Consider the following 571,438-nt stretch of genomic DNA (forward strand, 5'->3'; position numbering starts at 1 on the left):
TCATGTGATGAGGTCCAACCATTCAAGGCAAGCTTGGCCTCCAGACGTCGCAGAAATCGACTACTAACTCCAGCGTGCCGCACAGTAAAGGCACCCACTGCAGCAGCATTTCCCGTGCAAGCTCACAGATGCACGGCCACTGAGTCTAGCACAGAGGAAAGGCCGAGACCGAAAGCGCACAGGGCTGACTTCCGAAACAAATACCACTGCGTGCCACCTTCCAAGTGACCCAGCGTGGTCCCTTCTGGGAGGACTAGTTCTGCCCCGGGAAGAAGGGGGCGGGTTCTACTACCAAGTTGCGGGTCTCGCGCCCCGCCCTGCTCTCTGCGCGGGAAAACACCAACGGCCGGCTGCGAAACCCGAGATCCAAAAAGTCTACAAGTTAGAAGGGGCTCGTGACTTCAGTCTAACTAAATGTGGGTCAGGTTCTGCATTCCCAAATCCCGACTGCATGAAAAGACTAACATTTATTGAACTCCTGCTCCACATCAGCCCTGTATACAGTCATATTGTATCATGTTATATCATCTAATCAACCCCTCGAGGCTAGAATCGTTCTCATTTTGAGGACGGAAAGAGGTGTAGAGAGTTATTTCCTGGCATGAAATATCCAAATCAGTTTTCTGATGCGCAAAGTGGAATGAGCCACATCTCAGTAAAACTGTACCTGTTGTTAACTCCAGGAACTAAGATGAAATGAGATAATGGTCTGTAATTATAGCACAGAGTTTATTTTATCATTTACTGGCCTATTTGATCCTCAAAGATACTATCCAGGGACCGAGGGTGTAGCTCAGCCATAGAACGTGTGTACTTAGTGTGGCCAGGCCCAGGGTTCAATCCTGAGCAAAAACAAAAGTGTGTATATTATCCTAGGCTAGTCTACAAGGACTTGGAATTCCAGGAGGCCTATCTCAGAGTTTTCTACCCTGGTAAAATCACTGAGTTGTGAAATTCAGATTATGTAAAGTACCTGAGTACCACATAGGAAACCCTCAACAATTGAATTATTTTCACACAGTTTATGCCCAATAGGTGTTTGCTTGTTTCCTTTTTGTACTGGGGATCAAACCCAAGGACACTTTACCATTGAGCTACATCCCCAGAACTTTAATTTATTAGGTATTTTTTGTTTGTTTTGTTTTGTTTTGTTTTGTTTTGTTTGAGACAATGTTACCCAAATTACTTGGGGTCCTACTAAATTGCTGAGCCTAGCCTTGAACTTGATGATCCTACTACATGGATCTACAGAGGCAGTGGGATTATAGTCCTACATGCAGCATCACAGCTGGCTTCAACAGATTTAAGAAAGAAAGGATTTAAATTGAGTTTTGTTCAGGGCACTATGCTAATTTCTACCTGGCTAGTAATTAATAGACTAGTTCTGTGTTAAATTATTTGATGAAAACAATAGAAACCTTATTGTTTCTATTGTTTTCATCAAATAATTGTCATAATTATTGTCATAATGGGCAAAAGGTGCAATTTATGCTGTTGACAGGGAGAAATAAAAAATGTCCACACGCTTCAATGCTTTATTGTACTGCAATAGATTTAATCAATTCACAGCAAACAATTCTAGATTAATTCTAAGCACTGCAGACACTTTTAATCATGACAGGCTCATGACAGACATTCCCTCTGCATGCTAGGCTCAAGTGGCAGGTCATAAGTCTCAAGACTTAGGCTCTAAGTCCAGCAGATGCACACTCACTCAGACCATGGTGATTAGATCAGGAACCAAGGCAGGCTTCTCCTGGGGTGAAGCTGATGGGTAGCTGAGGAGGGTTATAGGGAGAAGTCCTTTTCTCACCAAAATCAAGAGGCTGCTGTGAGTTCGAAAGCAGTGAGAACAACACAGAAGATCAGATGAGAAGAGTTGGGATATCAGTCCAGGTCCTCATCAGACTCTCAGGCTCATGTGCATCAGTGTCGGCTGGCTGAATGTCTGTTCATTTGCCCCATCATTATACTAAATTTTGAGGCTTCTGACCACCCTTTCGATCTCTATTAGCTACAACTCGATTTCTCAGTGACATCATTCGTCCTCAGGTTAAAGCATCTGGTCTGGTGGTCCCACCCTGATTTTCTTGCCTTTTCCCCTTATTGGGGTGAGGACAACAAGCCAGAGACTTCATTCTCAGATTAGGGAGAAGTGACTTGTTTGTACCTGAGGGCTATACTAGAGGACTCTGTAGGCATGCCTTGGTGAGACTGCAGGTTTCAAACTGGAGTTTAAAATGGAGTTGTTTAGGCTAAGGCCTAAGGCCATCCTTACATCCAGTTCAAGGGAAGCCTTTGTAATTAATCTAAATTGATCAAAGGCTATGCCTTTGGTTGGGTTTGTTATTGTTGTTGTTGTTAGTTTTTTAGTGCTGGGAATTGAACTTAACAGCACCCTCCACTGAGCCACAGCCCCAACCCCTTTTATGTTTACTTTGAAACAGGTGAACTGCTAAATTGCTTGAGGGGCACAGTGATGCAAGCCTGTAATCCTAGTGATCTGCAAGGCTGAGTCTGAAAGATAGCAAATTCGAAATCAGCCTCAGCAATTTAGTCAAGATTTAAACAATTTAGCAAGATCCAGTCTCTAAATAAAAGACAAAATAGGGGGTGGGGGGTGTGCAAGCCTGTAGTCTCAGCAGCTGGGGGCAGGGTTGAGGGGTGGGGAGCTGAGACTGGAAGATCTCAAGTTCAAAGCCAGCCTCAGCAAAAGCAAGGTGCTAAGCAACTCAGTGAGATCCTGTCTCTAATAAAACACAAAAATATTTCCAGCATAGCTGACTGGAAATATTTTGTTTCAAACCATGTGTTCCACAAAAGCAGATACTTGAGAAAAGATTATTTTATTTCCACAAGTTTGTGTATTGGCAGAAGTTTTATAATTTAATAAAAAGGAATACATTACAATCAAAAAAAAAACACAAAAATAGGCTGGGTATATGGCTCAGAGGTTGAGCGTCCCTGAGTTCAATCCCTGGTACAAAAAAGAAAAGGGAAGGGAAGGAGAGGGGAGGGGAGGGGAGGGGAGGGGAAAAGAGTTTAAATAAAATTAAAAAAGGCTAGGTATGTGGCTCAGTGGTTAAGCAACCTGTGTTCAATTCCCAGCAATCCCCTCAAAAAAAATTGCTAAATTGCTGAAAGAATTTATATAAATTTGATTTAAATGGCTATCTGAGTACTGAGAAAGAGGTTTCTGATTGAGGGTGCTAATCAAAAAGGATTATTGCCTACTGTTTTAGTTTTTTGTTTCTTTGTTTACATGGAGTGGGCCGGGGTTGTGGCTCAGTTTTGGAGCGGCTTGCCTAGCACATGTGAGGCCCTGGGTTTGATCCTCAGCACCACATATAAATAAATAAAATAAAGGTATTGTGTCAACTACAACTAAAAAATATTTATATATTAAAAAAAGATCAACTTTGTTTTTTGGATATCAGAGATTGAACTCAAGGTCACTCAACCACTGAGCCACATCTCCAGTCCTATTTTGTATTTTATTTAGTCTCCTGACTCAGACTCCCAAGCTGCTGGGATTGCGAGTATGTGCCGCAAAGCCCTGCTAAATACAAATTTTAGTTTTGTTTCCTACAGAAAATCTGAAGGATGTATTACCATTATCTTCATCACCAATTAAAGTGAGGTAATTCAAAGTCATACTGCTACCAATTGACAGTGGCAGTGTAACAGAATTCCCTTGATGCTTTCACTATATCCCTTTGGCTTTGAAACTTACATTTTTTTTTTCTTTTTCCCAACCTTCTCCTTCCTGATCTTCTCTGCTCTGATCTTCTTTTCCCTAACCTTCTCCTCCTTGATCTTCTCCTTTCTGATCTCTCCTCCCTAATCTCATTTTCTCTGAATCACCTCTTTTAAAACCCCCTGTTCCATGAGGTGGACAGAATCACAACCTTTGAGACCGGAATCCCTTGTGTTACTCCTTTGCTAACAAAGGACTAAACCCTTTTCCTTTTTCTCAAAACTGTGTCCTTGTTATTGGATTGGCATCAAGGACAAGGACCAAGCTTTCAGCAACAGCAGAATTCAAACACAAGTCTGCTCAACTCCAGATACATAGTGATTTATTTTCCTCTAATACCTAGTATAATTTTGCCTGTCTCTCCCCACTGGACTTTAAGCTTTTGGTTTGTTTTGTTTTGTACTGGGTATTTAATCCAGGGGTACTTTACCACCAAATTATATCCCCAGCCTTTTTTATTTCTTATTTTGAAACAGAGTCTCACTAAATTGCTAAGGGCCTTGCTAAATTGCTGAGACTGGCCTCGAACTTGCAACTCTCCTGTCCCAGCCTTCCAAATTGCTGGGATGATAGGTGTGGGCCCCCATGCCTATACACCACCTTTAAGCTTCTTTTCATGTTTATATTTCAGGATCTAGCTTAAAGAAAGTATAATCAGGGGCTGGAGATGTGGCTCAAGCGGTAGCGCGCTCGCCTGGCATGCGTGCGGCCCGGGTTCGATCCTCAGCACCACATACCAACAAAGATGTTGTGTCCGCCGAGAACTAAAAAATAAATATTAAAAATTCTCTCTCTCTCTCTCTCTCTCTCTCTCTCCCCTCTCTCACTCTCTCTTTAAAAAAAAAAAAGAAAGTATAATCAATAAATATTTAAAAATGGACAATGAGTGCTTATAAAGTAGTTCAGTGGTAGAGCACTTGCCTTATTTGTGGAAGGCCCTGGATTTAATCTTCAGCCCTACAAAATAGAAGTGATGTCCTCTGAGAGTTACTTCCAAAATGTCTGTTTCACAATTCTACATATTGCTTACAAGTAAGATGTGAAAATCAATTAATGCCTACCTGCATAACCAATTTAAAAATTCTAGAAGGGGGGTAGGGGTTGTGGCTCAGTGGTAGAGCGCTCGCCTCGCTTGTGCAAGTCCCTGGGTTCGATCCTCAATACCACATAAAAATAAATAAATAAAGTTATTAGGAAAAAAAAATTCTAGAGGTGGAAGGAATCTGAAGCAAATTTGACCTCACTTTTTGTTTGTTTGTTTTTATGTACTAGGGATTGAACCCAGGGTGTTTTACCACCAAGATACATCCCAGCCTTTTTATTTTTTTGAGACAGAGTATCCCTAGACCTCAGATTTATTGTATGACCACTACTTTTTCAGCTATGTTTTCCATGTTGTGAACAACTAAACCGGTGGGGGATGGGAGGGGAGGTGGAGCTGGAGGTATAGGTCAGTGGTAGAGTGCTTGCCTAGCATGCCTGAAGCCCTAGAATCAATTCTCAGTGTAAGATGGAAAATGACAAACCTCAAAATAGTGTGGCTTGGGAAGTGAAAAAGAAGGCAACACATTGATAACATTGTCCTTTTCCTATACATTCTTTCCCAGTGACAAGTTAATCCCTAGAAAGGAAACAATCATCATCCAGTGGCTGGACAAACCTTGGGGAGGAGATATCCAGCAAGCCTAAAATGACAGTCTCTGAAAAAAAGCCAAAGCATTGATCCTTCCCAAAATAAGTCTTTTCCCAGTGATAGTGCAATGGGACCCGGGAGGAAAAGAGATACATACTGAATGCTGACCCCAGACCCTCCATTCTTCTCCAAGTCAAAATATTGCCCAGTAAAAACAAATCTCACAACTCTTTCCTGGGTGCCCAAACTGACACACTGTGTCAATAATTAAGTCACCTTTCTGTATAACCTATATAAGCACAAACTCCCCCTTTGGCCAGTGGCTCATTTCCCTCCAGGAAAGTGGGTCCATAGATGTGTGATTTTATTCCTGAATAAAGGGCGTGCTGATCATGAAGTTGCATCTGAGCACTTTTTTTTTTTTTAATGGGAGAATTAACTCAAAGGGGCCTAACCATTGAACCATATCCCCAGCGCTTTTTAAAAACATTTATTTATTCATTCATTCTTTTACATATTTATTTATTTTTAGGCAGGGTCTCACTAAGTTGCTTAAGGCCTTGTTAAATTGCTGAAGCTGGCCTTGAATTTACAATCCTCCTGTCTCTGAAGTCACTGGATTATAGGCATGCACCATCAAACCCAGCTAGCACCTTGGAGTATTTACTAAATAAATGTCTACTGTGAAATGAAGAGAAACAAACTAAGAGAAAGTAGGTTGGCAGATATTCCAGGCAGAATAGAATTTTAGGCAGGGGCAATAGTATGAACTACAGGCAGAGTAGAAGTAAATCAAGTTTGACTGATGGAAGGATTCTTTGGAAGTCAATGTCAAAGATAAACATATAAAAATCAATAGTATCTAATCATACAGGCTAAGGAATTTATTTCCTCCTGTTTCTAATCCCTGCTAAAATGCTTCTCCCATAAGATTTTAAATACCAATAGGGGTCTCTAAAAGCAGAAAAGCCTTCTTAGAGATACTGGGGAATTAATGGTGGAATGACAGGTGGTGGGATTGATATTTTGGATAAGGAAGCCACCCCCTCAGATCCTCTGCTGCTGATATGGCGCCAGTTCTGCCACTTGAGTATGGGCCAGCTGTAGTCACTAAAGAAAGTATCTTCCTTGAGCACTCACTTGCATATCAACTTTAAATTAAATTAAGCAGGGCTGAGGATGTGGCTCAAGAGGTAGCCCGCTCGCCTGGCATGCGTGCGGCCCGGGTTCGATCCTCAGCACCACATACAAACAAAGATGTTGTGTCCGCCGATAACTAAAAAAAAAAAATAAATATTAACAAATTCTCTCTCTCACTCTCTCTTTAAAAAAAAATTATTAATTAAATTAAGCAAAACTTTCCTGTTGAATTTCCAAGTATATACACATGGCAGTTGCCAAGAGAAATCTGAGTACAATTTTCAATTCAACTGCAGAAAAAAAAATACACCTCTCACAGTGCACTAGGGAGGTCGGGAGTGGGCTTGACAATTTGTTCATTCTGGGCCTTCCCAGACATTCCCCTAGCCAAATGCTAATCTCCCGATAGCTCAGGCCCTCTTCAGGGCCAAAGATAGTTCAGTTTGCCCTTTTGCAGAAACAGAATTGCTACACCTGTTGTCTTTGTAAAGCAAGGCCAAATGTCTTTTTGTTGAAAGATAAACCATAATGCTCCTAACTTTTCTGGCACTGGACTCTGCTCTAGGGAAAAATTGTAAAGCAGGTCATAGGTCTTGGAAATGATTCCTGAGCTCTTTTCTTTCAGTTTCCTGGCAGGCAAGGAAATTTCATCTTTATTTAATGTGCTGGGGCTATGAACCTAGGGCCTCTTTCATGCTAGGTATCACTCTACCAATGAGCTATATCCCTAGCCTTATTATTCTTATTTTGAAGAGGAGGTTCTGAGGTCCAGAGAGATTAACTGTTATTCTTTCCTTTCTTCAGTCTGTCCCTTTGTTATGTAATTATTTTTGTCCACTAAATAAATGCCTGAGACAATGAATCAGATTCTGTCTTAAAGGTGTTCATCATAATCTAGCAGAGGGGCTGGGGATGTGGCTCAAGCGGTAGGGCGCTCGCCTGGCATGCATGCGGCCCGGGTTCGATCCTCAGCACCACATACAAACAAAGATGTTGTATCTGCAGATAAACCAAAAAATAAATATTAAAAAATTATCTCTCTCTTTAAAAAAATAATAATAATCTAGCAGAGAAACATATTCATTTTTTGTTTCTTTTTATAGTATTGGAGATAGAACTCAGGGCCTCACAAATACTGAATAAGCCCTTTAACACCCCCAACCCTGAAATTATTTAAGTTTCCAGAAATAGAGGATTAATTGTGCCAGAATGAGTAGGGCACTAGCTAAGGCTGAGAGAGGAGAAACTATATGTGTGACATAAAAAGATTGAAATTTCTCTGGACTAGGAAGGAAAAGATGGAAATTTCTTTTAAGTCAGGTTGCATCATTTTTGTGGGTGGGAAGGGTACCAGAGATTGAATTTAGGGGCACTCAACTCTGAACCACATCCCGAGCCCTATTTGTATTTTCTTTAGAGGCAGGGTCTCAATGTGTTGCTTAGCGCCTTGTCATTACTGAGACCGCCTTTGAACACAAGATCCTTCTGCCTCAGCTTCCAGAGCCACTGGGATTACAGGTGTGCACCACTGCGCCCAGCTGGTTTGCATCTTTTAAAAAAAAATTTGTAGATGGACAAAATACCTTTATTTTATTTATTTATTTCATGGTGTGAGTATCAAACCCAGTAGCCTCACATGTGCCAGGCAAACACTCTACCACTGAGCCACAACCCTAGCCCCAGGTTGCCTCTTATCAAGCACAAATTCCTAAAGAGATTTTCAAAAGCCCAGATGAATTTTTTGTTTTTGTTTTTGTTTTTGGTACTGGGTTTTGAGTCCAAGGGTGCTTTACCATTGGAGCTACATCCTTGACCCTATTTATTTTATTTTTTAAATTTTGAGACAGGATCTTGCTAAATTGCTTAGGACTTTGCCATCTAACTATTTAACTTGTCATCATCTTGCCTCAGCCTCTGAGTCACTGGGATTATAGGCATGTGGCACCATGCCTGAAATCCTAACTCAGAATTTTAAGCCAGTTAATGTTGTATGTCATTGGACACTATAGGACATGGAGATGTCCATCCCTGATCCAGTCAACTGAGGTTGGGGTTGGTAGTAGGTCATGTGACATGCCCAGGGTTGCTACTTCTATAGGGACCATCCATGGCCATAGCAAGTATTGGGGGAAGCTTTTCTCCATTTTCGAAGAATAACTATGAAAGTACCAGGAGTGAGTAGCTAAATAGTTTATAGACATTCAACTAAGTCACCAGGCTTTAATGGAATGCACTTCTAGCAAGTGTTAGGGCCTTAAAAAGACAGGTTGAAGGACCAGGTATGATACTGTTCATAACATAACATCATTACTGAACATTTTTAGGATTGTTGAGCCTTCAGACTCCATACAGGAGGTCAGTTAATTCTTTTTTTTTTTTTTTTTTTTTTTGGTGCTGGGGATTGAACCCAAGGCCTTCTGCATTCAAGGCAAGCACTTTACCAATTAAGCTATATCCCCAGCCCTAGGAGGTCAGGTAATTCTGTAACTATCCCCATTTCTCTAAGGATCATTTTTGAGAGGTGAGACCTAGAGTAAGGAGTAAGGGATTGGACCAGGTGTCATGGTGCATGCTTGTAATCCTAGCATTTCAAGAGACTGTAGCAGAAGGATCACAAGTTCAAGGCCAGCCTCAGCAACTCAGTAAGACCTTGTCTCAAAGTAAAAAATAATAATAAAAAAACTGAGGATATAGCTCAGTAGTAGAGCATTCCTGAGTTTAATCTCCAGAATCAAAACAAACAAACAAAACAGAAGTAGTAGTTGGCATAGGGAAGCTTGACATGGTGGTGCATGCCTAAATCCCAGCAACTGGGGAGGCTGAGGCAGGAGGATCATGAATTCAAAGACCAGCTTCAGCAACTTAAGGAGGCCCTAGGCAACTTAATGAAAAAAGAAAAAGGGCTGGAGATGTAGCTCAGTGGTAAAGCACCCCTGCATTCAAACCCAGTACCAAAAGAAGAGGAAGAGGAAGGGGAAGATGAAGAGGAAGAAGAAGAGGAGGAGGAGGAGGGGGATGAAGAAGAGGAAGAAGAAGGAGAAGGAGAAGAAGAGAGGGCTAGGAGGATTCCGGATAGGGATCCCCCTTTTGGTTTTCTTAGTTCCTTCTTCTGTCCCCAAGATTTCTACTTCCATCTCCTATCACCACTACACCACATCTTCATCCTCCTTTCTTACATTCATTACAAGTTAGCATTTTATAACACTTCTAGAGGGGCTAGGGATGTGGCTCAAGTTGTGGCGTGCTCGCCTAGCATGCGTGAGGCCCTGGGTTCGATTCTCAGCACCACATAAAAATAAAATAAAAGAGTCCACCTAAAAAAATTAAAAATAAATATAAAAAATAAAACATTTCTAGAAAGGATAAGTAACAGTCATCCTTGGATGGAACAAAGCCTGTGTGTCCCTATACCTAGTGTCTCCCTGCCACTGTTGCCACCATGATTGAGATAAAAAGGTCAAAAGGATGCTACAGCACAGAAAGCCAAGGTGAAGGATAAACCACAGAGAAGAGCATCTAGGTTCCCTTGCTAAACATGCTTCTCCAAAGGCAGAGCTCAAGCTTAAAAAAAACACTGCAAAGAAAGGAGAAAAGGTACCCAAAGGGAAAAAAAAAAAAAAAAACCCAGACCAGGAACAGAAAGCTGAACGTACTGAAGGTGCCAAGTGAAGTGTGTGCTGTGTGTCACCCCCCCCACCACCACCTATTTATTTATTTATTTATTGCAATACTACGAATTGAACCCAGGTCCTTGCACATGCTAGGCAAGCACTCTGCCTCTGAGCCACACCCCTAGCCCAAGTGTGTACACTTTTAATAACTCTGTATTTCCAATAACTGTAGAGTCCAAAATACTATATATTTTTAAATGAGTCTCTTTGTGTTGCCCAGGCTGATCTCAAACTTCAGTTCTCCTGCCTTAATCCTGCAAGTTGCTGAATCTGTGCCCAGCTTTGACATACTATGTTTTTGATCAAGTTTTGTAAACATGTAGAACTTTTTTAAACTATGTTATTAGTACACAGAACATTCCATTGTTGTTTTGGGGGAAAGAGGTATATGTCACTGATAGGATGTCTCTTCAACTGGATCAATGAAGCAAATTAGCAACACCCTCTCACTCCAAGTTTATATTTTTGGGGCTGGGAATTGAATGCAATGTCTTCTGCACACACACTCTACCCCTGAGTCCCTCCTTTCTAGTTTTGAGATACATCCACTTGACTCCCAAGAAGAGAGAGTCCCTGATAGTCACTTTAGCACAAACATGTTGTGCTGTGAAAAAAACTCAAATTCATTTTATGTCTTACTCTCCCTCTCCACCTTTAATCCCAGGAACCTATTGGGACTTAATCTTCCCAAAATTGTTACCAGTATGTCAGGCAAACTGGACTTTCCAGTAACACCATTGACATGGCATCCCCCAAAAGATCTGTGGTTCCTTTTTTGAATTGTGGATCTTCAGAGTTTTAATTCTGCCATTTTAACTTTATTTCCTGAAATTCAGGATCAAATCATGAAAACATGCCAAAAGTGAAAAGTCAGCCTTCACTCTAAATTTCCCCTATTCAGAACATCAAATGAAGACTTCATTGGAGCTTTCAGCATTAGCTCCATCTTTTTTATAAACCTCTGCAGTGGCTGGGTATTGGGGCACACACCTGTAATCCCAGCAATTGTGGAGACTGAGGCAGGAAGATTGAAAGTTCAAGGACAGTCTTGGCAATTTAGCAAGATCTTGTCTCAAAATAAAACAATTTTAAAAGGGCTGGAGATGTAGTTTAGTGGTAGAATGCCCCTGGGCTCAATCCCCAGTTCTGATAAGGAAAGGAAAGGAAAGGAAAGTAACCTCTGCACCATGAAAGTCAAGTTGAGGAAGAAGCAAACAGGCAGACTGAAATGCTAAAGAGTAGAGATGAGCCTAGTGAAGTGGGTGGCAAACGCCTGAAATTCTAGTGGCTCCGGAAATTAAAACAGGAGGATCCCAAGTTCAAAGTTATCCTTAGCGAATTAACAAATCCCTCAGCAACTTAAGGAGATATTATCTCAAAATAAAGAAAAATGGCTTGGGATGTAGCTCAGTGGTAAAGCACCCCTGATTCAGTCCCCAGTACCTAAATAAATAAATAAATAAATAAAGATGAGGCAGAAGTGCAAGTAAACTAACTTGTGCACTCATGTTGGTCAAAGGAGCAGAAATAAGCAATGTTGGAGGCCAGGGACACTGGTACAAATGCATGCTACCGTCTAGAATTTGTTTCTCAATGGATCTAGAACTTCCATCACCATCTGATTGCCAAGACTCTCTCTGAGAGACCCACCTTGTGCACAACCCAAGCAGTCTATGGAAGCTGGGAATGTAGCTCAAGGTAGAGCACTTGCATGAGGCCTCAGGTTCAATCCCCAGCACTACAAAATTTTTTTTTTAATTAAAAAATATAAAAAGAAAGGAAAAGAAAAAAATTTTAAAACCCGACACAGAACAGTCCCTTTTTATCCTTTTGTCCTGGACCTGTGGCATTCTGGGTTAGTTCTGCTCTCAGTTGTGTCCCAATGTAACACATGTACAATATATACAATAAATAATCTCTCTTGTTGTGCTAGCTGACAGATCAAAATGACAACAGCAGCAATAGATCTCATTGGATTTTTGGTTGATAGTGGTTTTGTTGTTGTTGTTTTTTGTTTTGTGTGTGTGTGTGTGTGTGTGTGTGTGATACAAGGATTGAACCCAGGATCTATAGCATGCTAGAGATGGCAGGTGCTCTGTCACTGAGCTGTATCCTTTTTTTATTTTTTATTTTGTGAGCTAGCAAGGGAGCACAGCTACTTAACCAAAGAATGGTCCTCTATTGGGGAAGGTTGTCTTCTTCCATGTTGTGTCCCAACTTCTGGAATAATACACATGAAGTGGTGAGGGAGGAAGGGGACACCTGCCTAGCCACCAGATCAGCCAAATCAACCCTGATAATCAATGGGGTGACAGATGTTGCAGCCAGATTGCCCTTACATCTGCTTATCTTTTATTTTGAGACAGGGTCTTGCTAAATTACCCTAACTGGCCTTGAATTTGTGCTTCTCCTGATTCAGCTGCCGAGTAGCTGAGATTACAGATGTAAACAACCACACCTGGCACTGTTTTTGTTTTGTGGTAGTAGGGATCAAACTAGGTCTCACACCTGCTAGGCAAGTGCTCTATCTATCACTAAGCTTCAACCTTACCCCCATACTGGCTTTCGGATTTTGGTAGTCTGTTGAAGAAAGGAGTTTGAAAGTTGGTGTGTTTGGTGTGTACTGTTATCAATTGTCCAATCACGACCTGTCTGAAATACCAAAATTGTTTGTGAAAAGTACCTTTAGTGAAAAACTGGAAGGGCAAGTATAACTCAGTGGTATAGCCATCAAGCACTTGCCTAGCATGTGCAAAGACATAGCACCTCAAAAATAAATAAATAAATAAAAAACACTCATTGCAGAGGCAGCATTATATATCTTTTATTTTTTGGTAGTGGGAATTGAACCCAGGCACACTTTACAAGTGAGCTACACCACCACCACCCCCTTTTTTTTTTGTGGTGCCAGGGATTGAACCCAAGGCCTTGTTCACGTAAGGCAAGCACTCTACCAACTGAGCTACATCCCCAGTCCCCCTTTTTGTTTTTTATTTTGAGACAGGGCCTCATTAAGTTGCTGCAGCTGGCCTTAAACTTGCTATCCTCCTGTCTCAGCCTCCAGAGTCACTGGGATTAAAGGCGAGTACCACCATACGTGGCCATTATGTACCTTTTAGCTATTATTGGCTCTGCTATTAATTTACTGTGTCACTATTGGTCAGACCCTTCCCTCACTAAATATATATCATTTTGTAAAACACAGTGGTTTTATTAAAAAAAATTAGGGGATGGTGTTTATTGAGGATTGAACCACTAAACTACATCTCCAGCTTTCTTTTTTCTTCCTTTCTTTTTTTTTTTTTTCTTAAATATTTTACTTTTTAGCTGTAGTTGGACACAATATTTTTATTTTTATGTGGTGCTGAGGATCGAACCCAGGGCCTTGCACATGCTAGGTGAGCACTCTACCACTGAGCCACAACCCCAGCCCTTTTTCTTCTTTTTTGACACATGGCCTCACTAAATTAGTGAGGCTGGCTTCAAACTTGTGATCCTCCTCCTGCATCAGCCTCCCAAGTGGTTAGGATTACAGGCATGCACAAACCTCCCCAATTTATAATGAAATCCTTCCAGCTGTAAAAAATCTTAGGGCCAGCTGGGCGCAGTGGTGCATGCCTGTAATCCCAACAGCTCAGGAGGCAGGAGGATTGCAAGTTCAAAGCCAGCCTCAGCAATGGTGAGGCGCTAAGCAACTCAGTGAGGTGCTCTCTCTAAATAAAATACAAAAATAGGCCTGGGGATGTGTATTTTATTTAGAGACAGGGCCTCACTGAGTTGTTTAGCACCTCACTTTTGCTGAGGCTGGCTTTGAACTCGAGATCCTCCTGTATCGGCTTCCTGAGCTGCTGGGATTACTGGTGTGCATTACTATGCCCGGTTTGGGATTTTTTTTTTTAATATTTACCTTTACTTTGTTTATTTTTATGTGGTGCCGTGGATTGAACCCAGAGCCTCACGCATGCTAGGCCAGTGATCTACCCTGAGCACAACCCTAGCCCATGGCTTATGATTTTTTTATTTAGTCGTTTTTGTTTTTTTCTTTTTTAAAATTTGAGACAGGGTCTTGCTGAGTTCTGAGGCTGGCTTTGAACTTGTCATCTTCCTGCCTCTGCCTCCTGAGTCACTGGGATTACAGGCACATGCCACCATGCTATGCTAACTCTGGGATATTTTAAATATGCATCCTTCACACAAATCCAAATACCCAACGGATTAATCTTACATATTTTTCTATTAGGCTTATTCATATTCTCCTGGTTAAAAAAGAATTTCTTTTCCTATGTCAGAAATCAAACCCAGGGCCTTAACTATGCTAGGGAAGCACTTTATCACTAGGCTATATACCAGTCCCTCTCCTGATTATATTCTATAAAAGTTTGCATTATAATCTTTTTTTTTTTTTTTTGGTACTAGGGATTGAACTCAGGGGCACTCAATCACTAAGCCACATCCTCAGCCTTATTTTTTATTTTATTTAGACACAGGGTCTCACTGAGTTGCTTAGTGCCTCAAGGTTGCTGAGGCTGGCTTTGAACACTCCATCCTCCTGCCTCAGCCTCCTGAGCTGCTGGGATTACAGGCGTGCTCCACAGCACCTGGCTGTAGCATTATCATCTTATTATTGCTTTACAACCAAAGATTCTAAAAGCTAAAAGTGATCTTAGAGCCTCCCTCCTTTTCCTACAATATTTTATGTATAAGGAAACCAATGCTCAGAGAGGTTGGATATCTTGCAAAAAGGCCCACAAACAAGTAACAAAGCTAGGTTAGGTGGAGATCTCTAGATCTTGGTGATATAGTATGTGTTCTATCTATCAGGTCCAGTAAGAAACTGATGGATAATTGATGTGAGTTTAATAAAGGAATGGCAGCAAGATATGGTGCAGTGACAGTGAAGAGGAGTGCTGAGGATGAGAGGACAAGAGAGAGCAGAGAGCAAATAGAAAGGGTCACTTGACAGGATCCTCCATAGATCCTGCTTTTAGGAAAGCAGGGTGCACAAAGTAGAATAATTGATCTAGTTTTAGTCAACTTTTTCATTATGATAACCAAAAAGATTTGACAAAAACAATATAGAGAAGAAGTTTATTTGGGGTTCATGGTTTCAGAGGACTCAGTCCATACATGGCCAACTCCATTGCTCCGGGCACAAGATGAGATACAACATAATGGTGGAAGTGCATGAAGGAGAAAAGCAGCTTAGGCCTCACTAAATTGTCTATAAAATGCTCCTGTGTCAGCATCCAGACGTGGGAATCAGGAAGCAGAGAGAGAGAGAGCTCTACTTACCATAGACAAAATATAAACGCCAAAGCCATGCCCCATGACTTATCTCCTCCAGCCACAGCCTACCTGCCTACAGTTACCCTGCAGTTAGTCTATATTAGTGGATTAATGAACTGATTACGTTAAGGCTCTCATAACCCAGTCATTTTACCTCTGAAAATTCTTACATTGTCTAACACATGAGCTTTGGGGGGACACCCCATATCTAAACCATAACAATCCTGATGTCTCTCTCCTCATGTCTTCTGGTCTCCATTGGATGAACTTACAGAAGGCAAGAGATAAGAAAGCCTATTGAAAGAACAAATAGGTACTGAACAGGGCAAAGAGTAGACCTGGAGGGGTAGAAGGATGTACACCTACTATCACTTTATTTTAATATAAATATATAATATAATGAATATAATTTTGTTTTGTTTTTGAGCTACTGGGGATTTAACCCAGGGATATTGTACCACTGAGCCATATCTCAAGCCCTTTTTATTTTTTATTTTGAGACAGGGTCTTACTAAATTGTTCACACTTGCCTGGAACTTGTGATTCTCTTGCTTCAGCCTCCTCAGTTGCTTGGATTACAAGGGTGTGTCACCATAACCTGCTGACTATTGCTGAATTTCAAACAATACTGTTTATGTACGATAATTTGGCCTTGAAGTATGCAGCACAGCAAGGAGAGAATTTTGAGTGAATCCCTGTAAAATGGCTCCTGAGTCCTCCTCTGTGTGTGTGTGTGTGTGTGTGTGTGTGTGTGTACGAGCCCTCCAGGAGGACATCACCATAATGGTGATGGGTGGATGAGGCAGGGAAGACTTCTCTAAGGGGCAATTCTCTGGAGCATCAAAAGTGACATTGGGAGTTAGGCACTATGGCATTATCTGTGATCCCAGCCACTCAGAAGGCTGAGGCAAGAGGATCATAAGTTTGGAGTCAGTGAGTAGCTTAGTGGGACTCTGTCTCAAAATAAAATAAAAAGGGTTGGGGATGTAGCTCAGTGGTAGGTTACCTCCCTAGAATGATTAAGGCCTTGGGTTCAATTTTCAACACTGCAAGAGAAATAAAAACAACACTGATCTGGTATGTTGGTATGTGTTCCAGCTACTACAGAAGCTGAGGCAAGAGGACCACTATGCTGGGCTAGGAATATGAGACTAGTCCAGCATAGTAAACCTCCATCTCATTTGTGTGTTTGTTTTTGTAGTCCTAGAAATTGAACTCAGGGCATCACACAAGCTAGGGCATCCCCAGCCCATGACCCTCCTCAAAAAAAAAAAAGAAAAAAGAAAGAAAGAAAGAAAAAAGAAAAAAAAAATCGGGTTGGAGATGTGGCTCAAGCGGTAGTGCGTTCGCCTGGCATGCATGAGGCCCGGGTTCGATCCTCAGCACCACATACAAACAAAGATGTTAAAAGTAAATATTAAAAAGAAAAGAAAAGAAAAGAAAAAAATCCCCCAAAACATGATGACACTAACTTTAACACAAAACAAGGGAACCCAGGTGCAGTGGTGCACGTCCCAGATGCTCAGGAGGCTGAGGCAGAAGGATTGCAAGTACAAGACCAGCCTGGGCAATTTAGTGAGCCCCTGTCTCAAAACAAAAATTAAAAAAAGGGCTGGTGATATAGCTCAGAATAGAGCACTTACCTAACACATGTGAGGCTTTGGGTTTAATTCCCTAATGCCAAACAAAACAAAACAAACAAGAAACAACAGGGAAGAGCTACAGACAGAGACCTGTCCTGGGATCTGTGAAGAGGTAGTTTAGGGGGAGTTCAGGGAATCCTGAGGGACCTTCTACTTTCTCAGAGTAGTCACCTCTCCAGGAACTTCCTAAACTTGGCAGATCTCTTTGGCTATATCCAGTTTTCTCCATCTCCCTTGCCTAAAGCCAAAGGAGTGGAGTCAGGACTCGGAAGCAAGTTTAACCAGTTCCTGCATGCCTGAACATGCCTGCTAAGGAAAAACCTTGGCCAAAATTTATGTACTTGACTGTAGGCACAGCCAACTACAGAGGTACAGGAGACCCGGGGAGGGAGAGATTTCAGGAAAAACAAATATTAGCACCTACCTGCAAACTTGATGGAGGTAAAAATTGGACCTTTAGATGCTGAGACACTGAATAGCAAAGCTAAAGCTCTAGTCACCCCCCTCCTCTAGTCAGCATAGAGGCTACTTCTGCCTGGGAGGGTAACTTTTAGTAGTCCTAATTTGCCATGGACCACACCCATAATCCCAGCAGTTTGGGAGGCTGAGACAATAGGATCATAAATTCAAAGCCAGCCTCAGCAAAACTGAGGCCCTAAGCAATTGAGACCCTATCTCTAAATAAAATACAAAACAGAGCTAGAGATGTGGCTCAGTGATTGAATGCCCCTGAGTTCAATCCCTAGTACTCCCCCTAAAAAAAAAAAAAAGTAGTCCAAATATAGTGGCATCCACAGAAACTCTTAATTAAACTTCTCCATAAATCTTCACCATAATTGATCTTAGCACCATTAGCAAAAGAGTCTCTACAAAAGAGTTCAATGTAGTTAAAATTCCTATTTCCTGTTGTTCTATCTTACTTGGCCACCAGCCTGGAAGAGATCAGCACTCCAGGTGCTGAATGCCTCTTTTTTTTTTTTTTTAAAGAGAGAGAATTTTTTTAATATTTATTTTTAGTTTTTGGCGGACACAACATCTTTGTTTGTATGTGGTGCTGAGGATCGAACCCGGGCCGCACGCATGCCAGGCAAGTACGCTACTGCTTTAGCCACATCCCCAGCCCCTGAATGGCTCTTTACCGGTTTTTCACAAACCCTATCTCTAAATAAAATTTTAAAAAAGGGCTGGGGATATGGCTCAGTGGTTGAGCACCTCTGGGTTCAATCCTCAGTACTAAAAAAAAAAAAAAAAATGTTCATGTCTTGCCTCCATGGATACTGAACCCACAAGGGGTAAATTTTGAGTGAATTCATATATATATATATATATATATATATACACACACACACACACACACACACAAACACATATATATGAATGTATAAAATAGTTTGTAGAAGTGTGTTTGCAAATGCAAAATGTGATTTAAAAAAAAAGATCCTTTAACAAGGCCTCAGCCTTGAGCTGGAGCTTCCCAGAGATGTTTACATTTCAGAGATTAGAGAAGACATTTCTAATTGGGCTTCATGGTAATAGCTGGCAGTGTGAGGGAAGAAAGAAGAGAAGAAGTTCTCCCCCTTCTCAGACACTGTCCTTGAAGGGTTAACTTGCCCAGAACAGTGAAAGAAAAAGCTGTTTTTGTGTGACCTTCTGCAGACTGTAAACTTCTGAGCCACTTCCCCTACACACTAGGTATAAAGTTCTGATACTGCCTGAACTCGGGGTTCAGGGAGATTAACTGATTACAGTGAAAGCTATACCCCCTGAACCAGGCTGCAGCCAAATAAACCTGCTTCCTCTTTCCTATTTGGTGTCCTGCCTCATCTTTCCCCTACTACACCAATGCCTATTTCTTGGTGCATCACTCCAATTACACCAGCTCAAGTGCTTAGGGAGTTCCCAGTGTTCTCTTAAGAAGCCGCTCCCAGAGGCTGGGGTTGTAGCTCAGTGGTAGAGCCCTTGCCTAGCATGTGTGAGGCAATGGGTTTAATCCTCAGCACCACATATAAATGAAAGAAAGGTATTATATCCATCTCTAAATAGAAAAATAAATAAAATAAAGCTGCTCCCAGTAACTACTCAGGAAGTCTAGCTATCAGCTTCTCCCTACAGGTTGCTCAGATCCAGAATACTGAGGCCAGGTATGACTTTTCTTCCAGTGTGAGCCACCAGGCTAGTCTCTTGCCTCACTGTGGTTAAACAGAGCAGGTTACAAACAGGAGGAGTAAAGCTCCTGGTGCACACCTGTAATCCCAGTGGCTCAGGAGACTGAGGTAGGGGAATTGAAAGTTTGAAGTCAGCCTTAGCAATTTAGTAAGACCCTTGTCAAAATAAAAAATAAAAAAGGGCTGAGATGTGGCTTAGGGTTCAGTCTTGGGCAAAGGCTGGCTGTCATTTCTGTCAAAATTATCTCCAACCAGTCTCTCTGCTCCTGAGCCTCAATTATTTAGGCTGAGTTAAAATTCAGGGAGGGGCTGGGGATATAGTTCAGTTGGTAGAGTGCTTGCCTCACATGTACAAGGTCCTGGTTCAATCCCAAGAACCACCAAAAAAAAAAAAAAAAAAAAAAAAAAATATATATATATATATATATATAGAGAGAGAGAGAGAGAGAGAGAGAGAGCGAGAGCTAGCAGGCCAGGTACAGTGGTGCATACCTGTAATCCCAGAGGCAGGGGAGGCTGAGGCAGGAGGATCATGAGTTCAAAGCTAGCCTCAACAAGAGAGGCACTAAGCAACTCAGTGAGACCCTATCTCTAAATAAAATACAAAATAGGGCTGGGGATGTGGCTCAGTGATTGAATGCCCCTGAGTTCAATCCCCAGTACCCGCCCCCCCCCAAAAAAAAATAAAATTAAGATCTGCCATCTCCCTGGAATGGTGAAATTATCAACAGATGACTCAAGTTACTGAGAGTTATAAGAATGCCTTATACTTGTGCTCTGTTTACAAAGCAGTTTCATATTCCTAATCAAAGAAGATTACAATCAATCCACAGAGATTTAGTGATGGCCTATTGGAGGGACAGAAGAGGCAAGGCACCAAAGACAGCAGGAAACAGTTTTATTTGGCTGCAGCCAAGTTCAGAGGGTACTGCTTTTGCTGTAATCAATTAATCCCTGAACCCTGAGTTCAGGTAGTTTCAGAATTTTATTTTATTTTTTTGAAGTGTATCTCTTTTTAAAAAATATTTATTTTGGGGCTGGGGATGTGGCTCAAGCAGTAGCGCGCTCGCCTGGCATGCATGCGGCCTGGGTTCGATCCTCAGCACCACATACCAACAAAGATGTTGTGTCTGCCGAGAACTAAAAAATAAAAATATTAAAAAAAAAAAAAAAAAGAATTCATTCCCAGCTCTGGCTAAATTTCTCCTGGAACCAACTGGGAAGATGTACAAAAAAAAAAAAAAAAAAATGGGCTGGGGATGTGGCTCAACTGGTAGTGCGCTCGCCTGGCATGCGTGCAACCCGGGTTCCATCCTCAGCACCACATACCAACAAAGATGTTGTGTCCGCCGAAAACTAAAAAATAAATATTAAAAATTCTCTCTCTCTCTCTCTCTCTCCCCCTCTCTCTTTAAAAAAAAAAATATATATATATATATATATTTTTTTGTTGTAGTTGGACACAGTATGTTTATCTATTTATTTTTTTAAGTGGTGCTGAGAATCAATCCCAGGGCTCTGCCCATATTAGGCGAGTGCTCTACCGCTGAGCCACAACCTTAGCCCCAGTTTCAGAATTTTATACCCAGCATGTAAGGGGAGGGGCTCAAAAGTTCACAATCTGCAGAAGTTCACATAAAAGTAACTTTTTTTTTTTTTTTTTTTTTTTTACTGTTCTGGGTAAGTTAACCCTTTAAGGACAACACCTGAGAAGGGGAGGGCTTCTTCTCCCCTTTTTTTCCTTCCCTGCCAGCTTTTACCATGGAGCCCAATTGGTAACTTCTCTTAAAAATGTAGACATCTCTGTGACGCTCTAGCTCAAAGCCAGAGGCCTTCTTAAAGGATTTGTCTTTTTTTTTTTTTAATCACAGTTTGCTTTTGCAAACACACTTCTACAAACTACTATACTGGATACATGTTTGTGAAAAACAAGTAAAGTGGCATTTAGCACCTGAAGTGCTGATTTCTCGGCCAGTGGCCAAGTAAAATAGGGCAACATGAAAATACGAAGTTTATCTACATTGAATTGTTTTGGAGAGAGAATTTTTTTTTAATATTTATTTTTCAGTTTTCAGTGTATACAACATTATGTGGTGCTGAGGATCGAACCCAGCGCCCCGTGCATGCCAGGCGAGCGTGTTACTGCTTAAGCCACAATCCCCTACATTGAAATCTTTTGTAGAGACTCTCTTGCTGGTGAAGATTTCTGGAGAAGACCAGTCAAGATTTTTTGTGGAGGAGGGGCTGCCACTACATGCCTACTGTCAAACAGCTGGCTAGTGATTAGAGACAGGATTTAACTAGGAGAATCAACCTCAGATCCAGTGTTCTTTTTCCAGCCCAACTCTTACTTAATCCTTCAACAAAACTCCATCTATTGAATTTGGAAATCCAATGGAAACATCTCACTTCTTTCAAAGTAAGGTTTTATTTTATTATTAATTTTATTTATTGTTATTTTATTTTATGGTGCTGGAGATTGAACCCAAGGCCTTTTGCATACTAGGCAAGTACTCTACTACAACCTCAGACCCCCAGACTTTTTTTTTTTTTTTTTTTTTTTTTTGCTATTAGGGATTTATCTTAGAGGCTTTTAACCACTGAGTCACATCCCCAATCCCCAGTTCTTTTTATTTTTTGAGACAGGGTTTCATTAAGTTAGGTAGGGTTTCACTAAAGTTGCAGGGACTGTCCTTGAACTTGAAATCCTTCTGCCTTGGCCTCTTGAGTCATTGAGATTACAGCCATTTGCCACTTGCATAGCACCCACACATTTTTGAGAAAGTGTATATGTGTAAATCAAATTCACACATAAATTCTTAGGGAGGCTTTGTTCAAGTACTGCTACTCTGAAAACTTCATTAAAGGAAAAACCAAACTAAACAAACAACAAAAAACTTCTTCAAAGATTGATACCACAGCTCTGCCTGCCACCCTCCACATCAAATAAAAATATGCTGTATGGGATGAGGGTGTAGCTCATTGGGAGAGCACTTGTCTAGCACGTGTAAGTCCCTGGGTTCAATCACCATTGAGAGAGAGAGAGAGAGAGAGAGAGAGAGAGAGAGAGAGAGAGAGAGAGAGAGAGAGAGAGAGAGAAGGGGGGAGAGGGAGAGGGAGGAGTGTTTTGTGCACATTTTTCGGTTTTTTTTTGCATTCCATTTGGAGATTTTGATGCATGTCAGGTGGGGTACCACCAGTTTGGCAACTAAGTGGCTCCCCCTACTGGGTATATAATGGATTAGTCATCTCTATGACAGGCTCTCCCAACAACCCTGCCTGGCCTGTTTGGAAAGCACCTGGAAGGCAGGGCTTCCTGAGGAGACATGTTGCCATCCATGTAAGACTTTCCAGAAGTGTTGGAACCTAAACTACACCTTGAAAGATTTTGACAGTGATACCAGGAAGGAATGACTTCACCACTACTTGTGCTCCACTAAAGTTCAGGGACATATTGGAGATGGAAAAGCAGGATTTACTCAGGGCCACTTTACCACTGAGCTACATCCCCATACTTTCATTTATTGATTGATTTAAGCACTGAGGACTGAGCCCAGGGAAGCTCTACCACTGAACTATATCTCCAGTCCCTTTTGAGACAGGTTCTCTCTAAATTGCTGAGGCTGCACTTCTCCTGCCTCAACTTCCTAAGTTGTTGTTTTTCTTTTGGGTCCTGGGGATTCAACCCAGAGCCCTGGACATGCTAAGCCCAGGCTTTACCACTGACATATGCCCCCAGCTCTGATGGTTGCATTCTAAATTTATGGGGGGATGTGAATTTGGGAGGAAACACATTCAAATTACTACAATTCCCAATGTTTTCTTGGAAGGAAAAATAAGATCCACATAAAATTTTAACAAATCCTATTATAATGTTTATCTGAGGACAGGGATCATTTCCTATTTTAGATTTCCCTGCACCAACTGGACACCACTGTGCCCATTTGTAATCTCAGTGACTCAGGAGGATAGAGGATAGCAAGGCCAGCCTCAGCAACTTAGTGAGACCCTATATGAAGATAAAAAGGACTGGAATTGTGTCTGAATGGTAAAATACCCCTGGGTTCAATTCTGGGGGGTTGATTGGAAAAATAAAACAAAACGATAACAACAAAACATGTTACTTAAAGCTGGTCTCAACCTTGCAATCCTTTGGCCTCAGCTCCTGAGTTGTTGCTTTAGTATTGTTAAAAACCACCCCCAACTGAAAACAACAACAACAAAACCAAAACAAACAAAAACAAGATCTAACAGTGAAATCCTAAGTATGGTGATTGTGGCAATTATTTTGTATTCTTAGCATAACAATCTAAAAGGTCAAAGGGCTTGGTGTAAAGATGAGGAATGTTTCTTCAAGCAAGCAACATGCTAGTGCTCAAACCTCCACACATTATGTCAAGGTACCCAATTTTTTTGGGGGGTGCGTCTTTGTTGTTGACAAATGCCTTGACCCTGATATGCTAGTCAGCTTTCATTTGCCATGACAAAATATCAGAGATAAAATGTAAAGGAGGAAAGGTTTATTTAGCTCACAGTTTCAGAGGATTCAGTCCAAGGTTGGCTTGGCTCATTGCTTTTGGGCTTGTGATAGAACATCATGATGGGGAGTGCATGGCGGCAGCAAAGCTGCTTACCTCATTGCAGCCAGGAATCAAAGACAGAGAAAAGGGTTGGATCCCAATATGTCCTTCAAGTGCATGCCCCTGATGACCCAATTACCTCCTAATAGGCCCCCTCCTAAACAAATCTATCAGCTCCCAATAATACCATCAGTTGTGGACCAAGTCTGTAACCCATGAGTATTTGAAAGATATTTAAGATCCAAACCATACATCTGGAGAACAGAGAGTCCTCACTGCTATTTTCAGTCTTCTATCCATATTGCCACTAGCTTAAAAAAAAAAGAAAGAAAACTGGGTACGGTGGCAGCACACCTGTAATCCCAGAGAAAAGGCAGGCTGAGGCAGGTGGATCCCAAGTACAAGGCCACCCTCAGCAATTTATCAAGTTCCTAAGCAACCTTTTTTTTTTTGGTATCAGGGATTGAACCAAGGGGCACTTAACTGCTGAGCCATATACCCAGCCCTTCTTGTTTTATTTTGAGGTCTCCCTACGTTCTTCAGGGAGTCATTAAATTGCTAAGCCTGGCTTTGAACTCAAAATCCTCCTGCCTCAGCCTCCCAAATCACTGAGATTACAGGCTTGTGCCACCATGCCCAGTGGCCCTAGGCAATTTAACAAGACCCTGTTTCAAAATAAAAAATAAAAGGGCTGGGGATGTGGCTTAGTGGTAAAGTAAGTGCCCCTGGGTTAAATATCCAGTCTCTCCCTCTCTCTCTCTCTCTCTCTCACACACACACACACACACACACACACACACACACACACACACACAAGAAAAAAAAAAGCTAGAAGTGAAGGAAGTTTTTTTAAGATAGTAGTTGATCATTTTCTTCCTGTCTATAACATGCTAATTATAGCGCTCTGAGTACAGTTAACAAGAATAGTAAACAAGTGACTCTGAGCTCAGTTAATGAATATCATTATCCTTTAAAAATTCTGATTTCAGCAATTACACATTAATCAAAGGGAGTGGTTACATGTGTGGCCCTACCCTGGGAGAATTTGAGAGGACAGCTCACACTTGCAAAGCTGAATCATCTTTGAGTTCAACTTATACTTTTATCTCTGTGGTAGTGTTCTTCTCATAATTTTTCCTTGAAACAGGATCTTGATCTTCCACATCCCATTGCACCCAGCTTCTGTATTATTATGTGTGTGTGTATGTATATATATATATATATATATATCTGGGGATTGAACTCAGGGGAGCTCAACCACTAAGCCACATCTCCAGCTTTTTTTATACTTTAGACAGGGTTTCTTTTGGTTGCTTAGGGCCTTGCCAAATTGCTGATGCTAGTTTTGAACCTGTCATCCTCTTGCCACAGCCTCCCAAACTGCTGGGATTATAGGCTTGTACCACCATGCCCGGCTCTGCATTATTCTTCTTTGGAAAAGTAGAGGTAAGGGGAAATCCCTGGTACTGAGGATTGAACCCAGGTGCTTAATGGCTGAGACACATCGCCAGTCCTTTATTATTTGGGGTATCAGGCTTGAACTCAGGGGTACTTGGCCACATCCTCATCCCTATTTGATATTTTTATTTATTTTTTATTGGTTGTTCACAACATTACAAAGCTCTTGACATATCATATTTCATACATTAGATTGAAGTGGGTTATGAACTCCCAATTTTTACCCCAAATGCAGATTGCAGAATCACGTCAGTTACACATCCACAATTTTACATAATGCCCAATTAGTAACTGTTGTTATTCTGCTACCTTTCCTATCCCCTACTATCCCCCCTCCCCTTCCCTCACCTCTTCTCTTTCTACCCCATCTACTGTAATTAATTTCTCTCCTTGTTTATTTTCCCATTCCCCTCACAACCTCTTTGATATTTTTATTTAAAGACAGGGTTCTCACCTAGTTGCTTAGTGCCTTGCTTTTGCTGAGACTGGCTTTGAACTTGTGATCCTTTTGCCTCAGCCTCTGGGGCCCCTGGGGTTACAGATGTGCACCACCACCGCACCCAGCCCTTTTTATTTTTTGAAACAGGGTCTCACTAATTTCTTATGGCCTTGCTGAATTGCTGAGGCTAGCCTCAAACTTGCTATCCTCCTTCTTCAGCCTTCTGAATCATTGGGACTACAAGTGTGTGCTATCATGCATGGAGAGCATGGAGTCTTTTTGACATGGAGCCTCACTGTGTTGCTTGGACTGGGCTTGAACTTGTGATCTTCCAGCTGTCAGTGTCCTGAATAGCTGTGATTATAGGTGTCACTGTGTTCCCCATAAAGTGAACTAGCATGAAACAAATAGCTTTGAGCAATCCTTCTTTGTGTACCCTTTCTTTCATTGTTGTCTTCCAGACATGATCCAACTGAAAGGGATAAAAATACAGCTATCACAGGTTGACTCCTATGAGACTGACCCTCAATACTAATTCAAGGGTCTTGACATCCTGATTTGCTATTTCTGGATACCTGCATTAGGAATTGTCTGATGATAGCTGGGTCCATGAGGCTTGGACTGGGAGTAGTCTTTAGTTTTACTAGGAAGGAGAAACAGATCAATGATAACCTCTTAAGAGTGGCAAGGAGTTATTGCCACCCAATTTATGGATTCTGGGCTATTACTATATAGAAGTGCATGTTCAATTTTTTATTTTCCAAAGAAAACAGAACCAAAGCGTCTGCATTATAATTTTTTATCATTATTCATGTTACTTAATCCAATAATCTGTTCAACTACATGAGCTTTTTTTTGGAAGGGATTGAACTCAGGGGTACTCAACCACTGAGCCACATCCTCAGTCCTATTTTGTATTTTATTTAGAGAAAGGGTCTCACTGAATTGCTTAGAGCTTTGCTTTTGCTGAGGCTGACTTTGAACTGAGATCCTCCTGTCTCAGCCTCCTACATGGCTGGGATTACAGGTGTGTGCCATTGTACCCAGCTTAGACCCAGCTATTCTAGAGGGTAAGGCAGTGGGATCATGTGCCCATGAGTTCAAGATGGGTGTGAGGAACACAGCTAAACCTGCAAACAAAGAATGGTAGGGAACCTAGGCTTGAAGTGTTAGGAATTCACTTCTGTTCCACAGCCCTATGTAAAAAGACTCAAAGAATGATGGGAGGAGTCATTTGAAATGAAGCATGTGGTATGTGACTTGACAATGAACAAGGAAGTTCTTTCATGGCCTCCATAAAGGGACTGCTGGCAGAAGGGAACACCATAAAGTTCACAAAGCTATTCTGTGATACATGTTTTGCTGGAAAATGGGAGCAGAGCCAAGATTCCATAGAGGCCAGAAACCCTACCAGGTCCATCCCACATACTCTATAGCAACTTTTTGAGTATGTCCCATGTAACATGAGTTCCATAACATATCAAAAACCTGAGAGTAAAGGTGATTTTTGTTTTTGCATTTCCCCCAAATCATTAGGATTTGGTATTCTATACTCATTTTAGGAAAGGCTAGTTTCAGTCCCTGTCCAACTGTAACTCTTCTTCTCCTCTAGGATGCTCTCTCAAATTGCTTCGACTCAAAAGTCATTTCCCCTTCCTGTAATCTTTGATCATAGAGGTCCCCACGGGAGTCATGTTTTGAATCAGTCTCTACGGCAGGAGTGAAAAGCAGCTGTAGTCAGCTTGTTCTGGAAAGGAACAAGTGCCATGTGGCAGAGGAATAGGCACTTATTTGCCAGGTTCAGTGACCCAGTCCTGTTGAGCTGTATGGGGAAGGTGGTGTAACTCAGCAGCCTGCTTTTCTCTCAGCTACAGAGTCATATAGGCTCTGAGAAGCTCATCACTCAGTGTGGTTCCCCTATTCTCTCCAAATAAAGAATGGCAAGGATCTGTGGGTCTAACTGCAAAAAAGTGCCATGCTCTTCCTAGGGCATTGTGCAGCCTTTCATGGTCAACATCTGTGAACCAACCAATAAGGCAGACTGGACCATTCACTAACCCTGATTTAAAAGGAGCTAGTCACCTTGCTCAGATCCACAATCACAATAAAAACTAACATCCTCCCCCACCCCATCTTCAGCCAGCAGCTTTTTTATGCACTACACTACTTCCCCTGGACACAGCCACCCTCAAATGGACCTCAGAGCAACCAATCTTGGGTCAGAAACAACCAGATCTTAGTATTTGTATCCCTGCCACTAACTTGAGGCATATCTTCCAACAAATCATAATGCCTTTTCCCTGCATCTCTTGACTACACATATTCACTCAAAACACTCTGCACTGGAATAATATTTATTTTTTCCTTGGCAAAAAGTGCTACATTTTTAAAAACAGAAAATCTCAAACAATCAAACGTATTACCCGTCACAGAAGAGGGTCTGGCAACAGTACAAAACATCCTACTTAAGATTTTTTTTCTTAAATATACAAGTCAGTTTAAAATGATAGAAGTTCTGTGAGAACTAAGAAATCTACAGCCTGTAGTTTAATAGAAAAAAAATTAAGACAAAAGATTTATAGCATCCAGCATTTTGCTTAATTCCCTGTAATATAGCACCTATTTCTCTAGAAGATGAGAATTATGGAACCCGTGGTGTACGCTGCGTACCACCAAGTCAAGGTAGACTTTGTTTCTTTTTGCAGCACCCCCACCATTATGAGAAGGTACTCGTTCCATCTACCCACTTATACCCAGAGAAGAAGGGGATAAGAAATTGGGGTGCAGGAATAAATGTGAATTTTCCTTTCCCCAGGATGGGATTTTTGACAGAGAAGCATTGTATGTGCCAGAGAAAGAATCTGTGGGTGAGAACAGCGGTTACTTTCGACATGATGAGCAAAAAGCAGGAACAACTGGACATCAGTCAGTTGCCTGCAAGTTTAAAAACCTCAGACTAAACAGACAGTTCAAGGGAGGAACAATAAATTACTAATCACATCGATGCTGTTACATGCACAATGATGCTGGCTACAGGCCATCCCATCACCATCCCAGGGCTGAGCCAACTGAGCAAAAAACGTGGCTTTAATCCTAAATTCCACTGCATTGACAAAACAAATATTCCACACATGAAGCACTCATTACACACAGATAAACCTACTGCTGACCCTTACCCTCCTGGACTGAACCTAATTTAGAAAACAGCAGGAAAATCCACTGGGGAGACTAGAAGAACGACAAAGGAGAAGTTTCTTTCAAAGCCAAAGGGACTATGTATGGGAACCTTAGCAGACTTGTGAGCCCCAGCCCTAGGCTCCTAAAATACCAGATGAGGTTTTATTTGAGAATAAGGAAAGGGAGGTTGGGATGTAGTTCCCTTTACCAAGTCCTATGATGTTTTAGGAAAGTTGCCACTAGCTAAATAGGTGGGAGGTTGGGAAGTGGCAGTGACACATGCACCAGTATTCTCACTTGGGGGACATAAAGGTAAGGCTGGATTACTTTAGAGTCCTGGCATAGAAGGCCCCAAGCTATCTGAAATCTCAACTCAAAAGATGTTCCCTGTAGTAATTTTCTTTGTGTTTTTACTTCCTACAATCATGTTGTTAGACTTTAAAAAACAAGATACAGACCAGTTCCAAAGCTGGACTCTGTGAATAAAGTTTTTTTTTTTTATAAATATTTTAATTAAAAGTAATCCTCACTTCAGGTAATTTCAGTGACACACACTACCTACAGGCACACAAGTTCACATGCATTCACACATACATACGGCTCCCAAACTTTCACAGAAAGTCTGACAGCTACCACATAAACATTAAGGAGCCCTACCTCTGAAAAGTGAAGGGTGAGAATGACTACGTCATTTCAGCCTAAAGAAGCCAGAGAGGGAAAGAGTGTGTGCCACTTTAAGAAAAAATACAAATAGGGATTTGCAACAATGTTTGGTTGAGAAGCTAGAGAAAGAGAAAAAAAGAGTAAAATTCTGATTACCAAAAAACAAAGAAAATAAAAAACAAAACAAAAACACCCTTTGATTTCTATACAGAGCTTCTTCCTATTAAGTGCCTAAACCATGGGCAAACTGGTATTCCCATGAAAATAGGAGAGCTTCACACAATTGGGGGAGGAAAAAAATCAAAAGAAGAAACAAGGAAACTGAAAGTGGAAGTTAGTGTAAATCTGCATTTTGGGAGAGAGTTGTCATTAACTCCAGAGCCCAGCATAGTTCCCATGGAGCCCTGAAGGGAGGGGACCTCCTGCCACAAAGAGTTTCGTTCCGGACGAGTCGTAGCAGTGGGTGTAAACAGCATTGGGGAAGAAATCAATGTCCGAAAAGTAATTCCTCCAGGTTTCATCATGATTCTACAGGAAAACAAAGAGACTGTTAGCACATTTAAGTCAGAAGGCAGAAAAGGGAGGAGGACAGGAATGCTTTCTGGTCTCTGTAAGAGGAAGGAGGTCCTATACCTTAGCCTTATGTCAGGAAACATGTTTTCATAGCAATTGGACCCATATTTCCAACTAAACATGAGAGAAGAATTGAGTAGGATGAAGAATTAATATACAAAGCTCAGGTCTTTTCAAGAGGACAGTTGAAACCAAATTACATAATACACTGGTAGTTGCAGCAGAAGGTTCCTTATCCTTTCTGCTCTCTTCTCATTTGTGGGAGAATCCCCAGTCAACCAGTATATTTTACTGGGCCTGTTTTCCCAGAGGCAATATACAGAACAAAAGCAAACCCAGGAGAAAGTACTTCTCTTCATGCCAAGGATTGCCAATTACTAGGTAAAAAAGTTTGAGCAGGTCTTGTGTCAGCAGGGGTTGGGGTGAGGGAAGATAATCTTTCTGTTACTGTCCAACAACCATTTCATGTGGGGGCTTACTTACCAGCCAGCCTTTGCCAGTAGTTAGTTTCAGATTTTCCCCTGCTAGCCTGGGTTTGGATCCATAACAAGCTGAAAGCCTCTCTTCCAGAAATCTCTGAGCTCGGATGTCATAGAACAGCAGGGAGCCCTGCCCTGTGCCCACAGTGATTATGTGTTCATAGAAGCTCACTGACCGGATCCCTGAAAAAGAAAAGTAAATGGCAATGAGAAGAGAGAATACATGCTTAGCAGTTGGCTAGCCCGAATTTCTTCAATATTGAGTTTTCACCGCATCCCCTAATACGAGAAAATACTACTCCCTAAGGCAAACCATAGCTCATATTCACTAACAGGAACCCTCTGATCATCCTCTCATAAAGCCAGATTTCTGATGATGCCTAAGATGATTCTGGCCAAAGAACATGTGTCTGGGAACTTCTTTGCCTCCCTGAGTCACTCTAGAGTCATCTTTCAAAGCTCTTTTCCACTATGATACCAACCTATACTGCAACTTAAGATAATGTGAATATTTACAAATCATTACATCAAAAAGAATTTTCGGGCTGGGGATGTGGCTCAAGTGGTAGCATGTTCACCTAGCATGCATAGGGCGCTGGGTTCTATGCTCAATACCACATAAAAATAAAAAATAAAGATATTGTGTCCATCTAAAAAAAACTATAAAAAATAAATATTTAAAAAAAATAAGAATTTTCTTGTACTTGACCTAAAACCATTAGCATGGCACTGCAAGACAATCTTATCTGGTACTAAGTGTGTTATGAGGGGTGGCACAGAGTTCAGTACCACAAAGAGTACCGTCTTTCACTCACAGTGTGCATTTCAGACATGTTACCTACTCCCTCTGGGTATTAAGGAAAATATGTCTACTGTATCTGTGGATCAAATATCAAATAAGTTCATGGGATATGAAGATATTTCTTGGGCTGGGTGCGGTGGTGACATGTGCCTATAATCCGTGCAGCGTGGGAGGCAATGGCAGGAGGATCTTGAGTTCAAGGCCAGCCTCAGAAATTTATCGAGTAGCTAAGCAACTCAGTGAGACCCTGTTTCTAATATAAAATAGGGATGGGGATATGGCTCAGTGGTCAAGTGCCCTTGAGTTCAATCTCTGGTGTACATACACACGCACAACAAAGATATCTCTTGGCAGGGTAGATTGTAGCTCAGTAGTAGAATACTTGCCTAGCATTTGTGAGGCACTAGGTTCAATTCTCAGCCCCAGATAAAAAAATAAAGATATTGTGTCCATCCACAGCTAAAAATACTAGAAAGAAAAATATCTCTTGGTATATATGAAGAACTCAATATTTGTGAAATCAGTATTCCCTTAATCTCTTAAAAATTTTCACTGCAGTTGGTCATGGTGGCGCATGTCTGTAATCCCAGTGGCTCTGGAGTCGGAGGCAGGAGGATAACGAATTCGAAGCCAGCCTCAGCAATGGTGAGGTACTAAGCAACTCAGTGAGACCCTGTCTCTAAATAAATAAAATACAAAAGGGCTGGGGATGTGGCTCAGTGGTTGAGTGCCCCCCGAGTTCAGTCCCTGGTACCAAAAAAATAAATCACTGCATACATTATTTCAGCTAAGTCTATTTACTCCTTCCCTCCTACTCCCATTATTGTTGTTTTCTGACTTCTACTAGTGAACATCTTACGTATATTAAAAACAAACTGCAAACAAAAGCAACTTTGGAAATATTTAGAGGAATAAATGCTACTTGAAGGAAACAAGTTAAAACTGTAATCCATATTGTGCCTTTTAGGTTTTCAGAATTAAGTAGCCTATGTTTTTTTCTTTAAAAAAAATTTTTTTTTTAGTTGTCAATGGACCTTTATTTTATTTATTTAAATGCAGTGCTGAGAATCTTTGGCCCAATTAACCTTTTTTTTTTGGCAAAAGAAAGGGGACAAAGTGAGATAAAGAAGAAAATACTATATTACTTTGTTTCTGATCCCTGGCTCTTCCCACATCAAGCTGTGTGATGCCGGGCATTACTTTTTTTTTTTTTTTTTTTGCAGTGCTGGGGCTGAACCCAGGGTCTAGCACATGCAAGGCAAATGCTCTGAAACTGAGCGATACCACAGTCCCCTCCCACCTTCTTTGGTGTGTGTCTATGGTACTAGGGATTGAACCCAGAGGTGCCTAAGCACTCTGTACATTCCCACCCCTTTTTTAGACAGGGTCTCACTAAATTGCTAAGACTCACCTCAAACTTGTGATTCTCATGCCTCAGTCTCCCGAGTCTCTGGGATTTCAGAGACCACATCTGTTTTGTTTTTTATTTTTGTACCAAGGATTGAATCCAGGGGTGGTGCTTAACCACTGAGCCACATCCCCAACTCTTTTTTGTATTTTATTTAGAGACAGGGTCTTGCTGAGTTGCTTAAGGCCTTGCTAATTTGCTGAGATGGCTTTGAACTCACAATTCTCCTACCTCAGCACCATGAGCCACTGGGATTATAGGCATGTGCCACCATGTCAGGCACCACACCTGGTTTGGACAAGTTATTTAGCCACTCTGATCTCAGGCTTATCTAAACAATGCTATTATCACTTAAAACTTTTAACACTCTTCTTTTATCTGCTTTCCATGAGGTACTTAGTAGGATGAAATATGCCAGAAAAAGATATTCTGAAACAATGTATAGTATAAACCTAAGTCTTTTCCTCCAGTATAGAACACAGGTGCTCTTAGAATAAGCTAAAAAATATTGGAGGCTATATACTCTACTGTCACGTACATCTAAAAAGAACAAAGATTGGAGGCTGAAGATAAACTCACCTACTAGTTAGAATTCAAAATTTTCTTTAGTTTCATTAAGGTGGAATTGTCACATAACATACAATAATATGTACAAGTGCATATATTTGAAGTATACAATTTGAGAGTCTAATAATATTGTATATCCATAACACTATCATCACATTCAATACAATGGACATATTTATTTATGCCCTTTGAAAACTTCTCCTTACCCCACCATGCCATTCCTTATTTTAAACTGGTGGTGCATGCCCATAGTCCTAGTGGCTCAGGAAGCTAAGGTAGGAGAATCACAAGTTCAAAGCAGAGCTCAGCTACTCAGTGAAGCCTTGTCTCTAAATAAAAAAATAAAATGGGCAGGGGATGTGGCTCAATGGTTAAGCACCCCAGGGTTCAAGACTCAGCACAACAAACCAACAACCAACCTGAAAATGGCCAGGTGTGTGAAGCACACCAGTAATCCCAGCAACTAAAAAGGCTGAGACAGGAGAACTTCAAGTTTTGAGACCAGCCTTAGCAACTTAGCAGAGACCTTAATTAAAAATAAAAAAGGGGTGGAGATGTAGCTTACTGGTTGAGTGCGTCTCGTGGGCTGGTTTAGAATGTGGGGATTGGACCGGCAAAACTGCTAAAATCCTGACTGGTGGCTTCTATCAAAGGGTTTAGTGGCCTCACATTTGTCTGTGGTGTTTGAAACTACTGTGATATGCAGGCATTTAAGTTCCTCCTTTTTTTTTTTTCACCAATATTTCCACGTTTTGAGCCCAAAGGGCACACCAGGTCTTACCACTGCCTCGCTCCCTGGAGCAGACAGACTTGACGTTATATGATGGTTGTCGTGGATCCAAAAAGGAGACATGAGCTTGAGAGCCCACTGCATACACTGACCACTCACTACCATAGGCAAGACACACATTCTCACGGCAATATGGCAGTTTGGTAGAAAGGAGCTGAAAAGAGAGAGGAGAGGTGCCACCATGGCACCATCAGAGAGCATAAGGTGTTGTTCTTCATTCCCACATAAGTGGGCTTCCCTCATACGCTAGCCACATAGATTAAGAGATTAAGGCAAACCCTGATTAAGGAAATAATACTTTGGTTTGGGAAAACAGTTAACCTGGAATTAAAATATCAGAAGTGGCAGGAAAGGCCAGGATGCATAGGTTGTTTCCAGAAATAGTTACCAAGGCACTAAAATAAAGGTACCACCTTGTTCTGTCTTCAGAAAGAGCTTCCACCCTTCCCACTGCTCTTTGAGAAAGGGGCTGACTTCTGGCTCTTCAATTGAATGGGAATTGTACTCTACAGAAAGCACACCCTTAGGACTGGCTTAATCCCAGATAACCCAAATTGGCCTTAACCCTGGATCCTTATACTAGCAATTCTCAATGGATGCCTACTGCATGTTAGACACTGTGCAGAACAGAAGAGATCAAAGGAATCAATAATTCCCAGAGTTCTGCTTCCCCTTGAGAAAGAGCCTATTATAGAAATAATAAGCAGCAAACGTCTCTGGAACTTGACAAGGGCAAATAATATACATGTTGTTTTAAAGTAATGATCAAGTTGCTTGCAAATACTGCAAATTAAGTCCATTTTCGCTTTATCTTACATGATTACTTCAGAGATGATTTATATTTATCTTAATTTAATCTTCAATTGCCAATGGTTCCTAATATTTAGATTTTTCTGCCTTTATTACATGCCAAGTAGTCTATAAATAACTGTTTAACTGCATTGTGAACTGGAGAACTGGTGGTAAAAGAGCCTCTCAGGAAACCCCTGTAATCTCAAAAGAATCACCCCACACCTCCATCTTTTTTTTTTTCCTTCAAGAGGCATGCCAGATGCTGACATGCATGTACTATGCAATAACATGCCCAGCGCATCACAGAAAGAATGCTTTAGACAAGAATGAAAAGGCTCAGGGAGAATTATAATTATTATTTATTATTTTGTGTGCTGGGGGTCAAACCTAGAGCCTTGGGCATATTAGGCAAGTACTCTACCACTGAGCTATATCCTCAGGTCCAAGAACTTGAGTATTTTAATCATAAGGTGAATTATTAGATAAAACTAAGTTATGTTCGTCACACCTTAGACAATGTATTTTCAGCTTTCCAGAGATGAAAGTAGCCATCCAGGGATACTGCTCCCAATTCCTACAACAACAATGAAAAACAGATTACGGTCCAATCTGTAGTAACAAAAGTATGATAGGCATGCAGGAAAAGACCCCCAAAGTCAGGGTCCTCTTGTTCTCTACCCTGATGATGCCAACAAGTGCCAATAATTAATTATCAGCCCATCACTTCACCCTATGAACTGCAACTAGACAACATGATAAACTACAAGAAGCAAGTCCAGGTCCTGGCAATAACATAGGCACCTATGGTTCAGAGTCCTTCCTAATAAACATATGCTTAAAACATGATTGAAGATTTGGGCCAAAACTTTACAAATTTAAGAATGTTTTGCTAAAAGCAATTGGTACTGTTAATTAGCAGTTATTTTTTTGTTTTCCCCTGGATTGGTAGCCTCATTACTTCCAAACCTTTCTGTCTGAATAGAAAAAGGTACTACTGGAAAAAATACATATAAAAAGTAGAGATTTTATTGGCAGCCATTAGGAAGTCCAACAACAACAAGTGCTGGAGAGGATGTGGGGAAAAGGGTACACTTGTTCATTGTTGGTGGGACTACAAATTGGTGCAGCCAATTTGGAAAGCAGTATGGAGATTTCTTGGAAAGTTGGGAATGGAACCACCATTTGACCCAGCTATTCCCCTTCTCGGTCTATTCCCTAAAGGCCTAATAAGAGCATGTTACAGGGACACTGCTACATCGATGTTCATAGCAGCACAATTCACGATAGCAAGATTGTGGAACCAACCTAGATGCCCTTCAATAGATGAATGGATAAAAAAAAATGTGGCATGGGCTGGGGATGTGGCTCAAGCGGTAGCGCGCTCGCCTGGCATGCGTGCGGCCCGGGTTCGATCCTCAGCACCACATACCAACAAAGATGTTGTGTCCGCCGAGAACTAAAAAATAAATATTAAAAATTCTCTCTCTCTCTCTCCTCTCTCCCTCCTCTCTCACTCTCTCTTTAAAAAAAAAAAAAGAAAAAAAGAAAAAAAAATGTGGCATTTATACACAATGGAGTATTACTCTGCATTAAGAAACAACAAAATCATAGGATTTGGAGGGAAATGGATGGCATTAGAGCAGATTATGCTAAGTGAAGCTAGCCAATCCTTAAAAAACAAATGCCAATGACTTCATTGATATAAGGGGAGTAACTAAGGACAGGGTAGGGACGAAGAGCTAGAGAAGAAGATTAACATTAAACAGGGATGAGAGGTGGGAGGGAAAGGGAGAGAGAAGGGAAATTGCATGAAAATGGAAGTTGATCCTCAGGGTTATACAAAATTACATATAAGAGGAAAGGAGGGGTAAGAGAAGAATAATACAAGTGGAAGAAATGATTTACAGTAGAGGGGGTAGAGAGAGAAGAGGGGAGGGGAGGGGAGGGGGGATAGTAGAGAATAGGATAGACAGCAGAATACATCAGACACTAGAATGGCAATATGTAAATCAATGGAAGTGTAACTGATGTGATACAGCAATCTGTATATGGGGTAAAAATGGGAGTTCATAAACCACTTGAATCAAACTGTGAAATATGATATATTAAGAACTGTGTAATGTTTTGAACTACCAACAATAAAAAAAAAAAAAAAAAAAAACCACATCCCCATATTATATCCTATTGCTCCATCAGATTTCTTGTCAACAATTTCCTGTAGCATGTATTAAACTTATTTTATATTATCAATAAAAAAAAGTAGAGATTTTTAAAAACAGTTTTATTTTTGCTTTAAAAATTAATGCATATTTCACCTTTTGGCTTTGGAAAACTTCAAGTTACCTCGAACTTAAAAAAAAAAAAAAAATTGGATTTACTCCAACTTGAACACTAATATTTCTTTTGTCCACAAATCTCAGGAATGTCTTATTCAGAAAACTGATTTTACCCTGTTAATCCAAAAGAGTATGCTTTAGATTTATTAAATAATAATATTCTTTTTTGAGGGGTGTGAACTGGGGACTAAATGCAGGGGCACTTGGCCCCTGAGCCACTTCCCCAGCCCTATTTTGTATTTTATTTAGAGACAGGGTCTCACTCAGTTGCTTAGTGCCTTACCATTGCTGAGGCTGGCTTTGAACTCACAATCCTCCTGTCTCAGCCTCCTAAGCCGTTGGGATTACAGGCATGCCAGGCTATTAAATATTATTATTCTTGAAATCCTAACTTATCTATAGAATGAGTGGCCTCAAAGAGTTTGCTGAAGTGTTACACGTGTTTCAAAAGTAAAATTAAAGGCCAGGTTCAGATTTTGTAGAAGTCTTTCTCCTTTTCTGGTTCTGGGTCTATATTCTTATGTGCATATGTGTTGTTTATTTTTATTAATTTTTTTTAATGGTACTGGGGATTGAACCCATGTGTATTTTACCACTAAATTATATCTCCACCTTTTCTAAAATTTTTTTTTTTTTTTTTTTAAAGAGAGAGTGAGAGAGGGGGGAGAGAGACAGAGAGAGAGAATTTTTAATATTTATTTTTTAGTTCTCGGCGGACACAACATCTTTGTTGGTATGTGGTGCTGAGGATCGAACCCGGGCCGCACGCATGCCAGGCGAGCGCGCTACCACTTGAGCCACATCCCCAGCCCTTTTCTAAAATTTTTGAGACAGGTTCTTGCTAAGTTGCCAGGCTTGTCTCAAACTTGTAATCTTCCTGCCTCAACCCTTCAGTATAGCTGGGATTTCAAGCACATGCCACCACATATGGCTTTTGGGTGTACATTCTTACACTCTCCTTAAAACCTCAGTGCCAGGGGATCTGACACAATGACTAGGTAAGACCTGGTGGCAGCATGAAGGGAAGTAAAAAATAAGAAGGAATTAAGTAATGGAGAAAAAAATGTATTGCTTTTAGAGGCGAGTATGAAAACCACAGCCAAAATAGAGTACCTATAAAAGGATGTGCAAATGAGGGACAGTCAAATCAGAGTGGCCCTAGGGAAAAACTTTGAGGCTCACCCACATGTATGGGCCACCCAGAAAAATAACATAGAGGTCAATCCAAGGGCAGATTTTCACAATCTCAGTTAAAATTTCTCACTAGCATCCCTCAGCATTTAAGAGGTGCTCTGTAGGTTCAGAACCAAGTTACAAAGCAAGCAGTGACATGGGGAGAGGAAAGTGGAATGCACCTTTAAGACGTGAGTCAAAAGTCAAAAGGAAGTGTCTGGTGATTTCATACCTTGTTCTTGTTGTTGAAGGCCAAAGCCCGGACCTTGCAGTTGTCAGGGTTTGTGTCTTCCTTGGGGATGTCCTTTAAGGCTTTGTGAGTGATGTGAGCATACACGGGGACCCTTGACATATTGTGCCTTGCATCACTTTTGGTCAACACATCATCTGTCACCTCCCAGAGTCCCATAGAACCATCACGTGAGCCTGTAAGAAAGAAACCACAGATGTCAGATATATTCAATTCTCCATGTGACAATTCCACAGAAGCCAAGATGGGCTTTTTGAAGTTCACAGCATCATCCTCATATTATAATTGATCTAGAGTGCCAGGTGGCCCATTTCAACAGCAAAACTGTAGACATTTTTTGACTTTTGTTTCTTTTCTTTTTTTCAGTGTTAGGGATTGAATCCAATGGTGTTATACATGCTAGGCAAGTACTCTACCAGTGAGCTACATACACATTTTAATAAGCTATATTAAGAGGACAATCAATTAAGGCCTAGGAAGTAAAATATGACCTTTCAGCTTAACATGATTAGTGGAGTCAGATTGACTGAACCCAGAAGCACTCACCACTGAGCTACATACCCAGTTCTTTTTATTTTTAATTTTGAGACAGCATCTCACTAGGTTGCTTAGGACCTTGCTAAGCTTCTGAGGCTGGCCTCAAACTTATGATCCTCCTGCCTCAGCCTCCTGAGTTGCTGAGTGGGGATTTTTAAAAACAGAATTTTAAACAGTTTGATAAAACCCAGTAATTTTCCAGGCTAAATACTTAGGAAACTGGAACATATCTGCAGCCAACTTCTAGTGGCCACTAGGATTTGGAAACCTCCACTCTAGATCAGCAATGATTAACTTTAAGTCTTGGATTCTTTTGAGAGATTAAGAATGGGGCTGGGGATGTGGCTCAAGTGGTAGCGCGCTCGCATGGCATGCGTGCGGCCCCAGTTCAATCCTCAGCACCACATACAAACAAAGATGTTGTGTCCACAGAAAACTAAAAAATAAATACTAAAATTCTCTCTCTTAAAAAAAAAAACAATAAAAAAAGAGAGATTAGGAATGTTACAGATCTCTTTCTTTAGATCCAATTTAAGGGAGGTCCAAGGTCCTGTCACACAAGGGAGCACTGTCCCCTTACTAAGAATATCTTTTCTATGGCTGGAGATGTAGATTAGTGGTAGAAAACTTGCCTAGCACATGTGAGCTCTAGGTTCAATCCCTAGTACCATGGGGAAAAAAATAGAGTCCGTTTTAGTTGGGTGAGATGATGTACACCTGTAAACCTGTAAGTTTGAGGCAAGAAGATTACAGTTCAAGGCCTTCCTGAGAAACATAGCCAAATCCTGTCTTAAAAATAAAATTTAATAAAAAAAGATTAAGGATTAGCAACGTGCAAGCCCCAGGGTTCAATCCTTAGTACCACATACACAAACAAAAAGAAACTGCCTAGCATGTGCAAGGCCCAGGGTTCAATCCCAGCAACATAAAGAAGGAAAAAACAATAAAAATATTGAAAAACTTTTATAATGACCATTTCTATACCATATTCTAACCTTAACATCCTTTCTATTGGAGATTGAACCCAAGGTCCTCTACCATTGAGTTACATCTTCAGCTCTTTTTACTTGGAGAAAGGGTCTGCCAGTTGCAAAGACTGACCTTGAACTTACTATTTTCCTGCCTCAGTCTCCCAAGTTGCTGGGCTTGCAGGAGTGAGTGTGCCACTGTACCTGGCTGGAGCTAATGTTTTAAACTCCTCTATAATGTTCAGGAAATGTAGATGTGGGAGCTCTCAACTTGAGAACATAAGACAATGAGAGAGTATCTGAAAGAAGAGACAGAAGGTTCCTCAAACAAAACTAAGTCCTCAATAACCAAATTTAGTGCAAGCACCTAGCAAAAACATGGATTCCCATAAAGGAGACACGACTCAGTTTCTGCCTTAAAGGAGCTCTCTCATGCCTTGACAAGGAATCTAAAATCTTCTCAACCCCTTTCTGGGTAACTCTGACCTTTGATTATGTTTATTAGATTTACATTCCCTTCTAGATGCTTTCTATTGCCTTACTAAGAACCCAAAGAAGGAATATTTGTGTTCCCTTTAGCTTTGTAAATAGCCAGTTCTAAGTATAGGCTTTAAAATAAGACAGATCTGGCCAGGTGTGGTGATGCATGCCTCTAATCCCAAAAGCCTGAATGGCTGAGGCAGAAGTTCAAAGCCTGTCTCAGTAACTTAGCAAGGCCATAAGCACTCAGTGAGACCCTATCTCTAAACAAAAAAGGGCCAGAGATGTGGCTCCGTTGTTAAGCATCCCTGGGTTCAATCCCTGGCACCAAAATAAATAAATAAATAAAATCAGACTTAAACCTGGGTGCAGTGGTGCACACTTATAACACCAGCTACTCAGGAGACTTAGGCAGGACAGTTTCAAGGCAAGCCTCAGTAACTTAGCAAAATAAGAAATTAAAACTAAACAAGACCTGGGGATGTAGCTCAGTGGTAGAATGCCCCTGGGTTCAATTCCCAGACTGCAAACAATAACAGCAGCAAACCATAGACTTGAATTCAAATCATGCTCCACCCTTAGTATTTGTGTGGCCAATGATGTATCAGAAAGGATTTGTGATTCTCTAGGTTAATTTCTCTAAGCTCATTTCTCTTTTTTCTTCACAGTACTAGAGATTGAATCCAGGTGCACTCTACCATTGGGCTATATTCCCAGCCCCTTTTTATTTTGAGACAGGGTTTCACTAAGCTGCCCAGGTTGGCTTCCCACTTGGGATCCCCATGCCTCTGCTTCCTGAGTGGCTGGGATCAAAGGGGGTTGCCACCAGACTGTGCATTTGTTTTTTGTTGTTGTTTCGGTAAATCTGGTTTTGTTCCAACCACTGAAAAAGAAATTGCCCAAAACCATAAACCTGTACAGAAAATAAAGGTGTGTGGGGGGTGTTGGGGATGTAGCTCAGTGGTAAAGTACTTGCCTAGCAAATGCAAGGCCCTGGGTTCAATCCCAAAACAGCAATGAAAAAAGTAATAATAATAATAGCCTGTTGTACTCTGGAGACCACATCAACATTTCCAAAACACTTGCATAAACTTTATCTCAATAAGGCCCCATAAAAATATTATGGCTAAGATGTTACCCTACAGAGGCTGGGGTTGTGGTTCAGCGGTAGAGTGCCAGCCTAGCACGTGCAAGGTGCTGGGTTCGATCCTCAGCAACACATAAAAATAAATAAATAAAAAGCCATTATTGGAAACATGATGTCCTAGAGGCTAACCTCAGCAACTTAGTGAGTCCCCATCTCAAAGCATTTGAAAATGGTGTTTGTTTACCAGGTTATTCATATTTCACAACTAACACTTTTCAACCTCTAGCCCTCTCTGGCCACACCAAAAGCTCCTTAAAAAAGGGTAAATTTACCAGACACTGCCATAGTATCACTGATCCATGCAATGGAAAAGATCCAGTCTTTGTGTCCATCCTTGGAAAGGAGAGAGTGATAGGTACAGGGAGAAAAACAAAGAAATTAGTGTATAAAGTATTATAATAAACTCTCCTGAAAAGCATACAGATCTGACTACAAATAGTTCTTGTGGTTCAACGCAGTGGGCATGATCCCACAATCTTTCTTGAATACCAAAGCTGGGATAAAACTGGCACTACTGTGGGTAAATTAAAAAAAAAGTTATCACATCCAAATGATGTACAACTCTAGCCTTCTACCTGGATATATTATCTGGGACTCCTCTTCTGTCTGAATGTACATGGCTTACATTTTATTTTCTTTACGTCTTCCTGCTCAAGTGTCATCTTCTCAATGAGGCTTTCCCTATCCTCTTAAACAGCATTTTCTCCCTCACTCAGTCCCTTTAGCCTGCTATTATTCTTCTCCATGGTACACATCACACTGTGACATATTACTGGTAAACACTTATTGGCTTATATGACTTACATACTAGTTAATATGTCACCCCTCACCAGAATGCAGGCTTTAAGAGGGCAAGGGCTTTATCTGTTTCATCCATTCTACTGTGTCCTCAAGGTCTAAAACAATGCCTGGCCAATAAAAGACTTATTAATAGTTGCTGAATGAATGATTTAATATTCTTCTCTCTGACTCTGGGCAATGGGAAAATATGTGGGCACTGTGGAATGAAAGAGAAATCCACTGCTATTTGGTCCCCGAGTGTATTTCTTATTCATTTATCAAATATACATCCTCTGTCAACATACTGATACACCCTATGGGAGTCTAGTCCCTAATCCACTATCATCACCCCACACTCATCCCCATTTCCCTAGAATAAGCAGAAGTCTAGAGGACAAAGGTCCATGTAATCTACCAGGCCAATTAAAAAAAAGTTATCTCACTACACCTATTATGAAAACTTACATCTCCCACACACACAGGATCTAGTGTAGGCAGTCGATAGATGGCAAGACTGTTGGGGTTGTCTCCTCCAGTGGCTAACAGTGTTCTAGAGGGATTCAGCTCAATCGCATGGATACCACAGCCCTGCTGGGTCACACCTCCAGGCTCTCGGTCTTTCAAAATAGGGATCTTGGTGATTTGGCTTGTCTGGACATCAACTACAAATAGCTATAAAACAAAAGCAATACATAAGCTGAACATATTTAATGTGGTTAATGCTGGGTATAAACATCCATTTGTTCAGTTATGCATTAAACATTTTTTGTTGTTGTTATTACAAGGATTGAACTTAGGGCCTCACACAGGCTAGCTAAGTGTTCTAACACTGAGCTACATCACCGTCCTCCAAACATTTAATTAAAGTTTACTACAAACTACATCCTGGGAATTATTTATTTTTGTAGTACTACTTGGGACTGAGTCACACCCCTAACCCTTGTTTGTTTATTTTTTGGTAAGGGAAGGATATTGAGGATGGAATCCAGGGATGCTTTAGCACTGAGCTACATCTCTAGCCACCCCGCCGCCCGCCTTTTTTAAAACTTGAGACTGAGTCTCTCTAAGTTTCTTAAGGTGGGCACTGCAGATTGAAAGAGCTGAGGCTGGACTTGAACTTGCGTTCTCCTCTGCCTCAGTCTCCTGAGTTGTTGGGAATACAGGCATGAGTCACTATGCCTAGTTGATTCTGGAAATTATTAAAGGTATGGACAGACAAATCAAAAATGAAAACAAGCTGGGCGTGGAAGCACATGCCTGTAATCTCAGCAGCTCAGGAGGCTGAGGCAGCAGGATCATGAGTTCAAAGCCAGCCTCAGCAAAAAGCAGGATGCTAAACAACTCAGTGAGACCTCATCTCTAAATAAAATACAAAATAGGGCTAGGGATGTGGCTCAGTGATCAAGTGCCCGAGTTCAAATCCCTGGTACCAAAAAAAGGAAAAACATAATGTTAGAGATAAGTAAAACACTACTGGAACACAGATATTAGGAATTAGTAAATTTTGTCCAGAATATGTGCAACGTTTCCAACAGACCTTGCATCAGGTTATGGACATAAAAAGTCAGACCAATGTAAAGTTTTCTGGCCAGCTGTGATGGCGCACACCTGTAATCCCAGCAGCTCCAGAAGCTGAGACAGGAGGATCACAAGTTCAAACCAGCCTTAGCAACTGAGCGAGGCCCTAAAGCAACTTACCGAGACCATGACTCAAAATAAAAAATAAAAAGGGCTTGGGATGTGGCTCGGGGGTTAAATACTCCTGGGTTCAATCTCTGGCACCAAAAAAAGTTTTCTATCAGCATAAACATATTTTATATCTAATCCTCACATGTACAGAAACTTGTAAACAAAACATAATTCCCAGAGCATCTCACAGCCACTATGAAACCTATCAATTACTTTTACTCGGCTTCTGGTAACTCCAGATATATCTTACTACACACACTATTCTGTTCTCTACCTTCTTGACTTTGCCCATGGTGTTGTCTCTGCCTAAAAAGCTCTCCTCTACCTTTCTTTCTTTCTTTTTAAGAGAGAAAGAGAGAGAGAGAGAATTTTAATACTTATTTATTTTTATTTTTTTTTAGTTTTCGGCAGACACAACGTCTTTATTTGTATGTGGTGCTGAGGATCGAACCCAGGCCACACACATGCCAGGCAAGCGCGCTACCGCTTGAGCACATCCCCAGCCCCTCTCCTCTACCTTTCTACCAACCTAAATCCTTTTTACATTTCAAGATTCAACTCAGAGAATGTTTTACCAAAAAGAACAGTCTTAGAAGAGTCTATTATTAAACTCTTCATTTGATTCAATCCTTCATTCACTCACTCATTTGCTAGTACTGTTCCAGGTGCTAATGTATTACCTCAGGAAGTTGAGGGCTAGCTCAAGGGTAGAGCAACTGCCTAGCACATGAGACCCTGGATTAGATCCCCAGAACTGGGTGGGGGGAGAGAAAGAATATAACCATGAACGAGAGAAACAATCTATGCTTTCATATACTGCACAGTTTAAGAAGATGAATTAAAATTCTATCAGGTTCATGGGCTGGGGATGTGGCTCAAGCGGTAGCGCGCTCGCCTGGCATGCGTGCGGCCCGGGTTCGATCCTCAGCACCACATACCAACAAAGATGTTGTGTCTGCCGAGAACTAAAAAATAAATATTAAAAATTTCTCTCTCTCTCTCTCTAAAAAAAAAAAAAAAAAAAATTCTATCAGGTTCAGTAGTAAATGCCTACAGTTCCAGTTTCTCAGGAGAATTAGCACCACACTGAAAATATTTCATTTACTTGTCTGTCTTTTATGAAGCAAATGACTTCCTCTTAATTCCAAGAGCATAGGATATATCTTCTTGGTTCTTGCCCTGCAAAGCTAAGCTACTTAAGCATATATAGTATTGTCACCATTTAGGCAATCTGTCCAACTTCTCTGGGAGGCTCCAACATCCCTGTAAGGGTGACACCCTGTAGAGGGATCTTCTTGTTCAGGGAGAATCAATTCGAAGGCTAGATAAAACTGGGCCATCAAATTCTCTCAGGGAAGGTGAGGGTGTAGTTTTAGTGGTAGGGAATTTGCCTAGCATGTGTGAGGCACTAGGTTCAATCATCAGCACCACACAAAAATAATTAAATAAAGGTTTTATGTCTATCTACAATGAAAAAAATTTTTGAGGAACGTGGAACTGGCTGATGGCACTAGACCAAACTGTTAAGAGTGGCCATTTTTAACCAAAGCCAGTCCTCAGAGAAAAGAAAACATAGGAGAGTAAGTGTGGACACCCCTGGTTCTTACTGGCCTCCTAATTCCTGGTTCTGTTTTGTTCTGAGATCCAGTGCTACTTCCTCTCTTGAGGTTAATGAATTAGTTCTTCCAGTAAATATGAATTTCTTACTTACTTACTTTATTTATTTATTTAGATGGAGGTATCTTGCTATATTGCCCAAGATGATCTTGAAGCCCCGGGCTCAACTGATGCGCTAATGTCATCTCCCAAGTAGCTCATACTACAAATCCACACCACCATATCTGGCACTGGTTCTTCCACTTTTAACTGCCTACTCATGTTTGTGTTGTATAGGATGATGCATTCACAACATTTTAGCTTTTAGACCAAACTGATCATCAAAACAACCTGGGGAATATTCTTTAAAACAAACAAAAATCCCTATGAAACAAAATAATTCCTAGACCTTACCCTAGGAACAATTCTTACATTAGAAATCTCTGAGTTTGCAGCCATATTGTTTTGGTGATGCTTGAGATTGAATCCTGGGCCTTCTCACATGGCAGGCAAGTAGTCTACCACACAGTTACATCCCCAGCCCTCCCAAACTAAATTTTTTTAGGGCGCTGAGACTATAGCTCTGTGGTAGAGTGCTTGCATAGCATGCTCAAGACCCTGATTTGATACTCAACACTGCAAAATGAAAACAAATTTGCTTTTTGAAGGATCTCCAGATGAATCTTATGACTTCCCAAGTTTGACAGCTACTGATTTAGACCTTTGGTGCTCAAAAGAACACATGAAGGGCTGGGATTGTAGCTCAGATTAGTAGAGTGCTTGCCTAGCACGTGTGAGGCACTGGGTTCAATTCTCAGCACCACATATAAATAAATAATAAAATAAAGGTCCATCAACAACTAAAAAAAAAAAAAAAAGAACACATGAAGCTGGATGTGGTGGTCCTTGATGACTAGAGTCCCAGCTACTCAGTAAGTTGAGGTAGGAGGATCAGGGGTCAAACTGGGCAAAACAGCCCCCTATCTAAAAAAAGAAAAAGAAAGAAAAAAGAAACATTTGAGAACTTGTTAGAAATTTAGACTCTCAGGCCTGCCCCAGATCTATGTAAATCAGAATCTGTAGCTTAACAGGGTTGCTAGGCACAGTGAAGTTTGAGCACTGACTTAAAAGAGAATCTGCTCTGTAACACAGAAGACAGTGGGTGAGTGTAATAAAACTCAAGTAAAGGGACTGGAGTTGTAACTCAATGGTACAGCACCTGCCTGGCATGTGTGAAGCACTGGGTTCGATCCTCTGCTCCACATACATTAAAAAAAAAGTATTGTGTTCATCTACAACTAAAAAAATATTAACAACAACAACAAAAGACTCAAATGTAAACTGTAACCTACAACCTGGAAAAAATATGAATTTCTCCTGTAGAATCTGAGGAATGGCTAAAACTTTAGAACTATTTTTGTCCATTTCCTTTACTTTAAGGTGGACTCAATTTCTGCTATCCACAATGGGTGAGGAGAAAAGGTTATTTATTCCAAGAAAGTTCTAAGTCAATCAGTTCAATTCTGAAGTTGGGAGAGATCTAGGTTTTTGTTTTGGTATGGGGATTAAACCCAGCTTTTAAAATTTATTTTGACATAGAGTCTGACTAAATTGCTGAGGCTGGCACTCCTACATCCCAAGTAGTTAGAATTATAGGCATACAGATCTCCTGGCTGAGATCTAGGCTAGAATTTTAGACTGGTTACAAATTAGTTATGTCATCTCAGGCAATCCCTTAACCAACCTTTCTGAATCTCATTTTGTATCTGTAAAATTTAGTAACAATATATTATATGAGACTAGGGGTATAGCTCAGTGGTGGTGCTTCCCTAGGATGTATAAGTTCTGGATTCAATGCCCAACACTACAAAATTAAAATTAAAAAAATAAAATTTGCAAGTTGCTAAAGAGGCCCTAAAAAATTATAAAGGATTGGGCTGGGATTGTGGCTCAGAGGTAGAATGCTCGCCTAGCATGGGCAGGACCCAGGTTGGATCCTCAGCACCACATAAAAATAAAGACATTGTATTGTATCCATCTACACCTAAAAAATAAATATTAAAAAAATATATATATTGGGCTGGGGATGTGGCTCAAGTGGTAGCGCACTCACCTGGCATGCATGGGGCACTGGATTTATCCTCAACCCCACATAAAAATAAAATGTGTCCACCTAAGTAAAAAAAAAAACTAAAATATTTTTAAAAAATTATAAAGGCTTGGCTAGACATGATGGCACCCCTATAATACCAGCAACTTAAAAGGATCTCAAATTTGAGCCTCAGCAACTTAGCTAGATCTTATCTCAAAATAAAAAAATAAAAGGGTCAGGAATGCACTCAGTGGTAGAGCAACCCTAGGTTCTATCCCTAGTAACCAGAAAAAAAGAAAAAAAAAACCCAAAAAAAGAAAGAAGAAAAGAAAAACAGAATAGTTGCGTCTTCAGATGGATCAGGAAAATAAGAATTTATCCCCACTCTTGGAATTACAGAGGAATTAGCAAGTATCATGTGAATTAGCAAGTATCATGTGAATAGAGCCTTCCTACTTTTTCAAGGAACAGAAATACAGTTGAAATGCCACAGAATCACTTTTTTTTTTTTTTTTAACTTTTATTTATTTATTTTTATGTGGTGCTGAGGATTGAACCCAGGGCCTCACACGTGCTAGGGAGTGCTCTACCACTGAGCCACAATCCCAGCCCCAGAATCACTCTTTATTCTGTGACAATGAGCCAAGGCTTTATGCAGCTACTTTAACATGTTCCAGAATTGGGCTGCTCTACATTAACCTATTGGGAACCCTGCCAGAAATTTGTAGCATGGCAGGTAAGCCTGAGACTCAGACTCCCTGTATTCACATTCTAGGACACAGGGAAAAACCAACCAAAGACTGTTTGCTCAGGAAGATATAAGGATAGTGAGTACATCTCTGCATGCATGTATAGGTATGGAGACACAAGTAAATGCTATCCTCAAAGCCAAAATAGCTTTAAAAAAAAAAAGGGGGGGGGGAAGCCAGGTAGTCATGGACACCTGTAATCCCAGCAATGTGGGGGGCTGACAAAGGAGGATCCCAAGTTCAAGGCCAACTTTAGCAATTCAGCGAAGTTAGCATCTTATAAGGCCCTGTCTCAAAATAAATAAAATAAAAGGTCTAGTAATAACGGCTCAGTGGAATAGTGTCCCTGGGCTCAATCTACAGTAAAACAAAACAAATGAATGAAAAAAAAATAAGAATGGCAGCCAGGTTTGGTGGTACACACCTATAATCTCAGTTTTCAGGAGACTTAAGCAGGAAAATTCCACATTTGGGGCTAGTCTGAACAACTTATTGAGATGCTGTCTCAAAAAAAATATTTTTAAAAAGGTCTCAGATGTAGCTTGGGAGTTGAGTGCTTGCCTAGGATGCAGGAAGCCCTGGGTTCAACCCCCAGTATAGGGAAAAAAGAGAGCCTCACAAAGTTTCTAAAACTCAAGAGTATTTTAGAATGGAGCCTAATGGAGAAAGGAAAGCAAATCTGTGCAGCTCACTCAGACATTAAAATAAGTTATATTTCAGTCAGACAATAAAAAGGCAGGTGGCCTTAAAGTTAGGGAAAGAAAAGACAATTAACATTAAAGTAGATGAATCCATGCCCTTTACAAATGAAGAAAATGAGAAAGAGCAGAAGGAGAGAGTCAAGACCAAGAAATACAAGAGAAAATGTTCAGATGATATGTATCAAAAATCAAAAATAAGCTGGGTGTATGGGGCACACCTGTAATCCCAGCAACTTTAGAGGCTGAGGCAGGAGGATCCTGAATTCAAGACCAGCCTCAGCAATTCATCCAGGCCCTTAGTAATTTAGCAAGACCCTGTCTCAAAAAATTAAAAAAGGAGCCAGGCTCGGTGACGCACACCTGTAATCCTAGCAGTATGACAGGCTGAGGCAGGAGGATTTCGAGTTCAAAGTCACCTTCAGCAAAAGCAAGGCACTAAGCATCTTACTGAGATCTTGTCTCTAAATAAAACAAAACGGGGCTGGGGATGTGGCTCAGTGATTGAGTGTCAAGTTCAACCCCCAAGCCAGAGTACCAAAAATAAAAATAAAAAATAAATTTAAAAAGGGCTGGGGTTGTGGCTCAGTGGTAGAGCGCTTGCCTAGCACATGCGAGGCCCTGGGTTCGATCCTCAGCACCACGTAAAAATAAATAAAATCAAGGTAATGTGTCCAACTACAACTAAAAAATAAACATTAAAAAAGGGGGGTGGGCTGGGGATATAGCTCAGAGATAAAATACTCTTAGGTTAAATTTCCAGTACAAAAATAAATAAATAAATAAATAACCTTTACTTTGCAGTTCCTAAGGAAATAATGATGCAATATGGGTAAGAATAGTTTTCTTCCTTCCTTTTTTTTCCCTTCCTTAAGAGAAGGTATCACTTTATTGCCCAGGTTGGCCTTAAACCCCTGGGTTCGGGGCTGGGATATGGCTCAAGTGGTAGCTAGCTCGCCTGGCATGCGTGCGGCCCGGGTTCGATCCTCAGCACCACATACAAACAAAGATGTTGTGTCCGCCGAGAACTAAAAAATAAATGTTAAAAAAATTCAATTAAAAAAAAAAATTCTCTCTCTTTAAAAAAAAAAAAAAAAAAAAACAACAACCCTGGGCTCAAGTAATCCTCCTGCCTCAACCTCCAATGAAGTTGGAAGTGTTAAGTATGCAGTTTTAACAGTAGTTAAAACTGTTTACCCAGCTGGGTAAACAGTTTTAACTACTGTGCAACATTGATGAACTAGTGGTATACTACAGGAGTTTGGATATGGCACACAACTATTTTACAAACTTTAAGAATGATGGTGTGAGCTGGCACAATGACACACCTGTAATCGCAGAGACTCTGGAGGCTGAGGTCCTAAGTAACTTAGCGAAACCCTGTCTCAAAAGTCAAAAAGGTCTGGAAGTGGTAAAGCGCCCCTGGATTCGATCGTTGGTAGCCCCCTGACAAAAGGCATAAAAAGAACATTTTTTAGAAAGCTCCTTATGCTATAGTATTAAGAAAAACAAAAACAAAAACAAAAAGAACTCTTTAAAACATAATTCCAGATGGCCATGTTGGGACACGTCTATATTCCTAGCTATTAGGCAGACTGAGGCAGGAAGATTGTAAGTTTGAGGCCAGCCTGGACAACTAATTTTAATTTGAGCCCATCTCAAAATATGGCCTGAGGACACAGCCTAGTGGTAGAGTGCTTCCCTAGTATGTGCAAGGATCTGGGTTCAATCCTCAGTACCACCAAACAACAACAACAAAACTAATAATAATAAAATACAAGAAAGATCACTTAATTCTCTAAAAAATTTTCATATGTCAGGTTCCTGGTTTAGTGCTTAACTACATGCATATAGTAAAGCAAAGACAAAATTTTATATCTCATTTCATTTAATATGAAATGCCTTGCACTTTAGAGTTGTTATAATTATTTTAATGCCTGCATAAAACCATAGGGACTTGATTTACCATAATTACTATATTGTTCAACAACTACCTTATTTAAAAAAAAAAGTAATGGCTCAAGTAGTAGCGTGCGGGGCTGGGGATGTAACTCAAGTGGTAGCGCACTCGCCTGGCATGCATGCAGCCCGGGTTCGATCCTCAGCACCACATACAAACAAAGATGTTGTGTCCGCCGAGAACTAAAAAATAAATATTAAAAATTCTCTCTCTCTCTCCTCTCCTCTCTCACTCTCTCTAAAATAAATAAATAAATAAATAAATAAAATTAATGATAACCCCACAAAACTTAAAAAAAAAAAAAAAGTAGTAGCGCGCTCGCTTGGCATGTGTGAGGCACTGGGTTCGATCCTCAACACCACATAAAAGTAAAATAAAGATACTGTGGGCTGGGGATGTGGCTCAAGCAGTAGCGCGCTCACCTGGCATGCGTGCGGCCCGGGTTTGATCCTCAGCACCACATACAAACTAAGTTGTTGTGTCCACTGAAAACTGAAAAATAAATATTAAAGAATCCTCTCTCTCTCTTTAAAAAAAAAAAAAATAAAGATACTGTGTCCACCTAAAGCTAAAAAATAAATATTAAAAAAAAAAAGTCTTCAAACTGGATGTGGACACACATGCCTATAATTCCAGGGATTTTGGAGGCTGTGACAAGAGGACTGCAAATTTGAGGCCAGCCTAAGCAAGACCCTATTTTTAAAATAAATAAATAAATGAATAAATGAATGAATGAATGAATGAATAAATAAATAAATAAATAAATAAAAACATAAAGGTCTAGGGAATGTAGCTCAGTGGTAGATCACTCTTGGTTTCAATCCCTAGTATCCCTAGTACCTCCCTCCAAAAGACTCCATAGTCAGGCAATATGGCACAAGCCTATAATCCCAAACTACTGGGAAAGCTAAGGTAGAAGGATCACAAATTCATACCAGGCACAGCAGTGCACACCTATAATCCCAGCAGCTTGAGAGGTTGATCCCGGAGGATTGCCAAAGCCAGCCTCAGCAACTTAGCAACACCCTGTCTCAAACAAATAACAAACAAGTTCAAGGCCAGGATGGGCAACTTGTATGAAAAATTAAAAAAAAAAGGGCTAGGATATAGCAAGCTTGAGGCTCTGGGTTTAATCACCAATATGCCCCTCCCTCTAAAAAATCAAAAAGTCAATTCCTAGGTCTCAAAGAAGGAAACCCTGCATCAGTACAGAGGTAGGGACCAGAAACTGCATTATTTCCCAATTTTTCCTGTAGATTTACATACATAAACATTTTTTATGTGTGTAAATATTTTTCAAAGAATTTTTTTTATAGTTGTGGGATCAAATTCTGGGTTTCACACATGCTAGGCAAGCATTGTACTACTGAGATACAACTAGCCCCAGGAATCTGCCTTTTGTTTTGTTTTTGGTGTTGGGGATTGAACCCAGGGGTACTTAACTACTGAGCCCCATTCCAAGCCCTTTTGTCTGTTTTTTTTTATTATTATTTATTTTTTAGTTGTACACAATACCTTTGTTTTGTTTATTTATTATTTTTTTTATGTGGTTTTGAGGATCAAACCCAGGGCCTTGCGCATGCCAGGCGAGAGCTCTACTGCTGAGCCACAACCCCAGCCCCCCCTTTGTCTGTTTTTTAAAACAGGTTCTTATTAAGTTGTGAAGCTGGCTTTAGAACTTGTGATCCTCCTGCCTCAGCCTCCTTTAGCCACTGGGAATATTAGGCATGTACCACTGTGCTTGATGCCCTTTCTTTTTATTGAGACAGTCTATCTAGACTCAAACTTGCCATTCTATGCCTCAACTTTCCAAGTTCCTGCAATTATAGGTGTGCACCACCATGCTCAGCTGGGTACTGAAGATTAAATTCAGAGGTACTGGGCTGTGGATGTGGCTCAAGCGGTATTGCGCTCGCCTGGCATGCTTGCAGCCCGGGTTCGATCCTCAGCACCACATACAAACAAAGATGTTGTGTCCGCCAAAAACTAAAAAATAAATATTAAAAAAAAAATTCTCTCTCTCTCTCTCACTCTATCTTTAAAAAAATAAATAAATAAATCCAGAGGTACTCTACCTTTGAGATACATACCTAACCCTTTTTATTTTTTAAATTTTGAGACAGAGTCTCACTAAGCTGTGCAGGCTTGCCTCGAACTTATGATCCTCAAGCCTCAGCCTCTGGGTGGCTGGGAGTACAGGCACCAGCTACGGTGCTAGGCTAGGAGTCTGCATTTTAAACACACACCTGAAGTGTTTGTGATGCTAGGGATTCATGAGTTATGCTTGAGAAACAGAGGTATATACCCTTGGAAATCAAAGATACATTAATTTAAAATGTAGGTAAAAGGAGCCAGGTTTATTAGCTCCCAGAACTTTTTTCCTTTGATGTTATGGCATTTCAGGTAACTGGGCCTGGGGGGTATAGTGCAGGACACTGGTCCAAAGGAAGCAGGATCCAACTCAAGTAAATATTAACTGTCTCATTAACTTTCCCCAACATAGGCTAGGGGTGAACTCAGTAGTAGAGTGCTTGCTTAGCATGTGAAAGGCTGTTGATATGATCCCCAGTATAACACAAACAAAACAGTAACAAAACTTTCCGCAGGTTCTATTAAAGTACCTCCCAACAAAGCTCTGATCTTATTTTTGCTCATCCCCCAAAGTTTCAGGGCTGTGCAGGAATAGACCCTAAATTCATCAAGCATCATATTGTCAAGCATGTAAAGAACAGAGATTAACAGGATTATTTATTAATAAAGGCTAGAATGAATCAAAGGCAAAAAAGTGTGTGGGGGGGAACCTCAAGAGTGATTCAGACCAGATACAGTGGCACGTGCTTATAGTCCTAGTTACCTGATTGACTGTCCATCTACAACTAAAAAAAAAAAAAAAAGAATATTTTCAAACTCCAACACAGTTTTGTTCTTTTTGTTTGTTTTTAATGCAATGCTGCACATTAAATTCAGGGCTTTGGGCATGCCAGGGAATCTCTCTACCACTGAGCTACATCCCAACCCTTTCTGAGTCTGAGTCTTGCTTGCCAATTTGCTCAGGCTGGCCTTAAACTTGCAATATTCCTGCCTCAGCTTTCTAAGTCACTGGGATCAGAGGAGTGTACTACCACATCTAGCTCACCCCCTGCCCCCAATGCTGGGAATTGAAACACAGAGATTATACATGCTAAGCAACTGTGTTTTATCTGAGCTACACTTCAAGACCCTAAACTCTCATATTGTACCAGATCTAGGTTCTGATCTCATTCCAATAGAAAACAGTTCTGGTAGCTTGAGAAATAAAACCTGTCTTCTCTGACTGTAATGCCTATCAAAGATCCAGCTAGAAAAAAAAGTTACAAGTACAAGGTTCATGTTCCTCCTCTGCTCACTGCCCAGTGTTGCAAGCTTCAAACAGACTTGACCTGACTTTAGATCTGATCACTCAGATCATTTCAAATTCTACACTGGTCATTACCTGGAAGCGTAAATGTTTTAAAATGCATGCATGTGTACTTGTGTGTATGTATGCATGCCTGTCACAATAAAGGGGGATGTACATATTTCTCAACTCTACAGAGCAGAAGTTAGGTATGTGAAACATCCTGCAATATGGGGTTAAGTTCCAGACAAGAACATGTGTCCCAAACACCATCAACATTCTTGTTTAGAAAAGCTGACCTAAATAAAATCTTCAATCAACTCTATGCTAGGGTTGCTCAGGCCCTAACATTCCCCACTTTTCTGCCCCAGTATTAGGGATTGAAACCAGAGGCCCTTTACCACTGAGCCACACTTTCCAGTCCTTTTATTATTTTGAGACAGGGTCTTGCTAAATTGCTGATGCTGACCTCGAATTTACAATCCTTCTGTCTCAGCCTATAGAGTTGCTGGGATTACAGGCATGGGCCACTGCACCTGGCAGGCCCTAACATCCTCAACCATTAATTTCCTCATATATAGAAAGCGGGTAACCCAAATTCTGTCAAGCACTACCCTAAACAGGATTTCTCAGGTCCATACCTGTGCTAATCCACTAATACAAGCAATGCCCTCTCAAAGACAGACAAAAAAGGAGCAGGAAATAACAAGTATAATCACAAATAAGAGGCATAAAATCATTCTTACTCATGCTCTTCCTAAAGCTTAACTACATGAATTAACTTTGCACCGAACCTTAGGGTTTATGAAATACTGCCAGTTATTTCCACCTTAGAAACACTTCTGCATATGTGTCCCAGCAAAAGGAACTTGCCAACATGGGCAATTCAAGTACTTCCACCTCTGAAATTCTTCCTCTCAATATAGTCAAATACTCTGAATATACGATAAAGATTAATTCTGGGATAAACCTGAGCATCTCTTCTAGACAGAAAATAAAAGGGCTGAAGATGTGGTTCAGTGGTAAAGCACCCCAGGGTTCAATCCCAGGTATTTATGTATGTATATATGCAGGAAGGAAGGAAGGAAGGAAGGAAGGAGAAAGGGAGGGAGGGAGGAGGGAAGAGAGGAAGAAAAAAAATCCTTTTGGGAAAATAAAATAGTAAGACAAGGTGAAATGAGTAAAATCTGGCCAGAACACAATTAATCTCCTACATGTAATCATACTTTGCTTCCCTGAGTATCAAGGTGAGTTTTATATTCTGCCTTTAGGATTTCAGGAATCTGAATATGTAAATTCAAGGATATAATATTATAATAGAAAAAAGCAGGGCTGGGGATATAGCTCAGTTGGTAGAGTGCTTGCCTCACATGCACAAGGCCCTGAGTTTACTCCCCAGCACCACACACACACACACACATAAAAAAAGCAGCCCTGTCACCAGAGAGTTAGTCTGATACTTTTAGCTAGGATTTTGTGTCATGGTGAAAATAAAGAATTTCACAAACACCAACACCAGAGAAGATGACCCTATCTCTCTATTTTTTTAGGTAGCAGGGATTAAACCCAAGCGCACTTAACCATTGAGCCACACACCCAACCCTTTTTGAGACAGGGTCTTGATAAATTGCTGAGAGCCTTGCTAAGCTGCTAACGCTTTGTCTGAACCTATGATCTTCCTGCTTCAGCCTCCGGAGTTACTGAAATTACAGGTGTGCACCACCATGCCAGGCTCCCCCCCTCACCTTTTTTTTTTTTTTGCAGTGCTGGGGATCAAACCCAGGGTCTCATGAATGCTAGGTGATCACTCAATCACTGAACAACTACCTCGGCTCCCATATAAGGTCACTTGTACCAAATCTGAACAGAGATTGAAACATGAACATTATCTAAACCACAGAAAGATCAAATCTGGCTAATAAAAATGACTGCTTCAGGGCTGGGGATGTGGCTCAAGCGGTAGCGCGCTCGCCTGGCATGCGTGCGGCCCGGGTTCAATCCTCAGCACCACATACCAACAAAGATGTTGTGTCCACCAAGAACTAAAAAATAAATATTAAAAATTCTCTCTCTTTAAAAAAAAAAAAAAAAAATGACTGCTTCATCATTATCAATTCCAGCTTTAACCACCCTCTAGACAATATTAAGATTCAAACAAAGGAATCTTGTCCCTGCCAAAGCACTTCCTAACAGTATCTGATCTGGAGCCAAGAGTTTTATTTCCTCAAGACTTCCCCCAGAGGGGCTGGAGATATGGCTCAAGCGGTAGCATGCTCGCCTGGCATGCGTGCGGCCCGGGTTCGATCCTCAGCACCACATACAAACAAAGATGTTGTGTCTGCCGAAAACTAAAAAATAAATATTAAAATTCTCTCTCTCTCTCTCTTAAAAAAAAAAAAGACTTCCCCCAGACACCTAGCATAAGCCCCAAGTTTAAGTTCTTTCTAACAACCTCTGAAAGTCCCCTTCCTTTCCTTATGGTTTAGGTTTCTCTCTCTCTGGAGAGAGCAATTATATCTTATTCTACTATAGGAGGCTCCCTGGTATCTTTGGCTAGAGGGCATTAATGATGAAAAATTCATATCTAAAGCTAAATACCATATGGGAAAATAAATAAAAATATGAGCTAAATACCTCACCAGGGTGTGGTGACACACACCTGTAAATTCTGCTACCAAGGAGGCTAAGGCAGGAGGATCCAAAGTTTGAAGCCAACCTCAACAACTTAGTGAGAGCTTCAGCAACTTAGCAAGACCTTTTCTCTAAATAAAAAATAAAAAGGTCTGGGGCTGGGAATGTGGCTCAGTGGTCAAGTGCTTGTGTGTCATATGTATGAAACCTGGGGTTCAATGTTCAGCAACAACACCACTTAAAAAAAAAAAGGATGGGGATCTCTGGGGGATGTAGCTGAATGGCAATATACCCCTGGTTCAACCCCCAGTATAAAAAAATAAATAATTACATTCAATTAAATAATTTAAACTATATATGCCATACCCTTCATAAGCCACGACCCCTGCAAACATCCTCCTTTCTTACTCTTTTCCGTATTCTGTTTTCCTGAGTTCCCTGCTTCTTCTGTAGCAGTTTTGTCCTGTAAATGTAGGTGTTCCCTAAGATTCTGTATCTAGCTTCCTCTTTCAGTATCAAAGGCTCTTAATCATTTCTGACTCAGTCCTCCCTTTGAAAATCTAATAAAAATTAAGACTCACTTCCCAAACCAGCCCCCATAATCCTGCCCAGAAAATATACACATAATAAAAATTTTGCAATTTAAGAAAGTATATGGGACTCAAGTATTAAGAGTGCCTTCTCCCCTATAATAATTTCAATAATCCCTGATATATGATGAATGACTCCCAAACCTGCCTTCTCCCCTATAATAATTTCAATAATCCCTGATATATGATGAATGACTCCCAAACCACTAACTTCCTATCCTTTCTCAAATTCCAACTAATAGACAGAAAGCATAAAACTAAACTCACCTTCTCTCAATCTGCTCCTTAATACTCACCCTGCCATCTTTCCAGTTCCCCAGGTTCAACACTTCAGTATTAATTTTGACTTCTTCCTCCACAACAGATTGTCTTGAGCACATCATCACCTATAGATTTAACCTCTAAGATGTCTTAAATCTCTCCTCCCCATCCTCTCCTTGAAACTTGCCTAATTTGGCCCTTCATTACCTCTCATGGTATACACCATGGCACTAGCCTCCTGTTGTTGCTCTCCTGGATGCATTACTCCAACCACATCACTCCCCACTAGAAATCACTGAGTCACTGCCTCCCCACTCCAAAAGGAGTAAAATCTTAGCTAGATATTCAAGGGCTTCTATAACCTGATTCAGTCCAACTCTCTTCTAGACAACTAAAACTTGTCATACTAGAACCTCAATATCTCTCATAAATAGTGATACCTTTCACTAGATACTCTAGAAAAAGCAGTGTTGCTGGTTCTCTGCTTTGGTTCTGGAAGCTATGCAAAGAAAAATACTAGAGGTAGGTATTAAGTTAAATTATCACTTAACATGCTCACCTTCAAAACAGTGTCAATAAATTCAAGAAACAAGAGATTTTGATGTTAACTCAGATTACAATTCAGCAATACTGCTAAGAAAAACACTATGGTGCATGTGTAAGGAGTAGAAAGAACCCTTCCAAGCAGGAAATTATTTTTCCACTCCAAGTGACAATGATGACAGTTCTCAAGCCATCAGTGGGCAAGCTGAGAAACTAAGAAACGGGAAGCTTTGTGGAGGCTTGCTACTACTATTTAGTTTTGGAGGGCTTCTGTATAAGACAAGCAACTTTCAACAGAAAAGGAAATGAAAACTTGGCCCCAACCACCATGGTATTACTTCCTTCCTCAAAACTGTTTAAATTTAGTTGGATGCAGTGGTGTGCGCCTACAATCCCAGCAGCTCGGGCAGTTGAGGCAGGAGGTTCATTAGTTCAAAGCTAGCCTCAGCAAAATTGAGGTGCTAAGAAACTCAGTGAGACCCTGTCTCTAAATAAGATACAAAACAGGGCTGGAGACATGGCTCAGTGATTGAGTCCCCGAGTTCAATCCCCAGTTAAAAAAAAAAATTAATATTTTGCCTTTTATAAACAAATACTTCACCTAAAACTTAAAGATTTTCTTGATCTACAGGATCCTTCTCTCTTTCGATTGACCCCATATATGTTTAGCTTTAGTGTAAATTTACTCAGCCATTATGACACTACATGCCTATTCACACAGGGTGAGGTGAAAATGGAGGGAGCGGCTGGTCCTAGTCATTACCCACCTCCAGGTCCTCCCTCTTCTCACTTCCTCTGACATTGTGCCATTTGTAGTCTTCGATTCCAATCGTATTCACTTTTTGATTTATTTTATCCTTGCTAAAATTGTGTTGGTTACATAGCTTACTGATAAATTTCCCCTTCATTTGTAACTGACTGTCTCTCTCTCTCTTTTTTTTTTTTTTGGTTACCACAAATTGAACCCAGGGGCACTCAACCACTGAGCCACATCCCCAGACCTCTTTTTTAAATTTTAAGACAGGGTCTCACTAGGTTGTCTACAGAATCTATAAGTTGCTGAGGCTGGCTTCAAACCTGTGATCCTCCTGCTTCAGCCACTGGGATTACAGGAGTGCACCACCATGCCTGTCACTCTCTTTAAAATTACTCCCCTTGGATGTGTGTGATGGCACATACCTATAATCCCAGACACTCAGGAAGTTGATGCAGGAGGATCACAAGTTTGAGGCCAGCCTCAGAAACCTAGTGAGACCCTATCTCAAAACAAAAAAATAAAAAAGATTGGAATATAGCTTGTGTGCCCCTGGTTCAATCCCCACTACCAAAATCAAAACCAAAACCTCAATTCTAGAAGATGCATTATATACAGAGGATTAGGAGGCTTAAAGATATGTTATTTGGGGGCTGGGGCTCAGCAGTAGCAAGGTGCTGGGTTTGATCCTCAGCACCACATAAAAAAATAACTGAATAAGATATCGTGTCCAACTACAACTAAAAAAAAATATTAAAAAAAAAAGGGCTGGCGTTGTGGCTCAATGGTAGAGCACTCACCTACAAGTGTGAGGCTCTGGGTTCGATCCTCAGCACCACATAAAAATAAATAAAATAAAGGTATTGTATCCAACTCCAACTAGAAAAAAAAATATATATATATATATAAAGCCATATTATTTTGAAGACATCAGAAGATGCAGAAGTTCTGAGAAAAAGAGCAGAAAGAGAGGAAGTGGTCAACAGGAGGGCATGGAAAGGAGAGTTAAGGGAGTTCCTTTCCAAAAGAAACTAATGGGGAAAATGAGCAGTGAAAGGTTCTGGAGCATGCAGGGATATATATTCAAGAACTAGGATAAAGTTTTACCCTCCAGACGCTTACCGTATTGCATTTTGTGCCACACACCACTTGCCTATGATTCAACCATTGAGATGCAAACACTTTATTGAGGGTCCCAAGGTGAAACTCTCTCTCCTTCAGGAGACTGGGAAGTTGCTGTGCTGCATATCCATGCAACACTCTAGAGTAGTTGGTTTCATTCTGTAGCCTGACTTCCCGGTTCTTCAGGTAGTACACCAATGATCTCTTCACTGGGGGAAGTCTTTTCCTCTTGTGAATCGAGTGATCCCAGCCAAACTATGAAAAGTAACATTAGAAATCAAGACTTTGTCTACCTTTCTTCTGAACAAGAGATCCTACTGTATTAGCAAAATAACCAAAAACTCACCCTGCAGAATTTACATACAACAGAAATACGAATATAAAAGAACAAGGACCTCAGTTCAGAAAGTTCAGTTTAACTCTTACAGCAGCGAAATGATGTTGCTCATAGTTAAACCTATAATGGAAGTAGAAAAGAACTGAAAAAAAAAAAAGGTTTACTAGATCTTCTGGGAGTGAAGGATTCAAATATTCTTTTCCTATCCTTGAGAGCAAAGGAAAGGACTAGTGGTTCCCATACCCACCTGGACTGCATCTCTACCCAGCCCCCTTCTCCCTCTTAGCCTGTATTCCCCACGGAACATGGAGGGTGTAGCTCAAGTAGCCAGACTGGGTCCCAGGTCTTCCAGGGATGTGCTATCAATGGCGGCTCCTCTATCATTACGCCCGCGCTCCAGGCAGTTGTAGAATTCGAAAAATCAAATTACCAACGGGGTAGGCGGACGGGGAAATCAGAGTCCGAATCCAAGTTCAAGAAGCCCCCCCCCCCCCCCCCCGCAAAGAGTACGGTGTTGGGATGACACCTGGTAACTACTGTTTCTTCTAGGGGTCCAAGTGCCAGAAGCCCAGCTCAGGCGTGGGTATCCTTAGTGACACTATTTCCTCAATGAAGGTAGCAATCGGCCCGCTTCACTGTGCCGCTAGAAGGTGGACTTCCCTCTCCCTCTCATTAATTTCTGGGAGTTTGATTTTGTTTCCGATTCCTCATGACTTATATATATTTTCTCTTCCTCCAGAATCAAGATTCCGCTTTCTCCTCAGGCCCTATTCCTGGCTCATGCCTCCTAAGGAAGGTCCCACTTCTGAGTTCCCCCTTGTCTCTAGACTATTTGCTCTAGAGGTCCTGAGGGACTGGCCATGACCGCAGGTCCAGGCCCAGGTCTTGTCCCGCCTCGGACTACGGACCTTGGACCCAGATTCCTGTCCTTGGATCTGCAGACCCTAATCACGTCTTGGTGCCTCAGTCTCAACGCCCAAATCCCGGTTTCAAAACCCTCACCTGCGGGCCCTGAGCGTCGCTCCCAGCTCCTGGAGAGACAGGTGCTTTCCGCTTCCTGCTAACTGCTTTCCGAGCCATAGTGGGCAGCGCCGCCGCGGCCCCGCAGCCACATGGGGCGGGGGAAGCGAGGGGTAGCAGGAGAGCCGGTCATATACTGGGCCCCGGGGCCGCGCGCTGTAGTGCGCCCGGCCCGGAAAATGGCCCGGACCCGGGGCGGCAGTAGAAAAAAGGGAGGCGGAAGAAGGAAAGGAGGAAGGGAGATTCGGGGTTGGGAAGGGGAATAGGAAGGGGGAAGGAAAGGTAAAAAACAGATTTCAGACGACCGACTCTGGAAAGGACGGCGAGCGGCAAGAACCAAAACACCCCCTCCCCCCTTCGCCCGCGCTCCGTCACCCTTGCGCAGCCGCACTTGGCGGCGCGTCGCCGCAGAGACGCTGCACGCACGAGAGGGGCGGGATTTTGGGCTCCATGGAGAATTCGTAGCTGTTGCCGAGCTTTCGCCCTCCCCTTTCCAACGGTTGTTTGGCGGTCTCGGGCTATGGACCAGCTGGGGCCAAAGGAATCTGGCTTTTGGCCGCGGACCTCGGACCCCAGCCCGCCCATCAGTCCGCACCCGGAAATGAAGACCACCAGCCCTGCTCAGGGACGGAATCCCTCCCAGCACACGTCCTTACCTTTACTCAGGTTACCTCCCACCTAGCACCTAGCACCGCACGTTTCCCCGAAACTGTCACACTGCCGGGACACCTAGGATTGGATATTGAAGGGCAGGTGCACACCCCATCCCACCCCCTTCCTCATGGTGGGACTTGGCTTAGAAGCCAGGACGGCGTGGCTAGACTTTCCCACCGCCTAGAACCTGCACTGCACAACCAGCCTTGGCCGCCCTGCGTAACTCTAGGCAGCCCTCCCCCCACCACTGTGGAGCCTTAAGGCGCCATTTACTCCTGGCCTCACTCACTCCGTTGCCCCTCCCCCTCCTGATTCTTTCCTGTCCCTCAGTCAACTGACCCTTACCATGCCCTCGTTAAGATCCCGTGACCTGCCATCAAAGCCACACTGTCTTTTGCGGTTTAGAAAATAGGCCTCATGGTGTGATTTATCTGTCACTGCTTGCCTCTCTTGGTCCTGTCTTCGCCTTAGGAAGTTTGAATGAAGTTCCTAATCACGGAAGAGTTGCCATTTTTAGCACTTTGGTTAAGTTGGAGCTGAAATTGGTCACTAAAAAGAGGTTTTGTTTTTGTTATTTTGGGATGCTGGGGATAGAACTCAGGCCCTCAAGCAGCCTAGACAAGCAACTTTACCACTGAGCTACACCCCCAGTCCCGTAAGGGGTTTTTTTCAGGATCACCCTTGCCTCCATTTTCTGAAGATCCTGAAGGAATTTGAGTGCCAGCTTCCTCGGGCAAAGAAACCCTTGGAGGAATCAGGATGCTCTTTCTTGAGACTGACTGGCCTCTGGCTGTGGTGCCCAGTTACCTGCTGGTCCCTTCAAACTTCAGGCCTCATACCTCCAGGGAGCTCTGTTGGCCCATCTGAAGTTCTGCCTACAAGGAGATTTGGATTTGTTTTTCAAGCTGAATCAAAGACCAGACTGAGACAGGGTCCTCCGCCATCCCAAGTTGGCACTGCCACTAACCCCTAAAGCCACCTTGGGAAAGGCAGCCCCATCTTTCTTGGTTAGGTCTGTTCCTTCAGAGACATGCACACAGTGAATGGGTCAGGAGTGGCCCAGTTTCCTTTTTGAGTCTGTTCTAGTTCTGTCTTGCCTCACAATGCTTTGGATGACCCAGGAGACCATTGGGCAAGAGTCTGGAATTCTTTGAGAATCTCTAGGCTCAGGCTGGAAAGGGCTTGTCTTCTGGTCTCCTCTGGCTATATCCCAGGGACACACTGGGTTGCTGCAGGCTCATTTTTGAAGTTAGTGTATTTCATCTTATCCCAGGAACCATCTGCAGATGTACTTCACAGCAGAGCTCACCATTTCTGTGGAAATGAAGCAGAAAGAAGACCCATTCAGAAGTTCAAAAGTTTACATTTTTAGTTATTTGTTTGTTTGTTTGTTTGAGAATGCTGGGGAATTGAACTCAGGGCCTTGCACACGCTAGGCAGGTGCTCTACCAATGTGCTACATCCCAGCCCCGTGAATGTTTTTTAAATGGCTGATAACACCAAGAATTGCTGAGGAGGTATAATGTCTGAAACTCTCATACATCGTTAGTGGGCGGGTAATTTAGAAAAACCAAATTGAAAAAAATCTGTGGTTGTTGCCTGCCAAAATGAAGGTTAACTTTTTTTGTTTGTTTTAGTATTAAGGATTGATCCCAAGGCCTTGGGCAAGCACTGAACCCTCAGTCCTAAACATGTGTGCCTTTTGATTCAGAGGTTCTACTTCTGGGTTATACACCCAGCAGAAATGAGTATTTATGGCCTCCAAACATCATTGATAAGAAAGGTCAGCAGTTTTATTCATAATAACTTCAAACTGAAAATAATGTCAATAGCAAAAAAGGTAAATGTGGTTTAATCATACAATGGGATATTACACAGCAGTGCTACACATGGACGTTGTGTGTTTTGAGTGGAAAAAAATCAAACAAGAAGCAGTAATTCCTAACTGTAAAATTAGTAAATGTAGGGAGCTGTAAGTGTAGCTCAGTGGTAGAGCACTTGCCTAGCACATGTGAGGCCCTGGATTCAATTCCTTGCTGCAAGCAATAAATAGTAAGTAAATAAATAAATAAAATCCTTAATCTGGCCTTTATGAGCCTGCATTGTCTGACTTCAAATTTGACTCCAGCCACATCTTGTATTTCCTCTTTCTCAGCTTCAGCTGCAGTAGCTCTCTTCCAATCAAACTGCTTCCTAATCAAAATGCTTCATTCTCTCACAGAACCTGGGCACAGCTTTATCTCTGCTTGGTACACTCTTTCCATCTCTTTCTGCTATTGGGATATCTAGTTATCCCTATGATTTCATTTACTGGGTTGGGGTTGTGGCTCAGCAGTAGAGCGCTCGCCGAGCATGTGCAGGGCCCTGGGTTCGATCCTCAGCACCACATAAAAATAAAGAGATAAAGATATTAAAAAAAAAAAAAAAACTTCAGTTACTACTTCCTTTTTTTAATATCCTTTATTATTATTTTTTTATTTTATGTGGTGTTGAGGATTGAACCAGTGCCTCACACATGCTAGGCAAGCATGCTCTCTACCACTGAGCCACAGCCCCAACCCAGTTACTACTACTACAGGGAACTGTTCCCTGGCTTAATTATAATTCCCCTCCATGTTAGGTTACATAGCACTATAAGTTTCTCCTTCATAGCACTTACCACAATTAGAATTTTATATTAATTAGTTTTTATTTAACACCTGTCTCCCCTACTAGACTATAAGCTTCTTCAGAACAGAGACTATAACTGTTTTTGCTGCCATTGTATCTCTATTGTATGTGCTTGCACTAAATAAACTTTTGTTGAATAAATGGATAAATAAATGAATGGATTTTCTCCCAAAGTTAAGAAATGTCCTTTGTTCATTCATTCCAGCATCTAGTAAAAATATTTTGGGGGATACTGGGGATTGAACCCAGGGATGCTTAACATCCCTAGCTCTTTTTATTTTTTGAGACAAAGAGTCTCAGTTGCTTAGGGCTTGGCTAAATTGCTGAGTATGGCTTTCAACTTCTGATCCTTCTGCCTCAGCCTCCCAAGTTGCTGGGAATACAGGCATGTGCCACCACACCTGGCTTAAAATAAATTTGGGGACCCAAGTATCACCTACTCTATAAGCTGGTCCCCTTACCAATACCCATTTTTTGGTCTTAGATGCTTTTCTTCTGTGCTCCCATGGAACTTTTCATGGTATATTATAGTTGTCTATTTTCATGCTTATCTATCCCACTATCTTGGGAGCTTCCCCCCTTCCTTTTTTTTTTTTTTTTTTTTTAGTTGTAGATGGACACAATATCTTTATTTTTATGTTTTCTGAAGATCAAACCCAGGGTCTCACACCTGTGAGGCTCTACCACTGAGCTACAGCCCCAGCCCTCCTTTTTTTTTTTTTTTTTTTTTAAGGCAGAGATTAAACACAGGGGCACTTTACCACTGCCATACCTGCAGCTCTTTTTGTTTTGAAACAGGGTCTTGCTAAATTGTCAAGGGTGGCCTCAAACTTGCAATCCTCCTGCACCACTCCACCTGGTGTTTAGAAGTTTCTTGAAGATAGAGGGCATCCCTTATTTATCTCTTAAGTCCTTTGCACCTGGGAAGGCATCTAGTTTATTTTACACAGGTGTGAAATGTTGAATGAGTGAAGATTAAGTCAGATGTGTGTCTTACAAAATAGGTATGTTAAGACTGGGTTAATGACCTGGGGCGTGGCCCAGAGGTGGAGAGCTCCCTAGCATGCTTGAGGCAGTGGGTTTGATCATCAGCACCACATAAAAATAAAGGTATTGTGTCCACCTACAAATAAAATAAACGTTTAAAAAAAAAGACTGAGTTAACTAAAATATAGGGAAGAGATTGAGTAATGAGAATAATGCTCCAATAACCTGTTTCCAGAATCATGATTAGGTTGGTTATTTATTTATCTGATACTGGGACTGAACTCAAGTTACTTTGCCACTGAGTTATATCCCTATTCTTTTTTTTTTTTTTTTTTTTTTAGTTGTTGATAGACCTTTATTTTATTTATTTATTTTATGTGGTGCTGAGAATTGAAACCAGTTGTTTCACATATGCCAGGCAAGTGTGCTACTGCTAAGGCACAACCCTAGCCCATCCCTATTCTTTTTTAATTTTTAGATTTTTTTTTCAGAGTAGAAATTAGAAGTTTATTAAAGGACAGCAGAAAAGACTTCTCCCGGAGGAAGAAGGGGACCCAAGAGGTGGAATCCCTAATTTTTAGATTTTATTAATTTATTGGTACTTGGGGATAGAGTCCAGGGGTGATTTACCATTGAGTTATATCCCCAGCCCTTTTTATTTTTTACTTTTGAGACAGTGTCTCACTAAGTTGCTTGGGGTCTTGCTAAATTTCTGAGTCTGGCCTCTAGTTTGGTCTTCCTGTCTCAGCCTCCCACCAGGATTACAGGTATGTGCTGCTCTGCCCAATTTATTTACTCACATATTATTATTGTTGTTGTTATTGTGTTGTTTTTAGCCTTTTTTTTTTCAGTACTGGGTATGAAACCCAGGTGAACTCTACCACTGATCTCCATCCCCAGCCCTTTTCATTTTTTATTTTGAGACAGGGTCTCCTTAAATTGCTGAAGCTGGCCTTGAACTTGTGATCCTCCTGCCTCAACTTCCTGAATTGCTCAGATCACAGGCAAGTGCTGTCATGCCCAGCTTGCTTAATTAAAATAGACTTTTTCCCTAGTTACAAAATAAATATGTGTTCAAAGTAAAAACTTGGAAAGAAAACACATAAAAATTATCACAAATCCACTCTCAGCAATTACCATTGCTTACAATGTCAAGTAGGATTTTCCAGTTTTTTTTAATGTATCTGTGTCAGTATCTAGATAGCCATATCTAAACCTTTTAAAAATAATTTCAAATACTAGTTGTAGTTTTGGGGGTTCCCTCCCACCTTTTTTTGAGACAGAGTCTCACTGTGATGCCCAGGCTGAGTTTGAACTCCTGGACTCAAATGATTGTATTCCTGCTTCTCAGCCTCCTAAACAACTGGAACTACAGGCATATGTCACCACAAGTGGCCTATAACTTTAAATTAAAACCAATAGTTATGTTATGGAAAGCTCAGTCCTTGTCCCCTATGCCAACCCAGTAATGAAGATATAGTTGTTTTGAAAAAAATGAAAAAGAAGGTTTATTGCTTTGCTAGCAAAGAAGAAACACAGGGAACTCCTTCCTGTCCCAGAGGCCATGATTCTGCCCATCAACAGGAACAGCAGGCTTTTGAAGAGGCAATTCAAAGACTACAGTCCAACTCTGTTGGAGTTGTAATTCACTTGTTAATTTGGGAGATAGTCATTTCTAAAATCTTCTGGTACCATCCCCAAAGTCTGGCTTACTTCTTTCCTATGGTGGGTTTGTAATTAAGGACAGATAAATCTGCCTAAAATCAGAAAGAAAGGTAATCCTGTTTCCCCTGAGATTAGGGAAGGGGAGAGATTAGGAAGGAACAGGGAGAGAGGAAGAGAAAGAAACAAGTCTATTTTTAAAATAAATTGCAGTGGTAGAGCAGCAAGGATTATATTCAAAACATAAAATGGACCACTGTTAAAGTTCCAATCCTTTCCACCCTTGCTCCTCAAATTCAGTCCTTGTCAACATTTCATTACAATTCAGTATGTTGCCAGAGGCCCATCAATGGGCTGGAGATTCAAGACCAAAGCCATTATCTTTGGTTTGGTCTTGCCAGGAAAAGTAAACAATAAATTTTATAAAACACATTGGACAAATTGAATTGTTATACTTGCTTAGTACTTTGCTTAATAACAGTAATTCCTCTTGTTTATTTGCATTGGTTCCCTGAAACAAACAAAGCAGATGTTACTACGATTCCCTGTAGGACTGTAGCCTTGATAAGTGAAGATTATTAACTATCTTTACTAGCAAAGAGACAAATAAGAGCTCAGGAGGTAAGTGTCTTTGTTAGGGAAAAAAAATTGGAATTTTAATTCAGACAAACATAATGAAATGTAGAAAGGAAAAAAAGGATATAGAACATGAACATGAACTGTCACAGTTGGTTAAGCATTCAATAACTGCTCTTTGATTATGTTGAGATGTTAGAGGTCTCCAGGCAATGGGAATGGTCATTTCTTCACCCACTGTGGAAATATTTCTGAGATTTGAGGCATGGCATATTAAAGGTGGTAGATATTCTAAAAATATTTATTTATTTTGGTACTGGGAGTTGAACTCAGGAATGCTCTACCCCTGAGCTACATCCCCAGCCCTTTTATTTATTTATTTGGTAGTGGGTATTGAACCCAGGGGCACTTTACCACTGAGATGCATCCCCACCCCCACCCCCACTTTTTTAAAGACAGCTCTCTCTAAATTGTTTAAGGCCTTACTAAGTAACTGAGGCTGGTCTTGAACTTTTGGTCCTCCTGCCTCAGCCTCCTGAGCTGCTGGGATGATAGGTGTGCACCATTTCACCTGGAGAATTCTTATGTTTATATTTAACCCCTAATGATAATTTAAGGGGGAAAAAAAGGCAGAATGATATGATAACATATACTTTTTTTCCAGTTAGCAATTTTTTTCTCATTTGTTTTCAAAACAAATTACTTCAGTTTGCCCATGTACATGCCTTTAATCCCAGCAACTCAGGATGCTGTGGTAGGAGGATCACAAATTTAGAGTCAACCTGGGTAACTTACTGAAACCCTATCTCAAAAAAAAAAAAAAAAAAAAAAAAAAAGAAAGAAAGAAAGAAAGAAAGAAAGAAAAGGGAAAAAACTAAAAAAGAGTATTACCTATCAATTTTGTTGAGGACTCATCTACTGGTTATATTTTTTGAGTCAACTACAAGTCAGTCTTGGTATAAAAACAAATAGGTAGGCTAGGCTTCAACTATTAATAAATAAAATGGCTTACAAAGTGGAACAAAGATTTTCTCATCATTAGATAATAACATTTTTACTCTGATAACATAAATAACAAATGTCAGGAATTTTTTTTTTTTTTTTTTTTTTTGCAGTGTTGGAGGACCAAACCCAGGCCTTCATGCATAATAGGCAAAAGCTTTTACCACTGAGCTATACTCCAGCCCCCAGGAAATGTTTTTTAAAACCATTACTAAGAAATACATGCAATAAATATTGTGATTTTCATTCTGTTTGAGGATAAATTCCTTTTGTCTATGTGTATGTTTATTTTTTGAAATAAAATTAAACATAAATTTTCCTTATTGCTTAAATATAACATATAACATAAGAATTCTACTCCTGCTCCCACACACACACTGTATCATACCATGTTGCCTAGGCTGGTTTTGAATTAAGTCTCAAGCAATCCTCCTATCTCAACTTCCCAGCAGCTGGAACTACAGGCTTGTACCATCACAAAAAGCTCCCTCATGTTATTTGTGTGTCTCCTAAAAACATAGTTTTAACTGCTGCACATGCTGGTACACGCCTGTAATTCCAGTGACTAAGGAAGTTGAGGCAGGTGGATGGCAAGTTCAAGGCCAACCTCAGTAATTTAGCAAGATCATCAGAAATTTAGAGAGACCCAGTCTCAAAATAAAAAGGACTGGGAAATGTAACTCAGTGAGAAAGTGCTGCTGAGTTAAATCCTCAGTACAAAAAAGAAAAAAAGAACAAGAAAAAGAAAAAAAACCATGGTTTTAATACAGAAAAATAATTCAACAAATGAATGTACCATAATTTATTAACTAATTATTGTTGGACCCTCAGGCTATGAATTAAGATTCTCTAGAGAAGTGGAACAGCAAATATAGGTATGTGTATATAGAGATTTATTCCAAAAAATTAGCTTATACAATTGTGGAGGCTGGCAAGTCCAAAAATCTGTAAGACAGACTGGAAAACCTCAGGCAAGAACTAATTTGCTGTCTTTTTTTTTTTTTTTTTTTTTTTTTAATAAAGAGAGAGTGAGAGAGGAGAGAAAGAGAATTTTTAATATTTATTTTCTAGTTCTCAGCAGACACAACATCTTTGTTGGTATGTGGTGCTGAGGATGGAACCCGGGCCGCACACATGCCAGGCAAGCCCTAATTTGCTGTCTTGAGGCAGGATTTCTTTCTCAGGGAAACCTCAGTTTTGCTCTTACAGCTTTTCAATTGCCTTCAGGAACTATCCCATCCACACAATCAAGGGTAATTGCCTTTACATACAATCAACTGATTGTGAAATGTTAACCACATCTACAAAAGACCTTCACAGGACACCTAGATTAGTGTCTGATGCAATAACTAGCATTATAGCCTAGCCAAGATGATATATAGAACTAATCATCCCAGTCTACCCTTTGTCAGTTTGGCACCTACACACATCTCCTTAAACTATATATGATCTGCCAAGTGGGGTGGCACACGCCTGTAATCCCAGCAGTTTGGGAGACTGAGGCAGGAGGATCATAAATTCAAAGCCAGTTTCAGCAATTCAGTGAGGCCCTAAGCAACTTAGTGAGACCCTGTCTCTAAATAAAATATAAAAAAGGGCTGGAGATGTGGTTCAGCGGTTAAGCACCACTGGGTTCAATCCCTGGTACCAAAACAAAATAAAACAAAATGAAAATTACACTTAATCTGCTGGGCACATTAATGCACACCTGTAATCCCAGCAACTCTGGGAGACTGAGACAAGAGAATTTAAAGTTGGTGACCAGTCTCACTAAGTTACTTAGGGCCTCACTCAGTTGTTGAGGCTGCCCTCAAAACTGTGATCCTCCTGAGTTGCTGGGAATACAGACCTATACCACCATATCCTGTCTTTTGAACCAGGAATGCTTAACCATTGAGCTACATCCCCAGTTCTTTTTCTTTTTGTTAGTGCATTATAGTTATACATAATAGTGGGGTTTGTTTTGACATAATCAGTTTCCTTCACTTCAATCCCAGTACTCCACTCCTACCTCCCTCAACCTCCTTCCTCTACTCTATTGGTTTTCCTTCTATTTATTTATTTGTTTTATTTGATACCTTATAGTTATATATAAAATTGGAATGAATTCTGATATATTCATAGATGCACATAGCATAATTTGGTCAATTTTGTTCTCCAATTCTTCCCCTTTATCTCCCCTCCTCCTTGCCCCTTGGTCCCCCACTTCAACTCTACTGATCTCCCTTCTATTTTCATAATCCCCTAGTCCTTTCTGTTAGGTTGGTGGCAGCTACTTGGTGGCAACTTAGAACAAAGCAGCCGGAGCTGCTTTGAACATCAATCAGATGCCGGCGGAAACGCCTGTCAATCAGCCAGATCTCCTGACTAACGCCTGTCAATCAGCAGGACCCCCTGGCCAATCCTGGAGTTCAGCCAACTCCCCTGACCAACTCCAAGGGGGAAAGGGACCCTAGAGACACCTTTTCCTGTCCCAAGCCCTTCCCTTCCTGCTGTAAGCCCCAGTCCAGTCCGGTCCAGCTTCCACGAGGTTTCTCCTCAGATTCTTCCCCTGTCCCCTCTGTGGGTCTGATCAAGTCCGCCCAGGGAAGTGATATCTCAATAAAGCCTGTTCAGCGGCCCTTTTAAATCTGCCTCCTTTGGTTGCTGCCTGCCCAGCCTGATCTGACACTTTCCAGGTCTTTTTTCTTTTTCTTTTTTATACTAGGGATTGAATTTAGGGATGCTTTACTGTTTAGCTACATCTGCAGCCCATTTTGAGACAGGGTCTTGCTAAGTTGCTTAAGGCCTCCCTAAGTTGTTGAGGCTAGCTTTGAACTTGAGATCCTTCTGCCCCAGCCTCCTGAGTTGCCTGGATTACAGGTGTGCACCACCTGTTATGCCAGATTCGTGGGACCCCAATAGACCTCCAGGAGCTAAATCTGATGCAATCACACAAGAGTCTTTATTGCAAGCTCGAGCCTGGAATCACAACCATTTCCAATACAGTGGTCCCAGGAAGTGAGTCCCCGTCCCTTGTTCAGTGAGATTTTATAGGTTTTGGGGGGATACTCTATGCGTCACAACATCACACAGCAAATCATTCCATACCACGGGAAAATCAAACAACAACTCTTAACATTGATTAGCACATTCACTGGTGGGAACAAATTGGGTAGAGGTGATTGGCTAGTACAAGGGGGGGGGTTCGTAATGAAAGACCCTAGCCCAGTTAGCCCAATTACCTAAGGCCAAGATATGAAACCAAGATACCAGGCACCCCCATAAACAGGTTCAGGCGCCAGGCATGCTTTCCAGACAACCCGTTGAAGAACAGAGCACCCACATCCTGGGGCATGCATGAATAAACCGGAACAGATAAGCAACGGAATGTAAACCTGTGGGTATGCTAGGTTTAAAGAAACCAATAAGAAACTGGTTGCCTCCCGCGCGAGCGCGCGCGCACGCACGCTAAACCTGTCCTAAACCCTATAAAAATCTCTGTATCCCCAAGCCTGGTGTGCCAGTTCACCAAAGCTCCGGCTGAGGTTGCTGGGCACCCGCAGGCGCCTGTGTCCCAATAAACCTAAACCTCTTGCTTTTGCAGCCAGTGTTTCGTGTGATTCTCCTTGGACAGGGATACGGGGGTCTTTCATTGGACGGGGGTCTTTAACAGTTTGAACTGATTGGTTTAGGCCACAAGGGGTATGCGTGCTAAGATACATGGTTTCCCAACATGTTACCAACCACCATAAACTACTTGGGGGTCATCTGGCATTCCAGGTATTTTCCCTGTCTTATGCTGATTGGTGGTTGCTAGGGGGGTTGCTATGGGTCCTCACCTAGCCTGAGTCAGGGACACCTGGTGCCACACACCTCTCCTGTTATTTACAGACAAACAACTTAGCAGGGTGGATATGTACTTAGGAGTGCTCTGTGGGTTTTTCCAAGGATAAGGGTATCACCCCCTTCCTTAGGATAGGCCTTGAGGTAGAAGCTGCTGATATTTATTTATTTTTAAAAATGGAGCCACATTAGTTTCTCATTACAGGTGAGCACCACCATGCCAGGCTATAAAAGTCAACCTTGATGACACTATCTGGGAACCTTTTCAATTTGAACAGTCATTTGAAACCAAGAGAATTTTAACTAATCCATAGGGATAACATTTAGGCAGATGCTATGCCTTTCCAGATGTTTCTTTTAAAAAAAAAAAACTTACTTATGCATACTACAAGGACACAGCCACATCAATGTTTATAGCAGCACAATTCACAATAGCTAAACTGTAGAACCAACCTAGATGCCCTTCAATAGATGAATGGATAAAAAAAATGTGGCATATATACACAATGGAATATTACTCAGAAATAAAACAGAATTAAATCATGGCATTTGCAGGTAAATGGATGGAGTTAGAGAAGATAATGCTAAGTAAGTTAGCCAATCCAAAAAATGAAATGCCGACTGTTTTCTTTTATATAAGATTTGTATAATGGGATAGGAAGTGGAAGCATGGGAGGCATAGACAACTCAAGATAGAGCAGAGGGGTTGGAGGGGAAGAGAGCAGGCATGGGGTTATTAATGAGGGTGGAATGTGATGATCGTTACTATCCAAAGTACATGTATGAAGACACAAATTGGTGTGAATATACTATGTATATAACCAGAGATATGAGAAATTGTGCTCTATATATGAATTAGAATTGTAATGCATTCTGCTGTCATATATAAATAAAAAAATACATTAAAAAACTTATATTTTGTATTATTCCAGGCAGTAGTGATGGTTCCTTTTAGAAAGAAGTACCCTTTTTTGTGTTCTCTGAATTTTGCTATACAGTAAGTCACCAACTGGGATTTAGAGTTTTTAATCCTTCCTCCAACTATTTACTAAAAATGAAACCCTGAACAAATCAGGTGAATAAGACTGAGCCTCAACTTCCTTATCTGTCAAAAGTATACAGGAGGGACTGGGGATGTAGCTCAGAGATAGAGCACTTTCTTAGTACGTGTGAGGCACTGGGTTTAATCCTCAGCACCAGAAAAAAATAAAGTTATTGTGTGAATCTACAACTAAACAAATATTTTTAAAAGGTATATAGGATTACAAATAAGTCATTGAATTGTTCTATGGATTAAATAAATTGTAAAACACTTTAAGCATGTAAAGAATTATTATATGTTGAGGTATAGCTCAGTGGTTGAGCACTTGCCTAGCATGTGCAGTCCTGGATTATTCAATCCCCAGAATTACAAAATAAATAAATAAATAAAATAAAGTAAACATCCACATACATACATACATACATACATACATATATAGAATTTCAGGATCTTTGGAGATCCTCTTCCTTTCATAGCCTGATTTTATTGTGAAATTTGGAGTGGAGTATAAAGATAGTGTCATCTTGTCCACCAAGGAAATTCAAATTTACATTTTCCAGTTCCTAGCTAACACTGAGTACTACCAATTTTTAAAATATTATCTGAAATGTAGCAGGCACAGTCGTGCATGCCTGTAATACCAACAGTCTGGGAGGCTGAGGCAGGAGGATTGCAAGTTCAAAGCCAGCCTCAGAAATTCAACAAAGCTCTGTCTCTAAATAAATAAGGCTGGGGATGTGGCTCAGTGATTAAGTGCCCCTGGATTCAATCCCTGGTACCAAAAAAAGAAAGGAAAAAAAAAAAGAATATAAATAATCTTCAAAAAATTAGCAATTATTTTTGCACTTTAACCTTTTGAATGTTGCTTTCAGGGTGGCAGCTGGAGGTATACTTTATTTTTTGGCACTGAGAATTGAACCCAGGGGCACTTAACCACTGAGCCATATTCCCAGTCTTTTTTCATATTTTATTTAGAGACAGGGTCTCTCTGAGTTGCTTAGGGCCTTGATAAATTGATGAGACTGGTTTTGAACTCACAATTCTTCTGCCTCAGTTTCCTGAGCTGCTTGGATTACAGGTATGCACCACCAAGCCTGCATTAGAGGTATATTTTAAGTCTTCCAAACCAACATCCTAAAACCTGCACAAAGAGAGCAGCAACTGTTTTTCTCTTATACTGACACAAGTGATTTTTCAGAATCATGGTTAGATAATACAGTTGGCCAGAGGCCTTTACAAGCTATTGTGGCAACAAAAAAGGACAACTCCCTTCTGACTAATTTGCTATGTGAATGAAGGAAGTCATGCCCGGGATGATCCTGTGAATCATAGTCTAAACTGAGTGTGGTGCATGTTTGTAATCCCAGGGCTCAGGAGGCTGAGACAGGAAGATCAATAAGTTCAAAGCTAGCCTTAGCAAGGGCAAGGTGCTAAGTAACTCAGTGAGACCTTGTCTCTAAATAAAATACAAAATAGGGGTGGGGATGTGGCTCAGTGATTGAGTATCTCTGAGTTCAAGCTCCAGTACCACCACCACCCCAAAAAAAAGAAAACATATTCCAATTATCTATATCTCTTCAAATCCATTTCCATCCACACTGCCTTTAGTGCCTTATAAAAGCATCTCATAATCCTGTTTAATTTCTGTTGATTGGGGGTAAGGGAGCTATCAACACATTTAAAATATAAAAGAATGATTAGGGGATGTTGAATATGGAAAATGACAAACCCCAAAATAGTGTGGCCTGGGGAGAAGGAATGGGGGAGAAGGCAATACATTGATTCTTTCCGTACATTCTTTCTCAGTGACAAGACAGGCCCCAGGAGTAGATATCCATCAAGTCTGAAATGACAGTCTCTGGGAAGAGGCGGAAGCATTGATCCTTCCCCAAACAAATTCTTTCCCAGATACCTACAATGGACTCCAGACCCTCCATCTGGCCCAGTAAAAGATAAATCCCACTGATAAATGACCACTGACCCCAGGCCCCCTTCCATTTTGCCTAGCAAAGCAGATCTCAAAATTCCTGAGTGCCCAAACTGACATGCTCATCAATTAAGTCACCTCTCACCTATATAAGCCCATATTCCCCTCTTTGGCTGATGGCTCATTTTTTACCAGGAAAGTGAGTCCATCAGTGGCATCACTCAGGATTTTGCTGATCCATGAAGTTTGCATTTGGCCCAGTCCTTTTGTGCTAACAGGGGATAATATGGATAAAAACATATTCAATTCTATTTTAGAACCCTTAATGCTTTTCTTTCTTTTTTTCTTTTCTTTTGTACTGGGAATTGAACCCAGGTGTGCTTTACTGCTGAGCTTCAACCCCAAGTCCTTTTCTAACTTTTTTTTTTTTTTTTTTTTTTTTTTTGTGTGTGTGTGTGTGTGTTTGTGGTATTGGAGATTGAACCCAGGGCCTTGTGCGTGTGAGGCAAGCACTCTACCAACTAAGCTATGTCCCCAGCCCCTTTAATTTAGTTTTTTATTTTGAGACAGGGTTTCATTAAGTTGATCATAGCCTTGCTAAATTGCTGGCCTTGAATTTGCAAAGTTCTTGCTCCACCTCCCCAGTTACTGGGATTACAAGTGTATACCACCATGCCCAGCATCCCTTAATGCTTTTCAAAACACTATCACAGCATTATTCTGCTTGAGTTTTTCAAAAAATTTGAGAAATAAACCGTTATCATTTGCTATTCTACAGAGGAGGACTTTAAGTCAAAGAGATAAAGCAACCTGCAAAAGTCACACTGTGAATGTGGCAGAGGCAAGAATAACAGCAAATCATTACCTAATCCAATGGTCTTTCCTCTTTCTTTCCCTAAAACCCCTTTAGGGACATGTTTTACTCTGTCATGGTGGAATTAATGTTCATAAAGTCCCATTACATAGTAGGAGGTTTGTTCTAGGTATAGATAGCTCTATCAAAGTCATATATTCGGGCTGGGGATGTGGCTCAAGTGGTAGCGAGCTCGCCTGGCATGTGTGCGGCCCGGGTTCGACCCTCAGCACCACATATAAACAAAGATGTTGTGTCCGCCGAGAACTAAAAATAAATAAATAAATAAATAAAAACACTAAAAAAAAAAAAAAGTCATATATTCCTCTGGTCCTTTGTAATGTCTTTGTAATGCCCCTCTCAGACAAGGACCAGGAGATATTTCTGACACCTATTAATCTGAATGTTGATGTTTGTGTTAGTAATCAAAAGTTCCCTAACCCTTCATAATTAAAGTTATGATCCAATCCCAGAGATTGGATCAGAATCAAGCAGTAATTACTACCCCAGTCTCCAAGGTCAAGTCTTAACATCATTGAATATGTTGATAATGGAGTTTTTCAATTATTGATGGGAATACAGTTTCAGTCATCAGCCAAGGGTCCATAAAAGAAAAATTTCTGACTCCAGCCAAGACATGTAACTTCAGCCAGTTTTCCTTAATATATGAGCCAGCCTGGGGTTGGGGCAAGAACAGGCAAAAGATGAAACATGATTCAGGAAATTATAAAAGAGGGAGATGGATAGGGCTGGGTTTGTGGCTCAGTGGTAGAATGCTAGCGCGTTTGAGGCACTGTGTTCAATCATCAGCACCACATGAAAATAAACAAACAAACAAATAAATAAATGTATTGTGTCCATCTACAACTAAAAAAAAAAAAAAGAGGGAGATAGGAGACTCTAGTACTTCTAGGAAGTTAGCCAGACCTTGAGATTCAAAGGATCTTTTATTCCTTCCATGTGTCTTCCTTTTTTTGCTCTCTTTCTCCTTTATCTCTCTCTCTCTCTCTCTCTCTCTCTCTCTCTCTCTCTCTCTCTCTCTCTCGCAGTGTGACTGTATGGGGATTAAAATATGATGGAGATTTAATTTCTCTAATTACTTGGAAGAACATCTGTGCCCGGCTTTGACACATGAGCCCCTGCTCTGGCCAGGGAACCATGCACGCACTGATCTGTCAGGCCTTTCTATCTCTAGCCTTCTTTATTCTCCATCCCCAACCATCTGTCTATGGGATCACTTTTGTCAGAGAGTAGAACAGGGAGATGTAGCTCAAGACCAAAACCCTGCCCACCCAGCAATGTCCCTAATACCCTGGGACTGGCAATCATCATAGGACCGTTTGATATCAGCCTTCCTTGGCTACCAACCAATATCCATTTGGGTGGAAACCTACCATGGCAAGAGGAGTGAAGTGTTTTCCTCCCCCATCAAGAATTTTATCTCTACTTAGCAGACCTGACTTAAGTTCAAGGCTGAGTCATGAGGATGAGCATGGGAATATTTTTGTTATGCTTAAATACAAGTTAATGAAGTCATAGCAGAATTCTGGTAAATATAGCATTTTGTTTTCTTTTCTTTTTTTTCTTTTTGTGGTGCTGGGGATCGACCCCAGGGCTTTGTGCATGCAAAGCAACCACTCTACCAACTGAGCTATCAAGATGGCATTTTAATCCAGTTAAAATGTATTCTTTGTAATGAAAAATCATTAGCAAAAAATGGATTTTTCAGATTTCTATTTACTCTCCAGAATGAATAGACTTTTATATAGGGTGTTTGGGAAGAAGAAAAAGTTGACTTAAATTTTGCCTCTTTTTATTTTTTATTTTAGTTTTTGCCATCAAGCAGAAATTTCCCTTCATCTTTACCTACTCCACCCCATTTTCCCAGGAATATGAGATAGAAATAGAATAGAGCTAAAGAAGAAAAAGGAGGAGGAGAAGAAGGTTGCTTCAAAGGGTAGCCCATTGCTGGGCTCAATGGTGCATGCCTATATCCCAGCTGCTTGGGAGACTAAGGCAGATGATGTGTGAGATTCTCTTTTTAATTTTTAATTTTTTATTTTTCGGTGAACACAACATCTTTATTTTATTTTTATGTGGTGCTGAGGATCGAACCCAGCACCCCACGCATGCCAGGGGAGTGCACTACGGCTTGAGCCACATCCCCAGCCCTGAGATTCTCTTTTTTGTATATCACTATTCACTGTATGCAGGCATTTCTGTAGCTGATCTACAAGCTACCTCTCTGCCCCTAGGGTACCCTTTTCCCTCCACTTGCTGGCATTGAACTCAGGGCCTTTCACCTGCTAGGCAAATGCTCTACTGTAGCTCTTTTTTATTTTATCTTGATAAATTGCCCAGACTGGCCTCAAAATTGTGATCCTCCTGCCTCAGTTTCCTTAGTAGCTGGGATAACAAGTGTGTACCACCATACCTGGCAGGGTGTCCATCTTTACTGGAATAAACCATACATCCCAGTTCAGAGCTGCCAGCTGGTTGGGGCACAAAGTCCAATAGATGAGGCTTTGCTTTCCTCTTTGATTAACACAGAGCTCAATTCTTTGCCTTGCCAGTGGAAACAGAAATTAGCAGTAGAGTGGTCTGCAGAGATAAACAGATCTGACTCCTTTATAATGTAGGTTAGAAAAATGAGAATATCTCTTCTCCCAAGGTTCTCCAAGATTATTGCCCTCTGGCTTCAGTGGCAAATGACAGGAGAGTTATAGATGTAGGTAGTGGGGTATCGTTAGTAGAATGCGTGGTTTTGAAGTTAGAACAGCTTTGGTTTGAAAACCAATCATGCTAAGTAATAACTTAATCTCTACACCTTTTTCTTCACTGAAAATCAGGGATAATAGCATTGTCAGTTTTATGTGACTATTAAGAAAATTGAGGGCTGGGGATGTGGCTCAAGCGGTAGCGCGCTCGCCTGGCATGCGTGTGGCCCGGGTTCGATCCTCAACACCACATACGAACAAAGATGTTGTGTCCGCCGAGAACTAAGAAATAAATATTAAAAATTCTCTCTCTCTCTCTCTCTCTCTCTCTCTCTCTCTCTCTCTCTCTCTCTCTCTCTCTCCTCTCCTCTCTCACTCTCTTAAAAAAAAAAAAAAAAAAGAAAATTGAGCTGGATATGGTGGTGCCTGTAATCCCAGTGACGTGGGAGGCTGAGGCAGGAGGATTCCAAGTTCAAGGTCAGCCTCAGTAATTTAGCAATTTAGCAATTCAGTGAGACCTTGTCTCAAAATTAAAAAATTAAAAAGAATGGGGCTGGGGTTGTGGCTCAGAGGTAGAGCGCTCGCCTACCATGCATGAGGCATTGGGTTCGATCCTCAGCACCACATAAAAATAAAATAAAGATATTATGTTCACCTATAACTAAAAAATAAATATTAAGGAAAAAAATAAAAAGAAAAAAGCCTGAGGAGGTAGCTCAGTGGTAAAGCACTGCCAGATTCAATCCCTGATACCAAAAAAAAAAAAAAAAAAAAAAAGAAAAAAAGAAAAAAGAAAAAGAAAAAAAGAAAGAAAAAAAATTGAACCAAAGAAAAGCCTTACTGGCTGCAGTAGTCCATGACTCTCTGACTGTAGTGTCTGTTATTCAGATGGCTTAGGTGCGAGGATCACATGATCCTGATCCCAAGAGTTTGAGATCAGCTTGGGTAACATAATGAGATCTCTTCTCAAAACAAAAAACCCATCTTGGAAGGGTTTTTTTGTTTGTTTGTTTGTTTAAGACACAAATTGGTCTCAAGCTCCTGTGTTTAAGAAAATAAATTTGTTAATATTATTCTTTTCTTCTTCCTTTTTTTCTTTTTTTTTGCTCAGGGTCTTGCCACTCCAGCAAATGAATCAAATCTAGCTGGGTGTGGTGGCACATACTTGTAATCCCAGTGACTCAGGAAGCTGAGACAAGAAAATCACAAGGCCAGTCTCAGCAACTTAGTGAGACCTTGTGTCACTACATAAAAAGGGCTGGGATGATGTACCTCAGTGGTAAAGCACCCCTGGGTTTAGTACCAAAATAATAATCAAACCTGATGGGGTTGTGTGCGACAAGAACCCTCAATTTGTAACCAGTGAGTCAGGAGTTCTGTTTGCTTAGACTTGTGATCAATATTTAAAACAGATATCAGTCTTATGGAATTGAACCCTTAACCCCTGGGATCTGATTCTGACTCCATAGTGTCAGAATTGAATTAAATTATAAAATACCCAGTTGACAGGCATTGGAGCAATCACTAAGTGTGTGACAAAGGATTTCCACACATCTGGTCACAGGAGTGTTCTGTGATGTATTGAGTGTGTAGCAGGAGAAAACAATCTTTTTAATTTGTTTTTCCTAGTATACACATGATGTAACAGAAAGAGTGTGGGGGTCGAAAGCAGGATTTTTAAAAAATCATTTATTTATTCTAATTTGTTATATATGATGGCAGAATGCAATTCATTTCATATTGCACACATACAGCACAATTTTTCAAGTCTCTGGTTGGACACAAAATATTTTCACATCATTTGTGGCTTCATACATGTACTTAGAGTAGAAAGCAGGATTTTAACCTGAATTCAAATGCTGGCTAGACTGCCTAGTTGGTGTGTCATCTTGGGCAAATTATATAACCTCTCTAAACTTTTTCTGAAGATGTTAACGCATACTACATAAGGTTATTGTGAGGAGTAAATGAAATGATGTATGTATTTTGTGCCAAACACATGGTAGGTTGTGGTGAAATCTATTCTATTTTCCTGTTTTAACATCTAATTTTCCCTTTTCTGGTAGCAAACTTTGCCCCTACCCCTCTTTGGCTTTCCCTCTTTGCATACTCTAATGGTGAAGTTGTCAGGATGTCTGGCTAACCTTGAAGAGTGGCATATGACCCAGTTAGCCCAGCTAGGCCCTTGTTTCTGGTAATTTAAATCCTTTTCAGAGGAAAATAGAGCTAGAAAATGGTTATAGCTGATTCATCCCAGGGGTCACCCCAAACAGATTATCCAATATCCTTTATTTTATTTTTTTTTAAAGAGAGAGTGATAGAGGGAGAGAGAGAGAATTTTTTTTTTAATATTTATTTTTTAGTTATCTGCGGACACAACATTGTTGTTTGTATGTGGTGCTGAGGATTGAACCCTGGCCGCACGCACGCCAGACGAGCGCACTACCACTTGAGCCACATCCCCAGCCCTATCCTTTATTTTTGATACCAGGGATTGAATCTGGGGCACTTAACCACTGAGCCACATCTCTAACTCCTTTTTAAATTTTGAGACAGAGTCTCATTAAGTTGCTTAGTGCCTTGCTAATTGCTGAAGCTGACCTTGAATTTATGATCTTCCTGGCTCAGCCTCCAGAGCCACTGGGATTACAGGTATACATGACCATTCCCGATTTATCCAGTAGTTCTTATATTTATTTAATTATTTAAAATATCTTTATTGTTTAGTTGTAGATGTACAATACTTTTATTTATCTTTATGTGGTGCTGAGGCTGGAACCCAGTGCTTCACATATGCTAGGCAAGTACTCTAACACTGAGCCACAGTCCCATTCCCTATTTATTTAATTTATTTTTTTGTGGTGCTGGGGATTGAACCCAGGGCCTTGTGCATGCAAGGCAAGCACTCTACCAACTAGGTTATACCCTCAGCGCTTATCTTTATTTATTTATATTTTTTGTGATGTGGAGGATCAAACCCAGGGCCTTATTCATGCTAGGCAAGTGCCCTACCAGTGAACTATATTCCATTCCAGCCCATTTTTTTTTTATATTAGGAATTGAACCCAGGGGCACTTTATCATTTGGTTTCATCTCCAGTCCTTTTCATATTTTATTTTGAGACAGGTCTCATTATATTCCTGAGGGTCTCACTGAGTTATTCGGGCCAGTCTCAAACTTATGATCCTCTAGCCTTAGGCTGTGGACACTGGAATAATAGATATATGCCTCTGTGCCCACTTAGCCCAGTTCTTAATTATTTTCTAAGGCCTGCTGGTTCATCTGTTATATCAAGACTGAGCATCTCCACATTCTTTCAAAGAATCCCTTTTTTTCTATATCACATTAGCCAAAGTCAGATCCTATGACTTGTGAAGTTGGTGGTACTATACCATCTTCAAATATACCACTTTGGCATATGAATTATTTTGAGCTGGAGGCAAATGAGAATCAACAAATGCAGAAAGAAGCTAACTAAAAGAATACACTTCTGGGGCTAGGGTTGTGGCTTAGTGGTAGAGCACTAGCCTGGCATGTGTGAGGCACTGGGTTTGATTCTCAGCACCACATATAAATAAATAAAATAAAGGTCCATTGACAACTAAAAAATATAAAAAATAAAATAAAAGAAGACACTTCTGAGAAATGAGAACTATCATAAAATTATTCTGGGGGGAGGGGGAGGAGTTTAAGGCTATGAAGAAGACTGAAAGTTGATAGTGAGATGGATCTACAAACATATAACTCTGTCAGAACTAAAATGATTGATAATTTACAATGTTAGCAACAATACAGCTAATAATAAAATAGGTACCTTAATACACTTTGGTTCTAGTGTAAATTGATGAAATTCCTTTGAGGTGCAATTTGAGGAAATGAGAAGCTTTGGTAAGTGGGAACCCATAGTGTTAGATCTATGAAAAGCCTGTGTTTCTGCCAGTATGGCTACTTTGTTTATGTACCTATTGTGCCTGCTCTGGGGTGTTTAATGACAGAGGCTGACTATTCTCAACTGTCTGAGGTATGTTGCTTATTTGGCTGTTTAGTCCCTCTTCTATAGATTCTCCCTGGAATGTCCATGTTTAAAGTAAGTAAACCTACTTACTTTAGGCCTGGTAGGTCTGATAAACCATGATGGATTGTACTGTACCTGTGGTTGATGTTCTATAGTATGTTGTTATGAACTGAATTGTGCACCTCCAAAATTTATATGTTTGAGTCCTGACCTCTTAGTTCTTTATAATATGACTATATTTGGAGGTACAGTCTTCAAAGAAATGATTAAAATGAGGTTATTAGGGTGGACCTTAATACAGTCTGACTTGTTTCCTTATAAGAGGAGAAAATCTGGACACACAGAGACACCAAGGATCCAAGTTCACAGAGGAAAGATCATGTGAAGATACAGTGAGATGGTGGAAGCCAAGGAAAAAGACCCAGAAAGAAACCAAACCTATAGACACCTTGACCTTGGATTTCTGGTCTTCAGAACAATGGAAAATTAATTGCTATTGTTTACTTTGCTATTGTTTTTTCACTCTTTAGTATTTGTTATAGTAGCCCTAGAAACCAATATACATGTGATACAAAGATTTTCATAGTCATGCCCATTTCTCATATTCACCCAAATGCTTAATCACTAGACTTCTTTTTTCTTGATTTTCCAATCTTTTTCATTCAAGCTACCAAATCACTTATCATTATCCACAATTCTGAATGTATCCTAACTTGAGGATCCTTCTCTTTGTATCAGAATTGCATTATGTCCCTGCCAAACCTCCCCTGTTGGGAGGATTTCTCCTAACCACTATCTGTTAGGGTCACTACTATGTGGAATGTTCTGCCTGTATTTTTTCACCTACCAAACTAATTTCATCTATTAATTGGTCATAAGAGCAAATGTGGTACTAGAGATAAGCTGAGAGAGATACCAAGGGGTTTGTGCCATGCCACCTGCTCATGCAGCTTCCTTAGGTCCTCTAGTCTTGTGTCTCATTCTGAATGTATCAATTCCATCTTGTTGGTAGACTGCTTCTGAACCTACTTACTTTATGGCTTGGTAGGTCTGATAAACCATTATGGATTGTACTGTTGTCGTGGTTGATGTTCTATAGTCAGGCACTCCAACTCTACCCTGGCTAGATGCTGTTTTTCAAAAAATTTTTTACTCTTACCAACATGGTGATATATATTTGTAATCCTAGTGATTCCTAAGAGGCTGAAGCAGGAGGATCACAAGTTTGAGACCAGCCTGGGCAACTTAGCCAGAATCTGTCTCAAAATAAAAACTAAAAACGGTTGGGTTTGTGGCTTACTGGTAGAAAACTCCTGAGTTAAAACCTCAATATCACAAACAAAAACAATACAAAAAAAGAAGAAGAAGAGGAGGAGGAGGAGGAGGAGGAGGAGGAGGAGGAGGAGGAAGAGGACAACGACGGACCGACGACTTCTCTCATGGCTGGCTTATTTTGCATAATATTATGTTTTGTGAAATTCCTCCACAAGGTGGCTAGAACTATTACATTCTCATTTCTGAGTGTTAATTACAATACTTATATCTTCTGTTGGATATTTGTGATCCTTCTAATTAAGAACAAAGTTGCTTTAAATTTTTGTGTATATACTGTAATACATATATATGTATTTCTGATAGATACTAAGAGGAAAATTGAATTATAGGATATAAGCTTGATAATTTATAAGAAAGAGATTACATTATACTGATCTTTACCCTGCCCTTTTTTTAAACCTTTTTTGGGTATGATTTGCTGTTCTATTCAAACTTCTTGAGATGGATACTTACTTGGCTTACTGATTTTTAGCCTTTCTTCTTTTCTAATGTATACATTTAGGGTGATATGGCTTTAGCTACAAATGATAACTTTTTTAAATATTTATTTTTTAGTTTTAGGTGGATACAATATCTTTATTTTATTTTTATATGATGCTGAGGATTGAATCCAGTGCCTCATGCATGCTAGGGGAGTGCTCTACCACTGAGCCACTATAATATTTTTGTTGTTCAGCTTCACATGCTATAGCTGATATTATGATTTTTCCTTTGACTCATCAGTTATTTAAAATAGAATTAAAAGTGTTTGTAGTTGTAGATAGACAATATGCCTTTATTTTTATTTGTTTATTTTTATGCAGTGCTAAGGATCAAACCCAGTACCTCATACATGCTAGGTATGCACTCTGCCACTGAGCTACATCCCCAACCCCTAGAAAAGCATTGTTTAAACATAAGGAGATTTTCCTAGTTACTCATTTCTAATTAAACTGTACTCTCATGAAAAAACATACTTTGATTAATCTCAGTCTAGGAAATAGTATGAGATTTGCTGTTTGTGTTGTCTGATATTAATATACCATATCATATTTCATTCCAGTAATATTAGCAATGGTATAACTTGATACCCTTTTACTTTAAAACTTTTTATATTATGACATTTTGGGTGTGTGTCCTGTAAGAAGTTTAAAAAAAAAATCTAACCAGGGCTAGGGATGCAGCTCAGCAGTACAGCTCTTGAACAACATGCACACAACCATGGGTTTGATGACTAACATTGCAAAGTAAATAAAGACATGAAAAGAAAAATCTAACCCATAATTTTCCTATGTTCATATATGAATACACCACAGTGAATCTCCACATTATGATAATAATGGGATCCTAATTATATTAAGATATACTACATGTATGTACAATATGTCAAAATATACCTTACTGTCATGTATATCTAAAAAGAATTAAAAAATACTCAAAAAGAAAGAAAGAAAGAAAGAAGAAAGAAAGAAAACCAACGTAGATTGTTGATTCTCTTATTGAAGTTTGTCAGAAACTCCACATGATGTCTTTTGCTTCTTAGTCCTTTTGTACTGCTATAATAAAATATCTGATGCTGGGCATACTGGTGCACATCTGTAATCCCAGCAACTTGGGAGGCTGAGGTAGAAGCATTGCAAGTTCAAGGCTAGCCTCAGCAACTGGGTGAAGCCTTAAGAAACTTAGTGAGACTCTGTCTCAAAATAAAAATAAAAAGGGTTGGGGAGGTAGGTTAGTGGTAAAGTGCCCCTAGTTTCAATCTTCAGTTCTAAAACAAACAAACAAATATATGTACACACACATTTACGTATATATGTGAAATAGGGTGCTTTATAAAGTATATAAATTTATTTCTGATAATTCTGGAGACTGGAAAGTTTAAGTCAAGGTGCTGGCTTTTTGGAATCTGGTGGGGGCTGATCTCTACTTCCAAGATGGTACCTCTTGCTTGCTTCCTCATGTGGTAGAAGATGGAAGGGCAACAAAGGCTGAAAGCTGTGTGAAGCCTCTTTTATGAGGGCATTAATCCTTCTGGGATTTTGTGTTCCTCAAAGCCCCAGGTAGTAAATGTTTGGTCCTCAGTTTGTCAATATTGGGAGATGGTGGAGCAATATGCCTTTATTTTTAAAAGGTTAGGCCTTTTGGGAAGTCTTCAGATATTGAGGGTAGGTCCTAGAAGGAGATAACGGGAATTTAGACCCTTTCTCAGTTTTTCTTTTTTTTTTTTTTTTTGTTTTTTCTTCACATAAGTTTTATTACTTTTCCATTATATGGTGACATCAAAGCCTCAATCATCTTCTCTGTTCTTTTGAATAAATGTTATTTTTGTTTATTACTAATCTTTACCACATTTTTCTTCTTTTTTTTTTTCTCTCTTTTTTTTTTTATTGGTTGTTCAAAACATTACAGAGCTCAAGACATATCATCTTTCATACATTCGACTCAATTGGGTTTTGAACTCCCCAAATACATAATACAGACTCACTTCTGTTACATACTCACATTTTTACATAATGGCATATTAGTGACTGTTGTATTCTGCTACCTTTCCTATCCCCTACTATCCCCCCTCCCCTCCCCTCCCCTCCCAACATCCCTCTCTACCTCCTCTGCTGTTGTTCAATTCTCTCCCCTTTTTTTCCCCCCACCCCCTTGCCCCTCATAACCTCTTATTATTTTGTGTATCACTGAAGGTCTCCTACCATTTCCATATGTTTTCCCTTCTCTCTTCCTTTCTCTCCCCCCATTCGTCTTAGTTAACTGTTAGTCTTTTCCTCATGCTCTTCCTTCCTGTTCTATTCTTAGTGGCTCTCTTTATATCAAAGAAGACATTTGACATTTGTTTTTTAGGGCTTGGCTAGCTTCACTTAGCATAATCTGCTCTAATGCCATCAATTTCCCTGCAAATTCTATGATTTTGTCGTTTCTTAGTGCTGCATAATACTCCATTGTGTATAGCTGCCACAATTTTTTTATCCACTCATCTATTGAAGGGCATCTAGGTTGGTTCCACAGTCTAGCTATTGTGAATTGTGCTGCTATAATCATTGATGTGGCCGTATCCGTATAGTGTGCTCTTTTAAGGTCCTCAGGGAATAGTCCAAGAAGGGCAATAGCTGGGTCAAATGGTGGATCCATTCCCAGCTTTCCCAGGAATCTCCATACTGCTTTCCAAATTGGCCTCACCATTTTGCAGTCCCACCAGCAGTGAACAAGTGTGCCCTTTTCCCCACATCCTCGCCAACACTTATTGTTGTTTGACTTCATAATGGCTGCCAATCTTACAGGAGTGAAATGGTATCTTAGGGTGGTTTTGATTTGCATTTCTCTGATTGCTAGAGATGTTGAGCATTTTCTCATGTGCTTGTGGATTGATTGTATGTCCTCCTCTGAGAAGTGTCTGTTCAGGTCCTTGGCCCATTTGTTGATTGGATTATTTGTTATCTTATTGTTTAATTTTTTGAGTTCTTTGTACATTCTGGATATTAGGGCTCTGTCTGAGGTGTGAGGGGTAAAAATTTGTTCCCAGGATGTAGGCTCTCTATTTACCTCTTTTACTGTTTCTCTTGCTGAGAAAAAACTTTTTAGTTTCAGTAGGTCCCATTTGTTTATTCTTGTCATTAACTCTTGGGCTACGGGCGTTCTATTAAGGAATTTGGAGCCCGACCCCACAATATGTAAATCGTAGCCAACTTTTCCTTCTATCAGACGCAGTGTCTCTGTTTTTATATCTAGCTCCTTGATCCATTTTGAGTTAACTTTTGTGGTTGGCGAGAGAAAGGGATTCAATTTCATTTTGTTGCATATGGATTTCCAATTTTCCCAGCACCATTTGTTGAAGATGCTATCCTTCCTCCATTGCATGTTTTTAGCCCCTTTATCAAATATAAGATAGTTGTAACTTTGTGGATTAGTCTCTGTGTCCTCTATTCTGTACCATTGGTCCACCTGCCTGTTTTGGTACCAGTACCATGCTGTTTTTGTTACTATTGCTTTGTAGTACAGTTTGAGCTCTGGTATCGCTATACCTCCAGATTCACACTTCCTGCTTAGAATTGCTTTTGCTATTCTGGGTCTTTTGTTTTTCCATATGAATTTCATGATTGCTTTATCTATTTCTACAAGAAATGTCTTTGGGATTCTGATTGGCATCGCATTAAACCTGTAGAGAACTTTGGGTAATATCGCCATTTTGATGATGTTAGTTCTGCCCATCCATGAACAGGGTACATTTTTCCATCTTCTGAGATCTTCTTCTATCTCTCTCTTTAAGGTTCTGTAGTTTTCATTGTATAAATCTTTCACCTCTTTTGTTAGGTTGATTCCCAAGTATCTTATTTTCTTTGAGGATATTGTGAATGGAGTGGTTTTCCTTATTTCCATTTCAGAGGTTTTGTTGCTGATATACAGGAATGCCTTTGATTTGTGCGTGTTGATTTTATATCCTGCCACTTTGCTGAATTCATTTATTAACTCTAGCAGCTTCTTTGTAGATCCTTTTGGGTCTGTTAAGTAAATTATCATGTCATCTGCAAATAGCGATAATTTAATTTCTTCTTTTCCTATTTTTATGCCTTTAATTTCTTTTGTCTGTCTAATTGCTCTGGCTAGTACTTCGAGAACTAAATTGAATAGAAGTGGTGATAGAGGACATCCCTGTCTTGTTCCAGATTTTAGAGGGAATGCCTTCAGTTTTTCTCCGTTTAGGATGATGCTAGCCTGAGGTTTAGCATATATAGCTTTTACAATGTTGAGGTAAGTTCCTGATATCCCTAGTTTTTCTAATGTTTTGAACATAAAGGGATGTTGTATTTTGTCAAATGCTTTTTCTGCATCTATCGAGATGATCATATGGTTCTTGTCTTTAAGCCTATTGATGTGGTGAATAGCATGTATTGATTTCCGTATATTGAACCAGCCTTGCATCCCAGGGATGAATCCTACTTGATCATGGTGCACAAGTTTTCTGATATGTTTTTGTATTCGATTCGCCAGAATTTTATTGAGAATTTTTGCATCCAAGTTCATTAGAGATATTGGTCTGTAGTTTTCTTTCTTTGAAGTGTCTTTGTCTGGTTTTGGGATCAGGGTGATGTTGGCCTCATAGAATGAATTTGGAAGAGCTCCTTCTTTTTCTATTTCTTGAAATAGTTTGAAAAGTATTGGTATTAGTTCTTCTTTGAAGGTTTTGTAGAACTCCGCTGTATACCCATCAGGTCCAGGGCTTTTCTTGGTTGGTAGACTTTGGATGGCTTCTTCTATTTCTTCCTTTGTTATTGGTCTGTTTAAATTGTGTGTGTCTTCCTGTCTCAATCTGGGCAAATCATATGCCTTAAGAAATTTATCGATATCCTCGCTATCTTCTATTTTATTAGAATATAGGGTTTCAAAATACTTTCTAATTATCTTCTGTATTTCTGTAGTGTCTGTTGTGATATTGCCTTTTTCATCCCGTATATTAGTAATTTGAGTTCTCTCTCTTCTTCTTTTTGTTAGCCTAGCTAAGGGCTTGTCTATCTTATTTATTTTTTCAAAGAACCAACTTTTAGTTTTATCAATTTTTTCAATGGTTTTTTTTGTTTCAATTTCGTTTATTTCTGCTCTAATTTTAATTATTTCTTGTCTTCTACTACAATTGCTGTTGTTTTGTTCTTCCTTTTCTAGGTTTTTGAGGTGTAGTGTGAGTTCATTTATTTGTTGGTTTTTTCTTTTTTTGATGAAAGAACTCCAGGATATGAATTTCCCTCTTAAAACTGCTTTCATTGTGTCCCATAGATTCCGGTATGTTGTGTCTGTATTATCATTTGACTCTAAGAATTTTTTTATCTCTTCCTTTATGTCTTCTGTAACCCATTGATCATTCAATAACATATTGTTCATTTTCCATGTGGTGTAGGATTTTTCCTTCCTTTTTTTATCATTGATTTCCAATTTAATTCCATTATGGTCAGATATGGTGCATGGTATTATCTCCACACTTTTATATTTACTAAGATTTGCCTTATGGCATAATATATGGTCTATTTTTGAGTAGGATCCATGTGCTGCTGAGAAGAACGTGTATCCACTTGATGATGGTTGGTATATTCTATATATGTCAGTTAGGTCTAGGTTATTGATTGTGCTGTTGAGTTCTATAGTTTCTTTATTCAGCTTTTGTCTAGAGGATCTGTCTAATGGCGAGAGCGGTGTGTTGAAGTCACCCGTAATTATTGTGTTATGGTCTATTTGACTCTTGAACTTGAGGAGCGTTTGTTTTATGTAGATTGCAGCTCCATTGTTTGGTGCATACAAATTGATAATTGTTATGTCTTGTTGGTGGATGGTCCCTTTTAACAGTATATAGTGTCCTTCTTTATCCTTCTTAATTAACTTAGGTTTGAAGTTGATTTTATTTGATATGAGTATGGCCACTCCTGCTTGCTTCCGAGGGCCATGTGAGTGGTATGATTTTTCCCAACCTTTTACCTTCAGCCTGTGTATGTCTTTTCCTATCATATGAGTCTCCTGAAGGCAGCATATTGTTGGATTTGTTTTTTTGATCCAGGTTGCTAGCCTATGTCTCTTGATTGGTGAGTTTAGGCCATTAACATTTAAAGTTACAATTGAGATATGATTTGTACTTCCAGTCATGCTTCTTTATTTATTTATTTTAGTTTGGCTAGTTTTACTTTTTTGGTTATTTTCCTCCTCCTTTACTGAGATACCTCTTGTTGTTAGTTTTGGGCACTATTTTTCAATTCCTCTTCTTGTAGTATATTGCTCAGAATGCTTTACAGTGCTGGTTTTCTTGCTGCAAATTCTTTTAGCTTTTGTTTATCGTGAAAGATTTTAATTTCGTTGTCAAATCTGAAGCTCAATTTTGCTGGACACAGTATTCTTGGTTGAAATCCATTATTTTTCAGCGTTTGAAATACATTGTTCCAGGATCTTCTCGCTTTCAAAGTCTGTGCTGAGAAATCAGTCATTAACCTAATTGGTTTACCCCTGAATGTAATCTGTCTCTTTTCTCTGGTAGCTTTTAATATTCTCTCCTTGTCCTGTATGTTGGCTATCTTCATAATTATGTGTCTTGGAGTTGGTCTATTATAGTTTTGAATGTTTGGGGTCCTGTAGGCTTCCAGGATTTGGCAATCCATTCCATCTTTCATCTCTGGGAAGTTTTCTACAATTATTTCATTTAATATGCTGTCCATTCCTTTGGTTTGAATCTCTGTGCCTTCTTCTATCCCGATGACTCTCAAATTTGGTTTTTTAATGACATCCCATATCTCTTGAATAGATTGCTCATGGGATTTAAGCATCTTTTCTGTGTTGACTATACTCTTTTCAAGTTGATAAACCTTGTCTTCATTATCTGATGTTCTGACTTCTACTTGATCAAGTCTATTTGTAATATTCTCGTTTGAGTTTTTAATTTGGTTTATAGTCTCCTGCAATTCTAGGATTATAGTTTGATTCTTTTTTAAGATCTCTATCTCCTGGTAGAGCTCGTTCTTTGCCATTTGAATTTGTTTGTTTAATTCATTTTCAAAATATATTTTTATTGCTTGGACTTGCTGTCTCATGTCTTCTCTAATATTCCTTTCCATTTGAGTTAGGTATGCCTTGAGTTCTTTCCCTATCCCTGCTTCTGATGTTTCTATGTCCTCTTGTAGAATTAAGTTGTCTTGCATTGTTTGTACTCCTTTTTTCCCTTGTTTTCTCATGTTGTCCCCGTTGCTTTCCAGCTCTATTTGATTGTCGTGTTTCTACTCTCTTCTATAGATTTGTTTTGGTTCTGTATTACTCTGATGCCTCTCCTTAGTGTTGTTAAACTATGCCTGCTGACGTGGATTCCACTGTGAAGGAAGATCCGACGTCCGAGCTCCAGTGACGACACTACTTTGCTATGACCGGCCCCAGTTCCTTGCCTGGGTATCCTGATGAGGTGGTGTGACTGGACTGTCTCTGTTTGATTTCAGCTCCCAGTCGCGGCAGGCAGGCGGTCTCTAGCCGCCCAGTATCACAGGCCGAGGGCGGGTGATCGGTCACCTGCGGCCGGGTGTTCTCCTACCGCCCAGCTATGCGGGCAGTGGGTGAACTGTCGCCGGCGGGCCTGCAATTTCCAGCTGCCCAGTCTCGAGGGCCTTGCCTCTAGCCTCCTGGTTTCTCCTGCTAGCCTTCTGTAGCCGCAGGGCAGGCCGCACGAATCAGTGGGCCTGGATCTCCGGGGTCCCACAGTTGGCGATTGGGATCCCAGGCACTCTGTCCTTTGGATTTTTCCTCCTTGCCCCTCCCCCAGCTCTAGCTAGACAGGTTTCGTTTTGGCTGCAGATGGGTAGGGGGGGTTGCAGGTCAGGTGCCTCTAGTTCCCCCCTAGTCTTTATGCAGGCTCACTCTGATTCTCCCTCCCCCGGCAAGCCTAGGAGAGAATTTATGCGAGTTCCCGATGTATGGGGGATGGGCTGAATGCCACACACCTGTTTTGTTGTTGAGATCTGTCGGAGAATGGCGGTGGATATATCAGCTGTTCAAGATGCTGACTGCTGATTCCCTCAGTTTTTCTTTTGCTTCCTGGCTAAACAGGAGAAGTTTTGCTCTGCTGCATGCTTCTGCTATGATGTGCTATCCCCACTGGAGGACCAAAAGAATGTGTCTGGAACCTCTAAAACTGTGATCCAAAATAAATATTTTCTCTTTATTTATTTATTTATTTATTTATTTTTTATTGATTGTTCAAAACATTACAGAGCTCTTGATAAATCATCTTTCATACATTTGACTCCATTGGGTTTTGAACTCCCATTTCTACCCCAAATACAGATTGCAGAATCACATCTGTTACATACTCACATTTTTACATAATGGCATATTAGTGACTGTTGTATTCTGCTACCTTTCCTATCCCCTACTATCCCCCCTCCCCTCCCCTCCCATCTTTCCTCTCTGCCTCCTCTACTATTGTTCAATTCTCTCCCTTTTTTCCCCCTCCCCCTTGCCCATCATAACCTCTTATACTTTTGTGTATCATTGAAGGTCTCCTACCATTTCCATATCCTTTCCCTTCTCTCTCCCTATCTCTCCCCCCATTTGTCTTTGTTTACTGTTAGTCTTTTCCTCATGCTCTTCCTTCCTGTTCTGTTCTTAGTTGCTCTCTTTATATCAAAGAAGACATTTGGCATTTGTTTTTTAGGGCTTGGCTAGCTTCACTTAGCATAATCTGCTCTAATGCCATCCATTTCCCTGCAAATTCTATGATTTTGTCATTTCTTAGTGCTGCATAATACTCCATTGTATATAGATGCCACATTTTTTTTAATCCATTCATCTATTGAAGGGCATCTAGGTTGGTTCCACAGTCTAGTTATTGTGAATTGTGCTGCTATAATCATTGATGTGGCCGTATCCCAAATGGGACTTACTTAAACTGAAAAGTTTTTTCTCAGCAAGAGAAACAATAAAAGAGGTAAATAGAGAGCCTACATCCTGGGAACAAATTTTTACCCCTCACACATCAGATAGAGCCCTAATATCCAGAATGTACAAAGAACTCAAAAAATTAAACAATAAGATAACAAATAATCCAATCAACAAATGGGCCAAGGACCTGAACAGACATTTCTCAGAGAAGGACATACAATCAATCAACAAATGAAAAAATGCTCACCATCTTTAGCAATCAGAGAAATACAAATCAAAACCACCCTAAGATACCATCTCACTCCAGTAAGATTGGCAGCCATTATGAAGTCAAACAACAATAAGTGTTGGCGAGGATGTGGGGAAAAGGGTACACTTGTACACTGCTGGTGGGACTGCAAAATGGTGAGGCCAATTTGGAAAGCAGTATGGAGATTCCTGGGAAAGCTGGGAATGGATCCACCATTTGACCCAGCTATCACCCTTCTCGGACTATTCCCTGAGGACCTTAAAAGAGCGCACTATAGGAATATTTTCTCTTTATAAGTTGATTTATTTCAGGAATTTGTTACAGTGATAGAAAACTGACTAATACAAACCCTCATGACCTAATCACATCTTAAAGGCCCTACTTTTTTTTTTTTAAGAGAGAGTGAGAGAGGAGAGAGAGAGAGAGAGAGAGAGAGAGAGAGAGAGAGAGAGAGAGAGAGAATTTTTAATATTTATTTCTTAGTTCTCGGCGGACACAACATCTTTGTTGGTATGTTGTGCTGAGGATCGAACCCGGGCCTCACGCATGCCAGGTGAGCGCGCTACTGCCTGAGCCACATTCCCAGCCCCCTACTTTTTTTTTTTTTTGCCATACTGGCGATTGAATCCAAGGCCATATACATGCTAGGCAGTTGCTCTAACACTGAGCTACATCTCCAGCCCACTAAAGGTGCAGTAGAACATAACCAACATTTACTAAAAGACGATAGGAAAACTTGTGTGTGTGTGTGTGTGTGTGTGTGTGTGTGTATTCTGAGTCTCCATCAAAGTAGGAAGAGGGACTGGATTGCAGTTTTTCTGGGAGGCAGGATTTAATATATTGGCAAGGGCCCTGAGAAATGGTGGTAACATATGGCTAGATTGGTTCTTCAGAACTTAGAGGAAGTGATGGGCCTCAATTAATAAATAGAAATAAATGTCAGAACTGCTCTAGGAAATGGTGAAAGTCAGAATCAAAGGGCTCAAGAAAGGGCAAAATTATAATGGATATACACATAAAACCATAAAACTCTCCAAATGACTCTTTTCTTCAAGGGAAAGACTGAGGAGTGATCTGATGAAAATGGCATTAGTATAACTGAGAAACTCAGTGGTAGCTGCCCTTGCACTTTTAGAACAGGGCTCCTTGATAACAATGGAAATGACTGGATCCTAAAATAGTAGAGGCCAGATGGCAGCATTTAACCATCAGAAGCAACATAGGTGCATTTATCATAATGAACTATAAGGTTAGAAAAGCAGCCAGAAAAGTCTGACCAGCAGAGAGCCATGGAGATGGCTAATAATACACAACGTTCCTAAAGGTAAAAGGGCCAGAAAGGATATTATTTCACCTAGACAATCAAAAGAAATCTAGGCTGGATGACCAAGAGGCTGAGTCATGAATCATTGACAAGTTTCTGGGCCAGAACTAGTTTTTAGACCTGAAACCTAATAACTGAAGAAAAGGCCAAGTCTTCAGAAGGAAGGACCCTGTGGTACCACAGTTGATGTATATATAGCAATGAGTTCCTTAATTATTCCTCAGAAAGGTCTTCTACTATTTGTTTGGGCATCCTAACACAGAGAAAGGGCAATATTATCCAAGCAATTCAAGGACTGTTAGGCACAGGGTCAGAAATGAAATTGATACTAGGGAACCCAAAACATCATCAGGTCCCCCACTTAGCGTGGGGACATATGCAGTCTATTTAATAAATGGAGTTCTGGCCCAGGCTTAGTTCACAATGAATCCACTGGGTGCATGGACAACCCAATAGTAAAGTTCCAGTTCCCAAGTACATAAATTAAATTGACATACTTGGTAGTTAACAAAACTACCACATTGGTCCCATAACTTGTGAAGTAAGGGCTATGAGAAAAGTCAAATAGAAGCCTCTGAAACTTCTTCTGATCCAGCCAAAATAATAATTAAAAGGGGCTGGGGATGTGGCTCAGGCGGTAGCGCGCTCGTCTGGCATGCGTGCGGCCCGGGTTCGATCCCCAGCACCACATACCAACAAAGATGTTGTGTCCGCCGAGAACTAAAAAAAAATAAAATATTAAAATTTCTCTCTCTCTCTCTCTCTCCCCTCTCTCACTCTCTCTTTAAAAAAAAAAATAATAATAATAATTAAAAAATAAAGTCATCCCCAGGAATGAAGACATATGCCTGTTTTCCCAGCTACTCATGAGGCAGAGGCAGGAGGATGTCAAGTTTGAGGCCAGCATGGGAAACTTGTCTCAAAATAATAAAATAAAAAATAAATAAATAAGGACTGGGATGTTGGTCAGTATAAAGCACTTGTCTAGCATGTGCAAGAGCCTGTCTTGAACCCCCAGTGCTGGCAAAAACTCCCCAAAATCAATATCACATCTTGTGGGAAATGGCAGAAATCAGTGAAACTCTTAGAGATTTAAAAGATGCAGAGGGTTCTGAGGGCATAGCTCAATGTTAGAGCACATGAGGCCCCCAGTTCAATCCTTAGCACTAAAAACATAATAAAATTTGTAGAGGAGGTCATTGCTTTCATATTTTCCTTTGACTCAGCAGAATCCTAGATAGATTCTGGAGGATGTCAGTGGATGATGGCAAACAAAAATATAGCCTTAATTGCAGTTGCTGTACCAGATTTTAGTATCTTTGCTAAAGCAGATTAATGTTACCTTAAATATATGATTTGTATGGTATGTGACCACTGACCTGAAAGCTTTCTTTTCCATTCCTATGAAAAAGGAGAACAGAAATAGTTAACTGCCACGTGAAGTGAATGATAGCATACATTTAAAGTCTGGCCCCAGAATTATGTAAACTATTTTCATGTCCACCATTATAATATATTCTGAAAGGACTTAGGCCATCTGGATGTACTACTAAACATCACATCGATTCTTTGTTTTTTGGGGGATGGATACCGGGGATTGAACTTAGGGGCATTTGTCCATTGATCCATATCCCCAGCCCCATTTTATATTTTATTTAGAGACAGGGTCTCACTGAGTTGCATAGCACCTCACTTGCGCTGAGGCTGGCATTGATCTCGCGATGCTCCTGCCTCATCTTCCCAAGATGCTGGGAATACAGGCAACTGCCACCAAGCCTGGCACATTGATTCTTATATTGAAGATAGAATATTAATCAGGATTTAGAAAAAATGGCAAATATATTAAAAGAATTTTAAGATGCCTGCTTTCAAAGGTGGGAGATAAATCCTATGAGAGTCAAGGTTAAGTCTTTGGAAGTCTAGTGGTTTGGGAAATCTTTTCTGAAGTAAAAGACAAATTATTGCATTTCTCACTTCCCTTTTTTCAACTAAGGTATCTTTGTTCTGGAGACAAAATATTAGTCCTCACTTGGGAATGCCACACCAACCCATATACTGAGTGACACAAAGGGCTATCAGTTATGAGTGGTACCCAGTTAGGGAAGTCCTGCAGCAGGTCCAATCTGGCCCTGCTATTTGGGCCATATGACCCACATGGTGGCTGCTGTGGTTAGACTATTTGTGTCCTTCCAAGATTCACATTGAAACAATATCCAATGTAATAGTATTAAGAGGTAGGGTGAAAGCTGAGCAAGGTGGCATCCACCTGTAATCCCAGCAACCAAGGAGACTGAGGCAGGAGGATCACAAACTCAAAGCCAGAGTTGGGTGTGGTGGAGCACACCTGGAATCCCAGAGACTCAGGAGACAGAGACAAGAGAATTGCAAGTTGAAGACCAGCCTCAGCAACTTAGCAAGGCCCTAAACAATTTAATGAGTCCTTGTCTCAAAATAAAAAAATAATCTGGGGATATGACTCAGTGGTTAAATGCTCCTGGTTTCAATCCCAATTACTTCCCCTCCCCGCAAAAAATAAAAGCAAAAACAAATCCCCCCAAACAAGTTTGAGGCCAGTCTCAGCTGTTAGGTGCAGGATAGGCTGAACTAAGTTGTTGGCAGGGCAGACTGAACGAATGTTAGCTACAGGATAACCCACACACGCACTCAAACACCCCTCTGTCTGGTCCTTTATCACCTGTTTGCGTCAAGTCTGAACACTCAACCCCATTCAACCAAGGCTGAACACTCCACCCCCACCCATCTGGTGCAATGGCCCACATCTAGCCCCAGCCCCATCTGCCTGAAGGCAGCAGATGATGCTTCTGTATGATCCAATCACTGTATACCAACAAGGAGCTTGTAGACCAGATATCCTATTAGATTTGGGCTATAAAAAACTCCCTCCTGCTGTTAGACTAGGACGCAAGAAAAGACCACTGACTCCAATTAAAATCAAATTAAAGCAAGCTTATTATTTCGACGGGCCGGGCTGCCTCTCCCTCCCAAAACGGCGGGAACAAGACAGCAACCCCAGCATTCCTGCAGCCCAGCTTTATAGCCCAGAAAGTTACACAAAGGGGAGTAACAGATAACAGAACTCTGACAAGCACCACACTAATGGTAGTTTATATTTTTTTGCTGGCACCAACATCAGAATTTATGAGGACCATTAGAGCCTCAGAGAGTGTTGTTGTCTGGCCAGGGAAGGCCAATATTTATGAGGTGTCACTAAAGTTTCAGAGAGGGCTGCTATCTGGTCAGAGAGCCAGGCATGGGTGAGTTCAAGGCATGGGCAGGCATTCCAAACAGGTTCAGAATTTGCAGTAATTTATAGTAAAGCCAAAATTATCTTTCTATGGCTTTGTGGCGAGATGGCTCCCAATTTTAAGAGAAAAGATCAGGTTGGGTCTATCACTGTCAGGCCCATGTCTCTTGCTCTTGCTCTCTCTGTCTCCCTCTCTTGATTTCGCTCTCTCATTCTTCTCTCCCTTCTCTCTCTCTCTCTCTCTCTCTCTTTCTCTCTTGCTCCCTCTTTTTCTCCTCTTTTGCACTGCTGCAATAAAGATCTCTTGGTCACTTCGAGTGTTGTGGTCATTTTCCTTTCATCAGCAACTTAGTGCGACCCTGTCTCAAAAAATAAGAGTTGGGGTTATAGCTAATGGCAAAATGTCAATCATTCCACTCTTCCTGCTTTGAGACTCAGGATCTTCAGAATCCACTCCTATTTATATATATAATCTTGGCTTCTGTTAGTAAAGGTTGGTTATGTTCTACTCCTCCTTTCACTATGATCCCTTTCCTCCCTTGTCAGGTCCAAGCCATTCATGTTACTTAATCCTGTTTTTTAGCATAATGACCAGGCTGGGACTCTGTGGTATCCATGATGGTAAACACACAGCTTGTAAAACAGAGATTTCTTCATCATCTTAAAACAAGGGGGAGAACTAATGTTTAACAGGAGGAATGGGCAACTTACAAAGGCCCAGAGACACAAGAGAAACTGGTGATTCAAGATTTCAAGTATGCTGATTCAGATATTGCCAATATATGTCTATCATTCCACTGCTACTACTACTACTACTTCTTATTCTTATTTCTTGCAGTGCCGGGGATCAAAATTTGGGCTTCCACTGGGCATGGAAACACATGCCTATAGTCTCAGCTACTCAAGAGGCTGAGGCAGGAGGATCATAAGTTTGAGGCCAGTTTGCGCAACTTAGCAAGACCATGTTTCAAAATAAAAGTTTAAAAAAATAAAAAAATTAATTTTTAAAAAATAAAGACATTCTGTCCATCTACAACTATATTTTTTAAAAAAATGGACTATGGGGCTGAGGTTGTGGCTCAGTGGTACAGTTCTCGCCTAGCATGTGCGTGGCCCTGGGTTTGATCCTCAGCACCACATAAAAAATAAATAAAATAGGGGCTGGGGTTGTGGCTTAGTGGTAGAGCACTCGCCTAGCATGTGCAAGGCCCTGGTTTGATCTTCAGCACCACGTAAAAATAAATAAAATATGGGCTGGGGATGTGGCTCAAGCGGTAGCACACTCGCCTGGCATGCGTGCAGCCCGGATTCGATCCTCAGCACCACATACAAACAAAAGATGTTGTGTCTGCCGAAAACTAAAAAATAAATATTAAAATTCTCTCTCTCTCTCTCTTTAAAAATAAATAAATTAATTAAATAAAGGTATTGTGTCCAACTACAACTAAAAAATAAATATTTAATAAATAAATAAATAAAGATATTGTGTCCAACTACATCTAAAAAATAAAATATTTAAAAAAATGAACTCTGGATTCATATTCAACTTAGTGGTAGAGTAATTGCCTAGAATGTGTGAGATCCTGGGTTGAATTACCCAATACCAACACCAAAAAATAAATAAATAAACAAATAAATAAAAATAAAATCAGAAACTTGTACATGGTAGGCAAGTGCTCTACTACCAAGGTTCGTGCCAGTGCTTCACTCTCCTGCTCATTAAGGATCCTAACCTTGTTGTAACCACCTGCCAGGGTTGAGAGGTCAACTTTTTCTGGAGCTCTGCAAATCTGATTAATTAAGGTCTATTTATGTAATTAGCCTCAGTTTTTTCTGTCCTCTGGTTGCAGGAGACAGTCTCTTTATATATATACACTGCCAAGAAGGCCCTGTGACTGTCACACTTTGTCTTGATTGTCTTTCCCCAAAGGATCTATTATCTCCAACAACAAACATCCTGTTCTCAAATATCTGATATACCGTTCTCCTCAGCCCCATGCATTCCTTTCCTTGGGCAAAACATTCCAAATACAACAGGTGAACATTTTAACAATAGCATTTCTATTACATGTTAGGGGCTAACAGTGGTCCACCTACCACTAGTGATGGTTCATTGCCAACAGGCTGGTGAGTGGTCCCAAATTCCATTTTTGAATTTGTTTTCTTTGGTTCACTCTTGCACCAATTATTATAAATTAGGTTCCTCAGGAAGCAGCAATTTGAGTTTATTGGAGAGTACTTTCAGGATCAATATCTGTGGGACAGGAAAAGAATCAGGACTGGGCTGAGGGAAAAGTTAGGTTGCAATGCATTTACAAAAAAGTTCATTCATTCAGAGCACTGGAGGTAAGGTAACCCTGTAAAACTGTCCCTAATTGGGATTAGGGTAACTGGGTCTTTATGCCCCTTCTCATGTAAGGTTGTGTGGTGTGCTTAGCTGACAATTGACAGCAATTAACACTACCAGTAGCTTGACTAGGGAGTGAAGGCTTCAGTTCTGTAAGGTAGAGATCTGGGAACTTCCTAAAGTACTTCCTAAAGTACAATTCCTATTACTTGAAAAATTAATAATGGGAAAGCAATATGTTCTGTATGATAAAATTTTGGTTTAACTTTTTTTTTTCTTTTCAGGACCTAGGAGTGCTTTACCACTGAGCTACAACCCGTCAAGTTTTTTTTTTTTATTATTATTATTTATTTTTTTTTAGGTAGGGTCTAAGTTGCCCATGATGATCTTAAACGTGAAATCCTGCTGTCTCAGCTTCTGTGTGGCTGGGGTTACATACAGGTGTGCCACCACCCCTGGTGATAAAATAAAAGTTTTCAGGCTGGGTGTGGTGGAACATACCTGTAATCCCAGAGCCTAGGGAGGATGAGGCAGGAGGAGTGCAAGTTCAAAGCCAGTCTCAGTGACTTAGTGAAGCCCTAAGCAACTTAGCAAGACCTTTCAAAATAAAAAGAGCTGGGGATGTGGCTCAGTGATTAAGCATCCTTAAATTCAATCCCCAGTACCAAAAAAATATTTTAAGAAAGCATAAACAAAGCTGGGGGTGTTGCTCAGTGGTAAGTGTATACTTAGCACATGCAAGACCTTGAGTCCAATCCCCAGAACTAAAATATCCCACAAAAAACAAAAACCCAAACAAAACAAACCATAAACAAAATTAGGAAAAAGGCATGGTGGTCCATTCTTGTAATACCAGCTCCTCCAGAGGCTGAGCAGGCCAGCCTGTGCAATCTAGTGAGACCCTGTCTCAAAATAAAATGTTTGCCTAGCATGCTTGAGGATTAGAGACCCAGTAATGGAAAAAAAAAAAGAAAAAGAAAATAGAAATCACCCATGTTTCCATCAATAGTTAACCACTATTAATATTTTGGTGTATGTACTTTAAGAATTTCAAATTTAAAATTATATAGAAATACACATAATTACTTATATACATACAAATAGAATTTTACAAAAGTGAGATTTTTTTTTTTTTCCCTTTGGTTACCGGGGATTGAACTCAGGGACACTCGGCCACTGAGTCTCATCCCCAGCCCTATTTTGTATTATTATTATTATTATTATTAATTTGAGTACTGGGAATTAAACTCGGGCACTTGACTACTGAGTGATATCCCCAGCCCCATTTTGTATTTTATTTAAAGACAGGGTCTCACTGAGCTGCTAAGTACCTCACTGTTGCTGAGGCTGGCTTTGAACTCGTTATCCTCCCATTTCAGCCTCCTAAGCCTCTGGGATTACAGGCATGTGCCACCATGCTTGGCCAAAAATGAGATTATGTTGTACATGGTGTTAGCTCTATTTTTTTTTTCCTGGTACCTGGGATTTACCCAGGTGTGCTCTACATTTAAGTTACATTCCCAACCCTCTTTGTTTTTTTAAAAATTTTACTTACTTATTTATTGAACCCAGGGATTGAACCCAGAGGTATTTAACCATTGATCCACATCCCACCTTTTTTTATGTTTTGGTACTGGGAATTAACTCAGGGACACTCAACCACTGAGCCACATCCCTAGCCCTATTTTGTATTTTATTAGAGACAGGATCTCACTTAGTTACTTAGTGCTTCATTTTTGCTGAGGCTGTCTTTGAACTTATAATCCTCCTGTCTCTACCTTCCAAGCCGCTGGGAATAGAGGCATGCGCCATTGTGCCAGGCTCCCAGCTCTTTTAAAAAAAAAAATTGGGGCTGGGGATGTGGCTCAAGTGGTAGCACGCTCGCCTGGCTTGCATGCGGCCCGGTTTCGATCCTCAGCACCACATACAAACAAAGATGTTGTGTCCGCCAATAACTTAAAAATAAATATTAAAAAATTCTCTCTCTCTCTTTCTCTAAAAAAAAAAATTATTTAGAGGCAGGTCTCATTAAGTTGTTTAGGGCCTTGCTAAGTTGCTGAGACTGGCTTTGAAATTGTGATCCTCCTGCCTCAGCCTCCCTAGCTGCTGGGATTACAGCCCAGCCCTTTTTAATTCTTATATTTTATTTTTCGACAGGGTCTTGCTAAATTCCTGAGATTGGCCTTGAATTAACAGTTTTCCAGTCTCAGCCATCTGAATTGCTGGGATTATAGAAATGCACTACCATGCCTGGCTTTATTTTTTATTTTGAGATAGGATGTCTCTAAATTGCAGAGGTTGACCTTGAACCTGCAATCCTCTTGCCTCAGCCTCCTGATTCACTGGGATACAGGTATGCACCACTATGCCTGAGTGACTACTTTGGTTTTTAGTCTGGGGCTTATGATAGGAGTTCATCCAAACTAATGGCCTCCTGCACTTTTATTTAACATTAGCTTAAATCCATAGTTTAAAGTTCTATCTTTGTGTTATATAGTTCTATGGATTTACACAAATGCATAATATCACACATTTAGTTGCAGTATCAGGTAGAATAATTAAACTGCCCTCAAATACCCTATACTTCATCTATTCAGCCCACTTCTTCAATCCCTGGCAACCACTGATCTTCTCACTCTGTATATAATTTTGTCTTTTTTTGTGTGTGTGTGGTACATGAGATTGACCTCATAACCTACACCCCAGCTCAAATTATATCTTTATATAACATCCTTTTTAATGGCTGCATAATATTGTCATAGTGGATTATTCAGTCAATCTTTTTTATTGAAAACCGGTAGATATTAAGTTACATGACTTAAGACTAGAATGGTAACTCCAAACCTGGCATTCACATAGCATCAAATAAAATTTTGTTCACTTGGTACAGGATTCATTAACCCATGTATTTATACTTAACTGTATAGTGACATTTCACTATCTTTTTTTAAAAAATATTTTTAATTGACAGTGGGCCTTTATTATTTATATGTATGCTGAGAATTGAACCCAGTGCCTCTCACATGCTATGTGAGTGCTCTACCACTGAGTCACAACCTCAGCTCAATATTTCACTATCTTTGGGCAAAGGAGACTTTTAGATCTAATCCTGTATTGGAAACCAGAAGAAAACATCTGTCGTTCGCCCTAATAGGAGAACCAAAGCATATCTGTAAACACTGTCTATTTTTCCTTCCAAAAGAGCCTTTCCAAATTTCTGGGAGTTTTCTTTGCCAACTTCTTGTCACAATTAGAGGCATTAGAAGCAAAAGTAACCTTTGAGGTCTCTCATAATGTTCTGGGATGGGAGGCTGGATTCCCAGAACTTCCTGCTGTCCAGGAGCAGGTAATCATAGGATAACTCCACCCCACTTCCATAGATGCTAGTCTCTTCTCCCTCAAGCAAGGCAGCTAGGGATGTGCACTTTGTCCTCTGCACAAAAATGCCTGACTGAAGGGTCCTGAGAGGACTGAAATCCGGTTGCAGTCAGCTAGTGAAGTCGTATACCCTGGCATTGAATCTACTCAAATGTAGATTTTTCTGTCATGTACAAAGACATAATTTAGTCTAATGGCTGGCCTTGTCTTGGAGCTCACTGAGATTATTTAACTCTAATATAATTGTGTGTTTATGTGCTTCCTCCTGAGATTCTTGATTGCTGAAACCTAGTCTTGTTTGACCTTTGTTCCTTGGCAGCACAGGGCTTGGTGTATAGTAGACCTTGTTATATTAATCTTAATGAAATTCTACAGATGAGTATTTTGTCCTACTATCAGGACAATCTACTTACTCCATTTACAAAAAATTAATAAAATTAATTACTCTTAACCATTTCACAGGAAATGGTTCTTTCTAGGCTTCCTTTTTACCCCCCTTTCTTTTACTAGGTTTTCTCTTATCTTTCATATCTAGTTCTGCATCTCACTAACTATGAACTACCCAATAAATTTTTCTCTTTTTTTTTGTGTGTGTTACTGTGGAATTAAATCCAGGTCTTCTTGCTAGGCAAGTGCTCTATCACTGAATTATATCTTGGCCCTAGTCAGTATCTTTTTAGAGGTTACTGCATCTTGTTTTCATACCCATTCTCTGCTCCTCTTCAACATCCTTCAGCTCCTTTGCCAAATGGACGTGTACTATCTGATTGAGCTATGGAGGCACTGGCAGAAGACTGAAGGTGAGGAAGACAGAAGTCAATGTAGTTCTTCCTCTCTTTTGTCTGGGAAATGTCCAAAATGTTCCAGCAGGAACTACATCTCCTACATGGTTGCCATTTCCCCTCCTTTCTTGGTGCCAGATCCTGCCACCTACCTTACTCTAGTCAAGTTCTATTCTCTCTAAAGCCATGATAGATTGGTGTGTAGCCTTTCAGTCTTTTATCTGTGCACAAACAGATATCTCTATAGGTAATATCCACACACATATGTGTTTCTTCTTTGGTAATCTGCTTCTTTTTTAAAATTTTTTTTAATATTTATTTTTTTAGTTGTAGTTGGACACAATACTTTTATTCCATTCATTTATTTTTTATGTAGTGCTGAGGATCGAACCTAGGGCCCCATGCATGCTAGGCAAGCACTCTACCACTGAGCCACAATCCCAGCCCAGTAATCTGTTTCTTGACAAGCTACATCCATTCTTTCTCTTCTACTGAGTCATTCTACTGTTAATATGTAGGTGCCTTTTGTATATTGGGAAAATTAACCCTTTTTCTGTTACATAGGTTATAAATATTTTTTTTTTCTGGTGTTGAGGAAAAAAACCCAGGGCCTGGAACATGCTAAGCTAGCACTCTACTACTACTGAGCTGCATCCCCAGTCCTGCAAATATTTTCTTCTAGTTTATTTTTTCACTTTGTATATGCCAACTATTTCCTTTAAGGCTTCTGAATTCAGTGTTATGATTAGACAATTTTTTTTTCCTGCTACTGGATATTGAACCCAGTGGTGCTCTACCACAGACCTATATCCTAGCAAACCCTCCCACCACCTTTCTTTTTTTTTTTTTTTTGAGATAGGGTCTCACTACATTGCCAAGGCTGGCCTGGGACTTGCAATCCTCCTGTCTTAGCCTCCTGAATTCATTGGGAATCATAGGTGTGTGTCACCATCCTTGGCTGTGATTTTTTTTTCCCCAAGGGAAAGGGAGGGGGTTGGGGGGGTACTACTGAATGCAGGACTGCATCTCCAGTTCTTTTTTTTTTTATTAGTTGTTCAAAACATTACAAAGCTCTTGATATATCATATTTCATACATTTGATTCAAGTGGGTTATGAACTCCCATTTTTACCCCGTATACAGATTGCAGAATCACATCTGTTACACATCCACGTTTTTACATACTGCCATACTAGTGTCTGTTGTATTCTGCTGCCTTTCCTATCCTCTACTATCCCCGCTCCCCTCCAGTTCTTTTTGAGACAGGGTCTTGCTAAAGTGCTGACGCTGGCCTCAAACATGTGATATCCTCCTGAGTCGCTGAGATTATAGAAGTGCACAACCTTGCCTAGCTGTGATGGTTAATTTTAAATGCCAATTTAACTGGATTATGGAATTCTTAGAAACCTGAAAGGCATTATTTTGGGTGTGTCTTCGAAGGTGTTTTCAGAGGATATTAGCATGTGAGTCTGAGTTGACTAGATGAGGAATATTGCCCTCAGTGTGGATGAGTACCAACCAATTGTTGAGGGCCCGGAGAGATAAATACAGAATCCTGTTATGTCCCCTCTTTGCTGAGAATGGGGACATGCTTAGCTCCTGTTTGGACATCAGAACTCCAGGCTTACTGATCTTGAATTCTAGGACTTAAACCAGTGGTCCTCTCATTTTCAGTATTGGGGATTGAAGCTAGGGAGCTCTACTACTGAGGCACATCCTCAGTTATTTTTATTTTTTTTAAATTTTGAGACAGGGTCTTTATAAATTGTAAAGGCTGACCTTGAATTTATAATCCTCCTGGCTTAGTTTCCTGAGCAGCTGGAATTACAAGCTTGAGCCACTAGGTCTAGCCTAGAATCACTTTGTGTGTGTGTGTGTGTGTGTGTGTGTGTGTGTGTGTGTGTGTGTTTATATCTTCATTCTTCTGGATGTAAAGTCATCTTTATCTATTCATAGTCATCAGAGTAATTTCAACTTCATATGATGGTCATCATGTAGGTCTTAGAATTGGAAAGAACTTCAGAGGTGACCAGAGATCTGAATCCTTCATTGTAACTGTAAGCTTCTGGGGGAAGGGCACAAGGTTTCAACTTGACCTTCAAGGTTCTAAGAATTAATTCTGACTTTTCTCTTAGTTTTCTTCAGATAAAAGATGCCTTTGCCAAGGATTCCAGTGACTGTATTTATAGACTTAGAACTGTTAAACCCAAGCCAACCCTCCTCCCACTTCCCTCCTGGTTTCTCCAACCTTATCTCCCTCTACTATTCTACATATATCCTTTGTTCTACTTACTGATTCTGAATTTTCCTAAAACTTTCCTGTATCCATGTCTTTGCTTAGACTACACTGGACACCCTTCATTCTTCTTGTCCTTTAAGCCTAACTTAAATGCTTCAATTTTTTCATGAAGTCTCCCTTGTTTTCTCAAGTCTGCCTGAACTACTTCTCCTTAGTCCTTGTGCATGAATTATGCTACTTAGGGAGCTCATGAGATTTTTTTGTCAGATACCATCACTATCTATTCATGTGTATAACCCCTCATTGGACCTTTGTAACAGTATCTTTGTAGACTCATGCACAGTGCCTGGCACATGGTAGGACTTAGTGAATGCTGGATGGAAATATGAATTAAAGACTACAGGTACTTGTCTGTCTTTCATATCTCTTTCCTTAGACATCTCAACTGCATAGTATATGAAAGGAGGGGAAATAAAGTGAGAAAAAGGAAGGGATATAAGCTGGTGTCCCTTGGTATGAAGTGCTATTGAAGGTCAGCAGCAGCAGAAGAGGACTTGACATTTTCTTCAGTCTCTTCTGGTTCCAGGTGAGTTACCTGAGATTCACAACTAAAAACTGAAGAAGTATGAATCCCTTGTAGGAAGGCCAAGAGTTTTTTTTTTTTTCCAATACTAGAAATTCAACCCAAGGGCACTCTACCTCAGACTTTTAATTTTTTGAGACAGGGTTGTAATCCTTCTGCCTTAGCCTCTGAGTAGCTGAGATTATAGGTATGTACCACAACATCTGGCTGGTATTTGTTTTCCTAGGGAAATGTCCCCATTTTCTTTTTCTGTTTGGTGCTGGGGATTGAACCCAGGATCTTGTTGCATGCTAAGCATATGCTTTATTACTGAGCTATACCCCCTACTCGCACTTCCTTTCCATTTCTTAAAGATAGGCAATGCCCATAGAGGGTGGTGGGGGTACTTAGCAGCCTGATTCTCACTTAAAGCAAGAAGGCAGAAAAGGAAAAATTATTGGATCAGGAAACATAGGCTGATAGGGAATCTCAGAAAGTCCCTGTCTTGTGGGGGAGTCTCGTCCTTGGTCTCTGAGAGGCACTGGATTGGCTTCTGAGATTTTTTTTTTTTTCTGTCCTATTTCTTCCTGGCACAAAAGTCTTCTGATTTCTTTTCTGATTCTGCAGCCACTACTTCTTTATTTTTTCTCTTCTCTTGCTCTGTAGCCACTACTTCTCCATCTTTTTCTCTTCTCTTGCTCTATTTGTCAATGTTCCAGAGTCCTACCTTCAGAATATATGAATATATATACATATATATTTTCAGTATGGGAAGGTTGTGCACTTCTATAATCTCAGCACTCATCATACTAGGTCTTATGTATGCTAGGCAAGTGCTCTACCACTGAGCTACCTTCGGATTTTCCACTCATTCAGCCAATTTAAGATAAGTTCTGCCATTATCTTAATCTCAGTGTGAACTCATTATTTCCCTTACCTAATTCCCTTTGGATTTTCCACTCATTCAGCATTCTACTCAGTGGTAGAATGCATGCATCTCTTGCCTGGATTACTACAGTAATAAAGATGGCCTTTCTTCCACTTTTCCACCTCTTTATTTTAATCTCAATGTAGTGACTAGACTGGGTTGATCCTGCCACCACATAAAAAAATAAAACAAATAAAATACAGTGATTGTTCTAGTCAGCTTTTTCATCTCTACAACCAAAAAGACTCAACAAGAATAATTAGAGGAAGAAAATTTTATTTGGCTCAAAGTTTTAGGGGTCTCAGTGTGTACAGACAGCCAACTCCATAGCTCTGAGCCAGAGGTGAGGCAGAACATCATGACAGAAGGGTGTGGTAGAGGAAAGCAACTCAGACCACAGTCACCAGGAAGCAGAGAATTTGGCTCCTCAGGAACAAAATGTAAACCCTAAAGGCACGCCCCCAGTGACCTATTTCTTTTAGTCACGCCCTACCTGCCTACAGTTGCCACCCAGTTAATTCATATCAGCGGATTAATGCACTTAGGTTAAGGCTCTCATAACTCAATCATTTCACCTCTAAACTTTGTTGCATTGACTTACACATGAGTTTTTGAGGGATACCTCATCTAAATGATAACCGTGATCCTGTAAAAAATTTGGACCTTGTCCCTTCTCTGCTCAAATCTCCTGTGGCTTTTGTCTTATTTAAAGTAAAAATCAAGCCAGGCACAGGGGCGACCACTTGTAATTCCAGTGACTCCAGAGGCTGAGTCAGGAGGATTGCAAGTTTGAAGTTAGTCTTAGCAATGTAGCAAGAACCTGTCTCAAATTAAAAAATAAAAACAAAAAGGACTGGGGATATGGCTTAGTGTTTAAGGGCCCTTTGGTTCAATACCCAGTACCAAAACAAAATACACAAATAAGTAAAAGTCAAAATCCTTAGGATAGCTGGGCATGGTGACTTAGGTCTGTTTTTTTTTTTTTTTTGGTGGTGGTGCTGGGGATTGAACCCAGGGCCATGTGGTGCATGTGAGGCAAACACTCAACAACTTAACTATATCCCTACACTTCTGATGGCATAGGTCTTAATCCAACTCCTCCCTGAGGCAGGACAATTATTAGTTTGAGGATACCCTAGACAACTGTGTGAGATCTAGTCTCAGGAAAAAAAATTCTTAAAATGATCTACCAGACTTTATTTGCTTTAGCTAGCTGTTATCTCTCTGACTTCATCTCTCATTATACTCTTTGCTCACTCCATTCCAGTTTACTCACTGTTCCTATATCATAAGAGGTGATCTTCTACCTCAGGGCCTTTTATACTTGCTGTTCCCTTGCCCTGGTATTATCTTCTAGATATTTGCATGGTTCATTTCTTTACATCTTCCAGGGTTTTTCCTTTCTTTCTTTCTTTTTTTGTACTGGAGACATTTTTTTTTTTTTTTTAAACCCAGGGACATTTAACCACCGTGCCACATCCCCAGCCATTTCTTATTTCTTATTTTGGGATAGGGTCTCACTAAGTTGCTTAGAGCCTTGCTAAGTTGCTGAGACTGGCTTTAACTTTGCAATCCTTCTATCTTAGCCTCCTGTGCCGTTGGGATTATAGGCATGCGACACAGCATCTGGCATCTTTCAGATCTTTATTTAGATGCTACCTTTCCAGTGAGGCCTTGTCACCATTTCTAAATTTCAACCATGAATATTTTCTCTCATTTCCCTTGTTTTATTCTTCCTAGCATTCATCATTTTTTTTAAAGAGAGAGAGAGAATTTTTTAATATTTATTTTTCAGTTTTCGGTGGACACAAAATCTTTATTTTATTTTATGTGGTGCTGAGGATTGAACCCAGCATCCTGTGCATGCCAGGCGAGCGCGTTATCGCTTGAGCCTCATTTTTATCTATTAGCTATCTTCCTCTAGAAGAAGAGTTCCTATAATAACATGGATTTTTTTTTTGAGAGAGAGAGAGAGAGAGAGAGAGAGAGAGAGATTGAGATTTTAATATTTATATTTTAGTTTTCGGCGGACACAACATCTTTGTTTGTATGTGGTGCTGAGGAGTGAACCTGGGCCGCATGCATGCCAGGTGAGCGCGCTACCGCTTGAGCCACATCCCCAGCCCAGAACATGGATATTTTTAATTTGCTTTATTACGTTGTCATACCCCCAGTGCTGAGAACAGTGACTGGTATAGTAAAGATACTCAATAAGTATTTATTGAATGAATGAGTAAAGTCTATTTGTTCAAGGAGTACCAATATAGTACACATTTATTCCTTACCTTTATCCTGATTTCCAGGCTCATATTCCCTCTTTTACATCCCTCCAGAAAGTTCTGCCATTATCTTAATCTCAGTGTGAACTCATTATTTCCCTTACCTAAGCAAGGCTCTACTTCAGTTCCAGGTGATTCTTGTTTCTGTTAATAAAGGACCCTCAAAACATCACCTTTTCCCCTTATATTGCACATTAAAATTTTTTTTTCATTGTCAATAGATCTTTATTTTATTTTTTACTTATATGTGGTGCTGAGAACCGAACCCAGTGCCTCATACATACTAGGCAAGTGTTCTGCCACTGAGCTACAACACCAGCCCCTATATTGTACATTTCTAAATCTAGTTGAGTCTAGCTCCCAGATTTCCCTCCAGTTTATCAACTAGTCTCCATCACCCACTGCTTCTGATTTAGTTCAGGTGTGAATATTTTACTCAATATAAGTCTACCAATAATCTACTTTATTCCCTGCTATCATTTTAATTCTAATGATGAAAAGTTTACTCAGCTTGAGCTGGGGTTGTGGCTCAATGGTAGAGCACTTGCTTAGCATGTGTGAGGCACTAGGTTTGATTCTCAGTACTGCATATGAATAAAGTAATAAAGGCCCAACAACAAAAAAAATTTTAAAAAGTTTACTCAGCTCACTGTTCTTTTCACAAATTTGTGCCTGACCATTATCTGCTTAACTAAGTAAGCAGATAATTCAGAATTGTTGTCCTGTGCTCACTTTGACCCTCCTTTCTGGAATGCTGCATCCAGAGTTAAAGTTGCGCATTCTTACAAATATTATCTTCTCTGCTATTTAAGTTCTGGAGAAAAAAATACACTGGAGAAGTAGACATGGGAGTGAACATATGCCTTCTGCACCCGGAGTAGTGATGTAAATCTTTCCTAATCCCTTAGGCAGAAGTAAATTTTTCAAGGCAAAAATGGGGGCTGGGATGAAATTCAGTGGTAAAGAGTTTGTCTAGCATGCACAGGGTCCTGGGTTTGATCCCAGCACCTGTGACACTTTTACTGGATTTAACTATTTATGTTTCTATTTCTCCCTTTGATTAGAAAATTTTGAGAACAAAGATTCATTTTATTCAGATATGAATCATCCTTGCACCTAATTCTAGCAGACATGCAAAAAAATATAGAAGGCAGTGAAGGCTTGGGATTGGATTATCTGGTTTAAACTCATTGAAAGTCAAAACTAGAGATAGATTTATTCTTTTGTATTTGTGGTACTGGGGATTGAACCCAGGGCTTTGCGCATGTTAAGCAAGTACTATATCACTGACCTACATTCTCAGCCCTTGGAGAGAGATTTAGTGGTCATTTTCTAGTTTATTCATTTATAGAGAAAAATGAGGCCCAGAGAGAGTATGACTTGCTGACCCAGAAGAGAAGTTAGACGTTTTGATTTTCAAGTAGGACTCACTGCTACGTCTTTGTGCACCTTTAGCGAGTCTATGTTCTTGGGCTCTCCGCTTTAATAAATCTTACCCTCTTAGTGACCCTTCTATTTTTCCTTCTCCTTGGGGTCAGCACAGCTCATCCATTCCAATTTCAAAGCTCTAGGTTGCGGGAGTAGCTCAGCTCTAGAAAAAGAGATTAGTTACGTCACCGTCGGCTCCTCCCATTGGTCCCGGCGGGTGGAGCGCGGCGACATGACGTCGGACGCCCAAAGGGGAGGAGCGGTGAAGGGGAGGAGGAGGGAAGTAGGACTTCAACATGGCGGCCGAGGTACTGGCGGTGGCTAAGGCCTGGCCCGGGGCAGGCAGAGTTGGAAGTGGTGTCTTTCGCTTTCCCTAGGGGCGTCGGAAACTTAGGGGGGACTGAGCCTGGGAGGTCGGCTGGCGCCAGAACCTTTCGGCTTTTGGGACGGCGGCGGCAGCAGCGTTCAGGTGAGGGGGCCTCTCTGGGGGTGGAGGAAAGAGGGGCGGAGTTGGGGGGAGGGGGCCGGTACTGAGCGACCTACCGAGGAGGAAACCTGGGGAAAGACTGGAGGCCCTGCGGGGTGAAAGGAACTGGAGTTAATGGGTGGGAGGGAGAAGGGGTTAGACCGAGATCCGAGACTTAGGAGGATTCTGGGAGAAGGGTCGGAGTGACGGGACGAGAGTTAAAGGGGAGGAGGGCAGAAGAGATGTGGGAAAATGAGTTCGGATTACGAGCACTAATACTCTACTAGAAAGATGGGCGTATTGGACACGTATCGGGTTAAAGGGAGAACTCGGTGGGAACTAGAAAATGTTGGGGAGAGGGATCTAGGTTTTAGTAAAGAAGCTGAGCGCTGGGGAGTTGCGGGTGAGCTGGAAATGTGTAGATTTAGATATCTGTGAGGCAGTGAGATTAGGGAGAAATGGAGACCAGACCAGGGTTGAGTGTTTTTTGGGTATATCTTTGGCATCGTCTGGTCTTCTCCAGGTATTACCTTTTTTGTTTGTTTCGCTGGTGGAGATTTATCTGAACAGCCCCAAATCTTTCTTGTGACACCAAGTTACAGTTCGCTTATTTGATTTATATCTGTGATCTCTGACCTTTGTGTTCTTGCTACATGTAATTGTTTACAGACTAAGGTTTTAAAAGTTATGGCTGGACGTAAAAATAGACTTTCTGTTAAACTGGATTAACATTTTGAGAGTCTTTAGACACCAAGGAGTGCAGCAAAACCAGATTTGGTAATTTACTTACTAAACATCTTCTGTGCTAACCTTACATTGTAATGCTTTATCTCTTTCCTCAGTTCTCATTATTAGTATCTGAGAATTTGAATAGATGTGATGGATATTTCTCTGCTTAATTTTATTAGATTTGATGGTGGGGGGGAAAAAGAAACTTAGTTCTCAGGGACAGATAGCTTTTTATAGTTAACGTCCCAACCTAGTTAAACTGAAAATTTTTATTTTATCCTATAGGAAAGAATGTGAAATGTCCAAAGTCTAAAACAATTACAGTGTTTTCATCAAAGTAGAATTTTATATTAAAACAAGAATTTTATAAATTAAATTTTGCTTCGGACTATTTTATTCAGTTTCTTATTTATTGAATGCCTACTGTGTGCTTCATTAATGAGTCATTGTAATTATGGAAGTGGGAAGTTAGAAAATTAATGTTTCTCTAGTGAGCATCTCTTACAGCACAGCAGATAACTTATTAACCACACTGTGGCTTCTTTGGAGTGGGGGGAGTGTTAGAAATGAAAGCAAAGGAGGAAAATTAAGTATATGTATATACAAATGTCTTGAATGTCTTTTGCTTAGTATTTAAGATTCATTACTACTTTATAACATGTTTTATGTTTGTAACACATTATCATTATTTTTGCAGTACCAAGGGATTGAACACAGGAGCATTCTAACTTGTATCTACATCCTCCACCCTTGTTTTTTAAAAATTTTGAAATAGGGTATTGCTTAATTGACCATACTTTCCTCTTAATTTGTGACCTTCTGCCTCTTGGGTTACTGGGATTACTGGCATGTACCACCATGCCTGGTCTGATATTTCTTTTTACTTTGAAAAAGGTAGTAACAGTACTCTGATAAGATAATATTAGGTCTGTAGACAAGTCTCATCAATGGTTGTTAGTGCACTTTTTTGACTGGCAGCTTCACTTTATCTTGTGTGTCTTTTCTTTTGTCCTCTTTACTTAAGGTGTTTAAAAGGAGAGTCCTGTAAGTTTAATTTAGTGACTAAAATTCTTTTCAAGTAATTTGAATTAGCATAACTCCCCCAGTGTACATACCAGTATTCTTGTTTTTCTTGTTGTAGTGTTGAATGCATTATGACTGTTCAAATGTAGATATTTCAACATAAACTAATATTTTCCCCCATAAACTGATCAGAAAAAAGGATACCATTCATTGATCATTAGTCAGGTGGTTTTCTTTAAGTAGTCTTTCTCCAGAAATGTATTTCTCATTAGAGACCATTATATTAAGTGAAATAAGTCAAACTCAGAAGATCAAGGGTCATATGTTTTCTTTCTTGTGGAAGCTAGAGAGGGCAAAGGAAAAGAAAGGTGTGTGTGTAGGTGTCTCATGAAATTCAAAGGGAGATCAGTAGAGGAAAGGGTTAGGGGACGGGAGATGAGGAGGGAAAGGAGAAAGACTAGGGAGTAATATGGGCCAAATTATATTGTGCATGTATGAATATATAGTAGTAAATCCCATCATGATATATAACTATAATGCACCAATAAAAAAAGAAATGCATTTCTCTAAGAAATGATTGTTTACAACATTAAGTTTTTCTTAGAATCATAGAGTGAAAAGAAAATTAGAAATCACTTTGATTTTGTTTCCCACACAGCATGGAAATTAAAGATCCATCTTTTTTTTTTTTTAAAGATATTTTGTAGAAAATGATAATGGGATGCAGGTGTATTTTACCAGTGAAATACATTGCCAGCCCTTTAAAAAATTTTTTTTTTTGAGAGAGTGGCTTTGAACTTGTGATCCTCCTGCCTCAGCCTTTGGGATTATTGGCCAGTACCACAACTCTAGGCTCTTTTTTTTTTTTTTTTTTTAATGAGTAGCAGAATAAAGAGATTTATTATAAAGGGACAGTACACTAATGGGGAGCAGGCAGTCACACCGAGACAGTGAGTCACTGAGAATTTCTTATGGGAAAAGTACTTTCAGTTAGAAAAAGAATACAATGTTTTGCTTTTCCAACAGTAGTATGTAGTGTACAGTTTCCTGTAATAATGGAAATAACTTGAATATAATAATAATATTTTTGATCTGGACATAGTGGTGTATGCCTGTAATTCTGGTGCCATGGGAAACTGAGGTAGAAGAATCCCAAATTTGAGGCCAGCCTAGGCAATTTAGTGAGACTGCCCCTCAAAATAAAAAGGGCTAAAGATGTAGCTGAGTGGTAGAGTGTCCCTTAGTGAATCCCCAGTACAACCCAAGGTGGGGGAAAGTATTTTTCTGCGGAGAGTAAGGCCTGTGGGATGTAGCTCAATGGAAGAGTGCTTGCTTAGCATGCTTGAGACCTTGGGTTTGATTCCCAGGTGAGGGACAAGAGGGAAGGTGCTAATCCTGGGTATATATTAATTACCAGTAACACTACATAATCTCACTTAATCCTTAACAGTTTGAGGGGGAAGTAGGTTGATTATTTTATATACATATATATATATATATATATATATATACATACATACATATATATATATAATGTTTTGAGGAATCTGAGGATCAGAGAAGTGGAGTAACTAAGTTTTTTTTTTGAGAGAGAGAGAGAGAGAGAGAGAATGAATTTTAATATTTATTTTTTAGTTTTCGGCGGACACAACATCTTTGTCTGTGTGTGGTGCTGAGGATCGAATCCAGGCCGCATGCATGCCGGGCGAGCGCGTTACCTCTTGAACCACATCCCCAGACCAAGTACTAAGTTTATAGCTGTAAAATGATAGAATTTGAATTTAGATCTGTCTGATTTGAGTGCTCATGCTGCACATGAGCTATGGAATGGTCACAGGGCCATAAAGTATAAGTAGTGGTTACAAAGTAATGCCTTTTAAAACTACTTGTTTTCACTGAAATACTGTAACTGGAATGAAAATGGCTCATTGAAATTTTAGTACTTCAAAATGTCATTAATATTCTGGGAGGAAATAAATACCTGAATATTTTATTCTTCACAAAATAAATTGGGTAAGGTTTTTTTTTTTTTAATGAGCTGTGTACAGTGTCATTCTATTACTTTATTTATTTTTCTTTTTGTGGTGCTAAGGATTGAACCCAGAGCTTCATGCATGCTAGATAAGAGCTCTCTATCTACTACTGAGCTACATCTATAAACTCCCCCACCCCCACTTTTTCTCTAAAGGGCTGGGGATGTAGCTTAGTGCTTGAGTGCTTGCCTAGCATGCACATGAACCTGGGTTCATTAATCAAATTGGATTTTACTTTTGTATTGGTGAGTCAGATTGGACTTAGTTCATTAAGGGTCAAAATATGTATTTGGCAGTAATTTGCATGTGTTCTCAAAATGCTAGATTGGTCATTATTAGTTGCTTAATGCTCACCAAACACTTCTAGTGTTTGAGTCACTGAATTGGCTCATGGCAATTGTCCATCTTGTGGTTACTGAGTCAAGCAAGAGCAAGGTGTGTGTGTGGGTTTTTTTTTTTTTTTTTTTTTAAGGTTTCACTTCCTCCCCAACATTTGAAATTATGGACTTTTACATATTTTCTTTTTCTTTTTTTTTTTTTTTTGTTACCAGGGATGGAACTCAAAAGAACTTTACCACTGAGCTACACCCCCAGCCTTTTTCATTTTTTATTTTCAGACAATGTCTTACTAAATTCCTGAGACTTGCTATCTTTCTACCTCAGCCTCCCAAGTTGTTGGAATTATGGGTGTGCTTCACTGTGTCTAATGACTTTTACATATTTCTGTCTGGTGGGTTTAAAATGTTGTGGGGTACATGGGTCCATTCCTGTAATGCCAGTAACTTGGAGACTGAGGCAGGAGGATTGCAAGTTTGAGGTCAGCTTGGGCAACTTAGCAGATCCTGTCTCAAAAAATAAAACAAAAAGGATTGGGGATGTAGTTCACTGTTAAAGCATTTGCCTTGCATGTGTGAGGCTATGGTTTCAATCCCTAGTATTAAAAAAAAAAAAAAATCTGATGTGTTTTTTGTATTTCCTGAAGCTGAACATAGGTTTTCATAGGTTCATTTGTCATTTGTGCTATTGTGAAGTGTGTATTAAAGTCATTGTCTTTTTTTAATATTTATTTTTTGAGTTGTAGTTGGACACAATACCTTTATTTCACTTATTTATTTTTATGTGGTACTGAGGATTTTGATTATGGTGCTATTGAATCTGTAGATTCTTTTGCAGAATGTTAACATATAGTGTTCCAATATATAAACATGATACGTCGATTTATTTAGGTATTTAACTTCTCTTGCATTTTTTATAGTTTTCATTTTATACAAAGGTTTTGTACATTATTTTTATGCAGTAAATCCCTAAGCGTTTAATAATTTTTGGTGCTATTATATTATTAAAGAAATGTTAACATCTGATTGTTTATTGTTTTTGTGTGATAAACACACACACACACACACACACACATATAGACACATAGGTGTGTATGCAAGTCTGAGAGGAAGCACAGAGTCAGTATACTTTGTGGTCAGTATACAGTATTTTTGTGGTGCTGGGGCTTGAACCCCAGGCCTTGCTTGTGCTAGGAAAGTACTTTACCACTGAGCTACATCCTTACCCCTTTCATTGCTAATATGTTAAAAAACATTTTTTAAAATAACTTTTATTTATTTATTTATTTATGCGGTGCTGAGGATCGAACCCAGGGCCTTGCACATGCGAGGCGAGTGCTCTACTGCTGAGCCATAACTCCAACCCCTAAAAACCATTTTTTTAAGAATGTATGTATTATATATCCTGCAGTCTTGTTGAACTCATTTATTAGTTCTAGTATTTTTCTTTTTTTGTAGATTACACTAGGTTTTCTACAGGCCATGTCATCTGTGAATAAATATAATTTGTTTTGTAATCTGAATATGTTTTGTCTTTTTTTTTAATCACTGGCTAGCTCCTCCAGTATAATGTTGAAAATAAATGATGAGAATAAACATCCTTTCCTTATTTATAAACTTAATGGGAAAGTATGATTTTTTTTTTTCCTGGTACCGAGGATTGAATGAACCCAGGGGTGCTTAATCACTGAGCCACATCCCCAGCCCTTTTTATGTTTTATTTAGAGACAGGGTCTCCTCAAATTGCTTAAACCTTCACTAAGTTGCTGAATCTGGCTTTGAACTTGTGATCCTCCTGCCTCAGGCTCCTAAACTGCTGGGATTACAGGTGTGTGCCACTGCGACCTGTGGAAAGTATGATTTCAACTTTAGTGTTTTTTTTTTTTTTTTTTTAAAGAGAGAGTGAGAGAGGAGAGTGATAGAGAGAGAGAATTTTTAATATTTATTTATTTTTTTAGTTCTCAGCGGACACAACATCTTTGTTGGTATGTGGTGCTGAGGATCGAACCCGGGCCGCACGCATGCCAGGCGAGCGCGCGCTACCGCTTGAGCCACATCCCCAGCCCCTCAACTGTAGTTTTTTATGTGTCCCCTTTGTTGAGTTGAGTAGTATACCTTTTATTCTTGGTTTGTTAAAAGGTTTTTGGTTTTTTGGGGTTTTTTTGGTACTTGGGGTTTAACCCAGGGCACATTCATGCTAGGCAAGGGCTCTGCCACTGTAATAAATCCCCAGCTTGTTTTCATATTTTTTTTTATATCTTTATTTCATTTTTACATGGTGCTGAAGGTTGAGCCCAGTGCCTCACATGAGCTAGGCAAGCGCTCTACCACTGAGCCACAACCCCAGCCCTCAAACTTTTCTTTTGAAGCCATGCGTGTACCTGTAAACCCAGCAACCTGAGGAAGGAGGATTGCAAGTTAGAGGCCAACTTTTAGCCATTTAGTGAGACCCTTAGCAACTTACAGTTACGCTGTCTCAAAATTAAAACAAAAGACTCGGTTAGTAGCTGAGTGCTCCTGTGTTCAATATATAGTAGTAGTAGTAGTAGTATTACTTTTTAATTTTTTTTTAAGTATTTATTTTTTAGTTGAACACAATACTTTTATTTTATTTATTTTTATGTGGTTCCGAGGATCGAACCCAGGGCCTCACAAATGCTAAGTGAGCGTTCTACCTCTGAGCCACAACCCCAACCTCTCCCCCCTCCCACTTAAAATTTTTTTTTTTTTATTTTGAGAGAGAGAGAGAGAGAGAGAGAGAGAGAATTTTAATATTTATTTTTTTTAGTTTTCGGTGGACACAACATCTTTGTTTGTATGTGGTGCTGAGGATCAAACCTGGGCCGCACGCATGCCAGGTGAGTGCGCTACTGCTTGAGCCACATCCCCAGCCCTTAAAAAATTTTTTAAAAAATATTTTTTAAATTGTCAGTGGAGGGGCTGGAGTTGTAGCTCTGTGGTAGAGCCTTTGTCTAGCATGTGTGAGGCACTAGGTTCGATTCTCAGCACCACATATATATAAATAAAGGTTCATTGACAACTAAAAGAAATATTTAAAAAAAAGTAAAAAAATAAATCGTCAGTGGACCTTTATTTTATTAATTAACTTATTTATATGTGGTGCTGAGAATCAAACCCAGTGCCTTATACATACAAGACAAATGCTTTACCACTGAACTAGAACCCCAGCTCCACTTTTTAAAATTTTGAAGCAGGCTTTCACTAAGTTGCCCAGGCTGGCCTTGAACTTGGCAGTCCTCCTGACAGCTTCCCAAATAGCTGGAATTACAGGCACGTGCCATTGTATGTCTCTCTTTTTTTTCCCCCCAGTGATACTAGGGATTGAACCCAAGGTCTCCTGAATGCTAGGCAAGTGGTCTACCACTGAGTTATATTGCCAGCCCATTTTTGTTCTTTTGTATTCTTCATTTCTTGCCCCCTTTTTCCATCGTTTCTCTGTAATTATGTCAGATGTTTGTATGAATCAGAATTTGGTACTTATATTAGAATTGTTTTTTGCGTGTATGTTGCTGGAGGTTCTACCACTGTGCTACATCCCAGTTTCTTATAATAAATTTTGAATGATCAAGTAGAAGGTACTTATAGTTTATAATTGAAGTAATTTATGTTTTCACAGTTTGGCCAATCCAGTCAACTTAAGGTAGCTGAGGTGCATTCATTTATCTTAATCAGCTTTTGTTTTAATTTCCTGAATAAGCTGTTATTATGCGGAAAAATTAGGAAAAAATCATCTTTATTTTACCACCCAGAAATGTTCACAATGAACTTTTTTTTGTGTGTGTGGGAGTGGTGATGAACTAGGACTTTCACATGCTAGGCAAGCACTCTACCACTGAACTCTATCCCCAGCCCTGAGAATGAAACAAATGATTCTTCTCCTTATGAGGTAAGATAGGTAGAAAGGAGACTAACAAGGCTGGGGATGTGGCTCAAGTGGTAGCACGCTCGCCTGGCATGTGTGCGGCCGGGGTTTGATCTTCAGCAACACATACAAAGAAAGATGTTGTGTCCGCTGAAAACTGAAAAATAAATATTGAAATTCTCTCTCTCTCTCAAAAAAAAAAAACTTATTAAAAAAAAAAAGAAAGGAGACTAACAAGGAGGGGAAAAGAAAATGTAATTTTAAATTTGGGAAGCATTATGAGCATCCTCATCTTTATTCCCCAAGCCTTTTCCTCTGGGGGTAAATTCTTAAAAAACCCTTGAATCTTAGAGTACTGTGAGTTTAGTTAATTTATTTCTGTATCTATTGCCAGCTTACACAATGTATTTTCTTTATACCTAAATAAAACCAAGTGAAAATATTGCTAGAGACTTATGATATGGGTATATTCCAAACATTATCTATTGACTGGATGACATTAGCTTAGTGATCCTGAAAGAACCAAACCACCATGACCTGCTCTGTGTATTTAAAGAATTGTGTTCACCAGGCTGACATCACTCTTTATGCACTTCTCATATTCTCTATGTGTTAAGTTTCTTTTAAAATGAAGAACCCACATTTCAAAAGTGCATCTTAACTCGGAGAGTACTAATTCTTTCTTCCTTTGGGTGTGTATACTGCTCTGTTATTTGCTTTCCAGAATAAAATTGCTTTTCTAAATAGATGTTTGTGCTGGGTGCAATGATGCTCCCTGTAATCATAGCTAATTGGGAAATATAGGCAGGAGGATGACAAGTTCAAGGCCAGCCTGGGGCATTTAAGAAGATTCTGTTTCAAATTAAAAAGGCTTGGGGATGTAATTCAGTAGAGCACTCCTGGGTTCAATCCCTAATACTGTAAAAGAGGGAAAAACAAAACCCCCCAAACCTTTGTGCCTATTTTTAAAAATTTTTTGTTCTGAGGATTGAACTCAGGGGTATTTAACTACTGAGCTACATCCCCAGCCCTATTTTGTATTTTATTTAGAGACAGGGTCTCATTGAGTTGGTTAGTGCCTTACAGTTGCTGAAGTTGGCTTTGAACTCTTCATTCTCCTGTCAGCCTCCCGAGTGACTGGGACATGTGCCAATACGCTCCCAGCCTTTTCCTCTCTGGGTGACCTCCTGGTACCAAGTATCTGGTGATAATTAATAGTGACTAAAGTGGAAGACAGACAGTAAATTCCCTATGTAAATATGAACTTCAAAGGTATATTTGTTAGTTTTTGTTTCATTTGTTTAGATAAAATGGAAACATAGAACCTTAAATAGATCTGGTATTTGTATTAACATAAAAATATTTTACTTTCTTGTAGAATTACTTAGCCCTTATATTCTCATTTTAAATCCTTGACATTCTGTGAAGTTGTTTCGTTTTTGTATTGTTTGTCCCCTGGTATTTTACAGTGTTCCCCAGGAGTTTTGAGTTTCTTATTTGGTGAACAAGGCTCTGTAACTTGTTTCTACAGGAAAAAAATCGTTCAGATTTCACGTGACTAGGCCAGTCAAAATAATGTAATTCACTGGGTTTGGAAGACTGCTGTGAGAAAGAAAAATATATTTAATTTTTAATTTTTTAAGTTTTTAATTTAAATTTATTTTTTAGTTGTAGTTGAACACAATATTTTATTTATTTATGTTTATTTGGTGCTGAGGATCGAACCCAGGGCCTCTCACGTGTGAGGCAAGTGCTCTACCGCTGAGCCACAACCCCAGCCCCCCCAATTTTTAAAAAATAGTTATTTTTTAATATTTATTTTTTAGTTGTAGTTGGACAGTACCTTTATTTCACTTATTTATTTTTATGTGGTGCTGAGGATTGAATCTAGGGTCTCGCAAATGCAAGGTGAGCGCTCTATCGCTGAGCCCCAGCCCCAGCCCCAGCCCCTTAAAATTATTTTTTAACATATAGGATGGGTGTCTTGCTGGGTTGCCCAAGCTAGTCTGAAACTCCTGGACTCTAGGGGTCCTTTTGCCTCATCCTGCTGAGTGCCGGGACTACAGGTGTCTGCCACCACACTGGGCTAGTTGACTTCTTTTTATTTTAAAATCAACCAATTAGTATTACATTAGTTGCTTGTAGAGTGAAATAGCATCAGTAGTATCAAACATCAAGCATTTTCTTCTAAAAAGCAAAATGGATGTGGACTGCAAAGTGATTTCATGTGCTTATGTGTTCTTAGTAAGTTAGACTTAAAGATCTTGCAATATCTTTTATTTATTTATGCAGGTATTGAAACCAGGGTTGCTTAACCACTGAGCCACATCCCCAGCTCCTGGCCCTGCCCCCACCCATCCCCCATTTTTTGGAGACAGGATCTAAGATGCTTAGGGCCTTGATAAGTTGCTGAGGCTGGTTTTGAACTTGTGATCCTCAGCCTCCTGAGCTGTTGGTATTACAGGTGCACCCGGCTCTTTCTTGTAAGATTGTAAAAACGATTGAAAGCCATAGTTAGAAAAAAATGAATCTGAACCTTAATTCTGAAAAGGAGGCCAGATTAAAATTTACTCCAGGCTAGCCTACAACCTCTGAGCTCAAGTGATCCTTTTGCCTCAGCGTCCTGTGAACCAAGTAGCTAGGCTTACCAACATGTATCACACATCTGGCTCCTTGGAAAAAAATTTTCCCTTTCAGAGTTTTAAAAAATATTTTTAGTTGAGATGAACACAATACCTTTATTTTGTTTATTTTTATGTGGTGCTGAGACTTGAACCCAGTGCCTCATATATGCTAATTAAGTGCTCTACAACGGAGTTATGACCCTAGCACATCTTTCAGAGGTTTTAACTGCTTCTAAATCATCCCATATTGATGGAAACCAGGACTAGAACAAAAGTCTCTCTCTTTTTTTTTTTTTTTTGAGAGAGAGAGAAAAAAAAGAGAGAATTTCTTTTAATATTTATTTTTTAGTTTTTGGCGGACATAACATCTTTGTTTGTATGTGGTGCTGAGGATCAAACCCTGGCCGGACGCATGCCGGGTGAGCACGCTATCTCTTGAACCACATCCCCAGCCCAAGAACAAAAGTCTATAACTGTGTAGGATGTCTTGGTTTTTCTTGCTTTTTGGCATAAGTTATGTGATTTTTTGAAAGATTTTGGAAGGAGATGTTATTTTTGAATTAACTTCTTGAGTTTTTTTTTTTTTTTTGGACACAGGTTCTAAGTTGCCCACACTGGCTTCAATATGTGATCCTCCTGTGTTAGCCTCCTGAGTAGCTGGGGTTACAGGCATCGGCCACTATGCCCAGCTGAACAACATTGTCCCCCCACAGTGTTTATTCTGTTAGAAAAGTTAAACTGATAGGATTGTGGTTATATTTCCACCTGAGAATATTGTGCTCTTACTCTCTAAACTCTAAGTCTCATTGAAGAAAGCATGTTAAACTTTGAATTATAATAAATTGGTTAAAATTCTGACTTGAAATTTTGAATTGGCCAATGATTCTATGTCATGACTCCCATTCTCTCTCTCTCTCTCTCTCTCTCTCTTTCTTTTTTGGACTGGGGATTAAACCCAGGGGAGCTTTACCATTGAGCTATGTCCCAGTCATTTTTTGTTGTTGTTGGTAGTTGTAAATGGACAGAATGCCCTTTATTTTATTTGTGTATTTTCATGTGGTCCTGAGGATGAACCCAGTGCCTCACACCTGCTAGGCAAGGGCTCTGCCACTGAGCTACAGCCTCAGCCCAGTCATTTTTAATTTTTATTTTGAGATGGAGTCTCAATAAGTTGCTAAGGGCCTTGCTAATTTGCTGAGTCTGGCCTCCAACTTGTGATCCTTTTGTTTCAGCCTCTTCACTCACTGGGATTGCAGGTGTGTGCCACTGTGCCCAGCTCCCATTCTTCTAATTAGTCAGCACTTTCCTGTTCATCTGTTCATTAGTCTCACAGGCTTTATAATTTTAGACTGTTTTTTTGATAACTACGACGGACTCATTATTTTCATTTTAAGGGAATTAGTTGTATTTCTGAATTATTTATTAGCCAGAATTAGTTATTCTAATAGTAGAATTAATAATATGTAATTTCTAAATTATTTTAACTTAGAATTATTAGTTTTAGGATTATTGATTTAAATTTTCAGAAAATTTGAGGAGAGAAATTATTAGGATATGAAAAGCCAGTCCTGCTAAAAAGATTAGACACTGTACTAGGTAAGTGAAGGATTAAGAGGAGTTTCCCAGAATTAAGGAAAATCTGTGGGATTAGCTAGATTTTTTTTTTCTTTTAAGTTGTTGATGGACAGCATGCCTTTATTTTATTTTCTTATTTTTGTATGCGGTGCTAAGGATTGCCACTGAGTCCCAGCCCCAACCCCAGCCCCAGCCCCAGCTAGAATTCTTCACTGTAGTTTTGGTTTTTTTTAGTTGTAGATGGACACAATACCTTTATTTATTTTTTTAAATTTATCTTTATGTGGTGCTGAGAATTGAACTCAGGGCCTCACACATGCAAGACGAGCATTCTACCACTGAGCCACTACCTCAGCCCCACTGTAGTTTTTAACAAACCTAGATGGGTCAATAATTTACCTTATCATTGTATGTACGGTTTGTCACTTCTTAAATTTTAGTGAGATGCAATTAAGCTTTAATCAGTTTTTAATGAACTATATGAAATAGTCTTTTTGAGTCACTAGTTGGATTTCTTGGTTTTGGTTGTGCCATGTGTTGTTATCCATTGCTCACCCCTTCCTACCTCCCCAGTAGTGAGCATTGAACTCAGTCTGGAGCATACAAAGCAAGCACTCTGCCACTGATTTATATCACCAGCCCTTTTTTAGAATTTTGTTTTGGGACAAGGTCTCACTAAAATTGCCTAGGCTATCCCTGAATTTTCATTCCTCCTATCTCAGCTTCCCAAGTAGCTGGGATTACATGCATGTGCCATTGAGCCCAGCACTTCTCTTGGTCTCGAGTGTGTCTTATAATTAATAACTTAGGGTATTACAGCATCTTGACTTTTAAAAATAACCTTCATTTTCTGAGTTTTCTATAAGGCATAAGTCTCAGAAAGTTATTTTAGCTTATTAGTTTTCATGTAGTATGAAATAGGATCTGTACATTTGGTTAGTTGCATAATGTTACTAAACTTTAGATCCATCTGGAATTTATTTTGGTATGGAGTGTAAGGTGAGTATCCGATTATACTTTTTCCTAGGTACTTTTTCCTTGTCATCTTTCCTTTTTTGCTACTTGTTTTCTATATAGAGCACCCATCTATACATCTATCAACTGATCAGGACACACAAACATATTTTGTTCTATCACTTTAAGATTTTAAATAGCAGCTTTAATTTAGGTCAGATTTTCATATTTTAATAATTTCTGAGCTCTTCAACTAAGCTCTAATTTTTACTCGTTTAGAAACCACTGATTTTTTTTCTTTGTTCTTTTTTTTTTTCCTCTTAATTTCCTTTCTTTTACTGTGGATAGAATTTAGGGGCACTGAACCACTGAACCACATCCCAGCCCTATTTTGTATTTTATTTAGAGAAAGGGTCTCACTGAGTTGCTTAGAGCTTCGCACTTGCTGAGGCTGCTTTAAATTTGTGATCCTTCTGCCTCAGTCAGAATTCTGAGTCTCTCTGATTATAGGGGTGTATCACCACACCTGCATTGTGTTTTTTAGTCCTTTTATAGGTACTTGTTTTGTTTAGTTTCTTTGCCCTATTTTACTATTTTTCACTGTCATTACAAACTATGTTTGTGTGTCCTGATCAGTTGATAGATATATAGATGGGTGCTCTATATAGAAAACAAGTAGCAAAAAAGGAAAGATGAGGGGCTGGGGATATGGCTCAAGTGGTAGCGCGCTCGCCTGGTGTGCGTGCGGCCCGGGTTCGATCCTCAGCACTACATACAAACGAAGATGTTGTGTCCGCCAAGAACTAAGAAAAAATAAATAAATGTTAAAATTCTCTCTCTCTCTCTGTCCCCCTCTCTCTTTCACTCTCTCTTTAAAAAAAAAAAAAAAATGTTACTCTGAGGTGGGTGTGATGGTACATGCCAGTAATCCCAATGACTCCAGTGGCTGAGGCAGGAGTATCGTATCACAAGTTTGAGGCTAGCCTTAGCAATTTAGCGAGGTCTTGAGCAGCTTAGTGAGACCTTGTCTTAAAATAAAAAAAATAAAAGGGACTGGGGATGTGACTCAGTGGTTGAGTGCCATTGAGTTCAATCCATAGAACCAAAAAAAAAGAAAAAGTTACTCTGTGTATAGTAAATGGTTGATCATATCACTTACCTTGAATTCTCAGCATTTAATTCGGAAACATGAATGTTTTTTCTTCATTATAGAGATCTCTGAAGGAACAAAAACGTTCTTTTGCAATGAATGTAATATAGTCTAATATTTATTAATAGTGATTACACATGTAATTTTTGTCCTATGTGTGTTTTTTTAAATTTAAATTGTAGAACTTTTATTTCATCTTTTATAACTTGGGATTGCCTGCTGAAATTTTTTTTTTTTTTTTAGTTTTTGGCGGACACAACATCTTTGCTTGTATGTGGTGCTGAGAATCGAACCCGGGCCGCACACATGCCAGGCGATCGCGCTACCGCTTGAGCCACATCCCAGCCCTGTCCTATGTGTGTTGATTTGAGTTGTAGGGGTGTTATTTGTTTTCAGACTTGAAATGTGATGGTTCTCAAAGCATTTTTCTATAAATTAGAGAATTTCTTTGGCTAATTTGTATCTGGAGAAATTCTAGATTGCAACTATTATTGTAGAAGTGTGCCTGATAGCTTACTGATATATTGAATCATCTGTATTGGGAAGTTGTTCATAGAGTGTAATTTCATATTGTAGTTATTTGATGATATGGGAATAGGAAGAAATAGAAAAATGAGAACATTAAGAAGCCCTTGGGCTTTCTTTTCTTATGGAAGGGCCTAGGCCTTGCCAAGGTGTTTATTTTCATTTTCCTGACTCCTCCTTTAATTTTTATTCCCCTGCCCTCTTGATCTTTTCTTTTTTTTTTTTCTTTTTTCTTTTTGGTAATATGGATTGAACCTAGGAGTTCCTTACTACTAAGCTGCATCCACAATTCTTTTTTATTTTTTTAAATTTTGAGACAGGGTTTCACCAAGTTGCTTAGGGACATGCTAAATTGCTGAGGCTGGCTCAAACTTGTAATGTGTGCCTTTCCTTTTTCCATTCCTTAACCTAGCTCCAGTTCTTTCACTGTTTCTCTTCCTCTCTCCCTCTTCTTGCATTTCTCTTCTTGTTGCCTATTCCCCAACTTCCTTATTTTTAGATGTCTGTTATCAAACTTCAAATTCAAACTTTAAATTATTATGTTTTGTTCCTGTATTATTTGAACTGAAGTGAGACTGAGCTGCAAAAGACAGAATTATAGGGCTGTGCCTGGGGCTCAGCAGTAGAGTGCTTGCTGTGCACACGTGAGGCACTGGATTCAGTCCTCAGCACCACATAAAAATAAGTAAACAAAATACAGATATTATGTCTATGTATAACTAAAAAATATTAAGAGCTATAACTTAATTGCTATCAAGTTCTTAAAATTTTTTCAAGTCTTATTAGTATAAAAAGTCCCAGCGGCTCCTGAGGTTAAGGCAGGAGGATTATGAGTTCAAAGCCAGCCTCAGCAATATATCGAGGCATTAAGCAACTCAGTGAGAACTGGTCTCTAAATGAAATGCAAAATAGGGCTGGAAATGTGGCTCAGTAGTTGAGTGCCCCTGAGTTCAATTCCTAGGACAAAAAAAAAAAAAAAAAAAAAAAGTGGGCTGGGGTTGTGGCTCAGTGGCAGAGCACTTGCCTGGCGACATGTGAGGCACTGGGTTCAATCTCCAGCATCACATAAAAATAAATAAAATAAAGATATTGTGTCCAAAAATAAAAAGATACTTTAAAAAAAGAATATGTATTACTGTTAATTTTGGCTTTATGTTTTCCTTTTTTTAAAAAAAGGATTAGGGGTGTTAGCCTAGTGGTACAACACTTGTCTAGCATACATTAAGCCCTGGGTTAGATTTACTGTGCCACAAAAAATGGCTCTAAATTGAGTAAACTGTACAAACTAAAGAATACTTAGGTGTAATAATAATATTGTGTAATTGGCAATTGAATCCAGGGCCTTACACATACTAGGGAAGCACACACAACCATCAAGTTATAATTCTAGACTTTAAAAAAAAAAAAATTTGAAACAGAGGCTTGCTAAATTGCTCAGGTTGGCCTGGAGCTTGTGATTCTCTTAATTTGGCCTTCTGAGTAGCTGGGATTATGAATTGCCCAGGTTGGTGTCAAATTTGCAGTCTTCCTATCTCAACATCACGAGTAATTTAGGATTATAGTTGTACACTGCCATGCGTGGCTGATACTTTTTTTTTTAAAAAACAGCTGTATTGATATAATTTATATACAGTTCATCATTTAAATGTGCCATTCAGTAATGTTTACTACATTCACAGATTTTTAGAACCGTCACCACAATCAATTTTAGAATATTTTTATCACCCTAAAAAGAAATTCAGTGCTTAGCTAACTATAGAGGACTGCATTTTGAAAATTGTTTTATGCTTTTTCTTTTTTTCTTTTTGTGGAACTGGGCATTGAATCTCTACCACTTAGCTATATCCCAACCCTTTTAAATTTTTTTGAAAATTTGAGACAGGGTCTCACTATGTTGGCTTGGAATTTCTAATCCTTTTACCTCAATCCCAAATTGCTGGGATTACAGGCGTCTGCCACCAGGCCCAGCTAGGATTTATTTATGTCTGCTAAGTTCAGCAGGTATTTTAATACTTCTATATAGTATTAAAATAATGTTATTTCAAATCTGCATTTTTCAACGTGTGTGTGTATGTGTATGTGTGTGTGTGTTTGTTTGCATCGGGATTGAACCCATGAGTGTTTAACCACTGAGCTACATCCCCAGCCCTTTTTATTTTTTATTTTGAGACATGGTCTCACTGAGTTGCTTAGGGCCTCACCAGGTTGCTAAGGCTGCCCTGGAGTTTGCAGTCCTATTATCTTAGCCTCCCAAGTTACTGGATTACAGGCATGTGCTACCACACCTGACGGTTTGTAAACTTTTGAGTCTTTTTTTTTTTTTTTTTCTTTTTCTGAGGTAATGGGGATTGAACTCAGGGTCTCACCCATGCTAGGCAAGCACTCTATCCTTAGCTTCAGCCCTATCCCTCATCTGTCTTCATTTTACTTTCCTGATGTATTTGAGATTCTACAACCTTGTGGTGGTGTATTTATCAGTGGTTCTGTGCTTTCTGTTACTAAGTAGTATTTCATCTTATCCATGTATTACTTCAGTTTATCTTTTCACTGGTTAGAAGGACATTTGGCTTATTTACATTTTTTGGCAAGTACAAATAAATTTGTTGTTAGTATTTGTGTATAGGTTAATTTCACTTAAGTGACTTGAAGTTATAAGAATTTTGTCATTTTTTTAGGAAGTTTTATAGTTTAATTTTTTTTTGCATTTAAGTCAGTGATTTCTTTTGGGTTAATTTAAAAAAAGATTTATTGATATAATTAATATACCATAAAATTCATCTACTAAGTCTACTTTAGTGTATTTGCAGAGGTGCAGTCATCCTACACTCACTCTAAAACATTTTCATCATCAATACCAAAAGAAACTTCCACATAAACCATACTCCCTCCATTCCCTAGTTAACTTTTGTTGGTGCAAGATATTTACTCAGGTTTACTTAGTTTTTGCATACAATTTGTTGAAAAGACTATCCCTTTCTTTTATTTTTAATTTAATTTAATTTATTTATTTTTAAAAATATTTATTTCTTTAGGTGTAGATGGTCACAACACAATGCCTTATTTTTATGTGGTGCTGAGGATCGAACCCGGGTCCTGCCCGTGCTAGGCAAGCGCTTCACTGTTGAGCTACAATCTCAGCCCCTATTTTTTATTTTTATGTGGTGCTGAGGATCGAATCCAGTACCTTGCATGTGCTAGGCGAGCGCTCTGCCGCTGAGCCCCAGCCCCTATCCCTTCCTTTTTGAATTGCTATTTCTCCTTTGTTGAAAATCAGTTGGCTGTGTCTATGTATATTTATATGGAACTATTTCTGACCTTTGTTCCATTGATTTATATGATATCCTTATGCTATTGCTACATTGTTTTAATTACTGTAGCTTAATAGTATTGAAATTAGTTGGTGAGTTTTCCAACTTTATTCTTTTTAAAAAATTTTTTTTTAGTTGTTGATTGACCTTTATTTATGTACTTATATATGGTGCTGAGAATCGAACCCAGTGCCTCACACATGCTAGGTAAGCATTCTACCAACTGAGCCATAACACCAACCCCCAACTTTTTTCTCTTCTTCTTTTTTTTTTTTTTTAAGAGAGAGGAGAGAGAGAAAGAGAATTTTAATATTTATTTTTTAGTTTTCGGTGGACACAATGTCTTTGTATGTGGTGCTGAGGAGTGAACCTGGGCGGCATGCAAGCCAGGCGAGCACTTGAGTCACATCCCCAGCCCCAACTTTATTCTTATCTTAAAACTTTTCATTATTTTCTTTGCCTCTCTGTAAATTTTTTATTATTTTGTTTGCTTTCTTAATGTAAATTTTAGTCATCTTGTCAATTTCTGGAAAAGAAATCCTGTGTGGATTTTAATTTTTTTATTTTTGTGTATATGTGTGTTTTGTTGTTGCTGTTGCTGGGGATTCAATTCTGGTCCTGGAGAATGCTAAGCCTACATTCTACCACTGAGTTACACTACCTACCACACACTTTAATTCTATTTTGAATGACTTTTCACAAGATGGTGCAATGTGCTTTTTGTTTTTTTACTTATAGTAGAAAATAACTTTTTCTGTATGATATCTTATAATGTACTGTGATGCAGGCTAATAGACACCATAACCATAAATTCATGTAATTGTTTAATATTTTTCTTGCTTATGTTTTAGATAAATTAAAGATATAAACATGGGCTGGGTGTCATAGTATGTACCTGTAATTTCGTCTATTCAGGAGGCTGAGACAAGAGGATCATAAGTTCTAGGCCAGCCTCAACAATTTAATGAGAGCCTGTCTTAAAATAAAAAAAGATCTTGGGATGTAGCTCAGTGGTAAAGTGCCCCTGGATTAATTCCCAGTACCATCTCCCCAAATAAATGAAAGAAAGAAAAGAAAAAAGATAGAAACATCATATAAAGGGAGATAAACATTTAGGTTGAAGAGCTCATACTAGTTTGTATGTGCAGGAAAGGACTTTGTGTCTTTTTTAGTTTGTTTGTTTTTGATACTGGGGATTGAATCTAGGGGTGCTTTACTACTTTTCTACATCCTTAGCCCTTTTTTTAAACTTTGAGACAGGTTCTCTTTGTTTTTTAGGGTCTTGCTAAGTTGCTGAAGTGAGCCTGGAATTTAGAATTCTCCTGCCTCTCAGCCTCTTGAGTTTCTGGGATTATAGTTTGTGTGTCACTGTGCCCAGCTGTGCTTTTTCTTTTTCTTTTTCTTTTCTTTTTTTTTTGGTACTGGGGATTGAACTCATTGGCACTTATCCACTGAGCCACATCCCCAGCCCTATTTTGAATTTTATTTAGAGACAGGGTCTCATTGAATTGCTTAACAAAATTGCTGAGGCTGGCTTTGAACTTGCCATCCTCCTGTCTCAGCCTCCCGAGCCACTGGGATTACAGGTGTGCACCCCCGCACCTGTTTTGTGCTTATTTTTGAAGAGACTGTAAGTACAAAAATAATATTGAACTAAATGTTTGATCTTATGGGGATTTCCCCTTCATTTTTTATTTTTGAATTTTATACAAAGTTGAAATGGTTCATAAGATTATTCCCCATTTTAAAAATTTGTCTAAATTATAACTAATAATTAGTATTTGCTTAGCTGAATACAGTGAGATCTTTTTCTTAGTATTTACATATTAGTCATTTTTAGCAGGAAGATATGTACTCAGTAATTTTTTCATTTGGTAGTGAGCATATAAATGGTGTACTTTTCCCTAATTTTTTTTTAGATGTAGATTTAAGAAATACTTAAGTTTTCTTTGAAAAACTCATTTATTTTTCTCCATTGTGTCTTTATGAGAATTTAGAGCCATTATCTTTTTTTTTTTTTTTTTTTTTGTACTAGGCATTGAACCCAGGGGTGCTTAGCCACTGAAATATACATATTTCCAGCCCTTTTTATGAGACAGGATCTCTCTAAGTTGCTTTGGGCCTTGCTAAGTTGCTGACGCTGGCCTTGAACTTGTAATCCTCCTGCCCCAGCCTCTTGAGTTGCTGGCATTACAGGCATGTGCCATCACTTTGGCCCTTTTATGGGACTTTGGGAATGAGATGTGAGGACCATGTCGGTCCTGAAATTGGTCTTTTGGTTTCTTTTTTTGTTGTCTTTATTTTTGTATTTATTTATAGTGCCCTAAAGCATGTGCCTAAGAAATATTTCCTTGTTTTTCAGGTTCTAAATGGCTTCTAAGAAGTTGGGTGCAGATTTTCATGGTAAGTGGACTATTAAATATGGTTTAGGTTATGATTTGATCAGAGAATTTGAAATCACTTTGCATAATTTTCAGTGCCGGCCCTCTTTTTGCCCCTTTAAATGAACAGGTTGAGGAAATTAAAGTTGTATAGCATGTAAATATACATACCAGGGTCTTCAGATACCTTTAAAGTATTTCTTCAATTGGATATTTAGATTCTCTGTGGTTTTTGTAGTTGAAACTAATAGAAATGAATAATAGGCTTATTTTTGTTGTTCTTCAGTGTTTTGAGGGACTTATTCTGATTTCTGTCTCTTGGTCATAGCTCTTCTCATCATCTCCATCTATGTGTATGAAAATTTTAACCCTTTATTTAATGTTTGTTTTGGTTTCATTCTCCCATTGGCCACCCCTCTGCCAAAAGGAAATAATTAAGTTACTAGGAATCACTATTATTAGAGTGATATGGTAGTAATTATAGTTTTGTACTTGAAACTAACAGTTTCTATATCATCTTTTCCTAAGATATGTCCTTCCAAATGTAATTCAATATTAATACTTTATTAACTGTATTTGGGATAAATTGAGGTGTCTTAAGAAGTTTAAGTTAGACCATCTTTTCATACAGTAGAATTATACACCAGAAAGATCCAGACAACACAAATTGTTTTAAAGCTGATCTTTCACTCTAAAAATGGTATCATAATATTATAGGAATGATTTACGAGACTATCTAGCAACCTGTATTGGTATGTTTTCTGAGCTAAAAGTGGTTGCTTAATAATAATCACTCAACTAAGTCAGGGTGATGTAGCAGTCATTGTGTTTTTTTTTTTTTTTTTAATTGTACCAGGGATTGAATCCAGGGGATCTTAACCACTGAGTCACATCACCAGTCCTTTTTCTATTTTATTTATAGACAGGGACTTGCTAAGTTGCTTCTTTTCATCACTAAGTTGCTGAGGCTGGCTTTGAACTTGCCATCCTTCTCCCTCAGCCTCCCAAATGGCTGGGATTACAGGTGTGTTTCACTGTGCCTAGCAGTCATTGTGTTTTTAACTTGTTTGTATATTTTATACAACAACTTTAAAAGTTTGAATTGCCATTATTTACATACCAGTATACATAACTTACATATATTTTGTTAAATCTTTATGGAGTTAAGTTACTCAGCCTCTGGAATTAGCAGTCTGTAGCAAGTCAGGTACCAGATCTTCCTGGAAAACCATCTCCTGTTATTTCATTGTAAGGCTCTTTCACAGTATTCGAATAATAAAGAGGCATATCTGAAGTTGCCTGTGGATCACTTTTTCAAGGGAAAAAGAGGACAGAGCCAAGAACAGAGAAAAGGCCTAGAGAGAAAATTGCACAAATGAAAATTCTAAACTTAAAATCTTATTTCAAAAGATAAGCTTTTAATCTTTGGAAACTCCAAATCAGTTGGATCCCAGGTTATGTGTCCCATCTAAACAATCCAGAGAAAAAATATTATAATTCTGAAGGTATCTGCATAACAACTTTTTTTCAAAAATCATTTTCTCTGCCTCCTTAAATTCCTAACCATAGTTTAAATGAAAACCTTAACTTGAGTAAGAAGAAAGATGATCTTTTATTTCCTTTCAGGTTTCAATAGGGCTCTGCTTGCTGAGCTCTTGGTTTAATTTCAGTGGCTTTAGTTAGGTTTTTATTTTTCTTTTTTTGGTACTGAACCCAGGAGCACTTTACCACTGAGCTACATCCCCAGCCCTTTTCATTTTTATTTTGAGACAGGGTCTCACTAAATTACTTAGGGCCTAGCTAAGTTGCTAAGGCTAGGCTTGAACTTGGGTCCTTCTGCCTCAGCCTCCTGAGTTGCTGCACTTACAGGCATGCGTGACCATTCCTGGCTAGTTGGGTTTTTACAGTAAAGAATTATATTCAAGTAGTTTAAGGAATAGAAATTAAAAGGAATAGATGAATAATTTTTTATAACAATTTTCTAGGCATATGAATACAGGAAAAATCAAGTTCAAAATAGTTTTACAAGACTGAAATTTGAGAGCCAGGAAGCTAAGACTACTTCTTCCTTCTCTTGGGAAACTGTTTAGCTTTTTCACACTGCTTTTCTGTGACTGTGCTACATTTTTATTCTTCTATTAATAGACTTGGATTTTTGCTCTACTTGTATAGAATGTACAGGGCAAAAAATGGCCATTGCAGTTAGGGTGCTGCATGTCATTTGATCTTTGTTTAAGTGGCCAATATCACAGAGCAAGAGTGTTTGTATCTTTTGGTCAAGGAAATCTGATGGCCTGGCCTAATTTATGAGTCTATGGCTTTGGTTTTCCTAAAGTTAGATATTATCTGGTTAATCCATTAGGGGTTCAGTTAATGGTTATATAGGTGTTATTTTCTAGGGCACTTAGGGTGTGGATGAGGAATAATGACTGCTTTTATGATTGGATATTAGAATGCCCTTTTTTTTGTTGGGTGTTGTGGTGCACACCTGTAACCCAGATGACTTTGGAGGCTGATGCAGGAAGATAGCAAGTTCAAAGCCAGCCTCAGCAATTTATCAAGGTCCTAAAGCAATTTAGCCTGTCTCAAAATAATGAATAAAAAGGGCTGGGGCTGGAGATGTGGCTCAGTGGTTAAGTACCTCTGGGTTCAATCCCTGGTTAACCCTCTCTCCCCTCAAAAAAACCTTTTTAAATTTTCTGTTTAAATATTTGGTCTAGGTCTTGAGCTATGCTATCTATGATTACCATTTGATTTACCTTCAAGTTTATTCTTTTAAACTAAATTTCTTTTACTATTTGTAACACATATCCCTAAGTAACAAAATAAAGACTATAAAAGTCTTAAAATTCTTTTCTGTTGGTGGTGTAGGGATTGAATCAGGGCCTCCTGTCGCACATTCTAGGCAAGTGCTCTACCACTGAGCCACATACACTCCCAGCCTTTATCAAAGAGTTTTAGATACATTGTCCATATATAAATCACAAACTCTTGGCTCAGTTTAGATTAGGATTTTTTGGATGCTGGTGATTTAATTTTTATTTATTTTTTATTTTTATTTATTTTATTTTTTTAAAGAGAGAGTGAGAGAGAGGGGGGGACAGAGAGAGAGAGAGAATTTTAATATTTATTTGTTTTTTCTTAGTTCTCGGCGGACACATCTTTGTTGGTATGTGGTGCTGAGGATCGAACCCGGGCCGCACGCATGCCAGGCGAGCGCGCTACCGCTTGAGCCACATCCGCAGCCCTTAATTTTTAAATTAAAATAATTTTTAAGGTGTTGATAGACATTTATTTAATGAATTTCTTTATATGTGGGGCTGAGAATCTAATGCAGTACCCCACACATGCCATGCAAGCGTTCTGCCACTGAGCCACAACCCCAGGCCCCTAATTTTAAAATTTTTAATTCTTTTGTTCTACATATAAAAAAAAGTTGTTTTCAAAGTGTTTCTTTCTTTATTTCTTTCTCTCTCTCTCTCTTCTCCTCTCTTCTCTCTTCTCTCTTCCTCCCTCTCTCTCTCTCTCTCTCTCTCTCTCTCTCTCTCTCTCTCTCTCTTCTTTCTTTCTCTCTTTCTCTCTTACTTCTGGGGATTGCACCCAGGGGTGCAATCTATACCCAACCCTTTTTGTTTTTTGAAACAAGGTCTCATTCTCACTCAGATTGGCCTTCAACTTGGAATCCTCCTGTTTCAGCTTCCCAAATTGCTGGGATTACGGAGATGCATGCCTGGTGATTTTTAAAGAATTTTTTAAAAAGTTTCAAAAAAACAATTCTTTTTATATCTGAAAAAATATCTTCAGATTCTAATTCAAGAAAAAAATAGGTCTTTGCAATAGGACTTTAATTATAAACTCCCACTCTTTAATCCTCTTTATTGGGATATATTGGCATAGGAAAATGTATACATACTCAACATAATGCATTTTGATAGTTTGGGGATAAGTATACACCGACAAAATTTCACTAACATCAAGACAAACATGTCCATCACTTCCTAGAATTTCCTTCTGGTTTATTATTATAGTCATCCCTCTTTACCTATCCATGACTCCTCCTTGATACCGAAATCCACAGATGATCAAGTCTTTTAATGGTGTAGTATTTGCTTGTAACCTTTGCGTTTCCAGCCATATTCCTTGAATCATCTGTAGATTTGTAATACCTAATAAAATGTGAATGCTATGTAAATTGCCATACCAGGAGCACTCTACAACATTTTTTTTGATACTGTATATTGAACTCTGGTGCTTTTAACCAGTGGCTTATATCCATAGCCCACAGGGTCTCACTAAGTTGCTTAGGGCCACACTAAATTGTTGAGGCTGGCCTCAAACTTTTGATCTTCTTGTCTCAGCCTCCCAAGTTGCTGGGATTACAGGTATGTGCCATTGCACCTGACTTCTACCACTTTTAAAAATTAAAATAATTTTTGTTTTTTGAAACAGGACCTCACCAGACTACCCAGGCTAGCTTCAACTCACAATCCTCCTACTTCAGTCCCCTGACGTAGCTGGAATTATTAGGTGTTCACCATTATGCTCAGTTGTTGTAGATTGTTTAAAAAGTGAATCTATAATTGCTTTGTAGTTTAATGTGTAGAAGTTGGCCATCATTTTAATCATCATTCTATTTATGTATCATCCCTCTTACCCACTGTACCTGCTTTCAAGTTTTCCCTTTATTTTTTGTTTTCAACATTTCCTTGGTTTGAATTTCTACATACTTATTCTGCTTGGGTTTGGCTAATTTCTTAGATCTGCATGGTTAATGTCTTTTTATTATGTTTGGAAAATTCTCAGACATTATCTCTTCTCATATTTCTTATGCCCCATTTTCTCTTCTTTTGAGACTCACCTATACATTAGGTTATTTGATATTGTTCCAGATGTGTCTTAGCACTCTGTTCTAAGTGAACAGAGTAAAATCTGAATTTAAACATAAGCCAGTTGCTCTCTGTAGTAGGATTTTTTCCCACCATCTGCAATTGTACCCCACTCCCCCACCCCCCAAAAAACACATAAGAGAGAGGATCATAACATACCTGTAAATTAGAAAGAAAACAGAACCAGTCTTCCTAGAATTTTTCCTGAGTCATTACACATTTATCCCAGTCTACTCCATCATAGCATAATGCAAAGTTATGTGCAAAACCTGGCTTCAGGAAATTCCCACGGAAATCAGAGATGCACTCCCCTACCTCCTCAATAAAACTTGGGAAAATAGGTTCAGATATTTAAGGAAGAGTTTCAGAAATAGGAACTGAAACTAAAAGGTCTTTGGAGTGAGTCACAAAATTGTTAGCTATGTTGCTTAATTCTGTGAGCCGTGTAACTATTGAGTTTTTATTGAATTTGTTTTAAAAAAATGTATTTAGAAACAAGAGAAGTTGATAACTTTAAGTATATATCCTCATGTGTTAGATAAAAATGGATAATTCCTAAGACAAAGTAGGTTACATTGGGGAAAAATATTTCTTTGATTCTCACAGCAACATCATTAATAGTATTTATGGTGATCTTCATTATTTAAAAGTTCTTTTTGTTTGTTCCCGTGTCTTTATTCATTCTCATACATATATATAAAATGTTGTAGTTGGACACAAATTTATTTCCTTCCTTCCTTCCTTCCTTCTTTCTTCTTTCCTTACTTAATGTGATGCTGAGAATCGAATCCAGTGCCTCACACATGGTAGGCAAGTACTCTTATCACTGAGCCACAACCCCAGCCTTTGTTCCCATGTCTTTAAACAACTTTTTGCCTTTATCCCTACCATTTCTTCCCAGTAACTACACAGTTTGTTCATTACCTGTTAACCAAGTTTTTAAAGGACTAAATAAGACCTTGGGTAAGAAATATGCTAAATCACCTTGGCATTGGCTGTGTTAGTGAAAGGAAACTGCTTTTTATTTTTATTTTTTTTGGTACTAGGGATTGAACCCAGGGGTAGTCCACCACTGAACCACATCCCCAGCCACTGTACTACCTGCTTTCAAGATTTTGAAAGGCCTTAAGCAACTCAGTGAGACCCTGTTTCTAAATAAAATACAAAATAGGGATTTTAACAAATATTTTATTTTGAAACAGTGTTCACTAAGTTGCTGAGGCTGGCTTTGAACTTGTGATCTTCCTCTCTCAGCCTCCTAGTCACTGTGCTGGGCAGAACTCCTTTTTAAAGCAGGTATTTGTAATTGGTGCTAATGAGTGGAAGCAGCAGTTGTTTAAAGGTATTCTATTTTAATCTTGTCTGTACCTAACCCTAGAACTAGTTCCATTTATAGAATATGGGTCTGTCAGTGTATTTCACAGTGTGTAATAGTTTCCTAACTGAAAGGTAGGTGAGGAAATGGAATACCTTTCTTGGAAGGACATTCACATTTGGTTCAGATAATCTTTAGCCCATTACCTTTTTGTAGTTGCCCCCCCCCCCCCCCCCGCCCCTTTCTCTAGTCAACTCTTTACACCAAACTGCAGAAGAACTATTTATTTAAGAAAATATAGTTAGTGTTAATGTGATAGTTTTCCTCCCTCCTTCCCTTATTTCACTTTGTGGTATAATTGGATTGAAGCAATGGGTGATTTACCACCGAGTTCATCCCCTGCTCTTTTTATTGTTTATTTTGAGACAGGGTCTTGCTAAGTTGCTTAGACTGGCCTTGACCTTGTGATCCTCCTTCCTCAGCCTCTTTTTTTTTTCTTGGTGGCGGGGGAGCGGGGGTTGAACTCCAGGGCACTTGACACTGAGCCACACCCCCAGCTCTGTTTTGTATTTTATTTAGATACAGGGTGAATTGCCTAGCGCATTTTTTTCCGCTGAGGCTGGCTTTGAACTCAAAATCCTCCTGTTGCAGCCTCCTGAGCCACTGGCATTACAGGCATGTGCCACTGTGCCCAGCCTGCCTCAGCCTGTTGAATCTCTGAGACCATAGGCATGCACCAACCCTACTTAATAAACCTACTTTAAGTGAATCTTTTTATTCAGCAAAAGACTTAATATTTAAGGGCTGGGGTTGTAGAATGCTTGCCTAGCATAAATAGCATGTGTGAGGCACTAGGTTCGATCCTCAGCATCACTTAAAAGTAAATAAAATAAAGGTGTTATGTCTATCTACAGCTAAAAAAAATAAAAAAGAAACTTAATATTTCAGTTGTTAACTTGGCTGTACATCTCTTCGGTGATTTTTAAGCAATGCTAAAAGTTCTAGCTTGGGCTTCATTTTATCAGGGTACTAACTATAGTAAAATATGAACATCTATTTTTACAGAAAACTGATAAAAAAGTTTGAAAGTAAGATGAGTTTTGCTTTTCATCTTTTTCATACAAACCATTTTATAAGTGTCAGGGGGTTTACATGTTGTTATGAACAATTTTCTTGGCAGCTGTGAAGGCATCTGACTTTTTTTTTTGTCTTTTTTTTTTTGATGGTGTTAGAACAAGCACCTGCTGTATTTTTGTCACTTTATCCAGAATGTTAGATATGTATCTAGTGTGATTACTCTATTAAAAAACAAAAACAAAACATTTTTATGACCAGCCTTGTCGTTTTGGGTAAATTATTTTAATCAAATGTAAGTCGGGGTAGGGGTTAGAGTTGAATACAAAAGAAATATAAAACCATGTCTTACTTCATTTGTTCTTCATTCTTTGAATAAATTTTATCTGGTAGGTTTTATGGTGAGTTTGGGAGATGCACGCATGAAACATTTCTACACTGTTAGTTCATTTTCATGCTTAGAGTCTCTAGAAAAAGAATAAGGAAACAAATTTTTATTTCTATTTTTCCTATGTTTTGGGAATCTAATCCAGTGTTTCATGCATATAGGCAAGCAGTCTACCACTGAGCTACACCCCTAGCTGTAGGAAACAAACTACTAAACAATGCATAGTGGCAAGTCCTGAAATGGTGATATTAAAACTGTGTATTTTGTGAAAGAGAGTTGTTCTTGAGTTTATTCTTAAAAGCAATATAAATAATTCCCTAGGTAATTTAAAGTAACAATGAGGTAGACATTACTAGTTTTAAAAAAATGAAACCTATAAAAGAATGGCTATACTTTGAAAATTTCCTAAAGGATTAATGATTTTGATTATGCTATAGAAAAATTATTAAATGAACACAGTTGTGGATTTAATTTACTAGTTATGTGAAATGCAGTTTTGGCATTACTGGGATTGAATCCAGAGGTGCTCTGCCACTAGCCACACCCTCAGACCCCCAGTCCTTTTTTTGTGGGGGGAAATCGCTGAGTTCTGGAGACTGGCCATGAATTTACAGTTTTCCTGCCTCAGCCTCTTGAGCAGCTGGGATTATAGATGTGCACCACCATGCTTAGCATGTTCAAATGTTTTAATCTGGATTAGAAGTTAGATGGGAGGGGCTGGGGTTGTGGCTCAGTGGTAGAGTGCTTGCCTAGCATGTGTGACATTCTGGGTTTGATTCTCAGCACCACATACAAATAAATAAAAAAATTCGTCAACAACTAATAAAAATATTTAAAGAAGAAGAAGAAGAAGTTAGATGGGGGAGAGAGAATTTCCCAAGCAGGAGAACAGGGCTTTCTTCCTGGTAAAGGATATTGGGTGTATAAGAAGAATATATACCTCAGGGAATGGGATGATGACATGATATCCAATATATTCTGGCGTTGATAAATCTTAAGATTCATAGTTCTTAGAATGAATGATATCTTCATGGAAGAGGAGTAATTGTGTTACTCTTGTGTTCATCAATTCTTAAGAAAATACAGTAGTGTGAGGTCCCACAGATAAGCCTTTTTTAAAAAAAAAAACAAACTAGGTGCTAATACTGAAAAAGCAAAATTTATTTTATTAGTTATGTTTTATTGTTCATGTTGGTTCTGCCAGTGCATTGGCCTGTCAGAATTTGTTCAGAAAACAAATCATGGCTCAAGTCAGAGTGTATAGAAGCATTCCCTTTTCTTCTGACCCTGTAAATTTATGATCATGTCCTGATCTTTCTGTATTATTCAGCTGTGATAGGCACAGAACCATTAGGGGATTGAAGCAGTTTAGTTGTTTGTGGTATATGCCTCCAGATAATTCTGTTTAGATTCTCATGATCTTGTATGGTTATCTCTTCTTTTTCTTTTTCTTCTTCTTTTTATTGGGGTGGTGGTGGTGGTGGTACTGGGTGCCTTTGAGCCCTTTTTCTTTTTTTGTTTTGAGACACGATCTTGCTAAGTTGCTGGGGCTGGCTTCAAACTTCAATCTTCCTACCTTAGCCTCCCGAGTTGCTGGGATTATGGGAATGTGCTTCCATACCCGGCCTTCCTTTTCTTATAAGTGCTGTGCTGCTGAAATATTTCCCCACTGGGGGAGGTTTAGTGATAGATTTGCACTTAGCATGTGTGAGGCCCCTGGGTTTAATTTCCAGCACTACAAATAAACAAAAACAAATGAAAATTAAAACCCACATTATTCTAAAATGTTATAGTTTTTTTTTAATATCTAAAGTAACTTTTTGTGTTATTTAAAAAATCATCCTATTTACAGCTATAGTGCACCAATGAAAAATATGAAAAAGAATGTAAAGAACTCCAAATCAAAGAGGTTCTTTTGTGTAGTGTCTGTCATCAGTTCAGCAGTATTTGTTAAATGTGCTAGGCAGTGCTGTAAGTTCGAGGATATATTCTTGGATAAGATAGACTTAAATTAACTTGCCTGAAGGAGCTTACATTGCATTGGGCAAGACAGATGATAATAAAAAGTTAATTATATAATGTTAAAAAGTAATATAAGTGAGCTGGGCTTGTGGCTCAATAGTAAAGCACTTTTCTAGCATGTGTGAGGCACTGGGTTTGATCCTCAGCACCAAATAAAAATAAAAAGTCTTTGACAACTAAAAAAAAAAGAAGCAGGTTTGTCTTAAAAAGAAAAAAGTAATATAAGTGCTTCAGGGAAAAGTTAGATTGTAATATATGAATGCTGTAATAAAGGTGAGTTAGTAAATTTAAGTAGGGGTCAGGGCAAGCCTCACTGGGAAGATAACATTTGCACAGAGACTTAAAGAAGTGAAGGAGTGAGTCATGTAAATAACTGAGGGAAGAGCATTCCAGATAAAGGGAATATCCAGTATAGGATTTTTTAGCCTGTCGTCACTGAGGACAGGGCTGGGGATGTAGCGCAGTGATAGAGCACTTGCCTAGTATGCATAAGACCTTGGGTGCAATCCCTGGAACTGCAAAGGAAAAAAATCATTGAGAACAGAGAGCTCATGACTTAGTGTAGTGAACTAGAAGTTGACTGCTAGGGATATGAAGGCAGAACAGTTGTGGGCTGTGGGGAGACCTTTTAGGATGCTGTGAGTACTTTGGCTTTTATACTAAGTATAATGGAAAATAAACCTTAATAAGATTAAGTAGTCTGTGATGTTGGATTTTCTTCTCAGATCTAGGTTCAGGAGAAGGTAAGCAGTTGGAGAAGGAACTTTTATAACTTCTAGTCTTAAGATTATAGGAAAACAAATAATAAAGTTCTTTGCTGATATTTTCTACTTTATTTTTGATTATAGGGACTTTCAGTTACCTTGATGATGTCCCATTTAAGATAGGAGACAAATTCAAAACACCAGCTAAAGTTGGTCTACCTATTGGCTTCTCCTTGCCTGATTGTTTGCAGGTTGTCAGAGAAGTACAGGTAAGTGGTGATTTTTAGTTAAAGTTTAGTGTATTTAAAAGTTTAAAGGATAAGAAATTGATGTATAGTGAAATGGAAAAAACCCCTACTCTTAAATCTCTTATTTGTATTTCTCAGAGCATCTGATAATTTCCTGGCTCTCATCGTTACACACACACTTCCATTTAGAAATTGTTTTTGTTAATTTCTTAGATTGTGTATTTTTGGGGCTCTATGCCTTGCACAAAACAAATCCTCATTTACCATTATTCACCTCTTTTTTTTCCTTTATCTCTTAATGTTCACATTATCATCTTAGTCACTGAAGTTAGGTAATAATTTTCTTTTTCATCCCTACCTTATTTTTCAGCTGTGCTATTGTAGTAGTCTCTTCAAGTGACCTCTCTGCTGGGAGCATTTTGCTTTTATTTTCATGTTGTTTCTAGAATAATATTCTTTTTTCCCCTACATTTTTATTGGTGCATTATAATTGTACATACTGATGGGATTTGTTGATACATTTTTATATATGCATACAATACACAATATGACAATATAATTTGGCAAGTATCACTCCCCAGCACTTCCTCACTCCCTCTCCATCTCCTACCCTAGAATAATATTAAGTTGTAAATTGTCATACCCTTCTTCAAAACTATTAATTTTTAATAGTTTTAGTGATTTTAATAGTGTTTAGTGATTCACCAGTAATCATCATCATCATCATTATTTATTTAATTGTAGATGGATACAATATCTTTATTTATTCATTTTTATGTGGTGCTGAGGATTGAACCCAGGGCCTCACACCTGCAAGGCAGGTGCTCTACCACTGAGCTACAGCCCCAGCCCCACCAATCTTTATTGAATCAAGTATAGATGTAAAAAGCACTTTAGCTCAACTCTTCAGTGTTCCCTCCAAGCCAGGTTACCAGCAGTTTATTGAATGTACATTGTATGTTACTCTGCTATTCTACATGAGCTCCTAAATCTATGCAAAATATTCTTCTCTTACTGTACTCAAAGCTATTAAAATCTATTCATTCTTTTACACTGTGCTTAAATGCCATCTCCCCAAAGGCTTCTTTCTCAACCCTCTCATCTTTAAAGCTTAGTTAATATAAAGGTACTGAATTACCTCTTGAAAGCAGCAAATAGCTGCTTGTAATGTCTTTTGTAAACATTTACTCAGTGCCTGCTCTTGAGAGGTGTTATGCTAGTACTGAGGATAGAGATAAATGCTTTATCACTGTCCTCAAGGTGCTTAGAGCTCAGAGTCATGTAGGAAACAACAGGATAGTATTCAAAACACTTCATACTGTGTTTTGAAAAACACATTTATAAAACACAACTTTTGGAAAAAGATGTTTTGTTTCTGGGGGATTCCTGAGTCATCATGTTACTTTAGAACACATTCCATTTTCTCTTCCATAGTCTATATGCTATGAGTAGTTATAGTAGGAGAACTAGGACTTTTTCTCTTTTTGTACTACTGGGGATTGAACCCAGGGACAGTGTACCACTCAATTATATCCTCACCTCTTTTTCTATTTTATTTTGAGACAGAGTTTATTAAGTTTCCTAGGCTGGCCTCTTAACTTCTGATCCTTCTGCCTCAGCCAGTATTTGGTATTATAGGTGTATACAACCATGCCTGGCTTTAGTTATTTTATTTTATTTTTATTCTGGGGATTGAACCCAGGGACACTTTACCACTCAGCTACATCCCCAGCCCTTTTTGTTTTTTATTTTGAGACAGTATCTTTCATTAATATGCTGAGGGCCTTGCTGAGTTGTTGAGGCTGTTCTTAACTTGTGATTCTTTTGCTTCAGCTTCTCCCCTGGGATTGTAAACTTGGGTGACACATCTGCTTCAGTTATTTTTTAAAAATAGCTTTGTTCAGACATAATTCACAGACCATGAAATTCACCCTTTTAAATTTTGTAGTTTAATGGGTTTTAGTATATTCAAAGTTGTGTAAGCATCATTGCTATCTAATTCCAGAACATTTTCATTTCACTAAAAAGAAACCCATGCTTGATGAGGTGGTCTGTGCTTGTAATTTCAGTGACCCAGTAGGCTTATAATCCTCCTGCCTCAGTTTCATTTAACATAATGTTTTCAGGGTTTATCCATTTGTATGAATGAAGTAGTATTAGTTAATTCATTTTTATATGTCAAATCATATTCTCCTTCATTTGTCAGTTGGTGGACATATTGGTACTTTCTACTTTTTTACTATTATGAATAATGCTGTTATGAACATTTGTATACAGGTTATTGTATAGAATATGTTTTCAGTTCTTTTAGGTATATACCTAGGAGTGGTATTGCTGGGTCCTGTGGTAACTCCATGTTTAACATTTGAAGAATTGCCAGACTATTTTCCAAAGATTTGCTGTGCTATTTAAATCCCCACCAACACTATAGAGGGTTCCAGTTTCTCCATATCCCTATCAACTTTTGTCACTAATTGTCTTTTTTTTTTTTTTTTTGCAGTGGTGGGGATTAAACCTAGAATGTTGTATGCATGGTAGGCAAATGCTGTACCACTAAGCTATACCCCCAGCTGTTAAGATTTTTCCCCCCAGTCCTGGGGATAGAACCAGGGGTACTTGATATCACTGAGTGACATCCCCAGCCCTGTTTATTTTTTGGGACAGGTCTTGCTAAATTGCCAAGGCTGCCCTTGAATTTGTGATTCTCCTGCCTCTCAGCCTCCTGATTATAGGCATGTACTACCATGCTTGGGGTCTTTTTGATTATATACATCTTTGTAAATGTGATGTTATCTCTCATTGTGGTTTTGATTTGCATTTCCCTAAACACTGATGTTTAACCTCTTAATGTAATTTTGATTATGGAATTGATATTCCTTTGTGTATGAAGACTTCATTGGGCCAGAAGAGAGACTTATCTTATAAAATTTTCCTTGTTCATTTGCCTAATAATTTTTTATTGGTAACAATAGAGTCATTAAGTACCTCTCTATGTGTACAATACTATTATTAGCAGTATGATCTTTAAATATCTCTAGGACTGGGGATGTAGCTCAGTGTTAGAATATGTGTTCTGCAAGCTCTAGTTTTGATCTCTGGTATCACAAGAAAAAAAGAGGGTGTGGGGAGGCAAAGAAAATAAAAGGATTTTAAAAAATTATACAACAGGGCTGGGGCAGTAGCTAAGTTGTAGAGCACTTGCCTTGCAGCTGTGAGACCCTGGGTTTGATTCCTCTGTGCCACATAAAAATAAATAAGTAAATAAAGATATTTTAAAAAATTATATAACATACCCAAAGATAAGATGCAGTGATACATGCCTTTAGTCCTGGCTAGTTGGGGTTTTAGGCAGGAGGATTGCTTGAGTCTTAGAATTTTTTTATGTGTGACAGGTCCCTGGGTTCAATTACCAGAATAAAAATAACTAAAGCCAGGGATTAGGGATTGAATGCAGGGGAACGCTACCACTAAGCTTCATCCCCAACCCTTATCTATCTATCTAGCCATGTATTTATTTATTTACTTATTCACTCGCTTATTTATTTATTTAGTTTTTAGTTGTATTGGGCACAATACCTTTATTTTATTTATTTATTTTTATGTGGTGCTGAGGCTCGAACCCAGGGCCTTGCATGTGCTAGGCGAGTGCTCTACCTCTGAGCCACAAGCCCAGCCCTCCTCTGCCTTTTTAAAAATTTTATTTTGAGTCAGGGTCTTTCTAAGTTGCTAAGGCTAGCCATGAACACCTCTGTCTTGTTTCTCATATTAGTCACTGCTTAATTGATGAATTCAGAACACTTGTTTTGAGCTAGGCACAGTGGCAAATGCCTGTAATCCCAGCAACTAAGGATGCAGAGGCAGGAGGATTGAAAGTTCAAGGCCATCCTCAGCAATTTAGCGAGGCCCTCAGCAACTTGGTAAGACCTGTCTCAAAATAAAAATGGACTGGGGATGTGGCTCAGTGATTAAGTGTTCCTGGGTTCAGTCCCTGGTACCAAAAAACCCGCCAAAAAAACAAACTTGTTTTGAATCACAAATTGTTGCCATTTTAGGTTTTGTAGGGTATTTCTTATTTGAGTAGTGTGAGACACTGATAAATGCATGATATTATGCTCATAACATCCACTTTTAATCAGAGATTGAGGCTTTGGTCCCTATTCCTTGTGGGCAAGTTGAAATTTTTTTGTTTCTTGATTGTACAAAGCGTCTTTTAAATTTTGATTGCATGGGATTCTCCTGGGAGATTTGGTTGTGGTACTGGTGCTGGTTCCCTCTCTACGTAGAGAATAGTGAGATCTGGAGCCCTAGCCACATGGCTTGAAGCTTCCTATGACTTTGTCATAGTTGCTCTTGCATTGGAACACAAACTCAAATTTTCAGTTAAATTTCCATTGAGATGAACCAGTAAAACATATTCTTGCATCTAGGATCCAGAAAGCTTCTATTGAATATGTACTTGCTGCAATAGTAGTGTCAGGGTGGTTCTTTGTGTTACTTTTTTTTTTTAATATATTTTTTAGTTGTTGATGGACATAATATCTTTCTTTTGTTTATTTTTATGTCTGGTACCTCAAACATGCTAGGCAAGCGCTCTACCGCTGAGCCATAACCCCGGCCTTGTGTTATGGTTTATAACAGATTCTGCTGTCACACATGGGCTGGAATTGTCAGGTACTAACTGTATGATTTTGTGTAAATTTCTTTAATTCTTCAAGGCTCCATTTCCTCACTTGGAAAATTATGATAACTAGCTTTTTTTTAATATTTATTTTTTGTAGTTGGACACAACACCTTTATTTCACTTGTTTATTTTTGTAAGTGGTGCTGAGGATCGAACCCAGGGTCGCGCACGTGCGAGGCGAGCGCTGTACAGCTGAGCCACAACCCAGCCCCAATAGAGTCTCTTAAAACAACCAGCTTTCAGGAAATCCTGAAAGATTGAGAAAGCCCTCCTGAAAGAAAAGAATTAATCCATTTTAGAAAAATATTTATTTTTTAGTTTTAGGTGGGCACAATATCTTTATTTTATTCTTTTTTATATGGTGCTGAGAATCGAACCCAGTGCCTCACGTGTGCCAGGCAAGCGGGCTACCACTTGAGCCACATCCCCAGCCCCAAGAATCAATCCATTTTAAAGTCCCAATCACCTCCTATTAGGTTCCACTTAGTGACACACTAAGAATCAAGCATTCAGCACATTAACCCCTGGGGGACAAACTACATTTATACTGCAGCATCCTCCTTAACCTAAGGAGGATATGTTCTAAATCCCCAGTAGATGTGTAAACCTAAGATAATACTAAACTCATATATAAGATACTCTAGTACCACAACAGTGGAGTTGATTACTAAGTGACTAATTGCTGGGTATCAGATACAGTGTGGATATGCTGGACAAAAGGACAATTCATATCCCAGGAGGATGGAGTAAGGTAATGTGCCAGATTTTACTGTGTTACCCAGAGCAGCTTACAATTCGAAATGTATGATTTATTTATTTCTGGAGTTTGCCGTTTAATATTTTTGGACTGTGGTATATTAAAGGTAATGAAACTACAAAAAGGTAAACTACAGAAACTGTAATGCATTTATAATGCTTTGTCTGTTTCCTAGTACTCCATAAACGCTAGATGCTATTATTATTTATTATCATACTCTCAAACTATGTTCTTATTTTCTTTTACTTTTGCTTTTTTTAAAATTTCCAATATGTTTTCCTCTGTTCCATATATTCTGCATTACTTTGGTAATTAAAAAACAAATTCTCAGGGAAGATTTGCTAGAAAAGGAAAGACATTTCTAGTTATTGCTTCAAGTTATAAGTGTTTATAAGTAGAGGTAAATTGGTTATAGCCACAGTTTTTATTAGAGGAAACTGACTGTAAAATTGGGTTTCCTCCAGATAGATGCAGCAGTCTTTGCCCAGTGCTCTTTTCTTATTGTTCCATAACTGGTAGAAATGAAGCACAGTGATTCCCCCACGTGTCTTTCTGAGGCATAGCAGCTGATTCAGGAATTTAAATTAACCTCTTGACTTGTGCATTTCTAGGCTTGTGTTTTTTGAAGCTGAAAAGGTTGGGGATGGCCAGAGCCCGTCATTAGGTTTCTTTTACTCTAAAACGCTTGTCTTAGCATGCTTCCCTTTGTTTTCCTCCTATTATACTTTTAGTATGTCTCCAACCTTGAATGTACATACAGAGACATTGCTTAACTCTGGTGCTTTAGAGTGAGTGCCAAAGATTTTGTTTTCTTCTGCCCTATGTGAATTTTGCTTTATATAATAATGTATTTCTTTTAAATGTGCAAATGAAATCTTTTTTTTTTTTTTTTTTTTTTTTTTTTTTTTTAGAGAGAGAGAATTTTAATATTTATTTTTTGGCGGACACAACATCTTTGTTTGTATGTGGTGCTGAGGATCGAACCCGGGCCACACGCATGTCAGGCGAGCGCACTATACCGCTTGAGCCACATCCCCAGCCCTCAAATGAAATTTTTTACTTTAAGGGCTTGTTAAGGAACCGTGGAGCATATTTCCTTTTCAATTTGTTCTGTATAGTCTTAATCTGAGTATGTCTAGACCTGCTCCCGCCCTTTTCTTTCCTTTTTTCCTCTCTTCCCTTTTTTTTTCCCCCCTTAGAGCTTTGTAAATGTATGGTCTACCATTGTGTCTATCCCCCAGGCACTCATCTAGATTACTTACACTTTCTGTGTTTTTGTTTTATCAGATGCTAGGAATTGGCCTTGCTCTCCTAGGCAAGTGCTCTACCACTGAGCTATATACCCAGCCCTCTAGATTTCTTAAGAAAATTTCCTATATTTGGAGTATAACCTGTTCATTCTGATAGATGGTGGTTTAAGAGAACAGAATTGTCACACTGCCTGGATTCCAGTCCATACTTCAACACTTAACAGCTTTATCACCTTAAGCATAGCCCCTTTAAAATAGGTATAACAATAATTAAAGAATTGAGAAAATCTAGAGAGTTGATACATAAAAAGTGCTTAGAATTATGCATGGCATTGTGTTCTTAAATATTAGAAGATATTGCTGATTATGGGATCTATTTAGGACATTGTACTAGATAATAGAGACCCAAAGAGGGTCTGTAGTTGGGTTGCTGCCCATAGGAGACTTGTGATATTGTTGGGGTAGTGCTAGGGATTACAGATTAAAGGTAAGTGTAGTCACATGTTCGCCATATCAGATGACTGATAGAGACAAATGCTATAAGATTTTAGAATAAAGATGAGTCACCAGGCAAAGTTTCACAGAGGATGTGACTGAATTCTGCTGGAGCCACAAAAATTTCTAGGGAAATAAATGGCCTGATGGATGAGAGGCAAAGAAAGTGGCAAAAGTCATTTTGCCTAGTATATATGATTAGAGGGTGTTAATTCTTTGTAGTTAATTTCTTGTAATAATTTGGGAGTGTAGTTTGGTTAAGTCATATAAAGACATTGGAAATCTTCCTGAGCCGGGATCATTCCACATAAGTAAATACTGCTGGCCTACTTAATCTTGTGTAGAGTGAAGAAGGAGTAAATTGGTGGGGGAAGGGAAGCCCATGGGTTTACACCTTCTTTCTCTGCTGTATCTTTGCAGTATGACTTCTCCTTGGAAAAGAAAACCATTGAGTGGGCTGAAGATATTAAGAAAATCCAAGAAGCCCAACAGGAAGCAGAACGCAAAGCCGAGGAAGCAGAAGCTAAAGTGAATTCTAAGAGTGGCCCAGAGGGTGATAGCAAAACGAGTTTCTCCAAGACTCACAGTACAGCCACAATGCCACCTCCAATTAACCCTATCCTTGCCAGCTTACAGCACAACAGCATCCTCACTCCAACTCGGGTCAGCAGTAGTGCCACGAAACAGAAAGTTCTCAGCCCACCCCACACAAAGGCAGATTTCAATCCTGCTGATTTTGAGTGTGAAGAAGACCCATTTGATAATCTGGAGTTGAAAACCATTGATGAGAAGGAAGAGCTGAGAAATATTCTGGTAGGGACCACTGGACCCATTATGGCTCAGTTACTGGACAATAACTTGCCCAGAGGAGGCTCTGGATCTGTATTACAGGATGAGGAGGTCTTGGCATCCTTGGAGCGGGCAACCCTAGATTTCAAGCCTCTTCATAAACCCAATGGCTTTATAACCTTACCACAGTTGGGCAACTGTGAAAAGATGTCGCTGTCTTCCAAAGTGTCCCTGCCCCCTATCCCTGCAGTAAGCAATATCAAATCTCTGTCCTTCCCGAAACTTGACTCTGATGACAGCAATCAGAAGACAGTCAAGCTGGCAAGCACTTTCCATAGCACATCCTGCCTCCGCAGTGGCATGTTCCGGAATTCCCTAAAGCCTTCCACCCAAAGCAGTGCCAGTGAGCTCAATGGGGACCATACTCTTGGGCTTTCAGCTTTGAACTTGGACAGTGGTACAGAGGTGCCAACCCTGACATCCTCTCAGATGCCTTCCCTGTCTGTCTTGTCTGTGTGCACAGAAGAATCATCACCTCCAAATACAGGTCCCACAGTAAGTCTTTTAAATATCACTTCACCCCCACTAGGATACAGTTTCAAAGATTTCTAAATTCTACCTTGCAGTTGCCTTCCTCATATTATTTTCAAGGTTTATGGCAAGATTTGATATGGCATGTTGATTGCTTATATAATTTTATGTAAAATTCTGGTTATTCTTCTGAGGACCAGGATTATGAATTTTAAATCTAGGCTGGTTAAATTCTCCCCTGCCCCCATGCTGGGGCCTTGAGCATTCTAGTGGTTCTGTGCTCTGCTACCACTGAATTCCATTCCCAGCATGAATTTGGTTAATGTTCACTGGTTCCTCCATGCATCTTTGGGTCTTTTCCTTTGCAAAGGTAGGGTGTGATGTGGATCTTGCAAATGGTATTTCCTGTCTGATCGCTTAGTTTTTGTCTGTGTTGTCATGTCTTGTAAATTTTTTTTTTAATGGCTTGTTTTATACTTATAAACTTTTTAGTATTATCCTTCTCTTCCTCCTCTTTCTTGAATGGTTCTTTTTATCGTAGTTTGGCTAATTTGAGGTTACATTTTTTTCATACTGGGTTCCTTAGTAACCAGCAGATAATTTGTCTTGGAAGTTGAAGTTGAAGCACAAAGTGGAAATTTTTGAAAGGTCTTTAAAAAATATGAAGATTTTAATCATGTAATTCTTTTCTTCTATTGGGAATTGTGCAGTTTTCTTCAAAGGAAGGGAGGAAGAAGCTTGGGATGGATTGATTAAAAAAATTGCAACTTGTATCATCTTGAAGAAAAATCAAATCTGATTTTGCCACACTAAAACATTGTAGATGCAGTGAGGTCCCTTTATTGTCACAAAGTGTAGGTTTAGCTCTTGGTATAGTTGTTTCAGCAGCACAGAACAATACATTATTGCATTCTAGAATAGAAGTTAAAGAAGTTTGCTATATCATCAGCTCATAATTCTTTTTTTAAATGACAGCACCTCAAGAGATTATTTAGAGCCGGGAAGGAGCCTATAATTGTATTGGTGTGATGTCTGTCAGATATCATAACAATCTTGCTATTAGTAAAGAGAAGAAACTTTGGCCTGCTTTACAAGTGCAAGTTTCAAGCAATAGCATTCTTTGTATATAATCATCTGTTCGAGTGCCTTCACTGTCAAGAAATCTCCCTGCTGCTTATAAATTTCCTGGACTCTGGCCCAGATGAACTAGATAGAGTGCAGAGCATCAATATTAATCTCTTGGAGTATGCTTCATCCTAATTCTCCCTAGTCATTGTTGGGCTTTGATTAGGACCATATCCCTTTTCATGATATACTGTACACTTTAGATAAATTATAAGCACCCTGGAAAAGATAAGGGATCCTCAGCCAATACTCCCCATTCCCATTTAAAGACAGATTAAACATTTAGAGATCAAAGCCAATGAAAACAACAAAGCTCTTTCTCAAACCAGAACACTTTTTTCATTCTTTGATTAACTTGATTTTTCTGGCCCATTTTTCTCTTGATGGAGGGGGACCTGCTTCCTGTTGACCTGAGAATTTGCTGCTTTGAATGTGCTGATATAAAAAGAGCTCAAGTTCTTTTAAGTCATGACCCCTATCCCCAGGGAGCAAAGCTTGATTCTCAACCTGGCCCTCTATCTTAATGTTCGAGTTGGACCCACCAGTGAGAACCTTTCCTAGTGACAGAAGGACTAGTGAGAGAATAGTGCCAATGGCAGGGGTGGTAGTGGTCATCTGGGCTGTGTACATTTTTCATATACTAATCCTAGAGAAGTGTTAGTGGAATTAACTGTTTATGGTGTAATGTTTCAGTTTCATTTTTCAGATTTTGATTTCATATTTTACTTTTTACATACATTTATCTTAGAAGTTGAGAAACTCATAGGCTAATCTTGAGAAGAACAGGTGCCCCCTGCCCACCAGATACTGGGGATTGAACCCAGGGCTACACACATGCTATTTTACCACAAATATATCCCCAGCCCCACAAGTATTTTCTTCCAGTTTATCTCTTTTCATTTTGTCTATTTTAGTTATTTGTTTTGAGATAGGATCTTGCCCAGCCTGGCTTTAAACTATAATCCTCCTTCTTAAATCTCCAAATGGCTGGGATTACAGGGTGTGTGCCACTGTGCCCAGCTAAGAGGAACAATCTTGAAATGTACTCTTCTGAGTCAAACCTAGAACTGACTGATTTTGATAGTGTCTCTTCCTACTGCCTCTCAGCTCTTCAGAGGCCTTGCTTTGCTTTGCTTTGCTTTTTTTTGGTACTGGGGATTGAACTCAGGGACCCTCAACCACCAAGCTACATCCCCAGCCCTATTTTGTATTTTATTTAAAGATGGATTCTCAACTGAATTGAGAATCCATCTTTAAATAAAGATGCTGGCTTTGAACTTGTGATCCTCCTGCCTTAGCCTTCTGAGCCACTGGGATTTCAGACTTGTACCACTGCACCTGGCTGCTCTGCTTTTGAGTTAGGCTAATTCTGCTGTTGGGTTCTGTTTCTCTAGGTATGTATACTTATTGCTTATACTTTCACAGTGAATTCAGGAGAACATTCTGCCTTTCCTTTATATTTCTTAATTCTGAATTTACTAATTGTGGTCATTAAACAGTAGCATTAATTTGCCTTTAAATTTATGTTTAAAATTCTTTTTTGACATATAGAATCCCTTAGCTTTTTTGTTTTAATATATATATATTTGTAGTTGTAGATGGATACAATACCTTTATTTTATTTATTTATCTTTATATGGTGCTGAGTACACAATCCAGGGCCTCACATGTGCTAGGCAAACACTCTACCACCAAGCTACCACCTCAGCCCCTAGAATCACTTAGCTTTTATGTATTCATATCCCATTCATCATTTGCAATTACTTTAATGTAGAATCCTTTTCTCTTTTAAAAAACATAAATTTATTTTTATTAATGTAATACAAACACAATTTGCAAGATGAAGTAGCTTTTAAAAGGCTCACATTGTTGAGTGTGGTGGCATGCATCTGTAATCTAAGTATTTGGGAGTCCAAGACAGGAAGATCACTTCAGCCCATGAGTTCCAGACCAGCCTGGGCAACATTGCAAGACTTCACAATAAAACAAAAACAAACAAACAAAACCTAAACCAAAAAGGCTTTTATTGAAAAATAGTACATCTCTATCTTACCTCTCCCTGTTACCAGTTTTGTTTCCCACCGGTGCTTTGAACTCACTGATCTTTTTCTTTCTCTCTTACCTCCCTCCATCCCTCCCTCTGTTTCTTCTGATGAGATTTCACTATATTGCCCAGGCTGGCCTCATACTCCTGGGTTCAAGTGATCTTCCTCCCTCCATCTCCAGAATAGCTAGAACTATCAGCACACACATACCATTGCATCCATATCTTTGCTGAAGTATTTCTGCTGAGATTTTTCTTTGTATTTCTAAATAGAATGTTTATATTGCCATTTTCTAAAGATAGAAGGTCTTATTCTTCCTGTTAATAGTAGTTAAGGGTCTAGCTCTTATAATGGCCCCTCTCTCACTTCTTCCATTATCCTCCACCATATTTTTATAAGAAATTTGGGTAAATAAATGTAGTTCACATTGTATTTGGATAAATATGTATTACTGAGGGCATTGTGGTTCATGCTGGCAATCTCAGTGACTTGGTAGACTGAGGTGAGAGATTGTAAGATCAAGACTGGCTTCAGCAACTTAGTAAGACCCTATCAGATAAAAAGTAAAAAGGACTGGGGATATAGCTTAGTGGTAAAGTGCCCCAGGGTTCAATCCCCAGCACTAAAAACAAATAAACAATGTATTATTTTTTCCTTTTTGTTTATATGATTGTTTCTCAAACTCCTTATTGAAATTCAGTTTCTTGGGCTGGGATCGTGGCTTAGTGGTAGAGTGCTCGCCTAGCATGGGCCGGACCCGGGTTCGATCGTCAGCACCACATAAAAATAAAGGCATTGTGTTGTGTCCATCTACACCAAAAAATAAATACTAAAAAAACCCCAAATATTATGAAATTCAGTTTCTTTGTACCTTTTTTAAAATATATTTATTTAGTTGTAGATGAACATAGTATATTTATTTTTATATGGTGCTGAGGATTGAACCCAGTGTCTCACATATACTAGGCAAGCGCTCTACCACTGAGCTACATCCACACAGCCCTTTTTATTTTACTTGAGATAGGGTCTTGCTAAGTTGTCTAGGCTGGCCTTGAATATGGGTTCTTCTGCCTCAGCCTTCTGGGATTATAGGAGTGTACCACTGCATCTGGATTGCTTAACTTGTTTTTGATACCAGGGATACTTAACTACTGAGCCAAGTTCCCAGCCCTTTTTTTATTTTGAAATAGGGTCTTACTAAGTTGCTTAGGGCTTCACAGAATTGCTGAGGCTAGCTTTGAACTTGTAATCCTCCTGCCTTAGCCTCCTGAGCCACTGAAATTACATGCATGTGCCACTGCGCTCAGGTAGTTTATGTAACTTTTTACTTGCATTAAAGCTCCACTGATTTCTAGCATTTTAGTGTTATTCTGAGGTCTGTTTTATTCTTTTCCATTTCTAACTTTGGAAGCTTTGGCAATCTTTTCCTTCATCTCTAGAGATCTGAAATTTACCAGTGATATGCTTGTTTATTCATTGTGCTGGAGCCTCTCTTCTATAATGGGGTACAGTCCAATTTTTAAGTTCTTGAAATTTTTTTTTGTTTGGTATTTCTTTGAGATATATGTATATATTACCCACCCAGCCCACTTCCCCAAATTCCTATAAGCTAGATGTTTGCATTTTGACTGAAGCTCTCACTTTCTGTCCTCTTCTGTTTTCTTTCTCTTTGTGTTTTGTTTTCTGGGACATATCCTTGGGTTTTTTTTGTTGTTGTTGTTTGTTTTTTAATCTTGTGTTTGGGATTCAATCCAGGGCCTTAGGATGTAGGCAAGTGCTCTACCACTAACCTGCAACTGCAGCCCTATCTTTGACTATTTTATAAACGCTTTTTATGTTTTAAAATCTTCATCATATTTTAAATTCCCATGTCTGTTTCCGCTTATGTTTTGGTATCATTCATGTTGATTGCTATGACCTTCCTGTTCATGTTTAAGAGTAAGGCACAGGGCTGGGGTTGTGGCTCAGGGGTAGAGCGCTTGCTTAGCATGTGCAGGGCGCTGGGTTCAATCCTCAGCACCACATAAAAATAAATGAGATGAAGGTATTGTGTCCAATTGCAATTTTAAAAACATTGTGGGTTAGGGGCATGCTGCTGATTGTTAAAGCTTCACTAGAGGTAGAAAGTTGACATTAAGGGGAATGTCCCAAAATGTCAACTTGTGATTCTTTGGAATTACAGTTTTTCTAGAGAATTCTTCCTGAGGGCTAAAGAAGGTGGAGATGGCTGATATAGATTTTTAGTTAATCCTCATTCTGCTCTATATTGTGCATGGAGTCCTTTCTATCAGGTTCATATTTTCTAAGAAATAAACTTTCTGCCTCCTGTAGAGTGAGGCAGATGGGATGGGGAAGGTTTTTACTGCTCTGATCAAGGACCCTTTGACTTATCCCAGTAGTCCTTGGTGTTGAGTCCTATTAAGAGCGCCTGAGTACTGAGGGACCCCTAGACTGACTCTGCTCTTTCCTACTTGGCTCACTTTATATTTCCTTGCTTTTTCATATTACCCTCTCTTCATGAACTTTCCACATTTTAAGATTTCATTGGAACTTATTGTCCATTGCTTTCCCTTTTTTATCTTTTATCTTAAAGGTAAATGCGATTTTAATACTCTTTTAGTGGGCTTTTGGGGAGAGATGGTAAAGACATTTGGTTGATTTGCTCTGTTACGAGTTCTCCTTTGAAAATCCTAATCAGCTTCCGTTTATTACAAAACTGTTGATTAGAGGGCCAGTAAGTGCCAAGCCCAAAGCCAGGCCTTGGGAATTTGGATATGTATGAGACATGGTAACTAACTAACCTCTAGGAATTCATGGTAATGTACTATGTGCCAGCAATGGGACCAGAATGCTCTAGGAACACAGGCTGGAATGTACCTGCAGTCTGTGGGGTGAAAAGGAGGCATTTGGGAAGACTTGGCAGAAGAACCTTCTTGATTTGAAGGCTGCATAGTTATAAAAAGAACTGCTACCTCTGAAGCCTAGTAGTATGCCCAGACTCTTTAAGAAACATTTCTTTTTTTTTCTTGTTATCCTATCCCCGTGGCCCCCTCTCATACAAAGGATTGGACCCAGCGGTGTTCAACCACTGATCCACATCCCAAGCCCATTTTATTTTGAGTCAGGGTCTTACTAAGTTGCTTAGGGGCCTTGATGAATTGCTGAGGCTGGCTCCTTTCTCTGCTTCCTGAACCTCTAGGATTATGAGTGTGTGCCACCACTCCTGGCCTTTGAGAAGCTTTGAAACACTAATACTCATATCCTCTTAATAACTTGCTTTCCCTCAAACACTGATGTTTGGAAAGGTATCTAAATTTCAAGTTTTTTTCAAGTTTCTACTTTTTCTTGTTTGTTATGACATTTTAGTCAGTAAATATGAAAATACCATTTTATACTGGCATTAACTCCTGCCTCCTCCAAGAACTAACCTGTCTTTTTCCTAAAAAAAAAAAAAAAACTTAATGACAAAAGTCTGCTATGTATATAATAATAGTATTTAATAAATCCTATATGGGACTCAGTGGTAGAGTGTGTTGTTTGTTTGGCATGTACAAGACCCTAGCTAGCTTTGATCCCCAGCAAGACACACACACACAGTTGTATCCATATTATAGGAGTGTTATATAAATTTTAAAGTTGTACCCTGGATTAAATAGCTTTGGTGAATGACTCCATAGCCTAAATACTTACTGTGTTATGATTCTAATGAGGGATCCTTTTTTTTTAAAAAATATTTTTTAGTTGTAGTTGGACCCAACACTTTTATTTATTTATGTGGTGCTGAGGATCAAACCCATTGCCTCACATGTGCTAGGCGAGTGATCTACTACTCAGCCATAACCCCAGCCCCTGTAATGTGTAACTTTTTTAGAAGCCATGAGGCATTCAGGAGACTTTATGAAAAAAAGTTAAGCATTTGAAGAATAGTTCTGAATCCTGACTAGGCTCCTTTTGTTGTTAACTGCCATTAAGCTACATCCCCAGTCTTTTAAAAAAATTTTTATTTTGGGGGCTGAGTTGTAGCTCAGTGGTAGAACACTTTCCTAGCATGTGTGAAGCACTGGGTTCTATTCTCAGCGCCACATATAAATAAATGAACAAAATAAAGGTTCATCAACGTATTAAAGACGTATTTAAAAAAAGATAAATTTACTTTTGAGACAGGGTACCGCTAAGTTGCTTAGAACCTGAGTTACTGAGGTTGACACTGAACTTGCAATCCTTCAGTGTCAGCCACCCAATTACAGGCATGTCCCACTGTGTCTGGCTAGATATTGGTATTCTTGAGCCCAAGTAGAGCCTGTCCCCAAGAGACAGACACAATTGTAGGGCCAGCAAATTGGCTAGATTGGCATGATACATTGTCCGTGCCCTGCCAGTACTCCTGTAACCTATAGATTACCCTGTGATTAGGCTGCTAAGTGTTGTGGGTGAGATGGGTATGTGGAAACAGACTGAGCTCAAGACTGTAGTCTTCCTGGCTTTCCCCAGCAGAGTTTAAGAACATCTGGTCATAGCAATATAATTTTGGACTGACTTCTAGGACAGAGGACTCCCTTTCCTAAAAAAGAAAATAAAATTACAGAACATCTTCTTTGATTCTTGGGAACTGACCCAAACTGTAGAACAGCTTGTGACCTGTTCCCATGGTGGATGGGTTCTTTGACCTGGGAGTGAGCTGTCTTTGTGCCTTAGACTTCATTAACAGAGGTGATAGGAGGAACTAAACTGAGGAGCTTGTACACCAGTCAGATGAAGCTTATGAGTAAGGTCAATTAGTAAGGTCTGTCGCCAGCACAGTAGATTGGGACAGGATCTTGGAGTGCACATTCCTGTCCTTGGGGTCCAGACTGGTATGGCCAATACTCCCTCTGTCATGCTCTGTAGGACAAAAGCTTTAGTGTGAAATGAAGTTCTGAGCTGGCCATGTGTGGGAACAGGACTTGCAGCCTGTGCCCGAACCAGTGAAAAAATAAGAGAGGCTGAGGGACAGCGTCAACTCCAGAATGGGAATGTTTGGAGTGAGGGATCCCTCACGACACTGAGTTACAATAGCCTAGGAGAGCCCTGGAGAGAACTGATTGCAGCTAGCTTGGACACCAGTCCTGTGAGTAGTATTAGGGCTTCTTTATCCATCTCAAGCCCAGGTGATTGGGACATAGAAGGGCATATGGCTATTTATGAGCTTTCTCATTCTGTAAGATGGGATGAGAGCAGCCACAGTTGCAGGTGTCTTCCCAGCTTTTCTCTCCCTTGGCTGGTATACCACCCCGTCCCTTTTCATACCTTTTCAGGATGTCTGGTACTTTGTTTCAAGTTGACTGCTCAACCTGGGGCTTGATTACTATCAGAAATGGAAAGCTTCTGGATTAGGCTGCCTCATTGGTAAGTCTTCTGGGGCCCAGATTGTCCTTCTTGATCTTCTTGTTTCTCTATCACCAGGTTACCCCTCCAAATTTCTCAGTGTCACAAGTGCCCAACATGCCCAGCTGTCCCCAGGCCTATTCTGAACTGCAAACACTGTCTCCCAGTGAGCGGCAGTGTGTGGAGACAGTGGTTAACATGGGCTACTCCTATGAGCGTGTCCTGAGAGCCATGAAGAAGAAGGGAGAGAATATCGAGCAGGTGAGTGGCTGGTCTACAGCAGAGTGGGTGGTGAGCCAAGAACATTTGACCCCTAGAACTGGGATAGTACCTCTTATAGAGCCCCTTAGACTTATAGCATCAGCTTCTCTCCTGTGGATTTGTGGGGACTGACAGGGTACTATATGAGGGAAACCAGCAGTTTCAGCAGCAGTACTTCTTTTTTGGGGTCTGCTCTGAGACCTAGGCTGAGGAAAAACCTTGGGAATAGTGAAGCTATTGGACTGTTATCCAGTTATCCCCTTTAAAGGGGCAAAACTGGATTTTTCTAAATAGGGTACTGGAGTCCTACACCTTTGGAATATTTTGTGACTTGGACTGTTAATAAGAGGACTCTCCTGCTCAGGCTATGGAGTTGATATTCTCGGAGAGGTGTCAGTTTTGGCAGCATCTCCTTTGGCAAATGGCTACTCATGTTTAGAAGGGCATGTCTGTTCAGCACGTAGTCGCTGAGGTGCTGTGTTGGACACAATTCAAGGCAAAAATCAAGTTCTGTCCAGAATCTGATGGCTCAAGTGTGGCAAGGAACACACTTCACACTAGCTAGTAAGACTCTTGGGAAACACAGAGGAGCAGCAGTAGGTGCTCAACTCCTTGTTTCTTTCCTTAGATTCTCGACTATCTCTTTGCACATGGACAGCTTTGTGAGAAGGGCTTCGACCCTCTTTTAGTGGAAGAGGCTCTGGAAATGCACCAGTGTTCAGAAGAAAAGGTGGGAACCTTTATGCTTCATGGGAACCTTGAAGGAGGGACAGAATAGTCTGTCCTGGTTTTCTCCCGTGGCTCACAATCCCCTTTCCTTGACTATAGGCAGAAGTAGTGAGGGGCAGAATCTCCCAAGTGTCAAGACAGACTGAGGCCAGTGTTTGGCTTAGATGAAGCACTAGGTTGAAGACTATCTAGAATCCCAGGGAAGAGAAGATTGATTTGGGCTAAAAGCCAACTTTTAGACTTGGCCATTGTTAGTCTGACTTACTCACTTCTTGGAGAGAGCAACTATGGATGGGGGTGGTGAGACCCAGAGAGAAGTCGGCAAAAATGAGTTGGGACTGGGCATGGCTCCTGAAAGACAGTGGGCTATGGCATCAAAAACCTGTCTGCCCTGGCTTGAAGCAATGGTTAAAGGAGGCAGATGCCTCCCCAACAAGTATTGCTATGTACACACTGAGCTGTTTTGCGTGGCTGGACCTTTTTGTTTAATTTGTATTCTCTTTTGTCTCTTAGATGATGGAGTTTCTTCAGTTAATGAGCAAATTTAAGGAAATGGGCTTTGAACTGAAAGACATTAAGGAAGTTTTGCTATTACACAACAATGACCAGGACAATGCTTTGGAAGACCTCATGGCTCGGGCTGGAGCCAGCTGAGACCAGGCCCTGCCCAGGCCCTGCCACGGAACCACCACCCCCCAGAGGCCCTGCAGAGCCCACATGTGGGGAAGAAGGGGCACACTTCTGGATTTTCTTTTGGGGATTAGAAGATCAGGTGTGGAGACTGTGCTTGCCAGTCTCTGTGAGCCTAGGCTCTGAGCTGGGGAGAAAATGGGGAAGATTTGGGCATGCCCCAGACTTTTCCTGGCTCCTTCCATATTAAATGTATTTGTATTTGAGAAGTGTCCTTCCCACTTTGACCCTCCTGAGAGACTACTTTGGTCTTTCTGGGGTCTCTACATCCTCAGTAGAAACCTGGTCTAGCTGCCAACAGGAGTGGGGAGAAAAGGGAGGGCTAGACTTAGTGCTGCTTTGGGGTTAGATGCTTCCCCCACTACCTGCACTGGTGGATTGAACTCTAATCCAAGTTGAGTACGAGAAGGTTCTTCCAGGGTTTTGTTCTTTCTCCCTTTAAATGAAGTCTTAGTGTTACACTGGTTCTATAATGTCTCTGAGGTACAAGGAAAGCACTTTTCCCCAAGGGGCCCAGTTTGCCTCTTCTGCCAGGCAGTCACCATACTTCCCTGTCTAGCCTGTTTCTTTCAGCTTGGTTTGGACCACAATCCTCTGCTGCCCAAGGACTTAGAGCCCTGCTCTAGGAAACCTGTTGTCAGTTTGAGTAATCATTGGCCCCTTCCCAGCACACTGAATGGGTTGAGAAAACAGGCCACAACTTGGTGGCCTAGCACTAACCCTCCCCTGTTATCCTTGAACAGCCTCTTCCTCCAGCCCTGCTTTAGGATGACACATGAATAACACCTAGGTTTAGAAATCACTCTCTTTGGTTTCTTTTGTATTATGTTGTACATCATTATAGATCTAAATACAAAGGATATACAGCCTTGATGAATCTAAAATAATTTGCTAACTATTTTGATTCTTCAGAGAGAACTAATAATAAAAGTCTAAAAGGTATCCTGCTGTGTTAACTTCTTTATTGCCAGGAATTGTTTTACTGAAGAGGGTGGGCTGGTGGATGAGTAGTAAGGGGAATTCCTGGGGCTGGAAAAGGACGGAACACATGCTTTCCTGGTAGACTGGGCATTCAGGGAAGTCTCTTAGGAAATAAGTCCTTTTTCCTGTGAGCAACACCAGGCATTTATGTTTTGTGCCACAGGCAGGACTGCATTTTAAGTGCTTCCCTAGCTCTCAATGGTGCTCTTGTATCTGATAGAATTCATCCCTAATGTTTCTTGTCTTTATTATTCCTATTAAGTCTCTGGGGATCTTGGCTGGGAGTTAGATTATGGTTTTTAGTAATAATGTGAAGGGCTTCAGAGCCTTAAACTGGAAACAGGATGCACTCTGGTGGTCCCATCTAGCCCCATCTGAGGCTGACAAAGGATGGCTACTACAATTTGGCTATTTAGCTTTCCTTTAGCTTTGTAAGTCCTCCTCTTATAACCTCAAAGTTATCCTTTACTTGAGATTGTTCATATGGTAATGGACTTTAAGGCCAAGGCTGTGACGTATGAATCTGTTTTATTCAGTGTGGCCTCTAGAAGTGATGGGCACCTGGAGGCTACTTTGTTTTCCTTGTCTTGAGCTTTTTCCTAATAAAAAGATAACGCGGGAGCAGAACTCAGATGAAAGGGTGTGTGTGTGTCACTATAGCTCACAGCACTCAATGCCAAGATCTTAAATACAGGCCGTTGAATACAAATGGTCAACAAATACGTGAAAAAATGTTCATCTCTAGCAATTAGAGAAATGTGAATTAAAATGAGATTCCATCTCATTTCAGTCAAAATGGCAATTATCAAGAATACAAATAACAATGTTGGCAAGGATGTGGGGAAAAAGGTACAGTCATACATTGCTGGTGGGTCTGCAAATGGGTGCATCTACTATGGAAGGCAATATGGAGATTCCTCAGAAAACTAGGAATGGAACCACCTTTTTACCCAGTTATCCCACTCCTCAATATATACCCAAAGGACTTAAAATCAAACTCTGGTATATATACACAATGGAATATTACTCAGCCACAAAAAGACTAACTTTTGCCAGTAAATGGATGGATCTGGAGACTATCATGATAAATGAAATAAGGCAATCCCCCCAAAAAATCAAAGGTTTAATGTTCTGATTTGTAGATGCAAACACATAACATGGCAAGGGGGGGCAGGGAGGAGGGAAGAATTTCAGGGGATTAGAAAAAGGGGAATGAAACAAAGGGGGAAGGGATAGGAATAAAAAAGACAGTAGAATGAATCATAATTTTCCTATGTTCATATATAAATACATGACCAGTGAAACTCCATATCATGTACATTTTAAGAATGGAATCCTAATTGGAATAAGTTATACTCTGTGTATATATATGTCAAAATAGACTGTACTGTCATGTGTATCTTAAAACAATTTTAAAACAACAACAATAAAAAATAGGCCCTTAAGAGTGGCAAGCCAGCATGTCCTGGAAGATAGTAAGCCTAGGAGATAGACTTGCCCGAGATCCTCTAGCTCTTCAGTTTTCCGGAGAGGAGCAGGAAATCAGCTAGGCAACCAGAACTGCCATAGAAACAAAAGGACTAGCATAGGGAGGTGCTGATCACCTCAGCAAAAGGTTGAAATGGGGACAGAAAAGTACCCACCCTCTTCTGCTTTGGAACTGGATTGTTGGAAGAAAGGGTAACTATAAACACAAAGCCTGCCCCACATCTGCTATTAAAGATATCATCAAATCAAGGTTTATTCATTTTACATTTTCAAAAGTAAATCTACATTTCCAAATCAATCTCCAAGGGCCAATGGGGCAGAGCTCACCCTACTGCTGCCCTGCTAGCACCTATGTTTTAGGTTTTTTGTTTTTTCCTTTGAAGACTGAAAGGCACAGAATTCAGCTAATAAACACCCTCCCTGGACTCAGCATATTCTTCCTTAGCTTGTGACCTCTGACCTCCAGGTTACCACTGATTACCCAACTCTCTGATACTCAAACTTAGGAACACCTATGTGTTCCCACAATTATGGGTCATTAAGCAAATGCTCTTGGTGCCCCAAAGGAAAGGGAGAAGCATTAAGTTCTTCAGCCCGACTCTGAGGGAACAGGGCCCCATCTAAGGCCATGTGTGGCTGGGTGAGGATAGGACAGGTGGGACCAGCGAGTAGCTTCTGGTATGTGCAAGGAGGACGTGGCAGAGGCCTCCACCTGCCCCTGAAAGCCCAACACTGACTCCTATACTATCTCTACTATCTGGTATAAGATTTTTCTCTAAGACACTACTGTTCTCTCAGGGGCTACAGCTGGCCTGTGGTAGGTGAGGTACAGCTGCAGCTGGCTCCTCAGACTTTGGATGCACTTGGATTTCAGAGCCATGATTTCATCCAGCTGGGTCACAAAATCTTCGAAATCCTGAGAAAGGGAACATAGGACAAGTGGAGGTTTGTTGGTTCTCTGTAAGATCATCTTTTCTAGTCCCTCTTTCTTCAGGAAAACTCAGAACTCAGATCCTCCTCCAGTTGAAACACCTGCAGGACAGCTGCTATGGCACTGGATAGGGCTCACTTCTCTGCCTTTGAGACACTTTATAGGAAGAGAGGTATGTTGTAGAACAAAAGGATATTGAGGTAGAAGTACCTAGTCTGTATATTGTAGGCAGCAGACTGGTTCAGTCACAGGAGTCCCAAGGCCACTAGGGAGGCAGAATGACTAGGAACAGAGGCTGAAAACTTTTAGTCTTGTCAATGGGCAATGTGGCACCATCTCCCACCTGGGGCCAGACTCTCTTAAGCTATCTCAGAGAAATGACAAGAGGAGGCACAAGGCCTTGATAGTGGTTAGTGCGTGACAGTAGACCCTTACCCACAAGTACCACATCAAACTGGCCACAGGCTAACTTCCCAACAGCCCATGATTGTTTACCAAGGCTACTTACATTAGAAGACAGTTGGCTTATTAGGGTCTCTTCCCTGAAGCCCAGCTTTGCCATTTCATCCAGTTGTTCTTGGTGTGCATGGATGACCACCTGCCTGGAAACACCAGAGAGGAAACTGATATTCCTGACCTCCTATTTTCTCAGGGCAGCTTTCTCACATTGGTCCTTACTTCCAAGCTGGGAACTGACTCCACCTAAAATTGCCAAGGCTTTGACTAGAACCGGCTCCCCACCCCTTCCATCTCCCCTGTTCTTTTCTCAGGACTAGTTAAGGTATTAAGGAAACCAACAAAATACCAGGAAAGAGATGGGCTTCTTAAGCTGTCCCTGCCTCCCCAGCTATAGTGAAGGAGAGGGCTGGGTGCTGCTTCTCCAAGGAGCTGCCCATTTCCCATGGCTTCCCTGAGAAAGACTCTCAAGGTATGACCACTGCAGATGGTACACTCGGCATAGGGTCTGCTTTCATTTCTACTTCCTATGCAGGGTCCAAGACCAAAGCAGGAGGCTGGAGATAGAAGCTGAGGGATCTGAAGTGTTTTATTAGTTATTGATAGACCTTTATTTATTTATTTGTTTATATGTGGTGCTGAGAATTGAACCCAGTGCCTCACACATGTGAGGCAAGTGAGCCACAACCCCAGCCCAGGATCTGCCTTTTGTCAGACTCTAATGATGGGTAGAGACCACAGAGCAGCAAGATTGTTAAAGCCTCCAGAAATAAACATGGAGAGGCAAGCTCCTCACTGTGCATCTCTGCATGACCTTAGCTTTTTCCATGACAAATTATTACCTGGAGCAGAAGTGGGGATGACAAAGGAGCTCATGTTTTAGGGAGAAAGTCCAACTTACTGTGCTTGTTCCAGGGTGGGCTGATTGAATGTCTCTGTGGTCTCAGGAGGGCAGTTAGGGACCAGAAGAGAATCTGGCGATGCTAAGCACCTTGAGATTGGCTTGTGTTTGAGCCACATAATGTCCTCTTTGTAGAAGGGCAACTTGATGGAGTCTGTAGACAAACCAACCTCCTGCCAACTGAGCCCTGTAGGATGTTTTCTCTCCTGGGTCCAGGGCTGATCAGCCACATCACTGCTTCCTGTTCGTGTGGTAAGTGCAAGTCCAGAATGGGGTACACTAGTATGTATGGTGGAGAAGGGCTTTCCTGGGAAACCCCAGGAACCATCCAGCTCTGTCTCCTCAGCATCAGTATCACACTGCTTGCCACACACATGTTCCTGGGAGAAGAGTGCAGTTTCTCTACTCTGGTAGGCCTCTCCCAGGTTTGCCTCCCTGTTGGGCAGCTTGTCAGGTAGGTGCTGGCGGATAGGTGATGGGGACAGAGCTGGAAGACCACTACCAGGCTTATTGTCAGGGGGAGATGAAGACAGCCACAGGTGCCCAGTTGTTGAAGACACTGGCAAGGCTGCCTCTTGATCATTAGATGACACCGTGTGGCCCACAGCTGGTCCCCCTGTGCTCTCTGCCACTAGACTATGCACAGCCCCCTGGGCCAGTTGTTTCAAAGGAGAAGGGCTGTCATTATCTGGGGTCTCTAGGAGGGACACAGTGAGGGGAGCCATTAGTCTTGATGGATATTCATAGCATGTGCCTAATTGCCCTCCAGAATCTTCTCCTTGTACAGGGATACTATTTTTTACTATTCTGGTCATCTGAGTGGGATTGTCTTTACTGACTTCTCTCAATGGGGTGACTGTATCTCTTTGTTCTGGGGATCCAGAAACTGTAATGTGGGATGGCGAGAAAGAGAAACCATCTTCCATGGATGGCGAGCTGTCTTCAGCCTGCCCAGGAACCTTACTGCTGAAGGTATCCTGTCTTAAGTCAAAGGCTGTGCCTTCACCTTTTTTCCCACTGTATACAAAATCTACCCGTGAGCAGGAAGGCTCCTCTGCTGGGTTGTCTCTAGAAGGCCCGATGGAGGTAGAGTTCTCTCTGCTCCAGTCCAAGTGTACCTTACTTGGGCTTTGGCTGTGATTGAGTGCTTCTCTTCTGTGGCTTACTGGGTCCTTGGAGTACACCCAGCTTTCAGTTAGATCCTTTTCTTCACCATCTGACCTGGAACTAAAAAACAGGCTCTGCTGCCTTTCTGCTACCAGTTCCTCAGGACCTTGATCTCTCTTCTGATGAAGGAAGAATGAGCCTTCACTTTGCTCCAGGGTATTCCTCTGCTTTGTGGTTCTCTGATTGGAGACATGTGAAAAAGAATCTTCACTGAAATCACTGTCATCTAGGTCCTCAGCTTGGGCTCCATCCTGACTCTCAGAGAAAGAATGGGCTGGAGGAGGGGTCTCATTCTGGAACTGACACTCTGGGGGCCTGTACTGGCATAAAAACTTTTCCAATGGTTGGTATTTTAACTTCTGTTGAAGAAGAGGTGGCTGCTGGAACTGCTGGTGATAAAAACGCAAATGTTCCTCCCTCTCTTTCTGATGTGGAGGGATGTTTGTCCAAGCTTCAGAAGTAGGCCTGGAGGGCATGCTCATCTTATTGTCCTGACTGCCCTCCTCGAAGAGGTGGCTATTGCTAAAGGAGAGTTCAACGCGTGACACGAGCTGTTTCTGTACTGGCTGCACTGGCTGCACTTTCTTGCATTTGGCGGGCAGCTTTCCATGCCCTGTGCCTTCTCCTAGGCCTGGTATCCTGCCTCTCCACTCAAGGATGGTCTTGTTGCCAACTTGATTTTTCTCAGAGCACAATGGAATTGACTCTTCTGCCCCCTTTTTGACCAAATGTTCAGACCGCAGGGTTCCTTTGACAGGGCTAGTCTGCATGACCCACTCCTGGGGAGGACTCCCTCTGGAGCCACCCCTTTTACCAGGGACTTTTGGTATAGAAGCAAAAGGGATGTTAGGGGTATGGCTGGCCAAAGGATGGGTCTTCCCCCTTGTGGAACCAGGTGCCACTGTAACTGACTGCTGAAGCCCCAGCTTGACTTTTTTTGGAGAACACTTGTCCCCTGGCAGGGCCACAGGGGAGTTCTGAATTCGTTTTGGAGAAGAGTTTTCAGATGTCTGATTTCGACTGGTAGCTGAAGTGCAACACTTAATGCCTTTCTTTAATTCTTTGACTCTGTGAATAATAACATATTTAATAGTAAATATATGTTCTATAATTCCTTTTCCATATTTTCAAGGAAAACACAAAATAAGAAGAGTATTATAAGGATTGGTAGGTTTTTTGTTTGTTTAAATCTGGAAGAGAATAAGAGGAAAAGGGAACATTCAATTTTAGCATGAGATACCCCTCTGAACTTTAATAAAAAAAAGCAACATCTTCTCCGAGGATATAAGCATGCACCCAACATTCCATGATCAGAAGAGTTTTGGAAATTGACACAGCCCCATATAAGGGACAAGCCAAGGATGCAAGTCTCAGAACTACACTGTTCACACAGGGCCCATCCTGTGTGTCCTGAAGATGAGCCAGATCAGCAGTTCATGTCTACCACTCAGCTGCAGTTCCACAAACAGAGCTCTTTTTTCCTGAAAATTACCCCCTTGCAGGCTCCTCTAGGAAAATGAGTTCCCTCAAACCAACTAGGCATTTCAGAAGTCAAAACCTCAAAAAATAAGCAGGACTGTGCAAATTCCATTAAGGGAAAAATGACTTGTCTATTTAAAGGTTTCTCAAATGTTAGCAGTTGACATTTTGCACTAGGTAATTTTTTTTTTATTTTTTGTATTGGGGATTGAACTCAGGAGTACTCGACCACTGAGCCACATCCCCAGCCCTATTTTGTATTTTATTTAGAGACAGGGTCTCACTGAGTTGCTTAGCCCCTTGCTGTTGCTGAGGCTGGCTTTGAACTCATGATTCTTCTGCCTCAAGCTCCGAAGCTGCTGAGTTTACAGACATGCACACCACTGTGCTTGGCCCAGGTAATTCTTTTTTATAGGGTGCTGCCCTGTGCACTGTAAGATGTTTAGCAGCATCCTTGGTCTCTGGTTTCTACCCACTAGATGCCAGTAGCATTTCTTCCCAGTTATGACAATCAAAAATGTCTCACCCAGCTGTGTGCAGTGGTGCATGCCTATACTCTGGAGGCCGAGACAGGATTGCAGGTTAAACATCAGCCTCGGCAATTTGAGGCCCTATCTCAAAATAAAAAAATAAAAAGGGTTAGGGATGTAGCTCGGTAGTAAACACCCCTGGGTTCAAACCTAGAACAAAACTAAAGAAAAAAAAAAGTTCAACCCACTATAAGAGACACATGTGACAACAGGCTAAAGAGAGGAGAGATGCTAGCAGATACCAAAGTCATCTGAGAAAGAGTCCTGACCTGCCGGGTATGGTGGAAAATGCCAGTGATTTAGGAGGCTGAGGCAAGAAAATACAAGTTTAAAAAAATTTTTTGTGTGTGTGAGGGACACTGAGAATTGAACCCAGAGGTGCTTTAACACTGAGCTACATCCTCAGCCTGCCCCCTCTATATTTTAAGACAGAGTCTCACTAAATTGTTTAAGGCCCTGCTAAATTGCTGAGGCTGGCTTCAAACTTGCAATCCTCCTGCCTCAACCTCCTGAGCCTATGGGATTACTGGGCCTAGCAAGAATTGCAAAGTTTGAGGTCAGCCTCTGCAACTTAGTGAGACCCTGTCTCAAAATAAAAATAAAAAGAGGCTGGTGATGTAGCTCAGTACAAGAGAGCTCCTGGGTTCAATCCCCAGTACTCAAAGAAGAAAAAAAAAAAAAGAGAGGCCTGACCAGGCATTCAAGAGGTACTAGCTCTGCCACCAACTTCTGATAAACTCTTGGAAAATTCCTGCCCTTCTCTGGGCCTCAGTTTATATATGTCCAGGTTAGTCCATTCTAACAAAGCTCTAAGTGATTCTGCCTTCACAAGTAATGTCTATTTTTGTGTGTGCAAGTGGTACTGGAGATTGAACCCAGGAGTGCTTTACTACTGAGCTACATCCCCAGCCCTTTTAATTTTTTTATTTCAAGACAGGGTATCATTATGTTACCCAGATTGGTCTCAAACTTGTCATCCTCCTGCCTCAATTTCCTGAGTAGTCAGAATTACAGGCATGTGCCACCATGCCTGGAAGTAATATGTATTCTACCTCTTACAATTAGGGCTGAAGTCAGCAGGAAAAAAACTCATTGAAGCAGGAATAATGGCACACACCTGTAATCCTGGCAACTAGGGAGGCTGAGGCAGGAGGATCACAAGTCCAAAGCCAGCTTCAGCAGCACAGCAAGATTCTAAGCAACTTAAGTTGCTTAAGTTGCTTAGTAACCTGTCTCAAAATAAAAAAATTAAATAAAAGGGCTGGGGATTAAGCTCTATGGTAAAGTGCCCCTGGGTTAATCCCCAATACTAGAAAAAAAAATAACAACAACAACAAAACTGAGCTGACCAACTCAGATTAATATTTCACTTTCCAGTAGTCACTGAAAAGCCACTTATGGAGTCAACTCCCAAGTAAGGGGATATATCATCTTCCTCTTGTCATAAGTGCAAAAGCAGGGCCTACCAGGTCACATTCTTCAAATCACCAGTTTCTCCAAGAAGGTTGGAGAGCAAAGTGAGATCTCTTATTTGTGTGAGACATGTGCACAAATATCCCCCCCTTTCTCTCTGTCTCACACATGCACACACACACACACACACTCTCTCTCTCTCTCTCTCTCTCTCTCTCTCTCTTACCTGTCAGCATAGCGTAAAGTATTTAGAGTGTGTTCAGTGGCCACATGGCTTGGTGAGATGTTAGCAATCATACAAGTTTTGGCATTGCCGATGAAAGAGTCCTTCAGAACCTGTCCAAAACAGAAGGTGGGTTAGTGAATGAAGTCTACCAACAAAAGGCATATTGACTACTTGTGTTCAGGACACTGGGGCAAAAAAGGCAACTCACAAAAGAAGAAATACAAATGATCAAATGCAATAAACAGAAAAAGGTACTAATCTCACCCTTAAGAAATACAAAAGAGCCATTTAAAATATTATATACTTTTACCCATAAAATTAAAAAAGACCGATGAATATCCTGCCCTGGTGCAGATCCAGATAAATGGGTACTCTCCTATTCTGCCATATGCCATGTACCATGACCTGGCACAAGCTTTCCAGAGGGCAGTGCAGCAATATGAAATAAAAGGTAAAGAACATGCACATCAAGGTTTTTATACTGAGGGACTTCTCAGTTGACAAAAAAAGTATACATGGGATATTCATTACAAAATTACTTAAAAACAATTCTAAAACAACCTGGGAGTTTGTAAGTAGGGAACAAACTAATTACAAATTGAATGCAACAATTACAAATGATTGTGTATATCTGTACTCAGGCACATGAAAAAAATAATTAAAATATAAATCCCCTTTTGGGGGGGGGCAGAAATCAAAACTCTGGCCTCACACATGCTAGACAAGGGCTTTTGTCACTGAATCACACACCCAGGTATCTTGAGGCAAAGTCTTGTTAAGTTACCCAGGCTGGCCTAGTTCTTGCAATCCTCCTGCCTCAGCCTCCTAAGTAGTTATAATTAAAGGCATATGCCATCCTAAACTTAAATCTTTGAATAACAAAACATATGATCCCATGCTTATGATTAGATCGACATGCGGAGTTAAGTGCATAGAAATGTTCACTAAAGCTAGGCATGATGGTGCACACCTACAATCCCATTGACTCAGGAGACTGAGGTAGGAGGATCACAAGTTCAAAGCCAGCTTCAACAAAATAGTGAGGCCCTAAGCAACTCGGTGAGACCCTGTCTTGAAATAAAAAATAAAAAGAGCTAGGGAAGTGGTTCAGTGGTTAAGCACCCCTGGGTTCAATCCCTGGTATGAATAAAAGGGGGAAAATGTTTTAAATGTCACAGTGTGGGAATCAAATTCAGAGAACACCAATTCTGACTAGCATGGAGTTGTATTAAAATAGGTTCTGTCCCACGTCCTGTGGTATTACCAAGATCCTCTCCTACTAGTCTGTCCTCTAATGTGCACCATACATAGTGCTGAAAGGAATCAGGGAAGACATAAATATCTTCACAAATGTTTGTACCTAGGCAGATCTGTCCTCATGTAGCTCTTCTGCAGTTATTATGGATGCTGATTTAATATCCAAACATTTCCATGATAGGAAAAAAAACCAAGAAAAAATAATTATCAATATTTCCACCACTTAGAATAAGAATAATCACAATTAATGCTTGTGTAGTTTTGTTTTTATTTTTTCATTGTTTTAAGAATGTGCCATTTATTTCATGACACATTGCCTCTGTTTTTACACAATTCTTAGTATTATGCTATAATTTTAATAAAGAGCAAATAAATCTCAATCCAATTTTAAAATAAAGATATACATTAAATGTATTTATTAATTTGTTTAATACATTATGTTGTCTTTGAACAATGAACTTAATTTTGGTACATAGCACATTTGTGTTTTGTTATTGAAATGAAGAAAGACATACTGCACCTGAAAATCTGCCCTAAGTGATTAAAACCATGACAGTGACAGATTTCAATCAATTAGCAAAATCAAAATGTTCTAGAGTTTTTCTGATTATTTATAATAAAAGTGAAACAAGATTAATACTCAACAGGAGAGAATGTTTCTGTTTTTTGAGACAGAGTTTTGCTATGTTGTTATGTTATTCCTGTACTCAACAAATCCTACTGCCTAAGTCTCTTGAGTAGCTGGGATGATAAGCAAATGCTGCCATCCCCAGCTGTCATTTTTTCCTTATTGCCTTTTTTTTAAAAAAAAGTATTTATTTTTTAGTATAGTTGGACACAAATACCTTTATTTCACTTATTTATTTTTATGAGGTGCTTAGGATGGAACTCAGGGTCTCAGTGTGAGGCAAGCACTCTACCGCTGAGCCAAAACCCCAGCCCCGCCTATTTCTTAAACTATAAAAACAGCAAGCGGTCAAATCATACATACTCTCATAACATGTAAAGTTACAGTTTCATCTTTACCCCCATTGTTATTCTTGAGATAATCTAATGCTGTTTCTTCTGCATTTTTAAAAATATTTTTCCCTGTGTGATTACACATATAGTAGAAAAATGCTTTAAGATCACACAGGCAATCAGATTATTACACTGTTCTACAGCTTGCTTTTTAACATCATAATAGATCTTGGTTATCTTTCTTATCAGTACATGTAGAAAGTCTCAATTTTAAAAACTGTAGCCATTATTTATTTATTTATTTTTATACTGAAAACACTGGCCTAAATCTTATAGCCAAGAAATTACCAACTACAGCTTACACCACTGTCTTTAAGGGCTCAGAGGCTCCATAAATGATGAAGTTGTGGCTCAGTGGTAGAGCACTCCTCTGGCATCAGTGAGGCCCTGGATTGAATCCTGAGCACCACATTAAAATAAATAAGTAAAATAAAAGTATTGTGTCCAACTACAACTAAAAAATAAGTATTTTTTTAAAAAAAAGATAAGTCTCACTGTATTGCCTACGATAGTCTAATTCATGAGCTCAAGCAAACTTCCTGCCTCAGCTTCCCAAGTAGCATGTCACCACACCTAGCAATAGTTTCTTTACTGGAAATAAACACAAAGGTGGTAACCAGAGGGGCATAGCTGCCTCCTGGGGCCCCAGCTGCCCTATGTTGAAGGTATCTCTGCCTGAGTGAGCCCTCACTAGAGGCTTAGTAGGTTTGAATGTTCCTGGAGGGAATGTAGCACTTCTCTTCTCCCCACTATGTCTAACTTGTGCCTTGCTGGCAGTGGACACTCTTCTGAATGAACACAGAAATGGAAGAAGGAACAATGAATGAACCAGAAAAAAACTTGAGGTTCACATTTAACTTTACCTGAGTTAATTTGCTCTGCCTGAAGGGAGTATGGGTATGTTCCTGATCCAGTGCTCGGATACATTCCTTCAGCTGCAAAGTAGAAGAATAGCAAGCACATCAAATATCACAAAGTGAGTAACAGATTATTTTTTTATGATGGTGGAATGCATTACAATTCTTTTTTTTAAAATATTTATTTATATAATTAGTTAGTTTTCGGCGGGCACAACATCTTTATTTGTATGCGGTGCTGAGGATCGATCCCCGCACTATGGCTTGAGCCACATCCCCAGCCCCCATTACAATTCTTATTACACACATAGAGCACATTTTTTCATTTCTCTGGTTGTATACACAGTATATTCACACCAATTCATGTCTTCATACCTGTACTTTGGATAATAATGATCATCACAGTCCACCATCATTAATAACAGATTATTTTTCTTAAATAAAAAAGACTTAGACAAGCTGGCCCTAGGGAAGAAACTGTCACTTGTCCCTAGACATGGCCCTTTAGTAAGAAATGTTCATTGGGCTGAGGATGTGGCTCAAGCCGTAGTGCGCTCGTCTGGCATGCGTGCGGCCCGGGTTCGATCCTCACCACCACATACAAACAAAGATGTGTCCACCAAGAACTAAAAAATAAATATTAAAAAATTCTCTCTCTAAAAAACAAAACAAAACAAAACAAAAAAAACCTTGCTTTTTGTCAAGAGCTTTGTAATGTTGTGAACAACCAATAAAAAAAAAAGAAAGAAAGAAAGAAATATTCATTGACCATTACTGGGGTCAGCATAGACCTGGATTGAGCAAAATGCCCATTAGAAACGGTGGGGAGGGGACTGGGGTTGTGGCTCAGTGGTAGAGTGCTCGCCAGCACGCATGAGGCACTGGGTTTGATCCTCAGCACCACATAAATGTAAAATAAAGATACTGTGTCCACCTAAAACTTTTCTTTTTTAATTTTTTTTAAGAGAGAGAGAGAGAGAGAGAGAATTTTTTAATGTTTATATTTTAGTTTTTGGTGGACATAACATGTATGTTTGATAGAAGCCGGGCCGCATGCATGCCGGCGAGCGCGCTACCGCTTGAGCCACATCCCCAGCCCCCACCTAAAACTTAAGAATAAACATTTAAAAAAGAAAAGAAATGGTGGGGAGGGGTGGGCTGGGGTTGTGGCTCAGTGCCATTAGGCACTGGGTTCGATCCTCAGCACCACATAAATGCAAAATAAAGATATTGTGTCCACCTAAAACTAAAAAAAAAAAAATATATATATATATATATATATAAATAAAGAAATGGTGGGGAGGGGGCTGGGACTGTGGCTCTGTTGTAGAGCAGTTGCCTACTACATACGAAATGCTGGGTTCAATCCTCAGCACTACATACAAAAATTAAATAAATAAATAGATAAAGTTATTATGTCCATCCACAACTAAAAATCGTTTTTTTAAAATTACTTATTTATTTTAATTTGTTATATATGATAGCAGAATGCAATCCCATTCATATTACACATATAGAGCACAATTTTTCTTTTTTTCTTCTTTCTTTTTTTTAAAGAGAGAGTGAGAGAGGAAGGAGAGAGAGAGAGAATGTTTAGTATTTATTTTTTAGTTCTCGGCGGACACAACATCTTTGTTGGTATGTGGTGCTGAGGATCGAACCGGGCCGCATGCATGCCAGGTGAGCACGCTACCGCTTGAGCCACATCCCCAGCCCTAGAGCACAATTTTTCAAGTCTCTGGTTGTACACAAAGTAGTTTCACACCATTCATGTCTTCATACATGTGCTTAGGGTAATGATGTCATCTCATCCCACCATCTTTCCTACCCCCATGCCCCCTCCCTTCACCTCCCTCCCCTTTTCCCATGTGTCCTTCTCCGTCCTCAGCTGTGGACATTTGGGTGGTTCCCCTGTTGTGGGTGCTGCTGCAGTGACCATTGAAGGCAGAATCCGTACCCGGACATGACCTGCCCTGGATCTGTCTAAAGTTCCTCCATTCTTCCCATGCGCCCCACCCTATCCCCATTATCAGTCATCATCTCAAATCAAAGAAAAGATTCGGTCTTTGGTTTTTTGGGATTGGCTTACTTCACTTAGCATAATATTCTCCAACTCCATTTACCTGCAAATACCATGATTTTGTACTCTTTTAATGCTGAGTAATATTCCATTGTGTGTATATCCACAGTTTCCCTATCCATTCATCTACCGAAGGGCATGTGGGTTGGTTCCACAATTTAGCTATTGTGAATTGTGCTGCTATAAACATTGATGTGGCTGTGTCCCTGTAGTATGCTATTTTGAAGTCCCTTCGGTATAAACCAAGGAGTGGAATGTCCATTAGAAATGGTGGGAGGGGGCTGGGACTGTAGCTCTGTGGTAGAATGCTTGCCTAGTACGTGTGAGGCTCTGGGTTCGATTCTCAGCACCATATACAAAATAAGTTAATTAATTAATTAAAGTTATTATGTCCATCCACAAAAAAAATATTTTTTAAAAAAAGAAATGGTAGGGAGAGTGGGAGAGCAAGATGAGGAAGGAGAGGTCTTCTATTTCTAAGTCAAGCATATAGGCTAAAAGGCAATAAATGAGAAAGAGGAAAGAGGAAGAAAGTAATCCCTTGGAAGTATCAGTGAGGGATTCTGCCAAGAGGAGGAAAATTAGCTTCCAGAATTTGCTGTGGCTGTTATTGGCAACAGTCATAAAGGCCCATCATTGCCTAACCTCTATCCAGGAAGCTGCAGGACATAAAGTATAAGGCAATATCTTTCTGTTTTAAAAATCAATCCAGTATCCCCCAATTTTAGCACTGGATAGATTTTCCTGAAGGAATGAAAAAATAACTAAACCCTGCCTCTTACATCTTCACATCCAAGTAGTACAATCAATACCTACGAGAGTCCTTGGATCCTTTCTAGCCCTGCTCAATCAGAATGGAATGGTCAACAAAGTTTACTAAACACTAAGGAACCAAGGGAAATGCCCAGGAAAGAAATAAGGCTACCTTTGTATACCTTACAAAGCACAATATTTTGATACTACTCTAGAAGGTCCAGGCCCCTTTGCATGCTTGTTCCCCATATGAAATAGACAAAGTCAAGTCACAAAGGGCATATGACTTCATAGATATTTCTTTCCATGTTTCATATTTGATTCCTAGACAATTGTTTAAAATATTAGAATCACATATTTTTTGGTTAGAGGTGGTGGTTCCTCAGACAATTCAATCCATCTGAACCTGGGACTCCTAATCTATAAGGTAGGAATAAGAGAATTTGCTTAACTTGCGTTACAGAGTTGTTGGGAAAACTAAACTGACATTTAGCAAATGCTAAAAATATATTGGTTTTTTAGAGGAATGGTTGGTGGCAGGTGAAATTAATGGTACTCACATATTTTATTTAATCACTATATCCAAATTATAACTTTGGCAGGGATACCAAGAATTCAACTCAGGGGCACCCAACCACTGAGCTACATCCCCAGCTCTATTTTGTATTTTATTTAGAGAGAGGGTCTCACTAAGTTGCTTAGCGCCTCACTGTTGATGAGGCTGGCTCTGAACTTGTAATCCTTCTGTCTTAGCCTCCTGAGCTGCTGGGATTACAGGCATATTCTATCATGCCCAGCTGAAAATATAATTTTGCATGCAATAAACATGCAAAAATATTAGTGAGATTTTTGCATGCTTTTTTTTGGTAATAAGTCTTCAAAATCCAGACTAGCCACACTGAACAGCACAGATAGAGATTTAACCACATTATAGGAAATACAGAGGGAAGAATAACATATTAAACATCAGCATAGGGATGCAAGACAAGTGACCATTTTTTTTTTAAATACATAGATATAGAAAAAAATAAGAGGGAGGGAGGGAAAAGCAATGTAGGATATTGTTTGCATGTTAATTTGAACAAGTTGACAGTAAAAAGACATTTATGGGAAACCTGCAGAAATTATAATATATACTGAAAAACAGATAACATTAAAGGTATGATGTTGGTATTATGGTTATATTTTTAAAAGTGTCCTATTTTTGAGGTATATAATGAAATATTTATAGAAGAAATGACTTGATGATGAGGATTTTCTTTAATATAATTTGACAAGGGGAAAGTTGGGATTGTTTACTTTTTCAAATGTTGATAACTGTTGAAGCTGGGTAACAAGTATATGGAAGATCATTATAGTATTTAATCTACTTTGGTAGATTGAGGAATTAATACAATTTTAAAATTTGGAGAAAAGGAAAAGCTTACTAAGCTAGTAACTTGCGGAAATATTTTTATTCCTACTTGGCAGGGATTGACCAAAAAAGAGAAGGCAGGGAGAGAAGAGTTGCCTAGCATTGCTAAGAGCCCAACTTTTCTCCAGTCCAGGAATTCTTCTGCCAGATGAGAACACACCTGTTGCTCTAATTTCACTCCATTCTCACCCATTCTGGTTGCATGTAAGAGGTAACATCTCTCAAGAAGGATTTTTAGATTTTGAACAACTTACAGCCAGAAGACTCTGGTTTATTTCTGCACCTTCCATCTTTGTCTGTCTATCTGAGTCCCTGGCATCTGCTGCTCTTTCACTGCCAGCCAAGTCAATAAAGGAGATCCTAGAGAAAAGACACACCAAAAATGACTTTGAGGTTTTTTTGTTTTTCTTTTTAATTTTTTAAATTTTTAAAAATTTTGATATTAGTTGACATTCTGTAACTTCAGGAAGAAATTAACACTGGCTATCCTCAGGAAAGAAAAAAACATTACTGTCAGCTTTCCCAAAACACGGATCTGTCAGCTGCTATTGGAGCTGTACACATATACACTTCTATTGGTTTATTTGTGAGAAAGTAAGACTGAAATTGATAAAGTACTCTTCCCATAAGGCTAAGTGACCATACTATAAATCAGTTTGGTTATCATTAGGTAATTAAATAGAAACTTTTGTAGCTGCTTTCCAGCAAAAAAAAAAAAAAAAAAAAAAAAGAAGAAGAAGAAGAAGAAGAAGAAAAGGAGGGAGGGAGAGAGAGAGAGAAAAAAAAAAGACTCATTATTCAGAGGTGAGACAGGCTCATCTATCAGCATGGCAGAGTGTTTGCTAAGCACCAGAGAAGCAATGAATGTATCCAATTGTCTTATGGCTTTTTCAAGAAGAATGGATTAAGTCCCCCCCACCCACTTCTTTTATGGCTTGCAAGCTTTCTGAGATGCATTCCTTGCTGTTTCTCTGATACTGTGTTTCAAGTCAGAAGCAATCAATGTCCCTTTTAATAACTTAGGATTGACCAACAATAGGTCATTATTTCATGGTCAATCAATTGATGGCATTTTGGTACAATGATTTATTTCAGGGCAAACAACTCTTCTCTGTATCCTCCAAAATGAAGACTTCCATGATGGCATGGTGTCCTGTTGTTGATAACAAATATTTCAAAATCACATTAAGGAAAGGCAGACAATGCAATTCCCTGCATATTTCCAGCTCACCTGCCAAATGTCCTCTTGGCTGAATCTTTGATCTGAATTTGGATGATAGCATGAGAGCGGGAGGAGTCCGCATTAACTCCAGTGGCCCCAGTGCTGCGCTCCTTGCTGCCCTTTAAGATCACCTGAAAATAAAATACATAGAATGACTTCCCCAAGGAGCAAACAAGCCCTCTGGCTCCAAAGAGTTGGCAAGTAAGCAGTACAGACCAGACATATAATTTTGCCAGTATGATGCAGTTTTTTCTGTCCAGGTGGAAAGCTGCCCAAACACTAAATCATACAGAACACGTACCCAATGGCAATGAAAACAATGTGGAATACTGATCTCGTGGGAGAACATTCAATAGCTCAAGAGCTAATTTACTTCTTGATCTCATATGCTCTTTTTAATAGCTTTGATGGATTTAGCCTAACTAAAATCCCCGGGGCATACTTGGCTCCAAAACAAAGTCTTATAATATTCATCTATCTTAGTAACTGAAGGACAGAAATGCATAACAAGGAATGACCAATCATATCTACCTGTTCTATCAGGATGCAGGCATGAAGCATGCCAGGCCTCATATGTAGGAACAGGGAAGTGATGAGTTATTTTGATTATCATGAGCCCATGACTTCCCTTGAGACCAATCCCCCCACCCCCAATTGGGAATAAAGACTAACTGCAATGTGTTTCAAAAAGCCTAACATGTTGAGGTGAATTTTTCTGGCTAAATGCCTATTAGTGTAGGTGTGAAGGAATTTCTGGTTCTAGGTCCAGTTTTTTTCAGTTTCAATAACTGTCTACTATCACCATACCTTTCAGAAACTGTGGAACAGCTGGGTGTGGTGGTACATACCTATAATTCCCACAGCTTGGAAAGCTGAGACAGGAGGATTGCAAGTTCAAAGCCAGTCTCAGCAATTTGGCAAGGCCCCCAAGCAACTTAGCAAGACCCTGTCTCAAAATAAAAATTTTAAAAAGGGCTGTGGATATGGGCTGGGGTTGTGGCTCAGTGGTAGAGTGCTTGCCTAGCATGCATGAGATGCTGGGTTTGATCCTCAGCACCACATAAAATTAAAAAATAAAGATATTGTATCCACCTAAAACTAAAAAATATTAAAAAAAGGGCTGTGGATGTGTCTCAGTGATTAAGCACCCCTGGGTTCAATCCCCAGTACCAGGAAAAAGAAAGAAAGAAACAAACTGTGCAATAAGGAAGTTAAGCTCTGAGGAGTAAAAACGAGGTAGTTTGTGAATATCAAACATCATCAAACTTTTGGAAATTACATACAACTGAAGTGTAGAGGTTAAGTGAAATCTAATAGTAGAGTTCACATGCCAGCTCTACTATTTGTGCAAACCACCTGACTTTTCAGGGCATCAGTTTATTATCTATAAAATGAGAATCTTAAATGTTAAGTTATGAGGACTAAAAAAGATAATATATGTAAAGCATTCATTACTACTACAATTGGCACATGGTAATAATAAATGTTAATTAAAAAATATACTAAAGAACATCTTTGTGTAAGTTTCCCTAACTTAAATGGTTTCTTTCTATAAATATAAAATACAGCTTTATAAATCAATGTGAGATGCCACAAGTTCTCCGGTACAAGCTAAACAAAAAGGAAAGGAAGGAAAAGAGGGAGGGAAAGAAGGAAAAAAAGATAATTTACTTGGGAGAAATAGAAGTCTAGGAATTGAGCAAAATTAACGCAAACACCTTAAAAATCATTAGGCCCACTTTTCCTCTATGTCCTTCTCAAACTCCCCCCTCCCTATCTAAGGTCTACTGGACAAGTTTCAGTATCTAGGTTCTTTAGAATGTTATATGAGTAGTGAAATGGGAACTGCTGCAATAGAAAGTAGAGACAACTACTGAATTCTATGGTGCCGGGAAATATTCAGAGACTTTAGAATAATATATGTGACAAACAGAGAGCCACTATCATAGTAATTAATCACCTCTTGTGCATTATCTCAATTCCTTCTATCATCCAATCCAATCATCTGTTATCCATGTTTCAAGCTCAGAAAGATAAAGGATATGCTCAAGGATACATGGCACTGGCACCCAGATCCATCTGGTTATAAGGCTTTAATCACTAAGCTTTCCTATGCAAATACCAAAGAAGGGCTATGTCCTTCTGTGTTAACAGAAGCAGTATGAAGACAGGTGCAGTCAGCTGAACTCTAGGGACTTGTGTTGCTTTGGAGGCATAGCCATACTTGTATTTTGCATCTTTATATGTAATCATATTGCCAAAGACAAACTATTTCATCATTTATTGGAAATAATACTTTCCCCCAGACCTATCATAAAGTTTCTGTGATGTATTGTCTTCAAGTTGCAATAGAAACTACTCACTTGCATCAGTTAAAACACACACACACACACACACACACAAAAACAAACAAACAAAAACAACCTCAAACCCTGCAAATCTCTAAAATTAAAAACATGCTCATTGGGGCTGGGGATATGGCTCAAGTGGTAAGGCGCTTGCCTGGTATGCGTGGGACGCTGGGTTTGATCCTCAGCACCACATAAAAATAAAATAAAGATGTTGTGTCCACCAAAAACTAAAAAATAAATATTAAAAAATTCTCTCTCTCTCTCTCTCTTTAAAAAAAAAATGCTCATTATGGGCTGGGATTGTGGCTCAGTAATAAGAGTGCTCGCCTAGCATATATGAGGCACTGGGTTCAAACTTCAGCACCACATAAAAATGAAATTATGTCCACCTACAACTAAAAAAAAATATTTTTAAAAATGCCCATTAATTGACAGAAAAAAAAAAAAAGATCTTGATCCCAAATTTGGGAACTGTGATGAAGCAGTGAGTCCTCTTTAAAATCAGGGAAGTCCTGGTCCCTATGTTGGTAAGATTGGGTAATCAAATACACATGAAAGGAGAAATTTTCTAGAGGAAAGATAATCCTATATGAAAAAGGAAGCTGCTGCTGCACAGACAGGCAACAAGTGGCCATGCCTGAGTGGACCTGAGGCGATCTGAGAGTACCACCTGAAGAAGACACTTCAGCCAACATGTGGGCAATACCTGAGACGGCACAGTGACACCTGAGTCAGCAAGTGTAGTTTCCAGTCAATAAATGTTTATGAGGGTAACTGTGTCAGATATTTATAATTTATGTCAACTTTCCATCTTGATCTTTGCTATTTTCTTGCTAATACAATACCCTAAGTATCACAGACTGATAAAACAATAATTTGTTGACTAACAAACTTTTTTCTGCTTTTCTTAGGAACAATACTTTAGAACAATATTTTAAAATCTTTCAGGATACAGAGGGTGACTTGAAATACACAGCCCCTTAGCAGCACAATTATGGCCCACACACAAGGAAAATGGATTTTCTCATAATGTTTGTTCCTGTCCCATTTAATTAGTGTAATCTCAGGGACAAAGAAAGCACGAGGACCAGATTTACCCAAAACTCCTATCAAATGAAGAATTGGCTGGGGAGAAGTAGGAAGAAAACAACCACAGGGAATAAGTGTGGGATAAATAATTTTCTTAGGATTCCATAGTTGAGGGAGCTCCAGACAACTTAAGAAAGCTCTCAGTCTCAAGGAAGCCCCAACAACATGTCTCATACACTTTTGTTCTGTGCCTTCCTCTGTAATCACAAAAAAGGGTCCTTAAAAACCAACCACAATCAGATGCTATCCTCATGTTTTGGATCCTAAGACACAGGAATCTGATAATCACAAAATATGAGGTCTCAGGCCTCATAGGTAAGCAAAACTTACCTATTTGTCCCAGGAAAAAGAAACTTAGAAAAAGAAATATACCAATGGTGGGCCAACCTGTCATTTCACTCACCCAAGTCCCAACTCTTAGCTTTGAAAAACCAATAATAAAAATTTCCGTGAACCCTGTTATTTGAGGTTAAACAGTCCTTTAAATATCCATTTTTTTAAGCAAATGATCTCAGTATCCTTTTTCCTACTTTTTCTTTTTTCGGGGGGCGGAGGTACCAGTCAGGGGCACTGGATCACTGAGCCACATCCCCAGCCCTATTTGTATTTTATTTAGAGACAGGGTCTCACTGAGTTGCTTAGAACCTTGCTTTTGCTGAGGCTGGCTTTGAACTCATAATCCTCCTCTGCCTTAGCTTCCTGAGCTGCTGGGATTGCAGGTGTGTGCCACCATGCCCAGCTTTCCTACTTTGTTAAGAAGAAAAATTTATCTCTAAACAATAATCTAATGCCACTATAGGTAGTATAGTATAGTGAAAAGTTCTTTAGAGTATGGAAATGGGCTTTAGACTATGATTAATCTGAGTCAGAATTTGGTTCTGTCAGCCACTAGCTATGTGATAGTTGACAATTTCATTCTCAGTTTTCTCATCTGTAAGATGAATTTTACAATATTTACCTGATTTTGTGATAATTAAAGGGAATAATATTTGCAAAAATCCTTAGCCAAGTTTTCAGTAGATAGTACCCAAAATGTTTGCAACTATTATTAAAACATAGTGAGAAAGAAAGCAGGAAAGATATAATTAGCCAGAGAGGCTTTAATTTTGGTGCTAATTGAAGGCATTTCTACAATACCAAACCTGTCTGCTTTCCCTGGTTCCTTGGGCTTGGTCAAAGCCTCAGATATTTCTCCCTGGAGTGGCATACTTGAAGCTATACTAAATGTAAGTCTTGTCAGGTCCTTCCCATCCTAGCCATCCCCCCTTACTCGAGCCAGGATTGTTGGATGTACTAGAAGAATGACTATGAGGGTGGTACATTATAACCACCTGAGGAGATTCTAAAATAATACCAATCCTCATATATTGCTGGTGGGAGTGCAAAATGGTACAGTTACTATGGAAATCAGTGTGGCAATTCCTCAAAAAAGTTTGTCCTAGTAATTCCATTCCTAGGCATACACACAATAAAACTGAAAACATGTCCACACAAAAACTTTTGTACATGAATGTTCATAGCAACGCTATTCATAATGGCTAAAAGTGGAAATAACTCAAATGTCCATCAATTGATGAATGGATAAATAAAATGTGGCACAGCTATATAATGGGCTATAAATCAGCCATAAAAAGAAATAAAGTCCTAAAAAAAAAAAGAAAGAAAGAAAGAAAGAAATGAAGTCCTAGATGGGTACATGCGTATAATACCATCAGCTTGGGAAGCTGAGGCAGGAGGATCATGAGTTCAAAAGCCAGCCTCAGCAACTGCAAGGTGCTAAGCAACTCAGTGAGACCCTGTCTCAAAATAAAATACAAAATAGGGCTGGGGATATGGCTCAGTGGTTGAGTGCCCCTGAGTTCAATCCCCGGTACCAAAACAAACAAACAAAAAGAAATACATTATATATATATACATATATATATCTCATGCTATATATATATATATATATATATATATATATATATATATACACATGCTATAGCATGGGTGAATCTTGAAAATTTTATACTAAGTGAAAGAAGTTGAGACAAATGGTTGTATGTTATGAGATTCTGTTTATATGATATAGCCAAATTAGCAAATCCACATAGATAAAAATTAGTGGATGCTAGGCACTTGGTAGGAGAAATAGGGAATGACTGCTAACAGACACAGGGTTTCTTTTTGAGGTGATAAAAATTTTCTGGAATTAGTGGCAATGATCACACAACTTTATGGATCTACTAAAAAAATTACTGAATTGCATACTTTAAAAGGGTGGGTTATTATGGATCTAAATTATATTTCAATAAGAAAACTATATTTAAAAGCCTACCAAATTATACAATTAGGTGAATTTTGTGGCATATGAACTATATTTCAGTTTTAAATAATTATCAAACCTGTGCCTGGGCCCTACCACTGAGAAATTCTAATTTTATTAACCTAAGGAAGACTCAAGGAAGCATTAAATTGTGATGAAGGCTGGGGATGTAGCTTAGTGGAAGAGTGCTTGTCTAGCATACACAAGGTCCTGGGTTCAATAACTAGAACTACATCACCCTGGCAATAAATAAATAAATGAATAAATAAATAAATAAATATGATAATGAAACTGGAAGACAGGCCACTGAATTAGACCACATGCTTATGACATAAAATAACTGAAAAAAAGACTCAAATCCAAAATACATAATAGGTAAGGAAAAGACCACCTCAACATGAGCAAGACCCAAATTGGCATCCCCAAAAGAGGAAATTCAAATGATAAATTAAAAATATACGGGATAGGGCTGGAGATATGGCTTAGTAATAGAATACTTGCCTAGCATGCACAAGCACTAGCTGAATTCAATCCCCAGCATAGTAAGAAAAAAAGAGTAGGGGTTCAGTGGTAGAGTACATGCCTAGCATGTGTGAGGCCCTGGGTTCAATCCTTAGCACTTAAGATATTCAATTTCCTTCTTGATCAAAGAAATAAAAATAAATAAATTAAACAAAGGTATTATATCCATCTACAACCAAAAATAAAAAAATAAAAAAGTATTGGTGAGCTGAGCAAGGTGGCATACACCTGAAATCCCTGTAATTTGGAAGTTTGAGGAAAGAAGATGGCAAATTCAAGACCAGCTTGGGCAATTTAATGAGTTGAGATAAAAAGGATGGGAATAAGCACAGAAGTAGAGTGCTTGCTTAGCATACATGAGGCTCTGACTTCAATTCCCAATACCAAAAAAAAAAAAAAAAAAAAAGAGGAAAGCGTTGGTAAGGTGAAGAGCAATGGAATTGCTCACATACTGCTTGTGGGAATGCACATCTTTTTGTAAAACAGTTGTCATCATTTAGTGAGGCTGAAGATATGCATGTCCTGGATATAATCATTTTATAACCAGACAACCAAAATAAACATTAAAGATAAGGACATTCCCAGCTGTGCTGTGCAGAATAACCCCCAAACAGAAATAACCCCACTACCCATTAACAGGAAAATGGATAAATAAATTGAATAAATTGTGGTATTTTCCTATGATGGAATACTACACTATAAATCAGATAAGAAAGAACAGAACTACATCTATTTGTAAAAATCATAAATGGAATTCAAAAGCATAATTTTGAACAAAAGAAGGAAAACAAAAAAAAGAATATATATAGTGTGGTTCTATTCATACAAATCTCAAAAACAGGTGAAAACTCAAAAAAATGTGAAAACTAAGTTATATAGTTTTAGGAAAGAATACAAAGGTGGTAAAACTATAACAGAACAAGAAAGCAATTAGTGTAAAAGTCAGGACAATTGAGATGTGTGACTAGGAAGTTACTCTGGAGTTTTTTTTTTTTTTTAGTACTTTTATTTTTTAGTTGTAGTTGAACACAATACCTTTATTTTACTTATTTATTTTTATGTTGTGCTAAGGATCGAACCCAGGTCCTTGCCCATGCTAGGCAAGTGCTCCACTGCTGAGCTACATCCAAGCCCCCACAGAAGACTTTTGAGGTACTAAAATGTTCTATTTCTTGATCTCCATGGCTGATTGCTAGGGTGCTTGCTTCTTTACACTGTACACACTTAGGTTTCATGCATTTTTCTGAGTAGTGCTATTTTTTTCCACAATAAAAAAGGTTAAATCATTTTTAAGGTAAGGAAATAACAGTATATAAGTGATCTAATGTAAAGCCAGAGGACCACTGCATTAAAGGAAAGTTCACCAGAAATGTATTTATACATAAGTTAATAAATACCTAGAACAGTGGATATCTCAGGGGGATAGGATGGGGTCTAGTTGTATAAAGTAAGTTAAAAGGATCTTTATTTTCTATTTTCTTATGTGTTCCTATAATGTTCAGATTTAATTATAAGCAAGTATTACTTTTGTTATAATAAAAGGATAATTTTTTAATAAAAGGAGCAGATTTTTAAATTCTTAGCTAGGCATGGTGGCATGCAATCCCAGCTACTTGGAAGATTGAGGCCAAAGGATTGCAAATTCAAGGCCAGCCTAGGCAACTTTGTGAGACCCTATCTCACAATAAAAACAAAAAGGGCTGAGGTTGTAGCTTAGTGGAGTAGAGTTCTTTCTCAGTATGTGAAAGACTCTGAAAGAAAAAAAAATCTGTGGAAGGATATTTAAAAACCTAATAAAATTAGTTAAAACCTAATTAATTAGTCTCAGGAAAAGGGAATTGAAAGGATAAGGCAGAAAAATCCATCCAAGTTTGAGGCTAGCTTCAGCAATTTAAGAGAGGCCTTGTATTTAAAAAAAAAAAAAAAAAGAGAAGAAAGTCTGGAGATGTAGCTCAGTGGCAGAGTGCCCTTTGGGTTCAATTTCCAGGACTTCCCATCCCCCATTTTTTTTTTTTTTTAATAAAAATGTTTGTCTCCAGCAGCATTCCCCAGAGTTCACTGTCACAGAAAAACACAAAAGCAGTCTTTGAAACTGGTGCAGGAACAACTTTGCCATGAATTAGCTTTTCCCACATGTCCTACCTCCCACTCCATAGCATTGGAACATCAACTATGTGAAGAAACAAGCCATCCTCTGAGAAGATGACTCATATTTTACAATTTTGAAGTGGTGTGCTTATCATTGTCCTTTGCCTAGATCTGAGAGCGTCTACCTACTAGGTAGCAGAATAAATTCTTTCCTGGACTTAGGCTGCTATAGGGGAGTAATAAAGAAGAATTAATTACCTCTAAGAGGACCTCCACACTATCCACCTGGAGCTCCTGTAGTCCCACTATCTGTACCACATGCTTGCTATCTTCTCTTGCGAAGAGCCTGCAGATGCAAAAACATGGTTGGTATGTTGGTGCTGCTTTAACAGACTTTGTTCTTGTCTCCCCAGAAACAATTCTCCCACTCCCCATTAAGTAGCAGTTTTGCCACTTGGGTGGAATAGAAAACAACTTCTCCCCAGTCCTACCCTCCTGACCTTAGCCTCAGACTTCCATAATCTGTAATCCCACCCTATAATTCCAGCTACTCCAGAGGCTGAGGCAAGAGGACTGCAAATTTGTGACCAGACTAGGCAACTGAGCAAGACCCTGTCTCAAAATAAAAAATTAAAAGAGACTGGGAGGGCTGGGGATGTGGCTCAAGTGGTAGCGTGCTCACCTAGAATGCATGAGGCACTGGGTTTGATTCTCAGCACCACATAATGTAAAATAAAGATATTGTGTCCACCTAAAACTAAAAAATAAGTATTTAAAAAAAAAAAGGGACTGGGAATGCAGCTCAGTGGTAGAGCACCCTTAGGTTCAAATCCCTAGTTAAAAAAAAAAAAAGAAAGAAAGAATAAGCATATAATCCAGACCTATGCCAATCAGTGGATGGTATGGTATATTTTCAGCTATAATGATTGTCGAATGAAAATAAAGTCCTGGTCGGGCATGATGGTGCAAGCCTGTAATCCCAGAGGTTTGGGAGGCTGAGACAGGAGGATTTCGAGTTCAAAGCCAGCCTCAGCAAAAAGCAAAGTGCTAAACAACTCATGGAGACCCTATCTCTAAATAAGATAGATAGATAGATAGATAGATAGATAGATAGATAGATAGATAGAGTCCTGATCTCTTATTAGGTGCCTGGTGGTGAGGTACTCTGCTTCTCTCTCTAAAAGTGAAAGCATATAGTCTTGGGAGCAGTGGCAGACATTTTTTTTCTATAAAGAGAACTAGTTTTAAGATGAAGCAAACACCATAGAAGAGCAGAGAAGCAAACTTGGTCCTTCTAACATCCCTGAGCTATTGGAGTAAACTAACCCTGAAGTCTACACATCTTCCATGGTAGACAGGAAGAGCTAATGTGAATGCCTCAGACCTGTGAATAAGGTAACAAAAGGTTATGGACTTATGGACTCCATTATCATTAAACCAGATATATCAAGGGCATCAAAGATTCATCAAAGGATATTTTTCCCCTTAATAAGATACCAATTAAGGTGAATAATGGAATTCCACTTTACAGCAAACCCTGTCCCCCATACACCCAAAGAAAGAAAGAAAATGAATGCCTATAATTCCAGCTACTCTGGGGCTGAGGTAGGAGGATCACAAGTCCAATGCCAGTCTCAGCAATTTAGAAAAATCCTGTCTAAAAAATAAAAAGGCTGGGAATGTAGGTCAGTTGGTAGAATGCTTCTGAATTCAGTCCTTAGTATCACCAAAACTGCAAACTTTTACAGAAGAATTGGACGAAAACAGTCTTACCAATGCCCATGATCTCTTGGAAACAAACTACTGAGTAGTCCGCCTTCTGGAATGAAAGAAGGATCTAGTTTTCAGATTCCTCATATATGCTAGCCCCAATGTCCTAAGCTAACCCCAGGGAGGTTCTTAGTGGATAATTAAAAATATACTGCTAAATTTTTAAGTCACATAAGCTAGAGTTATATTACTTCACCTTTTATGCAAGGCTCTGAAAACAACATCCTCTACTTTTAGAAATTTGACAGTCCTTAATCTTTGTTTTCCAGTTTAAGAATCAGACTTAGCATATAAACCTTGTCAAAGTCCCTGCATTATAAAATATATGTATATATATATATATATATACATATATTTTAAAAACAAGATAAAATATAACTATAAAACCAGGAAACAAGACATCAGTAGACCAGAACATTTCCAAAGTCCCATAAGGTAGGAAATAAAAAGATCATATTAAGCCAGACACAATGGGACACACTGGTAATCCAGATACTTGGGAGGCTGAAGCAGGAGGATCACAAGTCTAAGGCCAGCCTTGGCAATGTAGGGAGACACTGCCTCATAAAAAGGGCTGGGGATACAGTACCTCTGGGTCTAATCACCAGTATTGAAAAAAAAAATTATATTGTGGGAGACCAACCTCGCACGTGACTGAGTTACTCCCCGGCTAAGTGTTTTGAGGCATCAGTAGCAGAAAAAGCGGCAGGACTTACCTGCCCTTCTTGGGTTCGAGAACAGTGTCCTTGTAGAGGCATGTCTCTCCACTACCCTAGAGACCCAATCACCTCACCTGACCGTGCAACACTGTCCCCCTTGACCTTCATTGGATAGGATTTTCCCCAGAATTTAGAGTTCCCCAATAAAAGCTCATTCCCAAGCGTGCTCGCTCTCTCTCGCTAGCCTCTCCTGTAGACCCTTACTTCCCCCCAGGGAGCTTGAGGCAGAGAGCACAAGGAGCCGTCCTGGAGCTTAGTTTAAAGGTAAAATTGTGTGTCTGTGTTTTATTTCTAACTCCCTGAGAATTTCCCTGTGTTTACCGTCTGGCCACAGACTAAGTTATATTAGCTAATCAACAGAGATATAAAATCAAACAAACAGGGCTGGGGTTGTGGTTCAGTGGTAGAGCACTTGCCTAGCATGTGTGAGGCCCTGGGTTCAATTCTCAGCACCCTATATGAATAAAGGTCCACTGACAACTAAAAAATATTTCAAAAAAAAAAGGGAAAAAAATAAAACAAACAAAATTACATATAGCTCAAGACATCTGCAGAGTAATAAGTGTGATTCTTCCCTAGTAAGCCTCACAGAAGCTTCAAACTTGGGAGTTATTATAGTCCCATCCCTCTATCTACAATTAAAGAATGTAAATATACAGGGAAATAATCTGGGCAATTCATTAAAGAATTATTCAGAAAAAGCTAGATATCCTAATTGGCCTTTTGCCCAAAGAAACACATACATACATAAACACACACACACACACACACACACACACACACAGAGACAGCACAATAGTGACTTTTATTCTCATCCAACTCTCTTTAAATAAAATGGGCATTCTGACTGGAAAGGACTTTTAATAGGGGCATTGGGCTTGGAAGAGAAGCCATGATTGACTTAATACACAGCTTTGACACCAACACAGGTAAAAAAGAAAAGCAACTCTGGCCCAGCGCATCCCCAGAATAGAACCTTTTTTTTTTTTCTTAATATTTATTTTTTAGTTCTCGGCGGACACAACATCTTTGTATGTGGTGCTGAGGATCGAACCCGGGCCACACGCATGCCAGGCGAGCGCGCTACCGCTTGAGCCACATCCCCAGCCCATAGAACCTTTTTATTGGCAGTTGTGTGCCTGGACAAAATTCTAGATACCTACACGTTCTCTCAATTGTGGCATACCCAAAGACTCCTTTTTTGATGGAGTAGTCCAGAGGACAATAGTCTAAGCCTAATTGCTGGCTTCTTCAGTTGCTCAGTACCCTAGTGGCCCTCTTTGATGAGGGCCTGCCATATCATGGCCTCCCTATTTGAACAGAAACTGCTTTTCCAGACCTCATTCCACTGCTTGCCTAAAGCACATGAAACTTGAACATCCTATCCGATACCCTTGCTGGGATTCTAGTCTCATGCTGATTAAGTTTTCCTAGTTTTCCACCATGCTCAGCCTCAACTCACTCCTCCCCACATGCATCAGGTCTGGTTCATTCTGTAATGACAATTCATATCCAGTACCTTTTTCTTCTATTTAGGAGGTCATAAAGCTGTCCACAGTAGATTTCATAAAAGCTGATCCACACAAAGAAATGCCTTCTTGGCTGGGACATTTCTAGTTGCCTGAAGATATCTTTGGCTGCCAGAGCATACAGTCCTGGGTTCTGATGAGTTCCTATCATAGTGTAGGTCTTTCCAGCACCTGTTTGTCCATATGCAAAGCAAGTAGCATTGCCTCTGGGAGAAGAATAATTTGAATCATTTATTCATATTAAAAGAAGTGCTAATTTACATATAGATTTTTAATGACAAGTTAGGTATAAACAGAATCCTATAAACATACAATTCTTTAAGGACAGAAAGGTTTTATATTATGAAAACATAGCAAAAAATTCTCAAACAAATGTGTTGAGTTTTCTTACAGGAATTCTTTGTGGAAGTGACATAATTATGTAAAACAACTATGGAAGATAAGGAAATGAAGACTTTAAAAAAAAATCACTTGATAATGTCAGGCATGGTGTTGCATGCCTATAATCCAGAAAGAAAGAAAAATCAGTGGTTTGGGGGAATAAAAGTTTGAGGCTAACCTTAGCAAGTTAGCGTGGCTCTAAACAACTAAGTGAGGCCTGTCTCAAAATAAAAACACAAAATGGGCTGGGGATGTAGCTTAGTGGTAGAGAACTCCTAAATTCAATCCCCAGTATAGAAAAAAATCATTTAGTCAACAAGCATTTACTCAGTTCCTACCCCATGGTAGGTGCTTTAGATAATCAAAAGAAGATTTCACCTTATAATTTAGAAAGATGTGGAAAAAGAAGTAACAGAGAATTAAAACAACATAATAAGTAACAGAAGATCATATAATAAATAGGATAGTAGTGACTACACTCATATGATAATTAAGGAAGTTTGGACAAAGATAAAATCAATGTAAGCAAAGCATCTGAGGAAAGACTCATAGGAGTAGAAAACTGGACTGGACCTTGAAAGCAAGCTGAGAAGGCAGAGAGCCACTACTGTGGAATAGGAACAGTGTGAGCAGACCACAGTAGTAGCATAGATTTGGCGTGGCAGACATGTCAAATATTGAAGCAAAAAACTTGGGTTTTGGTCTTTGCCCTGCCGTTAATTAACTACAGGCTTTAGGAAAGTCACTTTACTTCTCTCTGGGTTTGAATTTTCACTTTCACCGTAAATTTATGGGTTATCTGGTTTCTAAAAATCCCTTCCAGTCCTGATGTCTTTATGATACTAAGTGGAAAAAAATCGCTATTCTTGCATGTGGGTACCTGTGTGTGCACACATCCTATATGAGAGTGAATAACTATAGAATAAGAGGTAGAAAAGGGAGTTCAGGAGGCCAGATTGCCAATTATAGTATGTTAAAGGAGGAGTGGAGGCCAAGATTATCTGAGTATTATGGGACCCAGTTATGCAGTGCTAAGTAGTGACTTAACATAATATTGGTATGAAGAGCTATTACAGACTTTTGAACACAAATCATATGGGTTACTGATAAAAGTAGATGCTCGAAAAAGAAATAAAATCCATGTATTGGGTAAGAATAAGAGGAAGCTAGAGGTGGGCAAAGAGACAAGTTCCCAGAAAGGCACTTGAAGTCAGGTAGAAAATAAAGAATGAAATGAGAAGAGCAAGGAAACCTTGGTGAGAAACAAGAGATGGGAGCTAATCAGATTTAAGCTGTTTTGAACAGAGACCAGTTATTCCTTGTCTTTTGAATCCTGGCTTCCAGAAGCATAGGTAGTTTATTTTTTTATTTATCTTTTTTGGTACTGGGAATTGAACCCAAGGGTGCTTAACCACTGAACCACATCCCCAGTCCTTGTTAATTTTTTTTTTTCAAGAGAGAGTGAGAGAGGAGAGGGAGAGAGGGAGAGAGAGAGAGAGATTTTTAATGTTTTATTGTTTAGTTCTCGGCGGACACAACATCTTTGTTGGTATGTGGTGCTGAGAATCGAACCCGGGCTGCACGCATGCCAGGCGAGCGCGCTACCGCTTGAGCCACATCCCCAGCCCCAAGTCCTTGTTAATTTTTGAGGCAGGGTCTCACTAAGTTGCTTAGGGCCTTGTTAAGTTGCTGAGGATGGCTTTGAACTCAAGACCCTCCTGCCTCAGCCTCCTGAGTCACTGGGATTACAGGCATGTGCCACCAAGCCTGGCAGCATAGGTAGTTTAAATACACTGGCATGGGACATAGGTACAGTTAGGAAAAGGAATACAGGAGGAAAATCTGAACTTACTCTAGAAGATCCAACAGAATGAGTATCTATCTTCTAAATATTTTAGGGATGATTTTTTTTAAATAACAAATATGGGTAAGAAAATTTTACTACATTTTACATATTGTATGCACTTAATTTGCAACTATATCTTTTATTACTAAAGTCTTGATGTTCAAATTCAAACTTGTTTTAGAAACTTGCTCTCTCAAAAAGCACTTCCTATCTTTAGTGCATAAGAAATTGAACATGAAAGATATTTGTGCTTTATTAGCCTGCTTAGAAAAAAATTTTTAAATTAAAAACTCTACAAAAATAACAATAAAAAGATAACACAAAAAATGGGCAAATGAAGATATTCAAATGGTCAATATGCACATGAAAAGATGGTCAGTAGTGCTAGGCACTAGAGAAATTCAGATTAGAACCTTGGTAAGATATGATTTCATACCTATAAGATTGACTAAAATAAGAAAGACTGACAATACTGTCATGCAGAAGAAATATCTACAGAAAGGGTCCCAGGATTTCCTAGAGGAAAGGAGAAATTCAACTCAGGATCAGTGGAGTTATTGGCATTCTTGATGGAAAAGAATTTCAGCAAGAGCCAGACAAAGACATAGACAAAGGATTCTTAAGAGGTAGAGAAACATTCAAGGGAGAATGTGGGCTATCTTGAGAGTAAGATAGTAAAGCAGGTCGATGATAACATAAAAACCTGAAGAGAACATTCTGGGTTGATGGAAATGTTCTATGTCTTGTTCAGATATGAGTTACTTATGTATATACAGCAATCAAACTCCATCAAATTTGAATACTATATGTGATTTTTATTGTATGCAAATCATAACTCTACTTTTAAGTTTTTTTTTTTTAAATAAGGGCTGGGGATGTAGGCCAGTGATAGAGTGCTTGCATGGCATGAGCAAAAACTTGGATTTGATTCCCCCAGTCCTGCAAAATAAATACATAAATAAAAATTATAAAATTAAAAGTAAAAATTATCCAGAATTAGTGATTCTATCAGGTTATTTGGCATTTTCTTCTAGTACACACCTACATTTTAAATATATAACAGGCTCCTACTAACTTTTTTGTCCCATTTAATGCCTGTTCTCCTCCCCGTCATTAATGTTTACTAAGTGTGAATAACAATTTCAAATAAATACATCTATGAGAAGTTGATAAATGATATTTACTTATCTATCCTACTCTGATGAAAAAAATCAACTGAACTGTAGCCAGAATACATAGTTGTTTCTATTATCAAAACACTTAAGTCTTTTAATTATGAAGACTTTGATAAAATTAAGTTGTTTACAGATTGTTAAGAGACAATATCATGGGTGTAAAAGGAAATTCTGCTGCAAATTTCTGAATGCGTGGTAAATCCTATAAATTGAGACAGTGTATTCTTCTAGAATCTGAACTCATTAGATCAAAACACAGAATTCATGTTCCAGTCAAAAGAAGTGAAAAGCATAAATGATATTTGTACAGAAATATGACTTATGGAAAATAGAAAACAAAAAGCAAGAAAAGCAAATAATTTTTCTCACCCATTGAAAATATGCTGAATGAGTGGGTAAGTAGTCTTCATGTATACATCTCCATTGGTACATGCCTCACCAAAGACTTCATCAAAATAAAACACATGCTGAAAAATAAATTTGATATTTTAAAGAAACAGACATTTTCTGTAATTTCTTATTTATTTTTTAGTTGTTGATGGACCTTTATTTTATCTATTTATACACAGTGCTGAGAATCAAACCCAGTGCCTCACTCATGCTAAGCAAGCATTCTACCACTGAGCTACAACTCCAGCCCCTGGAATTTCTTAACTACTATTCTAGTTAACACATAATAAAGGTCTAAATATATTTTTAAATAATAGTAACTGGCCATGACAAACTCAAGTAAATAAACAATAACTGTTAAATGACAGTGCTTTTTTTTTAACTTGAGATCTCTGTAGCCATGTTCTAACAATGTAAAATCTAAGACATACAATTTCTGCTATCACTTAGATAAGTAAATCAATGAATGAAAATGAGTGAGCCAATCAATCGTCTTTAGGTCTGGGAGAATAATTGAATTCTATAGGGGATTATACTTATAGTCCAGTTAAGGCCAGTGTATTTGAAAATTTGGGGAAATTCTAGGGAAGATTTCCATTCTGTAGGTTATAAAACTTAAATTTTAGTTCCATAAACATTTATTGTTCAACTGGTAGAATGCATACTGCAGTAGGCAGATGAAGGAACCCAAAGATACAGACCACCTCCTAAAGATGTTCTTTAACACAAACATACAAATGACTATAAGGCAGCAGAAACTTAAAAGAAAGTATGTGTGGAAGTCAATGGAAAAAGACGTGGTCTCTCTGACTGGGAAAGATATTATGAAAAAAGACTGTATGAGACTATACCATGCACGGGAAGAGGAATTTGAGAGGTAGAGATGGAGAGAAATTAGGGGAAGTATGAGCAAAGATTCAAAGCAGGAAAGTTGAAGAATTAACTGTTAATCAATTTTTTAAAGAACAGCAAGAATCCAAGGAGTCTGAAAAATAGGACCTTTATAAGGAGGAAAGTAAGACAAGGAAACAGAGTTATGACTATATCATAGAGGTCTTGGAATACTAGCTTTAAAGGAGTTGACAGAATGATCATATTCAATTCAGTAAATGGGGGAGACAGTAAAAAATGTAACAAAGGAGAACGATAATCTGAGTTATTTCATTGAAAGATTAATTTGGCTTTACAATATGAATGGACTGGGAAAAGGAACTCTAGTAATAATTCAGTGGTGCCGGGTGTGGGGGTATATGCCTGTAATCCCAGTGATTTCAGAAGGCTGAGGCAGGAGGTTTGCAAGTTTGAGGCCAGCCTCAGCAATTAGCAAGGCCCTAAGCAACTTAGTGAGACCCTTCTCAAATAAAAAATAAAAAGGGCTGGGTATGTAGTGCTGTGGAAAAGCCTCCCACACCACCATGAGTTCAGTTCCCAGGACCATAAATAAAACAAATCAAAACAATTCAGTTGTAAGTTAGGAAGGATCTAAATTAGATGATGATAATGGAAATAAGGAGATGAAAACCTGGCAACTGACTGGATATGGGGAGAGAAAGGGTTCTAAGATGGCTTTTGAGGAAAAAAATCATGGTAATTTGGAAAAGGAAAGATGGGAAACTCTGTTACATTAAGTCTGGAAAGCATTAATTCAGCAGCTGTAATTATTTGCATAATTTAGCAGCTTACCATATTAGCATATCTGAGTTAGAAATGCTAATAAATTCCAGGCTCACTGTAGTATGAGAGTCCATACACAATGAATGAGTGATAAGGCCCTACCTTCTGCTAACTTTTGATATAGCTCTAAATATCCAGTTAAGAAAAAAATTGTATTGGCAGATCCAGAAAACTGGACTTGGGCTATTTAATGTGGGTCACTCTATCCCATATTCAATTGCTTTGTGTACCATTATATTACATAGAAAGCTTGTTAGATCATTTAAGAAGAAACTGGCACCACAAAATCAAGTTTATCAATTAGAAAATAATTCCAAAAGTCAGGTGGTAAGAGAATAATGAATCTGTGAAGAATGATAAAAAGATCTGTGAACTTTTAGTCTTTTGAAGGATGTGATGAGATTTTTAAAATGCTAAGCTGTTAACAACTATTAAAGCAGGGTGGTAGGTACACAGGGTTCATTATACTTTTGAATAAGCTTTAAAAGATCAATAATAAATTTAAATATATTTGTAAAATCTGGCTTTAATGAACATTATTTATACCTGACTCAATAAAAATCACAACCAAATGTAGGAATACTTTTGTTTCCTTTTATTTCACTGAGAATATGGAAATTCTTCCTCTCCCTCAATAAATGCTCATGAATAACTTTAGCTTTTGATAGAGTACCTAACAAAGTCTTTATTAACAGAATCAATATCTTGCCTTTCATAGGATTTATTTCTCCCCTCCTCTCCCTGCTTTCAAGAGGAGATATATATGTGTGTATGATGTGTGCATAAATAGGATTTAAATGTTGGTTTTTCTAATACTTTTGTAAACATTCTTCATGAAAGATGTGTAAATATGAAAGATACTACTGTAGTTAACATAAATATATATATACACACATTTCATATTGTTTTCTTGTCTACATTTGTGTTGATATTATAAAAGGTAATCATTAAATCAGATAGTACAACTACATGTATATGATCATATTTACTATGCAACAAGATTTGAAAAGATACCATATTTAATTAGATGCACAAACCTTTTGCTTTAATCCCCGAATAAGTTAAAAAATAAAACAAAGAATCTAGTATCAATATTTATTTAGCACTACATTTGTTATAAACCTCCCTTTTCTTCACTCTTTGAGGAAAGAAAAGAGAAAAAAAAGTCCTTCCAATATTTTTATATTACAGCATTGACAGGTAAGAACTTTGACCTATGAAAGCAAAGGTCCAAAGTTCAAACAGCAGAGAAAATGCCATAGAAACTAAGGGTATTCAATAAATATTGATCAATGGCAATGACAAAGAAGTAAGGTTATTGTGTTTGGGGATAATGGAAAAATACTAAGATAAGATGATGCCTCCTTAAGGGAATTACTGTGACTGAAGCATCATTAAGGAAATCTTGGGTAGATGGTGATTGGTTAGAGTTATTACTATGGCTATGAGTAGCTACGGAACTAGATAGCATTACCACAAATTGGTCATTTAGACCATCTTCAAAATAAATACCTCCCACCGAAACCTAATAGATTGTGCATTGATCAGCAATCGATAAGACTGTTAAAGTGATTGGGTTGATTGTACAGTGGCCTAGTAATTTATTGCCCATAGAAAGAATTGGTGGAATAAGCTGAATGTCACTGTAAAACCAATTTTGGTTACCAAAGAAAAAGAACAAAGCAAGTTTGAAAGAAGAAGAGAGTCTTAACAACTTGACTTCAGTGTTAAGATTTTTCCCAGTAGAAATAAGATCTCAGCTGACTAAGGTGAACTGCTAGCACATCAGATTGCTCACCACTTTTTTTCCCCTCTCCCAAGTCACTGGGTTTTGAGATAAGAGTGATAAAGGAAGAGAGAATGAAAATAATACAAATGTTTAAGGAGAACTTAACTCTGAATTCCAAAATCTTAACATTTAGCAGATTATCTATTCTCTGTTTTAGATTATTCACAATTGTTTCACAAATTTAAAAGTACCAAAAGTTTGATTTCTTCCATCTATGGAGTTGGTTGATTCCGTATGAGAATGAAGAGTTACTATAAGGATACCTATTAGCTTGGAATAAAGTTCCATTCAATACCAAACTTTCTTCATAATCATTTTAGCAGGGAACATTTTTTATGTGTCTGAGCTAATAGTGCTTTATTTAAACCCTTATGTTAGATTTGAAAACATATTCCTGGATTATATTTATTCATTGCAATCACCCTACATACAGTAGCCTTCTGAGAGTTCAATTTCCACCAATTAAGCCTAAGTTCAAGACAGTTGGGAACCAAAATAAGAATTTGGTTGGCAATCTAGTGCCTTGTAATTAAAAAAGATACTGCTCATCATTAAACTCACAATCAGGAGAGTGGATTCACACTGCAAGATGTAGGCAAGAGGGGCTGGGATTATAGCTCAGTGACGGAGCACTTGTCTATCATGTGTGAGGCACTGGTTTCGATCCTTAGCACCACATAAAAATGAAACAAACAAAGGCATGCTGCCCATCTACAACTACAAAAAAAAAAAAAAATGCAGGCAAGAATAGAGATCAACTAAGTGACCATCCCATAATCACCCTGGGGCTTAAATAAGTTCAGTGACTGGTACTATGCACAATCACTCATTTAAATTCTTTTTACCCTCTCCTACCTCCCTTTTTGCTAAATACATATAATAAAAAGCATGTAAAGTATGTTAAAATATGTATGATGTAGCTCCATTGCACAAGAGTAGAAGAATTACATTTTTGTACACCCTGTTACACCATATTTTTAAAAATTGAAGGTCCAAAGTATCAATGATTTAATGAAATATCACACCAAGAACAAATATCAACACTGAAACAGAACTGGATTTTACAATTTGTATGCATTCCACTCAAACAAAAAGCAGAGAATTGACATACTTGATAATATAAGTTCCAGACACAAAAGGAAAAAAATCATACCTGCAAAATATATTGTGTGAGGTCAAGTGCTTCTTTCTTCTCATGTACAAGCAGAGTTTCTTTGTCTTCTACAATAATAATATTAATTTCTCCACGACGTACTTCTTTTATACTCAGTGGGCGTTTTCGAACACAGACTCTGATTTTTTCCACCTCAGTCCAAGGATTCTCTTTCTCTAAGGTGTTCTGTCTGATACATGGTTTATTAATATATTTTAATTTTTAATAATAGGATAAGGCTGCTTAAGAGGTACATTTTTAATATTTTAATATATTATGCCCAGTATACATTTTGTTGTATACTGGGCATAATATATTTTTGAAATTACAAAGTGTCAAAAATAACAAAATTCTTTTATTAACAATTCTCATTATTTTCATCTCTATCCCTATCCCACCTACTTCTTGCTCCACAAAAACAAACCAAATAAAACCCCTCAAAAAAAACCAAAACCCTAAAAATTATTTTAGCTGGTTTTTAGATGTGGTCTCCTAACAGTTTATGCTATTTTTTAAATTAAATTATTTATTTATTCTAATTTGTTATACATGATGGCAGAAGGCAATTCATTTATATTATACATATAGAGCACAATTTTTCAAGTCACAATTTTTCAAGATTGTACACCTATGCTCTCTCTTTATGTCCCCACAACTCAGGATGATGAATTCTCAAAATCTAATGCCATATGCTGCCACCAATCCTCCAAGGTTTTTACAAAACCCAAACTTATGTTTCTTGCTTCCTTTTAAGCCAATTATTCTTGTGTGTTTACCATTTTCTCAATCACTAATCTAAATTATTTTTTAACCTTACAAGGGTTTACTAAATTCCTTGAAGTAGGTGGTCGATTTCAATGTACTCTTTCTCTGGTTCCTTGTATATATATTCTGCCCTGCTCTATGTTCCATTTTTTAACTTTGTTCTTTTTGTTCCATCCTGACATGGATTTATTGGTTTTTTAGAATTATATATTTCTTCTTCCCAAGACAAATTTTATGACTGGTCCTGTCTACCACTAATTCAAACTTTAATTCAAATGCATTCCTTCACTAGCTTCATACTCAACACTCAATATCTGAAGCAATATTCTATGAATTAGAAATACAAAATTTATAAGGTTCACTTGCTGAGTCTCATCATGGTGCATATTATCTAAGAATATCCACTTACTTGTATAAAAACTAGGTAACAAGAAAATTGTATGTGTGTTTGCAGGTACTGCGGATTGAACATGCTAGGTGAGTGTTGTACTACTGAGCTATACCCAAGCCCTTTAAAGAATTTTTTTTTTCTTTTAATTTTGAGTCAGGATCTCACTAAGTTGCCCAGGAAGCCTTCCAGCTTATGATCAGGATTTTTGAAAACAAATGTTTTTACCAGGTTCAGTCCCTTTGGTCCATGTACTAAGAATGCCTTAGCAAGACAAATTATTTGTTCCTTTACACTTTAGAATTTTTTGATAGTCCCTAAAACACCTTTCATAATATATTTTACACAAGATACTAATGCTATGTAATTTTTTCATATCAATTCTGATTTTCTGAACCCTCCAATTGGTTAGAATATTTTTTTTTGGCCAGGATCTCAACTGGTAAAACAAAATTGTAAATAAAAATTCTAGCATAATTCATAAGACATTACTTTTTAAACTTCTTTTAAAGAATGCTTTTGATTTTCAACCAACATATAGGAGAATTTTAAAAAGCATTAATTTGTGCTGAGGACATAGCACAGTGGTAGAGGGTTTGTCTAGCATTTGCAAGGCCCTGGGTTCAATCCCCAGTACTTTTGGGGTAGGATGAGGAGGTGAAGCAACATGATTTTGAGATAAGTATGGGAAATTATTTATTTATTTTGGATACCAGGAATTGAAGCCAGGGGCCCTTAACCACTGAGCCACATCCCAAGCCCTTTTTTTATTTTTTATTTTGAGACAGGATCTTGCTGAATTGCTAAGGCTGGCTTTGAACTTGCGATCCTCCTACCTCAGCCTCCAAAGCCACTGGGATTGCAGGCATGTGCCCACTGTGCCTGGCTTCAAGTGTGGGAAAATCTTGATAATTATTAAAAACAAGATAATAGGCATGTGGGGGATTCATTGTTCTATTTGCTCTTCTTTTGCATATGTTTAATTTTCACAAGAAAAAATAAAATTTTAACATCATTTTAGCATCATTGAAGATTTTTTGGGTCAAAATCTCTAGCTGTTGTTGAGTATTAATAACCTAATCAGATGAAGTTAATCAAAGACTAAAAATGTTTAGCCTTTTTAAAATTGTACAGGAACTCTAGGACAAGTCATGCAGACAGAAGGTCTACAGTTTTAAGTTCAAAGGGCAAAAAGGAATACATTCTTCTCCTAAAAGGCACTGGTTTTAAATTCTGATCTTCCTTAGGGGGAGTAAATGATCTATTTGACATGAAAAGAATTAAGACAGGGGCTGGGGTTATGGCTCAGCAATAGAGAGCTCACCTAGCACATGTGAGATGCTGGGTTCCATCCTCATCACCATAAATAAATAAATAAATAAATAAATAAAATGTATTGTGTCCAACTACAACTAAAAAAAAAGTTAAGACAACCGAAGTTAGGTATATTCAAGATCTGTTTTTTTTGTTTCATTTTGTTTTGGTTTTTATACCAGAGATGGAACCCAGGGACACTTAAACACTGAGACATATACCCAGCCCTTTTTTAAGTTTTTGAGATAGGATCCAGTAAGTTACTTAGGACCTCGATAAGTTGCTAAAGCTGGCTTTGAACTTTCTATCCTCCTGTCCCAGCCTCCCAAACTGTTGGAATTAAAGGCATGCACCAGCAGGCTCAGCTCAAGATCTTAAATAAATCAGTGCAATCGGTTTCCTAAATTTTTTTAGACTTTCACTAAAATTCCAAGCCAGGCAATTTATTTTGAACTTCTGGAATATCTGAAAAGCAAAAACCTGATTTTTTTTTTTTTTTTTTTTTGCGGGGGGGCGGGCGTACCGGGGATTGAACTCAGGGATACTTGACTACTGAGGCACAACCCCAACCCTATTTTGCATTTTATTTAGAGACAGAGTTTCACTGAGTTGATTAGTGCTTTGCAGTTACTGAGGCTGGCTTTAAACTCGAAATTCTCCTGTCTCAGCCTCCCAAGCCACTGGGATTACAGGGATGTATCACCGCACCCAGCCAAAAACCTGATTTAGGTAACAAAAGAGAATGCTTTGGATAGGATGACTCCCTATTAGTAAGACTCCCTATTAGTAATAAGGTGGTTTTTCAGTGTGCTAGAATCCTGATTACTATCTAGGGTCTGGGTGAGAAGATAATATTGATGGTTACTGAGGAAATACTTTCTTACCTTCAGTTTTCTAATATAATTCCCATTCACCTTGTCTCCTGAGAATCTATGAGCCCCCAGATATCCTAATTATATCTAGAGTCAGGCCAAGCAGATAGTACTTATTATTTGTCAAATAAATGTAATGGCAATATTTAAACTAAAATATGCATTCTATCTTTGATTGTATTAACTAATGCAAAGTATTATTCTTATTAACAAATAATTTAAATTTAGATTGTTGTGTATTATTCAAAAAAAGACAAGTTGCTGAGGCTGGCCTCAAACTTGCAATCCTCCTGCTTCAGCCTGCCAAGTAGGTGGGATTACAGGCATGTGTCATCACATCTGATACAGCATTTTTTTTTTTTTTAAAGAAAACATGCTTAAGAAAGAATTTTGTGGGCTGGGACTGTGGCTCAGCGGTGGCGCACTTGCCTGGCATGTGTGAGGCACTCAGTTCGGTTCTCAGCACCATATATAAATAAATAAAATAAAGATCTATCAACAACTAAGAAAAAAATTTTTTTAAAAAAGATAGAATTTTGTGCTGGGTGCAGTGCTGCATGCTTGTAATCCCAGCAGCTTTGGAGGCTGAGGCAGGGGGATTGCAAGATCAAAGCTAGCCCCACCAAGTTAGTGAGGACTTAAAAAGCATTCAAAATCAGGATCACAGACTGAGGATGTAGTTCATTGATAAAAGTGCTTCCTAGCATGGTCAAGGCCCTGGGCTCAAGACCCAGCACCACAAAAAAAAAAAAAAAATCAGGATATTTCAATGTGTGCAGATGAACTAACTGCTCCAAAGACCTACTTAATTTTTTGTTCTTTATTTTTAACTAAGCTATAAGTTTCCTGGTTGGTTTAAGTGAATTTGATACCCTAAAAAAATCGTATGAGTTGTATAATGTTTTTCCTATTGAAGAAGGCCAGTTAACTATTTTTACTTTCATAGATGCACTAGACGCATCATGTTATAATAATGAAAATAGGTCTGCTAGAAGAATAACAACAGATACTGGCACATGAACAATATCTTTCTCCCATCCAGAAAGTTCCATTAATTAATTCCTCATTAATTTCCCACATCCAGGTATTTCTATTATTGATGCAAAAGCTGTTCACTTATCACTTTTATGTGACATTCATCTGTTGTAAATAAAAAGTAGTTGCTTTCCTTTGGCCAAGGAGAGACTTTCCCTTGCCCGAGGCTACCTTCTCTTAAAAAAAAAAAAAAAAAAAAGAAAGGAAAAAGCAAATTATTACCTGATACAAGAACGAGGGATTCCATAGTTATACCCTGAAACATGAGAGACTCTTTGAATAATGGGAATATCACAATTTCCCAGTATTGGAGAAAAGAAATTTGATGAAAAGAGTGAAGTGTTAGTTTCTGCTTGCACATAGGAATCAGCAGTTGTGGCATTCAGAGTTCTTGCTTTTGCATGGTACTGGTAATCATCTGATAGCATGTGATCTAGTACTTTTAGGTAAGTGGATTTCTGTTTATTTCCAGAAGAATCTGACATATTGCACATTTCAAACTCATTGTTGCTGGCAGTTCTGTTTTTGTTGTCAGTAGGAGAATCAAAATGTAGTTGTCTACGAGGGCCAGATCTGAATTCCTGTGACTTGATATACAGGCTGCTTGTCTGAAGAGGATGCTCTGGGCTACTGACTGCTTTATCTTCTTCCTGCATAATCTTAATAATTTTGATAAGTTGGAAAAGACGTTTACGGTCATTCATGTCATGCACTCCCAATTTGGAGTAGTCCTTCATTGTGACCTTGGCTAATTCATCTATTTTCTGAAGGCCAAGGGCAGTAAAATGAGGATAATAATGTGCAAGTTCAGCTTCACAAAGACATTCATATAACCAGGATGCCATTTCTGTGAAGATTTTTAAATTCTAAAGAAAAAAAGAAAAAAAGTCTTTCACTTAAAATAGAATACATGTAGTACAATTATTCCTTTAAAAAATAAAACTTGAAAAAAATGAAGAAAAATGTCATATCTTCTCAATTTTATTTATTTATCAACATATTTATTCATTGATTTATTCAGCAGTACTAGGAATTGAACACAAAAGCATTCTACCACTGAGCTACATCCCAGCCCTTTCTATTTTTTGAGATAGTATTCTCACTAAATTGCCCAGGTTGTCCCTGAATTTGCAATCCTCCTGCCTCACCCACCTGAGTCACTGGGATTACAGGCATGTACCACTATGCCTGGCTCTTAAGTTTTTCATAGATATATATTTCTTCTGAAATTGATTAAACAGCATAGTATAGAAGTAAAGATGTTTTTTATAACATATGAAGGCTCTGTAGCAATAGACGTAATTTATCCATCTACTTAATAAAAAGAGACCATCAATTATATATTTATTTAAGTATATGGCCATACACATAACCCAAGTCACTTACTTGTTTCTTGGTAGTTCCTTCTAACCTTGTGATGTCTACTTAACACATGTCACAACTACTGGAAACCTTGTTCTCAACCACTGATTGTAGCAGAACTAATTTTAGATGCTCTACTTAATGTCAAGGCATGTCGCACAACTGTTTCCCATGATTAATGAACAAAGGCTAAGAACTCTTTCAGAATAGAAAGAAGAATTACATAGCAGACCATGGAGGATTACATTAATACAACTTAGAGGCAAGTGCATTTGTATCTATTAAGAACTGGTAAAAGTTATTCAGAAATAAAAACAACATTGATTCGGAATCAACTAATTCAGTATTTCAAATCATTCTAAAAGGTTGTCATCAATGTCTATCTGTACAAAATATGAATCAAATCATTACCTAGGAAATTAATACTACAAGTCAAGATTTTAAATGGTTACACATTAAAGTGTTTAAACACTTTAACAACAGATATTTGATTAAATACAAATGATGTGGTAGTAAAATATAATCCTAGTCTACTATTAAAGTCAGGCTCTGAGTAATTTTCTATAGCATTGTTAATCAAATTCAAGTTCATGAGAATATTAAAAAATAAATTTAAAGCGTGTATATATATATATATATGGGCTGGGGATGTGGCTCAAGCAGTAGCGCGCTCGCCTGGCATGCGTGCAGCCCGGGTTCGATCCTCAGCACCACATACCAACAAAGATGTTGTGTCTGCCGAGAGCTAAAAAATAAATATTAAAAATTCTCTCTCCCTCTCTTTCTCTCCTCTCTCACTCTCTCTTTAAAAAAAAAAAAGCGTGTGTGTGTGTATATATATATATATATTTCTTTTTAGTTATTGATGTACTTTTATTTTTTATTTATTTATATGTGGTGCTGAGGATGCTAGGCAAGAAGGGCTCAGCCACTGAGCCACAACCCCAGCCCCAAGTTACAAGCACTTTTTAAAAAATGGTATTCAATTCATTAAGTAACTGGTAAGACTTTTGTTTTCATTTGAATTTATATTTTGTCTCCTCCCTAGGAGAAACAGATTGAGGGCAGGGTAATAAATATAATCAAAGAAGCTCAAATAACTCTGGAGGAAGTACTACTTAAGCTAAAGAAAAGGCTAAATGGAGGATTTGGAGATTTAGCTCAGTGGCAGAACACATGCACTGAGTTCCATCCTGGGCCCGAGGGAAAAAAAAAAAAAAGGCTAAATGGACTAGGAAAAAAAAAAAATTCCTTCCACCAAGAGTGAGACCATTTGTCCTTTCATTGCATCTAGGCTCGCCAACTTGTTTTGGCCAATAGAATATTATGGAAACAACATTGTGTGACTTCCATGTCCACATATCAAGAGTCCTTGTAGTTTTTACTGCTCTCTTAAAATTTTTCTACTGCTACGTGAAAAAGTCCGGCCAACAGCCATCACCAAAGCTAGATATACAGGAGAAACCATCTTAGATTATCCAGCTCCAGTGGTGCCACTAGATGACTACAGTCACAGTAGAGACCCCAGATGAGATGAGGGGAAGAACTACTTAAGCCTAGCCCAAAAAATCTGACTCAAAGAGCTGTGAGCAAATAAAATGGTAATTGTTTTAAGCCCCTAAATTTTAGGGTAGGTGGTTACATTGCAGTAGATAATTAACAATACAACTTAGCGGGGTTTTTTTTGTGTGGGGGGGGGGGGCGTGGGTGATGGGGGCGTGGGTGGGTCGGGGTGGAGTATCAAGGTCTGAACTCAAGGGTACTTAATCACAGAGCCACATCCCAGCCTTTATTATTTTTTATTTTAAGGCAGGGTCTCACTTAAGTTGCTTAGAACTTCGATAAGTTGCTAAGGCTGGTTTTGAACTTGCAATCCTCCTGCTTCAGCCTCCGAGCTGCTGGGATTATAGGAATGTACCATTTTAAAAAAAATTTTATTATATTTTATTTACTAGAAAAATTTTAGGTTCACAGCAAAACTGGGTGTAAGATACAGAGATTTCCTAAATATATGCTGCCCGACATGTGTAGCTTAACTACAGTGACACATGATCATCATATGATCACCAAAGTCTAATTTTACATTAGCGTTATATATTCTATGAATTTGATAAATGTATAATGACATGTATCTACTATCTGAGTAAAATACTAAATAGTTTCAGTGCCCTAAAAATCCTGTGTTCTGACTATTCATCCTGAAGGATATGAAAAATAACTTCCCCCAGAAAAGGAAAATGAGAGCCCTCAGGGAGAAAAGGAGGACAGTGTGATCTGGGGAGTGGTGGAAGGAGGAAGGAAAGCAAACATTATGCCCTGGGCTATAGGCTTTCATCCTTTCCCAAGGACTGTAGGTCTGGGGGAGAAAAAAAGGTAAACAAATGGGCTCTGGATTTTTATCCCAGGTTAACAATGAGTTTCAAGCTTTTAAAACTGTTTCTCTGAGTCAGAATGAGTTTCCAGCTTTTACAGCTGTTTTCCTGAGTTAGATTTTTAACCTGCACAACTAGTTTCCTGACTGCCCAGCTAGCATGTCCCAAGTCTCTAATGATTAAGTCACACTAAACATTCTGCTATGATTAATTCTCATTAAGACCTATAAAAACAGACCCCTTTTGTAACCAGTCACCATTTTCTCCTCTGAAATGTGCCACGTGCCATTCCACTGCTCCCTAATAAAGACAGCTTGCTGATCAGTGAGGTCTGCTCCTGTTTTTGGTTATTTTTGCTTACACATCCTTCCTGCCTCTCAATCCCCTGGCAACCACTGATCTTTTTAATGCCTCCATAGTGCCTTTTCCAGAATGTCAAATAGTAGGAATGATAAAGTATGTAGCGTATTGGACTGGCTTCTTTCACTTAATAATATTGAAGTGGCACACCCTTTCATCACAGAAAAATCTTAACTGGGCTTCTCTAGAAATCTTCACCTTGGCTAATTTTGGGACTGTCAGCAAAAGAGTCTCTGCAAAAGAGTTCAATATAGATAAACTTCCTATTTTTGTGTCTCCCTGTTTTACTTGGCCACTGCCGAGAAGATACCAGCACTCTAGGTGCTGGACACCCCCTTACTAGTTTTTCACAAAATAACCAGTATAGTAGTTTGTAAAAATGTGCAAACAAGACCTCTGGCCTTGAGGTGGGGCTTCCCAGAGATATCTACATTTTTAAGATAAGTTACTAACTGGGCTCCATGGTAACAATTGGCAGGAGAAGGAAAGAAAGAGAAAAAGCTCTCCCTTTCTCAGGGGTTATCCTTGAAGGGTTAACTTGCCCAAAACAGTGAAAGAAAAAGTTGCTTTTATGTAAACTTCTGCAGACTATGAATTTCTGAGCCCCTCCCCTTACATTCATGCTGGGTATAAAACTCTGAAACTACCTGAACTCGATTGATTGATTGATTACAGCAAAAGCTGTGCCCTCTAAACCTGGCTGCAGTTAAATAAAACTGTTTCCTGCTTTCTTCGTTTGTCCCTACAACAATATGAATTTAAGTTTCCTCCAAGTCTTTTCATGGCTTGATAGCTTATTTCTTTTTTACTGCTTAAAAACATTACATTGTCTGAATGTACTAGTTTTATTTACCCATTCACCTATGGAAGGACACCTTAGATGCTTTCAAGTTCCAGCAATTATGAATAAAGCTTCTATAAACATCTGTATAAGTTTTTGTATAGACATAAATTTCAACTCCTTTGAGTTAATATCAAGGCAAGTGATTGATGGTTCACATGGAAAAAGTATGCTTAGTTTTACAAGAATCACCAAACTGTCTTCCACAGGGGCTGTGCAATTTTGCATTCCCACCAATGAGAATTTCTGTTATTTCACGTTGCTGTCAGCATTTGGTGTGGTCAGTGTTCTGAATTTGGATCATTTTGATTAGGTGTAAAGTGGTATTTCATTGTCTTCAAGTGCTTTTTCATTTTATTTTTGTGGTGCTGAGAATAAAACCCAGGGCGTCTCACCCATGTTGGGCAAGTGCTCTACCACTGAGCTACACCCCCAGTCCCTCCAATGTCTTTTAAAATGTTGGTACCTTTGTCTGAAATGTTCCCCACTCTTTCTTTTGCCTACTGAAGTAAGTTATGCCTATCCTTTCAAGATAGCTCAAGAGCTTTCCCCCCAACATGAAGCTTTCTTTCATCTCTAAGCCTCTTCTACTATTTTACTCCCAACACCCTATGCAGTGCTAAACCAGGTCACTAATCCTTTTACTACTATTTCTTCTACCTAGAATACTGGTCTTTTCCAGGTAAAACATTATTCATATTTTTTTTCAACTGGGGAGGTGGGCCCTAGCAGGGAATAAATTTCACTAATGATAACAGCAACTAGTATTTATTGAGCATTTAATAAATACCAGGCACAGTTTTAAGCATGTGTATTTGCACAGTTTTAAGCATGTGTATTTGTTAACCTCCAAACAATCCTATAAAGGAGGTTAAGTGTGTGACCTTTCTTGAGTTACCTACTTAGCATTCTCTCTCTCTCTCTTCTTGGTGATACTGGGATTGAATGCAGGGGTACTCTACCACAGAGCTTCCTCCTCAGTCCTTTTTATTTTTTGAAACAGGGTCTTGAACTTGAGGTTGTAAAGGTTGTGAACAACTTCAGCTTTCAGAACAGCTGGTATTATAGGCATGCAACATCATGCCTGTCTTTATTTAATATCTCTGAAACTCATGTTTCCCACTGTAAAATGGGAATGCAAGAGGCCACATAGTCCTCAGGGTTAGGATTCAAGGAGAAAATACTTGTCAAACCAGCATAAACTACCACTGCTACACATTTAATGGCCAATAAGTTATGGTAGTTTATTCCTACAGCTATTGCTATTTTTGTTTCTATAGCCTTCACTACCTAGCATAGACCCAAGAATAGAATAAGCCCTCAATGTTTTAAGTTATTTCTAAGCAGCTGAATTCCCTAAATGGCTCCACCTAACCCACAGGAATAGGTTATGTTACATGGTTTTCTCATTTTCTACAGGTTGTTTTAAGATCCTGTTTTCCACACACTCATTCCCTTGGTGACATATTAAATGTTTCCCAATTTAACTCTGAAAATCATTGCCTCTACTACATCCCTTAATCAGTAGTTCCTATAAGACGAACATGCATTTTTCAATGCCTGGATATCCTAGTATCATAATTTCTGAGTCCTACAGTTAGCTTATGTTCTTAAAATTCAATATGCTAGCCTTGTGCTATGGCACATACCTGTAATCTCAGCTACTTTGGAGGCTGAGGCAGGAGCTCCTGATCAGCAAGATTGAGGCCCCCCTGGGCAACTCAGTGAGACCCTGTCTCCAAATAAAACAAATCAAAAGGGCTGAGGACGTATTTCAGCTTTAATAAAGCCCCTGTGGGCTTAAACCCCAGTTCAAGATTTAAAAAAGCATTTCTTCATTGTATAAAATATTGTATTTGTAACAATACTGCAATCTACTTTTTAATTTAACATAAGCATTTTCACATACTATTGGTTATAGCCATAAGCAATATTTCACACTATCATAAATAATGTTTGCTAAATAGATTAAGTATCCCTGGGAGATGCGACTTCTTTCCAGACTACTACAGCATTTGTTATAAAACTGATAGGGTATTTTTAAATTTATTGCCAGCTTTGTTCCAGAGGTGATAATAAGGTGGCTGTCTTGGAGTATAGTTTGAACTCTTAAAGACAAAAGCAATATTATCCAACTCAGCCTGGGACAAAACAAGCACAATGATCTACATATAGCATTTTAAAACATTTTTACTGTAAACAATTTAAACAACACAAAAGCAAGTAGAATTGTATTTGAACTCCCATATTCTTTTTTATTTTTTTAAAGAGAGAGAGAGAATTTTTTTTCTTAAAGAGAGAGTGAGAGAGAATTTTTTTTTAATATTTATTTTTTAGTTCTCGGCAGACACAACATCTTTATTTGTATGTGGTGCTGAGGATCCAACCCGGGCTGCACGCATGCCAGGCGAGCGCTACCGCTTGAGCCACATCCCCAGCCCTCCCATATTCTTTATCCTCATTTTCTTCAATTATCCGAATTTGCCACACTTGATTCCTCTATCCTTGCTTTCCTTTGCTGAAATATTTTAAAGTAAATCCCAGATAACATGTCATTTCATCTCTAAATGTATTTTTAAAAATATTTTTAAGTCATTGATAGACCTTTATTTATTTATTTGTATGTGGTACTGAGAATTGAACCCATGGCCAGACAAGCACTGTAACACTGAGCCACAACTCCAGCCCCTCTAAATTTTTTTTAAAATATTTTTTTTAGCTATACATGGACACAAGATCTTTATTTTGTTTATTGTTATTGTTATTATTATTATTATTATTATGTGGTGCTGAGGATTGAACTCAGTGCCTCATATGTGAGGGGCAAGCGCTGGGCCATTGAGCCACAACCCCAGCTCTAAATTTGTTTTTTAAAGTACTTTTTTCTTATAAAACTCTAATTTAATAAAACCCTAATAAAATTTAAAATAATTCCTTGATATCCTATGTGTAGTCCCTAATCTAATTTACTCAACCATCTCAAGAATCTTTATATTTTAAAATATATTTTTACAAAACACCTTTTGTTCAAATCAGAATCCAAATAGGTACCACATAGTTGGTTATATTTCTTAAGACTTTTTTTTTTTTTAATAAAGCATTCCCATTGGGCTGGGGTTTTGGCTCAGTGGTAGAGTACATGCCTAGTATGTGTGAGGCACTGGGTTCGATTCTCAGGACCACATATATAAAATAAAGGTCCATGGACAACTAAAATAATTAAAAAAAAAAAAAGAAGAAGCAGTCCCACATCTCCCCTCACTATTCTATTGACTTGTTACAGAACCCAAGTATATTCTAAACAGGGGACTATTTATCTTATTTTTTTTAAAGTGAAGAACACATTTTATAGAGAAAGAAATATAATAAATATAACAAAGTGCTTATAATTTTAAAATATCATGATACTGTCTGGGAAGAACCCCAATCTCATAGATGATGGCAAGGTGTAATCTTATTATGATTTCATATGTGCTGAAAGTATATATGATTTAATGGATCAGGACAGGACAGTTTATTACAACACTACATGTGACAGACACATTAGCAAATTGTATTGGTTTTCCTTGTCTCTAAATCCAGCATGGGACATATTTATACTAAAAATATCACTCATTGTTTATCTGAAATTCAAATTTAACTACCCTATTTTGTTTTGGCCAAATGTGGAAATCCTATGTTAGAATCAACTTCTGTATTTCTGGCAAAAATACTTCAAAGGTATTAGCGTGTGCTTCATCATACACATCAGATTCATAATATATATGAATGTCAGCAAGTACTGCAGCCTGATCTCTTGGCTGTGAAATTCTCTCAACCAAATTAATACAATGGTTTCATCTATTGATGATCAATGCCTATCTTAATTATTTCATTAGGAGTTGCAAAATGGTGATTTTCTGATCCTATATATTCTTTATGGAATCCTCCTGTATAGAAAAAATTTTCTGTTAACAATTAGGGCTATTTGACTCCCCCCCGCCCCCGGGTACTGGGAATTAAACCTAGGGATACTTTACCACTGAGCCACATCCCCAGCCCTTTTTTATTTTTAATTTTGAGCCAGGGTTCTCACTAAGTTGCCTGGGCTGGCTTCATAGTCAAGTTCCTCCTGTCCCAGCCTCCCATCTCCTCAGTCACTGGGATTACAGTGTATACCACCATACCTGGCAATGAAGGCTATTTGATTACCCCAAGTATTTTGTACATGAAAGTAGGTATAAATGCTTCCCTCTTTCCTTTTAATTTTCAATTCACAAAGTGTTAGTACCCTAGTTATTTTGAATGATATCAGTTGAATTTTACATGTAGCAGCCCATAGACCTAAATTCAGATCAAGATTATGCATTCCCAATAAATCTTAAGCAGAGAGGACCTGGGCATTAGGGAAAGAATCAGAGCAACAACCACAATGGCTCTGATTTTAAAAATGGGCAATAGATCTAAACATACATTTTTCAAAAGAAGACATACAGAAAAGCTGGATGTGGTAGCATGCAACTGTAGCCCCAGCTACATAGGAGGCTGAGGCAGGAAATCACTTGAGTCCAAGAGTTTGAGGTCAACCTCAGCAACATAGGAAGACTTTATTGAGGAGGAGAAAACAACATACAAATGACCAATAAGGTATATGAAAAAATGTTCAACATCACTAATGAGAAAAACCAAAACGACAATGAGATATTACCTTATCCCAGTTAGGATGGTTATTATAAAAAAGAGAAAAGATAAGTTCTGGTGAGTTTATGGAAAACTTACACACCAGTAAGTTTGTATAGCAATAATGGAAAAAGATATAGAAGGGTTTTTTTTTTATTAGAGATAGAACTACCATATGATTCAGCAATCACACTATTGGTTATATTCATATCCAATCAAAATGAAATCAGTATGCTGAAGAAACATTAGCGTTTCCATGTTTACTTACTGCAGCATCATTCACAATAATCAAAAACTGGAAACAACAATCAGCTGATTAATGGATAAAGAAAATATATATGGGGGTTGGGGTTGTGGCTCAAGTGGTAGAGCACTCGCCTATCACGCATGAGGCACTGGGTTTGATCCTCAGCACCACATAAAAAATAAAGGTATTGTGTCCACCTAAAACTAAAATAAATAAATAAATATTAAAAAATGAAAATGTATATGTACACAACAGAATTCTATTCAGCCTTATAAAGAAGGATATCTGTCATTTGCAACAACATGGATGGAACTGGAGGATGTTAAGTAAATGAAATAAACCAAGAATAGAAAATCAAATACCTCATGATCTCTTATGTGGAATCTAAAAAAGATGATCTCATAGAAGTTAAGGGTAGAATAGTGACGACCACAGGTTGAGGACAGTAGTAAAAATAAGGAAAGATTCATTGTGGTTACTAAGTAACAATTAGATGTAAGGGGCTAGGGATGTGGCTCAAGCAGTAGCACGCTCGCCTGGCATGCGTGCGGCCCGGGTTCGATCCTCAGCACCGCATACCAACAAAGATGTTGTGTCCGCCGAGAACTAAAAAATAAATATTAAAAAAATTCTCTCTCTCTCCCTCTCTCTCCTCTCTCACTCTCTCTTAAAAAAAAAAAAAAAAGATGTAAGTCCTGGTGTTCTGCACAGTAACATCACTACAGATAATGATAATATACTGTACATTTCAAACAAGCTAGAAGAAAAATTTTAAATGTTTTAATCACAAAGAAATGATAAATGTTTGAGGAGATAAACATACTTACCCTTATTTGAACATTACACAATGAATACATGTATTGAAACATCACTTGATACCCTATAAATATGTACAGCTTGTGTCAATTTTTAAGAAAGCTTTTTTTCATATATTTTATTTTTATATGGTGCTGAGGATTGAACCCAGTGCCTTACGACGCATGCTAGGCGGGCACTCTACCTCTGAGCCACAACCCCAGCCCTTTAAAAAGCTTTTTAAAAAAGAAAATTAGATTCTTGGAAGAAATCAAGTAGGCAGAAATTCAAACTTTCTTATACTAATGGTAGAGAAAATCAACTGGAAGGAAAATATATACAACTTTACAATTATGTAAAAAGTTTTAAAAATTTATTCATGTTCTAGAATGTGGATAAAATCCAACAATCTAACATGCTCCTTCAAAGTGTCCACTCATTCACCTAAACAATTTTAAAAGTACTTTTTTCTCCTTCATTACCATAGTTGATGCAAATGCCTCACAATACGGAGATATTAGAAGATGCTATATCTCAAAAGGCAAAAACAATGCAAACATAAGTTTTTTGTACCTGTGGTCTTAATTTTCTTTTAATCAACTTTATTAAAATATAATTTATGCACAATCAACTATCCATTTTAAGTATATGGCTCTCTGAGTTTTGACCAATATATACCTTTGTAAAAATAAAACAAAAATTTACAACCAGGACAAATCATCTGGTGACAGAAACCTATAGTTCCAGCTACTGAGTAGTGTGAGACAGGAGAATCCCTTCAGTCCAGGACTTTGAGAGTGGCCTGGGCAACATAGTGAGATCCTGGTCTCAAAAAACCAAACAAAACCTTCATCAATCATTCCTTAAATGCCTCTCTTGTTTTCTGTCTTGGCCCAAGGCAATCACTGATCTGCTTTCTGTCACTAGAGATGGGTTTATATTTTGTAGAATTTCACATAAAATGAAATCACATAGAGTCACTATTCTAAATTTATATAGCATATGAAGACTAAAGGAATTTTCCATTTTGTGGAAAATTTTACTTTGAGTGATTTTTCTTTCTTAGGACTTTGGGAACAAGTTAAAATGATTATACTACTTTTCATAGCTTTTTTTTCCCCCACTGAACTCAATTACATCTGCTAGTAAAAAGTAGGAAATATTTGAGTATTTAAATCAGTGAAAAATTTTTATATCAATCTGAAAAAGTTAGTGAAATAAGTATACATATAGTCAATGAATCAGAAAAAGTATTCTTTTTAAAAAATTGTTTGAAGCAGACCTTAGGATATTTTTACTAAGTTTAGTCTCTGTCCTTAGTATGAGACAATTTAATAACTAACATGAACCCAGGAGCAGCTATTATAATTTCAAAACCTTAGATATCAGAATCTACTGTTGCCTACTTACATAACTACCATGAATATTTCTTGTAAAAATCCTTAATTACTATATAGAACTACCTAGTGTGGTGGTGCATGCTTGCAATCCCAGCTACTTCGGTGGCTGAGGCAGAAGGATTACAAGTTCAAGGATGTCCTGGGCAACTTGGTAAGATCCTGTTCTCAAAATAAAATAAAAAGGGATAGGAATGTAGCTCAATGGTAGAGCACTTTTGAAGGAGAAGAGGGAGGAGAGGGAGGAGGAGGAGGAAGAGGAAGAAGAGGAGAGAAGGAGAAGAGGAAAGAAAAGGAAGAGGAGGAAGAATGAAGTAGGAGAAGAAAGGAATGGGAGAAAGGAGAGAGGGAGAAGAAAACTAATTCTAAGATCCATATACTATCCCTTTCCAATCAGAAAAAAATAGGGGAAAGTGGTCTAAATTCTAAGGCATTTAAGTTTTTCATGTCTCAGACCCATATAATATCCCAAATATTTCAATTACCAAAACAAAATTAGGAAAAAAAAGATCAATAAATCCCTCTAGGATTATTAGGACATCATTACATTTTTAACAACTTTATTATGATATAATTCACATACTATAAAACTCACCCATTTAAAGTAGTTAATTCAATAGTTTTCAGTACAGTTGTGCAACCATCAATCATCACAATCCAATTTAGAACATTTTTACCACTTAAAAAAAAATCTATCATTTAGTCTGGAGATATAGCTCAGTTGGGTAGAGTGTTTGCCTCACATGCACATGGGTTTAATCCCCAGCACCACACACACAAAAAAAAATCATTAAATTTTATATGCATCTAAAAGGAAAAAATCTGTTCTCCTAAAACAAACTCTTTAATTATCAAAAACAAAATTAACCCTGAAAAAATTGAGAAACTTATTGACATTTTCCATAGAAATCTAAGTTGTAGTTAGCATTATCAAGCAAGCACATGCAGAATACATTTTTCGACTCTTCAAGCACAGAATGAAAATCCTAAGAGCTTTAGTTAGATAAATTAGAAGGGCAAAATGAACATATTCTAGGGGGGTACATTGACTATAGGTTTTAAAAACTAATTCAACATAAACTTAATAATGCATAAATCAAAAACTAATGCATTTTATTAAGATGCTATGACCCTTATCCTTATTTTGAATAAAATAAATCTGCCTGTTTAAAAAAAAAAGAAGGAAAAAAGCTTCACTTGCTTATACATAGATTTTATAGTATTTAATAATATTTGTTATTTTGATAAAGGTTAATTAAAATCCCTCTTTCGAGATGGGAATTTAGCTTAGTAGTAGAGCCTTGCCAAGCATGCCCAAGGCCCTAGGTTTGATCCTCAGTTAAAACACACAATTTTCTTTAAAGGTACATTTCTTTTATTACAAAAAATATATGAACAAGTAAAATGTGGCTTTGGATAGCATTTAAAATATCTCTACCTGAAAATGTTTATGCATCATGCCTTTTTTTTTGGTGGGGGGGAGAGAGTTGTTGGAGATTGAACTCACAACCTTATGCATGCTGGGCACACAGTCTACCACTAGCTATCCCTGACCCACCATGAAACTTTAAAATAAATATTTCTTTTTGGAAAAACTTTTAAAAAGGCACTTTCAGCAAATTTCATTTGTAAAAAGTAAAAGCTAATGTCTACTTTTAAATACAATTCTATTATGCTAGAAAAAAAAATATTTTTTGCTTTTTTCCAGTTCTGGGGATTAAACCCAGGGGCACTCTACCATTGAACCACATTCTGAGCCCTTTTTTTCTTTTTTCTTTTATATTTTGAGACAGGGTCTTGCTAAATTGCTGAGGGTGGACTCTAATTTGTGATCCTCCTGCCTTAGACTCCCAAGTTGCTGGGATTATAGGTATGCACCAGTGAACCTGGCAGAAAGAAAAGATTCTTACTGAAATGGCAGAATCATGTGGGACAGTGAAGTAGATTACTTCCATCAAGGAAAAAAAAAAGTATTGGAAAAAGAGAACACAATAAATTAGAAAAGACAGACTTATGGAGAACTTTCAGAGTAAAAATCATAATGTTAAATCAGTAACACCGAAAAACTGTTTAACCTTAATAAGTAGTCTTTATATATCATACAACCAAATGATTCTACTTGATAAATAGAAAAACTTTTGCATGAGTACTTCAGGAGGCACACAGAATGTTCATAATAGAACTGTTCATGAGATCCAAAACTGAAAATAACTTAAGTATCCACTGACTAGAGAAGAAATTTGGTTTTATTCATACAATGTATTATTATACAGCAGTTAAAAAGAATTATCTACAGCTATATTCAATAATTTATCAAATCTCAAAAACATCACAAGAAAATATTTTCCTTTTCATAAAGCTCAAATGCAAACAAATCCAAACAATGTATATTTTCAGTATCTAAACAGAAAATTTAGGATAGTGGAAACTTCTGAAGGGAGAACAGGGAAAAAGGGAACATGAAGAGAACAGAGGGAGATTGCATGCTAGGTCTTGGGTATTTATTAGTTTTGTATTATGTTTTATAATTCACACATATGTTTTGCCATAATCTTTGGTATATATCACATTATTTTTTTCCACATTATGTTTTTGTCACATAAATTTTTAGATAATACTACAGTGACCAGGGCAACAGAAATCATATATCTATAGCTGATTTTTTCCATAATATCTGGTTCATGAGGAAATGTCTTCATATTTTACAGCTTGAGAAGTGTTCAAAACTTTTTAAAATTAGTTTCAATGCTTAAAAATCAGGAGCAAATAAAAATACCCAGCTCCTGCTTTTCTTGAAAATTAAAATGTATAACTAAATTGTGTCTATAATTAGGACAACAATAGATCAAAACTGGGTAGTGATTGTCTCCTCCAAAAACAACATATAGTCTTATGTACCTAATGGTCCTCACTGCTCCTGGTTCCTTTATATAAATCAACTTTATTCATTTATATTAATTGGTTAGCCTTGTGGACATTAGAGTTTGAGATTCATGATTTAGTCCAATACCATCTACCATCATTTTATGTGGTAATTAGAACTATGAATGGTTTAAGGCATTTATTTACTCAATGTCATACATTTTTGATAGGTAAATGTGGCTTTTCAAATATTTTACTGTTTTGCACTAACTGTACAATTATATATGTTTTAAATGTATTATATTTGTATTATGTTTTATAATTTTATGTTTTATACCATTCTTGAAAATGAGGGAGACTACATGAGAGAAATTAGAGGTATTAGAGTCAATCCTTCAAATTGGTCCACATAAGATGTTAATTCCAAAGGTGAAATCAAATTTTAATTTCATTATTGTAGAAGTAGTATGAAATGTAAGAATTAAAATATCTTCTAATTGTCAAGAAAATTTTTTTATTTGAGTTCTATCAAACTGTGTCAATGATCACTTTTAAAAGTATATATAACAATTTTATGTATAATTCACATGCCATACAAATCCTTAAATTCAATGGCTTTTTGTATGTTTATAGAGTTGTAACCATCACCACAATCAATTTTCGATTATGTTCCTCAACCCCCATAGAAACCCATTTCCCTCAACCCATCTAGCTCTAGACAACCACTAATAATTGTCACTTGTTAATGTAATACAAAGTCAGTGGGTCCATTGTACCATCAGAAAATGATACAATAGCCTGGAGCATGATGGTGCATGGCTGTAATCCCATCAATTCAGGAGACTAAGGCAGGGTGATCTCAAGTTAGAGAACCACATCAGAATTCAGTGAGGCCCTATACAACGTAGTGAGATCCTGTCTCAAATAAAAAAATAAAAAGGGCTGGGGATGTGGCTCAGTGATAAAATACCTCTGAATTTAATCCCCAGTATGGGGTGGGGCAGGGGTCGGGGAACTGATACAATATAAACCCAGTATTATCAACTTTCATTAAAATGTTTTGCACCTCATGATATGCATTAGATCCCTAACTAAGAACTCAAAAAATTTAGGCTGTAAAGAGTGGCAGATTAAAAGATGAGTAATATAGTATACACTCTTCCCCCATAAGAGAGTTCATTATTTCAAATTCTAGGAATTATTCTGTTTATAGACTACAGATCTCAACAGAAGACAAATGGCACTAGACAACTGCTGAGAACAGCTGCAAAGAAATTAGAATATGATACTTAATGGAATTTTTTTTTCTTGGCAGAACTGGAGATTGAATTCAGAGGTGCCTTCTCATTGAGCTACATCCCCAGGCCTTTTTATTTTGAGACAAGATCTTGCTAAATTGCCAAGATTGGCCTTGAACTTGTGATCCTCAGTCCCCAATAGCTAGGATTATAGGCATGCACCACCACACCCAGGTAATGGAATTTTTAAGGCTAGGTGTGGAGTTTGTAATACCAAACTGTGAGTTATTCCCATTTTGTTAAAGTAGTTTTCAAGAGATTGTTTCTGCTTATAACTGAAAAAAAAGTTTCAAGTTCATTTGTGGTTTAATTGCTAATACCTTGCTATTACTGAAATTCCCTCCAATGGGTTTATTAGAGTTCTTAAGTTTGATGAAAAGCTTGAAAGCAATTACCTAAAAATAAACATAAAAAAATTGTTGAACCTAGTTATCTTAAAACAGTCCAAGCATTACTCTAAATATAGAGGTTCCATTCTGAAAGAATTCCCAGTAACAGGTGGTGACCAGTACTGGTAGTTTAAATTCAGTGCTTTATTTTTAAAGTCTTGGTCTAATCCAACCTCAGGAAGCTGTCATTTGCAGATTTTGCTACTCTGCAAATACTTTCAACAAATGCTCTCTCCTGTTTAATTGGAAAAATAATGATCAGGGATTTTTCTTGTTGTTTTGTTTGTTTGTTTAGTGCTGGGGATCAAACCCACCACTTTGCATATGCTAGACAAACACTATACACTGGGCTACATCCTTATCACTTTTTTTATTTGAGAGAGGGTCTTGCTAAATTGCCCAGCTGGGCTTGAGCTTGGAATCTTCTTGCCTCAATCTCCGGTGTAACTAGAATTAGAGGCATGCGCCATCATGCTCTGCATAGTCTGTTTTTTTAAACATACAGACTCAATCAGAATTTTAACCCTTTGGAAATAGTTGCCACTATGACACCAGGAATTATTTCCAAAGGAATGACATTGAGAAAGCAATAAACAATTTTGAGAACAATAATTCTATTTGTTGTGATCTAAATAATTAATATGTAATTAGTTGTGCTACCCAATTAATTTTCCAAGACTTTTTATGATAAATGGCAATTAAAATTTAACAAGTTAAGAAAATGAGGCATAATTTATTTGAAAAAACCATATAAATTTGTTTTAGAAAGTGTATGGATAGGGCTGGGATTGTGGCTCAGCAGTAGAGCGCTCGCCTAGCATCCACGGGGCCCAGGGTTCAATCTTCAACACCAAATAAAAATAAATAAATAGAATAAAGGTATATTGTATCCAACTACAACTAAAAAAATAAATAAAAAAAAAGAAAGTGTATGGATAGCCACAATATTGGCTATATGATTCTATACCACTGCTTTTAATTAATTAAATTTCAACATAAACACCACACACTGCTAACTTTAAAAGTCTATAATAGACATAGCACTGCCCCTAATTGCTGGTGAAATCTCAACAAGTATTTTTGGCATGGATATCATGCAATATTAGTGGGATACTTTCCAAAATCCCAGCGTAACTTAAGTTTTCTTCACAGTAAAACGGTCTCATAGAAATATCTTGTTAAAAAAACATGTAGGTGGGCTGAGGATGTGGCTCAAGCGGTAGCGCGCTCGCCTGGCATGCGCGCTCGCCTGGCATGCGCGCAGCCCAGTTCGATCCTCAGCACCACATACAAACAAAGATGTTGTGTCTGCTGAAAACTAAAAAATAAATATTTTTAAAAAAACAAAAAAAAAAACATGTAGGTGGCTGTAGCTGTAGCTCAGTGGCACAGCGCTTGCCTAGCATGTATGAGGCACTGGGTTCAAACCTTAGCACCACATAAAAAATAAAGGCATTCTGTCCATCTACAACTAAAAAAAAAAAAGAAAAAAACACATGTAGAATTGTAGGAATCATTAATGTCTCATGGGGATGGGAATATACCTTAGTGGTAGAGAGCTTTCCTAGCATTTATGAGGCCTTGAGTTTGGACCCCTGCACTAAAGAAAACAAAACAAAACAAAACAAAACAAAAAAGTTAAAAGAGTACCAGGATTAAGAATCTGAACTTTGCTGGAGTTATGGCTCAGTGGTAGAGCCTGGCATGTGTGAGGCACTGGGTTCAATCCTCAGCACCACATATAAATAAATAAATAATGAATATCCATCAACAACTAATAAAAAAAATCTGAACTACTTGTGAACTCATTACCTCCTGATAAAACTCTGCTCCTATACCTTTCTCTTTCGGTGATTAGATGATAGCACCATTCATGAGGTCACTCAGAGAAAACTATAAAGCATCCTAGATACCCTCCTCTCCTTTAACCCCAAATCCAATCAATTGATTCATCCAATTTAATCATCTGTCAAATTTCCCCTCTCCTATTCTCATTCCCGCCACCACTGCCTAAGTAATTCAGCCACTACTGCTGTCACCTAGATCATTATGCCTTAACTTCTCTCCTTACTTCCTGTTTTGCCCCTTTTAGGCTACTGAGCCAGATCACTCTTTCAAAAGTACAATATAGTCATGCTGCTCCCTTATTTAAAACTTCTCAGTGGCATCTTAACCATTTTATCATCTCTATACAAGGCAAAATCCAAGCTCTTTGGCATGTCCCAAGTCTTCTATAATCATGCCCCTTCCTCTCTCTCCAGTTTACTCAACCCTTTGAACAGCTTTATTTCTCTATGTAATTGTTCATGGGCTCTTAAATAGCCTTCTTCCACTTTCATCAAGTCTTACTTTACTTCTTAGTGATAAAAATACAAATGAGGTATTTTCTGAATTCCCAGATGTGATCAGATGCCCTTTCTGTGTTTGCATTGTATCTTTTTTTTTCAGGCAGGAGAGTACCATGGATTGAACTCAGGGCACTCAATCAGTGAGCCACATCCCCAGCCCTATTTTGTATTTTATTTAGAGACAGGGTCTAGGGTTTATTTAGAGACTGAGCTGCTTAGTGCCTTGTTTTTGCTGAGGCGGCTTTGAACTTGTGATCCTTCTGCCTTAGCCTTCTGAGCCACTGGGATTACAGGCAAGCAACACCACACCTGGCTTCACATTATATTTTAATAATCTCCATCATTAGTTACATTTTGTAACAATTATCTATGAACATTTCTATGTGCTCCAATAGAATATGATTTTTTTGTGGTCAAGGAATGTTTTATCCCCAGTATCTAAACTGTACCTAAAAATAATAAACATTCAATAATTGCTTCAAAAGCAAATATTCCTAACACTATATTTAAAACTCTACAAAAGCATTTGATACTAGTAGTAATCAGGGTGATAAAAACTTGTTTATGAGGTTAATGTGATTACTTAGCAAAACTTTGGCAGAGTTAGTGGTACCCTAACTCACTGCTCCTGCCAACAAAATGAAGTTATTGCTTCAATGAATTATTAGGGACACAGATATGGTCATAGTTCCAACAAGAACTTTTATCCTGTCATTCAAGAAATATGTTTTGAGAAGCTTTTATGAGCTTGGCCCTGTTCTGGACAATGGACAGTGAACAAAACAAAGGAACTGTCACTGCCCTCATGGCACTATTATCTTAGTGTGAGGAGATAACAATCACATAAACGGAGTAATTTCAGAGAGTCATAGGTACAATTAAAAAAAAAAAAGAAAATAAAAGGCCTAACTTACATTGAATGATCAAAAGGTCTCATTCAGAAGGAACATGGAGGTGAAACCTGAAATAGTATAAATGAGTAAAGATCAGGAGGAAAAGCATTCCAGGAGAGTATGTAAATTCTAGGGTGGAAATGAGCTCAGCATGATAAAGTAATCAACAGAAGTACATGCTGGTGAGCATAGTAGGTGAGAGATGAAGTCAGAAAGGTTGGGTTCAGATTAGGGACATGTAAAGGTGTCTACATTTTATTTTTAAGGAAAGCAGAAATTCATTGGAAGACTTTAAGCAAGCGAAGAGATAGAATCTGATATATATCTTTAAAAATTACTGGACCAATTCAGTGAAGGTGCTGCAGGGGGTGGGCAAAAATGGAAGGAAGGAGATTATTTAGGAAGCAAAAAAAAAAAAAGAAAATGATGGTGACTTAGATGTTTGCTTCTGAAGATTACAAGGAGGGCTGGGAGGATTCCACCTCCTGGGTCCCCTTCTTCCTCCGGGAGAAGTCTTTTCTGCTGTCCTTTAATAAACTTCTAATTTCTACTCTGAAAAAAAAAAAAAAAACAAGGAGGGCTGGGACTACAGCCCAGTAGTAGAGCGCTTGCCTAGCATGTGTGAGGCACTGAGTTCGATTCTCAGCATTACATATAAAGAATATAGGTCCATCAACAACTAAAAATATTTTTTAAAAAGATTACATAGAATAATGCAAATTAAGTGCTACATTCAGTATATGATAAAAACTCAACAATATATGGTATCCATTGTAATTCACTTATAATCAAATGGAAAAGTTGTCTTGTTGAACAGGACACAAACATCAAAACCCCTGAGACAGTAACTCAGAAAGTTTACAGTGACCATGACACTCAAAGTATAACAAGTAAAACTTATATAACTCTTTATTTTTTATTTTTCCCTCAAAAAGGTATGAGATCTTGTTATACTGCATAGGCAGGCCTCAAACTCTTATGATCCTCTGACCTCAGCCTCCCAAGTAACTGGGACTAAAGGCACATGTCACAGCACATGGCTCTATCACTCATTTAGCAAAACTTCCTGAAGTCTACTCTTCACAAATTATAAATTTCATTAATTTTCATTAACAAATCATTAATTTTCATTAACAACATAAAAGTTTTTAATGAAATGCTATCTGGGTGACATATTTATATGCTATACTAAGAAAAATGTAATTCTCACAAGATAAATGCTCTATAAATGGTAGTGACTACTTTTAGCTGCTAAAAGAAATCAGGATGGTCTTTGGAAGGCCAGGAGTGTGAGAGATAATTGATAGTCACATGAGTTCTAATCTAATTCAGCCCTTAGATTTTTCTTTTTTTTTATATAATACCTTTATATTATTTTTATGTGGTGCTGAGGATCGAACCAAGTGCTTCACAAGTGCGAGGTGAGCACTCTCCCTCTAAGCCACAACCCCAGCCCAACCCTTCGATTATTCCAGTTAAAAAAAGCAAGGTCTGAAGGGGTAAATGACTTGCAAAGCCATCTACAGTGAATGAGTTAAAGACAGAGCCAAAACCAAGTTCTTTTTTTTTTTTTTAAGGAGAGAATAAGAGAGGAGAGAGAGAGAGAATTTTTAATATTTATTTATTTTTTTTTAGTTCTTGGCGGACACAACATCTTTGTTGGTATGTGGTGCTGAGGATCGAACCCTGGCCTCAACGCATGCCAGGCGAGTGCGCTACCACTTGAGCCACATCCCCAGCCCCCCAAACCAAGTTCTTAATCCCCAATCCAGTTTCCACTGGATTCCATCTTACAGATCTGCAGTTTAGTTACAGGGTAGTTTTTCAAACTTAGAATTCTAAGAGGGTAGTAAGAACATAGCTACTATAACCTGGCTTTTTCAATCCTTTTATTAAAGTCACCATTGATCTATGAGAATAATGAGCAAGGAAACTGAATACTGAATCAGCAATGAGAATGAATTAGGTTATGAGCTAACAACGAAACAGTCTTGGTAATGCAATTCTATCATGGACACCTCTTGAATGGATAAGATAGGTGCCAACTGGGGGAATCCGACCTATATGTTCAACGGAACAAACATTTCCTGAAAATAGTCTTCGTGTAAAACATGTGAAAAAGCTTGCCTTACCTCAAAGATTTCAAAAAATTTATGAGAGGAGGACACTGGGATTAACAAAGTACACAAATAACCTAAAGCCAAATAAACTGAACCAAAGAAGGGTTCCCTCCTGGGTATGGGTTCAAAGGCAGGAGGAATGTGCAACTCAGAAAGACGTCATGAGAGAGGTGGTGTTCAAGATCATTGCTAAAGAAAAAGTAGAAATATGAGGATGAAAGGAAGAGTGGGTAAACGTTCAGAAGAACCAGGAGGAACCAACTCCCAGTTCCCTCATAAATGCCAGCGGCCGTCAGGCGCACCCTCTCCACAGGGCAGGCGCCACGGCTCCCGACAAGCCTCTCCGCCCCGATTCCCCAATTCTCTCACCGTGGGGGCTTCCTGACGCCTGGTCAGTCAGCCCTATCTCAGGACAGGAGAAAAGGATGCCGTCTTGTGAGAATTCCAAGGCTAGCGACTTGAGCGTCTGGTCACCCGCCAACCTCCAGAGGCAGCCAGGCCGCATCCCCATGGCAACGCCGCCAAACGCCAGTTCGAACGCCCGCGCTGACACCGGCTTACCCGCAGGCCCGCACGGCCCACCAATGGGCAGTCAGGGAACCCGTTGCCGCTCACTGCCTTCTCCTCTAGAAAACCAATCGGAAACCTGAGAAAACAGCGGGCGTAACGCCCAATTTCTGTCCTTTGACCAATCAGCCCGCCTGCACATAGATCTCGCGACATTTCCAGTGAGACCCGCCTTAAAGGTGGACCACAGCTCCTTTTACCCAATACTGAAGGGCTACGGAACTACGATGCAGCTGTCTTGATTGGCCGGTGTACTTCCGGCCTCCGTTGAAGACCCACTTCCTCCCTCTCTTTTGCTTCGGGTGAGTAACTCTGAGAGTTTAGTTCTCCATAGTGAAACTGGGTCTTGGAGCGATGGGTATCAGCCGCTGAGTAACCTCATGTCGCTGCCAGGTCAAAAGGATCACGGCCTTTTTCGAGCTGGCGGGCGTAGGGAGGCCAGACCTCAACCGCTCGCAGGGCCTCAGTTTACCTGTTTGCACCGGTGGGAGGGAGGACTAGTTGCCTGTGAGCCTTTTTTGCCAGCATGCAAAAAAGGGGTACATGATCAGAATCTCAAAGACAGGCGAGGTCCGGGTTTTCCTTCCAGTACCCAGGGACTCAATTTCACTTTGTTGTCATCCGTTAAACCTCACCTGCTTTCAAATGAGATTTTATATTGTAATTGCTTCGTTTTATGAATGAATATCGTGGTCATGTTAGCAGAAGTGGAGAAAGTCAGTCAAGCCGGAGTAGTGGTGCACGAGTGTAATCCAGCCATTCTGGAGGCTGAGGTAGTAGGATGTAAGTTCAGGGGCAATTTAGGAGACCCTGTCTGAAAATGAAAAAAGAAAAATTGGGGAGTGGCACTGGGGGTGTACCTCAGTGGTAGAGTGTTTGCCTAGCATGAGGGAAGCCCCAGGTTCAATTACAGTACTCCCAAAACAACAAAACAAACAAAAAATAAGAGAGTTCCACTACCTTAAGAAAACAAAAATAACCGCGGTGGTAGGGGGGCGGGGGGAGAGAGTCGTGAACAGCTTAAAATAAGCTGAATGAAATCCAAATATCAATTTTTTTTTTCGAGGTGCTGGGGATTAAACCCAGGGCCTTGTTCATGCAAGGCAAGCACTCCATCAACTGAACTATATCTCCAGCCCTTCAAATATCAATTTAAAAACACTAAAATGGAAGCAGAGGTTAAGAGCTATAATGTTGGGCCGGCCTAGTGACACACACCTATAATCCCAGCTACTAGAAAGGCTACAGCAGAAGGATCACAAGTTCTAAGCCAGCCTCAGCAATTTTAGTGAGACAGTGTCTTAAAAAGGACCGGGAATATAGCTCAGTGACAGTTACCTACCTAATATGCACTCAGTCCTGGGTTGGATCCCCAGTACTACACTAAAAAGAAAACACAAGGAAAGTGCAATGATGTTGGGAGTCGGGCCTGCCTGCTTTTGAATGACTACCCAGACACATCTCTGAGCTATAGTTTCTATTTTATCAAAATATTTGGATTTCATTGAAAATGGCAATAAAGCCTCAGTGGGTTGTGGCAAAGATTAAGTGAAATAAAGAAGGTAAAGCATTTGGCACAATGCCTGGCCAGAAGTAACTATTCAAAAAATGGTAGTTGTTATCCTTCCAATAATTACAAAAAAAGATGGGAGCCCAAGTGCACCTCTGTAATCCCAGCCACTAGGGAGACTGAGACAGTAGAATAGTTATGTTTGAGGCCCCTCTCTGCAACTTAGCAAGACCCTATCTCAAAAATAAATCAATAAAATTAGAAACTGGGGATGCAGCTCAGTGGTAGAGATTCCCCTGGGTTTAATTCCCAGTACCAAAGGGATGGGGGCGGGGGACAAATATACTAACCAGCTTGTATCCAACCTGTGATACTTAGTAATTGAGTACTCAGTTTAGCTCAAAATTAAGCAGTTAAGCAAATAAGGTAATTCTTACTAATAAGGAAACAAATCCATTCTTTTTTTGGCGGGGGAGCTACTGGTAGTTGAATTTGGGGGCACTCCACCATTGAGCCACATCCCCAGCCCTATTTTGTATTTTATTTATAGACAGGGTCTCACTGATTGCTTAGCTGCTTAGTGCCTCACCAGTGCTGAGGCTGGCTTTGAACTTGCGATCCTGGTATCACAGCCTCTTATCACAACCTCCCTAGCCACTGGGATTAGAGGCATGTGCCACTGCACCCAGCACAAATCCATTCTTTAAAATAAATCTTTTCTTTGTATCTATATTAAAGAAATTTTTTTCTTGTTGGTCCTTACCCATAAAGAGCAAATAGTGTATAACAGCTGTTTTACAGAAAATATGAAAATCCATTTCTCAGTGATCCAAGGCTGAGTGTGCCATTAAAACAGAAGTTTTTAGCTTGATGTTTTACAATACAGGATTAAGAGTGACAATCACCTAAACCAAACACCTCTTTCCCTTTCCTTTGGATTTATATTTAAATCTCTTTCCCTTAGACAATGAAACATTTTTTTTCAATTTTACTTGAAATATCTCTTCAGTTTATCCTCTTTTTTTTCCCCTTCCCACAGCCTCTACCTTAACTGGACTGTTGAAGTAGGTTCATAATTGGCTAGTCTCTTTGCCTCCAGGCTTTTCTTCTAATGTTTTTCACTTTGCTTGCTGTGAGAATATTTTTATAAAGTGTCAATCTCACCAAATTACAGCCCTGCCTAAAACCATTGAAAGACCTCATTGCCTACAGAATATAAGCTAAGCTATCAATGGAATATCTGTGTTTAAGGGTCTTTACACACTCCTTCCTTTACCTGCAGTGCCCCTTGCCTCCACCTTTATTCTGCTGGTAAACTGGCCATCTTGAAATCCTTATGGGGTATACTTCTTGGACCTAAAGCTCCTTCTTTGCTAGCTTCATATCTACTCTTCAGTCCTGTCACACTGCCTGTGGCATATGACATGTTCAACAGACATTAGATGAGTGAAGGAATCCCTTCAGGCTCTAATACTGTAACTCCCCAAATTTGCTTTCTAGAATTGAACAGCAGATGGCACTAATAGGCCACTTAACAAATCTCTAGAAAAATTTTTGTCCCAACCTTGTCTGACTTTGGCCTTGTCCTAGAAGCCAATATGCTATTACAGGTGAAATCTCCTGTTTCCTCCCTCAGCCAGATAGCAAAGATCGCAAAATGACTCAGCAGTTTATTCTCTGAGAAGAAGGAAATGGTAGATGTCCAGAAAAAGGTACAGTTGAAGGAATATTTTCTTTGTTTAAATTTATTCATGTAGTTAGGATTTTTCTTTTTAAGAGAGAACTTTATTGATAGATGGGATATTATTATTGAATGAGAAGAAGGAAACTGGTGAACTGCAGAGAAAGCAGTTATGTGGAAAATGAGGAAAAGCTGAATAATATGGGTTGCTTGTAAGCTGGCAGTTGGCCTTCCTCCCCAAGGTGAGTGGCCTGGACTAATTTTTCGGATATCAGGGCCCTAAGTTAGATGTTTATATGCTTGTCCGAGGCTAACATGAAGGGTGTTCCCAGTACTTGGTTCTTTTGAATACCAAAGCTATTGGGTATGGCTTTGAACATGTGGTTTTAGGTTCCTACTTCCCAGAAAAGAGCAATAGAGGCATAGAAACCCTTCCCTGACAGGCATTTTTAGGGCTCTTAAGCTACACTTTCCCCTCCAGAGTCTTTTGGGACACCAGGACCTTTGTTTACTGCTTCACCCACCTTCAGCCTGTTTCATGGAAAAGATTACAACTAGGCATCTTAAGCAACCTCCAGATGAATAGAGATTAAAGTTCAGAAATTTTCAAAACTGGAAGTGATTTTTATAATCATTTGTATGTCCTCTGTCAGGGCTTTTTGTGCCCTAAGCCCTATTCTTTCTTGGCAAGCAGAGTAGTTTAAAGGGCATGGGAGAAAAATAACAGACTGGAGTTAGATTTATTTGGATTCAGATTTATTTACAGGGCAGCTATTTCCTTGGGCAAGTATTTAACCGTTCTTAATATCTCAGTTTCCTCTTAAAGAGATAATAATGCTTGTCTTGAAGGGTTGTCTTGGGCATTAGAAATGATAATTGTCAAAAACCTTGTACAATAGGCACAGTGGCACATGCCTTTATGATCCCAGCAACTCCTGATGCTGAGACAGGGGGATAGGGAGTTCAAAGCCAGCTTCAGCAGAAGCAAGGTGCTAAGCGACCCAGTGAGACCCTGTCTCCAAATAAAATACAAAATAGGGTTGGGGATGTAGCTCAGTAGTTGAGTGCCCCTGAGTTCAATCCCTGATACCAAACAAACACCTTGTATAGTATAGCTGACACAGTATTGATGCTTAATTGAAACACTATACAAGGGCTTTTAAGACTATGGAAAGCAAATCAGGAGGAGGATTTGGGGAGCTCTTTCTATCTAAAGTCATATTAGTGGGGCTAGAGTGTAGCTCAGTGGTAGAGTGCTTGCCTAGTGTGTACAAGGCCCAGAGTTTGATCCGCAGCACCGCTAAATGAATAAATAAAGGTATACTTCTAGGGGCTTTTGGAGTTGAACTATGCTTACAAGAGCACTCTGATTAATTTGATGGAAACATTGGAACACATCAGCTTAGCCATTTATTTGTAAATTCTTTTTTGGCACCTAGGTTTCAAACCTCCTAGGCTGTGAGTGAATTGCATGTATAGATCAAGCCAAGAGCACTTTTCCTTAGCTTCTGGAACCTTCTGATGACATTGAGGGATTTTTTTTTTTTTTTTTCAGATTTTTTCTAACCACCTCAGGCGTTCTGCCACTTTTCTGAAGTGTGAATTGCCTGCTGTCAGCCTGGAGTTCTCACCTCTGCAATCCTGGCTGCAGGCATATTTGCATATTGGATGCTATGTTCTTTAACCCCCTGAGGTTTGAATGGGCTTGGAGTCTGTGTGAAAGCTGGCTCCTTTCAAACCCCTGGACAGTTTCAGTTCTCTGGTCTCCAGAAAAACAGAAAACCCCAACAATAGCGCCATTGACTTTTATGTAAATGGTACTCTTCTGGAAGACACTGGGCTATTTCCCAGGGCCCCAGAACATACTCAAACATTTGTTTGAGTGGGAGGTGGGGAGAAAGTTCTGTTGAGTCAATGAACATCTGTTGAGATCTGCTATGCTGAGTCCCAGTGAAACAGAGCTCAGTCTGGCTCTTCCTTGCCAGAGGAAGATTTGCCAACATAGAATTACCATACTAGGTGTGTATGCTTATGATTGCTTTGTACTGTGTCACTTTAGCTAAGTAGGAACTACATGTCCCAGGAGTCCTTTCCTGTTTGGTTCCAGGTCAGTATTGAACACAAAATTTTGTGCAAGATTTGGAAAACTGAGAGGCTGAGGAAGGAGGATCATAATTTGAAGTCTAACCTGTGTAACTTACCAAGACCCTGTCTCAATTAAAAAAATAAATAAAGGGGCTGGGGATGTGGCTCAGCCATAGAGTGCTCACCTGGCACGCGCGGGGTCCCGGGTTCAATCCTCAGCACCACATAAAAATAAAAAATAAAGATATTGTGTCCACCTACAACTAAAAAATAAATATTTTTTAAAAATAAACATAAAAAGGACTAGGGATGTAGCTCAGTGGTAGAGCACCTTTGGATTTGATCCGTAGTACTGGAGGTGGGGGTTACATTTAGAATACCATGAGAGAAGGATATTAAAGATGTGGAATAGGGAAAGGTCCCAAATCTATTAAGATTTGGAAAGCTGAAGTGAAGTAGCAATCAGTACACTAAAGGACAAATCTGGGTATCAGGCACAGGGGCTGTGCATACACTTTAACACTGATCTGCTGGTTCACCTTGCTGGCAAAAGACATATCCAAGCCTGCAGCTTTCTCAGCACCTATGGAATGTCCCCCTTCATCTCCTCTGAATCCTGGGTCACATGTGCATTCAGCTTTGAAGCAAGGGGGTCCAACTTCTGCAGGTCATCTGTGTCACTGAACTTAGAGACAGTAACAAGTTTCAGTTTGTCCTGATGAATTCCAGTTGTCCTCATGGATCAAAATTTGTTTTCACAAATTCCAGTTTGTCCTTTCTCCTCTACTTCACATCATCTTTCTTCCCAACTGTTGGTATCACCTATAGAGACTTCAGGCCCACAACAGATGCAAGTTAAGTAGTAGCATGGATTTCTCTACCAGTTTCCAAAATTGTTACAAGGAATAATTCTTATAATAAATTCTTAATTTTCCGTTACTCATAGCTCTGCTTCTCTGACTGAACTCTGTAGTAAAAGTTTGTCGAGTAATTAGAAACCAGAAGGCTTCACAGGTAAAGGTAACATTTGAGCTGCTTCAGAAGGGGTAAGTAGGAGTTTGTATGTACGGCCTGTGTGGGGATGGAGAAATTCCAGCAAACATCTGACTTGAGCCAAGTAATTGAAAAGGACAGTGAGGAATTCTCCCTTTAGAAGGATTGTACTCTCTTGTGTGTCCAAAGCATAGATGAAGAGTGAACATCTGATCCAAGGTCTTTGGGTCCCATTTAGATGAACACTTGGCCAGTCTGCTTCTTAGTTGTGATCACCCCTATATGTTGGTATCCACCAAGATACATCTTGCTAGGCTGTACCTTGTTGCTACCCTAAGATTCTCCCCTACCTCCACTACTTAGCACATAGGAAAATATTGGCCTGCTTCCACATGGCCACTCAAGGCCTATTTATTTTGTCTCCCATGCAGGCATATTTATGTTATGTTATCATATTGTACTGCAGGTGGTAGTGGTATGGAGAAGTATTATGGGGCTTTCTGTCCCAGGCAAGGTACTGCACCCTCTAGTCTTGGATCCCTAAACTTATTTATGGGCTCCAACATTCATTTTGTGGGATTGTACCTAAGGCAACAGTTAGGTATGTTACATATCTCACTTTCTAATACTCTGAGTATCTATAGGAGAGGCATTGGATCAGTCAGCTATTTCACCCTCAACTATGAACCAGTAATTTGAAATCTTTTTTCATCTGTTCTGAAGTAACAGTAACTTCTAGCTTCTGGAGAGGGAAAGTTCTCAACATAAATAAGGAGTCCAGAAAAATAGAACACAATGTTTAACAAAAGCCTATTGCCACTTAACATATGAATTTTTAACTCAAAAGATTTCATTATTCATACTATTCTGAATCATACTATTTTTACTTAATATGTCTGAATTTCTTTTCTCATAAGCAGCACATTTGGTTCTAACACATTTTAAGAAATGCCTTAACAATATTCTATCTTATAAATATACTTTATTTCATGATCCCCATATTGGTGTATATTTGTTTCTGCCTTTCTTTTTGATACTGCAGATAAGTTGGGAGTATGTACCCTTCCTTGTCTATACATCTTAAATATGTATTTCTATGAGAGCACCTAAAAATGGCATTGCTAGGTCTAAGGAAATGTGTATTTTATATATATAAATGTATGTATATGTGTGTATATATAATATTTTTAGTTGTAGATGGACCCAATAACTTTATTTTTTTTATGTGATGCTGAGAAGTGAACCCAGTGCCTCACATGTGTTAGGCAAGTACTCTACCACTGACCCACAATCTTAGCCATGTATTTATATTTTGATTGTTATTCTAAAACTACCCTACTAAAGAGATATGCCAATTTATTCTTCCTTCAAAAGCATGTGATAATAGCTAGGGGTGGTGGTGCATGCCTGTAATCCCAGGGACTTGAGAGGCTGAGACAGGAGAATCACAAGTTTAAGGCCAACCTCAGCAATTTAGCAAGGCCCTAAGCAACTTAGCAAGACCTTGTCTCAAAATAAAATATAGTAAGGAGCTGGGTGTAGTGGTGCATGCCTGTAATCCCAGCAGCTCTGGAGGCTGAGACAGAAGGATCACAAGTTCAAAACCAGCCTCAGCAAAAGTTAGGTGCTAAGCACCTCAGTGAGACCCTGTCTCTAAATAAAGTACAAAATAGGACTAAGGATGTGGCTCAGTGGTCAAGTACCCTTGAGTATAATAAGGGCTGTGGATGTGGTTCCACAATAAAGGGCCCTGGGTTTAATCAACTGGTACCAAAAAAAAAAAAAAGCATATGAAAACAGATGATTTCAAAATCCCCTTTGACTTTTTTTTCAATCCTTAAAAACCCTTTGGGGAGGGGCAGAGATTTAGCTAAGTGGTAGAACACTTGCCTAGTGTGCCAAAAGACCTGGGTTAAATTCCTGGCACTAAGAGGAGAGAGGTTTGGAAAGGTGTATTGTGGTTCTTTGGTAAGAAACTGATCTTTCCTAAGATAACATTACCATCTATTAGCAATCCTAAGGATTGCCCTAGAACAGGTTTCAGTTTGAATCTGATTTTTAGTATGCCTTTGACAGCCTCTTAATTGAGCACCAAAAAGAGGGCCAAGAATAGCCACTCCTATTCCATAAGCCCTCCCTGAGCACCAGCTCCTTCTCCCACCCTGTTGACATGAAATGAGCCTTATCCATCTTAGGCCACTCTCCCAGACCTTCACTGCATTTGAGACATGTAGCTTTCTTTCAGATCTGCCATCCCACCTTGAGATTTATTCTTGCTGTTCCCTCCCCCTGAAACACACTCTCTCCCCTCTTTCCCTCTGTTGATTTATCTTTGATTCATCCTTTACTCCTCAAACATCCCTTTCAGGGAGCTTTCCATGATCTTTCATACAAGGTCAGGTTACCCATTATGCATTATTCCTTTGTAGTATGTACATTATTGGCAGGTTTTTAAAATTAGCTTATTTGATTAAATTCTGCCTCTCCCATGTGATGATTAATTATCTAAGGACAAAGGCAGTTTATAGGTGCCTAGTGTAGTTGAGTCTCAGTATCCAGGGGTTCCATATCCACAGATACAAACAACCACAAATCAAAAATATTTTTTTCAAAATTGTTTCTCTTGAACACAGACTCTTTTTCTTGTTGTTATTTATTAAATTTTTTTTAGTTGTTGATTGACCTTTATTTATTTACTTATTTGTGGTACTGAGAATCAAACCCAGTGCCTCACACATGCTAGGCAAACACTCTACCACTGAGCTACAACCCCAGCCCTTTCTTGTCATTATTAACTAAACAATAAAATATAACAATAATTTACCTAGCATTTATACTGTATTTGATATTATAAGTAATCTAGAGATGATCTATAGTATTCGAAGGGACCTGAATGCACTTGCCTAGCATGCTGGAGGCTCTGGATTTAATCCCTAACACCATAAAGTAAAAATTAATTAACTAAATACATTTTAAAAATAAAATATGCAGGGCTGGGGATGTGGCTCAAGCGGTAGCACGCTCGCCTGGCATGCGTGCGACCCGGGTTCAATCCTCAGCACCACATACCAACAAAGATGTTGTGTCTGCCGAGAACTAAAAAATAAATATTAAAAATTCTCTCTCTCTCTCTCCTCTCTCACTCTTTCTTTAAAAAAAAATAAATAAAATAAAATATGCAGAGGATATTCACAGGTCATATGCAAATACCAGGCCATTTTATATAAGGAACTTGAACATTTGTGGAGTTTGGTATTCCTGGGGGTCCTGGAACCAACCTCCCTTCAATACCAGGGGATGACTGTACATAGTTGGTGCTCAGTATAGGTTAAGTGAATGAGTAACATAAATTTTTTTTAGCAGGGTCTTATATAAAAGATCTTCAGCTGGGCCCGGTGGCACACCTGTAATCCCAGTGGCTCAGGAGGCGGAGGCAGGATGAACAGGAGTTCAAAGCCAACCTTAGCAATAAGTGAGGTGCTAAGCAACTCAGTGAGACTCTGTCTCTAAATAAAATACAAACTAGGGCTGGGGTGTGGCTCAGTGATCAAGTGCCCCTGAGTTCAGTCCCTGATACCGACCCTCCAACAACAACAAAAAAAGATCTTCATTATTTTTTATTATTTTGATTACATATGTCCTCCTCTCAGATCATGAATTTTCTATTCACTTGTACAGATCTTTTTACTTTTCTCCTTTCCTTTCTTTTTTGTTGTTATTTTTTTACTTTTTTTTTTTGGGGGGTGTACTGGGGATTGAACTCAGCGGCTGGGGATATAGCTCAGTTTGTAGAATGCTTGCCTTACATGTGCAAGGCCTTGGGTTCTAATCCCCAGTACCACAAAAGAAAAAGAAAGAAAAAAAATAACAAGAAGTTTTTTTCGTACACCAAGCTACCTGTTTTAGGTGACCCCTCTGAGTCATCAGACTACACTTTTGGGGTCCCTGTGTTGCGGGGGCTCAGAATATATGTGAAGGAAATGGGATTGTGAGTTTGATGATACTTGCATCTTTCACATTCCCATTCTCTCTCTTGTTTCAGTGGGTTTACTAAGAATCTTTAGACTCACGAATACACACAAGTCTTATATTTTATAGGGAGACCCAGAAGAGGTCTAGTAGAGGCTATATTGATTTAGGATAGTTGCCGGATCCTGCAGTTAACACACAAAGGTCTGTCCCTAAATTCTGAATTTCCATCATTGGCCCTTGGCATGCTGCCTTCTCTAGGTTATAAGATCACTTGTTAGTGTGTTACTCTCCAGCACCACAGTGCCACCTTCAAGTTTGGATCTTCCTGTTTTGTGTAACTTCCAAATGTCCTATATTTTCTTCATTAAGTTCTTAGATAGACCATGGCCCTGAGAGCATGTGGCTTGATCATCTTCCGAAGACGCCTTATTCCCAAGGTGGACAACGATTCAATTGAATTTCTACTGCTGCAGGCATCAAATGGCATTCATCACTGGACTCCTCCCAAAGGTGTGAAGCCAGAGGGGCTGGCTTTTAGGGAAATGCCAAGTGTTGCTCTTGTTTCCCAGGAACTGGTGGGATAGGCAGAAGGCCTTGATCCTTTCTATGTACAAGGTCTGCAGGCCAAAGCAAAGCTGAAAATAGAATTCTGTGGTTGCATTCCAGGGCAGAAGCAGCATCTGGTGTTTTTGTATCATTCACCAGATCTCCAGCTTCTGTGGTGAATGATGGTGTAGGAGAAAACCATCATCGGACTGGGAATTGTGGGTGTTGGGAGTTGAGTCATGACTGGGCTATGTGCCCACCTCTCTAGGCTTTTGAATTTTTCATCTGTCAAAGAAGGAAGGGGTTGACCAAAAAATCCCAAGTTTTCTTTTAGCCCTATATTGGATTTCATTTGATCAGGTTCCTTTGACTACTTGTTCAGTGTCCCATTCACTAGGTTTTTCTTTTGAACTAAACATCCGGAGTGTTTTTTAATCTAGCTATGTTTTGAGTTAGAAGCACAGAGAAGGTGGGTTCCCTGATCATGCATTCATCTGCAGTCTCTGACAGAAGTGGAAGAGTAAGGGAAACAGAGAGCCCTTCTTAAAGCAGGAGGTTTTGAAGATCGGAGACCTTGGGATTGCAGTTTGATCAACCACCTATGCCCTGGGTCCATCATTCAGCACCCAGGGTAGAGTGGTCAGTTCTCTAACAGGCTGAACAGTGAAGACTAGTGGTCTGGGGTCTTCAGCCAGGCCAAGATCTGTTTGTAAACTGGCTGTATTTCATCCACTAGCATTCCTGATCTCACTTCTAAGAGTAAGAGAGATTTCCTCAGATGATCCCGAAAAATAAGCCATTCTGTGTAGGGAGAAAGAGGGGAAAGAAGCCGTTGGAATGGTCCAAGTGGGCAGGAACAGACTTGTTTTGGCCCCTGTGGGGATGAGAAGCCCTGAGTGAATGGCTCCCAGACAAGATATCAGGGAGTGAGATGGGGAGGGGTAGACAAGGATCTAGGGTTGGAAGAAAACAAGGAAATGATAACAGAAAATAAAATTTTGCACATTTGTGTTGTACCAGGAAGAAACAAGGTGGAAAAAAGAAGTGTCATAAATACTATGAATAGGAATATTCACACTTATCTTCTGGTCACCTAGTCACACTGCATGATCCCCTCATTAAAGGATGTCAGCAGCTCTCTTAATCATTTCCTGCCTGGACTTGGGGAGAAGTTACCCTGTTATCATTAAATATCATTGAATTCTGGAAGGAATGTGCTCAGAAATTCGCCCACACTTGAGGGGAGACAGGAAATCCTAAATAAGTGTCACTAATCAGCATCCTTCCATTTTACTCCCTCAGTGTATTAGCTATCTGTCTTTATGTACACTATAGGAGGTGCTATGCAGAGAAAATGTCCCACAGCCATAAGCTAAAAAGGGTTCTTCAAGTGCCAAGTTCCTGATTTTCTGTGCAGCAGCAACTGACTGTGAGCATTGTATGTGGACCCCTGGGAAAGGGAAGTACTAGGGTATAACTCCAAACCAAGAGGGTAACAACTAAAGAGTTTCTGCTTCCCCTGAGCTCCAGGAGGCTCCTCGGCAACTTGCCACAACCATGAGTAGACAGGTTACCAGAATACTCCCTGATATTTCTGGGCCCCTCAGGGCAAGCCAAGAATTTGTGGAAAAAGCCTAGGCATAAAGCTGAGGGCCACTCTGGTCTGCAGAGCCTCAAATTCTCCTACAACAGTTTCTTGGCAGCTGTCTTCTTGAATTTCAGACTTGCCAACAAATTTTCTTAGAACTGGCTCTCAACTTGTGCTTAGTCTAAGTTCCCATCAGGACTTTCCCTATGAAACTGAAATCTGGCCTTGTTCAGTAAGAAAGATGAAAACAATTTGGAAAAAAGCTTTAATGGCTACTTGGAAACAGCTGTTGGTGTAGCATTTCAGGGTTTTGAGTCCGTCTGTTGGCCCTGGAACTTAAGGGTCCAACTATAGATAGTGTTATGTCCTCAAGTATCACCCTGCCAAAAAGGGACTGCTCCTCAGAAATTGCTTTAAGGTCTCTAAGGAAAAGTCTCTAAGAGCACAGGAGATAGAAAACTGAGAAGGACTGTCTTGCTTACCATCCAGAAGCAGTATTCTAAGCCTGATTTGCCAAACATAGTTTGTTTTGCTCTCTTCAGAGAAAATGGAGTGGGAAGGAAGAATTCCTTAGATCTCAAGAACCAGGCACTACCTACCTTGTACTCCTTCCCAGGCACATCAGGCTATTACCAATCATTTTTTAAAAATACTTTTTAGTTGTCAATGGACCTTTATTTTAGTTACTTATACATGGTGTTGAGAATCGAACCCAGTGCCTCATGCATGCTAGGCAAGCACTCTACCACTAGGCTACAACCCCAGCCCAGGATATTTCCAAATTTTAGACTTCTTTTAGCCTAGAAACTCCTAGAAAAGTCACCTAATACCCTATCTTCAAGACATCAAGCCTGGAAAAATCTATCTTTAGGTACTACTGAAAATTCCCTCCTCCTTTTCTCTTAACCAGGCCATGTGGACCCAGGAGAGAATGACTTGGAGACAGCCCTAAGAGAGACTCGGGAGGAAGCAGGAATAGAAGCTCACCAGCTGACCATCATTGAGGGGTTCAGAAAGGAGCTCAATTATGTTGCATGGCAGAAGCCTAAAACAGTCATTTACTGGCTGGCAGAAGTGAAGGACTACGATGTGGAGATCCGCCTCTCCAATGAACACCAAGCCTACCGCTGGCTGGGGCTGGATGAGGCCTGCCAGTTGGCTGAGTTCAAGGAGATGAAGGCAGCACTCCAAGAAGGACACCATTTTCTTTGCTCCACAGCGGCCTAAGCTGACCAGAGCAGTCATTTGCTTCCAAAGGATTCTTGAGGGCTGTTGGAAATTAACCCTACCCTTTGGTCCAAGGAAAGATATGCGGGTCTTTGGCTTGTTACAGACAAGAGCAGAAAGTTTACTGAAGTCAGTTTAGGATTGTCAAATGAGAACAAGTAAGAAAATTAGCTGAGTGAAAAGACAAAGTATTAAAAAAAAAAAAAAAACACAACAGTAAGTGCATTTTTTACTTTATAAATAAACCTCAAGTAGCTTATCTGTCCTTCTAACCTATCTGTTTATTTCTTGGATTCTTGGCATTGGTGAGAAGAAGAAAGCTAAAGTGAATCAGAGCTCTGACCTTAACCAGAAGAAATCCCATGACCATACACTCTACCCTAGAAAAGCTAAGGGCCAGGGAATCAGAATGGGAGAGACCCAGGACTGCTAGGGTGGCTCTTCTACCTCTGACTAGGCATCCCACCCCTGCCAGTGTTCCTGGGTCTGTGCTATAGTCAGGATTTCTAAGCAAGTAAGACTTGGAGCACAGAAATTTAGTTTGTTCTGTTCACTGGTGTGTCTCTACCACCACAACCATACACACACATGCTGACAGCACTGCACACATATCTTATATGTACTCAGTAAATATAATTAGATATCCAAGGAACTTTGGCTCCCCGCAACAGAGAGGGACAGGCAACCCTGGAATACAGGACCATGACACACTCTGACCTCCCAATCCACTCTTGCCTTGCCAGGTAATGAGCCTTGTCAACATGACATAGGGTCACCAAGAATGAGGCAATCCCAGTCTCGGGTTCTCCTTGGCTTCCCAGCAGCCATATCATTACACCTGTGCATCCCTCTCCTGCAGCTGCCTTTCCCACCCCCAACTACTCCCTTTCCCCATAACTCCAGTGTAAGACCCAGAGGTGCAAGAGTTGGGTCTCAGCCTTCTTTTCCCTTGCTACTAGGGCTCAAAGAATGAAGGGGCAGGTGTTAGATCTTATAGCTCTTCCAGAAGCTGTTAGCAGCTGGGTTCATGTGGATTTTATTACAGCATTGTTGTCCAATGTAGTGTAGAAGACTAGAAGGGAAGGGGCATTGGCAAAGGTCAACCTGGATTACCAGAGTCAAGAACAGTCACCCCAAAGGAAGAAGAGAGAAGTCCCCTAGGTCTTAAGCAGGCTTCCAGATGTTTCCAGTCACTGGTTCCTGCAGACAGGGCAAAAGTATTAGTGAACAGAATCTTGGAGGACAGCCAAGGACCTAAATGGTTTTGTTCCTCACCCTTCTGAGCAGCAGTCTCCAAAGGAGGCCTGCTGCAGGAAGTTTTTGGAGCTTAATGTTCTCTTCCAGGCCAACAGGGACCACATCCCACTGATTTAATAAATGCCTGCTGGGCAGTGGTGCCAAACCACAGACAAGCTGCCTCCTAACAAGGCTGGCCAGCTCTGTGCTCTCAGAATGAGAGGCTGTGGAATCTCAAAACTAAAACCTCATACATCAAAGTTGGAAGGGAACTAGAAAATTACCTGATTTTGCTGCTCATTTTTATTGCTGGGGAAATTAAGATTATTATAAAGGTAAATGGTAAATTGGAGGCATGTTGGAGACTGAGGCAGGAGGACTGCAAGTTCAAGACCAGCCTGACTGGAGCTGAGGATGTGGCTCAAGCAGTAGCGCGCTTGCCTGGCATGCGTGTGGCCTGGGTTTGATCCTCAGCACCACATACAAACAAAGATGTTGTATCCGCTGAAAACTAAAAAATAAACATTAAAAAAATTCTCTCTCTCTCACTCTCTCTTAAAAAAAAAAAAAAAAAAAAAAGACCAGCCTGAGTGATTTAGCAAAAAAAAAAAAAATACTCTTAATTAAATTTTTAATTTAAATTTTATTAAAAAATAAGAGCTGGGGATGTAACTCAATGGTAGAGTGCTTGCCTAGCATATGCGAGATCCTGGATTTAATACTCCCAGTACTCCAAAAAAAAAAAAAAAAAGATCCTGGTAGTTGCCTAAAAGCAGGGGTTTTTAGAGATTGAGATGTCAGAGGGAAGACTGTTTTAGAATATCTTGCATGGCTTTGGAGTCATGTGTACTTTAATGAATGGGTCTACCATAACTTGTATTATGTGGAGGGTGGGTATGGGCCATTGAATCCAGGCGCACCTAACCGCTGAGCTACATCCCCAGACCTTTTTATTTTTTATTTTGAGACAGGGTCTCAAATAATTGACAAGTAAGCCAGGTGTGGTGACACACATCTGTAATCCCAGCAGCTCAGGAGGCTAAGGCAGGAGGATCGAAAGTTCAAAACCACCCTCAGCAATTTAGCAAGATTCTGTCTCTAAAATTAAAAAGGGCTGAAGGTGTGACTTAGGGTTGAGCATCCCAGGGTTCCAATCCCAGTACCAAAAGAAAAGAAAGAAAAAACATGTTATGAGAAGTGGATAAGGTGAGGACAGAATGGAACTAAGATTGGAATGTGGTAGTGAATAGGCTTTCCCCTCATCATCACTTTGCTTTTGGTCACCCAGGCTTGTTTGATCTGAATTTAGAGACCCCCAAAAGCATCTCAAAGTCCACCTCACTTGCCCCTGCCATACTCTCTCATTTGGTAGAGCTCTACTCTGTTGATGCTGCACTTTGGAGTAGGCCAGGCCTCAGACCTCTGCAGAGTTGTCCCAGCTCAGGAGATAGACTTACATGATGAAAGTTTTCTTCCAGAGGATGGAACAGGTTGAAAGGAAACTGCCATAGGACTGATCACACAGACATACCAAGGACGAAGCAAACTTATTGTCAGGAACTTGACAAGTGCCTCACACAGACAGAAAAGCAGCAACTCCCCTTGAGCAATAATTTTTTTAAGCCAGAGTCATAGCCACACATTAAGGGCGGGTTTAGCTTTGTGATTGAAGGTGAAGAGTGCAGGTGGAGAGCAGGCTTTCAAAACCTTTTTTTTTTTTGGTAGTACTGGGGGTATTAAATCCAGATCTCACATATGCTAGAGGGGCAGGAGGGGCAAGTACACTTCATAAAGTGTCACCAGGTTCTCAAAATTGACTCCTTCTATACACACTCAGGAAATAGGTTAACGTCTGCAGCATAGTTTAAAGACATTGTGGTCAGGTTGCAGCTGTGTGGGGGTGTCAGCTTCTATGTGAGTGGGCTCTTTTAGGAAGGGGGCCAACTTTGCACAGAGTGAGATGTCTGAGAAGAATGGGTCAGCCTGACTTAACTTTCAAATCAGCCCATAGTTCTGCCAACACAGGTCAGCACTGATCAGAAATGGGAGGAGTCCCTTGCTCCAGCCCCTGAGGGAAAGTGCTCCTGGGATTCCAATCAGTTTGTCATCCTTTGGCTCTCAGAGTTCTAAAGCCCAATCCCTCCCAGGCATTGTGTGTAGAGTTTAAGTGGGTTATATGACCAGGGCAAAGAGATTGCTGATCTGGTCATCCTTCTACTCTACAAGGATCTCCCTAAGGGCAACCTTAAGGAATAAGGTGCTGAAAGAGGGTTCTGTTCTGTCCTGAGCTTGGGCAGAAAGTAGAACCACTCATTTCTTCCTACAGGTATCAGAAGGAAAATGCCAGTCCTTCTTAAGATCTCAGTAGAGGTTGACTTGGGAAAGGATCCTAGACAGAGCCACAGTTTGGAAAGCAGAAAACTCTGGCTTGAGTTGCCCCTATTTAAACATTTTATTTATCATTTCTGTGTCTCCTGAAGTCCTGACTCTTTCAAAAATCTTTCCCAGGATTTTCATAAATTTCTGATTTCCATTCCCCTGATGTCTACTTGCCCTTTTTCAAAACTCATCTTGTGGGGCTGGGGATGTGGCTCAAGTGGTAGCGCGCTTGCCTGGTATGCGTGCGACCCAGGGTCGATCCTCAGCACCACATACCAACAAAGATGTTGTGTCCGCCGAGAACTAAAAAATAAATATTAAAAATTCTCTCTCTCAAAAAAAAAACTCATCTTGTACCTTAGAGAGTTGCTCGTTGATTTTTTTTTTTTTTGTACTAGGGATTGAACCCAGAAATGCTTTATCACTGAGCCAGATCCCCAGCCCTTTTTTAAAATTTTATTTTGAGATATGGTCTCACTGAGTTGCTTGGGACCTACATTGCCAATACTGACCTTGAATCCTCCTGCCTCAGCCTCCTGAGTCACTGGGATTAAAGGTGTGCACCACTGTGTTCAGCTGCTTCATTGTTTTTTTGTTTTACTATTTTATTTATTTATTTTCTTGCTGTAATGGGGATTGAACCCAAGATTTTGTGCATGCTAGTTAAGTGCTCTACTATTGAGCTACAATCTCAGTTATTTTTATTATTTGTTTGTTTGTTTGTTTATTTATTTATTGGTACCAGGGATTGAACACATGGGCTGATTTCACTTAAACACTGAGCCACATCCCCAGCCATTTTTAAATTTTTATTCTGAGGAAGGAACTAGCTAAATTGTTTCGGGCTCACTAAGTTGCAGAGGTTGGCTTTGAACTTTTGGTCCTCCTGCTTCAGCCTCCTGAATTGCTGGGATTATAGGCATGTTCCAGCAAACAATGACTTTTAAAACATTTTATTTCTATTTACTGCATATGTAATTAAAAGGTATATTGTGAAAAAATACTCTTGTCCCTCTGAAGAAAAAAAAACTGGTTTGGGTATGAGCAGAAAATGTTCAAAGGCTAGAAAAGTTCATTGTGAGTAGATATTATTTTTAATAGGACTTAAATTACAAAAGAGAGAAGACAGGAGAGAAGGGGTCAAAAAGAAAGTGAAGTTTGTTTCAGATGGAAAAGAACATGCAGGTCATAGTTATTCCTTCCCCCAGTTAGACCAAGTCCTGGGCAGAAACAAACAATGGGTAAAGTATGTTGACTATAAATGTAAAATAATTTCAGGTGACAAAGTTCACCCAGAACTAGAATTCTGTTCTTCTGTTTATTCTGTAAGGATTTAAAAAATTCAATATAATTCATATATAATAAAATTCACCCTTTAAAAGAGTATAATTCAGTGGGTTTTAGTTTATTCACAAGGTTGTACAATTATCACCATCACAATATAATTCTAAAAGATTCTCAACACCTAAAATATAAATTACCACATCCATTAGCAATTATTCTCATTCCACTTCCTTCCAAATCCACCTGTCATTAGTTACCATTATCTTACTTTCTATGATATCTGGATATTTCATATAAATGGAATCATACAGTATGTGACTTTTTGTGTCAGGTTTTTTTTAACTTATCATAATGTTTTCAAAGTTCATCCATATTGTAATATGTATCATTACCACATTCCATTTTTATTGTTATAACAGTTTTGTTGAAATATAATTCATATACCATATAAAATTTATTTTTAAAATTTAATTTAGGGGTTTTTGGTAGTGGGGATTGAACCCAGGAGCACTCTACCACTGAGCTACATTCCCAGCCCTTTTTATTTTTTTATTTTGAGACAGTCTCACTGAGTTAATTCACTAAATTGACAGGCCTCACTAAGTTGCTGAGGCTGCCCTCAAACTAGCAATCCTCCTGCCTCAACCTCTTGCAGCATGCACCACCACACCCAGCTTGATAGTGTCTTTTAAAGCACAGAAGTTTTAAATTTTGATGTTAAAATGGTCTGGTTTTGTTGTTGTTGTTGTTGTTTGGATTGAACCCTACCACAGCCTTGTGCTTGGCAAGCGCTCTACCGCTGAGTTACATCCCCAGCCCTTTGGCCTATTTTATTTCCTTTTGTCGTTTGGTCCTGAGGTGAGGCTGAACATCATGGTGGCAGGAACATGTGGAAAGGTGGATGCTCAGCTCATGTGCACCCAGGAAGTAGAGAGAGAGAGAGAGAGACAAGAGATACAGTATAGTCCCCAAAAAGCATGCCCCCAGAGACCTACTTTCTCCAACCATGGCCCACTTGCCTACAGTTTTCACCTCCTTCTAAAAGTCCATTTAAATTATTAATCCATCAAATTATGAGGTGAGAGCTCTCATGATTCAATCACTTCCCAAAAGACCCACCTCTGGACATTGCTGCATTGGGGATCAAGTCTTCAACACATGGGGCTGAAGATATAGCTCAGTTGGTTGAGTACTTGCCTTGCATGCACAGGGCCCTGGGTTTAATCCCCAGTACCAAAAAAAAAAAAAAAAAATGAGGGGAACATTTTACATTCAAACCATAACATCTAATTTTTTTAATATTTATTTTTTAGTTGTAGTTGAGCACAATGCCTTTATTTTATTTATTTATTTTTTTATGTGGTGCTGAGGATCGAACGCATGCATGCTAGGCAAGTGCTCTACCACTGAGCCACAACTCCAGCCTAACATCTAGTTTTTTTGAGGTAGAAGATTAGACTATGATTTAGGATCTTTCTTATTTTTCTTTACTTTGATATTTTTTGCAAGAATACAATACATTATTATTAACCACAGTCATCATGTTGAAATAGATTCCCAGGAATTTTTTTATCCTAATTAAAACCTTTTGCCCTTTTACCAACGTATCCTTATCCTTCACTTATCCCATTATCAGCCTCTAGCAACCACAATTCTACTCTGCTTCTGAATATGACTTTAATTTTTTTTAAATATTTATTTATTTGTAGACAAACACACAGTATATTTATTTTTATGTGATGCTGAGGATTGAACCCAGTGCCTCACATGCCAGGCAAGCACTCTACCACAGCCCTGACTTTTAAAATTTTTATATAGGGCTGGGGATGTGGCTCAAGCGGTAGCACGCTCGCCTGGCATGCATGCTGCCCGGGTTCGATCCTCAGCACCACATACCAACAAAGATGTTGTGTCCGCCGAGAACTAAAAAATAAATATTAAAAAAAAATTCTCTCTCTCTTTTAAATAAATAAATAAAAATTTTATATATAAATATAATAAGTTGTTTGTCTTTGTGTGCCTGAATATTTCACTTAGCATAATGTCTTCTGGGTTCATTCATGTCACAAATGATAGGATTCTCTTATTTTTAAAGGCTAATGGATATTTTTAAAGGCTAAAGGATATTCCTTTGTGTATGTGTGTGTGTGTATGTGTGTGGGTGTGTGCGTGTTCTTTATCCATTTATCTATTTTGTTAGTCAGCCATGTAGCTGTGACCAAAATACCTGACCAGAACAACTTACAGGAGGAAAAATTTATTTTGGGCTCACAGTTTCAGAGGTTCAGTCCATGATGAGGCTATTCTATTACTTTGGGCCCCAGGGGATAGAATACCATGGCAGGAGGGTGGTAATGGAGAAAACTGCTCACCTCTTAGCAGCCAGAAAACACAGAGAGGAAGGGGAAAGGGCCTCAGGGAAGATGAACCCTTCCAGGGCATGCTCCAGCTCCATCAACTATGCCCCATCCTCCTACAGTTACCATTCAAATTAGGATGGACTGATTTGGTTACAGCTTTTATAATCTAATAATTTTATCTCTGAATATTCCAGCATTAACACAGGAGCTTTTGGAAGACACCTTATATCCAAACCAAAACATCTGTCAATGCACATTTAGATTGATTCCAAATCTTAGCTCTTATGAATAAAGCTTCAATGAACATAGCAGTATAGCCTTGCAGCCTTGACATACTGATTTTATTCCCTTTAGATATATACCCACAAGCAAGGTTGCTGAATCTTTTGGTAGTTCTATTTTTAGTTCTTGGAACCTCCATACTGTTTTCCACAATGTCTCCTTTCTTAGTACAGCTATAAGATTATAGCTGTAAATCTCTCTCAAGTACTGGTTTTAACATATTTTCATTTTAATACATCTCAAAATATTTTCTAATTTCTCTTGCAATTTTAATTGATTGATACTAGGGATTGAACCCAGAAGTGCTTAACCTTTGAATCACATTCCCAGCCCGCCCTCCTTTTTAATATTTCTTTTAGTTATGCATGGATATAATATCTTTATTTTGTTCATTTGTTTTTATGTGGTGCTGAGGGTAAAACCTAGTGCCTCACATCTGAGAGGCAACTTCTCTGCCTACTGAGTCACAATCTCATTTTGAGACAGGATCTTGTTAAGTTGCTTAGGGCCTCACTAAGTCTCACAAAATTGCTGAGGCTGGTCTCAAACTTGCAATCCTCCTGCTTTGGTCTCTTTGAGTTGCTAAGGTTACAGGCACATGCCACCATGCCCAACTGTCCTATGCATTATTAAAAGCCAATATTGTTGTATTATGTGCACAAATATATAACAACAAATCCCACCATTATTTACAACTTCAATACTCCAATTTAAAAAATGTGGAACAAAATGTGGGTATTGAAGCTATGCATTGTAGCACATGATATAATCCCAATTACTCGAGAGACTGAGGCAAGAAGATTGCAAGTTGCAGATCAGTTTCAGCAATTTAGTGAGACCCTCTCTCAAAATAAAATAAAACAAACTGGGGATGTAGCTTAGTGGAAGAATGCTTCCTAGCATGTTTGAGGCCCTGGGTTGGATCCTGAACACACACACACACACACACACACACACACACACACACACACACAGGCGCGGATGCACACACAAAATGTAATGAAGTCTCCAGCTTTTTTGGTTGACTTGTTTGGTTGACAGTTTTTGCTCCATATGTTTTAGAGCTTTTTTGTTTCACCCAACTTTATGCTAAACAAGAACAAGACTAAATCATAATTGATAATAATTGAAGTTCATTAAAAAATGTCACATTGAAAGTTGGTCTTGGTGCTGAGTACCTGTAGTCCCAGCTACTACGGAGGTTGATGCAGGACAATCATGAGTTCAAGGCCAGTTTGGACAACACAGGCAAAATAGTGAAACCCTGTCACAAAAAAAAAAAAAAAAAATAGTGAAACCCTGTCACCAAAAAATAGTGTGTCAAATCATATATGTGCTTATCTTGCTTAAAATCTTATTTATCAGGCTGAGGGTGTAGCTCAGTGGTAGAGCACGTATGTAACATGCACAAAGCCATCTCCAGCATCACAAAACCAAACCAAACCCTTACTTATCATTATATATCAATTTTTTCTTTTAGTTTTTATACACAGATTTTTAATAGAAAATAATTTATTTTGTGCTTTTGATTTTCCTGGGAAACATACAAAAACCACAAGTAAGTATAATAAAATTTTAATATAAACTCAAAGCCTCTCTTCTTCTGAACAAGGGCCATTAAGTCCTAGTCTGACTTTTGTGTCATGCCTGGAGAATGTGAGGCCCATCCAGAATTATTAGTGATGAGAATTAGGGAACCAGGGTGGAGTCCAGGATGGTTATGCCTGAGAAGCTCAGAGGTAAAGCTGTGAGTGGAATGAAAGCATAGTACAATTGAGAGGCCAGTTACAGGCACTGGGGAAGAAAGAGGGAACAACTATCTTAAGTGAAACAGATTATATCCCTGGGCCTGAATGTACTGGAACCAACCATGGTCTGGCTCATAAGAGCTGGGAGGTTTAGAAAGTGACCTATATCTCTTGCAATATCTCAGGTACAAAGATGAATGTGCAGGGAATTAAGCACTTCTTATCCACTGAAGAATGGACTCCTGGTGGATGTTGGCAAAGATGCCTGATACATATTGTGAGAGGTAGTGAAGGTAGGTGGTTCGTCTTAATTTTGAATTTGGTTTCATCTATGAAGGGACAGGGATGAGACCTCAATTTCCTCCTTTAATATGGGGTCCTCCTAGCTCTAAAACATCTCCTTCTGGAAACTTTCTCTAATAACTACCATCCTATTTCACCACCCTTGCCCAAAGAGGCTCCCTCTCAAGTACTACCTATTTCCCCACTACCGACTCCTCCAATGGTGAAGAAGCATCAGATGAACTTATCCCTACCAGAATGGGCTTAAGTTCCCCCCTATTAAGGGCATGGAATAGAAGTTTTAGAAAAACAAAATGCCCTCTTGACCTTCAAAACAATGCCTTATGTCTCCATAGAAAGCACTTGCTTGAATTGAAGACCTAAAGGAATGAATTTATGATGGGAGAATTTCTGTTGAAATTCTTGTGCTGGTATGGGAATCCCAGATAAGGCTTCTGTATTTGAGGAGTACAGGCTGACCTCTCTAGGAATCCAGTCCTTGGCCCAGCTGTTTCTTCTTTTCTACAAGAGGGTTGAAGGGCAGAGCCAGCTCCTGCCGCTGTCCCCTTGAGTTTCTGCTATAGGTACACAGAAGAACCTGCTCCCAGACACCCTCCATCCTGCTTTGCTTTCCACCCCTCCCCCATCCTGCTTGGGACTGTGAAATAGGAACTCGAGAGACTGGACTCCGGAGGGACCTGAGAAGGAAAAACAGCACAAAGATACAGAGCACAAGAGGCACAGTCCCGCTGAGCCAAACAATGGCAGGAAAGGAAGCCACCCAGTAGCCACTGCAGTTTTTCTTCAAGGCTAAGTCTGAACAGACCTCTCCTGGCAAGCATGTTATACAACTATTTCAGAACAGAAGGTAGTATTTCTTCAAATGCTTTTCAAAATAAGTGTGTGTGTGTGTGTGTGAGAGAGAGAGATAGATAGATAGAGAGAGAGAGAGAGAGAGAGAGAGAGAGAAACGACAGAGATGTGAGAAAGATCCAGATCTTTGAAGACTTGAACACCAGAGTTTGGATCCCCACCTACTCTGGACATGATTGAATTTCAGAAAGATTTCCTTGGCTGCTGTGAGAATTGGATTTAAGGGGTTGAGAGTGGAAAGAGTTGGGAGGTCACTGCATAGTCCCCCCTTTCAATTTTGAGGCAGTCAAGGCCAGAGGCTCCCAAGAACACAGGATTGCAGAATGGGAGCCTACGCCCCAGTCCCAGGTTTCCTGCAGTGGTCATTCAATCCCTCCCCATTACTTCTAGGGAAGGAAGCTTCTCATTGCTGCACATCAAATACCCCTCCCAATCAGACATAGGGGAGACCTGTTAAAAGCTCCTTGGAGGAGCTTTGGGACCTCCAGATCCAGATGTGCAGGGAGAGAGACAAACCTAGAATGTATCAGAGTTGCTGGCAAGAATGGGGGACAGATAGGACAAGACTGGAAGGGGCTGGGAACTGTGATCTGGAAGAATTCTTGTGTGTGTGCGTGTGTGTGTGTGCGGGCGTGCACAAGTGCATACATGTACAATACTAGGGATTGAGCCCAGGGTGTTCTGTCACTGAACTGCATAGCCCCTCCCTTTTAATTTTGAGACAGAGTCTCCCTAAATTGCCCACACCAGCTTCAAACTTTGAATCCTCCTGCTCAGAACCCTTTTTATAAGCAAGAAAACAAGAAATATTATAATAGCTACCTTTTATTGAGCACCTACTTTGTGCCAGGCACTTTACATAGTCTGTGCTTATAATTCTCACAATGATCTCAGAGGTAGGCATCATTATCACTTTTTATGTATGAGGAAACTGAGATAAGTTTAAGCAGCTTGTTTAAGATCACACAGCTGATTGATGAGTAAGTGATATAATCGGCACTGGAGATGTGCATCTGTGAAGGACCCAAGGCCTTTGACAGGTATTTTCCACACTAAAAAAATAAAGAGGAGGGGCCAGGGCTGTAGCTCAGTGGCAGAGCACTTGCCTAGCATGCGTGAGGCACTGGGTTCAATCCTCAGCACCATATATGACTGCAAAAAAAAATTTTATTTTTTTAAAGAAAAGAAAGGGGATAGAGAGGTGGGTGAAGGGAAGAATTCTCTAGGGGGTGGGACACTAGTTCTGCTGTCAGAGCTGTTGAGGAAAACTGAGCTCCACTCTGCTTTCCCACATCTCTCCTTTGACAAGCCACTCCTTCCCAACAGTCAGCTACAAAGTCAGGAAAAACTCTGGCTGAGATTTATCTTCTCAAAAAGGAAAAATGACTGAGATGAAAGACCTTACTTATCCTGTATGTGTATTGGCAGGTGTCACTGTGTGCATGCGGCTCCAGTGCCAAAGCATACCACTGCCAGAATAAGAACACTGCTCACTTTTAGGTCACACTCCTGCCACATGTGCAGAGTGAGATACCAAAGGAATAGTTAAAAGAGTTGTTTATTTCCTACCAGAGTCCAGGGAAACCACCTGGGAGGAGGCCAGGTCAACAATCAAAGCCTCAAATTTGCCCCTTGACCCCTTCCTCCAGGCTTATCTAGCTTCAGGGATATTGCGTTTATTCTGTGGATTCAGGGACCCATGGTGTGTGCTATTCTCTCTCTCTCTCTCTCTCTCTCTCACACACACACACAAACACACACACACACACATATATACACACACAGAGTTCTTGAGTTAAGGCACTAAGTGTGGTCTGCATGGCCCTGGAGTCTGTGCCCATCAAGCACTTATAGCCAGTGACTGAGCCCATGTGTGTACACAATGGGTTAGTGCAATATTAGGAGTCTCTTCACAAACAGGGACAAAAGTGGTGACTCTAGGCTAGGCCTTCTGTTCCCTAGGAGGGAACCTCCTGTCTCCTTTTCAATTGTTGAAACACCTGACTCTTCTCCCCAGCTGGAGTAGAACCAAGTCAGCCACAGTTCAGATATGTGCTGTGAACTCAGGGCCTGGCTTCTAACACCAAGAATGTACACTTTCTGAGTGTGGCAGGGAATATTTGGGGGACTTTTAGGAGGACAAAGATGGCCATGAAGGCCAGGATGGAGGGGAGAGGTTTCTCTTTGTGCTTTTAAAACCGGACCATAAGTAACAAACAAACAAACAAACAAAAAAAAAAAAAAAACCAATCTTTCTCCTCTGAGCTCTGACTCCACCTCAGGAAAGAGGTTTTTGTAAACTGGAGTAAGTCTGGAGGTTAAGGGAGCTATTAGGATTGTGCATTGGTGCCAGAGGTTGCTTTGATGTCCCCTGCTTCGGTCCCACCTACAGCAGTTGGCTCCAACACATTTAGTTCAACACCCACATAATGGGTATTACAGAGGTGGAGATCTCCAGAGATGTATGTTCGGATGTGATGGAGTTAAAAATCTGTATGAAAGCTAGGGTTAGAGCTGTGGGGTTCCTGGGCCTTGGGCTGAATCAGGACGCCCAGGTGAAGTAGGCAACCTCGTCCAGGTCGACGGGGTAATCAGTGAGCAGCACTGGCGTCTTGTCGAAAAGCTCGCCCTTGTAGCTGCGCCACTTGCCAGCAGGCAGGTAGACGTCGCGCTCTTGCTTGCCTGGCTCCAACACCGGCGCCACTAGCAGTGTGTCCCCGATAAGGAACTGAGAGTCAATGCGGTGAGCTGTTTCGTCGCCGGGCGCGATCCACCAAAGGGGGCGCACTATGGGGTCGCCAGTGTCCGTGACCTCACCGGCGAGTTCCAGCAACAGTGGTGCCACAAGCGAGGCCCGCAGCGCAGCGAACTTGTGTGCAATGGCCACCACTTCTGCGTCATATTGCCAGGGCGGGATTGAAAACTGCATGGCTGGCATGAAAGCGGCCACCTCCAACCAGCGCACGTAAAGCTCGCGCTCCGGTCCATCTCTGCCGCCAGCTGAGCGCTCAGGGACTGCGTTGCCACCCACCATATCCGGCAGGATGAATGGGTAGCCCAGCATGCTGACGGTGAGCACCGCTGGGATGAGCGAGCGCAGCCCCAAATCATAGCCCCACACCGAGTCGCGGTCCACCAGGCGGAAGAAGCAAGAGATGTTCTGTGACTGGTAGCCCACACGGACCTCGGCCAGTGAGAAGAAAGGCAGAGCCATTTCAGTGTAGCGCCGGCTCCACACGCTGGGGTCAGGCAGCGATCTATAGGTGCTAAAGTCGCGCGGCAGGTAGCTGACTTCACCCGCGTCGAATTTAAAGGAGGCCACAGCGTAGCGCGAACGCAGGCGTCTCAGGTGTCCCTGAAACCAGTCGCGGGCCTCTGGGCGCGTGAAGTCGAGCACCGCGCCAATGCCATTCCACCATCGCACAAGCGCTGGCAGCCTGCCTGTGGGTTCGCGCACGAACAGCTCACGCTCCACGCCCTCGCCAAAACGTGAGGAGTTGTAGTTGACAAATGGGTGCACCCAGAGTGTGACACGGAAGCCAGCGTCTCGCAGGCGGCGGAACATGTCACTGGCGTTGGGGAATTTGGCCTCGTCGAATTCGAAGTCGCCGTAGGCCGGTGTGTACATGTCGTCAATTTCCAGGTGGCTGCTATTGAAGCGGTGCTGGCGGATCTGCTGAGCAAAACGCAGCACCTTATCCTGGTCCACAGCACGCCCATAGAGCGCCCACGTGGACCAGATAGGGTCTCTGAAGGCCTCGGGCGCTGGCACCCTCGATGGTTTGTTGAAGTAACGCCGCACCATGTACTTGTGGATGGAAGTGACGTCTGAGCCGACGCATACCCTGTAGCTGAGCTCTGGTGCTGCGGTGCGTCCGGCAGGCGATTTGTAAGGCGTGTCGTGGTAGCGTGCCTGGAGCCGCATCGAACGCTCCGTGCTATTCCAGCCCAGGTGGAAAGGCACCGAGTCGTTGACTTTGATGGCAGCTGCGCGAGATGATAGCCAATAGCGCTCAAGTATGCCCCCAAATGCGGCGTCAGAAGAGTAGACATCGCTAGTGACAAATGGCTGCGGCTCCAGATGGCCGTCCAGACGGATGGGCCAGTGTTGCGTCCTCATCTCAGCACCTCCATACCAATGAGCAGCCTCATCGCCCAGGAACATGGCATGCTCTACCGCACGTCCCGGGGCTGCTTCCTCCCAGCGCACGCGATAGCACATGACGGTGTCCTTGGGCCTCACAGTCTGGATGAAGAAGTGTAGTGGGCGCCCATCCGCCGTGCGAGAGCAGCCAAGCAGGGCGCCATCGCGGCTGCAGGAGTCGAGGTCCAGTGCTCCAGAACGGAAGGCTAAACGGAAGACTTGCTCGCCCTTCTGGTTTCGGATGGAGAAGCCGCCACGGTTGAGGTCTAGCAGCTCTGCGCGAAGGCGTTCTGCTTTGCGTAAGGAAGCGCTATAGTAGCACCAGGCCACTACTGCGGCCAACACCAGCAGCAGCCCCAGCACCGCGGAGCCCAGTAGTGGCCTCAATTCTTTGGACGGCTTGGGCTTGGAGGGAGAGAAGTTGTCGGGCAGGAAAGTGTACATGGCCGTTGCTTCGACAGCCTCAGAGCTTTTATGGCCTGTGTGGTGACTAGGGCGGCGGCGGGGGTAGGCCTGGCTCTTCTCTTGAAGGTTCTGGGGCATCAGCCTCCAGCTAAGGAAGGAGCTGGTAGTTGGTCCACTTGACCAAGCCCATCTGAACCTCACCTGTAGGACTCTGAAAGCGGGGGAGGGGAGTAGGGAGGAGGGTAATAGGGAGGGAGGGAGTGGGAGAGGGAAAGAGGGGGAGGGAGAGAGAGAGAGGAGACTGAGCTTTCTCATTCCATAATATTTTCATTTGCTGTGGCACAATGGGTACTAGAGATGTACTGAAACCTAAGGTCTTGATGAGTAGAAAAGATGACACCAGGACAGTCTGCCTGGGTCCTACCTGTCCTTTCTCATGGGCTCTAAGTTCTTGACAAAATGAGTCAGGACTCTGAATGGGGAGAATCATGTAATTGGCAGATAGCATGCTTCCCCTTTTTCCTGATGGAGAAACAAACCCAGAAAGGGTCAGGGTGCTGTCCTAGACCACTGGATAAGTCAGGACTACTGGGTGACACATGGAGCAATTCAGGTTTAAGAGGGATGGAAATGGAGAGAGTCTTGTCTCCCAAAGGCAAGGCCATAGTAAGAGAGGGGGATGGTCCAGCCAGTTCCTTGAGAATCCCCATATCAGGAATTCAAACCAGAGGTGCTTTACCACTGAGCTGCACCCCTAACCCATTTATTTATTTATTTTTGAGGCAGGATCTCACTAAGTTACTCAGGCTGACCTTGAGCTTGCAATCCTCCTGCCTCAGCAGACCCAATAATTGGGATTACAGGGGTAAGCCACTGCACCAGCTCCTTGAGAGTTTTAACAGGGCAGTAGGATAGCTTCCCTGTACCCAGAGGGGAAAGGAGGAAGAGGAGACCCCTCAGGCATGGAATTTTATCTTGAGTTAGAAGCCAGATGACATTTTGAAATTAAAGAAGATAGTCCAAAACCAGACTCAATCCCAAGGCCTGGTTTAAAGGGAGGCAGGGGTTAGTGCTGGGGTCAGGATATGCCTTCTAAAATCAGTTCCTTTGCCATCAAACCCCACCTAGTTCTGAATCATTAACCAACATTCCATTTCTCTGCCTACCTTCTTTCTTTGCTGCAAACATAACATCTGTGCATCACCTGCTTCCTAACTTTATCTCTACCACTTACCCTCTGTACTGCTGTCCCTGCCCTAGTTTGGATACTGTCACTTCTCCCCTATACTATTGCAACACTTCTCCAGTAGGTCTCCCTGCCCCCAACTTCTTTTCCTCTAGTGTCTTCTGCTCACAACAACTAAAGTGATCTAAAGCACTTATCAAACCACATCTGTGCTTACTTCAAGAGACGCTCATGGTAAAATTCAGATCTGCAAGCTTTGAAATCAAGGTTCAAGACATTCCTTAGCTACCTTTCTGATTCTATCTCCAGCCAGGCCTGTCCAGTGACTTATCAAAGTGCATTCTCTCAATCTAAATTTTTTCAGGCCACCTGCTTCAGAAGATTTCACACTCAGCCTGGTAACTCTCCTTCACCTACAAGCTCTCTAGTGATCAGACTGACCACCACACATATAAAATTTCACATACTATATGGTGAACATCTGGATATGATTATAGAGAAATACAGGCTTGAGGGAAAGTTTCTGTCTGAATCCGCTGCTCAAGGTCAATGATTCTTTCTGTTTCCAACCCTCAGGGCAGAGTTCAATAAAGAAACACCACCATACAGGCAGATACACTGACAGCTAGCTGGCTGCCTAGCTGCTCCAGCTGGGGTGATGAAGAGATGGAGACTGGCAAACAGTAATTAGCCTCCTTCCAGATGCCAGTATCTGTGTCTGTCTCCAGTGACTTCCAAGGAAATGCTGGAACTACTCAGATTCTTTAACTCTTTTAGCTTCCCCTCACAGAAATATCAAGAATGCCAGGTGCTGATCAGAATATTGATCATAGATGTCAATACACAGCGCCTTCCATACCCTTCCCTCAAGTTGCTCCCTCCCCCTAATTCCCTAAATTTTTCAGTCTCCCTGGTCTAGAACAGCCTCTTTCACTTCCTCTAAGCACACACAACTTAGTTTTGCTCCTCACTTCCTATAAGTACAGGTTAGAAAAGTCCTCCTGGAAAATGCATGCAGTTGCCTTTTCTGACATGCTCAAAGTTGAGCAGAATCCCAAGAAGGCTTTAGAGGACCAGTCCATATTTGCTATATTCATTCATTTAAGACAATAATGACTTCATTTCTGGGCTCTAAGGGAATAGGTGAGAGGCTTCATATCTAAATAGGACAGAGACGTCCTCATCCTCAAAACTTTATATTATCAGCCTGATTTCATGACTCTTGGAGGTATAAAGAGCCTGCCCACCTTAGTGACCTCAAATGCCTCAAAAGTCATTTCTAACACTTGGGTTCTGAGAATCTTAACTTTTTGAATCCTAAAGTTTTTTGATGCAGGGTCAGGTGGCCCAAGCCTGTAATCCCAGCCAATGGGGACTGAGACAGGAGGATTCCAAGTTCCATGCCAGCTTCAGCAACTTAGCAAGGCCTTCAGCAACTTAGTGAGACCCTGTCTTAAAGTAAAAAATAAGAAGGGTGAGGGTGTATGTAGCTTAGTAGTAAAACTATCCTGGCTTAAATCCCCAGTAAAAATAAATAAATACATAAATAAATAATTTTGTCTTCATTGATGACAGGCAGGAGCCAACTGACCTAGGCACCCATTCTGCTGGGCACCATTCTGGTCTCCCTATGGAATGGCAGAGGTAGGTTAGTGTCCATTTTACAGATGAGGAAACAGTGGCTCAAAGAGACAAAGGGGCTTGTCTGAAGTCACCCAGGCAATAAGTCTGCTTCCAAATTCCTACCTCCACTCTCCACAGCATATTTTGGGAGATGGGAGAAAATGGTCTGATTTGGTTACCTGAAATGCACAGCAGGCTTCCATCAGATGGGAATGGGCATGGTGAGGCGTCTTTTAAAGGTTGGTGCTCTGGATTGCTCTGGGCCAACCAGAAAGATTCTAAAGGTGGGAAAGGGACAATTTTTCTTTGAAAGGAGCCATTTTAATGATATCTGGTACCAGGGCTGTGGGGTAGGAACTCTGTGGTTCGGGTGCGAAGTCATTAGAGGACCCCTGTAATCTGCCGCCTCCACCATCTGGCCAATGGTGAACCACAGGCTAATGCTAAGCAAGTGGGGTTTGCCGGTCGGGCCTTCTTGGGTCTTTTCCCACTTGACATTCAACCGCAGTCTTGGCTTCCAGCCCCTGGTCTGGTCTGAGGGAGAGAGCCCAGCTTGGCTCAACTGAGTGGGGGCCATTTCAGAGACGTTTGTTGGGGGATGGGGCGGGTGGAAATGTCAAAGGCAACTCGATCCGGCCCATCTCCCTCCACTGCAGGATCCGTAAGGATCGAGTGACTGCACTTACACAGCCTGGAATACTCCACACCCACTCTCAGCGCCCCACCGCAATTTCATTATTCAAAGGGGCAGACGGAGGTCATGGGACCTGCCGTCTGTTAGGAACCTTGGACTCCTAACAAGGAGGTGCCCAGGTGTCCAGGATCGCTCCACCTACTCTTCTTTAAGAGCGAAAGTTCAGAAATAGTGCTCCCTCAGCAGTCCCCCTACCCGCATCGTCCCGAGGTCCTTCTGCTGGATTCACTCACGGCTGTGGCCTCTGGGTAAAGGTGGGAGTGAAAGAATCCTTCTGCAGACAGCCCCTCCACGCTAGCAGGAATTGAGCTGCCACCCCGCCGCGCTGGGCGCAGCCTCGCTGGGCTCAGTTGAGTCCCTCCTCGGGCCCCGCCCTCGGACTACTCCGCCACGCCCCAGTCGTCCAATCTCTCTTGGGCCTCGGGCTCCAGCCCCGCCCTTAGTGCCCCACACTTCCCCCATATTTTCAAGAGGACCTGAAGCCTCACCCTTTAGCCTCCACCTTCACGCCCGCAGCTCTACTCTAAGCCCCTGGCATCTCAGGCCCGCCTCCAGCTGGAGTGCCTCCGGGCTCGTTCTTGGGCTTGAGGACCCGCCCTTTCTGGGCCATTTCTTACCCTCGAGCGGGCGGGTCTTTGCCCCAGGCCTATTGGGTAATGTAGTTCTGAAGAATGTTGGGGTTCTTGCACCTCCAGGCTAGGTTTGGGATAATTATGAGAGTGAGAAAATAAGCTTCGACATAAAGGGGCAGGGCTGGCCTTTGGGTTCAGTCCCCTCCAGGTTTGGGGAGGCTGTACCTGTATAACGCTCTCAGTTTTCTCATATGGAAAAAGAAGTAGCGCAATATTGGGAAGATGTCAGCTCCCACTGCAGGATAATTCCCATCAAGGGCCCCAAGGACAGGGCTTGTAGTTCACACAGCCAGTGGCCTAAACTTTCGGTTCTCATTGGACCGGATCAGTGGTGTCCAAGATCAGGGACTGAGAAGACCGGTTTCTGCTCAGTTATTTTACCAAGTCTCTCTGTCACCTTCCCACCCTAGTTATTTATAGGGTCAGCTGCTCCTCCTAGTGATAGACAGCCTCCTTTAGTTAAATGTCTGTGCTTTGGAGAGGTGGGAGTGCCCCACCATACCCCTTCTCCTGGAGTGAAGGATGGTGCAAGACTCTGAGATATCATCTCTTTGAGAGAAAGGAAAATACTGAAGATTCTGGTGATTCACTCCACCCCTTGCTCCTCGAGGGACTAGAAACCGGTCTTGAAATTATTTGAAATTTCTTGGTTATGATATCCTCCAAAATTATGTTTTAGACCCTTGGACTTGTGTTGGGGAGGGCAGCAAGGGTGTTTGAGATGACTTTTGGGAAGCTGTAATGGAGACTCCAGGAGCAGGGAGCAAGTGTTTTTGAGTGTAGGGATACAGCTTTTACTGTGGAAAGGAGGATTCTGTTCCTCTGAGATACAGGCTGGCATCTAAGTTTGGGGCATATTGAGGAGCTGTCGACTGGAGGGTTTTTGTGGGGGTGAGAAGTAGATGGATCCTCCCTGCCTGGTTAGATGGACCCATTAGTTTGGGTTCTGGGGTGGAGGGGAAGGGGACACCAGCTAATAGGGTAACTTATGTGTCAGAAATACTGAGATGGGAGTAGGGAGGGTTCAAGGATGGGCAATTTTGAGAAACTGATTCCTTACTTTCAGATCCTGTTGGGTAAGGACACAAGAGGCAGCATTTGGGGTGGAGAGTTTATTTATTGCTCCATCCCATTGACCTGGCCAGCCCAGACTCTACCAGCAAGGGTAGTCGCAATAGTAGTTAGGATAGGTCTCAGACACAAACTCAGGGTGGACAATATAGTTGTTTCTCTGGGGACCACCGGTCTTCTTGAAGTGACTTGTGTCCCATCTGTAGGGAGAGATGGACCAGCTCTTCTGGACCTTCATATATCAAGGTGAACTTCTGACTCTAATTCTCAATGATAACCTTACCCCAATATTTTACTTCTAGCACTGACCCTGGGCTCCAACCAGACCCACATTGGCCTCCTGACCTCAGGTTCTACTGTTAAGTTTCTGAAACCCCCTACATTCCTAAGACTTCTTCTTCTATGTAAAGCCTCGAACGCAATGCCCTTGACTCTCAACCCACTGCCAACTATAATCCCTCAATTCTGGCCTTGCTCTCTCCTAGGGTCCTTTATCTCTTGCCAGCTTTGGTTTCCCCATGGCACTAGCTCCTCCTGGTGGCATCTTCCTGTCGTTGCATCACATCGGGCAATTTCCACGCCAACTAGTCCCCTCCCCCGACCTCCACGACACTAAGGGAACAGTCTCCAGTGCGCATGTGTAAATGAATGTGTGCGCTTCAGACTTACCTAAGGTTCGGACAAGGGTAGAAAGACGGCGGGGGAGTTGTAACAACACATTGCATTCCGGGCCGGTGGTCGTAGGGCGAAACACCCCTGGAGGAGGAAGCAGTGGCAGGGAGGAATTGGGCCTTTTGATACTCTGGTATCCCCAAAGTCCAGGCCAGCACCTGGGAGACGCTTTAGGTGTCAGTCCTACCGCGGGGATCCTCCCCTCCTTCTTTCTTGTTCTTCAAGACCCTACAGCGGCACCGCTTCTGGGAAGCCCTCTGAAAGTCCCCTCCTCTCAAGGCCTCTTTTCTGCCACTCAGGGTGGGCACTGATGGAGCACGCGGGATTCTGGGGTGGGTTGGTCAGTCATTGAGGGACTGGGAGCCTCCAAGTCCCTGCAGAGGGACAGCAGTTTTCCCAGCACGATGGAAGAGGCAGCTTTTCTGAGCCTCCTAGAGGTTTAGGCTTTTTTCCACACCTCCTGGTATCTCCCAGCCTCAGCTCCTTTGTTTGGCACAGGGAATTAAACCCAAGGCCTTGCACATGCTAAGCAAGTGTTCTACCATTAGGCTACTTCCACAACCCTCATTATTTTTTATTTTGAGACTAATAAATTCGCTAAATTGCCCAGATTGGCCTCTGACTCCGAGTCGCTGAAATTACTGTTGTAAGCCACAAAGCCCCGCCTCTGTACCTTTTTGAAGACTTGGCCCCAGTCTCGCAAAATGAATCAGGCTCTCTTGCCTTGGGAATCACCCAGGAGTTGGGGATAGGGCTCAGGACTCTCTCTGCACAGCTTTCTAAACTGCCACAGATTAAGAGTTTGCTGATTACAGGTCGAATACTGTGCTGTTTCAGTCTGGAAGCGGTCTGTGCCCTGGAGCCTTTCCTTAGAAGTAACATGCATCTCTATTCCCAGAGGTGGTGAGGGACTATGAAGAGGCCAAGTCTGCTCTAGTGGGGCGGTTATTTCTTTGCTCACTTAGCCCCCAGCAGTGACCCCACTCTTTACTGACGGTGACCCAAGACCCAGGAAGACATTTTGCAGGCTAGAACCTGGGTCTGGAGGGCCAGGTAGGTGACCAAGTAGGGGGCAGGGCTAGCTTGTGTGGAAAGCGGATGGGACTGATATGCAGGATTTCGAATCCTCAAAACACCCTTCTGCAGGACCTCCTGAGAACCTGAGAGGCACCAGGTTGATCTGACCGCAGTTCTGGAGGGACAGGGTCGGACATTTGGGGAAACCTTTCATGAAGTTTCTCTGCCTCAGCTGTTCACTTACTTCCTGGGGCCCTATAAAACGAGAGAGCCCGGCTACAGGCCGGCGGGGGGGCTGGCGCGGAGTCTGGACTGGGTTAGAAATATGGTGGGATGCAGCGCGTGCAGCTAGGTTTTGCCGGACTCCGCGGCCAGGCTCGTTTGGGGGCGGAGTCCGGCCGAGGTGGGCAGAGCCCTGCGAACCTTACACTCGGAAGCTCCGGGCACACAGGCCGCAGGCGGCGATCGGTGCAAGGGTCCCCAACGGAGTAGCAGTTCAATCCACGCAGACAGTAGTGGCGGCCGGAGCAAGCACTTCGGTAACCTTGGTAAGGCAGGCGGCCTGGGAGCGGATCCAGGCACCCGCAACGGGGAGTGATCTGAGGCAGCGGCTGTTTCCGAGACAGCGAGTTTAGCATGTTCACCACCACTTCGCGCTCTTCGCCCGCGGGTCCACAGCCCAGGAGACCCAAAGACAGACACAGGGATGAGAAAAGGCAGGGCCAGAAACAGGGAGAGGCAGAAATAAAAATGAACAAATAGACACAGTTACACCTTCTTCAGGATCCTCGGCCTCTGCTGTCCCCCAGATCCCCGTTCGGCCCCCTTTCGGTCTCCCCCTTCCCTCTCAATAAACATTCTCTCCACACTGCCACCACCCTTTACCATAAGCATTGAGGCGCTCCGGCTTAGAGGGGCACTCCAACGGCATTCCTCGAACTACAGTCTCCATCCCAGCCTCCTGGAAATGACACACATGCTACCTAAGGCTGTGACCCGGAAGAAATGTTTGCTTCTGGGGACCCTCTCAGAACACCTAGACCTGTTGCCAGGCTGAGCCTTTCCCTGCGGTCAGCAGCTCCCCTAACTTTCCAGGGTGTATGGGGTTGTAGCTGGGCAACGCATTTACTCCGCCTGAGGGGGCGGGGCTAGGGTGAGAGGATGTGGATGGAGGAGGGGTTTTGGCCTGGGCCTCTGCAATCTTGCCTTAAATTTTACTACTGGTTGTCTAGTTGTGCCTGGCTGTCTAATAGAGGACTTTCAATAATACTTTCTCATCAGAATCGCCTGGGGGAACTTTTGAAAAGTTCTGATTCTTGAGGAAGTTCTAATTCAAAATGTTCGCTCTGCCCTTGGGTCATCTTACATTTCTGCCAGCCACCTGGGCCTTTGGTGGGATTTCCTCCTACCTCCTGGGGAGAGTCTCCTATGTTTGCACTGCAACTGAGTAGCCTTGCTATCCTGCTGTTTGCTCACATCACAAGGGAGGGGGAGGTGGGTCAGGAAGATCCAGCTTATTATTGACTCCTGGGTCAGCCCCTGTGTCACAGTGGCCAGATCGGGTGTGGATGGATCAGTTGGTAAGCTTGGAGAAGGTAGCATGCCAAGAATGCACACCAGTCATGTCCCTACCGTGCCTGATCAGAGATTGGAACCCAGCTCCAGGTTCCCTTTTCAGTTAAAAAATACAAACCCTAGTTTCACAGTTGTGGAATAGCTCTGGTGTGTTGTTGGTGGGAAAGGAATGAGGAACTAATGATGAAATATCAGTCACCATGGGTTGGGAGGTGGTGTGTGTGTGTGTGTGTGTCCCAAACCCAGACATTTGTGGTGGGCATAGTAGGTACCTTAGGCAGTCGGGGAAGGCAGGTGGTATACTTATTCCAGTAGGCACAGTTGTAAGGTTCTGTCCTCCATGTGCTGCACCGGTCATTGTCCATGTAGCTCGAGAGGCATTTGTCTTCTTCATGGGGGTGGGGGGGATGGAGTTGTCAGTGTTCAGTGTTATTCCTTACTCCACTAAGGATCAGCCCCCTGTCTAAGTTCCTTTTCTGATCTCCAGCAATAAGCTGATCCTTACTTACATTCTTCAGGTCAGTCCCAAGCCCATCCTGTCCTCATTTGTCATTTTATTTATTTTTTAATTGTCAATGGACCTTTATTTTATTAATTTATTTATATGTGGTGCTGAGAATCAAACCCAGTGCCTCACACATGCTAGGCAAGAACTCTACCACTGAGCCGCAACCCCAGTTCTCATTTGTCTTTTGACATTGAGATGAAGCCCATGTCCCACATAAGACAAGCTTCTGCATGTCCATTGTGCTAATCATTCTTTGTCCTGATATTTTCTTTTAATGAGCCAGCCTGGAAATGGGGACTCCTCCCATCCAAGCTTCAAGATATGTCTATTCTTTTTCCTTAAAATTGCTGAAATCTATCCCCTCTTCTAGCCCTTCTCCCATGATTTCACTTCCTTATCTCTATAGTACCTTAACCTAGAGGTAATACATAAAGTCATGCTTAACAGAATGGATTGCCTGGATTCAAATTTCAGTTCTGTTAATTATTTGTTAATGTGTGAGATTGACCAAATTAATTTTCCTGTTTTCTCAACTTCAGATGGGGTGAAAATATATCATAGGGTTGTTATGAGGTTTAAATGAGTTAACCTATGTAAAACTTTTCTTTTCTATTTTTTTTTTCTATATGGAGAACTGAACCCAGGGCCTTGTACATGTCAGGCAAGTGCTCTACCACTGAGGACCATTAACAGCCCCTACATAAAACATTTAGAACAATGCCTGGCATCTAAACAAGCTATTATGATTAACCCACTGATCTCCTTCCCTAATTTTTGAAAACCTATAGTCCAACCTCAACATAGAAACTGTAAAATGAAAATTTGACCAAGACCCTTCCCTAGTTGTTTTAGCACTTTAACACTGTTCTTATCTATCACCTAAGCCTGACCTACAAGATCCTCTGTGATTCATTCCCCAACAGTGATAGACAGGAATGAAGAAGTCCTAGAGGGAGAGGAGGTGGGTGAGGAGAGGGTGTGGCCAATTGGGATTTGGAATTCTGAGTTGGTGGGTTAGACATAATGAGTTTGAGGTGCTTGGGCACATCCAGGTAAAGTTGAGAGGCATTCTCGGGAGAAGTCAAGACTGGAAATACAAATGTGGAACTACCAGTAATTACAGCTATGGATTAGATAACCTGGCATTGGGGGAGGAGCAAGGAGAGAAAAGAACTCTCAATAGCACCCTGAAGGACCCCATGTTTCCATAGTGTATACACAAGAGACCTAGGAAAGTGAGGCATCAGAGAAGCCAATTGTGGAAGTAATTTCAAGAAGCAAAGAGTGGTCAGAAGAGTGAAGTGCTTAGGGTGGGTCTCAGAGGGTACATTGAAATCCCATGATTTTGGGCTGGGGATGTGGCTCAAGCGGTAGCGCGCTCGCCTGGCATGCGTGCAGCCCGGGTTCGATCCTCAGCACCACATACCAACAAAGATATTGTGTCCACCGAGAACTAAAAAATAAATATTAAAAAATTAAAAAAAAAAAAAAAAAGAAATCCCATGATTTAGAAGTTAGATAAACACGAGTGCAATTTTAATGTTTGAGTGTAGGAAATGTGAATTCTTTTTTTTTTTTTTTAATATTTATTTTTTAGTTCTCGGCGGACACAACATCTTTGTTGGTATGTGGTGCTGAGGATCGAACTCGGGCCGCACGCATGCCAGGCAAGCGCGCTACCACTTGAGCCACATCCCCAGCCCCGGAAATGTGAATTCTTAATTTCAATTGGGAATTAGCAATTAACTAGGAAAACTGGTACCTCTGAAGCCCCTTAGCAAAGAAGGAACAGATATGAATTAGAGAAGATTATTGACCTCTTTTGGATTGGACTGGGAGACAGATCATAAACACGCAAAGCGGAAAGATAATTTCTCATTTAGGGGTAAATGAAGGGTGAGGAAGTACAGACAAAGAATATTGACTATGTTTCTGGGAATTTTGGCTGTGAAGGATAGAAACGAGAATTTTTATGCAGGAAAAATTAGAAAATGTTACGGGTTCAAGGAAAGAGATAGTGGGTGCAGGAAAAATGGAGAGAATGGATGGAGCAGTGTTGCTAAGAAGATGTGAGGTGAGCTGGATGCAGTGTCGCACATCTGTAATCCTAGAGGCTCAGGAGGCTGCAATGGGAGGATTATGAGTTCAAAGCCATCCTCAGCAACAGCAAGGCACTAAGCAACTCACAACTCAGTGACACCCTGTCTCTAAATAAAATACAAAATAGGGCTGGGGATGTGGATCAATGGTTGAGTGCCTCTGAGTTCAATCTCTGGTATCCCTCCCCCCTAAAAAAAAAATGATGGGAGAAGATGGCATCTGAATACTTTGAGGAGGTTGTGTGGTAGAGGTTAATATTCTCTCCATCTCTGTAAGGATTAGAATCCAGGGCTTTTCCAGTTGTGTTTTTTTTTTTTTTTCTTTTTTCTCCTTTTCCAGAGAGAAAAATTCCAAAAAGCAAAGAGGCCTGGTCAGGACAGGTGATTGGGAGTTAAGTTGGATTTGTTGTTAATTAGGGAACAGGTATAGGTCATGGGTGGAATTCAGGTTGGGGGTCACTGTTGGGGTTTCTTCTGGGGTCAGAGTAGAGTGAAAAGTGGGGCCCTACCTTCCTCTTGAGACAGCCAGTACTTCTCAGGAAAGTAAGGATGACCTGATATGGAACTTTTATAGCCATAGTCTTGGGTAGCACATTTGATCATCTTCTGCAGGGCTTCAGGGTCCACATGGCGCTCCATAGTCTGAGTCAGACCCTGGGTAAGGGGAGAGAAGAGAAGTGGCTAGGTGTATAGAGACCCTCTGGGGCCTTGCTAGACCTAGATCCAACCCTTTTTGATTCGGCTCTGGTAGTACCCAATCTTCTCTATGCCAGTCTTTATTCCTTGGCACAGTTTCTTGTTTGAATTATTCCCTCCCCCTCCTCCCCATCTGAGGTTAGGGCTTGGAGCCAGGTTTTTGCTCCTAGTCAGAGTAATTTTCTGACCTTTCATTTCTGTAATTTCCTGACTGCCAGCTCTTGAAGGTCAGAGCTGAATGTTCCTGTTCTCTTTCTTCTGGACTATGTGCTACCTGGGAACAGGACCTGAGTCTCTTCCAATAGGGCCAGTAGGCCTCTGGAGAATTGAGAAATGCTGTATGTCCTTATACAGGTTTCTTGGACAGGGAGGGCTCTCTGAGAATCTTGCATCATAAATGGGCTGAAGGGTGGGGTTGGTGGGATGTCTCTTTTAAAATTTAATTCCTTGTCTCTGACCAACTCTGATTCTGCTGTGACATTGATCATGACTCAGTATTGACCTTGACACTTCCTCTGCCCTCATTCTCATCCTACCTTGATCTTTTTCCTATTCTTGGTCTGAGCCCTAGTTCTCTCTGCTTCTTGATGTTCTCCTAATCTCAGCCCATCATTCCTGATTGGGCTAGATCTGTAGAAACTCAGATTAAGACCTCCCTTTGGGGGTCCCTTGTCCTTAGCTGAGGGCAGAATGTAAGATTTGGGTCCACAGGTCTTTGTAGGTAGCTAGTCTGAAAAGTCAGCTGTGTCACAAGTATAGGACACCCAGCAAAGTCAGGGAGGGCTTCCATACAATGGACCACTACCCAATGGGTGCTGGGATAGTGACACTACTACCAACTCCTCCTGCTCTTTATGGTTTTAAGGGCAGAGGCTTCCTTTTCCTTGGCTAGGGCTTCGATCTGGTGGTTTTCAGACCTTCGATCAACCTGGAAAACCCCTCAGCTCAGGGGCTTCTGGGATCATCTGTGCTCAGCTGACATTGTGGGGTTTTTTATTGTTGTTGTTTTTGGGGGGCAATATTAGGGATTAAACCCAGGAGATCTTTACACTGAACTAACATCCCTAGCCATTTTTAACTTTAATTTTGAGACATGGTCTCACTAAGTTGCTGAGGCCTTGAATTTGTGATCCTCCTGCCTCAGTCTTCTGAGTAGCTGGGATTACATGTATGCACCACTGTTCCTGGCTGAGTTTCCACTGTTTTGGGGGTGGATCCAGCACAGTCACATTCCTGTGTAGGTGGAGGGCAAAATATGGGAGACATAAATGCAGAGATCCAATGATTTAGCACTTCACTGAACCTTACCCATATACACCTATCCCTATGCACTCAGACATAGACACACTCACAAATACAAAAACAGTTATTTAGAAGAACTCATAGACATCATCAATTTTTTTGTTAGAGGCTTTCCTCAAAGTTCTGCAGTCTTTACTTATGTTTACATGTAGCAGAGTAAAAGAGCTTATCAAAGGTTTGGAACTGTGGGTGGGCTTTGTCAACTGTATGCATCACCATGGGATGATGTAGCTGAACTGTTTTTAAAAATTCCAATGCAGTGTCTGTATGTCTTTCATTTTGGACTGAGAAGAGTCTTCAGAACATACTTCTTCAATCTTTGGCCTAAGGGCAATAACCAAGCTGCCAGTGTTCTGAGAACCTAGGTAGAAGAGGGCTGCTGGGGCTTTAGCATTCAGTATAAGGAGTTTTACCTGCTTTTAAGTGTGGTACTCTGTCCTCAACTTGTATTCCCAGTGTTGAGATCCTTGCCAAAAATAAGCCTGTGACTTTTGCAGAGACAGAGGCAGGCAGTTACCCTTTGGCATGGAATAGAAGCGTGGATTAGTGGGTCTAACTGCTTCTTAAAGGCTTTCAAATAATCCTTGCTTTAGCCTTGTTCTTGTCCCATCTTCAGTTCCAGAGAGGCCTAGGATTACCAATTCCTGAGGCTTTTGGAAATTCTGCAGTTTTAAATTGAATTATGTCTGGGGTTTCCTATTGCTGGCTTTGGATTCAGCTTTCTCAGATCTGCTAAACCAGTTACTATTTATCTACCATACTTTCATCTTCCAAAATTTTCTTGCCATTATTCTTTCTTTCTCACCATCCTTGTGACTTTATGTTGTAAACATCCATTTTACTATAGTTTTAGAGAGTGTTTCAGGAAGGAGTTAAAACACATGTGTGTTCAATTTTAACCCAGAAAATTATAGTGTTTAATTTATTCTATACACTAATCAGTTACATGTTGCAAATCTCTCAGTCTGTGGCTTCAATCTTTTTCTTTATGGTGCCTTAAGTGAACAGAAGTTCTTAATTTAAACAGTTGAATTTATTAATTTCTTCTTTTATGGTTAGTGCTTTTGGGGACATAAAAAAATCTACCCATACTCTCAGATAATGGAGATTATGTCCTGTATTTTCTTCTAGAAGCTAGACAGTTTTACTTTCCATATTTAATCTGTCAGGACTTGAATCTGGGTTCAGTGAATTATGGCTTAATTTTATTTTTATCCATATGGATAACCAATTTTCCTATTGAGTAGTCTATCTTTCCCCATAGATTTTTTTGGGGTACCAGGGATTGAACTCGGGGGCACTCAATCACTGAGCCACATCCCCAGCCCTATTTTGTATTTTTATTTAGAGACAGGGTCTCACTGAGTTGTTTAGTGCCTTGCTTTTGCTGAGGCTGGCTTTGAATTTGTGATCCTCCTGCCTCAGCTTCTCAAGCTTCTGGGACCCACAGATTTTTAGTGTCATCTCAAGCCTGATATATTTTTTCTATAGCTTTATTTTTAAACATCTTTGTTGTATATTGTTTCCATATATTCATGGGTCTATTTCTGATGTATTCTATCTTTCTAATACTATGCCTTATGAATTTCCATAACTTTGTAATAAACATTAATATCTGCATATGTCCCATTTTTCAGATGCATTTTAGCTATTTTGGAGGGCCCTTTGCTCTACTCTATAAATTTTGGAAACAGCTTATCAAAAATTTCTTATAAAATACTATTGAGTATTTAATAAGATTACATTGAATATTTGTAATAATAACTCTTTTATCCATGAATATATTGTATATCTTCATTTATTTAGTTTTTTTCCCCCAGTGTTGGGGTATTTAAGTATTTTCTAAAGTATTAAATAAAGTTTCATAATATTACTCCTACATTCTTTTTCGTGTGTGTTGGAGAGGATATTGGGTATTGAACCCAGTACTTTACTACTGAGTTACAGATCTAGTACTTTTTATTTTTAAATAGTGTCTCACTAAGTTTCTGGAAGGTCTTGCTCAATTGTTGAGACTGGGCTTCAAATTTGTGCTCTTCCTGCCTCAGACTCCTGAGTTGCTGGGATTACAGGCCTGCACCACAGCAGCAAGCATAGATTTTTTTGTAAATGTATTTTTTTTTTTTGATACAGTTCTCACTATGTTTCCCAGGCTGGTCTCTAATGCTCCAACTCAAGTGATCCTCCTGCCTCAGACTCCTGTGCTGGAAATATAGGTGTACACCACACCCAAATTTATCCATACAGTTTTTTGTTTGTTTTTGGTACTGGGAATTGAACCCAGGGCACTTTACCACTTTACCATATCTCCAGTTCTTTTCATTTTTTGAGACACTGTCCCATTAAAATTGTAGAAGGTGGCCTCCAATTTGCAATCTTCCTTCCTCAGTAATGTAAATTACTAGGATCACAGACGCGTACCACTGCACCTGTCTGGCCATACCTTTGTGAACATATTGTTTGCTTTCTTTCTTTCTTTCTTTTTTTTTTTGCTTGGAATAAATGTATATTTTAAAAATCATGCTTCTTAAACATGTTTGTATAAGAAAATGTGATTGCCTTTTGATCTTATATTCATCCAACTTTCTAAATTTTCTTATTCTAATAATGTGTATATTCTACATGCACAATTATTTAATCTATAAATAATGACAGTTTTATTTCTTCATTTCTTTATATCTTTTTACTTTTCTTTTCTCCATATCCTGGTTAAGATCTCTAGTGTAATGTTGAATAGAGGTAGTGATAGTAAACATCCTTGCCTTGATCCCAATTTTAAAAAGAATTCTTTTAACATTTAACAATAGGAGGGATGATGTTGGCTATATGCTTTAGGTATATATATATATATATATATATATATATATATATATATATATGTATATATATTTATTATATATATTAAAATATCTACCTATCTATCTATATACATATAATATTTTCCCAGTAGTGGGGATTGAACCCAGCAGTGCTCTACCACTGAGCCACATCCCAAACCCTTTTTATTTTTATATTTTACTTTGAGACAGTGTCTGACTAAGTTGCTTAGGGCCTCCCTAAATTGCTGAGACTTACCTCAAACTTGTGATCCTCCTGCCTCAATATCCTGGGTTGCTGGGACTGCAGGCATGTGCCACCACGCTTGGCTCTTTGGTGGATGTCATGTCATTCCTTAACAAGTTTGGGAGTTTACTTCTATTTAAGTTTGCTAAGTTTTTTTTTTTTTAAATCAGGAATGGGTATTGGATTTTAGCAACTGCTATTTCTGCTTTGTTTTGCTTTGTTTCAAATAGCTTTATTGAGGTTGTGGCTCAGAGGGAGAGTGCTTGCCTCACATGCATGAGGCACTGGGTTCAATCCTCAGCACCACATAAAAATAAAATAAAGATATTGTGTCCACCTATAACTAAAAAAAAATGTTTAAAAAAATCCACTCTGTTTAAGTATACAATTCAAATATTCTTAGTGAGTTTGCAGAGTTGACTATCACCAGAACCCAGTTTTAGAATATTTCTACCCTCCCAGTACTCTCTTGCACATTTAATTTTAGTGTATTTTGAAATGATTTTATAGCTTTTCTTCTTGAATTATTAATGTGATAAATCACATTTATTTTTTAATTTTAAACTATCATTGCATTTGTGAAACAAACATATAATTATATATTAATGATTATTATTTTTATATACTCCTGGATACAGTTTGCAAATATTTTGTTGAGATTTTGGCTTTTGTATTTATGCATAATATTATTATTCTGTTCTTTTTTTGTGGGGGGAGGTAGCAGGGATTGAATTCCAGGGCACTGGACCACTAAGCCACATCCCCAGCCCTATTTTGTATTTTAGAGACAGTCTCTCAGTGAGTTGCTTAGTGCCTTGCTTTTGCTGAGGCTGGCTTTGAACTCGTGATCCTCTTGTCTCAGCCTCCTGTGCTGCTGGGATTACAGGAATGGGCCACTGCACCCAGCTCTTATTCTATTTTTTTATTAGTTTTGCTTCAGAATTATACTGGGGGGCTGTAGCTGTAGCTCAGTGGCAGAGTGTTTGCCTAGCACGTGTGAGGCACTGGGTTAGATCCTTAGCACCACATAAAAATAAACAAATACAATAAAGGCATGCTGTCCATTTATAACTACAAAAAAATTAAAATTAGGAAGCATCCTTTTTTCTCCTTTGTCTGGAAGATTGAAATAAACTATTCCTTGAACATTTGGAGGAACATACTGTTTAATTATCTAAACTAGATACTTTTGTTGTTGTTGTTTTGGTAGCAGGGATTGAACCCAGGAGTGCTTAACCACTGAGCAACATCTCCAGTCCTTTTTTTAATTTTTAATTTTGAGGCAGAGTCTTGCTATTTTGCTTAGGGCCTCTCTAAGTTTCTGAAGCTGGCCTCAAACTTGCAATCCTCCTACCTTAGCCTCCTGAGTCATTGGGAGTAAAGGTATGCCCCACTATGCTTTGCTTAGATCCTTGTTTTATTTTTCAGTGTCTTATCCTTCCTTGATTAATCACTCTAGAGATTTATCTATTTTATTATTTATCAAAGAAGCAACTTTTGACTATTGGTCTTGTTGAATCTTTAGTTAACTTTTGTTCTTATTTTTTATTACCTCTATTCTTCTATTTTCTTTTACTTCTGTTTTCCCCCCACTCTTTCTTGTTAAATCTGATGTTCTTGTCCTTCATATTTCATCATTTTCTTTTCTTAGACAAGCATTAGATCTAGAGGTTTTTCTCTCCAACTTCTGTTTCATCCCACAAGTTTTGAGGTACAGTCTTTTTAGTTCTGAGTATTTTTTTTTCTATTTCTGTTTTGATTTCTTAAATGACTCATTATTTGGGGTGATATTTTTGTGTACTTTGTTTTAAAATATATTTTTTGTTGTTTATCTGTAATTCAATTGCATTGAGGATTGAGTTGTTTTATATGCTGTCAATCTTCAAATTCTATTAATGTTTGTTTTATGGATTTGTACTCAGTCGATTTTTAAGTGTACCTTATATGTTTATACATATAGGGTCAGCATTCTATTTATATTCAATAAATGAAGTGTATTAATTATGTTTTCAAGTGTTTTAGATCTTTGCCTTTTTTGGGGGGGGGTTCTGGTTGATCTATCAGTAATTGTGTTGTGTTAAAGTTTAATTGCCCTGATTTGATCAGTAAATATTGTATACATGACTTGAAGCATCACACAGTACCCCATAAATGTCTATACTTATTACATGTTAAACAAAAAATTAAAACAAATAAAGAGAAATGTTAACTATCTTGATTTGATCATTACACACTATAAATATATTCTGAATTACCACACTGTACCCCATAAGTCACTTTCTCCTTTTTGTAATTCTATTAGGTCAATACAAATTTAAGAATTATAATATCTTCCTGGAAAATTGAAACTTGGTTATTTATATAGCCATCCTTCTAAAATTCTCTTATCTGTAATTAGCTTATTAAGCTTTTTGTTATTTTATCTATATAGGCAAGTTTGGACCAGATAAATAGAATTACTATGCATGATATAGCATAAGGATTTTTTTAGGGGTTAGATTTTCCATAATTGTAAACTCTGCAAGACTGTTATCTTTGCATCTATTGTTGAGCCTCAAATTACTGGCTGGCAGTCAGAGGGTTGGACATGAAGTGGGGGAGTGCAAGGACAAGCAGGAGCCCATGAAGACAACCTAAAACCTGCGTATGCTTCCAACATTGATGATATGGATGGCCTTCAGGAGAAGCTGGTGCCCTTTGTCAAGTAGCCATATACACACCTGGCCCAGGAAGAAGTTGGAGGAGGAGAGCCAGTGGGAGCTAAAGGCATTCTGGCCAGATGTTGCCTTATGCCAGTATGGTGGACTACTAAATCAGCAGTATTGTGCACAAGCCCCCACAGTGGTTGGTACCCTACGTTAACTTTCAGAGGGTGAAAATGGCTGCTCTTAGAATAGAATAGACATTATGATTGCTGTATGTATATAGGTGACTCTATAACCAGTGTGATTCTGCAATCTGTACAATTAGAAAAATGAGAAATTATACCCCAATGATTCAAATGCATGAATTGCCAAGATCATTGTAATATCATGAATAGCTAATAAAAATAAATGAATAAATAAATGAAAGAAAATGGCTGCTCTTTTATTCATTTCTTCCAAATAACATTGCAAATTTCTCTTATGATACTCAAGGCCCTAGGTTCTATGCCTAGTACTGCCAAAAAAAAAAAAAAAAAAAAAAAAAAAGAAAAGAAAAAAATCTCCTATGGCCAATTGAAGGGAATTTTGGGAAGTATAGTTCTAGTTCATGAGCAGTACAACACTACATCTTATACCCTTTTTAGGAAAGTTTTTTTTGTTGTTGTTGTTGATGTTTGTTTTGTTTTGTTTGGCATGGGATATTGAACTTAGGGTACTCTACTATTGAGCTAAGTTGCTGAGGCTGGCTTTGAACTCATGGTCCTCCTGCCTCAGTCTACCAGGGCACTGGGATTACAGGCATGGGCCACTGGGGCTGGCTACATACTCTTTTTAGAATATCTTAAAACATCTTGGGGCTGGGGTTATGGCTCAGTGGTAGCGCACTTGCCTTGCATGTGCAAGGCCCTGGGTTCGATCCTCAGCACCACATAAAAAAAAACAAATAAAATAAAAAGTTATAAAATAAAATAAAAAATCTTGACTCTGCCATGCTTCAACTTATATGCTGCTGTTTTCCAATATTTTGGTTTTTTCTTTAAATGTTACAAATTGAAAACCACTATATTTTAAAAATTAATTATTTTTGCTATACTGGGGATTGAACTAAAGGCAGCCTACTATTGAGCTATATCCCCAGCCCTTTTTATTTTTTATTTTAAAAGACAGGGTCTTCTTAAGTTGCTGAGGCTGGCCTTGATCCTTTTGATCCTTCTCCCTCAGCCTCCTGAAGTGTTGGGATTACAAGTATGCACCTTTGAGCCTGGCTTATAATTATTTTCTATAGGTAATGTTTGCTTAAATTCAGCTTTTTTTTTTTTTTTTTGAGAGAGAGAGAGAGAGAGAGAGAGAGAGAGAGAGAGAGAGAGAGAGAGAGAGAGAGGGGGGGAGAGAATTTTTTAATATTTATTTTTTAGTTTTCGGCGGACACAACATCTTTGTTTGTACGTGGTGCTGAGGATCGAACCTGGACCACACACATGCCAGGCGAGCACCCTACCACTTGAGTCACATCCCCAGCCCTTAAATTCAACTTTTTTAAAATCAATTTTTCACCATTCTTTCCTGCATCTCAGACTTGCCTTCCGTATTCATTTTCCTTATTCTCAAAGTATATCTTTTAGAAGTTTCCTTATAATTTATAGATCTGATAGTAAATTTGTGTGTGTGTGTGTGTGTGTGTGTGTGTGTGTGTGTGTGTGAGAGAGAGAGAGAGAGAGAGAGAGAGAGAGAGAGAGAGTGAGTTAGATAGTTAGATATGGGGGTGCTAGGGATTGAATCTGGGGTCTCATGCATGCTAAAAAAGTGCTCTAACAGGGAGCTAATGACCTTCAGTCCAACCTTTCCATTTTTGTTTTCCTGTAAATGTCTTTGTTCTTGAAAGGATGACAATGAAACTTTTTCTTTGCTTGATTTTAAGCTGGTGTTCTATAGTTTCACTGCAAGGCATCTAACTGTGGAATCTCTTTCTTTTCTGGGATTTGTTCCTTTTATTAGCTCTGGAAAATCCTAAGCCTATTTCTTGTTAGATAATGCTTATTCTCTTTTTTTTTCCCCCCTCTCCTCTTCCTTTCTGGGACTCTGATTAGATGAGTGTGGGACCTTCTCATTTAAAATTTTTTTAATTCTAATTTGTTATATATGATAGCAGAATGTATATAGAACACAATTTTTCATATCTATGCTTGTACACAAAGTATATTCATACCATTTGTGTCTTCTTCATATATGTACCTAGGGTAGTGATGTCCATCTCATTTCACCATCTTTTTTTTAACCCCCGAGACCTTCTCATTTTTTCTTTCATATTGCTTAATGTTTTGTTCATATTTTCCATCTCTTTGCCTTTCTGTACTGCATTCTGGGAAATTTCATTCATCCTATCTTTCATTTCACTGAAATGAAAGATAGGATGAATGAAATTTTCAAGGATGTTTAATCTCATCTCTAACCTATCCACTAAGTTTTGGGTTTTACTAAAACAGTTTTCAGTTCTAAAATTTCTACGCATCTGTATATTTATTTGATCAATTTTAAGAATGTTTCCTTGTTGCTTTCTTATTTTGATTTTACTTCAAAAATGAGAAATATTTTGTATTCTTTGTTAATTTCATTATCTGAAAACTTTGGTAGTTAAGTCTGCCATTTGTTGTTACTGCTGATTCTGTAATATGGTGGATTTCTCTTTTCCTTGTGGTACAGAGATTGAGCCTAGGGCCTTGTGCACATTAGGCAAACACTATCACTGAGCTATACCAGCTGTTTGTTTTCCTATATTTCTTATTGTGAGCTTGTGTCTGGCCTTACTCTGAAGGATGCCTGGAAACCTACATTGAGGATGTTTTTTTACCACAGAAGATATAGATTACTCATGTGTGTGTGTGTGTGTGTGTGTGTGTGTGTGTAGGAGGTGGCAAGGAGCAAGAGATATTAACCTTCTTTTTCAGTTGGAAATTAACAGATTTAGTTTTAACATTTAAAACTCCAGATTATAATGCCAATATTGGCATTTGCCCTCAGGGCAATGCTTGTCCTCTGTCTATTTTCTGCATCAAGTATATATTTATTTTGTTGTTAGTATATTTACTATTCACCCCTGTAAGAGTCCAAAACAAAATAAGAATTAGTTCTAATGCAAGACTTAGTTGTTTTGAAGCAGGAGGGGACGTCAGATCATCCACCACACTGCCAGACACAGAAGCCTTTCCTTCATTTTTACTCCCAGGGTAATCTGATTCACTTCTCTCTCTGCACTAAAGCTGTCTGGCCAGTTTACCAATAGTTACTATTTCTGAGAGATCCCTTTCTGTGTCAACAGCATTTCACACTGACCGTTGTCTAATAATTCAGTGTTTATTGGTGTCTTCTTGATTTTTCCTCCTTTCTGGCTATAAATCTCTGTCTTCTTTTATGATTCTTGAATATTGATATTCACCAATGTCCTTGGCCATTTTCTCACTCTTCTTGGGAAAACTCATCCACTCCTATTACTCAGCTACCATTTATATGATGAAAACTTTGAGCTCTCTCTGTAGCCCAGGCCTCTTTCCTTTGCTTCAGGCAAGTATCTAATTACCTACCAGGTATCTTTTCCTGGATCATCTCATGTATTTGTGTCCCAAAATGAATTCCAAGTCCCCAGTCTAATATTCCAAATATTTTGGTAGCACTACCTTTCCTCTAGCTGCCAGAGCCAAAAATCCAGGAGTCATCCTAAACTCTCTAGCTTTATATCAAGGTAATCACTAAGATCTGTCAATCTACTTGTTAAAATTCCTTCTATGGAGAATGAAAATGTAGGCAGGCACTCTAATATTTTGCTTGAGGGAATATAAATTATTACATCCCTTATTTTAGCAATTTGAGGCATATATCAAAAATTTTAAAAATGTGTATGTCCTTTCTTCAAATAGTTTCACATATAGGAATTTATCCTAAGGAAATAGTTGAAGATGTGTACAAAGATATAAGTAGAAGACTGATTATACTGGCAATATTTTATAAATAATCTAAATTTCTGATAAGATTCCTCAAATACATTATGGCACATTTGTACAAAGAATTCTATGTCATCAATAAAATTACATTGTATTTTTTTAATTAAAAAAATTTTTAATGGTTGATAGATCTTTATTTTATTTATTTGTTTATATGTGGTGCTGAGGATCAAACCCAGTGCCTCACACATGTCAGGCAAGTGCGCAACCGCTGAGCTCCAGCCCTAGCCCCTGCAAAGTATTTTTGAAACAGAAAATATCCCTATATTAGGCTATTTGAAAAATGCAAGATTTAAAATATTAGTACAATATGATGCCATTTTTGTAAAAAAATTACCTCCTAAAAGGGCATTTAATAATACATTAATAGTGGTTATTTTGGACAGTGGGATTATGGATCAGGGATTGAACTCAAAGGAGCTCAATCCCTGAGCCACATCCCCAGCCCTTTTTAATTTTTTTTTTTTGAGACAGGGTCTTGTTCAGTTGCTTAGGACCTCAATAAGTTTGCTGAGGCTGGCTTTGAACTTTCATCTTTCTGCTATAGCCTCCTGAGCTGCTGAGATTACAGATGTGCACCACTATACTTGGGGCTGGATCATTTTTCTTATGATTCTGAGTTATTCCCATTTTCTGCATTGAGCATAAATATTTTAAAAAAAATATTTTTTTAGTTGTAGGTGGACATAATACCTTTTATTTTAATTATTTATTTTTATGTGATGCTGAGGATCGGACCCAGGGTCTCGCACATGCTAGCGCTCTACCACTGAGCTACAACTCCAGCCCTGAGCATATATTTATTTTGTTGTTAGATGAAATATATTATTTAAAAATTTTCCAATTAAAAATCACTTTTTAAAAAATTGTTGCAGTTTTTTGTTGTTATCTTTTACCCACATCCTTCTTCTTCCTTTTTGTTTGTAGTACTGTGGATCAAACCCAGGACCTTGTGTGTGCTAGGCTATATCCACCCAGCCTTTATTTATTATTTTTTTGAGACAGTTTTACTAAATTTGAACTGTGATCCTCCCACCTCAGCCTCTAGAGTAGCTGAGGTTATAGATATGTCCCATTATGCCTGGCTCTTCTTTCTTTTCACTTCTCATTGGCCTTCATGTCCTCAGTCCCAATCTGTCTAATTCTGTGACACCGTGGCTGCAGTGGCTTAAATCACAATTCAGCTATGACACTCTCAAACTCAGGAACCTGGAGCCTTTGTCCATGTTCCTCAACATAATCTAAGGGCCCTTTTTGGTCTGCAGCCTATGATCTCTCTCCTTCTGCTCTAACAGCTTCAGTTCCAGGTAGGGCCCTTAGGCTGCCTTTTCTCAAAACTCTTCTGTAGGAAGAGTCACTCAGCAGACTCCAGGACCTGGGAGTGCTCATCCCTTCCTGGAATTCCAGTCAGCACTTGCTCTACATGGCCCACATATAGCAACCTGACTTTGCTTACCTGTTTGCTGAGAGCTCCTTAAAGGCAAGGGCTGGCCCTTCCTTTTTGTATGTATTCCTAGAGCCTACACAAGAAAATACTCAGCAAAGTTTTGTTGAAAGGTACATGTGGCCAGTTCTCTTAGACAGAGGTACAGTTAGACTCCCAGATTTCTTCTCCCTTTGGTGAAAGCTACATAGACCCACTTGGCTGCTCATCTTCAAACACAGACACACACAAAGAGATGGTGATAAACGTGCATTAAGACATGCCTATAGGACATTTTCTGGCCTATCCTACAGGCAACCACTGGCCTTTATACTTTCTGATCACTCTGGTAGAACTTTCAGTTCTTCTATTCTTTCAGCTCTTCACAAGCCTATTTCTTTCTCATCTTTTCATACTCAGCTCAATGTCACCTTGAGAGAAAGAGATCTAGGCTAGGGCTGTAACTCAGTAGTAGAGCACTCAGCACTGTAAAATGGAAAGAAAGAGGTCTTCCATGACCTACCCACTCCTTTCTATTTTCATATCATGTTTATTTCCTTTATAGCATTTCTGACAATTTATAAAACTCTTATTATCTCTCTCTTTCTACCTCCTTTCCTGGTATAGATCCATGAAGGTAAGATCTTACACTTTTTTTTACATACCATTGTACATTTTGTGCCTAGACAAATAAATGACACGTATGCACAAAGCTATAAATAATTACAAACACATAGTGACAGCCACACTTTGCCAGTCATCCAGACACACATGGCCATATACTCTGGCCTACTCCTCCCCAAACCTCCACTTACCCGGGTCACAAACTTGTTGGCCTCCCAGGCCCACAGAGGTGGGTCCTTATAGACCTCCTTGATGGAGGTGGGAGCCCTGTAGGAGTCACTGTAGGTACTGATGGGGGTCTTGGTCTTACGGGAGAAGAGGAACATGGTGAGTTCTTAGGGATGCTGTGGTGGGCTCTACCTATCAAGGACTCCTGGTAGACATCAGTGACCACCCCTCCCACTAGATAGCCCACACCTCCAGCCTGGCAGGTGCCCCTAGCTACTGTGACCCCCTCCTATAGAGGATCTCTTAGCTTTCCTCCCACACAACCTTCCTGCTCCTACTCCACTCTGCTCTTCTCTCCAGGATGGGCACTGCCCATTATGATATCACTTGACCCAGTCCCCTCCCTGGGGAGAGTCTAATTTCCTCCCCACTCTCAGCCCCTTCCTGCCTAGAGCCCCTCAAAAGAGTATAATTTCCAAAAGTTCAGAGAGCCCCTGGAGACCTTTTAGGCTAATCTCTTTTGTTGGACAGAAATAGAGGTTCTGAGGGTTCGTGACTCACCTAGGGTCACACAGCAGGTCAGTGGTACTCCCAGGAACCCACAAGTGGAGGTAGAATGACATGTGCATCCAGAGGGTCAGTTCTTGTCCCTTCCCAGCCCACTTGCCCCTAGCCCACACCCCAGGTAGGGAGCTGAGGCTGGCTTGTTTGATGCTTTTAATATCATTATTTGTGTTACACGATACACAACCAAGGATGATGGTCAATACTGCAATGGAAATGTTAAAAAAAAATATTATACACGGCTCATGTCTTCCACACACCTTCCTGGAAATAAATTAGTGAGCGCGGAGAAACCTGGCTGGGTGAAAGCCACAGCCAAGGGTAGGGGGAGTGTTAAGGCAGTATCTACAAGGGGGCAGGAGGCAGGGGCAAGCTAAGGCCTTGGTTCTTCCCCTTCAACCTCCCAGACAGGGAAGGAGGGAACCATGCACTCTCCTTAGATGTAGAAGCTGCTGGCTGCCAGCTTCCTATCTCTCCCTGCCACATGTACACTGCCTCAGTTGGAAGTCCTTGCCTGCCAGAAAAGTAATATGTCCTTTGGGGAGGGAGCTTTCCTCAGGGCCACAGAGATTGAACAATGGGCCAGAGTCATATAGTAAGTCAGCAGCAAAGGCAGCAGTCTATAAAAGAGGAGGTACCCATGTTCTAGAAAGGTGAGTCAAGGAGCCCAGGGTGGTGGTAGTGGGAGGCCTAGCTCTGGATCCCAGATGACAGGGAGTGGGGATGCTGATCAGGGTGGGAGAAGAGCTTGAGATGGGGGCCAAGTGGGCTTTGTGGGCCTTACAAATCCCTATTCTGTCCTCCCTTTGGCATTTCCTCATTATATAACTAGAGGACATAAGGGTAGATTGGAGGTGAGGAGAGCATAGAGTTGTACCCCAACACTTTGAACCTGGCAGCACCTGGGTGTGATGCAGGGAGAGTTGCTACCCTTCCTAAGCCAGCAGCCTCACTCTTTCCTTTCACCATCTGCCACTTCCAGTTCCCACGTCCCAGGACTGTTGTCCAGAGGGCAGCATGTGAGTGGTATCCATGACAGTGGATACACCAGCATGTGTGGGGTGTCAGATGTCAGAACAAGAGCACAGGGAAAAGTATTCCTTGAACCTTTGGGAAATTTGTGGGGCATAGGTCCAAGCAGTCTGAGGCCATCTGTGCTTTCATTTTTCTTTGCATGTGGGCAGGTCCATATTGCCCAGCCCAAGGGAGAGCCCTATTCACCTCCTTCTCTCGTTTTTCTTTCTTTCTCTCTTTCTTTCTCCCTCCCTCCCTCCTTCTCTCTCTCTCTCTCTCTCTCTCTCTCTCTCTCTCTCTCTCTCTCTCTCTCTCTCTCACTGTCACTCTCTCTCCTTTTTTTTCTTTTTTGGCAGAGCTGAGGATTAAACCCAGGGCCTCACGCCTGCTAGGCAAGCACTCTACCACTGAGCGACATCCCCAGCCCCAACCTCCTTTCTCTTGATCTTCATCCTCAGCTGTCCTGCCCCCAGCCTCCAACCCAGTAATAGCAGCAAAAGCAGCAATATACATTCTGATCCCCAGACATCCCAGTTACACACAAAATAAACACCTCCATGCACATACACAATCTCTCTCTCTCTCTCTCTCTCTCTCACACACACACACACACACACACACACACACACATACACACTTCTTTCCAAACAGATTCACATATACTTCCCCTTTCTGCAGAGACATACTTAGGGAGGCCCCCCTGAGTGCACTCAAAGACACACAGAAATCTCCTCATACTCTTTCACAGAAATTCCTATGAAAAAATTCCTTCAGGTATGAAGGAACCTTAAGAATAATTGCAGCTGCTTTTTATTTTTCATTTGGGGAAAATGAAGCCTAGAGAAAACATGTGGCTTGCTGTAAGACAGTACATGAAGAGAGTGTCAGAACCCAGGCTTTTGATACCCAGGCCAGAATCTCAAGTCAACTGCATGGTTGAGCAGGCTCCCACATTGTAAAAACCCACAGTCACTTCCCCACTGTGGACACTACGTATATGACAGGAACAGAATCCTGGAGAGGCAGGTCCTACATGAGATGCGCGCACACACACATTCTGCCAAGCGCTCCCTACCATGTACATGCAGCTGCTCAGCTGCTATATCCTCCTAAGCTTGCTCCTTGAAGAGTTTTACTGGGAACCAGACTCTCAGACCTTGGGCTGGGGTGGGTTGGGAATGGGGACTGGAGGCCAGCCTTACCCTGCTTCCAACCTGAGACCAGTGTTATTGGTGAAGAGAACAGGGAAGGCAGAGAGATAAATGTATTGGTTAGGGGCATGAGGACAGGTCATACCACACCTGGAGAAAAAGGAAAGGGGTGAATAGGAGGAAGAGGCAAAAGAAGGCAGTGATCTGATGAGGGGGGACAATATCTCCTTGGACAACTTTATCAGACTTCCCATCTAGAGAAGAAGGGAAAACACAACAAGGTACACTGGCTTATAGGAGTCACATAGAGAGGGCTCCCAGGTTCTGGGACCCACCCCCATTGCCTTGGGTCTTTCTTTCTTCCAACCTGTTTGCTGGTCAGTCTGGGTCTGGGGGATTCATGGCTTTGCTGAGGTGGGGTCAAGCCCTGGCTTTGTGATCCCTCTCCCAGCTCATACTGCTGGCCTCCCTGCCTTCCAGGTCTCCCCACCTCCAGACTGTGGCTTTAGAGAGGGGAATAGGGTGCTGGGGGAGGTCCCTCAAGCAACTGAACAAGAAACCCCCACCCCTCTTCAGCCCCTGGGGTAGAGAGAGACCCGGTTTTGGTTTCTCCGGCTCCATGAACACACAGAGGTACACGTCCTACCATAGGAGGAAGCAATGACTGTTACGAGGTTGGCGGCTGTAAGGGGTGTAGGGCCAGGGGCACGAGGACGAGCTAGGGAGGGATCAGCCCCTGCCTGGTCCAACCTGGCCCGTGTTGGCGCTTCCCCTTGCAGCCGCAGCGGCCCCGCCGGCTACTGAATGTGGCAGGCGGTAGAGGATGTGGCCTGGCAGCACATGCAGGTGGGGTTCACGGACTTGGGGGGGATGAGGTCTAGGTCTTCGTCGTCGGGGATCTCATCTAACCGATAGCCATCCTTCAGCAGCTGGATGTTCAAATCTTGGTTGATCTGCTGTAGGCAAAGGGGAGGGAGGTCAGGCTCTGTTCGGTGGGAAGGCCCTGCACCCACTAGGGCAGTCACTCCACTGCAACCACCCAACCCATCCCAGGCCTCTCCAAAAGTTCAGGCACTTCCCTTTATAGGCCCCACCCCAGCTCTGGCCTCACTTCCTTCAGTGCACATTTTCCACACATCTCTACAGATCCCTGCTCACTCCAAAGACTACTGCTCACATCTAGTGGTTCTTCTGTTAGGGTTTTGCCCAATTTCAGGTCTACTTCTATAAGGTGTCCCATATATTTCACACTCCATTCTATTTAAGAGCCCTGCTCCAATAACCCTGGCCCCTAATCATTGGCTTCCTGCAGTTGAAGCTAATGATTCATATGCTATCCTATCTAGCCCCAGCTCCACTCGGAGCTCTGTCCCCACAGGGCTCTGCCCATTGTGCCTATTCCTCTTCTCCAGGTGCTTTGGCTTTGGCCTCACCCTGGGCTGCTTGATAGAGGTGGTCCTGCTCAGATGTGTCTAGGGCGGCAAGGGGTGGGGCCTCACCTCAGCAGAGGAGTAGCCAGATGAGGAGTATCTGGACATGTCAAAGTCATCATCGCTAGCCGTGGAGAAGAGAGGGCAGAGAAAAAATGATTCCAAGAAATTAAATAGAAAACTCCCTGCACCCCCGCTTCCATTGGTCAATACCACACCCAGCCCAATGACAGCAAATGTGAAGTTCTAAATAAAATCTATGCATGCTGTGTAAATTCAGGTTTTAAAATGAAGATTCCCCAGCCCCACCTTTCTAAATAAATTATTTAGAAATAAGTTATTTCTTCCAAACAGAACTGCTACTCCCTTCACTGCATCTCTATCCCCACCTCCTGCCCCCAATAGGCTCAAATCAACCCCACTTGTTGGATCTTCCCAAATTCTAGGTCTAGCCAGATGTTTTCTGAGGAGTAGGGCTCTTCCCTTACAAAGAGTGAAGCATTAAGCATCCATCCTACTTCCCAGATTCAACAACAGGGCCCATCAAAGAGTAGCCAGCTGTTCCAGGATAGCAGAACACTGTGCTGGTCCTCCTTTCCTCTCTCTCTTCCCACCCTCTTTCTTCTAAAAAATTACATTCCCTGAGGAATTCACCCTTGCAGAGCTCCTAATTGAGGAATACACCATTCTAGCAATATAGCAGGTGTGACCTGTATGTGCTCACACAGGTTCATATGGCTTGCCTGGCTGTCCCAAGACCGTGTACACACCTGTCCGTGTCTAGAGCTACCAGTGGCTTCTCATCTGGGCTCTGGTCAAGCGAGGAGTAGCCTTTATTGGGGACGACCAGCCTGGGTGAAAAATTTTGGAGTTGGAATGGAAACTGGAACACAGACCTGGAGGGAACTGGGCTGAGCCTTGTTTCATTCACTCCCTCCCTTCCCTCTTCCCTCCCTCCCTCCCTGCCTTGGACCCCACCCTAGGACAGAGGAAAGAGGAAGAGACTTAGGACCAGCAGAGATATGTGCTAGCTGGCAGGGTCCAGCTGGGGTAGAGAGGTCTCTACCTCGTCCGGGCCATGACATTGTTCTTCTTGGGTTGTTGGTTGACAGGGCTGCCCATGCTGCCATTCTTCAGAGAGCCCTTCCGGGCCAGCTCCCGCTGCTTCTCTGCAAGAGAATATGGGAAGGAAGCTGTGTCCTGCCCCAGGTAAACCTATTTTACCACTTGGGGCAGCCAGGGCCCTGCCTCCATTGTGAAACCCCTTGGTCCTCTATGAACTGAGGTAGGAATCCTAACTCCAGGCTTCTGCTACTCAGTAGAGATGGTACTTGTCCCTGCATAACTTGAGGTAGATAGTAGGAGGCAAAAGGAGAAGGCTGAGCCTTGCCTTGAAGGAGCCACAGCTCCCATATCGGGTAGTCAGTGTGTGCTTGATGCCAAGGAAAAGCTGAAGAGAAAGAGATGATCACAGGAGCAATCAGGGAGGGCTGCCTGTGGGTGACATTATGAGTTGGACAAAGAAGAGCACTCTAGGAAGGAGGGAATCATATACAAAAATGCATTTAGAAGAGAACTTAAGTATGCATCTGGATAGATCTAGAAGGGTGAAGAGGGAGAGAGGTAAGTTTGGGAAAGGAGCCATTTATTGAAAAACTCCTAACATTGGAGTTACTAATCATGTGTCAAGTCTTGTGCCAAGAAGCTAGAGACTCCCTCTGTTTATAAACTCAGAACATGAAGGCCTTGAATGTTACACTGAAGAATTTGGAATTAATGCAGAAAGAAAAAGCCACTGAAGGTTTTAGAGTGGAAGAAACAGAAAAGGGCAGGCAGGGTAGAGGTCATGAGGCTAAGGGAGCCCATTTTGCTATACTGCCTAAGCACTGCTCCTGACTCCTACCAGTCTCTGAGTTCTCTTAGGGTCCAGAGCTTACCAGGCTCATGGGACTGGCCATCAGGTGACCCACTGCTTGGTATATGATAACTGTTACCATTAGTAGCTAGCCGCCTGGGTTCTGGAAAAGCCCGTCTACTCTTTTCTACTCATCTCAAGTAAAGTCTAGATTTAGGAAAACAGCCTGTTTAGTGAAAAAGACACTAGGGAAGTTGTCTCATAAAATAACTGCATGCTCCAGAGTGTAAGAATGGAAGGGTCTTTATAGCTATTTCACTTTATTTATGATGTTGTGGAATGAGCATAGGGGAGCTTTACCACCAAGGTACATTCTTAGCCCTTTAAAAAAATTTTTTTATTTTTTTGGAGACAGGGTCTTACTAAGTTGCTTAGGGCCTCCTAAGTTACTGAGGCTGGCCTTGAACTTGTAATCCTCTTGCCTTAGCCTTTCAAGTTGCCAGGCCTGGCTGTGATTCACTTTAAAATATCCCCTTACCTCCATGTCTCTAAATTTCTCATTTTATATTCTCTGACTTTTTTTTTTTTTTTTTTCACCACTGCTTGTCTGGCTCCTTTAGCTTTTCCCCAGCCTCTTTCAGCAGACAGCATCTGCCATAACCATCCATGCCTCTAGGGGGTGCAATTTGCCTAATAGTTCCTGGTGGTGATTTTCCTTAGTGCAATTGTGAATTTTCATGAGAGGCTTTAGTGGTAATGTAACAGAGAGAAAACAAAACGTTACTTTAAAGAATGCTAAAATTGTTGGAAAGAGTGGAAAAATGCAAACAACAAACTAGCAAAAATCAAACTATGGACTATTATGCAATCATTTAAAATAATAAAATTTCTGCTATATATTGGTGTTCAAAGGGGAAGATTTTTTTTTAATTTTTTATTTTTTTACTGGTTGTTCACAACATTACAAAGCTCTTGACATATCATATTTCATACATTAGATTGAAGTGGGTAAGGGGAAGATTTTTTTATGTGGAGGGGAGGAGAACAACTTTCAGAAAGTGTGTACAATGTGATACCATTTGTGTTAAGATACAAAATAAAACTATACAAATTAAAAAATAAAAAACCCTTAGAATGATTACCTCTTGAGGGGGAGGGAAGAAGGATTACCTCTGGAGAAAAGAAACTGATGGGTGAGAGTAGAGGAGAACTTATTCTCATTAAAATACAACAAATTAAACAATAACAAACAAAAATGGCTGCAATTTTAGTATTATGTCCTAGGAAGATGAATAATTCCACTGAGAAAAATGTTCTCCTGTTCAGGAAATCAGCTCAAGGGGCTCCCTAGATGTGGTCTGGAAGGAGAAAAACAAAGTAAAAGAAAAACAAAACAAAACAAAAATGTAAATTAAAAGAACAGAACTCTGGGGCTGGGGTGTGGCTCAGTGGTAGAGTGTTTGCCTAGCACACATGAAACTCTGGCTTTGATCTCTAGCACAGAAAAAATAATAAATTTATTTCTGAAAAATAAAATAAAGGAGTCTTGGCAGATGTGAGGAAGAAGGTTTGTGAAGGGATGGGAAGAGGCTCTTAGGACTGAGGAAGGGCCCACTATTGGTGAGAAGTTGGAATCTGAGGAGAAAGATGGCTGGGAGGATGGCTGGGATGGCAGAGGAATTTTGAAGAATAGTGATGACTTATATTTGCAAGCTCTTCTCTGTGTGTACTGTGCTGTAATTAGTAAAAGTCTATTATCTACATCAGCCTGAGGTCAGTGAAACTTTGGTCCCTAAAGGGAGAAAGGCCAGTAGTTAGCATAGGGTGAGGCATGAACTGCACCTGCAGGAGCTGTGGGTGGTGATGGGGAGCCAGATGACTTCAAAGGAGTCATTGTATAGTAATCTAACATTGAGTGGACATGAAATAAACCTCCAAGGAAAAGGTGATGAGATATCTGGAAAGGTGGAGATATTTAGGTTACTAAGGAAATAAGGGACTGCTTCTCGAGATGGGAATCAATAAAGTCCTGAGACCTCCAGGTGGGATAAGGTTGTACTGGTGAGAAGGGCTCATCTGCTAGGCTTTGGAACTCACATTCTTTTCTATCCCTCGGACAGAACTGACAGCCCACCTCTAAGTCAGCTTTCTCTTACCTGAATCCAGTGTTTGATGGGATTTCTAAGTCCTGTCCCTGTGGTATCATGCTTTTACCCTTGAAGCTATCTCCTAGAACTCCTGGAGCCTTCTTGGCCTCAGAGATGCCCCCTGGAATTTCAGGATTCTGCAGAGAACTGTAACTGCCTTCTTAGCCTTGCAGGAGATAAGCAACTCAGGCTAGTAATTACAACATGCAAGCCACTATGCTGGCTTACATGTTGTAATCACTAGCCTGAGTTGCTTTATTTGTAGTACCTCACTGTAGACCCAGCCCAGAGGACCTTGTTCGTGTCCCACATCTCCCTCACCCCCAGGACACACTCACCCAGCTTCACTTGGAGCGGGGATGGTTTGTAATTCATGGCTACTGACTCACCCTCCCGGGCGTCACAGTCTCCGTCTGAGATGGAGGCGGCGGCTGGGTCCTGTGAGGAGAAAGCAGAGAGACAAACAGTTGTTAGCAAGTGAGCACAGAGGGGGCTGCTCTTGGCCCTGAAGCAAGCCTTTCCAACTGTCCTCCAGGCTTCTGGGAGTGTTTGCCCTGGGCAGCAGGCTGAACATTAAGAGGCGGAGGGGCAGACTCACCTACCATGGGACAAAAATGTAAACCTGGACAGAAGAGCCAAGGATCTTGGTCCCACTAACACCATTTAATGTATATCTTCAAAGTTCTGTGAGATCCAGGCTCCTCCAGAAAGCCCACCATGATTCTGCTATTTTTTTGCTCCCAGGGATTGAACCCTTGGGTGCTTAACCACTGAATCACTTCTTTAGACCTTTTTACTTTTTACACTGAGACAGTGTCTTGATAAATTGCTGAGGCTGGCCTTAAACTTGCAGTTCTCCTGCCCCAGCCTCCCAAATTGCTGGGATTATAGGTATGTGCCACCATGCCCAGCTCAATACGATTTCCTTAAACCCATAGGACCTCCTCTCCAAACTTTCATACTTGTTGCCCTCAGGCCTTCTTGTGTACTTGCTAGTTCCTGGGGACTTAAGTATGGATCAACATCAGAGATGGTTCTCCCTGAGGTGGGCCTTCTTCTTCCACTTCTCCTAATGCTAAATAGGTCCTTTGCAGAATCTAGAGAACTAACTGGCCAAGCCAAGCCAGATTACAATCCTTAAGCAATTGGACAAAAACAAACAAACAAACAAACAAACAAACAAATCAGTTCTCAGATGGGTCCCAAGGAGTGTCTCCTGAGAGAATCTGAAAGGTTGGCTGTACATAGTAGGCAAGAAGACAAACAATGACAAACTACCAGGTATACAGTTTGTTTTGTGCTGTCCAGAGTGCAAAACACTTGCTGCTATAGATGACAAGGAAGGTAGGAGAGCATGCAATTCTGTGTGTTGTCCAGGATGTGCAACCTTCTCAATCTCCCTTGACAAGTCCTCATAGCCTCTACCCCTGTGGTAGGCCCTGGGCTGACCAGAGTACTTATCTAACCTAGCCACCCCTTCAAAATACCATCCTTTGCTACAAGATTCAGGACCCTGGCCTCCCCTTCCTCAGCCAGTTGGAAGGGACTGGAGTTACCCATATTTTCCCTGAGAAGCTGATGACCAATTCTTGAGATGGATGCTACCATCCCATGCATTTTTACATTTTAACAAGGGACAACAGAATGGAAGCCTAAGGTATAAGGACTGCAGAGGGGATCCAGGGCTGCTGCCTATTCTGCCTTTGAAGATGCAGAAAATAGACAGAAGACAGAATGCTCCAAGATTGGCTCCACCAGGTCAGGCTTAGGGATTTGTGTGGCTGCTGGTGACTCAGTAAGGGAAAGTGTTATGGGTTAGATATCAGGCATTCCCCAAAATCTCATGTGTGAGACAATGCAAGAACATTCAGAGGTGAAAAGATTAGGTTTTGAGAGTCTTAACCTAATCAATGCATTAATCCCCTGATAAGGATTACTGATAAGGTTTACCGTAGGCAGGTAGGGTGTGGCTAGAGGAGGTGGATCATTGGGGGTGTGCCTTTGGGGTATATATTTTGTCTCTGGAGAGAGGAGCTATCTTTTCCCTCTGTTTCCTGGTACAATTCCCTGAGCTGCTTTCCTCTGCCATGCCCCTCCTGCCATGATGTTCTGCCTCACCTTAGGCCCAGAACAATGGAGCCAGCTATCGACAGACTGAGACCTCTGAAACTGTGAACCCCAAATAAATTTCTCTCCTTTGTCAGTTCTTTTGGTCACAGTGATGAAAATAGAAGGTTATATGGCATATAGTAGCTCTGTTCCTTTAAAAATGAGGCAGTAGTCAAAAACACATGCTTGTCACTAGGGATAAAGGAAAAGTCTAGAATGTTTGTGAGGGAAATCCTATCCTTGTTTGTGTTACTCCAGGCCATTCAGAGCATAAGGTCCTGGTTGGACTATGTTGCCAAGGTTGTTTGCAAGTTCCTGAGGGCAGAACTTGGGCCTACCTCCTCTGCTCTGATTCTTATCCCTTACTCATGGTTGAGGGGGAGGTAGACAGGGGGCTTTGTTCTGAAAGGTGGGGTGCTACAGTGCCTGCATCTCAGGCAACTTCCCAGGCTGTGAGCCCTTCCAATCTTTATCCTCCCAGGCTCAGCAGCCTCCCTGGGAGGCTCCTTAGAGATAGCACCTGCCCCTACAGCCTTGGAGAAACAGGTCCCTAGTGACCCTCACATGCCTTTCTTTCTTTCTTTTATATATATATATATATATATTTAGTTGGACAAAATACCTTTATTTTATTTACTTATTAATTTTTATGTGGTGTTGAGGATCGAACTCAGTGCCTCTTACATGGGAGGCACACGCTCCACCACTGAGCTATAGCCCCAGCACCCCCTCACATGCCTTTCTGCAACCACAATGTCTTTTTAGCTGCTACCTGTAGGAGAGGTGGAGACCCAACAGCTGGGTTCTGGTATTCCCCTTGGGCCACAAGAAGGGTCACCTCCAAAGCAGCCAGAGGGAGACCTTTTCGAAGGGTACATCCTATAAGTGTGCTGGTGGGATTCTTCCAGGGAAGTTCTGGTGTATTTCCAAGTTCCTTGGTCACATTCCTCCAGATTTTCTGTAGTATTTGTCACATGCTACTCATACTTCCTCTATTGGGAAATGACTTTCTTCCCTGGCTTTCAGCATACTGTGCTCCCTTGGATCACCTCTTGCCTCTTTAACCACCATTTCTTTGTGCTCCTATTGCTCTTTGTCTCCTCTTCAGGGTCATATCCTCAGCCTTCTCTCTCCTAGATAAAGCCTGATGCCTCCTAGAGTTTGGATTGACATATTTACCCTAGAGACTCCTAAATTTGTGGCCTTCAATCCATGCATCTCCTCCTTAATCCTCTACCCCATTGATCACATGAGAGTGTTAGGTATTGCTGTTCTTTCTCTGAAGTTAATTTTTACTTCCCAGTGCAGATAAGTTACTTAGCATCTTCTTTCAGGTTGGAGGTGTTAGTAATAGCACTGGAGGTGAACTGCACAGGAAGGAAAGGTCCTGGGGTGAGGACTTGGAAACTAGTGAGCAACTTTGGTTAAAGTGACCCACATGTGGCTCCCAATGCCCACTGGGAAGTTCTTGGTGTTATCTGATTCTGAAGAGAACTGACAGCTCCTTTGGGCCATGAGTCAGATGGCAAAGGCCTAAGCTTAGAGGTCCAGCACAAAGCCTAGCATTTAGCTTCTCCTCCATCAGTGTCCATGATAGAGAGCCACATTTAAGTGGTAAGCACAAAGCCCACTACTATGGGCTTCCTGTATACATTCCCTGAGAAACTCAATGCACCAGGTCTATCACATGGAGATATAATCAGGGAGAATAAATGTAAAATATTCATGAATGGAAGTATCAGAGAGGAAATGTCTGGCTCCAAGAATTCATGGAGAATTTAAAATGTCCCCCAAGGACATCCGACAGGCGTTAGCTAGATCCGGGAACTAGAGTGGGGATTAACAAGATTATTAATAAACACTCAGCAGAGACAGACACTGAAATGCATCACTAGCAGCAATCCCTGTTCCTGCAACCATTCAAACAAATTCTCCAAAGACTGCAGAGATGATTAATGGCCTAGGCTTACTATTTCTGGGACAGGATATATAGGCTAATGGCCAGTGCAAAGCCAATATAGCTAGAGAAAGGCAAAAGTGCCAGAATAATCTTTGGTCTGGTCCAATGATTTTCATTAAACTGTGTTCCCTAAATTCTGTGCCTAGGGAGAGACTGAGTATGAGGTGGGGAGCAATAGGGATGGGGGTCTGGCTTTTCTTTAACCTGAAGAGATCCACCTTTATTTTATCTACATATAAACCTTTCGGTAAGATTTTCATTAGTAAAGGGTTCTATTACTTTAAAAAGGTTAACATCTGTTGATTTAATCTATTCTGGTCCTCAAAAATGTTTTGTTATGGAAACCATTAGGGAAAGTAAACAATACAGTAAGACTCTGGGTATCTATCACCAGTTTCAACATCAATTTATTAAATGATTTTTTTTTTTTTTTTGTGGTAGAGGGACTTGAACCCACAGATGCTCTACCACTGAACTACATTCCAAGTCCTTTTTATTTTTTATTTTGAGGCAAGTTCTTGTTAAATTGCTAAGGCTGGCCTCAAGGTTGTGATCCTTCTGTCTTAGCCTCCTGAGTTGCTGGGATTAGAGGTGTGTGTCACTGTGCCCAGTTTAAGAGTAAGGAAACCTGCCCAGCGCAATAGTGCATGCCTATAATTCCAGCAACTCAAGAGGCTGAGGCAGGAGGACTGTGAGTTCAAAGCCAAAGCCATCTTCAGCAATTTAGCAATGCTCTAAATAACTTAGTGAGACCCTGTCTCGAAATAAAATATAAAAAGGGCTAAGAATGTGGCTCAGTGGTTATGTACCCCTGGGTACAATCCCTGGTACCAAAAAAAAGTAAGAAAATCTGCCAAGGTGTGGTGGTACACACCTGTAATCTAAGGTACTTGGGAGTCTGAGACAGGAGGCTCACAAGTTTTAGACTAGTTTGGGCAATTAAGTGAGACCCTCTCTCAAAAAGGGTTGGGGATGTGGCTCAGTGGTTGAGTGATTGCCCACCATGCATGAGGCTCTGAGTTCAATTCCAGTACTACAATAATATCAACAAATAAATACATAAGGACACATGGACCCAGAGTGGAAATCTTACCCAAGGTCACTGATAAGTTACCCAAGGTCACTTTTAGCTGGGTGCGGTGGCAAATGCCTATGGTGCCACACGCCTATGACTCAGTGGCTAGGGAGGCTGAAGCAAGAGGATTGTGAGTTCAAAGCTAGCCTCAGCCTTGGGGAGGCACTAAGCAACTCAGTGAGGCCCTGTCTCTAAATCAAATACAAACTAGGACTGGGGATGTGGCTCAGTGGTTGAATGCCCCTGAGTTCAATCCTGGGTACCCAAAACAAACAAAAAAGAGCTAATGACTTTCAAAGCATGCAAAGGAGGACCATAAAGAAAGAGACACTGGGGCTGGATGTCATGGCTCACACCTGTAATCCGAGTCACCTGGGAGTCTGAGGCAGAATGGTCCACAAGTTTGAAGCCAGTTTCAGCAACTTAGTAAGATCCTGTCTCAAAATAAAAAATAAAAAAGGCTGGGGATGTAGCTTGGTGGTAAAGACGCTGGGACTTGGAGGTAAAGAAGGCTCTCTGGGAGGTCCTCCATGTAGGTCTGAGCATCAGCTTCCACCATGTTAACCTCCACCCCTGCCTCCCAATTCCAGGGCTGTACTAGCTCATGAATGGCCACAAGCTGGCTGGTCTTGCTTATTGGAGCTTGGGGGTCATGCAGTAAATACAAAGGTAGGCTGAGACCCAAGAGACCTACAGATGAACAGGATAGAATTGAGTAGGGAAAAAGGCAAAACAAGGAGAAAAAACAGAGTGGAACTTTCAAGGGCCAGAGGTCTTAAGAAGGAAGGCCCTGGAGAAGTAACAGAAGGGACTGCTTTCCTGAATGAACAGCACATCTTTACAATCAATCTATCCTGCTAGGACTCTGGGTGGCAAAAAATAAGACTTGTGGGGTTTTATAATTCCTAATGCATGTCTTCAAAATTAATGAGCTCATCTGATTCTCACAAGTATACAGCAGACATTGTGATTGCCTCCCCAGTATTCAAATTATGTCTCCTGCACTGGGCAAAGTCATATGGCTTGGGTGACTTTGCCCCAAACATCCCCTTTTGGGGCATGTTTGCTGAAAGGAAGACAATTCACATAATCTCCTTGTCACACAGACTGAAGGATGATTGTAATGGTTCAAAGCACAGACTCTGGCACCAGGTTAAAATCCCAGCTCCTCCATTTGCTAGTTATGTAATTGGGTCTTCAGTTTCCTCTAAAAATGAAATAATATTAATTCTTATGTCAAAGATTCCTGCAAGGATAAAATGAGTTAATAAATGTTTAATATAGTACACAATAGTCCTTAATATAGTACACAATGAACACTGTATTTGCAGCAGCTATAAAGTTGTTATTTGTATAGGTCTAATAATGCCTACACAATCATGGACAGTACATGTTGGGACTGACTGGATCACAGTGGCACCCCCAGCACCACATAGGTTGAGGCCTGGCTTACATGTGGAGGTACCTGTGTAAAATGTTGTTTCTCCACAGGGTGAAGAAGGGCCTGACCTAGGGGGCATCCTGTTTTCTTTCTTTCCTTACTCTGTCATAGTACATTTCCTTCAATTATCTAACAATGTTAATCCTGAGTCTCCTAAAGACAAATAGAAAGTAAGCCCATCCTTAAGGAGCTCCCAATAATTATTGATAAAGTTAACATGAGCCATAAAAAGTGTAAGGAATAGGACAAAGGGTGGATGGTCAGAGGAGATGCTTGAATTTATCTCAAAACATCAACTCATCAGTGTAAGAGGAAGAAAAAGAACATTTAGAGAATATGTGCAAAGGCTCAGAAGCTTGAAACTTGCAACTTAAACTTATGTTTAAGGCACAGTCAGAATTTTGCTACAATTAAAACTTCAGAGGTATAGTGAAAAGTAGCAGGAAATGACGTTGGTGGGATTAAGAGAGCTCAGATCATGGTGAAAAGTGGGTCTTAAATTTGTTCTGCTTTGTTTTCTCAGAAGATGGAGAGTGGGTAATGCTACCTTAAACAGAAGAGTAACGTGATCAGATTTAAGATGATGAAGGACCTGCTGATGACCATGTGGAAGATGGGAGGGAGTGGAATACATGAAGGTAACTGTAATTAGGAAACTACTGCAACTCTACCAGAAGAGATAGAAGGAATCTGAACCAAGTGGAAGCAGAAGACACATGAACAGAAAGGGGAATGTTAATGAGGATAGAATTGGCAATAAAATGTAAAAGATTTAGAGATAAAATATAAAAGGGAGAATTCTCACACTTCTAGTTTTCTCTCTGCAGTAACTGGGAAGGAGTACTAATTGATAAGAAGTTGCAGGAGAAGGCATAGCTACATTGCCAGGGGAACCCAGATTAGTTTATTTGGGACTATGTTGAGTTTTTTAAAAAACATTTTTTTAGTTGTCAATGGACCTTTATTTTATTTATTTGTATGCGGTACTGAGAATCAAACCCAGTGCCTGACACATGCTAGGCAAGCACTCTACCACTGAGCCACCAAACCCAGCCCCTATGTTGGGTTTTGAAGCATCTTTTGGATACTCAGATGGTATCACTAGTCAGTAAGATTTGAGGTTCAGGAACTCAAGAAAGAGGTGTGGGTTGGTAATGATGTAAGCCACAAAGGAGTATAAGCCCTCCCAGAGAAAATAGGCAGAGTGAAAAATATAAGAATCAAGCATGGAGCCCTGGGAAAACATCTAACCTTAGGGAATGATTAGAAGGAGACTGGGTAGAAGCAGAGAGATGAAATGTAGGGACAGAACTGGGAAGTTGTAGAGTGCCAAGGTGGAAGAAATAAACACTGGTAAACAGGACAGACTGGTCCATAAGATAAAGACAAAATTTAGAAATGAGAAAGTCATAGAGGAGCTGGGGATGTGGCTCAGTGGTAGAGAGCTTGCCTAGTATACACAAGGCCCTAGGTTAGATCCCAAGACTTGAAAAAAAAAAAGTGTGTGTTGGCGGGGAAACACAGCTAGTCCTAATGAACACAGATTTAGGAACAGAGCCTAGATTACAGAATACTTAAAAGGGAATATGATATAAGGAAGTAGAGACAGTGAACACAGGCTATTCTTTCAAGAAGCTTCACTGGAAAAGGAGGAAATAAGAATGGATGACACTCAGAGGAAGTTTCAGAGTTATAGGATTTCTTTAGAGCTAGGGAATACATGACTGTTGTCCTATATTAAGGGAAAGGAAGCTGAGTATAAAAGGAGATATTATATGGGGCGTGGTCTTTGAGGAGTCAAGAACAGATGGAACTAGAACTTTGGACCAGAGGAGGGAGGCTTCTTACTGAAATGAAAGAGGGTGAGGAGTAGGAGATGCAGATAACACAGAGGGAGAAAAGTGAGTGGAAAGTTAAGAGAGTTCATTCCTAAAGCTCACTAGGTAAAGGAAGAGGGTCTATACTAGGGAGTTGGGAGTTGGGAGAAGAGGGACACATGGTGGCTGGCAAAAGTGGTAGATCATAATGGCTGACTCTCACCACAATCCTCATCTTTTACTCATTGGTGATCCAGTCACAAGAATGAAAGGCACTCTCCATGGTGCTGAACAATCTTGACTATCCTGTGGACAGAGTATGGATAATTGATTCAGGGTAGAGATGTGATCCAATTTTAGTTTCCTCACAGGGAAAGGTAACCTCTGTCTTTATTTTCAAGCATTAACTCTCAAGAAGTTGGAAACTGAAATGGATTTAAGGTGAGATATGAAGAGGCAAAATGCTCAAACATTATCTTTCTTCCCAGAACACATATGATTTTTTTCTCTAATTTTAGGAGCAGTTGGGGAAGGCATTTCAGAGTTGGAGGACACTAAACAGCTACCTTTGGAACACAGTCATGTCAATAGTGAGTTCAATCTCCCTGGATGATCAGGAAGCAGAACCAACAGCAAAGCGGAAAAGGAAGTAGGAGGCAGGGCCAGGAAGGATATAGTTGATAAGAAAACAGGAAATCAGGGGAGATCTTATCAAGGGAGAATGTCAGGTGGGCACAAAAAGATAGGGCATCAAGGACCAATTTTGTCACAATTTATCCAGAGAACAGCTCAGAAACTACCTGGAAATGTGGTCTTCCAGTTCAGAGCTATCCCATTCCCCAAAGACATCTCTTGGCAGTGCATAGAAATCAGCATGTTTAGAAATATTTAAGAGGGATATCCAGCAAATACACCTGTACTTCATTGAGTGCTCACATCTGGGAAGAAAGTTTACCTCCTGTCCAAGAATATTTGATAGCAGCCTAGGCATTTGTTAGACCCCCTCCTAGTTCCCTATAAATGATTATTCATCTAGCCTTTAAGGCATTCCCACCTGTCTCTGATCTACACTTAACATGAAAGCTATTTGGCCACACAACTCTCCTCAGTGGTATGAACTGAAGTTACACCTCAAATGGCACGCATTGGTCCTTTCAGAATTCCATTGTTGGGCAGCTCCTGCTTTTGTTCATCATCTTCCATTCTCCAGGTGCTGTCTTCAGTGTGAGGCAATTGGCCAGGACTTCTATACTTCTATCCTTTTGGAACATATTAAGATCTTTAGGGGCCACAGATGGGTGAAAGTGAATATGATGTTTGGTGCCAGAGACGAGGAACACACTGACTTCCTCTCATCCAGCGGCAGTTGAGTGATTGAGAAGCACAGGATAAAGGGCATGGTTGAGAGAGACTGGCAGATGATTGTAGGAAGTTGATCTCTTCTCAGTCCTCTTTCCAACTTCTGAGTCCAGACCCTTGCCACATTCTGGTGCTTATACTTCTCAGAATCTTGGGCAAACCTTGCAACTGGCTGAATCTGTTGATCTGGGTTCTGGATCCAAACTCTCCCTTGATACACAGTATGATTCTCCCTTTTGCTCTCTAGGTCACAGTTTCTCCAGTGAAATGGGGTGATTGCTGATAAGACTGCCTGCCTACAGGTTTTTATAGGAGTCAGCTGGGGCCAATATAAGACTTTCTTTTCTTCACGAACAAGGTGGTGACAACTTTAGGACCAGGACCTGGTGGGTCAGCTCCAGCATTCTTCAAAGTCCAGATTGGATGTCACCTTTTTGGTACTTTTCCTTCTCCCATCACCCCAGAAAGAGTAAAATGCTTTCTCTTCCTTACTATAAAGAAAAAAGATTTTTAGGGGTCCCACTTATAGAAAAGGACAAAGGCTTCTAATGAGGTAGAATTTGAGGGAGATCTTTCCAAATGTTAGTGGCTCTTAACATAGAGAAGAAAAACAGAATAGCTGGACAGAAAGTTTGTGAAGCCTGAGTTTGAGAGTGAGGGCAGAGAATCCTTGCTCAGGGAGACCCCTTTTATCAGTCCAAATCTTCCAGTCTTCTAGGTTTTTCTCTAATAGAAAACTGAATTCAAATAAATAAAGTGAACATATGGAATGTGTCCACTTTCTTTCCATCTGTAGACTACTGCTAGCAGAATGCAGAAGAAAGCACTCTCCCTGAGCATGGTGGTGCATACCTGTAATCCCACCCACTTGGGAGGCTGAGGCAGAAGGATTGCAAGTTTGAGGCCAGACTCAGCAACTTAGTGAGGTTCTAAGCAGTTTAGTGAGACCACATCTCAAAATTTAAAAAAAAGGGATGGGTATGTGGTTCAGTGATGAAGCACCTCTGGGTTCAATAAAGAAAGCACTCTGTATATACCATATTTTCTTCCTTCCTTCCTTCTTTCCTTCCTTCCTTCCTTTCCTCTGGGTTCAATAAAGATAGCTTCTGTATATACCACTTTTTTTTTTTTTTTGTGGTGCTGTGAATTAAAGACAGGGCCTCACACATGCCAGGCAAGAACTCTACTACTAAGCTAAATTCCCAACCCCTACATACCACATTTCTACAGAGCATTTTGGATAAAGTAAAATTCACATACATATACAAGCACACACACAAGGGTTGGGGAAGAAGATTCTATGCCAGTGCTAGAGTCTGGGAACTCATGCTGATCCTGTGAGTAGCTGAGGATTTTCCTTCTCCTTAAACAACTCCTAGGATAGAATTCATTACCAAACAAGTATCACCAAACCTTAGTATCTTTATGGTGTTTGTCATTGGGAGAACCAAAACGTAGGAGGGTGCTGCTGATTCCAGGCCTACTAATAAATGCAACCATGACAAGTTTTGTTTTGTTTTGTTTTTTGGTATTGGTAATGGAATCTACGGTGCTCTATTACTCTACTACAGCCCTTTTTATTTCTGATTTTGAGACAGTGTCTCACTAAACTGCCCAAGCTGACCTCAAACTTAAGAGCCTCCTGCTTCAGCCTTCCAAATCACTGGGATTACAGGTGTATGCCCCTGCTCCTGACATCCATAGCAAGTTTAATATACTTTTTTTCTTAAATATTTATTTTTTAGGTGTAGATGGACACAACACAATGCCTTTATTTTATTTATTTTTTTTAATGTGGTGCTGAGGATCGAACCTGGGTTCCACCCTGCTAGGAGAGCGCGCTACTGCTGAGCCACAATCCCAGCCCTAATATACTTTTTATTATAAAGTAATACATGTGGGCTGGGGATGTGGCTCAAGTGGTAGCGCGCTCGCCTGGCATGCGTGCAGCCTGGGTTCGATCCTCAGCACCACATACAAACAAAGATGTTGTGCCCGCCGAAAACTAAAAAAAATAAATAAATATTAAAATTCTCTCTCTCTCTCTCTCTCATCTCTCTCTCTCTCTCTTTAAAAAAAGAATAAAGTAATACATGCTAACTTTTTTTTAAAAAATCACTTTTAGTTTCACACCTTCAGACAACCTCTGTTAACATTTTAGTATATTAGAATCTTTTGTTTGTACTACAGTTAGCAACATGCTGGGGTTTCTCTTCTCCGGGAGTTCACATGGCTTTCATCTCCTGGTCACAGGGGTGGGACTCCAAGAACCATGTTGATTATATGTGGTCCTGTCCCAGGGAAGAGCCAACCAGCCTTTCCCAATATTAGGAAATGTGATTAAGAGGAGATACAAAGTTTAAGACTGTGCAATTCTGCCCAACAGAGAAGCCTGTGGATGAGGAAATAAGTATAAAGCTGATGTCCAGTGGAGATACTGAAAATACTCCCTAGGATGCAAATTCTGGTTCCAGAATCTGCTCTGCCCTTCTAAGGCTTGACTTCATGTTGCCATTATACAATGTAAGAATCTCTAGTGTCCTTAGAGGCTACTCTCCTGTTTAGCTTAAACTAACTTCAGTTGGATTTTGTTACTGAAACCAGAGAGCATGGACTAATACATATTCATAGAACATTTAAAGAAAAACACACTGTATCTTCTATTCTGAATTTTTAAAAAAATAGTAACAGGATATAATTATTTCTCAATACTCTGAAATGTTTTTTTATAACTATCAGTTTGACAGATCTATTTCCATAAGGGGATGTACAATAACTTTGTAATCATTCAGGTTGACATTCAAGTTGTTTGTATTTTTTCAGTATAATAAATAATGCTACACTGAAATCCATATATTTTTAAACTTAGGAACATTTCATTAAAAAATAGATTTACTAAGTCAAAAAGCATGAGTGCTTTTAAGATTCTTGATATATATATTACAAACTGCTTTCCTAAAAGACTGTTTCAATTTATAATGCTCCCTATCATGACTGAGAATACAGCTAGTTTTTAATATTTTAGTTTTCACTGTGTGCCAGGGAATTTCAGGCCATCACGTCTATCCATCATCTTCCAAGACAGTTCTGCCGTAGGCCAAATTTACCTGGTATCCTCTAGGGAATATTTTTTTCAAAGAACAGAATTTCCTCTGGAATCACCTGCCAGATAAAATACTTCTGACTTGAGGCCACCAATAAAAAACAAAAAGAGGGAAGGCTTTGTCACACTGAAGCTTGGGGAGGGCTCTAAGTGAAGGAGTATCTGGACACCATGCTTTAGCTGGTCCTTGCCTATGCCAGCACATCAGCTGTAGGAACCATGGCTGAAATTGCAGAGCCAGGAAGCAAACCACACTAGGTATCTTCCTTGCCTTCAGACTTGAGCTGAGAGAATTAACCAAAATGGCTCTGGAGTTAAATAAGCTGAAGTGGAAAGTCCTACTCTTTTACCTATTGTTTAGTTTTCAGACTAGCTCTTCAGAAACAGGGAGAGAAAAAGATGATGAAAATATAAAGTTAGAAGTGAGATTTATTTTTGGGATGGAGAAGCAAAAAACCAGTATGTTTTAAAGAAGATTTAGAATACTATTCTTCTTTTTATTCTAACTGTGCTTGTCTCAGGTCAGTTCTCTACTATCCATTCCCATTTCTACTCACCTGGAAACAGTATGACCATTTGGAAGATAGGACAAATTCCTAAACTCAGGGACATCCACAGTAGCAGCTATGGTTTGGCAGAATCCTGTGCACAAAGGCTCAGATGATAAACTTCATGACCCAGGAAATCTGAGCCAGATGCTGATAAGCCTAGGTTCCTTGTGGGAAGCCTTGTTTGGCATCTTTCTGGTGTTTATCATTGGGAGATAAACCCTCTTTTATTTTATTTTTTTATTTGTTTTAATTAGTTACACATGCCAGTACAATGATCTTGACATATTATATATTTTAAGCAAATGGGGTATAATTTCTCATTATTCTGAGTGTACAGGTTGCAGAATCACATTGGTCATACAGTAGTCACGTATATACACAAGATATCTATTTTATTCTGCTGTCCTTCATATCCCCCCTTCCCCTCCCCTCCCCTCCCATCATTTCTTTCTACCAATCTAATATGACACACTTCTTTTTTTTTTTTTTTAACCCTCTGTTAATCTCATCCCCTGAGCCAGATGTTGAGGAGGCTCTTGCCTTACACTAGGGCCAGCTACACATAGGTGTTAGTTCATACAGTTTTATGATCTATAAGTCTCTGAGCTCCACATCACCCCCATTTACATCATTTCAACAAATTATTTTTTGAACTATTTTTATACCTTTAGTTAATTTATTTTTATGTGGTACAGAGGATCAAACCCAGGGCCTCACACATGCTAGGTGAGTGCTCTACCGCTGAGCCACAACCCCAAACCTCAACAAATTCTTTAGGGAAAGATCATCTCATTTAAAGGACAAAGGAATGGAAGTAAAGTTCTTTAAAAATAGACCAACAATGGCTTAAATGTTAATTTTTTAAAATATTTGTTTTTAGTTATAGGTGAACAGAATGTCTGTATTTTACTTTATGTGGTGCTGAGGATCGAACCCAGTGCCTCATGCATGCTAGGTGAGGTCTCTACCACTGAGCCACAACCCCAGCCCTAAATGGTAAATTTTATGTTATATATATATATATATATATATATATATATATATATATATATATATATATATAAATTACCACAATGAATAAACAAATAACCGCCCCCAGCATGACCCAGGCAGGAGAAGGTTGTGTGAGGGTAGGCAGTGAGCAGGCAGTTCATTCTTAGTCATCTTCTTTTTTCATTTAGGTTCAGTCTACGTAAACATTTGGAGATGAGGCTCCAAATGTTTGAAATTATTGAATAGTGAGGAAATTATTCTAAGATCAAGAGAGTGAAAGGGCCTGGGGATGTATTTCTGGGGGCTTTCTACTTGGGGTACTCCTTAGACAGGGATCAGAGAGGAAGAAGGGAAGAGGTGTTCAAGGCTACAGAACTTTAGGGAGCAAGATTCAGAGGATCTTTCAGTTTTCTTCCAGGATGTGGATTCCAGTTCCTCAAGATAAGGAGAGAGGTACAGACAATGAGGAGAGAGAATGTCCAGGAATCAGTATGGAACATTTGATTGGAAAGGTCTTGAGACTAGTCAGCCCTTCACATGGCAGAAAACTAAAGCAGGGAAGCGCCAACATATACTGACATTTGTCTAGGCCAAAATGACTATAGGATCCTCATCTGAATGTTGGCTCCAAATATCACTTAAGAATTTTTGTTAAGCTTCAATTTCTCAAGGAACTGAGCCTGATGTGTACCATTTCTTTAATTTTGGGGGCTGTTTGATTTTTCCAGGAAGACAAAGTTTAGTCCAGCAGAATCTATGAGATACATTCTCAGAGCCAAAATCTTTTATACCTTGCTTCTGGCCTTGAAAGAATAAGAAACTACTTGTCTTCAATGGGCAATGGACTTGCAGGTTCTCACCTCTGTGGCACTTCCTGCCCCTGTCTTTGCTTTCCTTTTCAGACAGTTTTTACTCTCTGACCCCATTCTACATGGTAGGCACAACTTTTTGCTCAGAAGGGCAATTTTCAGCTCTAAAGTTTAGCTCTCTTCCCAGAGCAGTCTCCTATACCCGCCCCCAATCCTTCAACAAACATTTATTGAATACTTGTTAGTGTTATGTGGGGAGCTTTGAATAAATTAAGAGTTCTTTCTCTTGTTGAATACATCTTCTGACACAAAACAAATTTTTATTATCAAACAATTATTATAAAACAGGGAAGAACTAAATTAGAAGAGCCAAAGTATTATTATTTTTCCCTTTTTGTCATCCCAATAATTAAACATTGGTTAATTGGCATTTGTTTAAAAATTTGATATTCAGTGAGTACTAACAAGGGGTAGGATAAGAATACATTGGGAAGGGAAAATCAACAAGCCCTGGTTATTGCCAAGACCAACCTACCTTCCTTCTTTCCATGCTGGGGATGGAACCTGGCACCTTGCATATGCCAGGCAAGTGCCCTACCACTAAACTATACCTCTGCCAAGAAGACTTTACAGGTGTGGAGATGTCAGGCATAAAAATCAGCCTATTTAAGGCAGAAAGGGGAATAAGGAAAATAGAAATGTGTGAAGAGTAGTGGGAGTACAGAGGGGAAATGGTGGTGGAGGATTGTTTCCTCCTAGTATAGAGTGAAAGAACGACTGGACAAGGCTCCTGACATCAGACAAAGTACCTGTTTATTGAGGAACAGTTTTGCACATTTATAGAGCTGGGGGCAGTTCAACAGAGCAGGGTATTGGCATGGGGCGCTATCTGATTGGTGGGTAAGGATTGTGAGGGTCAGCAAGGCTCACCATTGGGTGGCTCTTCCTGCCGCTGTCTCGGGGCATGGGGAAGTTAGTACAGGAAGAGAAGCGCGGTGGACGCCATCTTTGGAGCTGGGGCAACTCCCAACACAGAGGGTCAGGCCTGGGCAGGAGCCTGATTTAGTCAGAGGCTCAGCTATGGGGTCCCTGGGAACTTTGTGAGAGGGTTTGAAGCAACAACTGTGAGGCTTGGTCCCAGTGGCTAAGGCCCTACTTTTTTTTTTTTTAATTTATTTAATACCAGGGATTGAACCCAGTAGTGCTTAACCACTAGTCCTTTTTATTTTTTATTTTGAGACAGGGTCTTGCTAAGTTGTTTAGGGCAGCACTAAGTTGCTGAGGCTAGCTTTGAAATTGTGATTCTCCTGCCTCCACCTCCCAAGTCGCTGGGATTATAGACATGTGCCACTGTGTCCAGCACTCTATTCTTTTTTTAAAATTGATTAAAAATAAAAATACAGTAGAATGTATTACAATTCTTGTTACACATATATACCACAATTTTTATATCTCTGTTTGTATATACAGTATGTTGATACCCAAAATGTGTCTTCATACATGTACTTTGGATAATGATGTCTATCACATTCCACCATTCTTGCTAATCCCCTGCCCTCTCCCTTTCTCTTCCATCCCTTCTCTACCTAGAATTCATCTATTCCTCACATGCTCCCCCTCCCTACCCCACTATGAGTCTGCTTCCTTATATCAGAGAAAACATTTGGCATTTGGTTTTTTGGGATTGGCTAACTTCACTTAGCATTATCTTCTCCAATGCCACCCATTTACCTACAAATGCCATAATTTTATTCTCTTTTATTGCTGAGTAAAATTTCATTGTGTATATATGCCACATTTTTTTTTTTAATCCATCATCCACTGAAGGGCATCTAGGTTGGCTCCACAGTTTAGCTATTGTGAATTGTGCTGCTATAAACATTGATGTGGCTGTGTCCCTGTAGTATGCTGTTTTTAAGTCTTTTGGGTATAGTCCGAGGAGAGGGATAGCTGGGTCAAATGGTGGATCTATTCCCAGATTTCCAAGGAATCTCCATACTGCTTTCCATATTGGCTGCACCAATTTGCAGTCCCACCAGCAATGTATGAGTGTATCTTTTCCCCCACATCCTCACCAACACTTATTGTTGTTTGTCTTCAAAATAGCTGGCACTGTACTCTTATGACTTCAGTTGCTGCTGCTGTAATCTCTCCCCTACCACAAGGCATTTGGTCCAACCCATTTCTGAGGTATCAGGCATAGCAGGGCCTTTTACTTTTTTACTGAGATGCTCAAACAACCTTACAATGGAGAAGAGGGAAAAGGCCCTAGGTGGATGGCTGGGAAGGATTTTTATTGAGAAGAAAAGAGAGATTCAGAGTCCTTAAAATGCTTTAAGAGAGGTGGTGACTCTGCTGGAGCAAACTCTTGCTGTCTCCAACCAAGCTTAGGCCTGTAGATCTGCTCAGTGCAGCAGCAAGGTCAAGGTCAGAGAAAGGAAGGAAAGGTTAACTTTAAAAAGGTTTATGAACCCCTTTGCTAGTCAGCTTTCCATCACTATAGCAAAATACCTGAGGCAGTTAATTAATAAAAGTTAAAATATTTATTTTGACTCATGGTTTTATAGATTCTAGTTTATAATCAGACAGTCCCATTGCTTTTAGCCCTCTGATGGGGTTACTAGATGACAATGGCAAGGAGCACATGATAGAGTAAACTGTTCACCTCATGGCCAGGAAGCACCTCATGACCTCTTAAAGTGAAAGCCCTCAATGACCTAATGATTTGCCACAAGGCTTCACCTCCTAATAGCACACTGGGGACCAAGCCATTAAGACATGGAACTTTGGGGGACACTCTAGCCATAGCACCTGAGTCTCTGAAGAGAGGTAGTTTGGGTGTGAGCTGGTTGGGGGCAGGGGTAAAGAGGGGAAAGGGAGATCCTGTGCTTAGCCCAAGTTTGAGGCATGTTTTAACTGTTGTTAAGTATGCATCTCTCAAAGGAAATAATACTCATATGCTAGGCTAGATGGCTCCTGGGCCTTTGCTAAAGAGTCTCTCTCCAGTCTTGGGGTGGAAGAGAGCCTTTCTCTGTCCACCTGTCACTCCCTGGCTGGTGTAGTGACAATGATTGGGTAGCTTGAAAGTACAACTTCATGTCCAAGGCATCCACAGGAAGGGAACTTGAAACAACAATCAATATCCTCCCAAAGACACCCAGCCCTTTCATACTTACACTACCTTCACCTCTTCTAGACAGTTATGATACACTTGCATAGCCCACATCCTTGCAGTCCTGTTGAGCCTATCTCTGAACCTTTAGTACCATGCTTCTTAAATATAAGCATCCATATCCAATCATGTGGGGATATTGGTTAAGTTCAAATTCTAATTCAGTAGTCTGGAGTAGAGCCTGAGTGTCTGCATTTCATACAAGGTCCCAGGTGATACTGATGTTACTAAGTACAGGGACCACAGTTTGTTAGCAGGGTGGTGCCACACTATATACCCACACTATCCCCAGAAAGCTCCTCAGAGAGCCCTCTATCTTGTCCTTAACCTGGTTCTATTCTTAGTGCCAGGAGGGGACAGCCATTTGCAAGGGAAGGAGAGGAGAGACTGCCCAAAACTCACGTTGGGGAGGCAGTTCTTTAGGAACTCTGGCTGGTTCTAGGCATGAAGTCATTCACAACTATTTGCCCCAGGTGTGGTTCTTCTGAATTCAGTCAATTTTTTTAGTTAATATTGCTTAGTTAACACCTGCTCTATGTACAGCCATAGCACTTGAGGCTTTATCTATATTACCTCAATCTTTCCCTGAACCAAGTAAGGTAAATATCATTTTAATTTTCAAACTGAAGAACCAGATTGTGTAAAGTAATATGTTCAAAGTCACACCTTGAAGGTGATTTGAATCTAATTTGTTCATCTTTCATACTGTAGTCCCTCTTCAGAGACATCACATAAAATCATGAGATTAATACCTTACCAGAACTAACACAGCAGGGGGACTGCTGTCTTGCAAAGCAGTCACTTGTAAGGCTGGCACCTAGTACAATCATGTCTCTACAGCTCAGCGCATACTGGGGGCCCTTCTTTAGAAAATAGCATGGATGTTTTCTGATCATGAACTTCCTGCTCAATGAGTTCTCCACAAGAAGGAAATATTGGAGCCACTGAAGCAATCAATAACTCAGGATGGAGAGACTGGCAGGAAACAGAAAGAAAGAAAAAGCACTGGGAACAGAGAATGCTGAGTCCAGGAGAGGAAAAAAGAGGACAGTGCAGGAAAAGGAGAGGAAAGGAATCTTAGCCATTACATTAATTTCTGGCCCCACATTTTAGGGGCACTATATTCTAGGCAGAGGGCTGAGTACTGGATATATAAAGATATGGGTCCCGATCTTGAAGATTATAGACCAGGGAGTGAGGCAAATGAATAGCAATTTTCATAGTATGCTAAATGCTACAGCATAGATTATTGTATAGAGTGTTGTAAATGTACAGGAGAGAAGCACCCATCCTACTCTAGGGAATTAGGGAAGACTTCTAGAAAGCTCAAGGATGAAGCATGTATGGGAAATAGAAGTGAACCAAATAGAGAAAGGAGTGAGGAAGAAGAAGAAAAGAAAGGCCCATGAGGAAGATGTATAAGATTATATAGCAGGCAAAAGAATTAGCTCAATTGTGCTAGAATGTTCAATGTTAGGAGGTAAAGTGCAGGTGATGAGACTAGACTTGGAGGAAGATTTAAAATGATGAAGCGTTTGTAAATCAAATTTAGGGCTTTTGACTTGAACTGGCAAGAGTGGGGAGTCACTGAAGATTTTTCAGCCCATTGTCAGATTTACATGGGTAGAATCAGTCTGGGAGCAGTATCAGGAGAGTGGGCTAGAATGATTAAACTAGAGGCAGGATGGCCCTCTGGCCAAGAATCATTGCAAGAGGCAATAAGAACTTGAAAAAGACAGTGTTCAGAGATTAGAAAAGGGGGGTGGAGAAGAAAAACATAACAGAGGGTAGGCTACTGGGGCTTAGTGGCTAATAGAACCTGGGTTTGAGGGAAAAGATTTAGGCAAGGATGACTTGTTTCCCTCCTGACTCAGGTGACTGGGTGAATTGTGATGCCACCAAACAACAAAAAGAAACAGAAATACATTTTAATGACTTTGTTTTGTACAGGAGTGTGTGTAGATTTATTTGGAGAAATAACATGAGGAACACCAAAATAAAAGGCATATGCAGAAAACTGGTAGCCATGGTAAAGGGTGCAGGTGACAAGAGAGACTAGAATCAAGGATGTTTGGGAAGGGCAGGGTTTTAAGAAGAGTAATGTAAGACAGGAGGAAACTAGAACCAGAATCCTGAAGGAGCTCTTGCTATATGACAGGAGACTGTTAGAGAATGAGGCTGAGAGGAAAGGGCCATCAGAGAAAGGCCAGCTGTCTAAAGACATAAAGAAAGAGAACTGATAACACACTTTTCTTGGACTTGTTGACATTTCAGTAAAAACTTTATTTTGTTCTCAACAATTATGGATCTGATCCTTGGAACCTTGAGATTTCCCACAGAGGGAAGCCCTCTGGTAGAGAAGTCCAGTCATGGTAGAGATCATGGTGAGTCTGCTATTTTTCAGGAAGTGTGGGCTGAAGACAAGGAAATCTGGGCAGGGTCTGGCCAACCTAGAAGTGACAGCAAGGAGTGGGGTGTGGATTTTACCCAAGTTCTGGCTGCATCAGAGTCTCCTGACTTACCCTTGGGCCACCATTCCCAGGCTGTGATTTAAAAAAAAAAAACAAAAATGCAACATTAGACTTCTAGTCCTTTGAGGCAGGAGGCAGTGCAGGTCTGGGATTCCAGGACAGAGATGGGAGCAGAGGAGAAAAAAATTTTTATTTTATTTTATTTTAGGGGGGTTACTGGGGATTGAACCCAGCATGCTCTACTAATGAGCTACATCCCCAGCCCTATCTATTTTATTTTTATTTATAGACAGGATCTCACTAGTTGCTTAGGACCTTGCTAGGTTGCTGAGGCTGGCTTTGAATTTGTGATCTTCCTGCCTCAGCCTCCCAAAATTGCTGGGATTATAGACATGTGCCATTGCAACCAGCCTGCATTGAGATTTTTGCAGAACTGGGAACTCCTATTCCATCAATTGTGAACATCCAGATGGAGGCTCAACCTTGGAACTTATACTCTGTAATGTGGTAATCATAATTTTTCACTTTTAAAACCTCTAATAAGGGGCTAGAGTTGTGGCTCAGTGGTAGAGCACTTGCCTGGCATGTGTGAGGCCCTGGGTTTGATCCTCAGCACAGCATATGAATAAATAAATGAAATAAAAGATCCACTTATAACTATAAAATATTTTTTAAAAACCTTCAATAATACCTTTTTGTAAAAATAAATAAATAAAAGTAAAAAAAAATCACTTGACTTACTTATTAACTTATCTTCAGGCATAGTAATAGAGTTAGTAAGCAGCATAGTTTCACTGTGCCCAGAGAAGTTTTAAAAAATTACAGGCATACATCTGTAATCACAGCAACTCAGGAGGCTGAAGCAGGAGGATTATAAGTTCAAAACCAGCTTCAGCAATTTTGTGAAGCCCTAAGCAATTCGTCAGGACCCTGTCTCAAAATAAAAATTAACAGGGTAGGAGATATGGCTCGGTGGTTAAGCGCCCCTGGGTTCAATTCCTGGTACAAAAAAAAAAAAAAAAAAGGTACAGGTAAATATTTGTTCTATTTCCTGTCTCCAAACAATGAAACTTATGAGTAAGTTGGCAGGGTACTGAAGTACAGGAAAGGCTTGTGACTAGCAACCTCAATGAGGCTGGACAGACTTCTCCTGAAATCTTGACCTTGAGGACCTACTACATTCTGAAAAAAAATCATGGGCATGAACACCCTATCTTTGGCTATTTATAAAAAATAATTACAAATTCTGGGAATGCTGTCAAAATTGAATGAAAGTATTATGCTATTTGATGCATTTGAAATAGCCCAGTAAATTGAATTTTTTTTTTATGCTATGAAAGGATTGCTTGTTTTCTAGAGTTAAATCTTGGTTACAATTCCAGAAGTTACTATGTTCCCTGGCAGGAGAACAATACTTTTTCTTCACCCACTCTATACCCTTGTAGCTATCATAAAATTAGTAATAAAGTTGCACATTGGGCCTCAAGGAAACACAGAGTAACCACTTCTAGGAGTATTTTGGTTTTTAAATGGACACCTAATTTCACAGGCAGTTGGAGCCTTTCATATTATAACTTACATTCTTTTCCCAACCCCTTCTATTTAACACTCCAGTGAAACTTCCTGAGTGTTGGATTATTGGTGATTTTATCGTAGTAATGGGGATTTTATCATAGTACAGGGGCACTTTATCACTGGACACACCCCCAGGCCTTTTTATTTTTAGACAGGTCTCCATAAGTTGCTAAAGGTCCTGCTAAATTGCTGAGGTAGGCCTTGAACTTGCCATACTCCTTCCTTAACATAGTCCAATATTTGGAGAGTAATTTTCAGCTCTTTTTTGTTGGTCTAAAACAAATTCTATTCATAGATAGGAGAAATGAACCCCCAAATCCTGAATGTCAGTCTATAGTAGATCCTGGGCTGCTCTGTATTCTGAGAAAATTTTGCTTTCTCATCCCCACTACCTCTGGCCCAGCTCCAGCCAGCTGCAAATTGTCTGGATCGCACTGCTTCGACACACTGATGTTATCAGCCTTGCTGTGCCTGAAGCATGCAGATAGGAACAGGCAATGGCGCCGTCTCACCGGACATAGTAATGTAATTTAGTTTCTGAAATCCAAGTATAAAATCTTGAAAGTGGATTTTTTTAAATCTACCTCAGGAGGAGGGGTGGTTGTATGGAATTCCCAGTAGAAACCATATAAATAGGAAAATGGCTTCTGTCATGTATTAATAAATAGTTCAAAGCAATGGAAAAATATACAGAGAGGATTTGTAGGGAAAGTTAAGTGCCTAGTCTTTCTTGTTTCCTTCCTCCTCCCTCTGAACTGTGCCTAGAAGTAAGGACTACTCTATTTATGTGATCCCCAAGCTAGAACTGGCAGACTCTTCCTGAGCATTCCTGAGAGTCCCCTGTTAGAGAGATCAACAGGTACTGCCTGCCCCTGGGGTCATGCCATGGCAATTTGAGTGGGCCTCAACAAGCACTTTTTTTTTTGGAAAGGAATTCTTCAGATATGGCTAAGAATGGGGGTGGCGGGGGAAGGGGGCTGGAGTTGCAGCTCAGTGATAGAGTGCTTGCCTAGCATGTGTGAAGCACTGGGTTCAATCCTTAGTACTACATAAAAATAATTATATAAAATAGGGGTGGGGCTGTTTTGATCCTATGTCTGTTCAGTGTTGTCTGACAACCTAGGGCTTCAACAATGTTCACCAGGCAATTAACTCACCCAAGGCAGAGGAACTCTTGGGAATTCAGACATGAGGGTAAGGAGACTATGAAAGAAATTGCAAGAAATCCCTGGAACAGCAAACATATCTTGTGGCTGAAGAGTAGGTTCTGTAGATTCCAGTTTGCCTGTGAATGCACAAACTTTTAGAATCCAGAGAGATTGTTTCACTCTCTGAGAGCCTAGGTCTGTTTTTATTCAGGCCCTGAGATCCCAGAAAAAAGCCTCCAGGGCAGAGAGTAAATGAGTTGTCTCAGGTCAATGCCTTATAGCAGCCCTGGGATTAGAATTTATGGGCCCTTCTTTCCAGTCAGCTGCTCCCTACCCTGAGTCCTGCACTGTTCTTCTTCTGAATACTCAGGATTGTATTCAATTTAGTAAGGATTGTGGTCATATAACCATGGCTCCTAAATAAAACAATGAGTACAGAGCATCTGCTATGAGGAAGGCAAACACAGGGGCACCTTTGCCCCTGAGAACAGACAGAGAGCAAGCTCTGGCTGAGGTTAGGCTGTTCTACTTGAACAAAAACCAACACAAACAGACCTCTTGGGATCTGTCAAAACCCTCATCTGTTCTTGTTGCTTCTCTAGTCATTGTTGTGAGTTAAAAGAACCTGTGCTTAGTCCCATTGTAAAGGCCTTTCCTGGAAGATGGAATGAGCTATTTCCAAGAGCAAGAAAGAGGCCAGGCTGAGGGGACATTCTGAGTTCAGATCCCCTGAGCATTTTTTCACCATAAATTAGTTACTACATTGTCAATGGCCCCATCTCCAGGAGCACTACACAGCAACACCTCTTTAGGTGGGGTGGAAGCAGCCCCAGACATTCAGACTAAATTCTGCCAGGTCTACTCATGGCTCAGTGAGGTGTTCTTTCCTTCTTGCCCTTCTTTGTCTTTTATTTTATTTATTTATTTTTGGATTGAACCCAGGGGTACTTAACCACTGAGCCACATCCCCAGTCCTTTTTTATATTTTATTTAGAGACAGGGTCTCACTGAGTTTCTTAGTGCCTAGCTTTTGCTGAGGCTGGCTTTGAACTTGCAATCCTCCTGCCTCAGCTGCCCAGGCTGCTGGGATTACAGGTGTGAATCAACACGCCCAGCCCTTCCTTCTCTTATTGTGGCTGATTGGTGTAGCTGGAGGAGCCTGGCACTGTTTTCCAGGGGTTTCTCTGTTTCACCAGTTAGATCAGTTTCTTTGACTGGGAAGTTCTTTAAGATATAAGGCATGCAATGTCCTTTGGTTTGATGATTCCTTCAGTGAAAAACCCAGGAACCTATAAAAGTTGAAGAAAACAGTCTCAAAAGGAGGAGGACTTAAATGAGATCAGAGCAGGGCTGATTGATAGAAATGGGATGGCCATGGAAGACTCCTATTTCATGTCTTGAAACATGCTCAGTGTTACTTTGTAGTATCCCATCCCTCATGCCCTGATGGAAGAGGTGATGTTAGAGGAAAAAAGCCCTCACCAACATGCAGAGTCCTACAGCCCTGAGGTATTAGGGTGCCAGATTCTGGCTAGAGACAGCTCAGGAGATGACCTGATTGTCTTGCAAGCTTACTTTACCTTCAGAGTGATGTTGACTTCAGTAGAGAGCTCAGTGGGTCTAGTTGTGTTTGGGGGGAGGTAGGAAAGGACTGGAAGAGATAAGGGTTGATCTTTGAAGAAGAGGTCAGGATCTCCACAGATAGGGAAATAAACAGGAAGGCTACTAAAAAATAAATAAGCACAGAGGATTAAGGACATGGGCAACTAGGTCTTTCAGACCTGGCAGGACAGGCAGGACTCATCTAGGAGCTCTCCAGGGTTCTGAACTGTATCCCCTGAAGACCTTGGAGGATTTGGACAAGAGCCCTGCCTACTGGTTAATGCTGACCTTAAATGCCACTGAATCATCTATGTCCACTGGTGATATCAACTGCTTGTCTGAACCCGTGTCCTCATGGCCCAAAGCAGCTCCAGAATGATTCCAATCACTCCCTATTGCCACAGCCTGGGCTTCACGCCAGCTGCCTGTCTCTCTGGTCAAATTTTGAACAATGGGTGAGGTTCAGGCTCTTGGTGTGTGTGTGTGTGTGTGTGTGTGTGTGTGTGTGTGTGTGTGTGAGAGAGAGAGAGAGAGAGAGAGAGAGAAATATCTCCCAGTCACTCTGAAAGCTCAGGACAAAGCATACCTGGCTCAGGAACAAGTAGCCATAAGGAAGTGAGAGAGTTCTCCATTTAGTATATCCTCAGGATGCTGCTCATCTGCCTCTCCCCTCTCCTCAGCAGCCACTGCACACATGCCAGAATTCTCCATTCTGTCATTGCAGAGTCTGTTCTGCTGCAGAGAAGGTAGTCTCCTTTGTCTGCAGCAGAACACACCTGATTTATTCTCATCATAGATATTACAGAAATTTGGCAAAGAGCACCAAAATGTAAAATTTTTTTTTCTAAATTCAAGGGGAATACAGTCACTGTAAAAAGTTCAGATAAGCAGAAATAAGAAGGAAAAACATCATCACCCTCAATCCTACCTCCCAGTGTTAACTTCTCGGCATACAGTGGGTCCTTGTGTATGCATATGGAGTGTGTGTGTATATGTATGTACACACACACACACACACACACACACACACACACACACACACACACACACACACGGTTCTCTCTTCAAGCGTAGGGGCCCCAGCCCTTTGGCCCACCTTCTCTGGCCATCAATTTTCTGCCTCTCTGCCTAGGAGTATCCATTTTCCTCATACAAGTCCATTTGCCTGGCTTGGGTAAACCTGCTTCTGGCAGTTTGATTCCTGCCTCTATTTCCCACTCCTTTCCTTACCTGCTCTACTGACTCTTCTCTTGAGGTCAATATTTCTAAAATCCAGTGGTCTTTTCTCAGATGATCTCCCATTGGCTTTTGAGTGCTGACCAAATATTTCTGGAAACCTTATATTTTTTTGACTTTTATGCAAATATTCTATCCCTATTTATTCTAACCCTTTCCTTATTATTTCTCTTCTTACACTGTAGGTACTCTACCCAGTGTGCCTAGTGATTTTTTTTTTAAACATGTCCTTTTCTGGCATCTCAAATGAACATTATTTCAAGTAACATCTCTTTGGGTTTTATTCCCTAGTCTACATATCCATCTCTGACCTCTTTCTTAAATACCTGCTACTTCCAATGATATCATGCTCTTCCATGGCCTAATGCTTCCTTTCCCAATCAAATGAACTAAAAAAATGTGGGGGTGGGAGGAGTTTAAAAACTTTTATTTTGAAATATATACATACATATGCATATATATGTATATATATACACATGCACACACACATATTGTACCACAGGCAATCTCTTAGGTATCCCATTATGGTTTTAAAGTGAAATTCTCTAACAACAAATAATGCTGGGTATTTATTCACATGCTTATTTGCCATTTGGTTATCCACTTCAATGAAATACCCATTTATGTGCTTTGTTAATTTTTAAAAAATATTTTTAGTTGTAGACAGACACAATACTTTTATTTTATTTATTTATTTTTATGTGGTGCTGAGGATTGAATCCAGTGCCTACCACTGGCAAGTTCTTTACCACTGAGCCATAACCCCAGCCCTGTTTTGTTAATTTTTAATTGCATTATTTACTGATTGTTGAAAAAAAAAAAGAACCTTGATTCACACATTAAACTCAGATTAGCAATGTATTTACTAAAAACAGTATATATAAATTATGCTGGCTACTGCAAATAAAAAGAAAAAAACTAAGATGCTTATTATTATTATTATTTTAGTTGTAGATGGGCACACAATATCTGTTTATTTTTTTATTTTTATTTTTAATTTTTTTTAGTTGTAGATGGACAGAATGCATTTATTTTGTTTATTTTTATGTGGTCCTGGGAATCGAACTCAGTGCCTCACGCATGCTAGGCAAGCACTCTACCACTGAGCCACATCCCCAGTCCCCTAAGATATTTTTAAACTTGGAGAAATTAAAAATTGTTAGAATGTTTAAAAAAACTTTTTATTTTGAAATAATTTTATTTACTTGTAGAGACAGTCTAGGGAGTCCTTGCATACCCTTCACCCACCTCCCCTAATAGTAGCATCTTATATAATCATAGTATGTTTATCCAACCTAAGAAATCAACACTGCTACAATATTATTAACTAAACTAAGGAGTTTATGCACATTTTTTTAGTTTTTCTACTAATATCCCTTTTCTGTCCAGGTCCATATTACATGTAATTGACATGTCTCCTTAGTTTCTCAGTCTTTTCTTTACTTACATGATCTTGACTTTTGAAGAGTATAGGTCAGATGTCTTCTAGTGTCTGTTCAATTTGGATTTGCTTGGTGTTTTCTCATGTTTGGATAGAGATCATAATTTTGGAAAAGAATACCATGGACGCAATGCATCCTCCTCATCACTGCATATTAGGAGATATTTGCCTTATTACCTGTGTTATTAACCTTAATTACTTAGGGTAATGTTTGCCAGGTCTCTTTATTATAAAGTTACTATTTTTCTCTTACCATATTCTATTTATCAGAAAGAAGTCACTAAGTCCAGCCCATACTCAAGGGGAGGGGAATTAAGTTCTATCTCCTTGAAGGAAGAGTATCAACATTTGTGGAACTATGTTAAAACTATCAGAGTAATTAATATATATTTTAAAACAGATTCTTATAGGCTATGCAAATATCTTGTTTCTCCTTAAAGTTTCACCTAATTTTAATAATCAATGTGTCTTGATAGCAGCCATTATTACTATGATATTCTAATGTAATTTTTATTTGCCTCATTCTTTCTATAAATAATGTAAAATTTCAACAAAATAAAAAATATAAAAGGGCTGGGGATGTAGCTCAGTGGTAGGTACAGTGCATGCTTAGCATGTTTGACTCAGTACCACCAAAAAAAAAAGAAAAAAGATATATGTGTGTATGTAAACTAGAATTGCTCTGAAAAGAATATCTGCCCCTTTTCCATTTATTTATTCACTCATTTATTTATATCAGTATGGATTGGTATATATTTATTTTATTTGGGGAGTTCTAATCCAATACTATCAATATTTTTTTTTTTTTTTGCTCAGATTGTTACAGCTTTGACCACTGGGAGCTCTTTCAGGTTTGCTCCTGTTTCCTTTTGACCTGCCTATGAGGTCACTGAGGTCATTTTGGTCCACCTCCTTCTTCTGTATAACTCTGAAAAAATAATTGTAAACATGGCAGCACTTTCTTCAAAATATCTAATGTTTGTTTTGGTACTGGGGATTGAACCAGTACCAAAGGGATACTTGACCACTGTGGTACCACTCCAGCCCTTTTAATTTTCTTTATTTTGAAATAGGGTCTCATTTCATTAAGTTGCCAAGACTGGTTTTGAACTTGTGCTCCTTCTAACTCAGCCTCTCCAATTGTTCAATTGTTGTGATTACAGGCATGCACCGTTGCACCCAGGATTTTTTTTTTTTTTACTTTGACACTGGTTTATGATATGTTGCATGGGCTAGTGTTGAACTGCTGGAGTTAAGTGATCCTTCCACCTCAGCCTCCCCAGTGCTGGGACTACAAGTGTACACCATCATACTCATGTTTGTATATTTTAACATTTCCTCAGCCAACACTCTGCTTCAGGTCTTTGACAACTTATCCCCATCTCACTACCCTGTCTGCTTTTCCTCCAACTCATCTTGTAAATTACTCTAAGAATACTTTTCTGAGAATTAAACACTTCTCTGATTATAGTACTCCTTTGCTTGAGACCTACCCCCTAATGGCTCCCACTACTTAAAAACTTATTGACCTGGCATTCAATATTTTTAAAAAGATGGCTCCAACTTGCCAATCAGGCTACTTCCCCCAATTGCTCATCTTTCTAAATTCTTTGTTCTCTTTGCCCCATGTCAGCCCTCTACAATGACTTCCAATGTCTACATCTAGTCCGACTATATCATTTTAAGCCATTAAAAATATCTTTATTGGTTTCCTTAACTTACAAAAGTAATGCATGTTCAATGGAGAAAACAAAACAATACAGAAGCAGATGAAGTAGAAAATGAGTCTGATTCTCCTCTGCCCTCCCCCTTCCTCAGGTTGGATTTAAGAATGAGTGGCCTTTGGGCTGGGTGTGTAGTTGGGTGTGAGAAAACACTTGCCTAGCATATACAAGACCATGGGTTTGATCTCCAGCAAACACACACACACACACACACACACACACACACACACACACACACACACACGTCTCTTTATTATAAATCAATGGCCTTTCAAGATTTTTCAGTATTCTCCTATCATCCTACTAAACTGCTATGTCATAATAAACAGATTTAGAGGTATGCTTGTTTACATGAGTTCATAATACAAATCTGAAAAGGTTAAATTTAGAAAAATGTAGATCTTTATGTTTGTATTACAACTTATAGTTTCAAAGCTTTTTCCTTATTATTATCTCTTACCTCTGACAATCGTAAGAGAGAGAAATAGCATCTATTATTTAATCCCAATTTTGCAAATAAAAAAATCTGAAATCCTGTCAAGCTGAGCAGCTCCCCTGGAATCTCCTAGCTGGGATAAGGTTCCAAGTTTTCTGGCCCCTTTTCTACTTTACCACATAAAAAGACCATATGGAAAACCACAACACAACAAGCAGCAACACTAATGGGAGGGAGGCCAGAAGCCAAAGAGAACCACCCAGAATATTCAAATATAAGCAGTCATGGCTTTACCTTGGGGAATGTGAGAATAAATTTGTTCCTTTGCTTCTCTTCTATGGCAAAGATAAAACTTCAGGAAATCTTTCAACAGGTAGTAAGATTCAGGACTATAACTGTTTAAGGTTAATGGCTTTCTATTCCCCCCAAAATGCCTTGCTCTTGAAAGCCACAGGGCTCTGCAGAACTTAAGTGAGAAGATATGAGTTAAGTGTGTCAGGTCCAAGCTGGGGATGCCTAGCAGGGACAAGATTTTTAGATTTTTCTTTTCCTTTTTGAACTGGGGATCAGATACAGGAGAGCTTTAACTCTGAGTTACATCCCCAGTACTTTTATTTTGAGATAGGGTCTTGCTAAGTTGCTGAGGGTCTAAGTTGCTGAGGCTTGCCTTGAACTTGTGATCCTCCTACTTCAGTCTCTGAGTTGCTGGGATTATAGGTGTGTGCCATCACACCCGGACATTTATCTATTTTTTAGACTAACAAATTCCTAGAAGTGGAATTGCCAAGGAAATCAATGGACATGCAGGCATTGTGTTGTCTTCCAGAGAGACTGTGACAATCTATACTCTTACCAACTCCATATGTGTGGGGGTAGTTGGATTTTATTTGGGGGTAGGGTACCAGGGACTGGAATCAAGGGCACTCAACCACTGAGTCACATTCCCAGCCCTATTTTGTATTTTATTTAGAGACAGGGTCTCAATGAGTTGCTTGTGCCCCACTTTTGCTGAGGCTGGCTTTAAATTTGTGATCCTTCTGCCTCAGCCTCCTGAGCCACTGGGATTACAGGCATGCTCCACCATACCTGGCTGGGTACTCATTTTTAAAGTCAAAAAGACCTGAATTAGTTTCAAGGGAAGCTTGAAAGTTTCCTTTGTCAAATTACCTTTGTTAACACTCCTTTCCTTTCATGGGTGTAATATTGCTTACTTTGCAAAGCTAGTTTTAGAATGACATGGAATAATATATGTGAAATGCTTTATAGCATGTATGGTGTTTATTTGTATGTTGCTCTCTCCTTATTTATAATATCGTTACCATCTAAAGTATTCATCAACCCCAATTTCCTTTTCACACACACACACACACACACACACACGAATATCTTGGAATTCTGACTAACTTGAACTTTGCTAATCAACAAGAGTATTACTCTCTTACTGAGCTTTAGTCTGAGCCTCCCAGGAAAGCCTTGAAGCCAATTTCCACAGCTCTATCTTTCATGACTAAATCACAAAGAGACAAACACTCCTATCTTCCTCCAAATTAACTTTAGTAGGATCTTAATCAGGGCATACCTACTCCCCAGGACACTGTGATTAGGCCATTTTAATAGTTGGCCCTTTTTTCAGTAAAACATGACACTATATTACAACCCACTCCCTATGTCCTCCTACAGCCTAACAAAAGCAGAATCTAGAGCATGGTTTCTTGGGGCTTTACCAACAGTACTGATTTACAGTTGAAATTAACCAAGGCCCAGTGACAACTCTCTGAGATGCCAAAAGAGGGCAGTATAGTGTCACGGTTAAAAGCCAGGCTTTGATGTCACATAACTGGGCTTGAAATGGCTTTGCCACTTAGCTGTGTGTCCCTGGATCTCTCTTTTCCTCTCTATAGATTAAGGAATAGCTCCTTTACAGAGTTGCAAGGATTAAATAAAAATGTTGTGTGTCTATAGCAATAAGTGCTCACAAACAGCAGGACACACCCCTGGAGGAAGCTTGGTTGAGTATGACAGTTAGAATGATATAGGATTACCAAGTAAAGGAAATAAGACTGAATTCATTCAAGTCATACATTCATTCAACAGGTATATAGTGAATGTCTATAAGAATAAAATAAAGATATTGTGTTCATCTACAACTAAAAACATTTTTTTAAAAAAATACCTTGTAAGTCATCTGAAGAATATGAGTGGAAGTTGTTGAAATGTGAGGGGCTACGCTGAGCATCCCTGCTACTGGCAACATTTTCCTCTGGTATCGCTTCTCATTGTATGAAAGAAATTGGGCTTCAGATAATTTCTGCTGTGACTGTCCAGAAGAGGAAAGCAAAGTAATATGGAACAGGTCCTTCTAGAAACAGAATGTGGCACTCTGGATTCTTGCTGCCCAAAGAAGAGCTAGACATGAGGAATGTGGGTGGGGTATCTAAGACTGTGAGGCTCTCATTAGAAATCCTACGTAGTTGGGCCTCCAAATCTGTGGGTTCCACATGAGTGAAGTCAATTAATTTAAGATTGAGAATATTCAGGAAAAAAAGTCGAGTCTACACTGAACATGTACAAACATTTTTTTTCCTTGTACTTACTCCCTAATAATATAACAACTACTTTTTACATGGCCATTTATATTGTGTTAGGGATTATAAATAATCTAGAGATGATTTAAAATATATAGGAGGATGTGCATGTGTTATATGCAAATACTAAGCCATTTTATAAAGGAACTTGAGTACACATGGATTTTGGTATTGGCAGAAGTCCTGGAACCAATTCTCCATGGATACTAAAGATGACTATACTTGGTGATTGTTACTCCAGAGTTCCTAATGTTTTCTGGCTACTGCATAGCAGTCCCCAGCCAGCCTCCACTTCTCCAACTTCCTGATTCAATAGAGACTCTATTGCATTGGACATAGTGACCAATGGACTAACAGGTATTAGGCTAGGTAATGGAGGTATAGAACTTTTGTGGACAGGGGCACGGCCTGGGCATGGGTACAGGTTTGTAAGAAGCAGCTCCCAACTTTCATGTGCTTCCCAGTTAGCTGGCTTACAGGGCTTACAGGGATGAATGTGCTATATTTGTCAGGGGTGCACACAGCACATAGGCTCTACAGTGTCACCTCTGTGAGGGGAAGGAACTAGGAGTGGAGAGCCTAGGGCAGCTTAGGAATGCCAAAATACCAGAAGGTAATAATTGTGTTCCAGCTCTCAAAGCCCCCCCCCGCCCCCCGGCACTGGGTACCAGGGATTGAATTCAGGGGCACTCAACCACCGAGCCACATTTCCAGCCCTATTTTTATTTATTTAGAGACAGGGTCTCACTGAGTTGCTTAGTGCCTTGCCATTTCTGGGGCTGGCTTTGAACTCACAATCCTTCTGCCTTAGTTTCCCAAGCTGCTAGGATTATAGACATGCACACTGTGCCCGGCTCTCAAAGGTTTTTTTAACTTGGCAGGAAAAAGAAAAGGACTTAATAGTGCTAGAGCTGCCCAACCTATTCTTTCTCCCAACTTCTATCAGCCTACATCCTAGCTAAACAGGAAACCAGGCTTGGGTCTCTGCCAATGCCCAGGCTGGGGCAGGAAGCTCAGGAAACAAGTGAGAAAGACCCTCCTCAGCACAGATGTCTACTCAGAAATCCCTGGAAAGGTAAAAGCAACCCAAGCCTCCTAAACTCTTTCCCACAGGAGAGAAGACAAGAGCTATTTCTACTTCTGGGATCAAGCATATCCCCAGAAGGATTCACAGAGAGCAGACCTAGAACTTCCTGAGGGGAGATAATGCTGTCTCAGTCAGAATAGAAAAGTTAGCACCCTCCCCTAAGGGAAATACAGGTTATCAGTGAAGCAGGGAAGTATATGAGACCTAAAGATATCCTAGTGTCATCTTGTGTTGATAAAGAAGGAAATGATGGTGCAGAATAAGGGCAGAGGTGGAAAAAAGTAGACCTAAATGAGAGAGGGCCAAAGACCAACTGATACTGATGGGGATGAAGGCAGAAAACTAAAAGGGGTTCTTTGTTGTACAAATGTAAAGGAAAATCTAATGAAATAATGGGCTGCTGTAATGACAATCAAGGGTTGTTAAAAACACTAGGTAAAAGGCTGAAGGGGGAATTCTGTAATGGATTTGCAATCAGGCAAATTATACCACTAATCAATTTGAAGTCACAAAAAATAGGACATGTCATGTGTCTCCTCATGGAAATGAAGATCACACCTCAGAAGGCAAGCTGGAAAGTAAATGGCACACCTCAAGCATTCTTCACAAAAAGTCAGATCTGAATCTGATCAAACCTTGACATCTAACTAATTTGCAGAAATATAGGAGACAGAAGAATAGGATAAGAAACACCACAGGGATGCAATCAACAAAACCCAGAATGTGGGAGACTTTACAGAGCAAAGGACTGATTTTTATAAACAAATCAATTGTAAGAAAAAGTAGGAGGAACTATAGATTAAAAACATGTAAGCTTGGTGTGATGGCACATGCCTGTAATACCAGTGACTTAAAGATTGCAAGTTCAAGGTCAGTCTCAGCAATTTAGTGAGACTGTGCAACTTGGCAAGACCCTGTCTCAAAATTAAAAAAAAAAAAAATGGACTGAAGATTTTGTTCAGTGGTAAATCACCCCTTAGTCCCTAGTACTAAAGAAAAAAAAATTTTTTTAAAGAGACATCAACCAAATGCAATATGTAGGCCAGATTCAAACAAACCAACTAAAAATTTTATGTTAAGGAATTATTAGTTTTAAGTGTGATAATGGTATTATGGTTATGTTAAACATGAACTTTTTTAGAGAAACATACCATGATCGCATAGTTGAATAATTGTTCAGAATAATCCAGTGGGTAGGGTATGGGGGAGGCAAGATTAGTCTGGTGTCAATAACTGTTGAAGTTGAGTGATGTATACTAGTAGGTTCATTTTACCTTTTTCCTCTGCTCTGTGTATGTTTGAAATTTTCCATGACAATATGTTAAAAAAAATGGAAGAAAATAAGCAGACTGGAACTGCCTCCTTCTTTAGTCCATTGATGACAGGACTGGGAATGGGGAGGAACAGCAATACAGACCTTTTTGAATCTTTCTTGAGTTCTGAGAGCTGAACTCTGGGAACTAAAATAGAAGCAGGATACTTTTACCTACCATCAACAGTGGGCTCTCCAGGAAGGTCCCACTATGCCAATAGCACTCTGCCACAGGCATGTCGTGGAGGGGCAAGGGCAGGGCCTCAGCTATACTCCAGAGCTCCCCCTGCCCAGATCCACTCAGTGAAATCCTCTCTGGGAATAGATGGGAACACAGAGCACTTCCATCTCTAGCCTGATCTCACCACAGCCTTGTAAAGGAAGCTGAGGACTCTTCTTGTTTGGTGAAAAGAATAAACCATCTCCTTACCCTTTCCCACAAAAGTTCCCTTGGGAACCACTGATGGAAAAAGGAAATCACCAACCCTTTCATCACCATCAACCCTAGACCAGAAATGATGGAGTAATTTTCAGTTCATTTTCACATGTATGATCTTATTTATTTTACAAATAGCCCAAAAGAGGTTAGGAGACAAGCCAAAGGTCAACAAATTGGTAGCTAGAGTGTACCCAGCTGACTTCCCACCACTGCTGGGCTCAGCTCCTGCCTTGAGGCCTGTGTCCCTCATTAACTCATCCTGGTCTTCCCATCCACTAAAGGATACTCAAACTGATTTCTCTTGAGGAAACTTCTGGGAAATTGTCCTACTATTGCATCTCAGACCCTGGCAAATGAAGGATGTGAAATGAAAGGGTCCATGAGGAAGCCTACCAGCTTCCTCATGGAAGCTGGTCAGTCAAATATTGATTCCTGACTAGTTTTCTTTGGTGTCAATGTTTTCTACCTTAAATACCACCCTCCAACTTGGTCTCTCTCCCTGACTTTTATAGGTTCTCGCTCTTCTTCCCTAAGCCATTAGCCACCACTACTTACCCATGTCATTATCCTCACTTGTCCTTTCTCTGAGTCTATGTTTTCCTTTAAGCCAGGGATGGAAGCATCAGGTCAACTAAGAGCAGATAGGACTTTCTGGAAAATCTTCAGGGAATAGCTTTAGGATTCACAGGAAGCCCAGTGAAGGCCCCTCTCATCAGATGCTGCAATCTGTACACCAATGTGGCTAGTGGTTTTCCCCTTAGGGGCAGGCCTGCTCTCACACAGAATGGCCTGTAGCATTTGGTTTTTGTGGTAAGCAGAATGTGAGCCTCATGCCTGACATACTAAGAATAGGACATCCAGGCTGGCATTCTTCCCACCCTCCTCCAAGATCTCTAGATACTTTTTCCACCTCTAGGAAGATGCGTGCAAGTCATACAGTGTTGGAAGATTCAGGTAGGAGCTCTTCATCAGCAGAGCTGTTTTTGATAATTAAATATTAAAGATCACAAATCTATTATTAACCCTATGACAAAGCTGGCAGTAGTTATAAGCTCTGCTACCAATGAAAGAAGGGCTACATTGATCCTCCTATGTCCCTCACTTCTAAAAACTTACCTAATGCTACAAAGAGAGGATGGAGAAAGGCCAATTTAGAAGGAACTCAAATTGTACAACTCAGCTGGGAGCCCCTGACCCACTGGGGAGCAAGAAGTAAGTTATTCCTTGTCAGAGCATTCAAGGTCCTCCTCATCCTGTGGTCTAAATTTAAACATCACTTTCTCATAGGAGCCTTACATCCCTAATCTACTGTAGGAGGAAAATTATTTTCTCTTATTCTACCTTGTTCTTGTCTTTTCTACCACTTGTCATCAGTTTGTAATTTTATTTGTGTGCTTATTTATTTTTTCTCTACCACTGGATTGCCAGGTCATAAAAGCAGGGAACATGTTCACTTTTTTCATTATTTTATTTCCTATGTCTGGTACAATGTCTTTCATGTAACAGATGCTCAAAAGATGTTTTTTGAATAAATAATGAATTCCCCAACATATATTCCTCTGAATCTCCCACAGTTTCCCAGCATGTAACTTCTACTTTACACACTAATTCTGACCTACTCATTTCTCTCCATGTCTCTACCGTTCCCTCCTTAGAATCACCACACAATCTCTTCTCCACTCTTACTCATCCTTAAAGGAAACAGAGCAAATTTCTTCTTTGCTAAGTTGTAAGTTCTGAGAATAGAAGCTATATGCCAATGAGATCAAATGGGAGTTGGGGAACAAGACTCAATATAACATATCAAAGTGGCACCCTAAATCAGAATATCATGTATCAAGTTATATACCAGAGGTTATAAAAGCTTTGGGATTGGTTGAGAGCATAAAAGAATAGTTGGATAAGCTTCCTGGAAAAGGAGGGTTCATAATGATCTCTGAGAGTGGAATAGTTAGAGAAGGAGATGGGAGAGAAATCTTAAGAGGAGAGAAGGTCTGAGGATACCAATAGATGAGAAAAGGTGAAGGGCTTGGTCAGATCATTAAGAAAGTAATTTCATGAATAGCTGTGAGGACAAAAGCCTAGTGTAGATGGCTTAAAGACCAATGAAGTTTAAGCTTGATGTATAAGAGTTTAAGTAAGTCCCAGGTTGTGAAGAAAATATCCTGAGCCTGGGAGCCAGGGTACCTGTGTTCTAGTCTAGACAATGCCAACCTTCAGCAGAGTAATGGCCAAGACTATTTATCTTTCTGGGGTTGTCCTTGCTTATCTGTAATATGAGAAAAAATTATTTTCCTAATTTAGTTCACAAGGTGGTTCACGTGCTCTGGAAACATCTTTTCATCTACCTTATAAAGGAATTTAAGATAGGGTTAAAAACATTGCGCTTTACACAAAGATGATGCAGTAGGACCAATAGGACAGGTAAAATAGAGAACTTGCATCTCATTGAAGGAAAGAGAAGGATGCATGAAAAAAAATGGTATTTTTTGTAATAGGTCTTGGAACATAAGAAAGTTGGTATTACAGAAATTAGGACAGCATTCCTCATGCTAGTTCCACAGTGGAGTGTGTGTGTGTGTGTGTGTGTGTGTGTGTGTGTGTGTGTGTGTGCGCTTGTGTGTGCTGGTAATTGGACCTAGGGCCTCAGGCATGCTAGGCAAGTGTTTAACCACTGAGCTATATCCCAAGCCCTTACAGTGGATTTTTAAAAACATCGTTATATTGCACATACACAGAGCCTTGTTTACTGCTCAAATATTATTCTTTGCTCCTATTTTCGAAAGAGCATGGCATGTTACAAGGAGCAGTGTGTTTTACAGGTGTCCTCTGGTGCATTTTAAGAATTGCTACCCCAGGGAATGGGGTGGCAGATAGGATGATATTCACACTTTTCACCCACTGGCCCTGGTTCCTCCCTGTGCAGCCATAGGTAACACAAAGTCTAATTTCTTTTTCTTTTCTAAGCCCAGTTCTTTAGGCATTTGAAAATCTTACAATGCTTCCTCTGAGACTATTTATTCACAGGCTGAACTGCCTCAGTTCTTCCAACTGTTCTCACACGATGTGGTTTTGACTCCTTTCATTACTCAGTCACTCCCTCTCTTGAGTGATATCAGCAGAGAATGCAGAGCTTCAGATAGTGCTGACCAGTAAAGAAGCGAGAAGAATAGAATCATCACCTCCTAAAACCTGAACTCTATACTTTTAAAAATGAAGTCCAACAGCACATTAATTTCCCTGGTGGCTGTTATGTGGTAGTCTTTCCCCCTCCTCCACTCCTGTGGTACTGGGGATTGGACTCAGGGATGCTTTACCACTGAGCTAGATCACCAGCATCCCTCACACCTTTATTTTTTAAAATTTAATTTAAGTTTTATTTTTGTAGTACAGGGGATTGAATCCAGGGTCTCATACATGCCAGGGAAGTGCTCTACCACCAAGTCACATCCTCAGTCCCCTTTTTATTTTTTATTTTGAGACAAGTTCTCACTAAGTTGACTAGACTGGCATTGAACTTGTGATCCTCAGCATCTTCAGTAGCTAGGATTACAGGCATGCACCTCCAAAACAAGCTAATGGTCTTGTATAAAGCCTTCCATCCACTGAAACACTAGCTATTTGCTAAGAGCCATAGCCAAATAGTAATGATGCATGGCATTTTTGGTTGAAAGGTGAGGCCAGCAAGCCATTGAGATGATATGATTATGTTAAGATCTGCATTCAAATGGATATTAGACCCCTGCTGTCCTCCTCAGCCTGCTATGGGACTCCTGGAGAGTTCCCATTGGTTGGGAAAGTGCAGTAGGAGGGAATTCCGGAGGAGGGATTTCCTGTTGGAGTGTGTGCCCGGGAGAACGCGCATGTGTGGGTTGGCATATTTCCTGAGAGCATACAGGGCATTGGCGGGAGTTTCAAAATAAAGTTTGTTCCTGTTTGAGTGGCTCGTGATTTTGTGCCCAGCCAGACTGCGGCAGCTATTCAATCATACAGACTCATTTAGATTCTATTTAAACTTTACCTTGCTGGATTCAGGTAGCTTTTTTTGTTTTAATCTTCGCCATTTTTCTTAGAATAAGAGTTGTAAGTAGGGGGCTGGGGATATAGTTCAGTTGGTAGAGTGCTTGTCTGTCATGCACAAGGTCCTGGGTTCAATCCCCAGCACCGCCAAAAAAAAAAAAATAGTTGTAAATATTAAAACACCATCTCACTAACCCCAGTAGACCATTACCTGTGTTGTCAGTCTGCCTAGCTTGAGATGTGATTCTAGGTTTTTACCTTTGATTTTACACTGCTAACGCAAAGAGCTACCCTATTTAAAATATGTTTTAAGTTCAATATAACAATAGGTACAGCCATTATCATGAAATCTCAACTGACCATAATGGAAGTATAATATCAATATTATGGGTACGGGCAGCCCTATAGTAATCTGTGCTGGTCAGATCACATAAAGGGATCTATGTCTAGTATCAAAGTATCCACTGAAGTAGTAGCTAGGGTTACTAGGGATTTGGAAATCATTCTCCAGGGAAATCATGGAAGGAAAAAACAGGGTCTACTTAGCCTGGGGGTTGGGAGAGATTGTTGAGGTTTTATGCCAAATGGTAGGGACTGGCATCTGCAGTAACTGCTGGCTTAAGTGACACTTCTTGTGGCCTATTTCTTTTTGGCCTTTGGTCAAGGGCTTACAGCTTCATTTTAAGCATAGCCAACCATTCATATGATATTCATGAGATCTCTTCCTGAATCTGCCTCTTTTCCCCTCTAAACTATTTAGAAGAGCCAAAGGTTACTCCTTCTCACCTGGCTCATCTATTTTCAAAGGATTATTAACTTTATATTAATCTATTCTTCAAAAACCAGTGCTGAAGATCAGGTTAGGAAGGTCAATTTTTCTCTATTAATTTCTTAAAGAGCCCTATCATAAGAATCAAACCTCTCAGAGAAAACAGAATGCTGAGCTGGCTAACATCCCCCAGAGTCTTCCTTTTCTGTGTTCTTTGCCCAGGATAACTATGATGATTCAGGGCTGCCAGGATGGCAACCAGAACACCAAAACTGCTGTTCTTCCTGCTGAAGATCATGGAAGACATGGTATAAGGGATGAAACCAGGACTCTGCTTCAGAATCCTTCTTAACACAATGCTCTGGATAGCTACTACTAACTAATAGGCATTGGTATAAGGGATGAAACTCCTTATAATTTATGCTTTATGTCACCTATGGAGGGCATAAAATGATTATGTAGGAATGCCCCTTAAGCTTGTTGTGAACAGTGAGGATATTTATTGCAGGTGAAATATTCTCTTAAGTCAAGAATCCATTTTTCATTTTAAATCCTCATTGAGCTGGGATTCTTCCTGACAAGATATTTGGAATATAATTTTTATCTGTTGCCTGTGAGAACACAAAGGACAGGGACAACCCATAGGTATTAAAAACAAAACAAAACAACCTAAAGCATGAGTTAATCATGTCAGGATTAAAAGTAAAGTTCAACATGGCTAAAGTATACAGTATAGAAATTACATCTTTTTTTTTTTTAAAGAGAGAGTGAGAGAGGGAGAGAGAGAGAGAGAATTTTAATATTTATTTTTTAGTTATCGGTGAACACATCTTTGTATGTGGTGCTGGGGATCCAACCCCGGGCCGCATGTATGCCAGGCGAGTGCGCTACCGCTTGAGCCATATCCCCAGCCCAATAAATTACATCTTAAAACAGCTGTCAAAAAAAAAAAAGAGGGACATCAGGAAAGTAAAACTCCCTTAGAAATATCATCAGAAAATCAAGGCTCTTAGTATGCTTTTGTACCAAAGTTTACTAGAAACTTCCTAATTGATGGTAGTTAAGTATAGACTTTAAAACAAATCAACATCTCACTAGAGACTAGTGCAGGGCAAAAAGGTGTTAATTATAAAGAGGCTCTAAAGAATGGGGAAGAAAATAAATCTAGACTGGATCACAACACAGATTAATTACTAAGCTTTTGGGTTTTCCAAAAAGTAGTCCATGAAGACACATTGATTCTATAAGAGTGAGCTGTTGTTAAAAAAAAAAAAAAGGGGGGGGGGTTCTGTAGTTAAATAATCTTGAGAAATATTTAGTTAAATACAGTTGAAAATGTTTATTTCAGGACTTCTGAGAACCTTTAAAATTCTAGTTGAAACTGGGAGTAGTGGCTCATGCTTGTAATCCTAGTGACTCAGGAGACTGAAGCAGGAGGATTACAAATTTGAGACCAGACTTGGAAACCTAGTGAGACCCAGTCTCAAAAATAAAATAAAAAGGGCTGGAGGTATGGTTCAGTGGTAGAGGAGTTCTGGGTTCAACCCTGAGTACCATCGCAAAGGGAAAAAACCCCAAAACACTAGTTAACATTGTGGTATGATAGAATGTATAGTGCTTCCCAAAGGAATTTTCCTATGGAGACTCCTTACCCCATGAAGTATGCCATAGGATTAATATTCCTAACAATATACTAAGGGAAAAGTAGATCTAAGCCATGCTTGTATAAGGGCTTCGTCAACTCCTTTATAAGGATAAAATCCATATGGAAACTATAAATCATTTTATAGCATGTACATAATTATATTTAAGTTAACTATAATATATATGGCTCTCACTCTACAGTTTGGGTGTAGTTAATTCAGTAAATCTTAGTTAAACTAAGTTAAACTTAGACTAAGTGCACTTTAAGATTTGGATGTAGCTCAGTGATAGAGTGCTTCCTTACCTACCACTTGCAAGGCCCTGGGTTCAATCCCTAGAATAAAAAAAAAATAGTGCCTTTTAGGTACTATTTTAGATAAATAGATGAACTGGACTTTATGAGAACCAAGAGAATGGTGACCAAAGTGAACAAAACCAGGTAAGGAGCCACAGCAACTGGGCTTTTGTCATTCTTATATTTCTTAGGGGTAAGAGTCATTCAGAGAACACCCTTCATGGCAGTTAGTCTCTTCTTGCTTATGCACATAACCATATACCTTCATCAAAGAAACTTAATATTAACTTTCAATAATCACATCCATATGATCTTCAACTTGACATCTCAGAATGACAAAATAACAACAAACACAGGAACACATTTGTTGGAACTGGCTCCTAAGACTGTAGCATAAAGGAAAACTCCTGCAGGCCTCTCCTAGGCTAGACCCTCTGGACCTCCATCCTAGAGAACTTTTCCTCTCCAGAGTTCCTCCCTGCAGCCCAGAAGCTCACTTTGCTGTCCCACAGCAAGGTCTTGGGTCATGTGCCAATTTCAACTACAGAGCAGAGCCAGATCCAGAGTTTTACCCAGCTCTGCCTCCTTCCTTCCTTCCTTCCTTCCTTTCTCCCACCCTGAAAGTCAAATTCCCACCAAAGTCTCCTTAGGAAACAATGACTTGGGACTGTCCCAAGCTATACCTCAATTCCTTCAGCGAGAACTTCTGGGTATTTGTCTTGGATAAGGGCTTCATTAACTCCTTTTAAGGATAAAATCCATATGGAAACTATAAATCATTTTATATAAATGTATATAATTATATTTAAGTTAACTATAATATATATGGCTCTCACTCTACAGTTTGGGTGTAGTTAATTCAGTAAATCTTAGTTAAACTAAGTTAAACTAACTTAGTTAACTAAGTGCACTTTAACTAAGATTTGGGTGCAGCTCAAATTCTGATTCTCCTCTTCCCACCTCCTCAGAAGTTCCCTGTACCAGTTTTCCCATGGTCTGCTGGAAGGTACAAGGCAACTAAGCCCAAGAAGTGGTTTCCATGTTCCCTTTCCACACATAAGTCTCCATCTTTCAAGGAGGGAAGAGAGTCTCTGAAGTGAATCAGATCTAAGTAAAGAAGTCTGTTTTCCTCTTCTGCTCACCCTAGGCTACAGGCAAGGACAGCAGGCAGCTGGGGCCTGGGAATGACTCAGCCTGAATCCCAGCTACCATGGAAGCACCTGTCTAGTAGAGGCTAAAGTACCTTTGAGTGATGTCACCCTAGAAGATTGCTCCTTTGACATACTTTGTCTGGAAGGAAGTAGCACCAGTTTTTTAACCCTAAGCCCCGCTTTCAGAGTGGTCTCTGAAAAGGGAGATATAAGTACTTTTCTATTCTCACAGATAATGCCATAACACACACACACACACACACACACACTCCCTCTCTCCCCCCCTCACACACACACACACACACACACACACACACACACACACACTCAAAGAAATGAATGAGAGGGCCTACAAGTAAAACCATAAGTTTGACAAGAAAGATAGTAAGAGCCCAGCCAGAACTGCAACATAAAACACTCAAAATACAAAGGATTTTATTTTTCCTTCATCTAAGTGCTGCTGAGAGAAAAACAAAACAAAAATAACAAAAACCCATTCATGGCCTTGCTATCACCAATTCTCCTGTAGTCAACAAAACAGAGGAAAAGTTTTCATTGGTAAGTGAACACATTTCCCAGCAGCCCTTTTGAGGCTGTGAGTCAGTGCTACTTTCACATTTAGTCTGGCCATGTCTTTTCTTTTTTCTCCCAGTACTGGGAATTGAACCCAGGGCCTTGCACTGGCTAGGCAAGTGCTCTACCATTGAGCTCCTCAGCCCCTTTTAAATGTTTGAGGCATCATCTTGATAAATTGCTGAGGCTGTCCTTGAACTTGTGATCTCCTGTCTTAGCCTCCTGCGTAGCTGAGATTACAGGCATGCGCCACCACTTCTGGCTCATCTTTGGTTTTCTACAACTCATAACCCGAACTCATAACTCCATTGCTTCAGCAATAGAGCAAAGGAAAATAGCAGCCTTCTCTGTTACAAGCAATCTCTGAGGCTAAGAGGTCCACAGGCCTCCAAATCTCCTAAGGTTCCTTCTTCCACCCAATGTTCACACCAGAAACCTGGGAGTCATCCTTAATTCACATTCTACCTCCAAACAGGTACCATATTCTGTTATTCTGCCTTATTACCATCTACATATCTATCCCCTATTTCTCTGATTTTTCTTTAGGGTAGAATTTATTATCACTTGCCTGGATTATTGTATACACCTCTATATTAACTTTCCAACTTCCAATCTCATTTTCTCCAACCCCTCATTCACCACTGGAGTGATGAACTCAAATTTGATCATGCTGTTCCCTTAATTACAAACTTACTGTACATTCCAAATGTATCCTTTTTGTTTCTTCCTCCATGCCCCTTGCCTGGAATTCCTTCCCTTGCCTCATCTTGTTGTTCTGCTAAGCTTCTAGTGCTTTTCCAAGAGCCAGTTCAGCAAGGTCTCCTCTGTGAAGCCTTTTCTAACCACCTAAGGAGGACCCATCTCATTTGACTTTGGTCCTATTGGACTAGATTCTTACTTCTTTTTTAGTGCTTTCTAACCTATAGTGCCTCAATGTGTTCTAGACCTTGGATACCCTGGAGTAAGTTTCTGTGTCATTGTGCCCTGGATAATACCTAGCAGAAAGCAGGTTCTCACTTAGCGTTTGTTGGATGAAAGACAAATGGTAAGGGGCTGAGGGCCTAAGCAAGCCTCATTTTGCAATAGAGGAAGATAGGGAAGGGTGTCTTCTTTCCAGAAACCTGACAAATACTGTTGGGCCATGAGCCATATGGACCCACTAGGAGAATCCACTCTTAAATTGAAAAATCAACTGACTATAAGGAATAACATAAAGGTGCCCAGACCATAGAATACCTGTAGGTCAATTTTCCATAGTGGCTACTGCTGTCTTTATAATGTGCTCCCTGGCACTTTCAGAAGCTTCTATGGGCCACTTACTGCACAGTAATCCTGACCATCCCCATCCCTCAGTGTCAGAGGGAATACAGCCTGAAACTCCTTGCCAAGCTCCTGTAGTAACAAGGCAGAACCTCAGCATTCTTCACTTTCTAAGGGAGTTGTCACCTTTCTTGGGAACACCTTCCATTCCATCTCCACCCTTTTCTGACTTGTATAAAACTTTCCTATCACATTTTGAGCCCATTCATCCTTCTGGCCTCCACTGGAGAGATCTGATTTGTTTCGGTATCTTTAAATTATCTGGAACTAAGTAGAGACACAGCAAATAATCATGAACTAAACAAATGAGTTAAAGGATAATCTAGTTTCAGTGAGGCCAGACAAGCATTTCTTGCAAGAGTGCAGGATCCAATCTGTTGCCATATGCCATTCTTTAAGTATCTTTGGCCTCTAAAAGCATCAGCAGGGTGTTGCCTGACACAATTAAGTACTTAAAGGCTCCATTTGTTTTTCTTGCAACAAATCTCTTCCTCCCAACTACAGCTGATGACAGACTTTGCGGCTATAGCATCAGACTCAGCAGACAAACAGGACCAGAGAGCCTATGCCTACCACTCCTACAAACAATGGCCCAAACTCATCCTAATTGTTCAAGAGAAGGCAGTTAGGAGTTTCCCTAGTTCAGTGGCAGTATATGGCTCAGAGCTTACATACTAAGCCATTCCAAAGTTTCTTGGAGAGAATCTATACTCAGACATACTCAGGATTGCCTGGGAGACAGACACAGCAGGAGTGGATCCCAGGGAATAAGATCTTCAAGAGGAGCTCTCATTTCTTTCATAAGGAGATAGGAAGAGACCCTGGGGAGCTCAAGAATAAGCCAAGGCCTGGTTCAGCTGCTGAGATGCAGCCTGACCAATTAAATAATTGGTGTGATGGGGAAAGGAGGGAAGCCACTCCTTTCAGGCAAGATCCAGCCCAAGGCAGGAGACTCTGGGCAGCTGTGCAACAACAGGGCAGGGATCTCTTCCTCTTCCTCCCACTAGCTGAGAGCTAATGCTTAAATTAGCACCTTGGAAACACCCAGATCTCCTGGTTGCTCCTTCTTGCTCAGCTCCTGCCACTCCCCCAGGCCTCCTTCTCAAGCTGAGTTTCTCTTTCAAGTAAAAGAAGAAAAGGGGGAAAAATGATGCCTTCTCCTACAGCTCATCTTTCCAAGTAAGGAATGGCTTCTAGATTCTTCCCACTACTCTGGGGTAGAGGAGGTTTTGATGATAAGAGCCCAAATAACTGGCCTTTTGGGTACTCAAGGTCCTGAAAGAGGCAATGATGTTGACACCAGATTGCCCTGTTTCCTTTGGGATTAAAGAAGCAGCACCCTCTTTTCCCTCAGGAGGAGCTCATTCAGAAAGTAGTGTGGTTTTTTTTTTTTTGTTTTTTTTTTGTTGTTGTTTGTTTGTTTGTTTGTTTTGGTTCTGGGGATTGAACTCAGTAGCACTCAACCACTGAACCACATTCCCAGACCTATTTTGTATTTTATTTAGAAACAGGGTCTCACTGAGTTGCTTAATGCCTCACCTTTGCTGAGGCTGGCTTTGAATTCATGATCGTCCTGTCTAAGCATCCTGAGCCACTGGAATTACAGGTGTGGGCCACCACTGTGCCCGGTTCAGAAAGTGAACAAGAGAAATAAAACTTCACCAAACTGTGAGCTCCAGGAGGAAAGGGCCATATCTGTGTCTGTGTTGCTAACCATTCCCTGATATCTAATGTAGTGTTTGAAACAGGGCAGATGCCCAATAATTATTTAGTAAATCACTTGCTGAATCAATGAAACCAGGTTCTATGATATACTTTGGAAGAGAGAGTGGAGAGCTACTGTTTAAATTTCAAATGCATAATTTGTCTTCATTTTCACAAATGGAAAAGGAGACTTCCTAGAGGTCTCCATAAATAATGGTAATAAATAAAAGAGATCACAGCTAAATCCAAGCCTGGAACTCTAATTTTATAGTCTACCTGAGTACCCCTAAAGAACCATTTTTGCTCTCTCTTCTGCATTTTACCGCTGTGATATCTTCTTGATTGTTAATGCTCCAAATGAAGGCTCCTGTATTTTGTTGAGACCAGCAGAGTCTTGTATGGGGAAATGCATATAAGACTCTGCTGGTCTCAACAAAATACAGAAATAATCTGGGGACAGAGGTCAAGAGGCTGGGCAATGTTTATGACCTCCAAATGGGGGAGGGCTATATTGTTATTTCTATAAGACTCACTCAACCTCAATAAAATACCCTTTTGCAGACAAGGGCTACTTTAGTCTTCAAGAAAAGGGTCTGCCAATAGCTACAGTTATTCTAATAAGTACCTCCTTGCCACAAATACTTTTAATCCAGATTCACACAGCAGAAGTAGCTTACTATTAAGAACTTCAGGGGGGCTAGGGATGTGGCTCAAGCGGTATCGCGCTTGCCTGGCATGTGTGGGCCCGGGTTCGATCCTCAGTACCACATACAAACAAAGATGTTGTGTCCACCGAAAAAACTAAAAAATAAATATTAAAAAAAAATTCTCTCTCTCTCTTTAAAAAAAAAAAGAACTTCAGGCACTAGGCAGAGTGGCACACATCTATGATCCCAGAGACTCAGGAGGCTGAGGCAGGAGGATCACAAGTTTGAGGACAGCCTCAGCAACACAGTGAGACCCTGTCTTTAAAAAAAAAAAAAAAAAAAAAGGACTGGGGATGTAACTCTGTGGTAAAGCACCCCTGGGTTTGATCCCTAGTACCTAAAACCAAACAAACAAACAGCAACAAATCTCAGTCAATAACAGAGGCACAAAGGACAACTGAGAGATTCTGGTGGCCTTATTCCTTCTTCTCCTTCCTTGTACAGTTACTATCTTCCTTCTCAGGAACCCCAAATGGAAGACAAGAACCAACTCATTGCTTCCTTCTCCTGATTTACTTGAACCTCTCGCTTTCATTCTCCCTCCCTTTTGTTTCTTGGTTAAAAGCTTAGAATTGGAAGGGTAATCTAGTCTGACAAGCAAGAATGGTTGGATAGAGAACCCATCAAGGAAAAATTTCCTAAACCAATCCAAAGTTCTTCAAGTTCATGATACAAACTCCCTCCTTTTCTGGCTCCAACATAATTCACTAGTGGCATCAGGCTACGAAAATGTCCTGCACCATCTCTTTACTTTCCTTAGTTTAAAATTGTACACTTCTATAAAGCTTCTCTGTTTTGGCATCTAGAACCAAGTCATCACAAAAGGGGGAAAAAGTCACTTATTTTCATTCACATCCAGTCATTTGGTGGCCACTAATAATTCTCTCTACCATTCCCCAAAAAGGCATGGCACAAGGTGGTCATGGGTCCCTGCCAAGGCCCACCTTGTCTATTGATAATGGGCAGGTTACTTGCCTAGGAAGCCATAAAATACATTCATCAGCCAGAGGGCTGCCTGCTCAAGGGCAGAACCTGTTCCTAGCCACCAGAGGAGGAGACTTAGGGAGGCCCAGAGCTTCAGGACTTGGAGAGCTCAGCTCAGCTCCAGCAGAGAGCAAAGAATAGGGCACCCACATCTTCAGGTTTCTGGCTTGCCCTGCCTCCTTCCATCTCAAGATGGCTTGGGCTCCAACGGGGAGAAAACCAACAAGGCCTAAGAGCTCTCTCCCTTCCCCTCTCTCTAGACCAGCTGACTAGGCCTCTGCGCTTGCTATTCGGTAGCCGGACAGAGAGGTCAGTCCGCTAGATTCCAGGGCAATGGCCATCAGGCATGGTCTCCTTTAGGCCTGGCCTTCGTAAACCCGCGTCACCCGCCCCTTCAATCCCATCGGCGCCGGCAGCGATGACATCATTCCTCCCTGACTCCGGGACCGCGAACCCGCGGCAGGATCCGCTCCCAGCAAAGACTCCAAGCACGTAGGCCTAGGATGACTGGGGCTCTTGCAAACCAGTGGGCACAAACCGCTTCAGCGCAGCCCCACCTTCTCTCCCATCGGTACCAGAGCGCTATCTTCAGTACCCTTGATCTCGATCTCAGCGCCGCACACTCTCCTTCCTGGTTCCGATCCCCGAGCCTGGCCTGCCTGCGCTCTTCTCAGGAAAAGAACTGATTTCCCAGGTCCTGCACCGACTCCCTGCCCCCACCGGTCCCAGACCGTGGCCCAGCGTTCCTAACCTCATTCAGCGGACTGGCGGGCAGGCCCTCCTCTTCTAAAAGCCTAGTCCCAGTCTCTTAGTTTGACAGCTCCCTCCCCTTCCCTAAGCATCACAGGCCTCTAGGGCTAAGGGCCTATCCACCTTCAATCTCAGCCCCCTGGGCCTAGCGCCCGCGGTGCTCCATGACAGTTCCCTTGCTATCTTCCTCTATGGGCCTCCAATAGCGGTGTGCACCATTGTGCCCTGCTCTGTTCCATCCGACGGCGTTCCGCCTCCGCCGAGGTTGCCCTCCACCCGTGCAGGTCCCTTCGCTCCCACACCCTGCTATTCTCCCGTTTTCTTGTCCGGTAAGTCTCGCTCCAGCGGCAATGCGTTTTCAGGGCCCTTTGCCCTATTTAATGACTCCCCTCAGAACAATCCCCACAGACTGATTCCCTCCCACCCCCTCAGGTGGCGCCTCCTCCCGGCCCTGGCCTGCTCGCTGCCCGCCCCCTCACCAGCGGTTGCATCTCCGAGTGCGCGGTGGGCACCTGGAACCGGTCGATCTCCTCCATCATGGTGCCGGCGGGCGAGCTGGCCAGGGGCCGGGCGCGGCCAGGGATGCCGACGGGACCGCGCGGGGCGGCGGCCCCAGGAGCCCGGCGGGTGGTGCAGACTAGGCCGCCCCGGATGAGTCGGGCGGGCAGGCGGCCAGGTGGATAGAAGGGTGGACAGTGAGCGAGAGGTTCGTGGGCGGGCTGAGGCCGGCGTGGCTCCGTGGGCTTGCCTAGCGCTACCGCGGCTGTGGCCCTACGGAGCCGCAAGTCTGGCCTCTCCTCCTCCTCCGCCGCCGCCTCCTGTCAGCAGCTCAGCCACTGCGGTGACTCGGCAACTCCACTTCCGGGTCCGGGACACCGCCCGGATCCTACATTATTCATGAGGAGGCGGTGTCTGGGCGCCCTAGCCCTCCCACATGCGGGAGTTCCGAATGCGCCTGGCCTCCCTAAGTATTATTCCTGAGAGGGAGGAGCTTAGTGGAGCCAGAGGATCCCCGCTTGCCCGGCCCCGCCTTCTCTCCGTACCGGGAGGGGGCGCCAGAGGCGCCTGCGCCTTAGCTGCCGGTCGGTTGCTGGGTAACCGCGTCAGGGAGGAGCCTATCCTACAAGGACGCGGGTACCCACGACGACAGCTGTCCCCAAAGAAACCCTACAACTAGGAATTGAAGTGGAAGAAAGTTAGGATTTCCTGTGTGTGGTCAAGGAGAAGGACAAATTTTCTGTTCTTAGGCGAGAAAGCGTTTACTAGACTTTCCAGGGGTTGAGGTGCTTCTTAACTTCTGCGGAGATGCCCCCGAAACAGCCTCGTAAATCGGTAATGCATATCATGACCTGCTCTCTCCTGATGGCCTCTGACCTTTGCCGTCAGTGACCTGATGCTACCTCTTCCACCGATCCTTAATCTTCTTTCATCTGTTGACCCTTAACCTTTTCTCGCTGGTGACTCCTGGCCTGTACTCTCAAAGACCTCTGACTTTGTCCTGTTCTCTCTCACTAATCCTATTCTCCTTTCCTAATCACCCCCCTCAAAAGCTGTTTTTTACCTCTTTCTTACCTGTCTCCCTCACCATTCTGATCTCACCCCACTCATTGCACATACTCATCTTGACCAGTCTGTCCTACTTGGCACTCTTACCTCCACTTCCACCAATCCCTTCCTCATCGCCCCACACTTTTGTCCCAAAAGAATTATTTGGCCAACTCTACTGAGTTCCCAGCAACTGGGATAGGTGGGGACACAGACCTTGCTATGAGGGAGCCCACAGAGGGGATGAAAGAGACATGGAACAAGAGACTCAGAATATTATACACAGGAGTTTGGCTTAGATTTTCTGTGCTAAAAGACTTGTGAGGAGAGAGAGGTCAAACAGAGAGAAAGAGGAGGCCCTTTTCCCATCCTGCTCCCACACCACCCTTTGCACATGTCTTTCTTCCCTATGAGTCTGGTCCGCTCCAGTAACTCATTCAACCCATGTAGACATTATGTCCTTGTTCCCATTTGGCCAGATGTCATCTCTTCTCACAGGAAAATTGAGTCACCTCTCCCCTTAGCCTGAGCAGAGGATTCTTTCTTTTTTTCCCAGCATTACCACAGAAGATAAGTAATTCTGGCTTCTCCAAGAACCCTCTGAGGTATAAAGGACGCATTCACTCAGTCCTTAAGAAATTACTTTTCTAAATCCTTTAGGATTTATCACTCTGAGGCTAACATGCAGTTCCAGCTCTGTAAAGCAGAACTTCTATTAATTTATTCTAAATTTACTACTCTGAAGCCCAGGTATATTGAGGTTTGAAGAGTAAATCTGTGTGTGTCCATGATATTTATGATTTTATATATTTTGATATGGCTGCTTGTATATAATGTTGACTCCTCTGCTTTTTTAAAAAATATATATTTTTTAGTTTTAGATGGATACAATACCTTTATTTATTTATTTTTATGTGGTGCTGAGGATCAAACCTAGTGCCTCATATATTCAAGGCAAGTGCTCTGCCACTGAGCCACAATCCCAGCCCAACTCCTCTACTTTTACATGGCCTTCTGTGGCAGATGACCTATCTTTCTTAGATCTCTGTAGCCATGGAAGGTAACTATTCCTGTTGGGCTGTGCCCTAGTTTTATGTTGAGGTTGAGCTGTGCTTTGAAGCTCATGTACTGTGCTTGGGCCATATGATCCCTCATTTATAGGTAGTTTGTTTTTAACTTGACATTATTGAGTTCTGGTTACATACAATAAAATGAACCATGTTAGTTTGACATGTTTCAAGTTTTGACAAAGTTATAATGTATGAATTACCAGTCAAGATGGAGAATATTTCCTCTATTCCTAGAAGTTCCTTGTACTTCATCCCAGTTAGTTCTCTTTAACCTCTTTATCCAAGTAACCATTGATTGGCTTTTTGTGACCATAGATTAATTTTTCCTTGCAACTTGCAGTTTGAACAAGCTTGGGGACAGGTTTCTCCAGCCCATTAGAGGAGACATTAGAGACTAGTTACATTGAGAGCAGAGAGAAGTGATAGCAGATAAAAAGAGAAACCTGATGGGGCTGGAGTTGTGGCTCAGTGGTAGAGTGCTCACCTAGCATGCATAAGGTGCTAGGTTCGATCCTCAACACCACATTAAAAAATAATAATAATAATAATAATAATAATGTGTCTACTACTCATCCTACTTCAGACCTTACCATTACTCTGTAAAAATTCCACAACCCAGATACTGAACTGCCCTTACTGCCTTCAAAGTAATATCTATACTCTCTTTTCCTGTCATTTAAAACTGCTGTTTCTACTGCCTGCCTGGTATAATCTTTTCTGTCACCCCATCTTGTCCCAAATCTTCCCTTCATCTCCTGTTCATCCTTCAGGTCTCGCTTGGCCCTCAAATTCTCCTCCAAGAGATTAATTCTTTTTTCTGAAGACAGGTTAGGGTGTCATGGCACCTATCTGTCTTGGCAAATATCACGTGTATCTTCTTGTTCATTGTTGATTCCCCTGTACCTAGCACAATGCATGGAATATATTAAATTCTGGGGAAATTAATTTAACTTGAATTCTGAATGCATGAGCTGTTTTTTGGAAATTTTCATCTGGGGTATTTTTGAAGGATAGGAGTGAATGAGCCTGGGATGGGGGATAATAATAAAGGAGAAACTAGTAGGAAGTGATAACAAGGAAACACACTGTATAAGCATATTTTTCAGGGTTTATATTTGTATTGCCTTTGTAGTAGATCTACGAATGATTCAAATTTAAATTTCATGTATCCCTGGCTTAAGAGCTGGGCATTGGCGACTAAGAGGTTAAAAAATATTCATGATGTAAATATTCATTTCCTTTAATAATTTATAGAGTTCCTACTCTGTGCCAGATACTGTTTTAGGTATGGGTGACATGGTAAGAAACAAAACAAATAAAATTCTCTGCTTGTGGGACATGGTGGTGCATACCCATAATCCCAGTTCTCAGGAGACTGAGACAGGAGGATCACAAGTTTGAGGCCAGCTTGCACAATTTAGCAAGATTGTATCTCAAAATAAAAAATAGCAAAGAGCTGGGGATATAACTCAATGGTAGAGCGCTTGCTTAGCATGCATGAGGACCTAGGTTTAATTCCCATGACTGAAAAAAAAATCCTTGCTATCATGGAGCTTATCTTTTAATTGGAAGTAAATTGTTGGTAAATAAATAATACAATAGTATATCAAATGGTGTTAAGTACCAAGGAGAAAAATAAACCAGGGAAGTATAATAGGAAGTTCAGGGAATGAGAATAATTTAAATAGGGTTGTTAAAGAAGTCTTCACAGATACGATATTTGAGCATAGACCTGAAGGAAACGAAAGAGTTAGGTATGTGATATTGGGATGTGGGTGGGGTGCATTCCAGACAGATGGCATAGGAAGTGTAAAGTTCCTGAGGTGGAAGCCTACTACACATGCTCTGGATCATCAGGGAAGGGAGGGGGAACATGGCAGAAGATAAGGTCAGAGAGGTACATCCCTCTACTCCACAGAGTTAATCAAATAATCCATGGCATATTAAATTGGTCATGATGGAGCTCCATGAATCATAATTTGGAATTAAAATGCATGAATGTCAGGCACCATAAACCATGACCAGCTCAAAACATCACTGGTAATGCCCCAATAACAAAGTGTCCTTCCTGAAAATTGCGAGAATGCCAACTGGCTGCATGTGTACATGTGCAAGAGGAGCTTTGCAGCATTGCCAAACATTGCCTGGCAGCCTGACTTCTTAGTAGAAAACCAAATTAGAGTCTTCTGTGAACTCCAGTTAAAAGCTAATTTTAGTTTATGACTAACAAATTTTAGTACCCCTTTATAACTCAGTTGGTTACCATAAAAAAAATAAAAGTCTGGAATTTTGTATTATTTGCCTATAAAAAAAAAAAGAAAAACTTGCATTTTAGATCATTTTGTGGACTCCCTAGAGGCTCTTTTAGGACACAACTTTTAGAAATATCCATCTAGATGAAGGGTTACTAGGATGGGGTAAGGGGCAGGATTGGGTACAAGGCTAAAAGAGAATCTTGGATAATTCAGAAATTTTGAGTCTGGTAATGGGACCTAGAATCCATAGAAGGAAGGATAGGAAATGAACAGAATCTAGGGGAAGTTGATGTGTTTCTTTATGTCCAAAGTAAGATCTCTATGATTCTTCACCTCATTGTCAACCTAACACGTATCTTTCTCAAGTCCTAAGTAGGATCTTTCTCCCATTTACCTCTTAAATATCTCTCAAATTAAATCACTGCTACTTCCCTGACTCAACCTATAATCCTCTCTCACTTAAAAACTATAAAAACCTTGGAAATGGTCTTTTCCTCAGTGACTCATGACTTTTCCAATCTGTCCTCTACACTGCATCAAGAATGATCTTTTCAGGGCTGGGGTTGTAACTCAGCAGTAGAGTGCACCACATAAAAATAAATAAATAAATAAATTAATTAATTAATTAAAGAGATTGTGTCCATCTATAAAAAATATTTTTAAAAAAGAATGATTTTGGGGGCTGGGGTTATGGCTCAGTGTTACAGTGCTTGCCTAACACTTGTGAGGCCCTAGGTTCAATCCTCATAAAAATAAATAAAAAATAAAGGAACAATACCTTTGTGTCCAACTACAACTAAAAAATTAAATAAATATTTAAAAAAGAATGATCTTTTCAAATTGCCAGTCGGATTATGCTATCCCCCATTCAGAATCCTTCCATGACTTCTAATATCTCTTAGGATAGGATCTAGATATTTCAAAAACCCTGCAGGGACCTTCATGGGCTGAAGCCTGCATAATCTATTCTATGCATATTTTTAGTACTTGGTACATGCCAGGTACTTGAATAATAATGGCAGAAGGCTTTTGTGCTTATCTCTGAACTTTAATTTGTACTATCTTTCCCCCATTATTTCTGTACTTCATTTCTATGTGCTGTTCACTTTTTCTAGAACACTCTTCATACCCTCCCTCACAAATGTACTCACTCATAAATTTTAGTCCTGACATCAATCACCACAACTGGTTTCCATGTCATCTGCCTTGTTATTGAAGATAGGGTTGAGGTTCCTCTGTTATATAATCTCACTGCTTTATGTTTCTTTTTTTCATATCATGCATTATGGTTTGTAATTATTTAGTTATTTGTGTAATTATTTGATTATTGTATATCTCTTTCATTACCTTATGAGCTCTTCATAAGAGCAAGTCTTGTGAATGTTTTTGCTTAGATTTGTATTCTCAGCTCCTAACATAGCAGCTATCACATAAGAAATTCTCAGCGAATGATTGGTTGTTGAACAATGATGAAAGGTGGTGGAGGAAGTAGCATAGGATGCTGCTGTGGAAGCATGGATGGAGTATCCTAACACTGATTCGTGGAAAATCAGGGAAGACTACTTCTGAGAAGAATAAAAACATTTAAGGTTTGGACAATGGAAAAAGAGTCCAAAATGGAGAATAAGAAGATGCAAGAGGGAAAATAAGAAAACAGGAAGAATTTGGCTTTCCCAGAAGCCAAAGGAAGAGTTGGTCAGTTGTTTCACATGCTACTAAGGTGTCAATGATGATAAGCACTAGGACATGGCCACTAGATGTAATAATTAGGAGTCATCAGGAACTTTGGAAGAAACAACTTCAGTGGTAAAGCTAGACCGAATTGAACTAAGATGGCAGTGCAGACCATATGGGTTTTTTTTTTTAAGATGAAAGCAAGACTTGAATTTATTAAATGCTGTGGGAGAAGGGTCTGGGTAGAGAAAGAAGTTGAAGATAAAGGAGAAAGATTAAAAACTGACTAGAACCAATTCTCTGAGGAGGTGGGAATGAATAAATTATGGATAGGAGGAACACTTTGAAACAGAAGAAGAAAAAGAATGGATGCACATGATGATAATTTTGAAGTTTAGTTGCAGGAAGTTGAGAGAGTTTTCTCTTCCCCTAGTAGTATTATGGAATTCCTTCTGGAAGTGATAACTAGAAAACAAATTTTGCCAATGGCTGTTCCATTTTGTTATGATTACAGTCATGCTATTTTCAGAGTTATGGTCTGAGGTTTGTCATGCACAATTATCAGATTACAAAACAGCTGTGAGCATTTGAGACCAGAACTTGGTCTACTCCCCCATGCACAGTGGAGCCTAGCACATTGTTAGTACTTGGTACATGCCAGGTACTCGAATAATAATGGCAGAAGGCTCTTGTGCTTTGCAGCCTGCAGGCTGATGCTAAAGAGTAATGTTGCTTCTCTGGCTCCAGCTGTGAGCAAGCCACATGAAATTGTTTTCTGCCAGTTAGGAATTTGTATGGCATGTTCAGTCTTCCCAGTTACTGAGTACTAACAGACTTGTATGGAAGAAGCAAACAAAGGACACAGCTGTTGATCAAACTTTATTTTCACTGCTTTGAGTGTCACAACACTTTGGAGTCACTGGATTCTAGTTTATATGATGAGTTTATGTCCTCCATTGATCTTACCTCCTAGATTTGAGAATCTGGGGGGAGGGGACCAGCTCAGCCTTGCTTCTTCTTTAACTGTCATTCTAAGACCTGCTTAATAAATACTGGATGAATGATTAATGACTAGTGAATTAGCTGATGAGTGACTAAATGAATGATGGAAAGGTATGTACTGCAATACTCTGAACACTAATTTTTCTTTCTGGGCCTTCAAAGAAGCAGTTCTTGCCTTTTTCATCCTAGTAAAAGCAGATTAATCCTGTTTATTTATTATATAGGGAACCCACCGTGTTGTTAAGATTATTTCCTGCTTTTATTATTTCTACCTCACATCCATTCTCTTGTTTACTTATTTCAATGTGTCAGGTATTCAGCCTCAAATTTTGTTTGGGAATAAATTGGAGGATAGATGAATAAAATAATCCATTGATCTTGGGTTAGACACCTGTACTATGCTTCTGTGCCTTTGTTAATGATTTTGTTCCCTCTATCCAGAATGCCTAAGTCTTTTACTCTTCACATTCTTTCTGGACCTGACAAATTCTAAAGCTCAGATATTCAACTTATGATAGGCTTACATCCAGATAAATCCATCATAAATTGAAAATATTATAAGTAAAAATTCATTTAATGCACCTAATCTACCAAGCTTCATAGCTTAGTACCAGTATACTGTAGAGTAACTGTTGTTTACCCTTGGGAAAGCAAGACTGACTGGGAGCTGTGGCTGGCTGCTGCTACCCAGTATTTCAAGAGCATTTCAATACTGCATACCCAATATTTCAATACTACATGTTGATAGTCCAGGAAAAGATTAAAATTCAAAGTATGATTTTTGACTGAATGCATATCACATCCACAATACTATAAAGTTAGAAAATATGTAAGTTGAAACATCAAAAGTCAGGGATCAGCTATATTTCAGATACGCTCTTTAAATTGTAAAGAACAGGGGCTAACTCAAATTACCTCAAATAAAGGATTGTTGGAGAAGTGGGGAGATGTTTATATGGGGGTTTGTATATGGGTGTTGTGAATATGTAGTAGTATAGAACTGGGGGGACAGATGTAGGGACCAATGACATCTATCTCATAGCTGCTTTACTTTTTTTAGCAACTGTTCCATTTCTTATTCTCATTTCCCAACCAGCCCACTTTCCCATGGTCTCTGTTCCCTCATAACTTACTGGTTTTCAGCTCATCATAGACTCTCGTACCTCACAAGCATTTCTATCAGTATCTCTGTCATATTGCCAGTTCTGTCTGTAATCCTGGTTCAGACATTTAGGAAGGGGATCTGAGACCTGAGCTCATCTGTTCATGCTAGGGTGTGGCAACAAAGGATAAGATTCTAAGGCTCTCAAGCAGTCAAAAGCTGTGAGCAGGGCATTTTTCCTTAGAAAGAGGTAACCTCTTTCCTTGACTTCCAGTACAAAATATAATCTGCTTTATTCTAAAGTAACTTCTGTGTTGTTTCTGGTAAATCTCTTTCTCATGAATTGCGCAAGGAGGAACCTCAGATTTCTTCTGGTCCAATGCCTTCATTCAGGATTGATATTTACATTATAAAAAGTTCTGTCCTTCACAAAAGCTTTTAGAGTAGGTTTTTTAAAAATAACATGTTTCTACAATGAATTTTAAAATGTAGCATATTTTATATGTAACTATTACAGATATCGATATACAGGACTTATATTCTGACCATGATAAAGCAATTAATAATGGATTTGCTCTCCCATTGTAAACAACTACACATGTGGACACAATATAAGAGACAACTGGGTTTTAGGCATTGGATGACAGACATAGGACAGTTATTCCTGATGTGAAGAAAACACTAGTCACACATTTATCCTTGCTCTCTGTCTAGGGACAATTTCTTGATCATGGCTCAGGGATACAGAGCCAAAAGAGAGCATGATAATATCATTGGGATAACCCAGATATGAGAGGAACAGGCAAAAGCTTTAAAGCAATTATCAAAATATATCTATAGCTGGGATTGATAACATATGCCTATAATCCTAGCTACTTGGGAAGCTGAGGCAAGAGGAACACAAGTTTGAGGCCAGCCTTAGCAACTTTGCAAAGTCCTAAGCAATTTAGTGACACTCTGTCTTTAAAAAAAAAAAAAAAAAAAAAAAGGCTGGGGATGTAGCTCACTGGTAAAGTGCCTTTGGGTTCAATCTCTATTACTCCCCCTCCAATAAATAAATTAATTAAATAAATAAAAACATTTATAGATTCAAAGAAAATATTGTCTTAATGGGTAGATAAAAATATAGAAATGAGGGGCTGGGGTTATGGCTCAGTGGGAGAGCACTCGCCTAGCACATGCAAGGCTCTGGGTTCGATCCTCAGCACCACACTAAAATAAAGAAATTGTGTCCAACTACAACTAAAAAATGCTTTTTAAGAAGTATTTTAAAAAAGAAATGATAGAAGAATCATTATTAGAAATGAAGAATTTATTGGATGGGCCTAACAGCTGAATATGAAAATGGGTCCATGGAATTATTGAATTTGAAGACCAGAGAGAAATCGTTTGTTTTGTTTTGTTTTGCTTATGATACTGGATATTGAATACAGGAACACTGTACCACTGAGCCACATCCCCAGTCCTTTTTATTTTTTATTTCAAGACAGTATCTCCCTAAATTACCCAGGCTGGCCTCCAACTTGAGATCTTCTTTTCTCAGTCTCCTGAGTCTCTGGGATTACAGATGTGTACCACTGTGCTTAGCAAGAAACAAGATCTTTTAAAAAGGAAAGTTAGTGACCTGTGGGAAAATATTATATATGTATTCAGAAGATGTATGTAGTTGGAATACCAGAAGGAAAAAGAGAAGAGAAGGAGGAAAAAATATTTGAAGAAACAGTGATCAAAAAAATTTCAAATTTTGAGGAAAATGTATAGGATTTTCAGAAGCTCCGTGAGCAACAAGCAGGATAATTATGAATAAAACCATGTCTAGGTTTCTTTTTTTTTTTTTTAAGAGACAGTGAGAGAGACAGACAGAGAATTTTTTTTAATATTTATTTTTTAGTTTTCGGTGGACACAATATCTTTCTATGTGGTGCTGAGGATCGAACCTGGGCCGCACACATGCCAGGCGAGCGCGCTACCGCTTGAGCCACATCCCCAGCCCATGTCTAGGTTTCTTACAAACTATTACAAAACAAGATAAAACTAAAAGTTTGGAAGTAGCCAGAGAAAAATGACACATTCCATACAGGAACCAATGATACAAATTATGGCTGACTTATAAACAATGGACGCCAGAAGACAATGAAATTATATATATTTAAAGCACCAAAAGAAGTTGTTGTCAACCCAGAATGCTATGGGACAACAGAATAATGAAATAAATACATTTTCAGATATACCAAAGCGAGGAGAATTTGTCATCACCATAAATTTGGGGTAAAGAAAAAGACTAGCTTTTGTCTTCTATTTTTCTTAAAAAGATATATGACTGTTCAATGCAAAAACAATACCATTGCTAGATGTATGTAGAAATAAATATGTAACAACAATAGGGCAAAGGATGAAATAGTGGTGGTAAATGGAATTATGATGTAAACTTATTATATTGCGAAGGGTAAAGTGGTATAATATTTGTTCTTGGTAAACAGTAGTAAATTTAAGATACATATTATAAATCTTAGAATAATCATACACATATGTGCACAGACACACATACACAAAAACAAACAAACAAAAAAAACACAGCTAAAAAGCCAATACAGAAAATAAAATGGTATACTAAAAAATTTCAGTTAATACAAAATTATGCAGAAGATGAACAGGATCAGATGGTGGGGGGTGGGGGGAAGAGCAACAAGGTAACTATGACCATACCTATACTTTCAACCAAGAGACTGTGCTTGGGCCATATGATCCCTTTATCAGCTTAAGAATAAAATAGTAAAATCCAACCACGTGTTGTCTACAAAAGATATAGTTTAAATGTAAAGACATAGAAAGAAATATGAACTAACAGAAAAAATACACCATGCAAAGGGCAAGTGTTAAGTGATTATCATTATCAGACCAAGTAGTATTCCCAGAAATAAACAGGAACATTTTATAATGATAAAAGGTCAACTTAAGAGAAAAGGAAACATCACAAAGTATATACACTTATGAATAGGATGTCAAGATATATAGGTTAAATTGGACACCTGTAATCCCAGTGGCTCGGGAGACTGAGGCAGGAGGATCAAGAGTTCAAAGCCAGATTCACTAAAAGTGAGGAGCTAAGCAACTCAGTGAGACCCTGTCTCTAAATAAAATATAAAATAGGGCTGGGATGTGGCTCAGTGGTCTAGTGCACCTGAGTTCAATCCTTAGTACACCCCCGCCCAAAAGATATATAGGTTAAAAACTGCCAGGAGAAATAGAAATATCCATAATGATAGATATTTTAACACACCTCTCTCAGTAATTGAGAGATACAGAAAATCTGAACAACACTATCAATCAATTGACCTAATTAACATTTATGGACCATTACACTTAAGAATTGGATAATGAGAGGCTGGGGCTGTAGCTCAGTGGTAGAGTGCCTGCCTCATATGTGTGAAGCACTGGGTTCGATCCTCAGCACCACATAAAAATAAATAATAAAGATATTGTGTCTATCTACAACTAAATTTTTTTTAAATGAATTGAATAATGAAAATTATACCCAAGAACTGCAGAACATTCACAAAAATCAACCATATCTTGGGTTATAAAATAAGTATCAATGTATTTCAAAAGATTCGGCTCTTACAGATTTAATTCAATCCATATTCAACATCCACCCTTAAAAAAACCGAATTTCAACATACTAGAAATAGCTTGAACAAAATTGACTTAAACAATCTCTTAAAAATCTCTAAGTATTTAGAAATTGAAGAACATACTTCTAAATTACCTATGAATCAAATCACAAGAGAAATTAGAGAATATTTTAATTGAATGGTAATGAAAATCTATAAAAAAAATTGTGGGAATGCTGCTAAAGTGGTGCTTAATAGAGATGCTATCTTAGAAAAGAAGAAAAGTTTAAGATCAATGTTTAAAGTTTCCACCTTAGCATAGAAAAGATAAGAAAATTAAACCTAAAGTGTAGAAGCAAGATTTATTCATTGATTCCACTTATTTCATTAATTCATTCAATTTATTTTATTGTTTTTGAGAAAAATAATGGAGAAAATTAACAAAGCCAGAGGCTATTTCTTGGAAAAGAATAATGAAATTGATAAAACTTAGCAAGGCTAGGTTACATAAAAAAAGAAAATGTAAGAGCCCATATCAGGAATGAACAATGACATATCACTACAGATCCTACAGGCATTAAAAAGGATAATAGAGGGATACTATCAACAATCTTAAGTCATTAAATTCCTCCTCTTATGTAGAATGGATGATTTTCTTTCTTTCTTTTTTTTCTTTCTTTTCCCTCTGCTACCCTCTTCTGCCATGATCTTCAGCCTCACCTCAAGCCCCGAGGAATGGAAACAGCCTTCTATGGACTAAGACCTCTGAAACTGTGAACCCTCAAATAAGCTTTTCCTTCTATACAATTGTTATGGTGATCCTTTAGTCACAGCAGCAAAAAAGCTGACTAAAACATCTCATTATACCAATTCATTGATATCTATTCATTGATATCAATTAATTGATAGAGAATCATTGTTAGTAATATGTCAATACAGATTCATTGGTATCAATTCATCAATTTAGATTCTTTCTAATCTTTTTTTATGATCATTTTTTTAATTTTATTTTTTTTATTGGTTGTTCACAACATTACAAAGCTCTTGACATATCATATTTCATACATTAGATTGAAGTGGGTTATGAACTCCCAATTTTTACCCCAAATGCAGATTGCAGAATCACATCGGTTACACATCCACATTTTTACATAATGCCCTATTAGTAACTGTTGTATTCTGCTACCTTCCCTATCCCCTACTATCCCCCCTCCCCTCCCCTCCCATCTTCTCTCTCTATCCCATCTACTGTAATTCATTTCTCTCCTTGTTTATTTTCCCATTTCCCTCACAACCTCTTATATGTTATTTTGTATAGCAATGAGGGTCTCCCTCCATTTCCATGCAATTTCCCTTTTCTCTCCCTTTCCCTCCCATCTCATGTCTCTGTTTAAAGTTAATCTTTTTTTTTTCCTGCTCTTAATAGAGGGATACTATCAACAATCTTAAGTCATTAAATTCCTCCTCTTATGTAGAATGGATGATTTTCTTGAAAAACAATTTACCTTAACCAATAGAAGAAATGGAAAATACCTCATACCTATTAAAGAAATTGAATTCATCATTTAAAACTTGCCAACAAAAAAACTCAAGTGGTCGAGTGCCCCTGAGTTCAATCTTCAGTATCCTCACAAGATATATAGGTTAAAAACTGCTAAGAGAAATAGAAACATCCATAATGATAGAGATTTTAACACACCTCTCTCAGTAATTGAGAAATACAGAAAATCTGAACAATACTATCAACCAATTGATCTAATTAACATTTATGGACCATTACACTTAAGAATTGAGTAATGAGAGGCTGGGGCTATAGCTCAGTGGTAGAGTGCCTGCCTCTCATGTGTGAGGCGCTGGGTTTGATCCTCAGCACCACATAAAAATAAATAAAGAAAGAAAGTCCTACAACTAAAAAAAATTGTGTGGGGCACTGGGTTTTATTTTCTGTAAATGCTTCTTAGCTGTGCTTTTCAAATTTTGTATATGTGTGTCTATGCACATATGTCAATAGTTGTTCTAAGATTTACAATATGTATCCTAAATTTACTATTGTCTACCAAGAACAACCTGGACAACACTTTTCAGTTTTTCCTTGTATTTTCTCAGAAAGGGACTCAATTGCCTTGCATGGAAGACTATGACATAATAATAAAATGATGGTGACCATAAAATCTACATTGCCACTGGTACTTGAGGGCTTACTGTGTACTGTGCTCTGTATGCATTGTTTCTACTTTATTCTCTCAGAAATTCTATGAAAAGAGCACTAATATTTTTCTCCATTTTATGGATAAAAAGATGAGGATTAGAGAATACATTGCTCAAGGCCTCATATGTAGTTTGTGGCAGAGCCAGGAATCCAGCTGTGTCTTACTCTTGAGCCCTGTCTTACTCTTGAGCCTCATCTTTCAAATCCTTACACTGCCTTGCCTCCTGCAGCTTTATCTGGGAAGGGTCCAAAGGAGTTGGCTTCCGTCCTCCTGAAATTCCAGGATGGCTTGGGGCTGGGCTTTTATTCCCTTTTCCTGCTTCCTGAACACTGTGCTAATGTTTTATTAGTAGGAAAGAAGAACATCTTTTATCGCACTTAGTTAATTTTTAAATTCTCAGTTAAATTATCGAAGGAATGCATGGTCATATTAAAAATATTAAAACCAAGACAATAAGTATAAGGTGAACAATCTTAGTCCTGTTCCCCCACAATTCCCTACTCATACTGCCTGTACAAGACCATCCTCGACAGGTTCTATATTCTTTTCCAGAAATTTTATATGTATATGCAAATATACATACACATGTGTTCTTAAAGTAAGTAGATGGCAGATGGGTCTCTATTCCTGTAACTTGCTGCTTTTTTTTTTTCTTTTTTTCTTTCACAGTGCTGGGGATTAGACCCAGGGCCTCACTCATGCTAGGCAAGCACTCTACCACTGAACTACCCCATCAACCCTGTAACTTGCTTTTTTATTTAAAATGTGCTTTGGAGAGTTTTACATAATGATAGATGAAGGTTTTGCCGCAGTCTGGCTGGGCACAATTCAGGAGCCACTTGTCAAAAGAAACTAACTTTATTTTTAGAACTACAAAGGCCAAACAAAACAGCTCCTCAGAAAAAAACCCTCAGAGCCCAACTGCCACCACGGGCTTCCATAAGCCTCTCACCCCCACAAGCCTCTCACCCCCACACCAGCCTCTCCACCTCCCACAATCCTCCTGCTCTTGAGGCCGATTGGCTGGGTTGTGTGGGCGGAGCCAAAGAAGTCCCCCAATGAGCAGCTCCGTGGAGGAGCCAATCAGCTAGATGTTGCTGGGGCCCCTGTGAGCCAATCATCAGCTGGCAGCTGGAAGTTTGCTGGGGCCCCTTTGGCTGTGGCTCTCAACAGGTTTTACCTCATTCTTTTATTTTTTTTAAATAATATACTGTTTTTAAATTATTTTTAATTGACAAAGTTTTATATTTATTATGTACAACATATTTTTAAATATGTACACATTGTGGAATTGCTAATTGAGCTGATTAACATGCATTACCTCACAGTTTCTCTTTTTTGTTGTGAGAACACTTAAAACTTATTTTTCTGGCCATTTTCAAGATTATAATACATTGTTATTAACTGTAGTCACCCTATTGTACAATAATTATTCTTTTTAAAACATTAATATCCCCTTAAGTTGCTATGATTTTGTTTTATTTATCTAATTTGGCCCCTATTGATTAATATTTAATTTTTTCCATCTTAAACATATTACAAATGATGTTGCACATAAATTTTGTTTTCAAAGTATCCAATCTTGCAGCAAGCAAGATACATAAGATATAAATATAAAATTTCTAAAGGAAATTTTCAAGAAAATAGAGTTGCTGAATTGAGGGATATATGCATTTCAAATTTTGTTACATATTGCCAAATTATCCTACAAAAAGTTTGCATCAGTTTATAGTTTTAGTACAGTGTATGAGGAGGCCTTTTACCTTGTAATATGACTGTTTCAAAACTTTGAGATCTCTTTCAACTATGGAAAGAGGTGCTTTGTGTGTGCTTTAAACATTGCACTAGGCTTTGGAACTTGAAATGCATACAATGTAGCTAGAGGAAGATTTGTTGGTGAATTACCATTCCTTTGGGACCAAGAGCTTCTACTCTTAGAAACTGAAACTGCAAGCTAGTGAGGCATTTAGTTTCAATTTAGCTTAATGGAAACCTGTTAGTGAGTTTTAAAATAAGGACCAAGACAACTGAAATGGCAGATAAAGTCTCCTGGGCCTCAAGAAGGAGGACACAGTGTCTATGGGTTTGCATGCTTCGAAGAGTCCCTCTTTCCAGGAACAATCCTGTTTCAGCATTGAATTATTTGGTGGAGATGTGAGCTTCTGAAGACTTTAGTCATTCCTAGGGTGGGTGCTTCTTAGTAGGCAAAGGGCCACACGGATCCTGTGTAGCTGAGGGCAGAGCAGGATCTATAAATGGGAATGTAATGATGCCAGCCATCATTTATTTGGCATGAATTCTGGCGAGGCACTATAGTATGCACTTCATGTGCAACTCATTTAATCCTCATGACAAGCCTGTGATTGTCTGACAGTGAGTTGTTTTGAAGATATTCAGAGAAGATAAGTAACTTGCCTAGCCTAGGATCATACAATTAGCAGGCAGGACAGTGGACACTCAAATCCCAGGTATGGTTGACTTCAAAGTCCATACTTGGGCTTCTTGATTCCATATAATTACATGCTCAGTTTAAAAATATTATATCTTCATGGTTTGGAACAGCTCAAGAATTTTTTTTTTAGGGCTGGAGTTGTAGCTCAGCAGTAGAGTGCTTGCCTAGCATGTGCAAGGCACTGGGTTCAATCCTCAGCACCACATAAAAATAAAATAAAGTATATTTTTATAAAAGGGCTAAGGATAAGAGTCAGTAGTTGAACAGCCCTGGGTTCAATCCCTGGTACCAAAAATAAAAATAAAAAAATATTTTTTTATCTCCTATTTATCTCTAATGTATAGTCAGAGATTAACAGGTCTCTTTTATTGTTCAGTATGAACCAAAAACTCATGAACCAAAACAGTGCTGGTAAATGCCAAGTGAGTGGTAATAATCAACTCTTAGATTGACTAGAAATTTTGTTTTCAAAATGGCATTCCATGGATCATATCATTTGGTGTGAGCAATTTTTAGTAGCCTTGTCTTTAAAATGAAACCAGCCCGGCAAGGTCATGCAAGCCTATAATCCCAGTGACTCAGGAGGCTGAGGCAGGAGGATTTCAAATTCAAAGCCAGCCTCAGCAACATAATGAGGTCCTAGGCAACTTAGTGAGACCCTGTATCAAAATAAAAAGAGCTGGAGATGTGGCTTAATGATTAGGCACCCTTGGGTTCAATGCCCAGCACCAAAGTAAATAAATAAATAAGAGGGGAATATTTTTACCTACTTGGCAGGGAGGCTCTGAAATTGGCATATAATAACTGTCTAGTGTCCAGTAGTGTCTAGTGTCACTAGTGAGTGCAGCTGGGGATGGTGATGATAGTCAACTGGTCTCTGCCTATCCCTTTGCTTTCTTGTTCCTTCTGCAGATTGTGCCTGCTAAATAGACTTTAGACATCTGTTCTTGATGTATAACTGCTATAAATGAGAATGTCTCTTGTTAGATATCAAATTCTCTCTCAGCTCCTATCCACAGCTTTCCAGACTTCTTTGGAATCTACTCTCTGTCCTTGGCTTCCTCAAGTGTCCCAAGATAGGCTGAATGGGGCTGTATTGAGGGTTGAGCCAAGCTAGGAGGGATATTAACCTAGTAATCATCCAAGAGTGTGCTAAGCCAAAGAGGTAGTCTAGGACTGTATCTAAAGAACAGGGTGGTTAGCCGGGCTCAGTGGTATACACCTGTTATATTAGTGACTCAGGAGGCTGAAACAAAAGGATTGTGAGTTCATGGCCAGCCTGGATAATTTAGTGAGACCCTGTCTCAAAATAAAAAAAGGACTGGAGGTATACTTCAGTGGTAAAGCACCACTGGGGTTCAATCCCCAGTTCTGGAGAAAACAAAGCAAAACAAAACAAAGGGCTGGGGTTGTGGCTAGTTGTAGAGTACTTGCCTTGTACACGTGAGGCACTGGGTTTGATCCTCAGCACCACATTAAATCAATCAAACAAACAAACAAACAAAAGTATTGTGTTTATGTTCAACTAAAAAAATTAAAAAACAAAAAATGTGGTTAAAGACCAAAAGAGTATCTTCAAAGGGTAGATGGACTCATGAAGATGTTGACCTGACAGAGGGTGTTAATTGTGACATCATGGCTAATCATGGTAACATTAAAGAAAGGAAGCAAGATGTTTGGCCTGGAGCAGTGAAGATGACTGAGGAAAGAAGTTCTATGAACATGGCAAAAGAGAGATGTTTTATGTGGGCATCCCCTCCTAGGTCAGCCATCTCTTCTTCTCTCACCTGCCCAAGACTCAGAGGCCTATCTCACTACCAGACATATAGGATCAGCCTCCCTGCTTACATGGTTCTTTCCTATATAAACTTAGGGAGAATTGTAAGTGACTCAGTGTGGCTGTGGGAGGAAAAGAGTAGGAAAGAGGTGGATGACATGGTAGGGAGCTTGAACTTTATCTCACAACTAAGATGGAGGCTTTAAATCAGGAAAGTGGCATGATCAGATTCATATTTTACAAAGATCATTTAAAGATAGTGATTAGAAGTTTGGCTTCAGGTCCTGGTCAATTTTAAGTCAGTTGCTTGATCTCTCTATGCCTTGATTTCCTCATCTGTTAAATAAGAAAAATGACAGCTCTGAATCCAGAGGATAGTTGTAAAGATTAAATGAGATAATGCTCATAAATAGCTTAGTAATTGACTGGCTAGTAAGTGCTCCATAGCTCAAAATGATGATAGCGATACACTTATTAAATTGGGAAGAAATTAGAGACAGGAGGTCAAATGTGATTAGGTAAAAGACAGTAAGAGCCTGAATTAAGGGGGATATAAATGAACTGGATAGTTAAGAAATATATTGAAGAAATAGAATTGTTAGACTTTGAAATAAATTGCTAATGAGAGGATAAAGACAGGCATCTTTAATGAGTCCTGTTTCCAACCTGAGTCACTAAGTAGATGGTGTTGCACTTGAATGATAAGGAATACTGGAGGAAGTGGCAGTTTGGGATGAAAAAAAAAAAAACATAGCGAGGTTGGATTTTAAGATGTTGAGTACCCTGTGATCATGAGGTGTTGGGTCTTAAACTATGAAACAGATTTGAGCTCTATCATAAGGTAGAAGATGAAGGTATGGGTGGGGGAAAGAGCACCTTGGGGCAGTATGTAGAATAAGAGGATCCACGAGTCAAGCATATATCTGTGGAGGGAGAGACCAGATGTTCCAAGGAAACATTGGAAAGATTGGTGACATGGAAAGGAAGGAAGAGAGGAAATTTCAAAAAGGAGGGAGGGAGAACTCAACAATGTCAAATCCTGTAAAAGAACTGAGAAGTGACCACTAGTTAGCTGTGTTGTTACCAGTGCCCTTTATAAGAGTAAGTGAACACATCCAAGTGCTAGGTTCTGTGCTAATGCTAAAGTTGAATAAGAAACAGTTCCTGCCTTCAGGGCACTCAACTGAAATCTATGAGAAAAGAAAAATGCTCAGCTGTGAAGGAGTTCAGGCTGGGAAATCAGTTATCCCATTGATCACCAGGATTAACTTGTCTGCTATGGCAGGCTGGTAGATTTTCTCTTTCTTCCTCACTCCTTTATTGATATCTCCCTTGGTCAATGAGAATAGCCTGCTCAAGAGAAGAGGGTTTTCTTTGGTCAATAGTATAAGAATAGTGAGCCTCCCATGCTGGAAGTTTCAAGCCACCTTTCTTATAGACTGTAGTATTATGCTTCTTTTCATAATACTGTGCGCCTTTTGGAGACCCAAACCCAGAGACAAGAGAGCATGTGTTTGAAGATAGACTTGATTCTTAATCTCACTACAGTCAGTTCTTGTGGTGGTGATGAAAGGTGGGAAGGAACCTGCTCAAGTTGAGGAAAGAAAAAGTAGAAGGATATAGGAGGAAGATGGTAAGATGTCAGGAAAAGTTAGATAAAGGATGAACAGAGGCTAGCTAGTTGGGTAAGTTTTTGTTAGGCAGAAGTAGTAGGAGCAGGAGGGGGAAGGGAAAGATGGCATTCCTGGCAGGAGGAATAGCCAGATGAAAACTTGGGAAAATGAAGAGGTGAAAGTTTCAGGCCAGGCTCAGGGACTGAGTAGCCTTCTTGAATTGCACCTCAAAGCCCTAGCACATGACTGGGAGAGCAGGCTGGAATGGGGACTTGAGGCCAGATGATAGAGTTCTGAGGACCTGGGGAGGGAGCTCGGGCTTTCTTCTTCTGTGGTTTGACGGCTTCTGGAAGGAACCATCAAAAGCTTTTTAGGAATTCAGGCTTGTCTGTCTCAGGCTTCTTCTTTCTGGAAGACCAAGGGCCCAAAGTGGCAGCCTGACATTCAATCTCCTTTGCTATGGTTGGGAAGTCAGGGCTGTAGCTGATTTCATTGGCCTGTTTTGCATTTATTATAGTGTGGCTTTTATAGTGTGTTAATTGAAATATTTCCAACTGCCAAAAACAATTACACTCAAATTGCCTTGTCAGTTCTTTTATTGCCAGATAAATGTTTTACAGACAGATTTACAGGGGGCAGTAGTAACTGGATCTCATTTTCTATTTAAGGCTGGGGATTTGGGCTGGAATTGGCCCTCCAGTGCTCTGTTGTGGGCCAGCAAGCTGGTGGACATTGCAACGCTTCCATACCATTACCTTAGGGATCAGAGGCTCTTCAAAGGAAAGAGTTTTCTGGCTCCTGTGGCAAAGCCTCAAGAGAAGGGTTCCCATCACTGGAAACCTTGGAAACCTGGCAGAAATCTGAACTCAGCAACAATTCCAAGCTGAGATATGTTTTCTTTTCCCTTGAAACCCTTTTCCTCCCTTCTACCATCCAAGCCTCTCCCACAGAGCCTATTGTTATACGGCTGTTAAGAGCCCATTGCTCTAACTCCTTCTCTTTACATTTGGAAAACTGAGGCTCAGAGACTTCCCCAAGATCATACAGACAGTCAGTGACAGAGTTAGGAGCAGAGGTCTCTTTCCAAGTGCATTCTGCCACCAACATGTTCCCATTGACTTGTATTCTGGTGCCTTGACCCTTCCTTCAGTGCTCTAAGCCTGCTTCTTCCAAGGCCCCTTCCCTAATATCTCCACCCCACACTAAGTCCCCTCACGCTTGATATATATATATTAAAATGGGGTTTTTGTTTGGTGACTCTGTTACTGTTCTTCTTCTGCCTTTGTACATGCCATTTATGCCTTCTGAAAATGCATCTTGTCCTTTGATACCCAATTAAGAAACACCATTTCTGGAAACCTTTTCTGAGTACCCAAAGCAGGGGAGGTACCTCTGTGCTATCCTACAGCAACCTGTGCACACACATCCCATTGCTGGCACAGAGCTACCTTTCAAAGGAACTTATGCTGAGTGAGTGACTGATGAGCACTGATCACATTCATCTGCCCTCCACAGACCCAGCACAAACTTTCTTTGTCTTTGTCCCACTGCTTAGGTTAGTGCCTGACACAAAAACAGATACTCTCCAAATGTTTAATGAGTTGAATTGAGCATGCTGCTTGTATTAGCTTTTTGTACAAAATACCTGAAGCAGGCTACTTTTGGAGAAAAGAGGTTTATTTTAGCTCATTGTTCTGGAAATTCAAGGGCATGGCTCTTGCAACAGCTCCACTCTGGTGAGAATCTCATGGCAGATGACAGAGCTTGTACAGGAAAAGGATCACATCTTGAACCAGGAAGCAGAGAGGGAGGAAGGGGCTAGACTTGCTCCTTGTATAACCACCCACTCTGAGAACTACCAAGAGGTCAGGGAACTACCTTAATCTCTTTTGTGGTCATTTCTCCAATAACCCAAGGATTCCCCACTGGATTTCACCTCTTAAATGTACCATCACCTCTTCATATCACTGCCCTGGGGACTAGACCGTCAACCCATGAACATTTGGAGTACACTCAAACCATATCCAAACCACAGCACTACTCTTCAGAACTTAAAATTTTAGCATGTTAAAACTAGAGCTGGGCACAGTGGTGCACACATATAATCCCAGAAACTTTGGAGGATGAATCAGGAAGATCACAGGTTCAAGGCCAGACTTAGCAACTTACCAAGACCTTGTCTCACAATAAGAAAATCAAAAAGGGCTGGGGATGTAGCTCAGTGGCAAAGCAACCCTGGATTTAATTCCCAGTATCAAAAAGAAAAAAGAAGAAAAATAAATGCCTGGTGCTAAATTACCTTATTATTCTTCATAGGTAATCCCATTGAGTCTGAAATGGTTGCCTCAGATATGGGATCTCCTTGGCTGGGCTAAGAAATACATGTGGCCACTGAGAGTGGCCCTGGAACTGTTCTTGAGACTTGGGAAAGCTCAATATCCTTGAGATCCTTGGGTAAAAGGACCTGTAATATGTTTATAATATTCTCATGTCAGTTTACTTGTGACTTGCCTTCTGTTTCTGTTCTTTTTTCAGAGCCTGAACATGGGCAGAGGAACCAGGAAGAGAGTAAGTGCTCAGATCACCACAGTATCTTAGCAAGATGCTAATGGCATTTTTTTCCTTATTGAATATTGTCTACATATTTTTAGAAAATTCAAATAAGCTAGAAGATTAAAATTACCCTTAAGCCTACGACCCTGGGATAACCTTTTATTTAATCTGTGGTGTTATATTTTCCCAGAAATTTTTATGCATATATAAAATTACATGTATTTATTTTTGTTTTATTTTATAACCTGTTTTTCACACAAAAAAATATTTAGAGTATCTTCCATTTCTAATATACTTTTATAGCATCATTTGAAATTACCACATAATATTTTATCATGTGTTCCTTAGGGCCATCCCATAATTTGTTCAGCCATGCCTCACTGATGAATATTTAGATGTTTCTTTTTTTTCACTATTATTATCAATTATCTTAACAAATGTTCATATACTTAAACCTTTAGGCATATCCTTTGTTATTTCCTTAATATAAGTTCTACAGGTAGAAATTTGGGTCAAATAACATAGTTATTAGGCTTTGGGAAATATTTCCAAGTTGCTTTTGAGAATGATGGCTAATTTATGGATGCCTGCTTTCTTATAACATTGCCAGTTCTGAATGCTAGTTTTGCTTTGTTGACTTAGTTTTCCAATTTTATAGTGAAGAAATATATTGTTTTATTTAGCATGTCTTTTCTTGTTAGTGAGGGTGAACATCTTGAAAAAATATGTCATGGTCATTTTGGCAAGGTGTTTTTCTATCAGGGAAGGCAAAACTTCTACTCCTTTATTTTTGGCTTAAAGTAACCAAATACCAGAGAATATTGCTTTAAGAATAACCTTAAAGAGGAAAGGAGGAAGGGAAAGAAAGAAGAAGAACTGAGGTTTAAAATTGATCAAACTATGTTATACTTACTTATGTATACATTGAAGTGAACTCCACTATCGTGTATAATTATAATACACTAAAAAAGAAAAGATCAAACTTAAAGGTGGTATATTGGAAGGTCTATTATAAATTAGAATGGAAATAGCTTAAATAACAGGTTGGCATCCTTTCTGGATGTCTAAGCCACTTTTCATAAAGCCCTGCCTCGACATCTGCTCCTGAACACCTCCAAGGCTTTAGGGAGAGCAGGAGAGAGGAGCCATTCCTTCAGGTACTACTACTTGGGCCAAAGGTCCATCACAATGTTCTAGCTAAGCCCTAACCCTCTAGGGTAGAGATGGCTATGATCTTCAAGACAGAGTGAACTCTGAACTGAGAAATTCTTTGGGACTCTTCCATGAGTGGTCGGTTGCACATTTTATATACTATGTTCAATGGGCAAAGCTTGACTTCTGGGAGGATTTATTAGTTAAGGGATTTTCTGCAGCATTATTTGCTTGCCCCCAGATTAGGTGCTCCTAATGCTCATATGAAGGTTTTGTGCAGGATGAAGATTCAGGGACTGAAGTGGGAGAAGGGACAGATGAATGGTCCCAGTCTAAAACCACAGTTAGACCTCCTGACCAGCTGGAGTTAACAGATGCGGTAAGAGAATAGCTTCTTATCCTTGTCTCTTCCACTTCCTCCATCTTCAGAGATATGTTCTTCCACAGTACAGATTAGAAACCCGCACAGAACCTGGGCATGAGATGTCTGCTGGTACCCTGGGCGGCCCTAAGCCTGAGAGGGATCCCCTGGAGGGATCTTCATGTTTGACCCTTTTGGTATTTCTTTCCCTCAGGAGTTAAAAGAGGAGTTTACCCGGATCCTGACAGCCAACAACCCACATGCACCCCAGAATATTGTCAGGTACAGCTTCAAAGTAAGTCATCCCCTCCTGGACACAGCCTCTAGATCTCCTTGGAGTGTAAGTGACTTGTCACATTGCAAAAACCTCTTCTTGGCTCTTTTGGAGATTGCTTTTAAACAGGTTCTTGGCTGAAATCCTGGAATTTTGCATGGAATTTTCCAGAGATTTAAAAAAATTCTTTATGCATCTCCTTTGCAGTCTAACTAACTGCAGTGCCTTAAGTGCCCTGCAGAGTCAACTTTTTTCAAGAATCTTTAAATGAATATTTAGTTAGAAAAATACTTTTCCAATAGATGGGACTATTGGAGCTTTAGAAGCTGAATTTTCTTCTAGCCAGACACCTGGGTAGAATACAGATCCACCTCTGGACAAGAAAAAGCTGATCTTCCTCATCCCCCCTGCAACCCTGTCTCTTAACATCACAACCAAGCAAGCAGGTAACCTATCAGGGCCTTCCTTTATTTCCATGTTGTGGGCAAGTTCTTAGTTGGTAGATATATCTGTGGTGTGTCTTTATGGTAGGCAACACTGTTTTCAGCTAGAGTAAGATCAGCTCCTATGAGTAGAGACCAAAGAGAATTTCAGAGTACATTTTGAACTAAAGTAGAAGTGATGCCTATGTTTTTTAATTTCATTTTGAGATGTATGGGTTCCATGCTTACAGTGTCCAGTGTCAGATTCTATATTAGAACTTTTATATAGGTTATCGTATATTATATGCTTTTTGATACAGGAACTACTATTATCTTTATTTTGTGGAAACCAAAGTTAAATTAGATAAAATGAATTATAAAAATCACACAGTCAGGATTCAAAAAGCAAGATTTGAACCAGTTTGTTTGACTCCAAAACAACATTACGTTGCTTCTTTAAATTTTTTTTAAATGTACAAAGTTTTGAATGTATAATAGAAATTCATAGTACAAATTTCAAAAGAGTCAAAACACACTGAAAATATAATGAAAATTGTATCTTCCTCTGTCTTTTTCCCTGGAGATAACAATAATTTCTTTCACTAGGCATAGTTGCATACACTTCCAATCCCAGCTACTTGGGAGGCTGAGGCAGGAAGATTCCAAGTTTCAGGATAGCCTAGGAAATTTAGTGAGACCCTGTCTCAAAATGAAAAAAATAAAACAAAACCAAAAGATGGTGGAAGATGTATTTCAGTAGTTCAATCCCCAGTACTAGGGGAAAAAACAGAGCAATCGTTTCTTTCTTTATCTTTTAAAACAGTTCTTTTGAGATATGGTTTATATACCATAAGATTCACTTGTTTAAAGTATACACGTCAGCAGCTTTTAGCATATTCACAGATTGTGAAACTTTTGACATGATCATTTTAAAACATGTTTATTTTCCCTGAAAGAAACCCCTCACTTGTTAGCTGTCAATCCCCAGTTCTCCATCACTTCCATCCCTGGACAATAATGAACTATTTTCTGTCTCTATAGATTTGCCTTTTCTGGAAATTTCATATAATAGAATAATACAATATGTGGACTTTTGTGACTAGCTTCTTTCATTAAGCATATTGTTTTTCAATTCATTCATGTTATACCATATGTCAGTACTTCATTTATCTTTATTGCCAAATGATATTCCACTGTATGAATATACTGCTTTTTATTTATCCACTCATAAGTTGATTGATGTTTAGATTTTTACTACTTTTTGACTAATATGAACAATACTGCTATGAACATTTGTGTACAAGTCTTTGTGAAAATTTTCTTGAACACACTGTTTCTTATTCAGGCTGTGTAGTCAATCCCTCCACAAAAAGTTTGCTACAAATCCAGACATGTTTCTTGAAAGGTGCTGTTCATGAGTTTTGCTAATGGCTTCGCTTGGACAATTTGCAAATGTCAAAGGGAAGCTGTCTTACCTTCCCTCATGTTATGCTGGAGTATGGTGCAATCTCTGGGTTCCTGTTCTGACATTAGAGTCCCTCTAGGACTCAGTGAGCTGGCCATGGTAGTCATGCTATAGGTGAGGACTGGCGCTGCCTTGTTGATTTCAATGCATCCATTTTGCCCCTCTTTTGAGGAAGTTCACTTCACCCAACCTTCCAACAGCCTAGTCCTGCCTGGCATCCTCTCACAGAGCTGGTCCCCTTCTCTTTGGTCTTGAGAGATCCCAGAGCTTTAGGTTTCCAAAATTGTTACTTTCCCTTGATGGGCTGGAGAGGGGAGGCAGATGGTTCTGATCCTGGAATGCCTCCCCTCCTTTCACAGAAGCATTGGAGTCTGAATTCCATTTCTAAACTGAAGGGAAAAGTCACAGTCAATGGGAACAGGGTAGAGAGGAAGCCTCAAATGACAACTATGAGGATAATTTATTCCCATTGTGTGTTAGTCAGCTTTGCGTCATTGTGACCAAAATACCTGACAAGAACAACTTAAAAAAGGAAAGTTTATTTGGCTCATGGTTTTGAAAGTCTTAGTACACAGTTAGGCAACTCCATTGCTCTGGCCTGAGATGAGGTAAAACATCATGGCAAAAGGTCATGGTGGAGAAAAGTTTGCTGATGTCAGCTGGGAAACAGAGAGGGAGAGAAAGAAAGGGACTGGGGAGAAAAGAAACCCAGAGTACATCCTCAGTGACCTATTTCCTCCAACTAGGTCCCACTTCCCAGTAGTTCATTCAGCTACCAATAGATTAATCCACTGATGAGATCAGAATCCTCATGATATAATCATTGCCTAAAACCCCACCTCTGAACATTGGGACTTTGGGGGACATTCCCTATCCAAACCATAACACACGGGCACCTTCATCATCATAATAATAGTTACCATTTTTATTGAGCATAATATTATTGAACATTGAACATAATATTATTATTATGTGTCAAGCACTGAGACATAAGTATTGAGCTTTTACTATGTGTCAGACTCTGAGACATAATGATGAAAAATTGTTTTCATTATTTTCAATACTTACAATATCTTGCAAATTAGATATCATTATCTTATTTGTTATATGAAGAAAGTAGGGTTTAGAGTTGTTAAGCCCAAGGTCATACATATAATAAGGAGCAGACTAAGGATTTGAACCCAATTCTGCCTGCATCCAAAGACCAGGCTCTTACTCACTAAGTTAGTGAGACAGGAAGAACTCCATGGTGACTTTCTAAGGCAGAGCCTTCCAACCTATGTGATCAGAACATTCTAGCTCTCTGGGGACAGATAGGTCTGGTACAACTGGAACACATGGGCTGGTTTCCTCTGCTGTGAGTTTATCCCAGTGTGCCATACAAATATAATTATTTTCCATATGACTTGAAAAGGAGACTCTTATCTCTAATTGAATTTTAGTGGTTGCTAGGATGCTGATCGTGAGGGTGAATCTATAGAACTGCACTATAGGCTCTATGCAAACAGGAATAGTGTCTGCTTTTGCTCAGATTTTAACCTTGGGCATCTTACAGATATAACATACTAGGCACATTTTGGCAGCTCAAAAATTATTTCTTGAGGGCTGGGGTTGTGGCTCAGTGATAGAGCACTCACCTTGCAAATGTGAGGTGCTGGGTTTGATCCTCAGCACCATATAAAAATCAATAAAATAAAATAAAGGTATTGTTTCCAACTACAACTAAGAAAAAAATTTTTAAAATTATTTGTTTAAAAGTGAATGAACCAATGAAAATGTTTAAAGCTTGGTATAACTTTGTTGATCCCACCCCTCTCCACCACCAAAAAAATAAAGGAAGAATGAATGAATGCCAAGATTGCCTGGGATTTAGGGCTTTAAGCTTAATCCTGCTTCTCATTTACCATATGCCCTGGACAAATGTCAAACCTAAACCTTCTGCAGATCTTTGTGCTACTCTTGGATGGAACCAGGAGGTTCAGGGATTTTGTTGTCTCTTACCATCTATCCAGCTCTGGCATCCACTAATGTACAGTGGAGAGAGGGCCAGGCTGTGTCATTTGATGATTATCTGACTGCCCAGAGTCTGTTTGAGGCAGGTGAACTGGGATCCCTTGCATGGATATAGGAGATAAGAAAATTGAGCCAGTGACAGGTAAATGTGGAGCTATTTCAGGTTGGAAAGAGAAGGTATTTGAAAATAAGTCTTTGAGGAGAACTTTAAAAAATACTTAATTTTATTTGACTCCTCTTCTTTAAGCTGAAATGCTGTGAAAACCTCAGGCTAACTGAGGGTTTGGTGAGTTACATTTCCTGTATATCTTAAAGAATGAAGGCAAACTACATTCTAACAATAGCCCCACTGGGGACCTTGGTCTGACTCAGCCCCTTCTTCTTCTTCTTAGGAAGGCACATATAAACTTATTGGTTTTGTGAATCAACTGGCAGTTCACTTCAGCCAGGTTGGGAACCTTATCCCCAAAGATTCAGATGAAGGACGACGGCAGAACTATCGTGATGAGATGGCGGCAGGTAGGATTCTAGACCAACCTGAGGCGGCAACCCTACGTCTTATCCCTTTTCTCTGGTTACCATGAGGAATTGATCCCTATGATGGAACATACAGAGGGTCTTCTTAGATGGGGATTCATACATGGCTGACCTGAATAGGCCTGGGAGCTAATCCATGATACTTAGGCCAAGGAGAATTCAAGAAACAGGCAAGGTCTGAAAGGCAAGAGCCACGAAGACCTTTCCTGCTAGGGACTGGGGTAGTGGGCCTGGTCTTGGAGCTCATTGGAAGTATCCTTTCAAGGTTCACAGGAGTCTGTCAAGGTGGTGCTTTCAGACACAGAAAACCTTGAGGAAGATGAAGAGCCCAAGGAAGCAGAAGCTGAAGCTGAAGCTGAAGCTGAAGCTGAAACTGGGAGTCAAATAGATGTGCCTACAGTTGAAGTATGGATTATGTTGCTCTCTACCCCACCAATTCCAGCTCAGGCTGTGGGTGGAGGCTTCGGGGTGACTTGACAGGGTCTGCCTTTCTGAATGCCCCCACCTTCCTTTCACAACTGAGTCCTGGTCCTCTGGGTCTTTATTTCCAGGCAGTTGAAACAGTACCTGAAGAAGAATTGATGACTCCTAGGCAGCCCAAGGAGCGGAAGCTCACTAACAAGTTTAACTTCAGTGAGAGAGCCTCACAGACCTTCAACAACCTTCTCCGGGTAGAGCCCTCACCACAATCCCTTTATTTTTAATCTCTGTGCTGTTTGTGACAGGGAAGAAGCAGGCCTGACCCCAGTTTAAGCAGCCCTTAGCTTGGCAGGACTGATAGGGCAGACCACAGTTGATTTCTTCAAGGAAAGCTGAGAGCACATGTTCAAGTCCTTGTAAGCCATCCAAGCAGTTCGTAGAGAGACAGGAGGCTAAAGCCTCCAAAACTCCATTGAGAGGTTTGAAACTTTGGCTGAGATTTGAAGAGAGAGAGATAGAGACAGAGAGAGAGAGAGAGAGAGAGAGAGAGAGAGAGAGAGAGAGAGAGAGAGAGAGGAGAGGGAGAGGGAGAGAGAGAGAGAGAAGAGAGAGAGAGAGAGAAATTAGAAGCTGGGGAGAAGAGAGGAGGTCATAGTATGCCAGGGGGTAGGCAGCCAAGGAACCAGTTCCTCTGGAGTTGATGGTCTTTGGGGTAGAACAACTGGAAGAAGCATGAAATTTCCAAGGGAACTTGTAAGTAATGGAGGATCCTGATAACTAGGCTGTGGGAGCCTCACAGGACTTTAGGTGAGGGCAGTGTTTTACAGAAATGAATCTGTGGTGGAGCATGAGGTCTGTAGGGTAAGATTTTGAAAGTACTTCATCCCTCTGGTCCCTATGCTGACATTGGGAAACTTGGGTGTATATAATGGGAAGAGAGTGACTTCTCCTGGTGGAGCCAGACTCCATTATTAGGGAGAAGCCTTCTTAGGGCAAGGGATATTCCTCTGGGTCCATGGGAGGCTGACCTCTATGCCCTGTGTCTGGAGTGTGGCAGTGGGGTGGCTTCTTGTAGATCTGTCCACCACCAGTTGGAGTTTATCTTGGTTAAAACTGGCACAATCAAGCTTCACTGACTTTACTTTCTAGCCGAGACCTCTTCTGAAGGAGGCCAGAATTGAAAAATGTGGATTTTGTATATATCATTCAATTCTTTGCCCAGGTTTCTCTACTTCCCCAGCTATGTCCTACTCCTTGAGATCCGGCCAAAATGCTTCTCCCAAAAATGTATTGTTAAGTGAAGTAGTAGAGGGATTTCTGTGGGTTTCCTGTTGTCATTGTTCTCTAGGATAGAGATTGCCAGATGGAGCCTCCTCCCAGGACAAACTTTTCGGCCACAGCCAATCAGGTAAGACCCTGGGCCAGTCTGAAATCCATCACCACCTCCAGTCCCATGCATCCTCATCACACTCAGCAGCAAAGGAGACTGGCCTGGCTAAGGACTCCTCTGGGGCTGGGGATATAGCTCAGTTGGTAGACTGTTTGCCTTGCATTCATAAAGCCCTGGGTGCAATCCCAGTAACACACACACACACACACACACACACACACACACACACACACACTCCTCTGGCAGTCTGGCAGTCATCTTCCACCTCCCTGTTTATTGTCATAAGCATCCAGTCTATGAACACCAGACACGTGAGACAGTAGTAGGTCTCTCCCAAATGAGCTCTGGACCCATCATGTGCTCCCAGGGCAATGCTACCCAAAATAGAAATGAGTGTGGCTTCTGGGGCTTCTTCTAGGAATGGAGGAGAACTGAAGAACTGTTGTTCCTATGAACTCTGGAGTCCATGGCTCCTTGCAGCTGACTCTGGAGTATTAGCATTCTGAGTCTGCCCTCCCAGCAGCCTATAGCATTCCTGCAGACCCTTCTCCTTTCCCCTCAGTGTGTGGGCAAGACATGGTGCTAGAAGACCTGAACCATTCAGGCTCCAATTTTGCTTTTCCAGTAAGATCCTGAACAAACCATGCCTCCATTTCTTTCTTAATGCCTCAATTTCTGTCAAGAAAGAAAGACAAGCTGTCTTGCAGGATTTTTGTAGGGCTCTGAATGAGATAATAAGTTCTGGAGTTCTTTGCAATGTAGAATACTGGCCCATGGGTAAATTTTTAAAATGTAAGGTGTGCCTATCTGGCCTCCAGGTGGCAGTGACTTCCCAGCTCCCAGAAACAGTGTGATCTCTGTGGCATTTGCCCAACCCCAGATCCTTGCTGCTTCCTCTGCTACTATCCTTGGGCTTTCCTTTCTTTATAGTCAGTTGGCAGCAATTCTCTTACCTTTTGTTTTTCTTCTTTTAATGTCAAGGTATGGTCAGTGTTGTAGACGGCCAGCACGAACCTTGTATATTTATTCCATCTCCCTAGGAGGAGACTATATTTTTTAAATTTTCCTAATTTAAAATCTTATAAATCACCAACAAACATATGAGCTGGCCTGATATTTGCCCATTATTCTGCCTGGTGTGGGTTGCATGCTAGAACAGTGCTGATCTCCCAGCTGAAGACCCAGATCAGGGCTTCAGAGTGGACAAGTTCAAAGCAGAAGTGACCTGAGAGCTCCTTCATTCCTGATCCAGAGCTGATGGTTAGCAGAGAAGGCAGAGATTGAATACATAACTAGAATGGGCCAAACAGAAGTTTACAGAGGCATATGATAGGGGTTAACATGACCAACTCCTCAAGCTTTGAAGGTTGAAAAGGAGCTGGCTAGGGAAGGCTGTGCCCTGTAATGACCTTCTCATCTGTCTTTGTCTAGTGGGAGATTTATGATGCCTACATGGAGGAGCTTGAGAAGCAGGAAAAGACCAAAGAAAAAGAGAAGGCAAAGACCCCAGTGGCTAAAAAGTCAGGGAAGATGGCCATGCGGAAGCTGACATCTATGGAATCCCAGGTTTGGTGGGGGTGTCCACAGCTCTGTCACATAATGTCTGAGTGGTATCTTGGCCCCTGGGTAGACAGAAACATGGCTGCCTGGGAGAGTTCACAGATACTTTAAAAAGAGGGGCTAATGTGGAGGTGTGAATAGTTCTTTCCTTGGGGGAAGATGTGAAGAGACTACAATTGCCTCTGATATTCCACCATCATCACTACCCTCTCCCCACCCCCTGCCAATTTGATGTAAGTCTGGAAGTTAAGAGGGGTTCAGGATCATTGGGCGAGGGAATAACAGAAGAAATACTTTATTGAAAGTGCCATATGCCTCCTGTGGGGGTCCATCTAGAGTGGAGATGGGCTGTGAGAATAAAGCATCACTTCCCTGGGGTTTGGGAGGGTGAGAGGCTCTTCTGCTTTCAGTCCTTGGGTTTAATGTGCCTGGTACTTAAGGTGAGTCTTCAGGGCTAGGATCCAGACAAGAGATGATCACAGGTACCATCAACGCCAGGACAATGAATATGGCCATCCTGGGCTGGATTTACCATGAGGAGCAATGTGGGAGTTTTTACAAAGCTCATGGTTGGGGTATGTGGAGGGGTGTAGCCAACATAGGTTGGGGTTAGTATGAGAGTTATAGTGATGCAACCATGGAGATGTTCAAGGGCTACACCTATCCCTCTGACAGAGAGAAATCTGGGTCAGGAGTCAGGGTCCCAGTGTGGAGATCAGGATGGGTGTGACCTTCGATGGAAGAGATCTTCAGGAAACTGGGGGCTGGTTTCAGCACCTCGGAGAGCTCCCATGGCAGTTGTCTGGGAAGCAGTTCTGTTCCACTCCAGAATAAGAGTTAAAGAAGTTCTGCTTTCTTTGTCTGAGGTGTGCTCACTTCCTCTCAATTTTCCATTCCACAACCCTGATGTTGTCACAGTCAGAAGGTTTAATGGTTCCCCTGTATGACTTAATAGAAATTCTTCCAATTAAGTTTCATTCAATCACTGACCAGGCATTCAGTGATCATAACCATACTAGGTACTGGAACTCTAAAGTGAAAGAAACCCCTATCCTGAGGATTGTTATGTGGTCCTTGACTCCTCCTGCATCATTTCCCAGAGGTTAGAGACGTCAGAGGAGCCTTTGATTTGTGTCAAGGTTTGCTTGAAGATCCATCAGGGTTTGGTTGTGGGCTCTGTTCTGGGACCCATGGTTGCAGAAACCCCAGTTATAATCATCAAAACCCAGAAACCAGAATAAAAGTCTCTGTGGCTAACTTGAAACTTACCTGGAGTCTAAGCCCTGCCAGAGTTGGTATATAACACCTTCAGAGGAGGGATTTCCCCCCTGTATCACACTGGGCTCTTCCAGCTTGACTGACATGGCAGGCTGTGAAATAGGCAGATTCCATCCCTATGGACCAAGAAGCCACAGTGGAGGCAGGACACTGGAAAGTATAATGTAACCCATTCCCAAGTGAGTGTCTTGGTATACAACCTCATCATCTTTTTTCTTTCTTTTTCTTTTCTTTTCTTTTTTTCTTTTCTTTTCTTTTCTTTTTTTTTTTTTTTTTTTTTTTTTTTTTTTTTTTGAGTGAGCAGGCAAGCACACTACTGCTTGAGCCACATCCCCAGGCCACAACCTCTTCTTAAAGGAATTGAGCTCTAAATGTGAATACCAGGTTGTCTAGGGGATAGAATGGGAGTGACAGTCATCTTTGCTTTGCCAAGGCCCAGTGTCTATTTAAGTTGATTAAAAAAAAAAACTCAGCTGTGCAGGAGGGGAGACAAGAGAATAGGTTGTGATACTCTGTAGGAAGGTTTCCAATGATGGGCCTCATGTCTCAGTCTCATTAATGATTTGGGTGAATGCACAGAACTGAATGCAAGCTTGTCTGATCTGATTAGGCAGGAATGGGTAAAAGGGCTCTGAAGCCATAAGTTTAGTCAGAACCAATAAAGGAATGTGACTGCTCAAGTGGCATAACATCCAGAACAAGGGAGGTAATAAGCCACTGTACTGTCCTTGGAGGATATCTGGAGCCCTGAGTCTTCCAGAACCAGGAGAGGGTAATCAGGCTAAGGAGGGCTGACCCTCCATATGAGGCAAGAATATGGGCCCAAGAGTCCACAGACCTGGATTTATATCCTGGCTTTGGCACTTATTAGCTGGGGCTTGGTGAAACCTGTTTCTTCATCTGTAAAACCATCCTAACAATCCCTACTTTAAAAGATTGTCACGAGAACCCAAGATAATATATGTTAAGCCCCAAATATAGTAATTGCCTGTTACTGATCAATAGATGATGGCTATTGTTATTAATATGCCATACCATGGCTGATGAGCTTGGTAGAGGTACCTCAGGAAGTGCTGACTTTGGAGAATAAAGCACGGTTCTGCTACATCAGAGGAGCTGTTGTTAGGCGTACAGTTCCTTAAGGCTAGAGGACAGAGTTAGGACCATAATAGAACACCCAGGGGAGCAGGTGTCAGCTAACTAACCATCTGGCCATAGGGAATGTTCTCTCATGTGCAGAGAGTTAGGCTTGAGGGGAAGCAGCCAAGAGGAGCGGGTTGTGCTTTTAGTCTGAGAGTAAGGGGAGTAGCTGGGACCAGGTGAGCTCTGAGGTCAGTGATTTTAAGACTCTGATGTCTGTCCTCAGTCTGTTTCTGATAAAAATTTTGAGTCAACTTGAATTGATGCAAAACACCCCCCAAAAGCAGTTTCCCAGATACAACTTATAAGGCTCCATCACACTTCTGCATGTTTTCTCTGACACCACTTTTCCAGTCACCACCAGGAAATGGGTTAAGTCAGAACTTGTGCATTATTGCACTTAATCCTCATAATGACTGTACGAGGCAGATGCTGCCATCCATTCTCATTTTGTCACACAGACTCAGTGACTCAAAGAAATTAAGTAACTTGCTCAAAGATGTCATCTAGCTCCTAAGCAGTGGGATAGGATAGAAATGCAGGTTCATGTGTTTCTGGAACCTATTCTCTTTACCATGACATGACACTGCAGTCCCAATAGAGCCAATCCTCAGGAACCATAGGCCTGGCCCTCAGAGGGCTGTCCACTCAGCTGGTTTACTCCTGCCATCTGCTCTAAACTCTTTGGTCCTTTCTTGCTAATCTCAAACTCTTTGCTCCTCTATTAACTTGCCTAGTGATTCACCTTGTGGATTTATGATACTCAAAATGAGTCATTTTTCCTGATACAAAACTTCTTGCTTTCACTTTGGTCTGGGCAGTGGGCAAGGCCTGGAATTAGGAGTCTCAGTTCTCCCTCATATTCTATGCGTGCAAGCATATCTCTCCCTTCTTTAGGCTTTGGTGGCTTCCTCGACTTGTGACTAAATAAGGGGGTTGGACCAGGAGATTTCAGAGGCCTGTAATGGGTGTCTGTTATTCCCCGAGCTAGTGAAACCTCTCTGTTCCCACCAAAGATGCCTCTTACCTATTCTTAGCTGTGCTCCCCTCCAACACCTGCCTTGGCTCTCTCTGGTGCCTTATCTAGTACACAGAGAGATGCCTTCTCCAAAACAATCCCAGAATGAAAGAATGTGAAGCATACTCTGTCCAGGGCCCAGATATGTCAGTTGATATTCCTTGTGCCACCTGTGAGGGAGGGGTTCTTGGAAGGCAGTGGTGAAGTGAGTTGGACCTTGAGCCATGCAGAGATACCATTACAGAGCCATTTAGTTTAGTAGTGTTGGGGAGAAATTGCTGAACCAATTGCAAGTCTTCCCCACCTTAGGGCATATTACCTTGCCAAATGCTTATTAGGATGTGTGGTTTCTGTGTTCCCACAGAGTGATGATATCACCAAAGTGACCCAAGCAGCTAAAATTGTGGAGCGAATGGTCAATCAGAATACATATGATGATGTTGCTCAGGGTAAGATTTCTTGTGCTCATATTAAAAACTCCTCATAAAAACTGATATTTGAGTATCCCGTGCTAATTCTTATATATGCAAGAGAAAGAAAAAAAAATTCCTTCCTCCTCTGGCTGTCATTGAGAGGACAAGACTTACACAAGTCAACCATGAACAATAGCATAAGAAACAATGGCCTTAATGTTGAGATCTGACAATGATATAGCAAGAAATGCCTGCACATTAGTGATCCAATGTCATCTTCCCAATATTCCTGGGAAGAAGACAGAGCAAAGATGATTACTCTTACTTTGCACATGAGACATCTGAGCCAGTGTCACCTGGCTAGTGAGTTGGCAGAGGAGGCGCAAACCTAGGTCTTGAGCTTCATTCTATGTTCTGTTCTCTACTCAGTTGGAGTTGCTATAATGCCAGAATATACTAGATGGTCAGAAACTGCTTGGGAAATCCTCACCAAAGGAAAAGGGAAGATAAGTTATGAGTGGGAGCAGTCAAGGAAGGCTTCAGGGAGGTCTGAGCTAGATGTCAAGGGACAGCAGAGTCTGAGTAGGAGTTTGGAAGAAGAGAAGATGTTATGGGCAGAGGATAGCATAAGCAGTGACTTAATGGCAAGAATGCATAGGAATGGACTCGGGGAACAAGGGGCAGCAAAAGTGGTGAGAGTTCAGGCTGGAAGGGTGGTTGGAACCAGTTTATGAAGTGCCTTGGATATCACAAGGGATTTGAGATTTCTCCACAGATAGTTCAGAGGCATTGAAGCCTACTAGGCAGAGACACAGCTCAGTGAGAACTGAGATGGAGGAAGATGTGAGTAAGCAGAATATAAGGATAAAGGTAAAGGTGCAGGTTGGAATAGGTTTTGCCACACCTAAATCATAAGGAATGGAGAAAAGGAGCAATAATAATGGAAAACAGCACCAGCATTCACTGTGTGTGGCCTATGTGTAAAGTATTGTGCTGTCTGGATTATGTGTATTATTTTATTTTTTTCCTGACAGTTTTACTCTGTGAAGTGAATACCATTATTATCTTCAACTTATAGAGGAGAAACTCAGTCCTGGGTGTTGCTACTTGTTCAAAAATCATAGCTAGTGGGTGCTCTGAGTAATTGAACCAGAATTTGAACACAGGCCCCTTGGATCCATTGCCTAACCACTTTACCATGAAGCTACAGAGCTATGGAGCAGAGGAGATGTTTCAAATAAACACATTCAATAGATCTATCCTGATGATTAATTAGTGATGAGGTGAAGAAAGAGATTGATTCAGAAATGCTTAATTCCAGGGGCCTGGGAAATTCTGGTGTCTTTGACAGTGCCAGGGAAACGGAATCCTTCCCATGGCATGAACAGCACATTCCCAAGTGGCTTGTATTTCCCTAAGAGGTTGTGCATTTATTTGGAGCAGCTGCCTCCCCAGAGTTGGCAGCTCCTTGCTGCTGGCTGGTCTCCTTTGCTGACAGCCTAGGGCTCTTCTTGGTGACTTGATGTTCATTGCTCACCCATGGGACATAAAAACCAAGGCTGCCAAGACCAGGAGCCTAAACAAGCCCCCTTGTTATCATTCAAGCTGGAAAACGACCTTGAGTGCTTTTCAAAGCTGTCAAAGTACACAGCAGCTGTGAATGAATTTGTCACTCACACAGCTTGGCTTCCTGAAACCCAGCCTATGCAAGTGGCCCGCCAAAGGGCTGCAAACCTGATTAATATCCATGGAGAAACTGGCCTTGTGAACCACTTTCATTTATAAGAACACAGTCACATAAAAATGCATTGAACTTTGATTTTTTTAATTGCATACTCTTTTTCCTTTGGGAAAGTGTAATCATGAAGGAGAAGTGAAAATAGAGAAGTGTTACCAATTAATCTCTCTGAAATGAGGTACTTTCAAAGACATCCCAAGCTCAGGAATCTCTGATGTGATCAAGGCTCACGCCTTTCTGACCACTTGAATCTTTTTTGTTTCAAGACATTTTTGAAATCTGAATGTAATCTCACAACCTCAAGGTATGGGCCATTGTGAGAAAGGCTGGAGCAATGCCTGGGCTTGACCTTGACTGTTTTGGATTAGAGGTTCATTTCCTGGTTGGTCATTCTTGTTTGGAAAGAAAACCGAGAAACCATTTCACTTCAGTTTCTTTATTTCCTTGCATTCTTCAAATGGCCATTGGGTGCTGCTGTGTGGCTACCCTGTGCTAGGCACTGAGGACCTTGGAATGAATGTCACACATTTCCTGCTCTCTAGGAGTTGTACAGTAGGGAAAATAGGCAGAATAATTGTGTGACAGATGTTTTAGTAGAGAAGAGGCAGGAATAGAAAAAGAGGAAGAAAATAGCTCTACTCAAAAGAAAATAATCCAAGCATGGTGGTGCAAGAGTAAAGTCCAGCGGCTTGGCAGGCTAAGGCAGAAGGATTGCTTGAGCCCAGGAGTTCAATACCAGCCTAGGCAACATAATGAGACCTCATCTCAAAATAAAATAAAATAAAATACCTTACAGAGCGGGGGTGGGGGGGGGAATTTGATCTGGATTGGGAGTAAGAATGTGCCAGGAAAACCAGGACATTTTATACATGGGAACACAGAAACACAAAGTATACAGAAGTATATAGAAACATGAGATAATTTGACTCATTGGCACTATTTGGTATAGAGGATACATGGACAGCTGGCTTGAAATGATGTGAAGGTGGAGGCCAATAGCCTTGGTTTGACCAGGGAGCCCCTGTATAAGGAGAGCCATGGAGAGGGGGTTCCACTGGGATGAGAAGAGTGGTGTGGTAGAGTTTATTTGCTCTCCACCTGGTAGTTCTGTGGAATGTGGGCTGGAGGAGGGGTTATAATGGTAGGGAGACCAGTTAGAAGGAAGCTGTAATAACTCAGATGAAGGAATCTGGGACCTGAACTTGGGCATTGGCTATAGGTTTAGAGAGAAATGAATGGATTAAAAGGATATTCTGGAGTAAACTATAACAACTGGTAAAAGGAAATCAGTCAAGGATTACCTAGGTTTCTGGTTTAGACATGTGGAAAGATGAGGTTTCTACCTAGCTTAGAGAAAATGGGAGGCAGAAACAATTTTGAGGCAGATGAAGTTGAGCTTGGGGAATCCATGGGGGATCCAGGCAGCTTCATTATAGTGAGGTTTGGCAGTGGATATAAGGATGAGCTGCATTTTAGGGATTTAGGAGGCAGAATGAATAGAACTATTAATCAGCCTCTGGCAGCTGAAACCTTGAAATTTGGCTGCTCCAATCTGAGTCCTCTGAAGTGCTGGGGAAACTCATGGGGACAAGGGCTGCAACCTGGGATTCTATCCATGAGCACATGGCTACTTTATTGTAATTTGCTTCCAACAACAATGACAGTAACAATAGCTAATACAGAAAAAGAAGTTACTGTGTACCAGGCATTTTTCTAAGCACTTTGCATATATTAACTCAACATATCCTCATAGCAGTCCTTTGAGATAGGTACTGTTATTCCTACCCGGAAACACAAAGAGGTTCATTGTATTGCCTGATGAGACAGTAATTGGTGAATCTGGCTTTGCTGAAAAGTGGCAGTCAGGAGACTGACTCTACCTGTGTGTGTTTAAGATTTTAAGTACTATGAGGATGCTGCTGACGAATACCGGGACCAGGAGGGTACACTGCTGCCGCTCTGGAAGTTCCAAAACGACAAAGCCAAGCACCTGGCCGTCACCGCCCTCTGCTGGTGAGTATAGACATTGCAGCAAACCCAGAGCCCCTGCTGCTCAGAGTAGCCCCCCTTTATTGCGCTTAACAACCTTGAGTGTGACTCGTGGCAACATGGGAAAAGCAGGACTGTGATTCCTATGGGACTGCAGAATAGTCCAACGTCTCCCAGCTGGTAAACGCCCAAGTTGGACAGTAAATATCTGCAGTGTAGTTAGGCACTAATGTCCATGGAAGGGACATGTCCACTTCCTGTGCCAATGGGTTCATATTTCTTTTGCAGGAATCCAAAGTACAAGGATCTGTTTGCAGTAGGACATGGCTCCTGTAAGTGATCCAGCTATTCTTTCATTGGCTCGTGCAAACAGCAAACACTAAGTACCTACCCTGTGCAGAGTTCTTGGCTGGGTGTGAGAAATGTGAAGATGACTAGGATACCCCCTGGGAGATCCACAGTCTGATGGAAAGACCCATAATCCTATGGGCAATTAGTGTTGAATGAAGGAATATATCAAGCTGAATATGCCAACTGAGCCTTGAAGGAAGAGAGAGCACTCTGGCAGAGGGGCTAGCATAGTTTAAGTCTGGAGGCATGAGAGAAATGGCAGGAAATGGAGCTGTCAAGGGACCAGGGTCAGCCCTCAAAGGGCTTGGTAAGCCATTCCAAGAAGCTTGGAGCTTCTCCTGAGGGGAAACCACTGAAGGAATTTGAGTAGGGACAGGTCCACTTCAGAGACGAATTGCAAGCCTGATACTGGAGTCTGGTGCAGGCATCTCAGGGAGAGATGGGACAATCTTTTTTTTTTTTTTTTTAATTTTTTTTTTTTTTAAAGAGAGAGTGAGAGAGGAGAGAGAGAGAGAGAGAATTTTTAATGTTTTATTGTTTAGTTCTCGGCGGACACAACATCTTTGTTGGTATGTAGTGCTGAGGATCGAACCCGGGCCGCACGCATGTCAGGCGAGCGCGCTACCGCTTGAGCCACATCCCCAGCCCCCTAGATGGGACAATCTTAAACACAGCTGTGGAGTGCGATGGAGGCCCTCTCCTGCATCCTCTCCTAGCCTTCTTGACCAGGCTCTGGAGCAGGGTTGTGGGTGGAGGTGAGGACAAGTGCTTGAAATTCATGACTTGGCTCTGGATCCCTGGAAGACCACTGTTGTCCAAATGTTCCTGCCTCTGCCATTTACACACTAGGGGCAGAGAAGCAGCACCCACTGATAATTGTGTCTGGGCAATTTGGTTTTCCTTTATGTTACTTGGTCCAAGCAGAAGTCTCTACTGCTGTGCTGGCCTGGACATTCCCCCTTTCCAACAGGAGAGGGCCCTATACTTCGCATTAGTCGCACCTCCCCATTGCTAACCGTGTGTTCTCTGGCTGGGAGAATCAGCTTCTGAGAACAGAAAACCTCTCCATTCTACAAGCTGCTGCTGGCTGGCAGGCAGACAAGCTCCTGGCTGCTGCCCCTCAGATCGCCTGTCAGCCCATTCTTTGACCAGGGTGGGGGAGAGGGAGGGAGTGCAAGGAGGAGTTGATGTTTGTCATTCCTCTCAGGGAGGAGACTTTGGAGCTGCTCCCAGTCCTGTGGACTGGGCTGCCTTTGAGGATGCCCTAAATGCCTGCTTTGTGTCCCCACTCCTGAGGGTGGGCTGCTGCCAAATGGGAAGCACCCTCCCCCTCTGGCAGAGAACTAGCACATTCTTCCCCTCTGCTACAGCTACTGGGTCTGGAACAGGGCCTGGGGGTTGGGCAGATTCACCCAGGAGTAGGTGTGGACCCCCCTTTGAGGCTGTTCTCAGTCCAGGCTCTCTGCTCAGGATAAGGTGAGGGTGTGTGATCTCCCCAGAAGATGGGAGAAGAAACTCAGTTCTATCCTATTCTCCATCAGGGTCAGAAGCAGTGTCAGCTGGTTGGGGTCAAAATGGAGGCTGTTTATTCAGTAGCAGTAGAGAAGGATAATTCAGCCCCTGCAAAGTGATGACATCAAAGCTGAAAGGCCTGGCAGCCTCCTATGGACACATATCCAGGAAGGGTCTCTTTGTCCTCCTTGGCCCTTGTAGCCATATCCAGATGCCTGAGTGCTACCCACAATCAGCTACAGCCCTTCCCCTGGAATCACTTCTCAGTGGTGTACTCTGGGTCTTGGTCACCTTATTTATGATAAGGAGAGGCTGATAACCTGCCAGGCCTCTGTATCAGGGCTGTGTTGAGTCACATGTGAGAGTAAAGAAGTAAACGTGCCCTACGAGTTGTAGGAACCACTTACACAAGAAGAACAACCATTGCTGATTTGGCTCAGTCTTTTCCCTGGCTTTCTTGGAGTACTTTCAGGGGTCCCAGGCAGAATAAAGGGGCTGGGAATCAGAGGTGAATCTTTTGGGGAGCAAGGCCCAGGAGCAGTGGCAGCAGTATTTACTGTTGCTGTCACTGGTACAGGAGTTGTTGGCAGTTTTCAGATGGGCATCTTTTATAGAGCCTTTCATATTTCAGTACCACTTGCAGAGGCCAGAGGAGAGCCAGCCCGGGCTGGGACCCAGGAAGGTCCCATCATCTACTCCTGAGATCACCTCTGGGAGACCCATGTTCTTGAATATCCAGGCACCTCCATGGAAGAAAAAGCACAAAGTGGAGGCAGGCAGAGGACACCCTAGTTGCCGGATGGGGTCTTTCTGAAGAGCAGTTGGTCTCACCAGCTTCTGTCACAATCTTTGGAAGCTCCCAACTACCAACCCCCATCCCCATAATCAGATTTTGTCATGAGGACAAACACTGGAATGAGAATTTGTGTTTGTTTCTGGTTTTGACCTTGGTGAACTGAATCCAGACCTCATGCATTTCCTTTTGCCTGAAATTTCTAGATGTTTATTCTGTGACCCAGTCACATAAAACTTTGGTAAGGTAGGCATGTACCCTAGGAAAGACTGGAGCTTGGCTGGAGTCAGGTCAGAAGCAAGTAGGTAGGGAAAAGGGGATCTGGGAGTTGCCTACAACAGCTCAGAAGCATCCACACCTGCATCCCCTTTAGGGCAGCTGCATGCCCGCATATTAGGCTTCTTAAAGGGAAGATACTGTGATGTCCCTGAAGCCAGGCTCCTTGTTCCCAGCAGAGTGAAGTAAGAGGCTGTCAGCAGGTGAGGGCAGGTAGAGGAATGTTGGAGAGCAAAGACAGCTAGTCCAGGAAGAAATGGCCCTGGAACTGCTGGGGTGAAATTATGTCCGCCTGCTGTACGAGAGGGTCCTTTCCAGCTCATTAGCCAGTTCATAGCAGGGAAATTGGGCCTGTGCATGGTCTGTCAGGCAGGGATGGTGGAACAGATCCTGGAAACTCTGTGTGGTCCTGAGGCGATCACAGAGGAGATGAGGCAGGAATTTCCTCAGCAGGTCTCTTAGTAGAAGTGCAGGGGAGCCAGCTGTGCTTCAACCCAGCCTCCCTTTGGGGCAGCACCTCCCTCTGGGGCAGCACCCTTAAAGGGGCCAATGGCAGGCCCCAAGATCCAGGACTAAACTCACTCCTGTTCTGTCCCAGCATATCCTGGCCTGTCCCTGAGCCTGCTCAGACCAGAGATACACTTGTAGGGATTTAAATCTTTCCTGATCATTTATTTGTCAGCTTCACTAATTAAGCAGTGTTAATTTCATTTACTGAAAATGGAAATTCATCCACCTCATTTCTCCTTGTTCATCTTCCACACACAAAATCCATCACTCCTCAGCTGCAGGCTGCGTAAAATTTACAGGACTAATTATGTTGTCAGGTCTCTTTGTAAATACAGTCCATAAAGGCCACTATGCTTGCTGGGTTGTAGTGTAAGGGCATTCCCATTGTTAGTTTAATTACTGGTTAGTTATTAGGTTCTCAAATGTTTGCCTCATTTTCCCTAAATCAAATTAAATGTCCTGCTTGATGTATTCTGTCTCCAAGGCCTTGCTCTTATTTCCCACACTGTTTAAATAAGACTTCTAATCCAATGAGAGTGCCTGGAAAAGCCCTACTGCCTGGAAGCCTGAGCCCAGCTTGGCACCATGGCCTCTGGGCCATGTTTGAAGTTTGGAACCCTCTGGAAACCGAGGCCATTCTTCAGGCCAGACTTGAGTTAGTCCTCTGCCTCTAGAGACTGCAAAAATTCTGTTCCTGGAGTCCAAGGTGGCAGGGCTGAGCTGTGGGAAACTAAGGAAGGCTTTAGTTATTATCATCAGAAGAGCTGAGGATCATTTCACCTATCCCCCTGACTTCTAGAGGGACTGCTTCCCAACTGTCCCAGAAAAATAGTGCCATCTGTGGGAGCTTGTCTCTTCCACTCATAAAAGTAGAGTTTGGGTCAATCTTCCCTGAATGCCTATGGTATTTGTTTCCTGTTGCTGTCGTAGTAAATGACCACAAACATCATGTATTAAAACAACATCAATTCATTGTCTTACAGTTCTAGAGGTCAGAAGTTCAAAAGCATTTTTACTGAGCTAAAAATCAGGTGTCAGCAGGGCTGTGTTCCTTCTGGAGGCTCATGGAGAGCACCTGTTTTGTTTTCTTTTCCAGCTTTCAAAGGCTGCCCGAATTCCATGGCCCTCATCTAGCTAGCAATTGCATCATTCTGACATCTGCTTCTGTCGTCACATCTCATTCTCTGACTCTCCTGCTTCTACTTTTCCCCTTATAAGAACTCTTGTGATTACATTAAATCCATGCAGATAATCTGGGATAATCTCCCCATCTCAAGGTCTTTAACTTAATCACATCTGCAAAGTCCCTTTTGCCATGCAAAGTGTCATATTTATAGGATCTGGGGATTAGGTTGTGGACATTTGGGGGGGAGCATTATTATGCCTACTGCACACCCCCTCCAAGTGCTTCTTGCATGACTTAATAAGGGAGTCATCAAACAGCTGCTGCCTTGGAGCCAGTCCTGGGCTGGCCTCATTTAAGATGCCACAGTACAAGAGGGAGCCTGCTGTCCCAAGCTGGCAGGGTACCTTTGTCTCTGCAGTTTGCCATCTACTTCCTACTGACCATTGACCTGGCCTTAGCCTGGTGGCCCAACATGCCCTCTGCCTTCCTTGTTTCCCAGAATCCTGAGTAGGAACTAGGGTTTTCCTGACAGCCAGCAGTCTCCATAGTGGCCCCTACGACATAGAGCTGTTCTTTTTTTCTTTTTTTTTTTTTAATTTTTTAATTTTTTTATTGGTTGTTCACAACATTACAAAGCTCTTGACATATCATATTTCATACATTAGATTGAAGTGGGTTATGAACTCCCAATTTTTACCCCAAATGCAGATTGCAGAATCACATCGGTTACACATCCACATTTTTACATAATGCCCTATTAGTAACTGTTGTATTCTGCTACCTTTCCTATCCCCTACTATCCCCCCATAGAGCTGTTCTTTACCTGCTGGGCAGGAATGAAGTTGTGGTCTGAGGTCCCACTACTAGTTTCCAGTTCAAGAAGATATCAATCCTCAGGTTTTTGTTGTTGTTGTTGTTCTTGTTGAATATACATGACAGTAGAGTGTATTTTGATATATTAGGATGAATACATGGAGTATAACTTACTCTAATTAGGATTCCTATTCTTGGGCTTGGAGGTGATGTGGAGTTTCACTGGTGGTATATTCATATATGAGTATAGGAAAGTTATGTCCGATTCATTCCACTGTTTTTCTTATTCCTGTCCTCTCTCCCTTCCCTTCTTTCCCCTTTGTCTAATTCAATAAACTTTTATTCTTCCTCCCTTGCCCTCCATCCAGGTTTCTCCCTAGGCACTGTTCTTCCAGAACTCTAGCAGAGGAAGCTGAGGACAATCAGAGCTTTGCTCTGTGGTGGAATTAATACACACACGTGCATATGTGCATTCACACCCACATGCACGCTAGCTACTCCCCTTGCCAGAGATCACAGCTTTCTGAGAACTTCCACATCAGGCTCTATCTCACAGGGGGTTTATTCTCCTCCCCCAAATCTTGTGGATTATTGAAGGGTAGAGTCAGGGAGGCCTTAGTGATTATCCAGTAGAGCAGGGTGAGAGGAAAAGCTTGATTGCAACAAAGAGAAAGACTGCTGAGGAGCAAGCCAAGGTGTGCTCCCTCCATCCTTCATGGCAGGTCAAGGAAAAGACCTGCTCACAGTTCCTGACAGTGTGTGGGGGAAGGGGCAACACCTCAGAAGAGATATATTCTCAGTGACTGAATAGTCTAGAAGGCCTCCCAGAGAGGGTCCTCATGGGCTGGTAGACCCTCTAAACAGTTGGAGAGACTATGAGGCAGCTTAAGGAAGCAACAGGAGCAAAAGTACTAAGATGAGCAGAGCTAATTTCCTGCTAGTAACCCTTTCCCTCTGTCTCAGGGTCAAGGTCCATGTGATTATCATTTTTCTCTCTTCTTCTCTTTCTCACTCTACCCCTTTTCCCCTCTATTTCTCCTCTGTTCTACCAAGCTACATATACTTACTGAAATCCTATAGCCTGGAATACCCCAGAATTAATTCACTGGCTCCAGACTTGAGTCTCTGCCTCTTTATACAATAGATGGTGGGGTTAGGAGGTTCCTATCTGGGTTGCTGGACTCTCTAACCCTTCCCTAAGAAGCCAGGAAGTTTGTGGCATTCAGAGCAAAGTACTCCAGGAGCGAGACCCAAGGTTCTGCAAGCCTTGAGTCTGTGGGACTCTAGCCCTCATTGGTAGCTGAAGCATTGAGGGTGACTTGAAGCTAATGTCAGACTGGGATTGTTAGTGACCTGGCTGGTGATGTCATACTTATGGAATATTGGATGACTAAGCAATGATATCATTAGGGATTGGTGCTATCATACCTCCCCTTGCAGGGTCAGAGACAGGCCACTCACTAGATCCTGCAGTTGAATGAGTAATTCCAGCAACCCAGGAGACTGAGGCAGGAGGATTGTAAGTTCAAAACCAGCCTCAGCAACTTAGTGAGAACCTGTCTCAAAAATAAAAAGGACTGGGGATGTGCTCAGTGGTTAAATGTCCCTGGGGTCATTTCCGTACCAAAAAAAATTTTTAATTTTTTAAAAAGATAATGATGATATGATGTTGGGACTATTGGAGGTTTGGGCTGTGATGTCACACTGGAGAATGGAATAATGAGTTCTCAGAGAGGCCACTGGAGTCAAGGTGAGTTCATAGTATAAGACAGAGTTGAGAGGAAACCCCAGTTGAATAAGGGTTTTCTTGGTGTGATTTGGCAGAAAGACCTCAAATTAGAACTAAGGAAGAATGCAGTCTAGCCATGATTAGAAACCATGATCTCCATGTCTCATTTGGTTCAAGTAACAGAGATTATTAAACCAGTTTGACAAAATGGGCCTCATGTCAACATGCGTGTGACCTGGGAACTAGTATGATTGGTTGTTCTCTATGTCCCTCTCTCATGAAATCCATGTTCTTCTCTGCAGTCTTTGCAGAGAAAAGACTTTGACTGCTTCTTTGACTGCTCTGTCACTTATACATTCTCTAGTCCATAACCCGGAGGGATTGGATTATTTTTGCTAGTAAATCACCACCCCATTGGGTCTGGTGACCCCTTCCTCTCCTTTCTCCACATCAGTGTAAACACCAGATTACTAGAGCAGTATATGTGCAGCTATCAAAGGGACACTGGGTGTGGCAAACACCATGAGATATGCATCATGCAGCAGGACACACCATTTCTGTCCTCTAGGCCTCAGTTTCTTTGTCTGTAAAATTAGGCGGGCATGATTCCAGCCTGTAGTCTCAGTGGTTCTGTAATTGGGTTAGAGATGTCTTCAATACAGAGTTACTAAGCCAACCTAGGGCTTCCTAACCTCTTTCCCTGGTTTCACTGGTCATGAACACTCTGTGCATGAATGTAGGGGTAGAGGTTTATGTAAAGAAATAAGTCGGGCTGGGGATGTGGCTTAAGCGGTAGCGGGCTCGCCTGGCACAGGCACCACATACAAACAAAGATGTTGTTTCCACTGATAACTAAAAACTAAATATTAAAATTGTCTCTTTCAAAAAAAAAAGAAGAAAGAAAGAAAGAAATAAGTTACCAGGTGCAGTGGAGCACGCCTGTAATCCCAGCAACTGGGTAGGCTGAGGCAGGAGAATCATAAGTTCAAAGCCAGCCTCAGCAAAAGCAATGTGTTTGGCAACTCACTGAGACTTGTCTCTAAATAAAATACAAAGTAGGTATTAGGTCTGGGCATGTGGCTCAGTGGCCAAGTGCCCCTGAGTTCAACCAAGTACAAAAAAAAAAAAAGAAGAAGAAGAAGAAGAAGAGGAGGAGGAGGAGGAGGAGGAGGAGGAAGGAAGGAAGGAAGAAGAAGGAAGAAGAAGAAGAAGAAGAAGAAGAAGAAGAAGAAGAAGAAGAAGAAGAAGAAGAAGAAGAAGAAGAAGAAGAAAGTAAGAGCAATTGTGAATGTCATGCTTACCTTTGCTCCTTGGTGCAATAAGGATAGCATCTGAGTCCTTGGCTTGGGCAGGCATTCCTTCACTCTCTTGTTCACCTACTTACCTGCTTACCTACTCACCCTGTGTCAGTCTTGACCAGCATAGAAGAAGGATTGGAATTTGGAGTACCAAGGGCTCGCCTCTGACCTGGCAGTTGGCTGGTCAGTTTGTGGATTACTCATTCAGCTGCAGAATCTAGTGAGTGGCTGTCTCTGACCCTGCAAGGGGTAACCCATAGTAGGAGGCCCAGACCAGGTTTGATGAACAAAAGGAGCTAAATTTGTTTGATGAACAAAAGGAGCGAAAGTGATGGTCACACTGCCCAATTCAAGCCTTTCATGTTCTGGACAAAAAAGACACTCCCCTCAGCCAGCTGACCCTTGAAGTCAACCCATGGGGCCCACCCTGGAGTCCTATAGAATGAGGTACTGTTAGGTCTACCCCAAGGCCAGCCTCCTACTGATTTTAAGATAGAGTCAGGCATGCAGTGACCCAGCTTTGGTATCAGGGGATCTGGAAGCCCTCAAGTGTCTACTTTTTGCTGGGAGGCTCACTTTCCCCAGAACAGAAGCATTTTCCTTCTGGATTTACCACTTGCCCTCCCCATGGCTCTGGCTGGACCCTGGAATCTTCTCTCCCAGGTGCATGTGTGGCCTCCCTTGCAACTGATCCAGGGAGGAGCTACTGATTCGAATTTGAGAGCTGGTGAGGATTAACCCAACAAGGGAAGATAGTCTTCCCCATAGACAGCTGCTCTGGTGGGCATGCCAGCTTGCCTCAGCTTCCAATGTACTTTTCTGGCTTTTTTTTTTCTATTGGGGATTGAACCCAGGGGCACCTAACAACTGAGCCATCTCCCCAACTCTTTTTTATATCTTATAGAGACAGGTCTTGCTGAGTTTCTTAGGGCCTTGCTAAGTTGCTGAGGCTGGCTTTGAACTCGCAAGCATCCTGCCTCAGCCTCCCAAGCCACTGGGATTTCAGGCATGTGCTACCACACCTGGCCCAATGTACTCTTCTAAAGACAGCCTGGCTCCTGCCCTCTCCCTGCTCTCAATCAGAGCTCCGTTTGGTCTTTGTGGAATGCCTGAAGTGGGGATACCTGGGACAAGGTAGTAACTGAGTTCATACCTTGAGCCCTGGATCTGGGTCCAACTAAACCTGACTCCCCCCACACCCTTTTCCTCATGGTATATAGGTTTGAACCCAGGAGTGCTCTATCACCAAGCTATATCCCTAGCACTATTTTTAAGTTTTTGAGACAGGGTCTCCCTAAGTTGTTGAGGCTTATCTGAACTTCTAATCCTATCTCATCCTCCTGAGTCACTGGGATAACAGATGTGCACAACCATGCCCTGACCAGACATTTTCTTGATTAAGGGTCAGCCTTAAAAATAAAACAGAACAACTTAACAAGACTAGTCAAGTTGAGGTTACCTCCCTGATACTCCCACCCATATGCTTCATACTTCAAGACTGGATACTTTGAAAAAAAAAAAAAAAAAAAGACTGGATACTTTGTCACAAGGTCCCAGGTCCTACATTTGTCAGGAACAAAGGAGGAGGTCCTAAAGCAGGGAAAGTGGAAAGACTCTCATATTGGCCAAAAGTCTCCCTTGGTATAGGGCCTACAAAATGGGGGCTGCACTAGCCTCTACCTCTCTGGCTGTGGTTACTTTGAGTTTGGGAAAGGGGCTGAGAGGTCTGAGCTGGTAGCAGGGAAGTTGGATTTGAAGACTATGACTATGTTCAATGACTGCATATCAGGATGGGAACCAAGTGTGCAGAAAAAATGAAGAAAGAGCACTTTTTTGACATGGGGCAGGTAGGAAGTCTGAATAAGTCTGTGGCAGCATGACTGGCTGGCTAGGATCTTCCCATGAGCCCTGGAAAGATGTAGGCAAAATCTCATAATTCCATTTCACAGTGAAGGTAAAAACCCAGGGAGGGATCCCAGGCTCTCTGATAGGCAGAGCAGGGCAGGACTTGCCCAGAAGGTGGGATAGGGGCAAGGGGGCTTTCGCAGCAGAACAGATGGATCCTCCAACTGTAACCACCCTTCTTCCCTGGGTAGATGACTTTATGAAGCAGAGCAGGGGCATGCTGCTGCTCTATAGCATGAAGAATCCCAGCTTCCCCGAATACACCTTCAGCAGTGACAGTGGCATCATGTGTCTCGACATGCATATGGACCATCCCTATCTAGTGGTGGTGGGCCACTATGATGGAAATGTGGCCATTTACAACCTCAAGAAGCCCCAGACCCAGCCCTCCTTCCGCAGCACAGCCAAGTCTGGCAAGCACACGGATCCCGTATGGCAGGTCAGTCTCCCACCAGAATGGGAGAAGTATGTGGCCCTGGGAACCACTGGGAGGGGAGGAACTTGGGGAGGAGAGGCCATAGGCAAGGAGCTGGGGGTGGCAGGTACCAGCTTAGAGCCCAAGAAACTGGGTGTGAGAAGAGGCAGAGAAGTGCAGTAGGTACAAATCAGGAGGTAAGAGAGTCTCCAGTAAGAAATGAGGTCCACTGCCCTTGTGCTCCCATCAGGGGACCCCATCTCTCAGCCAAGGATCTCCTAGGTTTGGCAATCAGTAACTCTGAGGCCATAGAGGGAGGCCTTCAGAGCCTGACAGGCTCCAGCTGGATATGTTAGGGACTCCAGATCTTTGTCTATAGGCTTCCTTGACTCCCGACAGGGTCTCTCCTCTGCCATCTGGGCTGTATTTTGGGAAGCTCCCAGACAGGGCTGGGTACTGCTGGTTGCCTGCCCTCTGGGTGGAGCTGAAGGCCCTGGCAGACTGAGATTTGTCCTTGAACCAATTTGTAGCATTGCTCTTCTTCAGATGGGCTAAGATGGGTGGGCAGGGCCTCTGCTCTAATGTGAGATGAGCCCCAGACCATCACCAGGACATTAGGTCTAGATTTTACCTTGACCTTGTATATTCTATCTTATTCTATGGGATGTAGATTTTTCACAGATTTCCTCTTAGAGTGTTTTTTAGGGCTTTTCAGGCCCCTCCTCACTATCTCCCAAAGGTCCCCTGCTTCTATAGCTGTGTATGTTCCCCACTGGGCAGAGCAAGTCTGGAAGAATCTAAAGATGGATTTCTGCTTTAAATTTCCCAAAGCCTCTGGGCTTATCCAGGAGCACTCAGACTCTGTCTTCTCATCTTTTTCTGCTCTCCCGCCCTGACAGTCTTCAGGCAGGCTTTGTATCTCTTCCTCTTCTGGCTTTGAGCTCCCCTGTCCCAGGCACTAGGTCTGAGCACCTAGACAGGCCTGAGCAGAGAGAAGACTGCTCAGGACAACAACATAGTGCCCTCTCAGTTTGATCCTTTACCCAGAGCCTGGGGAAGATGGTGGAAAGGAAACAGCTACACATCTTCCCCTGCTCCCCACAGAGGTTGCAGTAGGGACCAGAGGTTGCAGCTTCAGGAATTCTCTCCACCAAAAAGTCCACCTTCTTGGGCTGGGGTTGTGGCTCAGAGGTAGGGCGCTCGCCTGGCATGCATGAGGCACTGGGTTCAATCTTCAGCACCAAATAAAGTAAGATAAAAATATTTTGTCCATGAAAGACTTTAAATCCAGACAGAGAAGAAAAGACTTGCCTTGATGGTGCCAGTGCCAATCCTGCTTCCTGCTTTATCAGCCCAGATATCTGAGGGCCAAGCAAGGAGCATCTCTGGCTGACCCAACCACCCTCCTCAAGCCCAGGAGAGAGGGAGAGGCCCAGCCCAACCACCCTACTTCTACTCTGCCGTGTTCTCTAAATCAAGAGCAAGTTGAGGGGAAAAAAATAGGGCACAGAGAAGATGTTATCTTTTTCGTTGGACAGGTCCCAGAAAGACTAAAACTCACTTGGACAGGGGTGGCTTTCTCTTTTACCATCCTGCCAGGAAAAAAGGGTTTTGGGCTGGAATCACTGCATGTGACCTGGGAGGAACCTATCTATCATTTCCTGTTCCTTTCTTTTCCTCTCATTTCTCTGTCCATTTCTCATTTATTCACTCATTCATCCTTTCAGTAACTCCTCCCTATTTGCTTCTCTGGTTGCTAAGGATGCTCAAGGGCCTAGGTTCTGGACTTCGTAATGGGAAGAGAACCACAACCATAGGCTGACCAGGGCAGGAGAGAATGCTAAGTGCTGAAGTAGAGGTGTGCACTGAGGGAAATCCACATTGTCCTGGGTGGGGACTAGGGGCAGAAGGGTCAGCTAAGTCTCTCTAGAGGAATCAACTCCTAAGCTGAATTGTGAGTGATGGAGAAGTGTTAGTTAAATGAAGAACAAGGAGGGTCACTTATGCAATGACATGGGATTTCAAACAGAGTGGCCTGTGTTACCCTGAGGGAGGGGAACAGACCTGAGGAAAGGGTAGGCATCCAGTCCTCAGGTACTTAGTTATCAAGACAAGAAACTTAGACATTGTAGGTCAGTGATTTCAAATGGAATGTTAATACAAAGCACAATATATTAAAAAGATGGGATTGGAACTTCTCTAGTAAGATCAGGGCCCTGCTTGCTTCAGGGTCCACTGTTATTATGCACTCTGTCCCCTGCACTAGTTTCCCAAAGCTCCTAAGATTTCCCCTGAGTCTTGTTTGAAGATTTCTGTCCAATCATCAGAGAATTTGGGTTGAGGAGTAAGTCATGATTATTTCTTTGAAAGATCATCTGGCTGTGCATGAGAACTTTCAAAGTCTGAGCAAAGGTAAGGAGCAGTGCAGATGAGGAGGTAGGATGGAGAGCTGTTAGGGCAATAAAATCAGTAGGAGGAAGGAATTGATTAGATATGAGGAAAGGGAAGAATTGATGCTGCCCATGTTTGGGGTGCCCAGTAGGGCATCTACAGAAGTAGGAAATGGCAGAGAGGAACAGATTTGGCCAGAAGTTAATACAAGAAGACTGATAGATACCCAAAGGGAGGTCTCCTCCAGGCACTTGGAGGTAAGAGTCTGGAGCCAGCCAGATGAAATGATGTGTGTTCTCAGCTACATGGGAGGCTGAAGTAGGAGGATGGCTTGAGTCCAGGAAGGAATATAGCAAGACCCCAGCTCAAAAAGAAAAGAAAAGATTTTGAAGGAGAACCAGCAGACTGGTGAATGAGATATCAAAGATATCAGAATCCAGGTCCTTTTTTACTTTTTTGCAGTGCAAGAGATTGAACCCAGCACCTTGTGCATGCTACTAAGTCCTTCTTATGGGGACTGTATCCGAAGTATTTGGAGGAACCCAGAGAGGTTTTTTGGACTGCAAGTGCCAGGCTGGGGTAGGAGTTTGTTCTGTTGGCAGTGGGGAGTCATGGAGAGAACTGTCTTTAAGACTGAGCTCCTGTCCCATGACACAGGCCACTTCTACAGAGACCCTGCCTAAGTAGTCCGGCCTTGCTGAGGCCTTACTGTGAAGCCTCAACCAGTACCAGAATTGGGGTATGTGCACATGTTGTGCAATATGGGAAAGGGAGCAGGAAGGCTGTATGAGCAAAGACTGGGGGCAAGCAGGGGTCTGCCTTAATTAGATAAGGTGAAAGAGGGGGAGTTAATTAGGCTCCAGCTCTTCCCTACCACCTGGTCCCTGAGTGTTCATTCATTCTCTTAACCCCACTTACCACTGTGCCTCTCCTGCTTTATTCCTATCCTGTCACCTCCACTCCAGGAGCACGTGTGTGACTTAAATACACACACACACACACACACACACACATACACACACACACAGTTGCTTGCAAATGCACACACCACCCCCCATTGGGCATCAGGCTGCTAAGTGGGGTGTGAAATACAATTTCCAAGAGTGCTGGCGTCTGCTCATTAAACACTTCCCTTTGCAGCTCCCTAGTGCCTCTTACAACCTGGCCTTTGACACCCCCTGTCCCCTCCCCCCTTTAAAGGGACCACCTTTACACAGAGGGGAAGTATTTTCCGTACAGGGTAAGCTTTAATTTGAGCTTGAGCCTTTACTTGCTCTGCTGTGTTCTGCCCCCCAGTGAAAGCTCAAATGAGCCTTCTGCCCAGACAAGCCCAAGAAGGACTCAGTCCGCCCTCCCACAGCTCTGATCCGCCAGGCCTGGGGGGTGGTTGGGGAGAGACAACCTCTTCTCCCCACCCCCCAACAGCCATGGTGACAGCTGCGGTTACAGGCAACAGCACTAGGTTCTTGGCCTCCCTCACTGAGCCTCTGATTGTGACAGGGGGAGGGGACTGGACAGTGGTCCCAGCATGGGCGGTCTGGAGGGAGCCAGAGGATAGAAAGCTCTGGGCGCCCAGCCCCACCCCACTCCCTGGGACTTGGCTTGGCTAGGCCTCCACATCTGGCAACAGAAACTTGAGCTTCAAGCGTGTCATCTTCATAAGACAACAGCTCTGTCTCCAAAACACTTTCCCATATGTTTGCTTCCAGCCCTGAGAAGACGGGTGGGGCAGGATAATTAACCCTGATTTGCAGATGGAGAAATGCGGCTCAATTCTGGGATTTGGGAGCAAGATTCTGGGAGCAGGAGCTAGTGATGACGTGAAAGTGGGAACAGAGGAGCCACTTCCTAGAGAAAGGCCAAGCCTAAGAGGAGGGCAGAGGAGGGGGGTATACTTCTCTTCTTCTCCACCCTACCTCCAAGCAAACAGGAGAAAGACCCCTGCAGAAACTTGGCACCCACATTGCTAGGATGATGGTAATAATGAAGACATTAGCCAACATTTGTTGAATACTTAATATGCACAATGTTCTGACTTAAGTGTTTCACATATCATATCTCATTCCTCACAACAAGCCTGTGCTATTATGACTTCCACTTTATAAGTGAGAAAACTGGTTTTTGGGCCCTGTCCTTTTCAGGTCATGTCTCTATAAGGAGGTTGAACCCAAAACTATATAGGCTTCTTCCCACAATGAGGGTCCTAAAATTCAACCCAGGGAGGAATATGTACCTCCACTGCTGATCATTAGATTAGAACAATGCCTGACTAGTACTGTTGCCCCAGGTTGGTCAGGGACAGAGGGATACCAGAGAGACAGAGATGGATGGGAGGAGGTACACAGGACCAATCATGGGATTCTGGGAAATGGGCTCCCAGAACTTGCTTCTGAGCCTCAGATGGGTGCTTGGAGGAGCCCTGCTCACAGTCCTATCTCCACACCCTAGCAGGGTCCCCGAGCTCATGGTTTTGAATGTTTCAGGTCAGGTGGCAGAAGGACGACATGGACCACAACCTTAACTTCTTTTCTGTGTCATCTGATGGCAGGATCGTGTCTTGGACACTTGTGAAGGTTGTCTCTTTCTCAAAGAGGGTCTTGCAGGGGTGGATGGAGACTTGGGGGAGCCAAATGGCAAAGGATATCCCCCCTGGTCCTGCTGATCCACCCCAACATGTATGCTCTCCCTCAACCCCTCTGTGAATACAGAGTGAGTTGGTTCACACAGATGTCATCAAGCTGAAGGTGGAGGGCAGCACCACGGAAGTTCCTGAGGGGCTGCAGCTACACACAGTGGGTAGGAACCCCCTTCAGGCCTGGCTAGCCATTCAGGCCCCCTGAGAGTCAATGAGGGTGGCCCTCTCCTTCTCAACACTCTCTCCCCAATTTGTGCTGAGCCCAGACAGGAGGTAACAGGAAAGCCTGAAGCTGTCAGCTTAGCCCTTGGCCATTTGCAGACCCTTCCTATTTACACAGGTCCCTTCTGAGTTTTAAGACCCTGTTCCTGTTTATGCAGATCAGGTGCTGTTATGCAGATCCATCCCTGTTTATGCAGATCAGGGCCCTGTTTACCCAGATCCTGTCCCTGTTTACTCAATTCCCACCCTGTTTATGCAGACTATATCCCTGTTTGCACAGACCATGTCCCTGTTTGCAGACCTGGTCCCTGTTTACCCTGACCCTGACCCTGTTTAACTCAATCCTTGCCTTGTTTACCCAGGCCCCCATTCCTGTCTACAGAATTCCTGGCCCCTTTGCAGAGTTCTAACTGCCTGGGACAAACAGGCCAGAGAACCGGTTTCTGTTTGCCTGGCCTAGTCCCAGCCCTCACAGGGGCCCAGGTTCAATCTGTCCCTCACAGAGCCCTTTTGCTGAGCAAGGGCGGTGCTGGGGAGCTCCTTCTCAGGACTGAACTAAGGCTGTTCCCTCTTCTCTTAAGGCTGTGGTACCGCCTTTGACTTCCACAAAGAGATCAACTACATGTTCCTAGTGGGCACAGAGGAAGGGAAAATCTACAAGGTGAGGCATCACTGCCCATGGCAACACCTCTCAGGGCCACTTGGACCTGAGCACCTGGGGAATTTAAAGCACTCAGCAAATCCTGTCTGACAGATTTTAGTGATGCTCATCAGTTCTGGAAGGCTTCTTGGGGGAAGACAATGCATTTCTTGATCAGCTTGGATGGGAAGAAGGACTAAAAGGGGATGGAGAATCTAGAAGGTGACTTTAGTCCAGCCTAGCTTCTTTCCCTTTGGGCTTTTCCTTTCTCCCTGGGAGTGGAGCAGGGATGGGATTGGGGGCTGGGGAAGTTGAAACATTCTGGGCAAACTTCCTGGAGGAGATCTGAATTTGAACTGGACTTTGAAGGCCAGGCAACAAGCAGATTGATCTCAGAATATCGGGTGCCGGCAGGACACAGCCTCACAGTTGGTGTCTGCAGTGTCTCAGTGTTAGTAGGTGAACATCCCTCTGAACCTCCATCGTCCAGAAATAGCTCCGCTGCAAGCTTTTCTTAGGCTCAGAGACTCAGAATGTTAATTACAGGCAGCCTCCCGGGAGCCCCTGAGGCCCAGCCAGAGCTGGTCTGAATGCAAAAGAGGTCCCCACCCCCTCTCCACCCCAGCCGTTGGCAGCCCCAGAGAGGCAGAAGGGAAGGGGAGACCAGTTAGTCACTCTATCTCCTGGAGGGAGGGGGAGAGAGAGGATCGCAGGCTAAGGCAAGAAACTGAATGGAAAATCTGGGGATCCTGAGTCTACTACCGGCTCTGCACCTGCTCTAATCTGTACACGGTGGGATGTTTCTCACTGTTACTAGGGTAATGTGTGCTGCAGTGGACCCAGGGCTCCATCTGTCCTGTGCACAGGTCCTGGTCTGGAGAAACCCAAAGCCTGAGACCTGCTTTGTCCTGACACAGGGACAGGAGACCTTTTCTAAATGGCCTGGAGTCCCCAGGGTTCAGCCGCTAAGCAGCCTACAGCACTTTCCTTCACCCTCCAGGAAGGCTCCCCTGTCCTCCTGAACCCCCAACCCCTAAGTGCTCCTTTCTCTCTGGGTGTGTGGAGGGTGGGAAGAGTAGCCAGCAACTTGGCCCCAACAATGTGGAGTAAAGAGGAAGCTTCAGTTCTTGTCCTCCATGGCCCCTAAGGAGGCTGTGGCTGCTGGTTTTTATCTCAGTGTTGACTCCTGATCTCTCCTTACTCCCCACCAGTGCTCTAAATCCTATTCCAGCCAATTCCTCGACACCTATGATGCCCACAATATGGCAGTGGATGCTGTGACCTGGAACCCATACCACGCCAAGGTCTTCATGTCCTGCAGCTCTGACTGGACAGTGAAGATCTGGGACCACACCATCAAGTGAGGGGCCTGCTGCTGGACCTGCCCTGCCTTGGGCCCCTCCCCTGGGCTCTGGCATTATAAGCCCTGTGTCATGGAGTTCACCCCTCCACTACTGCAGGACCCCTATGTTCATCTATGACCTGAACTCAGCTGTGGGTGATGTGGCCTGGTCACCATACTCTTCCACTGTGTTTGCAGCAGTCACTACAGATGGAAAGGTGAGTGGCCCCTTCCTGACTCTGCTGAGCCCCTACTGAAGATCAGGTGAAGTATATTAGGGTCTCCCTCCTGGAGAGCCCACTCCATGCCCAGGTCAGTAGGGAAAAGTGGGACATAAGGACTGTGCATTCTCAAGGGTCAAGGCATCCAAGGTCCAGCCAAAAAAGAGACTCATTCATCATAGGAGACCTCAAGGAGGGAATGGGGCTGTTTATATCAGAGGAGATGAGATGATGCCATCTACCAATTATCTTCTCTTGAGTTCCCTGGGGAGGGAGCTAGAGGGTTGCAGGGGCCAGCTCTAGCTAAAGAAAAATTTATGAGCCAGAACTGATCTGTGACTGAAATAGTGTCTATAAGTAGAGAGTCCCCTCTCTCTGGAAATGTGCAAGCTGATGCTAAGAAGAGGCTTCAGTGGGGCAAAATGGGAGAAGTCTATTCAATTTTGAGAATTAGCAAAAGCTCAGAAACGTTTTGTGAGCACAACCTCTTCTCCTTACAGATTTTGATATAAACTAAAAGAAATGCTGCCCCCATGGAAAGAATATAGTGATTAAGGCGTCACCCTAAAGTTAGTTCATCATCTATATCCTGAGCAGATGTTTACTAAGGGCCAATTCTGGTGCCCAGCTGTAGGCTAACCTAGTGATTCAGGTACTTGCCCTTATGGAGCTTACATTCTAGTGAAAGGAGAGAGACAAAAGCAACATCACCAAAAATTTTCATAATGTTAAGGGCAGAGAATTAAAATTAGGGGGCTAGAGGGTAATGTGCTAACAAATTTTTATAACAACATTATTTGTAATAACCAAGGAATGAAATAAGCCAGAATTCATTAGCTGATGAATGGATAAACAAAATCTACTGTATGTGTGAAAGAATTATTCTTCCGTAACACCAAGGAATGATGTACTCAGACATACATCATGGAAGAACCTTGAAAACTCTAAGTAAAATAACCCAGACACAAAAGGACAAATATTTTATGTTTCCATTTATATGATATGCCCATAATAGATTTGCCTAGTATATTCAAAATAGGTAAATCTAGGGGCTGGGGATGTGGCTCAAGCGGTAGCGCGATTGCCTGGCATGCGTGCGGCCCAGGTTCGATCCTCAGCACCACGTACAAACAAAAATGTTGTGTCAACCAAAAAACTAAGAAATAAATATTAAAAAAAATAGGTAAATCTATAGAAATGGAAAGTAGATTTGTGGTTACCCAGGATTGGGGAGTTAGGGAAAATTGGGAGTGACTGCTCCTAGGTACAAAAGTTTTTTTGGGGGTGATGAAAACATTCCAAAAATCAGTTGTGATGATGGTTATATAACTGTGAATACACTAAAAACCAAGAATTGCATATTTTAAATGAATGAATTTTATAGTATGTGAATTATATATCAATAAAGCTGTTAAAATAAAAAAGAGAAGAAAAGGATTGTATGGCTTCTTGAGTGGTCAGGAAAGGCTTCTTGGAAGAGGTGATATTCAGGCTGAATGACAAGGAGCCAACTGAATGACAAGATAGGTTGAATGACAAGATGGGGTGGAGAAACTATCACCCTAAGCAAATGCTGGCACAAACCCTAAGGTAGGAATGAGCTTGAGGGCCTTCAAGGACAGGGAGGAAAGTGGGGCTGGTGTGTAGAGAGCCCCTGAGAGTGAGGTGGGGGCTAGAGAAAGGGATCTGGATTTTATTTATAGTGCCAAGGAGACTCTGGAAAGATTTTAAATTTTTTAAAGGGAAGTCTGGCTGCTGCATGGAGGATGGATTGTAGAAGGGCAAGAGTTTTAAAGGAAGGGGCCAGTTAGGAGACTGCCACAGTTGTTTAGGCAGGAGTTGATAGTGGGTTGGTCTTAGGTTGTGGCAAAGATAACATCAAACATTTATTGGATACCTGTATGTCAAGCACCATCTGAGTATTTGACATCTGTAACTGGTATATAAACCCTGGCTCTGCCACTCACTAGTAAGTTAGCCTCTAAGAGCTTCTAACACCTCATTTATAAAATATGGATAACAGAACCACCTTATAGCGTGGTTGTGAGAAGTACAATTAGATGTTGCAGCCTTGTGACATGTGTGCCGAGTCTGATAAATGGTAGCTTCTATTCTTATTTTTTTACTTTTTATTTTTTTGTAGTTATAGATGGACGTCATGCCTTTATTTTATTTGTTTGCTTTTATATGGTGCTTAGGATTGAACCCAGTGCCTCACGCTAGGCAAGCGCTCTGCCACTGAGCCACAGCCCCAGACCAGTAGCTGCTATTATTGTTGATTCTGTATAGACTTAAAATTTCTTCTAATTTTTAAAAAATTCTCACTCCCTCAACCACACACACACAAAAAAAACATAAATAAAGAATAAAATTCCCTCTCCCACTGCCTCCAGCTCTAGTGTGCTAACATTAGCCTTCTGTAGTCTCACCAGAAATATCAGGGTAGGTCCTGTGGGGTGAGGGACAGGAGCCTTATCACTCCTGAGTGTGCTGACACCAGCCCCTCCATAGGCCCATGTGTTTGACTTGGCTGTCAACAAGTATGAGGCCATCTGTAACCAGCCGGTGGTGGCCAAAAAGAAGAACAAGATCACCCATGTGCAGTTCAACCCCATCTATCCCATCATCATCATTGGCGATGACCGAGGGCATGTTACCTGTCTTAAGCTCTCACCCAACTTGCGCAAGATGCCAAAGGTAGGGGCTCTGGGAGTTTGGGCTGCTACAAGAGATGAGGATAGTGGGGAGGAGCCAAAGGGGAGTAGCCACCAGTGACCCCAGGTTTCTGGCTCGAAGGACCCCAGGGTAAGGATGGTCCCATTGCATGAATGAGGCACAGAGGAGGAGAATTGGTTATGAGGAAATAGGTCGGTTTTGACCTACTGCATCTGAGCTCCCTGTTGGGCCAGGGGGAGATACCCAGTGAGCACGTTGGCTTGAGCCTAGGGCTTGAGTGAGGGCATCACTGGGCATCCTTTACTGGGATGCTGTGGATGTGACAGGTCACCAAGGCAGGGAACTGGAGGTTTAGCCAGTGCTTCATAGCTGGGCTTACACAGAGCTTCAGCTCCAGTGTCCCTCAGCTGGAAGCTGTGGGTCTAAACAGGAAAGGAGGAAATGAGCCATGAGGAGGGTAACTAGGTCAGCAGCTATGCAGTCCTCCTTTTTAGCTCTGTTTCTTTTTCTGGGGTCTCTAATGGTCAGGAGCCACTGCCCAGAACCCAAGAGCCACAAATATAGGCCATGGGGCCCAGAGCCATGACCTAAAAGTCTAAACTGAGTCCAAATTTAGACTTAAGAACCCAGACTTTTGCCCCAGGCCTTAAAGTCCAGAGCCCTAGGAACCAACTTAAAAATTCAGAGAACTTAAAAATTCAAGAACCCAGAGCCCAGTCCTGCCCATTCATGTACAGAGTGGAGATGGTTCTTTGCTTTCTTCCAGGTTCTGGGCTAGAGTTAGGGTTGAACCAAGTTGCCCTGATTAATGTACCTGTTGGTTGCAACCTGAGGCCTTTACTGCAGTTTGAGGCAGAAGCAGAGACTCTCAGCCACTGGACTTCTTCCCTCTGCCTCTACCCAGACAGGGTCCACTGTACCATCCCTCTGGCACTGGCTTGGTCTATTCCCCACCATGGCCAGGGAGGCAAGGGCTGAGTGTGGCCTGGCCTGTAATTGTAGCCAGCTGGGGGAGGGGGTGGACTTGGCTATAAATACTCTGAAGGCTGCTAAGCGCCTGCAGCTGTGGCCCAGAGGCTGTGGTGGGCTTTTGGGGGTGGGGGGAGTCGGGCGTGGTCTGAATCTCTTAGCTGAGCCCTCGGGGAGGGGGAAGGAGGGAAGAAGGCAGCACAATTTGTGGAACAGACACAATCTGTTCTTAATTTAATGAGGAGAGAGGGGAAGGTTTAAGCTGGGAGAGCTGGACAGCCCTCTGGGAGAATGATGGTCACCCTTTGGGGGAGAGGCACAGCAATGACACCATGAGAATGGTAGATATGCTCTGATCTGGGGAGGCAAGAATCTCGCACAGGTAGATATGCTCTACCTGCTGTGATCCAGGGAGGCAAGAATCTCCCACAGTTCCAATTTCCCACAGAATAAGGATCAGTCATGATTGTGAAAGTTGGGATCTGTGTATTTGGGAACTCATCTCTGAGGACCTGAGCAGGGGACAGTGGGTGCTGGTATTGGTTGAGTTAGAGATTCCTGTGAAATTGTTATCTGATCCTATCAGCAGTCAAGAGATTTATACAAAAGGAAGTCCTGTGGGCATCCTTACTGCCCCTCCACTGTGAAATGCAGACTATCTACCCTTCACAAGAGGGTTTATCCACAGAAGCTCAGGCTTCTCTGCACAGGGAGCTTCCTGTGATTGCTGTCAGAGGTCAAGGACTATCTTACCTCAACTACTGTATAGATGGTAAACTGAAGCCCAGAAAAGCAAGGGACTTGCCCAAAGTCATAAAGGGTGTTAATGACAGAATTGGAATAAAAAACCAGGTTCCCTAAATCCCAGGGGATGGGGTGAGGCCAAGAAGAGAATAAGAACTTAATTTGGGAGGGAGAGTAGGAAGAGAGGAAAAGATTTCTTTGTCGCCTGCCTCAAGAGTATAGAGGTGAGGTGGGTAATGGCAAAGGCATCAGGCTGTAAGGGGCTGGGGAGACAGATTTGGGAACAGCTGCAAGCGTCAAACCAAGAGGAAATTTGAGCTCTGCGTGGTGTCAGCAGCAGGGATGGGCCAAGTAAGGGGCCTACTGGCCCTATACTCTCCTCCTCCCTTAAAGCCCAGGCCACATCCAGGTTGGGCCTCAGCAGGCAAAGCTGGGGCATGTGCCAGTGAGTAGTGGCACAGGTGGCTAAGAGGGTAGGGGTCCAGGAACAGAGGGAAGGCAGAAAATGGCAGCTGCCCAGCCTGCCCCAGCATAGCCCACATCCCACTGTCTGGAAAGTAGGGAAAATGTAACTGGTATGATCTGCCTAAGAGTTCTTGGGGTCTTCAAGCAACACATACCCCAGTGTCCCAACTCCCTTTTTCTCAGGGCCCAACTTACCACTGGAAGCATCATGTGCTCTGTGGGGGGTGCAGGAAGGGGACGACAACAGTCATAAGCTCAGGATCTTCTCTTTTGAGGGACAGTCCCAGTCAATGACATCTGGAGTCACATGGGATATGCCACCTGCCCTCAGAGTCTCCTGATAACTTTCTCCCACCCTGGGTATATCTGACACAGTAGGTCTGGCTCCAAATGACACCCTACCCTCAACCAGACCTAAAAGTATTGACTTAGAGCATTAGATGAGGACACCTGTGGGCTTGTCCTCTTCCCTCTCCCTACTAAACCCATACCTATTTTTTTTATTTTTTATTTATTTTTTTAGTTTTCGGTGGATAAAACATCTTTATTTTATTTGTATGTGGTGCTGAGGATCAAACCCAGCGCCCCACGCATGCCAGGCAAGCAAGCTACTGCTTAAGCCACATCCCCAGCCCAACACATACCTATTATATCCTTAAAAGGTCTGTCTTTCCTGTGGAAAGTGTGGTTCCAACAGTCAGAACCTCCTCCCCGGAGTTAAAGATCTCCTTGGTCTGAATGGGGATGGACACTTTCTCCCATTTCTGCCAGCTTCAAACTCAGAGAATTCTAGCTGAGATTCAGAGCCAGAACCAATGCCTTCTTATAGGCCCTCAGCTGGGCCTATGGGTCACTTAACCTGAGTTGGGGAGGGCTCATGTGGGAGTTGGGGACAGTGGAAATCTAGAATTTACTGGGCAGAGGAGGAGCATTGCTGCCGCAGGTTGGACAAAGGAGTCACCCAGAGAGAGACAATTCATTTCTCACCATTCTTCCCCCATGGACATATCCCTTTTCCCCAGGAAAAGAAGGGCCAGGAAGTGCAGAAGGGTCCAGCTGTGGAAATCGCAAAATTGGACAAACTGCTGAACCTGGTGAGAGAAGTGAAAACCTAAGGGCCTAGTCTCAATCCCTGACCCATTTCTTGCAGTCCTTGGGCTGGGTACCAGGGTGCCTATGCACTCAGCATACATGATTCTGCCCCTGATCGGGTCTCAGTATTTGCCGTTCTCATTCTGCTTCTGAAGGTCCTAGCACATTACTTCAGGATTTGACCCTTAACCACCATGACCCTCCTCTTACTGTGCAAAAATAAATCTGTCTGGAAGTTCATCCCATGCCTTTAATTTTGCTACCACAGGGCCCCCAGGAAGAGAAGAATCTCAAAGTAGAGCCATAGTTCCATTTATTATCCAGCAAACAGTGGGAGGACCAGGGGAGGAGCCCACCCTGGACACCCTCCCATTATTGCCATGGGTTCCAATTTGCTTTCCCAACCTAGAGGGCCCAAAGGTGCTGAGCCTAGCGAAAGGGTAAATCCAGCCCTTGGCCCTTGGGATGGAGCAGAGTTCAGATGGCCCTGGCCCTAGCACCAACTCCTGAACCCCCACCCCAGGCCTGTCTCTCTAGGGCCACCAGAGCCTCTCTTGGAGCCAGGCTGGCTAGACTCTGGGCTTCTGGGTCCAGCTGTAAACAAGCTGAACTCCAAGTTCTGGACCCCAGGCTGGCTGAACTCTGGAATCCTGATTCCAGGATCTGAGTGGGGTAGACTTAGGTCCCAGGCTCCAGGGTAGGTCAAGGGCCTTCAGGGCTGCAGCAGGTAGCTGCCTTCATGGCTAGGCTTCTGGGGTGGTGGTGCCTTCTCAGGACAGGGGCCAGGGCTGGAATTAGGACTGGATTCAGAAAGAGAATCAACGTCGGCAGAACGAGAGTGGCAGGCCCAGCAGAGAATGACCCAAAGCAGCAGCAGCAAGAAGCCTACGAGGCCGTTGCAGACGATGGCGATGAGGGCCCCCTGGGAGATGGCTGCCCCCATGACGGGCAGTACCCTCAAATCAGTACAGACAGCGGAGCTGCCTCAATGGCAAGGCCCATGCCGAGGAGGAACTCCAATACGGCCGCTTTCCAAGGAGGCTGTCCTGTCTGCTCACTCAGTGTTTCCTGGGCAGTGGAGATGCCCACCTGCAGTCCTGAGCCTGGGGGCATAGAGCAAATAAGAGGGTGATGAGGAAGGAGAGGTGGGAGAGGCCCAAGCCAAGAGCTCCCCTCCCACATCTCTGACCTCCCTAGCAGAAAACCTTGAGTCCCACAAGGCTCAAAGACCTCACAGAGCCAACACCCCCATCCTCAGGCCTGGCTCTGGGCACCTGGATGCTGGTGTAGCCAGAGTGGGGAAGCTGGAGTAGGCATACCTCATTCTAAGAGGTGGTAGACACTAACTGGCCCTTCCCACCAAGCTTCCAGCCCTCAAAGGTACCCCACCAGTGGGTGGGACTAAGAGTCCTAGGCCCAGAATGAAGGGGACTGTGACCAGCTTTAGTGTGGTCAGGGCACCTCCTCTCAAGACTGCAGCCAGCCAGCCCAGGAGACCTGCAGAGGCGCCAGCTCACACAGAGGGAACTTTGTGGAGGCCCTGGCAGGCATGTGTGGGTTCTGTGTCTCCAAGGTTTTGTACCTAGGTGTGCCTCTCCATGGGACTTGTCTCTTTATGTCAGGTGTGTGTGTCTGGGTGTGTGGTTTTCCTACAGTTCCCCTGCTAGATAGGTGTCTCTCCTCTGCATACCTATATCTGGGATTGTGTGTGGCTGCCTGTCTCTGGGTAGCTCTCTTCACATCGGTGTGTCCCCATCTCTGAATGTCTGAGTGTCTCCTTTCTCTCCCAATCTGTTTCTGAGTATCTATCAGTCCCTGTGTGTGCCACTCTCTCTTCCCGGCTGTATCCCTCTGTCCTCGTGAACGTGTCTCTTTCCCTTCTTCGTGGGGTCTTGGTGGTCTGTGCGTCTTCCGTGTGTCTCTCTTTGTGTCTGTCTCTCCTAGGGGCTGTGTCTCTTCCTCTCAGTCTCGGTTCTCTGCCCCGGTGCCCGCTGGGGGGGAGCCCCCCTTACCTGAGTTGAGCCCGGTGCGCGCCCGCGGGAGAGTCCGGGGCAGCGGGATGCTCAGCGCAGATTAAGGCTCGGGAGCCTGCGGGCGGGGGGCGGCGGGCGGCTGGCAGGGACGACGTCCACTCCCCCGGCCCTCCCCCTTGGCCGCGCAGCCTCCGCCGGCCGCTCCCGCCGCGGCGCGACCGGGGCGGCCTCTGCCGCGGGCGGTCTGCGGCGAGCCGGCACCTCCTCCCCCTGGGGCGGCGCCTCCTCCGCGGCCCCGGCCGCTAGCTGGCTCGCTCGGCGGCGCTCGGGCGGCGGCAGCGGGAGCTGCGCGGAGTTCGGCTGGGCTCGGCTGCGTTCGGCTGGGCTCGGTTTCGGCCGGCTGCAGTCGGCTAAGCTCGGCCGAGCTCGGCCAGCAGCAAAAACAGCCAAGGACCCCGCCTCCTGGGTGGCCGGCTGCCGGCAGCCCGCCGGGGGCGGAATCATCTCCACACCGCTGCCGCCGTTCAATTGGCTGGCCTCACCAAGTTCCAGCGCCATTGGTCGTGCGCTAGGGTGGGACAGGACCGCCCCTGGTGCAGGCGGGAGGGGCGGGAGGCGGCAGGAGGGCTGAATGGGCTGCTTGGTCTTGATCTGGCCTGGAGAGGGTGTAGGGTAGGGGCGTGGTCCACCTTCTAGCAGGGATTTCTTGCACCTTCCACATCTGGAAGAGCAACATCTCAACATCTGAGAAAGGCCAAGGCCTCTACATGCCCTACACCAGAGGAGACGCGCCCCACCAACCTCTGACCCTGTCATCCAGAAGGCCCTATGTCTCCACACCTGGGAGGACAGTGATCTAGGAGGCCCACTATGATACTACCCATACTCCCGCCCGAGTGTGGACCCTGCATCCTCAGTATAGAGTATTTGTACTTGGCCCTGCATTTGGTGGTCCTAGGAGGTGATGTGAAGATCTCTGGCAACACAGGTTCTTTGGATGCATTCACTGAGTTCCCAGCCAGGGTTGGTCTCAGGCTTATACTTTGCTGTGCTGTGAGGGAATCTAGGACAGAGGGGAGGGGAGTACCTAAAGAATTGCTTTGTCCTGGCTGGAATACTTTCAGGCCTGGTGGAAGTCCTGACTCTCCATCTTAGAAGGTCTCTTAAGAGGGAAGATAACTTGGATGAAGCAGCTAGGGAGACCTTCTTCTCCCAGTTCCTCACATGCCAGAGATTATTATTTTTGGTGCTGGTGCTGGGGGCATATACTCTACTATTGAGCTCCCTCTCCTACCTCGGTGATTCTTAAGTGTTCTGATCTGGGCTCTCTTCTCATCTCACATATTCTTTGTGGGCAATCACATCTCTGAAGCTATATCTGGAATTCTAAACTCATAAACAAGTATGTACTGGAATCAGGTGCTGTTAATCCCTGGTTCTGCCACTTACTAACTTTGTGACCTTGGACAAGTTCCTTAACCTCAGCTTCCTTGTCTATAAAATGGTTATAGTGATAGCTACCTCTCGGGGTTGTTTTTCACTAATTAATTTATACTGAACCAGCCACTTCTCAGCAAATGTCAGCTGATGTAACCCCAACAACCAGGTGGCTAAAAGCTCCCTTTCTCCAGTGCCATGAAATTCACATAAGACCCCAACAAATTCAGGTACTGTCCTGAAGAGGAGAAAGGGAAGAACAAAATAGTGAAATACTGAGCCATTCAATGCTACTGAGCTAAAGACTGTCTAAAATAAATTTTGGACCCTATGGAGTTTACCAGAATGGATTAATTTTAGTTTTCTCCCCTGTTACCCAGCAGGGTAAGAGCATTGTGAGGAAGATCAGATCAGTTACAGGAGAGAGAGGAGACATATCATTGTACATCTGAGTGTAATGTGAGTGAAGTTAGTGACCCAGCTGCAGGAGTTCACATTTTATCCTGAAAACCATGGGAAACCACTGAAGAATTTTGAGCAGAAGAGTAATGTTATCATATCCAGAAATTAGAAAGATGATTTGAGCTGCTGGATGGAAAGGGGTGTCAAAAGCCTTTGAGGGTGAAGGCAAGGAGTAAAAATGAGGGGCTGAAATGATGGGAATAGAAGTGAAGAGGTCAGGAGAACATTAAAGATATTTGGGAACTATAGATGGCAAAACGTAAGAGACTTAGAGACTAAGGGAGGAAAGAGGGAAGGAAAAGTCCTAGATAACTCTGGTTAGTGGCTGCAGATACTGGAATGCCATTTACTGTGAAGAAGAAGCAGTGAATTTCAGCAAGGGACTTGGTGGGGGTAGGGGAGGTGTTGATGAGTTCAGTTTTGGAGACTGGTGGTAGTGGTATCTGCTACTGCTGCTTATTTTTGGATGTAGTTTACAAATTCCTCAAAGTACTATGATAGGCTCATGTTAGTTAGATATTTAACTTTGGACTAATCAAGGGATGACAACCAAATGACTAACATAGCTCTCATGATAACCCTGTGGACAGTGGGGGTGGGGTGGTTTCCAGGAGAAGAGGGATCATGAATAAGCAAAATGGCAGGTGTTCACTAGGGTCCAGCCTTTGTTTGCCCAACACATACACATCATTTTCTATATATATATGATTCCAAAAATGTCCCCACCTATTGTTGTTATAGATTAAATCTGGAATGTCCTCTCATGTATTGAAGGTCCTCTCATACGTCTCATATATTAAAGGTTTGGTCCCCAGCTTGGTGCTGTAGGGAGGTGGGGCATGCCTGTGAAGGGAATTGTGGACTCTGGTCTCTTCTTCTTTCTCTCATCCTGGCCCTGAAGTGAGTGGCTTTGCTTTACCATGCACTGCCTGCCAATTGTGCTTACCTCATCACAGGACCAAAAGCAACCAAGCCAACAGATCATGGACTGAAAGCTCCAAAACTGTGAGCCAAAACAAAGCTTTTCTCTTTATAAGTTAATTATCTCAGGTGTTTGTTACAGTAATGGAAAGCTGACTAACACATCTACATAATCTAACCATCCCCCTGTATGTATGCCAATAAATTCACCTTCTTTCCAATGAGGAGCAACTCAGTGACACATCCAGCTACTGCTTCAAGGAGGTTCTATTGTAGGACCATTGTTCTTTAAAAACAAGTTATCTGGATAATGGCCTGCCAGTTTGGTCTCCATGAGTTGTAACTATGGCTTCTAATAATCCCAATGCCCTTTAACTGTCAGAGATTGAAGCTGGTACCCAACCTGCTTCGTACCTATATATCAATCAGGATTCACGAGGTAGCACAGTCATTACAAACAACCCCCCAAATCTTATTCAAACAACAAAGATATATTTCTTGCTCATTCAATAGTTCAGCATGTGGGGGTAGGTTGTTAGTTTTGCTCACTTGGTCATTGAAGGATATCTTTAAACCAATCCCTTACCACCACACATATCCACACAAAAAGTCCTGATGTTTAGAAATGGGAGAAATAGAGAATAAAATGGAGTAAAAAGGAAACACTGTGTATTGGTCACTAATCCAAAGCATTATCATGGATAATAATGAAAATGATAGCACTAGAAAACCTCATGTATCCGTTAACTTCAAATCTTTGGCTGTGTCATCAGTCAATCTGGTTGCCTCAGGTTTTGCCCACCTTGAAGAGATCCCTTATCCAATGTTCTGAGAGGACTACGGCGGAAGAGTTTTTTGTGGGGGCACTGTACTGATTAACATCACACTTTTGGGGGTAACTTAGGGTTTGTTCTGGGATTGAGCAATCATAGATTTCTGCATTGATGAGGATTAGGGTTGAGACTATTTTTTTTTTCCCTCCCTAGATGATACAATTCTTTGTGGGGTTTTTGTTTGTGTATTTGTGCTGGAGATGCAACCCACAGCCTGGTTCATGATACAGTTCTCTTAAAACCCTAATCAGCTGCCTATCAATTTTATTTTGGGGATTTTATTTGCTAATAACATATTTTACTGATTGTAAAGGACTTTTTTCAGCTTAAATAACTGAAAAAATGTGCTTTTCAACTAATGGCATGTAATAGTTTTTTAGCCTCTTTTTTTCTTGTGAGTTCACAAAATAACTTGCCTCTTGTAATTGATGGAATCTGAGATTTATTAAGTATAGTTATTTTGTCAGTCAGGGTCCTTTTTCACAAATAATAGAATCTTCTGTGGATAGTTGAAGCAGAAAAGGGATTTGTTAAACGAGATTATTTAACTCAGAATTGCTAGGAGGGCTGGGGAAATAGACTTGAGGCTAGCTTCTAGGAATAACACCCAAACCACACTATACAATCTGAGGAGGAAATCACAGCCATTGCTATTCTGAATACTGAGTACCAAGAGTTCAATTTGACTGCCAATTTTACAAGCTCTATGACACCTCTGTGGTAGGAACTCATTATTGCAGCCACTGGAAGACCATCACTGTTGCCACTATCACCCACAAAGCTGGACACTTGTGTTACTATCAGCAACAGCAGAGATTGAAGCTGGTGTCCAACCTGCTTCTTACCTATATACCAATCAGGATTCACGAGGTAGCACAGTCATTACAAACAACCCCCCAAATCTTACTGGATTCAAACAACAAAGATATATTTCTAGCTCATTCAATAGTTCAGCAGGTGGGGGTAGATTGTTAGTTTTGCTCACTTGGTTGCTGAAGGATACAAGCTGTTGGAGGCCCCACCTTCTTATGATGATGTTGTCTTCTTGACATTAGTTTCATGGTTTGCTGTGGCAGGAGAAAGGAGTGAAGAAAAGCTTACACTGGATTTTGCCCACATTGCATTGATCAAAACAAATCTTGTGGTCATACCTAATATCAAGGGACACAGGAAGTACCATCTTCCTGGTGCTCTGAAGGAGTAAGAACCAGAGATACTGGTGAACTTGGAATGATTTCTATCTCACTTATATTGTTCATTTCCACATGGAAGTCTCACAGGTGAAGAATCTTGCCTGTAAATAAGTTGCAAGGAATGCTAGGCATCTTATTTCTGACTTCTATACTTAGGAGGCAGGATTTTTAAATGGGAGTTTTCCTACACAGAAAAACTATTTAAAAAGTAAAGGACTTCCATGAGTATAACAGACTTCTACTACCATAATCAACCCCCAAATTTTGTCGAATCATGCTTTCTGAACCTCCAAGAAGATCTAAGGCCTGAGCAGATTTTTGAAGTTTCTCTTTTTCATAGTACTAGGTCTGGGAGCTCTTTCAATACCTCTGATTATGCCTTATGGCTTAATGGGAAATTAGAGGCTGGAGTGCTAGGGTTGAAAGCCTTTCTTTTTCATCCTACCCTGAATGATGTTTTTATTTTTTTATGGGGGGGAGGACCAGGGATTGAACTTAGGGGTACTTAGCCATTGAACCACATCCCCAGACCTTTTTATGTTTTATTTTGAGTCAGTCTCGCTAACTTGTTTAAGCCCTCACTAAGTTGCTGAGGCTGGCTTTGAACTTGCAATCTTCCTGTCTCAGTCTCCCAAGCTGCTGGAATTATAGGCATGTGCCACTGTGCCCACCCCGAATGATGCTCTTGTCTCATCTCATCCCAGTCAATGCTCTTTACAATGAGAGGCATCAGGGAAGGGATGATAAGAAGGCTTCCCAATCCTCTAAGTCTTCTTCCAGTATATCTCCATCCTGATTGCTGGATCTGAGTTTCCTAATCAGGGTATTAGCATTAGAGAGTAGCAAATAACAGCTTGTGAAGTTCAGTAAGGCACATAATTATCTAATTCCTGGTAACACTAGGTCAAGAAGAAACAGATATTCTTCTCCAAGTTAAATGCATATTCTGTTTTCTCCTAACTTCACGCAGACTACCGTTTTTGAGTGACTCGTCTTGTTGTCTTCAAGTGCTCCAGCTCCAGTTGGCACACAATCTAAGACAAGGGACAGTGGGCAGTAGTTCAAGTAATTGCTTTGCTACAACATGAAAAGGACTTTCAGATCTCAGACTGGTATTAGAAGATCCTAACAGTAGAGACCCTCTACACAACTCATCTTAGTTCCTTATTGTAAGATCTGTCATTCAGAATACTTCAGTACCCAATTTCTATGGTGCTGCAAGTCAGAGAAACCTAACTTAAACTAGCTTAGGCAAAAGCATTTATTTTCAAAAAACTAGTGTTTTGTGCCCAAGAACATGGTGCAACTTGAGAAAACTGGATCTGAGAACTTGCATGCCATTGGGACTCTCTACCTTTCTGCTCCTTTCTGGTTTGCTTCATCTGTTCTCTCCCTCCCCAACCCCATCTGTCTCTCCTTCCCTCTGTTCCTTTGTGTTTCACCCTCCCCCCTCCTCCTTCTCTCCTTTCCTTTTATCTCTCCAGACAAACTTCCAATGCTTCTTTAATCCTTTTCATAATAAATTCAGTTTTGACAGTTCTCAATATTTGCAGTTTGTAACTCAGGTCAGCATCTTCTTCAGTTCCAATTCTGGCCTAGCCTCTTAGTTCCAGTTCCAGTGTTCCTAGGGACTTGCCCTCACCAACCTGGCTTTGGTTGGATGCTAATCCCTGCAGCAGTGATCTGTTGTTGCCAGAAGCTTCATAAGATTACCACAGTGAAAGGCAGCTCCTACCAGAAGGGTGCCATCCATACAAAACAAAGAAGCCCACCATACTAACATTTATGGATACAAGTAAAAAGATAAGTCTGCAAAGTAGATAGCAAAGCACCTGTCAGAGAGATAGAAGGAAAACCAAGATGGGCCAGGACTTAAGGAAAGTCAAGAAAGGACAGAGATTCAAGAAGGAAGGAATAGTCAACAATTCAGAATGTCCCAGAGAGGTCCAGTAGTCTGTAGAGAAGGAACCACCAGCCTTAAGAACAAGGAAGTTGTTGGTTATGTTGGTGAGAAATAGTTCCAGTGGGCAGTAGAAAAATGGAGATGAAGTATATAGTGGAAGCCGGATTTTAGTGGTTTCAAGAATGAGTAAGAAGCAGATAAAATATAGATGATTCTTACAACAGAACTTACTAAAAAAAAATATGAGTAAGGAGAATAGATACAGAAAGACGTGGAGTCAGAGAAAGATTTTTTTAATATTTAAAAATCTCTTACATGAAGCCGGGCATGGTTGTACACACCTATAACCCCAGCTACTAGGGAGGCTGAGGCAGGAAGATCACAAGTTCAAGGCCAGTCTCAGCAACTTGAGATCTTGTCCCAAAATAAGTTTTTAAAAGGCTGTGAATGTGGCTTCGTGTGGGAATGTGGCTCAGTGGTAAGTGACCCTAGGTTCAATCTCTCTTTTTTTTTTTTTTAATATATACTTTTTTTAGATGTTGATGGACCTTTATTTTATTCATTTATTTATATGCAGTGCTGAGAATCGAACCCAGGGCCTCACACATGCTAGGTAAGTGCTCTACCACTGAGCCACAACTCCAGCCCCCTAGGTTCAATCTCTAGTACCACACACCAAAAAAAAAAACCCAAACAACAACAACAACAACAAAAAAAAACTCCTATGTTTCTTTTTTTTAATATTTATTTTTTTAGTTTTTTCGGTGGACACAACATCTTTGTTTGTATGTAGTGCTGAGGATCAAACCCGGGCCGCACGCATGCCAGGCGAGCGCGCTACCACTTGAGCCACATCCCCAGCCCCCTCCTATGTTTCTTTTTTTTTTTTTTTTAAGAGAGAGAGAGAGAGAATTTTTTTTTTTAAATATTTATTTTTTAGTTTTCGGCAGACACAACATCTTTGTTTGTATGTGGTGCTGAGGATCGAACCCAGGCCGCACGCATGCCAGGTGAGCGTGCTACCACTTGAGCCACATCCCCAGCCCTCCTATGTTTCTTATATGGGCAAATACTGATGGGAAGGAATCAAAAGAAAAGATAAACTTGATAGCTGTTTTTGTTGCTACTTACCCTCTGCCCTAGGCTGTACAGACAGGCAAGCAGGATCAGGGACCAAAGCTAAAGCCCTGGCAGAAGGTGTGAAAAAAAAAAAAAAAAGGTATTTCAACCTTTTTTCCCCCATAGTAGAAACTAGAGAGAGAGGAGGTACCTGGTCCCGGTATTGAGTGACCTGTCTTGTGGCTCAAGGAGCCTCTAGGAGCTTGAGGATGTACCTAGACAGAGAGGCCCTTGTGTGAAGAACAGAGTCACAAGACTGAAACCAATCCTGGGCCGGTGGGGGCAGGATGGGCACACAGCAGCTACACTCAAGGATAGGCAAACTTGCCATGTGTTCTGATTTCCCCATCTCAGAACCATGCCAATCGCTGTCCCCCACCCACCCACTCCCTCTCATCATCCTTGCCAAGCTGTCACCTTCTTTCTCAGCTCCACTTCCCCACATCCTTAGCTGCTGCCCCCGCCTTCTGCTCTCCCCATCCTTGAAGCTGGCTCACCAAGGTTACTTTCACCTTCTTGTCATATCCAATAAATATTTCTTAGTCCTTATCTTTGTTGGCAACATTTAAATTGTTGGGGTTTTTTTTTGTAATGAGGCTTTAACCCAGGTACGCATAACCACTGAGCCACATCCCAGCCCTTTTTATTTTATATTTGAGACAGGGTCTCAATAAGTTGCTTAGGATCTTGCTAAGTTGCTGAGGCTGGCCTTGAACGTTCAATCCTCCTGCCTCAGCTTCCCCAGTCACTGGGATTACAGATGGGTGCAATCCTGCCCAACTGTTGATCCCTTTTTGAAACTCTGTCTTCTCTTGTCTTCCATGAAGGCGCTTTCTCTGGGAACATTTATTCCTCCTCCTAAAGTGACAGCTCTTATTTATGAAGCACTTCGACTGTGTTGGAGTTTTACATTCCTCATAGGTAATTCTCACCTGAAGGCAAGACAGGTCCAGGAAACTGAAGAAGAGGAAACTGAGGCTCCATGCAACCAAGGGTTTTTTCCTAAGGCCCCATAGCAACAAGTGATAGAGTCCAAATTAGAATTCAGATTTGCTGCACTGCCCTCAGCTCCAACAGCTCTCTGCCTGCTCCATGACTTCTTTAATGGGCTGTGCTCTCTGCAACCACTGTCCTCTCCGTTAATCTTAAGTGAGTTCCTCTGTGTCTGTGGCATCAGTGCCCATTTTTGTGCTTTAACACTAATCCGGACCTCACTGCCAAGTCCCACACTGCAACTTGTTGTTGCTATTGCTATTGTTATTAAGAACTAATATTTATGTAGTGTCACAACATGACAGGCACTGTGACAATGTCTTTATATGCATCATCTCATTAAATGCTTACAACAACCCTAGGAGGCTGGTACCGTTATCCTATTTTCCACTTAAGGAATGAGCATTAGAGGGATTAATGAATTTTTTCCAAGGTCAACAGGTACCCAGGTTTGTCTGACCCCAGTGTCACTGTCTTAACTAGTAACTATATGCCCTCTGCCAGGAGGTCCCATTTGTACCTCATGCTTGAAATGGCTGCCTCTGCACCTGTCTGCCCCTTACTCCTGTGAGACCATAGGCAATTGATTGAATGTCTGAGCCATGGTTATTATAAACTTTCCCAAAGCCTGATTTCCTGTGATGAAAATTTCTTTTTCTTTTTCCAGCATTTTTTATTTGTTCGTTGTAATGACAGTTTCGGTAAACAATTTCCTACCATCTCCCAGTCAGCAGGATTGTACAAGACTCTTTTTTTCTCCCTTCCTTTCCCACCTCAGATTCATTAAGATGTGAAGACTATGTACTCTGAAAGTACTGTTCTCACCGACCAGCCCTAGACTTTCTCCTGCCTGGATACAGCAAGAAGCTGTTCTTGGACTTTCCACATCATCAAGAGTCCCTTCCTCAGGTTGCTTGGTGTTCTCAGCCACCTTGGGTTCTCCTTCTCGTTCCTCCTTACCTTCTTCTGCACAGCTCCCAGAGCAGTCTTTCCAAAACACAAAGCTGCCCAGGTGTGACCAGTTCCCTCAGCTCTTAACTCCCAGGAAAAGCTTTAGAACCTCAGCCTGGCTTTCAAAACCCTGACTGGCCCCACCTTCTCTCCAGCGCCAGGTCCCACCCAGCCCATTACTAACCAGAAGAGAATCTGTACCCTTCCTGGCTCTCTCTCCTGTCTTTTCCTCCTGCCTTTCCCTCCAGGGGTGGTATGAGGGATATACTTTGCCTCTCCACAGTCCCAGTCAACCTCCTGCTGGTATATGTTTTTCCCAATAATGATGGGCCTGGAGTCATGTGTACTCAGGTGTGCAAAATCAGTAATGCTTCTCTATTTTATAAAAACTATATGGTTGCCCAATAAGGTGAATATATTTAATGCTATAGAACTTTACACTTTTAAATGGTTGAAGTGGCTAAAACTAAGTAATAACTCTTCTCCCAGGTTCTAGCTCCTGGAGGTAGTAGGAAGGTCATTATTGAGATCCCTCCTCACCCCATCCTCCCCAATTATGGAGAGGTCCTTATTTTATGCTGCAATTTACATGATCTTTGCTGATATGCCCCAGTTTGGGGAGCTCAATGCCCAGGATTCTCTGTTCTAAGCCTACGATGCTCACTCCTGGGGTACCTCTAGGGGGTATTTGGTTGTCCCCTTGCCCATATAAATACAGATTCCCTCTCTGTTTTGAAGAAAGACCCTCTGAATTACTTTGTCTTTTCTCTCCTCTCTATAGTATTATTCCTTCAAGAAGCTTAGGCCTCGGTCTAAGGTTATGGCTTAGCGGTAGAGCACTCGCTTAGCACATGCAAGGCCCTGGGTTCAATTCTCAGCACCACCTAAAAATAAATAAAGGTATTGTGTCCAACTACAACTAAAAAAATAAATCTTAAAAGAAGAAGAAGAAGAAGAAGAAGAAGAAGCAGCTTAGGCCTGCTGAGCACAATAAGTCTGTAATCCTAGCAGCTCAGGAGGCCAAGGCAGGAGGATGGTGCAAAGTCAGCCTCAGCAACTTAGTCAGGCCCTAAGCAATTTAGTAAAACCTTGTCTAAAAAAAAAATATATATATATATATTTTTTTTTTTATATATATATATATATTTTCATATATATATATATATGAAAAGGGGTCTGGGGATGTGGCTCAATGATTAGACACCCCTGAGTTCAATCCCGGCTAACAAACCAAACCAAACAAAAACAGCTTAGACTCCCGGAAGGCCAGAGTCAGGAAGATGTCTGAGATTGACATTGATGCCTTGTGCCTGAAATACTCCCCACTAGGAGCTAGGGAGAAAAAAGGGCCAGCCTTCTGCATGAGATAGGAAAGAGAAAACTGGGTCTGGAACAAAACTCAGTTGACATCTCAGTAGATTATCCTGGCCCACTAACCCTTGCCTCAGGGGGTCAAATCCCTTGACGCATAAACCAAAAGGTAGCCTTTCTTGTATACACTGATAAGACACAAATATACAGCTCACAGAGCAGAGACACACATTATACAAGCAAATACATATGTACAGGCAACAACAAGCCTACCCACAGGCATAGGCATGCACATAACACACATCCACTCAGAGATACATGTCGAACTACACAAATACCATGTATCCAGAAAAACACACATAAAGAAGTCCATAGGCCTCAATGACACAACATGTGCAAAGACAAACATACCTTCAGAGTCACAAAACAGGGTTAGCAAATGTGTTTTGAACCAATGATACTGATCAGTTTTCTAGGACTGGAAGAATCTGTGTATGTGGAAGACAGTCTGGTAGGAGAGAAACCTAGATAGAAACAGAGAAGGGAGCTGGATGCGGCCAGCCTGCACAACTTAGTGGGACCCTGTCTCAATGTAAAAAAATATAAAGAGGGCCAGGGATGTAGCTTAGAGCACCACTGGGTTCACTCCCCTAGTACCATAAAAAGAGAAGAAAGAAGAAGGAGAAGAGTAAGAAGAAGGACAAGAAGAAGAAAAAGGAGGAGGAGGAGGAAAAGAAGAAGAAAAATAGAGATCTTGACACTAAGGAAAGAGAGTAATAGATATTTGTAAGGTTCCTACTACTTGCCTAACCCTCACTTATTCATCTATTCATTTATCAGTTACTAAGCTGGGTCATTTTCTGAGCACAGACCATGAGATAGAGTGAGACCTATCCATGAGCAACTATGACAGAGTGGCAAGTGCTGCAATGGGGGACACACATCCCAACTCTGGGAAACAGTGGAAGATAGGAAGTGTTAGGGAAATTTGAATCAAATGTTGAATAAGTAGGAGTTGGCTGGATAAAAGAGATGGATTAGGAGGTCAACTTGGGCCAAGGGAAAAGCACATAGGAAGGTATAAATATTAGTTTCCTGTTGCTGCTGTAATAACAAATTACTATAAACTTAATGGTTTCAAACAACACAGATATCCTCTTACAGTCTGAAAGTCAGAGGTCTGAAATCCATTTCAGTGGCCTAAAGTCAAGGTGTCTGCAATTCTGTTTTTTTTTTTTTTTTCTGTAGGCTTTGAGAATCTGTTTTCTGCCTTTTCAGCTTCTAGCAGCTTCTAGCTGCCTATACACCTTGGCTCATGGACCACTGCCCTATCCTCAAAGCACATCACCCCAATCTCTGCTTTCACCATCCAGCATCTTCTGTGATACCCCCTCCCTCTTTCTTATCAGAACCATTTTTGATAAGATCAGGTCCATCCAGATAATCTGGGACAATCTTCCCATCTCAAGACCCTTAATTTTATCATATCTGTAAAAGTTCCTTTTGCCATATAAGGTAATACTCTCAGGTTCTGGGGAGGGCATATTATTTCACAATCTTAAAAATGCCCTTTAATGTAAATTTAGTTATCCCCAGATTGAAGATGAGGAATATGAGGCTCATGGACGTTAAGTGATTTGCCATTAGACCTAGATGGAGACATGGGTAAACACTGTAAAAGTAGACTGAAAAAAAAAAAGATACATGCTTATTATTAGTAAGTTATCTATAAAGCATACAAAAGAATACAAAGAAAAATACAATAAATCATTCAATCATACCATCCAGAAATGATTGGTGTTATATTTAGTAAGCATATTACAGGTATAAAGAATCATTGAGAAAGACAAGAAGAGAGAGACAGGTGCAGAGAGAGATCCAGACAAGTTAAAAAATATCTAGGAATAGGGCTATTCTTATAGTCCTAACAGGACATGCTATAGAGGCTATTTTTATTAAACCAAAAGTAGAAAGTGTACTTTTACTTGAATTTAATAGAGGAAAAGAAACTGAAGATGAAAGAATAACTGAACCTAAGCTAAGTATTACTTCACCTCAAAAAACAGTCATTCCTCTTGAGTTTAGAAAAATGATTTTGATTAAGAGGTTGGAGGAGGATTTTTATTATGATGTTTCAAATTTATATACTATTAATTGACTCTGAACTATAAAAGAAAATGTGATCAGTACTCTGCCCTCCTTTCCACCCCTCTCCACTCCCGATTATGTTGCCAACGTTGTTTTTACTCTATCGGGATTTATAATATTTACATTCTGTTCTGCAACTAAAACTCCCACAGTTTAATCTTAACCAAAATGGAATTAATGTCACCACCAGTACTATTACCATGGATCTCTCGTCCTCAGCTCCTGGTTTTGATTAATTTTTTGGCTGACTGGATTTTGTCATGGATAGTTTTTTTCTTTTTCTTTTCTTTTTGTACTATTATCTTTTTATTTTTATTTTTTGTGGAAATGGGGATGGATCCCAGGGCTTTGCACATGCTAGGCAAGGGCTGTACCACTGAGTTATATTCCCACCCAGACTTTTATATTTTCATTTCAAGACAGGGTCTCACTAAGTTGCCTAGGCTAGCCTGGAACTTCTAGTCCTCCTGCCTCAGCCTCCCAGGTAGCTGGGATCACAGGCATGCAAGATATTGCTTCATTATCTTAGTGTTGATCAAATGTTACCTTGGAGAAATTTGACAGTAGATTGCGTTTCCTCTCATTGTAAGTGACTTATTTTTTCTGCCTAGGTGCCTGAAGTATTCTTACTTTATCCTCAAATTTTGGTAACTAAATCAATGTGTCTTAAGGTCAGTTATCCTATATGAATTTTTCTGGTATTTGGTGTGTGTCTTTTCAAGCTGACTATTCAGTTCTTCCTTCATTCTAGGGAATTTCTCCAGTATTTCACCTTAATATCTTTTTGTGTTCCATTTTTGAAACCTCCACTTTAGGGCTGCTAATAGTTATACTATAGTAGCTTGTCTTCATCCTATTACCTTCTCTCTAAATGCTTTAATATCTTTATTTTTTTCCCACTACATTTACCCTCAATATCTTAAACCTTTCCTACACATTACTTTGATTTTTAGATATATCTATTCTGCTTTGCTGTTTCTAGTTTGTTATATCTGTAATATTATTTGGGGCCTCTATCATTCCCCGCGCCCCCGCAGTTCTCTAATCTCTGCGTCCATCCCATTCTGTTGTTTTGTCACCTTGTTCTTGATTCTTTAGACTATTGATTTCATACTATAAATAAGACCTTCTTCGACAGGAAGGACTTGCTAGAAATCTGCTTTTATTTCTTCAGTTGTATTTTCTTCTAGATTGGGTTCTTTCTTTTGCTGGCTCCCTTCCTTCTCTCCCTCCCTTCCTACCCTAGCTTTTTCCTTTTTGCTTGCCTGTATTTTGGCAATGGTCTTTGTGCCTAAAGGCCATGCCATTTCCGTTCTTTTCTTTTTTCTTCTTTTTTTTTTTGTCTTTTTTGGTTCTGGAGATTGAATGCAGGGGCGCTCTACTTCTGAGCTATATCCCCAGTCCCCCATTTTTTATTTTTTAGATTTTTTCCCCCAGCACTTTTTTTAAAAATATTTTTTATTTTGAGATAGGGTCTAAGTTGTCCAGGTTGGCAATGAACTTGCTAACCTCCTGCCTCAGCCTCTTGAGTAGCTGGGATTACAGGTGTGCCACTGTGCCTTGCTTTCTTTCCTCTTTTATCTGTCATGGTTTATGCTTAGCAGACCTTTGTTGAGTCTCCTTGGAAGCTAACTATTGAGTTCTTTCTTTCTTTATTTATTTCCTTTTTTTCCCTTCCTTCCTTCCTTTCTTTTTTTGGTTGTTGTTGTTCTAGAAATTGGACCCAGGGTTTTATGCATGCTAGGCAAGCATTCTGCCAACTAAGCTATTCCCCCACTGTGGCTGTTGCTTTCAAAACACACCACAATCCCAAAGCCTTAGGATGACTTGACTGGGGCTCCTGCTGACCTTGAGTATTGTCCCTTCTCTGAGACTATGTCAGATGTCTTGTTCCACCTGGGAAGTGAAGCATATTCCATTCCTATAGGCTTGTCCCTTCCCCACAACCTCAAGCCCATTCCCTGAAGGATGCCAAGTGCTTGCCTTTGCTGAGGTCTTATGGATGAACATGGTGGCTTCTGTGCAAAAAAAATAATAATAATAAATAATAATACCAAAATGTTTCTAAGCCTTACTAGTCACTTCCACTTCTCTCAGATTCTACAAGTTACTAGTAAGAATTCTTTATTATTATTATTATTTTTTAATTTTTTATTTTGTTTATCTATCTTTATGTGGTGCTAAGGATCGAACCCAGTGCCTCACACATGTTGGCAAGAGCTCTGCCACTGAGCTACAACCCCAGGCCCTAGTGAGAATTCTTATTATCTTATTGTCTTACCCTTTCTCAGTCCTACTTTTTGGAATAATTATGCCACTCATTTATTGTACCAGAATCTTCTGTTGTTTTCTTTAGCTATCATATTTAAAGGAATTTAGTTTGCTGCAGCATTTTTGTTTTGGTTTTTGTTCATTTTATTAGTGGAGTGGGGTGGAAAGTTCTGTGACAGCTTCACTTTTTTGTCCTATCCTAGAAGTCCCCAATCTTGTTTTATCTATAATTCTTCCCTGAGGCTCCCCTCATCTGGGCAAGACTCTGGCAGCCCCAGTCCCCAGCACTTTCATGTCCCCGCGATGAGACAAGGCCCCCCAGAACTAGCATATAGTGGGTGTTTAGTCCATGGTAGAGAGGGGATGAGCAGGGAGTATCATGGAAACCGTGTCAAAGGGACCTCAGATGCTTCACAGGGGCATCATGAGTAGAAGCGCATCATGAACCAACGTGTGGAAGTAGGAGTACAGCAACAATTATTAAGGAGCAGGGAGAATCCAGATGAAGCAATAGAGAAGTGAGAGATGTCAGGCAGAAAGAAGCCCATAGGCAGGTACAGAAGCTGCCCTCAGTGTGACTAGAGCACTTAGCTCTTATGTCTGGAATCTCAGGGAAACTTCTAGAGGGCAAGGAAGTCTGATTCTATCTCTCCTCCCATCCTCACCCTTTCTCAGTGAACCTTCTTTGACTCCTCTACTCCCACTGCCTCCTTGTGCTGGTGAATTCCATCAGGTTCCTACTGTGTTCCCCACAGCTACAGGGAAGGCCTTGGCCTTGGCCACACCAGGCATTGTCTATTAAAAGCCTTTCAAAGACATAAAAACGGTGCACAGTTACATACCCTCTCCATGATTTGCACACAGGGCACATGCTATTGTGGACACCCTTTGTATACAGTCCCACCCATCTGGCTCTCTCTCTGGGGCCATTTCTTCTGAATTGCCTGAAACTTGCTCTGCCCCCTGGTGGTCACTCCCCAAGCCGCTGCCCTTTTAGAAGGACTTTATCTATCTCCTTGGCCTGGTCCCTGCCCAAACTTCCCGCCCAAAACAGCCTCTCCCTTCAAAATGACCTGCCAGACTAGGCCCCTCAAATGTCCTCCAGAAAGATTGCCCACTCAGGCCCATGTAGTCAACAAGGCCTTCTCAGGGTGACCAACTGTCCAGCTTACCTGGGGTGAAAGGGTTTCCCAAGAATTGAGATCTTCAGTGCTAAAACTGGGAAAGTTCCAGGCAAACTAGTACCAGGTGGAGATCCTATTCCTTAGACACATGTTCCTTCAGATGAGTTTTCCTTCAGACTAAACCTACCAGATCTACCTCCTCAGACTGACCCTTTCAAACAAGAGCTCTTCAGAAGTATGTCCCAGACCAGCTTCCCTCATATTGATCCTGATACACAGGCCTCTCACACTCCCCTTCAGATTAGCCTTCCTTATTATCAGAGTGGTACGATCAAATAAGGTCCTTCCCATCCCACTCCTCAGATCTCCTTTCTCTCTTCTAAGGAAAGGTAAGAGTGGGAGGGTTCATGCCCCAATTCTTCCTGTTCCTAGGGCTCTAGCCTTGCATTCCCAGACAGGTGGCACCTTCTGAGGGTCCCAAGGCTCTGGGCTATGGGCAGAATGGACACATGGGCCTCAGGACATAAAGACATTCAGGTTCAACATGCATAGTTGGGATTTGGAGCCACGTATTCTGTTCTTCCCACGTGAGAATGAACTTTCTCAGTGTCCTGACCTATAGAGGTACTCAGCTTCCCTGTTCTGGGGAGTTCTTGGGGCCAGACACTTCCCAGGAAGGGGTCCTGCCTAGTGGTTCACTCTTTCATAGGTGGCTGCCAAGATGCAGATGTGGGATTTCAGTGCTGATAGCCACCAGCCTGGAAGCAGGAATGAAGGGCAGGCAGCTGGCCGAGAGGGGGCAGCAGAATCCAGGACAGGCCCTGGCTCAGGCCAAAGAGGAGCAGCGGCCACGGGCTGGGGTCTGACCAGGGTGGGAACACACAGAGGGAGGCCAAGAATTTAATGAATGATAGAGGTTGGGGGAAGAGATGGAGATGGTTATGGGGATATGGAGACAGAGAAAGATCCAGAGACACAGAGATGAGGTTGGAAATACCTGCGGAGACTGAAACAGATGGGGGTGTGGTGGGTAGGGAGAAGGTGCCAGAGACCGGAAAGATACAAAGATGCAGACAGAGAAACAAAGAGGGAGAGACGAGATGAGACAAAAGAGAGACATATCGAGAGACAGAGATGAGTGACATACAAAGATAGGGACCAAGACAAAGGTATATTCAGAGAGAGAAATGGGACAAAAAGAGACAAATATAGAAATGGAAACAGGTTCAGCAAGAAGAGAGAGATAGAGAGGGGTCTAGAGTGGTAAGAAGGGAACAGAGCTATGCTGGGCAGAGATCTGGTGGCCAGAGGCTCACAGAACAAGATGTAGAGGGGCGTCCCCAGCCCCAGTGTACCTTTTTTGGGAGCAAATAGAACTAGTGCACTGGAAAGCTGGGCCACTGAGCCACTTTGCACATTGGCTCTGGGAGCCAACCTTCCTGTCCCCTTACCCCTCAGTAGTGTTTTAATTCTCTGGGTTCTGTTTTAGCTCCAAGAACTGATGTCTATACTTCTCCCCAGCTCCCCGGAACAAGCGTAGGAAAGGGATGTGAAGGACAGTACTCAAGGGAGGCAGCAGCCGACAGCAGCCAAGACCCTCCAAGGCGAACAGCCTTTGTGAGGTTGAGGGGCCAGGACTTGCAAGGAGGGATAATCACAGAGGCAAGGACACTGCCCCACCTGGGGCTGGGGACAGAACTGGGTCTCTCTTAGCACTGGGTGCAGCGAGATACCCCTGTCTCCCCTCCATCGGCCTCCAAGTCTCCAGCAGGCCCCCTCCCCTCCTTCTGCCCCCTCTTCTCCAGGCCCCACGTAATTGCTTTCCCATGTTGCTAATGGAGGCCAGATTGCTGGTGCCCAAGCCCTGGGTGGGCGGTGGGTGAGTCAGGGCTGACCAAGGCTCTCAAGGCAAGATGGCAGCACAGGCCAGAGACCCTCTGACTTCAACCCAGCTACCTCAAGGATAGAAGAAGACAGAGTTCTAACACATCGCAGGAATGCAATGTACTTGGCAAAAGAGTTAGCAACCCCTTGCTCTCTCTACCCCTGCTGGATCTGGAGTGCTGATTCCAGCCTGAACCACACCTCACAGGAGCCCAAATGGGCAGAACTGGGGATTAGGGCAGCGGCAGATACGCAACCTCTTTTCAGGATATCCATCCTGGGAGCCTCTTCCTGTGAACCAAGAGAAATGCACTCCCACAGCTGGAGCTGTTCAGCTTGAAAAGCCACAGGCCTCCCTGTCACCAGGCCTTTGCTTCCCACAGGCCCACCTGGAATACCTTCTCTCCTCTGGCCTGGAGGAGAGCCAGCCACCTTCACTCTGCAGCCCTTCACCTGGGCCACACTCAGGGTGGGTGCCTTGTCCAGGCCTGAGTTGTCAGTTCTAGGCACTGTACATACCCCTCCGGAGGCATGGGCCCAGGTGGGCCTGGTAAGACCAGTGAGGAGTGTCCACCTTCTGAGCCTGGTGTGAGGAGAAGGGTTTGATTTGGGTGGCTATGGGGATTGTACTGGCATCAGGGGATTAGTAGAGGTATGGTGCCCAGCAACTGCTATAGGGCGTGTGCATCAGGATGGACGTGTCTGTGTACAGGTCAGTGTGAATGTGGCTTTGACTCTACCTCACTTCCTTTCAGGTACCCAGAGCGAGGCTAAGTCTGGTTCTTCAGGCTTGGGCTCTGGCCTACCCCTTCACCCTACTCCCAGGTCAGAGGGTCTGTCAACCTGGTCCCAGCCTGGGGCATTCTCAGCTAAAGGAGTAGGGTGAGGTGTCTTCTGGGAGGGGGAGTTGGACCTGAGCAAGCCTGGGGCAACTGGAGAGACCTTGGACCCCAGGGTATAGAGCTGAACTAATGACTGGCCACAGTGTAAACCAAATCCCTGCCCATCTCCAGCTCCACATTGAGTCCTAACTGTAATTTAACTCTGGAGGTCAACCCTGTACTCCATGATTCCAGACCTGAAGCACAGGTCCAATGCCTAGTCATGCTCCAAGCAGCTTCCTCCTCCAGGCATCCTCCCTGCCTGGCCAGGCCCAGAACACTGCTCTGAGCTCTTGTGGCCTGGCTGAGCTCTAGGCCTGACCTGCTGGCCCCCTGCACTTTCTCTTGGATGGCAGGATGATGCACACACACATGCGCCAAGGATGAGGCCTGCTTCCTCACCTTCCATCACTGCTTGGGCACTTCTGGAAGGCAGCTGTGAAGATGTCCTTTGATGACCTCAGTAACCTTTAGGACTGACTGGATATTCCCATGTGGGACCAGCCCCAACCAGGACCCCTCATTTTCCACATATTTTCCCTTTTGGCTGTATACCTCAGGGAAGCCCAGATCCTCAAGAGAACACTATTCCCAGGTACATCTGCCTGAAAGCTGAACCGTTTCTCCCCATCTTCCCCAACCGTGGCTCTTTCCACCTCCAGGACTGCAAGTGGAGGGGGTCCTTAGAAGAGCAGTACCCTCCCAAAGTGGCTCTGTTCCAAGGACTCATGAAATGGTGACGTTTAATGAGAACCCCCCCAACCCTCCCACCCCTGTATATACATCTATAAAAAATTCAAATACAGCAAGTTACCATTGAGTCAGACTAGAAGGGACTGACAGGGCATTAAATACTGTGGGGTAGGACAAGGTCAGGGGAGGGTCATACAAAACAGGGCAGAGGTGGGGATACTGAAAAGTGTGGGCACTGGGGGGAGGGGGATGGCTGGGCCCCCCCAGCGTCAGGAGCTTATAATCTGATGGTGGCAACAGAGACCCTGGGACAGACAGGAGGCTGGGGCAGGAGGAGGAATTGTGAATGTGAAGGGCTCCCCTCAGGCCCCCCAAGGGCTCCTGGGAGTCGCTGGCGTTGGAGGGTCCAGCCCGAGGAGGCAGATGAGGGGAGAGTCTTTGGTGGGTGGGTTAGCTGCATGGTCCTCCTCCCCTGAAGGTGGGAGGAGGGCCAGCTTGGTGTGGCGGGGCTAAGGGATGGCAGGCCCGGGCCCGCCGGGGTCTCTACAAATTGTTTCTGAAGAGAATGCAAAAGGTCCTCCTGCCCGTGTGCAAAATAGAAACCGGGGTCTGCAGGCTCAGCTCCGGCCTCCTGCTCCTCTGCAGTGCTCTGGCATGTCCTCATGGGATGCCGGGCTCTGGGGAGACAGGGCAGGGGGCTGTGAGGGATGAGGCTGGGGTAGGAGGGGGTCCCCTCAGGCTTCCCTCTCCCACCAGCCTCACTCAACCTACCAGATCAGGAGACTGTTGGCAGTGGCGGCAGCGGCAGCCAGGGCCAGAGTGACAGGGACACTGATCAAGAAGGGTACCGAGGGTCCTCCGCCGCTGCCCAGCTCCCCAGGGTCACAGATCTTCGTGGTGGGCGGGGGTGCCAGTGAGCTGGTAGTGCTGGTCGTGGTCTCTGGGGAGCATGGGGGAAACTCAGGGCAGAGCCAGGGCTGGGGTCTCACCCAGATCTGCTTCTTACATCAAACTGGTGCTGCCTCCCCCATACGATGGCTCCTGGCTTGTCTCTCAAACATCCTTGCCCACTAGGCAAGATCCTGCTAAGGCTCATAAATGACCCTTCCACCCAATAATCACTAGCAAGGATGTCTAGAGAGCAAGGACCAGGAACACAGGGATTGGACAGACAGGAATGTGGCAGCCACAGAGTGTGTGTAGACCCTTGGAGCCGAGGCTCCCGGTCCTGGGAGGAGTTGGAGGGAGGATAGAGCCAGGCCACAGAACAGGCCAGCCGACAGCACAGATGCAGGGACAGAGGGCAGGCTCACCCGGGGCCTGGGCCTCGGTGGTGAGGTGTCGTGGTTCCTCAGTCCAGGGGGTGGCATGAGCAGCCACGCTCCAGTCGCTCCATGTCCCAATCTCATTGTCCTTGGCTGCCACCTGGATAATGTACTCCTTCCCAGCATAGGCATCTGTGATGGTATGTGCTGTGCCATCAGACAGCTCCACCTGCAGCCAGACCACAGGATGAGGGTTAAGGACACCTCTGGGGGTCAGGAGAGTGAGACACCCCCTACAGAAAGGGAGGACACTTGGGAAGAAGGGAGTGAAGACAACCTTGAGAGACTGAGGGCTTCTCTGATTGAGAAGGAGGACACTGAGAATATTCCTGCAAGAGAATGAAGCTATCTCAGAGAGCCCAGGGATGGAAGTCATTACTGCAGGAGAGTAACTAAACCTTGAGGGAAGCTAGAACTCCTGGGGACAACGACAACACTGCTCAATGGCTCTGATGCTGCTGTTGTCCCAGCTGTCTCACAACCCCCAGCCCAAATCCTGACCTCAGTCCCAGCCAGGAGGTGACAGGAATAATGAAGCAAGAGGTTCTCCCACCAAGCAGCAGTAGGAGAGGGTCATAGACACTGACACTGGAGCCAGCCTGAGTTCATGTTTTGACTCTATCTCTTACTAGATAGGTGACCAAGTACCTTAGCTTTCATGGGGTTTGATGTCTTGATCTGTTGGTGACAAAAATCTCTCTCTTAGGGTTATAATGAAGACTACCCCATGTGGAAAGCACCAAATATATTTCAGCTGGCACTGTCACCATGACTTCTAGTTCAGAGCCTAGGTTCCCCGGTGCCCAGTGCACCTACCAGCCCAGTCCCAGCTGGGCTTTCCCAGCAGGAAGACCTGTCTGAGGCAGAAAGGGGTGGGAGAGCCCCTCTGGTGGCAGGATAGCTGTTTGGTTTTCTCTGGAGGCATCGCTTCCCCACCCCCCACTGGCTGGCCCCATCCTGCTGGTCTCCCCCCCAACCCTCCAGCCTGGCCTGGTCTGCCTGTCCGGCGCCCCTCCCAGGCCCAGGCTGGGCTCTGGTTCATCTCAGCGGCACCCGCTGCCTCATTAAGCCGCCTCGTAAACAGGGGCAGCTGGCAGGGGCGGAGGAGGGGGCCGCTCTGGGCAATGTCTGGCTTCAGGGCTCTTTTGGTCCCTGTTCTAATCTTTCCCCAAGAAAATTGGGGTCTAGGCTACCTGGCCTGACAGGCTGTGAGTACATGCATACAAGTAGGTATGTGTGTGTGTCCTCCTTCAGATATATATATAGAGAGAGAGTATGTATTTATGTGTGTGCATTCAGGCCAAGGGGAGTAAGAAGCCCCTCCAATTCCTGCTGAGCCTGTGGTACCCAGTGGGAGGCCAGGGTCAAGGTCAGGGACATATTGAGAGACACTGGGCCCAGATCCTGGGCTCAGTAAATCTTGCTCCCAGCCCTGGAAGATGAGTGGGGCCCCAAAGACTCTCCTTTCCTAGAGCTAGAATCCCAGTTCCCATCTTTGCCACCCCTGCTCTGCAAAGATCCCCTCTGGCTAAGTAGCCCCAACTCCCTCAGACCTTTTTCCCTCCTGCCAGACCCACAGACTTCCACATTCATCTTTCCTCAATGACAAAAGATAGATCCAAGGGGAACAGATAAAATTGCCACTTCATTAGTGGGCTCATGGTACCATACTTCTAGGAATATGGCCCAGGAACCCAATGATGTCCTGGCAGCCACATCTTCTAGGCCTGAAACCTTCATGCTTGGTGGTCACTGATCCCTTAATCAACTCCCTTAAGAGAAAGGCTCCTCAACTGACAGGAATTCCATAGTCACAGGCATCCACCTTGCTTTAGAGTCCTTCATCTGGTCAGCTGCAGCAGATGTCCAACATGCCCCCAGGCCTTCTAGCTGAGTTAGGACCAAAGCAGGTGATGCAAGGAACTCATGCCAGGTCCTCATGCCTCTCCCTTGACCATGCTGAGAGAGTCCCTGCCAGACATTCTGGTGCCTATTCTTTTGCAATTCCTGGTCTGTATTTTCCTCCTGAAAATCCAAGGGATGTTTTTTCTCTGCTCTCCACTCCATACCCCCTCCCCACTATACACCTGCCTCTAAGATCAAGGATTAGAGAGAGTAGATTCTGTTTAGAGAAAACTCAAGTTGAAAAGAGTCATAAATCTAACCAACCCCAATGCCTACGAGAGCTAGGATGTGTGCTATTGGCCACATGTGTTCCCATCATGAAGACTCCACACCTTCTTCTTCTGGAGGCTGATTCTGCCCATGGTATAGGTCAGTGCATGGGCTTTGCATGTTAGTTCTATGCATGTCTGGAAGCATGGATCCTGCTGAGAGGCACGTGTGTGCATACGTGTTCTCGTGTGTGTGGTGGGCAGCATGCCAGGTCCACTGCAAGGCGTGTGCGCCGCGACACGCGGGGCTGCTGCCTGTAGCTCGTTATCGGGGGAGGGGGGCTTGTGAAACTAGACCCTGGTTATTAGCAATGCATTAGGCGCGGGCAGCTGGCCAGGCGGGAGGGACTCCGGACTCTGTCAGGGAACACATGAGCGTGTGAGCAGCCTTTGTGGGGGCCAGGCCCGCAACCTGGACAGGCACCCAGGAATCAAATTACGTACTTTAAAGGCCAGTCAGGAGAGGGGTATAAGGAGATGGAGATGGAGCCTGGTGGATATAAGAGGGATTCAGGCTGACCCCAAGAGCAGCCTGGACTGCCCTATGGAGCACTCTCCTATCTCCAATCTTAGCCCACAGACCTCAAGAGTCACGGAGTACCCACAGCCCAATGGACTCTGGGCTCTCAACATGAGAGCACCCCCAAGGGGTGCCCCCAAACCCTGGTTGCTCCCCAGAGCTCTCCATTATAGCTTGATTAGTATCCAAACCACAGCCTGACCAAATAGTTAGTGTACCTTGTCCACTGCATGGTTCCCAGCCTAAGCCACCAATTGACCTATAACCTTAAGCTGACCCCTAAGCTAGATCTGACTTAGAAGCCCTGATGGTTGTCATAGCCTAACCTCATTCTCTGAACCAAATCTGACCACAGTGCCTATCTGACACCAACCACTTAGAGCCCATCTGTGAGTCCTTGAGGACAAAGACCACTGTGCCCCTTGGACCACTGGGTCCAGCACAGACCCAGAGCCTGAATCAGAGTATAAAGAGAGATACCTGGTCAGGGCTGACAGAGGTAAGACGAAAATCTCCCTTTTAGCACTGCTCTCCACTACCCCAGGGAACCCAAAGACAGATGTGTTCCCAACAGCTCTAATGCAGTTCACTGGAAACCCCTGAGGACACCTCCCTCAATCCCCCTCAATCCCCCTCAATCCCATCCATTCTCCCAGGCCCACTTTGTCCCTTTTCCCCCTGGAAATCCTCTCTGACTGCTATCAGGACCCATGTTGGAGCTGCTACCACCTGCTTCTCAAGTCAGACAGCTCTAATTCAGGCACCCAGGATCGGGGCAGGGCAGGACACTCACATGCTGCCACTGGTCCAGGATGAGGGGCCGGTAACGCAAAAAGAACTTCAGAGGAAAGGACTCAGGGTCAGGCCAAGTCGAGGGGGTCTGCCACGTCACCTCCAGCCGACGAGGGTTGCTAGGCACTGGCCGGGCTACCACATTTTCTGGAGGGTCAGGCTTCACTGTTCAGGAGACATAGCTTTGTTAGTGCCTGGATCTCTGGGAACTATTCCACTATGTCAACCTCCTCTACTACCTACCATTATCATCATCATGGTCACCATCCCTCCTTTCTGTTGTCAGTTCTGGCAACCACCATTAACAACCATCTCATTACTTTACCTGTTACATCCCCATCATCACCACTGACTGTACTATAGGCAGGGTCACCAGTTCTTGCTATCAACATCCCAAATTTCATCCCATCATCTCAACCCTATCCTCATGCTAACCACCTTTCTAGTACTGAAGCCTACATGATGGGTCAGCCATGCCAATGTGACATGCCCCACCCCCAACACCACCTGGGTCAGTGTGATGCCAGTACCTCATACACTCCCCTAGGCCTGGTTTTCCCTGAGACATAGCCTCCCCTGGATGAAATCTGGGTTTGAGGCTGCTCTGTAGGTCAAGGTTAAAAGATAGTCCACATGCCTAGGTTAGAAGTGGGTTTGAGATCTGATGAGAGCATCTAAGGGTTCAGCTCATGGAGAAATAGTCTGGTTGGGGATCGAGTCATGGGATGTGGGTGGGGAAGACAGAAGCATGCAGAGTGTCTGGTGGAGCACAGTAAGACACAGTCTGCCTGGAATGGGGCAGGGACCAGCAGAGGTTCTGGCTAGATGGGGTAGGAGACTGCCTGGAATTGGGCAGGGGCAGGCAGAGGCTTGGATGGGGGGTCGGGGAGAGGGCGATATCTGTCCCAGTCCTGTCTCCTGTTCTGACACCTCATTCATCACAGGCCGTAAGGAAGCCATTAGCATGGTGGGGTGGGGGAGGATGGAGGCTGCAGCTGTGCAAGGGTCTGGCCCCGCCTGCCCCCCTCCCCCTGCTGCAGGCTCTGGGAGCCAGGGAGTCGATAGAAAGAGCTGCTGGAGAGGTCTCTTGGCCCTGTAGGTAAAGGACATCCACAGGTGTGAATATGCCAAGCACATGTGTGTACATGTATAGACATACCACATATTCCTGTCACAGGCATGTCCATGGACACGTGTGCACATTTGTGAACATCCCCACCAACACTCATGCACACCTCTGACATACTTCCACTTACAAATTCCCACTAGAGTATGCAGAAAGGACCCCACCAACACTGCCACACGCACCAATGGTGAACTCATCAAAGGTGATAGCCGTGGCGTTGTGACCCAGAGCATTGCTGACACTTATGGAGACCTTGTACTTGATGGTTGAGAACAGGTGCATGTATCGGATGTGGCAGCGGTTCTTGAGGGCTGGGTCCTTCTCACAGACCATAATTTTGGAGCCGTGCCTGGGGAGGGGTGAGGCCCAGGTACTGTTACAAACATCAAGGGTCAAGTGGGGAAAGGTTGCGGGAAGGTCAAGCCCAAGGCTGGGCTAAGGTCTGGACTCAGGCATAATGGAGGTGAGGTCAGAGGTCAGGGCTGGAACCCGGTCACAGGCGCAGCTACTTACAGCACAGTCACATTGAAGGTGTTTGGGATGTAGGTGGGGGTGGGCAGATGCCAGCTGCAGTAGAAGCCCTTGGGGTAAGTGTTGGAGCGGCAGCTGAGCACAGGTTCCCGTGGTGGCACTAGGGTTGAGGACAGAAAGGTCAGGACATTCCTGGAGCTCCCAGTCCCCTGCAATAGTGTGGGGACAAGTGGGCCCCAGAGCCCCAGTTCTTCCCCCTCACCCCATCATCAATGCCAAAGGTGGGGGGTGGCTGTCAGCGAGGGTCTGAGTCTTCCCAGGCCACAGAGAGCCAGATGTTTAATTAAAGAAAAACAAGGGCTGTGCGGAGGAGGCCCCCCCCCACCTGCTCAATGGAGGCAGGAACTGTGGGGAGCAGGGGGTTGTGGGCCTCAGCTCATCAATCACAGGATGGAGGTGATGTCTGGGGGAATCAGCCCCAGCCCACATCTGCCACACTCTGTCCACTCTGAAAGGAAAACTGCAAGGGACTGAGGGGGTCTTGAATGTGCCCTGGTTGCTGGAGTGATCTGGGTGTACTTCCAGGAGAAGAAATACCCCAGGCTTCCCCTCAGTAGAGAGAGAGAGGACGGGCCTGGAGGCTACACAAGAGCAGGAGCACTGGTCAATTGCGGATCTCTGAGTATGTGTCCACACATGGATATGTGTTATACGCATGTTTGTGACATGAACGAGTGACCTGTGACATGTATGAGCATGTCTATGTAGATGTGTGTGTGCATGTATGCTTGGCTCTTGGAGTACATATCTGAGTGTGTGTGTGTGTACCTACTTACATGTAGATAAGTGTCTGTCACAAGGAAACTGCTGTTCCCTTGGTGTGTACCTCACCCCAGCACCCCCCACTCCTTCATCACAAATCCTTTAAGAAGCCCATGACATGGTCAGCAGCTGCCTTCACTCTGGAACAGGGAGGCCCAGAGAGGGGTTAAGGCCTGTTTGGGGGTCACACTGCAAGTCAGAGTTGGGAATAAACCCCAGAATGAGGATATTCACCTACATGACCACACTTGGGAAGTCCTTTCTGCTGTCTAACCATACTTTTCGCTGCTGTCAGCACTTAGCCCGGCTGTTCTACCCTCAGGCATTGGGCAAGGCGTGAGGACAGGCGGCTCAGGTTCCTGGAAGGAGGCAACTTCTGTGACCTGACCCAGGCAAGGAATGTCCGTCTGTGGCTCCAGGGACACTGACACCTCCCTTCTGTGCCTCCCCCCACCCCGCCCCCTGCCTGACAGGTGGACAGGAAGTGGGAGGGGGCAGCTCAGTAAGCCAGGGGAGTGCATGTCTATGCTTATAGAGTGGCCATAGTGAAGTTCAGGGAACCCTGGGCTTCAATCCATAGTGTGTACTTAATTTTGAGTGACTCTGTGATTGCCTGTGTATAACCATTGTGTCCAGTGTGTTGGAGCTGTAGAGGGGGGCCTGGGCACAGCCCCCAAGTCCCAGATCTGGCTTTGCAGCAGCAGAGGTGAAAAGGCAGAGAGACTAGAGAGCTTCAGTGTAGCAGGTGGAGCGGTGATGCTGCGGAGAACGAGGCAGATCCCTTCCCCAGGCACTGGCTGGGACCCCTCAATGCCCAGTCTGTGTTCTGCCCACCACTGTCCACTCCCCCTGGGGAGACTTCTTGGCCCTTGTCTATTCCATGTTCATCCTGTGTACCTTTAATGTCCCTTCCCTGTCTGCCCACAGTCAAGAGTTCTGCATGGGGGTGGAGTGGGGGGCGGCCAAGGACACAGGAAGTTGCCTTCTGGGGGCCTTTGGGCCAGGCCAGAGTTGGCAGCCACCCCAGGAGGAAAGGACATTCCGAGGTCGGCTGAGAAGCCTCCACGCCTGCCTCCTGCCACCACCCCCCCTCACCCCAGCTTCAAAGGAGAAGGGCGCTGGGGCCGGGGAGGGGGGTGGGGGGGTGACTGAAGCCTGCAGAGTCAGCTCCCTGCTGCCTGGGACTCTGGAGGGCAGGGCAGGCCACAGCACTGGACTCACAGGCCCCCTGCCCAGGCTAGCCTCCTCTCTGATCAGGTCTCCTTCATTCCCCTGACTGTCCTCTGGGCTCGGCCAGCCTCCCCTTCAAACCTCCCCCTCAAACCAATTCCTCTCTCTGACTGGGCAGGTCACAGGGGGCCGGAGGGGCGGGGCGGGGGGGGGGGGTCGGGCAGGGGCTTTGTCTGTCATCTGGCTACTCCTGCCTGGCCCTGGGCCCTGAGCAAGGAAGGGCTTGGGTTTCCTGACAGGGACCAGGTTTCTCAGAGGGAAAAGGAGGAAAGAAAAACAAAGAAGAGGAAGAAAAGGAGTGACTTGCTGCAGCTGGAGCCCAGCTGAGGGGCCGGTGGGTGGAGGTGGGGGTGCCGTGAGAGACCAAGTGTGAGAGTGTGGGACAGCGTGGGATCGGGAGGCCTGTTGTGTGTTGTGAGTTGGGGGAAAAGCTGTTTAAGACACTGTGATTGTGAGGTGCTGTGTGTAACTCAGACTTCATGTGTGAGGCCGAGCTGTCTAGAAGACTGGAGGCCATGTGGGGCTGGATGACTCTTTCGGGTGACTGGGGTGGGGGCGTTTGATTGCAGATTGTTATATGTGTGAGGCTGTGTGAGTGTCAATGTGCCCTTGTGTCCAAAACACAGCGACGGCTACACTACACATAAGACATTAGATATGTGATAGAGCTTAAGCCGGAGTGTATTTGTCAAACTGTGGGTGTGGGAAGACGCCCCAAATTCCCCGTGTGTCCACACATGTGAGCTGGACGCTGTGAGAGCACGTTAAAAGGAGTGTGTAAGCAAAAGCTCGTATACACATCACACTCGGGCGTGCAGGCATGCTCCTAGATGCCCAGACATCCTGAGTTTCCCCTTGTGGGGGTTCCTGAGATGCCTAAGTGACTGTGTCAGCCATGGCAGGGTGTCCCTAAGTCTCATGCGGGGCTGTGTGTGCATGTGCGCGGTGCGTGTGCCCCTGCTGGCCTGAGGTTTGTTTGTTTTCCTCCTAATTGGCTTGTTTTTCCATGTCCAGCCCACCAAACCGCATGTTTTTCCTCTCATCTCGCCAGCCCGCCTGGGCTGGAGCCCCCGGCACGCATGAGGCCTGCCCGCTGGCCCAGCAGGAGGAGGGGCAGGCTGCCCACACCCTGGGCCAGGCCGGATCAGGCCAGGGCAGGGTGGGGTGACCCTTCTGCTCCAGCCCTGCCCATGCCACACCCATGCTCCTCCTCCTGCCTGGCATTCAAGGCCATAGCCAGTCTCAACCTCATCTTGTGGCATCCCCTGAGACACCTCAAACTCTGGACTGTCAATGCCCCCACCTGCCTCCCACTCATGATTTCTCCCCAGACATGTTCAACCACACTCCTCTCCCTGCCACTCTTTTCTTCCTGAGCAAACTGGGAAGGGGGGAAACTAGTGCTGAACCAGAGGGTCTGCAGTTTGTATTCTAACCACTCTCAAATTCTAAAAAGTTTAAAAACTGGATAAGGAACTATCCATTTAAAAATTATTTTAATCTCTGGTTTGTTTAAGCTTAACATCAGAAAGACACTGAATCAGCAGTGTCCAATAAACAAAAGGATGCTATGAAAAGGAACACTGTGATCCCGTTTCCTAACGTAGGGGGTCCTTTCATCATCCTAGGTAGGAGAGTGCTTAGAGCTGTTCTGAGGATCCACCGGAGGGCAGAAAGGTGGAGCAAGAGAAAGTAGCTCAGGGACTAGCCTGGTTAAGGAGTCTTCCAACATAATATTATGATGATCAGGTTCTGTTGGAAATAGACATAAAGTTTTACATGTTTAGGATAAATATTAAATAAGTTTTGATCTAAATGATCCATAAATCAGGGATTACTTTGTCCTGTTCTAAGAGCTGGCAAAAAGGATAATTTAATATTGAGTATTGCCAAATCCAGTCTCTTATTACTAATATCAAGTGACTAAGACGATCATGATTAATATCCTCTGTTCCCTGATCAGGTCTTTAGAAGGAAATAAGGCAATGAGAGATAAATATCTGTTATGAATGGTACAGCCAATGTATGGTCAGCCCACCCCTGATGCCTAGGGAGCAGGAATCACTGTAACTAAATGGTCTATAACAACATGGCAGCTGAGGGCATGACCTGTGGGTAATGACTTTGGACATTACTTCAAAACCCAATGATGAGCTGGGGATATGGCTCAGTTGGTAGAGTGCTGGCCTCACATGCACAAGGCCCTGGGTTCAATCCTCAGCACCACAAAACAAAACAAAAAACCAATGACCTCTAATGATTTCTTAAAAAACATCACAATACCAGTAATGGGGACCCAAGGTCACCAAACCCTAGCCATCACTGCCAGCTTTATCCATCCAGGGGATTTTGGGGACCCAAATTGAGAAGACAGATGTTTTGGTGACTGGTGCTCAGCTAGATTCATCCTTCTCCCACTGCACTTGATAAAGGCCCAGGGCTAGGCTGAGGGCTCCATTGCTGATGTGAGGCAGGGTGGGGTGGATGGGAGCTGGGGCAGGAAGGATTGTTGGGCTGGTCCTGCAATTCTCAGTATGACCTACAGGGGTAACCCCACTCTTGGCTTGAGACTAAAATCTTTGGTCTGAATCCCGTCTCTCCAATTTTAAAAACACTTTTTCATGGGGAAAGGTACATCCCTACCAAAATCTATTTTGTGGGAATCCTGAGCAACCCTCCAGCCTAACATTTCACTTGGTTTTCTAGACTAGTCTTCTGACAATGGGGCAAGGGCCTGCTCCAAGATCCCTTAAGCATTTCCTAGGTAGGGAAATATCCACAGGGTATTTCCTACCTTTCCTACCACAGGGAGATCCCAGATGGGATGATATCAGAGGAGTTTGAGTTTGGGGTTAGGAGAAAAGAAATAAGGATTTTCAGAGCACTCCCTTTGCTGGTGGATATTTTTGGCCCAGGGCTGGATGCCTGCTCACCTGACTCTCAGCAATGCTAACAACCTCAACATTCTGCTTTTCATAAACCCCCATTTCCAAATCACACTCACTGGTCTTCCCTCTACCTTCCTGGGCTCATCTTTCTCCCCTTTTGTGGCTCATTTCTATCAACCCCTTACATACTAACAGTCTTCAGGGCTCAATTTTGGGTCCCTTTCTCACCCCACAGTCTCTCCTTTGGCTGCCTCACCCCTCCCATGGTCTTAATGCTGACAACCCCCTGCCCCACAAATTTCCATTTCTAGAACAGTCCTTTCCCCTAAGCTCGGATCTACTAGCTACCAGCTACCAGTTTCCACCCCCAAGGACCCCTACCAACACATCTGTAGCAGATATCTGTGGAACTGCTGGTCCCTCACCCACACCACTTCTCACTGCCAACTTCTGCAGTTATCTGCCTAAGAGCTTTCTCTGGCCACCAAGGCCTGCTTTGCCTGCCGGGGCATGAGGCCAAAAGTACTGAGAAATTAAGGCACCTACCTCCACCCCAGGAGATGGCAGGAGAGGTTATATAAACATCCCAGCTCCCTCACCCTCAGGCAGGACAACTCTGAGGTGCATGTTCTGCATCCACACCCAGAGTCCCCTCCACAGTGCTCCAGTCACAAAGAGGTAATGTCAGGATATGTCAGGTAATATCAGAGGTAATGTCAACTCTTGCTCTTCATTAACTTCCCTTTTCAGTGTCACTCTCCACATTCCTCTATGGTATCTCCATCACTTGCCAAATAAACTACTTGCTTATGAATTTTCATTTTGGAATCTGATTCTAGGGAAACCCAACCCAGACACTGTTCAAGAAGAACACATCCCCTTTTCCTCCCATTGCCCCCTACTGCAGTGATGGTACCTTCAGCTCTCTCAATCGCACCCCTCTCTACTCTCCTGCCCTTTCACCTCCAATTCATTATCAACTTCTGCAGGTCCAAACACCCTCCTCAACTTCCCCAACTCCATGCCCCAGTTCCAGGTCCTCATCATCTCTCTTGCATTCACCTAAGCCTCATTCCTACCCTGGTTTTGCCCCATCCAACCTGCCACTCTTCACTGGGGTGAGGGATTCTTTAAAAACAGAATTTAGTCTTCATCACTTTCTAGCTTCCAGGATCTTTTTTTTTTTTTTTTTTTTTTTTTAATGTGGTGCTGAGGATCCAACCCAGTGCTTCACACATGCTAGGTGAGTGCTCTACCTCCGAGCCACAATCCCAGCCCACTTCCAGGATCTTCATCTGCTTCCTGACCCCTCCCTTAGCTTCTTCCACCACTGACACCAGCCCAAGTGGCCTTTTCATGCCCACTCAGGGGCCCATAGGTATACTCAGCTTTCTGCCAGAAATTATGTTTCTGTGGTATCTTCCAAATGCTCTGTGTCTCCATGTGCCTCCTATTCTGGAAAGTCTCCCTCCAACTCTGTGGTCTTCCAGAGTACTCCTACCTACATCTGCATAATCACATATCCCATTTTCCTTCCTCAGGCCCTGGTCAATCCCAGTGGGAGCAGACACAGGGAGACCATTCCAGCTCAGAGCTGTGACCCTAAGATTCCTCCCAACCAGGCCTCAGCTGGGCCATTCCTTACCAGGCTCCCTCTGCCCATTTTCTCACAGGGAACAAGATTTCAGGATCTCTAAGACTTCTATGGGGATGGGATACATGGGAGAAAGGTCCAGGGGTCTGGATTCTTTGGCTAGACAGGACTCAGAGGTCAGAAGAATAGATTAGGATAGGATCAGAGAGCAAGGGTCAGGCTGTGGCCCTCCCCTCTCCCTGCCATCCAACACAAAGGGGAGTTGATCTGGGCTATAGGTCTGTGCCTTAAAGAAGATGGGAGGTCAGGGGCAACACTTACAGCCCACATGTAGCAGGACTTGGTGGCGCAGGTGCCAGGAGTCACGGTGGAAGCAGGCGTAGAGGCCACTGTGGCCCAGATCCAGGCCACGGAGTACCAGTTGAGAGCCATTGAGCAGGTCAGGGGCCAGATCTGTTCCATTCACCCGCCACGTCACAGCTGCATCCCAATTTGCTGTTCCACATGGCAATGTCACATCTGATCCCAGGCGCTCATACTGCACATGGGGCGTCTCTGTGGGGGCAGAACACAGGGCAAAATTTGCTGGTCACAGCAATGCCCAGCACCCCCAGGTGAATGTGCATAGGTGAGATCCTGTGAGGGTGTACAGTGTGAGTCCAGCCATGAGGCTGTGTCTGACCACGCAAATGTCTCAAGATGGGGTATGTGCAAAACTTCTCTGTGGCTGGGCAGGTATGCAGGTATGCTAACATTTCCAAATTTGTATGTGTGTGCATGAGCAGAGGCTGTGTGCCAGTGCATGTGACAGAGAGCGAGCGTGTCTGTGTAGTGCTGGGAGGGGTCGTTCTCAGTGAAAATCAGTTCACCTCCAGTCCCTGGGTCCTTTACAAAGTTTTTCTGACCCCCATGACCCTAACTTCTTGCCACCAATAGGCCCAGCCCCAGAGGCTTAGCTCCCAAACTCCTTTCTCTGTCTCTATTTCCTCCACCACCCCCCCTTATTGTCTTTCAGTCCAGTCTCTTCTCTTCCCCTCTCTCTTCCTGCCTCTGCCTGCCCCGCCTCCAGCTCTGCCCCCTCAGCCACAGGGGGTTTGGGCAGCAAAAGGGGGAATGGGCAGGCCATGAAGTGAACCCTGGGGAACTCCTGGCAGCTGTCAGCTTTGCGAAGCAGGAACTGTTAAGTAGGGCTGGGACAGAATGAGTCCTCTGACCATTCCTCTCCTGCCCCCAGAGGGGCCTGTCAGAACCAAAAGCAAACCCCAGCCCCGGCCTCGGCAACCCAGGCGTGATGGACTGAGCCCAGGAGACTGGAGATGGAAGGGTAGAAGGGAGCACCTGTCGAGAGGCAGCGCCAGGTGGGGGAGGCAGCAAGTGGGACAGAAAGTCAGAGAAGCAGATCCACAGGCAGCAGCAGAGAGGCAGGCATGCAGAGCCAGTGAGATCGTATGGGAATATTAGGACACCCCCACCCCACATTCTTCATACGCTCCCCCCCAAGTCTGGAAGGGCAGATGCTTCCCTCTCCCCAGCCTGATCTGTTGAATGAGGGTGGGAGGAGGAAAGCGGGCAGCAGGGGGCTGCAGGATCCCTCGTTAACACTAGTTCACATCTCCCTCCAGAGAGCCACCCTGCTGAGTTTGGGGATTTTCAGAGGCAATTCCTGTTAACGAGCCAATTAAGTTGGGCCAGTGGCCTCTTAATTAGACTTGTTAACACCACCAGGACTGCAGGAGAGGGGGGCTACAGGGATCCCCCTGGGCCTGCCAGCAGCCCCACCCACTAATTACAGCCCCCTCCCCAGGACAGTTTCTCTGTGGTGGAACATCTGTCCCTGTTCCCTGTCTCTCTGTGTCTCGGTCTCTTTCACTCACTACTTGTCTCTGTCTTGCCCCTCTCTGAGCCTCTCTGTCCCTGTCAGAGGAGAAGGAAGCAGGAAACCCAGCCATCCCTGACCACTAGTCTGTGGGGCCTGGGACCAGTCGAACAGAGGATGAAGGGGCGGAAGGGCGGTGGCTGGGGGCCTTGGAGGCCACAGCTGTGAGGCTGGACCAGAGACTGAATGGGGTCCTCCCCCCTGACCAGAGGCCCAGTGTCCAAGACTCAGGCCATCAAGTACCCCCCCCCAATCCACCAGCTTCGGCCACTGAGCCCCCTTCCAGCCTCCCTTCCAAAAACCTGGAGCTTCCAGGAAACACGCCAAGCCCCTCTCTCTGTACGCCCCCACCCCCCCAAGCAGAGACTTTGCATCCAGCTGCCTGAGGAGGAGGTTGAAAACTGACCGTTGGGGAGGGTGTGTGGCCATCATGGTCCCAGCGGCAACACATTAACACCGATCAACAGCAGCTCAGAACTAACGAGGACCCAGTATGGAGCTTTAGTCTGGCGGGAGGGGGTGCAGGTATAACCAAGAGATAGGGAAACAGTGACTCAACAACACAACAGTCACAATATCCATGAGATGGCACCTCCCCATCACACCTTATCTGCCTGATAAAAGAAATGGAAACACAACTTGACAACAATGACAAACCAAGGATGGAAGGGCAGGACGGGACTGAAAACACAACTCAATGACAGAAGACGACCACAGGCCACAGTGCAGAGGTGGAGGAAGCAACATGGCATGGCAATCACAGTGTCACGACTGCTACAATAACACAACGGCAACACAAACAGCCATGCATCAGCTCCAGAGATGGCAAGGAGTTAACCCTTTGTCTCTGGACAGCTCTCCTCCCGCCCCTACTGATGTGTTGTCCATTTCAGAAATTAAATCAAGCAGCAGGGGGAGGATGGGGTTCTTGGCCCTGACGCAGTGACAAATGCTCCAAAGGAATCAGCTGTGAAAAGGTTGTTAGAAGCCAGGATGAGAGACAGAGACAGGATGAGGTCATGGACATGGAGAACACAGAGGACAGAACTGACGGCTCCCTCACACCTGTGCACACAGGCTCACATGGGGAACACATGCCGGAAACAGTCCCCCTGGGCGTCCTAAGCAACTTCACACTGCCACACACACAGGATGAGGATGGTCACCCACAGAGAAGCAGCTCACACAGGACAATCATCCACATAGTTACAGTCACACATGGGTTCAGTCATACAGGGACAGTGTCCCATTTCAGTGACAGTAATACATGGTACAAGATCACAGGCATGCACATGAAGGGCATCATCACCCAGAGGCACAGTTACATGGGGACAGGGTCCCCCACACAGGGAGACATATAACAGGGACACAAACACACAAAGAGAAACAGATACTATCTGTCACACATGGGGTATAGTCTCCAAACATAAGGATACAGCCCCTAAAGGGTACAGACACATAGACAATGTCACACATAGGACATAGCCCACAAGGGTAGAGAGAAAAGAACAGCCAAACAGGGACATGCTCTCATTCATGCAAGAAAATGGTCTCACACACTCTCAGAAATGTGGCCTTGTGCCAGGGCCTTGGTTATGTGAGGACCTGTCTTTACACTCAGGAAGAGACCACTGCAGGCCCTGTGTAGGGCCAGGTAGCAGCCCTGGGGCCAGCCAGGCTCTCTCTGGGTCTCTGGGTTGATATTATAAGAGGCCACAGAAGTCTTGACCCACAACCCTCCTCCTGAACTCATAGCCTTGAGGGTAGCAGAGCTCAGTCATCAGGGTCTGCTCAAGCCTGGGCTCTAGAGATATACCCATCCTCCATACCCAACCCAGCCAAGGTAGAGGAGACAGGACTAAACCTACTGGGGAGATTAGGGAGCCTCATTCAAGGAAAGTTTCAAGTTTAAGCCTTGTAATGATTGGCCACTTGAGGTGCTGCCTCAAATGCAATACAAGGGCCGATGATCAAGTGAGCATTTTGTTTCCCTAGCAGGGTACAGCTCTCTGTCCTGTGGACTGGGGGCAGGACTGGGCTCTCTTACTTGAAAAATGGGAAGCAGCCACTGAGCAGTCCCTCCCTCCTCCAATCATTCCAGCTGACTGACTGGTCTTCCTTAGTGCACCAGCCCTCTCCCAGCTATTCCCCTGCCTGTCCCACCACATTGGTCCCCATCTTCCTTCTAGGATAAAGTTGAGGGTAGAAAGTGACCAGCAGTCTTACCCACTGTTTCCTATTGGTGCCCTCAATTGTACCTCCACAAGTCTCCTAAAGGAGATCCCATTTTACCCAACAACATACAAGGACCAAGCTCCTAGCCCCACTCCCAACTCCTATTTCACATGCGCGTATCCTATGCCCTCCCTAGTGGGAGAGACATAGATCATTTCGAGCCAGAGACATAATCAACATGTGTGTGAATGAGAAGAGTTATGTCTGAGACATCAGTGGGTCCCGCTGTGTTTCAATGTCACACAATTACATGTACTTCTGGGTGCTCATGCATGACAATGCCTGTGTGTGTGTATGTGTGTATGTGTGTGTGCGCGCGAGCGCATATGAGAGAGAGAGAGAGAGAGACTCCTGGGTGGTGTCAGTAGGTAACTGTGCCAACAAGGATTCATATGCAGCTCTGGGAGAAGGTCAATAGGCAGCTTCCCTGAGCACTCACCCTGTGGACTGTGTCTTTGGGTGTAGACAACGGCAGCAGCGGCAGCAAGCACAGCACAGCAGGCCCATGGGACAGGAGCAGCCATCTGTTGGGAAAAACGGGGGGGGGGGGGTGGGGGGGGGTGCAGGGGGCAGCATCAGCCCAGGCAGGAATCTCCTGAGGAGCTCCCCTGTTCTCAGGCAGGACTGGGAAACCCCAGCCCTAGGGCCAGAGTACTGTGACCCCATATGCCTTCTTAATGGGGTTTAGGATCTTCTTTCAAACAATGGAAAGCAACATTACTGGCATCTGCAGGCAAAGGTTTGCTAAGATGGTAGGTGGCAACCTACAGTGGTTTGCTGTTCAATAAGAATGCTGGCTGCAGACTATAGTTGACTTCAAATGAGTTATAGAATATTGGTAGTTCCAGGACCATTTTTCTAAAAAAATATATAACTTTACTGGTGAGGTTGGCTAATTAGCTATAAACATCACAAACTGAAGGGATAATGTTTTAACTTAATTCGAAGGCTATACTTCTTCAAATTGATTTGAATGGAAGGCCCTGGCTGTGCATCTGGAGTGGGGCAAGGAAAAGCCTTAAACTGTATGTTCGGGAGCCTCTTGGATCTGTCATTGGTCCCTGTCCATTCTGCCATAAGCCTGGCCACTAGGCTCTGGGGTACCAGAAAGGGCAACGGTACATGAGTCAGCTCAGATGTGGCTTGTGCTTTATTATATACCAATGACCACGAGAAAATCAGGGGGACTGGGGACATAGCTCAGTAGTAGAAGGTTTGCCTACCATGAAGGAGGCCCTGGATTATCCAGGACCACAGGGAGGGAGGGAGGGAAAGAGGGAGGGAAAAAGAGAGGGAGGGAGAGAAATATGAGAATATGAATGGGGAATTTTCATATATAAGTCCTTGTCAGGGACCCAGGTCATCCTTTACTCCAGTCATGTACCCTCATGAGCCTGAGAATCCTAGCCCAGTGGATGAGCATCAGTGTCTACACACATCCATGTGGGTATAAAAAGTACACTCAGAATATGTCCCCAGAAGCCAGGGAGGATCCAGTAGCCTCTACCCAGTATCCTGCTTCTTAGGTTGAATACAACTGCTCCCACCTCCCCTGCACACACACTTACACAAGAGGGCAGGGAAATGACTATTTCCTGCAGAACAGAACCCAACTGTGACAATCTCTCCTTCAGTTTGTCAACCATTGAGAAGCCAGAGAAAGATACTGAAGGACACTACCAACACCCAATTAGGCCACTGTCAGAAATAAAGTCAACCTCGCAACAAAGTCACTGGCTAGAATCAGCCCAAACAACCAGAGAGAGCCCCAAAGAAATAGTTATACACACAGTGGGAGTTAGAAACTATTAAGGGGGACCATCAGACAAAGGCAAATAAAATCAGGTAACAGCTGATGAATGGTCTAAGAATAGCCAACAGGACCAAAGAAATGGCCAAAGAATAGCCAACATAACCAAAGGAATTGCCACAAACACTGTGAAAGATTTAGCCAGACACAAGCAGACATACTGCCAGAGGAAGAGCAAGGAGCACAGGCAGAGAACTCATCAGCCAGAGAACTAGAGACACTGTCAGAAACAGTGCCAGGGAAACTGTCTGACACACAAGCAGAGAAACACCAGAGAAACTGATAGACACAAACAGGCGTACACCCAGACAAACAGCTAGAGGAAAAACCAGAGCCACAGCCAGATGCTCAGTCAGGAAGTATCTACACCACTAAAAACACTGCCAAAGACACCATCAGACACACAGACACCCTCCCAGGGATACAGCCAGAGACACCATTAGAGATATTGCCAGAGAAACAGTCAGACACACAGCCAGAGAAACGGACAGACATACTGCCAAATACACCCAGAGAAAGTGCCAGAGACAAAGCTAGAGACAATGCAGACATGGCTATAGTAGAAGCCAAAGGTGGGTCTCAGCCTGTAGCAGATGGAGCTGAATCTGATTCCTAGGGCTCCTTTATGGGAGATGGCTCCTTCTTGCCCAGGAAAGTCCTCTCCTCTGAACACGCTTATCCTACTGGCCATACCTACAGGTGCTCCGACTGCCCCGCCCTGGCAGAGCTCCTTTCTCTGCCCCATGTGGCCTCAGCCACCCTTCCCACATCAGAGACTCCTGGAGCCTTAGCTACCACTTGCCCTGTCTTCTCTAGACCCTCAGCCCCTCCCCATCTTCAACTGTTCCCCAGGTCTAGGAGGTTAAGGCAAAGTTACGCGGCCGACAAACAAACCCAGGACTGAATCCAGAGCTGGTTCTGGAGAAACAGACACACTGAAGGTCTACCTGGCTCCCCACTTCAGCCCTTGCCAGGAGCTCTCAGACCCTCCCCCTCCACTTCCACCATCTGTCCGTGCCTCTCCCCTCACAGCCAGGAAGATCCTCCACCTCACTGCCAGGTCCACTGCCCACCCACGAGAGAGGAGCCAGGGCAGGAAGACAAGAAGGCAGAGAGGAGAAAGGCTGGATCATAGGATGGGAGTGCCAGAGAGAGAAGAGGGAGGGATGGCCTTTGCTCCCAGTTCCTTCCGGGTCCCAGTCAGGTTGGAGGGGGGAGATGGCCAGGCAAGCACACAAGCACATACCCCATGAGCGTGTGTGCACACACACAAATGCTCAGGCCCCCGCAGGGGGAGGGGTGGCTTCTTCATCAAAGTCGCCTCCATCAGCCCAATGAGTTACTGTAAGGGCCGGGCCCTGGGCCAACGGGGCTGCAGCCACGGGAGACGGGCGCTGCTGAGAGAGCGCTAGCACTGCAGAGAGTGGGGGTGGGGTACAGACAGACACTGCAGGGTCTGGGCACCCAGAAAAAGGAGAGACTGGGGAGGGGAAATGGAGAAGCAGGGAGAAAAGCAGAGCACTGACTGTAGACTCAGCGGGGCAAGGAGACAGGGATAGAAATAGAAGGGATGCAGGGGAGACAGCAGATTTCAGGGTAAGGGGGAGAGATATCAAGAGGGCCTGGGAGCCCACCCTATAGCATCTGAGGAAGCTCACCCAGCTCTTCTAGTGAGAAAGAAGAGGTATCCGTAGTAGTAAGAACTGGTGTGAAGTAAGAGCAAGGCTCTCCAGAGGATGGAGAGATTCCCACTGCGGATCCAGAAGCCCAGGCCCCAGGGGACAAAGGTGGACTGAAACTCTATCCCTGTCCCTGCCCCTGCTGACCCAAAAAGCCCCAAATCAGTTTCCCTTCCTCTTTCCTCAGAGTCCCAACTGAACCCACTCTCCAGGTGGGAAGGCTGAGGCTAGAAGCATCCAGAACACACCACCACTCTGCTCTGGCTCACCTCAGGCTCTCATCCCAGGGCAAAGAGCATTTTCCCCAGGAATTTTCCAAGTCCACACCCTATGACTCTGGATAGTCTGGATGATAAATGCCAAAGAGCCCTAGACAAGGGCTCCCAGTAGGCCCCCTGAAGAGGACATCCCAAGAATGAGGAAGGATCAGAGGGCACTAGCAAGAAAGGAAACCAGGGGCAGTATGTCTGCTTGTGTATGGCTCAGTTGGTAGAGTGAAAAAAAAAGAAAGGAAGGAAGGAAGGAAGGAAGGAAGGAAGGAAGGAAGGAAGGAAGGAAGGAAGGAAGGAAGGAGACCAGTGCCTAGCAGCACAAGGGTTCTAGCACCCCTCCTGACGTGGAACTGAAACCCCAGTGTTACTGTTATACACAGAGGTGATTCATAAGACAAATCCCAAGGCTCTAACTTCTGCCACTATCCTACTGTGACACAAAAACACCATCACACAGTGATAACACCCAGTGAAAATGATACAACAGCACTATTGCCAGTAACACATAGGGGTGTTGACAGTCATCTTGATGATAATGAAGCAGTGAATACAGTCACACACAATAACACCAACAGGGGAATGACACCTGTTGAGACTGATAGCCAGCCCCAGGGCAGTAACCTCAGAATCAAAGATGCAATGAGACTTACAAACACATACAGTAACACTCATGATGTCATCAACATAGTGACACAGGGATGATACCAGTCCACAGTAATACTGACACCCGTGGAGGTTGAGTCACCATAAGTAACATTGACAGACATAGCAACAGGCTGGAGATCAGGGACTTCTACCTAGTTTTCAAGTCTGGTTTAGGATCCAGGACCCGAGACCCCTCTTATCAGTAATGTCCCAGTTGCCCTGTGCCCTGCTTCCTCTTGCCCAACTGAAGACAGAACCTGAGGGAGGGAACAGTGAGTTTTGGAAAGTCTCTATTTATTTGTGCAGAATTATAGCCAGCAGTTTGGGTTACTGAAGACCAGTCAACCCTGAGGAATTCCTGCCACAATCAGGTCAGGGCTGAGGGGTTATGAGCACCATTGACTGGGTCTCGGCTTTAACTGCGTGTGAGTGTCGATCCACAGTCGTGTGTTCTGAGCTGGAGCAGGGTGTGTGGGGAGGCTGGTATGAGAGTCAAATAGACTCCACCTGGACTGGAATGAGCAGAGGCCTCAAGCAGTGTCCTCAAAGCAAGGTTACCAGATCTGAAGACCACCAACTCAGACTCCCCACTATGGCTGAGGATGGGGTGAGTCAGGCACATTCATCTGATGGAGGGTATCAGGCCCAGTACAGGACCAAGGTGATTCTTAACAGCTTCTAGTCCTCACTTGGCAGCCCCAGACTCAAGATCTCACGGTGTGAGTGCAGAAAGGGCACCCTTAGACCTGGGGCCTCATCTTCCCCTCTCCACAGAGTAGCTCTAGGGAGCTAACTCTGGGAATGAGGTAAGAACATAGGACACATTGGAGACCAACTGATCCAAACACTGTAGGAACTCTGAAGGTTTCAGCTCTTCAAAGGAATTAGGTTCGAGCAAGAAAGAGAGACACATACACTAGAGAAATAAAATGAGAAGCAGGGTAGGGGTGGAGATGGGGGCAAGAACAGGATGGGTAGGGAGAAATAGTACTGGCCTGGCCGAGGGGGAGTCTGGAGAGACAGTCAGAGTGGGCAGGAAGCTCAGAGAAGGGGAGGAGGGGCCGAGGCCGGGAGGCCCCCAGATCCCACCAGGCCTAGGCAGCCTGGACAGCGTGGGCGGTGGGGGCGGGGGCAGAGGCCTGCACTGTCCAGAAGCTGGGGGGGGGCCAATGGGTAGACCAGGCCAAGGAGGGAGGCCTGGCCCCTGGCAGCTGGCCCAGTAGGCCCCCCACCAGGGAGCGGGTGGGCCCAGGTCAGGGGCCAGCTCCTGGGCTGGAGCTGGCTGGCCATGGGCTGGCTCCCACTCCCTGTGGTGTCTCTTCCTTCTGCTTCTCAGAGTCTCTTGTCTCTGGCTCTATCCCTTTTCCTTCCTCTCTAAATCCAGACCTGCTCCTCCTCTCAGCTCTTGGTGCCCCAAGTGGTATAGGACCCAGAAGCTATGGCTGGGTTTGGCTTCTCCTTTACTCCTCTGGGACTACCACCTCCCCACCTACTCCAGAGGCAAGTCCTAGTGCTCAGGGGAAAGGACCCCATGGAAGCACAGGCCCCCTCCTACTACTCAGAAGAGGGTAGGACAAACTGAGCACCAGTGGGAGGGGGGCCAGGAGGGAGGCAGGGGGAGCAGTCCCCCAGCTCCAGCGCTGGCTGAGGTTGTGGAAAAGGAGGCGGCCCAATGTGAGTGAGTTGGGGGGGGGTATCCGCACCTGCTGTTGTGACCTCCACAGCCGGAGATGGGGGCCTTGGGGGGGGGGACAAGATTCCGGATGGATTTTGGCAGCAGCCTGGACTCTGAGTGCTCAAACCCCCCACCCCCAGCCTCTTGCACCGTGGGGACCCTGAGATCAACATGTGCGTGCCCTGCTGCACGTGTGTGCGGGCGGGTTTTTTTTGTGTGTGTGTGGTGGGGGGGTGGGCAGGGCCTTCTCATGATGGGCCTGGCTGGGTAGCTCGGGAGGTGTCCTGGGAAGATGGGAATCTGTCCCACCAGCCTGTGTCCACATGAAAAGGCCCAGTTGGGGCCCTGCAAGCTGTGGTAATCCATACACATAATGTGCTTAAGCACCACTCTAGATGCAGAAGACCCAGATTATCTCCCTCAGAAGTCATCTGGTCCAGACCCCGACCTCTTGAATAGGGACGTTGGAAGGGGCACATTCATATCCTCCCTTTGGGCACATGGGCTCTGAGCAGCTTCATAGAACTTGAGGCCTAAATGTCAAATCCTCTATCGTCCAACACTAGTTCAGAGTCTCTTCTGGCTTCCAGAATAATCAGGAGGACCCTTCCACCCAGGAAGGACCTCACACCAGTCAGGTTAAGTGATCCTCTTGTAGGGACAGAATGCTACATCAGGAAATTAGCTAGAAGGGCTCCATGAAGGGTGGGGATGGACAGGGAAACAGTATTGAGTGAGACTTCCCTTAGCTGGTAGGGGAACAAGAAAGGGTCCACAGCAGGTAGGGGGTGGTCAAGAGGTGGGCTCCATGAAGACACGGTCCTTCATGGAGACAGAAAAATGGACAACATGGCTTTCCAGATTTGGAGTGTGGTTCAAAGATTCAATTTGTCTCAGCATCTCCTACCATACCACACCCTGGCTCCATCACTGCTGTGGTACCAATATACCCTTGAAAATATACACAGAAGCCCATGCATGCAAGCCTGTACACACACACTCACACACACACCCCACCAAGGGATGGGGCAGTAATGCAAGCGAAGCATGGGTTCGTAACACTAAGAACTGAAGATGGTCTTTCTGACAGAGCAGGAGTTGAGTGGGGGTTGGGGGAGACAGAAGATTGGACTGTCTTTTTATGGAACAGTGATCTGTTCTTTCTGCCCCCCTAACATGCATGTGTACTGTGCATGCTCCTTCTGAGAAACCTTCTGGTCTGCTGGGCAAGAGCAAGCCATCCTTCCTCCCCCTTTCTCCCCTCCTTCACAGTGGGGAAGCCAGAGCAATCTGTTCCTGATGGGTAAACACAGGCATGAGTATGCGCACACACATGCTCACACACACACACACATACACACACCAGCAATTCAGGGTCACACAGAACCCAGTGCTTACTTTACCCCAAGAGCGCACACTTGGGCTCTTACTGCCACTCTGGGGCAGAGTGCCCCAGAGCCTCCCCCCCCACACACACACACACTCACACACTTCCACAAACACACAGCCAGAGCTTTACAGACACACCCAGGAAGTCTCTCACAGACACTGGCATTCAGAGTCTACCATAATGGCCACACATCATGGCCTCCCACACGGACACCCACTGCCATAGCCTCATGCACGCTGGTGTGCATACACACGCACATAGTCAGTCACACATACACGCACAGAATCCCTCACACAAAACAGTCATGGTCTCACATATGGATACCATCACACACTCAGAATAGTCAACTTTCCACATAGTCTCCACTGTGCACCTCCAGAAACTCAGAGTCCCCCAGTCACCCTCAGCCTCGCAGCCCACACCCACAATGGTAAATAACACAGATACACACTCAACAGTCACACCATACTGGGACCTCAGGTTGCTTAGCTCTGCTTACGGAGAGAAATAAAGTCCAGGGTAGCCTAAGGCAGGAATGGAAAAGAAAGGGAAAACTTTGTTGGTCCTTAAAAGGCAAAGAAATAGATAATTATTCCCCTGGCAGCTCCTTCCACCCCTAACCCTGCTTTCAACAGCATTAGGGAAAGAAGGGAGATCCAGGCCAGACTGGAGGGGTAAGGAAACCCCTGTTTGAGAGAGATGGAAGCACTGGTAGAGGCAGGAGCCAGAAAACCCCAGAATCAGCCCACTCCCCAGGCCCTTGCTGCCTCCTCCACCTTTCCCCTCTTCAAGATGAGAAGAGCAGCAGCTCTCAGTCTCTCTTATCTGCTGTGTGATCCCAGACTTCTCTGTTACCTCTCTGTGCCTGTACTGTCTCTAGGGTACCCAGATGTCAGCCCTCAATGCAGAAGGGGCAGAGAAGGAGTAGGAGATGAGGTCCTGAACTCAACAACTCCTGGCTCCACCAAAACCCTGTCATCACTCTTAGGCCCAAAGAGAGATGGGGAGAGGTGCCCAGAAGTAGGCAGAATGGGCTCTTTCCTAACTAATCACTGAGGACATGAGTCCCAAAGCCTCCTTGGATCCTGTAGCCCAAACCCCCACCACAGGAGCTGATGCTGAGTCGCTGTCCAGGCAGAATGGAATCCAGGCTTGGTTGGTCAGTCCCCAACTCTGGAACAATTGGCAGTGTTGTTGACATCCTTACCACTTGCCACTCCAGGTGTAGCTGGGGCCCTGACGCCCCCATCCTAAAAGGAGCCTGATAGGGCTCCATGGAAGCCAGGCACAGCAACAGGACCTAAGGAAATCAGGCAGGGGAAATCCCATAAAGCCAGGTGATAGGGATTTGTGGAAAGCAAGCAGCAGGGACAAAAGAAACCAGGCAGCAGCGGGTAAGGAAACCAGGTAACAGGGCCCAAAAGAAGACAGGCTGTGGGGTCCAAATGAAACCAGGCAATAGGGACTAAAGTTAGCTAGGAGGTGTAGACAAATGAAGCCAGGCTTTGGGGATCAAATGAAACTAGGCAAGAGGCCCACAGGATGTAAGAAAAGAAAGATATCAGGAGCTCATCCCTTGTCTAGATGTCACCCCAACACCCTGGGCCTCTCTCTCAGTAGTCCCCCTCCCACCCAGGCAATGGTCCCCTCCCCCAGGCTGCTGGACACAGCCAGAGCCCCCTCCCCTCTCAGAGGCCTGGTCCAACTGCAGCCAATGGGCCCCGGCCCCATCCCTGGGACCTCAGGAAGTCCCAGTCCCTCCCACCGGCTGCAGAGGCAGGGGGGCTGGGGGGAGAGAAAGAGAAGAGAAGAGAGACAGCTTGGCAGGGGGAGCGCGCCGAGCAGCCGCGGGGGGCGGGGGCCGAGAAAGGAGCGGGAAGCGCCGAGGCGGGCTGGCGGGCTGGAGCGGGCGGGGGCGTCTCGGCAGCGGCGGCGGGGGTGACAAGTCCTCCGGCCCCGCGGCCGTGCGGCCACTGACCTGGGTCCCCGCGCAGGCGCCCGTCGATGCCTCCGGCGCTCCGTGGGTCCGCTCGGCCGCCCGCGGGCATCGGGTCCCCGGGGCTCAGGGCTGGGGCCCCGGCAGCCCCGGCCAGCCCGGGAGGCAACAGCAGGCCCCCCGCCCCGGGAGCGCCCCGGCGGGCCGGCAGGCAGGCGAGGGGCCGACCGGCCAGGCCGGGAGCTACGCGGGCGAGCCGCGAGCGAGCGGGCCGGGAGGAGGGGAAGAGGAGCGCGCCGCGAGCGAGCGAGCGAGCAAGCTAGCGGAGGGAGCGAGTGAGGGACGGCATGCAGTGAGGTCATCCTTTGAATCTAATTGTCTGAGTCAGGAGGAGATGTGGCACTTGATGCTGGGGGAGGGGAGGGGAAGGGACCCTCGGCTCCGGGCTCCTCCTCACACCCAGGTTTGGCCGGGCCTTCCTTGCCCCCGCCCAGGACGATGTGTCTCCGGCCAACCCAGCCTGCCCGTCTCAGGGCTGACCTCTGCTGCCTGGGGTATCAACAAGCAGCGAGATGCAGAAGCCAGTCCTGGCCCTCGGCCTCCTTCCTATCTTCTTGGGAGTGATGGAGACACCCTGCCCTGGGCCCAGGTCACCTTCCCACATTTTTTTAGGGTATGGAAAGCTCCCAACGCACCCGCAGGTCATATTTCTGCCCTCTGAGGGGAAAGGGGGAACTTCAGTCAGCCTTTCAAGATACCTTTGTGCACTTTAAGAAGATGGGGCCCCATACAAGTTACTTCCTGCAAACTGGGAGTTTAGTGGAATCTGGATATGGAACCCCAGCTCACCCTCTTGCCCTCTGAGAATGATAGTGCACATTCCACCAAGTCCTCCAGTTATTTTCTGTACCTGGGAAGAGATGAAGACCACCGCCCCCCCCTCCTCCAATTAACCCAGGATCTCCCTATTCTTGCTTGCTTAAGCTCAAGCCCCCATTCAGGAGAGATAGGACCAGGGCCAGATTCCTAAGGTCTGCAGGAGCTGCCCAAGGAATGGTGGGGGGGCTAGTCAGCAGCTGGGCCCTGGGCCTGTCAGCATACACACCCCTACGTACATGTATACATACACTCACACATGTGCATGCACACACACGTGCACATATAAAGGGTGGGGGGCACAGGCAGCTGGGGATGCTCACACTATGGGCCGCATACCCCTCCCTTTGCCCCCATGGGGGAGGGGTGATAAATATTTAAGGGGCTTTTAGCTCAGAAGGGGCTGAAGCTGGGGGAGGGAGGGGGATCCACACTGCCTGATTAATGGGGTTACGGGCTTGGATCAATCCATCCGCCCGCCACTCCCTCCTCCCTCCTCCCTCCCTCCGCCTAATGCGCTTTATCAGGAGACGCTTTTCTGACTTGGCAGCATCGGGCGTTTTAAATAGACCCATTTAGAGCTGGGGTTGGGGGGGGAGAAGGAGGGGGTGGAGAGAGACAGAGATTGAGACTGGCTGGGAGACAGAGACGACCAGGGGAGAGAGATGCCGTACAAGAGAGAGACTGGGAGAGGAGAGAGAGAGGAGATGCACAGAACTGAGAAGAGAGACTAAGGGTGAGATTCTTATGGAGGCTGAGATGGAGAAAGAGATGATGGGAGGCCAAAGGGAAGGTGGAGGGCTGTACAGCAGAAACAAACACAGAAAGGGAGAAGGAGAGAAGAAAGGAGGCACCAGCAGCAGGAAGAAATCCAGAGAGAAGCTCTCTCTGCAAGGGCTAAGTGCTAGCCTGGGAGACAGCAGATATCTTTTATTTCCAAAAACAGTTTTTCATCCACTTTGTTAAATTAAAAAGCTGTTTTTAAAGTGATGCTGGAGGTGCTGCTGGAGGAGGGTGGCTAGAACTGCCAAGTCCTCCCTCCCGGGCCTCTTCCTTGGCCCCCACAGAAGCTGCCTCAGCCTGAGCCCCTGGGGTGTCTCCAGCTCCCCTGCTCTCCACAATCCTGTAAGATCCCCAGGGACAGGGTCAGGGCATCTGAGCTACTGTTCACTGGCAGGAAGTCCTTCCTGCTGTCTGGCCTCAGTCCCTCTTGCTGCAGAGAGCATATTCTCTCCCCTGAGCACTAGCCCTCTCCTCTCGAGCCCCTTTTCCTGTCTCCTTAAGGTAGTCCCAATTTAGGGGAGGATCACATGCACTCGAGGCTCAGTAGCCCACTTTCCTAACAAGCCATCAAACTCCTACCAGGTGTGCTCCCCGAAAATATTACCTATCATTCTGTAAATCCATTTCCTAGTGCATAATTCACCCCATGTCCTTGAGTCACTGGGTGGAAAGATTAACTCTATGCCCCTGTAGAGGAATCTCTTCTTCCCTCTTCTCATGGGCCCTGGTTCCATCTAAGTTCCTTTTAAGGCCATGTGTCAGCCTGGGGTACCCCACTCCACTCTCCATAACACCCCACTCTTAGTTCTGAAGGGTTACAGCCCCCCACCCCCAGGCCGGGAAAATGGCCAGTCTGTTTGGGAGCTGAGATGAAAAGCCCAGCCGGCCTTTGTGGGCCTCTGGCGGGTTTTGGACAATAGGCCCTTCCGTTCCGCTCCACTGCCTCAATTCCTTGGATGCCCCCACCCCACCCCCGGGCTGCCAATCCAGGGGCCTTGCCTAAACTGAATGAGAGGCAGGGAGAGTCAGACTCAGCCCCACAGCTGGCCCCAAAAGATTCTGGACCTTCCGACCTGCCATTCTATCTCCTCCAAGCCCAGCTGCTCCCTAATCAAGCCAGAGAGATGTTTTGGGGCAGAGAGGGAAACTGAAGACACTGAAACAGAAACATATTCCCACATCTGGGATTCAACCCCTCTCAGTGTACAACTCAATTTCCTGACCTGGTTTTGCTCTTGCCTGTGTGACCATGGATAAATCTCTTCCCTTCTCTGGGCCTATCATGGGGGCAAGAAAAGCCCCAAGACAGGATGATCCCCAAACTTCAGGAGGCAGAAGGATAGGGGAACAGAAGGAAAGGGTCTCAGGTCCTTCACCCCTGTCCTCTAGACCTACACCCTCAATGCACCTGGTGGTGCCCTGAGATGGATCTGCCCTGCCTGGGCCCCCGGCACCTACCTCTTCACCACCAGCCACACTCCAAGCACATCAATGTCCTTTTCTTCCTCGAGACCACTCTTCCCAGGACTTCCAAAACCAAGGGGGTGGGATGATGTGACAAGTCTGGATTCTAGAAGGGCAAAGGGCACAAATCAGAGGTCACAGAGGAGTCACAGGTCTTAATTCAACTCAAGAGCTCATTCCATACTCACAACCACACTGTGAGAAGGGGAGACCAAGGCGAGCAGCAGACAAATGTCTGAAAGAGGAAAAGTTAGGGTAGTATGGACTCACATCAGCACCACTTGCTGAATTCAGTTCTGAACCACAGGAACCAAGGGAGGTCAGAAGACAGTGTCCTGACTCTACTCGCAGATACACATCCCCAGAAAATCCAGAATCCCCACACAGTTTGCAGACACAGTCTCCACATCACACACATTCTCACAAGCACACTCACACAGACAAAGGTCACCGGTATAGCATCAACACCCACTGTCATAGCAACCTCTTCTTTATCACCACTCATTTATTGAACATCTGTTATGTGCCAGGAACTATATTAAGCACTTTATATACATCATCTCATTTAAGTCCTCATGATTTCTCCACAAGGTAAGTTCTATTATTCTTCCCATTTGACGGCTAAGAAAACAGAGAGGTTAAGTAATTGCCCAAGACCACAGAGTTGATCAGTTCTATAGCCTAGATTTGAGTCCAGATCTAACTCCAAAGCCTTTCTGTTATACCAATTTGCCTCTGGAGCTCTCTCACCCACTTGCACAGTGCCTTCATCAATAATAATAACAATAGGTAAAAGCTAGGCATGGTGGCACACACTTGTAATGCCAGTTAAAATTCAGGTGGCTGAGGCAGGAGGATCACAAGTTCCAGGTCAGCCTGGACCACTCAGTAAGACTCTGTCTCAAAATAAAAAGGGATGGGGATACAGCTCATTGTTAGAACGCCCCTGGGTTCAGTCCCTCATACCCCACACACAATAACAACAAAAAGGGGTAGAAATTTTGTTATTTATTTTTGGCAGTACTAGGGACTGAACCCAGGGCCTCACATTTGGGCAAGTGCTCTACCAATTGAGCTACATCCAACTGAGCAGGTCCTTGATTAGCCAGGCATTATGATAAGCCCTAACTTACAGTTTTGTACTGAATCATTAAAACAAACTTTGGAGGTAAGCCCGTTTTCGTTTTTCAGATGAGGAAACAGGTTCAGAGAACAAAAGCAGCTAGCTTGAAGTCACACTACGGTAGCTTGTAAGGGAGCTGATGATGAACTCGGGTATCTTGAAAGTCACTGATGTTTTTCTATGGATTCCAGCCACTCAACAGACCCCTTACCTTCTACAAGATTCCAGACAATCCTCAGAGTCCAAAAGGTCCCAGATGAATCTGTCAAAGGTATGATTAGGTGCCTAAACACATAACCACGAGAAAGGGACTCCATGTCATCTAATCCAGCACACAGATGCAGACTCCACTGACCAGGGAGAGAGAACCAGAAACTCAAACAAGGTGTTAGAGACAGGCTGGCTGATGATGGACACAAAACACACAAGACACAGGCTTAACGTGAGGGATGCAGAAAGGAAGACAGAGACAAAGCCAAATAACGATAGACAGTTGGAAAAAATAGAATAGAAAAAGGTACAGGCTGCAATGAGAACACAGTCCACTGATCCGCAGAGAAACACCTATAGACCCATCTGACCTTCACGAGAAAAAAACTGTAAAAGCAAGCAAAGCTCCAGCTGTGTGTGGCAGGTATGTGTGTGCATGTTGGGAGAAGCATGCAGAGTCTTATCACTACCCACATTACACCAGCTGCTTCCAGCAATTTCATCTGATTAATAATAAATGCCCCGTAATTACAGCCGCTCCCCTAGCCCTTCTTCCTGTTTTTTGTCAGCTGCTGCCAGGCCAGCCCCCCGCAGACCCCATGGCCCACTCCATCCTCACCTGCTGCTTTCTAGTAGGCTGAGAGAACCTGAGCCTACAGAAGAGAGTGAAGGGAAGTTCTTCCTATAGTCTAGACTCCCAATCTGGGGGAATACCCATCTCTCCATCTTAGATTAATGCCCTTTGGCTCCAAGCAAAAAAGTCATCTCAGGTAGGACTCATTAAGAACCCTCTCCCACTACCTGTACATAACCTGTGACCTCTAATATGGCCTAGGGGGCCGGGTCTGAGATGCAGGGAGATGAACTCCTTATCATTAGCTGGCTGAAGGAAGTCTCCATCCACAAACCAACTAGCCTTGGAATCTTCTGAGCTGGGCACAGGAAAGGACCCTCACCCCATCCCTCCAACCCCAGACAGCTACTATCTCCGCCCACTTATGTACCCTCCAGCTCTGGACACCCAGTGGCTCCGCCTCCCCATTCCTGAGCCCCCCTCCCAGGTCCACCTCCTTCCAGGCCTCCCACCCTAGAGCTCCAAGGCAGCTCTATCAGAATCAGCTGCGGGTTTGTGCTGATCTGTTTCTAATCGCTGGGGCCTGGTTCACGCTTGCCCCCCCCCCCAATATTGATTCCATTATTTGGAGAGTCATTGACGTCAGGGGCCTGGATGTGTTCCAAAACCGCCCTCTTTCCAGGCCTGGGCCAGGGCCCAGCCCCCAACCCCCACCCCATGTTGAGATTTCACGGAGGGGCCCAGAAAGGTCAGCTCATGAGCCAAGGTCACATGGCATCAGCTCCCAGATTCTGGGCTTCTCTTGCCTTTTAGGGACCACTGTGTAGTCCCTTCTCCTGGGACAATGGACTATACAAAGGCCTGGGAGTCAAAAGTGAGGTAGAGATATACAAAAGGGGTCTGAAGACCTTCATTGGAACTTAGGCTCGCAGGAAGGGCTCTGAGGAGGTAGGCATGGGGTAGTGGCTTAGGAAAGGGCACTTGGGATAGAGTTTGTTTTCTTTGCCACACACTTATTTAGAACATCCTGAGGCTAGACTTGAAAGGGTTCTTACTGACTACTTGATTTTTATGTCTGGTACTGGCTATATCTCTAGACTCTCTAAGAAGGAAATTCTCTGCCATATAAAACTATGGATAACCCTGAATGTTGCCATAATTTCACTCACTGGCACTGCTGATCTTATAAATCTTTGCTCTGTATAAAACAAAGGCTCTGTCTCCTGTGCATCTCCCACCTGTGCTTGTCTCGGCTTCCCCATCCTCACATTCTCAGCCTCTGGCTCTGAGTGAGTGCTGTGAGCCTCTCTCTGCCTCTGTCCCACCAAGATGCAGCCACTACTACACTGGCCCACACCAGCAACTCTTCTGCTCGGGCAGGACGAAGTATTTTCAGGATATGAACCCTGTGTTCTCAAACATTAATAACCAATGTGGAAAATCCATGCTGCCCGCTGCAGCTACACAGCCTCAGGACTCGGCCTTGGAGGTCCAGAGATACGATCCATTCCCTCGGCTACACTCCAAGAAACCTAGACCTAAAGAGAGTGAGAGTCACACTCACAACCACAGGAGAATAAAGATTTTCCCACTATCCTGTGAAGCTGAGGAGAGGGCAGAGTGACCTCCAACTTCTGCCACAGAATCAGGGTTATTGCCCTGCCCACTTTCCCTTACCAAGCCTTTGCATTCCTTCCCTGAGTGAAGGGAAGTTCTTCCTATAGTCTAGCCTGCAAACCAGTCAGGGTTCCTTTGAGCCCCAAAGGGGTGTACAACAGGGTGTCTTGGGTCTCAAGTCACAAACCCCAGACCCCCTGGGTCTCAATTTGTGTTCATTTCTCCACCTTTATGGAGAACCTACTCCCTGCCAAGCACTGTGCAGGCAGCCAGTGACAGTCCTGGCCACAAGGAGAACAGGGTCCTGAGGGAAGAGGAAAAGATGGACATTGCTCACTTAAATCTGCCCTGCTACTGCATACCAGGTCTGTTTCAGGTGCAGGGTACAGTGGTGAACAAGGCAGACCCAGTACCTGGGTCCCCCCAAACTCACAGGTAACTACCGTGCTACACTGTGGAGTGTTGGGCTGGGAAAGAATAGGTAGAGTACGGTGGGGCACACTGACTGCTGTGGGTCTGCAGAAATCTGTCCTCTTGCAGTACTGAGGACTCTTCAATTTATTCATAAACTCCAGACAGGCCCTTACACGGACCAGAAGTCACCACCATGGTCTACCTTCAGGTTGTCCTACTGTAGCACTAGCCCTGGCTTCTGGGAGCAAGGTCTGTCCTTCCCCACATCTATTCTAGCTCCTCTTTCCACCCCTTGGCCCCTGAGCTCCTGAGTTTGGTGACCCCCCAATCCAGCACAGCTCTGCTTTGGGGGCTTCCTTCGCCCTCTGCAGAGGTAAAGGGGAATGATGACCGCAGGCTCTCTACCCACAGGGACCACTTGCCTCCCCAGCCCCTCCCCACAGGAAGCTGGAGCCCTTGTGGGTGTGGTCACCCAGGGCCACAGGAGTTTACACAGCTGAGTTCTCCCCACTCCCCACCCCCATGGTGGGCTTGGAGGAGGGGTCAGCTCTCCCTTCTCAGCCTTCTTACTCTCTGGGACCCCCCCCCAACCAGGCACACATGGTCCCCCCCAACCCATCTGCATTTCAAAGAAAATCCACTCCATATGTTTCCGATTCATTTACACTTCAACTCGCCATGGGGGGGCAGAGAGCAGGACGCCTTGCCTCCAAGCCCCCCACCCCCATAGGGGGACTGGAGAGCATGTGTCCCCTTCAGGGACATGGAGCAGTTAAAGCTCAGCCATTTCAGCCTGGGGTGGGGGTGGGGGCTGCAGGCCAGCACTCTAGTGTGAGCCCCCATGAGTGGATAGTCTGCCTCAGTCGGCCCCACCTACTGGTCTCCATAGCTGGAGGGCAAGTGGAGTCCAGGGTTATGTCTCTAAGATAGGTGAAGTTCCAGGACTTGTTGCAGCCTAGCCCCCACTCCCCAGGGCTACTGCTTTTCTGAGGAGTAGAGTAGGGAATCTATGGGCAAGTCCTGGAGCCCGCATAACAACTCAACAGACATTCCAAGAAACACTGTGAGACATAGCATAATATGGCCCCTACTCCTCTCCAGCCTGGGCAGAGAAGAGAAGGAAGAAAAGGTGCATTCCAATCCAGTCTCCTCCTCCAGCTTTCTTCTCAACACAGGTTTTGGGGCTACCAGTTCTTTTAGAATCACAAATTCAGCACCCTGGAACAGTCCCTGGAGCCAGAGGCAAACTCACCGGGTCAATCTTCACACCACTCCCATCCCATGGATGACCGGGATGGGGTGGGGAAGATATGGATCTGATTTCCCCACACCTAGCTCTTTCTACCACAGAAGGGGTATGTGCATGGCACGTGGAGGGCTCTAAGGGTTCATGTTACCTCTGAACCACCAAACCACTTGGAGTTTCTGCCAAGAACCTAGTCTCCTTGTAGAAGGCAAGGCAGAGAGGTTCAACTGGATCTGTTTCCCATTATTACCCCCTCCATCGGCCCACAACCCAAGTGAGGGAGGTAATCAAATGTACATCCCCCATCTCCTCCCCATCTTTGGAGGAGGTTGGTCTTGGAGCAGACTCTTTTGTTCACTTCAATTGTCCCAATACCACCACAAACGGAAAGAAAGCATGGGCACGCTTTATTGAGTTCTAAGCTCCATTGGGATTGTGAACACACAATCTTAGTGTGGGTCTGAATGTGAGCTCCTGGGCAGAAGTGGAGTTTAGTGTAAGTGCCAGGGTTTAATGTCAGTCTGAATGTGAACTCCCAAATGGAAGTATGAGTTTGAGTGTGAACCCAGGTTCTAGGTATGTCCGACTATAAGCTCCAGTGAGTCAGAATGTGAATTTCAGGATTGAAATGTACTAACTTTGAGTCCCAGGATTCCCAAACAAGTCAGTGTAAGTCTGAGCCCTTAGTCTTAAGAGCCTTTCAAGTATGAGCTAAGTGTCCCATATGAGTCCAAATGAGTACTACACTTCCTTTTTGAGACTGAGCGTGAGCTCCTCCATGCCAATGTGAGACTGACTGACTGTGAACATCAGGAGCCCAGTATAAGCTTAAGTGATTCCAGGATGGAAGTGAGAATCTTGAGTGTACACATTAAGAGTTCTAGCGTGAGCTCCAGGATCCTAATGGGAATTTGAATGTGAGTCACAGGATCTCATATGAGTCTGAGGGAGTCACCCAAATCCTGGTATGAGTCTAAGTGTGAGCTACAGGTTACCCATGTGAATCTGACCCCCAGCCTTCCCATGTGAATCTAAGTGTGAACCCAAAGGTCCTAATATGAACCTGAGTGAGGTATAGGGTCCCTACAGAGTCTCAATCTGAACCCTAGCATGGAGATATGAGGGTGAATGCCAAGATGAAACTGACTCTGACTAGGAAATGCAGTGTCCTATATTAGTCCTTGAATTCAAATGTGAGCCCTAGGTTCCCTATGTGAGTCTGAGTGTGAGCTCTAGTCTCAGTGTGACTCTGAGTTTCAGCATTTAAGTGTGGATTTAAAGAAGCTTCCAAGTTTTAGTGTGAGTCTGAGTGTGAGTCCTAGAACCCCAGTAAGCTTCTAAGCATTAGCTCTAGGTTTCAATGTAAATCTATGAGCTAAAGAATAGAAATGTCTGGGTAAGTGTGAGCATACAGTCCCACTGTGAGTCCAAGTATGAGAACAGAGGACCAAAGAGTGTAAACCCCAGGACTAAAGTATGTATCTGGATATGAGCCCCAGAATATATGTGTGAATCTGAGTGTGAGTCTCAATGTCCTGGTGTAATTCTGAATGTAAGGCCACATGGTGTGAACGTAAAACCCAAGACCCAGAATGAGTTTATTTCCCAGTGTGAATCTGAGTGTGAGTTCCAGAGCCAAAGGGTTTCAAGTGTGAATTTGAAACTTCTAGTGTTTGTGTAGGCTCAGGGTCCCACTTGGAGTATCAGTATCAGAGAATGAACCTTTAGCTCCATCTCACCAATCCTGCCCAGAGCCCCAGGAACAGACAGGATTTGTGAAGGGTCGTGAGACTGGAGGCAGAGGCATAGTTTGAGACTTGTACAGTGCCCTCCACCCAAGTCCTGGCCAGCCCTACATCCCTAGGAATATTTAATTGTTCAAGCCCCATCCCGACACATGCAACAGCATGCCATCACACCCAGTGTTTCGGAACCCCTGAATGTACAGCAATTACGGATGCACAAACATACCCAGCATTTCAGACTCCCACCACCTTAGCGATTAGCCACACAAACACCCCCAGTAACACAGATACAAATATATCCTGTATCAAAGGCAAAACAACTAGTGTTACAGACACACTCCTACAGCCGCATGCAGACACACACCCAGTGTTGCAGACAAGCTGCCAGCCATACAGACAATTCTCAAAGAGAGAGACTAGACGGAAAGAGAAAGAAAATCCTGAATTTTCAACAAGGCGTGAAATAGTCCTGCCCGCCTGAAGCTACTGGAGGGGGGAGGGGTCCAGAGAGCGAGCGAACAAGCTGAAGAAGCTAGACGCTGGAGCAGAGGCTCGGGAGAGGAGCGAAGCCGAGAGGAGAGCAGAGGAGAGGAGCTGAGAAGGAGAGCTGTCCGTCTGGTGACCTCCCCGCGGCCCAGCCCCCCACGCACGGGGAGATATGCTACTCTGAGCAACATAGGGACACCCGGGTAGGCTCACATAGAGCCGCACAGGAGGAGGCACACGGGCAGACTCACAAAGAGGCACTTGGGGACACATCACTGGCGGACTCACACAAACCAGAGGACTTACAAAGAGACACACTGGGGTAGTCTCACAGCATGTAGATACATCCAGGCGGACTCAGGAGAAAACCACAGGCAGTCCCTCTCTCTATGCCCCCCCTCTCTTTCACACACACACACACACACACACACACACACACACACACGCACACGCGTATTCACAGGGACACACAAGCACTGGCAGACGCGCAGCCGTCCGTTCACACACTCAGGCGCTTTGAAGTCCAGGGTTTTGCCCGAGAAAGTAGCCGCCTTTGGGTGTGCGGGGGCCACTGCTGCCCCCACCCCCAAACCCTGGAATTTTCCCAGACCCAGAGCGTGAGACTGAGGGGTAGGAAGAACAGAGACACTAGGAAAAACCGCCCTGACCATCTCGCTCCAGTCGATTGTCCAGCCTCAAGACCACCACGCCCAACCCCTGGCGCGCCCGGACTTGGGGGCTGCTTCTCCTGCGCCCCCGCCCTCGAGTTTGCGGGCAAAGTTTCTCGTGAACTTTCCTGCCTCCCCCTGCAGCGGGCCCACGCGTGTCCCCTCACTCTTCCCGCGCGCACCGGGGCCACTGGTCCGCTGGTCTTCCCGCCTGAGGGTTCGAGGGTTCAGCTTCGCGCTGACCGCCGCGGGGTACTCACCGCGCCCTGGGGCCACCCGGGCTCCGCGCCGCGCCCTTCGACCGCCCCCGGCAGGGAGCAAGGCAAGCAGCGCGAAGCTAGCACCGCTGCCGGATCCCACCGCCGAACCTCGCGCCGCGCCGGCTGGAGCCGCCGCCTCCGCTGCCGCCGCCGCCGCCCGCTCTGCACCGGCTCCTCGGCGCTCCGCGGCTTTAACCCCCCCATCCTCCTCCCTCCCTCGCGCGCTCCCTCCCTCCTTCCTTCGCCCATGTGACCGCGGGCGCCCGCTCGGCCGCGCGCGCCCTCGCTCCCCTCCCCCTCTCGCCTTGTCTCCCCGCGCCTCCGCGGCCGCGCGCCACGACCCCCTCCCCGCCACGGCCCCCGCGCGTCCCCGCTTTAGCACGCTCCCGTGCTTGGCACGCGCGGCCCGTTCGCGGGGCACGCTTACTCTGCTCAGGCCTGTGAGCCCCCACTTCCATTAGCCCCGTGCAGGCACGCGCCTTCTCCCCCGCTGGCACGCTCGCCCGCCCTGGCACGCGTGGCACCCTCACTCTCGCCCTTTCTCGGGCGCGCCCTCCAGACGGCTGTGGCCCCTGTGCTTCACGCGCAGCCCGGGCCGCGGGTCTCACAAACGCGCGCGCACACATACACGCACACCCACTCCGCCCGCTCCCCCAGGGCGACTGGGCGCGCACCCACCCCCAGGGATAGCTCATTCACACTCACTCTCTCACTCAGTCTTGGCCAGGTCTCTTCTGCGCACACTCTCCTGTGTTCAGGCCCTGAGTGTCTCGAACTGATACCTTGACAAACCCGGGGCCAACTCTGGGGTCCTCCCTCCAGAATCATCGTGAGAGGAGCGCAAGACCGAGCCCCCAGCCCCCATTTTGAGTAAAAGAAACCATCCGGCTCCCCTCCTCCCTTATTCCTACTGCCACCAACAACGACTCCACTCCTAGTCACATACAGACAAAACCCTGGCTCCAGGGAAAGCGGGCTTTGCGTTTCCGTAACACGGGATGAACCAAACTGGGAGCCCAGGTCCTCCTTTCACTCCATGTCTCTGATGACACCACTACCACTACCTTCTTCTTTCTCTATCCCCAGGGACACCTGGTCTGGGAAGAAGCCTCCATAGGATGAAGGAAATAGGGAGGCTGCGCCCTTAATGCCTGGTGGGGCAATTCCAGCACTTGGGGCAACTCTCCACTAGCTTGGCGCTGGAGGCTCACCCTTTGATCCTTCCTTTTGCAACATGGGCCTCTGAGGGGCCAGTGAGCTCACTTCACTCGCCCCCGGGCCTCTTGTCTGGCTGCAACATGGGAGATTAAGGATAGACAACCTGATCAACTTCTGAGGCCACGCGAGAGAGCAGTAGAGAGTGGGATGCCAAAAAGAGAACAAGAGGTCCACCCGCTTCCACCCCTTGGATATTTCACCCAGCCTTTGACCCATAATCCCCAGCCCGTTCAGGGAACTGCTCCGTGGCTGAGGGTGAAGGGAGGGAAATTTCTCGCTGTTTCCTCACACCCTTCCCCAGCAGGCTGCCTACAACGCCCGGGCCCTTTCCCAACAAATGCCTCAGGGACTCCCATTGCAGAGGAAAACCTTCCCGCCACTGCCAGGGCTTTTCACTTTCACTTCCATGACCGCAGAATCCCCTTGGTACAACCGTCAGGGGTCAATCAGGGCTGACGCTCAGAAAGGGCTATCTAGGGATTAAGGGCACACAGCGAAACAACTGCGTCTAGCTGAGGTCCAACCCAAACTCACCCACAGTAGATGTTCTCTAATTGGCTTTCCGGGCCCACTACCCTTCAAAACCCCAAGCAGTGAACCTTTTTAAGATGGTGGGCGCAGGTAAGGAGCGCGGACAGTAAGGAATTGCCCCTCGCCTTGCGCAGAAGCTTAGCCTTGGCGAGGTTAGGGGCCGATGGGCCTGGGTATCCACACCGGGTACGGGAAGGACGGACCGGCGTCGAGATCTGCGGGTCATGGTGGACTGACTTGACTTCCAGATGCTGCTTCTTTCTGCTGGTTGGGAGCAGTCAGGAATTCTGCCCTGGGCCAACGTTCCCTTGCCATCTAGGGACGCGGAGGCTGCCATCGTCCGTGCCGCAGTCCCCAGTGCAGGGCACGGTTCCCACCGGACGACCAGAGTACAGAAACCCGACGTATCGTTGTGTGGGAGGATGCAGAATGAGGACAGGCGCACGTCCGACAAGTGTCCTGGGGTCTGTCGGTCATCATCATCTGGCGCGGGACCCAGCAGCCAAGCTTACTTCCCCTGGGCCGCAGCGACACCTGGCGGGAAGTGCTGGATGTATGTTTCCCTCAGGCTGTGGCTTTCGCTAGGCGCTGAGGCCTCCGCGTACTCACCCTACAGAACTTCCAGGGTGCTGCGCCCTCTCGCCGCTATCGCGGCTCAGAACCTGATTTTACTTCAAACCTGAGCTGGGGGCACAGTCTACTCGCAGGTTTGAGTTCCTACCACCCTCAGATGTCTTATCTGCACACTGACCTCTGAGATTCGGTGCTGAATCCTCCCATGTCTCCCTACCACCTTGGGAGCAAAGCTAGGCTTCGTAGGCCAGGCTTCAAAGCCCTACAGGATCCCACGGCGTTTGGCGTTTCCTCTCCAGCTTTCTTCAAGCTGGTATCCCTGGCGGGCGCAAGCTTTGCGCCAGCCCCTTTCTCTATCCTCTTATCCTTACCCTTAAGCCAAACATCACTTCCCTGACACCTCTCTCCAATCCCCTTCAGCACATTCACTGCTTCCCCAGTCTTTAACATCCACCTCTCCCGTTAGGGAGTGTCAGGAAGTTCTCTCCCCTAGGCTGGAACCCCTGTGCTCTACAAGCAATGGAGATACCAGATTCGTGAAGATTGTGAGGCCCTGGGAAATTGGGGGAAGTACATGAGTTTGGGTTGCTAGAATTTTATACTAACCACGAAAGGGGGCTGTATGGCCATGACTTCTCCACCTTGGCAGGTGACTTAAACTTGGATCATCTCCACTCCTAGCAGTCATTGGGCCATCCCAAGCCTTTGGACAGCAAAGACTCTTCCCCATTTCTACTTATCTCTCTCCAAGGAAGGAATGCCTATAACCTACATCTACGATTGCCTTTGCAGTATTCCCCCAGGAAATGGAACACATTTCTCACCTTTTTTCTTATACCATCAGAAAGTTCCACTGTGGGACACATCCCTGGTTACCCAAAGTTACAATCTCACACACAGGTCTACAAGTGCCAAACACACTATTCAAGTACCCAGTCTCAAAGAATAAAATATATATATTCAAACCTCACTATGGCACAGAGTCCCTTGTTGGGTTAGGAACGAGAGGTCCCAAAAGAGTGGGACTGAGTCCTGGATTCACACTTACACACTATACACACACAGGCACAGGCACACATAGAGTGTGTGTGTCACACAAACACACACGCAGTCACACACGATCTCAATCATACTGGGGTTTGGCGGGTCGGGGCGGGCTCCGGGAGGCAGTTACGTAAACGCCCTTACAGCCCCCCCTCGCTCCCCCTTACCCCCCCTGCTTCCTCACGCAGTGCCAGCGCCCGGGGCGGCTTGGCCGGGGCCCGGGAACAGCTCGGCCTCGCGGAGGCTCCAGGCGCCGAGAAACCCGATCCGACACAGCCCGGGGGCCGACTCAGGGAGGGGGGCCCAGAGCCCCTCCACTTAGGGTCCAGCCCAGCCCCCCAGGGACGATGCACCCACTCCTACCCTGAAACAGCTCCCAGCACCATCCTAGGATAACACCTGGGGCCCGCTGGCAACCCCCACATTCTTCAGTCTTCTTCCTGGAATCCTATTGCCTGGATGACTGCCTCTGTGTGCCTTGACCCTTCCAACCTCTGGCATCAGAAAAGGGCAAAGATTCCCTAAAGGTAGGAGATGGGGGAGGGCTGAAATCACAATGGGGGAAGCTAAGTATTCAACCTGAAATTGCCCCCAATTCTCTGGAGCTTTCTCCTCTTCCCTCCTCTCCAGAGCTCTCTAAATCCACTCTTATAAAGGGGTTTTCACTACTGCTCCAGTCTCCCTGCCTACCTGCTTTCGGATTCCAGGATATTCTATCAGAATTCTACAGTATTCAGATAGGTCCAAGTCCTCCCTTTCCTCTCTTTGGTATCAGTGGGAAGTTCTAACTTGAGTCTAATCCCAGTTCTTCCTATTTTGCTAGAAAGAAATTTTGAAGGTAACCTAAGGCATTGGGGAACCAAATCCCTAGAAGAAGGAAGGTTTAAGGCTCAGGAAACTTCTGGAAGTCAGAATTCTGAGAGGAGGAGAGAGAAGGTCTCTTTTTACTCTCCTCCAATATAGCCCACCTCACTCTGGAGCCTAAACTCCATTTTTCATAATAACTTTTGAGTATCCACTTGGGCTGCCCAGACCTAAGCAGAAAGGGAATTTCCCCCTATGTTCTCTGTTAATGAACAAAACATTTCATGTTGAAATTCTTTCTCTGCCCCCAGTCCAATGTCTCCAGCAACACCCCTCCCCACAACTGATCAAGCAGGGGGAACACTAGGAGGAGGGTATCAGAGAAGGGGAGAAGCCTCTAGGGGAAGCATAATTTATATTGGGGGTCATCTTTTAAATAAATAATTAGGATGGCTTTTTTCTTCCATTTTTGGCTAAAATTACCCACTCTTGTGGCAGCTTCCCAGAAAGGGCGGCGGGAGGGTGCTGGAGCTGTCCCGAGGCCCAGGACATGGCCCCCCTCCCCTGGGCGAGGAGCCTTCCCCAAGTTGTTTTCCTGGTCTCTTCCTCTTGGATGTTTTTTTGATTATTAATCATATTTTCCATCCACAGGCTTAGTCCAGACCCCCACCCCCTAGGGTCAGGGCTGGACAGAGGAAGGAAGAGTTCCAGGAAGATGAGTTGGGGACAAGATGGGCAATGACCCCTGGCCTTGGCTGACCTAAAAGAGGCTGGTAGTGGCATGTCACAGATCACATTCTCACCACTGTGGCATGTAGTAGGGGCCATTCTCAAGCAATATAAGCAGAGTAAATGAATGAACAGGTGTCTAGTTTTCATAGCACCCAGCTGGCACTGGAAAGCAAAGCCCTTGGTGTTGGTCCTCTTATGCTCAGACAGGGAAGCATCCCAAAGAAGGGGAGTCACCTGCCCAGAATCACTCAGCAAGTTAGTGCTAGAGCCAGAGTAGTATCTCAGGAATGCTAATGGCTCCTCTTATGCATAAGTCAGCCAATAAATATGTATTGAGTACCTACTATTGATTTAAGTATAAGCCTCAATCTAAGTACAGCAGTGAGCCACACAAAAATCCCTGCTCTCTCCAGCATGTAGAGCAACTAGATTCCATACATTGCTCATGTATGTGTAAGTTGGTACCACCACTTTGGAACACTGTTTAGCAGGATCTAATAAGCTGAACATGTGTATATCCCAGGACCCAGCAATTCCATTCCCAGGTATGTACCCAAAAGATATGACCAAATATATTCACCAAAAATGTTCATAGTAGCTTTATCCGTACGTAATAGCTCCAAACTGAAAACAATCCAAATAGTGATATAGTCACAGCAATGGAAAAAAAAAAAACCTAAGTATAGCTACATTTGACAATATGGATGAGTCTCATAGACAGAGTGTTGAGCAAGGGGAAAAAAAACACACAAAAACATGCTGAATGATTTTATTTATTTAAAGCCCTACAAACTAAACTAAAATTCCAGATGCAATTCAACTGAATCCACAAGGTTTATGCACTTCGATGTTTATTTTTTGCCTTAAAACATTTTTTTTTAAATTCCCTGACCTCACAGGGCTTATATTCTAGTCAGGGAGGATGGATACTAAAAAAAAAAAAAAAGAAAAGAAAAGAAAATTATACAGTTTGTTCATGCAAAAGCCCAATTTCTGATTCCCAAACCCCCTCAGCCAAGAGGTGACAGCCTGTCACCTAAGAGAAGCTTAAACTAAGACTCTTTGTCTTCTCTCAGTGCCATACATTTTGTGTTATAGTGGTTAGTGTAACGTCTAATGATCTAGTTAGTTGTGTGATGCCTGGGAACCCCATGAGGGCAGCTCTGTGGCCTCCATCTTCAGCCACCCAGTGCTGAGTCTGGCATAAAACAAGTTCTCCTAACAACTGAAATAGATTTAAATAAATGTTGAATGAGTGAATGATGCAAGCAAGGAAGTAGGATTACCTTGGCTTGTGAGAAGTAAACCCGAGCTCTAAGGCACAGGGAAGAGAGCCTATGTGAATGGGTTGCAGCCTTTAAGGATAGGAAAGGATTTAGTAAGGAGTGAGGAATTAAACAGAGACCTGGAAAGTAGGATGAGGCAGCCTAAGTGGCTCAGAGATCACATCCTAAAATACTTTTGATCTCAAGGCCATGGAGACTTGGAAGGGCATAATGTAGGTAAGGAACACAAGCACATTTGAGTTTCAGCAAGATCACTGAAGCATTGGGTAGGAGGGTCAGACTTCCTGCCTGACCTGGGACAAAGCCATGGCTCTGTCTCCTTCAAGACAGGGCCTTGAAGGAGAAGAGGACACTCTAATTCATCTTCTCCATCTGTTCTCTTAACTCTGAAGGAACCCCCATGTATACACAGAAAACAGACTCCCCTCTATACATAGACCTGTGTTTACTCCCCTAAGGACCCTCCCTGGAGTCTGGGTTAAGTTTGGAAAAAAAAAAGCAGGTGAGCAAAGAGGGAACAGAGGATCCAGATGGAATATGGGGGAGAGGGACAAGAAGGACAGGGAAACTCAGCAGCAGAGGGCTTTGTGTATTTGAAAGCAAGAACAGTGACACTACAGATTTGAAAAATCTGTGCAATTTTTCATTTTGCAAAAAATTCACATGAAGCTGGATGTGGTGGCACTTGACTGCAATCCCAGCTACTCAGAAGGCTGAAGCAGGAGGATTGCAAGTTTGAAGCCAGCCTGGGCTATTTAATGAGGCTCCATCTCAAAATTTAAAATAAATGAATGAATGAATAAATAGGGCTGGGAACATAGCTCAATGGTAGAGCACTCCTGGGTTCAATCCCAATAAAACACACACACACAAACACACACACACACACACACACACACACACACACACACTGCATGAAACTAATTCCCTGCTCAGAAGCACATAGTTCCTTTTTCCCTTTCTACCCCAGCACACTCAGATCCGCACCCCCCCCATTCTTCATAGTTGAGGCATCTGTCCTCAAAGGATTGTCCCCTTCTAGTACCTGATCCCTGCTGCTATAGACCTGATCCCTGCTGCTATAGAACTGCCTCCCTGGTCACAGGGCTGGGATTTCCAAGAAAGACCAAGGCCATCTGCCCCCAAGATAGATTCTTTTTCTTCACTTCCCATGGCTCCAGTCCTGACCAGCCAGTAATTCCCTGGGGTAGGAGTGAGGGAAGAAAAGAGGCCCAACTTCCCCCAACCAGAAACTCAAATGTGGTAACTGGGAAGACAGAAAATTCAGAAATGTGGAGACTGAATGCCAGAGACACCAAGTCCCAGGGAAAGAGACAGAGGCAGAGGAGAGTCCAAGAGAGAAAATTGAATTTAATTCAGTTCAACAGACATTTATTAGCGCCTACTGTGTGCCAGGCCCAGAGGGAACATTGTGTACAAAAGCACAGACAACTCCCAGGTTTTTGGCATGAGTGACTGGGAGATGATGGTGCCATTCACAGAGCTGGGAGCGAGGAGAGCCTTGACATGTCCAGCTGAAGGGTCCGGGAATGATAGCGAAGCAGAGGAAAGAATGCGGAGGGCAGAGAGGTTCTCAAATTAGTGAGGACTAGCTGGCTGGAGGTGTGTAGTCTCTGTTCAACAGTTCTCGGTGCCTCTGTGCCCAGCAGAGGCTTGGATATTCCTCAAAGTCTCAGACTGACCGTTATGTTGGAACTGCAGGATGATGAGATAGACATCAGAGAGCAGGGAAGAAATGTGATAAAAGAGGAAGAGAAGGGGATTAAGGTTGAAACCCTGGGAAACACAATTAAAAGAGGTGGAGACAAGGGACTCCCAGAAGACAGGGAAGATATGACGTCTAGTCTCTAGAGGTAGAAGGAGAGACAGGAGTCAGGGTTTCATGAGACTGAAAATCACCTGGTGAGTTTAAGAAAGAGCCCAGGGTTTTATCAGCCAGTGGTGGGGTGGGGCCAGTGAAATCAAGCTGGGGCTATGAAGCTGGATACCACAGACCCCTCCATAGGGATCTATGAGCACAGCATAAACAATTCCTTCCCCAGTCTCCCTGTTGTTCCCAGGAGCCTGTGTGGTTTGGGAACCTCTCTCAGGCAGGCACAAGGACAGAAGAGAATGAAAAAGCTCCCTAAGGCCCTTAGACTTATATCCCTGAGCTTCTTCCCAGGAGGCTTCTGAGCCTTCCTCAAGCTCAGGAGTATGTAGTGGTCAGGGAACCCTAGGGACACTGGGAGTAATTGAAACCAGGGCTAAAACATTAGAAACCATAACGCCAACTCCCTGGCTCCCCCAGGATAGCTCCTGGTTTTCTTCCCTCTCCGATCCTCCCTGTTGTTGACAGCTTGGCTCTCCCAGGCCCCCACCAGCTGGGCTGCTGACCCTCCTCCCCAAACCAACTAGAAGGGGCCTCCAACCAGAAGGCACCCAAAGGCAGCCCTGGGGAGTTCTTCTTTGCTCAGACAACCTCAGTGTATGCTGGGCTAACCTCCTTGTTTTAAAGAGTCCCAAATTCTAGTCTTGAAACCCTTTTTGCAGAACCTATTTAGGGGATTGAAGTTAGACAATGGGAATGATTTCTCAATAGTAAAAAGGGAACATTGTGTAGGTAAGGAACACAAGCATATTTGAGTTTCAGCAAGATCACTGAGGTAGAAGAGGGAGGTAGATATGGAGAAGAAGTGCCTCTCAACTAACAGGTGCTTAATAAATACATGGGGAAGGAAGGTCTTAAAACCTGGTTCCACCAGAGGAAGTTATTGGCTGGCAGATCTGCAGCAGTGGCAAGACAGGCTGACACTAGAGTGGTAGGAGAGGGAGGTCTCCAAGCTTGGGTTCCCTTCCCAACTCTCTCCTTGCTTTGGTATCTCTTTCCCTTTCTCCCTCTCTCGCCCTCCCCAGTTCTTGTCTCTGACAGAAAGGACTGGAAGTTGCACTTTTGTCACTCTGATGGGAAGGCCCTCCCCTTGCACAGCTGCCTGAAAATTCCAGGATTTCTAGATTCCCCAAGAGTGCTGGTGTGGGAATCTGTCCCCGCCTGTGTCTCTATGCTATGTCTGTCCCTGGCTCTTCAGCCAGATTGAGGGGTTTGAATACCTACTCTGGTTTTGTTACTTCAGGAATGTGACTTAATGTCTCGATTACTTCAGAAGTAAAATGGGCCTCAATTACCTCAGGAGTAAAATGGGATCATAATAGTGCCTATTTCCTAGGACTGATATAAAGATTAAGTTAAATGAGATAATCCAGTCAAGTGCTTAGCACAAGCCTGGTAGATGTTAAAGCCACTTTATTATATGGCTTTGTCATGTTCCCAATCCACATCTCTGTCTCCTTCTCTGCTGTGGCCTTTCTCCCATCTCTCTATCTACACCATCCCCTCTCAGTGTTTGACTGTCTCTCTCTTTCCATCTCTCTCCTGATCTTTTGCTCTCCCTGTGTCTGGCTCTGCAACTCTGCAGCATCCCCAGAAAACCCTGTTTGACTACTTCAATACCCTGGCGCACAGCTAGGGTGGGCTAGGGTAGGAGTGCCCAGGGAGACTTTTAATTCAAACATGGAATTCCCAGCAGCAGGATCACGCCTGGGCCTGAACATGGTGAATCACAGTCAGTGGGGAGAGTACTCATGTCTGTGGCCCTTCCTGGCTGGGCAGGAGAGTCGGGGGCTTGGCCCAACAGCCTCTTGGAGGAGGGGGACTTGCCCTGACTGCTTTGGCTGCCTGCACACTTGGGCCCAGGCCAAATCCCCCATGACTGGTGCCTGCCAGAAGTGAAGCAATCTGCTCAGAACCCAGGACTGAAAGAGGAAGCCCTCTGCCTCCACACAGAGTGACTTACTACCCTCAAAATACTCTGGAACCTCCCGTACCCCATTCTAAACTCTATATGGAAGCATGTTGCCTTCATAGCTCTAGTTTTCTTTGTCTCTCAACCTTGACCCATGACTTATACTTTTTGGACTCCCAAACAGAGATAGGAAACTGTGAGAGGTTGAAGACTCTGGGTTCTGCATCTGGCCAAAGAGATCCTTCTTCAGAGTGAGGGGTTGGAGGGGACACAAGAAGTCCAGATTTCCTTTCTGTGTCACTGTGGACCTGTGAAAGCAGAGGGCATGGTGTAGAATAGGTGTTCATCAAATGCAAACCAATGGTAAGAGGGCAAACAGAAGACCTCAAAGAAGGAATTAGACAGCTGAGACTAGCAAGTGGAAACATGGATAGACCATAGAAAGGCTGCTGCTGTACTTTGTGGCTCAGCAAAGAGTCTTCTCTGGGGGCCAGGATTGGTCTCAACTAGCCCCAGACGCCCCCACACCTGGGCCTCTGCCAGTCCCTACACGTCAGCTCTTGGGCAGAGGGCCAAATGGGTGAGCAACTAAGACTCTCCCCTCACTTTCTTATTCCCAAATCATCATTGCCTTAAGGTGCCCACCAGCTTCAAGAAGAGAGAGAGCTGGGACTACAAACCCAGAGAAGGAGAAATATTGGATGGGGTCACACAGCAGGCAGAAGCTGGGACAGAAGTCCTGGTGTCCTGGCAGCAAGCCTGGGTCTGTCATGGGAATCCTGTGCCAACAATGTGACAGGAGCCAGATCTGAAACGGGATTTTACGCGGGGAGAGTGCCTAGGAATTGAACATGTGGGCAGCTAGGCCAGGGGTGGAGCATCCCATCAAGAAAGGACAGATGTGCAGCTTCCTGTCCTTCCCATCAGACAGAGGCAAGTACTGGGACAAAAGATTCAGAGAGATAGAATCAGAGCAAAAGAGAGAAGGGAGAACCTGGGAGAGAGACCAAGAAATAGAAACTCAGAGACACAGTCAGACAGAAAAGAACAGATACATAGAGAAAGGCATATGTGAGCCAGAGACACAGAGACAGGGAAATTCAGAAGGAGGAAGACCCACGGGATTAAAGATGCAGAGACAGGGATAAGGAGAGACAGGAAGTCAGAGACAAACAGTATTTTAGTCACAAATCAACAGTGGTATGGAGACAGATGCAGACAGAGAAACTCAGAGACTAAGAGACAGAGAAAAAACAGGTGGGAAGAAGACAGAGAGAGAGAGAGGAGAGAGAAAGATCAAGAGAGGAGAGAGAAAAAGGAAGAGAGAGACAAAGAATGAGATGAAGAATGAGATAAAAATATTGGGAGTGGGGAAAGCGGCAATAGAGGAGAGTTTCCTGGTCTCAGTCTCTCCAGCCTGATCTCCCCAGGGTGTGGCCCTCCCCCTTGCTATTCTCTGGTTTCCATAGCAACAAAGAGGGCAGCAAATCTGCATACACATTTACATCCTTTCTATCTGCATAATTCAACAGGTTACTGTGCATATTCATGAGACTGGGAATGAAGGTGACTCTTCAATCCCTGCTCAAAACCTGGCTATAGTGCCCCCTGTTAGCCGCACATGGTCATGGCTCCAGGACTGGCCTTACAGGTCCTGACCTGAAATTTCAAGACCCTGCTAAAAACATTCCTATTCCTCTTGCTCCCAAACACTCCCTTGTATTCTGCTTCCAGGCCTTTTCCTCAGGTTATGCTCCTCTGCCTTCTGGGGTTGCCCCTCCCTCAGCATCCTTCCTGCTAACCAACAGTACACACACACACACACACACACACACACACACACACACACAAACTCTGGTAAGTAGGGAGTGGTAAGAGATGGCAGGGAGTGAGTAATGCTCACCCTGGCTCTATAGCAGAGGAAACCACTAGGCAACACTCCTATCTGAGGATACATGAAAGGGTCACATTGAGAGGGACTGACTTGTAGGACAAGCTGACAGAACTACCTAGAGAGAAGAACCTAGAATGCAGTGGCCTCCATATGGGAGCTGACAGAGCCTCTTGTTATAGCCAGAATAATCAGAAGAGCTAGAATAGAGTCTAAAGAAGCCCCAGGAACAGAGAGGCTATGGCAGTTTATATGGTAGGGAAGAGAGTGTTTAAGGCCAAGAGCCTTTCAGACTGCCAGGTATTGAATGCCCTTGTGGCCCAGGAGAAGCTTCTCCAGGGGCTGTCTGGTCATAATTTTGGCTTCACCATCTTCCTGCAGGTCCCTCCGGTAGCCTCCTCATTGCTATTTCTGCCCTATGCTTCTGCCCTATCCAGTTCACTCCGCACACTGTAGCAACCAGAGCTTTCACTCTAAAACACAATCTGATATTTATTTTACTCTCTCTTCAGAGCCTTCAGTGACTCTCCATCAACCCCCCCCCCATGACAAAGTCCAAGCACCCTGGTCAGACTGTAGGTTTCTAGTCCAGTCCCCACTCACCTCTCAGCCTCATTCTCATATGCCCTGTCTTGAACTTCATGCTTCAGAGATCATCTCTATACTTTTCCCCTCTCTCTATGCCTTAGTTTGTGCCTTCCCTTCACCTGAAAAAAATGTCCTATTCACATCTCTCCTAACTAACTGTTCTTCAAGATTCTACACAGACATCACCTCCTCTTCTGCTTTGGCCTCAAAGACTGAACTAGGGACTCTGACTTCTGCTGTAATGAACTTTCCTAATCTCTGTACCTCTTACACCTCAATTACACTCCTATTAAAAGGTGAAACAAGTGAAATGATCTATATATGTGGCTATACCCCACATGGGGTTATAAGTTCTGAGTCCAAGGACTATCTTTGTCACACCATGGATAATTGTTAGCTATTTGTTGGATAAGTAAGAGGTCATCGAGCCCATTAAGGGCTCAATTTCAAGCCTAGATTGTATCTTCTCTGTGTCTTGAGGCCTCTAGGAGCCTATGCACAGACCCTGCAAAGGGAAGGGACTATCCCTTTGCAAATGCTACCATCTTGTGGCCATATTTAACAGTGTCGCCAGAACATCTCCTATCCAAAGCAAGGAGAAATGGGGAAGCCAAATGCCCAGCAAAAAGATCCAATTTCTGAGATATAGGATGGGGTCAGTCAGGTAGTAGGGAGTGGGAAGGTAGGCCCTGAAGGAGTTTTCAGAGGCTAGCCATGGTGTCCTCTGAATACTCTTGATGAGTTTCAAACATACAGAATGACAAGGGCAAAAACTCAGAGGAGGAAAATCTTTTTTTTTTTTTTTAAGTATTTATTTTTTAGTTTTCGGCGGACATAACATCTTTTTTTGTATGTGGTGCTAAGGATCGAACCCGGGCCGCACGCATGCCAGGTGAGCGCGCTACGGCTTGAGCCACATCCCCAGCCCCGAGGAGGAAAATCTTAATGGTGCCTGGGAAGGATGAGGCATTCATGTGGTCAGAACCCAGGGTCCAAGGAGACCAAGCCAAAGATGGACTGAGTTATGGGTGGCAGCCAAACAATGAAATCCTTTAGACCATTCAGTGAACACAGTTGAATCTTGTCCTCTAATCTAGGAATTGGAAGCTAAGGGAGCAGAGGATTGACAGGATCAGATTTGGGTATGGCTACACACCTGGAAGCTTAGTATTTATTCATTCACTCGTTAAATATTTATAGAATACCTACTATGTGACAGTGGTGTTCAAGATTCCTAAGTTTCATCAATGAATAAAACAAAGACCCCTGACCTTTTGAACTTATATTCTCATTAGGGGAAGACAATAAACAAATATAGTATTTTTAAGAAGCAAATCATTGGGGCTGGGATTGTGGATCAGAGGTAGAGCGCTCTTATACCATGTGTGAGGCACTGGGTTCGATCCTCAGCACCACATAAAAATTAAATAAAGATATTGTGTTCACCTATAACTAAAAAATAAATATTTTTTTAAAAAGAAGCAAATTATCGCTTCTCTCAGTCTATAGAGAGATGGCCATTATTTGTCAGTTCTGACAAATAAACTCTCGTGTGTATCTCTGAAAAAAAAAAGAAGCAAATTATATTTAGAAGGTCAAGAATACATTTTAAAAAACAGGATAAGAGAAAACAAAAGTTCTGGCCTGTAATTTTAAGTGGAGTGGACACATAGGCTTCATTTAGGCAACATTTGAGTAAAGACTTAGAGGAGGGAGATAACCATACAGGTCTCTGAGCAAGAGCATTCTAAACAACGGAACAGCTAGTGGCTTGGTTTGGAGGGGTGATCAAGGAAAGTAGATCAGGGAGATCAGTCAGGAGACTGTTGGAAGATACTGAGGGGCACAAACCAACATAGGCTGTGAAGATAGAGACCTTGGAGGCAAAATTGGCAGGACTTGGTACCTGCCTGGATATGGGAAGCATGTAATACTATATTATGTATGCCATTTCAAGGATAACAAATATGAAGCTATATATGCTGCCTCTAGGGCAAGTATGAGAATGGTCAACACATTCCATTCTGGATGACTCTATTGATTACCTGGATGCTCCTCCCCTGACCCTGCTTCCTAATTAACTTGATCTTTAGTGACTTTTCCTCCAGACTACCTGCTGGATACCCTCATGTCCACAGATGAATACTATCAGCCTTTTTTTTTTTTTTTAACCAGGGATTGAACTCAGGGGCACTTAACCACTGAGCCCCATCTCCAGCCCTATTTTGTATTTTATTTAGAAACAAGATCTCTCTGACTTGCTTAGTACCTTGCTTTTGCTGAACTCTCAATTCTCTTGCCTCAGCCTCCTGAGCTGCTAGGATTATAGATGTGCGCCACCGTGCCCTGCCCTATCAGCTTTTAATACTCTCAAACTTGCTGACTTCTCCATCTTATCATTTCACTATTATGGGTGGAATTGCCCCCCCCAAAAAAAATAAAAAATAAAAAGACATAACATCCTAACTCACAGTATGTCAGAATGTTATCTTATTTGGAAATAGGGTCTTTACAGATGCAATCAAGTTATGATGAAGGGTAGACCCTCATCCAATATAACTGGGTTTACAAGGAAGGGAATTTGGATAAAAACAGACACAAAAGGAGTACGGTATGGAGATGCACAGGGAAAATGCCATATGAAACAGAGAATTGAAATGGTGCATCTATATGTGAAGAATGTCAAAGATTGTTGCCAAACCATCAAAAATTAGGAGGCAAGAGAGGACTCCCAATAGGTTTCAGGAGAATGGCCCTACTAACACCTTTATTTTGGACTTCTGGTCTCTGGAACAGTAAAACAATAAATCCTGTTGTTCTAAGCTACCCTTATTTTGTTACAACAGCCTTAAGAAACAAATACAGCTACAATATTCCTCCTCTTCTATGGTACTCCATCTCATCTCTCCTCAGATATCTTCATGAGGACCTCCAGGCCACTGACCCCTGTACCCTTCCTATTACTTCCCTCCCAACCCAGTTCGGATGCCCTGGTCCCTTACTACACCCACTCTTGTGCTAGTCTCCCCATTATTTTGTCATTTCTAGATGAACCCAACAGTGCTTTCTCTGATTCTTTACCTATATTACAAGTGCTGCTGGAGCTTAGAAACCCCTACTGATGACACTATAATTTCATGGTCACCAGCCTACACTGAAATTTTAGCCCTTTCTGGATATCTTTACCCCCACCCCCACCCTTGTCACGTCTCCCAATTACTGCTGTCTCATACTTCCTTCCCACTAGCTTCTCTGCCTTACCCTCAGCTGTAGAGTGAACTACTACTTCATGTAGAGCCTTCTGAACTCCCTCGTGCCCTATCTTCACTCTACACCTTTCTGCATACTTGCCCATCCTCATCTCCTTCCCTCCATTATGGGACTCATCTCTCCTCTAATTATTTGAAAGTTGCTTCCACTTTCTTACCTTTTGTGCCAAGCCAAAATCTTTTCTAAGAAATTATAGAAGCAGAAGCTATACTGCAGTGGATTTTGAGAAAGCAGGAAATAAAGAATTATACCCAATTCTGTACTCTCTTAAGCTTGGTCAAGCTTTCTCACCCCAAAGGTCTCACTTCTTTTTCTGGCCCTCTCTGTGATATTCTGCCTGAAGGTCCCAGCCGGTACCTTTAGAGACCAAGGGGAAGGAAAAATGGGATGCCTCATTATCCATCCCTCCCTGTCTGTATCCTATTTCCCGATTCTCTGAACTGCGGGTTTTAGATTTTAACTCCAGCTGTGTTCCTCCAAAATTCCTCTCTTACCATTTTGAGGGCCCTCAGGGGTGCCTCAATGAAGAGCAGACCAACTGGAATCCTATCTGGGGTTCCAGAGCTTGCAATGCTACCTAACTGAATCACTCCTTCAGCACAGGTCACCATACTTATACATGTGATCCCTCTACCCTGCCACAGCAAAATTGATCAGGATGGGATGCTGAGTCAAAGGCCTATAAATCTGCAAGATAATCTGGCCCCAAAGTTCTTAAGACGCCAGACACTGAAAACTGCTGATGGAGGAAGACATACAAATGAAGATACTCAGAGAAAAAGCAATATAGAAGCTAAGAGAGGGTAAAAATTCTGAGTTACAGATCCTTTGGCTTTGCCATTTTCAAGCGTCTGGAATTGTCTTCTCAACTTCCAAAGTCCTGGTTCCATTGGCAGGACATGTATGTGATGACTCTTTAATGAGAATGACCTACAAAATCTAGTGTATATGTGGGTAAGAAGGGAAACTTTTAAAGCACATTGAAAATTAAGCTGTGGGGGCTGGGGTTGTGGCTCAGTGGTATAGTGCTTGACTAGCATGTGTGAGGCACTGGGTTTGAACCTCAGCACCACATATAAATAAATGAATAAAAATCCAATAACAACTAAAAAAAAAAAAAGAAAGAAAATTAAGCTGTGGATGGCATTTGAACTGTCTTAATTTTAAAGTATGCTGATATACCTTAACGGTAGTTGCAGATCCTTGTCATTTTGCTGTCTGAAAATAATTGACATTGTTTTCTAAAACCATGGTGTAATCTACCATCAGTGTTAATGCAGAATTATTGTATACTGACACAGCAGCACACATGTGTAATCCCAGCTACTATGGAGGCTGAGGCAGGAGAATGTCAAACAAGTTCAAGTCTAACCTATCCTGGGCAACTTAGCAAGATCCTATCTCAAAAAACAAAGTGGGGGGCTGGGGATGCAGCTTATTTCTAAGAGTGCTTCTGAGTTCAATTTCTATTACAGCTATACACACATATTGTCATATATTTAAGCTGCATTTTACTTATCTTTATTTTAGGAGCTAAAATGAAAACTAAAAAAAAAAAAATCCTAGGCTGGATATGGTGGTGCAAGCCTGTAATCTTGGTGACTTGGGAGGCCAAGGCAGAATCAAGGAAGTTTGAGGCTAGTCTCAGCAACTTGCTAAGCAACTCAGTAAGACCCTGTCTCAAAACCAAAAATAAAAGGCACTGGGGATGTGGCTCATTGGTTAAGAGCCCTTGGGTTCCATCCCTGGTACCAAAAAGAAAGAAAGAAAGAAAACTCTTAATTGAAAGAATAGTTAGGCAGTGGCTATCAGCAAGATACTGAATCACTACAGCAGCCATAATCACCTTCATGGGTATGTGAAATGCTTCATGACCCCATGCATTTGAAGGGACTGGTAGGGCAGCCAGAGGTTTCATCTCTCCTAATATTACCCATGAATTCTTATCACCTGCCCCTCAAATAGGGTCTTCACATCACTCAGAACTCATGAATCTTGGAAAGCAAAGGATGCAGTATTTAAAGTTCTCACCATAGCCTACTGGCCTTAAGTCCTTGTCAGCTCTCCTAACACCTTAATCCCACCTGCCTAGTACCAAGAAAATATTTCTACACCTCAAATATTTCTACTATAATGTGAGCTCAGAAGAATCCCCAAATTTCTGCTTTCCTTATGCACACTCAGGCTGCTGGACACATTGGAGAAAATCTCAAGATCTATGGGAAACCCAACTGATTCAATTCTTGAGTCTACCACTACCCACAATCCTGCCCTAGTGTCCATAGCCTCCTGGCTACTAATACAATCTTTACCGCTCTCATCCCTCATCTCTCAGACCTGGAATGGAGCCCAGGCCATGGTGAGTCTAAGGCCAAGGTGAGGTAGAAAAGGAATGGCAAAGGGTAAAAAGGCAAGGAAGAGACTTAGAAAAAGATGTGGGACTGAGGCATTTTTTTAAGACAGGAAAGAACATATTTACAAACTGAGTCAATTATAATAGCAGTTAACATTTATATAGCACTAGCTGCCCAAGTGTCATCTAAGTATCAAATATTTATTTCTCTTTATTTAATCCTCAAAACAACCCCATGAGGTAAACACTATCATTTAGAACACTAAAGCACAGAAGAGTAACTTGTCCAAGATCACAAGGCAGTAAATTTCAAGTGGTAGAACCAGGATTCAAATCCAGACAGGCTGATGCCTGGGTCCATGATCCCACTGTAACATATGCTGCAGAAGGGGAGAAACCTGAGCTTGCAGAATTCCTGAATGAGCCCAAAGCAGGTGGCAAACAGCCAACCATGGGTCTACATAGATTCAGGTCACTGCTTGAAGATTCTTATTCACTAGATCCAACACCATCCTGAGCCTATTCTTTCTCTGTATCCAGCCTATTAGCTCTCAGGGGGCAAAAGATAGGGACTTCTATTCCTTTACTCCCACTTCCACAAAGCAGGCCAAGGTTCATCTGACAAATGGGCAGAACCTTTATTTCCTAACTCTAGACCTCCATTAGAAGGTCAAATGTACTGCAGGTCAAATGTACTGCAGGCTGAAGGCAAAGCCCTTCTCAAACAATCCAGAAATCAGCAGAGACCCCCACACATGGTGTTCTTCATAGCAGTCCCTTCCAATAGGCCAGACGGAAGGGGCAGCAGGATTTCTGTGGACCCAAGCTGTGTTGGGAATGGTGAGCAGTCAAAGGGGGGGAGTCTCAGAAAAGGCACAGCCATCTCAGATGTTCAGACCTAGAGAACAGCCTGGTTTAGCAGGTCTTCAGGACCGGTTGTCTCGAGGTCTTCTTCGGGGTCGGGGGCCACAACTGGAGCTGGGAATGGAGCCCAGGCCAGGGGGTGCCCCTGGGGGCTGGTAGCCACACTCACTAGGGTCCAGGGGGTCCCGGCTAAGCAGTACCCACACTGCAGGCACATTGCGACGTACTGTGAGGGGGTCTAAACCTGTGTCAGGTGAATTTGGGACCCAGCTGTCTTCAGTCTGCAGGAAACGCAGTTTGGTGAGCTGATGCAGACCTGGAACTCGACGCTTGACAATCTCAGCGCAACTGACCGCTTTCCCTGCAGCCCGGCCAGAACCTGAAAACACCACATGTCGTGCACTGCCTCCCTCCAATCGACCCAGTGCAAGTCCCAGCAGGTTTCGAATTTTGCTGCCATCTCGGACCCGCATCTCCAGGGTGTCAGGAGGTAGCTGGGGCATTGGGGAAGGTGCTGGAAGCTCTATAGAGCCAGCTTTCCGGTAGTGCTCCATCCTGCTTGCTGTGTTGTCTGTGACTCTCACTGCCCACTGCAGAGAAGTATCAGATGAGTGGTAGGCAATGTGCCCCCCAGCCATTCTCCATCACTCTCTCCACCCCTCTTCAGGATATGGCCCTTTTTCTCATCCCAGACTTCCCAGGAACAGTGTCACATCCTCTCACTCCCAAGCTTTTAAGACCAGGAACCATGTCTACTTCATCTTGGGAAGAGGCTTACCCCTTACACGCCCTCCCCCTCCTCTAGACAGCATCACAATACACCCCTCTCCCTCAGCAAATCTGGAGTTCCGGAGACAGGACCAAATTTCCAAGCATTGGGTTCTTTGGGCCAGGACTAGATCCCATTATTCCAAGCCATTAGGACTAGTAGGGAGCCCCAACCCCATTCTGGGCTTCTTAAGGCAGGGCCCAGAACTCTTACCGTGGCTCTCTAAAAACAAGACCGAGAGCTCCTATCAGGGTTTTTCAAGTACAGGGACAGGCAGTCCCTTCATTTTGTTCTCCCTGAGAACAGGGCCAAGCCCCTTTGCCCCAGGTTTCCCGGGACACAGCAAAAGCTCTTACCCAATGCTTCCCAAAACAGAGTCAACATTTTCTCTGGGGTCCCTAGTATAGGGCTAAGCAGCCTTTGCCCCAAAATTATTAGGGTCGATCTACATCAACCTAGAGTAGTCAGAAACTCAGGGGCAGGCTCGAGAGGAGGGCTGCGCGGGCCACTCCGGGCCAGCTTTGGCCGTCTCCGTTGCCTCGGGCCGCTTCCAGGTCCCGCGGGCCACTGCAGCTAGGGAGCAGGAGTCCTCTCGGGCTACCTCCAAGCGTCGCCACCCTGCTGGTACCAGGATCTCACCTCAGCAGACCAAGAAGACTCCCGCCTGAACCTCTCAGCGCCTCCAAGATGGCGTGCGGGCGGGGTGCGCGCCGAGACCGCGGGCCCGCGCACGCCGAACGCGGGCGGAGCCTGAGGGAAACCGGGGAGGAGCTTGGACCCGCTGAGGGAGAGGAGCTAGGACTTGCTGACAGGGGACAGAGGCGCATGGTCTCCGCAGTTAAATCCCGGGCAGGGGCACTCCAATGGGGCCAAGAGGTCCTTGAACAGGAGGGGAGGAGCCATCTGAGGAGTCCTGCGTTTGAAGGACAAGGGATTCGGGAGACAAGATGGGAGGGAGGGCATTACCTGTTGGACTCCGAAGAAGCCTTTCAGTTTGGAGTGGCCACTTACGCAGTAGCGCGGCGACAACCTCAGTTACCGAGTGCTGAGCTTCGACTCATCCTGTGAGCACTGGCGAATTATGGGGGTTTTGTCAGGGGTCAATCGAACCACAGCTTGTGTAGAGCTCACTTGCGGCAGATGAGGGTAGTGTTTGAGGTGGGAATGCGGTCGGCGTGACCCTGGGAAAGGGCTATACCGCATACAGCCCATACCAGCCTCACAGGGCTCCTGGCCACGGAACCCAGAGGCATGTTCACAGAGCCTAGTCGATGCCCGGCGCCTGATTGGCGTTCAAATATTTATTGGATGATTTTTTGAACTAATGAACCACAGAAATTGCAAGGGGGGGCTGGGGATGTGGCTCAAGCGGTAGCGCGCTTGCCTGGCATGCGTGCGGCCCGGGTTCGATCCTCAGCACCACATACAAACAAAGATGTTGTGTCCGCTGAGAACTAAGAAATAAAAATTAAAAATTCTCTCTCTCTCTTTCTCCTCTCTCACTCTCTCTTTAAAAAAAAAGAAAAAAGAAATTGCAGTGGGGATGGAGAAAAGATTAATTTGGGAGATATTGGTGGGTAGTTATGGTGAAGAGTTGGTGACTGTTTGAATGGAGAAGTAGTCTAGAATGATGCCAGGTTTCAGAACAGTCTGAACTTGAGTATCAGGAGTAGGGAGACCACATCGGTAGGGGGTGGTCAACAGACAGTTGGTAAGCAATCTGGAGCCAAATCACTCCCTAAGACCACAAGGAGGCAGCATTTAGCGGAGTGTGGTGCCCATTTCAGTTTCTTCTAGCTCTTTCACAACATGCTCCTTTACCCCACCTTCCCAACTGCCCCTCCCCAACCTAAAACTTCCTGCATACAAATCTCCTGGGCTCTCCCAAGCGGTTAATGGCACCGCACAAACTCCCAAGAGAGAAATTTCAAGGTTTTTCTCTGCATTTGCACATATTGCTCCCTTGGCTTGGAAAGTCCCTGCATTGACACCCACCAGGGCTGCCTGTTTCATAGCTTATTCTTTGTGTAGAAAAGGACCCTATGCCCACCTGGTAGCATTGCCCATTTGCTTGACTATCTCCTTAATAGCCTGTGCTCTACCTGTATCCTCTCTACCTGACGGCATATAACTTTTAAAGGGTACTTGGTAAATGAAGGATAAATGAATGCACAAAGGAATGTCCCATTCACATCAATCAAATAAGAGCCTTCATCTTCAGAGCTCTACACCTCCCAGAAAGCCAGATTAAGATAGAACAGTTTCCAGTCCAACCACCAGGGAGGTTGACAGCTCTACCTTTCGCCACCCCCACCCTCACCACCAAGCCCATCCTAGACCAGAAGCTGGCACACTCCTCCAGTAATCTCTACAGTTTATTTATTATCACTGGAATAAATACATTGATGGGGGGTGTGTGTGCAAACCATAACTGCCAGATAACCTGATCTCTGTACTCAGAACCCCACCTGAGTACAGACAGGTGGTCCTTAAATTTCTCAAATACAAAGCTGCCTCTGCCTTGTTATAAAGACAGTTTGGCACAGGGCCCTGAAGCCTGGCTGCCCTGGCCAGCCCTGTGATGGGGAGCAGCTGTCATTCTTCTGCTGGTTTCACTTGCTTGGCAGCTTCTAGTTGGCAAAGCAGCTCATCCCACTGCACGAACTGCTTAGAAAGAAGCATTGTCTGGTCACAGGTCAAGGAGATAACAGGAGTCTTATTGAGGGAGTGATTTTGCATCTGCCAAAAGACATTGGGATGGGGAAGCAGGGAACAGACAGGCTAATTGGGATGGGAGAAGAGAGGAAGAGGTGGGACACAAGAATAGAGCTTGGGGAGAGCACCCCAGGATCTAGCTGAGCAGAAAGGATACAATCTTGTTGTATTCCTCCAGGAGAGCCTTGGACTCCTCAGTGATCTCCACACATTTGTCCTGTAGGGCCAAAGTGGCAGAGAAAGGATATGGGCAAAGTCCCATCTCTCACTAAACTTACTCCCCACAAAGCCTAATGAAGGTGAATGCTTACACCCAGAACCAAAGGAGCAAAAGGCTAAAGGGGCATTTTCAGGCCCCAGGATGGGTGTCTTAACAGAAGTCCAGAGATTTATGTAAGGGGAAGTGGGCCATACGCTTAGGAAAACATTCTGTCTGTTATATGTCTTCTCCTTCTGAACCCTCTTTGAACTTGAAACTAAGAACTGGGGATAGAAAAAAGAGAGAGAGGAGAAGAGGAGAGAGAAAAAGAGAGGGAGAGCATCCTCCACCTATAATCAAGGACATACCATTCTCAGGAATTCTTGGGTTCCTCCCAATTTCAACCTTGTTTCAAAATAGTCCTACACTGGGAGGCAGGAGGCCTGGATGTAGCCCTAGGCAAGTCCCTCCCCCACTCTAAAGCATATGGGAAATAAAGGATAAACATCCAAAGTATCAAGAGGAGGGCCTGAGGCCTGCTTCCCCAGATGAGAGGAGTGTGGATGACAGGCCTTACCATCTCTACTTTCCCTTTCAGTCCTCTCTCCTCTCATACCTGCTGCTGGATGTGGATCTGAGCCAAATGCTGTAGGCGGGCGGCATGCTCAGGAACGGCTGTAAAACACATTGCACACTATCCAATGATGCTTGTGCCCTCCCCCGGGACTGCTCAATAGTCTATTAGGTCTTCGGCAGGATTAGAGTATTGAGTGGAGAAGCTAAACAAACGCCAGGCTTCATCGACCACTGTAGCTGGAGGGGGGGTGGCGCTTCCTGCCTGACCCAGTCTTATTACAGGACCCACAGGGAAGGGGAAAAACAGGTGCCAAGGAGAACACAAAATTTTGGGGTCCTCAATGTCGCCCCCTACCACTTAAATGCTATGAATATGGCCTGATAAAGATATCCTTTTTGTTTGTTTTTGGTGTTGGGGATTAAACCCAAAAGTGCTTTACTACTAATACATTCACAGCCTTTTTATTTTTATTTTAAGACAGGATCTCACTAAGTTGCTAATAGTCTCGCTAAAGTTGCTGAGGCTCACCTCAAACCTGTAATCCTCGTGCTTCAGCCTCCCAAGTGCCACCATGCCTGGCAAAGAGAGCTTTGTCTATCATAGGACCTGTCCCTTTGCTCTCAGCCCAGAAGCCCAGGTCTGTCTGGCTTTGGGAACAGGGATCCAGCAGGTGAGCTAAGGAGGATGCCAATTCCCTAAACTAGCCAACTTGAATCTAACACCCAGAGCCTTGACCACTATGTTGGGACAGCAGCTTAAGGCTGTCAAGATACTTAGTAGGTAGCTGATCAGGAGCAGGAGGGGGAGCTAGAAAAAATACCTCCTGAGACAGACAAGATGGATATCTGGATTCAATTAAAGCCACTGTCTGCTTGTCAAATGCCGGGACCAGGGACTCTCTCAGCAGTGCAGCAGGAAGTATTCATATACCTAGCAGGTGCTCTGCAGTTAAATCAGGGAGATACCAAGGGGTGGGGTAATAAGCAGAGCTGGAGGCTGCTAAAGTATCTGCTAAGTGTCCTCAGGCCCAAACTGCCTGAGGTCGTGAAACGAGGCTCTCTACTCTGAGAATTTTAATCCTAGTAGAGGTGGCAAGTACCCCTAGGATGGGGTACTTGGACAAGGAGTGGACCCAGACTGAGCCCAGGGAGTCTAAGGCATAGGCAAGTCTTGCTCATCCACCCACCTCCCCCAAAAAAACAGTGGAACTGAAATCCCGAAGAAGTACCTTTGATGGGAGCACTGTCCAACATGGGTACCAGGTTGTCCACCTGCTCCAGGAGTGCAACTTGGGAGAGTATAAACTGCTCCTCTAAAGTATAAAGAAAAGACAGTGGAATTGAAGCAACCCCAGCACTGCTACTTCAATGCAAGAGGCCAAGCATCTGACAGGAGTCAGAGTTGCTGCCCAATCCTACCCAATGCTCCCCTTCTTTAGGTGCATATTGCCCCCACCTTTCCTGGATGTCTTGTCTGACCTATCTTGAGCCCAAAGAGACTTTTGACCTCTCCAAATCCCTCCTTTCTTTAAGTTTTAACTCCAAAGCCTTTTTTTTTTTTTTTTTTTTTTTTTGAGGTACTAGGAATTAAATGGGGGAATAAGCCATGGGCTACACTATAACTGAGCTATATCCTAGCCCTTTTCTATTATTTTATTAATTTTATTTTTTGGTACCGGGGATTGAAGTCAGGGGCACTTAATCACTGAGCCACATCCCCAGCCCTATTTTGTATTTTATTTAGAGACAAGGTCTCCCTGAGTGGCTTAGCACCTCGCTTTTGTTGAGGCTGGCTTTGAACTCATGATCCTCCTGCCTTGGCCTCCCAAGTCACTGGGATTATAGGCATGTGCCATCATGCCTGGTAGCCCTTTTCTATTTTTTGAGACAGGGTCTTACCAAGTTGTCAAGGCTGGCCTTGAACTTGAAATTCTCCTGCCTCAGCCTCCTAAATCACTGGGATTACAGGCTCCCAGGCCTGTTCTTCTAGCCTCTTAACAACTCAGTGCCTCCTAGGTCATAGAAGACAAAGTGCTTCAGACTTGGGTCACCATGCCAAAGGCCCCCAGGAAAGTATAGAAGAACAGACACGTGACAGACTATACCAGGCAAGATCTGCTCAGTTTCTCAGAGACAGAGACAATACAAATGGCAAGAGAGCTGGGACAGTAATGGAAGAGGCTAGTGAGAAAATAGGACCTGAGCTGAGCTCTGTATACACAGAGGGGTTCAATGGACTGAAATCCACGGAGTAGGAAGGCATTCAAGAGTGAGGACTGTAGCTGGGCAGTGGTGTACAACTGTAATCCCAGTGCTATGTAGGCTGAGGCAAAAGTATTGCAAGTTTGAGGTCAGCCTGGGCAATTTAGTAAGATTCTCTCTCAAAGATATAGGACAGGTGTGGTGGCTCATGCCTGTATCCCAGTGGCTCTAGAGAGGCTAAGGCAGGGGATCATGAGTTCAAGGTCAGCCTCAGCAATTTAATGAGGACCAAAGTAACTCAAGGACACCCAATCTCTAACTAAAATATTAACAACACCCTGTCTCTAAATAAAAGGGTTGGGACAATGTGGCTCAGTGGTTAAGCATCCCTGGGTTCAATCCCTGGTACCCAAAAAAAAAAAAAAAGACATAAAAGGGCTTGAGGGCTTGGGGGGTATACTCAGTGGCAAACTGCCCTGGGTTAAATCTCTAATATCACCAAAAAAAAAAAAAAAAAAAAAGAAAGAAGAAAAGGAAAGTGAGCACTGTTACATGCAAATGACTAGAGGCAGGAGTGCTTGATAATTAATGAGGGAAAAAGAATTCAATTAGGACTGGGGTCGTGGCTCAGTGGTAGAGCACTCGCCTAGCACGTGCAAGGTACTGGGTTAGATCCTCAGCACCACATAAAAATAAATAAATAAGGATATTGTGTCCAACTACAATTAAAAAAGAAAAAAAAGAATTCTGTTAGCTGAACTGAAAAAGGCAGAGCACAAAAAACAGAGCTGGATGAGAGGACAGGCCCTATAGACTAGAAGACCTTGAATGGCAGGCTAAAAGATTAGGATTTTATGTTAGCAAGGAGAGGAGACACTGAAGTTTGAAGCAGGCAACTGACTTGCTGGAAATGTGTTATGAAGATGAGACTGGACTAAAGCAAAAAGATGATTTGGGAGATTGTGTAACTTCTAGCATGTGACTAGATGTACACCTCCTGAGGCAGTGTCATAGGAAGAGAGGGAGAGAGGCTAGGGTAAGAGTCAGTGCAAGGGAAGATCTCCTGAACCATGGAAATTGCTCAGGAGCCCTTTGGGAATTCTAACAGCCCTTTCATCACAGGTGCCCTTTCATCACAGGTGCCCTTCCTTACCTAGACCTCAGTATTACATTACCCACCTAGGTTACAAACTCAGGTCCCTAGAACAGGGATTGCCTCCTCTTGCTCTTATTGTGCCCAGGAGGGCAGGACTGACTTTCTGGTTTACCATTGTTTGTCTCTCATCCAGGATAACACCTGGATCCACAGCAGATAATCATTGAATGTCTTCTTTCTCTCTCTCTCTCTCTCTCTCTCTCTCTCTCTCTCTCTCGGTGGTGGGCGGTGGGATGGGGTGGGGGGGACAGAGTTTCACTATGTTGCCTAGGCTGACCTTGAACTCACAATCCTCCTGCCTTAGCCTCTTGAGTAGCTAGGACTACAGGTGCTTGCTACCATGCCCAACTGAATATATTCTAGATGAATGAACAAAAACATGTGCTCAGAAAATCCTAGCTGTGTAGTGGCTGACTGATATTTTTTGCCTAGAATTCTGAAATACTGGAGATTTTTCACATGAAAGAAAAATGTTGAAACTCATACCAGTATTCTCCCTTTTCCTGAATAACAAAGGTCTCTGCCCCCATTTTTTCCTTAGGAGATCCTCTATCCAGTGAGCAGAATGAGGATTCGGAAGGAAAATTCTAGGGATAGGCCATTGATAGAACACTGAGTAACTCCCGCTATGGCTGGCACCCTGGCCTGCAGCTGGCCCAGAGGTACACTGCATTCAGTGCCTACTACTAGATCCACAGATCACCTCAGGCTTCAGTTCAGAACCAGGCCCAAATCCCAGAGAGCAGTCTCTGAACTGTATCATGACAAGATGGGTGAGGGAGACTCTCTCTGTGCCCCATATCCCCCACAACCCACATCCTCAGATGCATGTACACACATAGTCCAGCATTACCTGCTAAGATGAATTGCAACTTAGTGGCATCAGGTATGGCAATGCGGTCAATGTACTCAGGATCCAGGTATTTGATCAGGTCTTCAACTAGAAAGGAAGATGAAAAATAGAGCATGGTGAGGAAATAGAACTCTGTCTTATAAAGTAATTTTGGGTGTGATCATCCTTGGAGAGAGCTTTGAAAGATGAGCTGACACCTATAGTGCTGCATCAGGAGCATCTACCAAGTCCCCTATTCCTCTTCCCTGTTTCTCCACTCTTCCTACCTGCTAGCTGACCTCAGAGTCTGGAGCTGGAAACACAACTGCTGCCACCATTCATGGGTCCCTAGCACTGCCACTGATCCTTAGCAAGGGTGGAAGGTTCCTTTCTTCCTTAATGCCTAGACAAGCCAGGGCTTGTTTTGATTTCTAGTTACTGAGCAGGTTACTAGCTGTAACAGAACAAAAAAGGCTTGGTTGAACCAAGGCTGGGATTCTCAGTGCCTCATTTCTTTCCTTCTCTTAACCTCATCTAAAGAAAACTCATATACTCTTTCCCTCCTTCACCAAGGGAAGCTTTCAGTAAGAGGTCTCATCACAAAACTTAAGACCCTGGCATGGGCTTGAGATTTATTCATAAGGAAGAAAAGCACACCACAATTCACCAATTTGGCAGGGAAACATCTTCACATTTTTTCTGTCTTCAAAGAATTACTCTAGTGACCTGCTGGCTGAAGGACCAGGGTCAGGTTCCAGGAAGCACAGGGATGGAAAGTAGAGCAAGTAGGGACCCCGTGGAAGCACTTACTCTTTTTGTACAGAATCTTCACCCTCTCCCTCTTACTGGCAATGTTCCCCAAAGCCACCTGCACCTTGACCAGACCATCAGCCACCTGTAAGGGGAATGGAGGTTAATTGAAAGATATACCACCTGGCTCAAGGCTTGGAAGAAGTAAAGAACCCTCATTCTCCCAGATTCCAAAACCTCTGAGTCCCAGTAATCTAGTTTGGTCCCCTTCTTTTGAAGATGAAGCCCAGCTTCAGGGAATCCTTAATGGGAAAGGAAAAGAATCATAAATTTCTTGGGGAGTTTTAAGTCTGTTTCAGTAGACAATTAACTACTTTAGAGTTTATACAGAACCAGCATATATTACATATTCTCTGGTTCCTAAATCCTTGGGCATGAGAGATGCAAAATCTTCTCCAGGCTGTCATTATCTCATGACTGGATGACTGCACCAGCTGCTGGAGTGACTGGCCTATCTCTAGCCCCATCCTCTCCACATCAACTCTAGTGTGGAGAATGGAAGATCATAGAAGACATCTAGGATCCCAAAGATGCTGCAATCCCTGTATTAGGGCATATATAAAAGAATCAGGTCGGGGAGAGGTAGAGTACAGTTAAGAGCATATGGATTGAGTTTGAGATGTCTGTTGATTATTCAAATGGAAAAGTGTGGAAGACAAATGGATGTTAAATCAGGTTCTCAGAATAGAAATTTTAACCAGAGATACACATTTGAGACATAATGGCAAGTAAGGAGTAAATGAAACTATAGGAGTGAATTGGCCCACCTAGGATTTAAGGGTAGAAGGTGAGAAGTTTCACTATTCACTGGTTAAATAGAGGAGGCAACTATGGATGTGAATGAGCTCACCCAGGTTTTAGGGTATGAGTACAGAATGCTAATATTCTAGGGTCAAATATGTGGGTAGGCAAATAAGACTGAAAACAACAGCCAAAGAGATAGAAGAAATATCAGGCAGGCTAGAGTCATAGACGCCAAAGACAGATAATGTTTTGGGAAGTTAATTTTCAAATGGGAAAACAATCTGCTGGCGATGACCAATTCCACAAGGGTGCAAACAGCACTATTTATGATGCACTTAGTTCCAGAATATCCTGGCATGAACCAGAAGTTATTCAGTAATTGGGTTTCCAATTGTAGAAAAAAGGATTAGAGGGCAACTGGCTCTCACACTTGTCAAAATTTAATCACTGGTGTGGAGTGCCCACCAGCATCTGAACACCCAGTACCCAAACCCTGACACTCCTATTCTTGGCCTTCTCAGACCTCCACCTCTCACCCCTTATCCACCTCTGCTGGGCCTCCTTTGGCGACCCATGGACCTCTACCTGAACAATTCATTTAGCATCTAACTACGGAGGGCTCCGGGACGGCACTTCCATTGTGGACTTCAACTCCTATTGAAACTCTCATTAGCTTCTCGAGGGTGTCAGGTCTCCCCAACTAGCCTGCAAGGACAGTGGCCGAGTCTTAATTACACTTGTCACTGAGCCCATCTCAAAAAGACCTAATTATCCTCAGAGCCCACCATGGGAATGAACCCTGAGGGTACGATAGGCTTCAGAATGTCCCGGACCTTTGTTATTTCAAAGGCTGGACTGTGGACCACAGGACTGGAGTCGTTGCATCCATCCAGAGTGCCGGACCAGTGGACTGCTCTTGCCCTGCCGCAGAAACGGACCACCGGACTTGAGCTCTCACCTTCCGCGTGCCGCGCGCTCCGCTCGGCCCGTACACCCAGCGCTCCAGCTCCTCTACTCGGGCCTGTAGCCGCTGCACGTCCGTCAGAGCCGCCATCGCCACTACCGCCCCACCTCAGCAGCGGAAGACTCAGAGGGTGGGACGTCCGCCCAAGGAGGAAGGCTGGCCAATCCGAGTACACGGATGATCCTGTGTGCAGGAAGTGACGCCTTAATCCAGCCATTCAATGCCCGAAGTGACCAGACGGGCAGGTAAAAGATGTCAAAAGCTGTCTAGTTACCTTGGTGACGCTATCTCACCGGTCTCTTCCCTGGCTTCCAGCGCCTGGTTATCAAGACTTTTCCTTTCTTCTAATTTCCTATCAAAGACTTTCCCCCACCCGTTTCCCTAAGGTTGTACGTATAAATATACCCACTGTTCCGCGATAGGTCCATTCCCATAGACAACTCAGTAGGAGGTCTCATGGACTTTTAAAGTCCATGAAACTTTTAAGATTCAAGAGACTAAGTGACTTGCCCAAGGCTGGACAGCACTGTTGTAAAAGAATCGGGATTTGAACTCGAGCAGTCTGATTCAATGCTCTTCTGTTCTCACGGAGTTTTGCTATTCTGCCTTCTCCTCAGAGCTCCCCTCCCCCATCTAATGCTGCCTGTGTACCACATCCTTCCAACCTCCCCCCCCCCATTCAGACCAAACAAGAAGAGGAGGCACTGGAGTGGAAGGGAGCACAACTTTATTAGGAAATGTAACCTGAGGAACATCTTCAACAACACCCAATCCAACCCTTCACCTGGCTCCTGAAAGGCTATGTGCCAAAGATGGTATTGACACAAAGGACATATGACAAGATTATGGGGGTTGCTTCTGGAAGGATCCTTTGGTAGATGCTGCTGGAATTGACTAGGGAGGTGGTGCCCTCCTTTTACAATGAGGTAGATGGAACATCAAAAGAAAACCTTTTGGCATGGAGGTGGGGTGTGGTCATCTCCCAGGGCTGGGTCCCAGAGTGAGCATCCTGAAAGAATCAAGGCAGAAGGGTGCCTCCTCCCCCCTCAGCAATGGAGCTGGGACTCTTAGTTCTGAATAGGAGCTCTCAGGGCAAGGTGCTGGGAGGGTGCCCAGTAGAAGGTGGGGGTGCAGGGTTGGTTGGGCCCTGGGAAGCTGGCACAGGCTGGCGGCGAGCAAAGAGAACACCTGGCAAAGGGGTGAGGAAATGGCAAAAGCAAACACAAGCAGGAGAGGGTGGGACACAGAAACAGAAGGAAAAAAAAGTAAGTGTCCTGATTGCTAGAGTACCACACACATACCCTTGTCACAACCAATGAGGACAAGTCCCTTTGGTCGGTGAGAAACTCCTATGCCAATGCAGATACCCTCAAACAGGTAAAAAAGAAATATTGACACTAATACATAGGCAGATATCCCATGATCACCACGCCACAGAGGCCATGCCTTGGACCCCATGCCATAAACACACCCTTTAACCCATGCCAGTGTAGCAATCCCCTGAACCCCATGTTACCATGCAAGTTCAGCTATCCCTGAACCTCATGCTAGTAGAGAAAAATCTAAAACCCCCATGCTAGTCTAAATACCCCTGACTCCATGCCAGTGTAGACAACCTACAGTACCCATACCAGTGTAGACCACCCCGTTGATCTCTAGCGCCATGTTGATACTGCTGATGCCACTGCCTGCCAGATTGAGGGGCCCATCCAGCCGCTCTTCTGTCCAGGAGGGGGAGTAGTCACATTTCAGGGAATCAGATTTCAGACTTAGAAGTCCCCCATTTCTATAGATGGCCCACATTTCACTTTAGCCCCCATACCTGTAATCACACTTGTCTATACAGGGAATTGGCTGCCCACCTTCATTACCTATCAGATCATGGGTCTATCTTCCCTCAGTGCATAGGACTGAAGACCCCTCATCAACAAGCCATTCCTCACCCCTCAAGGGAACTTTGCTGCGGGGCAGGAAACTGGGGGGTGCACTGGGTCGAGGTGGGTCCATAGGGCTCATTAGCACAGCCCTCTTCTCTGGAGGCTCCTCTGTTGCCAACTTCTCCCGTGCTGGTCCCAAGGCAAGGCCCACAGGTAGTTGCAGATGAGAGGTTGGAATTCCACTCTCCTCTGGAAGAACAAGTCATTACCTCCTCAGGCCCAAGCAATGTGGTTCTTCCCCAAGTCTGGGACCAAGAGAGGTCATCTAAGCTCAAAGCACCAACTTCAATCTCTCTTCCCATCCAGAACTTCAGGCTAGAGGCTGGGGTGTGGTGTCAAGCCCAAAGGGCCAATATATAGGTTTGGGTTGGTTTAAGAGAATTTGGGAGACTTTCTTGTTCTTGGTTGTCAAATAATCCAAGACATAAGGAGGCAGACCACATGCAAACAGTCCTGGGTGCATAGGGGTGGAATGAAGCTGCTATGGATAAAGCTGCTATGGACCTTTTCCTGAGCTTGGTACCTGGTACACCGGGTTAAGCCTTGGATTCAAGGCTTTATTGACTCCAAACCTCAGGACTTCTATACCTTAGCAATACTCAAACTTCAGAGCCCAGTCAAGTCTTGTTGCTCCCAAATTGCAATGCCTCCCAGACCTCGGGATCCCTATTCTTTCTTTCTTTCTTTCTTTCTTAAAATATTTTTAGTTGTTGATGGACACAATACCTTTATTTTATTTATTTATTTTATGTGGTGCTGAGGATGGAACCCAGTGCCTCATACATGCAAGGCAAGTGCTCTACCACTGAACCACAACCCCAGCCCCCACTATTGATTTATTTATTTACCTATTTATTCTATTGTGGACTGAGGCGTGCTTTTCCACTAAGCTACATCCCCAGCCATTTTTATTTTTTATGTTGACCATTTATGTTGCTAAATGGTCTTGCTGCCTTTGAACTTGCAACTCGTGCCCCGCAAAATCCTTTCATTAATGTTTCCTACATCTCAGAGCACGCATAGACCTCAAAACCACCCCGCCCCCAAAGCCTCCAGGGTTCCTCTCACCTTTCTTAATAGGGCTGGGACTCAGCTGGGCGCAAGCAAGCGCTGGTAGGCCAGAGGCGGAACCCTGGGCGGGTCCAGAACCAGGGCCGGAGAGAGGCGCGGGCGGGGCTGGGCCAGGGCCAGAGGCGGGGCCGGGAGCGCCCCTAGCGGGTGGCCCTGCTAAGGTGAAGAGCGGAGCTGCGGTGTAAGCCTGGCGACGGCCCTCGCGCCGATTGCTGTCTATGGCGGCCTGGAGTTCCCCCGGGGAGCTGAGCGCCCGCGTCTCGCACTCGTACGGGTACAGGTACTTCATGTACCTAGAGGCGGATCGGGGCAGGGAAGGGAGGCTGGGCCCAGCCGGTCAAGTCCCACACCGCGCCGCCCTCCACATCCACACCCCCACCCTGCGTGCCCTTCCCTTCCAACAGCACCCCAGGCCTCACTGGGTGCGGAGAGTGAAGGCGGCTGAGGTGATGGTGGTGGGCAAACTGAGGCCCCGCGTGACCTCCCGCCACACTTTTCGGTTGATGACTTCTACCAGGCCGCCCTTAGCGGTCACCAGGCGAAACAGCGCATACAGGTCCAGCACCTGCTTCGCCATGATGGGCACACGATTCACTGGTGTCCCTGACGGGGAGTAGGCAGAGAGTCAGAACACCAAGTAGGCCCTGTCTGAGGGCATCCCTGGGGGCTGAGGGAGTTGAGTGCCTGCACTAGGCTTAGAGAGGGAAGGCAGAGGGATAGGGAGGTAGGATTACAGGCAGAGCCCCCAGATCCTCCAGGGCCTCCATCGTAGCAGGAAGGACGGGAGTCTAGACCAGGGGTCAGCAAACTTATTCTGTAAAGGGCCAGATAGTAAATATTTCAGGCTTTGCAGGCCAATAGATCTCTGTCACAACTAGTCAACTCTACAATTGTAGCCTGAAAGCAGCCTTGGAGAATACCTTCTAGAGAATGGATGCAAATGTGTTCCAATAAAACTTTATTTGCAGGCTCTGAAATTTGAGTTCCACAAGCTACAAATGTTATTCCTCTTTTAATTCTATTTTCCAAATTGGTTAAAAAAAAAAGAAAGAAAGAAAACCATTGTATCTCTAAGGTAACTGGATTTGGCCTGAAAGCTTTAGTTTGCCCGTCAATCCCCAGGGTAGACTGTAGGAAGGACTAGGGGAGAGCTGAATTCCCCTAAACATCAGCCCCCAATGGCTGCCCAAGGCGGAGGTGGAGGGGAGCGGGGGCGGAGAACCATGGCAGGTGGAAAAGAATCAGTTCCTGCCTGGGCCCCGCCAACTCTGCAGCCAGCGCCACCCCCGCCAGCCAGTCCTGACAAAAGGGCCTGTCTCCGCTGAGCGATGGGCCCCAGTTAATTCCTTACCGATCCCGTCCCCCTTCCACCGCCGCCTTTGGACCCGAACAATTAGCTGCGGCCTGATTAATGGGGGGAAATTATCGGCCCTGCGGGACCGCCCTCCCCCACTCCCCACCCCCCAACCGGGCAGCCCAGAAGAGGGAAGCAGGGACTTAAAGGGAGGCAGAGCTGGGGGTGTGGGTAGTGCTGGGATCAGCGCTGACTACCCCACCCCATTCTCAGCATAGAGAAGGCCCCAAGGAAGAGGCAGAGAGGGGACACTGGGACCAGAATAACCAATGTTCCCTGGGGAGCAAGAGGTCCTGGGACCCCACCAAGTGTCCCTGGGAAGGACAGAAAGGGATGCTGGGCCTGGATGGTGGTCCAGGGAGACTTGGACCAGCAGCTGCACTAAAGGAGGGGGGGCTGCAGTGCAGCCAGTTAATTAGCGGCTTATCAGGCTGCTCTCTGAGTGAGTTAATTAGCTTTGTAGAGAGAGATAATGAGTCAGTGTTCAGTCCCATGAATCTGGGAGAAGCTGAAGTGATGGACTGCGGCCCACCCTGATCCCTTCCTGGACCCTTCTTGCATTATTTCTTCCAGCTCTGGAAAGGAATTCCTTCTCTGCCAACTTCCCATACTTACATGGTCCCCCAGCCCACCCCTTGGGAAGTCCTTCCTTCAGTCTAATCCTAGTCCTTCCTGCTACAGAGCACATGGGGAATTCCCTGACTGAAGCAGGGGAAAACTGAGAAAAGACAAGGTTGGAGGAACTGGCCCCCCACCATAAAGAATTAAGGTATTACCAACCCTCCAGTACTGGGACCCCACCCCACCCCAAGCCAGTCACCCTCAATTCCTCCTCCCACCCTCCCAATTGATTCCACACTCATTAAGCTGCCAGTGGGCTGGTGACTAATTAATCCTGGGGTGGAGAAGGGGGGCAGGGTCAGAGGTTAAAGACACTATTGAAGGCCTAAAGGACAGGTAATGCCAACCCTAGGCCCCTGCTGGGAGGACCCCACCTGGGGACTACATCCTGGTGTTTCCCTTCCTCAAACCTGGTAAATGGGGGCAATTCTAGGTCCTTCCCTGCATCACCTCACTCACCCCTCTTCTGCATGAAGCTAAACAGGTCATCCAGAAATTCCTTCCTCTTGGGATCTGCATCAAGTTCATACAACTGGGAAAGGACCAGGGTCACTCTTTAGCTCCATAGAACCCCCTCCCCTGGGACCCCAATTCAGGTTGTACCCTGAACAAGAGTCCCTAGCTGAAGGGGTAAGTTGGGCCTGAATATGGACCCCCTGGTATTAGGCCCATCCCAGGGGTAGGTAGGGGTGCCTTTTTCTAAAACATACAGATCCATCCTGGCTAATGGTGCTCTGGACATCTCAAAACACTCATAGGGAAATTATAGGGAAGAGGGGAAGCAGGAAGAAGCTCGGGCTGCTTATCCTGTCCTCGGAGAGGACATTCCCTAGGAAAGAAGCCAGGCTACGTTTGTGCTCCACTCTGAGGAAACTGCTGTGTGTCTGAGGCATCATTCATTCTCATTCATGTGTAAGGCCCTCATGCTGTTCACATCCTTGTGTTCTGGGGTTTGTGTTGTGTAAAAGGCAGGAAGGATGCTCAGGGACTCCTGGATTGACCTTCTGGCCTGAGCTTCCAGAGGAAGCTGCCACAGAGGCACTGGCCAAGTGCCACAGGACCTGCGGGGTTAAGGGATGAGGAACCTACCAGTCATCCTTCTAATTCCTAGTCACCTAGACCCCTGTCCCAAGCATCACCTCTCAAATCTAAGAAGAGCAATTCCCAAAGTCATAGTCATTGACCCAGAATAACAGTCCCTGAGTAACACCTATAGGTAACACTCCATCCCCCAATAAGAACTTTCAGAGAAAAGATCACCCATGAGTAACAAAACCTGGAGAGTCACATGCCCACAACACAGAGCCCTAAGTCTTAGATGAAGAGCTATAAATAATATTCACACTCTCCAAGTAATAAGTCCCAGAGAAACAGTCATGAGGGCCATATCTCTGGAGTAACAGGACCCTGAATAACACATTCTTTCACTAATGCCACAGTTCTAGCCACAGATGAAGACATCTAGAAAACATTGAAGACCAACAAACACCCTGCAAGTAATGCTGCCAGAATAGCACACCTGGAGTCACAGACCTGAATAACACCTTCATAGTGACAGCCTGGACTAGTATCCTTAGAATAAAACCCAGAGGGTTTCTCAGGGAGAAAGAACCTTGAATTAAGGTCATGTGAGTAAGTCTTGTCATTCTCAGCTGCATAGGGGCCTTTTAGTCACACTGTAGCTGTAATGGCCAACACAGACTGGGAACTATCATCCATGAAGTTTAGGCCAGGTAGAACATTTGGATGGGAGAGTGGTGTGATAGGAAAGAGGAGGGGTGTACCAGCCTGCCAAGGGAGTGGCGATATCTATTCTGACTCCAAAGACAGAGGGAAATGGTATGGGACACCCCTACTGGCCCTGGTGACTTGATGTGTGAAAGGGTAGGTAGAGTGGTGCTGGTACAGGAATTCCTAAGCCCCAGAACCCTCTCCCTCAAAGCCCTCTACACCTCCCACCTTTTTTATGGACTCACTAATGGCTTCCAATTTGTCAGTCTCCGTGTTTGGGGGTGTCTTCTGCACCTCTTAGAATTGTTTTTGTGCACTTTCCACATATCTGAGTGTCTTTCCCACCCTGTCTATCCCCCAGTCTTGTCTGTCTCTGTCTCTCTCTCTCTAGGTCTCCATGTCTGCCTTTCCTTCCTTTAGAGGGCGTTGGGGATGGAGATGGCTCTGCTTTTGCCCAGAGGGAAGGAAGGGGGGAACCCTTAGAGTGAGGGAATCCTACCTGCTTGAACTGCTCCTCATAGGTCCACTCGTGGGGATGGGGTCCAGGGGGCTGGCTGGAAGGTGAGCTGGGGCCCTGGGCCCTTGGACAACTCTCATCAGTTGCCTCCTGCTCTGCTCCAGCTTCCTCCCCCTCCTCATCCTCTTCAGCATCCTCCTCTTCATCAGCCCCAATTTTCCCCAAGGCCCCCTCTGGAGCCTGCAGGGTCTGGGGACTAGGAAAGGGAGGTCGGGATGGCAGCGGTGGATGTGGAGGAACCAAGGGCCCCACCCCTTGGGCAAGACGAGCAGCCTGCTGTCTCTGCAGGACCTCCATTACAGCTTCCAGGCGCAGTCCCCCTGCTGGGGTCGGCCCTGGTACCAGGCGGGGCCCAGAGGAAAGGGCCATCTGTGGGGGAGGGAATTATGGGTGCTGGGCATTGTTGCCCTACACCCCCCAACACATGGGAGGTGGTCATGGACTCAGGGACATGCAGGGGGTCTTAAAAAAAAAAAAGACAGAGCTTTCCCAGAGATGTATAGAGACAGAGATAGAAAAAACAAGAGATACAGAGACCAGACCCAGGGAGTAAGAAATAGCCATGACTGAGGACAGGGAGAGGCTAAGCAAATCATAGAGGGTGACAAGGACCAAGGGAGATAGAGGAGAGGAGAAGAGAGATATGAGAAAGGGGGTGGGGAGATTGATTGAATGTAACAGAAATACACAGATAGAGATGGAGATGGGACAAGGAGAGACTGAAGTGGACCTGAGAGAGACCAAGATGGAGAAAGACAGAGATTAGACAGAAACATAGATGGGAAAAGATGAGATTGATAGACATTGGGTAGAATGACAGGAAGGGTAAGAGAGAGGAACAAGAAATAAAGGATGTAAGTGACAGGCAGTCCAGATAGAGACAGAGACAGAGTGAATCGAATAGAGACAGGTTGAGAGAGATAAGGAAAGACCGACGACGCAGCAGAAGACAGAAGAGAGGTAATAGAAAGAGATGGGGCGAGACACAGAGACGAAGAGACAGGCAAAAACAGACTGAAACAGGGCAGGCAAAGGACAAGAATCAAGCAGGTGCAGGAACAGAGGGCGGTGGGGGCAGTGATTGGGAGCGGGACGGGCTGGCAAGAGGTGGCGGACCGGCAAGAGCTTGCGGAGTCACTGAGCCCAGCTCTCTGGCTCCCGGCACCCGACAGCCGCACTCACCGGCCTGGCGCGGCCCGCTGCCCCGGGTGTCTCCACGGCGGTCCCTCTGCTCCGCCCGCCTCGGGGGCGGCCCCTGCTTTTGCTTGGTTCCTGGCTCAGGGTCCCCGCCGCCGTGCGCTCTTGCCGTCCTGCGCTCCTCTGGCAGTGGCGCGCTCACTCGCGGCAGATCTGCTGGCTGCGGTCGCGGGGGCGGGACCCGAGCCCCGGAAGGCGGGCGGGGATGCAGGGGGGAGAGGCCCCTGTGGGCTCTGCTTCTCTCAACCCCCCAACAGGTGTCTCCCACCTTCCTTACAGCCAGACTCCGGGGGCGGGGCGCTGGAGAGCCATGGGAAATCGGGAGCCTGAGGAGTCCACCGTCGCTGGACTCTGGACTAGGACCCCGCCCCACCTCACCAAGACACTGGACACCCATTCTCAGTGCCGGGCGTGCACACACAAACAACCGCTTTCACACACCAACACACCTTGTCATAAGTTCAGGCACGCAGCTGCTCAATTTTACACACTGGGTTCCATGGCACTACGGCGTCAGAGACCTGGGCTGGCTGTGATCACTAGTGAATCACTCTGCGGGATACTGGGGTGAGTATTGAGCCTGGCCAGAACAGAAGCTTCTTCTCCTGCTCTGTCCACATGGTATCCTCAACTGCATGCGTGATGCAGTTTACACACAGGTGTGCATATGGCGATGTATCCACACCTATGTACTCCCACACTCAGAGGTCTTTGAGCTGCCTATGCACCTGCAGCAAGGTATAAGCACCACATGCAACTACACAACTACATACAGTTCTGTCTTTTAAAAAATCTCTTGACATTCTATTATATATTTCCAAAGGTGCACAGGAGAAGAATTAAGAGTATAATGAGCCCCAGGCACTCATCATTTGTTTGTTTCACAAGTGATCAGCATTTTGCCCACTTTCACACACATTCTCCACTTGTGTGTTCCTGACACCCAAATCTCTATTTCCCCTCAGTCAATTGCTTTGGTCTCACCCTACCCCAACTATCCACCAGATGCTGTTCCTTTATTGGGGTTCCTAGGTGCCAGGCCATGATTTCTCTGAGCAGCTTGGACCCTATTCCTCTGGGACACCCCTATACTTATCCAGTTTTATTCGGTGCCCAAGGAGACCTCTACCTACCAAAGGCATGATGATCATCCTAAGGTGAGGGAATAGTAGGTGTCTGTAAGGGTGAAACATAATATGGGTATGCAGTATCAAGGACCATTCTCAATGAGGTCCCTGGGTGACCTCATATCCAGTGAGGCCCACATGCCCAGGGCCATGATTCCTTTAGAGGGCAGGAATCTAGGAATGACCTTGTCTCTTTGCTCCTCCCTCCCGCTGTTCAAATCAGTCCACTCATCTCAGCCTCAGCTTGCCCCAGCCCAGACCATTGGTTCTTCTTACCAGGATCTATGTTGGATGCCTGCTTTCCTCCTTCTCTGCAGCCCAGATCTAAGTCCTTGCTTTCTATGGAACATTCCACCACTTCCCCATAGCAGTTGGCTATGATTTCTCCTGAGGCAGAGCCAAATCTTCTTCTCTGCCCACTCACCCCTATGCTGGGCCCACAGAGGGGAGAACTGGTGAATGCAGAGAGGCCAATAATCATGCCCTCCTCATTTTGTGGATGACTAGAAGGCAGAGCTTAGAAATCCATGGAACTCCAGTGTCCAGCTTGCTTCTCTTTCCCCCAGCTTCCCAGGGCTGCTCACAATATCTAGAGAGATAGATTTCTCTTGAAAAGGTAGGAACTTGCTTGGGGAAATTCAGTTCTGAGGGTTTGGAGATTGCTTTTTGCAGAGTTTGGGTTGGGGGAGGAGAGAGGCATGGAACTGAGCAGTTACCCCTTTCCCTTCAAAATAAAAAGTATCAAGCAAAATAAACACACCTTTGTGGTCTGAGCTGGGAGGGCTACAACTGGGAAGGGTTAAGGGGAAGGAATAAGCCTGAGTAGAACCTGATTTTTCTCTCTCTTCATCTGTGAAAAGGAAAGGTTGCCTCTCACACCCACACAATAGTCTGGCCCTATACTTTACAGAGACAAAGACAAACAAAATAATCTAGACCTGAAGAAACCAATACTTCATTAATCCAACATATATTTATTGAGTACCTACTTTATGCCAGAAACTGCTGGAAACAGGTGTAAATAAAACAAAGTCCTTGTTATAATACATAATTCTAGTGGAGGAAATATATATTGTGTCTGATGGTGATAGATACCATGGAGAAGGGAATAGAAACTGGAAAGTGTATTGGTTATCTATTGCTGTGTAACAAATTACCACTAAACTTAGAAGCTTAAAACAAACATTATTTTCTCACAATTTCATGGGTTGGAGATTCACAAGTGGCTTAGCTAGGTGGTTCTGACTCATTCATTGTCTTTTATGAGACTATAGTAAAAATGTTGGCTAGGGCTGCATCTGAAGCCTTGACTGGAGCTGGAAAATTCACTTTCAAGCTATTGATAGGAGGCCTGTTTGTCCCCCACATGGACCTCTATACAGGATTGCTTGTGTATCCTCTTGAAAAGGCAGGTGATTTCTCTCAGAGTGATCCAAAAGAGATTAAAGAAGCTGCAATGCTTTTTATGGCCCAGTTCTAAAAGTCACACACTGTCACATACATTGTTAAAGTACATAAGTAAGTCTAGTCCACACTCAAAGAGAAGGAAATTAGACTTCACCTTTTGAAAGGAAGAATACCAAAACTTTTTGCAGAGTGAGCTGGAGTGCAGCTCAGTGGTAGAGCATTTGCTTAACATTCACAAGGATCTGGGTAACATCCCCAGCACTCACAGAAAAAGAAATTTGTGGAGGCATTTTAAAAACCATCACAGAATGGAACGCATTATGTAAGTGTTAAGTGAAGGACTCTTTGAGCAGGAATTAAAAAAGGGAAGGACAATAGCTATAAAGATATATAGGGGGTACTGTGGCTGTGGCTCAGTGGTAAAGTGTTTGCCTTGCATGTGTGAGGCACTAGGTTCAAGCTTCAGCACCAGGCAAAAATAAAGATACTGTGTTTTCATGTACAAGTAAATAAATATTTATATATATATATATATATATATATATATATATATATATATATATATATATATATGAAAGAGCTTTGAAGTCAGAATAGACAATGAAAATATCCTGAGGTAGAAGGGTACTTGATGGGGCTGGGGATGTGGCTCAAGCGGTAGCACGCTCGCCTGGCATGTGTGCAGCCTGGGTTCGATCCTCAGCACCACATACAAACAAAGATATTGTGCCCGCCAAGAGCTAAAAAATAAATAATAAAAAATTCTCTCTCTCTCACTCTCTCTTTAAAAAAAAAAAAAAAAAAGAAGGGTACTTGATGTGTTGGTAGAGAAGCTAGGCCACTGGTCCTACAGTAGTTGGGAGTGAGTTGGATGCTTGGTCAGAGGTAACATGGGCTTGGAGTAGGCCAATGGAAGGGGTGAAAGGACAATGAGATGCAAAACCATTGTAAATGTCTCAGGAGCTTGAAAGTCTGCCTCCAGCTGCTGTGTGAGAAACAGCAAGCGTGATCAGTTTACATGGTCATTGCAGTGGTCCAGTCAAGTGATGATGGTGTTTTTATCTTGAGTGGTTGCAGTGAAGTTGGCAAGAAGTGGCTAGAGTTTGGATATGTTTTGAAGATAAACCAGATTCATTGATGGATCAGATATGGGATAGAAAAGAATGAGAGATGTCTAAGAGAACTCCAAAGTTTTTGGTCTGGAGAGCTGAATAAATGGGAGTGTCCTAAATTAGAGAGTAAAGACTACAGTGGGTGGAATGGGCCAGGATTGGGAGAGAAATCAGTTTACTTTAGCATCTAAAGTATGAGATAACTATTAAACAGCCAAATCAAAATGTTCAATAGAGATGGAACTCCAGGAAGAGATGTAGGCTGAGACAAAGATTTAGAAGTCAAGATATATAGATGGTATTTAAAGTCATGAAATAAATGAGATCACTTGGGAGGGGACATAAAAAGTTTAAGGACCAAGTCCTCAGAAGTCAGAAGTTGAGGAGATAGGGTTGACAAAACAGGCAATAAAGGAAAAAAGTATCCTAGAACCTGAAAGTGTTTTAGAAGTGATTGCTTTTGTCAAAAGAAAGGTGAGAACTATGAAATGAGTACTGGACTTAGCAACAAAAATGCAGAGGATCTTGGAAGTCTAGTCATTGGTGGGGGGGGGATGGGCACTGGGATATATCTGACAGATATATGCTCTGAGCCTAGAAGCAGAGCTGTTTTTACCAGGTGGGAGAAATCCTCCGTGGAGGTATGATATTACAACCCAGAATCAATAGAGAGGCCCCAGCCAGGAGGGCCTGTTATAGCCAATATAGTAGTATTTGAGATGGCCAACTAGCCTGGGCTTCATAGTCATTTAAAGTCACCTGTTTCGATTTTTAAATTTGAACTTTTGATGTCATTTTCAAATGAAGTTATACATGCAGTCTTTCATATGTGTTCATTAGAATATCAAATTTAAAAATGTCTACATAAAATTATAACTGTTTCTTCCATTTTATTTATTTATTGATACCAGGAATTGAACCCAGGGGTGCTTAATCACTGAGACACATCCCCAGCCCTTTCTAATATTTTATTTAGAATTGCTTAGGACCCCCTAAGTTGCTGAGGCTGGCTTTGAACTTGCAGTCCTCCTGCCTCAGCCTCTCAAGCCGCTGGGATTAGGGGGCATGAGCCACCATGCTTGGCTCTCTTCCATTTTTAACATACCCGGAATTCTAAAAGATGGGATTAGTCTGGGCCTTACTCAACACAAGAGGGGCAAGACAGGTGAGGAAAGCTTGGTGCCTAGAGTATAAACGTTAAGAATAAGTCTTTTGATGTGAGTGCACTTTAGGCCTCTTTTTTGTCACTTTAATCCTAGCCCTATCTAATTCTCATACCACAGGTAGTGTCTGCTCCCCACTCCAGCTTCCTCCACAGAATGGAGGTATTCCTGCCCTAAGTGCAGATGGATGCCATAATCTGGAAACCCAGAAAAAAGCAGGCTTGAGAATGATGCCTTTTAGCTCAAAAGTGAGTATACACTGCCACCTCATGGCCATCCAGGGCTGGATTCGGAAGACTTCCTAGAATTGTACCAGCACAGTAAAGACAAGACACCTCACTCAGGTCCAAATTTCTTAAACTGTGGTATTCATAATTGTGTTGGAAGAGATCTTATTACACATGCTAATTTCAAGGCCTCACCTCAGAAAAATTGACCTCTCAGGATGGAGCTCAGTGAACTGTGGACTCAATGAGCCTCCTAAGTAATTCCTAGCCACAATCAAGTACACAGTTCCTACTACAGTCCAAAGCCATTGTTTTATAAACTGAATTGCAAGCGAGAGGCCTCCTGAGGTCCCCCAGAAATTATGGCTTTCTCTGCTGCTCAGACACACAAAGAAATGGAACTGTTCAATAGGTCTTTATTAACACAGACAGACAGACAGATGGACAGAGAATGTAGCACAGGCAGTGTTCTGGAAATGGTGATGGTGGTGTGCGTGCGCACATACAGAGAAAGCCTTCTCTGGCCTAGAGAAGGCCCCTTGTACCCAGGCCTACCTCTTCAGGCCTCTCTCTCAGTGGTGAGACCCAAAGTTTCCCATCATACCCCAAGGGAAGGACAGGGGTCTTTCGGAGATGGAGGACCTTTACTTCAGAATTCTCTACATTCCTCTGGTTCCCCAACTGACTTAGTTGCTGAGAGGGTGGGGGACAAGCCACAGGGGCACTTGCATAGCAGGGAAATGGAATGGAGATAAGGCATATGGTGAGGACAAGGGAGGTAAAGGGGAAGGACATCATAGCTGTAGGTGAAGGGGGCCTCCAATAGGCAGCTCCTCTTCCCCTTTACCCCCCTTCCCAGATTACTGCTAGATTGAGGAGTCAGGCAGAAGCAGAGTGTAATAATACTCACCCCACCCTTAACTCCAGAGCCCGACTGCAGACAGGAATCTCTGGAAAGGCCTGAGTTAGTGAGTGAAGCTTGTGATGTGTTGAAACATGACTGGTCCTCTAGGTATACGTGGGACTCCCTCTCTGGATGAGTGTGAGTGCATGATCCCGCAGTACACACAGGTCTTGGCATCTACTATATATGTCCCATTTGTTCCCATGGGTCTCTGTATGGGATGTATAAGCATGTTATGTCCCTCCTTGTCCAGCAGGACCTCAGTATCTGTATGGTTTGAGTATGTCCCTGTCTGTACATGGGTTCCAGCAAGTGGATGTCTGCAGGCCTGCCTGCTCCTGTCCATCCACAGATCTTCCTTCAGGCCTGAATGGTCAGGGGTCCTGGCCAAAGAGGTAGGTGGTGAGCTCAAGCCGGAGGCCCCGGGCATAGGAGCGAAGGGTATAGAAGAGAGTGAGGAAGTCCTGGGTGCTAAAGACAGTGTCAGCCAGTGCGAATGCCAGGGTAGATGGGATGACACCCCGTCCATACTCCACCATCCATGTGTTTGGCCCCCACTCCACAGCTGTTGCCTCGCCAGGCCCGTGCATCACTGTTTCCCCTGGAGGAAAGGGAGCACCCATGTGAGGAGTCCAGCTCTGTTCTGCCCTTCCATTGCTGTGCTTCCCTGGCCCATGGAAAGTATCCTTATCTGGGGGTGGGAACTGAAGAGACAGCTTCAGGAAAGGAAAAAGTCTTCTTACCTCACTGACTGATCTCCTATCTTGAAGGGAAAACAACTCAGTCAACCAATCCTAAATCTTCTGTGGGGGCTCATGTTCTCTCTTGGGGGAAGCCATGAAGGGCTACCCATCTTGGCCAAGGGTTACTGAGTGGAAGTCTACATTTCCAAGTCTCATAAATATCAACTGGAAATTTAGCTAAACTTGGGCTTGGCTGGTTAGATATGGAGGGTTGGTTGCAAGGCTTTCTGTTCAATCACAATTTCTATATGTTTACATTCAACCTCAAACTCACTTGGAAGCCCAAAGCTCTACTTTTTATGTAAATTGCTTCATTATTAAAAAAAAAAAAAAGGTGATGGAGACAACTGTCTTATAATATCTGGGTGTAAGAGTGTTGCTGAGTACCAATTTTTTCCCCAGCAATTGCTAGAATATTGTCTGGGTAAAACAGTGTCTAGGCAAATAAAATCAGACATGCTTATTACATGTTATTACATGTTGTGTCCCTTTAACATAGGAAAGCAATAAGGTCCCTCAGATCTAGCCCCCAACCACTTGTGGCCTAAGGGGACAGGGAGAAAACCTTGGGGAGGGCCCACTCCCTGCCCCCTCCCTTCCCCAACTGTATGCCCTCCCCTGCTCCCCTCACACCCTCCACTCCCTGCCCTCGCTTCATGAGGGCACCCACCTCTCTGATAGAGTCTCCTAACTCACCTGGGTAGAATACCTCACTTTTGGTGGTACCCTCTCTCCACTGGTGGAAGATGCCAGAGATGATCGTGTCTGAGATCTCAGCCCAATAGCGCCCTAAGTGACAATCGGATGGACACCAACAATTAGGGAATCCGCACTATCATATCGCCCAGCCAAATACCAGAAAGGAGGGCTTGGGCCCTTGTATAGCCCCAGCCTCCCAGTCTGGCCCGCAGCTAGCACTGACCCGAATGGCCGCGGGAGCCCAGGGCTGTGCCGAAGAGCAGCACGTACTCAGACAGCGAGGCGTGCAGAAGGCACATGGCACCCATCCAGCCACCCGCGTTCACGAACACCCACTGCAGCTCCTCGTCAGGTAGCACGTGGCCTGGGTGCAGCCGCCGCAGCTCCACGATCAACCGAGAGAAGGCTAGCTCGTGGTCCAGCCCTGGCGGAAACGGAGGAATAGCAGAGTCAAGGCAAGCTCCAGGCCCGGCCTTCCGGACGGCGCCCTCGGAAACCTCGGCTCCCCTCCAGGGCCGCCCGCCCCGCTCCCGCCCTCAGCTCGCTCACCAGCGTACTGCCGCGCTAGCTGCGCGATCTCTTCGTGCTGGAAGACGAAGCTCCGCGTTCCCAGCCAGAGCCAGACAAGCTGGGCCAGCACTGCCACCGCAGCCAGAAGCAGTGCGACCCACGCCCACCGCCGACCCACGGCCCACTGCATCCTGGTGGGCTGCGCAGGAGGGAGGCTGGGGCTGGGACTGGGGCTGGGGCTGGGACTGGGGCTGGGGCTGGGACTGGGACTGGGGCTGGGGCTAGGGCTGCGACTCCGCCTCCGAGCCTGCCGCCGGCAGCCCACCGCTCGCTCCCCTGCCAGCACTGTGGTATGGCACGCCTTGGCCAATCGGAACAGTTCGGGGACCCTAGCACCGCCCCTTCGGTTGAACCATTTCCTCGCCAAGCGCGTAGAGACGTGGGGCGGCACAGCTCACGTGAGGGGAGGGCGTGGGCTAACCTCCGGCTGCGGGCGTTAGGGTATTCAGGGAGGGTCTTTCCTCCGCCGCGCGAGATGATGATGGGGGTGGGCGGCGGAGAGACCCAGATGGGCTCTCTAGCTGGCGAGCCCGGAAGTAGAGCCTTCTGCGACTCGTGATTGGGTCCGCCTCTGAAAGCACTGAAACGGGGAGGAGGTAGTGCAATCCTTGAGCATTAGGGAAGGCTTTCCAGAGGCGGTGACATTAGTGAGACGTGGAAGGCATTCCAGTCAGCGGGACCCACTCCGGGAACAGAGGCCGAGAAGACAGCATGGAGTCTTTTTTTTTTTTTTTTTTTTAGAGAGAGAATTTTAATATTTATTTTTTAGTTTTCGGCAGACACAACATCTTTGTATGTGGTGCTGAGGATCGAACCCGGGCCGCACGCATGCCAGGCGAGCATGCTACCGCTTGAGCCACATCCCCAGCCCAGCATGGAGTCTTCAGGGGCCTACAATTTATTCTTTGTTCCAAAGCACGAAATGTGAGAGGTGGCCTTGCAAACCAATGGAGGGTCATCCCAGGTATCAGGAGGGCAGCGATAGAATTGGATCTTGCCACAGAATGGCTCAGGGCTACACAGTGGAAGGGAGCAAGGTGAGAGTTGAGGAAATCATGACTATGATCCAGGTAAGAAAACAGGTCTCTGCTATTGGAGATGGAAAAAAAGAAAGGGCTTCAGAACTCTGGAAATATCCAGAGTTAGTAGGCTTCCTCTCTCTTCTTCCTGAAATACTCTTTTCTCTCCAGCCCATTCCCACCCCTTCTCCATAGTTGGCTAATAGGCATTTGAGTGTCCGGTTCTGAAGTTCAGATCCAGTCGAGGTAGATGATAGGAATTGTCATTCAGGGATATGGCTCTAAACAGTGCAAGCATGATCTCATTCCAGTTTAGAAATCTCACTGGGAATCCTACAGAAAAGATGGTAATTAAAACCTAAAATATGGGGAAGGAGGGGGAAAGTGCTCTGGAATGATATTGGCTAAAACTTAATGTTATATTGTCTATTGTGTGCATGTACAAATATGTAACAACAAATCCCACCAGTATATGCAACTACAATGCACCAATTAAAAAAACCCTAAAACATGGATAAAATCTCAAAAGGAGGGAGAATTGAAAAGATAAGGTGAAGGACAGTGTTCTAGAGAACACCAACCCTAAGGGATAGGCAGAGGAAGAAGAGAACAAAAACGAAGAGAAGCAAAAGAGAAAAAAGAGGGGGCATAGTGCTGTGATTAATATATAAATTTTGAAGCTGGACAGCCAGGTTCAAAGCCTGGCTCATAACCACCTAATAGTGTGATCTTGGACAAATTCCTTAAACTCTCTGACTCAGTTTTCTTACCTGTAAAATGGAACAAATAAAAGCACATACCTTTATGGTAATAAAGATTGAGTAAATATTTTTAAAGCAATTAGTGGGGCTGGGGATGTGGCTCAAGTGGTAGCGCGCTCGGCTGGCGTGCGTGCGGCCTGGGTTCAATCCTCAGCACCACATACAAACAAAGATGTTGTGTCCGCCGATAACTAAAAAATAAATATTAAAAAAATTCTCTCTCTCTCTCCTCTCTCACTCTATCTTAAAAAAAATGTTTAAAAAAAAAGCAATTAGTGTATGGCACATGGTGGTCATTATATATGTTATATGAATAAAACAAAGTAGTAGAAGAGAATAGTCTCACACATGGGAGTGATAGAATGAAGGGCCAGCATAAATATAATTGAGAGGTTCAATAAGACAATGGAAAATAATCATTAGATTTCTCAGTAGGGGCATGTGGCAGAGAAATGAGTGTTGTCTCCAAAACTACATTCGTGAACCCATTTCCTTTTGCTCTCTCTTTTTTTTAATATTTATTTTTTTAGTTTTTGGCGGACACAACATCTTTGTTTGTATGTGGTGCTGAGGATCGAACCCGGGCCACACGCATGCCAGGCGAATGCACTACCACCTGAGCCACATCACCAGCCCTCCTTTTGCTCTTGAGCAACCAGATTATATTCTATTCTACTCTGTATTTAGATTAAGCCAAGTGATTGTATTCTAGGCAATGAAATATAGGCAGAAATTAAATGCCATTTCCAGATCTGGCTCTTAAAATGTCTTGTGAAATTCTTTACATTCTTTCTCTATCTCCCTTTTTCCCTAACAGTACTGGGGATTGAACACCCAAGGCCTTGCACATGATAGACAAGTGCTGTACTACTGAGCTACATCCCCAGTTACAGGTGCGTGGGCGCACACACACACACACACGTTTTTGGTGGCGTTGGGAATCAAACCCAGGACCTTATGAATGCCAGGCAAGGTACTTTACTACTCACCCACATCCCTAGCCCATGAGCCACATCCCCAATACCCAAGCCCTTTTGTATTTTTTATTTTGAGACAGGATCTTGTTGAATTGCTTATGCAGGCCTTGAACTCATGATCCTCCTGCCTCAGCCTTCCAAGTAGCTGGAATTACAGATGTGCACCACCATACCCACCTATGTTGTCTTTTGATCCTCATGTTACCATAATTACAGAGGACATAGTAGAGAATTCTGAAGCCTTAAGGAATGGTAGAGCCACTAGGACTGTGGAGCCTAGGTCCCTGAATGCTGCATAGAGCAAAACTTACCCCCATCCCAAATATACACCATGGATTATAATACCAAGCCACTGAGCTTGTGGTTGTTTGCCACCGAGTTGAGGGTTATAGCAACTAAGGTTACTGACTAATACAGGGCAAAAGACATCCTATAATTTTTGTGCAGCTGAGAGTAGAGGATGAGAAAAAAGACTATTTTTTAGAAACTGGGTAGAGAAAAGAATGATAAACCCAGGATTAGAGGCACAGGCCTATACTCCCAGTTACTTTGGAGGTCAAGGCATAATTCAGGGTCCTTCAGCAACTTAGAGACCCTGGGTCAAAAAAAAAAAAAAAAAAGACTGGGGATGTGATTCAGTGGTAAAACACCCCTTGGTTCAATTCCAAGAATCAAATATTAATAATAAGAAAGAAAGAAGGGATTATCTAGAGGAGAATACAAGGTTGAAGGAATACGTTTTTATATTTCCTTTGGCTTCTATGGCACTCGTGAGTTATGCATTGTCCAAGAACCCTGAGGCCCTTCTAGATAATTCCTCCTTGATCTTTCCTTTCTCGATCAAGTTTCTTAAAAACAAAACAAACAAACAAACAAAAAAAACCTCCATCTTTTCAGACTCTACTCTTTGCTGCACATAATATAATAACTATCTTTTGTCTGTATTAGGGTAACAACCCCTAAAACTCAGGGGCCCCTGAGTTTTAGGGGTAGGAGGGGCTAGCACAAAAACTTGGTTTCTGCCCTCCCCCACACCCCCATTTCAGGCAGTCTTCTGAGACCATCTGGTCTTGCAATTCCCCTGTCTGGTCTTTCAGGAAGCTCCTCTAGCATACTCTGGTTTTTTTGTTTTGTTTTGTTTTGTTTTTGTTTTGTTTTGTTTTTTAAGTGTTTTGTAAACTTGAATGACCCCAGTTAGGAAGACTAAGTAAGGCACTAAGGGTCAAAGCCATCATCCCCAGATGTTATTCCAGAAAATACACCTCTGGGATCTGGGAGGAGGAGTGCTGGGTAGGCCTCATCTAAGTCATTCTCCTTTCCCTCCAGAAAGTGACCTGGAGAGATACAGAGGAGACTAAGGAGATGTTCCTAAGGAGATGTTCCTGGTGCATGCCTGTAATCTCAGCGGCTCAGGAGGCTAAGGCAGGAGGATTGTGAGTTCAAAGCCAGCCTCAGCAACAACTAGGTGTTAAGCAACTCAGTGAGACCCTGTCTCTAAATAAAATACAAAATAGGGCTGGGGATGTGGCTCAGTGATTGAGTGCCCCTGAGTTCAATCTCTGATATCTCTGATATCCTCTACCCCACCCCACCCTCTGCCAAAAAAAAGGAAATGTTCCTGAAGGAGGTCAGAAATCAGTTGTCCTGAACTAGGGAGGGGCATTGAAACACTGGTGTCTCTGGTGTCCACTCAACAAAGACATCTGCAGAAGTAGAAAAGTAAGGTTCTGATCCCAGTCTCAATCCCTCCTATACCAGTGGGAACAGGTAAAACTCATCCTTCAGTTCCTGCTCTCTGTCCTGGACATAGTGGCCTCTTCAGATTCCAATCTGAGGACTCTAGGGCAGAGATCAGGTAAATGGCCAGTGACCCAATTTTTGCAGCTCAGCTACAGAAATACCTGGCTCCGCCTGGCCTGGCTTGGGGGAAGGGGCCTCCCTGCCACAGTTCAGCTTTCAGCTCACTAGGTTTCTGTCCTGAATCCCATTGAAGTCTCACAGCACTGGGAATTTTCTTGGAAATCTACATTCAAATTTCAGCTTAGCCACTCATTCTCTGGGTAACCTGAGGACTCTGGTCCCCACTATGATATGGGGAGGAGATTTAGCAATATTTAAATGGCTCTTTGGGCGTGCCTGGTGAAGGAGATGGAAATTTACCCCCCACCCCATAGGCCCCAGGGATCTACAACTGTTCCCCTACCTGCCCTCGTGTCCTGCCCTAAATGAGCCTGCCAAAAGTAACTGACCAACTGACCTGGCCCTGCTAAACTCTATAAACCCAGATCCTTGTTGGAGCCCGCCATCATTTTCCCCTTTCTAAAATATGACCCTCTGTTGCTTAATAAAGCATTACTGGTCTATTGAGGTCTGCCTCCATTTTCTTTTCATATTCTCTTTCATGTGCTTTCACCAGGGGAAGAATTAATTTGAATCTGTTTTAGTGTTAGCTAATCCATCTGATAGAAGAAAAACTTGGAGAAGGGGATATATAAAGGAAACAAACACTTCTGATGCCTCCCAGATAGCTGGAGCTACTTTGCTATTGATAGTCCTTCTTCACCCACCTGCTTATCTTTCTTTCTTTCTCTCCCTTTTTCTCCCCCTGCCCTTCCTTGCTTCTTTCTTTCCTTCCTTCTCCCTCTCTCTTTCCTTCTCTTTTTCTTTCTTTGTTCTTGACACTGGTCTCAAATGATCCTCCCACTTCAGCCTCTCAAGTAACTGGGACTACAGGTGTGCAATTCACCATGTTTGGCTCTTTTTTTTTTTACATTTATTTTTTAGTTTTAGGTGGACACAATGTCTTTATTTTATTTTTATGTGGTGCTGAAAATCGAACCCAGTGCCTCACACATGCTAGGTGAGCACGCTACTACTTGAGCCACATCCCCAGCCCATGTCTGGCTCTTTTTATATCACTTATAGCCCTGTTACCTTTCCCATTTCTTGTGTTTTTCATCTGTGTATGTGTGTGAGGGAGAGCATGAACGAGAGATAAATATTGTTACTTACCCCCCCCACACACACAATTGTTTCTGCTGTACTCCTCCAGGTAACGCCTGAGGGACTAGTGTTCAGCTATCAAGGCCCACCTGCACCTGCAGGATTAACCTCTTTTCCACCACAGCTACTGAGCAGGTGACTCAGGTGTTTGTTAGGTCCAGAGTCATAGCTCTACTAGAATAAAGTTCTGAGAGAGTAGAGGCCATGCCTAACTTGTGCGCACAGGAAAATCCTAGCCTAGATGCTTAGCACATGGCTGATGCTCAGTAAGAATTTGCTGAATGAATGGCCAGATGAATGAATGAGTGCAGCAAAGAAATCTTGTAAACGTCCTGGGGCAGAAGGACTCTGCAGTAAGCTCCTTTCACAGAGGATTTTCCAGTACTGAATCTAGCCCTGGGTGAGCCCCGCCCTCAAGTGGCTGGCAGGCCTCTCAGGTTGTCACGTGTTGGCTGCCGGCCAATGATCGGGACGCAGGGCGGGGCGGATAGAAATGGAAGGGAGAGTTGTGGCCCCACTGGCGTTCCTGAGGATCCCGGGGGTGGCCTCATGTCGCTCGGCGGAACCGATTCTGAGCAGCGCCGGCAGGCGTCAGAGGCGGACTTCGCCGCAGCAACCTTCCGGGCTAGCGGTAATTGTAGGGCTGCCCGGTCTCGCTGGGACGCAGAGTCCTCCTCTTCCTTAGAAAACTCCCTTGCCCCGTAACTCAAGGTCCGTGGGGCCCACCCGGACTGAGAGAGAAGAGCTGTAGGGCATTTGGTGTTGGGAAGGTTCAGCCCAGGGTCTTTAGCACCTTCCTGAGCTGAACGGGGCCCAGAGGACGTCATCCTGCTGGTGGGTGAAGTTCAGGGGAGAGGGTTACAGAGCTTTGCTGACTGATCTTTGCTGACTGTTTGCCCCCAGAGCATCAGCATATTCGCTACAACCCGCTGCAGGATGAGTGGGTGCTGGTGTCAGCTCACCGCATGAAGCGGCCTTGGCAAGGGCAAGTGGAGCCGCAACTTCTGAAGACAGTGCCCCGCCATGACCCCCTAAACCCTCTGTGTCCCGGGGCCACACGAGCCAATGGAGAGGTAAACCTGTACAGCCCACACCCACAAAGTCAGCCAGAAGGGAGTAGTCACCCCTTAGAGCTGCCCTTCATCCACAGGTGCAATGGACCTCCTCTGAGTCATATCCCACCAAGTCTTTTGGTTCCCTGGAGGGGTCTTCTCCATTCCTTGCACCTGTGCTGCTCTTGAAGCCCACTAGGTGGTGTAATGGAGCAGTGAATGCTTCTAGCCCATCTTTGTCAGTAGGTGAATCCCCACTATGATGGCACTTTCCTGTTTGACAATGACTTCCCAGCTCTGCAGCCTGATGCTCCTGATCCAGGTATCCTGATTTTAATTACTGTTGGGGAGGAGGGAGGATAGACCTCTTGGAAAACTTTTGCTGCACAGATGTCCCTTTATTTTAGGACCCAGTGATCACCCTTTGTTCCAAGCAGGGGCTGCTCGAGGAGTTTGGTAACTATGGATTTCCCCTCTTACAGCCTTCAACCCAGGGTTGAAGATTAAGCCCTGTGGTTGGACCCTGCCCCTAGCACCCAAGCTCTGTCCTATGTTGTCCCTTTTCCCCTCACTGCCTAGTAAGGTCATGTGCTTCCACCCCTGGTCGGATGTGACACTGCCACTCATGTCAGTCCCTGAGATACGAGCTGTCATCGATGCATGGGCCTCAGTCGCAGAAGAGCTGGGTGCCCAGTACCCTTGGGTACAGGTCTGTTTGTTTCCTGGATGGGCAGGGAGGGGGCAGTACAGGTTCAATTCAAGGGATTAGCATTTCCACAGGGTATGGTTGGGAGGGAGTTGATATGATTTTTTCTTTCTTTTTTTTTTTTGCTATTAAATCTCCCTACCCCTACCCAATAGATCTTTGAAAACAAAGGAGCCATGATGGGATGTTCTAACCCCCACCCTCACTGCCAGGTAAATGTGTTATGTGCTCTAGTGGCTTTCGTGGCTGGATCCAAGCCAGCACTGTGGGAAGGGTAACTGGATAAAGGGATGAGACAAAGAAAATATGCTAGTGATATGGAGGCTTGGAAGTAAAGTATCTGCCTGCTCTTCTCTTGACAGGTGTGGGCCAGCAGTTTCCTGCCAGATATTGCCCAGCGTGAGGAGCGGTGTCAGCTGGCCTATCAAAGCCAGCATGGCGAGCCCCTTCTGATGGAGTATGGTCGCCAGGAGCTACTCAGGAAGGTGAGAGATTGCCAGGCCCTGTGTTTCCAGAGTCCTCAGCCTTCTTACCCCAAAAGAGATGTGTGTGAAGAATAGGATAGAAGGTAGCAAGAGACTTGATAGAAGACACTAGTTGTGATCTAAAGGAAAGATGATAGTAGCTTAGGACTAGGGTGATAGTGGTAGAAGTGGTGAGAATCCATCAGATTCTTTTCTTTTGCTTCCCATACCTATTTACAGTTCCCACCTCATTTAGCATACCCACTTTGATAAATTCATCTCCATTCTATGTGCCCAGGAGCGTCTGGTCCTAACTAGTGAACACTGGTTAGTGCTAGTCCCCTTCTGGGCAGTGTGGCCCTTCCAGACACTATTGCTTCCCCGTCGGCATGTGAGGCGGCTGCCTGAGCTGACCCCAACTGAGCGTGATGGTGAGTCTCTCAGCTAGGATCCTGGGGCTGGGCATTGGATGGGGCTGGCTCTGGTAGGGCCAGTATCTGGTTCCCAGGCTAAGAGTCAGGTACTAATTCCAGATCTAGCCTCCATCATGAAGAAGCTCTTGACCAAGTATGACAACCTGTTTGAGACATCCTTTCCCTACTCCATGGGCTGGCATGGTGAGACTTTTTATGTATGCCCAACATTTCTGGACTCCCAGGTTCCAGTTCAGGGGGCTAAAATCCTTACCAGGTTTTGAAATACTTACTGGGGATTGTTCAGATCAGGGATACTTAACTGAGGGTGGAGCAGCAAGCTTGGCGAACTGTTATCAGGTACTGTGCAGATCTCTGGTGAAAGAGATGTAGTTTTCAGGTATTTGACCTGTTTTGGGGTAGAGGCTAGACTGAAGAACTGAGAAAGGGCTCTTACCACCATTTCTGCCTCTTATTTCCTATCAGGGGCTCCTACAGGATCAGAGGCTGGTGCTGACTGGGACCACTGGCAGCTGCATGCTCATTACTACCCTCCACTCTTGCGCTCAGCTACTGTCCGGAAATTCATGGTTGGCTATGAAATGCTAGCCCAGGCTCAGAGGGACCTCACCCCTGAGCAGGTCAGGACTCTGGGGCATCCTGGATCTCCAGATCACATTTTCTCTTCCACTTTCCCAGGGCACTCTAACAATCATGACTCTGAAAACCCCTATTAAAACCTAGGTATTCCTAGGTACTCAGGAGCTGCTCAACTCTAACTTCTCTTGTGACTTCAGCAGTCTTGTCACCAGTCTCCCAGTCCCATAATCCCTAGTGTCTTCTGGGTGCTAAGAATTCCATCCTGTCATTCTGGCTGACCTTCACCCTCCCTGATTGTTCCTTATCTCCCTTCCAGGCTGCAGAGAGACTAAGGGCACTTCCTGAGGTACATTACTGCCTGGGGCAGAAGGACAGGGAGACAGCCGCCATCGCCTGACCATGCTGACCACAGAGCCTTGAATCCTTCTCCCTGAGGGAATTGGGTCCTGGAATTTGGAGATTAGCGTCAAATAAAACTGTGCTCTCAAACTTTAATCACGTATTCTGACACCAGAGGAACTGTAACCTTCAGGGATCAGGTTAAAAGCCAAGGGTACAGTTCCAGTGACAACTTTTCCTTGCCTGCAGATGTGCAAAAACTTGATGCAAAAATTCTACCTCAAATCTCTGAACAAAATTAATATTCAGTATTGCATCTGGCCTGTAGATTTCTTTGTGGTATAAATGGCTTTCCATCTTAGAAAACTGTTTAAAGCTGGGTGGGGTGGCATATACCTCTACTCCTAGCTACTTGGGATCCTGAGGCAGGAGGATCCTGAGTTTGAGGCCAAACTGGGCAATTTAGTGAGACCTTGCCTTAAAATAAAAATAAAAAAGGTTAGGGATGTAGCTCAGTAATAGAGCACTTAGCACTTGTCTAGCATGTGCAAGGTCCTGGATTCAATCTCAATCTCTAGTACTACCAAAGAAAGAAAGAAAGAAAGAAATAGTAAACTATTTCAAAAGCTTGTGTTCTTAGTATATGGGTTCAATCTCAATCTCTAGTACTACCAAAAAAAAAAGAAAGAAAGAAAAAACTATTTCAAAAGCTTGTGTTCTTAGTTGTGGCTAAGGCTTTGGGAAGGCTAGTGCTCCCTTCACCACCAAGCATGGTGTTAGCTCACCAAGTCTGAGCTTGAGGATTTGGTGGGGAGAGGGTAAGCAGGAGCCTAGTCTCAGTGGTCAGTGGCCAGACCTTGGGCTTCTTGCCAGAACCCTGGCTTTGTGAGTGGCTATAATTTGGCTCTGCTCCAGCCCACAGGGGCTAAAGGGGCGGGTAGGGAGCATGTAGGTGGCTTTGTGTTTTGGCTTCTCTAGACTCTCACAGTATGGGCTGGCTCAATTCAGTTGCCTCTGTGCCCTGATCATTGCACAGGGTAGAAAACAGCTCTGGCAGAGAATGGGCAGCCAGAGTTAAGAGCCCCAAGGCCTAGAAGTGTTACCGCTATTTACTGGTGACGAGTCCTTGCTTCCCCAATGCTGAAGTATAACACCAAGGCAAGTTTAGAATGGAAAGTAGAAGCTTTATTAAAGGATGGTAGAAAAGACCTCCCCAGAGGAAGAAGGGGACCCAAAAGGTGGAATCTGTGGAAGGGCGTGGTCTTCCCCCTTTTATATCTAAGATCTTCTTTCAGTTTCCCCGCATTCCTGTCCTTTGTTATCTTCCAGTGTCAGAATGTAGGTGGGAAGGCCCAAAGGGTGGGGGACCTGTGGGCTGAAGGAGTAATCTGGGCAGGAAGGGCTTCTGGATTAGCATCTCCTTGTTTGCTGGGAGCTGCATCATTAACATTTCCTTGGATGGGCTCCAGGCCTTGGGGACTTTAAGATTTCAATTCCCCCAAGTGCTGCTCTGGTTTCCTGGATTCCATTCTCAATAATATCCTCCATTTTATTCATCTTACTCAATATTAGAACCGATTTACCTAACTACACTAACTACCTATCTTTAAAATCTGGCTTCAGAAAGAGGGTACAGTTCTCAGAATGACCCTGGGTCTAACCCTACTGTTCTGGATCTTTCCCTGTGTAACAGTAGGAGAAGACTGATGCCACCTGGTAACCTCCAAATTTTAAGGTGAATGGAATAACCAGGATGGTTAGACTGCTGGGTCTTCACTCTTTTCCCAGGGGATCCTGAGTCTCTGGGCCAGGAAATCACGCTAAGGCTGAACAGTGATTAGACCTGGCCCAGAAGAACCTTGGCTGCCTGCCTCCCATTCCAGGATCTTTTTTTTTTCTTAAATCTTGGAGGGGAAGTGCTTGGGACTTGTGAGTGTTGTCCTGGTCTGGAAGGAGATCAGACAGACATAGTACTCTTTTGAGCCTCCAGGGATTGGGGAGTAGATGAGAGTCCTATGTGGGTGGCTGGTTTCTTAAGGCATACCTAAAGACAGATACACATAGGCCTCTATTTTGGTTACATTTTGGAATCCTCTGGGGGAATTTAAAAAATACTGGCATGTAGGTTCAACCTCCAGGATTCTTGTATGGGGTGGGGCGTGGCAGTGTTAAAATCACAACACCAGCAGAATTTGAAAACCACTCCTCTAAACAGCCCTCCTTCCTATCTTATCTGGAACTAGGGGCACCTTCAGCTTCTCCAGTCACCTGCCCAGTGGCTCCTAAGCCCTGAACGTGAGGCCTGCTCTGTGTACAGCCAGAAATGGGAAGGGCCTGAGCACTTTCAAACCTGCTGTCCAGGGGCGGACAGGCCTTTAACTCGAGACCCCAGCAACCCAGTTTCTAAGCCTCGGTCATCGGGATCCTCCTCCATCCCCGGGACGGGACAGGAAGTGTCCGGCCGAGGTGGGGGTGGAAGTGATTGGCAGTTGGAGGCTCCAATGGGCCGGGAGTCCCCCCTTATTTCACCTCTCTTCTTCCATTGGTGCCTGGGTGGAGCCGCCCCCACTGCGGGGGGGGGGGGGGCGGGAGGGAGTAGAGGCCGGGGCAGAGGGCGAGGGCGCTGGCGGCGGGCGGCCGCGGAAGGTGAGGCCTGGTGGGGTGGCGGGTGTAGACAATGAAGTCTTGCCAGGAGGGGCGGGGCAGGGTGGTGTGTAATCTAAAGTGCTGGGGCTTATCAACGGACTGTTAGTGTGTTTGTGTGACTCTGAGGCTATGTCTATGACAATGTCAGTGTGTGAAACTTCGCAACTAATTGACACTTGGTGCAACTGTCAGCTAATGTGACTGCGTGTGTCAGCGTGCATATAGCTGAGACTGCATGTGGTCGTGCAAGGGTGGGATTATGTCTATATCTGTCAATGTGCAGTTTGGGGTGAGATGGGCTGTGTGTTTGTGTGTAAGAGGGTCTGTGACCACATCAGGGAATGCATTTTGGGAAGGTCCCTGTGGAGTTTAAAACTGCCAGGGCTGGGGCTGTAGCTCAGTGGCAGAGCACTTGCCTAGCATGTGTGAGGCACTGAGTTCGATCCTTAGCACCACATAAAAATAAACAAATAAAGGCAAGCTGTCCATCTACAACTACAAAAAAAATTAAAAAAATAAAAAAAACTGCCAGTGTGAGAGTGGGTGGCTGTTTGTGTGTGCCAATGTGTGACTAGAGGAGCAAGAGTGAGACTTGTGACTATGTGTAGCCACATTGCATTTCCATAGAATTGATGTTCAACTTATCCTGCACCTTAGACAGACCCATTCCCAGCATACATGGGTTCCTCTGCTTCCTTTGCTCAATTATCTGGGGGTCTGGGGGTGTAACTCAGTGGTAGAACATGTGGTCTAGCATAAGTGAAGCCCTGGGTTCAATCCCCAACTGCTTACCTCTCAACCAAAAGAAAAGAGTTTTCATCACTGGTCTATTGCACCTTATTTTCTGTTTCCTTGTATTTCTTTTTCTCACCCTGTGACTATCTTTCTGGAAATAATTATCTCTGCAGTTTTGTTCCTCAGGTGTCTTGAATCTGCTTTTCTAGTTCTGTTGTTATGTGCTGTTTCTTAGTGTTTCTATGCCTGACTCATCTGTTCATCCTGTCCTTTCGATCACCTGGGGACTGTAATAGTGATGAGATGCTGATACCATTGGTAAAAGCTCCAGGGAGAGATGGCTTAAACTATGAAGAGTTGCACAGGGGCACAGTATATGTATGTATATGTGGGTGTATAGATATGTGTAAATATGTCTGAGTCTGAGTGAGGATGTCTGAGTATATCAGTGTGACTGAATAACTATTTGTGAGTTTGAGGTTAAGTGTGGGTCTTGTATATCTGGCACCAAGGGACCAAAGGCATTTCCTGATGCTGAGGCCCAAAAGTTGAAGGGAAAGGTGAGAAATGGCTGGGACCTCCAGGGGAGGGGGAACTGAACTCTTTGGCCTTTCCCTTATATCCCTCAGCCTGGGGCCTTTCTTCTCTGGAAACACAGCCATCTATTCCCTAAGGAAACATTTGCTGTGGAATGAAAAAGAGTGAGAGCATGAGCTTGTGTCTGTTTTTTTGTTTGATTGTGTCCATGTGTGTTCAAAGGATTGTCTTTTTGTTAACTATACCCAGTGATTCCATGCATGAATGTAACTATGTGTGACTGGGTGAAAACACAGGGATTTTCTCACTGACAGGGACATAAGCATAAGCAATTCTCCTCTCCTTGCTGGTCCTGGCTGCATCTGTGGCTTCCTTTCCAGTCTGGGGGGAGGCCTCTTCCCTTCCCAGGGCCTCGGTTGGGAGGGGAGGAGGGAAGAGGAGGGAGGAAGGAGGAGGAAGGAGGGGGCCTGGCTAGGGGTGGTTAAGCTTGGGCCCAAAGGGGGGCGGGGCAGGGAAAGAGGGAGGGGATGGTTCTGGGGTCCCAGAACTGAGTGGAGCAGAAGCTTGTGCTGTAGCTGGTAGAAGGACGCCCTGGAGGCCATGGACAGTCAGTTACTGGGATCAGCAAGGTAAGGCAGGGCTAAGCAGGGTAAATGTGGCTGGGGGGTGGAGGGGCAGGCAGGAGTGAGCCCATTCTATTCTGAAGGGGTCCTTGTTATTCCTCTCTGGCACTCTTGCCCAGGGCTTTCTCCTTATCTGCCTTTTCCTCATGGTTTTCTCCTCCTGTTCATCTGCCAACCTAGAACCCGGTCTTCTAGCACTGGCTACTCTCTCTGTACACTCCTTCTTAGACTTCTTGATTTCCTAGTATTCCTTGTTGAGCCCCCATCACCGGCTGGTCCTCATCACTGAGTGATCTCTTGGTGTTGAACCCCCTACCCTGCTGCCGGGCCCTGTCCCTGCAGGCTCCCAACTCCCTCCCCTCTCCGCCACCCTGTCTCCATCTCCATCTGCTGGCTCCTCGCCCGCCCCCAGCCTCTGGCAGCAGCCAGGGCATCTGGATCCGCTTAACTGCAGCCCTAGCCTGCACCCTAGGCCCATCCGGCTTCACAGGCTCAAGACCAACACGATTTCAAGCCAGGCCCAGCTGAATGGCCCAAGTAGCCAGAGCAAGAAGCCAGGCCCAGGCTTACAAGGTGTTAAACCCACCATCTTAGCCCCCCACCCCAGGGTGATAGGTTTGCTCCAGGTTAGTTATAGGCAGTGATTAGCTATGGACAGGTGGAAGTGAATGCCAGAATTTCCAACAGCTGGATTGGAGGGGTTAATGGGAGTGGCTGAGCCAGGGCCAGCCCTTGGTGCCAGGGGTGGGCACCAAGGGCAGTGTTGGGGGGTGGATGCTGGCACTGTCTGTTGCCTCCGGCTTTTGTTCTGGGCCCTAAGCCCAGTACTGAGATGGAGGGTGTGAGTGTGTGTGTGTGTGTGTGTGTGTGTGTGTGTGTGTGTGCATACAGCTATATGGTGAGAAAGGGGAGCGCAGGTCAGACCTCTCAATAATTTCTGATAAGCTCACTCTACTTCGTGTTCAGTTTTTCTCCTAGGAAGCCCCAATTTTGAAGTGGAGAGGAAGAATGAGGTTTTAGCTTCCTATCTTAGGGATGGGGTACTCCTGACACTGTCTCTCTCTCCGCAGATGAGCAGCAGCTGCTCAGGGCTGAGCAAGGTCCTGGTGGCTGTGGCTACAGCCCTGGTGTCTGCTTCCTCCCTCTGCCCCCAGGCCTGGGGACCCCCAGGTGAGAAGAATGCTGTTCTGTGACCCCCAGCTCTGACTTGGGACTTGCTACTCTCACTGTGGCCCCTTCCCATTCCTAACTTGTAATAATCAGGGTCATGTCTCTACTTTGACCTCTGATCTCTGTCAGATCATTACAAATGCTTTGACCCAAAGCTCCTTACCCTCTCATTCTCACAAAGTGAGGAAAAGTCTCACCTCCGAAATGCCCTCCACAGGGGTCCAGTATGGGCAGCCTGGCAGATCCGTGATGCTGTGTTGCCCTGGAGTGAGTGCTGGGTAAGTGTCCTCCCCACTTCTGCCCCACCCCGCCTGTTGATCTGACACTTTTTTTTTTGGTGGTGCTGGGGATTGAACCAAGGTCCTGTGCATAGTAGGCAAGCACTTTACCACTTAGCTACACTTTCATGCCATTTAAAAATTTTATTTTGAGACAAAAATCTAAGTTGCTGAGGCTGACCTTGAACTTTCCATCCTCCTGTCTCAGTCTCCAGAGTGGCTGGGATGGTAGGCATGCAGCACCACACCTGGTTTATGACCCTTTCTTTTTTTCTTTTTTCTTTTTCTTTTTTTCTTTTTTTTAAAGAGAGAGTGAGAGAGGGAGAAGGGGAGAGAGAGAGAGAGAATTTTTTTTTTAATATTTATTTTTTAGTTATCAGCGGTCACAACATCTTTGTTTGTATGTGGTGCTGAGGATCGAACCCAGGCCACACGCATGCCAGGCGAGCGCGCTACCTCTTGAGCCACATCCCCAGCCCTTATGACCCTTTCTTAACCCTGCTCAGTCCTCCTGTTCCCTCCCATCCTTGCCCCCTCTGACTGTAATCCTTACCTCTCTGTCCTCACCCTCTGTTATTCAAAAGGAAATGCAACCAACATATATTGAGCAAACCTGCTAAGTGTCTAGTCTATTTTAGGCTCTGTGACACAGCATTGTATGAGCCAGGCAAGGAGCTTGCCCTCATAGAGTTTACATCCTAGTGGGGAAGACAGACTATAATCAAACAGGAGTCTTCCTAGGTAGCAACACTTGCAGGACAGAAAATCCAAAGAGCATCATTTAGAAGAGGATAACTGAGTGTTTTTTTATTGGTAATCAGGGAAGGTCTCTCAGAGAAGGTGACATTGAAGCTGATTTCTGCCTCTAGGAAGGAGGCAGCCTTGCACAATTTAGGGTAGAAGCATTCCTGGCAGAGGGAACAGCTGGTGCAAAGGATGTGAGATGGGTATGAGCTCAATACTTCTAAGGAACATAAAGAAGAGCAAAGTGGCTGGAGTGCAGTGAGTGGAAGGGAGGGAGGTAAAAGCTGGCAAAGGAAAAGAAGGCAAGGGCTGTGTCACAAGGGGCTTGGTAAGTCAGTGGCATGGTCTAACCTACACTTTAAATCTTTGTCATCACCTCATTTCACCTTTAGGACCCCAGTGTCCTGGTTTCGGGACGGAGACTCCAAGCTGTTCCAGGGACCCGATTCTGGCCTGGGGCACCAACTGGTCCTGGCGCAGGCAGACAGCACTGATGAGGGCACCTATATCTGCCAGACCCTGGATGGTGCACTTGCAGGCACAGTGATCCTGAAGCTGGGCTGTGAGTTAGGGAGGGTGGAAGTGCTAAGATGTGGAGTTTCTAAGGGAATCAGGACCTGAGCAAGCCCTCTAGGATAGGGAGGAGTAGGGGACTGCTTAGTCTCCAGATGTGCCTTCTGTCTCTAGACCCCCCAGCCCGTCCTGTGGTCTCCTGCCAAGCAGCTGACTATGAAAATTTCTCCTGCACTTGGAGTCCCAGCCAGGTCAGCGGTTTACCCACCCGCTACCTCACCTCCTACAGGTGTGTGCATGGTCAGTCGTATGTGTATATGCACTTGGGTGTGCCAGCACAGTGTGGGGATGGAAAGCAGAGAGGGAGGTTTGAGGAAAGCCTCAGAGAGGGCAGAAGACCCTCTTTTCCTTCCTGACCTCAAGTGGTCCCCTCCCTACCAGGAAGAAGACAGTGCCAGGAACAGATGGCCAGAGGTAGGACATGGGGGAGAGGCTTGGGGCTCCAGCATGCATCCCACAATGGGCATTTCCAAAGCTCAAGATTATATTCTCCCTACTAGGGTGAGTCCATCTACAGGGCCCTGGCCATGCCCACAGGATCCCTTAGGAGCTGCTCGATGTGTGGTCCATGGGGCAGAGTTTTGGAGCCAGTACCGAATTAATGTGACTGAGGTGAACCCACTGGGTGCCAGCACACGCTTGCTGGATGTGAGCTTGCAGAATATCTGTGAGTACCTGCCTCTACACTTCTCAGATCCCCACCAGGGAGACCCCAGACTAAGTTCCTCCACCCTCAGCTCCCAAATAATTCCCATATAGACTCCTTCCACATACAGATGGCCCCTTAGAGACCAAGAAGTCAAAAGGATCAGAGCCCAGAAGGCTTGATTACTTCTGCACACACTCTAAAGGCTGCTGCTATTTATTACTCATAGGTCTTTCCTACCTAGCCTCAGAGCTGACCACCTACATCTAGGCCTTATGCTGAAACAGCTGAATCTAATGTCTTTCTTGCCCAAGGAAAGCCCCTGCTGGCCTCTCCTTTTGATCTGTCTGTGGAAGGTGGGCACTAAAACTCTGATAAGAATTCATTTTCCTTGGATAGAAAGAAGAATTTCTTTTTTATTCACTCAACAAACATTTCAAAACCCTACCTACTGATCTCAGCTTATTTATTTATTTATTTTAATAAGGATGATAGACAGGGCCTGCCTGAGCCTCATGGATAATCAAGTTTAAGATTCCATCCTCCCCTCTTGAAAGCACCTGGCTAGGGTGCTGTTAATCACACATCTCAGGAAGTGGTATGAGAGGGATGGGTACCCGTTGCCTATCCTGACTTTGTGTATTATCACCCTCAGTGCGCCCTGACCCACCCCAGGGGTTGCGAGTGGAGTCAGTACCTGGTTACCCGCGACGTCTGCGTGCCAGCTGGACATACCCCACCTCCTGGCCCCGCCAGCCCCACTTCCTGCTCAAGTTCCGGTTGCAGTACCGTCCTGCACAGCATCCAGCCTGGTCCACGGTGAGGCTTGAATCTGCCTCTGGTTTTGTGATACTGTGCGTTCTGCATACCTTCCAGGTGCTAGAATGTCCCTGAAGACCTGATGCCTCCCTGTACAAAGTTCTCCCTATAGGCCAGGTGTTGTGTTGGATGCTAGGGTTGAAGTTGGGATGACAGAGCCTCTGCCCCGCAGGGCTATAATTATGATGTAAACCTATCTATGGGAAGATAGCAGTGTTTTTTTTTTTTTTTATTGTTGGTTGTTCAAAACATTACATAGTTCTTGATATATCATATTTCACACTTTGATTCAAGTGGGTTATGAACTCCCATTTTTACCCCATATACAGATTGCAGAATCACATCAGTTACACTTCCATTGATTTACATGTTGTGATACTAGTGTCTGTTGTATTCTGCCCAGCAGTGGTTTTTTAAAAAGAACTTTTCTTGGAAGAGAAATACCTTGTACCCAGAGGCATATCCTCATACAAACACTCATACAAATCTGAGAATAGTAGTGAATTCCCACCTCTGAAGATATCAGAGATTGATGTCAGGTCTAGGGAGCAGCAGGATTGGATCATAACCTTTTTTTTTTTCAATTTTTAGTTGTTTATTAGGTCATAATTTTAAATCCAAAATTATCACACAAAAGGAACAATATTATGAAGCAGTAGAATATAAGATATATATAATATTTCAACATTTCCCACAGTACATCTTTTGATATATTCAGTGACAGACATCTATTTAGAAATGCAACTTTAATATTTTTTCTTTTTCTTATTAAAATAATACTAAAAATCCATAATTTTTATGGCATGAATTATTAAGGTCAGACATTTTTCATATATTTCTCTACCATTTGAATTTTACATTTTGATCTCTTATGAAACATATCAACCAGAAAATGAAGAAACTGTTGCTACATAAGGCAACATACCCTTGAAACAGTGAGCAGCATAGACTGATGTTTAATTGAATCAATAGCAAGAACTCTTCCTCCTTCTTTGAATAAATTGCAATGTGGAACACACCTGTAATTTCAGCTACTTGGGAGATTGAGGCAGGAGAATCAAAAGTTTGAGCCCATTCTCTAACAACCTATCAAGAGCCTAAGCAACTTACTGGGACCCTGTTTCAATAAACAAACAAACAAATAAATAAATAAATGGTTGGGAGTATGGCTCAATGATTAATCACCACTGGGTGTAATTTGTGGTTAAAAAAAGGAAAAAAGAAAGAAACGAAAAGAAAAGAAAAGAAAAAGAAAAAGATTTGAACCCAATCCACTAAAATGCTTTTAAATTTTCTGAAAGTATACAAATTATATGTTGACATCTTTAGAATCATGACAGATGAAATTCTATTTATTTTAGAAAACTTTTACACAACTGTTTATGAAGTTACTGAAAACTCTTTAATATATATTTTATATATTCATTTTATGGGGTACATTGTGATAATTCAGTACATCTATATAAGTAGTAGTAATCAGATTATTGTAATAAGTATTTTCATCTCTTTAAATGTTAATAATCTTTATGTATTGTAAATTTATTTATTTATTTGTTTGTTATTTATTGGTGCTAGGGTTAGAACTCAGTGGTACTTAGCCACTGAGCCAAACCTCTAGCCCTCTTTTGTTATTTTACTTAGAGACAGGGTTGCTGAGGCTGCCTTTGAACTCAAAATCGTCTTGCTTCAGTCTGTGTCAGTGGAGGATCATAACCCATTTTTAATGCTGTCTGCCAACTGATCACTGTGCTACATGTTTTACATACATCATCATACTTAGGTATATTCATCCTCATTTCACAAATGAAGAAACTGAGGCAGAGAGGCCCAAAATTCACCCAGTAAGAGGTTTAGCAAAGATTTGAACCCAGACAGAATGATGCCACAGCCTATCTAGGTAATCACGACACACTACTGTCTTCCAAACACCAGGGGTAGACTCTTCCTCATCAGCTACCCTACATGAGGCCTGGGCCCCCTCTGAGGCTGATAGGACAGGACTGGGAGGAAGGGGAGCTCTTTTCAGACTGTGACTAGGTAAGCTCTGTGCTTATGACCTGGATAATGCACTGAGAAATCATTTTCTCCCCAGGTGGAGCCAGCTGGCTTGGAAGAGGTGATCACTGATGCTGTGGCTGGGCTGCCTCATGCGGTCCGAGTCAGTGCCCGGGATTTTTTGGATGCCGGTACCTGGAGTGCCTGGAGCCCTGAGGTCTGGGGGACTCCCAGTACTGGTGAGGGACAAAGTCAAAGAAAAGGGCAGAGGACCCACTCCAAGCATTTGTTAGCTGTATTGGTTCACTGAAGGCAGCCCAGTGACATACTCCTCACTCATGTAGGCACTGATTGAGATTTTTATCCCATTTCTCAGGCCCTGTGGCCTGCAACTCTGCCTTAGTTTAAACCCTGCCTCTGGTCTCCATCTCTGTAGTTGCAGGCTCTACTTTTACAAACCAAGTCCCCCAAAGCTGGCCATGTTCTCTCAGGATCTGTTTCCTAAGTGTGACCCAAGTGGTACCCCTAAGTGCAACCCAAGGCCTGGCTCCTGCCCCCACTGTCTGTGCACATTTGTGGACATTTCTCAGGTCTCGCTTTCCCTCAAGGGCCCCTGCCAAAAGAAGTACCTGATGAGAGCCAGCCACAAGTGCAGGTGGAGACAATAGCTCATGTGGACAGCCCTGCTCTTCCAAGGCCCTCTCTACAGCCAGACCCGCGGCCGCTTGGTGAGTTTGGGTAGATGGACAAAGGTTGTAGAGGACAAAAAGTCCTGAGAAAAGGACATACCCCACCTGAGCTTGGTTGGGTTCACTCTCATAGTGGTATATGGTCCTCCCCTCAGATCACAGGGACCCCCTGGAGCAGGTGGCTATGCTAGTGTCTTTAGGAATCTTTTCTTTCCTGGGACTGGCAGCTGGGGCCCTAGCACTGGGGCTGTGGTAAGTGACTGTCATTGATTCCTCAGTCTAAATCTCCACAGATGTTCTGATCCTCAGAGACCACATTCATCCCCAACCTTCATGCCTTACCATTTAATCTGTTTTTGGAACTACCTCTCCCCACTCTGACCTCCCACACCCCACTTCATGATTCTCACTGATTCCTCTCCTGACCCTTTACTAACAAACCCTTTTGGAGGAGACTGAGATGCCCCACCATGTCAGGGAGACAGCTGCCTTTTTGTGCCCAGGTTGAGGCTGAGACGGGGTGGGAAGGATGGACCCCAAAAGCCTGAGTTCTTGGCCCCAATGATTCCGGTGGACAAGCTTCCAGGTGAGTAGGACCTCCAAATGGTTTGGACTTGATGATGTATGCTCACATTTTGAGAGTGTTTGGTTTAAGAGCCAGATGAGCTGGTAATTTTAAGGGTGCCATAAATCTGAGTTGGATCTCCTCATTCTTCTAGGCTGGGGTTGGCCTTTTCATTCAAGTCTGTTGGCTCAGAAGTGGGTCTGCTCCCTCTCAGGGTACAGAGGATTCTAGATGTTCTCCCCTTCTCATTTTCAGGGTTAATACTTGAGTCTAATGATCAAAGCTGGGTAGCCATCCTTTTTCTTGGGATGTCTTAGATCAGTGCTTGGTCTCCTCACTCATTTTTTTTTTTTTTAAAGATAGAATTTTTTAATATTTATTTTTTAGTTTTCAGTGGACACAACATCTTTATTTTATTTTTATGTGGTGGTGAGGATCCAACCCAGCGCCCCGCACATGCCAGGCGAGCACGTTACCACTTGAACCACATCCCCAGCCCTACCCTCACTCATTCTTGATGTGCTTGGGCCTAAAGCTATTTTCTCATTTTTGGGTATTGGGACTCTCTAAATTGGGCTTCCATATTCCTTCTGAGTGCTGAGCTCAGAACTGGGCTCTGCTCATTCTCAGATGTCTAGACTAAGACCCAGTTCTGCTAGCTCTCCTGATTTGCCTCCTGCTCTTTTAGGTGCTCCAAACCTGTAGAGGACCCAGAAGAACTTCAGCTGATTTCACCTATAAGTCTGTCTTGCTGGTTTGGATGAAGGGACAGATAGAACCAAGCAGGACTGTAGATCCCTTTGGACAGTGCTATCAGCTGGAAGTTCTATCTGGATCCCATTTCTTTGAAATAGTTTATTCCAAATGTGCCAGCTGAAAGGTGTCAGAACCTCTGACTTCATCCCAGAACTGGAGGTCCACCTGAGGAATGTCCCTGTTTGTGTCCATGTGTATGTGAAGTAGGGAGAATGTGTTCTCTGCATGTATGTATGTATATATGTATGTATGTGCCTGAAGAACGTGTGTGGGTCCTTGACTCTTGGCCTTGCCCCTTGCAGGGGCTATGAAGATGCAAAATAAAGAGAATGAGGAGGTTGTTCTATATCACACTCAGATCATTGTCTAATCTTGCTTTATTATTTTAGCTGTTGGGGACTCCAGCCCATTTTCCCTTGTAGCATCAGATTCAGGCAGGGAGCCTTTTCCCTGGGAACTTTTTCCCTTGGCGCTCAAACCACCGAGCCAGGCTGCGGTTCTGGGGATGGATGCAGACACTGCGTCGAGCCAGGTGAAGCCTGGGAAGGAAAAGATCCAAAGTTATGTCCATAGCTTGGGGATGAGGTTAGGGTCCAGGGCTTAGGGATAAGAGTCAGATGTGAAAAACCAAGTTGGTATCAGATTTAGCAGTGGGGGATAAAGTTGGGATTGAGGTTAGAATCAGGGCTATCAAGGGTGGGGTCAGAACTCACACAAAAGCCTGGAGATGACAGTCCCCATCAGCCTCCTGCAGTTCCACCCGAATGACCTTCCTCAGTAGCTTTTTGGAGAGTGGCTGTCTGTAGAGCTGAGTACAGCAGGTAGTGCTGGGTGGCAGTAGCAATGCTATGGGACAATGGGTCCGTGTGTTTAGAAGGATCCAGACCCAGAACTGCTTCATTACATAGCTGAAGGATGGACTTCCTGGGCCCCTTCCCTTCAGTCCCTTCACCTAGATTCCCAGACTTCTATCCCAAGGTACTTACCTGCTCCAGGGTCTGGGCTTAGGAGCAACAATAGCAGCAGGAGGCTGCTGGTGGGTGAGAGCCACTTCATGCTGTTTAGCCTAGCCGAGACACTTTCCTCTCTCTCCTCCTCCTGTCCTACCTTTTATCTGAGTGTATTTTACCTGGGGCACCAGGTGAGTCAGAGACAGGTGAAGATGCAGTGCTTATCTTGTGACACTCCTGAGCTTTAAATTTTGGCCTGTAGACATAGACTCCTTCGTCTTCTAGTAATGCCATTTCCCATGGGCTCCTAAGCCTTGGTCAGAGAAGTAGGGCAGAGGGATAGTGCATGATGTGGGGACTGACATACAGTGACTAACGACAGCTAAGGGTCCACAGTAGCATGTAATGTGAGACATTCATACTCATATATCCATGGCCTCATTCACAGTCACACCTTGGTCACTCAAATAAGCTCACAAAGTCACACTCATGATTGGACAGTCATAGACAAAATCATACAGCCCCAATTAAACTCAAATTCCCACTCCCATATAGTTGTGTTTCCATAATCATCCAATCACACTCACAATCATACTAGCACACACACATTTGGACAGGGGTGTTGTGGGTGGGGTGGGAGCAGAGAGCAGGCCAGCACTAACTTGCCTTCATCTCTGCCTCCCCACTTCCTGTTCTGGCATGTCTGTCTTATCAGAAGTTGATGGGCATGGGTCCCTAAAGAAGGCCCTTTGGGCTGAGGGAGGGATCTTGGCTGGGACCAGACACTTTCAGAGAAGCTGGGAGAAGGCCCTTTTGATAGTTTTGAGAGTACTCTGGGGATGCTGAATAGGGGCTGCTTTCCCCAGGAAGATGAGACAAGGAGGAAAAGTAAGGATGAGGAGGGGAGATAAAAACTCTGGTGCCGATGTCAAAACAGTGAAAGGCCCAAGAAATCTTACCTTCCTGGTTTTGCCTAGTTCTGTTGCAGGAATATCAGCTTGTCAGTAGGGGTCTGGACTTCCAGACTCAGCCCCTGGCTTACTGGGAGACATCAGACTCGAAAACAAAATTACATCTCTTTAGTTCTATTTGAATTCCAGCCTCTTTCCACTGTGGGCCTAGAGAAACATTACCCGCTTGCCGCCTGGCTCAGTAATACAACTTTTCCAACCCCTACACCTTCTGCCTCCCATCCTATCACTGTAGCCCCTATTGTATTTCCTTCCTATCCTTCTTTCCCAATCCCACACCTAGGCCTTCCTCCTCTCCTCCCTCCCCTCAAAGCAACACTCCTACCCTTCCTCATCTAGTGCTTTCCAGAATGCTGGCAACTACCTAGGGTAGGGCAGGGATGGGGACAGGCTGTTGGGTTAGTGGCCCAGGTCCTTGCAAAATGTCCCACTCACTTGGGATTTCCACCCTCAAGTCTTGCACTGTATTTGAATCATAAACTGAGTCATAACCCATTAACCCAGTCATTATCTGGATGTTTCAGGGTGTTTTCTAGTCTTCTGATTTGGGGACAGTCATCCTCTAAGGGATAGGTTTTTGGGATAGAGTCACACCTTCTCTGAGCACTGTTTCTGTTATAGGACTGCTTCAACAGGAAAGATGTCAGCTCCCAGAGTAGGGACTAGTTCCCCTTCAGGCTGAAAACCTGACCTCTCCTTCTGTCCAGGCTGAGGTGTGAAGGCCCCTCCCTGGAGTTTGTTTCAGGGCTCTTCAGGTCTTCTGACAGTATCTTGGTGAGGTATAGGCCCAGGACTTGACACAGCATTCCACATTTGAAGGGATCTCTGATGTAGACATTGTTAAGAAATAGCTTAAGAGCTTTGTTGCTTTCTTCAAAGAGATAACCTAGAGGTGACTCATCTTGAATCTTTGGTACCAGAGATCTTAGGATCCCTCTCACTCCCAGTCTGGACTTGTGCCCCAAAGCTTGGGTGTAGCCACTGAAGAACTTCCGAGGAACTTCCCCAAGATCCCCATCATCTTGTCATAAACCTTCTTCATCAGTTGGTTGCCTGTCATACACTTTGTGATCTTTCCTGGACTTGTCAATTCCAGAGAACTTTGGAAGGCAGAAAACAAATTCTAGGTGTACACCCATCTCTCCCCTTTGGCTTTTCCAAAGATCAGGCCAAGTCTGCTGTCCGAAGGGGCAGCTCAGGCTGAAAGTCATTGGTCCCAGCTAGAAACTGGGCTATCTTTGTAACTTAATACCCTGGTGTCCTTTCTAATGTTGAGGTTAGTCCCTAACTAAAAGCAGGCTAACAAAGAAGTCCTCTGCTTTGGGAGTAGTCTCACCACGTTGGGAGTTAGTGGAGCCCAGGTTGATTTGAGCAACACAATAAAATGGGATGGCAGGGAGCAGTGGCCCTTGGACTTTACTAGGGAAGTATCAATAACAGCTAGGTGGGTTAATGCTGAGAATATCTAAAATTGGGATTAGCCTGGAGAAGCCAGGTTGGGGTACTAACTGTAGGAAAGGCCTCCAACCCACATCAGTCTTTTGTGAAGAGGCAGCTTTTGTGAAGAGACAGCTTCTTAGGAATCTACCCCTCCTCTGTCAGCCTACTTCCTACAACCCTGGCTTAAAGTGTTTTAGATTCATTCCCAGGAAGGGAAGATTCTTCAGATACCTAGCAAAATTCTGGCTAGGGGGAAGGTGGTGACTAAGAGATGGGGCTGTGGGAACATATCAGCATGGGGATGAGGTGGACAGGGAGATCAGGCCAGGATTATTTACTTCTCTCCATATAAGACTACTGACAGTGAAGGGAGTTTTTTTTTTTTTCTTTTTCTTTTTTGGTGGTGGGGGCACAGGAAAGCAGTCACTTTTGATAGTAACAGGAAGCCTGACTTGATAGGGGCCCCTTAGGCATGGGGGGGGGTTGATATGGAAAAGCACCCCACCAGGGAGGAAGATCCTGTCGGTATGTAAATAGGTGTGGAGAGGGGCTTCCAGTCCGAATGATGGCATCGAATGGTGGCAGCGGCGGCAGAGTCAGGAAGGCAGTATGGTGGGCTTCGCTTTAAATTTTTAATGCACCGGCTGTCTGGGCAGCGGTGGCAGGGGTGCGGCAGAGGAGGCCACGACCTGAGCGATGGGGAGCAGGGCCCAGGCCGCTCGACAGACAGCTCATCAGGCCCCGCAGAGGCTCCAGCTTCTGCTCTCGGGGGTGCGCAGAGCTGTAGGGCAACCCGATACTGGCATGAGGTGCGGCGGCGGCGCCCAGATTCCCACTCCCCCATCCGTCCTCCGAGACTGAGTCTCGTCCATGCCCCTGGCAGACCCTCGGGATCGCAGCCCCTCACCTCCGCTCCCTGCGCCACATTCGCAGCCAGGGGAAAAAGTAGAAACAGCCCCAGTAGATCCTGTAGAAAGAAGGCAGAACCGGGCCGGGCGGGGCGGGGCTGACCCCTCAGACTCCGCCCCCGGACGCCTCGATCTCGAGGGAGGCTCCGCCCCCACAAAGGCGGTTCCATTTGTGGCCTACGCCCCTTACGGCCCCGCCCCCCCTCCTCCTCCGAGAACGCGCACCCTCCCCCACCCGGAGCCGCCTGATTCCTCCTCCGCAGAACCCCGCCTCCACTCACTCCTCCTCCGCCTCCAGCGCCACCTCGTATCTCCTCAATCCCGACATGTCCTGGGTTCCGAACGTCTCCTGGGGAGAGGCATGATTGGATCAAATATTCCCTAGCCCCAGGTCCCCTTCTCCGTCATTCTTGGGATGAGTCTGATTAAATCGCAGGTAATCTGAAGTAGGTGCCCCGGAAGACAATTGCCACATCGGGACAGGGTGGGATTAAAGATTTGGGAGACACCAGAAGCTAAGGCTTTAAGAGGACAATTAACTCGGGGGTCTGGGACAAGTAGAGGGTCAAGGCAAGGGGTTTGGCGATTATGGGGCTGGGAGATTTGGGGACCTTGGGTGAGGGTTTCCAAGGGCTAGGGTCACCTGGAGGGGGGCTGAGGGGTCGGCGCAGCCTAAACTCCCGCCCTCCCTAGCTCCACCCCGGAAACGGACCGTTACCATTACGTCACAGGGACGCTTTTCCACACTAGGGGTGGGGCTTGCCTATCACCCGGAAGGGGCGGAGCCAGAATTTCAGAAAAGGCGGAATCAATATGTTACGTTCTGAGGTGGAGTTAGGATCTGTCATTAAAGGGAGGAATTGAGGATTTTTTTTTTTTTAAATGCGGGGCTTAGAATCCTTTTACAGGGATGTCGTCAGATTTTGGAGTTACAGTCCGGGAGGCTGAGGCTTTAGCATCTGGCAGTAATGAAATAGCTTTGAGAATCTGTCCAACAGTTTTCCCAGTCCCCACTACCCCTCCCTGACTTCTGCCATGCCAGTTGCCTTTCTTGCCTACCCTGTTCCCCTTCCTTGGGTGATCCTAGCCTGAGAAGGAATGGGTTCCCTATAGAACCCAGTCTAGAGCAGGCTAGGCTGTGGAAACATATCTGAGTGGTCTTGGCCAAGTCACTTAATGGCCAGATAGATGTACCCCTTCCTCTTTTGAGCTGAAACTGATCTTCCTGTGCTTTTCTTTTTATTTTTATAGACATTCAATCAACAGCTATGTACTGAGTGTTTACTTCATGCAGGCACTGTGCTGAACATGAAGATATAGTGTGAAAGAATACAGGCAGTCTGCACCTTCGAAGAGCCATCATCTGGGGTAGAGCTGGAACAGTCAAAAGAAGACAATTAGATCATTACAATAAATGGAACAGGCTGGCTAGGGAAGATAGAGGATGCTGCACCAGAGTCAAGAAGGGCATTAACCCATTGTAGCAGTTTGGAAATAGCTTCAGATCTCTGACATGCCAGCCAAGGCCCACTACTCACCTACAGTTTGTCTTGGAGGAGCAAAAAAAGAGTCTTATGGCTGGACTGGTTGTATAGGAGAGAATGACCCAAAATGAGCAAGAGGAAAGTTTCCTCAGCTGAAATGGAAGGAATGGATACACTACCCTTTCACTCATTTGACACCTTTATTCTCTCTCATATCCATCTTCCCGAGCCTGCACTACATACAAACAACAGATAGGTTCAACAGTGAATGCCAGGTGGCTTTATTGGAAGCACTGCAGTTTGGACATGAAGAGGCTGTGATCTTGCCACACTCATACTCTTGTTCATACATTGGTACTTCTGCTCTGGTTGAGTCAGGTCTGGTGCAGAGCAGCCTGGTCTTTTCTTCTGGTCCTTGGTTCTCCAGGCCAAGGAGATTCCCTTCACTTAGGCAAGGGCTTCCTCTGGTGTTGTCATTGTTTAACATGGGGCTTGCTCTTGGGAAGGAAGGAGAGGCAAAGTCCTGGGTTGGGTCCAATCTTCAATAGGGCTTTGGAAGCTGGAAGCAGGGTTGAGGGTTTTGTCTTGGCAAAGGACTACTTCTTCAGTTTCTGGATAATGTGGCACACCCCAGGCTGATCTGGGGTGCCCAAAGCTAATGGACCCTCATTATGGTGAACCTGGAGTCAGAGGTCAGAGAGAATGGAGCCCTGGGACCCAGCTTCCTAGAAAGCTTTTTTGTGAGGGGCAAAGACTGGTATTTATCACTGGTTTTTGAGGAGATTAAAACTCTGGAATTTCTCAAGTACAAATGGTCCCTGACTCATGATGATTTGACTTAGGAATTTTTGACTTTATAATGGTGCAAAAGCTGCATGCATTCAATATTTCAAATTTTGAAGATTGATTTTTTTCCTATCCCAGTGATATGTGGTACAATACTCCTTGAGATAGTGGGCAATGTCAGTGAGTCCCAGCTCCCAGTCATATGATCATGAAGATACATAACTGATGCTCTCAGTGTACTGTATTGATAAACTATGATGCTTAGACTTAGGATATTTTCAACTTATGATAGGTTTTTAGGGTCATAATCCCAGTGGAAGTTTAGGAGTATATGTAATTGAGTGTCTTTGGTATTTGTGAGCCCTTTAGGTAACTTTATGCTGAAAGATGAGATGACTCAGGATGGGAGCTTGTCACCATAAAGACCAATTGTGGTTAGAGGGTTGGCACTTTTAAGTCAGCCAGACTTTGGAAAGGAGAGAGAGGCTGGAGATTGATTTTGGTATGTGGCCAAAAATTCAACCAAGGCTATGTAATGGTATCTCAATAAAAATTGGACACCAAAGCTCACAGAACTTCTTGGTTGACAAACATATTGATGTGTCAGGAGGGCAATACATATCTTATGTCCCCAGTGAAAGCACGAAAGCCCTGCATTTGGCATTCTCCCAGACTTTATTCTATGTGTCTCTTCATTTGGACATTACTCACTTACACTCTTTATAAACAATTGTAAATAGCACTTTCTTGAATTTTCTGAGTGAGTTTCCTTTTTTTTTTTTGGATACTGGGGATTGAACCCAGGAGTGCTTTATCATTGAGTTACACCCTCAGCCCTTTTTAAGTTTTATTTTGAGACAAGTTCTCACTAAGTTGCTTAGGGTCTCCCTAATTTGCTGAGGCTGGCCTCAAACTTGTGACCCACCTGCCTCAGCCTCCCAAGATCCTCCTACCTCAGCCTCCTGAGTTGCTGGGATTACAGGTGTGCGCCACCATGCCCACAGTCTTGTTAGAGACCTTCCCCCTAAACCTGTGGGGTCTCATGGATGGTTAATGTCAGAATCAAATGCAACATGAGTTAATAGTGAAACGCCTTGCTGGATATGCTCCCCTACGGTTTCTTTGCAGAAGGTTTTCTTTTTTTTCAGATATTACGAATTGAATCCAAGGCCTTGCATGCTGAGCTACATACCATCCCTTTCTTATTTTAAATTTTGAGACTAAGTTGCAGGGACTGGCCTTGAATTTGTGATCCTCCTATCTCAGCCTTCTGAGTAGCTGGGATTACAGGCATTTGCACTGTGCTCAGCCTTTTTTCCTTTTTATAACTCTTCTCAGTAGCCTCCCTGCACCCATTTCTCACTCTACTTTCAGGTCTAACAATCTCAGCAATCAGCAGTTTGGACACCGTGTGTGTGAGGTTTCATTGTTGTCCTTAGAAGTTTTGTGCAGTTGCCCTCTTGGAGGTATTGAACTACGTTTCAAGGCTGGAAGTCAGGGTTTGGTTCAGGAGTAGAGATTTAGTCCTAAAATATAGGAGGTAGTAGAAGTGGGAAAGATAGGACATAGGCCATCTCCCACAATCATAGGAGCAGGGTAAGGCTGGAGAAGACCCCCACTCAGATTCTCCAGCTCTGCATAAGCCTATCACAGTGGCTACACATTCATCATCTGAGATCCACTCCACCCTTGGAGAAACAAAGTTAAAGGAAGGCTCTTTGGAAGCAAATCTAGCTCTCTTCTCTACCTCTAGGATTCCTCCCCTGGCTTAGCCAGCAGTGTCCCTCTTTCCTATTGACCCATTTTTCTATGCTCCATGAGAGGAATATCTAGAGGGAAATTTGGCTGCAAACAACCCTTCCTATCACCTCTCCCTACCTTGGGAATTGATAAGAGACTTTTTTTTCCTTTAGTGGGTAGAATTGAACCCAGGGTCTTACACATACTAAGCAAGTGCTATGCCACTGAGCTAAGCCCCCACCCTGCTGAAAGGGATTTCTGAGGAGAGGAAAGTAGAGATCAGGGAGACCTGTGAAGCAGATACATCAGTTGTTAACCAACGTATCTCAGTCCTGTGAGACAACACACTCATATGTGACAAGTTACACGAAAACTAGGTTTGTTGTGAGCCAGGCCTCTAAGGCTCAGGAGAGCTGCATATTCTCCACTTTTCCTTTTTTTTTTTTTTTTTTTTTGTGGTGCTGGGGATTGAACCCAGGGCCTTGTGCATGCAAGGCAAGCTCTCTACCAACTGAACTATATCCCCAGCCCATGTTCTCCACTTTTGCTGCAGCTGAGAGACCTGAAAATCAGCTGACCCTGGAGTTTATACCCACCTTGGAGTTTATAGCTAGCCTATAGTGCTGAAGGACATCCTGTTTCTGAAGGACACCAGAACACAGCCCAGACTGTTTCAACTCCCTCTTATGTCAAGACATTGCATTCCCAGCACATTCTACAGTTATCCTTGAGAATTACAATTGAGAAAACAGGGAGAACTAGGTCAGTCCAGGTCCACTTAGAGAATCTACTGCAGAGCTACACCCCCAATCCCAGACCACTTTTCTACTCCTTGTATTCCTTTAAGGAACTCCTCTCCCATTTCATGTGGACTTGGTAGGGCTACCAACCACAGTGCTCTGGTCTGAGTACCCCGTTCCCTGGACACTGTGATAGACTGAAGAACCAATTATGTATTTTAAGTATACAGTTAACCAGAGCTTTTCATAAGACTTTAAATTTGGAAAGTAGAAGACAGAGGGCCTTTGCTTTATCTAAATCATTATAAAAATTTAGACAAGAGCTACATTTCTTGCTATTAGAAAAGGATCCATCTATGACAGAGAATAGGTAAGGTAATATATGGAGATAACATTTGAACTCCTGGATCCAACCAGAGCTGGAGATTTAATATCTTTAACAGTTCTGGTTATGTGACATGACAAGCTTAACTTTTTGCCTAAACTTTTGCAATTGAAAGAGCCCTCAATACTATTTATTACATTATTATTTTTATTTTACAAATGAGGAACCAGAGGCCCAGAAAGATTTAATTTCCCAAGGTTTACAAGTGGCAGAGTATTGCATTAGTATTTTGGAGTAGTTCTGTGCTATATTACTTATATCCATCTATCCATCTATCCATTGTTTCATCCATCCATTCCATCTATTTATGGACCTGACCATCTTTCAGTGCTAAGACTCTGAAGTCAAGAATTCTTTTCTCGGGCTGGGGACGTGGCTCAAGCGGTAGCATGCTCGCTTGGCATGCGTGCGGCCCGAGTTCGATCCTCAGCACCACATACCAACAAAGATGTTGTGTCCGCCGAGAACTGAAAAAAAAAAAATATTAAAAATTCTCTCTATCTCTCTCTCTCCTCTCCCACTCTCTCTAAAAAAAAAAAAAAAAAAAAAAAAAAAAAAGAATTCTTTTCTCACTAGCCAGCTCCTAATCTGAAACTGGGTCTTGATCAGGGATTGACAAACTTTTTCTGTAAAGATCCAGAAAGTAAATGTTTAAGGTTTTATTGGCAATAAGGTCTCTGTGGTAATTGCATAGGTTTACTATTGTAGCTCAACAGCAGCCATAAGTAATGTGTGAATGAATAGGCATGAATGTGTTCCAGGGAAACTATTTACAAAAAGAGGTAGAAGGCTGGATTTGACCCATGGCTATAGTTTGCCAATTCCTGGTCTGGATCAATGGGAGGGACATACGTTTGTTTTTTTAATTGGGAATATGACTAGGGAATGGGAACACATAAAAACCTTGCATTTGTCATTACTAATGTAATAGAAAAGGCAGGATTTTTATTTTTTTTTTTTAAAGGAAATATGTGTGTGTGTGTGTATTTATTTATTTATTTTATTTTATTTTATTTTTTTTTTTAAAGAGAGAGTGAGAGAGAGGGAGAGGGGAGCACAGAGAGTGAGAGAGAGAGAGAGAATTTTAACATTTATTTATTTTTTCTTAGTTCTCGGCGGACACAACATCTTTGTTGGTATGTGGTGCTGCTGAGGATCGAACCCGGGCCGCACGCATGCTAGGCGAGCGCGCTACCGCTTGAGCCACATCCCCAGCCCCAAGGCAGGATTTTTATACTCATGTGTTTGAATCTGGCTCTGTGGCTTTGGACACATAAGAAAAACAAGCGTCAGTTTCCTCATCTGTAAAATGTACCTTGTGAGGTAGTACATGTACCTGATGCACAATGGACACTCAGGAAATGTTAGGGGCATTTCTCCTCTTTACTCACCACCTTCCATGTATTACCAGTAGGAGGAGACCTTTTTTTTTTTTTTTTTTTTTGTACCAGGGATTGAACTCAGGGCCATTCAATTACTGAGCCACATCCCCAGCTCTGTTTTGTATTTTATTTAGAGAGAGGGTTTCACTGAGTTGCTTAGCACCTCGCCATTGCTCAGGCTGACTTTGAACCCACAGTCCTCTTGTCTCAGCCTCCTGAGCCACTGGGACCATAGATGTGTGCCACTGTGCCCGGCAGGAGACCTCTTTTTAAGGTTTTTGGAATGCAGTGAGGACAGAGCTCAGTCAGACTTGTTAAATTCAAGAATCCAATTTCTAAGAATAAGATTTCATGTAAGTTATATAGATTAAGCTCCTGGAAACTTTAAAAATAGCCCTACTCCAACTCTTACGTGCACTATTCTAAACTTAAAACCACTCTACTGCCTAACAAAAATTGGGCTGGGGATGTGGCTCAAGAGGTAGCGCGCTCGCCTGGAATGCGTGTGGCCCGGGTTCTATCCTCCGCCACATACAAACAAAGATGTTGTGTCCGCCGAAAACTAAAAAATAAATATTAAAAATTCTCTCTCTTAAAACAAAACAAAAGAAAGGGTTCTCCAGTCAGTGGGCCTCATTAGACCTAGAAGCAATTTAGCCACCCTGTTTTATCAAGTTTACCACTCAGTATATACCTTGATTCCTAAATGGCTTCTCAACCTATTTCTTCCAAAGATACCTCTTGAGGAGAAGAGGTTTGTCCTTGTGTTCATGACTGTGTGTGTAATCATATATGTGTCTGTGCCTCAGATCTGTATTGTGATTATATGCTTAAATGTCTGTGGTGTGTTCTTGATGTAGGGGAGTGATTGACTGTAATTGATTGTGTGCCTAGGTATGTGTGTGGGACATGTGGCTGAGGGTGTTGGCACTTGTGTAATTTGGGTAACTGTTTTCTGGCTGTTTTCAGTTCATCCCTTTGTGGAGCTCAACTACATCAGGACCTGCAGGGGGCATCCTCTGCCTGGGGAAAATAGGATGTGGTTCTCCAGGCATGGGACCTCAGACTTGTGGGGCCTGCAGAGGGTGTCTAGGTATGGCCCACATGGGTATGTAGCTACTAGTCTGTGGAAGGGGGGCCCTGGGCTCTGGAACAGGCTGAGATATCTTGTTCCAGAAAGGAGCTGGAAGTGAGCAAGAAACAAAATGACTCAGCTTTTGAAAGTCCCTGATCTTAGGAAGGGGTCTGTTTCACTTTTCATCCTTCTCCAAATCTTCTGTCCATGTTCAGGGGGTCTCAACCTAGCCAGAGGGGCAGAGCTTGCCCTGCAGTCTAAGTGTGGGTGGAACATTGCACAGAACTTCCGGAGGTGAGATGATGGGACATTAGGATGGGGGGAGGGAGTCTTGAGCAATAGCACACCCTCCCTTCCCTACCTCCTATCCTCTGGAGCTTGAGCCAATGCCACTGCCAGGATTTCTTGAATACTTCTCTCCCTCGCCTCCGCCCGACCCCTCCCCCACCGCCCCCCACTGAGGATTTAACCCAGTAGTACCTTACCATTGAGCTATCTCCCCAGCCCTTTTTTTTTTTAAATTATTATTATTATTTGAAACAAGGCCTCACTAAGTTGCTGAGGCTGGTCTTGAACTTGCAATCCTCCTGACTCAACCTCCCAAATCACTGGGATTACAGATGTGCCTCAGCCCTCCCAGATGATTACTTTTCTCCTTAATCCCCTGTAATTTGGGGATTATTAGGAGCTCCAGGTTGCCTAGGCCTGGGCTGAGTTTGCTTGGAGAAGCTCGGGAATCTAGGGCCCCTGAACAAAAAGCAGAAGGTAATCTATGTGGCTGGAGATAGAGAGTTCTGGTGGTGGGTCTGGGGCAGAGGGAGGCAGGGAGTTCCATGATGGAGGGAGCTCTGCAGAACCTTGAGGATGGGTAGACATTCTAGGGAGAACAAAAAACAGGCATTAACCACAAACCCCTACATCCCAGAAGAGGGATGTAGGGGTTTGTGGTTAATCCCAATATGGGTGAGTGGGAGAAGGGCAAGTAGTGAGAGAGGCTATATGTGTGTGTGTGTGGAATAAATGGGAGGTGGTTATTTGAGATCAGCTCTACTTTTAAAAAGATTTCTGAGAACAGGGCCTTGGGGATGGCCAGTCCAACTCCAGTTCTCAGTCCTGAAAAGGCATATACACATTAATTTAACCCCTAGATACCAGGAGGCTGAGAAGGTAAGTCCCCAGCCTATTGAGTTTTTATGTAAGAAGGGGGTTCAGTGCTGCAATTGCTCTGAGGAGAGAGGTTGAAGTCAGGGCTGGGCTATAACAGTGGCACTGATATCTCGTTGCAGAAAGGAGCCAATGAGGAAGCCACACTGACACCAGAGACATTAAATAGGAGGAAGCCCATGAGTTGATAACCAACTAGAGTGAGGGGAGCAGTTGGAGAAGCAGATGGAGGAGCCAGAGATGATGTACAGATCTACTTCTGGGTTCCATGCTGCAGAGCCAAATGCCTATTTGGGATTTCCTCTTGGATCTCTCAGACACCTAATTCCAAATTCAAACCCTTGATTTCCAACACCTCCCTCCCAGCTTGTCTCCTTCCCCAGCTGCCTATCTTTAAGAATGTCACCACCATTTCTCCAGTTGCTCAGGTCTGAAGCCTGGTGCCATCCTTGGTTTTTCCCTTATGACTCAAATATAATCTATCAGCTCAGTTGGTTGTTCTATTTTATAAGTATGTCTAGAATCCTTACTCCTTTCTCTTCCAACTGCCACCACCTGGGCTTGGCTGGTGTCAACTCTCTCCCTCTAGACATTGGAAGAGTGACCCTGACTTCCCTTCCTTTTTCTCTACAATCCATTTTCCAGACTGCCCAGAGGGTCTTTTTAACTGTAAATGCTCCTTGACTCAAAGTTTTCATAGCACTTAGAACAAAATCTTCACTCCTTCCTGTGGCTGCAAAAACTTGAATCATGTGACTCAGGCCTGCCTGTCCTATCTCACCTTATACCTCCCCCTCCTTGTCCACTGTGCTCTAATCACACTGGCCTTTTCTTCTTGAATGCCTGAGGTCATCTCCTTTAGGCATTAGCTTATGTACCATCTCCTCAAAGAGACATTTCCTAAGCATTCTGTTGTATGGGTGTCAGTGCCATTTCCTCTGCTTATATCTTTCTTAACCCTTTTTATTTTTTTATATTTATTTTTTAGTTGTAGTTGGACATAATACCTTTATTTATTTATTTTTATGTGGTGCTGAGGATCAAACCCAGGTCCCCGCACATGCTAGGCAAGCATTCCACCGCTGAGCCCCAGCCCCAGCCCAACCCTTTTTATTGTATTTTGCATACACACAGTTTGAAATTGTCTTAGTTATTTTTAATTTATTTTTTAGTTGTAGATGGGCACAATACCTTTTATTTTTATTTATTTATGTGATACTGAGGATCGAACCTAGTACCAAATATGTGCTAGGCAAGAGCTCTACCACTGAGCCCCAGCCCCACCCTGAAACTATCTTATTTCTATGTTGTAGCCCAATATTATTATTTCTGACTGTCTAGCATTTGTACCCCTTTCCCACACAGAAGCCAAATAGAACAGTTACTCATTTTCTCAGACTTCATTTTATTTGGGGAGGTACAGCCAATCTGGATATATCTTCTCATGACCGTGAATTGGAGCTGGTGATGCAAAGGAGCAGGGACCATGGGAAATCTGTTTTGATGGTGACAGCAGCCCCACCATCTTGGCTCTTTGACTCAGCAGTGTTTGAAAAGTCTGGGGCCAATTGCTGCTATTGGAGCCTGTGAGCAGGTTGCTCCTATTTCCAGCATGACTGCTCCTGGGTCATAGTCATGTTTCCCTCAGTCCATAGGTGGTCTCAGGGAGAGTTCCCTATGACTACCAATTCAAGTCAATTTGTAAAAAATATTTAGTTTTTAGTTTTAGGAGGATACAATATTTTATTTTTATGTGGTACTGAGGATCGAACCCAGTGCCTCAAGCATGCTAGGCTAGCACTCTACCACTGAGCCACAAGTCAATTTTTGAACCAAGTTTATATGTATATTTTCAGGGTTTTTTTTGAGGGGGTACTGGGGATTGAATTCAGGGGCACTCAACCACTGAGCCACATTCCCAGTCCTATTTTGTGTTTTTATTTAGAGACAGGGTCTCACAAAGTTGCTTAGTGCCTCACTGTTGCTGAGGCTGGCTTTGAACTTGCGATCCTCCTATTTCGGCCTTCCTAGCCAGCCACCTTGCCTGGTATATTTTCAGATTTTTAAAATAACTTTTATTTTTTAACATTAAACAGAGACATGAGATGGGAGGGAAAGGGAGAGAAAAGGGAAATTGCATGGAAATGAAGGGAGATCCTCATTGCTATACAAAATTACATATAAGAGGTTGTGAGGGGAATGGGAAAATAAACAAGGAGAGAAATGAATTACAGTAGATGGGGTAGAGAGAGAAGATGTGAGGGAAGGGGAGGGGGTTAGTAGGGATAGGAAAGGCAGCAGAATACAACAATTACTAATAGGGCATTATGTAAAATTGTGGATGTGTAACCGACATGATTCTGCAATCTGCATTTGGGGTAAAATTGGGAGTTCATAACCCACGTCAATCTAATGTATGAAATATGATATGTCAAGAGCTTTGTAATGTTGTGAACAACCAATAAAAAAAAAATCCAAATGAAAAAAAAAGTTAACATTCATTACAGGAAATAGAAAAACACAAGGACAGAACAAAGTCATCAAGCAACAAGCAGCTAATTGGGTGTGTCCTTCTAGTATGTATATGGTTTTGCACAATTATCTGGAGCTAATTTAGAGTGGGTCACAATAGCATTAATACTCCATTCAGGGTGATTTTTTTTTTTTAATCGTATGGGGGATTGAACCCAGGGTGCTTTACCACTGAGCTACATCCCCATCCCTTTTTTAAAAAGAAGCAAGAGGAAGCGGTAGCAGATGCTCTTGTATTGGCCTTGAAGAAGCAAACTGCCATGTGTGGAGAGGGCTGAGTGAACAGGACCAGAAGAAAGTTCTAGGAACCAAGGACCTCAAGTCCTACATCCACAGAGGTCAACAACCAATGGGTTTGAAAGAAAGCTGAGCCTCAAATGAGATTACAGCCCTGCTGACATCTTGAATTGAGCCTGGCGAGACCCTGATCAGAGGAACTAGGAAGCCTACACTCAGACTCCTGACCCATAGAGAAGGAGGGGGAACAAATTTGAATTATTTGTGGTTTATTAGGCAGCAATAGAAAATCAACACATTTGCTTAATTAGCAAATGCCAGTTAAGTCTCAGGACACATTTCAGTGCTAAGCACTGAAAAATTTTATCCGTATTTTCTTCCTTGTTGTGAAATGTGGGGTTTTTTTATGTGTGTGTGCTTTAACTGACTTCTCTTTTCTTTCACTCATGTTTGATCCATAGGTTGTGTGGTGGTATTACTACCCCCATCGGGATACTAATTTACTTCTCCTGGGAGTTTACCCCCATGAAGTTGGGCATGGCTGATTAACTTCGGCTAAAGAAATGTGAGCAGAAATGGCATTTGTCACTTATGGACAAAAACATTTAAGCAAGTGTTCCCCTTGCTATCCTCCCTGACTGGGATAATCATGGAAGCATGTGTTGAAGAAAAGGAACATGCCAAAAGATCAAAGCAGCTTGGAATGATGAGCCACCACATGGAATACAGCTGTGTTAGAGACTGCCTGGATCCATAGCAGGCTTAGGAAATATAATTTTGTTGTGTTAAGCTACTCACATTTGGGTGTCACTTGTTATCACAGCATAATCTAGCCTATCTTTACCAATCAGGTATGTGGTTGGTGGTCATCATGTGTTGCAGAATAGAGATAGAAAATTACAACAAAACTAAAAGAGGTATGAATGTCACTCTGTGATCTTGGAATTAGAGTTGAACTAAATTGTGTCTACCCCAAATTTATACATTAAAGCCTCAATGTGACTACATCTAGAGATAGAGGTAATTGTGATTAAAGGAGGTCATAACGCTGGGGCTGTTATCCAATAGGAGTGTGATCCTATAAGAAAAGGAAGATCTCTTTCGGTTGCATAGTGAGAAGGTGGCTGGCTGGCTGCAAGCCAGGAAGAGAACTCCTACCAGAAACTGACCATGCTGGCACCTTGATCTTGGACTTCCTGTCTCTAGAACTATGATAAATTTCTATTGTTTGATCCACCCAGTCTTTCCACCCAGTATTTTGTTATGGTGGCCTGAGCTGATTAAGAGATGTGGGTGGTAATTACTAAGGCTCTGAGTTTCTCTTTGGGGAGAGGTGAGGTTTTTTGGTTTTATAAGCAAAGATGAGTATGTTAGGTGATACTCTTAATTTTTTAAGTCTAGGGTTTGAGAAGAAGGGTGTATATTGATGTTGGACAGTTATAGGGTAAACTGTAGAAATATTTCTTTCTTTTTTTCTTCACTTCCCTCTAACTTAACCCTTTTCTGTGTTTGAGAAATTTCCTGTTATATTAGTCCTGATTACTGTTTGAGCTTGTTTGCATCATAGAATCCCCAAAGGTCACATACTAGTCTCCCTAGCCCTCTTTGCAGCTAGGACTCAGACACATGACCTAGGCTTTGCTAATCATAAGTTCCTTTCAAAAGCTGTGAATCAGAAGCTAGCAGTGATGTAAAGGGGCTGGGATGTCAGAGGACCCATTTTGGTGGTAGTAGAATAGTGGCAGAAATGATGTCCATTTTACAAGGGCAGTTACAGCTGTGATTCCAGAGGTGGCATCTGCCAGGCTTACCACCTAACATTTGTGGAGCTTGGAGCAACAGTACAAATGGAGGCCTGCCATCTAAATATTATTTATTTATTTATTTAGTGCTTCTTTGGTGCAAACTAAGCACACACTCTACCACTGAGCTACACCCCCAGCCCCTCATCTAAATATTTTTATTTTAAATATTTTTTTCTTAGTTGTAAATGGATACAATATCTTTATTTTATCTATCTATTTTTATGTGGTGCTGAGGATCAAACCCAGGGCCGAGCACATGCTAGGCAAGCGCTCTACTGCTGAGCCACAGCGCCAACCCCCAGACTTCCTCTTTGAGGCTCTGAAGAAGTTCACTTGCCTTCTACTGGAGAGGGCCAGAAGGCTAGATGCCCTCCAGGAGACATCTCTGTGTCTCAGTTCAAGTGCTGTAGTCCCATTTGGGGCTACCAGCTTCCCCCTCTTGTTTTTTTTTTTTTTTTTTAATTTCTCCAGCCCTTTCTAGCAAGCCAAGTCTTCCTAGCAAAACAGCTAGTCACTCCATCCCCCCAGTTCTCACTTTAGGTACTACTACTAGTCAGGTAGGCTTAGGCTGCAACTCCAGCTTTGCCACTTACTAGTTGTGTGAATCTGGAGCTCATTCTACCTCTGTGCTTTAATTTCTTTGTACATAAAATGATACTAATGATCCCCAACTCATAAGGTCATTTGAGAATGAAATGATACAGTGCAAATGAAGAACTCAGCTCAGAGACTGGCACATAGTTAACCCAAAGTAGTGGTTTTCTCTATTCCCCAAGGTTCTTTTTCAGACCTGGCTGTGCTGTACTGTCTCCATTTTTATTTAGGAGATGGGTCAGCCCAGAGGGGTGGCCTGAGTAGTAATAGTATTCTGAAAGAATAGTATTCTGAAAGAACCTCAGTTCTGACATTTTCCTAGCCCATTTCCATTTTCTCATCTGCAACATAAGAATGGCAGTAGTACTTACAGCAGTGCCCAGAACTTAGGAAGTGCTATTGAATTGGCTAGTACTACAGAGATATGTCCTTCCATGTGGACAAAGTCTCAGGGGCCATCTAGGAAGTTCTCTGACCAGAGAGATGCCTGCTTATTCCTTTGGAGGGGCTCTTGGAGGAAACTCCCCACTTTGAAGATCTGGTCCTTTCTGAGACTGTTATTTCCAAGATTTTCTGGCTGTTCCTGAATTTCCCGGAGGCTAGAAGAAGCGGATGACGCAGGGTGGGAGCTTGCCGAGAAGTTGAACATGAAATGATCAAAAACATGATCAAAACCGTATGGAGCTGGCTCTGACCAAATACTCAGCCATGCAACAGACAGCCCCAAGAGTCTTGAGAACTGGATGTGCTCCAGGCCTGTGTGGGCATAGTATGAAGGGGCCATGTTCAATTCTTTTTCTTACTAATCAAATGTGTATTGGGGCTTATTTTGTGACAACCACTGTACAGAGTAATATTAGCACTGAAGATGAACAAGATTCAATCTCTTCTCTGGTAGCTATCTCAACATTTAGGACAGTGGGTTTTTGTCCAAAAGGAAGCTCCCCAAGTAGGGATGTCAGGTACTCTTAGGGAGATATTAGCTGCAGGGACCACAAGCCTTTGGGGTAGGAGATATCATTCAGCTACAAGCCTTGAACTATAGTGAGTGCCATGTGCCCTAGAGTGGAAGGGATCTATTTAGAGGCAGGCAACAAAGCCTCTAAATTCTGCTTGGAGAGCTAGGAGTCCACATTGCCTGCCAGAGAGCTAGCATCCTAATCACTGTCAGAGGTAAGCATGTAAAACTTGTGATAATGAAGATGTAACTTTTATCAGCAAATGGTAGTGAAACAGGAAGCAGATGATGATTAGATGGCATCACAGTCCTGAGAGTGTTTAAGGAGGATGGGTCAAGATTGCTGGATTTAGGCACCTGACAGGGAGAAAAGTAGATAAGACCCAAGAGGGGTTGGTATGTTTGGAAGGTCGGAAATAGAGCCGGGGAGAAGGCTAGGATGGACTGTAATGATTGGAGAAGGGGTGGGGAAAGTTATGTGCCTGCTCATTGTGAGGTGCCCACCCTCCCAGATTTCCTCCAAATTCCTTATTTTCACAGGTTCCAGGATCAAGCAGAGACTGTTCAATTTAAGGCATTTCACTGGCTTTAGATTATTTTCTCTATTCCTGAGCCTCAGGGTTATGGTTTGGACCTTTAATGTTCTCTGAAAAGCTCATGTTTTGAAAGCATGATCCTTAACATAGCAAGTCCAGAGGAGACTTTTAGGCAATGATTAGGTCATGGAGTCTGTAACATCATCAGAGAATTAATCTATTTGATGAAATAATAATTTGAATGGACCACTGGGTAGTAACTGTAGGTAAGTGGGGCATGATTGGAGTAAGCAGGTCACTGGGGGTGTGCCCTTGGACTATATCTAGTCCCTGAGTCCTCCGTTGCTCTCTCTGTTTCCCAACAGCTTTACTCCATCACATCCTTCTGCCACGATGTTCTGCCTCATCTTAGGCCCAGAGCAATGGACTGAGATCTCTGAAACCATGAGCCCAAAATAAACTTTTGCTCCTCTAAGTTGTTCTTGTCAGGTATTTTGTTCACACCAATGAAAACCTGATAGCACACTCAGCTTCCCTTTTGTTCCCAGAAGGTGGCCCCTGGTAACCCAAGAAGTGGGGAAGTTTCTGGATATGCCTGACTTTGTGGGAGACTAATTATATGCTCAGGGCTTAGTATGAGATCCAAAGATTCAGGAGACAAGTGTTTGTTTGGAACAACTTTCAAAAATCAAGCTCCTTCCTGGCCATGCTGGTACATGCCTATAATCCTAGTGACTTGGGAGCCCAAGAGAGGAGGTTTACAAGTTTGGGGTCGGCCTGGGCAACTTAGTGAGACCCTCAGCAACTTAGTGAGACCCTGTCTCAAAATAAACTAAAAAAGGGTAGAATATAACTCAGTGGTAGAATAGTAGAATATAACTCAGTTCAATTCCCAGTACTGGAAAAAAAAAAAGAAAAGAAAAATCAACCTCCTCTTTGTCATCTGACAGATGGGAGAACTGAAGCCCATGGAGGGTTGAAGAAACTTGCCTAGTGTCACATAGTGACAGGGGCAGAGATTTGAGACATGGGCCTAGACATTGAACCTCCTAGTAGCAGTGCCATGGAGGTAGTGTCTAGGGACTTGGTACTGGTAGCAACTTCCTCAGAACTCCTACCTTATCTTCCCTCTCTGTTTTCATGTGAGCATCCAGAAGGAGGGTCTGCATCTGCTTTCGAGGTAGGCTGACTTCCTCTTTGTTTCAGTGGTACCTGAGAAGGATTTGAGGCAATGTGCCCCCCTTATATATGTGTTTATTCTCTGCCTGTGGGATGCAGGGTGCTCCATGGCTGGCTGGCTTGATGGAAGAGGATAGTTGGGTAGGTGTGTAGATGGAGATCTAATGGACGCAGAGACAGCTGGATGCATGGATGCATGAATGGATGAATAATTTTTCCTCGGCATCAGAGCCAAACTTTCCAGTCATAACAACTATTTTTGAAAGCTATTCCCATCCCTCCCACCCCTTGTGACTCTGAGATTTCGGTACCTGAAGTTTTTAACACCTGCCATGGGAGCAGAGAAGATGAAGATGCTGTCATACTTTCATCCCAGTGAATAGGGGCTGGCACAATCCCTTTGTTCTCCTTCCAAAGCCTGCCTAGACCTGGCTTTGTTTCTGGCTGAGTTGAATCTTGTATAATGATGACTTGTCTTTCCAAGTAAGAGTATTCAATTTGGCCTCCTAGCTGCCATTGGAACCTAGCATACCGACTTGTCATTCTTTTTTTTTTTTTTGGTCTGGGGATTGAACTCCACCACTGAGCCACATCCCCAGCCCTATTTTGTATTTTATGTAGAGACAAGATCTCGCTGAATTGCTTAGCACCTCACTTTTGCTGAGGCTGGCTTTGAACTTGCGGTTTGCCTGCCTCAGCCTCCTGAGTCACTGGGATTATAGTGCACCACCCATGCCAGGCAGACTTGTCATTCTTGACTGTTACAGGCCTTTAAAGGCTATACTCTGGAAATCAACAAGCTTCTCTGAGGGACTAGGGAAGCACAGGGAGTTTACTCCTCACAGACATCCCTATGGGATGCTCTAAGAGCCTCAGGGCTTTTGTTCTTCAGACCTGAGACTCTTTCCCTGAGACTCCCCTGGTCTCAGTGTTGCCTCTGAACCCTAGAACCCATGTGCACTACAGGGTAAGGGTGAAGCTGCCTGCTGGTTATCCTGAGCCTCTTTGGCTGCTGCTTCTTTTATCATGAGGGTTTTTCTCCCATCTCTGACCTATAGCTCCCAGATCTGTTTGTCAGTGCCCCTGAGAGGTATGGCCCCCCAGATTGCTCAGAATGGACAGGAACTTGTTAGACTGACTGAGTTAGAGAGGAGGGCTGGTCTAGAGGTCAGATTCTGTATGTACAGATGGAGCCTTCACACACAGCTTCTGAGTCTTTCATCATGTATTTATTATTCTCTAAACAAATATTTATTGAGTAACTACCTTGTGCCAGGTGGCACTTTGGAAACCAAACTAGACTTGATCCTTGCCCAGGAAGATGGACAAATATAGCAAATATTGGTCAGTGTGATGAATGCTATGGGAGAGAGGTTGTGAGGGAGTGAAGTTATAAAACCCTGCTTGGGGACAGGAAAGGCTTCTTGGAGAAAGAAACATATGGATCCAGATGGGAAGCTGGAGGACAGAGAAGAGAGAAGAATGTGCAAGAGGGAATGGTATGGGCAGACAGACACTTCCTCAGGCATTAGAGCTAAGCCCTCTGCCCTACTCCTTTCCTTCACTGATACCTGATCCCTGAGACACCTGGAGGCTTGGACACCTACCTTGGAGAGAAAACATGGGCAGGCCCAAGACACTTGGCTTGTCCAGGGACTGGCACAAGTTGAGAGTGGCTAAACATGAGTGTGATAGACAGGAGACATGAGATGGGGCCCTAATTGTGGGGGCTGATCCTGAGATCATCAGGGTGTTAGGTAAAGGTTTATGAAGAGATTGCTCAGAACTTAAGGTGGAAAATAGATCCTGACATTTCATCTCTTCCTTTCTTATTCCTGTCCTTTTAGATGAAGAGCAAACAGAAAGCAAACAAACAGATCAATGGGTGCTAAGTGGCTTTATTGAAAGCATTGCAGTCTGGGCATGAAGAGGCTGTGATCTTGCTACATTCACCCTTTCACTCACACACTCACACAAAGACACTGAAGGCCCTGCCTTGGTTGGGACAGGTGGGGTGCAGAGCAGCTGGAAGCCTGGTCTTCCCTTCTGGTCTTTGGTTCCCCAGGCCAGGGAGAGTCCTATCCCTTCAGTCAGACACAGGGCTCCCTCTGGTACTGTTATGGTCTAATTGCTGTGGCGCTTGCTCTGTGGGAAGAAGGATAGGCAGAGTCATGGGATGGACAGAATCTTGAACAGGGGTTTGGAGGTTGGAGGTAGGGCTGGGAGGACAGACTTGCCTTGGCAGAGGACTTATTCAATCTGCGGATGATACGGTCTACCCAGGGCTGGTCTGGGGGTGCACAGAGCTCGTGGCCTCTCAGTGTGGTGAACCTGGAGTCAGAGGTCAGAGAGAAAGGGGGGATCCCTGGAACCCAGATTCCTGGAAGGCTGTAGTGTGAGGGGCAGAGGCTGGGGACCATGTCTGGGAAACTTTCAAGGGCTACCTTGAAGGAGTTAAGTTTGATCAGAAAAAGAGGGATAGAAAGGTAGGGGTATCACTAGAAGCCAATGGGAGTATAGGACTAGACACCTTCCCAGCAACTTACACAACAGCAGGCACCCTGCAGCCATCCGTGAGGAGGAGGTAGCGAAAGGCTTTCACGATGTTCCTAGGGATGGGGCGCTGGGTCACAGACAGGCAGCAGTCTTCTGCATCATTGGCACCACCCAGAGCTGGGGCTGGGATAGGGGAAGAAGGTGTCAGGATATAGGGATGGTGAGGAAAGGAGGCCACAGTCTGAAGTGGGATTAAGGTCAGCTGTGTGCTGACATTCAGCCAGTGTGCACCAATATGGTTGCAAACTCTATTGTAATACTTCTGAACTGTTTGGTAAAGAACGACTACCCTGAGCCCCACAGATGCCTTCCTGCTACTCTGATCACCATAATCTCTCTTTCTCTCAGGTCTTCTCAACTTCTCCATGTTCCACAAATAAAAAATTAATGCTAGCTGTCTCTTTGACTGGAGATGGCCCATACTCCCCCTTGAACATGTCTCTATTTTCCTAAGTAAACCCTTGTCTGTGTTTCTGGAAAAAAAAAAAAAAAACAAAACATTAATGCTAGTCACAGTACTGGGGCAGAGAAGCTGGTGTTAAGGCTTATGAATTGGTAAATAGTTAAGCTATGTTGACACAGACCTATTGTCCCACATTTTTAGGCCAGCCTGTGCAACATAGTGAGATCCTGTCTCAGAACAAAACAAAACAAAAGCAAAAAGAAAAACAATAAAAAAGAAGAAGGAGGAGGAAGAAGAGAAGGAGGAGGAGGAGAAAAAGAGAATGTATCACTGAATATTTTGACTGTAAGCCTTGCCTCAGTGTCTCCATTTCTCCCTACCTTTAACAAATATATATGTTCCTTTTTTCTACCTGGGAAACAGAGGCACAGAAATAGACACTGCAAAGGAAGGAAGCCATAGGCCCCAGAATATGCCAAAAGCTGATCCATATTGGAATTTAAGGGTACGGAGGTGCCCACACTCACAGGCATACACACAGGGCACAGGGAACCCCTAGGTTCATTGAAACATGCAGACCCAAGAATTCCCCTGAATTTGGAGTATCCCTCATGACCATCAACAAGCAATTTGAGACCCAGATTTTGACCCCCAACTCACTGCCACCACCACCCTAGTCATCCCCTCAGCCTTACCTGGGGAGTTCCAGAGAACTAGTAGACTGAGAGCCAGTAGTGGGGCCACACGGGGTGCCATGGAGAGTGAACTGAGTCAGGCAGCAGCGACTGTGGAAGTCTGAGTGAGTCTCTGGGTGTGTGTATGCGTCTGTGAAGCTGAGGCTCCGGTAGGCTTGCAGGAGAGTGGTGGCAGTGCACAGGCGTCCTTGGGGTGTGAGGGGATCTAGAAGTGTGTGTGTGAGAGCCTGTGTGAGGCTGTGGCTGCTTCTTATTTATGGCCTAGAGCTTTCACTTTCTCTGTCCAAAATTCCCCTCTATGTCCCGTTCCGGGGATTCTCCTTTACCCCCCTCTTTCTGGCAAAACAGGGTCCTGCCCTCCCTCCTTCCCCCTTAGTGGCTTCCCCTCTCTTCTGCTTAGTTTGGCTTCAGCTCTGAGAACCTAAGCAGTCTACAGTCTGGCCAAGAAAAGGGGGAGCTATTTATTATCAGCTCCAGGGACAGTGTTTGCATTCTGATCTCCTTGTTGTAGGGGCAGACAGATCAAGATTAAGGGGATTATTCTATAAAATGGGCCCACTGTGCTGACTCCCCACATTCTTTCTTTTTCAACAAGCAATTCACCTGCAGCTCTGCCTCACCGAAGTGGCCAGGATATGTTACATGTCTTGGCAAACTACCTGTTATCTGCAGGAGACATGCAAGTCCAAAATCATGTTGATAAGAACAACACAATTTACCCTGAAAGTGGAGATTTTTGTGGCCCTTTTCACAGATCAGATCCCAGAACTCAGGGAGATAAGGATAATTGCTTCTAATCATAAAATCTGTAAGAACTTATGATTAGGAATCCAATCAGAACCAATCAGTGTGGGCCAAAGTGATGTAGAGTTATCGCAGGGGCGACTTCAAAATCTGATGTCATCCTGCTGTCAGTCGAAAGTCAAGAGGTGGATTTGGGTGGGATTCTCTGGACACTTCTCTGGGACCTCCAATAAAAACTGGAGTGCAGGAGAGGCAAGCAGTCCCTCTCTTCTCTGAAAGGTCCTACTCTCTCTCTTGAGAGTGTCTCCTTTCCTCTTTCCTATCCCTGTCACTCTGAGCGGCATGTCTGAAATCTTTCTGACTTGCAAGAATTGGAGTTTGAAGGAGAGGGATTTTCATGCTGCCTCAGTTTCCCAGAAGGCCCACTTAGGTGGTATTGTCACTGGGTGAACTATAGTCTGAGTTTTAAACCAGGACCCAGTGGCAAATCAGGAATTGCTTTTCAAAAAGAAAACAATTGTTAGCAGGAGAACTTTGGCCTTAACTTCCACTGTCTATGTTTTTGCTATAATTCTCCTATTTAGGGTTCCTACAGGATCTTTCTTTGCCACAAACAACTTAAAGTTCATTGGACTTACGTGTTGTTAGGCCCAAGCAGCAAAGCAACTTTCCCTGGAGCCTGTAGAGGCCTTTCTTGCTCTGAACTTCATTCAGAACTCTTGGATTTATGCAAAATATCAAGTAAATATTTTGAAGTAATACTTCTAATTAGGGTATATGTTGCTTCTAAAATCCAAACTGCCTTTTAACATTGTGCCTCTTTCTTCATGTGTAAAAATGTTCCAGGTCACTATTTTTCAGCTTACCTCTATCCCTAGAAGCTTAGAAATTTCACCACACTTTGAGAAACACTGACTAGGAGGAAGAATAGAATACAATTCACCTGTGAGAGAGATCCAGGACCTTCCACCTTCCACACAATCAAGGGGGTTCAGGTCTGGGGAGCTGACTTACTTTGTGGAACAGATAAATTATAAGTGAAGTTAGTCAATCCCCCAAAACCAAAGGCTGAATGTTTTCTCTGATATAAGGAGGCTGATTTAGGCTGGGGATGAGGCTCAAGCGGTAGCACGCTCGTCTGGCATGTGCTGGGCGCTGGGTTTGATCCTCAGCACCACATAAAAATAAAATAAAGATGTTGTGTCCACCAAAAACTAAAAAATAAATATTAAAAAAATTCTCTCTCTCTCTCTCTCTCTCTCTCAAAAAAAAAAAAATAAGGAGGCTGATTCATAGTGGGGTAGGGAGGGGGAACATGGGAGGAATAGACGAACTCTAGATAGGGCAGAAGGGTGGGAGGGGAAGGGAGGGGGTATGGGGTTAGAAATGATGGTGGAATGTGATGGACATTATTATCCAAAGTATATGAACGAAGCTGAGAATTTTGGACCTCCAACCTCCCCATCTCTAAAACTTCCTTGATGGCAGAATATCATTCCCACTTCCTCTGAAAACTATGAAGAATCCAGTATTCCCTACTAGAAAATGTTTTGAAAACTCCTTGGAAGTGGGTGTGCCTTTTTTCTTCAGGACCCACCAGACCACCCCTCATAGTTTCCAGGCCCATATGAAGGTTTGATCCTAATGGTACTATAGATGTGCTCCAAGTACAAGAGCTTCGTTCATCTCTGCCCTTATATCTCCAATCCTAAGTCTCAGAGTCCTTTTCCTTCACCACAGTGCCTCTATTTCAGCATAAGGGATGTGGTAGGCTTGTATGTTTGTCTGATGTTGCAACTCTACAATTCATACAATTGAATCTTGGATTTGATTTTCAGTCATGTCTGCCACATGACCACATAAAATAAATATTTATTTTTCTTCTTCTTCTTCTTATTTTTTTGAGTACCAGGGATTGAACTCAGGGGCACTCAATCACTGAGCCACATCCCCAGCCCTATTTTGTATTTTATTTAGTGACAAGGTCTCACTGAGTTGCTTAGCACCTCAATTGCTGAGGCTGATCCTTCTACTTGATATCACAGGCTTGTGCCACCACCCTGGCTTAAAATAAAATCATAAATTTATTTTATAAAATAAATTTCTTAAGACTTTAATAGACTTTTATAGAAGTTATCTGGATCTTTATTCCTGCCTTGAGTTAGAAGTTCATGATCTTGAACTTATCTTTTTTTTTTTTAATGTAATTTTGCTAGCACAATTAGAAACAGCAAACCCTCCAAAATATATGTAATCACCATTTGCAGTCATCATTTGTGGCCATAGCAATTAAATGACTCAGATACTTCTAACTCTTTTAGTATTCCATCCTATGTCTCACTGGTGATATTCTAAGTGATTTTGAGGCTTCTGCATTGCCCAGATTGCTTTGTCCTCTTTTCCCATGCAAGGAGATTATCCTTGTACTCATCAAATACTTGAGCAACTCAATTCTAGGATTCCATTTTGGCAATGTTTCCTGGGATCACTTCTGCAACCATTTTCTCTATCAGTCAGGATCCTGGCAGGAAATAAATGGCATATGTAAGGGTATGGGAAAAATCAAACACTTGTCCTACTGATTACTCAATACTTGGGATTCTCCCCTACCCAGCAAATCTTTGGCAGATGACTCTCCAGCAGACATCAGCTGGGTGTCCTCTAACTCAATTCAGTTCTGACACTATCTATCTGGAGACTGCATCAGATCTCAGAGGTTGAGGGTTCAGTCCCACAAGACTGGCACCTACTTCAGTTGCCAGTCACAAGAGCAGGTTGCAGCTTGTGCTTCTGACCAACCAGTTATGTATACGGGTTCCCAGGACTCCCTCTTTGGGTTTAATGTGCTAAAGTAGCTCACAGAACTCAGGGAAACACACTTTATTTTTTTTTTTTTAATTTTTTTGCGGGGACAGGAGGAGGGTATCAGGGATAGAACTCAGGGGCACTCAACCACTGATCCACACCCCCAGCTCTTTTTGTATTTTATTTAGAGACAGGGTCTCACTGAGTTGCTTAGTGCCTCATTTTTGCTGAGGCTGGCTTTGAATTCATAATCCTCCTGCCTCTATCTCTGAGTAGCTGGGATTACAGGCGCGTGTCACTGTGCCTGACACATTTACGGTTTGTTATAAAAGATATTATAAGGGATACTGATGAACAGGTAGATGAAAGAGAAGCATAGCATCAGATACGGGAGAAGGAAATTAGCTTCCACTCCTTTTTTGGCCCCCTCAGGAATGTTCACTTGTTCAGCTTTTCAGAAGACTCCAGAACTCAATCCTCTCTGGGGTTTTATGAAAACTTTAGTATATAAGCATAATTGGTTTCATCATTAGCTATTGATTTATTAATTCAACCTTGGAGGGGGGCCTCCCACCCCTCCCAGGCAGTATGGGGGGTAGGGCTGAAAGTTCCAATCTTTTTACCACAAGATTAACCAACACCCAGGTAACCAAATCCATCCTAAGGCTATCTAGGTATGCTAGTAGACAACCAGACATCTCATTAGCCTACCTAAGATACTCTTGTCATCAGTCATCTCATTAGTATACAAAAGACACTCTTATCACTCTGGGAATTTCAAGAATTTTAGAAGTTATTTGACCGGAAAGGAGCAGGAAGATCAAATATATACTGCACAATATCACACATTTTCAAAAAAGTTTTAACCAGAAAGATTTTATAAAAGGGCAGTTTAATAGGGCTGAGGTTGTGGCTCAGCGGTAGAGTGCTTGCCTCACACGGGCGAGGCCCTGGGTTCCATCCTCAGCACCACATAAAAATAAATAAATAAAACAAAGTATTGTGTCCAACAACAATTAAAAAAATAAATTAAAAAAAGCATCTGAGGGCTGGGGATGTGGCTCAAGCGGTAGCTCGATCACCTGGCATGTGTGCGCCCCGGGTTCGATCCTCAGCACCACATACAAACAAAGATGTTGTGTCCGCCAAAAACTATATATATATATATATATATATATATATATATATATATATATATATATTTTTTTTTTTTTTTTAAAAAAAGCATCTGAATCAAATTGGGGATTTTGAAAAAAAAAATGGCAGTTTAAGAAGCAAGGTCATGATTAAGGAAACATTGTGGGATGGCGAGGAACTGTGGTCTAGCAATGGCAGGAAGTCATTACCATATCAAAACCTAAAGGGGCAAAGGGAAGGAATACTATTCCAAAAGTTTTTGTTTGAGCTAGATCCATGAATGGGAGGCGGTATGAAAGGATCTGTAACTCTAGATCAGTAAGTCTCAAACTTTAGCATGCATTAAAGTCACCTGGAAGGTGTGTCTGTGTCCATCATAGTTTGTTGGACCCTCCTCTGGAGTCTCTGATTTAGTTAAGTCTCTCGGTAGGATCTGAGAGTTTCCATTTCAAACAAGATTCTATTGATATTGATGCTGCTGTCTTAAAACTACTGAGATCAGGACAAAGGACAGGTAGTTGATTACCAAAGAAAAGGAAATGGACAGATAGCACTTCTCAGGAATGTGTTGCTAACAGCCTCAGGGAGAGGGGAAGTGCTAACGGCACTTTCCAACACAAGCAATCATCCCCTGGAAGGCTCTTTTCTTGTCCTTTGGTCTCGTAGACATAAGAAAAAGGAAACCTGAAATCTATAAGACACCCCCAGCCTCCCCAGGCTGGCTCTAGACCCCCTTCTCTCCGGAGGAGTCTGTCTGTCTGTCTGTCTCTATATCTCTATTTCTCTCTGTGTGTTCTACCCCTTGAATAAAACTTGTTTTCTTGCCTCGGCTTTTCTTGGGTGTTTGATCTTCAACACTGGGGAACAAGGACCCAATGTTTCTTTGAGAACAATTGCCATGAACGAAATTATTCACTGCCAAGACACATACAAGATGAAGGATGTGGGGAATTAATATCCCAAGTTCTTTCTCCTTCCATCCACTGATCTGCTACTCCTTCCCATTGGCCAAACCCAAACAGAAACCAGAGGGTGGGGGATCCTGGATAATGCAATCTGTCAAGGTCAGCCTTCTAGGGAACACAGCAGGTCAGAGAAAAATAGAGAATGATTAGGGTTGGAGTAACCAGAATAAACAGAAACATTGTAGGCAGAAGAATGGATATATCAATGGAAAGATGAATGGATAGATGAGTTAATGGACAGATATCTGGGTGAAAGGATGAAATAATAATTATGGTTGTAAGAATAGAAAGTCTGGTGGTCCAGCTGGGTGTGGTGGCGCATGCCTGTAATCCCAGTGGCTCGAAAGACTGAGACCGGAGGATTGCAAGTTCAAAGCCAGCTTCAGCAATGGTGAAGTGCTAAGCAACTCAGTGAGACCCTGTCTCTAAATAAAATCCAAAATAGGGATGGGGATGTGGCTCAGTGGTTAAGTGCCCCTGAGTTCAACACCCAGTACAAAAAAAAAAAAAAGGTAAAAGAAGTCCAGTGGTCCATTTCCAGAATACAGTATTTAGCCTTAAATATAAAATAGGATATAAGAAAAACACAGGAGGAGAGAACAGAATGAAAAGTTACAAGCAGTTAACACAAGAGTGCACAGCCACTTGACAAACAGGAGGTAAGAGAAGGAAGCCCCTTGCCTCAGCCTGTCTAACCCAGATAAGCTGTGTAGCCACCAAGAGGCACTCATTCCCCCTCAAGAGGCCTTCCTGCCACAAGAGAGCAAAGGGAGGTGGGGGAAATTTAAGGTACATGTCTTTAAATAACTCAATAGGGGACAGGAAAACTTACACGATGTTGGGGAAGACTGTACACCCCATAGTATTCAGCCAATGAGAAACTGGCTGAGAGACCTTTGTACACTAAGGAATAAAATGAGGACTGTAACTTCTCTAGGTGTACCTGCTCACCCAGACACCTGATCTTGAAAGAGTGTCATTAAAAACCTTGCTTTCTCTATACTTTTTTTTTTCCTTTCAGTATAATCTTTGGATTTGGGCAGGTGAGCATGTTTCTCACAGTGGTTAATATTTAGTGAGTGCTTATGTTACTGGGCAGCACAGGATCCCACTCAGGGAGGAAGAGGCTAGACTCCATCACTCACTACTCCAGAAATATTCAGACTCAAATTAGAGGAAAATAGGCTTTATTCAAAGCCAGCTTTGAAGGAAGATGGAAAAAAACTTATTGTTTCAATTTTCCATTTCTGAAATTCCTGAAAATTAGCAGAACTTTAAAGGAGAAGAAGCAAAAGGCAGGAAACAGACATATGCAGATTTAATTAGCCAGTGCTCTGTCATGGGATATATGGGAGGGGCCTGGGGCAAGGGTTGCTAATCTATCCTGCCTCAAACTAGACAGGCCTGGGGAAGGGGCAATTTCCAGTCTCAGTTTTCTTGATGTTAGACCAAGGGAGTGTTGGGGAGACAGACCTTCAGCTTCTATTCTCACCATGAGGCAGTGGTTGTTAATTTCAGAGGGAGACCCCAAATTCAATCTGTTTCAGCTCCACCACTTACTAGTTGTGTGAGCCTTATATGTAAAACAGGAACAATAATATAAAGATAATAAATACTAATTCATAGTGTTTTGGGGAAAGTTAAGTAAATAGTGGTAAAATACTTGCTTGATACAGAGCCTAGCACATAGTAAGTGATCAGAAATACTGTTATTATAATTAATGGATGGAGAGTTGAGGATGCAGATCAGTGTAGAGCATGCATGAGGCCCTGGGTTCAATCCCATGTGCTGCAATATACTACTGCTGCTGCTGCTGCTGCTGCTACTACTACTACTAATGATAATAATGGATGAAAAGTAAGATATGTCAATAACTTGTGAAGGAAACATTCCTCTCTCTTCATACAAGAGTCTAGAGCTTGAGTGGGGATGGTTTAGCAAGTATCTCATATATTAATTCCTCTTTCGAAGTCTTTTCTTTTGGTCTTTCTCATAAGGATGAGAAATCTTATTCTCTCCCCTCGTTGATTCCTTGAAATTTGGGGATTTGTCTGATAATGAGCTGGCCAGTCCCTCTCCTTAGAAATCCCCTCTTGGTTCCCAGGATTGAGAGAGGGGAAAATGAAGGGGCTGTTCCAAGCCAGGCTCCCTCTAGCGGTTCTTTTGACCTAGGTGTTAGATATAGGGAAATGGTGAAAAGAGGAAGGGGCAGTGCTTATGGGGCCAGAAGGTGGAATCCCAGAGGCCTGAGATGTGGGATGGGGTTCCTGGGCCTCCTCCTAAGGAAATGTCCCTTTCAACGCCTCTTGTCTCAAGGGAGGGACTGGTTCCCAGATGGTGGCTAAACCGGCACTGAGCCATCCCAGGCTCTCACTGTTGTTCTGAGGGCACCAAGGAGCTTCCACCACTGGCCTCACCAGAAAAGAGAGGCACCAGTGAGGACTGGGGATAAACTTAGGCCCCCTGTAACTCTGATCTTCACTCTGAACCTCAGACCTATGGTTGATGATCAGTGCCACCAATTGTTACAATGTTGGGATCTTCTGGGAAATTGAGGCAGTGTGAAGACCTTTCCACCTTCAAACCCTGATTCCTGCAAATTGCAAGTGTTTACTAGAAGAGATGGAAAAGGGGAAAAGGGGACATTTTCAAGGGAGAAAATGGGTCTTCTCAGAGAGGAGAGGACTGCCGTGCAGTGCCTCTCTTGCATTTCAGTTTTATTGGGAATCTCAGAGAAGTGTCCAGAGAGTTCCATCCAAGTCCACCTTTTGATTTTTTAAAAAATATTTATTTATTTTTTAGGTGTAGATGGACACAACACAATGCCTTTTATTTTTATGTGGTGCTGAGGATCGAACCCAGGTCCCGCCAGTGCTAGGGGAGCGCTCTACCGCTGAGCCACAATCCCAGCCCCACACCACATTTTGATTTTTAACTGACATCAAGATTACATCAGACTTTCAGGTCACCACTGCCATGACCTTCCTCTTTCTTTCTTTCTTTTGAAAAAAGGAAAGAAAAAAGTATTATTGCTTTGCTAGCAAAGGGGACACAGGGGACTCTTGTCCCAAAGACTGTGATTCTCCCCATCAGGGCTGCCATGATCTTTTTAGATTATTTTGATCTATGATGACCGGTTCTATAAAATTCTTATAGATTTTATGATTAGGAGCAATTAGCCTTATCTCCCTGAGTTCTAGGATCTGGTCTGTGAAAAGTGTCACCAAATCTTTCAGGGTAACTTGTGTTCCTCTCTTATCAATGATTTTGGACCTGCATGTCTCCAGCAGATAATGGTAGTTTGCTGAGACATGTGACATGTCCTGGCCACTTCAGTGAAGCAGAGCTGCAGGTGAATTTCTTGTTGGAAAAGAAAGAATGTGGGGAGTCAGCACAGTGGGCCCATTTTAAAGAATTATTCCCTTAATCTGTGTTCCCACTACTTGATCTATCTGTCCTCTATCAATGTGCACAGTAGTATTCACTATTAAATGGACATTTTATATAAGAAACCAGACCTTGGAAGTTTCAGAAGACATGATAAAAGCATAGGAAGATGGTGCTGACGCCTACACATGTTATTTTCTGCCTCTTCCTCTGATCACACTTACCGTTTCATGGAGATTTCTCTACAGTTAACAGAGAGAAAAATTCATGGTCTTGATTTCCAGATGGGTCAAGGTATGCTGGCATCATGATAAACAGGCAGCTGCTTACAGCTCTATCCAGGGTGAATAAGCAAAGTTCTCTCAGTGGGCAGAATTTCAGGCAGTATATTTAGTGTACACTTTGTCTAGAAGAAGAGATGGCTTGAGGTCTGGAGCTATACTAACTCATTTGTGGTATTTGTCTATAACAACTACCCTGCCTTTCCCTCTGCAAATGATTCCTTCACTAAATTCTTTTACAATAAATCTTTTTGAGTATGCATGTTTCCTATCAAGTCCCTAAATGGCACAGTGGTATCATGTAAATCTGGCAGAGAAGTTTCAATTCAATTGCAACACCATCTATTTGGAGTGCTTGTTGAGAAAGATTCTGATAATCAGCAGAAAAGGGTGAAATAATGAAATAATAATAAATAACACATTTGAATCACATTCCCCCCAAAAATATGCATTGAGGGTCAGACAGTGGGATATAGCAGTCAAAAAACCAGATACACATATCTGCTCTTGCAGGATTTTTATTATAATGGAGACAGACAATTAATAAGCAAACAATAAAACTCCACGGTATGTCAGATTGTAATAAGTACTGTGGAGCAAAATGATGAAGGCAAGAAGGGTAGGGAGTAAGGGGAGGGTGTTATCTGAAATAAGGCAATCAGGGAAGCCTTGACTGATAACATGTGAGCAGAAAGCCCATCTGGAAAAGGCGGGCAGAAAGCCATACAGAGACCTGGGGAAGATGTAGAGAAAGCCACAGGTACAAAGGTCTTGAGGCAAGAGTGTGTTTGAGGAATAGCCAGGAGGCCAAAAGGGGAGAATGGTAAGACAAACAGATAATAACAGGGCCACACAGTTCAGGGCTTTGTCAGCCTTTGTAGGGTTTATATTTTACAGAGATGGGAGCCACTGGAGAGTTTGAATAGAGATGTGACATGCTCTGATTTATGTTTTAAAAGGCTCCCTCTAGCTGTTGAGTGTAGGATAGACCAAAGTGGTACACAAATGGAAACAGGGAGGTGGGGCTGGACGTTATTGCAATAATCCAAGGGGCAGATGATGGATGGTGCTTGGAGTTACTGAGAGGTGTTTGGTTCTGGAAACAAGGTAAATGGACTTTGCTGAGGGGAATGGAGTTTTGCATAGGTGTATAAGAGAAAGAAGAGGCAAGAATATTGTAAGGTTTTTGGCTTGAACAACTCAATAGATGGAATTATAATTACCAATGTGGATGATTGTGGAGGAATGGGTTTGTGGAGAGATCAGGAGCCTGGTTTTGACTTGTTAAGTTGTAGCTGTATATTGGACAGCTTGTGTCAGGAGTTCCGGGTTTCTGGCAGAAGATACAAATTTGGGAGCATATGAATGGTATTTAAAGCTGCAAGACAATGAGGTCTCCAAGAGAATGAGTGTAGATAGAAAAGGCTCAAGTTCCAAGTTCCAAGCCCTGCCCAACATTTACATATCAGGGAGGTAAAGAGAAATCAGGTAAAGAGAGGGCAATCAGGGCGTTCTGAAGGTACTTACTATAAAAAGGGAGAGGCTCCATTAAGAGGTTCCATTTAAGATACCAGCCATCTGTTTAGACTGTCCACTGGGGTTAGGGCTAAGTGGTCAGGAAAGTAGGTTTGATTCAGTTTCTACACAGAGCCTACAAGCTTCACCAAGTTCACCCTCTCCCCAGCCACCGTTGCCTTTGTGGGGCCCTGGTTCAGTGTGAACCCTGGGAAAGTCTTGCCCTTCCTCAGGGGAACTCATCCCTGCACAATTTAGCTAGTCTCATGCTTCTCAAAGGAAACTGCAGTCTATTCTGAACAAATCCTTGCCCCAGGGGTCAGAGAATAGAAATGGAGAAAGCCTTAGCCTTTGGGGTAGGGAAGAGGGCCCAGGGCCTGGGAAGTCAATCAAGTTCTGTGGATGCAGGGGTGAAGGGGAGTGAATGGTTGTAGACAGAGGACCCAGACTAGATGCTTAGTGTTTGTTGAATGAATTGAATGTGAGCATCCTGAGCTATGTCCGTGGGATTGTGGGCGACTGGTGTGTGTGTGACATTTGTCCGTATGCCTAATGTGTCTCTGCTCACAGCCTGCAGAGGGCGCCCCAAGCTTGGGAAGGGAGCTCTGGAACGGGGCGCGGCTCTGGCAAAGAGATGCAAGGGTGCGGCTCTGACCCCGCGGATTCCTCAGCTAGTCTGGGAGGAAACTTGGCGTCCAAAGCCCCTGAGCCTCAAAAGCCTCTAGCTCTCCCAGTGCCCTGTCGGCTTTAGCCTTCCGGCGAAGGGTCGCCCCCGGGGTCCTGGCGCACGTGCCAGGCATGTGGAGCGGGGGGCTGGGGCCGTAGATGGTCTCCGCACCTCCAGGGACACGTGCCACCTTGTGCTGCCTTCCCTAGCGGCCACCAGGGTCTAGGACACGCCCCTTTGCCACATCCCCAGTCTTTCAGGTCCCTGAGCTAGGTGGGTACTCTGCGGAACCGGCCGAGACCTGTGGGCGGGCAAAGCCCCACGTCTGTCCGCGAACAGGAGGCGTTCACCTCCTCCGTCGCCACCCGAATGTCCCCAATTTACCCTGAGTCCGAGGAGTCAAATGTCCAAGACATGAAATAATTAATGTTTGGCTTAAAGGCTGAAGGAAGCTCACATCACCTCAGGCACTTCCTTCGCAGCATAAATAAACCGCACCCGGCAGATTCCTGAAGCAGTTAATTACGGTTCAACTCCAAGCAAAGATTTCTTTATTCCCCAGAGATTTACTGAGCGCTTAACTGCCCGCTCGGTGCCGCGCCAAGGGCTTAAACCCGACGAGCAGAAAAGGATTTTTTCTTGCTCATAAATGGACGAAGAAAAACACAAGAGCTCTGGCCTAGCGTGAGACACATTGGAGGCTAAACAAAAATAATGATTAAAAAAACACAAATTTTGAAAAAGTCCCAGGAAGATGAAGGAAAAGGCAAATCCAGGGGGCAGCATCAATTGCTGCCCTCTGGTGGCCACGAGGGGCAAAGTCAGTTTGTTTCCAGTGGTGATGCATCTGGTGCAGCGGGTATTGAGAACACAAAACAGGTGTCAGGCGCTCAGGTATTCAAAAGCAGTGTCCTGTTACTCTCTTAATACTGGATTGGACTGCATTGTTATCACAATTCATTGCTCTAAAGCAAAAGTCTACAACAACATGTCATTAGAGTTTTTTTTTTTGCCACCAATGAGAAACATATCTTAAAGACAACTAAAAGTTTTTAGCTAGCAATCTGTATAATATGGGAATTGTAGAGCAGACATCACACCATTAGAATTATTGCAAAATTGGGGCTGGGGAATGTGGCTCAAGCGGTAGCGCACTCGCCTAGCATGCGTGCGGCCCCTCAGCACCACATACCAACAAAGATGTTGTGTCCGCCGAGAACTAAAAAATAAATATTAAAAATTCTCTCTCTCTCTCTCTCTCTCTCCTCTCTCACTCTCTCTAAAAAAAAAAAAAGAATTATTGCAAATATTGCTGTTAGAAAAAAAAAGACTTGGCAAGTTCAGTATTCATAAAAATGGCAATTAATCAGTCAAGATTGATGGCAAACGATAGAAACGTTGATGATTTTTTAATAAAGCAGCATCATTTTATCCCCCAATACAAGAAGAAACAACAACAGGATGTGGGAAAGAAAGAGGCCATCTGACACTGGAGAGGTGTTCCCAGATATATGATTAAAGCTGGGAAACAAGTTATTTTAGGCTTTCATATATAGTTTCATGGAGATTTCATTTATTGTGAAAAATTTCAAGTTATTTTGAGCTTTTCAAGTGACAAGCCCCATCCTTCTGAAATTCACTAGGCCATACAGCAAGGTGGAAAATTCCAGGTATATTACATGTGTTGTTCTGATAGCCTCATGCTGCCTCATTAAAAAATTTTAAGGTGTTAATAAAATAAAAAAAACTCCAAAAAACAAAAAACAGACTGGGAATGTATCTTAGTAGTGGAGTGCTGGCATTTATGAGGCTCTGAGTTCAATCTCCAGTAACACACACACACATACACACACACACACTTATAGAAAAAACACCCCTCCCACACACACCTAACTGCTGGTGATCGTATTCCTCTAAAGGATTGGATTAATGACCAAAGAATGAAGTTGTGGCTAGTCAAGGTGTGGTCCAGGTATCATGGGCAGAGGGG

General features: G+C 42.9%; 19 protein-coding genes and 1 long non-coding RNA gene across 60 annotated transcripts; 6 read left to right on the forward strand and 14 right to left on the reverse strand.

The window, feature by feature from the left end:
- Positions 1-28,110: 28,110 nt before the first annotated feature.
- Positions 28,111-62,506, reverse strand: Dcaf12 (DDB1 and CUL4 associated factor 12). The gene is made up of 9 exons (XM_005326197.4): positions 62,095-62,506; positions 60,756-61,010; positions 43,160-43,366; positions 42,187-42,247; positions 38,765-38,958; positions 35,532-35,597; positions 34,223-34,385; positions 30,669-30,847; positions 28,111-30,140 (listed from the first exon to the last, which is right to left on the reverse strand). Exons 1-9 carry the CDS (start codon positions 62,170-62,172, stop codon positions 29,982-29,984), a joined length of 1,362 nt encoding a protein of 453 aa, XP_005326254.1. The 5' UTR covers positions 62,173-62,506; the 3' UTR covers positions 28,111-29,981.
- A 51,277-nt stretch (positions 62,507-113,783) lies between these two features.
- Ubap1 (ubiquitin associated protein 1) lies at positions 113,784-164,821 on the forward strand. 12 transcript variants are annotated; one of them, XM_078047756.1, is made up of 8 exons: positions 113,785-114,008; positions 128,555-128,667; positions 134,507-134,547; positions 145,059-145,183; positions 152,766-153,689; positions 162,278-162,460; positions 163,089-163,190; positions 163,703-164,821. In XM_078047756.1, the coding sequence occupies exons 3-8, from the start codon at positions 134,514-134,516 to the stop codon at positions 163,841-163,843; spliced, it is 1,509 nt and encodes a 502-aa protein (XP_077903882.1). In that variant the 5' UTR covers positions 113,785-114,008; positions 128,555-128,667; positions 134,507-134,513; the 3' UTR covers positions 163,844-164,821. The 12 variants fall into 12 exon arrangements, with proteins under 12 accessions (XP_077903887.1, XP_077903882.1, XP_077903884.1 ...); XM_078047752.1 differs by lacking the exons at positions 113,785-114,008; positions 145,059-145,183 and adding exons at positions 114,187-114,528; positions 117,393-117,500; XM_078047758.1 differs by lacking the exons at positions 128,555-128,667; positions 145,059-145,183 and adding an exon at positions 117,393-117,500.
- Positions 164,822-166,583: 1,762 nt separating this feature from the next.
- Positions 166,584-229,812, reverse strand: Kif24 (kinesin family member 24). Its single transcript, XM_005326198.4, has 13 exons — positions 229,522-229,812; positions 207,432-208,075; positions 202,836-203,025; positions 198,199-198,296; positions 194,418-194,633; positions 190,668-190,755; positions 182,064-182,185; positions 181,087-181,192; positions 176,592-176,663; positions 173,452-173,561; positions 168,637-170,871; positions 167,788-167,881; positions 166,584-167,264 (listed from the first exon to the last, which is right to left on the reverse strand). The coding sequence occupies exons 2-13, from the start codon at positions 208,052-208,054 to the stop codon at positions 167,124-167,126; spliced, it is 4,095 nt and encodes a 1,364-aa protein (XP_005326255.2). The 5' UTR covers positions 208,055-208,075; positions 229,522-229,812; the 3' UTR covers positions 166,584-167,123.
- Positions 229,813-229,886: 74 nt separating this feature from the next.
- Nudt2 (nudix hydrolase 2) lies at positions 229,887-243,593 on the forward strand. 4 transcript variants are annotated; one of them, XM_005326203.5, is made up of 5 exons: positions 229,905-230,021; positions 232,866-232,941; positions 234,466-234,929; positions 240,330-240,470; positions 243,005-243,593. In XM_005326203.5, exons 4-5 carry the CDS (start codon positions 240,344-240,346, stop codon positions 243,319-243,321), a joined length of 444 nt encoding a protein of 147 aa, XP_005326260.1. In that variant the 5' UTR covers positions 229,905-230,021; positions 232,866-232,941; positions 234,466-234,929; positions 240,330-240,343; the 3' UTR covers positions 243,322-243,593. The 4 variants fall into 4 exon arrangements, with proteins under 4 accessions (XP_005326258.1, XP_005326260.1, XP_021582604.1 ...); XM_021726929.3 differs by lacking the exon at positions 234,466-234,929 and having other exon boundaries at positions 229,912-230,021; XM_021726930.3 differs by lacking the exons at positions 232,866-232,941; positions 234,466-234,929 and adding an exon at positions 235,942-236,041 and having other exon boundaries at positions 229,923-230,021.
- A 4,732-nt stretch (positions 243,594-248,325) lies between these two features.
- On the reverse strand, positions 248,326-283,860 carry Spmip6 (sperm microtubule inner protein 6). 4 transcript variants are annotated; one of them, XM_013359041.4, is made up of 7 exons: positions 283,331-283,546; positions 269,901-270,045; positions 267,057-267,172; positions 266,095-266,170; positions 265,633-265,867; positions 264,190-264,276; positions 263,547-263,720 (listed from the first exon to the last, which is right to left on the reverse strand). In XM_013359041.4, the coding sequence occupies exons 1-7, from the start codon at positions 283,463-283,465 to the stop codon at positions 263,603-263,605; spliced, it is 912 nt and encodes a 303-aa protein (XP_013214495.1). In that variant the 5' UTR covers positions 283,466-283,546; the 3' UTR covers positions 263,547-263,602. The 4 variants fall into 4 exon arrangements, 3 of the variants coding, with proteins under 3 accessions (XP_013214495.1, XP_013214496.1, XP_077903892.1); XM_013359042.4 differs by lacking the exon at positions 265,633-265,867 and having other exon boundaries at positions 283,331-283,860; XR_013438162.1 differs by lacking the exons at positions 263,547-263,720; positions 267,057-267,172; positions 269,901-270,045; positions 283,331-283,546 and adding exons at positions 248,326-252,126; positions 261,303-261,401 and having other exon boundaries at positions 265,638-265,867; positions 266,095-266,351.
- Myorg (myogenesis regulating glycosidase) lies at positions 254,573-262,405 on the reverse strand. Of its 4 annotated transcripts, none has more exons than XM_040285935.2 (2): positions 262,306-262,405; positions 254,573-258,525 (listed from the first exon to the last, which is right to left on the reverse strand). In XM_040285935.2, the coding sequence occupies exon 2, from the start codon at positions 258,450-258,452 to the stop codon at positions 256,308-256,310; it is 2,145 nt and encodes a 714-aa protein (XP_040141869.1). In that variant the 5' UTR covers positions 258,453-258,525; positions 262,306-262,405; the 3' UTR covers positions 254,573-256,307. The 4 variants fall into 4 exon arrangements, with proteins under 4 accessions (XP_040141869.1, XP_013214511.1, XP_005326262.1 ...); XM_013359057.4 differs by lacking the exon at positions 262,306-262,405 and adding an exon at positions 262,051-262,256; XM_005326205.5 differs by lacking the exon at positions 262,306-262,405 and adding an exon at positions 262,013-262,256.
- A 151-nt stretch (positions 283,861-284,011) lies between the features above and the next one.
- On the reverse strand, positions 284,012-341,741 carry Fam219a (family with sequence similarity 219 member A). 6 transcript variants are annotated; one of them, XM_005326208.5, is made up of 6 exons: positions 341,310-341,741; positions 291,807-291,906; positions 288,533-288,635; positions 288,237-288,317; positions 287,536-287,590; positions 284,012-286,989 (listed from the first exon to the last, which is right to left on the reverse strand). In XM_005326208.5, the coding sequence occupies exons 1-6, from the start codon at positions 341,367-341,369 to the stop codon at positions 286,834-286,836; spliced, it is 555 nt and encodes a 184-aa protein (XP_005326265.1). In that variant the 5' UTR covers positions 341,370-341,741; the 3' UTR covers positions 284,012-286,833. The 6 variants fall into 6 exon arrangements, with proteins under 6 accessions (XP_005326265.1, XP_077903890.1, XP_005326264.1 ...); XM_078047764.1 differs by having other exon boundaries at positions 284,012-286,992; positions 341,343-341,738; XM_005326207.5 differs by having other exon boundaries at positions 284,012-286,992; positions 341,310-341,735.
- Positions 340,519-405,229, forward strand: Dnai1 (dynein axonemal intermediate chain 1). Of its 2 annotated transcripts, none has more exons than XM_040285943.2 (20): positions 340,519-341,159; positions 363,677-363,709; positions 365,127-365,225; positions 365,422-365,502; positions 369,774-369,900; positions 370,184-370,323; positions 370,470-370,589; positions 371,687-371,746; positions 373,160-373,294; positions 377,089-377,173; positions 380,771-380,888; positions 381,153-381,196; positions 391,369-391,616; positions 396,467-396,556; positions 396,692-396,779; positions 397,422-397,501; positions 398,692-398,840; positions 398,941-399,040; positions 401,555-401,740; positions 404,920-405,229. In XM_040285943.2, exons 2-20 carry the CDS (start codon positions 363,686-363,688, stop codon positions 405,010-405,012), a joined length of 2,067 nt encoding a protein of 688 aa, XP_040141877.1. In that variant the 5' UTR covers positions 340,519-341,159; positions 363,677-363,685; the 3' UTR covers positions 405,013-405,229. The 2 variants fall into 2 exon arrangements, with proteins under 2 accessions (XP_040141877.1, XP_040141874.1); XM_040285940.2 differs by lacking the exon at positions 340,519-341,159 and adding an exon at positions 341,911-342,162.
- A 56-nt stretch (positions 405,230-405,285) lies between these two features.
- On the reverse strand, positions 405,286-408,433 carry Enho (energy homeostasis associated). Of its 2 annotated transcripts, none has more exons than XM_005326213.2 (2): positions 407,002-407,344; positions 405,286-406,092 (listed from the first exon to the last, which is right to left on the reverse strand). In XM_005326213.2, exon 2 carries the CDS (start codon positions 405,930-405,932, stop codon positions 405,702-405,704), a length of 231 nt encoding a protein of 76 aa, XP_005326270.1. In that variant the 5' UTR covers positions 405,933-406,092; positions 407,002-407,344; the 3' UTR covers positions 405,286-405,701. The 2 variants fall into 2 exon arrangements, with proteins under 2 accessions (XP_005326270.1, XP_077903888.1); XM_078047762.1 differs by having other exon boundaries at positions 405,928-406,092; positions 407,002-408,433.
- An 18,770-nt stretch (positions 408,434-427,203) lies between these two features.
- Cntfr (ciliary neurotrophic factor receptor) lies at positions 427,204-465,194 on the reverse strand. 4 transcript variants are annotated; one of them, XM_005326215.3, is made up of 10 exons: positions 465,013-465,194; positions 456,664-456,775; positions 444,579-444,663; positions 440,350-440,583; positions 433,537-433,654; positions 433,206-433,372; positions 431,899-432,062; positions 428,400-428,580; positions 427,858-428,026; positions 427,204-427,763 (listed from the first exon to the last, which is right to left on the reverse strand). In XM_005326215.3, coding segments are annotated over exons 3-10 (1,119 nt in total). In that variant the 5' UTR covers positions 456,664-456,775; positions 465,013-465,194; the 3' UTR covers positions 427,204-427,762. The 4 variants fall into 4 exon arrangements, 3 of the variants coding, with proteins under 3 accessions (XP_005326272.1, XP_021582610.1, XP_021582613.1); XM_021726935.3 differs by lacking the exons at positions 456,664-456,775; positions 465,013-465,194 and adding exons at positions 452,818-452,910; positions 453,589-454,037; XM_021726938.3 differs by lacking the exons at positions 456,664-456,775; positions 465,013-465,194 and adding an exon at positions 453,589-454,037.
- Positions 465,195-483,718: 18,524 nt separating this feature from the next.
- Positions 483,719-486,011, reverse strand: Rpp25l (ribonuclease P/MRP subunit p25 like). Its single transcript, XM_005326217.5, has 2 exons — positions 485,378-486,011; positions 483,719-484,559 (listed from the first exon to the last, which is right to left on the reverse strand). The coding sequence occupies exon 2, from the start codon at positions 484,521-484,523 to the stop codon at positions 484,032-484,034; it is 492 nt and encodes a 163-aa protein (XP_005326274.1). The 5' UTR covers positions 484,524-484,559; positions 485,378-486,011; the 3' UTR covers positions 483,719-484,031.
- A 1,089-nt stretch (positions 486,012-487,100) lies between these two features.
- Positions 487,101-495,168, reverse strand: Dctn3 (dynactin subunit 3). 2 transcript variants are annotated; one of them, XM_040285957.2, is made up of 7 exons: positions 494,806-495,168; positions 493,229-493,313; positions 492,440-492,526; positions 489,458-489,541; positions 488,269-488,327; positions 487,611-487,670; positions 487,101-487,423 (listed from the first exon to the last, which is right to left on the reverse strand). In XM_040285957.2, the coding sequence occupies exons 1-7, from the start codon at positions 495,151-495,153 to the stop codon at positions 487,334-487,336; spliced, it is 813 nt and encodes a 270-aa protein (XP_040141891.2). In that variant the 5' UTR covers positions 495,154-495,168; the 3' UTR covers positions 487,101-487,333. The 2 variants fall into 2 exon arrangements, with proteins under 2 accessions (XP_040141891.2, XP_005326275.1); XM_005326218.4 differs by having other exon boundaries at positions 494,931-495,087.
- Positions 495,169-495,646: 478 nt separating this feature from the next.
- Positions 495,647-508,657, reverse strand: Arid3c (AT-rich interaction domain 3C). Of its 2 annotated transcripts, XM_078047769.1 has the most exons (7): positions 502,150-508,657; positions 500,379-500,451; positions 498,364-498,547; positions 497,942-498,237; positions 496,880-497,062; positions 496,568-496,657; positions 495,647-496,124 (listed from the first exon to the last, which is right to left on the reverse strand). In XM_078047769.1, exons 1-7 carry the CDS (start codon positions 502,534-502,536, stop codon positions 496,024-496,026), a joined length of 1,314 nt encoding a protein of 437 aa, XP_077903895.1. In that variant the 5' UTR covers positions 502,537-508,657; the 3' UTR covers positions 495,647-496,023. The 2 variants fall into 2 exon arrangements, with proteins under 2 accessions (XP_077903895.1, XP_005326280.3); XM_005326223.4 differs by lacking the exon at positions 496,568-496,657.
- A 139-nt stretch (positions 508,658-508,796) lies between these two features.
- Sigmar1 (sigma non-opioid intracellular receptor 1) lies at positions 508,797-511,603 on the reverse strand. 2 transcript variants are annotated; one of them, XM_040285959.2, is made up of 4 exons: positions 511,296-511,603; positions 510,970-511,170; positions 510,744-510,836; positions 508,797-509,775 (listed from the first exon to the last, which is right to left on the reverse strand). In XM_040285959.2, the coding sequence occupies exons 1-4, from the start codon at positions 511,444-511,446 to the stop codon at positions 509,366-509,368; spliced, it is 855 nt and encodes a 284-aa protein (XP_040141893.1). In that variant the 5' UTR covers positions 511,447-511,603; the 3' UTR covers positions 508,797-509,365. The 2 variants fall into 2 exon arrangements, with proteins under 2 accessions (XP_040141893.1, XP_005326281.1); XM_005326224.5 differs by having other exon boundaries at positions 509,580-509,905; positions 511,296-511,596.
- Position 511,604: 1 nt separating this feature from the next.
- LOC120889834 (uncharacterized) lies at positions 511,605-516,440 on the forward strand. The gene is made up of 2 exons (XR_013438164.1): positions 511,605-513,989; positions 515,400-516,440. It is a non-coding gene; the product is annotated as an uncharacterized LOC120889834 (long non-coding RNA).
- Positions 516,441-517,534: 1,094 nt separating this feature from the next.
- Galt (galactose-1-phosphate uridylyltransferase) lies at positions 517,535-520,806 on the forward strand. 3 transcript variants are annotated; one of them, XM_005326226.5, is made up of 11 exons: positions 517,535-517,707; positions 517,980-518,149; positions 518,375-518,450; positions 518,536-518,584; positions 518,708-518,837; positions 518,990-519,046; positions 519,197-519,319; positions 519,597-519,729; positions 519,832-519,915; positions 520,198-520,352; positions 520,628-520,806. In XM_005326226.5, exons 1-11 carry the CDS (start codon positions 517,539-517,541, stop codon positions 520,706-520,708), a joined length of 1,227 nt encoding a protein of 408 aa, XP_005326283.3. In that variant the 5' UTR covers positions 517,535-517,538; the 3' UTR covers positions 520,709-520,806. The 3 variants fall into 3 exon arrangements, with proteins under 3 accessions (XP_005326283.3, XP_013214469.2, XP_077903894.1); XM_013359015.4 differs by having other exon boundaries at positions 517,690-517,787; XM_078047768.1 differs by lacking the exon at positions 517,535-517,707 and having other exon boundaries at positions 518,005-518,149; positions 518,372-518,450.
- Positions 520,807-523,227: 2,421 nt separating this feature from the next.
- On the forward strand, positions 523,228-540,707 carry Il11ra (interleukin 11 receptor subunit alpha). 5 transcript variants are annotated; one of them, XM_005326227.5, is made up of 13 exons: positions 523,229-523,296; positions 526,262-526,361; positions 526,579-526,639; positions 527,776-527,945; positions 528,071-528,185; positions 528,338-528,370; positions 528,457-528,623; positions 529,258-529,421; positions 531,514-531,655; positions 532,025-532,144; positions 532,261-532,357; positions 532,609-532,691; positions 533,359-533,783. In XM_005326227.5, the coding sequence occupies exons 2-13, from the start codon at positions 526,262-526,264 to the stop codon at positions 533,373-533,375; spliced, it is 1,269 nt and encodes a 422-aa protein (XP_005326284.2). In that variant the 5' UTR covers positions 523,229-523,296; the 3' UTR covers positions 533,376-533,783. The 5 variants fall into 5 exon arrangements, 4 of the variants coding, with proteins under 4 accessions (XP_040141897.1, XP_077903893.1, XP_005326284.2 ...); XM_040285961.2 differs by lacking the exon at positions 523,229-523,296 and adding an exon at positions 525,122-525,197; XR_013438163.1 differs by lacking the exon at positions 532,261-532,357 and having other exon boundaries at positions 523,228-523,296.
- On the reverse strand, positions 533,786-537,284 carry Ccl27 (C-C motif chemokine ligand 27). Its single transcript, XM_005326342.5, has 3 exons — positions 534,413-537,284; positions 534,140-534,272; positions 533,786-533,965 (listed from the first exon to the last, which is right to left on the reverse strand). The coding sequence occupies exons 1-3, from the start codon at positions 534,480-534,482 to the stop codon at positions 533,857-533,859; spliced, it is 312 nt and encodes a 103-aa protein (XP_005326399.2). The 5' UTR covers positions 534,483-537,284; the 3' UTR covers positions 533,786-533,856.
- Positions 537,406-538,402, reverse strand: LOC101971023 (uncharacterized). 2 transcript variants are annotated; one of them, XM_021726942.3, is made up of 4 exons: positions 538,339-538,402; positions 537,977-538,044; positions 537,695-537,754; positions 537,406-537,568 (listed from the first exon to the last, which is right to left on the reverse strand). In XM_021726942.3, exons 2-4 carry the CDS (start codon positions 538,021-538,023, stop codon positions 537,412-537,414), a joined length of 264 nt encoding a protein of 87 aa, XP_021582617.2. In that variant the 5' UTR covers positions 538,024-538,044; positions 538,339-538,402; the 3' UTR covers positions 537,406-537,411. The 2 variants fall into 2 exon arrangements, with proteins under 2 accessions (XP_021582617.2, XP_021582619.1); XM_021726944.3 differs by having other exon boundaries at positions 538,307-538,390.
- A 15,467-nt stretch (positions 540,708-556,174) lies between the features above and the next one.
- Ccl19 (C-C motif chemokine ligand 19) lies at positions 556,175-558,241 on the reverse strand. Its single transcript, XM_005326343.5, has 4 exons — positions 557,947-558,241; positions 556,839-556,971; positions 556,530-556,623; positions 556,175-556,437 (listed from the first exon to the last, which is right to left on the reverse strand). The coding sequence occupies exons 1-4, from the start codon at positions 558,005-558,007 to the stop codon at positions 556,417-556,419; spliced, it is 309 nt and encodes a 102-aa protein (XP_005326400.1). The 5' UTR covers positions 558,008-558,241; the 3' UTR covers positions 556,175-556,416.
- Between the last annotated feature and the right edge of the window lie 13,197 nt (positions 558,242-571,438).

Source organism: Ictidomys tridecemlineatus, chromosome 4 (assembly GCF_052094955.1).
Source record: "Ictidomys tridecemlineatus isolate mIctTri1 chromosome 4, mIctTri1.hap1, whole genome shotgun sequence".
NCBI classification, from domain to species: Eukaryota; Metazoa; Chordata; class Mammalia; order Rodentia; family Sciuridae; genus Ictidomys; species Ictidomys tridecemlineatus.

What these genes read in the sequence shown, in the direction of transcription:
- Dnai1 (XM_040285940.2), top strand. Translation starts at nt 342,136, where the DNA reads ATGCCCCCGAAACAGCCTCGTAAATCG. An exon ending in GCAGAGGAACCAGGAAGAGA is followed by an intron (nt 363,710 to 365,126) that starts GTAAGTGCTCAG and finishes GGTTTTGTGCAG; the next exon opens with GATGAAGATTCAGGGACTGA. An exon ending in GCTGCAGCTACACACAGTGG is followed by an intron (nt 396,780 to 397,421) that starts GTAGGAACCCCC and finishes TCTTCTCTTAAG; the next exon opens with GCTGTGGTACCGCCTTTGAC.
- Nudt2 (XM_005326201.5), top strand. Translation starts at nt 240,344, where the DNA reads ATGGCCCTGAGAGCATGTGGCTTGATCATCTTCCGAAGACGCCTTATT. An exon ending in TCACTGGACTCCTCCCAAAG is followed by an intron (nt 240,471 to 243,004) that starts GTGTGAAGCCAG and finishes TCTCTTAACCAG; the next exon opens with GCCATGTGGACCCAGGAGAG.
- Myorg (XM_040285935.2), bottom strand. Translation starts at nt 258,452, where the DNA reads ATGCCCCAGAACCTTCAAGAGAAGAGCCAGGCCTACCCCCGCCGCCGC.
- Galt (XM_005326226.5), top strand. Translation starts at nt 517,539, where the DNA reads ATGATCGGGACGCAGGGCGGGGCGGATAGAAATGGAAGGGAGAGTTGT. An exon ending in AGCAACCTTCCGGGCTAGCG is followed by an intron (nt 517,708 to 517,979) that starts GTAATTGTAGGG and finishes GTTTGCCCCCAG; the next exon opens with AGCATCAGCATATTCGCTAC. An exon ending in GCCTGATGCTCCTGATCCAG is followed by an intron (nt 518,451 to 518,535) that starts GTATCCTGATTT and finishes CCTTTATTTTAG; the next exon opens with GACCCAGTGATCACCCTTTG.
- Dcaf12 (XM_005326197.4), bottom strand. Translation starts at nt 62,172, where the DNA reads ATGGCTCGGAAAGCAGTTAGCAGGAAGCGGAAAGCACCTGTCTCTCCA. An exon ending in GCGACGCTCAGGGCCCGCAG is followed by an intron (nt 61,011 to 62,094) that starts GTGAGGGTTTTG and finishes TACTTTTCATAG; the next exon opens with TTTGGCTGGGATCACTCGAT. An exon ending in CTCCAGGGAGCGAGGCAGTG is followed by an intron (nt 30,848 to 34,222) that starts GTAAGACCTGGT and finishes TTTCTTTTTCAG; the next exon opens with GGATCCGGTCAGTGAGCTTC.
- Ubap1 (XM_078047752.1), top strand. Translation starts at nt 114,464, where the DNA reads ATGGAGACCAGACCAGGGTTGAGTGTTTTTTGGGTATATCTTTGGCAT. An exon ending in CATCGTCTGGTCTTCTCCAG is followed by an intron (nt 114,529 to 117,392) that starts GTATTACCTTTT and finishes TTTATTTTTTAG; the next exon opens with TTTTCGGCGGACACAACATC. An exon ending in AGGGAGAGAATATCGAGCAG is followed by an intron (nt 162,461 to 163,088) that starts GTGAGTGGCTGG and finishes TTCTTTCCTTAG; the next exon opens with ATTCTCGACTATCTCTTTGC.
- Dctn3 (XM_040285957.2), bottom strand. Translation starts at nt 495,153, where the DNA reads ATGGCTGGATTAAGGCGTCACTTCCTGCACACAGGATCATCCGTGTAC. An exon ending in CAGCCTTTGAAATAACAAAG is followed by an intron (nt 493,314 to 494,805) that starts GTCCGGGACATT and finishes TTCCCCTTACAG; the next exon opens with GTGGCTGATGGTCTGGTCAA. An exon ending in GAAGATTCTGTACAAAAAGA is followed by an intron (nt 492,527 to 493,228) that starts GTAAGTGCTTCC and finishes CTTCCTTTCTAG; the next exon opens with TTGAAGACCTGATCAAATAC.
- Rpp25l (XM_005326217.5), bottom strand. Translation starts at nt 484,523, where the DNA reads ATGGAGCACTACCGGAAAGCTGGCTCTATAGAGCTTCCAGCACCTTCC.
- Spmip6 (XM_013359041.4), bottom strand. Translation starts at nt 283,465, where the DNA reads ATGTTCCTCTTCTCCCGTAAGACCAAGACCCCCATCAGTACCTACAGT. An exon ending in CCAACAAGTTTGTGACCCGG is followed by an intron (nt 270,046 to 283,330) that starts GTAAGTGGAGGT and finishes CCCCTTACCCAG; the next exon opens with GGTCTGACTCAGACTATGGA. An exon ending in GCCTTCCCCGACTGCCTAAG is followed by an intron (nt 266,171 to 267,056) that starts GTACCTACTATG and finishes TGTCATTTCCAG; the next exon opens with GAGGCTGGGATGGAGACTGT.
- Ccl19 (XM_005326343.5), bottom strand. Translation starts at nt 558,007, where the DNA reads ATGGCACCCCGTGTGGCCCCACTACTGGCTCTCAGTCTACTAGTTCTC. An exon ending in TGCAGGGTGCCTGCTGTTGT is followed by an intron (nt 556,624 to 556,838) that starts GTAAGTTGCTGG and finishes CTCTGACTCCAG; the next exon opens with GTTCACCACACTGAGAGGCC. An exon ending in TGAATAAGTCCTCTGCCAAG is followed by an intron (nt 556,438 to 556,529) that starts GCAAGTCTGTCC and finishes TTCTTCCCACAG; the next exon opens with AGCAAGCGCCACAGCAATTA.
- Enho (XM_078047762.1), bottom strand. Translation starts at nt 407,778, where the DNA reads ATGACAGGGTCAGAGGTTGGTGGGGCGCGTCTCCTCTGGTGTAGGGCA.
- Fam219a (XM_005326207.5), bottom strand. Translation starts at nt 341,369, where the DNA reads ATGATGGAGGAGATCGACCGGTTCCAGGTGCCCACCGCGCACTCGGAG. An exon ending in AATGTCATGGCCCGGACGAG is followed by an intron (nt 288,318 to 288,532) that starts GTAGAGACCTCT and finishes TTTTTCACCCAG; the next exon opens with GCTGGTCGTCCCCAATAAAG. An exon ending in CTGGCTACTCCTCTGCTGAG is followed by an intron (nt 286,993 to 287,535) that starts GTGAGGCCCCAC and finishes CTTTGCCTACAG; the next exon opens with CAGATCAACCAAGATTTGAA.
- Cntfr (XM_021726935.3), bottom strand. Translation starts at nt 452,886, where the DNA reads ATGGAGCCCTATCAGGCTCCTTTTAGGATGGGGGCGTCAGGGCCCCAG. An exon ending in TACACCTGGAGTGGCAAGTG is followed by an intron (nt 444,664 to 452,817) that starts GTAAGGATGTCA and finishes TTTTCCCAACAG; the next exon opens with ATGGCTGCTCCTGTCCCATG. An exon ending in CACCGAGGCCCAGGCCCCGG is followed by an intron (nt 428,027 to 428,399) that starts GTGAGCCTGCCC and finishes CATGCTCCCCAG; the next exon opens with AGACCACGACCAGCACTACC.
- LOC101971023 (XM_021726942.3), bottom strand. Translation starts at nt 538,023, where the DNA reads ATGTCGGGATTGAGGAGATACGAGGTGGCGCTGGAGGCGGAGGAGGA. An exon ending in GCGCTGGAGGCGGAGGAGGA is followed by an intron (nt 537,755 to 537,976) that starts GTGAGTGGAGGC and finishes TTCTTTCTACAG; the next exon opens with GATCTACTGGGGCTGTTTCT. An exon ending in ATGTGGCGCAGGGAGCGGAG is followed by an intron (nt 537,569 to 537,694) that starts GTGAGGGGCTGC and finishes GTTGCCCTACAG; the next exon opens with CTCTGCGCACCCCCGAGAGC.
- Il11ra (XM_005326227.5), top strand. Translation starts at nt 526,262, where the DNA reads ATGAGCAGCAGCTGCTCAGGGCTGAGCAAGGTCCTGGTGGCTGTGGCT. An exon ending in TGTGAGCTTGCAGAATATCT is followed by an intron (nt 528,624 to 529,257) that starts GTGAGTACCTGC and finishes TATCACCCTCAG; the next exon opens with TGCGCCCTGACCCACCCCAG. An exon ending in GCCAGACCCGCGGCCGCTTG is followed by an intron (nt 532,145 to 532,260) that starts GTGAGTTTGGGT and finishes TCCTCCCCTCAG; the next exon opens with ATCACAGGGACCCCCTGGAG.
- Arid3c (XM_078047769.1), bottom strand. Translation starts at nt 502,536, where the DNA reads ATGGCCCTTTCCTCTGGGCCCCGCCTGGTACCAGGGCCGACCCCAGCA. An exon ending in TAGCTTCATGCAGAAGAGGG is followed by an intron (nt 498,548 to 500,378) that starts GTGAGTGAGGTG and finishes ACTCCCCGTCAG; the next exon opens with GGACACCAGTGAATCGTGTG. An exon ending in CAGCAAAGTTCCCTTGAGGG is followed by an intron (nt 496,658 to 496,879) that starts GTGAGGAATGGC and finishes CCTCCTGGACAG; the next exon opens with AAGAGCGGCTGGATGGGCCC.
- Kif24 (XM_005326198.4), bottom strand. Translation starts at nt 208,054, where the DNA reads ATGGCATCCTGGTTATATGAATGTCTTTGTGAAGCTGAACTTGCACAT. An exon ending in ATTCAGCATATTTTCAATGG is followed by an intron (nt 194,634 to 198,198) that starts GTGAGAAAAATT and finishes TTCTTCTCCCAG; the next exon opens with AGGCAATGCTACTTGCTTTG. An exon ending in GTGTGGAGGTCCTCTTAGAG is followed by an intron (nt 182,186 to 190,667) that starts GTAATTAATTCT and finishes TTTTATTTTCAG; the next exon opens with GTGATCTTAAAGGGCAGCAA.
- Sigmar1 (XM_040285959.2), bottom strand. Translation starts at nt 511,446, where the DNA reads ATGCAGTGGGCCGTGGGTCGGCGGTGGGCGTGGGTCGCACTGCTTCTG. An exon ending in GCTAGCGCGGCAGTACGCTG is followed by an intron (nt 511,171 to 511,295) that starts GTGAGCGAGCTG and finishes CGTTTCCGCCAG; the next exon opens with GGCTGGACCACGAGCTAGCC. An exon ending in AAGTGAGGTATTCTACCCAG is followed by an intron (nt 509,776 to 510,743) that starts GTGAGTTAGGAG and finishes CACTGTCTTTAG; the next exon opens with CACCCAGGACTTCCTCACTC.
- Ccl27 (XM_005326342.5), bottom strand. Translation starts at nt 534,482, where the DNA reads ATGAAGTGGCTCTCACCCACCAGCAGCCTCCTGCTGCTATTGTTGCTC. An exon ending in AAGCCCAGACCCTGGAGCAG is followed by an intron (nt 534,273 to 534,412) that starts GTAAGTACCTTG and finishes ATTGTCCCATAG; the next exon opens with CATTGCTACTGCCACCCAGC. An exon ending in TGTCATCTCCAGGCTTTTGT is followed by an intron (nt 533,966 to 534,139) that starts GTGAGTTCTGAC and finishes TTTCCTTCCCAG; the next exon opens with GCTTCACCTGGCTCGACGCA.